The 541,195-nt window shown below is 42.0% G+C and overlaps 6 protein-coding genes across 18 annotated transcripts; 3 read left to right on the forward strand and 3 right to left on the reverse strand.

Moving 5' to 3' along the window:
• Positions 1-1,152: 1,152 nt before the first annotated feature.
• ANKRD6 (ankyrin repeat domain 6) lies at positions 1,153-115,412 on the forward strand. 10 transcript variants are annotated; one of them, XM_074896029.1, is made up of 18 exons: positions 1,153-1,215; positions 1,628-1,760; positions 58,610-58,765; positions 77,989-78,245; positions 88,643-88,741; positions 96,925-97,023; positions 97,583-97,681; positions 101,221-101,319; positions 102,369-102,467; positions 104,121-104,219; positions 104,449-104,526; positions 104,895-104,999; positions 105,246-105,383; positions 105,739-105,915; positions 107,925-108,077; positions 108,643-108,756; positions 110,504-110,846; positions 112,097-115,412. In XM_074896029.1, exons 4-18 carry the CDS (start codon positions 78,126-78,128, stop codon positions 112,669-112,671), a joined length of 2,397 nt encoding a protein of 798 aa, XP_074752130.1. In that variant the 5' UTR covers positions 1,153-1,215; positions 1,628-1,760; positions 58,610-58,765; positions 77,989-78,125; the 3' UTR covers positions 112,672-115,412. The 10 variants fall into 10 exon arrangements, with proteins under 10 accessions (XP_074752130.1, XP_074752134.1, XP_074752138.1 ...); XM_074896033.1 differs by having other exon boundaries at positions 110,504-110,822; XM_074896037.1 differs by lacking the exon at positions 107,925-108,077.
• A 1,099-nt stretch (positions 115,413-116,511) lies between these two features.
• Positions 116,512-118,631, reverse strand: LYRM2 (LYR motif containing 2). Its single transcript, XM_074922933.1, has 3 exons — positions 118,503-118,631; positions 117,855-117,995; positions 116,512-116,919 (listed from the first exon to the last, which is right to left on the reverse strand). Exons 1-3 carry the CDS (start codon positions 118,545-118,547, stop codon positions 116,839-116,841), a joined length of 267 nt encoding a protein of 88 aa, XP_074779034.1. The 5' UTR covers positions 118,548-118,631; the 3' UTR covers positions 116,512-116,838.
• Positions 118,632-120,141: 1,510 nt separating this feature from the next.
• On the reverse strand, positions 120,142-222,617 carry MDN1 (midasin AAA ATPase 1). 2 transcript variants are annotated; one of them, XM_074896040.1, is made up of 102 exons: positions 222,462-222,617; positions 215,172-215,398; positions 214,329-214,553; positions 212,682-212,789; positions 212,416-212,608; positions 210,216-210,428; positions 208,852-208,983; positions 207,252-207,355; positions 205,395-205,509; positions 203,438-203,631; positions 202,261-202,342; positions 201,483-201,578; positions 200,322-200,434; positions 199,672-199,820; positions 199,508-199,568; positions 198,754-198,965; positions 197,187-197,290; positions 196,090-196,234; positions 194,606-194,702; positions 192,926-193,039; positions 192,160-192,307; positions 191,880-191,990; positions 190,888-191,039; positions 190,219-190,397; positions 189,648-189,856; positions 188,400-188,546; positions 187,509-187,650; positions 187,258-187,392; positions 187,043-187,181; positions 185,945-186,083; positions 185,722-185,852; positions 184,085-184,229; positions 182,850-182,979; positions 181,582-181,815; positions 180,623-180,820; positions 179,002-179,210; positions 178,365-178,487; positions 177,146-177,343; positions 176,947-177,054; positions 175,649-175,837; positions 174,473-174,562; positions 174,100-174,360; positions 173,687-173,957; positions 172,819-172,978; positions 172,394-172,510; positions 171,054-171,262; positions 170,338-170,483; positions 169,245-169,447; positions 167,913-168,133; positions 166,556-166,669; positions 165,626-165,758; positions 164,855-164,964; positions 164,027-164,160; positions 163,172-163,332; positions 162,704-162,824; positions 161,384-161,594; positions 161,024-161,255; positions 159,776-159,902; positions 158,757-158,927; positions 158,396-158,610; positions 157,916-158,297; positions 157,601-157,710; positions 155,850-156,546; positions 154,680-154,841; positions 153,566-153,839; positions 152,369-152,604; positions 151,627-151,722; positions 151,296-151,390; positions 150,448-150,572; positions 149,196-149,342; positions 148,789-148,898; positions 148,268-148,341; positions 147,884-148,079; positions 146,631-146,790; positions 146,317-146,463; positions 144,288-144,414; positions 143,320-143,425; positions 142,108-142,223; positions 140,427-140,906; positions 139,654-139,880; positions 139,155-139,301; positions 138,752-138,924; positions 138,217-138,378; positions 137,946-138,083; positions 137,556-137,697; positions 136,439-136,611; positions 136,060-136,203; positions 135,202-135,337; positions 134,281-134,600; positions 133,828-133,989; positions 133,341-133,442; positions 132,974-133,175; positions 132,220-132,390; positions 130,100-130,257; positions 128,188-128,277; positions 127,157-127,272; positions 126,329-126,503; positions 125,628-125,701; positions 125,420-125,534; positions 124,383-124,446; positions 122,536-122,678; positions 120,142-121,157 (listed from the first exon to the last, which is right to left on the reverse strand). In XM_074896040.1, the coding sequence occupies exons 1-102, from the start codon at positions 222,564-222,566 to the stop codon at positions 120,969-120,971; spliced, it is 16,725 nt and encodes a 5,574-aa protein (XP_074752141.1). In that variant the 5' UTR covers positions 222,567-222,617; the 3' UTR covers positions 120,142-120,968. The 2 variants fall into 2 exon arrangements, with proteins under 2 accessions (XP_074752141.1, XP_074752140.1); XM_074896039.1 differs by having other exon boundaries at positions 133,828-133,985; positions 134,274-134,600.
• A 475-nt stretch (positions 222,618-223,092) lies between these two features.
• Positions 223,093-246,098, forward strand: CASP8AP2 (caspase 8 associated protein 2). Of its 2 annotated transcripts, none has more exons than XM_074896042.1 (10): positions 223,093-223,408; positions 225,075-225,150; positions 226,257-226,337; positions 228,193-228,293; positions 230,012-230,086; positions 231,284-231,399; positions 233,916-236,419; positions 238,960-241,915; positions 243,589-243,688; positions 244,959-246,098. In XM_074896042.1, the coding sequence occupies exons 2-10, from the start codon at positions 225,102-225,104 to the stop codon at positions 245,013-245,015; spliced, it is 6,039 nt and encodes a 2,012-aa protein (XP_074752143.1). In that variant the 5' UTR covers positions 223,093-223,408; positions 225,075-225,101; the 3' UTR covers positions 245,016-246,098. The 2 variants fall into 2 exon arrangements, with proteins under 2 accessions (XP_074752143.1, XP_074752142.1); XM_074896041.1 differs by lacking the exon at positions 223,093-223,408 and adding an exon at positions 223,872-223,966.
• Positions 246,099-251,788: 5,690 nt separating this feature from the next.
• GJA10 (gap junction protein alpha 10) lies at positions 251,789-261,438 on the forward strand. The gene is made up of 4 exons (XM_074922945.1): positions 251,789-251,942; positions 255,061-256,334; positions 256,413-256,516; positions 260,508-261,438. The coding sequence occupies exons 2-4, from the start codon at positions 255,077-255,079 to the stop codon at positions 260,544-260,546; spliced, it is 1,401 nt and encodes a 466-aa protein (XP_074779046.1). The 5' UTR covers positions 251,789-251,942; positions 255,061-255,076; the 3' UTR covers positions 260,547-261,438.
• Positions 261,439-266,898: 5,460 nt separating this feature from the next.
• BACH2 (BTB domain and CNC homolog 2) lies at positions 266,899-461,514 on the reverse strand. Of its 2 annotated transcripts, XM_074896044.1 has the most exons (9): positions 461,373-461,514; positions 417,997-418,082; positions 374,932-375,040; positions 372,030-372,117; positions 354,121-354,272; positions 317,177-317,431; positions 286,924-288,468; positions 277,305-277,511; positions 266,899-269,907 (listed from the first exon to the last, which is right to left on the reverse strand). In XM_074896044.1, exons 6-9 carry the CDS (start codon positions 317,417-317,419, stop codon positions 269,428-269,430), a joined length of 2,475 nt encoding a protein of 824 aa, XP_074752145.1. In that variant the 5' UTR covers positions 317,420-317,431; positions 354,121-354,272; positions 372,030-372,117; positions 374,932-375,040; positions 417,997-418,082; positions 461,373-461,514; the 3' UTR covers positions 266,899-269,427. The 2 variants fall into 2 exon arrangements, with proteins under 2 accessions (XP_074752145.1, XP_074752144.1); XM_074896043.1 differs by lacking the exon at positions 372,030-372,117.
• Between the last annotated feature and the right edge of the window lie 79,681 nt (positions 461,515-541,195).

Below are 541,195 nucleotides of genomic sequence, written 5' to 3' on the forward strand. Positions count from 1 at the left end.
GGCGTCAGAACACAAAATTCAGCCAGTAAGTCTTTCCTATGGAGCACCAAGGGTTTTGATCTGAACCTATGGTGTGACTGTTGCCACAGAGTGATGAATACCATAGTAATTGGTTAGTGAAAAATGTGTAAGTAGAATCATCTGCAAAAACACTCAAGAGAATATATTCACCACATAATTAGGTAGTGCCTGTGATGCTTCAACGTTCAGTTCATTTAGGGCATCATCCTGAGAATGCCTTCGAGCTGGAGGAATGGCCTTTGAAAGCGACGTGCCTGTGGGATCAGGCATTGTATGGGGAACAGCTGCTTGTTTTCTGTTTTCTCCTTCTTCTTCAGATCCCACTTTCATCATTTCACTCAGCCTACTCACACAACCTCCTTTCTCCTGTACTGGTGTCTACAGATGGTCCCGTCTAACTCGCCTCCCTACCAGTTTGTGAATTACCAACTCACACACGTAATTGCCCACGCACCCACATGCCTTGGGTGAACTGGAGGTCCCTGGGACGTTGTCATAGCTAGAGGGGCGGGTGAGGCGGTGAGCAGGCACAGCGAGCTCTCAAGTCGGCCCTCTCTGACCTTCAGCCCAGACTTCCAAGCCCGCTGGGTGCCTCCCGCTGGAAGGGCGGGCATCTGGCCTCCGAAATTGGGTTTGTAGCACTTCTGCTCCTACGCAAATTATTAAGAGCTTCCACAATTAAGCTGCAAAAGCGCTTCGGTTCAGGAGAGCATCCAGCCCTCCAGGAGCCTCGCTGCGGCCGGAGCCCGGCGTTCCTGGCCAGCGGCCGGTAAGTCGCCCCACTCGAGGCCAGGCTGGCCACCAAGACCTGGCTCCGCGCTCACATCTGCCCACTCCTGCCCGCCGCTGGCTTCACCGCCCGCGCCGGGGCCAGGTAGCGAGGCCGTGGCCCCACGCCTCCGGGCGCGACCTTCCCCGTCCCCTCACCGGGGAACGGCTGCGCGGGGCCGGGAGGCCTCTGCGGTCACGGCCCCTCGCCGGGGAGGCGGCGGCGGCCCGGGCCGGCGGGGCGGGGCGGTGGGGCGCCGCCCGCCGCGGCCGCTGGGTGTCGCCCTCGCAGCGGGCACGGCGGCGGCGGCGCCACCTCCGGGGCTGCCCGGCCCGGCCCGGCCCGGCGGAGGCGCCGTGGGAGACGGTGGAGCTTGCGCCCGGCCCCGCGCCCGACGGGCAGCCTGTGCCGCGGGGGGAGCGCAGGTGAGTGGGGCGCTGCTGGCACGCGTGGGACCCCGGAGCAGCCCCGCGCCCACCCGCCGGGGTTGCGTGTGGCCGTGGGGAAGGCGGGGGAGCGCGTCGTGGCGGGCGGCGCCGGGGGACGGGGCGGGGGGTGCGGGCGGGGCGGGCGGCGGGCAGGTGGTCGCGGAGGTGTCGGGGCTGAAGCTGGGTGCGACGGACCCCGCGAAATCAGTGCTCGGTGCCCGGAGTAATTAAAGTGTTTCCTTATTACGGCCCCGGAGGAGGGTCCGGGAAGGGAACCCTCCTTTCGTGTACACACGAACTCTCCGGGCTGCCGCATAGGTACAGGAGCCTCTGTCTACTACGCAGGGCTTTAACTGCAGGTTTGGGGGTATAAACAAGGAGCCTTAGCGCTCTTGTTCCAACTTTTAAGGCCGCGTCTGATGAGAAATGGAAATCTGGCTCAAAGTCATCCTTCCTGTTGTTGACATCACCTGAAAACTCTACTGAAAATATTTCCGTTAGTTTACTGCAAACATCAGCTTCCCCTGTGGTCTCAACACCTTGTGAGTATACACTGGCTGCTGGTAGAGCTCTCGGATTTTAGAAAGCCACGGCTACGGTGTGTAATTCTTCTGCAGTGTTCATTTTATTGCAAGCATTAATAAAGGGCTTATCATGCCCTGGGGTGTTGTGTTCATTACAGCACAGGCTGTAGACAGTGCTCTGTTTTTAAAAGGCATAACCACTGTCTTCATATTTTTATAATTATGTGCGAAATGACTCTTTAGGTTTCTGTTTGGTATTTCTGTGATACGCGTGACCAAATGGATATGTTGTTTGTTACTGAATACCTTTCATTCACAGGGGAAACACTGAAAGTGTCTTACTGGCAGGTAGATTAGTCAATCTTCCCCCCACGAGCTGTTTAAATGAACTTTGAATGTCTTACCAGTCTTAAAGGAGCAATCTGTTGGAAAGACCAGTAAATCTGTGTCTGTTCAAAGATGGAAGAACGTAACAAAGACTAAATTCTTATGCATTATTAGTTAGGCATGGTCCAGATCCTCTAGTAGAACTGTTTGAGTGCATGGCTTTTTCAGAGGAGAATGTTATTTATTTAACTCGCTTGCTTTCAGTGTGATATGTCCAGGTGTGCAGCTAGTTTTATAACAACTTATTTTGGCAGGCTCAAGTTCCAAGTATTGTGTAATCTTCATTCTCTAGATACTTGGAAAACCAAGTGTTTCTGGAGATGTATGATTACGAGTGAGATCTGCAGTTGCGTTGCAGACAAGACATGCCGTAATGACACTAGTGCAGAACTTCATAATGATTTCTGAGCAGAAAATGTTAGTTACACCCACTTCATCTACCAAAATTACAGTTGGCTGGCTGCATAAACTATTAGGCACCTGCCTTTAGATTTCAGTGAGAAGTTAAGGTCTATACAAATCCTTATTTAGATGCCTGGTACATAGATGATTATGCCTCTGTGTCAGTGAGGACCTATTAGACTGTGAGAGTGGATGGGAATTCTGTAACAGTCGCAGTCTCATTGCTTCTCTCCCTGTTCTTTGTTTGAAAAGAAACTGTAATAAAATTCAAAAGTGACTTTGTGAGGACTCAGTTGGGAAAGTTTTCACTTTTCCCTCCTTCTTGATATTTATCCAGACAGTGCTATCAACATAATTTAGGAGACTGGTTTTGAACACTAGACATGAAATATCCGTTAATGATAGGTAAAATTAAAATAATCAACATCCTGATCATCCAGGTGCTTTTCTTCAAGCTTTTTGCAGAGCTCTTTTCTTCTTTGGGGAATAGAAACTGTGGGAATCTGGCTCCACAAACGGGGGACTCCAGTGTTTGCTGGTATACTCTGGTTGCAGCACTGGGCTTAGCATCCTGCCCTGTCACGGTTAACATGTTCTAGAGTTTGGATTGTCGAACTTAGGGTGCTCTTGGACTTGGTGAGATGAATGATATCTTAATAAATCCGGTGCTTGTAGGGTTTGGTAATGAGTGATTGAGCCTCGAGCTGCATTGCTCCATCTATCTTCAGCTTCACCTCTGCTTGACTTTGCCAGTGAATCATCTAGTGATGTAAGAAAAAAAAATCTTGCTGCTCCTTACTCTCCAAATCTATATAATAGGACTAACAATATTTATCTGTTTGGATGGCTGGCATAACGATGGATGTTTGTAAAGCACTTTTAGCTTCTTAAATTAATTATACCATCTGACAACTATGTTTTATTTATTTATTCTCATTAGTCTCAGATTTGCAATTCCTCTTTTTCCCTCAACAGTTAGGACTTTGGATGAACTTCCAGAGAACTCATAATCGTATCTTTTCTTAGAGATATGGCAGTGCAACATGTCACTCGTGGAAGTATTTTATTTAAAACCACAAATGAGGTACCGTATTTCACTGTCAAGATTGGCCTAGGGAGATGTCAAAGGCATAAATGAATTGTAATTGTTTTGGGCAAATAAAAAATAGAAATAAGTCATTTTAGCTCCTTTTGTTTATTAAGGAGTGTAATATGTGACTTCTTAAAAAATGATCCAACCAAAACCAGAAGGTGTAAAGCTGCACTTTAGAAAGACCTCAGCCTGTAACAGTATAGCTAATTTTCTTTCTTGCCTCCTGTCCAGCTATTTTGAACCCAAAAATCAGCAGAATAATTTCTGAGTACAGTAATAGCAAATATTCTTGCATACCATCACTAGCTTGTGGACTGTTTAGGAAGAGCTTAGTTACTTCACTGACTACTCCACTCCCTGTTAGCAGGTGCTGCTGAAGGATAGTTTGTTACAGTATATTGATAGGAGTTGTGAGAGACATAAGGAAAATCCCCTTTGTCTTGCTGTGACCTTTCACTGAATTACGTGTAATGGCTTCTTGCTAAACTTTTTCTTCTCTTGTCTGTATGTGGTTTATCTCATGCTGCCATTCAAAAGACCATTGGGCTTGTGAAGGCAGGTGTTCAAAAGTTAGGAAGAGCCAGAACAAACATGTGTGAATTCCTGGCTTATTTGTTGCATAGCTTTCAAATGCATGCATGTTGGGATGTTCTCCCTGTATTGTTTCCTTGAAGGATGTGGTTGTACATGACACAGTGATGCTCCATATTTGCATTTTTCTTGTTTTCTGGAAAAACCTTGAAGTCTGACTGCAGATGTGCAGGTCTTGATAATGAAGCAGGGAAGGATACTGTTGGCATGCAGTACTTTGGTATCAGGGTGAGGAGTGCTGTCCAAAACCAGCGATGAAATGACTGAGTGTCAATTTAGAACACGTCTTTGAGAAGTGTGTGATAAATGAAGCATTAAGGCTGCACAGGACTTTAAGGTTAAAAGAAATCCAGCACATTACTTCTATTAGTGAATCTGGTGTATTGAAAGAGGAAGATGTCCCGTGAAAACAGCCCTGTTGTGATAACCAGTACTTGAATTCTTGAGTTATCCAGTTGTGGAGAGATTGTCTTGGTAGCCTCAGTGATGTATTTCTGATACAATATTGAGTGCTTAGCTAGCTCACGATATGGTGCAGAACTGCAGAATGCTGTCTTGTTCTTACTCCATTTTACTTTTGATCCTTTGTCAGTGATCCTGCTGTGTGTGGCATGAAATTCAAGGTTCTTGAAATCAATGGGAAGATCCTGTCTTACTGCCAGCACTCATATCTTCCTGCCTGCTCCTCTGTGGCGCTCTTCTCCCCACTCCCCAGACCCTTTCCAGGTCCTTCAAACCCTGGGTGCATCTCAGCCAAGCCATGGCCATGGGGGAAGCTGGCTGTGATTGGGGATGGGATTTGGGGATGTCTGTGGAAAGTGGTGGATGGAAGTATCTTGTGTGAATGCCAGGCGAGTGTACTGGGACTGTGGGGTAGCTGGGGTGTGATGTTCAGAGCATGGACACCCTAATCCTGAAGAAAAACTTTTTTAGCCCAGTGCCAAAGAAGCCTAAGGTTTTTAATCTTATGTTGTGATCAAAAGCATATTTGGAGTACTCTCCAAATTATGAAATCTTAGCTCCTTCAAATCCTGGTGTAAAACAAGCTGCTTCTAATGGCCCGTCCCTTACTTTTCCTTTCTATGTCATGACTTGCCTTCTTCCCCACCTAAATACCATCCGTTTTTGCAAAGCAAGCCACTGAAGGTGAAGTTTTGGGGTGCATGACCTGTCATGGTGTTGGATGAAAGCATTTTCATTTGCATTATGGAAAATGCATTTGGATTTAGTGGAAATTAATTCCATAAGGGTGTGCATCTTCATCGTATCCATACTGTAGTGGGGTCATTTTCTTTTCCAGTTTGAGATGCTGATTGCTTTAAGCCAGTCAAGAATATTTTCTGTTGGCTTTAAAAGCATCTGCAATGTGACACCTTAGCAAGACCTGTTGCTAGTCTATTTATATTGTGTTGATATACTTCTGAGTCAAAATTCCCTAAATTGTCTCAGATGGATCAGTCACTGAGTAAAGTGCCAGCTTTATAAAATAAAAAAGCACCATGATTGTATGGTAATCATATATCAGCTCAATATTTGAGTAACTTTTTAATAGTGATTACAATGAATCATTTTAGGGTGTTTTATTTGAGTTTGATATCGATACATGCACCACAGTTGCAGAAATTGCAGCTTGTTCAGAGTCATGGGCAGGATGTGATCTTTTCACCATATCACTATTGTCTTGAATAATTGCACTAATGTCTGCAAGGCATACCCATTGCTTAAGTCAGTTAATTAGTATATTGTAAAGCTTACATATGAGTTTCTGGACTTGTCAGGGTTGTCAGATGCCCCCCCAGAAAAGAGATTGTGGAGGATTAAATATTCCAGCCCTTGAACGGATATAAATTTGCTTCGGCACAGGCCATGGTACCACAATTTTAATGTGATGATTTCTTCCAGAGATGTGGTACTTTTCTCCAGGAACAGCTGTTCAGTATGGTTGAATGCCCCTCATTAGTGCAGCTATAGTTTAAGTCTGTTGATATGAATGGGTGACTGTAGCGTGAAGTAAGCAGAAGCATGAATTTTAAGTACGATATTTTATTAATGAACAATCAGCTACCAAGTTGGATTCTTTTGTTCCACTGTAAGATTACACTTAATCGGTTTGGAAAAGCCCAGGTTTAAGAAATCCTGACTTGGCATGCACCGGGTGAGGCTGTCATTCATTTCACTTTCTCTGATGTCTTGATGGGCAAGTGGAGATGAGATGCCTCTGCAGATGGATAGCTTAGTTACCAGTATGCCTGATAAAACAGGACTGAATTTGAGGTGAATGAGGGTGTTGATCTTAGCTGTCTTAGTTGCTACTAGTCTCAAAATAAGCAAAAGCAAGTCCAATTTATTTAGATTCTAGTAAGATGAAAAATTTTCAAAAACTTACCAAGTGATATAGATGCTTTTGACGTAGCTTTTGACAGTACCTAACATTAGCTACTTCTCTGTGTGGCCTTCTTCATAAATCACATTGTTTCAGTCAACTTGAAGTCAGGGAGAGGTGGACATCTCTTGCTGACTAGGACAGGACTGTCCATTTGGAGATTTCTTTTAGTTCTTCCCGCATGGTGGCCAGCAGCTGAGAAAGACACCTGTCTGCAGGTACAATGAGCCTGGTTTGAAGGTGTAGGTGGTTTCATGGTCAGTCTGGCTAATGCGCACCTTTGTTATGTTGGCTGCATTTCATTTGCAGGGAAAGAGGGCATATATTCTCCTTAATGCTTTTCGCTCTTTTAGGGCATCCATGTCAGTGACTCTCTCAAGTTGAGGAGGGAACATGAGTGAATGGGAAACAGGCTGAGAAAACCAGAGGAGAAAGGCTAGGAAAACCACAGCTGGAAAATTGATTTATGAGAAAAAGAGCCATTTCTTTTCACTTGTTTTGAGCCTGAGATCTGCTCGTTTAATCTGATGCCTTCTAGTATTCCTCCAACCTTATTTTCCTCTACTTAATTATGTCCTGCCTTTGATTGACTTACTCCTTCCTTGAAACTCTTCTGGTTTTTCTAAACCTTTTCCAAGAAGAGAGGGACAAAGTTACAACTTTCAGGATGCAGTTGAATTTTTTAGACAGCTGAATAGAGGTGCTTTTGTTTGTATTCTCTGCACTAATCATTTTTAGCACTCTCCATCTCCATACTTTTTAACTGTGCTGATGCTTTCATAAGGACAATTCACTGTAAAACCAAGATCTCATTCCTGAATCATCTAGAGCCCATCATTATGAAGTTGAGGTTGTTTTTCCCACCATGAATACCAGTCTGTGTTTAAATGGTGTTGAATTCTGCCAGCCATTTTACTGGCTGGTTATTTGGTGTCATTGAATTCTTCCGTATCTCTTTGCAGTCAGTGCTTGCATTTATCCTGCAGAATGTCCAAAGAAGGGCAGTGAAGCTGGTGCAGGGTCTGGAGCACAGGTCGTACGAGGAGCGGCTGAGGGAACTGGGGCTGTTTAGTCTGGAGAAGAGGAGGCTGAGGGGAGACCTCATCGCCCTCTACAGCTCCCTGAAAGGAGGTTGCAGAGAGCTGGGGATGAGTCTCTTCAACCAAGTAACAAGTGATAGGACAAGAGGGAATGGCCTCAAGTTGCGCCAGGGAAGGTTTAGACTAGATATTGGGAAGTATTTCTTTACAGAACAGGTTGTTAGGTGTTGGAATGGGCTGCCCAGGGGGGTGGTGGAGTCCCCATCCCTGGAGGTGTTTAAGAGTAGGGTTGACATAGTGCTGAGGGATATGGTGTAGTTGGGAAATGTCAGTGTTAGGTTAATGGTTGGAGTGGATGATCTTCAAGGTCTTTTCCAACCTAGACGATTCTGTGATTTTGTATTATCAGTGACTTCTGTCATTTAACTGTTGTAATATTTCCCTGTCCCCCTGTGATTCATCAGTGAGTATATTGAACACAATCTATTCATAATGCAGATGGCTGTGGAGCTGCAGGATTAGTGTCCCTCCACTATGAAGATCGAATGCTTCTTGCTTGTACCATTTATTTGCTGTCTATCTGGTTCTCTATACAGATGAGGACATTTCCTGTTATTCCATGACTGCCTGGGTTTTATAATACTGATTTTTAAAATTTCTTTTTTTTAAGCAACCTGCCTTCCTTTGAGGGGAATCTTTGAGGATTGGACATAAGTTACTGTGGCTTGGGGAATAACTTTATATCAGCGAAGCTGTGGTAACAGACTACGTGCAAACTCACCATAGATGTGAAGTAGCTTAATTTAAACATCTTTCTTGTGACCAAACAATCAGCATAAAGCTTTAACTGGTCTACATTACAATCACATCCAGCTGGCTTCATAAAATTTTCAGTTTCGGTAGTCTGTCTGGGATTTAGTTTTAGTCAGAGTGCCCTGGGTGAATTTGTTTGACAGGTCTCAAATAAAAACTTGTTTAGAGTAACTCACTTCTGCTTCTCCTTTTTCCTACTTGTCAGACCAGGTTGACTATTTTTGTGTTTAGGCCTCCCTTGCTTCTTCAGAAAGTATCCAGTCCTTTCTCAATGCTTTGTTTATCATCTGGAAGCAAGATGGGACCCAATGTGAAAAGTGAATGGCAAGATTAAAAGAGTGCTTGAATACTTGCACCAAGTAGCAAGCCACACCAGTAAGTTGTAGCAGAATCTGGAGGTATAAGCTCTGGTTCTTGTCAGAGTTTCTTAACTGAAAAAACCCTGGTTTTAAAAACAATTTCCAGATTCATTGTGTGCCTGAAGGGGTAACTTAAGTTGAAAAAACCAAACCCCAACTTTTTTCTGCCTCCTCTCAGTTCTCTTTTATTCCTGCTCACTAACACATGTGCTCGAGAAGTTTAAAATCAAACTTCTGGCTTCCACATACTTCATCATCTTTCAGAGAATTTAGTCTTTCATGTCTATAACTGTGCAGACATACAAATGAGGATGTTGCTGCTTCAGTTACTTGAATTGTGTTGGGTTTTTCTTCTTCTTTTTGTGTTTAATCCTCAAAGTGAAATACTTGGCATGGAAGCTAGGAGCGTATTTTATTCAAAATCTAGCATCCAGAATTTGGATGCACATATTTCCAGCTTCTAAGAGTAATTATTTTTGAAATATTGTATTAATATGAATTTGCTTATGTATTGTATGTGGTTTTGTACATCCAGCAAGTGTCTGAATATAATTACATGGGATGAGCTGGTTTTGGTAACACACAGGCCAACCAAGAAAACAGGTCGCTGTGCATTCAGTAGAACTGAACACAGAACTTTAAAAAAAACATTTTAAAGTTTTATATAGCTTTATATAAAGCTTTGCATAATTTGAAATTAAGAATCTCTCTTTGACTAAGGTGAAGCAAGTGTTGAGCGACTGACTCATTAGGCTGCGGTGTAAAGCCAGTTTTACCTGGGACCTGGTCTCAGCATTTCCCAGAGATGGAACAAAGACTGTCAGTGAAATGGTGATCTTGCTCTGTCTTTCATTCCTCTGTAGCTCTCATGAAACACACAGTTACTCTGCCTTGGTGGAAAAAACGCTAAATGCACTTTTCAAGTAAACTAACCCAGGGAGGGTTAGCAAAGTACAGTGATACTATGATGACATTTTTTAGCATGCTATTAAATGTGTGCTTACAGTGTTTCACATTAAGATGATGGATTTTCCTATCATGCTAGGGAGCTATATACTGTCATCCTTCCAAAAATACTAATACTTTGAAATGCGTTAACCATACAGGCAGTGTCTCCGTCTGATTGTTATTAATAAATTCACATTTTAAATGTTAATATAGCAGGCAAGCATCTGTTGCATGTCTGTGCTTTTTACTTGTTATAAACAAACAAACCCTCACTTGATTAGTTCTCATGGTTCAGATTTTGAGTATGAATATTTACTCTTCTGCTAACAGCAAAGTTTCTTGTGGTTTGTGTGCCTTAAACTTACTAGTTCTCCAAATATACATGGTATTTCAAAAAAAAACCCAGGAGAGGGCAAAAGTGTCTGGAATGCGTTAGCAGATCTTACCAAGTACCATTAAAAAATCACTTCTCTTATGCTCTGTAAGTGGGATTTTCAGGCCTTGCTTAATTAAATATCAAGAATAAAATTATACCAAAATAACTACTCTTAACAAAATTCTCTTGGTTTATACTTGAATAACAGGATTGCCCATAGACAGGTAATTATCAACAACTTGTGTGCAGTAAAATTATAATTAGTTTACTGTATTAAATCTCAGAAGAGTAGACCTGAAAAACAAAAGCTTCAACTAGTCTTTGCATGATTAGTTTAAAGATGAATGCCTATTATCCTGGACTTTTTAAAATTCATTTTTATGCTGTATTCCTGATTTCCCTGCTTGTGTGACTGATCTAATTTAATTCAATGACCGTTGATGTGAATAAGACTGAAAGAATGTGTCTTTGTATGTAAAACACCCTCCCAGAGGGAGCTGTAGTAGGCTTACACTTAATATAAAAAAAACAAAAAAAAAGGAAACGAATGTTTGTTTTTCCTTGTCTCATTGTATAATGATTTTCAGTGAAGTTTCATATTCTGTGAAATTAGATCTGTAGCCAAGATGATACGATATTGGAGAGTTTTTATAATTCAGCATGCTGTTTAAACAATAGGCTGAGTGTTTTAAGGTGCAGATAGCCTGACTAAAATAACGTGTGTTGCAAAAGAAGTTGCCGTGCATTTTCAATAGAGAATGTTCAGCAGAGAAATACTTGCCAACTCTGCATGCTGTGTTACAATCATGGGAGTAGTTAACAAGATAAAGAAAATCTCAGCTTTCTTTCTGTTTACAAAACTGACCTTTCTGGAAGGACTGGGAAACAGGAATATAAATATATAATATGCTTGTCTTTTTCTTCCCCTCCTTTCTGCCTCCCTGTATGAAGCCAAAAATAAATGGGAAGACTAACTGTAAGAAAATGGCACTAGAGTAAATCCTTCTCTTCCTTAGTTTCCTCTCTGTCTTACACACTATTGAGAGCTGATGGTTGTGTGGCAACACAGCTCTTGTGATAAGGTATGATTCAGTCCTGTAGTGCCGACTGAGCAAAACTATGCTGTAACTCTTCCTTAATCCAAGGATGGATTGACATAGTTCAGGAGCGAAGCTTGATCCTGTCTGCACTGAAATGCCAACATGTGTTTTAGCCATATTAGGCCACTCTTCTGGTTTTACAGTAATTAAGATGTCCTTAATCTTTTCTCCATTTCATTTTCCCATGCAAAATTCCCTTTCATCTTGTGTCACTTCCAAAAGCTTTTCTGTATTGTTCCTTGTCTTTGTCTTCTCCCCTCTTTTGTTCTAGATGTATTCTTGTATCTTTGATCTGGGAATCATCTGGTTTTCTTTGATCTGTTCCTCATCCCTTATAAATCTTCTGTTGTTTTGCTAGTTGTGCCTCCTGACAGTGGTTAATGAGTGCTGGGTCACTACTTTGAACCCAGACTAGCTATGAATAGAGCAAAAGGTAGTTTAACAAACCTTATGAAAAAGGATTTCTGTTCCTCTCCCAGGCTCTTCCAGGTGCTTTTTACCAGATCGGTTGTTATGACGTTTTCTGAGGCTTTTCTGTGTTGGGGATTTTCTTCCTCATCTTCTCTTTTAGGCTTTATCTGTCTCAGTTTGCAATCTCATGTTTTTCTGCTTTAACTTTAGTAATGTTTGGTCTTGGGGCATATTTTTTCCACCTGTGATTTCTTTCAACTCTGTCTACTCCAACATCAGCAGCTCATGGGCTTTTCTGGTTGCTCTTCCAGCTTTGCTAGGCTTCCAGTCTTTAAAAGCACAGTGTTTTTTTGATAACGCTGTGTTCCTTGGTAGGAGTGATGGTGAAGGAATATCTATTTCTATCTTATCAGACAGGAACTGCTGCCTTCTTGAGATTTTTATTGGGGGTTTTTTTTTGGTATGTTGTAAAATTGAAAATGGGATCTCTCTGGAAAGAGTGTCCTAGAATATAAGAAGCACAGGGATGCTGAGATTCATGAGAGTAAGGAAGCAGGAGGCCAGGAGGAAAATCCTGCCTGGTTCTGGGAACACAGTCCAGGAACATGACATCTCTGTAGCATGATCCTGCCCTTCTCTATTATTTCATCATCAGTTTGGGTTTTTTTTTTTGCTTCATATTTCCATTCAGGACCTGGGCAGCCTTTATGAACAGATAATGTGAATATTCTCCATGTGTTAACACTATCTTGCACAAGCTGGCCTCTTGTAAAGTACGAAGGAGACTCGGATATGCTGAAAATTCAAAATATTTATTAACGGTAAAGCAGGTACACTGAACTGCATGATCCTTTTTAATACTTAAGGTAAGGCCAAAGCATCTATTTTTGGCAATAGACAGAAACATAAGTAGACTGAAATAGGCGCAACAAATAGCATCATCTTCCATGGTTGCTACCAGTGGCTGTCCAAGGAGGTGCTTGCACTAAGGGATCCTGACTTTACCAAGGTGCTGTAGCCTGGCCTGTGTAGTAAGACTTTTCCAGATTTTCCCTTCTTACAAACTGTGGGAAACCTCAAGCATTAAGATGCTGAGTCTCTTTAAACCCAGCTTCTGTTCCCAGAGAGATGGCTTCCAGCGCAGGGATGCTCCTTTGGGTTCCTGCAGAGCCCATCAGCGTGCAGGAAAAGGTGGGGGAACAGGGAGCAGTGAGGGGGAGTGAGACATTTGTGTTCCCTTTGCGCTCTCAGCTCCCTGTACTTGACACAAGTATTTCTGGATGATGAACCTGTGATTTCTTGTGCGTAGCCCTTAGGAATCTCTCAACACAAGGAGCTGAGATTCTGTCCTGCAAGAGGAACAGCTTTCAAGAGATGCAGTCTCTGTAGCGTAGACTCTTTAATCTCCTAAAAATTATATTAGTGGTGTTCCTTTTTATCTGTGTGAAGATCCAGCTGGCATGAGAAATTTTTATTTTACCTAGCTGGGTATCACATTTCAATGCAGCAGATGGCATGTGTCTGGCAAGTAAGTGCCCCTTGGTAAGAGAGTAAACATAGCGAGAATATACTCTAACCTATTGGTATTTTTTGAGGTCTTTTGTAACAACAAAGCACCCTTGTGCAATGCTCATTATGGTTTCCTGATGCAAGATCCAAGGTTTTGTGATACCTACTTTCTTCTGTTGTTCCTATGCTTGTACAGCTGGCAAGATTCTCAAGAGATGTATGGAAGAGTGATGTGATACTCAAGGTTGAGTTGTGTTAATGGAGCTGTAGCCTGCCCTGAGAGAGGTTACATGATTATCTTCAGTTACTTGGCCTGAAAGTACTTTGTGTTGATGCATAGCTTTTTAAAATTAATTAACTAAGATCCTAGTTTGCAGTATATGTAGAATAGGACAGGAACATATAATTTTGTTTATTTTGAGCTTGGTGTGAAGGCATTCCTCATGAGTCAGATGCTGAGCTGAAGGTAGCAGACTGTTGTTCTGCATGGCCTTACCCTGCCAGAACGAATGAGGAAGGCCATTTTGGGAACTGGGCTGTTTGGTGGGTTGGAACAAAGGAGCCCTGGGGTAGGGAACCAAAGGTCGGACTTCTGTTACCTGACTGAGATTCCCACCACTGGACTCCTGCATGGTGTGGGGAAAAGTATTCTGCAGAATTTCCAGAGAAATTATCAAGTATTAAAGAAAGCATAGAGGGTGCCCACGACCCACCAAGAGCTCCTTCAGCTCTGTGTCTGCCATGGGAGCAGGATTTCCAAAGTATTGTCTGTCATGACCTGTTTGGAGATTACTCACAAACATCACCTATACAGATACTGCTGTGAAGGGCAGCTTGACCATCCATCAGAAGAAGATCAGAAAAAAAGAGCTCTACTGCTAAGCATCAGCTGTTGTATAGTATTACAGCTTCACAGGGGAATTAAGACTACTTTTAACAGATACTGTTTCTTATGATAGTCTTCCTTCTGGAAGAACTTGGAGCATTTCTGTCTCTGTGTGACATCTCGCTTTTCCTGTCAGAGACCATTTTGTAGATAACAGTGAGTGCATTAAGCACCAAAGTCTTGTTTCTTCTGGGGAATCAAGTCCCCAGTCCGGTCCCCTAAGTCAACAAGCTAACTTGTCAACCTTGTTGACCTTTTCCCATGTTTTAATTACTTCAGACACCTGCTTTCCACCGATGCTCTGTAATTACCTAGGGGTAAAGTTAAGCTGTTCCTTTCTGTTGTTTGAAGCATCCAGTGGGAAAGGCTTCAGAAAACTTTCAGGCTGATAGAGGACATAAAGCACACATATGTTCCCTCTGTATAATTTGCAAATCTCATCTATGTGCTTTGTCAGATTTTTTGAAAGATATGTTTCTCCTGGTTCATGACAATTACACTGATGGGTGCTTTGCTACACCAAAGCAGGTTCTTCACTGACTTAAAAAAGAGTGAACTGATTTTTCAGATAGTATTTGCCAGGTTTCTCTCTCTGTATAGGGTAATTCCCATGGCAGTATTCTGTCTTTGCAGCTTTAGTGCTAAACTCTGTTTCAGTTTTAATTCTTCTTCTTCATTGCATTCACTGTATTATCTTTTTGTTTCAGTAACAAAACCTTTAGGAATTACAAATCCAAATGTAACCCTATTTTACTTGTCACGGTCATGACACTTACTGTTAGGTCCTTTAGGCTGATGCATTAAAAACCTTACTGACAAAATGAATGTGCAAGAGGAGCAGAGTCACGGAGTTTTAGACTAGTGCCCCTGTTCTTGTCTACCTGTGTTTATTTTACATCTTGTAAAGTAGCAACATGAACATTGTGCAGGATGGATCAGAGCATCACCCCACTGCATCCCTGGGTATGATGAGGAAAATGAACTTTGCTATGCCTACTAGAATTATTGATTTAGTTGCATTTGCTGCAGAGAAATTGCTTTACTTTGGGCTGGGTCAGACACCCTCAGATGTGCATGGAGGAGAAAACAGTTGCTATACCATTTCTCTTTCAACAGTTAAACAGCTTAGGACAAATTGAGGGACTGGAGTGGTTCAGGCTGTGTGTGTGTAACACTGGTCTGGTCCTTGTTTTGTCTGGTGGTTGTGTCTTTATTTTGTCATGAGAATAAATGCTTGGATACATCTTTACAAATTTCTGATTTCTAACATAGCTACCCAGTTTATTCATCTTGATATACTTAGCATAGATTTATGATCTTGTTATGTAAGTCACTGAATAAATTTTAGATGGATCACAGAGCGGTTGGGGTTAGATGACCTCCAGAGGTCCCTTCCGGTCCAACCTCCTGCTCAGACAGGGCCACACAGAGCCAGTTGCCTGAGTTATTTAGTTTCTTTACAGTGTTTTGTGTCGGTGTTAGACATCTAAACGTTTGCATGTTCTGTATCTTAAAAGGAATTCAAGCAGCTGTATCTTAAGGCTCTGTAGTGCTTAAGAAGGATATTTTAACCTCTTTTTGGTTGAAAAATCATTGAAAATTCTGCAATCAACAGTGCTTCATTAGGCAAGATCATATGCCAGTTTTGTTACTGTACAGTTCATAAAAACTGCAGATAATGGGTACACAGATGGCTGATTTAAAACAGACTGGTTCATAAGCATGACTGAAAAGGATAGAGCTGGAGGGGGTGGGGGAGAGAGTTTTCTCAAGAAGTAATGCTACAGGCAGGGTATGGTTTTTGTGGTTTAGGATGTTACTTAATGTTTGGCATCTGAAGTATTTGAATGTGAAGGAGTTGGAAAGGACTGAGACCTTGGTGAACAATTTCGGCTTTGCTGATCCCATGTAGAAAGTGTAACAAGAGCAGGCATGGTGTGAGATGGGTCAGTGCAGCGGAAGGCCTTTTGCAGATAATTCTTCAAACCTCTGTCATCAAGGTTATTCACCCAATGCTGGGATTGTCTTCAGAAATAACTGTATATTGCATAAACTGAACTTATTCCTGGACTCTCAGGTTGTAACATCTGAGTCTGCAAACGTGTTCTACTAATATATTCATCTCAGTACATTTTGATGAAGCAAAGTTCTTGTACCAAAACCCTTCTGCTGTCGTTGTTGTGCAGTCTGTCCCAGCACAAGTCTTTTTTCAAGTGTAACCCTCCCTTCTTCCCTCCAAATCTGCAATTGTAAAGATCTGACTGGCATGTCAGCACACGTTTTCAGAGAACCCGAGGGGCATTTTTTAATGAGAATAGCTTTAGGATTCCTGGCTTGATTTATGAAGAAAAGGAAAAAAGAAACCAAAACCAACACAGAAACAGTATCCTCTTACCTATTAAAATGTTTGCCTTCTGGTTAGTGGTGATACCAGCTTAACTTTTGCAGATGCAAATTGAATAACAAAGTGTTTACCTGTTTTCCACTTAGAAGTATAGAATCTTTCTCTGCTTGAATGCAATATAATTCCAGAGAGAGGGAAGTGAAAAGGTGAAGGACTAGAAGTTTTTGCTCTAAATTATGTAAGAAATAAACATTCAGGACTTCAGCATTAGATGATTCCTGCAAAATTTTCCTGTAACTTGCCTGTGAGAAATAAAATTGAAAATATTTTTAACAATTTTCTGTACTATTCTAAGGGAGTTTTTGTAATTTGTACAAAGTGAGACGAACAAGGCAACAGGCCTTTGCTTTTAGTTCCCATTCATCAACCCAGCTGTGTTAATGTATGCATTTAATTTGTTTGTTTTTGAGCAAGGCTCTATGTTACAGCCACTGAAATAAGGCAAGTACAATCATTCTGCATTATTTATCTTAATACATTCATAATTCATATTCATAATCAAGTTTATGGGTATAGAAAACCACTCCAGCCCATGCTGAGGATAGCAATTATCTACAACAGATACCTTAAGTCTTATCTGCATCTACATTGCCTTTCAGAAAGTGCCAAACCTGTTCTCTTTTATGCTGCATCCAGCCAGTAGACATAATTTCTCACTGTTCAGTAACACCTCCCTCTCCTTCCCCTGCTACAAAAAAAATAAAAGCTTGATTCCCAACATTCCTCTCATGTCTTACAAATATTTGTCTAAGTCCTTGGCAAGAAGCTGACTCAGTTCCTCACGACTAACCAGTACGCTTCTGCTGCCTTGGATGCCTGTTTCTTCCAGCACTTATTCCTGTAGTCCAAGTAGTGGAAGTGTGTACCATGACTTTAAACACCCCGAATACAAGTCCTGTGGATCATTAGCATATGCAAGTAGTCTGAGAGAATGCAGAGGCATGGAGTGCTGCTGGATATTTGGTTTTCCATGGCTCTTATTTAAAAAGGAAATTGAACATGAAAAACCATAAGAAAATAATGCTGCGGTGTAAACCTGAAAGGCATCATCGTGTATATGTTACTGTGTGGGAGACCTGCCTTGTGTGGTGCACAAGACAAGCAGTGACTGGGCAGGGCTTGGAAGAGGTAAAAGAGAGCTTTTGTGTGGAAGCCGTGACCTGGAACCCAAGAGTAGGCTCACACCATCGGGAACAACGGTTGACTAATTCTGGCAGTTCCTGCCCTCTCTATGATTTGCTCTTCAGCTTTAGTGTTACATTAACTTCTTCGTGGCAAATCTGTTCCTTAGGTTTCTTGTTGCACTCCCAAACTGACACATTTATAAAAACCAGGACAATTTTCTGTATGCCCATTTCTTTTACTGTATTCTATTGCATGAATTTACACTGCACATAAATCTGAAAAAAATGTGTTTCAGGATTTTTGTTTCCTCATTTTAATACCTGTAACTGTAGTACTATACTGAGGGGTTAGATCTCTGAGGAAATTTCTTTGCACTATACTAATCAATTCACATCAATTTAAATCTAGGAGATGGAGTAATAATGAGGTTTCATCCCATGTCTGATCCTGAGCAGAACTGCAGGGAAGCAGAAGTGCAGAGAAGGTATTGTTTGAGAGAAGACTGGCACTCTGTTGGAAAGGTTGCCCAGATGCCAGGTCCAATACTTGATTAAGACATTTCTTGTTCCTATTGGTTATGCAGACCTTGTTTGAATCTCTTCATTGGTTTTTGTAAGCTTTGAATGAGAGCAAGCAAGAGCAATATTCTTCTCGTAATAATGATTATAAAACCTCCTAAAACTTCTGAAGCGAATTCCTGGGTATCTTCATCCTATCATTTCTGTTAGTAAATCAACATGCAGTCTTAACAGGAGGAAACTTTTCAAGTAGAACTTTTCCTAAGCAGATGAAAATACCGTAGGTCTCAGTCTTCAAGTCTGGTTAATATAAAATCTCAAAAGCCTTGTAAGAGAAGAGCTACAAGTCCGTTGTTGATGTGAAGTTGCAAGTAGTGTTCTTGTGCGGAAATGGTTTGTCAATATTACTGGAGGTACCACAGTAGAAAGAAAACTGTGTGCTTGCCAGGGGGACAGTCCTGCTCTGCTTGATGGTTCTGGCAGAAATTGTATTTCCTAGGACAGGAGCAGGATTGATTTCAGATTCTTCATTTCTCTAGCCTTTGCTGCTTTCTACTGAACTACCTTTTTTTTTTTTTTTCCTCTTCAGTAGCCTGAAACACATTCCAGAAATGTCTCTGAGGGAGAAGAGTAAAAGTGCCAAGGCTGCTGATGAATAAGAGACTTTGTGATGAATCTTGTAAAATTGGACCTTTTCAGTCAGAGAATGGTTCTCCATTACTGAGTCTTTTGTTGCTTTCTTTTGAATTGGAGGAGAGAGGAGGAGATGTTAAGTGTTGTCCTGGGACACTACCCTCTAGCCTACCTGAATTACCAGAGGGATGAATTGCTTTGTCTGGGAGGGATGGGGGGAAAAGGTAGAGGAAATTGATTCAGTCTTAAATCTGAAGATGCAGCAATGGTATTACTTCTCATCTGAAACTACCCAGTTATGGGAAATTTAAATGTACATTGAAAGTTTGATGCAGGCTGAGAGATTAAAATGGAAACTTTAAGTTTTAAAGTCACTATTTTTTAAATAGACATGCAGGTCTTGTTGACTCCCAGTCCCTTGGAATAAATCTCTCTTGAAATGAGTGATTTTTTCAGTTTTAAACTATTTCACAACAGTGGTGTTATTCTAAGATTTGTTTTGTTAATACATCATCTTGGAGCTTCCTACATGGTGAATCTGGATTGCATGTGTATTTGATGCAGGCTGTGTCAGAATCCCAAACATACTATTTTTCCCTGCTGAACATACCATATTTCTTACAGTTTTCCTGGTAATAACAGCTGGAGTACAACTGTGGCAGTTTCTAACTTAACTAGGTGACATGCGGTGTGTGGTCAGGGCTGCAGCAGCTGTGTCCCAGGAGTAAAATTATCCATTGCACCTCAGATGATAGTATCTGATTACTAATAGGTAATAATATGTAAACATAGATGTGTGAGCTGTCACTTCAAGAAGGGCCACTTGATGCAGTGGAGGAACTGTATGAAGGAGCTGCCTGTAGTTTGCTTGCTTATGAAAGCTTGCAGTTAGCAGAATTGAGTCTCATAAACTTGTCTTTAAACGTTAGTTCATTAAGGTGTCGTGCAAATGTCTTCGGAATGAATTCATTATTTGAAACTCCTGTGGTGTTTGTTAAACACCTTGAAAGAGAAGTGCCTTTTGATAGTTTAGCACTTTTGCCCCTTCAGTTATTGCAGGAGCTTCTATTGTGTCCACTTGCGATGTTGCCTTCTCTCCAAGTTGAAGCGTGCAGCTCTGTTGCAGCAAACACTGCAGCATCCTTTCAACATTGCAGCCAGAGCCGTCAGTCTCTAGCTTCAAGGGAGTTGCCCTGTCTCCACAGATAGCTTCCAGCTGTTTGTGTTGGCTGCTGGCACATTGCCTTGGTGGTCACTCTCATCTGGGAGAGCTTTTTAGGAGACTCTAATCCTTATTTCATATAAAAATCTTCTGGATAAAGACTCTAACTCTGGATTTAGGCTACTGCTTTCCATGCTGCATCCAAGATTTTTGTTTGACTTCTTTATAACATACGAGGGGTTTGGCTGTGAAGGCTGTGCTGCTTCTTCTTGCTGCTTGGCCTTCTGAACAGTTGCAGTAGCTGGCATCCCTTCAGATCTCAGGGGAAGACCTTGAAACGCAGTAGCAAACATGTCAACCTTTTCAGTGCTGGGGGAACCTGCCCTGGCAGGGCGCTTGTTGGGGAGTGTAGCAAGATAATGTGGGTAGATGGGACTTAATTCCCCGCTTTTCCCTCCCTCCTCATGCAAGAAAGGAGAGAAGCCAAAAAGAGGTGCAAAAGGACTCAAAGGCAAGGCAGCCTCCTCTCCCCACACCTCGGGGGTAGCACCCTGATAGGCCATGCCAGCAGCTACACCTGATGTCGAGGTGCACTGACACTTCTTCCTTTTTACCTGCAGACCGAAGATGTCAGATGCACTCTCTGCCCTCCCTGATGGTTTTGTGGTGGCAGGGCATTCCAGGGACATAGTTTACGGGAATATAGTGCGGGTCTGCCAGGCTCATGCATCACAGCTGAGTAAGTAGTATGTGGTGAACCTGCTCCTGAATTCTAGCCTGATGTGATAGTTTTCTATGTGAAACCTTGCAGATTTATGTTGGGGAAGACAAGCATGTTCCTCTTTTCAGAACACTTTCTGTGACTAGTTGTGTCTTCCACCCTGAAAAAGCTGACATTACAGGCATAAATGATTTTTAAGGGAATGAATAATCTGTCATAAGCCATCATTGCTTCTTTTGTTCATTTGAGAGAATTCCTCACGAAGTCTATTCTAGCTGGGGAGCACCGCACTGACTTTTTGGGTGGCAGACAGCAGATCACTGTAGAAAACGGCTTGTAGACACATGGTTCCCTACAAGTGTGCTGAGATACCTTCTGGCACAAGAGAAGAGGGTGACAATCTCCCCTTCCAGCGAAAGGACTCCTTCTGTCTTAGTCAAATCTTTAATGACTGTAAAAGTGAATCTCTGTTCTTAAGGCAAGATGGAGGAGCTGGTATCCTCAGTCTTCTTCAGATTTTTCCCTGTTTTGTTGTTATGGGATCATAGAAATTGTTGCTTCAAGTCAGAAAATACTCCATATTGTGAAAATTGCAGTGTGCATCCACCCAAGAAAAGTTAGAGCTGTATCTTGCACTTACTTCAGAGTGGCGTGGAAGGGAGGAATTTTCTGCCTGATCTAAAGGTTTGGGGATTTTTCTTAAGGATTGGGCTGTTGCCTGGTGTTACTGCTACAGATTTCCAAGACCTAGCATCCGGGACTGAACATGTTTTGCTAACTTCTCTGCTCGCTCATCACTGCCCTCCTCTCCCTAACCCCTGCTTGCTACTTCCTCATCCATTTAATGAAGACGGAGGGCTCTTTACTGTATGAAATTCAAAATGTAATATGATAGTGTTACAGGAAACCTAGCAGAGTGGTCATTACCACGTGTTTGGCATTTTCTATTTCAGGGAGATCTGTAGCTTTAAGAACGTCCTCAGTCTTATTCAGTTGCTAATAGAGGAAGGGAAGGCAGGTTGGGGGTGCTTTGTTGTCTGGCACTGTCTATGCAGCTACTGGCCTTCCCAGGGGCTGCAAGTGGATGTGGGTGGTGGTGTGAGTTAGGGCCCTCTTAACTCCCTGAGGAGAAACAATGCCTACTGCTTGAACAGAGGCAAATGTAGAGCTGGGTCTCCAACACATCTGACTTGAACCAAACAGATGTGAAATCCCATACAGAATCTCAAAAAGATAATTCTACTTTATACCATGTCTTTTCATGAGGGAAGTATGGGCAGATCTGTTGTCATATAAAGGCATCAGGATTGTTTTGACTCTGGCCCTTCAGGAAGGAAGAAGCTAAGATACTGCTGTAGGGTGTGCTTTCGGTTTGATGGTCAGATCATCTGATGCAGATATTCCTGCTGTTTCTGTTTCTGTTTTACTTCAAGTGAGCCTGCACTGACTGCAGCGTTGTCTTTTCTGGCAGTCACACAAATAAAGCAGGACTGATCCGACTGTTGTTTCATAACTGCTTCTTGAAAGACACATCTATCATTTTGTGGACAAGCTCAATAACCAGAACATGTTTTCTTCATTATTGAAAATGTGGCTTATGAAACACATGTTGTTCTTTGGAAGTAAAGTGCATTTTAATGCACAGTAAGTCTCTGACAAAGAGAACATGCATAGCCTACAGGGAAAAGTAGCTTGATTCTCTTGTCTTCAAAGATTAGTTTCATTTTAGAGTTTCTCTCCCAACAATATGATTAAAATAAGAACCGACAGTGGTTGTCTTGGTCAGCTGAGCCATTAAGGCAGTCAGGATTTTGAAGGCTTTCTCAAATGGCCATTAAGGCAGTCAGGATTTTGAAGGCTTTCTCAAAATGAGTTAATAGCAGTAGCAGTGTACTGTTCTCTCAGAGAAAGACATCTGTGGGTTCTTCTATCAAATTGTATATAGGTATTTAAAAAAGGCTTATTGCAAGTATTCCCTTGCTGAAGAAGAATTCAACCATCATTGGATGTAATATTCCATATGAAGCCATCCTTTGGCCCATTAGTATCTTGTATTTCTTCTGGCAAGTAGAATCCATGCAACATAAGCCTTGGAACTGAATTCTTACTACAGTCATTGTACAAATAATTTTAAAAGTGACAATGTCTTTTCATATTCTACCAGTATATTGCTTATTAATATTCTCTAACCTCATTCATATCTCATAATAGTTGAGTTTGGAAGGGACCTCTGGAGTTCTGTGGAAGCTGCACACTTTGGATATTAGAATAGTGCTTTAAATACCTGAAGGGAACTAAATCTTCATATACTGTGCTGTTCTGCTTGAAGATGAAACCATTTTTGGCTCAGAAACTTTCAAATGTATTGCTGATCTCCCAACAGTAGCACACCACTATTGATTTAATTTCTAGTAATAATTTCAGAGTTGCCCTTACATCGTTGCCATGAAGTTGTCCTTCACCCTTAACTGAGCTTTTGAGCAGTGAGCATCTGGTGAAGGTGATGACAGTGATGAAAATGTAGCCATGCAGAAAAAGGCAGCAAGGATGTTTGCACCAAAAGATTTACGTTGGGCATTCAGCTTTGTAGGTGAAGCAGTGAGATCTTGTCAGAAGTCAGTTGTTCCAGGAGTGACTGGACACCAGGGCATTGCAGGATTTGGTCTTATGTTATGAAGAGAGGTCATGATGGTCAAAATTTCAAGGTAGGAAGTAGTCACTTGATTTTTGTTTTAAAAAGGGGTCAGCATCTCCTGCTGCCACAAAGCCTTCAAAAAGTGAGCCTCTCTTCCACCTTTTCTCTTGTTACTAGATGATGAGTTGGTGGTTGACTACCCTGGTGATCCTGCTCTTGCCTCTCTTTTCTCCATGGCAAACCTGCAGCCTGTGTGTACTTGAAATTGCATGTAGGTCTTGGATGTCTGCAGGTGTTCCCTCCTCTCTTGCTTTAGTTGCTTTGATATCTATCAGATCACTAATGGTCAGACATTTAAGTCCTTGATAGATTTTAAGGGCTTAAGATGGCCCCACCAAGGTACAGTTCAGGGTACAGTGTCAGACACCAGACCAATAGCTTATTTCCAAGTAATGACAGTAAGAAATACAGATCAGTAGTACAATTATCCAGGTTGAAATGACAGCAAATCCAGTAATTCACTAATTCTGGGTAAGGTTAAGCTTAATATTCAGGTACACAAAGACTTACATGACCATGGTGACCAGGCAGGCCAGCAGGAAGCCCAGCATGGCTCTGCTCCAGGTGAGGAGCAACTTGGACCAGCCAAGGGACTCAGGGAATGGTGAATTCTCTGGTCAGATGGTGGCTCTTTACTCCTGAGCTGCAGAAGCAGTGCCTGGACTTGTTAACTAGTGACCATGTCCCACTTCCACTTCCTCTGTGCGAGTTCTGTCTTTGGGACACACAGGCATGGAAATACCACGTAAGGCGATACTAGCTCCATGCTAATGCCTCTGCCGACGTGGCTTGTCAGTTGGGAACTGATTATTCTGATGTTGGAAGGCATGGGTGGTGGTGTTGGAGGCAGGTGCTTTCAGGCACTTGGCAGTTGTAATGGATGACCTTTGTCTTTACTGTTTATGGAGATTTATTTTAGGTAAGTGTATTTGGTTTTCTCAGTTTCCATTCTTGTATTGAAAGAAGGCAAGATTTAATTTCCTAATATTTTTAAGGAAAAAGCAAGTGGGATAGTGAATGGGCCATTTAGTCAGTCATGGAAGTTTGGGGACAGGAATAGGGTGGCCAAGGAGTGCCAGCCACCTCTGCACACCCAGACTTTTCACACCAGTGCTATTTGACTGTGGTCATATTTTTTATTTCATGAGTTTTTAATGTTAGCATCCTGCAGGCTAAGTATAAAACACGTGTTTCAACCCCCTCAAGCTGGAACGGGGTCAGATTTAGGATTTCTGTTCTCCTTACTTGCCCCTTACGGGAAATAGTTGATGTATTTGTGGCTTTACAGAATGGACAAGGAGGGGGTGGTACCTACTCATGAGGGTGGTTGTTACTTCATTACTGATTTTACAGTCTGTCCTGTGTATCTTTTTCCCTACTCTGTGATGAGTTAATTTGGATGCTGAAATAAAGGGCTATTTTCCTGTCTGTGTTCACCTGCCTAAAAAGCTACTGCGAGCAGAGGGGAAATAGAGAAATACACTGAATCTGTCAGACAAGTTAGGAGGGCTGTTCAGTCCCATGGTGATCATCACTGTGGGCATGTGAGAACTGAAATAAAAACTGTAGTAGTCTGGTTTCTTTTACAGTCCCTTAAGGCAAGTGCTTGTGATTATTTGCTGTTAGATACAAATCAGAAGCAATAGGTGCATTAGGGTTTGGGAACTATTGTGTTAGCCTTGTGTAAGAGAGAAAAAAAGAGCCCTGGTAAATTCCCTTGTGCTAAGGGAATTTCTTGAAATACTCCTTATCTGCAGCATAAATGACAAATTGATGAATATCTGTATTTAGTTGGTGAATCAGAAAGGCATTAGTCTCTTCTACAGCTTTTGCTCTATCCGGTACCCTGCATGGCGCTTTATCCTGCGTAGTCATTATGCTGGGCAGCGGAAGGAAGGAGGGTCGGGCAGCGGAAGGAAGGAGGGTCACTGCATGCTAGGAGACCTCTCCCCCAGCCCCACATTAACAGGCTCCTTTTTACTGGCCCGTGTAATATCTGCTAGCTGCCCTTCATGGCATGTTTGCACAATGATCAGCCATGTAGTGCATTTGGCCCCAGTTTGTGCTGCAACTGAATTAGATCAACCCAAACCCGTATGTAAGATTTTTCCCTGGTTAGACTGACCTTGGGAGTAAACCTGTTCCCTGGGGCTCTATCTGGTTTTATTTATGTGCTTTGTCAAGGTATTAACTGTTAGTCAAAGTTGCTAGCTATTTCACAGTTTAATAAAAATAAAGCAGACAAGCTGAATGGACTGTCTAAAGCTGTGCTAATGTTCTGCTTCCCACCACAGAAGGGACCTGACCTTTTTTCCCTCTAACCAGTGGTTTTGTATACAAGAACCTTGTCTTTATAATCTCACTTGTCATTAAAAACAGCTGTGATATGAAATATGAAAGCCCATCTTACCTAGTAAAGAAAAATACTCTTTTACCCTATTACACAGATCATAACAGGACAATACAGAAGTGCAACCCATCTGCCTAACAAATGAGTAGGTCAACTCTGAAACTGTAATAGGTGTTGTTTACTGACCCTTAATGGCTTTTCTCATTTGCTGAGCATGTCCCCTAGACAGTTTGGGAACTGCCCAGTAACAGCATCAGATCTGAAATGCTGTGTGGTCCCAGTCAGTGCTGTTTTTGTGGGTGTGGTGGGAGCTGTGTTCCAGTTTTAGGACTCCTTTTGTCCACACCACGGGGGTAACAGCAGCCTCTGGCACTGGATCCTGATCATTTGTAGCCATGAGATACTTTCAGCCTTGCTTCTTCCCTCCTGGTTGGAAGTGGTAGTACCGCCTTCTCTGAGAGAGATGATGGGTTGGGAGGATTCTTTATGGAGGTTGCATCTGCTCTGTAACTCCTCCTCTACCCAGAGTGGCACAGCTCTTTGGGACCACTTGCTCCGCTTTTATCACAGTGGTCCTTGCTGTGCCAGAAAACATCCAAATGAGACCTTCCACCCTTTCCTGGCTTCCTCAAGGTAGATAAATTGCACCCTTGAGAGCAGTAATAAATATAAGTTTGAAATGCTGGCTTTATATTGCTTTTTAACTTTTATATTCCTTCCTCAGAGTTTCAATTAAAGCGAATTAAAAATTAATCACATAACAGGGTATATAAGGTCATGAAAATTAGCAATATAAATTCATTGTGTATGATGGGAGCATAGAAACAGAATGAGAGGTTTCAGGGTGTCTTACGATACTAATTCATTAGCATTGAGCAAAACAACAGACTGCGGTTTGCTAGACACAGTGGGATCCCAGGATGATCTGGATGTTTATCTGGGATCCCAGTGTACACACACCTGTGGACAGTTAGATCATCCATATTATATCACCATTTCTTTGCCAGTACAAAAAACCCCACCACCCAAACAGAAACAAAATGTCACGTATGCTTCCATGTGTATGACCACATCTGCATAGTATCACAAGTATCCTGTGCTTGTTTTAATTCACATGCTAGGTTTTGCTAGCTGGAGATTTGTAGCAGGTTTCAGCCTCCGGAGTCTGGAATATTGGCACCACTGAATATCTCTTTGAACAGATAAACTAAATGTTATGGGTTTTTTTTTTTTTTAATTTGAGGCAGTCACTCATCTTCTTAATAATAATGATAATGTATTTTTGTAAAGTATCTTATGTCATTTTCTAAAATCAAAGCACTCGGGCTTAAATAGCTGAGCTTCATTAAGGAGATGAAGTGAACGAGGAGAGGCATCTGGCAGAAGAATGGAGGACAGTGTAAAAATAGAGGCGTGTGTTAGTTTGAGTAGTGTTAGTCATTTCTGATATTACGTTGCATATGAACCTCTGCTCCATTCAGAGCAGAAGTCTGAGCCAACAAAACCAATTTTCAGGACATTCACACAGTGTTCCTTTCTTCCTGAAAATAAGTGGCTGAAGCTAGGGGAAACTGGAGGTGCCTTTTGGCCAGCAAAGCCTTTGCCACAAGGACAATTTGATAATATATCCTAAATAAATCTTCAAAAAGCAAATCAGCAATTTTTGTACTGCCCTTAATTTATTTAATTATTCTTTTAATATGCTGTTTTCCTAGAATGTGTGTCCTGATTCATTGTGATTGATCAATACAAGGATCCTGGAGAATAAAACTTCAATAAACACACTCCTTATTTTTACTTATTTATATAACCTGTATGAAGAAGGTAGCTTACTCTGTGCTGGGTTTCAGGGTTTTTGACTTAGGCTGTAACAGGGCTAAATAGAAACCTGTATTTCAGAAACATTAATGATTTTTCACACTTTTAATCTTGAGTTAAAGAGACAGTTTCAAACTTCTGCCCTCAATTCCCTATTTCAATTATTTTGTTGTGTTCCACTTTGGTTTATCCTTTTCCTTCCTTGCACTTACTTTTTCCTACTTGCTATTTTCATCTTTTACATTCCCTCTAAGAACCATAGCTCAAACAGTAGTGCATTACTTCTTGCAGTACCACTGTATGTCACAGTAAATCTGGAATCAGCATCTCTATAGCTTGTAAACCAAAGCGTAGAGAAATTAAATGACTCTCCCAACAGCACAAAGAAAGCTGCTGTTGAACCCGGGACTGGAATAGAGGTTTCCTGGTCACATCACTGGGCCCAGCTAACTGCTGGTCTAATTGCTGCTTTATTTGTCTGTCTGACCTTTTCAGCTTTTTGTTCTCGTTGTTTTTCTAATTTGAGCTCTTCTGGTCTAGGTTGCTTCAGGCCTGGCAGTTCTGGAACTGGTTTTGGTATACATGTTCACCTGCTCTCCATAATGCTTGCCATCATGGTAGTAGCATAGGCAGGAAACTGTTTCTTCTGATAGTGTAAATATGCTCAGTAATAATATGGCGGGATATGGATATAATACTTGCTAAGAAAAACTACAGAACATCTATCTGTTTTTATCTATGGAGAATAGGGACTTCAGGATTATTTCTGATTTATATAATTGTGTGCACTGTTATATTTAGAGAATGAATGTGTCCTGAATTAGATAAAGTGGTTTTGGCAGTTTGTTGAAAATTCCCTCATGTCACTGACTGTACTGCAGAAATAACATGGTGTAGTGACCAGGGGGATTACATGAAATGGGAAAGACACATTTTGCTGTAATGGCCAAAGTGCAAGTGCACTGTAACACGGGATGGCAGTTGACAGTTTGCTAAAGGGAGTTTTTCATATTTTAAGATTTTAATAATAATAAATGCAATAATCCTATCTGTTGAATGTTTCATTATGAAATAAAAGGTGCAACAAAATCAGTTTTTTCATTTAAAGATGGTCAAAATTTCTTCCTGAAATGAAGAAGCATTTTTGCTCTGTAGAAAGTGGTGAGACATGTGCCAGTTTCGAGTAGACACAGAAGAGGTTTAGCACCTAAGACTGTTTTTCTTCATTTCTAATGAGCAGCTGCAAATGCTCAGCTTTTCATGCACATTTTTTAAAGTAATTTGTTTAGCAAAAATGGGATGACGTAGAAGTTACTTCTCACAGAGAAGAAATTAACTGGTGAGGTTTACTGTGATTTAATACTGTCTGGTGGTCACATGCAAAATGTGAAAAATACACATACAAGTGTTCATACTTCGCTCTATCCCTTGTTGAGGTGGAAAGATCTGGAGGAGCATGAGTAACTTGGATAAGCAGCTTAAGATTTCTTTATCAAACTATGCTAAATGAATTAAACATGGGTTACTTTACAATAGCATCACTTTATTTTTGCATCAGTTTAATTAAGTTAATTTTAAATGACAGTCTAAGTCACACTGGCATACCTTATTCACACAAATGAGCCTCTGCATTTTTCTTTCTTTGCCTACTAAAATCCAGAGTTCTCTAGCCACTACTGTGTCCCAGCCTGAGAAGTATCTTTTATTATTCAGCACGATATCCTTTATTTACATTTAGGTTTTGATTCACTGTGTCTTAACAGGTGGTTTCCTCCAGTACTGCTGCTTAGTCAGTTCGTTCCTATTTTTGCATTTGTAGAGTTGATTATTCCTATCTAAATGTGGGACTTTGCACTTTATTGATTGCATTCTCTTTATTCCAGACCATTTCTGCAATTTGGAATGACTTTGAAGTGTCGATCCTGTTTCTCTCTAAAGGACTTGAAACCTCAAACCCATTCCAAAGTCAGGCACAGATTTCACAAGTGTCATCTCTGTTCCCTTGGTCACACATGGGACTACTGAACAAAACTGGGCCCAGAATAGACACATATGGAATTCTGTTAGAAATTCCTCCACAGTTTGATAAGGAAACATTGATAACTACCGAGTTACAGGTTTTGTAAACCACTTGTGCACCTAGCTTCGTCCATATGCTGTATTTCCTCAGTTTGTGTTGGTGTCAAAAGCTTTACTGAAGTCAAGATATGTACACTGCTTTTCTTTTTGCCTACTGGCAGTTACCCTGGGAAGGTGGAACATTAGATCAGACATAGTTTTTTATTACTTTTGTGCTGTTTGTTTTTTGTTAGCTCACTGCCATTCCCGTATTCCCATTGTGGCCATTTAGTGATTTGTTTCTGGGTGGTAAAGTCAGGATGACAGTTTCTAATTATTCAAGTTTTTCTTTCCTCACTTTTTCAGTGACAGTCTTAACCTTTCTTTGTAGATGTTTTTATCTTCCCTCTTCTCAGCAAGTTCCTAAATATGAGCCTAAACAGGTTTAGGGCCATTGGTTGAGTGTTTTAATTGAGATTCTTTCCCAAAATGTCCTGACCGCCCTCAGATTTTCTTATATGTTCGTTTTTTGGTACAACAAGACAAGTCAGTTAGGGAGTGACTCTACTGGCTCAGCTGGACCAAAAGCTTCACTTCCAGCTTGCCTCAGACAGTGGCCAGAAGTGGATAGCTAAGGAAGAGAAAGGGAAAGAAGAAAACCCAACCTAAGTCTCCAGGATACTATCAGCTGTAGGACTTTGAGCCAAGTGTGGTTTTGTGTATTTGTTGTCTCTCAGTAGATTTCTTTTTCATGTGCTTGTCTGCTCTCCCTTGACCGATTATGATCCTTCAGCATCTACAGCATCCTTTGACAGGGAGTTGCAGAGATGTCGCTCTCCTCTTGCATGTCTTAAACTGGCTCTTCCCAGCTTCCTCTGATGTTTTTGTTTTGTTTTTTCTTTTTTCTTTTTTTTTTTTTTTGTTAGAAAGGGAATGAACAGTTAATCCGTGTGCCACCTGTGTTGCGCTGCCCCATGTCACCTCCCTGCAAAGTGTCCTCTGTTCTTTTCTGAGGAGTTCTGGCTCGTCTCGACAGTCCTTATATGTGAGCTGATGTCTTCTTCTTGGGTGGGGAGGCCAGAACCTCATGTGAGATTTGAGATACGGACTTTGGCTGATGGATCATGTGCTTATTCAGTGGCATTTTGAGGATCTCTTGTATTTTTTTCCCTAGCATTTTCTAATGCTTGGCCCAGTTAATTCCCAAGGCTTTGACCACAACTGGTTATTGAGCCAATACTTCACTAACCTTATTGGCATAATCCCAAGATCCCTAAATGTCAGTGAGCAACTCACCATCGTTTCATGTGTGATACCCAGCTCACCAGCCCTGTAAGAGACACATCCCTCTGTCACTCCAGCGGAAGAGTGTTTGCATCCCACCTTGGCTTCGTGCCTGCTCAGTGAGTTGAGGCAGCTCACCTGGGGAGATCCAACAAGAGGGGCAAGAGGAGTAGGTGGCCAAGTACATGGGCAAAGAGTGTAAGTTCTCCCATTTCAGCAGGAGTGTGCTGTTGAGTCATCTTAGCCGTGTCAGTCACTTGCATGCTTGGGATCTGCTTGCTGAGTTTGGCTTTAACTCTACTTAAGATTTCCTGAAAGCCTCATGCCCTGCTCACTAGCAAAAATTCTGAAACAGTGACTTTAACCCACCCTGAGCGGGGAGGGCTATTCCCAGCACACTGCCTCAGTAGTCTGCCTGCAGCCTGCCATTGGTGTCTTTTGCACAGTTTTCGGGAGCAATCTGGGGCCTGGAGACTGAGAAAGCACATTTGGCAATTGAAATGGATGGCTGTCTAGCTGAACACATTTGCACCTCAGGGACCATGGCTGGCCAATGAGGCATTTCATTATTAGGCATAACTCTTCTGTCCTCCAAACAAAGCCGGGAGGAGATCCTCCCGCCCTCTCCGCGCCCTCCTCCCTCCCCATCCACAGCCTTGCATCACACCAGTCCTCCCGGGACACAGGACCTTCATAGCCCGCTGTTGCTTCTCCAAATTTATGCCTAAGACGGTACTGAAGAAGAAAATACCACTCTTCAATTTCTAAATCTCTCTCTGTTTATTGACATATCAATGTATTTAGGTTTAAGCAGGTAATGTAGAGACAAGCCACCCTTGAAAGAGGGAACAAGGAAAGAGGATCTCCAGCAGCAGATGCCTCACAAACGCATCTTGTCGTGAGGGCTTCAGTGCGTGTCTGCGAGTAGTGTTGGCAATCCTGCATCTTGCCTGTGCAAGGTAACATATACTGCTGTTTTTCCTCTATCCAGCAGCTGTGGCTGCAGCACATATATTCAGGGGAAGTGAAATCATCTTTTTTTTGCTTTGGGAAGAACCACTGAAAAATTTGGAACTGAAGTTTTTTTACTCTTCAAATTGTCATCAGTAATATGTTAGTTACAGACTTTCTCTAAATAAACATAGGATTGGATAACAATGACCTAAGCTTGATTTCCTAAATTTCATAAAGGAATGTTTCTGTTAATTTCTGAAGGTGCAACAGATCTTTTGCTGCAGTGTAGTTGTTGCTGAATATTTAATCAGACTATATTCACATAATAATTGTTTATGTGTTCAGTAGAACTTTTCTGTAATTTTTTCTTGATATTACCGTACCACTGCTGTAGCTGCAGATAGTGTCTTTTTATCATAAACTGTGGCATGACTTTGGAAGGGTATGTGGCCTAGAGTGTTCAGGCAGATAATTATAATGTATGAGAATTGAATGACTGCAAAAATATTTTGGGGATATGAACAGCACTGATAAAAGTTTTATCTAAAATGGTTAAGAAGCATTGTTAATGTTTTAAGTGAAAACAATAGGCTGCTTTTAGGGAAGCATGATGAAAGGATGATAGATTCAGGTGGAAGAGTGGAAAGAAAGAAATGCAAGGTGCAGGATATACATTCAATACAGCTGGGTGAACATCCTGAAGTCACGGTGCTTTGAGCTGATGAGCTGTAAATGCATATAGGTCTTGGATATTAGCCTGTGAGATGTAAATGTCAGTCTTGCTTTTGTGATGTTATGAAGCTGATGATTGGGAAGGTTAGGCTTTGGGAAGTGCTCACCAGGACTAGGAATCACGCCACTTTATTTCCCTCATCTGTGAGGGAAGGAAGAAAACTTTTTTTTAAAAAATTATTTTAATAATGCATGCAGCAAACCTGAAAGGGCCTGCTGTTTCTCCTGACTATTTTGCTTTTCACTGTAGCAGTGTTTCAAACACCGGAGTCTTCTCTGACTGTGTTGGAAGTCTCCATGGAGGACCAGCGTGGTTAGGACGGGAGTTTGCTCAGCTCTAGGCTACAAACTGGGGTGATGCAGAAAGTACTTTGGCAGTTGTACCCAAGTGATGCATCTTCCTGAACGTAATCCAAACCCAAACAAAGTAACAAGATGGATTTTTCCTTTCCTTTGGCACTTTTGCAGTGATGCTTGCTACTCTGACATGGCCTTTCTAGTCATTCATGAAGCATTCTGGGAGAGACAAGACCCAAATTTCTAATGTAAGTAACTAACAGAAGCTTTCCCTGTCCTCACCTAAATATGTATTTTAATATTATGGAGGCAGAGTGTAGGTTTTCTGTAGCAGGTCATTTTTAAGAGTCTTCCACGTAATTTTTGTGCCAGAGAATTTAACTGACTTACATAATTTCATTACAGAGATAATTAATAACGCAGAGAGAAATTAAGAAGCTCAGGCAAGAAAGGAAAGACATATTTTCTCCTGGGGTTGGAAACAAGTTGGAAAGTAGCTGAGGCAGGGAGGTGCACAAAGGCTCTTCCAGATGACATGGGCAGCACAGAGAAGAGTTTTGCACCAGTGGTGCCAATGTGATTTTGGATGGGCAAAGAAGAGGCCTGTGGCACTTGAGCCAAGAGGCAGGAACATCCCCTAGGGAAGAGAGGGAAGCAGGATTCCAGCACAAGGGATGTGAAGCTGAGCTGTGCCATGGAGCCAGGCAGGCTTGTGTTTTACATGCCCTGTCTCTCTCCTGTGTAGGTATCATCGGTCGTGCAGAGAGCAGTGCTGGAACAACACATGGTCTCATCCAAGTTGCTTACAGATGAGGAACAAGTGTGTTGGCCTGTCATGTAGTTTAGTCTGTTTAAATTTGTTAAGGCATAATAATGTGAGAATTTAGCGAGCAATCCCATTCCTTCCCATTTCCCTCTGTGTTGAGGCTGCTGCCTGTATTGTTTCCTTTCTTCTTTTTCCTTTCTCTTCTAATACACACCAGACATCTGGGATAATGGAGTTTTTCACTTCTACAGCAAGTGCAGCACCTGCCATGTGAAATCTTTTTCTCTTTGAGTGAAAGCTTTAACCAATGCTTCTCCCAGACGGAGATTAAGGCCTCGGTACTGCTGTCTGGGCTGGACATTTGATTAATACAGGGTCTTTTATTATCACCCTGCCTTTCTGCTCTTCCTCATTAAAAATCAGTGACTCTTCCCCAATTTATTCATGACTTGGAGAAAAGAATGCCTAATGATACACGTAGATAAAGAAAATACATAGCATTCATTCAGCTAGTAAAATGAGTTATTTTCCCACATGGAGAAGGGATTAAGCAGGGGGTGCATTTTTCCTCCTGCAGCTGTTAGTGAAGCAGCTAACAGACGGCAGCACAATATATATGCACGTGTGCATGTATGTACACACACACATAGAAGAACTGAGCACAGTTGCTGTTCGTATATAATTTTGGTTTATGTTTACTTTTCAGTGAAGTAACTTGGTGGCCTGGACTTGTTTTTTTTCCCCTCTGAAGGTTGGAAATGGTTTTGCTCCTGCAAGTTACTGTTTCTGTTAGCACTTGACAACACCGCGTCAGCAGGCAGAATATTTATTTGCCAGGGTTTGTCCAGGGAAGAACTGCAAGGAGGGGTGTGTGGGTGTGTTTTGGCCAGAGCACAGTGTGCAGGAGACATAATCCTTCCTGTAATGAATTGCACAATTTATTGTGTTAAGAATGTGTACCTTGATAGTTTGCTGTAACCCTTTTAGCACTTACACCCGGGGTTTTCTTCCCTTTTTAGTGATGCAGTCCTTCCAGACACAGATGGGTGAATATGTGCAGCAGTTCACCTGGGTTTAGGGTTCAACAACTGCAGTTTTATTGTCTTTTCCCTGCTGCTTCCCGGCTGAGCTGCTGGTGGCCATGCCAGGGCTGGCATTTGGGGTTTGCTGCAGTTCTCTTCAGCCTGGCTGGGAGCTCAAGCCCAAGAGGTGCCGTGCAAAGCCAAGCCAAAAAGCTCTCTTGGACATGTGCTAATCCAGTGCAGGGGCAGTGTGAATGGACTGCTGATGCAAAGAGAGGTGGGAGTATCTAAGAGGAGACACATCTTGGGTTCGGCTGTTAGAGAAGAGGATTTGATGGGGAGCAGCTTTCTTCTGCAATGGTGAGATGGTTATGTGTTGTATTGGTGGTGAGACCAGTGTGGCTAGGGCTTGCTTTACCCAGGGCAGAGGGGGCAGAGCTGCTAAAGCTTGGGGCTGCAGGGTTTGGAGCTGGCTAGAACCTGGCTATAGCAGTATGTGCTAAAGGTGCTGGGAGCACGGTTAGCAGGTCCAGTGTGGTAGGTGATATTACAGAACAGAAGAAGGGAAAGCTCACCTTAGATGTTTGTAAACCATAATATAGAGTATAAAAAGGAATGTGAATAAAACCAAATATATGAAAATACAAATATGCTTCTTTCTGAGTAAATTTAACTTTAGGGAAGATTCAAATGTTACACTGAGGTGGCAGTGAACTGCGAAAAACTTCCTAGCTCTAGGCAGCACAGGAGGCATCAGGAAGTAGGCATCTGTTAGCAAAGGAGTAAGGCTGGTAGGAAAGGGAAGAGTTTTCCTTCCACAAGTACTGAATAATCTCCAGTGTCCATGGGTCAGAAGACAAACTATTTGAGAGGAGGCGTGTTAGGGCTAGTACTTTAATGCATTTGAAATAAAGTAGCTGAAGTCTGAGACTTAGTAGTCTTGTGTCAGTTGGGGGAAGCTGTCTTGATATTCTATGGGGAAAATAAACCCTGGCTTTATGTAGTTCCAGGTGATGATATCAAGGGACTTTGTGATCATGTAGGTGCACTGTGGAAATAAAGTTTTTCTTCTTTGGGTTCATTCCTGTGAAATGTAAACAAAAGTATTGCTAAGAAACACATAGAAATCTTTCAGGCTTACATGTATCTCATGCATCTGTCTAGATGTCAGTGACTTAACTGTTTAGAGTCCCGTGTAATGTGGCTGGGAGATGACTGCTATTTAATGTCTGCTCTGAGTGTGAGCAAAGCACTCCGCTCGCTGCTGTTCTGCATCTCCCTTGTGCTCAGCCTTGATGGTCTTGCACTTTTGTGAATTAAGTATCTGGCAGAAGTAAGGATTAAAGAAAATGCAACTCGGGTTCAAGATCAGTTCAGGTGAAATGAAGAACATGAATGGGAGCAAATGTACTTGAAGAACAGGTGCTATGTGAGCACTTTCTCAATGAAAGATGCTCGTCTGTCCACTACTACCTTCAAAATGTACTGGATGCACCACAAATCATAAGGTGGCAGTGGCCATAACTGCCTTTATCTTTCAGTTGGTTTTACTTCTGTTTGTAATGTTTTAGCATAATAAAGCTTTTATCATCCCAACCCCTCCCTGAGAAACTTATTCTACTGCTCTATCAACTGACCTGATTAATAAGTCAATTTCAATATTAATTTTTTTTAATGCATTAAGTTCTGTGGGTACCTGAAACTGGCAGCTTTCTTTGGCAGTGGTGCTGTGGATCGAGAAATCAAAAGTCAGATGTCATAAAGAGGATATTTCCACAAGCACCTGTTCACTTTGTTTATGGAGGTACATCTCCAGCAGAGGATGAGCTTCATTTTGCAGCTCTGGCAAATGAGCTGTGACACGCTCTTGCTGCTGCTGCTGCTGCAAGTAATCAGCTAGAGGTTACTTTTGTGGATGAAATACAATTAAATGGCAGTGAAGGAGAGGTCTGTGGTTTATTTTGATTGTTTTTCCCCATGATATTTGCATACTGCAGTATGTAGTATGAGCAGCTATATATTATGATTTTTTTTTTTCCCCCATAAATCAAGAGAGAGGTTAAAAAAATAAATTACTTCTAGTGACATTGCCTTTTCCTTTGAAGAACCCAAGAGGAACTTAGATCTGGATTCTTCAAATGAACATATTGTTCTATTTCTGTTGAATATAACATTTTTGTGTTGGATAATATATCTGTGAGGCAAATATCATCACCTGAACATTTAGAATCAGCCTTCTTTGTTTTCATTCATATTCCCAGCTCAGTGTTAAATAGTTATCAAACTGTTCATCAGAGGGTTTGATAAACATTTTTCTATAGTTGTCAGAGTGATTAAGATGTAATAACTTGTTAGAGATAGGCTTGAGAAAAAAGCTCTTAATACCATAGATCTATACTAGCTATTACAGAACATCAGTATTTTTTTTTCTTCTTAGCAAAGAGGTTATAATTAGGTTGTTTTACTGTGCAAGCTCAGTCCTTACCATTCAGCTTCATTTAAATTGACAAGGACATGAAAATAAATTCTGCATTAAGAGTGCATGAGTGTGAACTGGGGGCACAGAGCTCTGTTTGGAGAAACAAAACATAAACTTAGTCTGTGTGTAACAGGCCCAAATAATACCAGTTTAAAAAGTATGAGAGTCTTGGAAGGAACTTAGGCAGGCGGCAGTTGAAGAACTTGTTTGCTTTCTAGCTTGTGCATGCATGCATACACATCTGCTTGTTTTTCAGACAATTGTGCCAGTCTGATAACAGTTCTTGTTTGGCACACCAACACTCAGTCAGTGCGCTGAGACTGTGATGCTTGTTTCATCCCAGCATCTGGTGAGATTAAGTATTAGTGCTGCTGTTTAAATTAACAGTTTGTGGATGTGAATGAATATTTGGGGTTGTTTTTGTTTGCTCTGGTTTGCAGTCAACAAAGCCGTTGAGATGAACAAAGCCTTCCAGACTGCCTACTATATAGATTAATTTACAGCTGCCAGTTTATATTAGTTCTATTTATTCTGCTTGGGTGCTTTTTTGAGGAAAGGAGTATTTCTTAGTCAATTGTCTGGCAAAGAGAAAGGAATTCAAGAAATGTGAAACAAATTCCTGCTAATTAGGCAAGCTTTTGGCAGCTGAGTTGTTTGATCCCTTTTCTTATGATTTTATGTTACACGGAAGGAATGAAGTTTGAAAACAGAATTTAAGTTGGCATCTGTCTTTACCCTCCTGCACTCTGTGTTGGTGATGCCGGCACTCAGTGAATAGCAGCTATAACCAAATTTCTTGTCTGCCTTCTTAAAAGCCTGGCCCTACTGAAGGTTTTGACAAGCGGAGCGGTCTACATCTCTTGCCTCTGCAGCTTCTGAGATGCCATAGGTTTATCAGAAACCTCTAATGCTCCTTATTTTTGTGATGTTTCTTTGTAATTCTCCGTCTCGCTGTTGCTGTTTGTGCCCAGTCTGGGTTATATGTGCCAACTGCCTGGTGTAAGCAGTGACTGCTGGCTATTGCCCCTGGGGATGTCCAAACCTTCACGCACCCCCACACCCCCTGAGAGGAGACTCTGTGCATCAGGTCATGATCAGTGAGGGCATGGAAGAAATATCTGTAAGTTTATCCAAGAGCCTTATGGATATGTCTGGATATGGCTAATGCAGACTGGCTGATGTCTGTGTCTGTCTTCTAAAATGATTGCTTTGGAGGACTCAAGTAGTTCAGAAGGGGATTAGTTGGTTTACTTATGGCAGAATCAGACATACTGGGACATGCACCCTTCTTCCCCAACCCCAGCACAGCTGGAGCTCTTTGTTGCCCAAATTACTGAAAACAGGAACAAACTGGGCTAAATATAATCTTCCTCCACCCTGCACAGAGGGTTCCTTCTGCCCCTCCCCTCTCTTGGGTTGCAGCGTGGGGAAGAATGCATTGTGGGCCTGTTTGAAAACGAAGTGGAAGGTGGTAAGACATGAAACATCCCAGATGTTAAGGAGAAACCTTGCAGGCACACGAGCAACTGCCCTCAGGACCCCACAGGATCAGGGGAACCCGCACTCCGCCGAGATGTCCCCAGTGAACTGTCAGCTCTGAGGCAATGTAAGGCAGCGAGGTCTCTGGCTTTTGGAAATAATTTTCCTCCTGCTCATTGTAACGAATGGTCCCTTCTGTAATTCACTTGTAAACCTTGGCAAGTAGCAATTACAGTATCTTGTGTGTTTTGATGCAGGTGTCTAATGAGAGATATATCATGCATGAATACATACAAAGCCATATATATACACATCTTTTGTCTTTTGTTTTTTCTTTTTTTTTCTTTTTTTTTTTTTTTTTCTGCTGAGAAGATTGTTTTGCTCCGTAGTAAGTGATTAGTAGAGCATGATACCTGCACTGTGATCTCTACCTTCTCCTGTCTTGGTTGGTCTTTTGGCTTTAAAGCTTGCAGGTGTCTGAAAACCCACTGTTTTTCATCATTGCAATTGAAGTGTCATTTCCCTCTAAAAACAGCTCTGCACAATACTGAGAAGTAGTAATTGTGTTGTATCAGAAATATACCCAGCATTTCACTTTTTTCTAATACTTTTCTTTGTTTGTGAAAATATAGTATCTTGGCTAAAAAATAGAATTGTCACATTTTAAAGTTTATATTTCATAGCAAATTGTTGTGCCTTTATCATCACCAGAGATGCTGAGCTTTCACATTTCTTAAGTCACATGTAAAATTTCTTTAAATTAAACCATTTCCTCTCAATGCCTCACTTCTATGACAGTTGAGTTTACTGCTCAAAAAACTCTAAGGAATCCTCTTTTTGGACGTAAAAGCCCAAGGTGTGTTGGGTTGTCTTCAGAAGGTGTAAAGCTGAGAGAAATGTAGTTTTTTCTGTTGCAGTTATGAGAAGCTTTATTCCTGAGGCTAACTGCCAAAACTCCAATTGAGCCATGTGGCCAGTTAGCTGGCTGATAGAGATTAGATGTGAAGAATGATCTGCTCTGTGGTTGGGGTGGGTTGGTCACGTCCAGGTCCTCTGCCATGGGCTAGAGCTGTAGACAGTTTGGGTACCCGAGGGCCTGTTCGCTGCTGCACCTTTGTCCTCTTATTGAGATGGTAGGGCAAATATAGGATAATCTTGTATAATACTTCAAGTCAATATTTACCTTCTTGTTTTTAGTACAATCAGTCAAATTATTTTTGCTTTAATTTGTGAAAAATATATGAACATTTAAGTCCTCTTAGTGCCCTTTTTGCTTGTTGTTAGATCACTGGTTTTGGTTTATGAAGTCACTTCCAGAAATTCCCTTTAATAACCTTTTTAATAAAAAGTTATCTTTTGTCAAGGAACTTTTAGTTATTATTTGATATCTTATGTATTGTTTTATGTTACAGCTGAATAAAGAATCAAATTTCTTCATTAACTACTACATGCCCATGCAGCAACAGAAAACCTTAGGACCTGGGAGAGAACTAGAGTACCTCTCAGTACCTCGCTTCTTTATTCCATGTAGTTTTTTTCTGTCCTCTATTTTTGTATGCATCTAAAATCAGTGTGCTTATTTTGATTGTTATCAATAAATTGAAAAGTCTTACAAAGAACTGCAGAGCTGCTTAATTTCCTTCTTTCTCTTTCATTCTGAAAAAACATATATCTATCCCTATCTATTATACCATCTAATTCAATAGAGGTTTGATCCTTGTCTGCATGCAAAAGTGAAATTGCTCTGCCATGCACATGAACAGAGTAGAGGAATCAGTATCTCCATTAAGCTTCCATAAACATTTCTAAGAGTAAAACCTTTGACAGATTTTGTGGCTGAAGAAGTTAATGTCAAATGGTGATATGGGTTTCCTGACTTTCTTTCAAGTGCACAAATGATTTAAAAATAATGACTGTTGACTGTATTATAGAAATATATGTTCAGAGTATGCATAATTAATAAGGCCTTCTAAAGTTATCAGTGTGTATAAAAACCCACAAAAAGACTCAAAATTAAATAAATTTTTTTTCTTTTGAATGTTTTCAACACCTGTCCTTTTTTTTTTAAAAAAAAATTTCCTTCTTCTGGTGTTTTTACTGGAGCTGGTGAGAATATTTTTTTAAAAAGCAAACCTTTTTACTCACTATTTTCATCATATGTATTCTTTTTAGCAAGATCTGATGAACTAACCTCAAAATAGTGTGCTTATTGGTTACTCTCAGGAGAACAAATAGTAGCAAATCTTTGGGATATTTTTGGTTTTGTTTTGCATATATCCCAGTTGTGGCTGTCCAGTTGCATTACCTGATTTTGAACCTTTTCCCCTTTTTATTCCTGCCACGGAGGGAAGCAGGCAGTGCAGTGAGTAGGTATGCATTCAAAAACAGTGAGGGTACTTTTCAGACAGACCTGCCTGCCTGTCCAGACATACCTGTGCTCTGAGCTGCATCTCTTACAGGAAGACTGGAAATGAGTCAGGAGTGGCAGTACAGTGAGAACCACCACCCAGGCTGAATCCTGTATTTGTGTCTCAATATCCAAAACAGAAATGGGACTAATCTACTGCCCTCACATACATATATGAAAAGTACATATTTTAGTTTGTATTAAGTGAGGAAAAATAGTTCCTGTATTTGCTAATACATTTTAAACATCATGATATAGAATGAATGTGAGGAAGATAAGCAGGTCATTTTGTGAAGTATTTTGGGTGTTACTGAAACATCAGACTATTCAAATTTGAGCACTTGACTCTTAAGCCAACCTGTCTACCTTGGACTCTCTTCTAGTGAATGAAAAGAGAGGTTTTTCCTCCAGAGGAACACATTCAAAATCTCCAAATTAAGTGCCTAGTCTGGATTCTCTTCTGTCTCTGTCTCCATAAACATGCTCTGCAGTCAGCAAAGAGAAGGGACTGGGATACCTGTGAATATGCTTCCCCTGTCCCTCATCTGTCCTGTGGGTTGGTGGTTTGGGTTCCAGTATGGTGGTGAGGGAGAGAGGTGGTGTAGCGTGGACATCAGATTCTTCAGTTGCGGGATATAGTTTAGGAGGGAAATTTGACAACTTGTTCATTTGTTTGAATTAATATACATGGTGATCCTAAAACTCCCTGTATTTTAGAGAGAGCTGAATAAGTGACATTTTGTAGGCTAGACATATTTAAAGAGCTTTTCTGTTTTGATGTGGAGGGTGCCTCATTCCCACGGTCATACTGCTCCACAGCCCTTTGTTCATCTTTGCCTCTCTTCTTGCCCCTTTTGGATGGAGGGGCATAAATCTCTTTGAAATATCTAGCTAAAATGGGAGGGTACTTAATGAAACAGTGACAAAGCTAGCTAGTTAAGTTCATCATGAAGGATTTAAACAAAGAAGAAACTAAGCCAGCAAGTTCATAAATACAAAGGTATGTTTTTTCTGCAAGAACCGTAACAGTTCTCTGGTATCTGTGCATCATAGACCGTAACATATCTGTTTTTAATGTGTGTGCCTTACAGTGACCGTGCAGTTGGCTGAATTAACGTTCCTCTGGCAGGCATAACTTTGAATTGACTAACTTTTATGTGCTTAAACTTCCCCTCTAGTATTTATCCCTTTTCTCATTTGATTCCCTTTTGAAAAACAGTAAAGAAACTAGCAAAAGAGAGGGAAGGAAGACACGATGGAGAAATTACATAATTCAGTTGCATGCATATTTGAATTGAGAACTGTTCTTTTTAAAATTCATGTTTTAGAGTTGTATCGCAGGCTGGCAATCCTGTTCACTTCAAAGAATGTGTGTGGATTTTAAACAGCAGGCATTATACCCAGCAGAAAGAATTCTTCAGTGTGCCTGGTTATAGATGGAGAAGATCCACCGATTAAATGTTCTGAGATCCAAAAAAGATCCTATATTCAGAGATCAAAAAAAAATATAATAAAGATTTAAATCCATTTGCAAATATGAACAATAACAAGCCTTGCAGCTCTCTGGGTGTCAGGAGCTGGAGTGAAATTCAAACCCCATCAAAGTTAACAGCAAATTCCCTGTGACTTAATAGGGTCAAGAATCACTTACTTTCTACTTAAGGTTTTGCATGTATAAGATTAGATATACTCAATAAGATTAGATATACTCAAAGTGGCACAAGGAATGCCTTTGCTGCTTGAAGATGCTAAATGACAGATAAATGAACAGTGGTTAAAAGGTGCTGGGAATCCCGTAGGCTGCAGATGGGAGCTCAAAGCTATAATTATCAGAACAGTCTACAGACAATTTCTAGCTCTTTCTTTAAGAAGATGGAAGCCTTGACATAGCAAAGTACTTTCTTTAATGGATGGCTGGTTCATTGTAATGTATGGGGTTCGCACCATCTAAGTAGAGGTATGTGAAAATTACGGGTGAGTTTCCTTCATGGTCAGAGGAATGGGCCACAAAGAACCTGGGATGTTCATCCTGTGACTGTTTTACAGCCGTTTCTCTTTCTCCATTGACTGTAGAAGGAAATTAAACTAGTATAAAACAAATCTTTTATAAGGTTTAAATTAGGTGAGGTGTATTCAGCATGGTGACTATTGCAAGGCTTTGAGAGGGACATGTATGCCCAGTCATTAACCTCCAGTTAAGTGAAATAATTTGAGGGAATGACTAATGTATTGTCTGTAAATAGTGTAAAATAGGAATATAATGAGTGAGAGGAAGAGGGAAGTGCAGAGAATTGGCCGAAGTCTCCAGGGTTGTGTCTCTTCCCTTCCCCCTTGCTTCTGGGTGGATCAATAGAAAGGGAGAGCAGTTGTGTAATGGCTTTTTTGCCCATCACTGTGTGATGTTACTTTGACACATGCAATTTACTTGGAAAAGCTTAAGTAGCCTTAATAACAGAAAGTCCCAGCAGAGCTGACACTAATGGTCTCCCCTGTTGTGAGTTTCAGCAGAGAGATTAAGAACTGAATGAACAAAGGGACCAAATTACCATCTCCCCCCTTTGGGTGTTGCTGCATGAAAAGAGGTATGAGCCCCAGGTCTTTGAGCAGACTGGCTCTCCGCCGTTCCCTGGCTTGAAAGGGGATTTTGCATGTGCTCTCAGTTTAGCGCCATTACTGAGGGCTGCTCCAACATCGCTCAGCTGAGCTTTTTTACAAAAATAGTCAAGGCCAGTCATCTTGAAAGAAATTTAGCATGTCATGCTCTGATAATGCATGTTACTGAATACTCTTTAGCCACTAACCATCCAATACACTGTGTTAAACGTAGCCCACCTAGGTCTACCATTGCTTCTATCTGGTTTTGCACAGGCAAATAATCTTTTCTTGTCCAAAACTCTCAGTGAAGTGTAACAGTGCAGCTCTGCGGGGTGTGCACTCAGAGATGGAGTGCGTTGGGTTGAACTTGCAAAAATGTCTCAAAGAAAGTAAGAGCATCTGTTTCTGCTTTCATTTGGAGCTTGGAGAGACATAGTTAATAATATCAGCACTGTCCACGAATTGCTAAGCACTTCCCTTTTTGAGTGCTATTCCTTCAATATATTACAAAGTACAGTGCCAGCTCTCTCTTGCCTCCCTTTATAGGACAGGTTTGTACAATCAATCCAACGTCCAGCTAAAAAAAACTTGCTGCTATGTGTGCTAAATATTTTCTGTGTGTGGCCACTGTATGGCAGGCTTTAATTGCAGCTCACTTCTCAGTAAGATTGTTTGGCCTTTTTTTCAGGAGCATTGCTCCTTTTTCTGTTTCTGTTAGCATGGCAGACCAAAAATTTCTGACCCTTGTCAAGTGAAACAAATGTGTTTCAAGAGGGGTTTAGGTGAGCTTTACCAATGCAGGATTTGATCTGTGACGATGATTGTGAAAAGTGGACCCTCCACCTTATTCAGTGTCAGTACTGAGGAAAAGCAGATCACTGTTCTGTGAATGGCTTTTTCTAAGATAGTGTTGTGTTGACAAATCAGTTGTTAACCATAAACCAAACGTGTGTCCCCTGGATTTAGAAGAGTAAAAACTAAATAAGGGTTACAGCATCAATATTAACATTGTCTAGCCTTAGCAGTCTTTGCTTTATAACTCATTGTATTTTCCAACATCACTTAAAATACTTTGCAAAGTATACCAGGTGAATGGTGGAGCTCAACATATTTGTATTTTAAAAGTAGTGAAATAGATGCTCTGCACTTTATTAACTGAATGTAAGTATATTAATGTATTTAATTGATGGTTCTATAGAGGAAAAATCTTGCTCTTATACAATATAATAACTAATAGTTACGCTGCCAAAATACATTTAAGATACATAACAAGTAGTGGTTTTGGCTAAAAATAGATTTGTATAACTTAGTTTCTATGTTTTTCTATGTGCATACAGTGTACAAATGAACTCTGTACATCAGATGCATGCGATATTTAATCTCAAGTGAAATGTTTGACACTGGTGGCAGCAGTTTGAAGATAAGGATGGATTTCTTAGTGTTTTAGCGTCATGCTTTCTTAAATTCAAATTCTTGTCTTACTGTGGTAAATTAAAGCTTATTAGATTTTGATCCCTATCTATCACAGTTACAGTGGGGTTTTTTTAATTGGTTAGTGCATGCATCAAAAATGTGGGGGGGAAAAAGAAGAAAAAAGTGTTATTAAACTTCTTTAACAAAGACTTGCATGACTGATACAAAAAACAGAATGATATAAATCATCATTTCCCTGCTAAAGAAAATTAGAAGTACCTCCTCCTGAATGGATTGCCATGATTTTGGGAAATACCTATGTGGTTTTTAAATCTTGTGCACTATGCAAATCTGACAGTTTATGAGCATGTAGTAATTTATTATAAATATTTACTTAAGTATGGATTGTATTGTTTTCAGAAGGCAAATACAATGATCATGAGACTGTAACAATTTTATGTTATGCTTCCAGGAAACATGTCACTGTATCTTTTGTCTTGTCTGGCTGACTATTGCCATGTCTAACAATCCAAGGAAGAAGAACCAATGTAAATATAAACAAAACTTTGTTGAAGCAGAAAAGCAATTTGGTCACTCTGTGAAGGAGGATTTTTTTCTTTCTTTCCAAGGAAAGAACTTGGTAGGCTTGCTAGATATTTTTCTCTGAACTAAACTTATTCTATTCAATTTTAGTATCTGGAAATTTCTCAATAATCACTGATGTAAAAACTTTTCTGGTGTATCTCTTACTAATTCTTAGAGATGCTCTTGTCTTTAAAGCAGTGAACATGGGAAAAATGGGAAGCATCTGAATAGGGCAGTCTGCCAAATGTTTCCTGAATTTTTTAGCTCTCATTATGTTGGATAAATCTTTGTCGAGTAAAATGTTCAGGTTTCCCAGAAGCCTTAACAGGGTAGGAACTTAAAAACTGAGATTTCTTAACAACTTGTGAGCAAGGCCGTGCACATATCAAAATAACTTAATTATACAATTGATGCTTTGGGGGTATGTTTGCTTCTTTATTGCATACCAAGTGTCATTCCAGCATTCATTTAAGGATACTTAAGGGTATGTATTTTCTTCCAGTGTGTCTTCTATCTTGTTGTTGAAATAATACAAGAATCTGCTCCTGGGCTGGCTTTGTGCTGATACAGAGCTCATCACCAGGTGGGTTTCCCATGGTTCTGGTAGGCTGGTAGTCATGAGGTCCGGGCAGCTTAACAGCAGCCCCTCTCCACAGCCCCAGTGAGGTATTTGCCAGCTTGGGCTTGTCCCTGGGGGAAATCTCTCCCAGTTGTCTCTCTCTGTAGGAACTCGGCAATTGCTTTGAAGAGAAGAATGGCAACAGAAGTTTTTTCATTGCTTGTGCTCTCTTCCCTTCTTACAAGCCTTCCTTCTCCAACAAAGGCAGAAGTTCTTTGCCTGCCCTCTTTTGCTAAGCCCTCCACTCTCCCTGCTGATCATGTACCATCTCCATCATTTCACGGCTTTTTCATGTCTTCTCTTAGTATCCACCCTCACCTCTTGTTCCTCTGGTTTTGCATAAGCTCATTTGAATCTCTTCCAGCTTGAAAAAAATGCCAGGCCAACACCAGGTACATTCACACTTCTAGGCACCCTCTGCAACTCTTTCTTCTCTCGTTGCTGCACCTGCTGTCAGTAGCTGTTGGTGAAGGGTCTCTCTCTAATGTGCCCGTGCCTTTTCCAGTCCAGCTTTGCACATTTCATTCAGGACGGCATCTTTACTGACCTCTTCCTCATCAAAGTTTACAGCCTCATTTGAGCTGTCAGCTATCTGCAGTCCCCAATGGTGTTCTTGAAATCCTGCCCATGCTTTTGTTCTCTGATCTGTCCTCTTCAGGTTCTTCTGCCACCTCAGCGATTAGCTTGGAGGATCCTCCCCTGTCCAGCTCTTTGGTAACTGTTGTCTGTGGTTGTGCCCTTGGTCATTTGTCTTTGTTTTCTGCTCCTTGTGGATGAGACTACAGTGAGATAAACATCAGCTCAACTTCTGCCTCTGTGCTGAAGACTTGTCTTTGTTACTGTGCAGCCAGCTTTTATTCTGTATGGGCCAGAAATACCAGTCTCTCTTTCCAGCGTAGTCTTGTGGAAATGGAGATATCAGCTGACATTTTTCTGTCCCATAACCTCTGATTTTTTTCCCCCCTTTTTCAAACTGTCACCAGCAATTCTGTATTTTTGATCTTTAGACAACATTGTCATCCTTCTTGCCACCCAGATTCCTAATAAGAAAATCTTCAATTCAAGGTTCTTCTAGGTAATTGTGACCACACCATACCTAAAACTTGCCAAATTCTTCTGCATCCATCTCCTTTGTATATTTGCTTACTGCTAAAACTGTGTCTAGAATTTATGTCTCGTAATTTGTACATCTGTTACTATTAATACTTCAGCAGTGTTGGTAATGTGAGGGTTTTACCCTGCTGCTGTTGCTCTGGCATACCCCTGGAGATTGCTTCCTTAATCTTAGGGGTTTGACCAAAGCACCTTCCTCCCCACAACCATCCCCTTTTTCTCTACCATGATGAACTTAAGGTGGTTGCCATTTTGTGGCAGGGGGGAGCTTATGGTGACCTTTCATCTTTTATTTGGTATTAAGAGCTTGACTGCATTCTTGGTTGATTCAGGATGTCGCCTCCTGTTCCCTCCTTGGCCCATTTTGGCACAAACACTCATGCCCAGCGAGAACTACATGAAAACATCCATGGTGCTGCCTGGGAAGCCTCACTGAGCACCTCCCCCTTACTTTACTGTGATGCTTGCAAAAAAAAAATTGTTACCAAGATGCTACTAGTGTGCCTGGGCTCTTAAACTGTTCACAGTGTTGTTGCTTAAACCCTCCTACACTGTGTGCCTGTCTGTCCAGTTGCTGCCTCTTGGCTTTTCTCTCAAATTTAGGGCAGGGATCATCTTCTCTTCTGTGTCTGTGTAGCTGTTTCTTGGCAGTGGTGTAATGCTGTGCAACTGTGGCTCAGTGGTGGTTGTAGGTAAAAGTTGAGCTGTCATGGTAATAACATCAACCTCAGTGGCTGTGTGATGGGGTGGGGGAGTAGGGATAAATAAACCTTGATTTTTTTAATTTTTTTTTTTTCCCCCCAATTTTTATTTGCCTTCCAGATGCTCTCCTTGCAGTTTTCTGTTGATGATTTTAGAGATTTTTGCATAAAATCTGAGGATCTGAGTTTGGTAGTAGGTAGAGAATTGGTGTTTTGACCTCTGGCAGCACAGTTTTCAACCATGCTTCCACTAATGCATCCGAAGTCAAAGCATTTATATCAGCAACCACTTGTAGGTGCATTGTAAACTAGTTGTACATTTCAATATTTTGTAATGTGTAAATGAAGTGATAAGAGAGGAGAACATCTCGTTTGATTCCCTAAATTGAACTGAGGCTCCATAAGAAGTGCTGATCTGAATCTCTGCAATGGAGGGGGAGACTCTGAGGAGCTCAGGGGCTCTGACACAAAGGAAGGAAGAGAAAGTATTGTATTAGCAAGCAGATTGAGTGCAGATGACTGACAGGAGACTGGCTTTGAGATGGAGGCATGAAAAGATGGAAGCAGAACAGCAGGACAAAGAGTGTCCCAGAGAGACACAAAAACAGTGAGTGAGATCCTGTCCTATTAAGGATCTTTTAAAGATCTATTTTAAGGATCCTATTAAGGTGGTTTTTTTTTTTCATGTTTTTAAATATATTTTAAATATTTGCCTTTATTCTTAAACTTCAGTTTGTAATCTGGGAGAAAACCAGGGTATACTATTTCTGCCTCTTCAGATGTTTTATAAAATTCATGCTGAAAACTGCTTCATGTATAAAGATCAAACTGTTATTCAAATGTAAAGGAAATACCTTACAGGAGGAAAATTAGTCTTACTGTAATTGTCCAAAACTCTGCCACAGTGGAAGATGAGATAGGAATAAAAAGCAATTCAACTCATGAGCTCCCAATTGAAATTCATAAGCGTGGAAGAGAGAGGCTGAATCTGATTTCTTCTCTGGGGAATTCTGTTTTCTGGCAGCCTGCAAGGATGGAAGCCAGGAGGCAGTTATAAAATAAATTTCTGAAGATAAATAGTTCAAATAAGTGGATTTTGAAAGGAAAAGTCTGTTAAAGAAAAACAAGTTTTCTCACAGTGCCATTATCTTTTTGCAGTGTGAAGTACCACAGTATTCTACTGTCCTTCAGCCATCTCATTTATGCTAATAAACATAGCAAGGCTGGGTTGCTCAGACTTCCAGTTTTGGATTCTTAACAGTGGGTCAGGTAAGGATTAGAGTTTTGCTAGACATTGAGGAATCTTGAAAACATTGGCCAAATGGAAGGTAGCCTGAATTTTGAAGTCCTCACTTTTCCTGTGATGACTGGTGTGGAAAGCAATGGTGCTGGAACTCCACCACATGAATAGTCTGTCCTTCAGCCATCTCCTCTGTGCACAACCGTCTGGAAGGTGGAAGATTACTTATGTTGCCACTCATTTCAAATGTTAAGCAACAAGTGCAGTATAGCAGCTTTTTGCTTTTTCAATTAGGAAAATTTAAAAAAGACACAGCAAGCAAAGCTAACTGGCCACTTGTGCCTTTTCAGTCCCACTGTGGTGTTTCAAAATCATGTAGGTATTGAAGCAAACCTGATGCTGCCAGGTGACGCTCAGCTGCTCCAGCTTAATCTCCAAAATAACTTTCCTCCAGCTGGAGGTCAGTGGCAGAGAGGGAGTTGCCAAGACTATCAACATGAAGAAATGGTTTACTGAGCAAGGGTCCCACCCATCATTTCTGAGTTGCTGATACTTTGCTCATCCTTGGGAAAGGTGCTAACAGTCCCTACCAATACTATTTCTGCTATTTCTCTGGTAGATTTATCTAATTAAAAAGGTCATATATCCAAGTTATTGACAGTACCTTTAGGTTCAGAACTTTTCTGATCAAACTACAGGAACAAAATAGATAGCTGTCCATGTAGGAATCAGGCTCAAAGGTGATCTGCAAAAGATAATTTTTAAACTGTCCATAGAAGGCATTAAAATATGAATTTCCAACTACATGTTTTATTTTTCTGTGTACCAGTGTAAGCACCCAGTATGGATTTAATATAAGTTGGAAAGTTTCTGTAGCCACTTTGCTTGGACTTCAGAGGAGGAACTCATTTATGAGTTTACAGTAAACTGCTTTTTTGTACCTGGGAAAAACAACGGTATTAGACCTGCTCTTGATAGCAAGGTTCTACCTGGTACTGGGGGGGACTGAGCAGGTGGATTTGTTCAGCATTTTCGCTTTGTTTACTGTGCTCAGAAAATACATATTTTTTCAGTTGCTGGTGGTCATTGGTAAATGCTGCGATAGAAATACAGATTTATTTTAAGACTACCTTGAGAGCTGATAAGGCTGAGGGACTGTTATCCATAGTTAAGAGTTCACATTTTATTAATATCACAGATTATTCACTTTTAATCCTTGTGTCTGTTTCCAACACTTTGTTCAGTAGTTAGCACTGAATAACTGAAAAGAGGTGTTTTCTTCTAAGAACAGGGTTGAGCTTAACATGCAGCTATGCTCTGCAAACAGTGCAAAAGTACCATCCTTTTCATCCTGCAGAGCTGATTCTGGCGCAAGAGTCATACTTTACTGACAGAAATCATTTAACTCCCAATTCTTTCTAACTGTGGCAAAATACTGTAGAAACTGTGCCGTTGTATGCATCTGTAGCTCATTTGTTAGTGAAGCTGCAGTTGGGAGGAAAAGCTTTGTTCTCAGTAAAGGCACTGAAAAAACAGAGACTGTACTGGTAGAATAGAGGGGGGAAATTTGACCTTTGCATTGCAGGTGTATTTGCTGTTCAAAAAACTATTAGAAAAATTGTTATTTTATTTTTAAATTGAGCAGATTTAAAATATTTTCATTGAGACCTATTTCACTTCCTGGACCCTTTTCTTAAAACTAAGTTTCAGGTTGTAAGTAGTCTTTAACAAATAATGTGTAAATTAGCAGCATGTTGTGGTAATTTCATAAATTACAGTCTGCATTCTAGATATTAATTGCCAGATAAACTATTTGTGTAGATGTAAAGTTGCTTCTGTTAGTTTTCAAATAGTAAGGTAAGAGATAAGATACTCAAGGGAAATCACACTGTGTTCCTGCTGAACCTGGTGAGGTAAACAGAATGGTATAGCTAATCAAAATTAAATTGAATTAGGCTTAATCAGGTTTACAGCACTAATATTTCTGGATAGTTTGTGTTGTGGTTTTTTTTTTTTTTTTTTTAAAAAAAAGAATGTGCTGTCTTTCTAGTTCCCAAATGCAATTGTAATAGCACATAACCTTGTACACCCTCTGAACCTTGGGAATGTGGTTTCAGGATACATTGTTTGTTCCTAAGTAGAAGTAGTGTATAAATTCATCCAAGAAGTAGCCACAAAAAATGGAAATTAATGAACAGTAGTTGCTTCTGATCGCTTTAAAAATTGAGGGTTACCAAATGGAGAAATCGACCCCATTTGAAATATCTGGGTGGTGGTGAAGGGAGCGATAATATAAATGTATTCTGACCACTTTTACAAAAACAGTTGTTCTCAGCATACCTTTATACTTGGAAAAAGCAGGGTGAAGAGGAGTGATTACATGAATTCAGTAATAACATGAGCCTATGTGATCATGGTTACATTCTCTGTGGTATGACATTTCTTAATACATGCGCACTGACCTTGCAAAATACCAAGTCTTAGCAGAATAGTCAAAAATTGTAGGAAATAAAAGTAAAAACAAATACTGCACATAGATATGGGATCTTGATTATATTTGGTACCTTTTAAAAAATGGAAGTGTAATTGCATTTAAGAGGCAGAGTACTTGTATTTTGCAATAATGTTTCTTTCTCCATGCATAAGTAAGTCATCATTAGGTCAAGGTGGCTTAATCTACAGTAGATTCATAGGATGTTGTTTGGAAGGGACCTTCTGAGGTCATCTAATCCAGTCACTTGCTTGAAGCAGACCTGTCACTGCACCAGATCAAGGCTGCCCTGGCATTGTCTAACCTGGACTTGAATATTTCCAAGGCTGGAGATTCCACCATGTCTCCGTCACCTGTTCCAGCACTGCACTACCTTCCTAGTAAGGAATTTCTTCCTAATTTCCACTGTGAATCTCCCAAACGTCAACTTGTGCCTGTTTTTCTTTGTTACATCGTTTTCTGCTACTGCAAAAAACATTTGGCTCTGTTACCTTCTCGGTCATCCAAGTTACTGCTCAGGCTGTTATAAGCTGCTGTTAGATCAACCATAGCCAGACTAATTGTGCTGTGCTCTCTCAGCCTCTCCTTGCAGTTCATACTTGAGGTTTGTGACCGTGTTGGTAGCCCTTTCCGGGAGCCCTTCCAGTTTCAACCGCCTTCTTGAGCTCAGGGGGTGCAAAATGGGGCACAGTGTCCCAGGTGTGGCATCAGAAGTGATGATAAATAACTTCCCTTGATCTGCTGGTCATGTTCCCTATTAATGTCGTGCAGTATGGAGTTTGCCTTATTCACATTGGAAGTAGGCTGTTGGTTTACATTAAGCGCAAGGGACCATTGTAACACCTATGTTCATTAGCAGGGCTATTGCTCGTCTGGTCAGTTGCCAGCCTGTACACATCCATGGGCTATTCTGCCCTGGTGCAGAACTTCATGCTTCTCCTTGGAGATATCAGTCGGCTCAATCTTGAAGTTTGTCAGACTTGATGGATCAATAGTACTTTCTAGCATGTCAACCATTCCCCCAGTTTAGTGTCATTCGCAGATATGCCAAAGGTACATTCAGTGTCATCATTGGGGTCACTGGTATTAAACAATAGCTCACTGATTAGTCGAGTGTGGATGGGTTCGCTGTTCATGCTTTACCTTCTCATCATGCATATGCTGGGACGTGCATCCCACGAGGATGTGCTCATGATTTTTCCAGGGACTGAGGTAACCTAATTAGCCTGTATTTCCCTGGGTCCTCTTTCCCATCTATCCCATCTGAAGATAAATGTAATTTTAGCCTTTTCCAGTTATAAGGGACTTCTTCACCATGATTTTCTGTGACAGAGAAATGATGAACCAGCTCTTTCAGTGTGGGTGATTCCCATCCTACCCCATGGATTTGAATAATTCAGCTTCTGTAAGTAGTCCTTGCCCTGTTGCTCCCCTACTGTTGGTTGCTACTGTCCTTCCCAAACTGCACTGGTAGGCACAAGGGTCTGGTAACAGGCTTTGCCTATGAAGACCAAAGGGAAAATGGGGTTGAGTACCTCAGGCTGTCAGTATATGGCCATAGGCTGAATTACCTGTCAGTAAATTGCCTTCTCTGTTCATTAATGAACTGTAGTTTTAAGAGGAGCAGCAGTTCAGCAAGGTGTATAAGCAGGATCTCATGGAGTAGAAATCACAGTTTTCTGAGCTGGTTACCAAAGCTCAGATACCTGAGTTTGTAATTAACTTGAGAGGTTAGACTTACATTACCAACTTGCTAAGTACCAGTATTAGCTCTTGTTACACTAAAATATGGAGCCCTAGAGACATGTGCTGTACTATAAAGCAGATGGAATAAATGAATAACAAGAAATAATTCTTTTTACATGATTTGTGAAAATGGCCTATATTTTGCTTAGTCCAATGACAGTTAATCCACAGATAATTTCAGTGTCGTAAGGGAACTGAAACATGATTTAAATCTTGAAGCATCGTATAAGCAGGAACTTAACAACTAACATTCCTGTTAGTTGCAAGAACTTATTAAAAGCATGGCTAATTAGTAATGACTTAAGTTATGCAGGAAAGGATAAAAGGAGTTGAATTTAGGCCTTGTTAAGTTAATCTTCTTTTGCAGTCTGTGAGTTGAGTTACAGCTTAGGTTTGGTGTTACTGCATTTTGTATTGTCAACAGCTCGTGTTTCAGTGGACTACATTGTAAAAGAAAAGAGAAGAAAGCCAGCTTGGACTATTTTTGTTAAATTTTAGTCTGGATGGGATCAGTGCGGTGGTTGGGGTGAAAGACAAAAGCAAACTCCCCCATTTTGTTTTGTTCAGCTGAACTTGTTTGTCCTCTGGCATGCCGCCCATCTGCCCAGAGCCCTCAGGCAGCACAGCTCCGCACACCCAGCAGCCTGTCTGGGGTAATGGAAGGCTGTGCAAGAACAAATGTTTGCATTTTGCCCTATCAAGCCTTGTACACTGGCCATGAAGCTCACAGCTCTTGGTTTCCTTCCTTGTCTCCTTCCCAGAGGAGTCATGGTGTTGTCCTGTCTATGGGTAGAAATGCCACCGAGCAGGGTCCTGCTTGGCAGCCTTACTGCCCAGGTGCAGACCAGGACTTGGGTCCCACTTAAGATGCAGAGATGTTGGGGTGTCCCCGCCACACAGCCTCTCATACAGAGTGCTTTCTGGTGTCAAGACTTGATGCATAGAAGTCGGAGAGGTTGGGGGTTTGCTTGCAGCACACATTTGGGCCCAGTAAATGCATCTATGGCTGCTTTACTTAGGTTAGGACTGTCCTCTGCATCGATACAACCACCCTTCATGTTTGCATTAGGCCTTTAGGACATGAAGATGATTTCTGTCTAATTCTTTTCCTGTTGTCTGACTTATACTCACTGTCAGTAGCTGGTATTTTTTGTACTTATTTATGTGATTGCTAGTGGGTCAGATTCCACATTCTGACTTGCCTGCAGAAATAAAAGTTGAAGAACCTTGAACAAGGAGTTGGAAGCATAGCATCTAAACTACCTATTGATATTTTAAAGAGCTACTGGGTCTTCACCTAAAAAAAAAAAAAAAAAAATCAAGCTTACACCTGAGTTTGTTAATGGTAGTAAAGGTTCTTGATAATCAGAGAGGACTATCTCATTTCCTTATAAAAAAGTAAATGCCCAGTGTGCATCTTGAAGTGTACTGGGAAAAAATTTTCATCCAAGAGAGGGATGAGAGGAAGGGAAAGAGAGATGTATAACTGTTTTATTCTACTTTAAAAGGGTTGTTTTCCTAATTTTTCCTTTTAAAAAAAAAAGGCCATTTGTGATTTTCAGAGAAGGAAGAGGTGGGAGCAGTGGAATAAAGACAAGGGGCTTAATTTCAACAAACTTAAGGGAAGTGGTGTTAATATCATTGAATCATGGAGTACCAGGTTGGAAGGGACCTCAGGGATCATCTGGTCCAACCTTTCTGGCAAAAACCCGATATAGACAAGATGGTCCAGCACCCTGTCCAGCTGAATCTTAAAAATGTCCAATATTGGGGAATCTACCTTTTCCCTGGTGAGATTACTCTAGTGTGAAAAATTTACTTCTTGTGTCCAGTCGGAATCTTCCCAGGAGTAACTTGTACCCATGATACCTTGTCTTTTCCATGTGACTCCTTGTAAAAAGGGAGTCTCCATCTTCTTTGTAGATACCCTTTAAATACCAGAACATGGTGATAAGGTGTCCCTCAAGCCTTCTCTTCTCAAGGCTGAACAAACCCAGTTCTCTCAGCCTTTCCTCATCTGGCAGGCTGCCCAGCCCTTTGATCATCTTTGTGGCCCTTCTCTGAATCCTCTCCAGCCTGTCCACATCTTTTTTGTATAGCAGGGACCAAAACTGAACACAGTACTCCAGGTCTGTCCTGACAAGCACTGAGTAGAGTGGGATAATGACTTCTATATCTCTGCTATTGATGGCTTTGTTGACACAGCCCAGCATCCTGTTGGCTTGCTTTGCCACTGCAGCACACTTTTCACTCATATTGAGCTGGTTGTCCATCAGGACCCCCAGGTCCCTTTCCTCAGAGCTGCTCCCCAGCCAGGTAGATCCCAGTCTGTGATGCACTCCTGGATTATGTGTTTCCAGGTGCAAGACCTTACACTTGTCCTGTTGAACTTTATAAGGTTCTTGTTAGCCCACTCTTCCAGCCTATCCAGATCTTCCTGCAGCATGGCTCTCCTTTCCAAAGTGTCCACTTCCCCACTCAGTTTGATACCATCAGCAAACTTCATCAGGGTACACTTGTTCTTATCATCCAGTTCACTTATGAAGATATTAAACAGCATTGGACACAATATCGATCCTTGGGGGACTCCCAATTGTGACAGGCTGCCAGTTTTGAAAAGAGCTATTTACCACCACTCTCTGGATGTGGCCTGTCAGCCAGTTCCCCACCCACCACACGGACCACTTGTCTAGACCATAATGTATCAGTTTCTCTAGGAGGAGGCTGTGGGGAACTGTATGAAAAGCCTTGGAGAAATCCAGGTAGACAATGTCCACCACCCATCCCACATCAACCAAGCAAGTTAGTCATAGAAGACGATCAGGTTTGTCAAGCACCATTTGCCCTTGGTGATCCCTGCTGGCTTTTCCCAATCACATGCTTTGTTTGACTTGTGATAGCCCCCAGGAGGATTTGTTCCATAACTTTCCCAGGGATTGAAGATATCCTCTGGGAATGATAAGGATTTTGAGAAAGGAAGAATGGTTTCCAAACAAGGCAGTTTAAATTTTTGCCTTTGATACTGTGAGACTGGAAAAAGAATCCCAGAAAAATTGTGGTAACCATAGCTATGGTAAAAGCTGTAAGAAGGGATTAGATGAGCTTTGGAGATCTCTCTCCATTTCTGTTATTCGAACGTCAGGATACATCTTTTTCACATCATCTTGACAATGGCTATTAATAGTCTACCTGTAGTTTAGATACGGATTATTTATTTGTTTCTTTACATTTCAATTATTATTTGTAACTAAAACAAAACAGGTGTATTTGCAAGATAATGACATTGTCATTGACAACATAGCAAAAAAGTACCAAAGCGTTGTCACAGACGTAACTGGTGGTTCGTTTTCCAGTGCCTTTTGTCTATTATCAGGTTTTTGTGTATATAAACATATCTGCTGATCTGAATGCATTAGGAAGAAGGATAGGAAAAGAAGCTGAATTATGCAGACTTGTTAAGAACGAAAGAGGGACGATGAGGTCTTCCAGCAGCATTTTCTAATTGAAGTCACCGGACTGACATTTTGGCAATGATTTCTGCTTCAGAGATCAAGAGGGATTATTTATTCTTAGCAGTTTTCTGTCTGCAGCTCTCAAAAGTTCAAGCAGACCAGGTGACTTCCATCATTTGTGAACATCTTTGAACAAGCAGTGACATTGCACTGAGACCAGAGGGTTTATTTCTAGCCCATGGAGCCAGGCACTTCCAGGCAGACTATCTGGTCTCCTCCCTAACTGTAAGGGGAGATGACCGCTTCTCCAGTTTTGTTTAACAAAACGGTTCATTTGAAAAGACACCAGTCTTTCCAAAAAAACCCAACCCAAACCCCAAAAACCAAACACACCCGACTCCCACCCCCCATTATAAGATGTGTGTGAGTTTACTGCACTGGGCTCATACGCTCTTTGGCAACCTTTCACCTGTTTGTGAGAATGGTGGAACACAGCTAGTCCACAAGTCTTTCTCCCAGTGCTGGCCTCAAGGAGATACCTAGGGAAGCATGCAAAAAGCAGGCAAGCATGGAGTAATGCTTTGCTAGAATACCCACCCCTGCCACTTGCTATCAGTTTTCATGTGAAATACGTATCTTTGCTGGGTGTAAGAAGTGAGTCAGGGAAGCTTCTCGTCGTTTTAAACTGTGTTTCTGTGGGCTTTAGAAATCGAACTCTCCTTTCTCCCCCAGTGTGGTTGTTGCCATTTAGAGGCGATAACTGAGCACATCATTTACTTTTACGGCTTGCTCTGTTTTACCAGCAGATCCTTTGCATCTACCACGGGGATTTTAGGGGGAGAGTAAAAGTCCATTTCCTCCTTGTTAAAGTGGCAGCTGCTCACTCTGCCTGTGTGCCCAGGGGAAGCTTCTGCAACTTGCTTTTCTACAGATGTACAGAGCTGCTGTTTTGCCTTTGGAAAGGAAACCATCATGAGCCCCAGACCCCTCCACCCATGCATGCCTCAAGGGTTGAATTTATGACCCAGGAATAGTGGAGATCTGATTGTTTTGTCAGTGCAGGCCTGTAAGTCTTTTCATCTACTCATGAGTACTACTAACATTGTAGTGTGTCTGGAGTTTGGAGGGGATACGCAGACTTCAGAAAGGATGTAATGACGGTTATGGCAACAAATAAACCTTGAAAAGCATCAAGAAATGGGAGCTAGTAGGAGTGTTGGTGGAAAGAGAACAAGAGAAGGATCACAGGCTGAGAATGGAAACCTAGGTGAATATGCCTACTAAGTTCCCAGAGCCAGAGGAAAATCAACTTGCTCATGTCCGCCTAGGTGCTGTGACTGAAATGGGATACCTGAGCTGTGGGGAAGGTACTAGTGACAGAGAAGCAGAGCAGGTCCTTTTCCCAATTTTATTGATTTGTTGTATGGTTTCCGGGAAGATATGAAGGTCTCTGTCCCATTTTCCTTTGTTTAATTGTGCATCTCTCACTGCTTTGCATTTTCAGAGATCAGTTAGTGGCAACCAAACTGGAAAGACATGGTTTGAACTTGGTTTATAGCAGGAAGTGAGTGTGAAAACCTCAGAATGAAATGGCTGGGTTTGCCCAGGTGTATTCAGGCAGCCGAATGCTGCAGAGAACAGTGCTATTACATTTCTGTATTCCTCGGTCCGCTTTGACGCTCCATTTATGATGTGTTTCTGCTCATACAGGAGTAGTCTACTGTACTGTGGTACAGAGACTCGCTGTTGCTGTCAGCACTAGAAAAGACTGAAGCTGGCATCCCCATTGTCCTCAGCTAGAGGTTGCCCTGCAAGACACAGCTGTAAAATGTTCATCAGAAAAAACTGAACGGCGAATCCTTAAGAGTGAGTAAAAAGCAAATCTGATTTTTAAAAATTTGTTGTCTAAAATGTATAAAAATAACACCATGCAGGAATGCATTAAAGTTCCAGGGTAAATAGGGATTGAGAAAAGCTCAGAGGTTTACCTGTGGTGCTGGGTTATGGTATTTATGTCTCCTGCTGCGTGCTTTGGAGTATGTAGTTCCTTGTCTCCTTTGCTGCCATGTACACCCCTGTTGAACTGCATTTCTAAGGACCGGTGGGTCGAGACTAGTGGAGAAAAGTGTGAAGCGACCTATTGAAATGGGATTTCCCTAAGCAAGACACCGGTTCCTAAGAAGGAGAACTGCTTTGTCAGGGAAAAAGATCACCTGGGAGGGATCAGGTCCTGGGGCTGATAGGAAGTTTGCATGGGAAAATGCAGGCACAGGTGTATCAGGAGAGGAGATATCCTGTTTTGTGGGCTGTGTTCACCCACAAGCAGGGGAACTGAACAGAAATCAAGAGGACAGCATCCTGGTCTCCCATCTCCAGGACACAGTTGGACAACAAGAGTTTCAAATAGCAGAGACAGAGAACATCTTCAGGATGCTTGCTGTTTTCTCTGTGATTTTTAATTCCCTTTTACTTTTGAATAGTGAATGACACTGTTCAGAAACCCACTGCAAAGTGCATTCTTATGTGTTTTGTAAGTTGCAGCTCTAGACTTTAAGAGATGAACTTATAGACCCAAAGGTTCGCATACTCTGAGGGATGCCACAGAATATGAGGCATAAGCTGGGGAGGTTGGAGGAATGTGACTCCAGTGTCCAGGCCTTGCCTGGGCACTTGAACCCAGGTACCACTCCTGCCTTTCCACAGCTGAAAGAGGTCTGCCTGTGGAGCCCATCCCTTGAGACACATCACCTGTGCTCTGCTGAGACCCAGCTGGGAGAACATGGTTAAGATTCAGTGACTGGTTTCCCTCAAAGCAGTCTGGGGAATTTCCTTTTGTGGAGTGCTTGACCAGCTGAGATATTTGTCTGAGGTATATACATTATCGATTATTAACTTTTTAAGCATGGTACAGCAATGCTGTTTCCTGAACCTTGAATGAAATCAAGATGAGTGTCTTCTGAGGCTACCATAACAGCAAATATGTTAAAATGAAATAGTCCTGCTTGACATATCAAGGCACCTACAATTCTGATATATATGAAGGAAAAAAAACCCCAAGCCAATCTTTGCTAAAAGTCCCATAATTAAAGCAATGGCAGACTGAGAAATATGTTGTTAGAAACAGATTGCAGTTACTTGTTTTATTTATTCCATTTTCTACTTAAAATAGAATCATAGCTATATGAATGCTCAGGTACAGGAAAGCATTGTGAGATACTAGCTTTTCAGATAGGTGGAGCCTGTAATGCTTTTTGTGGAAGACTGTGTTTTTGTCAACTTACATGGATGTGTGTACAGTGCCTACTATTACCCTGGTATGCAATCCAGGACTGTAGTGCTGGATGGAGAGGAAGATGAAAGACCAGAGTCCTGGAGACATAGTTCCTTAAAATCTTCAGCTTCTGGGGTTTTCAGTGTTAAGAGCCCAAACACTTTGTATGAATGCCCATAGTTCCTTAGAAATGAGATCTGTGTTTTTATATGCTTGTACGTATGTGCATCCATATGTAGGTATGTTTGTGTAAAATGTGTTTTCATCCTCTCAGCTACATGCAGAAAGTGTATTTGAGTGTATAGGGAAGTGAAGTGTTTTATTGGAGTCACAATGACTGAATGATGTAGTTCTGTAATATTATTTAACTGTTAAATTGCTGATGGATATAGAAATGAGTTGCATGTGTCACACATACACATGTTTGTGCATATATGTAAATGTGATACAGTCAGAGAGAAAAAATAATTTAGCTTTCTTGAGTTAACCTACTTCACATGAGGGGGAGTTGTAGCTAGGGGATTCTGACGATTCTGAATAAGGTACATATTTGATGTCATATAATGTGTTTGTTCCTGACCTGGTTGTGTACAGCATGTTGCAGTAGTAGCCTGTACACCTGCTGGTATAAGGTTTGTGATGATGATTGGGTTTCTCAAGAGAAAGTCAGAAACTGTCCCCCTAGAAAGCCCCATCCTATGCACAAGGAGGGGCTTTCCATGCGCTAAGCTGTTTTATTGTTTCTGGGAAATAAGGCAGTCTCAATGCTGGAGGATGAGCCGGGTTTGTAGGATCATTGCCAGAAGCAGCTTAAGGCTTGGAAATAAAATCTGAGAGTGTGGCATGATTTCTAAAGTCCATGCAGAAGACAAGTCATTACTGAGATTTGCTGATACTTTCTGCACCACTTGTTTTTGCATTTCTTTTCCGGTGTGAGTGTTTTAATTCTAAATAAATCACAGTGATTTACCGTTGACAGGAGATGTCATGATGAAGTCAGGCAGATAAAAGTCCTCTGGCAAATTGCAGAAAGCTGCATGTTTCTCACAGATACTGTGGATAGGATTAATTTAATCTAACTTTGGATGTTTATAGCGCAGAATCCGAGATGATGCTTAATAAGGTAAGTAATTTTAGACTGTGATTCATCTGACAGTTAAAATGTACTTTAGGATGACATGGATCATGTCCTTTGTTGACCATAAAGGAAGCCTAGCTGAGTAAGTCAGTGGCAGATAATCTGCACTGCTCAGTGAACCTTTTTCTTTACATCTGGTGTCGCAGTGCTTTTCAGAGAACCCCTGAGTTTTGGAGAGTCCTGAAAATTTGCATTCAGTCATCCATGATCAGAGCAGAGGTGGTGCCAGCATTTCCTTGCAATCAGTTTGGTTTTCCTTTTGCTCTCATGAAGCTGAGATTTGGCTTCAGTCATCAATGACTGTCTTGGGAGGAACATAATGTAATATAATGGAAGTTATATTTTTTGAAGTGTTACTGTGAATCATATATCTATGGTAAAACCTGCATGTGTACTCTTGTCTGAAAAGTGTAGTCTGTGCCATACAAGCTCTAACATAAGAATTCATGAAAATATAGTTCTGTTTTTTGGGTGGATGACAGAGGATCCTGATGTTTCTGATTTTTAATCCTTTTGTGAAGATGTTTCAAATTTCACTGAAGCTCAAGTGAACCTGATTACTTCTTACCTTTATTTGGAAAAACCTTCCTATATAGAAGAGGTGGGGAAAGGAATGTATGAGTCTGATCCAAATGTGCAGCATACAGGGCTGAGCATAGCCTGGCCATGTGTGTAGTGGGCATGGTCTGGATATTGGGTTTGGAGCTCTGTACACGTGAGGAGAAGCAGAAGACAACAAAGAAGCTATCAAGGAGACAGTAGACAAGAATGCCAGTGGTGCTGCAGGAGCATGCTTGCACTAGGGATGCTGTCCTGCTGTTTGAGTCTCACTGGTGAAAATCTCTAGGTTTCCTAATCTCATTCCAAGAGAAACCATTTAGATTGCAAGTGTAATGTGCAAACTATTCTGTGAGTAGTGCATATCCTGCTGTTTTATAGACTTTCCTGTTCTCTGGATGAAGAAGTAATTTCTTTTTCGTGTGATGTAAACCTTCACCCGATGAACATGTGTGCAGTTTTAAGCATGTGGTTCATTTCAATGGCTTCAGGTAACTATAGCTTAATAAATTTTCCAGTGAAGGTCCATGAAGGGACTGGAGCATCTCTCTAATGAGCAAAGTCTGAGAAAGCTGTTCAGCCAAGATGACAAAAGCGCAGGGGGATCTCATTAATGTACAGAAATACCTCAAGGGAGGGTGCAAAGAGGACAGAGCCAGGCTCTTTTCAGTGGTGCCCAGTGACAGGACCAGAAGCAGCGGGCACAAACTGAAACACAGGAGGTTCCCTCTTAATCATCTTTTCTCTATGAGGGTGAGCAAGCACTGGCACAGGTTGCCCAGGGAGGCTGTGAAATGTCCATCCTTGGAGATATTCAAAAGCCATCTGGGCATGTTCTGGGCAGCCATCTCGAGGTGGCTCTGCCCGAGCAATGGGGTTGGACCAGATGACCTCCAGAGATCCCTGCCAACCTCAGCCACTCTGTGATTCTATGAGTTCAGTAGAACTGGCTGGTTGCCCCACCCAAACTGTTGCCAGCCTTCTCGGGAATTCTCACAAGGTTGTATGGAGCTCCTGTCAAGGGTACTAAATGCCTGCTCAATAGCAGGCCCCCAGAAAACACTGAAAATGTGGCTGGATGCTTAGGAAATATTACCCCAGTGACACTTTTGTGTTACAGTGTTGGGTCAGATGGTGAAGTCAGTTAAAACTGCCTTTGATATACACAGTCAGGGCACCTGATTTGTAAATTTGTAATGGCCCTACTTACACTAATTATCAGTGAACCAGAGCAGATATGTTAGATCTATTACACTTACTGCAACAGGAATAGCCTAGTACCCACTGACATCAGTGTTTTACATGAAGAATTAATTGTGCAGTTAAGCTGTTGTTTTAAAATGTGTTTCCTCTTGCTGGTGGAAGTCTTCATCTGTGTAATACGGAAATTCTGCTACTAGACAGACCTACAGGTTCAGAAGGTGGTTTGTAGTGTGGTAGTTGTGGTGTTTTCAGATGATACTGATAATTATGCAGTTTTCTGGACCCATTCAACAGAGTGCCCAACACTGAAGCAGTAACGTCAACTTTCTCCAGCGCAGCTCCTTCAAGTATAGCAACTGGATGAGAAATTAAGACATCTGCAGAAAGCTTCTGAACTGATTTATGATCCTCTTTGAGGAAAATATATTTAGCCCACAGAGACTGATTTTTTCACAACTCACAAATAGATTTATGAAGCAAGTAGTACTCGCATTTCCTTTGCCATTTGTTCTGTATATACTGTCCTTCATGGGTGTTGTACATGAAGGGGCCAAACCCTGAAGATATTCAGTATTCATTTTACTGCCTGATAACACAGACATTAAAGTCAGGGGCACTGTATATGGTGATAGTCAGGATGACATCTACATGAAGAGAAAATTCTCTATTCTCCCGCAACACAAATACATTTATTGGTGTCTGAAAATACGCAAAGTAGCTCAGTCTCCTTCCCCATCACATAATCATCTAGGTTGGAAAAGAAATTGAGGATCCCCCTAGTCACCATGGGGACTCCACCACCTCCCTGGGCAGCCCATCCCAACGCCTAACAACCCCTTCTGTAAAGAAATGCTTCATAATATCCAGTCTAAACCTTCCCTGGTGCAACTTGAGGCCATTCCCTCTTGTCCTGTCACTTATTACTTGGTTAAAGAGACTCATCCCCAGCTCTCTGCAACCTCCTTTCAGGGAGCTGTAGAGGGCGATGAGGTCTCCCCTCAGCCTCCTCTTCTCCAGACTAAACAGCCCCAGTTCCCTCAGCCGCTCCTCGTACGACCTGTGCTCCAGACCCTGCACCAGCTTCGTTGCCCTTCTCTGGACACGCTCGAGTCATTCAATGTCCTTTTTGTAGTGAGGGGCCCAAAACTGAACACAGGAATCGAGGGGCGGCCTCACCAGTGCCGAGGACAGGGGTAAGATCCCTTCCCTGTCCCTGCTGGCCACGCTATTGCTGACACAAGCCAGGATGCCATTGGCCTTCTTGGCCCCCTGGGCACACTGCTGGCTCCTGTTCAGCCGGCTGTCAGTCAACCCCCCAGGTCCCTCTCTGACTGGCAGCTCTCCAGCCACTCCTCCCCCAGCCTGTAGCGCTGCTGGGGGTTGTTGTGGCCCAAGGGCAGCCCCCGGCATTTGGCCTTATTGAAACTCCTCCAGTTGGCCTCAGCCCATGGCTCCAGCCTGTCCAGGTCTCTCTGCAGAGCATCTTAAGATTTTCCCATGGTAAGTTAGAGAGCATGCTTCGGATGGTAACTTGGGAGAGGGTGGTACCTGACACTGAGCGGTACCTGCCCAGGGACCCAGGCTGGAAGCCTTGAATCTCAGGGTCACTGCACTAGGGGGGGCAGACCTCCTAGTTACTCTGGTGCCTTGTGGGCTACAGAGGTGTGTGGGAAACTGTGATTCGGGAAGGTGCAGATTAAAAGGAGTTGTGGAAGCCAGTCAATACATGTTTTACCTATGGAAGATACACCTTCGTAACTCATAAGAAAGCATGACTTGAGGTTGTTCTAACAGGGAAAAAACCCTAAAAACTATTTGTACTACAATTTTATTTTGGGAGGGGGAGGAGGAGGGAGTAGTGTGAAAGCTCAGTAGGCATTGTTGCTTTCCAGCACTTCAGTCTCACTATCCTCAGCTTCCATCATGGACACCCCTGATCCAAGGCCTGTGCATGAGTTATTGCTGAAGAAATATTAACTGTCAGTGTCTAAGGAGGGTCTTTTTCCTCATAAAGTCTCCGTCATTAATATGCTCCCAGCAGTGCAACTTCTGGTTTTGCCAGAGATTTTCCATTGAGATAATCCCTGCACAGCTGTCTCCTGATGTCCTCGCAAGCTGACATGGTCACAAGATCAGCTGTACCGTCACCATTAAAAGATCTTAGGGTTAACAGCATCATACAGTAAAGGAGAAAAAACCCACACTTGTTGTGATGCATTTAACCCTTTCTAAAATGCATTATTTAATTATTCTTTTAAAAAGTTATTTTAATCATCTGGACTTGTTTTTTTGCAAGGATTTGACTTAAGTTGTCTAGGTATTTTGGACTGATTAAGCAGTTGTGGAGTGCTACTAATGAAAGTAATTACATTAGTCCTGAGAGGAATGCAACATGTTGTAAAATAGGCCATAACACTTTTAACAGAGGAAAAAGGAGTTTTCAAGTAGATGCTCTCTCTGTTGCTGCTTGAAATGTTTGTGGCTTTGGCTTTGCAAGTTATGACTGCTTCTGTCCCTCCTGCTTGTGTAACTGCACAGAAATGGGTGTTAAAATAGGCCTACAGGACTCCTCACACTCACTTATATGTGTTTTTCTTGGTGCTCCCTGTTTCTGAAAAATAGTATTTAACCCTTAGATCACAAATCGAGTGGTGGAACAGAAAGGACCTGCATGCTCCATGGGAGGGTGGAGTGGGGAGGAGATGCAGGAACTTCAGAAGGAGAGGAAATGCATGGGGATTTGGCTCCACTGGGTCCAAAATCAAGAGGATTAAACTCAGCAGAGGTGAGTGCCAAGCACTACACTTGCTTGGCTGTGAGAATGGATCTCTGCTTCCTGCAAGGCAGGAAATGACTGATTAGGCTGCAGAAACAGGTCTGAGAGTTTGGAGTGGGCTGGGAAGTGAATTTGATCTGTCTGATGCAGCTGCAAGGAAAGGCAAGCCTGGCTCCAGGGTTTTGGGATGCAGAAATGGAGCTGTGGAGACCAGTGGGAATTATTAACTGGAGAGTTGTCACAATCTGAAGGGTTACTTGCCCTGTGGGAGTAAGGAAATTGCAATTGAAGGTTTGCAAGATTCCATTGTTACCATAAAAGCTTACATTGTAATACACAAGGATACAGCGGCTTCATCATCTAAACTTCGCTTTATTAAGCAGTTACCAAAAATAACACAAAATGCACCACTAGCAAGTATACCTGTGATAAATACAGCAAGTACATATATCTCAAGCTATTACAAATTATTAGCAGCAATCAATAATAGCAGAAACAAGTATGTGTGTGTATGTATATATATATATATATATAAAATATTACAGATTACTACAAAGTTATCCCTGGTAAACTTACTGATAGTATAACAGCAGATGTACTTAGATTACTTATATGTGCATATATATATGTGTATGTTCATCATATTGCCAATACCAACTGCATCAAACCAGTCCCAGAAGGGGGAGGACAAACTGAACAGACCCAGAAGCGAGCAATAAAGTAAAAAGCAGAGTCTCACTTCAGAGATGATCCTTGTCATGGAGTTGGGAGTCAGACAGACATCACTGGTGAGGGTTCAAGAACATGCCTAGGAGATCCTGTAAAAGGCTCATGCAGAGAGCTCAACCTGTTTAGGAAAAGGAACCATCTAAGAAACCTGAAGGTGCACAAGTCTATGGGACCTGATGAGATGCATCCGCGGGTCCCGAGGGCAGTGACAGATGAAGTCGCTGAGCCACTGTCCGTCATATTTAAGAAGTTGTGGCAGTCCAGTGAAGTTCTTGCTGACTGGAAAAGGGGAAACACAACCCCCATTTTAAAAAAGAGAAAACAAGAAGAGCTGGTGAACTACAGGCCAGGCAGCCTCGCCTCTATGCCCAGAAAGATCATGGAGCAGATCCTCCTGAAAACTATGCTAAGGCACATGGAAGGTGAGGAGGTGATTGGTGACAGCCAACATGGCTTCACTAAGGGCAAATTGTGCCTGACAGATTTGGTGGCCTTCTACAGTGGGGTTACAGCATTGGTGGATGAGGGAAGAGCAACTGATGTCATCTACCTGGAATTTTGCAAAGCATTTGACACTGTCCCGCATGACATCCTTGTCTCTAAATTAGAGAGACATGGATCTGATGGATGGACCACTCAATGGATAAGGAATTGGCTGGATGGTCACAGTCAAAGAGTTGTGGTCAATGGCTTGATGTCCAAGTGGAGAGCAGTGACAAGTGTTGTTCCTCAGGGGTCAGCACTGGGACTGGTGCTGTTTAACATCTTTGTCGGCAACATGGACAGTGGGATTGAGTGCACCCTCAGCAAGTTTGCTGACAACACCAATCTGTGTCGTGCAGTCAACACGCTGGAGTCAGGGATGTCATCCAGAGGGACCTGGACAGGCTGGAGAGGTGGGCCTGTGCAAACCTCATGAAGTTCAACAAGGCCAAGTGCAAGGTCCGGCACATGGTCAGGGCAATCCCAAGCACAGATTCAGGCTGGGCAATGAGTGGATTGAGAGCAGCCCTGAGGAGAAGGACTTTGGGGTATTATTAGTGGATGGAAAACTGACTGTGAGCCAGCAATGTGTGCTGACAGCCCCAAAAGCCAACCATATCCTGGGCTGCATCAAGAGAAGTGTGGCCAGAAGGTCAAGGGAGGTGTTTCTCCCCCTCTACTCTACTCTCGTGAGACCCCACCTGCAGTACTGTGTCCAGCTCTGGGGGTCCCAACATAAGAAGGACATGGACCTGTTCAAGTGTGTCCAGATGAGGCCACGAAGATGATCAGGGGGCTGGAGCACCTCCCCTATGAGGACAGGCTGAGAGAGTTGGGGTTGTTCAGCCTGGAGAAGGATCCAGGGAGACCTTATAGGGGCCTTCCAGTACTTAAAGGGGGCTACAGGAAAGGTGGGGAGGGACTTGTTATCAGGGAGTGTAGTGATAGGACGAGGGGTAACAGTTTTGAACTGAAAGAGGGTATATTTAGATTAGCCATAAGAAAGAAATTCTTCACTGTGAGGGTGGTGAGACACTGGCACAGGTTGCCCAGAGAAGCTGTGGCTGCCCCCTCCCTGGAAGCGTTCAAGGCTGGGTGGGACGGGGCTTTGAGCAACCTGGTCTAGTGGAAGGTGTCCCTGCCCATGGCAGGGAGTTGGAACTAGATGAACTTTAAGGTTTCTTCCAAACCATTCTGATTCTATGAAGGAAAATTACATGCAGCACAGGAAGTTCTCAGAGGGAAAAGCTCCATTTTGGCTAAAAAAAAAAAAAGTCCTTTTTTGTAGCAGAGACATAAGAGGGTGTAGGATGCCAGCCCTTCAAGAAGCCAGTAGTGCTGTTAATTTTTATTTTCTCCTGGGAGAGCCAATAGATGATGATAATTTCTGTTCTCTCAGACCATTTTTTATTTTCCAGACTGTTTTCCTGTTCTTGCAGTTAGAACAGCCAATGACCTTTACTGATTTTTACCTTCTCAGGATGTTTTCCTCCTTTTCCAGACTATTTTTTCCCTTTTCAGACAAGAAGTTGCTCTTACAGTCACTTGTTTTTGTGCTTGTCAACGGTATCTCAGGATGCCTCCCGTTTCTAGGTACCTAGCTGCACTTCGAAGATGCCGGCTGCGCTTCTCAAGGATGCTGCTGGTTCCCAGGCTGGCAGTGCCCAGGCTTACATGCCAGCAGGCATTTTCTCTGTTGGTATTTCAGCAGACATCTTCTGCTCAGTATTTCTCCCCTTGCAAGCAGGTTGCCTTTAGGGCTGCTTCACGTCAAGAGTCCTCTGCAAATACTCTGTGTGATTTTGAGTACCAAGCCTCAAAAGAAATACAGCAGAGAATGAACAAGCAGAGACCCAGAAAAAAATGATCTAGAGGGAAGAGGCAAAAAATTGCAGTGTGTTTTATCAAGAATAGAAAGCAATGAAGGAAATGAAAGAAGGTAGGGGGACAGGGATCCCCATCCATGGGCAATGATATTTCATGCTTCATTATATTTGTTAATAAATTAGAAAAAGGTTACGGATTATTTTTATAACATTGCTTATTTTGTGGGGAAAAGAAACAAGTGTAGTAATTGTCTGGGATACAACAATGACAGTATTGAAATCTCAGTTTATTGCCCTTGTTTCTGTACCATTAAATGCATCAACCTGTAAGAAATGATGTGGAAGTCCAGTCTTTTTGCTGAGACTGCTGACAAATGTATCCTTTAATATGTGCTGCAATTTTTTTGTCATTTATGAACATCTTTGCACTAGAATTGGAGTTGAGACCTTTTGTAAGGGTCACATAGGATCCTGCACAGGCATGAAGCAGCAGCTTTGGTACCTAACCTAACCTGGTGGAGAACTGAGCCTGTGTTCCAAAGAGAAAAGCTTCAACCCCTTCAGCTGCTGCTGTGTCACCTGAAACACTGAGCACCATCAGAAGTGTGCAGCGTGAAGGTTTCATGCACAACATTGGAGAGTCTTTTCTATGTTTGACCCAAACTCATGGATAGGATAAAGTCCCTAAACCTACACTTTTCCAGCAGTCTTTTTAGTCACTAAAGGCTGGGCTCTCTCCTTACTAAGATCTCCTCAGACATGCTTTAAACTTGTTTCCCAATATTTGAGACCATTTTCAGGGTTCTTCTGAAGTCTGCTGAGGCCAGAGGGAGCCCTCTGGTAGGCTCAGCAGGTTTGGGACCTACCCTAAAGTGGTTCCCTGTGTGAATCAGGTGCAGCTAGTTTTAGCCCACTGATAATGGTTTTTCTCAGGTGTTACAGCCAGCTTCTCTACAGTGACACTGGGGCATCAGCACCTGGGTTTAGGAAGTAGGAATGACTGTCCCAGCTATGCTGACTGGGAGGGTGATACCATGTCCAGTGGAGTGGAATATGACCTCTATGTTTGCTTCCCTGCTGTGGTCAGTTTCTCTCACTTGCCCTTTTTCCAGGGTGTGCCAAGTCCCTGGATATTTGTGCTTCCTCTTGTTGTTGCAGTGCCCGGTGATGGGATGCAACTGGAAAAATAACCTTCTCTCGACAGTAACAGTGGGCACCGTAACTGGGGCACACACTGCTCCATGGGTTACGGTGGACATACATTTCCACCCATGCTTGTCTGAATATGTTCCTCTCCCACCCTGGCCACTCCATCCCCAGGATTTCATCCACTGACTTTCAGCTTGAGCCTTGTTAAGCTTTTAATTGACACACTGCCTGTCAGACTCTTGCACTTATGCCAGATGCTTAGCAATATTGAGGAATATTGTGCTAATACCATAATATCTTGGGTACTCACAGTGTCTCTGGGATTCAGGGCTGAACTGGGGGTCAGCAGTCCAACTCCATCACCATATTTCCCAAGAAATCAGCAGTGATAGTACAGGAGGGACTGTGTCATTGCTGCTGGCAGCTCCTAAGTTGTGTTATTCTTGAAGAGGAAGAACATCTCTAGTGCTCTTTTGTCAGCTGGAAAATATTTTGAAGCTGGTAAGTGTATTTTCTTTTTCCCTGCTCTGTCAGAGCATTTTCTGATTGCTGCCTGGTTGCATGTCTTTACTCATGTTTATAAAACATAGGATTAGCTCAAATAGAAGTTTGTGTCTTGGTGCTGGCTGGCATTAGATTATTGTAATGGTGTTTTCTGGGCATGAAAAAAAAATCTATAAATGCAGGAATTAAATTTTTCTTAAAATTTTCCAGCTTGTCTTTTGCAATACCTGAGTTGCCATTACGTGCTCACTGGGAGAGTGTGGGGTTGCTTGTGCTGGCCTGGAGGAGAGTTCAGAGGAAACCCAAGGAGGAGCAGCCCATTACACCAACACGGGAGCAGCGGGGTCCTCAAACTGAAAGGCAGATACTGCCCATGTTATAGGTAATTTGAAAAGTGGTGTCTCTCTGGTGTGGAGGTGGAGCAGGGAGGTCAGCAGGCCTTTTCTGGTAGTGGAGGATGGTACCCTTGGGTAAGAAAGTAGGGAAGAGCCACTGAAGAGGAAAGGGAATTTGTTATGGAAAGGAGTTTGGCTCCCAGTGAGGTTCTGCAGTCAGCTTGGGTGGGATCTGTGTGGTCTTTTAATTGATTGGCAGGTGGCTCCTGCACAGAAGATGATGATGAAGGACAGTTCTCCTATCCAGAAGCACCCCACTGTGCATAAGCGTCACATAAAGCCCCACTCTCCCACGAGCACAGCCGCGTCCCTGCTTCATTCCCAAGGTTGGGCTCCGGCACTTCTGTTAAACAGCAGTGAGCTGGAAAGACCTCCTAACTGGTTTATGCAAATGGGAGCGAGACATCTCATGCCTGTGTGTTTGCACACGGGCACTGTCCCCTATCAAACAATAGATATTGTTGTGTTATGTAAATAGTGCTTGACTGATGAGGGCTTGCCGAGAGTTGAGCTCACTTGTACTGAATTGTTTTGACATGTGTGTGCATGCAGGTGTTGAAAGAGAGGATGGGGAGGGTGATGGAGTTGTGAAATTTCAGTGAGATAAGCAAAAGAAAAAAACCAAATCATATTATATGAAAAGTGGTACGTATATAACCTGCATAATGAATAAGAGGAATTAGGGCTACGTGGCAAAGAGGTATGTAGGAGGGGAAGAAAAACAGCTGTATTTGTATTGAGGAGATAAGTGATGTCTAACCAATGACTTGAAACTGCCTCTCATCTTCATCGTTGGTCTCTGTGTGTCCATGCCTCTCTCCAAAAGCGCGCTGCTTGGCAGGTGCAACTTTGGAGGTTGGTTTTGGTGGTAACAAGGCATTGCCTGAGAGCAGCCAGGCAGCTGAGGAATTACATCCAGTGAAGCTGATGGTGGAGGTTAGGCCACAGAGCCGCGCTCGCCGAAGCAGCTGAGGAGGCTGCGGCTGCTGCTTTCCCGTGTTCGCTGCCTGTGGGGTGGCTGTTGGGCTGGCTGCAGGTGGCCACCAGCTGCGGTGGAGCAGTGACATCAATCAGTCCAATCTGGTTGTGGTGGGAAGCATGATGAGCAGCTGTCATGCAGATGCTCCCTGGGAGGCTGCTAAATAGTCATTGTTGAAGTAATTAATAACAACAAGTGGAAAAAAAAAAAAAAGCCCGGAAAACATTTTCAGATGTCCCAGCCCATGCTGATACTTAGGGTGATGAATCACACAACTGTCCATAATAAAATAGAATTATTTTAATTGGTACATTAAAATATGCAATGAAAACAATAGGAAAAAAAGCACAGACCAGCATAAAAGCTATCAGGCTTCAGGTAAGCGTCCAGTTCATAATGTTGATTGGTATAAAATCTAACTCCAAAAATAGTATTGATGTTGTAAAGAAAAGTATGAATCAGAAGCATATTGTTCTTGACTTGTGTGGCTTTCCTGCTCTCCAGATATAGCTGCTGCTGGTGTGGTCTTCATAATGACACCTTTGGTTTTTAACTCTTCTGGGGCAGGAAGGGCTGAGAGGCAGAGTTCTCCCTTTAGCAAAATGCATATTTTTCCTGAGTAGTTTACACTGGTTCCATGGTGGAACTGGAGAAAAATCGCTTAAAGCAAAGTAGTGCCACAGGCCTTGGAAAAAGTCTCTTAAAGTCAGTTGAGAGAAATGGCAGATATATCTGCATCGTGCAGTAAATGATAAAATGAGTTCCAGGAAACTCACTCTTTCTAATGCAGTAATCTGGTCTGCTGAGAAATGCTGTTATTCTAAAGTGAGTACAATCTTTGTGTTTATGTCATATTTTAAATATGGCAAACTGCTTCACAAAGATGCTGGACAAGAAAAAGAGCATTTTCTAAATTTAATATACTGTTACACACTAATAAGAAAAGAAACCTATTTTACTCAGAGCTGGGTAAAGAGCTAGACAGTGTTTAGATAGAGGAAGTTTTCTTCTAAATACTTTTTTATTATTATAAAATAGTAGCTGTTATGTACCCTCCCATAAGAAAATGGTCCAACTCCATATCTTAACACTGGGCTATTCTAAAATAATTTAGAATAATTATTCCATTATTTATGTCGTGTAAAATGAAGCTACCAGGTACTGAGAGTTTATCTTGGACGGTTTAGCATCATTTCTGGTGATAAACTAGAAAAGAGAATTTGAGCTCCCTTGCAGATAAATGGGGCCCCTTTTTATTTTATTTCTTTTTTTTTCTTTCATCTTGTACCTTGGTACACATGGAAACTCTTTGTCAGCTATGTAAGCATTCTTTTATTCATATACTACTTTAACTTGGTGATTGTACTGAGAGTGACCTGTCCTCTGGCATTGCATCTTTTCGATTTAGTGCGGGAGACTTGATAAAGTTGATTATCTCATAGCTCTTAAATCTTCTACAGTTTTCAGGTTTTTTTTCTCTTCACTCAGAGAGCAAGCTGAGTTTTTTAATCCTTTCTGTGAATTTAGGAGAGGCTATCGCTTAGCCTTACAATATCTGTGATGTTTGATGTGTCCCGGACTTCCCTTTGTGTTTCAAAAATCATCGTTCCTGTACTGTTTTGTTACTGACTTGTAGGTGATACAGCCACTGAAGCAGCCTGGCAGCAGTTTGGAGGGGAGGGAGCTGGGGGGGAGAAGGTGTGTAGAATGTTTTTCACCCACTCTGCCAGTTGCATGGAAGAGAGGCCAGAGCTGTGAGCTTTATGACCCTGCCACCGAGAAGCCAGCTGCCCACCTGCGCCGTGGCTGTGCCATCCCGGCCAAACATCTCCTAGAGCCTCTGCAGAGCATCGTGAGTCTCTGAGCCACGGGTATCGTCCGTGGGGATGCAGCTGGACCTCAGTGCCTGGGGACGGTGCCTCACTGCTGCTGGTCAGGAATACTAATCCACAGTCAACCTGTCCTTTTCCACGCTCTGCCGATGGGGTGAGTGGGTTATCCTCGGGGTTGACGTGGGGGTGGAGGGCAGAACAGGTTATCCTTGGGGGGGAGCAGGTTATCCTTGGAAGGGATTGCCCCATGGTGGAGCAACTGAACCTGTGGGCATCACACCTGACCAGTTTCCCTGGAGAGGCTTGGGAAGTAGGTGTTGCCTTCCCAGCCTGCCCCAGGTAAGTAATCTGATCTTTAACAAAGAAACACAGAGGTGGCTGGTTTTGATTTAAAAAGACGTTAAAGCAAAATAATTTTTTTGTTATTCTGGAGGCAGAAGGTTTGAATATGCCCATGCTCTGTGCTTCGCCCATGCTCTGTGCTTCCCCCGAGCTCCTGGATTTGGGGGGTGATAATGAGTGATTTAATTCTGAGCAGCAGGTGCTGGCAGCAGGGATGTGATTCAGTGCCTTTAATTGTTTTGTCGGGTTCATTTTGCACCATCTGGGTGTGAAAGGGGCGGTCGAGCTTTAATTGTAGTCCTTGGGCATCTGATACCTTCCTCTTCCTGCTGCTGGTGCAGGAGTGTTCAAGGAGAGATGCTCTGTGTGTCTGAGGCATGTGGAGAGCTAAAGCTGGCAGGGAGCAGTGCCACTGCCTGTTGAGCTGCTGCGCTGGGAAAGGGCCGTTGTGTGGGGAATAAGAAGATTGTACCCACTCCCACTGGTCACCCATTGCCTTTTCCTACTGGTTCAGGAGAAAAGGAAAGTTGGTCTTTCAGCTGTCTGGGCTTCCTATGCTAATTGGACATGCTTCTCTGAGTTGCAAATAATCCCAGTTGAGATGTAAAGCAGGCAGAATGGGGAATGTGACCTGTTGTGCAAGCACCCATCTGCAGAGCAGTCTGGAGCAGGAGCCAGCCTTGTGAGGTGACTGCCCTCGGGGAAGGGGGACCAACGACTGCTGGTGTCTTGGACAACGTGGGAGACAAACATAACAGACCAATAGCTGAATCAATTCCTTGCTATGCTTTTATATGTGATCCAAGCATTGGAAGAGGCAAGAAGGCAAACGAGGTAACAGTGGTGCCATCTCAGTCTGTCCCTCTAGCGTGGCAGGGCATGGCAGGCTGAGGAGGCTCGTGATCTCCAGGGGGAATGTTCTGCAGTAATGGGAAGGCTGTGAGAAAGAGGGAGAAAAACTGAATGTGGGAATACGATTTCCAGCATTTACCTTGCATAGGTACGTACCTGTTAACCACACTTCCCTGGCAGCGCTAAACTTTGCACTTTATGAGTCAGTTGAGGTATTAGTGTGTGTTTCTAGTGGTGGCTAAGATGTAATGAACATCTACAGTTTCTGCAAACTTGCTAAGAAATGTCAGCGTGTCAGGAAGATGTTTCCATTCAGATTTTTGCAGTGAATATGGAAATCTCTCAGTGACAATGACGTTACTGCTTTTTTTTTTAATTTAAGAGGTAAGAAAACCAAGCAGGGTCTGACCACAGATGTTTTAAGATGCACATAGTTGTCAGGGTATTGTTCATGACTCCATCCAAAGTACAGGCAGCCAGGTTAGGTGTAAGGTTGGGGACAAGCAAGTGATGGTGCGGTTCATCTGGAAGCCATCGCTGCACAGGCTGGCACAGAAGCAAAGCATCCCACTGCCTGAAAGGCTCATGGAGAAAGATCCCTGTTGTAAGGCTTGCCCTGCACTGTGTGCTGGTCATGGAGGGAAGGAGTGGGAAGCGCTGCTGGGTTATGGAGGTGCTGCTTTGGGATGTTATGGGAGGGTCAGGGAGGCATTGGGAGCAGGGCGGCTGGGCTCAGGGGGTTCAGCTTGCTTCAGTAACATGTCACTGGAAAGCAAATAGGGAGGTGAGATCGAAACTTGGGTGGCTTTTTGCAGATCAAATTAAGTGTAGGCCATCTGTAGTTCTTGGCTTTTTAGTGTGTCTTGTACTATACTGGCCACATCACTGTGCTGGAGGGACAGGGTATGGTGTGTACAATGCTGGTGAAGGAAACATGTTTTTTATTCTTGCTTCCATCTTTTCTGTGGTGCTGTCACGTCCAAACTGTGTCTGTCACATTGAGGGTGTGGGTGAGACCGGTCCAACAGCACAGGGTACAGCACCACTTCTCTGATGTCCGTTCTTGTGCTGCTCTTTAGACCCAGAAAGTTTTTGTCTTGTTTCTCTGAATAAATGTGCAGCTATTTCCATGTTGCTCCAAACATGTTCACACCTAGAAAGCAAGAAGATGGTAAAGAAAGGCTAACCTGAATCTTTTACCCAGCAATAGTATTGCTTAGGTTATACTTAGAAATGAAAAGTCATTTATCTGGAGTTATTTCCTGGCTTTGACATAACTTTTCTATTAACCTTGGAGAACCCAGGAACTTTTCTGTGCTTTAAATAGTCCTTTTCTAAAACGCGTGTAATATTCTAGAGTATAATACTCACCTCAAAGAGTGTTACAAGAATTACTGCTCATAAAGTGTTTTAAGATTCATTAATACAAATTACCATAGGAATGCAAATTAAATTCTGCAAGTATCTTCTACTACTACAAGTTAACCAACATGGTTTTAATATACCTGAGCTTGTGGTCAAAAAAGTTTAGTGTAGATCAATGATCCTGTGGGGTCCAAGAGCTTTGGATACTAGTTTGGTGACACAGAGGATCAAATACCATATAAACCATTCAGTTAGACAATGCTACAGCATCTTTTTGTTGCAGAGGTGTGCTGGTGGATATGATCTTACAACATTGGAGTGATGTTCACTAAAAGGTCTTGCCCCCAGTATTAAAAAGATGGGGAGTTCATGTGCTGCAACTGCATTTTCTCCTTGTTGCTGGGAGAGTCTTACTGGTATGAGGATGGAAATTAAATCTTTCAGCTGTTCTGGCGATGGTCTCCCTGCTGAAGCTGTTGGCAAAAATGTCAGTACTCTGAGTGGTGGGATTATGATGGGGAGGGTTCTGTACTATCAGCTAAACTGAGAAAAACAAATAAATTTAGGGAGGCAGCAAAGCCATTAAGCAGTAATAGCTTTTAGTTATTGCTGTTTTGAGATGGATTCAAATGGATAACATAAGGGTGAAAGACATTGTATTCCGCTATCAATCTCTGACATCATCTAGTTCCTGTACCAATTATACTTGGACTATGCAAAGCCTATAATACCGACAGCTGATAAGGAGCAGTGTAGTGATATTTCAAGAGAAAGAGAAATCTTCTGTATACACACTGACTGTCTTGAAGGTGCATTTCCTGTACTGAAACAATTAAATACCAAAGTGTGAAAAGCACAGATAAAGGTGAAATCCTACCAAATTTGGCAGGTTCTGGATCCTACAGCTCAAAGTGATTTGTAGATACATTTTCTGGAATTATGTCAGAAATCTCTTTTGAGCTCCAATGGCTCATTGGAAGGGTCAGTGAAACCTGGGAAGAACAACATGCTCACAAGTTTGCATGATGAGTGCTAAATCTGAATTGTTTCTGGGGTCAGTGGGGTGTGATGTCACACAGCATAGCAGGAGGAACATAATTTCTCGCTGACAGCAAAGATGAGTGTTTCCCAGTTGCAGGTTGTGATCCCTCCCAAAGATGTCCTTGGGATCATTTGGGGAGGCTGTGAAGCATTTTATACTTGTGAGGGAACAGTCAGCTGCCTTTAATTGCTGTCTGCACTCAGTCCTTCCAGGGCAGAGGTTTGTATATTTATATCAGCAGCCAGTAACTATAACCTATTCTTGTTCCCTTGGCCAACACAAGCTGAGCTACTATTAGCAGTGGAGGTAGTTAACCCATCCTTGACTAATTAAAGTCTGGGAAACCTGAGGGGTAGGAGAGAATGAAAGGGAGCCACGCAAATACAGGTTAGGCCAAAAGAGAGTTAAGCTCTCAGAAAGTTTATGGATTTTTGTCCCAAACTAGGGGAATGAGGGCACACTGAAAGTAAGCTCCTGTCTACATCCCTCTGCATTGCAACAGAAATGCAATGTCTTCAGGAGGCTCCGAGGGTTTTTTGTGACCCCCTCCCAAAGCGATGAGAAGACGAACACTCGGGGAGGAGCTGCTGCAGTGCTTCCGCCTCTGAAACCTTGCTGACGGCAGTGTTGTTTTCCGATCCACAGGTCCAGAGGATGGCATAGCAATAACGTCACCGTCCAGGGAGCTGGGGTCCTTCCTCGCCTGCCTGCATGCTGCTTGAGCCGACCTCAAGCCTTTGTTTTTGGACTGAAGAAACCTGAAAACCTTTCTCTCCTAATTCATGAGCCAGCAGGATGTGGTCGCCGTGCTTTCAGAACGCCTGCTCGTAGCTGCCTACAAAGGCCAAGTGGAGAATGTGGTGCAGCTTATCAACAAGGGTGCCAAGGTAGCGGTTACCAAGGTAACAAGAGAAAAACGCTTTTCGAAATCCCTGGGAACTAACATAACTCCTAGACCATTGTCTGTGAAAATGCCCTCATAGCTTTGCCATTCTGAATGTGCCTGAGATTAGTGTTTAGATTTCCTTAAAGTTTGTATTTAATAGCTCATGTGAATTTACAGTATAGTGCATGCCTTGTGTTTCTACGCTTCCCAGTGGCCGCAGCTGTAGTGAACACCAAGTCCTTAGAAATGTAGTGTGTCAGTGGAGGGGCAGTGACATTTTTCAAAGTGTGCGTTGACTTTTGAACACTGTGTGGAGTGATGAATGGAGTGATTCATCCCTGTCCAGGGAAGACAGTTCAGAGTGCCCATCTTTCTGGGTGAGGGGATGGGGGAAAGCCACCTGTTGTGGTAGGGTAAAGGTATGCAGAAAGCATTTCTTGCCACTGAAGTCTCTTGGTACAGCAGCCTCACTTATACCCAGTATCTTCATTGATTCATGCTGTGTAGTCCCCAGTCAGTTCCAAACTTGGGGGTTGCAAACTGTGTTCCCTGTACCTTCGAGATAAGGTCAGCTTCAAAAGATTTCAGAGTTCAAACTGATATTCACCTATTCCTAGCTCTAAACATGTTATAAAAGATACTAGCATATAAAAGATGATACAGAATTGGCTGTTGCAGAAAACGTTTGACCAGCAAAATCCCTTAAAAAGAATTAGGTAAATCGGATCTTTAGAGCTGTAACATAAAATTTGGGATGTCCTGTTTTGATTAACTATTATTCTCCATTGGATCTATTTTCTTTGTATTCCTGTATTGGTTTTGAACATTATATATGTATGGGAGCTAATGTTTACAGATAGAAAGCAAATGTGAGTACCTTTGATAAGTAATCTGTCCTTTCCTCTTTTTATCTGTCAGTGTCAGGTGTTTTCAATCCCTTTGCACTGTTTGAGTTGTAGATAGTATTTATTTTGAAAGCTGGAGTGATCCAAGGACAACCGGTGTTTTTAAGTTTTGTTTGCCAAAATTGAGTGGCCTCTTGTTGGTAGATAGAAAGCACAGATGTAATAAACATGCATGGTCCCATAAAGATGCCTGTTTGGCTCTATTGTCCAAGCAGCTCTGTAGCAGAAGAACAGCTATTAAAGGTAGTCAGTAGTAGATCCGGAAATACTGACTTACAGATATCTGAATGGTAGCTTGGGTTTTTTGTGGTTGTTTTTTTAAGATCATGACCTTCGAGACTGCTGAGAGACCTACCTGAAGATACACAAACAATTGAAAGGATTCCATGCTTTGTATAAATATGTGCATTAATGTAATTTCAAATTCATCTTCCACAATATTTGAACATAAAATGCAGTGTCCTTTGTAATGGTTGCCAGAATAATCATGCCACTGATTTAACTCTTTCATGGAATTAGTTGCCATAATCCACAATTCCAATACAAAATTGACACTTTCTTATTGTTAAGATTGTTTATAGCGCAATTATCAATTATTTCTATTAATTACAAGAGGAAGCAAATTGTGTAGATCTGACTTTCAAACACAAAATCATGTTAATTTGATAAAATGCAGATTTGCTAGAGTTGACACGTTTTTCTTTCCTATATGATACATAAGTGGCTTCCTGTTCCTTGCTTTGTTGTTCAACCCTTCCGTGGAAAAGCAAAGCAAAGCTCATTTGGTGGCAAAACTACACCCAGGTGCAGAGTGGTGGTGTTTCTTTTGGAAAGCTGTGCTCACAGGTGAGCTCTGAGGCCATCCCTGTAGCTGACCTGCTACTGCAGGATTGTAGCTATTCTTTCCTAGAGGTTGTGGGTCGGTCACCCCCATGGAGCCCAGGGTGGTGGTGAGTGGTGACAAAAGCTGCCCCTTTAGTCATTCTGGATGCATCCTGGCATGTCCGCAGACAGTGCAGATGGGGTACTTGGGTAGTCCAGTGACAAGCCCAGCTCAGAAGTGTTGAAGTCAGATCAGCAAGACTGTAGAGGGATGCACAGAGGAGTGGAGAGGCTCTCAGCTGAGCAACAGAGGCTACGTGTGTGGGGTATTTTGGAGGCTCACCGGCACTTACTCCTGTGCTGTGAGCCAGATAGAGGTGAGCTTAATGTGAACAAGAGGCGTGAGACCAAGCTGCTGCCCTCATCAAAGCCCATCAGTTCAGGCTCAATAATATCCTATCCAGGTCTATACAGCATCCAGTTTGCATCTGGCTCTCACCCAGCCAGCTAGCTGCATAGGGAGAGCATGTGCGTATTTGCCTGTGAAAGGCTGTATAAACATACCCTGGAAGATCTTGGCTTGCTAATCTGGTGACACACAAAGGCTGGAAGGAGAAAGAGCCGTTTAAAGTCAAGGACAAGGTTGTCACAGGAGCAAGCATGTATAAATTAGCCTCAAGTGTATTTAAACTGGAAATTTGAAGCTGTTTTTTAGCCATCAGAGAGCCAGGTTCTTGTGCAGTCTTCCAGTAAACAGAACAGGCACAAAATAAGAACTACTTTCAGGGTAGGGGTTGTTAATTTTAGGACAGAAATTAGATGGCATGCTTATTGTAGTGGAGAACTATTGATCAAGCTTTCAGATAAATTGAAACCCTGAGCCCTCTCCCCTCCCCATGATAAAAATTGTTGCAAAATGAAGCATAAAAATAAATTTATTCGCCCACATGCCTTAGTTCTCTTTTACCTGTATGTCTTCTGCTTTTATTAATAGTTTTCAGTTTGTTCTGTCAAATTATTTTTAAATTCTAGGGATTTGCTTCAAAATTAAAAAAAAAGGGGAGGGTGTTTACGCTTGTCAGCCAAAATTCCTGATGAATTCTATCAGAATTTTATTGGAAGAAGACATGCAGAGACAAAGCTCTTCGGAGGGAGAGAAAAAGTTCCCACATCACTTTAGGCTTTAAATGTATTTCTGATACGCATCTGTAAGCGCAGACCAATTCTTGTGGAAAACACCATGCAGAGCCACAGCTTGAAGTGACCAGGATCTAGAGCTAAATGCTAGAGAGTTTATTCAAACAGGAGTAATTGAGCATAGCTTAAGAAAAATGAAGGATATTTTCTGTAACAAACCAAGTATGATTAAATGCTGGATAGCTGGCAAGCTCATCCATTTCTATTTTTATCGTTTATATGGAAGGTCATATGATGTGGTCAGTTGCTGCTTCAGTAAACAATAATTCAGCTGCAAAATAGCGTTTTAATTTCTGTCACCTCTGATAGATGATTTCAGAAGAAGTAGTATATGAGAGAAACAAAATTCGATGGAGAATCTGTGTGTCAAGGTGCTCACTTCAGTGCTTCCTTGGGGAGGCACTTGTTTCATTTTGATCAGTGTTAACTAGCAAGGCATCTGTGGGGGTGAAGTCAATATGGAAGTATGCACCTCTCCTGACTCCAGTGGGGGATGCTGGGGCTCATTCCAGATTTGGGGCCTTTTAAAATATGTAAAGAAGAACTGATGGCCACTAGGTCATTCTGCTGTTGTCATTCTGACATAAGGGATCCCGGGGTGGGAGAGGGCTGGTGACACTGTGTTGCCCATGCATCGAGCACTCATCCTGGTGCTGGCATCTCTGCCACCAACCATGCTGGGGCCTGGCCCAGACATGGGCTGGTGCTCAGCAGAGGCTTCATGGCTCTGCTCTTCTCAAATGCCACTTTCTTGACCAGAGTGCTCTGTTTCTGCTCTGCCTAGTAGGACAAAGAGATGATTTCCATCTTTATGCCTTTTCATCTGACATTTTTCACGGGCATGAAATTTATAGCTGTTTTCTTTATGAAAATGGCAAAAAATACCCTGAGCAACTAATTGTACAAATTGGCTGATCCAACAAGCAGGTGCCTTTATAAAGTATTTTGGTGAATAGGCTGCAAAAGCTGGAAAATTAAGAACTGAGCCTAATATAATTAAGTCTTTTCTTCCAATCAAGAAAGCTGGTCCCTTCTCTCAGTCCTTTTGTAGTAGAGTTTTCTTCTAGTAAAGTTACTGAGAGCTGCATCTTCGACATGAAAGCTCTGGGACTTCTGCTGAGCTGCTCTGCTTTGCTGTCCTCCCAGGATGTTGTTTTCCTTTTCCTGGGATATTTTTATTTTGATTTCGTGAGTTGAGATAGGTTAGGGAGAGGTCTGTGGACCACTAGGAGTGGCACAGCGGAGTGGTGATAGTGACATCTCAGATCAGGTCAGCTGTTCTATCAATAATGTCCCCAGAATGGTGCCTGGCTGTGGTGGTTTGACCTTGGTTAAATGCCAGGTACCCATCAAGTCGCTCTATCGCTTTCGCCCCTCTCCCTTTTTTCTCAACAGAGCAAAAAGGGGAAATAAGATAGGGAAAAACAACCGTTGTGGTAGGGAAAAACAACCCTTACAAGAGTAGTTTTAATATAAGCAAAGCGAAGCAAAGGTGCACACGCGGAAGCAAAAAGCAAACAGATTTATTCTCTCCTTCCCATGAAGAGGCGCTGTCGGGCCTTCTCAGGAGCAGGGCTCCCGTACGTGTAGTGGTTCCTCGGAGGACCAAGGGTGACCCCATCCCCTTCCTCCTTTCTCCCAGCTTTATACTGAGCAGACGTCACATGGTCTGGAATATCCCTTTGGTCAGCTGGGGTCAGCTGTCCTGGCTCTGTCCCCTCCCGAGATCTTGCCCACCCCGTCCCACTGGGGGGAAATGTCGGAAAGAGCCTCGGTGCTGTGTGAGCACTGCACAGCAGTAGCCACAACACCAGGGTGCCATCAACACCCTGCCAGCTCCCAGCATAAAACACAGCTCCATGAGGGCTGCTAGAGAAAACCAATTCCAGCTCAGCCAGACCCAGTACACTGGAGGACGGAGAGAAATGGGATTTCACCTCCCAGGCATCAACTTCAGCAGTATCCCAAGGATGCCTGGCTGAAACAAGGCACTTCTGGGGCAACGGCAGCCCTTAACGTGGGCTTGCTCTGTGCCTGGAGATGAAATTTCCAGGTCTGAACCTCTGCACTACAGCTCACCAAAACAAAGTGTTGGGTTTCATGGGGGTGTTGCAGCACAGGATGCAGTATTCAATAGCTAGAATTAATTGGGCTAGGAAAAGCAAGCATGCACACAGGAGTGTGCTGCTGCTCTGTTAAACAGGCAGTTTTAACGTAATTTGTATAGCATCATGGGTTTTATGAATATTTTTTCAAAGGGAAGCAGAATATAGATTTTCTGCAGAGTGTAGCATTAAGATCATAGTTATAAAATTGAATTCTGCAGAGAAGGGATGATCATTTGGAAAAAAACCATAGTAATGCAAAAGAGAGTGCTTCTGTTTTGATTCCGTAAGTGTGTGTGTGTGTTTGATTTAATTTTTGAACTAATTGTGTTTTGAGTATGCCATATGGCAGAACTTTTGTAATGCTGGGGTACTTGCAGTCTTGTCATCAGGATTTCAACTTTAGAGCAGGTTGAGTTCTTTGAAACAGTATCTTCTTTTTTTCCTTTTTAAGTTAAATGAAAAATATATTTTGGTGTTTTCACATTTTTGTGCTTCTTCAGTTTGAAAAACGACTGGTATCTGCTTTAAATAATAAAAATAAATGAGACTAGCAAACATTTAGGGTCTTGCTGAATGCCTATTGAGGTCAATGAGAATCTGCTGTTGAGCAAGCAGGTTATTCAGGGAGAACAGTCTTAACAAATCATCAGTGTGAACAATGTGACAAGGCTTGGTTTTTGTTTTCAAGCTTTCTAATAAAATGTGGATAGGCATGGTTTTGTGTAAGTGCAGAATGGATGAATAAATAACAGTCCTTGTGCAGCACAAGAGCAGGGTGAGATGGATAACTGAATGTACTTGCATAAATAAATGCTGGTGCTGAGGCCCCCCTGTATGGATTTGGTTGCGGAGTGCATACGTTGGCAGCCGCTCTAAGAAAATTTTGCTTCTAAACGGTATGTATCGACTGCTGCCTGTCTGGAAGTTTGAATACGGATTAAATACAAACAAAACCGCTACCCTTGCATTTTACTGCTGAAATTCATGTGGCTGTTTACTGTGCTTGGCTGCAACCTGATATGCCCCATAGCTATAGCAGCATGTCACGGTTGTTGGAAGTTGCAGCCTTAGTGCAGTAGGTTCCATTTATTTTGTCAATAAGCCCATGACATGGGAGGATTTGTATGATTTGTTGCCTGCTGAAGCAATTATTTACATTTGAATAGAAGTCCAAATTGCATATTTTTTTTATATGAATGACTGCTTTATCGGTTCATTAATCCCAAATTGTAGCAGTCTCACATTTGTATTTCTGTAATAAACCCCAAACCATTACAGTTCATATTTGGAAATGTTCACAAGCTTTTAAATCAGTAATCTGTATGTTAAGCAGTCCCTGGGTCTAGTGCTGTCTCCTTGCAGTGAGCATCTGGGAGACACTCTTGTTTGTGTATGTTTCCCTTCCCACAAGGACCCGTGTGTGTATTCAGATAAGTCCTCTTTTTGGTGCTGCAGTGGTGAGTGCGAAATGTCTTTATGGACAAGACACGCAGAGGGAAATTTGTATGTCTGCATTCATCTCTTTTCCCTCTAGATATTTTGGGTAGGATGCATTGCCGTGAGAGAAAAACTTTGTGGGCTGTTGATTTGACTTACAGAAGTGAAGGCAAGAGCAGCCCAGACTGTTGCTGGTGGGGCTTCCTGCTGTGGGATGGAACCACTGAGCCTTTCTCCCCAAAGCTTGCTGTGCTCCAAATTTGTCATCACAGCATCAGAGGGGCACCCAAATCACTCTGTCTTTCCCTCACAGTTTGTTCTGGATTGGTGTGTGCACGCATATGTACATAAGTACCTGTGCGTATATGTATATGTTTGTGTTGGGAAGGTGGGTGGAAGTGTTTTTCTAGTGTGTGTGTTGCCCACAGTGGAACGGTGTTCAGCTGTATCTCCTGTCTCTGCTCTCATTTTGATGTTACTGGGAAGAAAAAGAAAATCTGGCATTGCCAGTTCTTTCAGGGATACAATTAATCTTGAGATGATCAGTGCATTTCCAAAAGCCTCAGCCTCTTAATCAGTTTAATGTGCTGGAATTGATCCTCCTTCCCACTCTCCCATCCTAGGTAGGGTCATAGTTTTCATTTATAGTGTTCCTTTATAGTGGGAATAGCTCAAGGACTGCACGTATGCAGCAGCTCTGGTCTCTGTAGATCTTTCTCTAAGGGTCCCCAGTAGGTGGGATGCCTCTGAACCTATTTTTTTGGATAGAAAATCTCGAAACACACAAAACCTCTGGAATAAAAACCATCTTCTAGTCTTCCATTTCAGTAACACTTTTTTTTTTTTTTTTTTTTTTTAAACAAATATCTGAGTGTTGGGGACCTGCCTGAAGTTTTTGAACGCTTGGGGATCATAGTAGGAGAAATGCATGGTTAATGTGAATCTCTGTTCACTGAGTGACGGGATCAGCCAGGCAACCCTTGCTTGCAGCTCTCCCTGGCCCTGTGGGGGCCTCTTCCAGTGAGTGCCCTTCCTCCTCCAGTACCCTTCTCCTGTGTTTGGCCATGAGCACAGGGAGGCTGCCCAGCTGTGGAGAACAGGTAACAGGTTGATCTTAGTGACAGAAGAATTTGGTACTCCCTGGGATGAGGGCAGCTTCCTCCAGATAAGCCTGTTCCCTGGGGCAGCTTTATTTTAATGTGCCTTAAGGCATTGAATGGTCAGGTGGAAGTCCTGTGATCTCTATCTTCTGTGGTTTTGAAACCTTTTCTTGTGCTTGTGCCCTGTCACCAGGCACTCTCTGTGTGACAGTTGCCTAGGAAGGTGTGTTGGGTGAGGAAAACATGTCCCTTGTATTGAAATAAACTCATATTCTGCTTTCATGGTTTACTTTTAACATAGTACCTTTGGTTGCACCTCAGCCTTTTTTCAATGGTTAGAGATGGTTATCTTATCAGAAAGTTTCCCTGCTGGAATATAGTCATGTAGTTGATGGTGTTTTCCTTTTAAAGTACATGACCTGGCCTCAAGTTGAGTTTGTTTGGGACTTTTTCTGCTCCATGCACAGATTGCAATAAATTGTTTTCATGACATATTAGTAACCTGCTGGGAAATGAGATGCCTGGATTAGGTGATGTATTTATTGCCATTAAGTAACGTAGAAATTCAGAACCCATAAACCTGAACGTGCTGCAGCACATACTCGTAATCCAAACATATTGTTCATAGCTGGGAATGATTTGTCAATCTGACTTCTTTTTATTTTTTTTATTATTTTTTTTTTTCCCCTCGTGTTGCCTGGAGACTTTTATGCCTCCTGCTATTGAGTTACCTGGAACAGCAGCATAGCCCTGGCTCTTCTCCAGGCTGCTGGAGAAGGAAGCATGCTCAGTGCAGCTCGGTGCCCTTCGCTGTAGGGGCAGGCATTTAGGGACCTGCGGCCAGGTCGAGCAAGAAGCACCCAGGCAGCAGACTGGATAGCCCCCAGGGGCAGTGGTGACAGCCTTAAAAGAGAGCCCTTCCCACCCCTTCCCACGGCAAGAGCGGGAGGTTTCCCAAGCGGGAATGAGCTGCTGCCACTAATGGGAGGCAACATCTGGGTTTTGAGAGACCCACATGGCAGAGCACATAAGGACTTTCCCCTTAGGTCTAGCCCTTCAAGTAGATAACGTAGGGCAATTAATCAGCGTTTAATGTTTTTGAAGCACTGCACGACTGGTCAGTAATGACATAGACATTTTGTCCCCAGCTGTTCCATGTATTTCAACACTTGTTTTCCTTTTTGCTCTGAAGAGGCTGAATTCCCAAGGCTCTACTAGTTGTGTGGCTATGGGGTTTGCTGTGTGAAAGCAATCCTGTCTTGAACTTGGTTTATTATTTACTTAAGTAGCTTTCCTGCTAGAGAAGTTGCTTAAAACCTCAGAGAGCTCATGGTTGCCTTCTGCTTACTTCAGGCCACTAGTAGTCAGCTCTTGAGGTGTTTGCTCCTTCTGTAGGGCCATTTATCTTCCTTTGCAGGGTAAATAATTGGGTGGAAAAATAGACAATAGCAGTGGTAATGAAGAAATAGATATTTAATTAGGTGAAGAATAATGTAACTTATTTATCCCATAAAATGCCTAGTGGAGAAAATGGTCTTCTTTGTGAAGATACTCTGTGATTTTAGCAATGGTTGGAATCCTGTTTTGTTAACTGTGGTTAAATATTATCTACAATTAACAATTTTAGAGTGTTGATGCTTGGTGGTTCCTAAGGTGTTTCACTCACTTTTCATGTTGATGCTTTCAGATTTTAAGTATCTGTAAAAATATATGTATATAGATGTATATATATACACAAATGCATACACAAACACACACACTTCCTAGAGCAAGAGTTAATTCTTGATTCTCCCCTATGAGTTTTCTTTTTCAGGTTGTATGGGTTAAATGTTTAGGTAATTGCTTGTTGTAGCTCTCCTCTGTTGTCCAGACAATCTCTTCCCTCTGAGTCTCTTTTCACAATTGATTCTCATGCCTCTTTTAGAAGAAGCAGTCTATTCCCCTTTTTCTGAAATGTTTAATTCTAAATTCTTTCAAAGGATGATAAAGTGGAGCTCAGTTACAAGTAACTATTGTTTTCCTCTTGTCATTTCATGTAGATTTTTGGAACCAATTTGTTGGGACAATGCTTTTTTTTAAAAAACATTGATTTTATTGTCAAATTTCAGTCTTTGTTCTTTTTTCTCCTAAAACCACACATCATGTATCCATCTCATTAATTAAAGCTTTTCTATCCTTCTGTTTATTAGAGAACCATCCTTGATTACACTATAGATTGAATTTCTCATGACTATTTTATATTCTTACTTTCATGTGGGTTATAGCTTGGTAATGTTTAGAAATAAGTATTGTCTAAAAAAACCTGACAGATCTTTGGCAAAATGCAGTTGGTTGTCACTTGAAGTGACTACAAGCCTTCTTTTTAAGAGGATCGTCCGTCATACAGAACAGTCCAGTAATTCTTATTTCTATTGCAAAGGTAGTACCTATTACAATATATGATTTAGCCTGCTATTGCAACTTTGTTGTGTAGAGTGAAGTTGAAAGGGGGTGACAATTCTGCACTCCAGAGGGACAGAAACCCGAGGGTCATGAATTCTCTTCTGGCATGGACACAAAGCTGGATCCAGATTTGTAAGGAAGTATCCTTATGTAGATGTAATATTTCTTTTCTAGAGTATCATCAGGATAAACTGAAATGTTGCAGAAGGGGGAGGAGGAGTTTTCAGCATACATAAAACTAAGGTAGAACCTTTGCTACACTAATATATGTCACTTGCTGCTATTGCAGGTTTCAAAGAGCGAGGTAGAAACAGAAGAATGAGGAAAATTAGATAAAATTCTGATCAACTAGTATGCGTAAAGATTAATCTTAAAATATTATTATTTTATTCTCATTCATAGCATGGCCGGACCCCCCTACATCTTGCTGCCCACAAGGGTCATCTCCACGTTGTCCAGGTTTTGTTGAAGGCAGGTTGTGACCTGGATATTCAGGATGATGTAAGTAGATACAACCATCTTGCTGGGGTGGAGGGGAAAAGGTAATTTGCGAGTAACAGTAGACCTTTGCTTCTTTGAAGTAGCATTAAATGAAAGCAAAATCTGTCTCTTTTCTAATTTGGATAGGTAACCTCTAATTGGAGGTTACAAAACTGCATGGGAGACAATGTAAAATGTGGTGCTTTTCAACAAATAGCTTGCTCAAGCTGCAGAGCTCTGGTTGTGCCAGGCAGGTGTAAGTAGCAGTGAAGAGTTCTTGTCTGCTGCTTGGTGTAGAAATGAAATAAGAGTTCGTTGTACCCTGTGGAAACCCCCTGAAGGATGTCAGGTAGGGGACACAATTTGATGTGATTTTTTTCCTGAAATGGGAGATTCTTTTTGTGTGGACACATGTTGCAGAGTATCAGGTATTGAGCAGCTGCCCGGAGCACCATGCGGCCTCGCAGGGAAATTGTCCTGCTGGCAGCTGCGCTTGGAGCGGGGGTGGTCGCATCTGCGAGGCTGCTGTGTGCTGAAGCATCAGCACAACGAAACCAGCTTTGAATTTAGCAAAAGGTAGTTTGTTTTCATTCAGTAAAATATGTAAGTTATTGGAATTTCTCAGTTTTCCATAAGAATAGTTCTAATCTTGACCAGACTTCAAGGCACACTGGAGTGACTGGTAACATGGTTTTAGTTACCTCACTCTGATGAACGAAGGTGTAGGCTGAAATGTGCAACAGCAGTTGAATAACCATGACTTCTTCAGATGCGTTGCTAACCTCGGATAGCACACTGGAACAAGTTTGAGGAAGCGTTGCTTTTATTCCCCCTGTAATAAAGAAGGTGAAGATTGTTCAAATGACATAGAGGTCCAAAGGGGGTTAGTAGAGGCACCTGTATGAGTATTAAAAGGACACTGGAAATGTCTGGGTGCCTTTTCAAATGCCCTTAGGCATTTGTTTGCAACTAGAGAGTCTTAAATATCTATAGAAATTGGAAAACTGGTTTCCTTCCCTGCATGAGTAGCTGCTTTCCTGTGAGATGTGAGCAGTCTGTCTGACAGGCTTAGGACAGGGGTACTGGTGCAACCAGCTTTCTACTGGGAAACTTGTTTTTCCAGGAAGAAACTGTGCTTCCTGCACTCTATTCTTTCCCTATGCCCAATTTTGAAATGGAGCAGATTTGCAAGTGTAATGAGAGTATCAGTTTATTCAGATGTATCCTGAGTATGTTTTTCGACTTCTCCCAGCAGAAATGATTCATCAGGTATTTTAAAGCAAAATTGCAGGTACTTTACAAGTACAATCAGTTTTCCTGAGAAAAGCAAGTTGATGCTCTAAGAATGCAGGAGCTTCCACTGATTTGATCAAATTGAGTTTTTGTGAAAACTGTTTTTTGAGTAAGTATGGGTTTTTTTAATCCTTTAGGAATAAAATCTAGACTGTTTATATGTAAACATGATAGGCATAATGGAAAAACAGTAGATCAGTGTTTAGCATCATTTCAGTTCAGTGAAGAGCCTTGCACTGTAGAAATATTCAGCTCGTAGAAGACCTAGTCTTCTTGCCTTGCAAGCTTCCCAGCCTTTGTTCATAACAACTGGATACTGCTTCTAATGTGGTGACTAATGTGAACGGAACAGATGCATGCTTGATTCACAGATAATGTTTCTTTAAAATTTATTTTGATTTTAGATCTGTATTTAGTACTAGTAATTTGGTTGGGGTTGAGGAGAGCCTCAGGAGATGCTTGAGTCTCAGAGGGTGTGTCTCAGAGGAGGAGGAAGGCTAAAGCTCCAAGTGAAGGTTTTTGTTTGTGAAAGGTATTAACTAAAATATTTCTGCTTTCCTTTTACATAGGTCTTCAAAGAAGGTTTGCTACTTATGCTTTCTCCTTGTTTAATTCAGTTTTACACTTTATTTATGCACTACAGAATATGTTAATATTCTCTTTTAGTTGCAATCTATTGATTATGCCTTTGGTCAATTTTACTGTGTGCTTATTTGGCACTGAAGGCATCTTAGTTTCCTTTGTTGATTAACATCTGTACGTTTCATTTCTGTTTTTCAGGAATACAGATTTAGGTTCAGCAATTAAATCGCTCATGAGAGTGGGGAGTATCATATAGTTGATTTTTTTTTTGTGGCATTGTTGTGATAACACAAAAAAAATCTTTGGATTCTAAAAAGACCACCTATATTTTATTTTTCTAAGTAACAAGAGAAACCTAAACACATTATATTTTGGAGTTTACTCTCTTTAGCTGATGAACAAATGCAAAACTAACTTTTCATCTGCCACATGCTGAGCAGAAACTTTAAAGTTGCTAAATGTTGTGGAGAGAATATAACAGTCACTTCATGTTCTACAGATATATTCTTTAAAACACAGTAAGAGCTGTAAGAATTAGTTGAAGAATGACCTCCAGTGGCCTGGAGTGGGATTATTATGAATTTCAACCGGTGGAGTCCAGCTCTGTAGAGTACGCCACCCCAGGAGCTAACTCTTTCCTTCTCCCTGCCAATACTGAAAACTCTTACTGGGATCCCAATGCCATCTCTGAATGGTCAATGAGTATCCATACAGCACACACCTCAGAAATAGTCAAGGAGAAAGTTGTCCCGGTGAAGGAAATCAAGGATGAAAAAGATAAGAGAAACCAGAAGAGAAAGGCTAGGAAGGAACCTAGAAGATCAGAAAGAGAGAAGGAGGTTAGAAATCTTGTGCATCAGCACTGCCTTGAGCTTGATGTCTCCCACAGCTGCATGCTGCAAAACCTTGGCCCGGCAGTCTGGCATGACCGAGCTCTTCTGCAGTGCATGACTGCATGGCAGGCTTTGCGCTGGGTGCTCTGCAACAAGTTCCCTGCCCTGTATGCGCTCTCTAAAAATCTAACTGGGAAAACGAGTTGATTTAAAACAAAGGCCTGAGGCCCTGAAGCTTCCCTTCTGGAAGCTCCAGTTTAAGAAGCAGAAAATTATTTTCAAATGGAACAATAACTCAGGGTTCGTAATCATTTCTAGCTGAATGTAAATATGCAAAGTAGCTTATTCCTGTACTGCCATTTCAGTCTCATTTAAGCTGTAATTTGTTTCGTTGATGATTATATTTTCATGCCTTGATCACTTCTGCTGGTCATGCATCATCATTTATCATTCAGAGTGAAGTTGTTCTTACTGTGTATCATGATGACTGCCTTTCTTGGCAGTGACACTGAGAAACACCGGGGCACATCAATTTGCCTGTGTGTACAGCTGCTTCAGGATATCCTTGTATGCTTGTATGCTCCTGCGAGTGTTTAACGCTATTTTAAGTTTAAAATATTTTGAACTTTCTACCCTGAACTTAGTGGTTTGATTTCATAGTATAAGACTTGCAAGTGCTTGTCCAGAACTTTGTATGAGGGATCGAAGACATGAGTTTTTGCTGGATTTTTTGGTGCAATTCTCCTGTAGCAAGACTGTTTGGTGATTTCTGCAAACATGGAAAGACAGTGAGGAGGCAAAGTGTGACACTAGAGAGGGGCTTTAAAGGAGATCGTACAACTGATGGATGCTCTGGAGAATAGGAGTGTGCAGGAAAACAAAATATGGTGATTATAGTAATTTTTTTTAATCAGAGAAAGGAAAAAGTAGTTTGTATCACAAACTAGTGTAAATCTCTTTAAATTTGGGCAGTAGTTTATAATAGAGACTCCAATAACCCAGGAGAGCTCACAGAAGTACTAATATCTACCTGAAACCCTTTTGTAAGTTGCTTGTGTTGTTTCCTTTCCCTTGGGGTGAACTTCAAATGTAAAATAGATGCCTATCCAGTTCCTAGGTGCCTGATCCCAGTGGTTTCATCCATGGCTTTAAGTTAGTCAGCAAATGAGGAAACTCAAGGAGGTATTTACATACAGTAGGACACTGAACAAGCACCACCAGCCCAGCCATCACAGAAGTGCTAAAGGAAAGGGTAATGCCAAAATCCATGGAGAAGGCCAACATTTAGGTATCTGCCTTTCTTCAGGACTCCCAGCCTCTAACCCTCTCCTAAAAGCAGGTGTTTAAGCTCTCTATAAAGAAAAATGTACCTGCTGGTGCTGGGCCTTGCTATGCAATAGCCCTGTTACAGATCGAGCTCTCAGGATGTGCAGTCCTGCATCCTCTGCACCAGGGAATGCAGACTCCTATCCCAGTCTCCCAGTGTCTCATTCTCTCTAGCCCAGTGAATTATTTTTTTTAAGATTTTTCTTAAAAGTGGAGCACTTTCAACATAGCAGTGCTCTTACGGCAAGACAAACTGGGCAAGTACCATAACCTGTGGGCTGCTGCAGAAGAGCCAACGGCCACCTCCTTCACTGGCTTCGTTTCAAAGGGCCCTGGGCATAGCTCCAACTTGCATGGAGCTTCTTCCAGCAAGCATGCAACGAGGGTGCTCACAGGGTGAAAGAGAGAAGGGGAGACGGCTGCGTTAGGGGCTGTGGCAGGGCGTGGGCTGTGCTATGGGACAACCTCCTTGGTGCCACCATGACTGCAGTGCCCTGTGGCAGCGTGCAAGCCGAGATGTCCGGGGTGTTGGAGTGGAAACGCCTGAGTTGAGTTGCTTTCAGGGCTAGGCAGCAGCTGAGGAAGAGGATTTAAGATGCACCAGTGTAGACTTAAGTGCCTTATTTCTACTGAGCCTCACTTGAGATTCTAAGTGTCTTTTTGGCTTCAGGCCCACATCTGCATTTAGGCAGACACTGTTGTTTCTATCAAGGTCACATTTGCGTGACACAGCACTGGAGTTATCTCTCTTCATTGCTACTGATCTGCAATCTGTTCCTAAAACATAAATCACTTACAAATAGGATCATAAATTGTGCCCAACATAATAGTCTGGGCAGTTAATACACATTTACCAGTGTAATTGCTCTCTGAGCCTCTGGAACAGCCCCTTGAATGCCTTGCTAAAGGCAGAACTCTGATGAGTGCCTTCAGAGACAGTTATTTTAGCAATTAATAAAAAGATACAGGAGTCAGTGATTACGGTTTCTGAAAATTCACATTGTAAAAAAATATAATAACTCATCTATTTTCTCTGACTCCACAGGAGACAGGATAGGGGTTTGCTTCTCTGCTGATGGGGAGGCAAGGCAGTTTAGAAACGCAGCGGTGCGGGCAGGGTTATTTATTTATAGGTGGGCTACGCCATCTGTGGCTGGGTCGCTCAGTGACTCACATGCAGAGGCTGTCTCAATCTGGTGTTCAGCTTCCACAGCACGTGAAGCAGTGGTGTTGAAGGTTAATGTGTGTGCTGAGGTTCGAGGGAACGGTTTACCAGGTCCTGCCCTGCTGGCTGAGGGACCTGGGGGTGGTAGGGACCTTCACCAGGACATTGATACCTGCCATCTCTTCACTGGGAGGTGCCTCAGTCCAGGTGAGGTGGGGTTTGAGATATCATTGACACTCCCTGTTACATGGATGAGGTATTTATTTACCTGGTCAGGGTGCTGGTTGGACCTTACTCAGATGCTTGGCTCTCCCCATGCTTGTGTAGGGAAGATGTCAACACCAAAGCCCACACCTTAGGCAGGAGGCACCTGAGCCTGCCATCCATGGGACTTGTGTCCCTTCACCTACCCGGGCTTCCATTTTGGGGACCAGAATATAGTATGGGACAAAGCCCAGGCATGGCTGAAGCTGTCCCAGTATCCTTCTGCAGCCCCAGTGAATGCCACGTGGGCTGGGGTCCCCAAGGGAGGCTTGCTTCTGCAGCAGTGAGGTGCGATTCCCACTTTCCAAATAAGTGTTTATTTTTAATTTAACTGAGATGCCATTAGAAGTAGCTGTCATATCAACAAACCCCCAAAAGCTGAATGGCCTTTGACCTCACTGCAATTACTGTGATGAGGTCTGCCTAACAAGGACAGCCTTGATTTAAACCGGCCCAGCGAGAAGATCCTCAGTTACAAACTAAATCCAATACAGTCTGTTCCTGCCCCCAATTTGGTTTTTTCCACGATCAGTTTTCTAGACTGTAAAGAAACAGGAACCAACCATTCATTGTTCAAGCTCCATCCATCGCAACGGCAGATGTCATCTTGTTTTAGTCTTTAATACCTTCTGTAGTTCTGCTGGTGCAGCAATACCAGTTGGCAGGGATAGGTTGACAGATTACTTTCCATTTCACGGTGGTCAGATAAAATGACCTTCACGCTGTCCACATCACCCATTGCTGCAGTAGCAGTAGCTGTGCCAGTCATCAGTACCACGTGTTATCGGAAAAGGGTGTTAAGTTCTTCCTTGGCTTGTTAGTGTGCAGATTTCTGTGTAGTAATAGTTACTGAAAACTATCTGACACTTGCACTTGTGAGATGGTATAATTTGAACATTTTCCGTAACATCTTGGTTATCTGTAAATTTGGAACAAATACATAGGTTCAGAGAACTTGCAGTGCTGTCAGTTTTCTAATATTTTGTGTTTTTATGAAAGTCCCAGTTCATGGAACCATTACTGTCTTACTTCATAATCTCTTAAAATACATACCCAGTTGTAATAGGGAAGAGAATAAAAGTAAAGAGTATGTAACCTCTAGAGACAAAACATAGATAGCAAAATTTTTAAAAAGCCTTCAACACCATTTCTAAAAATCTACTTCATAAGCAAAATCAAATTCATAAGACAATTTAATAATTTACTGGTGTGGGGGGTTGGCATTACAAGGGTTACTGAGAGGTTGTAGTTGGCAATGCTAATTTTTCCCTTATGGATTAATAATTATTTTGTTTGTCATGAGTACAAAACAACTCCACCAAGAGCAATTTTTAAGTCAGCTGCTAATTGCCTTTGTCAACAAACTATTCAAATTATCCAGTTACCTAAAGACTTGTAGACTGCACGACAGAAAATACAGAAATTCCTCTAGTTTTAGTAATTAATAGAATGTGGTATTATCTGATAAAGATTTGTAGCAGAAAAATTTTCTATCTATTTAGGACTAGCTTATTGGAAGATTTATTTTTTTCTTTTCCTCAAGCTACACTGTATATCTCTGCCTGTGTGTGTTTTTGGTGACTGTTATCTAGACAAGCAGAAATGGATTGGGTTCCCGCTCTGTATATTCATCCCCAGAAAAGGCTGTGTGCAGCTTTGAAGCTAGTCTTTGTGCCTGGTCTCAGGCTGTGCTTCAGCATTGCAGGTTCAAAACGACTTCAAAGGAAAGCCAAGACCGGTTGTTGTGGCAGCAGTGGAGCTACTGCAGCTTATTTTCCCATCAGTCAGTGTCTTACATCCCTACATGCTGCTGCATAAATTCTCCTATTCCCTGTCTTTTATCACGGTCTCACCAACATGCACATAAAAATATATAGATAACCCCCGATGGGCAGGGCTGGTAGTTTGCAACTCGCTAGTCTTCAATTTCTGTAAGGCTTGTAGAAAATTAATCTTGGGCCCTATAGCTCAGCAAATGAGTTCAACAGTTGTTAGAGGAGAGATAGATGGGCAGTCAGACAAGATGATCTCATCAGCATCATTTCTTTTGGAAACTTGGCCATAAAGGAAATGAACTGATGTAAGAAACTTGCTTCTTGCTGCTACATGGCAGGTCAATACGAAATGAAAGTCGTTTGGACCTCAGGATAGCTCAGTTGTTGCTTGAATGAAAGAAGTTGATCGTCTTGCAGTTGTTGTCCTCATCATAAAATTGCCTCCACTCTCACTAATCGGTAAATTCATCAGAGGTGCTGAAGAGACTGATCTCATCTCACGCTCCTTACCCTAAGCGGGTCCGATGGAGCAATCAGAGCCAAAACAGGAGAGCCTCATCCAGTTAGTGTAAGTACTGGAGGATCATTATGATGAATTGCACCAGCCTGTAATTCCCTTTAGTTCTCTACAGATACTGCTGATTATTAGACACATAGTGCCAAATGTGTTAGATTCACTGCCTTCTAATGCTGCCATATTTTTAGAACGCTTCAGCACTGTATATAGGATTGTGATGACTTGCAAACTTCTGTGAATACTTGGTTTGTAGCTCCCTGATACTTTCAGTAACTTCATTAATCTTGGAAACTTTAATGATAGTTGTTTACAGGGACTGTTTTCAAAGGCAGCTTGGATTTAAACAGTACATGAGTTGAAGATGCAGTGCCTGTGTGTGTTGTATGCATTTGCGTTGAGTCAAAATGAGGTGGCAATGGTACCGATTACAAATCTCCTGGTTTTTGCAGGGTGATCAGACAGCACTGCACCGGGCTGCTGTTGTAGGGAACACCGATGTTATAGCAACTCTCATTCAAGAGGGGTGTGCTTTGGACAGACAAGACAAGGTAACAGGCAAAAGTAAATCCCTGTGGGATGGCAGCCTTGCCAGCTCATAATATTAAGGTCTCAGAGAGAAAGTTATGGTTTACACTACAAAGTATCTGGTGCTTTGAAAGTAAGTGGAACAACTACACTGGAAAAAAGCTGTACCATCTCTTTAATATAAATGATTGATTTAGATATTTTTATATATCAGGCTAGTAGTTTTTGGTTTAAGAGTCTGTTCTCAGCTCATTAAGGGAGGAATTAAAGACATTTACAACCATACTATGACATGTGCAAAACACACTGCAGAGTTTCTCTTGCTTATCCCAGAAACTGAGAACCCTAGGTTGTAAATTTAGTTTGGGAGTAAATATAACTAATTCCAAGTTCCAAACAAAAGGAATAACAATATTTTTTACCCTCTTCTAAAAATAAAATAGAAATTAAGCTAGTGGGAAAGGAAAATGTTTTGTTTTTTTAAGTGAGCAGGTGGGGTGCGTGGCTGCTGCGTTCTAAATGTAATGTTACTCTGCATGTGGACACAGTGCACTAACCTTCTCTTGTGTGTGCGCTCTTCAGGATGGGAACACTGCTCTTCATGAAGCTTGTTGGCATGGGTTCAGTCAGTCTGCCAAAGTGCTCGTTAAAGCAGGAGCCAACGTTCTTGCCAAGAACAAGGTGAGACCCATGCAGCTTTCAGTTCTGGTGTAAGGTGGCTGATTCTCAGCACGGGAGATTTCTGGCCATGGCATTTCACAGTGGGTGGAGGACCAGCTCCTAGTGGGATTTTTTTTCTTCTTTTTTTGCATTTATTACGCCTGAATGGTTCCTCCACAGGCATTAGGAAATCCATATTTTGACAGCTGACGCAGGAGAAACTCAACAGCACGTTGAATGATACATTAATTACAGCTGAGGAACACTGCAATTCCTGTGGAAATCTCCATGGTGCTCTCATTTATATCAAGCAGATTCATTGTGATTGGTGTGATTTAAAATGAAAATGAATTGTATTAATAAGAAAATGTCATTCAAAATGCATATTTTTCTTTTCAGAAATTAAACAGCCAAAGGAATGTAAGAGGGAAAAAAAATATCTTTTGTTAGAGAGCCCTTCCTAATATATTAGTGTAGGCTTTTACCAAAATCTTGTAATGAACCTGGATTGCATTTCTTTTGGTATTTAAAATACCTTGAGAGCAGTTTAGAGGAAAGAATAACAAAGCGAGGGGTTTTAGTTCCACTTTAATTCTAATACCTGTGGGAGACTTCAATTCACTAATTCAGAAGTTGATGGAATAGTGTAGGAAATGGTGGTAGCAGCCTATGGTGTGAGCGGAGTCAAGGTTTGGACCACTGTGCTGATGGGCTGGTCAGGTCGTGCGGTTGGCACCATGTCCTTTATTACAGGCAAGGGGGCTTTAGGATGGCTTTATGGGATGTCTGGGCATTTTTTGGTAAAAATGTCTCTAAAATGACAACTGATATGGGCTGGAAAAGAAAGGGAAGACAGGAGACTGCTCTGGCCAAAGTCTTAAGATTTTGAGTAAAAAGGCATGTTGCCTAGGCACAGTGTTTCTAGACATGCACATGTATGTGTGTGTATATATATGCATATGTTTCTACAATCATCACTTTTTGGTCTGTAATTACATCATCTTTGATATTATTTTATGTGCATTCTTTCTTTTATATTGTTCCAACTTCCAATTTTTATTTTCTGTAATTATTTCTCCTGTAATGTTCACCTAGATTCATATCAAAGGTGCTTTAGACAACTTCCCATGCTTGACTTCATAGTCTTGTAAACTAATATACTCCTATCCCTGGATACGCTTGTCTGTGTACATACGTATACTTCTGTACAAAGATGTGGTCTCAAGATGAAGTCTGGTTATCTGGCATGCTTGGATACCTCAGGGTATTAGAAAATTTAGCATATGTCAACTGGACATAACCTCTCTTGGAAAGCGTGTGCACAGAATAGCTCAGCAGGGTTGATGTCTGAAATACAACTGGCAGACTTTAATGCTGCGTGAGCAGCTCCTGTGCTGGTCTTTGATGTCTTAACCCATGCAATCCTCTCCCTTTGCATTTCACTGTTTGGGTGTTCTTTAATGGGCAGGATCATTTCTCAGGAGCTGCTGAAAAATGCGGGAATTGTGCATGCTTGCATACATGCACGTGCTTTTACCCATTCTGATTTTAAGAAAAATGAAGACCTTAAGTCTACTTAATCCCAAAATGGTTTCTCTGGTCTCTCAACTTTTTATGTTACTGACAACAAGACATAATCTTTCTGATAGCTTTTCTGGCAGCCAGAGCTGAGTGCCATGTGCAGGAGCACCCTACAGGCTGTTGACGTACACATGGGTGTTGTGTGATTTTTGGCTGGATGGGACAGATACAGGCTGCTAGATTTGTGAAACCCTGATAAGCAGCAAAAGATGGGAGGGGTTTGACTCTATATTGTCTGTAACTCCTGGTTAATACCTCCTGGGACTGATTGGGGAGCGCTTGTATGGATGCACTTCTCCAGCACAGCACCTTGAGCACAGTATATAAAAGAGCAATGCAATGGAAGATGGCTTCTATATTAAGTGAAATGAAGAGGCCAGACAAGACACCTGTGATTTTAACAGCAAGTCAGGCAGGCATTTGAGGAGTGGGACAACACATGGGTGGGTAGACCACCTGGGTAGCCATATTTCTCCTGTGCTGCAATCACCCCGGAGGTGCAGTTTATTTTCATTCAAGTTGGCTTAATAAAAACTTTTCTGCTGTGATAGATCATCCCATGAGATCAGTTGTAGCCTTCTTTTTAGATCCTCCATCAGTCTGTACATTTCCGTGAAGATTCAGCAGACCAGTGGAGACCCTCAGATCGGTACAACTCAGACCCACCCTGCCCGTCACAGAAGCTGGTGAGAGGTTTTTCACCGTGGGGGATTGGAGCCGGATGAGCCTGCTCTGTGAGCTCTGACCCCAGGCACCAGCACCATGATGACTTCTCCCAGCATTGAGATCCTCGCCCATCACCTCCTGCACAAGACTTCCCTGCCTTCCCACCAGGGCTGACCTTCCAAACAGCAAATGATAAAGACATTGCAGAGGCTTTTCAGAGATAAACCCAGGAGGGAAAAAAATTGGCATTTAAATGCAATTTAGCTGAGAAAGAAAATGTTCATGTCTGTTACCACTTAAAGACTACATTCAAGCCTGAAATAGTCTGTAACATGGAACTGAAGACCTAAGACCACATCTAAGAGTTGGCCTTTTGTAATTCAAACCCTACAGCTTTGATCTGTTTCTGAAATCACGGGGGACAAATGAAAGGATGTAATCAAGGTGAACAGGCAGCAGAGTAAGCATGGGAAATCTTTCTACCTGAGCTGATTCAATTTGTAGCTCCCAAGAGTCAAAACTCCAAACATTTTCAGGCCAACAAAAACTTCCAGAAAAACTTGTCAGACCAATAAAATTCTTCACAGTGTTAGAAAGACAATACACAAGCAAACTCTTCTTTGATTTCTGTCCATAAAAATTGCATGTCTGCTTCTTTCAGGAACCTTAGCATGTGATTCTCTGGGGCTTGGGTGGCTTATTTTTGCCAGTCTCCAGCCAAGATGAGAAGGGTATTCTTTCTGAACATTGAAGGTTCCCGATAGCCCAAAATCTGCACCCTGCCCTGTGAGAGCACCTACAGACCCAGCCAGACTTGGAGCTGGTTTGTGAAACAATCATAAACAGAAATGGTTGTGACCCTCGTCTGCCTAACACCCTGCAGCGGTTGCGGCTGTCTTTGCTTGAGATCAGAGCGCCATGCCATGGCAGCGTGTTTCTTTATATGTACATGGGTGAAACCTGAAACACGAGAATTATATTTCTTTAAATGAAATACTTGATAGTGCTGTTTTGATGTTAATGAACCAGACAGCTTCTAGACTCTTTGCTTCCTGCAAACAGACTTGAGCAATGTAGATATCATTTAGACTGTCCAGTTTCTACCTTTACTGTATCCCAGATAAATAATTTCCAGGATGAAGAGGGTATTTCAGTTTCCAGGTTCATTCATCTTATATCTTTGGGAAAAAAACAGCAACAGTTTCCCACCTCTGGGTAGATCTTCTTTTGGGAAGACCTGTGAGGTTTTATTTTTTTAATGGTTATGTCCAATTTCTAAATACAGCTTTTATATTTTCCTGTATTTCTCTAAGGCAGGTAACACACCTCTTCACCTGGCTTGCCAGAATAGCCATTCCCAGAGTACTCGTGTTTTGTTACTTGGAGGATCTCGAGCAGACCTCAAAAATAATGTGAGTTTTGAAAAGAACATGTTCGGTTTTGTGTGTCTTTGTTTTAGCTATATTGCTTTAACTTGTAGAAATACTCAGAAAAGCTTTAAGCTGTGATTTTTATTATAAATGCTATTGGAAAAAAAACACTAACAAAGCACTGTGTACATTATCTCCAGGAATGCTTTTGATAGGACTGAGTGATGGACTACTTGTACACATCTCTTGAGCCAGGATGACAGGAGCCAAAGTGGGTTTTGCTGTTACACAGACTGAGGCAGCTGGTCCTTTGCTGCTTTTTGGGGTCCTCATGTCCTGACCCACCGTCGTACAATTCTGCAAAAGGGCTCCTCTCTCAAAAAGACAGAAATATTAAAGGGGTTTTATGCCAGAGCAGTGAAAGTCTTCAGACCTGCCCTCACTGAGACAGATAAGATATACTGTGTGTCAGTCTGTTGAATGAGGTACATTCAAGCTGACTTCAATTTCAGACAGCTTTCCTCCTATTTTATAATGATTCTGCCATGACAAAGGGAAAGAAAAAAAATCTACAAAAGGAAGCCAGATGTTTTTGACCTTGCTCAGTGACAAGGTGGGCAGAGGCATACAGAAATGGAAACTCACGGGGCTCTGCTCCCAGCTCCCAGTCCCAGCGGCGCATGTGCCACCCCTCATGGGGACGCTTCTCTGGCCTCCGCTCCTCATATTTTCTTCATTATGTGCAGTTTCCAGATGACGTTGGTTTGCAGTTCAGAAAAACAGATTTAATGTAAAAATGTAAACCTGGTTTTGTAGTGCAATAAACCAGCATTTTATAATTCCAGTATTTCCCATCAGTGGTTAAAGAATTTGTACCCCCACCTTGCCTGAGCCCAGCTCTTGCTCAACCTTCCCACCCATGATAGTAGATTTTGGGCCACAGAGAAGACAGCATTGCTGTTCAGTGGTGGTGTGTGGCATTTACTGCTTTTTTTTGTTTGTTTAATAGGATTATTTCATCCCTGAACACCATGACAAGCACAAGCTTTCTTACTGCAATTACATGCTCAGAGTTTTGTTTCTGTTTGCAGGCAGGAGATACCTGTCTGCATGTGGCTGCTCGTTATAATCACTTGCCCATCGTTAGGGTGCTGCTCAGTGCTTTCTGTTCTGTCCATGAAAAGAACCAGGTCAGTGCATGAACCTCATTGCGACTCTGTGCCCTTTGCATATGGCTAGTTGTTGGGAAGAGGGATTCCTACCCAAGCAATCCCGTTTCACTCTGTTTCACTGTACCACCAAATGCCTGAGCTTTTAAGAGTAACCTTAAAGTAATGGCATATCAGTGGTTTATTATTTTGCCATCACATTTGCATCACTTCTTTAAAGCATTGTCTATTTATGAGGTTCTGCAGTTGTATGCTGCTGTAGAAGAAGGGTTTGGGACAGGAGTAGTAACATAGGGTCATGGCCATTACAGAGATATTGCACAACTCACTAATGTTCAGATGCTACAAAAATGTGAATTCTTTTGGAAGAGTTTTCTTTCTGCATTTTGCAGCAGAGGGAATTAAAAGGACGTAGAAGTGAAGAAAAAGTATGCTTTATATTCAGAGTAATGATCAGTCTAACCTAGGATTAATCGTAGAGTAGTAACTGTAGAGAAGTAATTGATTGCTGTACTTAAACCATAATCTAATTGGGTGGTAGAAGGGAATGGATTTAGTACATTAAAATGTGTTAAATCTGCTGAATAAACAGGTGATGTGGTGCTTAACCACATCACCTCATGTTCCTGAGAAATTTTCTACGTGCAGTTGAGGATCATAAAGATATTTTGTGATCTGTTTAATCTTGTTTCTTAGATATGAAATATTACAGCAAACAAAATGGGTTTCAGCATGTTAAATTTACTATGTAATTTTATTTGGAAACGAGTTTTTTTTAACTTGCAAACTGCACTACTGAATATTAAAATTAACTGGTGTGAACCTGGCCCAGAAGACACCCCTTTCCTTCATTCCCTAGCACTACCCAAAGTTGGTCCATTATTTGCACATATAATGATTTTATTTATGAATATGTCTCACCCAAACTATCAAGAAGCAATAGATTGCCACTGGTCTCGAGGAGATCTAATTTCTGAAGGCAAAATGCAAGGCAAAGGGGACAGGAGGGCATGATATACACATGTCTGGGCTGCCTTGAACAGCTGCTCTCTCTGTTACTGGTGCCCGAATCTGATCACAGCTGTCTTCACCTCACTGCATGGGGACAAGGGCAGGGCTGTGTATTAGTGCTGGACCCGGATCGCCTCCTGGCTTTGGTCCAGGAACTCTTTTTCTTGAGGAATCTCATGAAGAGAACACCAACCATCTCGATGCTGGTACTTATCTGATTGTTCCTGAGTAATGTGATACATGACCACCTGTGCACCAAATAATCAAACGTGCAAAAAAAAAAAAAACCGAGAGAGAAGGTTGTGGTGGGAAAACCGGTTCTGCCCTCAGATGTTGTATCTGTTTGCTGGCGGTAAAGCTGGGCTGTCTCCAAGCTGTGTCATGTATCACTTGGTTTAGTTAAACCAGATCACCAGTGCCCTAGCTGCATTTCTCAAAACTAGGTTGAAGCAGGTCCTTGCTCTGAAGCAGCTCCTTGCCCTCTCCTATCCCCTTCCTACTAACTCTGCTTTTTTTATTGACCAGGCCTTATTTAAGCTTAGTTGTTGCATCAGTAAGTGTAGGTCTTTTGACCTCTGAGCATCTTTTAGGAAGGTGTGATTTCTGCAGGGTGAGACCCAAGGACTTGTGTTACACGGTTGTTTTCTGCTTTTTAACTTGCAGGCAGGGGATACTGCGCTCCATGTAGCTGCTGCTCTAAATCACAGGAAGGTGGTTAAGCTGTTGCTGGAGGCAGGGGCTGATGCATCCGTTGTCAACAACGTAAGCAGGACGTGGTTTCTTCGGTATTCTGTATTAATGCAGGCTCCCTTCAACACTCTTGTGTTGGTAGAAAATATTTGGATGTAAGAGTTCAATTAAATCTGGGTAAATGAAAGCAGTTAGTCACATTACTCTTGTGCACAGAGAATGTGCTAACCTTGGGTGGAGAAATTCGACATTTCTAGTAGCTTGTGTTTTGAAGAAAGTGCCATTGTCTTTTTCTTCTCAGGCAGGTCAGACCCCTCTAGAGGTTGCCAGACAGCACAATAACCCTGAGGTGGCACTCCTCCTCACTAAAGCATCCCAGGTACGTTACAAATCTCTCCCCCCCAGACGTATGTATTCTGGTATGAGACCAGGCGCAATACCTGCCCAGCTCCTCCCTGTCACCCCTGTGTGAGGAGGGCTGGGCTTGGCTTGGCAACCGGCCTGAGGACATAGGAGGTGGCGCTCACCCCTCCAGGGTACAGCAAAGTGCCCTGATTTTGCTCTGTGGTGGTGTGTTTTCATGGCTGTAAACACCCACATTGCTTGGCCCATCAGCGTCCATCTGGCAGTGCGCTCTCCTTTATCAACTGCCTTTTAGATAGAGGTGAAAAAGGTCTGCTCTATTACTTGGCTTCTGCGGTAGGAAAGAGCGTGACATCACTGAGTAACAGTGTGGTCTGCCTTCAGGTCTCGCGCTTTAACCGTGGAAGAAGCCTGAGGAAGAAGAGAGAGAGACTGAAGGAGGAAAGGCGAGCTCAGTCGGTACCACGGGATGAAGTGGTACAGAGCAAGGTACAGCCCAGCATTACCAGCTGCATCTCCTGCGAGGAAGGAGTGTAAATAAAACCCATCAGGACTAAATCTGTTTGGAGCCATCTGCATGACCACAGCAGCTGTCTGAGGCAGTCTGTCATGCTTTGCTGCTAAAGAGTTGCCCACTCATGTGTGCAGAGCAGCTTAAAACTGGGAAGTTTAAGAAAAGGCACCATTTCCCCATCTCTGCAACTGCTCTGAACTCCCTGTCTTTGCTTCAAGCAGGGCAGCGTCTCAGCTGCTGATGACACGCCGAGCAGTGACCAGCCACCGCAGAGGAAGAACAATCTGAAGGATGAACCCCGGTCAACCTCCCCAGATCCCAGAGGGAAGAAGAGCAAAAAGAAAAAGCCAAAGGAAAAGGTATCGGTAGACTTAAAACAGCAGAGAAGGAGTTGCTGAGCAATAGTGCGGGTACCCCTTTGGCGTGTTTGGTGTGTGAGGGCAGCAGCCCTGCTGTGCTCATGGGGCAGAGGTAGTCTTCAGACAAAAATGATTTCTGGTGGGAAAATTCTGCTGTTGAGGGTCACAGGAACCAGAATTTGTGTGCAAATCTGGTTATTGTGCTGACAGCCACTGAGGTTGTTGCCAGCCACTAGACTGGTGTTTTAATCAGGTTTTTGCTGTAATTGTCACAATGGATTTGTCTCGTTCCCACCAGGAAGAGTTTACCGGGGGGGTCATAAATAGGGAAAATGTTCCTGTGTATTTTCTGCAGGTTTCAGCACTCTCGGACCCCATCTCCCCAGCTGATCAGCAGACACTCCCTCGGCCCCAGCAAAACGTGCCTAAGCGTAGAAGTAAACATCACTGCTCCTCTCCACCCCCTCCGCACGAGGTCCGAGCCTACCAGCTCTACACGCTCTACCGAGGGAAGGATGGGAAGGTGATGCAGGTGAGCCGGCCGCTGCCCTCGCGGAGGGAGATGCAGGGAGCAGCACTTGGGGCTGGGGCACAGTTAGCTAACCGATGGAAAACACGCTCGATTAACTGCACTCTAAGGGGTATGAAATCATGGCTTGTATTTCTTTTCCTTGTTTGGGCTTCAGCTGCGTTTTGGCCTGAAGTCTGGTAAACAATAAGCTGGTTTTGTGCATGTTAAAGAAGACATACTTAACTAGTTTTGAGCTACAAAGTACTTCTTTTTTGGAGATAAGTTATGAACAGCGATTGGAAATGACACTGAAACTTTTACGATATGCTTTGAACTATTAAGATTTCAGACAGGAAATGCAAAGAGCTTTCCCAAGGAAAATAAATGAGAGCAGTGTGTGAGCACTGAAGCTTGCTACCTAAACCAAGAGCTTGAGTATGCTTGATACATTTGGTTTAAGTTTCTTCTGTTTATTGCAACATGCCTTTGGGTATTCTAGGATTACTGGAGGCAGAAGCTGTACAGAAATTGGTTCACAAATAAACCTGGAGTTACCAGCTCATGTGCATTTATTCCAGTTTAGAGAATGATATTTTAGTCATTTTACTATGCAAGTATTTACTAGTGCACATTTATAAAAAAGCGTGAAAACAGTCAGCGAATTACCCTGTAGACATTGTAAACATCTACAGTGTTGTTTTAATATTGCCCTCCTGTACCTCTGGGAGGTCAGTCCTTTCGTTTCCTTATTTGCAAATTCAGCAGATTCTGAAGATCACTCAAGTCAGACTTCAAATTTTTACTGCCCATATTTTCCAACATCTTGCTGTGTAACGCTTGGGAAATTTCCAGACAGGGGGACTATGGGATTATCCTACTAGCAGACATCTATCAGACTAGCATCCAGGAAGGATGGAGGACCTGTCATATGTTAAAAGCAGCATCTCCCTGCCCCCAGGATCTGATGGTTGGAGGATGGCCAGTAGGAAGGACTTGGGGAGCAGGAATAAAGGTGCAGAGGGTAGATAGGATTTGTACACAAATCTAATCTATTCACAAAGATTAGTTTAATAGAGCTAGACTCCCCTATGGTATTTCCTGAAATACATGACACTCCTCTCTCCCCTTTCTTTTTGCTCCTCTGCTTTCTTTAATGCCCTCAGGCCCTGAATAGCAAACAGCATTTCTTAACCACATGTATTTCTGAAGCTTTCTCTAGTGCTCTGCAAACCACCCACCTTCCCCTGCCAGGGGAATAACCCTCAAGTTGTGAAACGGTACTTCAGGGCCAAAGGAGAGAGGAGTGTCATGCTCCTCTGCAGCCAGATTCAGAGCAACTGCTTTGGGCTCCTGACTCACCCCTCTGAAGGGAGCCAGTTTCTGCCTGGGGACTGCAGAGGTGATGAGGGAGCCTTTTGGGACCATCTCCCTGAGAGATTTCAACGTGGTCAGTGCAGCTCCCCTTGCAGAGGAGCCTTGGGGCGGTGTCACACAAGCCAAAGAAAGGCAGCAGTGTGCACAGCAGCTAAGGGTCAGCTGAATGCCAGCAGGGTGAAGGCAGGAGCTGTGAGACAGTGCCATACAGTACAAAAAAACCCCACATCATTGGCATTAGGTTAAAAAACAAATGCAGCCAAAACCCCCACACATCCACAAAATCCAGTCTTTTTTGTACAGTTCAGAATTGCGGTGTTGAGACGCACGGTACAGGCCCGTAATGTGGGATCCCCTTATACGGCGCACGGTACCACGACAGATGTGATCTGAGCTCCTTGCTGCTCGTAGCCCCAGCGAAATCCAACACTGCTGAGTGTTAGCATGTGTCCATATAAATCAGATCAATCCTCTTCTAGCCTGTGCTTTTCCAACTAATAGCCTATTTGCTGAGTTACTGTAAGATGTTACCAGGAGGGTGAGATATAGTACGTGGTACAGAGGAGCCCAAGACTGACTCAAGGAGGCTGTGGTAGTGTTCCAAGTACACTAAGAAGGCAGTGCAATGCAGCAAGTAAATGTGTTATTCCTTTCAGGCACCAATAAATGGATGTCGTTGTGAGCCCCTGATAAATAAACTGGAAAATCAGCTGGAGGCAACGGTAGAAGAGATAAAAGCTGAGTTTGGGACAGTACAGGATAAGATGAATGTTAAGCTGGGCCAGATGGAAAGCAAAACTCAACATCAAGTAAGAATAGGACCCAGCGGTCTGCTTGTCCACCTGACTGTTAGAAATATATCCTAAGCTTAATAAATATTTTCATTGTCATGATTTGTTTATTGCTTCTTGTGTTCTACAAACAAACCTGAAATCTAATACTCAAGACCAGGGAACTGTGACATTCCACAGGGATCTAAAGTTGCAAACTAGGGTCTTGAGAAAAACACCTTTAATTTGATAAGTGACTTATTAGACAAAAATCTAAAGTTCTTGAGGCCCTAAGAGGAAAACTTAAAGACAGAAGGCAGTCCTACAGCTGGTCGCTTCATCGTTGTATGAATTCTTTCTGAATTCTGTTTGCACTGAGATTTAAGATACTCTGAGTTATTTTTTATTTTTAATGTAATTGTTATTCATCACCAATTTTGTGATTGAACCTTTTTGCAAGCTACATCTAATTGTAGTTGGCAGGCATCCCTAGAAAAAAAAACTGGAAGACAGACTGTACTTTGACTTATAAGGTTCACATATGGGGGTTTTGTTTGGATTTTAACATGATCATCTCAGCTAAATTGTGGGTTTTTTTCCACAGCTCCGTGTTTTAGACAAGCTTATGGCTGAGCGGCTGTCCGCAGAGAGAACAGAGTGCCTTCACCGCCTGCAGCAGCACACTGAGCTGGAAAAAAATGAGGGGGAGAAACGGCAGGTAGGGCTTGAAACAGCTACTCCCTGTTAGCTCAGATGGATCAGCTCAAGAGTTTTGTTCCAGCAGGCAGAGAGAATATTGAAGATTTATCTCATCTGTTGAAACAGGCAAAAGAGCTTCCAAGACTGAATTATTTCTATCCACCTCCTTAATCTCTAAACCAAATTTATAAAGCCTTTGCATTAGAAGTGGGGAGTGTGGCATCCAGTCCAACTGTCATAATTTAACTTGGTGGGTCTGAAGTGTGAGATCTATAACAAAATATCTTTTTTCTAACATAGTGCTTTCCAAAAATTCCTACCGCTAAATTTTTAACAGTTATGCTTTCAGCTTTTGCTTCATTAAAGGACATCTGCAGGAACATCTGCAAATAGTAACAAAGGCTAAGATTTGTGGTGTTCCTTTTACTTCTCATCCATTTGGTTCTGTGCCCTGGGAGTCTCTCCCCTTCTTCTCTGTCTGATCGTATTTTTTTTTCCCCATGTATTAAAAGGCTGCAGTTCTTCCTTCTGACTTTGGCAACAGTGCACCATCTCCAAGCTGTGTATTACTGCCAATAGGCAAGTTCTTTTTGTATGCTTGTTTAACCAGCATTACTAGAAAAACTGTTCCCATAGAGATCCAGCTCTTGCCTGTCTAGCTTCTGCAAAAACTCACCATTAAAACAGAAATTTGTGTTTCTCCACTCACATGGCTAAATTTAAAATACAGTTAATTTTCTCATTATTGGTATTCTTCTAAGAATTGAGAAATACATTCTGTGCTAGTAAAATGTCATATAAGACCATTCCAAATCCTTGTTAAAAGACTGGCAGCTGTGATAATCCTAGCATAAACTACTGATCAAGATACTTCGGTCTAAGATCTGCAAAACACTTTTCTCCAAAGAAAAGTACTTACCAAACTAAGGCCGCTTTAGTTTTTCATTTCATAGCAAGAGACATAAGTATTATATTGGCTTCTGAATGTCTCAGCTTGTACTCTATCTCCTTGTAATGTCTATTTAAGAACTGAGATACTGGAGTGATACATTAGGGGAATTGAAATTACCATTGAGTGATATCAGCTGGAAGTTCTGTTGGGTCTAATTGAAACTACTGGAAAAACTGAGTTGGGCTTTACTAAATGCAGTGGCTAAATGTTCATGTGCATAGGAGGGCCACAGGAACTAAATTCATGATGTCATATGAACAAGAGGGTAAAAGAGCTACTCACATTTTAAATGATCACTGGCAAATGCCTCTGCAGCTGACACTTATTAAGCACCTTTGTAATTCGAAAGCTGTTAGTAATTTATCGTGGGCTCATCGTTATCACCAAATGAACAGAGGAGTAGATGTTGGTAATGGTGTTAAGCTGTGACTTAGAAGTGTCTAATTTGAATTTCACTCTTAAAAACTGGCAGCTTTGACAACACGAGATGTTCCTTGCACTTAGGAAGTGCCATTGACTGTATGATTAAACAAGTCATCCCTGATCAGAGTTGCATGTGAAGTACATTCAAATCTAAGTGGTGGGAGCTTGGACTAAAGAGGGTGCCTTTCATTAGCTAATGCATAGTTATTCATCTTTTTCTGATTTGCAGTCCTTTATTTCCAGTGGCAGCATGCACATCTGTACAGGGAGTCTAAGCCTGCAGATTCAAAGAGAAGCTTGCTTCTCTTTGTCTCTGCCACACGTCCTCAGCAGCCCAGGAACCATAGGATCTAATCAGAGGATCATCTAATTTGCAGTCTCTTTCTCATAGATTTCCTTGGTTGATGAGCTAAAGACTTGGTGCCTCTTGAAGATTCAGAATCTGGAGCTCAAGCTTTCTGGTGATTCCAGGTCATCAAGACCAAAATCAACTTTGTCCACTTGTGAGTCTCTCACTGAGACCCTGGATACTGAGAACAACCCCCACAGTACCAAGGACTGTAAAGCCAACCAGCCCGTGCTGCAGTCAGAGGGCTCCCACCAGCATTCCTATATCACGCTTCCAAACAGCCTCTCAGAAGATGGGGGAAGGAGCAGAATCCAGATGCCAGAACAGAGCTTTGGGCAACATTTTTGCATTCAACAAGACGGTGCGTCGGGTACAACCTTGTCAGGTACTTAGATGTCATATTCATTCAAAAGTTAGCTCATTAACTGAGGGATACTTGTATTAATACCACAGATATTAATTATGGCTGTGTGCTTTACCCCATCCAGCTGCCTAACGTCTTGGGATTAGAATATAGTTAAAGGCAGACACTGGGAGTATTTGAAGACGTGACTGGGTGTAATTCTGCTGACTCTTTATGGTGCTTCCCTGTCACTGTGCCTTTGAAGCCAGGTCCTTTGATGCTTTGAATAACTCTATTTTCTGAAATTTCTCCGGCTTCCGAGTGAGAATTGCTCCCACCTTGTTGTCTGCCAGGAAGGTGTGCAAATGATCCAAAGTCTGCTGAAGAAAGTGTATTTAGTTCTTTCCAGATGCATGGAACCTATAATGGCAGGGTGCAGGGATGTGAACCTGAAATACTCATTTCCCTGGTTAATGTTCAGACTGCAAGGATATAGAATAAAACTCTCAGTTTTTCCTCTTTTCTTGAACCAAAGTCTGTTTAATTATTAATTCATCTGACAAGAAAAAAAAATAGCTGATAACACTGAAGCCCACTCAGGGATCAAGGCCATCTGAAGATACAGTTCAAGGCACCTCTCTGTGCTTGGCCAGCAAAGCTTTTGAGGGGGGGGGGGGGGGAAAAAAAAAAGAGATAAGCAGAATGAGCATGTCTCTACAGCCAAGGAGAATGCTGTTGAAACCCCAGACTGCTATAAAATACACTGTATATGCCCCCCGCCGCCACCACCACTATGCAAAGAACAGACATGGACATGGGTACCCTGTCAGACTAGAAAGGCAGAAGACCACACAAGAGAGCTTGTGGTAGCACGAGCATGAGCTATACTGCATTGAACAGTTCAGGAACATCAAAATGTGTGACCTTTGCAAAAATGAGTGGGGCTTCAAGTTTTGTAGAAGCAGGGGGTTCGTAAATATCAGCAGATGTAAACTACTTTGGGAATCCAGCCTGATATGTTACATGATCTTCTGATGAAGTCCTTTGTTGTCAGTCTGTAGTCCCACAGCCGCAATGCAGTGTCTCTCTGCCTCAGCCAGCTTTTCTCTTCTAATGACTCTTTATTATATCCCCTGACTGTGAAGATGCAATGAACTAGTATAATCCTCTACACTGTACACACAGCACTGTACACAGGAAACCCCACCATTCATCGAACGATGAGGATTTCTGAATGCTAAAATAAATGCCCAGAGCTTTTCTAAATACATATGTATATTTTTATTCTGTAGGTACTGAGCAACAGTTAATCGTTGGTGGACCACTTTCTTCTTCTGCCGCTGCCCAAGATGTCAGGCCAAAGGACAAAGCTGTTAGTGCCAGCACGTTCCACAGGTTCCAGCAGGACCTGCCCTCCTCTGAGCTTTTGGGCTCCAAATTAAGACACGTTAAGGTTCAAGCTGCTTTGCAGCCCTTGACTGAACCTACAAAGACTGAACCACAGAGTGGCTACTTCATCGACAAAGGAACTCAGACAAAGAAGTCCAGCAAAAGCGGGCAGTCAAGGCACAGAGCTCCGCACCACGCCGGGGCCCATCAGAGCCAGGAGCAGCAGCCCTCGGGCCTGCCTGCGGGACAGCCACCTGCCCCTCCGCTCAGAGACACCTCCCAGGCTCTGGAGATAACACAGTACTTCTTCGAGGCTGTTTCCACGCAGATGGAGAAGTGGTATGAACGGAAGATAGAAGAAGCCCGGTGCCAAGCTAATCAGAAAGCGCAGCAAGACAAAGCTGTGCTCAAGGAGCATATTAAAAGCTTAGAAGAGGAGCTCAGCAAATTAAGGACTAAGGTGCAGAAAGAGAGCTAGCATCGACCAAGCAGGTAAAGACAAGCAGCAGGACTCATTTTGGAACCTGCTGTACAGGAATCTGGAATGTTGATAGATATATTTGTAGTGCCTGTTATATAAAAAAAAAAAAAAGCTCTTTTTCCAGAGTAGGAACTCCAGAACTAAGGAGAATTCATATGCAGACTGTACTGATGACAATGAAATGCTGCAGATCAGATCCTTTCTTTGTTATTTCCAAGAGTCCGTTAAATATTGCACTCTCAATTTCCAGGTGCTGCTTGAAAACAAACTGCATTAGAAACCAAAACTGCTTTCTGAAAAGGGAATTTCCTTATTTCCACGTAGGTTGTGCGTGGCTAGAGGGTTCCACTGTATGCTACATGTAAACACATGGTGATACCAATACTGAAATAAATCCAGGATGCTTGAGAGTTTTTGAAAAATTCCTCAGTGATGAAGGGCTACTGATGCTATTTTGGATACTCCCCACGGCCTCTCTCTAGTCACTGGAGAGAAGCTACAGAACCAACTCAAATGACAAGCCCACGTAGGTGACAGGAGCAGGCTTCCAGCTGGGAGAGGTCAGGCTCCCAGGGAGTGAGATGCTAAGGTGAGTTATCCCCTTAGGTACAGAGGCTTCAGTTGCTGCTTTGCTTTTCTGTTTTACATTATTAAAACAAATGCTAAAATACATTTTTTTTTTTTTTTTTTTTTTTAATGGTGTCTTGGTTGCAAAGCTCTTGGTGGTTACAAGGCTGTTGGGGCTGTACTCCAGTAATCTGACTGAGAAGTTTTGTTTGGGACATGGATGGCTCTACTTGTTAGGTATAATTTTAATATAAAATCTTTTTCCTTCAAGCAGCAAATGGCTGAATTCTCTACTACTGAAGAAGCTTGAAAAGAATCCTTTATATAAAGAAGTGAAAGCTTGGCTCCCCATACTCAAATGTTTCTTTTTTTGCAGAGTCAGGATTTTCTCCCAGACACCTTGTCCAGACTGTGTTCCTTTGTTCCTCTGAATGATTCTTCTGGTTTTTTTTCTTGTTATCTCTTAAAAAGAGACCAGACCCTGGTGAGTCTGCAGGTCTTGGAACTGGTTTCACCAACAGTCCCATAAAACAGAGCTCAAGAACATTTTAGAGTTTTTACAGATGTGTTTTCTTATAAAATCAAAACTTACAATGGCCACTGTTGCCCAGGCTGACAGACTCCAAATCAACCAGAGACACTGTAACTTGTTGCATCTGTATCCATTTAGGGTTTCCTCCTTATACCTCTGAGAAGGTTCCACCAGATTCTGTAGAAAAGTTTACTTAACAGGTCATGACAGAACAATTGTTGAAAAACAATTCAAACACAGGATAGTACTGTTATGCCAAGGAGATTTTCTTCTGTACTGAGGAGCCCTAAAATCAATACAAAATACAGTATTGAAGACACCATTGACTAATTAGTAATTAAGCTTCTCTCTTCTTAGAAGATGTATAAAGCAAAGAAAATTGTATTATATAACAATATTTTTAAAGTTACTATTAATGCACTATCAAGACAAGTGTATCTGCTGTTATGAAAGTACTAGTTTTATTGCTCTGACTTCTGTAGTCTAATATAGACACTTTCATATGTTTACAGGTATGTTTAAGCTACTGTAGGAATGCAGAAGCATGCTATTTAAGTTTTGTATCACCTTGATAAAGTGAATGTTTTGCCATCCAATTAAAGTTAAGTGTTGCTCAGAAGTCTGTGGTGTAATGTTTTCTAGCCAGAGACAATGGACAAAATGCCCTCACTTGACTCAAAAGGGAAAGCAGAAAGTTGGACTTCAACTTCTAAGCTTTTGCGTTCGTGGCTATAAAAGATGGAAACCAGGTCTGCTGGCTGTCCCGAGGGAGGCTGCAGGGAGTGATGGCCATTCGTTAGCTGATGCACACACCCACCATTTCAGAAGTTACTGGCACAGGGCTGAGTGTGCAGCTGATCACACACACCCTCGAGCTTGCACAGGTGCAAGGGAAACTTTAGAAAGACTCTGGATTTAGCTCATCAACTTCACATACAAACTGCACTACCAAGGTAGCCATTGGAGCACTAACGTAAGACACTAACTTGGCTGCAGAGTACCATTTTCAGAAGGTTTCTGAAGCCAAGTGTACTGTAAAATAAAGGGAGGCATTTTCTGCTAATGCCTTTTTACTCCCTGCTGTTGTCCTCCCTCCTTCAAAGCTACTAGAGTTGAAGGAATTCTTTATAAAATACCTCTATTTTGGAGTACCAAACTACACTTGGATTCCTAAAAGCTTCTGGCAGGCACTTTTATCTCAACAAGCCCACAAAGCTGCAGAGATCAGAGGCAGCAGCACTCATGACGCCAGGGGCTGTCCAGGGCCTTGCCTGTGAAGATCCACTGCTGGGTTATGTGGCCACAACCTAGAAACGTACAAACTGGTGTCAGGGGAGCAATGCAGACTCAGGGCTCCGTGGGGAGAGGCTCCTAATTAAGGAGCAGAAATCAAACCACTGGCTGGAAGGAAAAGGAAGGCTACATGTGAGAACAAACCAACACTGATTATGGCTTTGTTTAGTCCAAGTTCCTTTCTAAACAGTGTTTTCTGGTAACGTGAAAAGCCAATCCCCAGCACACCAATGTTCTGTCAATGTATTCTACCAGAAAATGTTAACAAAATTTAGATTTTTAACAAAATATTTAGACATACATATTTTTTACTGACTGATCAGAAGCTCAACGGTTTCTGTCTACAAACCAGAACTCTTAACAGCCTCACTGGTTGTCTGAGCCACATCCTTTACTGCAAAGATAAATAAGCATATAGGAAAGGATCCTACAATGACTTTCAGAAAAAGAATTAGTAAGAAAAAAAGGCATTCTTTCCGATTAAGCAGCAGCTCTTTGCAAAGCAGCTTTGCTGAAGTATGTAGCTTGGAAGACTTCATTTGGCTCCAGCAAGTAGCATACCTGCTGCTCCAGAGTGGGGTCTTTCTTCCCTCCTGTAGCCTGAAAGGGGAATATGGTCCTGTCCTGTCCTTTGTGCCAGCAGTGGACATGCTGTGAGGCCGTCCAGCTTGCAGAAAGCCTCCTGGGCAAGGGGAGATGGCTCCCCCAGTGAATTCAGAGCAGAGGGGGAGAGGGAAGGGTTCCTGCATCCACTGAAACCACAACCTCAATTGCACACAGCTACTGGACAGTCAGGAATCTATCTACTGCTGTCTATTTATGCTGGGCCTTTATAAACTGTATGGGGGGGAAAATAAAAAATATACTGCAATTTACAGGAAGGTAATGGGTTCTTAGGCATTGGAATGGACTGCCCAGGGATGTGGTGGAGTCCTCATCCTTGGAGGTGTTTAACAGTAGAGTCAACATAGTGCTGAGGGATCTGGTGTATTTGGGAACTGCCAGGTTAATGGTTGGACTGGATGATCTTCAAGATCTTTTCCAACCTAGACAATTCTGTGATTCTGTGTAAGACAGCTGCAAGCTAACAAAAGTAGAGTAATACAACATTTGGAAAAAACAGACCACAATATTTGAGGTTAGTATTTTCTGTCCATAATTCTACTTTATATTGACTTTTAAACACTAACTTGAAGGTACCTCCCGTTAACTTGGTAATAACTGTTTCTGGGGCTAAAATATCTTACATATAGACCTGCCCTTTTAAGTTTTATTCAGCTATAACTGAAAATCAGTATCTACATACAGAACATTTTCCTAATGTTTTGTGTGTTTGTTTTGAGCCCCTGTTTATCTCAAATGCTTTTTTAATCCCAAATTTTGGTAAAAATCCTTAGCACAGTACAGAAAGAGCTGTTACCACTTAAGAGTTGCCACAATAGAAAACAGACAAAATAATATGGTTTATATTTATTTTCCATTTCCCTGGCATAACACTGCTGTTGTAATTTTTGGTGCTTTCTGCCTTTCCCATAGCATGTGCTACATCATCCATTCATCTCTTTACAGTCCTTCGTGTCTGAGCGATTTCCATGTGGGACGGTAATAAAACCAAGAAAAGGAAGGTGAAAAAGCAAACAAAAACCCACTGTGGTAGGTTCCACCTTCAGACATTACCAGGTTGTCAGCAAAGGCTGCTATTATAACCACATTCTGGAAAAAACCTATGTTGTTCACAGCAGATGGAAGTCCAGCTGTCAACAAACTTAAGATCAAGATTTTGCCAGTTTAATTGTTCTCTGAAGTTCCTGAAGTTGCATGTTGCCTTGAGTAATCATCATCCTGATTGCATCCTGTAGAATGAAACTGAATTTACTGAACATCTGTACACAGCACAGGTTTTACACAAGCACGCAGATTTTAACACATTAAAATACATGCAATTCTTACCAGCACTATTGTGACTTTTGTCTGACACAAAGCTGTAGTCACTGAGATGGTCAAAAAGCAGGTGAATAAATTAATTAATTTTCTCCAATTCCTTAACGATGTGTTTGGGGGCTGGTTATGGCTTTGCTTTATAACTTACTTTTGAATTGGACCCAAACTCCTATTAATGTTTTCTTCATGCCTCTGTCTGCTGCCTTTGCAAGTAAGTAGTGATAAGTTCACATGGACATTACGATGCCAGGTGTTTTATGGAGCAAGTGGATGCTTCTCTCAATGTTGTTTTTATCTAAATAAATTTTATGCTTTGTCTGCATAATGCAGCTACCAATTTCTTGAGCGCTGACTAGAAAAAGGAACAAACTATAAAGCAGAGGACAGGAGACATACAAGAAATGTAAACGTTTCTGCATTTCATACAGGCTTCATATCTACAACCATCCAATTTGACTGTGTTCAGCTTGAATATAGTTGAAATGAAAGATAAAAAAAGAAGCTGTAGAAAGCTTGACCATTAATATGTTAGTTGTCATATTATTCAATAAATTTTTTCTTATTTGTGGTTTGAGTAAGCACGATTTGCTTGGTTTTTAGCTTTTTATTTCCAGATTATTATCTGGACATCAGAGTAACATTGCTACTGCCAAGGGGAGGGGGTGGGGTGTGTGTGTGATAATATTTTGAGATGCTGAATTATTTCTTCACATAAATGCTCCTTAAGAGAAAATAACAGGGGACTCTTCACCAGCCTAGAAGGGACACCTACAGCACAAGCACACCAGGACAGTATGCTGATCATTCCCCAGGGCAGGCGCTCGGGGTTGGGAGCCCTGATCCTCACCTCTTCTGTAGCATCTTTATTTCTCCTGAATTCCTCCCTGGCCCAGTCCTTCAGATAGTGACGATCTGCTTCAGCAGGGACGTCGCGAATAGCCCGCAGGATCTTCCTATATAACTGAAGAACCTGCTGTCGCCTCAGGAACTGGGAAGGAGAGAGTCAAGTCCATCCGCTGTGCCAGGACACTCCGCCGAAAGCTGTGCCCTCGCGGCTTTGCTTTGAGGGACATTTAAACCAACCCCAGGTTCCCCCGTCGCTTTTCCTAAAAGATGCAGTATTGCCGTGGATCCCCGCCCGAGACGTTTACACTTCACACGGGGGCACACGCCGCGTGTGGGGCGCGTTCTGGTGCCCAAGGCTAGCAGTGCGCACCGAAAGCAGCGTGCCAAGGGCGGCTGCCAGCCCACCCTCAGGCCACCGCCCGCCCGCCGCGGCCCACCGCGCAGCTCCCGCCGACCGCCCGCTCCCCTCCGCCATTTGCCACCGAGGCCGGGGGGCCCTGTGGGGACGGCGGCTGCCGGGGGGCGGCGGCAGCCCGGGGGAGAGCGCGGCCCCCTCAGCCCGGCACGGCACGGCGGGGGCCCCCGCGGGGCCAGCGCCGCCACCCCCCGCGCCGGGCGGGCGAGAGGCGGCCTCAGCGCCCGCTCGTACCTGCTTCAGGGAGAGCGCGCCCGGCGGGAGGCGGCGGGCGGCCATGACGCGCAGCTCCGCCCCGCCCGCCGCCGCCGAGCCCTCCCCGGGCCGCGGGGAGGGGGTGGAGACGGGCGGCACGGGCGGCCACTTCCTCGGCCTAGGGCTGGCGAGAGCCCGCGGTGAGGGGCCCCTCATGCCGAGGGGGCAGAGCTGCGCGGGGGACAGCACCCCCAGCACACAGGGAGGCTGGTCGGCGCCGGGCTCGCTCGGCCTTTGAGGCGGCCGCCTCGCTTCTCTGCTGCCAGCAAACCCAGAAGCCGTGGGGGCCCGGCCCCCAGAGCAACCGCGGAGCCAAACCCGGAGCCAGAGCCCCGGCTCCATGCTCGCCCGCGGCGGAACCGAGCCCTCCCGTCGGGGCCTGGGGAAACCGGAGGTACTTTGGTCAAAACCACCAGAAATTTTACCACAGTAACCGGAGGCTGTGAAGAGAGACGGGGGGGGTGTGCATTCCTGTTCCTCACCCGTTTTAGTTCTTCCAAAACTGCAACCAAGCTCCAGCAACACTGCATTTCAGAGAAGCTTTGGTGCAAGGCCTGTGCTTTGAAGATTGATGTCGCTATAAAACTAAAATATTTAACTGTAGGATTAAATTAAAACAGCAGTAAGATCTAGAAGTCATTTGAACTACTTTTTGCATCGTTCAAAATGCTCACACAGTGCAAGGTCTTGGTAAGTTTCTGGCCTGCAGAGAAAAACAGTTAACTGATGCCTTTCATTTCTACGTTACTTACTCAGGGTTTCTTTGTACCAAACAGTGCAAGCCTTTTGTTAATTACAGAAAAAACCCGTGGTTTGTTTAAATGTTTCTGCAGTAAGCACTGCTGATAAAATCGGCTTGGGCTACAATGACATCCCTGCAACAAACCATAATTTATGCTGCAAGTATATCACTGCAGTTTTAAGAAAATGAAAATATTTTGTGTTTCCTTCTACAAAGACTCAGTACAAGTCTGAAATAGAAGCACATTCTGGAGAATCACCTAATAAACTAAACCCACCACCTCCGCAGTTAATTTCCCAAAGCATTTTAAGTATTTGTATATACATCTAAGAGATCTAAAGGACCTGGAAGGGTATTATATAGTACCTGACATTTAAATTCTGATGGGATAGAGTTCCTCTTAACTTTTCAGTTCTGAAATTTGCTTATCATTGATTAGCTGTAGCAAAGATACAGAAATATGAGAAGCAGCCCACTTCACACCTCTGGGTCTTGCCACTGCTGCACCTCAAAACAGCTACAGCAATACTGCAAGTAAGGTTTTTCTATCTAGAAGACAAATCTTTGGGAATACATCCACGTTTCCAGCCATTTTCTGATCAACTCCTGCACCACTCTTCAAATGAGACACCTTCAACTTCCATACACAAAGAAAATCTTCAAAGAGAGTTTAGACCAGGGGCATTTAAGCAAAGATTCCTTCAGATTTTCATTGAGAGAAGTCAAAAGACTGGACCCCTAATCAAACCTCTGTGCTGGCATCATCCTCGTAAGAGGAGGGATAGGTGTTGTAGTTACATAAACCACAATGCATTTTCAAATGAAAATTAGTATTTGTGCACTGCTAGAGAATGCACAGCATTTCCATGTGGCAAATTCGGTTAATTTATTCAAGCTTTGATCGATTGAAAGAACAAACATCATAATTATAAACAGTGGTACCTCTTTTTATTAGTACAGACAATATAAGATGCATAGCTTCTGCAATGAAAAATCATGTCCATGCTCTAAGACATCTGATTAATGAAACGTCCTCAATGTCTGCCTTGGACAGAGGGGCAAACTTCACAGTGTAAACTGATAATATAGGGATGATCGTATGGCATTATTCATAAAACTCCCCATTGATATTGTCAGACAAAAATCAGCAGTAATTAAATAGGATGTGTTAAACTGCAGAATAGTTTCAAGTATTCAAGTACTTATTTTTTTGGTTGTTTAAACCTTCTGCTTCCCCTGCTCCCCCACTCCTTCCCAGAAAGGCACCAGCCACATAGGTGAAGCGCTAAACAATGTTTTTTTGCAAAACATCTAAAGTTCTTCTAATGCACAAACGCCTTCCCAGAAGCAAGACTGATTTTTCTTATTGCAATAGACAGTGGCAGGAATAATTTTACCTCTGTGAACATTACAAATACCTTTTTTTTTTTTAAAGTAATAAGTTATTACAAGAGAAGTTGAAGGAAGTTTTACATTATTTGTGGGAATAGGCAATGAAAGAAAATGACACTCTCACCGTTGCACAATTCTCCTCTGACAAATGTGGGAGAATGCACCTCAACCATTTTGTTCTCATGCAGTCTGACTGCCAGAGGGCAGCTCCTGCACACTAATCCTAGTTAGAAAGAGGCCTTATGAACAATCCGATGAAATGCCGTTTCATGTATTTCAGCAGTTTAGCAGCAATTAGGTACTGACTTTGTCTACAAAGTGTCTGAGGCAGTCACCAGTTCAAACCACTGTCTGAGTGCATCACTGAGAGTTTCTGGAAGCGCATTCACATCTCTAAGGATCATGTAGAATGGGAATGGGAATTCTTCCATGTAAGATCTGATTTCAGGCAATTCTCCATGTCCTTTGAATATAGGTACTTTAATGTCCAAAATGGAATCCTGTAAAAAAAGAATTTCTGTTACTACTAAACAAAAAGAATTTGTTACTACAGGACTTGGATGTTATCTACCTATTTTTCAAATACTTGTAATTCCTCCCCTCTCATATTAAAAATTAATAGCTTTAAGATTAAAACCCATAAGCATTCACTGATAAATAAAAAGCTGAACACAAAGTAGTTAAATGCTTTTGTGCTTTTAGATAAAGATGATCTAATCAACATAATATAGGCTAGAGGAGACTGAGTTTAGGCTTCTGCATTACCAAGTTCTATAAATAAACCCTGTCTTTCCTTAGTATTTTATGATTTGAGTTCACTGTTATCACTTTAGTTTTATATATTTCATGCTTTCCCAACACTATCATCTGTAAGCTCTTTAGGGCTGAGTTTCACTTGCATTTGTGCAGTGACCTAAGATAACAAGATTCTTTAGCAAATTATTTTATAGTATTTTAACAAATACTACAAAGACAAAATCAGATTGAACTCCAGCTGTGCTTCTTAGTTGCTCGGTGTAGCAGCTCAGAAAAAAATTAAACTTACAAAAAATTCATTTCACTGCCCAGAATTTTCTCCTGACATTATAGCCAGGTTTCATCAGAACCTTATAGTAGTTAATCAGCAAGAGAATTGTTAATTTTTCCACAATAAATATAGCAGACAGGTTTTGTGTGGAAAACTAGAGAAAAAAGTGAACTACAGAATTAGAGTCTTCATCACATAATACGAAGTAAGGCTTAAGTTTACTCACTTACTGCACTACAATCTGCCTGAAAAGCTCCTGGATATTTCAGCTTCCCAACCAAGGAAATCTAACAGTTTCCTTTCACAGCTACCAAATACGGTACCCAGCTTTCCCAATTCAGGCACTAAATAGCTTTCATATACTCCTTTCTGTCTAATGTTTAATCTCTCATTGGTTACAGCTGCCATATCAAATGGAGGCTGCTGTCAGAAATTACCAATTTGAATCAAAATTGAGATGAACAAAGCATTTCTCAAACTTTGAATCTGTCAACCTGCCAGCTACTTCTCTAGTGGCCAAAATCTACAACCGTTATATTTGAAAACAGAAGCTCTTATTTAGATTTTCTATGGCATAGAAGCCAAAGTTTGTGTGGTTTTTTTTTTGTTTTGTTCCCCCCCCCCCCCCCCCCCCCTTTTATTTTTTTAAACATTCAAAAGAGTTTGGTAAGCATCACAGTAGGGAGAAATCATGAGATCCGACAGACATTGTGAAAAACTGAAATTGGGCTAAATATCTTTGGCCTCTGCAAAAGACAAGACAGCCTTAAAGCACTACAAAAGACAAGAAAAAGATTTTTTTGTTTCTCATTCACTGCACTTGAATATTTCTCCCTTGGTCATTTACTTACCCGGGAATTAGGATTGTCCAACACTACAAAAATAACAAAGATATTGGCATTCTGAGCTGCTTGAACTGCTGCTGTCACTCGTTCCTTGCCTTCCAAGAAAAGGCCTCTTCCATCAGATACAATCAAAAGCAGCTGCGCTGTTTCTGAGCACAAAGAACGTTTTAAATTCCAGTAAGTTAATCAATTGAAAAGGCAAACAGACTATTTTGTTGTTAGTCATCTGGTTATAATGGAAAAACCCTCAGCGTATTGCTAAGGAAATTAAGTCTTTAACAAATAGAATTCTGTGACTTAACATTAAGCTGCAGTTATGAGTGGGTCAAGAAAGAAAGTTTTCCCACTGTGTGAAACCATTGAGAATAACTGGAAGAAAAATCCTCAGTCCATCAGTACCATAATCAAGGATGAAAGGCATGGAAAATACCTAATGAACTTAGTCACGGCCTTGTCTTTCATGCCTAGTAGGTGCCCAGGAGTTAAATATTGGCTGAATTGTAAGAATGCAGCCACTAGATTACTACCTCAGTAGAGCAGCAGCTGCTGCAGTGAAAGAGAGTCGCCAAATCTGTTCCTCCAGAAGCATTAGCGTTTCACCTTGGACTAAGACTGCTTTTGAAACATGTTTCCCTGTTGTACCCACTGTAACAGGCGTGGCTTTCATCAGAGAGCAATCTTGGACTACCCAAAATGGGTTATTTTTGGAGAAAACTAAACTAGAAGATAGGTTCCAGAGGCCCAGTCCAACCACTACAGGGCATTCAGCCCTTGGGACCAGACGAGCTGAAGTAAACCTGAAACACACACAGCACAGGTACTGGGTTCCTCTATACTGACCATTTTCTGGAGACGTGTTGCTTGACCCAAGTTGCGCCCAGTCAGAGATACATCCCTCCAAAGGGACATTCCAACTAAGTTATGTATCTATCATCTTTTAATTACAAGGCAAGTAACAGTAATTACAGCCAGGAATGCAAGCCAAGCCCCTCTCTCCTGTCGTCCACCCCGCAGCACTATGGCTAGGGAAGGATTCCTCCTTGTCTGCAGACAGGTCCCAAATGCGACAGGACTTGGTCTTTTTATAAAAAAGGGTGATGTATCCTATTGCCTTTTCTCTTGCTAGCTCCCTGATTGCTGTTGCATCCTCACCTAGTTCAACAGGGCTGGATGCTGCTCCCCCTCAGAATATTCCGACAGCCTGGCCACCCTGTGGCAAAACAGCTGTGGATTATAAATCCCAGATTGCCTATTTCTTGGAGTACTTTAACAATAAGAACTTTTTAAAAGTATGGGTGCTACCACAACAAGCTTTTAACTAGCACAAAGCAGCCTTTTAGTCTAACTGTGGGTCAGCTGTTGATACAACAAGCCTTCCAGCTCCAGGACACTCAAGCAGCTCATGACCTAAATTTGCACCACACTGAAAGGCAGGTAGGAAGCAAACACCTACACTCCTCAGAACAGTGTGGTTCTAGATACCTACAGAAACCAAGCTCTCGGGCAAGAGCAGAAGTGCCTAGGGAGTCGAGGTCACTAGGAGGCTGGACGATGCTCTAAAGCAGGCAGTGTCTAGGACTTAAACACGATCTGGAAACATGATCTAGGGGAGGCAAGTAAGGTTTGCCTTTTTAAAAAGCCTTAAACAAAATTTCAGTGAATTATTGACAAACGATTGGGTCTCCTGGGTTTTGAACTAAATTTAAACCAAACATTCCTTTTGACAGAGCAAAACCCAAAGCCCTAATGCAAGTGATGTCTTTGTGCTAGGAGTTTTTCTGGCAGGATGTTTTCACGACTGTAGCGAGCATTCTGCTGCCATGGCAACAAGCACAGTAACAAAAAAAGCTCACCTGGATTAATATTTTGAGATAACTGTTGTGCTGCAGCAAACATATTTGCTGATGATTCTAGAAACTGCAGAGGAAACAAACAAGGATGTTAAGTTATCATAAAATAGTAAACTTAATAATGTAGCACTTTTAAAGAATGCATTTTTGTATTTAAATGCCAAGGAAGTTTAGTCTGACCATCTACACTGACAGTCCTTATCATTTTCCTATATTAACTCCTGCTTCAAATTTAGCAAGTATTTTTGAGCTAAAGAATCTTCAGAAAAACCTTTAATCTGGATTTAAAATTTTCCCAATGCTAACAAAGACATCAAAACCTCAGTAAATTGTTCAAGTGATTAATAGCATCATTAAAGATATTCCATCTATTTCTACGTAGAACTTCTTTGGCTTCAATTTACAACAGAATTATCTACATATTCCCTGTTAAAGACATCAACTGTCAAATCCTCCCAATTTTGGCATTTAGAAGATTACCATTGAGCTATTTGCTCCCCCCTTTCCATTTACTATTAACGAAAGTCCTTATCCAAGTCTGGAAAGGTAAGAGGTCAAAAACCTTCTTAAAAGAAAACTTTGATGCTGTCCAGGAAGTATTACGATAGAAAGTTATTTTCTTCAGGAATCAGTCAAATCTGACAAACTTACAGCCTGACAAACATACAAAGCTCTTCCTCCTACTACAACAGTGGAATCCATGGCATGAAAACCTCCTAAACTCCCACAGACTTTGATGGGATTTGGCATTGAGGTACAGACAAGAGTAGGATTGATAACTTGTACCCACAATGCTGTTTAAGACCCAATACAGAGAAAGATGAATGCTTAAAAGTGGCATACATCAGAATTAAAAGTGAGAGAACACACTCACTATTACAAAATTGGGACCATTCTGCCTCTTTATTATCTAACCAGCTATCACACTCAAATATAAACGACGAGTAAACGTTACAAAGTGGTCATGAAACCACGAAGCTGAGGATGTCTTGACTGAAAAAGATTTGCAGACTTGTTGCCCTAGAGGGATTCTTGTGTACCTGGGCTATTTTTGTTTTCTTCTGCTGAAATTTGCAAAGACGCAATATCCGTGTCCCTGACTGGTCACTGAACTGTTCATGGAATGGGTGCAGCAGCTGAACAGTCTCTCCAAAGCTTTAGAAAAAAAGGAAAAAAAAAATACAGTATGAAACCAGTCCTTATATTCTGCTCTGAAGTCTTGAAGAAAAGTCAAAATTTCAAACTCACCTACACACAGCAATTTGTCCCACTTCTAGAAGAGTCAGTGCATTTCCAATTACTGCCAGAGATTCATATGCAAGCTATTAAAGAAAAAAGTTACATCAAAAATAGAATATTCCATGGTTTACTCACAGCTTAGTATTACAGTTACTGATTTTTTTTACGTTGAGTAAAATAAATGAAGAGACTTCCTATCTTTTTTCCTGTTATGCAAGTTAGTAATTGCAATAAAGTCACACTAGTTCTACTTGAGGGCTTCAGCTGATTAACTGAGAGATATCACTTTAGGAGAGCTAATGAAACAAACACTGGAAGAACTATTTAGAAAGAAACATACATTTTCAATGAATAAAAACCCTTACAAGTGAGCTATGATGAACTAATATTTACTCTCCCAATGCACTGCATAGTTAAGCAACTTTAAGCCATTCTCAGGCTACAAAAAATACGCCAGTGGATACGTACACCTCTAACAAATTTAACATCTCCTCCTTTCAGCTAACTTTCCCTAGTCTTTTAGCAACAGATCTCTTAGGCATGACATGACAAGAGTTCAAATGCATGAACCAGAAAACCAGCTGTTCCAGAATCACCACAGTCAGGCTTTCCAACAACCACTACTTCTGTAGGAAACAAACAAATCAGCAGCTGACATACTCATCAGTGACAGGCAGTTTCTTCATACTTCTTCCAAGGTTTTATTTTACCTGTTTAGAGTGATTGTCTATCATACTAGAGGAATCATCAATAGCCAAGCAAATCTGGTACTGTCGTTTACTGGGCTTGGTCCTTCTCAACCAGATTTTATCCTTTCGGAACTGACTGGCAATATATGGAATCACTTTGCGCATGTTCAGTCTCTTCCCTGTTCTGTAGTCTCCTCTGAAAGTTAAGAAAAAAGACATGGTGACAGGGATTATCAGCAAATACCTTATTCTGGAAATCTTGGCCTATGCAGCATATGCACCAAAATAACAAAATTTTGTAAAATACAATAAAAACAAAATTAGTAGTTCTCATGTACATATTTAGGTATAGATCAAAAAATTCTCACATTTTTAATGCAAGATGGATATTCAGTGTTTTCAAAAGAAGTTATTAAATCTAGGTGCCTAAAATGGAGGCAGACTTTGAATTTAGACTGCTCCAGTTTGAAACAAGTCTAGATGGATCTTTCTCAAAAAAAAAAAAACCCAAACAAACACCAAAAAATCACTGATGTTAAAAACAATATAAAAGATTTTGATATTTAACATAATCATTGACTCAATAGCACTTCATGTGTTTAAGTTGATCACCTGTTGCACAGAAGAAAAAAAACAGGAGACAATATCCTCAGGATGGGTACCTACTCCTATATCATGTTTGCATCTTATAACCTTGTGTTCCAAATCAAAAGTAAAATTAATACATTTGCAAACAGGAATAATTGCTATAAAGCAAGAACAACATAGAACTGCAGTCATACAGAGGTTAAAGGCCCCCCCAAACCAGGAGTTTAAAGAAACTAAAAGCCTCACAAAGACCCAACTTACTTCAGCTTGGCTGCCTGAGTGGGTTCCAGTATGAGTCGCAGCTGTTCACAAAGCTGCTGTGAGAGAGGAGCTGTCAGTACTAAATACCTCTGCCACAACTGTGCTGCTTCGTTCTCCTAAAACAACATACATCACAGAAAGAAATAAAAGTGAATTATGAAAAAACAAGAAGTTGGGAAGTGCTGCCTGAAAAAAGAAAACAAACCTCAGTGTAGTAAGAGGGAGGTAGTAGGAAACTATCAGCTGAATCTGTGAGGGTGGCTTGTGAGCACTCTATAAAGATGGCAACTTGCATTCAACTTCAGATGTTCCTTGCTGCTATGAAGCTGCAATGATCATTCCTGAAGGACTACAGAAAGCAACTCTGGCATTGATGCTGACACAGGAAAATCTTGTAACAGCCACCATCTGTTGGTGTAACAGCAAGGCAAGCTGTAAGTCCTGCTAGGTTCTCTATTGGACATCAAAAATTATAATTAATTGAAAGTCAGCAAAATTGTTAAGCTTCTATACTGGCAATTTCATTCAGGAATTACTTCCAAATATGGTTTACAATTCATGACTAGGTCAGTCAGAGCCAAGTACCATATTCTGGTTCTGCTGTTGGTTAGCTCAAACTCCACCACTGCAACTGAAGGGGACAGCTTCTGTTGATCATAATCTTGTGAAAGTGGTGTCTAGCACTTAACTGCAGGTGACAACTCAAAATGGAAGGAGCTTGACAGGACTGAGAAGAATGTTTCTAACTATGCAAGTTTTAGAAGTCACTATCAACAGAGTAACTTTCTGCAAATAGTATACAGCACGTTCAAAACAAGATCAGAAACATCATCCTGCTTTAATGTAATTTTTTTCAGAGTAAGTCAAACATAACAACAAAAATATAATCTAAATCATGTGATTTTGAATAGATCTAGAATTAGATTCCAACCTGCTTGGTGCTTCAGCTCAGTGCTCCAGCAGTAAAACAAGATGAAATAATGCAATGAGGGATTCTTATGACAGTTTTATATCAAAACGAGGTCACAAACCTCATCTGGAGTTCCAGATTGCTGTGTCTGCCAAGCTTCCAATTGCCTTTCAAGTTCCTTTCTTAGCTCTTCAGGATCTCTAACGATGTGCTAGAAGTGTAGTTACAAGATTTATGAGACATGAAAAATAATTTCACACATCTGGTGATCCCCAAACTATAAAAAAAAAATGTACAAATGAATTGCTCTTATTCTTTTAGACGCAATAATACCTGGAAAAACTTAAATGAAAATTCTAAATCTCCGTTTTTTCAATAGCTTTCATGTCCAGGAAGGATAAATACCTCCCCACAAATACCTGCATCTGTGACAAAATTGGCATAGAAACAAAACTAGGAACAGACTCTGAAAATAATCAAATACAGAACTTCAAGGTAATTCATTTAAACTATCTTGACAAACATCAGATATAATGACAGTGTAACAGAGATCAAACAACTGAATACTACTGATCTAGTATCTTCCAAAATAAAATGTTGCCCTTAATTAGTTTTTTTAAAAAGCATCATTCAAACCACTTAAAAGACTTGAATGACATCTTCCTCTTTACCTGATTTACCTGACAGCAAATACTATTTCATAAGCCATTCTGTTAAAAGACACCCAAGCTTTATTACACTTCAGCTTTTACTGTGCTTTCAGTGACAACTTCTGTTCCTGACTTGTAAAACCATAATTTAGCCAATCAGTAGTATATGGTCTGCATAACCTACAGGTTTACTGAATTAAAGAAATATAAGCCTGTGAATCCAAACTCAACTACCAAAACTTTTCATTCCTCAAGCAGCAGCAGCAGTCCCTCTGTCCATCTACTGCAGGCTTAAGGGAGGAAGAATGTAGGTGGTGGAGGCTTCTTTTCTCTCCCTTTTGCTGAAAGGCAACAACTTGCACTTTCCCCCCAGCAACGTTTTCGCCCTTCCTCTTTAACTGGTGCTGCAAGAGCTCCCCCTCCTGTTTCAATTTTTGTATGTCAATTGAAAAAAACCCCAACAAACCAACCACAAAAAAGGCACCTAACTATTCTGAAAACGGGAGAATACTCTTGCATTCAACAGTCTTTTTCTAGAGAGCTGCCACATTTGGTATCAAGATGGAAATATCAGGTATACCTGGCACACAGTCCTTTCTCTGTTGTGTGTAGAAACAGTAAAATATCACTCTCCAAGTGTGTAATCAGGACACAATATTATAAGCATGAAAGGTCAGTACTTCTAAAAAATACACTGAAAATATTCTTAATCAACTGGTCAACTGCTTCTGGGCTGTAGCTCTTTGTGATAAAAATGTGCTTTTTGACAACTAACAGTTTACAGTGAGAAACTATGTGTGTTATATGAAGGTCTAGGATTTTCTAGGCTCTAACAATATTTTTTAAACTGAGACAGTCATAAAAGGCTCACAAAAGTTCTATAATATCTACAATCAGCTTTTCTGAAGTAGTAATGTATGGTGATGAATTAACTGAGGTGAATTCTTTGTCCACAATGGTGTTTTAAGGTCAACAATACCCAGCTATCTCATCACCCTGAACACTTTTTTTATCTTCAGGCCACACACTGAAGATAAACATGGCTTTCCACTCTACCCAAGCATTTGATTAGCAGATTCATCTGAGCAAAACAGTTCTTGACAGTTAGAAAAACATAAGTTTATTTTAAAAAGCGTGAGGATGAGACCTCCCCACATAAGCATTGTGAGGACTTGTCATTTTTAAGTCATCATTCAGCTGCATATACAGCTGTTGGTTGCGTGTTACTTTGCATTCTGCTATTAAAGAACAACAAACTACTGAGTTGTCTGAATGAAATTCATTCTAAACTTCTGCCTTCACAGATTTTCATTAACACTGGTCAAATACTACAGACTATTGCTACTACACTGTAGTTGTAAAAAGACAGACTGGATATCATACCTGGGGAGTGTCCATCAAAAACTGATGGGCTGTATGTATGGTTGAGTCCTTGCTTCTCTCTGGCTTCTCTTCAGGCACCTTAGGTAGCTTTTCTGTTGTAGAGTCATTGACATCCTCTGTGTCGTAAGTCTGGCTCTCTGGCTCCACTTCGCCTCGTCCTACAATCACAAAACTAATTACTAACTTTGTGGATCACACATAATACAAGAATGAATATTCTATCTTGACACTTCTACAGAGTCTCACATGCTTTATAGTGTAACCTAGACTTTTTTTGTTTTTTAAGAGAAGTGCACAGATTTTTAAGCCAATTTTAGGAATAGGATGAACACAAGACCTTGCAACTCACTGGAACAGATAAATATGCATTTCCTTATGCAAACTGTTTTTCTCTCTAATTACCTTCCTGACAAATAAACAAAACATCAGCAAACAGACCTTTAACACCTGAAAATTCCATTGGTGAAGAACATTTTTTGAGTTTCATAATCTCTCTGAGAGTGAGGAGATATAAAGCAATTTGAGAATATTCAGAAAATAATAATTTAAAAAATAATAGCAATCTTTTAATATCTTTTACTCTCTACTTTTGTAATGGAACAGTTTCATATAAATCAGAAATCAATTTACAAAGGAATGAACTGAAGATTTTTATTATTGTTTCTACTATACTATACTGTTTAACAACTATTTAAAGAATTACTCAAAAAGAAAGAAAAAAAAAGTATGATGCTGTAAGATATGTTTCAAAGATCCTAGTTTTTCAGAAAATACTGCTAGAGAATCATGTGGAAAAACAAATTGACTAATTACGTGCGTGCCTGTACCATAAAGCTAATGAGTCTAGCAAGAGATTTAAGTGAAGAGATTAAACCTGAAGGGAGTGGGAGGCAAGAAGGTGAATTCAGGCTGGTAAAATTCTTGTCCCCCCTCTCCAGCCAGCTTTTCTGTTCACAGAATCGTCTAGGTTGGAAGAGATCTTGAAGATCATCCAAGTCCAACCATTAACCTAACTATGCCTACACCATATCCCTCAGCGCTATGTCAACCCTACTCTTGAACACCTCCAGGGATGGGGACTCCACCACCTCCCTGGGCAGCCCATTCCAATGCCTAACAACCCCTTCTGGAAAGAAATGCTTCCTAATATCCAGTCTAAACCTTCCCTGGTGCAACTTGAGGCCATTCCCTCTTGTCCTATCACTTGTTACTTGGTTAAAGAGACTCATCCCCAGCTCTCTGCAACCTCCTTTCAGGGAGCTGTAGAGGGCGATGAGGTCTCCCCTCAGCCTCCTCTTCTCCAGACTAAACACCCCCAGTTCCCTCAGCCGCTCCTCGTACGACCTGTGCTCCAGACCCTGCACCAGCTTCGTTGCCCTTCTCTGGATACACTTGAGTAATTCAGTGTTCCTTTTTGTAGTGAGGTTCTTTTGTAAGAAAATAATTCAAATTTCCAAGCTACACTGTCATTTACTTAGATTCATCAAAATGAAATACTTCTGTTGCAACTGGCATGAGAGATTTCTTTTTATCTAGCTTATTTTGTTTGTGTGGGCTGTGTGGCTGACAAGTCAGATCTATCTTCTTCCCATCTACCAACCATTCACATCTACCCATTTTCTGTTAGGCAGCTCAGTTTTGTTTAATTTCATTCCCACTTAAGAAAGCAGTGAGGCAGTGACACTTCAGTGCTACCTCTCACACGTTCACATCAGCTCCTCAACTTCTTGGTGTTCTGTACAAAAAAAGTTGTAGTGCTGATGCTGGTGACACTGGTACATTGTTATATGCCAATTAATTAAATGAATTGGCACTGTGTTAGCAGGAAAAGTGTTTGCATTTTACTTCTTCAAAGAAGCGGATAAAGATTAGAGACCATTAACATTAAGGAAACAGCAAAACCCTCTGTCACTCAACCAGTTTAGCAAAGGCTAATGCTTATTACGGGGCAGGAGTAAGAATGCTGCTGCATAAAAGCCAACTAAGAGCAGATGTTTTAGTCTTATACAACGTATACACATCCATTATGTGCAAATACAAATACCTGCACATATATTAAAAGATGCACATACATTAAAAGATGCACAGCGTATGTTTAGAATGTTTTTAAGTTAGTGTACCAGGAGTTTTAGTGGCAGTAGATTTTTTTTCTGGCTTCAGCTCCTCTGTGTCTACTGCTCTGAGATCTTCATTGTTCAGCATTTCTGTTTCCATAGCTGCATCTTCAGAATCTCCCTCTTCCTTTTCTTCAAGGGGCATAATAGGTTTCTCTTGCTCCTTGCTAGCTACATCTGTATAAAGGCAACAACATTTATTAAGGGGAAAGAGGAAGGAAAAGCAGTGAAGGTGCAAAAAACTGCTGCATTCTGAGGCCACTGCATATCAATTTTAGTGAACTTCAGAAGAGATGTGAGCTATTGTCTCTAACCTCAGTTTTATTTTCAGTGTGCTACGCTGTGTTGCATCAATAAACTATTGCCCAGAAAACCTCATAAATAGAACAGGTTAGTTTAATAGAAAACAATTTCTGTGATTAAATTTAGATTAGAGGAATATTTTTAAAACATCAATTTGTTTGATACAGAATAAAGAACCTGTTGTGTTAAGTATTTTGGGCTTTAAAGTAACTGAAGCAATATTTGGAGAGAATAGATTTTAAATGTTTATTAAACTAAAATCTATTTTTATGAGTCAATTCAGTATTTTCAAGAGTGTCTCTCATTAGTTTGAACCTTCTTGTCATAGAGTAGCACTTACTGTAGCCAAAGCAAGGATAACTTTGAAAAGCATACTGCGAGGAATTACAGTAAATAGGAGCACTTCAGGATTGGATTCTACAATGCCAACTCTTTACATGAAGAAATACCAGCGTACCATATGTCTGTGCATCATAGCATTCAGAGCTTTGTTTAATATGTTCAAATGCATCAGCCTCCTCCACGTTTTGTTTAGGCTGAGTTGTATCCTGCTTTGCTTCACTGCTGGATTCTATGGTTCTCAGTCGCTTGTGGATATGTTCGTTGTGATCTCCCATTGAGCGCTCATTGTCTGCCTGACCAGGTTTCCTCTTGAAACTCTGAAAAAGAACAAACTAACAGCATGAAGTTCAAGTAAGGTTCAACCAAACCTCGACTGGACTAAGAGTTGTAACAAGGACAAACAGAGTCCTGCCTATTTCCTGGTTAATATTAAGACATTCAAATTAAAAAGAAAATAAATAAATGGAAAAGAATAGATGAACCTGGGTATTTTTTCTGCTCTGCTTCTGAGAAGCCATCCGGGCCATGCGTGTGGATTCATGGCCTTCCGACTGATTTGCGCTTGAAGCTCCACTTCCATATTCCTGAAAGACCAAAAAAATGGCAACGGTAAAACAGGAAAGGGATTTAGCAACTGTTGTAGACAAAGTTGAGAAGTTAAACTGCAATGCTGTGCTACCTTCAATTGTGAATGATGAACAGCTCACAACTTCAAGTATTATTCTGCTGGGGACCAGACAAGACAGTTCTGCTGCTCAACAATTAGCCTAAACTTACCATGCAGTTTTCACTGCTATGAAGATATCTACATGGTCTTCAATTTTTTTTTTCAATGATTTTATAACTGGTGTTCTAAAAATTGAATCTTAAACAAAATTCTTAAAAACACAGCAGTAATTCCTTGATTTTAACTTGAAAACACATTCCCAAATTCAGCATTTTCAACTAGGACACTTCCATGTAATTTACCTCTTTAGACTGGTCTCTTTCTGAAGCCTCTCCAGCCAGCTCAACAGCACTGTCACTCTGCAGGTTTTCTTGCCCAGTCTGCCCTTGTGTTTCATGTTCCATTCTTTCCTCAGGCTCAGGGATCTGTTCATCCATCTCTGAGTTATCTTTACCGTCTTCTTCCTGAAATAACATGAGTTTATTTTAAAATTCTAAAAACCATGGGGAAGCAGAAGGGCAAGGAGGTAACAGGATTATAAATGACAGAAATACACCAGTTTAATAGTAAGCAAATCTGTTATCTTGATGAAGATTCTCACAAACATTACACCTACCCAATGTCAAATCTGTTTCAGAGCATCACAGAACACATCCCTTTCTTAGGTCTTGTATCAAGTAATTAAAAAAAAAAAAAATAAAATTAATAATAATAAAAAAAAAAAATCAATCAGGCTTTTATTTATTACTTTCTACCTGAGGTTGAAGGCCTTGGTCAGCAGCAGGGATTCCCTTATCTTCAGATGCATTTTTTTCTTCATCAGGTGGTTCTGATTCTTTCTCCTCCTCCGCTTCTGCATCCTCAGTGCTCCCTGCATTTTCTTCTTGATCATCACCATCTTTGTCCCCTTCATCTTCCTTCTCCTCTTTATCTTCAGAAACGCCTTCTTCGGCTGGTTCTGTATCTTGATCATCTCCTCCTGTCTCACCAGCATCCTCTTCATTCTGTTCTTCTGTCTTCTCTGCCTCACTTAAATCAACAGGTTTCTCATCTACTTCAAAATCATTTTCTTCTTCTGGATTAAAACAATCAAAGCACAGAAAACTTTCAGTTAAGTATAGAGACAGTGAATATTACAGATATTTGGAATAAAACTGCCCAGCCTATCAAAAAAATCTTAAAATATTGAGAATTCTCTACATAGGATCTATGATTTTCTACAGCAGATAATTTCTTGTCACAACTGGTTTCTAACTAACAATACAGCATGATGAATTCCTATTAACTTCCTTTAAGCCAATATTCTTGAGGGTCAGTTGACCTGGAGCACAAATGCTTGCAAGTATCATAGAAAAAAATGAAACTAAAAAAGCAACTGGACACTGATGTGAGGAAGTTCTAACGCAGATTAGGGTGTATCACTCGGATAAATGACAAAACCTCCTCCACAGTGTGTGTGAAAGGGAGGTAAAGGAAAATGCTGTAATACTGAGTTCCTATCTGGCCTGCATTTGATATCTTGATACACTGAAGTGATTTTGCAGCTTCTTGTTATACAGAATCCTACCACCACCACTTCTCCTTTCTACAGAGAAAAATAGCTCGTTATCTGACTGTTCCTCCCTATTTCCATGTGGCTTTCATCTGGGAATCTGTGGAGAGATTTTCAGCTGTACCTTCATCCTCTTCCTCCTCATCACTCTCCTCATCATTCTCCAGGTTCAAATTATCAGGAAGGTCCAAAGGTTCAACTTCAGGCTGCTTTTCTTGCTGTCCATGATAAGGATCTACTTCGTTTTCATCATACTCACGCTGTCAGCATGAGTGTGTCATAAGTGGGAGGAAAGGCAAAGATGAGAAATAAGACACTGTTGAATTCTGCAGGACACAGAAGTACTGGATACAATATTACACTCTCATCACTTAACGAATTTCCAGTGATACACATCCTCATGTATATATACAGCAGAAAAAGATTAATTTCGCCAAACACATTTACATAAATCGTTACTTCTTCAAAACAGCATGTTTTGTGTTTGGAATCCAGTTTTCCTAACTGAAAGATTCTGAACAGAATCTGCACTCTTACAGATGGTAAATGCACTCTTGTATACTATGCAGAATCTTCATGCATACTGTACACAGATTTTTTGGGATGAGTCCCATTGACTTAAGATGTTTCTATTGCTAAACACAACAGAACAGGGACTTTTAAGCTCTGTCCATCAAAACATCAATTCAGTGTAAAGCCTGTTTTGGCAGCCAAATTCAAGTCAATGCAAACACAAATTCTTTCTGGATTATGGATTAGACAATATACATATAATGGATACAATATAGTAGCCCCGAATATAGTATATATTCTCTCTATATACACATTTCTATATACTATAATATATAATAGCTCTGAAATAAACTTTTTTCAGTGCACTTCAGTATTAAATTAAGCATTTCAAATTCTCATAAACACATGATGTGAGCAACAAAATATAGTTTAACAGCAAAATACTCCATGTAGTCCAAATAATTTTTACCTCATCGATTTGTTCATGGACTTTCTCTTTGTTTCCACTGTCATCTTCTTGTTGCTCTTCTTCCTCATCCTTGGGAGGCTGTTTTTTATTATCCTTGTTTCCTGTGCCTGAATTGTCATCTTTTGCAACAAGCTCAGAATCTTCCTGTTAACCAACAAATTCAAAAGAAACTCAATTATGCTACCTGCTTCTCAAAGTCTGAGTGACAAGACATCCTCTCCTACAGAAAAAATGACATCACTAAATTATTAGTGATATGCTCCAATTATCTCATTCCAAGACAAAGAGCTAGTATGCAAGGGAGTTCACAGTCTAGGTCACATCAAGTTAACAGAGTTTAATTTCTTTGATATTCTTCTTCCCACCCTTTTCTCTTTACCTCATCCATTCCTGGTCCAGTTTCTTCTGTTTTACTATTGGTATCTTCATCATCATCATCATCATCCTCCTCCCCCCAGAGCCTCTCATCCAGTTTATCATCAGCTTCAGCATTACCAAGATCTCCCATCTGCTTGTCCAGCTCCTCCTCTTCATCTGAATTTTCATCATTTTCTGTGGACAGTTCAGAATGTGTTTCAGTATAGAAGAGAGAAAGCTAACTTTTTTGTTAAGTTCAGAAACAAACAAGCAGTCATACTTGCACCTTAATTTCATCACCCTATGCAGTTATAATTGACAGATGTGGAAAAACACATACATGCACCAACAGCCAGAAGAGCAGGGTCCTAATTATGTGGTTCAGAGTGTTCTCTGGGACAGACACAGCATTCTCTCCCTCAGACTAACAAGTTCCAGGTGCAAAACCTGGATGATTTAAACTCTCTATTCCTTACCCTCTCCCTCCTTCATTTTCAAAATGTTTTGGTATTACTGGGAGGGGAAAGGTTGACTCTACTTTATCTGTTTATTAGATTGGGAATTTCTCTTCTTATGCAGATGAACTTGTTCCTGGCACTTGGTCAGAGATTTGAAAGTAGATTAACTTTAATTTGTAAGCCACATTAATTTCAGATGTTCAAGCTGTTATACTTTAAAGTGAAGAACTGCTACCTTCTGGGAGAGTAGCAACTTAAATGAATCTACCAAATGTTGCTATTTTTTCCATTTTGAAAAGGTAAAGTTAAATTCTTCTCATTGCTTAGAAGTTAGCAATAGTTTCATTAATCATGTTTTGACATTAACTACAGCCATATTCTCAAGTGTTCTTTTGATCTTCCAGCAGCTCCACAGAGTCAGTGACTAATTTTAAAATGCGCCTATAGGTCAGCTCACAACAGGAAGAATCAGGTCCCTTCATTCCAAAACCACTGCAGCAACAGAAGAGCCAGTATTTTCTTTGCACCATATTAATACTTCTTAGTATTCATATACAAATGGCACTACTCTACTGTTAGCACTGACTTTTCAGTATATGCTTCATTACATAAAAGTATCAACCATTATGGGACTGATCTGTAATATTTTTTTCGAAGTTTGCCATAGTGGAGCAACCAAACCTTTTTTCTCCTGCTCTGCATCATGCATTTTTCCTTCAAAGTCTTCTGACATTTCAATTGCATTGTCTTCTCCTTCAATTTCTGGTTTAGACTCTTGATCCTCCTTCTCCTTCTCTTCACCCTTTTGAAAACTGTCTTCTATCTGAATTATTGGTAAAGCCAAAAATTACAATAGATCTTGCCTCTATATTAAAGCTTACTTAAAGTACCACAACAATATTTATAAAGTTTATATGCAAAGATAAAGCCAACCTAAACAGAATGAGGGCTACTTCTGTTTGTTTGGTTTTTTTTTGTTTTTTTTTTTTTATTCAAAACATCTACAACATGGAATTCAAGGGTTCTTTTCAGTTTTCCTTGAACTAAACAAGAACAAACCCAAACACTTGCCTGATCTTCACTTTCTATTTTGTCGCTCACATCCTTCTTGCCTTCCCCATCTCCAATACCACCATCCTCGTAATCATGAAACTGTGTTGCTCCCTCTCCAGCTTCATCTTCAAGTAATTCTTTTGGCAGACAAAACCCCTAAAAGGCAAACAGAAACCCAAAACTTTCTGTAGCAGTAACTACATTTTTCATCTTAGTTTCTTACTTGAAGACTTTTGTAGACATTAAATATATGCTTACCATATAACCACTGTTACCTCTAGTAACTTACCTTTTGGGCAAGCTCTGTAAAAATGCTAGTTAGAACAGAAAGCAATTTTCCAGTACTCCTGTGAGATGCCAGTGAAGCAGTGAGGTAGAACAGGATAAGGTCTGAATACTTGCAGAGCATTGGCTTTAGACGCACCAGCAAATAGCAGGACTGGTTGAAGAACTGCAGTTAAAACCAAGGAACAGCTGTCAGACATCGTTATCTACATACTGAGATGCGCCTCAGAGAGGGTGATGATAGAGACTGAAAACAGATGCTCAAACCAGAAGTATCAGTTGGCAAGTTTAAATACAATTTCTAAAGTTTTCAGAGCTTTTTCTAGATTTTCACAGAAACTAAAACTTTTCCTTCTTACTAAAGGAACATCTGGCTTTTGCACTACAGAAGAGTACCTATATTTAACTGTAATTTCTCACATGCTTCTAGTTCTAAGGTATTGGACAATAAGAAGTAATGCACATTTAACCACCAAAGTTCACAATTCCAAATATTTTGAGACACCTAAACCAAAAATTATTGAGAAGAATAATTTTACCTTATGCTTATCTGAAGTGTAATCTTCCCTGTAAGATTTCAGGTTCTCCAGGAGTTCTGAAACGCCTAAAACTGCTTTCTGCACACGCAAAGCATCCAAATCAGCAGAGAAATCTTCATCCAAAAGCTTAGTTATATGTCCTGCTTTAATCACATCAAATGAGGCTGCATCCTCTTTGTTTGAAACACATAAAAATTTACGAAAATCAAGTCAGACATTCTAAAAATGTTAGAGCAAGCAACCTAGAAATATTCATCCTATCTGTTTTAATAGAAAGCTTCTATTAAAATGACAGTTTCCTTGTGTATTGAGGTACCTCTGCTAGATACACAGTTTAAGGAATTTTTAGGTTTGCATAGTTTAAACTCTCCTCTTCCCCCTTAAGTAAATTAACAAGACTTACCATTTTCTTCTGGACATTCTTCGTTGTCTTTTCCACCTTCCTGTTTTCTCTCCACCAAACACTGGATGGCATACAGAACAACACGGATCACAGTTTCCACTTTTGCTGAGAAGTGCTCCACAAACTCTTCATCTGACCGTTGATTTCCTTTTGAACCATAACACAAGTAGTTTTACATATAAACACATTCAATTACAGATTACTATGTTTCCCCTATGCAAGGAGCATAAGCGCCATGCAATTTATATCACACAGTTCTACTAAACTCCTTGCTAATCCTGATCTACAACTACAGTTTAAGATCTGTCATAAACAGTGACGGGGGAGGGGGGGGAATTACTGCACAACTTAAGTCTGAACTAAATTTTCCAAGTTTGAATTTCATCAAGTGTTTCTGGATATTCAAATGAACATGAAGCCATATTCTGCAATAAAGATGTAAGAATTCATTAGGTTGGTTATCTAAATTACAAGACAGGCAGAGGAGAATTGTCCTTACCACTGCAATTTGACATGGAAGCAAGAAGCTGTGTTCTCCAGGCTATGAAGTCTGCAGATGTATTATTAACTTCGTCTTGCATATACTTCAGGCTCTTGATTAGGGCTACCTGATTTGTTTCTTGTCTGCCTTCCCCATTTGGAAGAAACAGGGACTCCATGCCTTGTAACTGAGCTGAGACTTCCAGCAAACAACTCATAGCTGATATGCAAACTTCAAAATCTCTCCTGCAACAAGAAATAAGGAGAACACACACTTCAATTTAAGATTAAACCTCTTCTTGGGACAGGAATGAGGGGAAGGCAGCTGATCTCAATCTTGAACTTGTTTGACAACAAGCAGATGTGCCACACACACACACTGTCTGAAGCAGACAGAAAATGGGAGGCATATATTTTGTTGTTATTATTATTAAATAGGCTACAGAGTTCTTTTAAAAGAAAAATTTCATGATTAAATTTAGATTTGAAATTCACCTCATTAACTAAGGAGCTACATACAGGGATGAAATCCCAGGAGACCAAAGACAAACTGAGAAACTGAGATGAACCATTTCTCCCCTGACAAGTCAGAAAAAAGTGGGAGAAGACACATACATTTGTTTAAAAAGCCAGGCACTGCATTTTCAAGAAGAATGAACAGAAACAACCTTCAAGAGCACCTGAACACACTTTCCAAGACATGCATAAGCAAAAATTTTCAATATGACTACACACATCTTACATGAACATATAACATACAGAGATTCAATTTTATGCACATGTAGAACTCACCAGGAATAAAACAAAGTCTCACATGACCGTTGTCTTATTTTGTCCACTTCTGCTTTCACTGCCTTCACATTTGCCAGCATCGCAGTCAATTGTGTAGTTACCTGCAGCCATAACTGATCCTTATTTCGCATCCTGCATCCAGGAGGAAGTTGCTCAATTGTTACTGGAGTTAGGTATTTTAGCTCTGAGGGAATTAGGTCAGGTATTCCCGCAAAAACGTGTCCTATTTCAGGTCCTGAACTCTGAAAAAGGTTTGTTTTGACATCTGCTCTTTCATTGTCACTGCACTTTGTTAACTCGTCTTTTGGGCAGCATTGTATAAACCAAGACAGCTCCTCGAGAACCATCACACACTGCATAGAAAGTTGCTGCAGTTTGTCAGTCCAGTGTTGAACACTGTCTTGGGGAGGAAATGCTATGTTATATTCTCTGTCAGCAGTCAACCTAGATTCTATCTCTTGTATACAACTCAGGAGGTTCCTGGTGAAGAAGAAATAAAGAAAAGTTACAATCATCCTTTGAAAATATCAACATTTAGACTAAGTTCATAAAAGCTCTAGATAATATGATCTCAGTGGAAGTCAAACTTTTTCTGGAAAACCTAAAATGATAGTCTTATTTTAAAAAAAGTTTTGCTTAATTATTGAATTTCTCTCTCCACTGCATATGTTTGAGTTGTACTGAAACCAGGGCTTTGTAAGATTTCTCAGAATCTGCACCGTATTTTCAAACAATCCTTAAATTCATGGCCTGATGCTCAAATATTATTAATTTTCATCCATTATAAAAGCACATTAGATTCCAACATGCCTTCATTCTCTGAAGTGCTGCATAATAGTCAGTTCATAACAAATGATTACTCTGATTTACAATGAAAGTCACAGCAGTGCAGGTGAGTGTCTTAGAAGTCTTACTATTCCTGCAACTGAGGGGTTGTGGTTTGGGCTTTTATTTGTTTTGTTGGGGTTTTGTTTTTCCAAGTTTCCTAGGGTTAACAAATCTGGCAGCACTAATTTCCAGTCTGGATTTCCTTCCCTGTACAAAGGCTTCTGACCCAACTTCAAAAAGTTTTATGGATTACAATAGCGATGAGCACAAATATGCACAACAGTGGAGTCTGCAGTGAGAGCGAGTCAAGTTACAGAGTGAAAAATCACATCAAGTGAGAAAGATTTCCTATACACTTTCCTTTTTACAGTTCTGACACAAGATCTAATAACTCCCACCTTTCTTGAGTTTTAATTTGTACGCTGTTGAGTCTTCTTCATATTGGTTCAAGTGCCATCCAGATCATTTATTTGTTCCAGATCAAATCAAAAACTTGAACATAACCAATATCAACTTAGGCCAATACCAAATGACAGAGATTTAACAATCCATAGGCTTAACTTTGTAATTAACTACAGTAATTATTTTAGTCTTCATGTATACCTAACTTGTTTTTCCAAAATTATTTTGATTTCAAAATAATGGATGCAATGACAGGATAAACAATACCTAACCCCTTCCCCTCCTTTTACTTTAAAATTTTTTTATATCTAGGCTTAATTGAGGGGAAGAAAGAAATGAGGAAATATGGGGAAGAATTTTTTTCCTTCTACTTTTTTTCTATTTTTCTTGAACTGAATTGCTTACTGTCAGACTCCTTGCCAACATTTAAGTGTTGGAAAATGCAAAGTACCTCAGTAAGATCCACTGTTCTGTCAATGCCGTAAGAGACTGTCTCTGCCTAACAAGGATCTGCATGAGGTGTGCAGTGAATCCTCTGCATCGTTCAATGCTACCTAGTCCAATATCCTAAAAAAAACAAAAAAGATACAGAAAAAGTGCAGGGAACAGTTACACGAATAAGCAGATAAGAACATTCTCCGTGCCTCCATTTCATTTCACCGAGCTGGCTGAAAATTTAGGGTTTAATTGAACAAGTCTTAAAATGCAGACAAAAATTATAGTTATTACAGTTTTCCCATCTTCATTTTTTTGCATCTTCCATATATCCTGCATACAAATCTGATTTTCAAGTAACTCCTGCAACAACAGCCATATTAAATTGCACTCCACTGTAGCAATAATTATCAGCAGTTTAGTTCCAATAGTAAAGCTACCTTACATAAATGATTATTACAATCTAAAGCTATGCCAGCCTAAATTCTTACATTCATGACTATTGCTAGAACTACTTCCACAATTCATTTTACCAAATTAACTGACAATTACTTTCCCTCCTTTCGTTAGAAAGGATCCCATTTTAAAGCTGTGAATAAATGTTCACAACACAGAGCAAAACTGATCTCAGCTATGTTCAGTTATGTATGCCACTGCGAGTTGTGACATTTGACAAGATCATGTTGTAAAACAAGCGGTGAAGCACAGTGAGAAAGAGCAGCATCTGCAAGAGATCCCTTTCTCCTGAAATACTGGCAAAGTGGTACTGATTTATCAGAATTCTTTTGCTCCTTCTACTGATTTTAGACCAATTTTTAAGCAAAGAAATATACTGGCACTTTTGTATTAGACACAGGCTCCAGTTATGTCTAATTATAAACCTCAAGTGCTTTTTTTCATGTGCAACAACTAACCCTGGTTTTTCTAACAAGTTTTGATTCAGCATTAAAGGATTTTCCTTCACGCACAGAAAGTAGTAACAGGGTATCTGTTGTGAGGAAAGATACTGTATGTTTACCAGTTAACTTAGTTCACTAAACTTCAGTCATAAAACAACAGGTTTTAAAATGCTGCATTTAATGATTAGCCCCCAAATATAATATTTTGTATCATATTACAGAACACAGCATGACCTCACATCCCCTTTTTGCTGCTGGGAAATTTCAGTCCAAGCTGGTAGAATAAAGTTAACAGAAGTAGGATTTCTGTTTTTACTTTGGTGTTCTACCTTGGCAGGTGCTAATAATGCTGTCTGAAGTCTAGAGTGGCGTGCAAGTGACCGATAGAAGTACTTCTGGCATCCATCCCAGGCAGAAGTAATCTCTGTCAGCAACCTGACAGAGCAAAAAAAAGAGTCTGGTATTAGAAAGGTATATAAATATAATATCAGTACCTCAGCACAGTGGAACCACCAGGTCAGGTCTTCAACCTCAAAAATTTGCTTACAGTTTATTCTGCAAATGTATTGATCTTGTAATTCTTCATTTTCTCCAGAAGTATTCTAAAGAAAACACTTAATTTTTAAAATAAACCCTAAGGAAGCCCTAAAAAATAGCAGCAAAATATCTATCTTTGAATATAGTTTAACACTTAAATAGTGATTTTTTTTTCCCATGCAGCTAAATCCAGCTTGATAGGGAAGCCTTTATTATGGCCTTTATGAAAGGTACCATAAATTAAACCCTTACATCTGAGGAGGAAAGTAACCATCATGTCTTAATGACAACAATCACCCGGTACCAGTAAAGGAGAGAAATACCCACTTTGAAGTCTATGTATTTTCTCCTGAAATACCCCATCAGTCAATGAAAACAAAAAGATTAAGTAATCCCTGTAAATTACAACTCATCTTTAATAAAATCGTTAGCAGTCTACATTCTAATATGATGCTAGGAACACATCCCAGGCAAAGCTGGGCAGTGAAGAGTTAACTGAAATCCAATTCACAGTAGCAATGAAACTGAGGGTGAAGTTGTGAAAAGTGCAAATTAAAAAAACCCCTCTCTCGAGTGTATGTGCCAGTACAGTATGTATGGGATTTTCAAACTGAGAAGTAATGGGGGAAAGAGAAAGGAATATCTAAAATCTTAAGTGAATTATGTTCCAGAAATTCCAGTCTAAATCCACATGCAATAAATTCTATATATTATAGCTGCAATTCATAAAATCTAAGGGTTAGAAATACTGTGTACATACGTGGCATCCAGTTCATCTGTACAACTGACTACACCTAATGCACTACGCAAGTCCAGTGGACGTAGGTAGAGTATTTCATGACAGGCTTTTGACCGGGACCAAGAAAGACCTTTCCGGTATGATAAACCTGGAATGACATTTGAACACACATCCTTTATAAGCCCTCATTCCTTTATATGAAAAGTGTCACTCATACAGTTGGTATCAAGATCTAAAACCTGATGTAGGTTTTTTTCTGATGCTGCCTGATTTTGACAAGTCTTTGAACATACCACAATTTTTGTAATGTAAGAACACATCATAGCTTAGCTATCTCCAGGTGAACATAGCTGAAGAACACAGCTGAAAATAAGGCATAGACTTGCGTGTATAAAGGAGGTGGTTGGTAGTGGCCAAAAGAAAAATCAAAAAGCCTTGAACCTGTAAGGCAGGCTACAGCCAGCCTGAGAAAGTTACAGCTACGTATTTTCATTAGTCAGGCTTAAGGCTGTTCTTTTAGCTATTTTAAAAGTTGTATAAACATGCTCATTTCTCTCAAGCCAATTAAAACGCTCCTTTGAAAGTATCCTGAACATAAGCAGAACCTGTAACAAATACTCATTAGCTATCTAGGTTATGTTGGCATTTTTCCAAACTAAGTGGAGAACAATTCTTAGGAGCAACAGTTTTTGTTTCTCCTGGTCCTTTAAGAAAGCTGATTTAGGGATCCTGACCTCATTTTTAAGACATGAAAAGGCTGATGACTGAGGAAGGTAAAACTGTCATCTGAAATCAAAGACATACCCTAGTAAAGAATTCAAATTCCATGTGTTAATGAAATTATCACAGTATGCCAATTCCTCCAGTACAAACTTCACAGGGCAGAAATGCAGACATCCTTTTGACGCCACTGGGTGCAAAAAATTCCACACACAGGAAAAGTGTATGTGTTCCTCCCACTCAGATTCACCTGTGAATTCATCTAAATACAAAAGGACCTTGATCTTCTAGGATCTATTTATTCACTACACACCAATTCATTTAAGTAGCATAAACTACAAATACTCCAAGCAACAACTGAAGCCTCCTCCTGCCTCCCAGAAAGCATTTAGGATGGGTTTGCTTTCATTTATTTTCCAAGTGTTGTGACACTGAGTTAGTTTATTATCAAAATCATGCCTTCCTGAAATCCTTAACTTCATGTTTCCAAGCCTATTTCTGCAACCATGAGGAATACAATTTTTTTTTTTTTTTTTTTTTTTTTAGGGGTTTTTAGAATCACTGCAGGCCAAAATCTATGGCTTCCAAGAGAAGCACCAAAACACTAAACTCTCTTCAAGAAAAAAAAAAGTCAAAGTTACATTATTTCTACTTCTGGCTATGACTTAGTAGAATGCTGTAAGACAGCTGTTTATTTAACAACACTGCTTACTTCTGCTGGTTTCTAAACTCCTCGGTGACTAAGAACAGCTGATAAATAACATAACACCAAAGGAAAAGGCAACAAATAATACTTTGGGTAGGTCCTTCTCCTTAAGACTAGCAAGGGGAGTAATCGAGACTGGGCTGCTGAACAGGGTACCTCCAATGATTCTCATCAGCAGATCATTCAGTCTTCATGGCTCAACCACACCACTGACAATCTGATCTTTGCTAGTCTGTCAATTGAGAGACGGGCTTTCATTCAGATGAGCTAACTTAATTTCAGTTCTGGATCAGAGAATGGATACAAGATAATAAGTTTTCCTCTTGTTTATAAAAGCTGGGCAGCAACTTCTGACTGGAGATAAAGTATATTTCTGCTTCAGAAAAGCTACTGTTGTACATCTAATGGAATGTAAGAAGAACAAAAGGTATTTGAAAGGGCTAACACACCAGGACACCTAAGTCAACAGACTAAGAGAAAAAGACTTAAATGCTTCTCTGTATTAGTGGCTTATTGACTTCAAGAACATAGTATTATGGTGGGGTTTAGATATATTGGCAAAAATGGTAAAACGCTTAAGAACTCTGTGCTTTTAAACCAAGCACATTTTTACCCAAAGCTTACCTGTTTTAGCAAGGCTTTTAAAGAGATCTGACAAAGCCCGTTGCTTCTGCATCTGAATATGCTTTGCCTCTGACTTCTGCTTCTCCTTATCTGCCGTCTGATCAAATGTTAAATTTTGCAATTCAACTACAGAAACAATGATACCACCTGTACAGAAGACAGCAGGGAAAGGTAAGAGATGTGAAAATTTAACATACACAAAGCAGCCACAGAAAGGCAGTCTGGGAAGGGAACTATGTATCTATACTTTTTCCTGATTTGTTCCATTTATGTTAGAGATCAATTATGGTATGGAAATTTTAAGAACACTTAACCTGTGAACTGGTCAAGATTTTCCACCAGCCTTAAGAATGAATTACTTTCTGTAACTGTTGTACACATTTTCTTCATTTTTTTAGTAAGCTTAGGCAGACGATATTGAAGAGATTCTGTATTAAATGTAATGCCATCCTGACATTCTTCTGGGAGTGCCTTCTGAGAAAAAAATTAAAGAAACAGTCCAATTATACACACATACTAAAGATGTCTTATTTCACCGTTAAAAGTAAATCACTGCAAAGAGAAGGACTAAATTCTGGAACCCCAAAACAACCCCATGTGATCCTTGGAACAGTTCAGCACCAACACTTGAAGGCAACATGAAACTGCAACAAGTGTAAGCAACTCTGCTGGATTATCAGTAACAGACTTGCTAACAAACCAACCAACCAACCCAACAATCACAGACATTAGATTTGTATACAATTTCTGCCCCCTCACTCCACCCCTCCTGACTGTCACAGGACAATAGCAAGATGTCTGGTCTGAAGAAAAGGAACAAAAGCCTTGGAAGCTGAGAGTAACTGAGCATTTCCCACTAATCCCCAAATTCTGGTGACTTATGATTGTCTCCACGCATCTTATTAATAAGAACTAATGAATGTGAATAGAAATTTATTTCAGGAAGAAAATTAATTGACTGCTTCTCTGGGCCTGACAACTTAATTAGAGACACACTAAACTGTGGAACTCTGGAGTAGGATTTACCACTTATCAGCTAGTCCAAGCCAAATTTTCACAGTACACAAGCTGTCAGCCAACAGCAAATGGAGGACAATGTAGTGCACTTCCCTCCCATTGAGTTCAAGAGCAAAGTGATTTTATATTTAATCAGAACTTATATATGCACAAATCCTACAGCTATATCTGTTGGCGTTCTTGTTTAGAAAAAAAGGCTAATAATAATTTTAAATCCCAGCCCATATTACTGCAGTAGCAGGCAAGTAACAAACTGCTTCAGACAATATATAAGCAACTTGGAGATGAAATGTGTAACTGCTATCATCTCTACATTAGAGCACAGATATTGTGCCAAGTCAATACAGAACATGCTTGTCTTTCCATGCTGCATTCCCACCCATCTGCAGTGTTTCATAACACTGAACACAAGTAAGACCAAAACGTTGATGATATATTCAACAGATTTGACACTTACGTAAGATTTTTCTCCATAAATCAGTGAAAAGTGACATATAGATGAGAATAGAGAAAATATCCCTCCCAGACTTAGAATAAAGAATACAGTCACCTTGGCAACATCTGTTCTAGCAGACAGGATTTTTCTTAATGTGTTGTTTAGCCTTTGAACTTTGGTCTCTTTGTTCTCAGATTCTTCCTGCTTTTGCAAGCAGTCCAGCTGCTCTTCCTTACCAATTTCCACCAAGGCAGGCCGACATGGCTCATCCAGAACAACTTCAAACTTCTTCATGAATTTAAAGAGGGTCCTAATTACCAAAGGAAAGCAGAAGTGTTACCGGGTTTTATAATCCTGGAAATCTCTCAGCTGCTGGAAATAAATGTCTCCCCTGTGTTACGAGCAGAAGAAACATGCTTGCATTCAAATTTAACATCATAGAGAAATCATCTAGAAGGAAGATTCCAATATGGAGCTTAATTCCAAGCTCTGAGTTACCTGCGTATTTTTTCAACTGACTGTTTTATAGCCCAGAAGCTGACGTCATTCCACTTTGAAATTTTCACAAATTCCTATTAGGAAAATAAATAATCAATGGGATTACTTATATAAATGCAATGAACTACTTTCATATAAAAGATGATCTTTAAAGCTGATCAGCTATGATGATCTGGTGGTCTTAAAATGCAAGACATTTTAGTAAGTAAAAATATTACTGCATAGGCATCTTATTCTATTAATATAGATGTTTACGCTAAAACTGCTGCATGGCCAAATGCTGTGAAATCTGAAGGGGCTTCACTAGTGGGTAAAAGCTGCCATGGCTAAATGGGACTGACTAAACATCGAAGACCTCAACCAAACCCCCCACCTCAAAAAAAAATTCTTGCCAAAGAAAATGTGAAATATAGTAGCAATTTCAGCAGCCAACGGAGCCATTATAAACAAATTCAAGTAATATCTGCTCCACTGTTCCTTTGGTTAGATCAATATATTGTCTGAATGAAGTTTCTTTTTACCTTAAGTTCCTTTTCTATAGGTTGACGAAGTTCAGTGATTCTGCCCTCAACACTCTCTGAAAACTGCTTATAATAATTGTATAGATTCCACAGGATGCTGCACAGAATGTCTGGAAGGGAAATAAAGTAACAAGCTTCTTTTAAAACATGCTATTCTTCAGTATTAAGAGGAGAAATGCATCCAGTTGTGGTTTTTTTGTAACCATGAAGCTTAGCAACACCAAAAGATGGGGTAAACCATCAGTATTCTGATGGTAAACCAACAGTATTTTTCATGGAAAGAGGGAAAAAAAGCAGCGTAGGCTTATGTTGCATTTATGGGCTTAGTGATCTGTTTGGAAAGTCTTGAATACCTGATGGTCCGGTTGTTGTAAAGAGACTTAACATATGTAATGCTAAGAGCTTACCCTTTTCTGCTACTTGAGGCATCAGCAAGACATGGCAGTGGAAAACCAGTAGTGCTTGAAGTCGCACATGAAACTCTCCTAGCGTGGATCCTTCAATGAAAGCTTGTAGTGTGCTGACCAGAGTTTTCAGATCCATTTGCTCAGTTTCTGAACAGTGCACCAGAAATTTAGAAGGGGGAGAAAACAAAAAAACCCTCTACATGAAAATTGTTGTCACCTCTTCATAAGCTTCTAACTAAATATCAGGTTTCTATTAGGAAAGGGACAGTGGTGAGGGGAAGAATTTTAATTTAATAAGTAAAACCAACAAGCACCACACTAGAAGAATGGAGAGGGGACAAGAGGCAGCAGTAAGATAGCGACTGAGGAGGCCAATTTCAGAGTGCATCAAGTATTTAAAGAATATTTGCTATTCTCTATGAATGAATGGCTTTTTTGGTTATGATGAGCCATACTATGAATTAGTCACTGCCAGTTCCTTAACTCCTCAAAATCATCAAGACACAAATAATATTGGAAGACTCTGGTAGAGAATACAGTGTGTTTAGAGCATTACCTATAGCAGATGACATGCTGTCTGCTTGGAGATATAAAATAACCCAAGGATATGAAGTTTGTCAAGTAAGTGCATTAATTAGTAGTGAGATTTGGCAAAAGACTGCCTCATGCCAGAGTATGCTACTTTCATCCTTACAATTTAATTCAATTTTGGGGAGGCAAGGGACTGAGAGCTATATTCTTTTTCCTATTTTACATAATGTGAACACCTGCAGACAGATTTGCTAAGAACAGCATGTACAAAACATACTTACTGTAAGAATTCTTTAGGCTTTATACAGAATGTTAAAAGCAGTGTGGCTGGGACACAAGTTATGCTTTGTGTGGTTAAAAAAATGTGGTGCTTTTCTCAGCTGCAGATGGAAGCCTCTTACCCTCCAAATCTGTTTGAAACGTTTGTATGTACGTGACCTACAGTTGCCACAGTTCTAGTTTCTTTTAGATGCTCTTTTACAGACATCTTTTCTTTATATGACCTACAATGTTATCCTTATGAGGGACACAGGTGGTTCCAGAAATAAACACCAAGCAAAGTTCACTCTATATGGAAGACCTTGTACAGTCATGGAATTGTAGGGCAGAAAGTACAAGAACTACACTTGAAAGTGCACTGTCAAACTATGACATTTAGGACCTTAATTATGCATCCTTAATAATTGCTGGAACATTACATTCACAAAAGGCCAGCACTTACCTTCTCTGTTTACCTCTGTCTGTTCTTGAACATACTTCTCAATCATTTGATAGATAGAGAACCAGTGCTTTGTGGATTTCTCTACATGCTGCTTCATAATATTGTCCAAGCTTACTGACCAGCAACTGGAAACAATAAGGAAAGGGAGAGAAGAAAAAAAAAAAAATCAAAAATATTGTGGGTAGTTTGGGCTCCAAAAAACCACAAATTTTATTCTGTTTCTATTAAACTAGAGGAAAACTTTACAGGATGGAATAATCTGCACATATGCTTAATATACACAATCAAGTCTTGAGGAGCACCGTGCTTTGCCACTGTTATTATTATATATGAGAGAAGAAATGCAAGAACTAGGGACAGTAAAACAAAATCAGTGTGAGCCAGGTTCAAAAGTTTCTTTTCACAAAACTTGAGGTAGAACTGTGGAATTCCTGATCATGGCATACTGTGGATATAAAAATTTTACATGATCTTAACAGAAGACTGAACAATAGTTTTTAAGGAAAATTGAATGGAGGTTCTTAAATAGACAAAACACTGCAGGCTCAGTAAATCGTAGGATGAAAACAGGAGGACACTGGGAAAATATTAGGATGCAGTGCTGGAGTTATCTGTCCTGCTTCTACTCCTCCTGAGGCATATACACAGCGTCACCGTGGGCAGGGCATGCTCATGCTGAGCCAGGAGAGCTGCTGCTTTGGGGGGGTTCTTCCCCACATTGTTACTGGGACAGGTAGATAGACACACATGTTCTATGATTAAGTCAATTCTGCACTGGAAGGTGTCTCCATACAGAGACAGAAGCTTACAGTATCTAAGAAAAAGCAGTAGAGAAGGATGGTTCTTACTTCAACTCCAATCTACGCCACTGAATAATCAGTTGTGTGACCAAATCAAGATGTTTTCGCAAAGACAAAGCTCGACTAGCATTTTCCTCCCAGTCCTGGAAAAAAAAAAGTTCCCCTTTATACTATAAAAAGCCAGAAGTTAGTCTTTGCATGGCAAGACTCATGCACTATTCTGGAGTACATTCCTACCCCTTAAACTTAAGTCAGGGAGCAAGTTCACTTCCCCAGATCCTGGCAAGCAGATGGCTTTCAGTTGTTTTTAATCATGGTACCAATGTAAATAAGGAAGCATAAAATATAAGATAGACGTTTCCCTTGGGTCTTTTCTTACCTGTGCCTTTGCAAGAAGAATTTCCAAGCCATTCAAGAACTTTGAGAGAGGACTAGAGAGTGGAAAACTCCGGATTCTGTCCATCACAACTAACAGCTACAGAATAAAAAACAAGTGTTCAACCTATAGTAACTGATCTTCAATGGAAGCAGTTATGAAGTTAAGCTAATTTGTTTTAGCATAACCCTCCTCTGTAAGAGATAAGTTGGGTTTTTTTAAATTTAAAATGCTTCCTCATTTTAGTATAAGTTCACTAGTAGTTCAGTGAAGGCCAGTATACTTGGGGAAAGGGTCACAAATGACCTAACACAAAGAGTTCCAATAATTTCCGAGTTTCTGCATTACTGTAAGAAATGTAACCTGAAGGTCACACAGGCCCTCTAAGTGGGACCAAAGATGCCCATTTTAGAGCACTATGAAAACAAGCATTCTAGAAAAAAATCCCAGGAGTCCAAACAACAAAAGACCTCAAGAATCTCTGAGGTATGGCAGATTAAGATTGCTTAAAGCTGTAAGATCAGAGTAGGCAGTGAATACCACTTAACGTTTCATAACTGAACAGAACAGCTACCTTCTTAAAGAGACAGGTATGACTTCAAAACATCTACATAAGTAATACAGACAACACCTAGGCAAGTATATGCATACACATGTCTATGCATATCTATACATATATTTACACACAAATACAATTCTAAAATGCTCCAGTTTTCCCCAAACATTTGTTGAGGTGTTTTTTTACCTGAAGAAGTACTGGATGTTCTGGCCATTCCTGCAGCAGCCCATTCACTTCTTTAGCAAAATGATCAAGTACAGGTTGGCACTGTCGGACTTGCTGAATATTAGGATGCTGGTAGAAGTCATATGGGCCATCTTGCTGCAGCACAAGATCTGAAGTTAGTTCCTCAAAAAAGGTATTGTGAAGAAGAGTGCTAACAAGAAGCTGGCTTCCCAAAAGACTATCATTCATTTCAGCACCTAGGAAGCAAAAAAGGGAAGACATCACACATGCTATTAATTCTTTTTTCGGTTGAATGGATGAATTTTGTGGGTTTTTTCCCACATCCCAAGCCTTAGCATGTTATGCATTACAAGGATATAAGAATATGCCACATATAAGCAATGAGATGGGAGTATGGAACAGAAGAGAGATATTTAAAGTTTACATTCTCTATAAAATTTTTGTATAAAAGTAAAATCAGCATCCTGAAGATGGGCTGTGATCCTGTTTTAAGACCAGTTCTTCTGTGCATAAATTCACATCAAGGAGATATTTACTACAAAAATTAGTAGCAAGGCTCTGTGAAGAAGTAATCCAACACACACAAAAAAAAATCACACATATTACACCTCAGGTATGAACACAAAAATAAATTACTGCAGAAACAGCAGCTCTTACCTGCTGCTTCTTAACTGCACACATACATTTATTAGGTTAGAACTGAACTATAGCTTGGCTTTGGTACACGATGATCCTGAGAACTCTCACATTGTTATAATGATTTACACATGAAGTGTGCCAAATTTCAGGGTAAAAAAACAAACAATATTTAAAAAAAAATAGAATTGCTCCATTTAAACCAATTCTTTAATGAACTTAATTGCAAATTCTACTTCTGGGAAATTTCTGCAAGTGCATCATCTTCCACAGGATTATGCAGATCCAAGTGATCAAAAGTTCACTTAGTAGAGTATTCAATTTATTCTTAAACTGTGTTGGCCTTATGTATTAACAGATAGAATTTAAAAAAAAAAATCCATAAAAGAATAAAACCCAAAGCATTCTACCAAGACAACATGAGACAAGTTATTTGGAAAAAGAAAATACGGTTTTGTGCATTTTTACCATAAGTCTGTTTTGTGACCTGCATATGATTAATTTGAAACAAATTATTACAAAGCTAAAATTGCACATCTGAAATACTGCTAGCAGCCTTACCAATTAAAGGATAGAACTGTGACACCAGGCAGGCACCAGTCTGATAGCAGGAAATAAATGTACTGAAATAATGTTTGGCTTGATAAGCAGGCAGGTTCTGTTGATACCACAGGGATCGAGCAAAGTTTAAGCACAACTGTTGATGAACCATCATCACTGTTTGCATAGAGCTCTTGGACAAAAGGGCTCTATCAACTTCCACCTGGTCTTCCAATGGATCTTCGGTTTCCATTTTTTCTTCTAGGCTCGGCTGAGCTGTGATATCTTCAAAGTCCTGCAAATTACATGATAATCAAAAGGCAGCTATAATTTCTTCCTTTAATGACTCCCCTCCCCATCTCCAGTTTTGTACTTTTTGGCATTGCAACAATATGCTAGTGGTTTGGAGCTGGCACTGTATAGATACACTGCCCACCTCCCAGCTCAGACGACAGTCTGAAACAGAACATGGGTGAACAGAACAATTAAGAGCATAACCACATCAGGCAAGAGCACAGTACAGTGATCCCTGAGCTGTTGCCAACCAAACCTCTTTCAGAAAAAGCAGCAGCAGTGGTATCTGACGATAAACCACCTCAAGGCTGCTTGGTCACCTGAAGACTTGAACTATTACAACCCAACGACACAGTGACACACATAATTGTCTCATGGATTTCTGTACTGTATAACATTGCTTGAAGACACACATTCAGATTAAACTGGCCTGCGTTACCAAATTACTTCTGAAAAAATCTCACAGCTTTATTTAATCAAGGAGATTAGCCTTCTTCACAGGTACAAAACCTCTGACAACCTTACATGCTAAAAGAATAAAATCCCAGAATTTTACAACAAATAACTAATTACATTGTCATTCAGTTTCATAATTTGGGATTATTCACTGAACCACAGTCCGGTTTAAGTCTGGAAATTAATTCCAAAAACTTTCTACAACCAAAAGATAAACTCAAAGCACAGTTCTTAATACCTTTCTATCAAAATCTATCCCACGTTTTCATTTTGGCTGAAGGAAAAACCCTTTCATTCCTCTTCTCATTTTACTTATATCATGTATTTTCAGGACATAATTTTCAGACATAATTTTTGTATTTCTTTACAGAGTTACAGCTGTTACCTTTTCGTGAAAAGGAAATCTTCTTCTAAATTCTTCTTCTTCCTCCTCTTCTTCACTCCGTCCTTTCCCATGACTTTTACTTTTGTATCTGTACAGACTGCGTTCCATTGCCTCCTGCTCTTGGGCACGGCGTTCCTGTTCATCCCATTCATTTATAATTGCCTAAGAAACATAAAGCAATATGCTTTTACACAAGTTAATGTTTAAAATCACCTCACATTTCATCAAAGGGGCAGCATATATCTTGTTTGGCTCTTTCCTCCTCTACAGCCTACAACACTACAAATCAAAGCCATCTAACTTCAAGGAAGATTTGTGAATTGCCCTCTCAACAAGCCCATGAGGAAAACGCAAAGAAAACAGTATGCAGCAGAGTCCTTAGCCAAGTTCTAGGCTCCTTTCTTAAATATTTAAAAATAAACTCTTTACAAAGTTTGTTTTTGGCTTTTTCGGTGTGGTTTTGGTGTGTTTTTTGGTTTTTTTTTTTACAAATAAAATCTTTGGTAACCATTACAGGCTATGATTTTGTGCCTTAATAAATCCAAACAAGTTAATCCAGTATATTAGATTAGTTTAAAATTATCTTTTATCAATTCATTGGGGGAAAAAAGATAAATTATACTGAAAATTATCAAGGTAGAATTATAGAATGGCTTTGGTTGGAAGGGACCTCCAAAGATCATGTGGTCCAACCCCCTTTTCCATGGACAGGGACATTTTCCAGTAGATCAGGTTGCTCAAAGCCCCATCCAACCTGGCCTTGAACACTTCCAAGAACAAAGTATCCACATCTTCTCTGGGCAACCTGTTCCAGTATCTCACCATCCTCACTGTAAAAAATGTCTTCTTTATGTCCAGTCTAAATCTACCCCCTTTCAGTTTAAAACCATTGCACCTTGTCCTATCACTACAAGCCTTGGTAAAAACTGTCTTTCTGTCCTTATAAGCCCCCTTTATATGCTGAAAAGCCACAACAAGTCTCCTCAGAGCCTTCTCTTCTCCCGGCTGAACAACCCCAGCTCTGTCAGCTTTTCTTCACAGGAGATGTGTTCCAGCCCTCTGATAATTTTTGTGGCCCTCTAGACCCACTTTAACAGATCCATGTCTTTCTTGTATGGGGGACACAGTAGTTCAGTGCAAGAATCCTGGCCACTGGCATTCAGATGTTACCTGACAAAGATGTCTAAAAAGCTGAAGAGATTTCTGGTCCATTTCTCCTCTAGATAGTACATGGCATCGAAGATGCAACAAAGCGTTCACTAGGAGCTGTTCCAGAGTTGGACGGTTCTGCTCTACTCCCTCAGATTCTCCTTCAGAGTGCTTCAGAGAAAACCTTTTAAGTCCATGAACGACCTCAACTGAATTCACGGAGCACAAAATTTCTGCACGAGCAAAGTAAGTGGGGAAGGCACAACCAACAGAAGGAAATGTCAACAAAGAAGTAAGGAGGTTGGTGAGATCAGCTGGACGCACAAAACTTTTGAGCACTGCATAGACTTCAGAAGCCACTAAACGCATGCCATGTTGCAACTGTAAAATGGCAGCTTGCAGTGGAATGACGGCATCAGGGAATACAGCATAGTCCTCTGCCAGGTGTTTTCTAAACTGATGGTGTGATTGTTGCCAAGACGCTTCTTCATTTAACAGGTTTTGTATGGCCTGGAGTGATTTAGGTCTTTCCCCATGGAGGAACTGTAGAAGGCGGGCTAAAAGATCTTGGACTGAAGAAACCCGTGCTATGCTGTTGATGTACTGATAAGCCTCCTGGTATAAGCAATCATAGGGTGGAGCTGGAGGCCTGAAGGCCTTTTTTCTGGAAAGACTGCTTATTTGCTCCTTCAACCTCTGCATTCTTTCATGCAACAGTCTGTTAAGGAAAAAACATCGACTAATTTAGACATATAAACGTATTTCGTATAAACGTGTTTATATATGTATGTTAGATACATAAAGATTCATCAGAAATATTCTGCTAGTTTGTGTGAAACAACAAATAAGGAAAAAACCCAAGAAGCAACTCCTGTATAGCATGCATGTGTACTTCTCTCCCCGCCCCCCCCCCCCCCCCCCCCCAACTCCAAATACTTTTTTGCTTGCTCTTTGACAGCTCTGTGAGCGTTAAGGAAAAAGCAGTATTACTGGAAACAATTGGTAAAACTCAGCCATTCAGAACTTGCTCTTAATGACTTTAAGCAATAGAACTATCAGATCCTCAATGTGTATAAATAATGAAATCTAAAACTTCCATCAATAGTGGAAAATCATGAATAATACCCAGTTTTTATCTCCATGTACACGGAACACCTGGAAGTGTGCACAAATGAGAAATACCCATTCACTTAAAATTTCCCAAAGCCTACAAATTCTGAATGTCAACTGTGTACTCTATGTGGTAAAATATTTAATTCATCCACAGCACCACAGGCAAAGGCTGTTGCTAAAATACACTTCTGGAGACATCCACCCAGTACAATCACAGCCCGAGAACTTGGCAAAGTAGCAATGGCATATATCAAAGCCTTGAAGAGTTGCAGTGACAGATATAGGTTCGACCTCCTTTCAGTTTGTTGAAAACATTGTCACATTTTAATTAAACTACCATAATTTAGATGTATGGCTTTATTTTAGCTTCTGGACATAGCTTCAATTTTACAAGATACAAAGGTCACTACTTTAATTGTTGTACTTGCAGAAGTACAAAGTGTGCACAGACAATGCCTTGGTCACTGCAAGTAAACGCAACAGCTTCTGTATTCTTCTTTGCCACCTCAATATGCAAATTGATGCTTTAAAATCAGCAACCCTTATTTCTACAGAACAACACAAAAATTGTAAAGCTGTGGAGAAGAGTTTTGGAGCCCAAGCATCCAAACATGAAATTTCCAGTCTACAGAAGAAGAGTTAAGTGTCTGCAATGTTACCTGAGATGGGGATGAATATAGTTGCTGACTGCTTCATCTTCAATACTTTTTCCTGTATGCAGCTGGGATGAGAAATCATTTGTTTTCCATTCACACTCCAGCTGGTATAACTACAAAGGAAAGAATAAACCATTCTCTGAGGTTCTGGCTTTAGTAATCAAGTAGGTACATCATCTTCTTGGACATTAAAAGAAGTTCTAACTGAATAGTTTAAAAATCATGACCAAAGTTTTGCCCAAGAACACTCAAGCCAGAAGTCCTTTGTGTTAATGTTACACATTACAGAGGTAAAAGTCAACTCTGCTCCACACTCACCTCTTCTTTTGCATACTTGAGCTTGTATTCTCTTTTAACAGCCGGATCAAACCTGGTCTGCGGAAGCCATATCTGGATCTGTACCAAACCAATATTCACCCAGAGGGTTCCTCGCCAAGCTGTCTCTGGTAACTCCTTAAGCCCTTCCCCAAAGAACTGCTGCAAGCAAGTGAGCAGGAGAAACAGGAATTCTTTAGGAAGTAACTCCTGATCAGTAATGCTTTTAAGTATCTTGAGAAGGTACTCATATGCAACAGGATCCTTGAGGTAGAGGTTCTCACAACACTCTAAAAATTCTTCCTGAAGATCCACTGGAACCAGATCTACCAAGGCAGAGAGTTGTCTGCTTAGCATTAATCCTTGTAGTCTAGCATCTGTGTGTCTAGAGGCAAAGGAACGAGAGAAGTTTACACATGGTAAGCAAGCTTCTGCAACATGCTTGATTTAAATAACATCTATCTATAAGAGAGGTCTTAATACCTAAAATCTGCTACGGAAGAGACACCCAGGTTGGTCCACAGTGCTGTGCTGACTTCGTGAAGCTGCTGTGCCCTCTCCATCCATTCTCCTAGTGTCACATGGGATGATGACAGAACAGGAAGCCCACTCACATCCCACTGGCTTGTCTTGCTGCTGCTAGTTAGAATTTCAAAGAAGCACTTTGAGAAAACGGCTCGGGTCAAAATACCTGGGCCCTAAATTAAGAGATTAAGAGTTAGATTGTTCAGATGCAACTTGCACTGACTATGCTAGAGCTTACAGTATTTCTTTAGAAAGCTGTTGAATTATTTATTAAAAGAGTATACAACATAGTAGTTTGATTAGGTCAGAAGAGACAAACCTTCATAGAACAGTTGATATGGGATTTAGAGAAGTTCTTTTCCTCTGTTGCAGGTAGTGGCCTCCAAGTCAACCAGTAGTCTGGGTCTGTGGTGAAAGTACTGCTCCAAAAGGATGATAATGCAGCATTAACTAGTTGAGATGACAGAATAGACATCTCTTCAGGGGGTACCTAAGGAAAGAGAAGAACCTAGACCTAAGAATAATTTACAGTGAGCAAAAGAGAATCAAGCACACACATAGACACACACACAAAAAGAGTATGATAATGTTTTTCAGTAGGATAGTACAAGATATTCTCCATTCACATAGTGTTTGCTTGTCTCAACAAAAAGAGTACATTTCCTGAGGTCTGCACTGCATTCTGTTGAGTGAAATCTGCAGCATGTTTGCAGAGCAAGTTTTCAGAATACAGCCTCTAGTCTATGACTGTGCAACTTTTTGTTACAATACACAAGGTTGCATAAGCATGAAACAGATAAAGATATGCAATATCCTGCTCTGAAGCATTTAAATTGAACTTGCTGGTTTACTGAGCTTTTTGGGAACACAACCACCACAGCTAAACATTAACCAAACAGGATTTATCTGACATATTAAAGGCTCTACAGAAAATGCATCAAACAACTGTTTCAGTCTATTTGATTTGCAACACAGACCTAAAAAAAAAAAAAGCGCGATGCACAGGGACAGAAGCAAGTATTTTTTCATCGTAAAATTACTTTGAATACATAGATACAATCAGGCTGGCACCTGTCATTCAATCAATTCTCTTTTTTCCACTAGGTCACAGATGGATGAATGAAACAACAGTACCAAACTAGATCATAAACAACTATGTTATTATATACAATACTTCATTGTGCTTTATTTATGTTTTAATTACGTTTTTTGCAGGCTCAATAGATCATCAGGCACAGATGGAAAAACTGCATGTCAAAAAACTTACAGAGATACACCTATTTTGAAGAGTCTGTTGAAAACTTCTGCAAGACTAATTAAAGTAAAACTTGTCCTTACTTCATTAAGGTGTAACAAGTGCCACAGTCCAGACAGCTGGTGAGAAGCAGCTGGTGTCAATTTCAGAGAAAAAGCTATAAGCTGAACTAGATCTGAACATATGCTTAGTTCTTGACTGTAGTTCTCTCTGTAGCAGGTAAAAGAAATGCAACATAAGTAATGCTTAAGCATGGCACATGAAATAAATAATTTGGATAGTAAAACGAATTGGCAGGTGAAGTCACAATAATGAAAATTCCCTGAAAGGTTAAAATGCCACAATTTTAAACCCTGGAGAATAACAAACACTCAAATAACACTTGAAACACTTGCATCCTTCAAGTTGGCAAAAATCTAAATACTACAAAAGGGGGAAGAAGTGTCATCTTCTGCAGCTATAAGCTATGTATGTGTTCAGCAAAAAACCATACAAAACATTTGGAGACAAAATGAATATCAGAACTTTGCTGATTTCAAGAGTGAATCAGTGATTCTAGGAGTCTCACTGCACAAAAAATTACTTCCACTGAAATCCATACATGAAGAGCTGTTTTAAGGAATGGTAAAACAATCGAAAAATACACTTGGCCCCTTAAAACAACATTAACACTTCTTAAATTAATGACCTTAATTTAAACAAGTATATGTGCATACTTTACACAACAGGAAGCAAATGTGCTACTGTGCTTTGTCTGTCACCAGGTCTAACAGTCTTTCTGCAGCAGCCCCCAGCAACATGGTGATAATCATCTTCTTAATTCCTAATATGAAGGACTCTTCTATTTCATTAAAAGGCAAATACTGTGTATTTCCAAAAGGAAAATACTATGTACCATTTACTACATAAAAGGTTTTAGCACTCCACCTATAATCCATTCTACCATTAATAAGGCAATTTCTGGAGTTTAATGTGTTTAGTCCAAGGGGCTTGGGACACCAACATTCCTATATTTGCAGCAAGAAAGTAAGTTAGAAAAGAAGAAAACTATTTCCTCAATTTAATACTAAACTGCTCCCTTTGCTGATACTTTTAATAGCTGCCCAAGTGCAATCCTGCATGCAGACAAGGAATGTATATGCGCTGATATACATAAATATATATAAGCGTATATGTGAACCACCTGCATATATATGCATATACACACAGCTATATATATTAATATATATGTACACATACAGAGATTTACATACCGAAGTTACAGCTTTTAGCTAGGGATTCTGAATCTCATAAAAGGAATGTAGGATTTATTTCTCCAACCTTCTTCTTACCTTCTTGCACAAGCCTTGGCCACATAATCTGCTGTCAGTTTGTACTGCCAGAGAATGCCTATGTATTCCATCGCGGGCCACAGCTGAACCCGACTGCAGAGCTGGTTTAACAAGGCAGGGTCTAACTGGTTGAAGATGGTATCTTCAGTAAACCTTTCTTCTGAATGACTGTATATAACTCCTTCTGCTCTCAGTTGTGAATGTACAGCTTTCAAAAAAATCTTTAGTTGACCTATTTGACAGAGTGTAAGAGGCACATAAATGCATGTACTGTATTTCTTGTCAGTGAACATTTCACATCCTAAAAGGAATGGAGAGGGCAGAAATCATCCAGTTAGGCTCTTCAGAAGCATTACCTACCCAGACTAACATCGTCTAAATGATTAGCTCTGATTATCAGGCCATCAGCTTGCAGCAACGCTTTCTTCATCTTCCACCCCATGGCCGCAATTTTCAGACAGCACATCTTTTCCTGCCATCTACTTTCTCCAAAGGCCAATCTTAGCTCCAAGATGTTAAGTGGTTTGCTGAGAACTTTTAGCTGGGAAAAACATTCCATGCCCAGTTTATCCTGGAAACATGAAAAGGACATTTGAACAAGTGGCAATGTTTTGTTAGTAGCATTAACGAGACAACAAACAAGATCTGTGACTGCAGTCAGAACTAAGATTTCAAATTCACAAACATACAATTGAAGTATGAGTATATATAAACCAACCCGCACCAACAACTCAACAGCAATTCTGTTGTAGTCCTACTCAGTACAGCAGGAAGACAGACATTGACAGACAGACGGCCACAATTCCTCCTTGTCAAGTCTTTTTCTTCCTTTATGAAGAAACTACATGGAGTATTGCAGACAAACAATACCTCAACATGGAAACTTACCTAAACTAAGGGCAATAAATACACAAGTTAATAAAAAATGCCAAAAGTGACTGTCACTTAAAAGAAATTGACATTTTACACCTGTAATTTAATGGATGCCTAGAAATGCCTCCCAAAATTCTCAGTAAGCACCAAACGTTTTTTAAAGTTCCATAAAAGTAACTATGTGCATTTCTGAACAGCTGAGTATTTTTGAGCGATAAGGCCATAAAAACTTAGGTCTAACTAATCACCAGTATGAGCAAGCTACATGTCTACTTGTGCCCTGCTGTGAAAAATGGACATAATCTTTAGAAAGTTTTACTGTGAAATTTATTTATTGAATGACACCAATTGGTGAAATAACTTAAGGAAAAAAAAAATCTGTCAGAGCTAAGTGGCCTAGTCTTGGTAAGTCATAAGGCAGCCCCATCCTATGCTGTATAACAGAAAGTACACAGTCTGTTCTATATACTCATATGTTCACTAAATAAGGAAGTGGCATACTGATGTTCACAGGTCTCCGAAACAGACCAAGTAGAAATATTTTTGTGTTTGTCCATCACTCTATATTAAATAACTGCTATCTATACAAAGCATAATTAACAGTAGAAATGCTATCTGGATAACTGATATATTTCACAAAAAACGATGTACGTCAAGATATGCTGAAATTGCCTTATTAATCAATCAGGTCCAAAAGTAATGTGGTTCTGCTGGCCTGGAAAGCAAGTGCTACAAATCTTTGATTATTTTAAAGCATATTTGGACATTGCTGGAAATACACATCTTTTGCAAACAGAGTACCAATACCTTAAAAGGAAGAGGTCTTCCTAGAAACTTCTGTAATATTTTAATATTGGCAGAAATACCAGCAGGATTGGCCAAGCAGTTCTGAATCTGCTGTGAAACAGATTGAATTTCCTTGGAAACCCTTGGAGATTAAAAAGAAAAAAGCCCACACAGTTAACTCAGAATTTGAGGAAAAAAGGTTAAAGGACACAGGAGAAAGGAAAGCCCCTTCTCTTAACCTCCCATGACAGGGGCAACCTAACTTTAAAGTACAGAAAGTGGGTACAAATTCTCAGTTATCATTTGGGCAAGAAGTAGTCCAATGCTAAGAAACCTGAATTTCAGAAATGAATAGCTATGTAATACATTGCACTTGCATCTCTAATGGAACACAACCTGGACACTAACAGCTTAATTAATTAGCCATAATACTAACAAAAGGGTAATTTATACAACCATTTAACAGAAACACAAATCAAAGCCACTCACTTGTGCTGGTCTGATCCAATAAGCATCTGAGGAATTCTGTCAATTAGATGCTTCATAACCCAGTGCCAGTGCAGAGACAGAAGTGACAACCCTGATGAATCCACTGTCAGAGTGTCAGAGACTGCCCAGAATCGGTCACGCCACAGCAAGCAGTATAAAATCTAACAACAAGCCAAAAAGGTTTACAGTTTTCTCATTGCTGAGCCCTGTACATTACAGAACACTTGGTACTTCAAGCAAGAGAAAATGCAAAAACATTGTCACTTCCATTAATTCCAGAATCACATGCGCATTTAGTGGCACACAGCTAGCACTCAACTATGTGTTTTCTAAAAATACTGCAGGGCTTTGCTGGTAGGTGGAAATATACGAGTCAAAACCAAGTAAGCCCTGCACCAAGTCTACAATGTCATTGTCAGATTTCAGAAAAATGATCTTCATGGTCTGGAAAGGGAGGGAGAAGAGAACCACCCCTGTAACACGCAGGGCAGCTGTCCAGGTTGAGATATTTTTATCTGAGATGGATGCGGATACTCCCTTTATCATTAGTGGAGACAAACGGGCACTTCTGTGGCACAATGGATATCTAGGTCCCAGGTGTACGTTTAGGTAAGGTAACTCCCACCCTGAGTATCTGCTTGCTGAAAACTTACATTCCACACAGAAGAAATGAGAAGGCAGAGCACAAATACAGCCCCTGAAGCAAACATGATAATTTGCCTGGTGTCAGGCTTATTCTGAATACCAACAGAAACACTGGGGTTTATTTCATGGTCCCTGAAACTAAAAATAGTGCTCTGCACACTGTCTAATTTCATGTAACTTCCATAAACATATTACAGAAAGTCTACTCACATCATGCATGTCATCATCACTTAAAGCCACCTGAGTAGACTTCACCCAGTGAAATGCAAACGCATCCCAGAGTTCAAAGAAAGCAGCAAGGTTGACAACGATTGCATGAGGAAGACAGTTGTAACTTCCTGGATCTGAGGTTTGGGGAAGAGGGAAAGAAAGGGAGAAACTGAATATTCCTGCCACATAAGATGACAAGTAAGGGTTGATTTCTGATCACTAGATCCTCTCTGTAGTTGGAGAAAAAAAAACCCAAAAGATCTAAGTATCAAAGTAACAAAAATTATTCTTTCACCATTTGCACAAAATTGTCTATTACATCTACACATTTAATATTTTTTTTTAAAAAATCCATTAAAAAAGGGAAACATTGATCAATTGTTTCTATGCAGCACAGTAACTTCATCACTTAAATTTTTCCCCTTTGTTTTTAGGAGTAAAGATCCTAATTACATAAAACAACAGAAAGACGATTAGAACAAAAGCACAACTGAAGAACTTGGCTATTCTTACTAGCTAAAGACAAAACGCAATTCCAATTTCTCTCCACCATCTTCCTGAATGTAGATAATTAAGAGAGAAATGACCTGCACTCACTACCAAGTAAAGGTTGAACGTAAATTCTGTACATAGCATACAGGTATATCCAATTTAAGAATAATGTGTTACATACTGTATTAGTACTCACCTGACTGCTTTACATTCACACAATATTCCTTTGTACATTCAGGTCACACCATGTTTAAAGTAAACATTTCACAACAGTGCAAATTAACCATAGTTCAAATTGAACATAAAACTGAAAGAAACAAGTGAAAATCAACCCACCTTTGCGGAAATCTAGAGACATTCTTAAGACACTATTTCTTGGCTTCTTGCTGGTAATCAAATTCTTTTCAGTGTAGCTTCTTTTTTCTCGGTCAAGAAATAATACTGCCCTGAATTAAAAATAAAGTTGTTAGAAATTCAGTACCATTTTAAAGCCTCTGCTTTATGAGATAGTGAACTACAAAGTGACATTTGATATTTCACCGTATTATGAAACTAGAATCAAGTGCAGCATAACTAATTGCTTGAATATGGTTTCTGCACAAGCAAGCTTCACAAAAAGCAGATTCCTGACTTCAGCAATCACCAGGAAGTAAAAAGTAGTGAGCTACTGAGCAAATGCAACACTACCACTAGTAGGGCATGTGAGCAGCTGCTTCCTTATACTGCAACTGCAAAGTCTGTGTACTTTTTGTTCTTATTGGGGAAAGCAATCCAAATCCAAAAGCAGGGCAACTACTTTTGTTTTATGTCAGAGACTTTGCTGCTTCTGCCTCTTTTATGCTTTATCCCACAGTTCTGGTTTGTCCTTGAAGTACTGCAGGCTACATGGAATGCTGGAAGCCCTGCTCCCTACATTAAGTGATTGGTTTTAGTCTGCATCTACTGGAAACAGAAGCAAAGAATGTAAACACCTGTATGATATCTCCGCCTAGTATTTTAGATCTCATCTATCAAAACCTAAAAACATACTTGGCAGATACCACAAGTGTTTATACAGCACTGATTAGAGTCATCAGGCAATCTTCACAAGCTTTTTTTGTAACCCACCGATTTGCTACAGACTTCAAAAGAATTAGAAGCTGATCTGTATGTTCCATTTCTGTATCAAAGTTCATAGAATTTCTAATGATATCCAAAAACTGCATATTCCATCTTGGGTCCAGAGACATCACATGTTCATCTGGGAAGGCAGACAAGACAAGACAGGACAACAGAGGAAACATTATTCAGTGAAAGACTTTCCGTGATCCCCTGTCTGTGCAAGAACATTAGGGAAAGAAAGAAGGAAACCTACGAGGAAAGCAGAATCTTAAACTCCCTCACTGCAGATATCCAAACAGAAAAGCATTAAGTTGACTGCAGGTTCTGTAGAACAAAACAGTGAAAGTAAATTAACCAGTGGTCAGAGTACCCAAAAAGACAGCCTGGAAACTGAAGTCCAACTCCCTTTTCCTTAACAGCCCAGGCAAGATGCCTAGGACCATCCATAAATGGTCCAGTGTCACTGTATGTAGCTTTCATGCACCTAACAAGCTTGGAAAGGAAGCCACAGACTTGAGCTCTCTGTAAAACACAGAGAAAATCGCAGGCATCAACACAGATTTCAGATGGGTCAACACAATAAATACTGGGAAAAAGCACGATGCCTAGACCATCCAGTCAGAAAGGCTGTAGATAAACGCATCACTCTTACGAACATTGCTTAACTCTGAGCTGTAGGAATGCACCTGGGTCGCAGATACAGTCAGGATTCACAGTCACAACACTCATACTAATTTGCACAGAATGAATGCATTTAATTGCCCGTATTTGCAGTTCTAGACAGTGAGAATGTCTTCGTTGTCTTTTGCAACAAAAGTAACATATAGTTATAATTTAGCCTTTGTTTTGTTACACGTTTCTGAAGAAGGGTTGCAGCAAGTTCAGAGAACAAATAAAGGAAGCACCAACGTCTTACATCATTTTTTGCAGAAGTACCTGTCATAGTTGGCTGCAACAATTTGATCATGTTACTGACTCCAGATGAGAGGGGACTGGCATAGAAACTACCAAGGGCTACAGCACCTGCTTCCAGCTGAATCCGCACTGGATCTGTAAGTGAAAAGGAAAGAACATAAGTGTAAAAGAGCATTTAGTACAAACAAACAAAGAGAACTTCAACTAAGCCAGTACAAGCAGCCTGAATTTCATCTGGACATTTCATCTGGACATTTCATCTGGACATTTCATCTGGACATTTCATCTGGACATTTCATCTGGACATTTCATCTGGACATTTCATCTGGACATTTCATCTGGACATTTCATCTGGACATTTCATCTGGACATTTCATCTGGACATTTCATCTGGACATTTCATCTGGACATTTCATCTGGACATTTCATCTGGACATTTCATCTGGACATTTCATCTGGACATGCTGTTGCTCTTATTTTGTATTAGCTCCAAGAGATCTTAAAATCACTCAGAAGATCATGCCCAAAGAAACAAATCCAGTAAAGAGTTCTAGTTAAACTGGTGATACTTCATATATGCTCTAAAAATACAGTTTGTGAAAATCCATGAATTTATACCTTCAGAACTTCCCCTTAGTACATCTATTTTTTACCACTCCCCCCCACTTAAAAAAGAAGAAAAAAAAAACAACTTAAAAATCACATAAGAGCATACCTATCACAAGTAATTTTCTAGATATTTTCTAGTTTATAGACATACTTGCCTGGAAGACAGCAAGATCAAGGGGAAGCAATCCCATTCATATAGGGACAACACAGTCTGAGATTTCACACCATACAAGGAAGCTAAGTGTGTGAATTACTTGGACTAATGCTTGTCCAAATTCTTCACAAGTTTAATGCAATTAATGTAATTAAGCAATGAATACCTCATCTCAGCCACTATCCTAAATGTTCAGGCAACTTCAGTTCTGCAGTTTCCTGGCTATCTAACCATTTGTATTTCAACACCAAACAAACAGGGCATTTTACTGCTTTTACTATCACTATAAAAAAATAAAATGAAGAGAGGGCATATTTGCTTACATAGTTCAAGAGTCATCCAAAAATAACTGTATTTCAGAAGCAGTACAAGTTACATGCATGCTTGAATAATAAAAGGCAAAGTTTAGCCCAAAGACTCCTATTGTCCCTATATGCACCTGTTTCTATCTTTCCCTGGAGCCACAACGCCCTTGATTTAGCGTGGATAGTTTAGAACTTTCATATGAGGTAATTTGAACAGTCTGGACATTTTCACAGAAGACTTACAGTTTGTGGAAATACAATTAATCAGCCCTTAGGCAAAAGAGAAAGTTAAAGTTACACAATTACATACCAAGCACCTGTGGCAAATTTTTGGCTAAGGAATTAAGCCATTTAACTCTCAGTGTCCAATCTTGATTGGTTGCCTTTTCTATGAACAATTTCACCGAAGCCTGGAGAACTTCAATTTTATCCATCCAGTCTGCATCTATCTCAACAGCACTGAATTTGAGACTCTCAGGATTAGTGGACTGCATAATTTTTTGAAGATCTTGCAGAGTCAGTGGCAGTGTCCTGAAACAAAAGAGTGAAGTCCAGCGATCAAGGGCTTGAACTGCCAGTTCCAGGAAAGAATGTATTTTGCAAGTCAAGCTACTCAGCATGCAACCATCTTCAGGCAAGAAGGCAGCAATGCAATAATCTCTCCTCTTTTCTTTACTTAGCTTTAAAGCCAGCTTCCAACTTTAAATCAGTTGGGGGCGTCTACTATTAGGAACTCGTTATTGCCAAAAATTCATGCAGTGCCAAAAGTGAATACGCACAGCATTTCACTAAGAAATTATAACTGATTTGCTAAGAAATTATAACTGAGAATAATATATGAAATTAAGTTTAAAAAGACAAAGATACGAGTGAATTCTCACCGATTAAAAAAAAAAAATCCAGCACATTGCTAAGGTTTTAGAATTTCAACATTATATCTCAATACTAACTTCTACAGCTTGTTCTTTCACTGGAGGCAAACCACAGTACCTGTCCACAGTAGGTTACTAAGCAAAGCAGGCAGGCAGGAATATTTTGCACCAGTCTTGTGAAAAGAACAGTTATATAGCACAAAAAAATCATTAAAACAGTTTTTGCATATGTCTCCTGCACAGGATACTTCTTTCAGCCAGCTGTTTGAAAGAGGAAATTTGTTTTTTCACCTGAAGCTACTGGACACAAAATAACTGATGAATAATTGTTTACATGAAAGAAGGGAATACAGAGGATCACTAGAATATTTAAAACTAGCTAAATACTCTTTTTATTTTTTAAAGTTCAGAAGAAAACTAAAGGATGAGATTTTTGGGGCTCTTACTACCTTGTAAACCCAGTGTTTGCATTCCCATTTTCTGCTAAACACCTACTGCTAACTCAGTTCAAAACAGGTCAAATGTACTTACTGAAATTGCATGGAAACAAGTATTTTGGGCTGAAGAAAAAAACAGTAAATAACCCTGTATTTGTAGTGGTTACATGGAAAGGCAACAGGAGTCCCAGTTACAGAGTGTGACAACCATAGTCTCTACCCATGCAATTTGCTCAAGACAAAGTTTTGGAAGGAACAATGACATGCCACCAGTAGTTCACACATATCTTGTTTCTTACTCCTTTATTAGACAAAAAAATGTTTCTTGCCTACCTGCAGTTTTTAAGGTTTAGCCTATTCAGACAATACATTAGGACCTGTGCGTCACTCCAGACTGTCGAAAGCAGCGAGTCTTCAGCTGTGAACAGACCCGTGGGTAGGGAGTCTGGCCACAAACCCACTGCTAGCAAGGAGTCACCCCAAGTTTCATGGGAAGCCAGAGATGAAGCATGCTTTGTAACCAATTCTAACACAAGCTACAACAAACAACAAAAAAAACAGCTTAGAATCATATTCAAACATGTATTCAAGTACAATAGCTCAGGAACTCTTTAATCACACATGTTTATTATGAAATCATTATAAACCAAACGTTCTACGAGCACTATATAACCTACATGATAAAAGTACCAAAACATTCCAACCATAAGTGAAATAACATACTGTACAGTTTAAAATAGGAAGTGACTATCGCTATCTCCAGATGACTCTGTACACAGTGTTTCAGGCTACAGATTCATCAGTATTAATATCCCAGAGTCTCAGCTGAAGATGTTAAAAAACAAGTAAACGTCAGAGTCCAACTGTGACATTCTCTGGCTCCTTTATGCTACAAAAGAGTGAGCCACTATCTGCCAAGTATTTGACAAATCATCTTTATCCCCCAAGGAATATCTCAATAAGCACATCCCAGATTGACAGTCTTTATGTAACTCTCACTCATCTGACCTCTGTCTCTAGTAGCATGCTACCGAGCTCAGAAACTACGTCATGAAAGGACAGATGACAGCTGAAAATCACCTACTTCACAAGTCAATACCAAAAAAAACCAACTCTGGAGCTCCAACTAATCTGTTAGAGTAAGTTACACAATGAACTGTGCTACTTACACTAGAGCCAAAAAAGGCTCAGAATCTAAAAGATACAGAAAATGTCCCAACGCCATTTAACCCCTCCTCTTCATCATCTGACAGATGCCTGAGAGAATGTTTAAAATTGTTTGGTTCATCTCTCCAAGACCACCACCTTCATCAACCCCTTGTTCAGGCACTTTGGAAACAGAGGATCTCAAACACCAGCCCCATGAAATGATATTTTTCACGTATCTAGATGATGTAAGCAAAGCTTTCAAATACAGGACTTTTACCTTTTGGTTAATCTGCAGTTGTTGTGAGCAACCATAAACTTCCCAACAGGCTCTGTAAAATGACTTTGCTAATCCAAGGCCTCTTTGTATCTGCTGCACAATTAACACAGCAGCCTGCAGCAGAGGTGACAAAGATGACACAGAACCTGAAAGACACACAGCACTTAGGGTGATATGTACGTTTAGTGACTGTCAGCTCTTTAACCCTCTGAGGACAAACAATGCTTCAGACCCTGAGGAAGATCCAAACCCAATGAATGCTACTGGGTCCTATAAACCTAATGGGTTCTTCCCAAGGTTAGTAAGAAAACCTAAAAGACTGGAAATAAAAGGTGCTCAGCTCAAAATAAGACATCAAGCAGCTGAGATGAATGAAACGGAGTATCATCTTGCTGTAAAGAACAACTTGAATAGGCCTTGTGCAAACCCCCTACTTTCCCGATTTTCACTTATTGTCTTCCCTATACCAGTAGACAACTGACACTTGCCAGTGTCTGATAGTCTCCTTACAAAACACTCCAGTTGCCATCTTCTTATGATTTGGGCCTGCTTCCTGAGAACACAAAAAATAACCTGATTACTCTTTTATGCTTTTACTTATATCGGGGCATAACACAATAAGATAACCAAGTTTTAATATTAAAAGAGTTAATCCATTATATGGATATATATGTAACGACCCAAGTTGTTGATAAATACTGAACAGACTGTTTTACCTGCTATTGCTGCCTTGGTTTCTGAATGCACAGCCATAAGTGCATCACAGATGCTATCTCCCACTAAACCCAAGCCATGCAGGAGTAACTTCAAATCCAGACTGTCGAATACATTTCCATCATTCTCCCCAGGAATATAAACCTCAATCCCACGATTCCGCATCGCTCTCGAGATTTCCCCATGAACAGGATCCATGGAAAGAAAAAGCCTGTTGGATATTAGAACAGAACAGGAAATTAGACAGAACCTACAACAATCATCTAGTCCAACTGCCTTACACTCTTAACATGTAACTTAGAGCTTTAAACTATCACTCCGGAACCACCAAATCTGGTCTTCCATAAAGTAAACTCATCCTCATAAAAATGGGAACACTGGTGTCTAAGAAAGCCAGAGACATCTACTGAATTTAAATGAGAAATCTGTATGAGTAATTGTCCTGGGAAATTAGCCATAGATACATTACATGATATTATATCTAAGCTATATCTATTTTATCGTTTGCCTGCTTACAAAAAGTTAAACTACAGCTCTGAGCTATAAAGAAGACTTTTAAAAGTCTTCACAACAGCTTCAGATAAATCTGTGCTATTTAAAAAACAAAGTGTCTAACACCCAAGTAGTTAATACTATCAGTAGACATCTCTTAAAAGCAAGGAGGTAAAAAACCTTCTGAGGTACAATGAAGTGAAAACATGTTTCTGAAAAGTCAAAGATCTTATGCTCTAGTTCCTCTGAACTGGAAACATCAGTCCCACTATTCTCTTCATGAATTTATAAAAGGTAGGAATTACACAGAATACTCTATGTTCTCCTCCCATCTCCCCCAGAGACTACTTCATGTCTGAGAGAATACAGACTGTATGTTCTAGGGGGGTTTTGGTTTTTGTTTTGTAAATTCTGTCACTGCAGGAAACTCCAATTTATGAATGGGGTGGAAGAAGCTGGGAATAAAATTATGCCCACATAGCAGCTTTCATTACTAACATATCTGAATATTTCACTATCTTCCACACATGTATCCTCAACTCCATTACAGTGAGACAGGGAAGTGCAGAAATCCTAAATCAGAAATGAAGAATCAAGGCAGAGGTATACTGCTATGAATTTGCCAGTGCAATAGTCTGTGCTGTAACAGGGATATAAAGCCAAGCCTCTTAAGCGATCATATGCTCATCACATTGCAGTTTTCTTCCTTGCCAGACAGACAGTGTCACTACAGGACATGATAAACGTAACAGCATTCAAAATACCAAAAGACTGGCTCACTGATGACATTTTTTTTCTAAACCTGCTATTCAGTAGGGAAAAAAAAAAAGCAAGCAGAAATACAAAGCACCTGAAGTTTGGATGAGGAGCTACTGTAGGAATCGTGCCATCTATCACACCTCTCTCACTCATGGTAAGAACACCTCCTGGTTCAAGTAAAGCATTCAAGCGGTCCAGCACAGAAGGGCTATAATCAAAAGAAATTTATATGGTTATAAAAAAATAACAATTTGATCCCTTTCTGATCTGAAATCAAAATAGTACTAGTCTTAAGCAAAAAGCCAGACACCTAATTACATTATAAAGTAAAAAGAAAACTATCAACTGCTAAAATGTCTAAGGAGGGAGACACTCTTCTAGAAAATCCAAGTTACTGCTCCCATGTACTGTTATCAAATGTAAAACGTTTAGATGTGAACCATACAGTAAGAGAAAAAGTAAATTAGGGAGGTCAAGGGATTTACTTAGTGAAACAAGGCCACTAAAATATCTTACTTGCAGAAGTTAACATTGTCCATCAACAGCCAGTCTCCAGACTGCAGGGCCTGAACCAACATCCCATCCACCCACTCAAAAGTGCCATGGCTGTTACGGTCAGCAGCCTGGGTCTGCTGCAGCTTCAAACGCCGGAACTCTTCTACCAGGTGAGCAAACTCTGAAAGGAAGTATGTCTTGCATCAAGACTGACATTACTGAGGTAGCTTCCTGTTCCATTCAAGAAAAATAGTAGTTATTTTGTTAATAAATATATATGCTTCCTACTTTTCAGGGGAACATATCAGCAGAGGCTCCAACTCTTCAAGTAGCCTCCCATGGGCAAAATCCATGAGGAAAGAGGGGGTTTGAAAGCACAGAGCAATGTAAACTAGACTGACACTTTCCTCCCTAGCAGACACTTTTCTCCATCGCTTTCCCCATTAGATGAAGTTCAATGGATATTAGTGTCATATTTTAGAAAATTATTTTAAAAATACCAACCCACAACCCATACATTATTCTGCTGACATTTGTAAAGCCCAGCTGATCAGTGCTTCAGAGAACAAATGCAAGAATAGAATATGCAAATTCCCTTTCTTAGGATTAGAAAATAAGAGCTGTATTGCATCATATTTTGAGTAGTTCAGTAAAGGAGAATTTCTGATAGCTGCCAGGTGTAGCTATACAAAAATAAACCTGAAGAGTCACCAATGGAGCTTTTTCAGAAGCTAGGCTGTAGTATGAGTACAAAGTAGTATGAAACAAGATAAAAAACCCTACAAAACCCCCCTGAAGTTTTCTCAGGCTTTCACTGCAGATGTATTTATTTCTCTTATTTTCTTCAGAGTAACATGTAGCCTTACTTCAAATCGCCTACCATACATACCTGCCTTTGAGTAAGAATTTATTTTGTTGTTTAGTCGCTGAGTAAGTACAAGTATTCCCTCCAGTTTGCTCACTAATTCAGCTGTAACGCTTCTACCTTCTTCACCCAGAGATTTGGGTTTGTAATTCAGGATGAAATTACTCCAAGCACGCAGCACAAGTTCAGCATCATCTGCACAAATTTCTGTCAGGAGAAGACTGTCCCTTACTAGCGTGCTCACAGCATTCTCCACTTTTTCCAACAGGCGCTGCCATGGCCTATTGATATCAACCTGTGAACATGCATTACGGAGTTAGCTCATCCAGAAGACTGTGGTGCCTAAGGCTCCACTTGGTGCTTAAACATGAAGACCACAGTGGACCGACAACTTTTACGTAGGAAGGAGAAATACTGCCATATTGCCAAAACAGTACCTGTTCAAATCCACCCAAGAGTTCAGTTGTATCCATTGAACTGTTCATTGCCATAATTTTTAGTCGATGGCCTGTCAGATGGGCCAGCAGCTCAACAAGACTGGTTTTGCCGACAGCTGCCGGGCCCACCAGGATTACCATCCAGTTCATGTGTACACATTTCATTATGGACTCGAGGGACTGCAGTGAATGATGCAGAAGTGAAAGATTTCTGCCAGGACGAGGAATATAGTTGCCACGAGAAAGAACTGAATAACCGATCTGGAAGGGATGAGAGACACATGGGTGAGTACTCAAACTGGCAAATGGGAGTTCAGCTGTGCAAGTCACTTCCTTCTCTCCCCACTCACAAAACCTCTCGTCAGCAGCTTACCTGAATGTTATATGGAGTGATGTGAAACTCTCTGGTTCCTATATACACACCAGCCTCCTGGCCAAAAACGTCTCTAAATACAGATATAACCTAAAACAGTCAAAAGAGGAAAAAAGAGACTTATAAAACTTCCATTGTTCTAAAGATTACTTCTGAAGTAGCCTTCCCTCTCACTTCCACAGCTTTGTGATAGTAACTAATACAGCGTAACCACAAGCGTCACTTCATTCAAAGTGCAGCAACTAAAGTGTCAGCTGCCCACAGCAATCCCTTCATTAACCATGCTTTCCTGTGAACTGAAATAATGTAAGTAATGGTTCTCTTTACCAAAATACTGGGAAAAAGTCACTCCATAAATACACTCTGATACATACAAAAATACTACTACAGGAAGGGGAAATTAAACCCATGAGAAAAATATCCAAATCACATACAATCAGTAACTTCAGTCATACAATTTGATTGACTTTTAGTTTAATACCGTTTAAATGTTGTGAAATTAAACAAAAGCAAAGGATTTCTAAGCAAGAGAGAAATAAGTAGGTGGAAAAGGTGGCACAACAACTGCAGTGAGTGTGTTTTATCAGAGGAACCTTAAGCAGTGAGTTTAACAGAATGAGGACAGCAATTTGAAAGCAGATGAAAGAAGTGACAGATAAACAAGTCAATAAAGGAAATCCAAGCCAGAACAATTTAAAAATGCTGGCAGGGAAGGGCAAAATTACAGAACATTGTTTTTACTTACTATACTGACACAAATGCTTCCTAACCATAACTTCAAGAATCTCTCCATATCTCAGTGCTATTTCTCCTCTTGGCTCCCTAACTTTCCTCACAAATATGTACGCAACCCACGCCACTTCTGTGAGAATGTTATAGTTTAATACAGAATCACACAAGAATATGTTGTGTTTTGCTCCAAGTCCTTTGTTATTTTACTTGCCTTTACACCAGCTTTTCGCTTTTATATTAATAGGCAATTAAATTGATATTTTAATGACAAGGGGAGCAGGTACACATATTAAAACTCGAAACGTTAAACAAACTTACTTTCCTTTTGTAAGAGGTAATGTTTATGAATGAATTGTAAGGCATCTTCAAATTTACACTTGGATTTCTAGAAATACTTCTGAAGAAATACATCTGAAGAGCATGGAAGAAGAACACACAGCTCACCTTTTCTTTGTCTTCCCTGGTTCTCATTCTTTCTCCATATACCAAAAATACATGCTGGCCTGGATCATAACAGCCTGGTGACTGGTCAACAAGCATAAGCTGACACCAGCGGAAAAGATCACGTAAGTTGAACTCCCAAGGTCCTCCTTTCTGTCCCCACTTTTTTTCAGCCATTACTTCTTTGTCAATCTGGATAAAGTAGCAATTAAAGAAAACCTTTTATTCCACCCATGTGGTGATCTTCAAATTTTTTTTTTTTTTTTTTTATTTAAAATATCATCTGAGCTTCTGCCTTTGGCACAGCTTACAAGACAGAGGACAATAGAAAGAGCAAGCTGCATTCACTTTTCTGAAGATGTCAAGAACTAAATATTGATTGTTTGTCTCTCCTCTACTAATTCTCTAACACTCAACTCAATTTTCCTTTTTACTCTTGCACTCTATAAGTGAGTGTTCAGTAAGATGCTGCCACAAAAGATTTTACATGAGACCACAAATTAATACTTTCTCTTAATGTTACTACACTTTGTTTCATGACATGAAGACTAAAGGAAATTTCAGAAGCATGACCATAAATAAATTCTTACTGTGAATTTTATATCCTGCACTTTGCACAAAATGGCAGCATATGAGCCACAAAATAGCTGCAATGAACACTTGCAGAAAACCTTTTATATCAGCAAAATTGTGGATCTGAACGTATCTAAATCCTTTGCCATAGACAAATCCTATCAGGAAAGATTTTCCTTTTATTGGTCTCTCAGCATTCCAGAATGCCACATATTCTTCCCAAGCTTCTGCTTCTGTAAAGGTCAGATGCTGCTTTCAATAACAACATCTCATAACAACAGATTAAAAATTCAGACCAGAAACAGAAATACACATTTCAGTTCTTGTTAAGATAAAGCTCATTTTGCTTGTGGTTCAAGAATAATATGTGTGTGTGTGTGTGTGTGTGTGTGTGTAAAACCATTATTTTCTCAACTAGCTTCACCAAGCTACCAAACCATAATTGTTTCCACCTCTTGTAGAACAAAGCCTTTTAAAAATATAAGTATTTTGTCTTCTGTGAAAAATAACACCTCTTCAGTTATCAACCAGGTATCTGATTGCAGTGGTACAAGAATTCAGGTGGATTTTAGTGGTGTTCTTTACTTTCTTCTGCATATACTTCCATGCCTCTTTTACCCACACACTTCTCTATAAAAATGCTTGGAAATACAACATTAGACTTAATTTTTTATATCTTACTGAATTCTGTCTGCTTCTACACATGAGAAATTAAAATATATTTTTACCTTGTTATTGAAAGCAACCATTTTAGTAATAATACTTTTATCAATAGCAGGAAACAGTGTATTGCCAATAAACTCCATATCTTCTGCTGACAGTGGATCAACATACACCTGTAGAATCAAGAGCATGCCAAGTGTTGATATAGTCAGAAAACTACAAGACAGAATCATGACACAGTTAAAACCAAACAAATACGCTTGCCTGTGTAAATCTATTAAGAAAAGACTTGGGCAGACCCTTTCTTCCACCTCCTTGTCTGTATGGATTCTGGCATCCAAAAATCTTAGTCATCTTGTGCTGTACATGAAAATTCATTCCCAATTCTGGAACATAAATCTCCGCTCTGTGGTCAAAGCATGCATTTAGCCCCTCTAATACAGACTGAGAAGCCAGATTCAACTGAGAAAAAAAAAAAAAAAGAAAGATAAAATATTAATGTTCCATAAACCACTTTTGCATAATGTCTGTGTCTAGTCTGGGATACACAGAAGGTAAAATTCAATTTCTTTGTTGTTCTAGCACTGTCATGTATGTTATTACCTCCAGCTAGACTGCTATTACTCTGGAGCAACTAACGCTTTTCCTTATGTGCACTTGCTATCTGTACTGTGTTTTCACCATGATAACAAAGCAATTCTCCACTGTAAAATCTGCATGTTCAAGATGTTTCTTCTGAATTTACGATCATACATTTGTGACAATGAACGGTTTGTTTGCTTGCTTTTTTTAAATGAAGGCAGTCTGGGTTATTTAAATACAATGGTTGTTTAAAGTGGTATTCTTCCCAACACACAAAAAAAGGTATACAAACAAGTAGAGTATTTAAGATTTTGCACTCTGCAATAATTAGAACGCACATTGCAAAGAAGTGAGTTCTGTGCATGCAAATGCTTGAAAGCACTTGCTAGATGCTACGTGAACAAACCTGCAGTGGCAGGATAGCCTGCATTGGCAAAACAGAACTCTTCTTCATCTCAATTAAATCAGTACCCAAAACAATATATTAGTCTCAGCAAAACGTCTTCTATTTCAGTGAAATTATATCCATATAAGTGCACCTGTACCAGAACTTCTGTTGACACTCCTCCCCAAAACTTACAAACGTAAATCAAATCTAGCCTTGGATTTCTGCAGTATTTTAGGCTGGGATTCAATCCTTGTGCTCTCAACTAAAAGGTCTTGTTAAAGCCAGTCTTTTACACTCCCTCTACAGAGGGCCAATAGGCAGAGGGACTCAGAGGGAGATTAATTTTTTCTTAAGTGGAATGATCACTTTCAATGTGGCACTAGATGCATATAACTAAAAGTAAGCAAAATTTATTTCAGTCATCAGCCCTCAAAGATACTTATCCTATGTGTCAAATCATTCCTTTTGCTCTTCCAGAACATTCCATTTTATTTGCCCCAAACTTGAATTTACCTCATCTAATACAATCCAGTGTCCAGCCTTTAATGCTGCTAGTAGTGGTCCATCACGCCAGGCAAATTCTCCTCCCTTCCCACCTTCAACAGGCAAGTCTGTCCCAAACAAGTCTGTCACATCCTTAGGAAGCAGAGAACAAGGGCAGGGAAAAAAAAAATTACAAAACTCCACAACAGTTCATAAACAGCCTCTGTTAACTTTATTTCACATATTCTCCCTCCCTGTTTAGTACCTACACTTTAGCTCTATTTTTAAAATTTCCATAATTGCAAGATACTAAAAGCTTTTCCATGATAGGACTCCAGTGACCAGCTACTACATTTAACACACTAAATTGGAACAGAAAAGCTAAAAAGCCCTAAAGCTGTTTTCAAGTAACTTTGCAGAAGCCAAGAAAAATACAGTAGACAAAGATACATGTCTTCACTTCAAAAGAACAGAAAAATCTGGGAACTGGCATTTGCTTACAGAAGCTCATTGCTCTTTCTAGTTCACCCTTCCCATTTAGTTTTATCTTGAGACCAAAAAAGGAAAAATTGACCTTTCAGACTCAGTGACGAAGTTAAAAGCTTTTTAAGACAAACACAAGGTCCACCCTGCCATAAACAGTTACAAAAATAAAAATTTTTTCTACCGTTTGCTCAGACAGGTTGATTCGAACAAGACAGTTTCCCGAGGCTTTTGCGAGGGCAGCAACTAGACTGGTCTTGCCCACTCCTGGTGACCCCTCCAACAAAATAGGTTTGTTAAGCTGTAGTGCTCTTAACAGTCTTTGTGCATTCACTGCTGTAGTCCCAGCATTTAGAGCATAATCTGTAATGCTGTTCCTCTGGAGAACAGGGCCTAAAACAAAGGAAAGGTAAACCAGAAAATAATTAAACTGGAATGTTTAAACTGGAGCTGCTAACAGTGTGCTTCTGAACAAGATCATTCTGTCTGGTAATTGCTGATCTCATTACAGCAAGCAATGGAGATCAAGCTTGTACCTCATTCTGAGCCCATCTCTGCATATTTATCCTGAATTCTGCAAAAAGCCTATGAATATACAATGTATTTAGCCATGAAACTTTGACACTTCCTGGTTTATGACCCAAACCAGAGACTTATCACTGAAAAATCATGAATCTGTCCTGGCGCTTCAAACGTGGATCTAAAATTCAAAAGCAGCTTTTGAAAATCTGGCACCGATGGATACAATTCAGTCATGTTATAGAACAGATTAATCTGTTCCATACACTGCTGGTTCCACGAAAGGAGAGTGCTTTAACTTAAGTGCACTGTTAGGCACATCTTTTCTTTACTGTAATTATGATGTACAGCGAAGAGATAGAACAGAATTTGTCTGCCAAATTCCAGCCAGTATAGCTCACTAGAACATCAGTCCCCAAATTCCATAACACAGAATTGCTCAGGTATACAAGGTATTAATCAACAATTTATCCTACCATCTTGATACCTGTTTAATATGAAACAGATCCTTAATTTTGTGATCTAATTAGCAGAGGGAAATTAAGCAATTTACAAAAAAGCATTACCGTGTACAATTTTATGCATGACTAACAGAATCCATGAATATCAAAATGTTCAAAGATGAATGATTAATATAGCACTAAGGTTAGCACAGTTCCATGTATTAAGAACTAACCAGCTGAACTAGAAGATCATAGTCATCGCTTTTTAGTCCCATCACTGTATTTTAAGGGCAGAAAGCAGTATTTTGATAGTTTCATTTGCATTAATTTGTCACATGAGGAACTGAAATGCAGGGACTAAATAATTTTGCAAAAATTGCAGCAAATCTTTGAGAGCCTACAGCAAGGAATGGCATTAGTCTCCATTCTGTTTAGCACTGTACCCACAACTCCTGCTTCCCATGCTTTACAGAAGGGCCAGGATGAACTGTAGCTTTAGTTACTAAAAGTTAGCAGGCCTTCTAACCATGCAAAGTGACAGAAAATACAACTCAAAATTAAAGAAGCTTTGTTACACCAAAAATGTCGACTAAAATTAGGCCATTAACCATTAAGTTTAAAAAGTCATGGAAGCAAGCAATTAACAGATGTGTCTTCTTAATAAATATGATCGAGTTGCAATCAACACACTTGGAGGTGGAAAAGGCATTTTTCTAAGGCTTGAGAACAAACTAACTTTTTCTGTAATGGTTCACGTGTCCTACTGGGACTTAGTGAATATCAGAACTATTTGGAATAAAATCTATAGAATAAATGTCCACCCACTCCCACAAAGTCTCTTGCCTCTTGGAATAAAAAAGGGGTGGATTCCCATGAAGTTGTCCATCCACACAAACTCTTTCTCCTTTGTTCTATCATAAATCTTTAGTTCATTCTTCTGATCATCAGTCAGCTCGATGAACTGACTCATTTTCTCACATAAGAACATCAGGCATTTTTCACGTGCTAATAGAGCCATATCAGCTGAACAGGATGTTGTACCTGAAATTAGAAAGGTTAAGCATGCTTCACAAATAGAACTAGACGCAGTCATCTTATGACTAAGAAACTCGGTTCATTCACAGATGCCATTTTTGTGCAGTGTTCTGTTTCAGGTTTATATTTCATGTTAGTGTTTTTGCTCGCCAGTGCTTCCAGTACTATTTACCATGGACAAACTGTTCTGTGAACAACACAATAAACGACACCTTATTTCCAAAACCTTTTCTTCTACCATCACTATTATCCTGATCCCTTGCCATAGTCCCCCCAACCTCTGCTTCCCTGCATTTCTTGTGGCTTTTAACTTTTTCCCCACTCTCATATCTCCTGTTTATCAGCTGGGCCAAGGGTCAGACACGCAAAGATGCATTCTGAGATGCATGCATATCTGCATAATACAGGCTAGCATGCACAGATGCTGACATGTGGGGTGGGACAGAGAGAATAATATGTGGTCATGTAATTAAGTACCATATCAGCTCATAAGATACAATAAGCAACACAGGCTTTCTTAACTTGTCGGCTAGCCTTTGTAAAATTATTATTACTAGCTCTAGTATAGTGTTATTATTCAAACTCTTCCTACTGAAACGCAAAAAAAAAGGCATATGAAGTACAGGATATTGTTAAATAGAAGCAAAAACTTCTTCCAGAAGAGTTCCATGCTGCCCCAAAGAATTTTGTTTGCATTCTACTAAAAAACATTAACACAAATATATACCTTCATATTTTCTGCTACCAAATGAGCACTGAAGATTTACCTGATCCTATTCCATCAATGTAAACCAAACAGGCAGCATGGATAAAAGACATCATTGGAGAAATGTAAAGAAGGTTATATTCCTTGGCAGCATTCGACTCTTCATCCTCTACCATGACATTCATAAAATTAACCCATGACAAGACATCTCGCACACTGAGAATACACTGGCGACCAAACTCTTGATTAATCAGCCATTCCACAAAGTCCATCATGAGCTCTGCTATGTCTGCCCCTGAAAAGACAGTAAAAAAAAACCCCAAACAATAGAGATATCGAGTAATTTTATTGCTCATATCTACTACACTGCTGTATAAAAAGCATCACTTAAGTAAGTACAGCTGTAATGAATGAGCAACTGAGTGGATGGGTGCTCTATGTCCTAACAAGGTAACTTAAGAGTAAGTCCATGCCTATGCTGTCATTACAGATCCTTTTAAATTCAAGTAACAAGACAGAACAAAGTGATTAATACTAACAGTGAAGCTGTTGGCAGAAAATGAAAGGCCAGTTCTTTCAACACCTTACACTGAAACTAAGATTGGACACTGAAGGGCCAGGGATAATTCAACTACCCGGATGGTGAAGTAAACACAGCCTTGAACTTATTTCTGGCTAGCCATAGAACACATACAGTGAGGGAAGAACAAAGTCCAAAATATTTCATAACTGTTTTCAGAGAGAGATGTACTTCCAAGAAAAAGGGACTGTGGGAATACAACAGAAGATCAGCGAGGAGGACTGTAAATAAACACACTCAAGTGACTTGCAGCTGGGGTCTTGAAAAACCCATATATACTAATTGTTGTTTAGCTTTGTGTGCTTGACTGTGTTTAGACAACACAGGCCTGTGGTAGACTCAGAGGCACCTTATCAAACATCCTTCAGATTCCTGCCCTTATGCGGGAAAGATCAAAGCACAGTGGAAAGCTATGCCTGCAAAAATCCCTGATATACACAGACAGAAGCAGCGGGTTTGAGATATTTTCCTTCTTTGTTTCTTTCTGGCTAGCAAGGACTGAGCTCCGTGGTACTTGCATCCCTGCTTGTGTGCCTCTGCCTGGGTGCTGCTGTGGAGATCCCCCAGACCGTGAGGTAATGAGAATAAAATCACTCTTTGCATTTCAACTGCAGTTTTGTGGTTGTTCCTGCAACCAGCCTATGCTGGCTCACATAGGGACACAGTGGTATAAATTCTGAGGAAAGTTTAGCAGCCTTCAAACTCTTGTTTCTTAATGTTTGAATACCAACACACAGAGAAATACCCACCCTGATGGTTTATTCCACCCAGAGACAATCTTGGATGAAGATTGTGTTTTACTATCTGTATCAAATCGTCACGGCCATTGCTTTGTGGACACCATATTTCTGTAAATCTGTTGCGCAATGCAGGAGAAAGCTGCAAACAAGAATGACAGAGCAACACAAGTCATATTACTTAAGGTGCAGCTAACTAATAGCCTTGTAGCCACAGTACTTGCAAACAATAAAGTGATCAAGCTAGACCTTTACTTCTGATTTTGACAGGGTCACTTAGTATACAAAATCATTGGGAGAACGTGGATTTTAAGATTTCTAGTAGTGGCATCAATGCAGAAAATGGCTTATAAAGAAAGTTCAAAAGAATACAAGAAGAAACCAAGCTGGTTTGCAAGCACCAGAACTCCATTTCATTCTAGGACATCATGTATCAAACAACGGCTATTGTAATCTTCCTTTGCTTGCAGAAGCAAACCACCATGTGCAAATTTGCTTTCAATTACACTCGTTTCTGTAATTCCTCTCTTCCTCTGGCTGAATTAATAAAGCAAAAATCACTAGCACAAACACAAAGCAGAAATAAGTCCCTTGTAAACACATGGCTTTACAACGAGTTGTTCTGTACTGTAGAAACCACTTTAAATGGAGTACCTATCTTCTTTTGGGTAAAAGAGCTTATAATTCTTTTGTTTTAGTCCTAACTCCTGACACTGCTTAAAAGCTTTGGTGTTTTGTTGTTGTTTTTTTTTTTAACCTGTCTTATTTAAAGCCAAACTTCAGCAACAAGATTTTTTTCTTTAATGAGAAAGGTCTTTTGGGATGTTGTCATTCTCAGTGAATATGAACACCACAAGATGACTTCTGTCACTTTCTGAACAGCATTATGGAGAGTGAATACTCTATTATGCATCTTCATAATACTCCAGACTCATGTTAGAGCTGGATTTATGAGCCACATTTGTTGTACTTGAGGTATTATACATACCAAGCCTACCTAGAGTATTTAGAGGTCTGAAGTTTACTTTGACATTCTGCCGAGCATTGAATTATATTGTCAAAAATGACAGCACACAAAAGTGATGGAAACCATCTTAATCCTCCTTTAGAACAATGAAGCAAATGCCTACTAGGAAGCAATGGATGCCAGAATTGGCATGATGCATTTTTGCATTGCACCTCCACTCACTGAACAGTCACTACGACCAGAAGATGCAAGCTGTACTTCCAGTTGCTTTGACATTTACCTCTTTTTTCCCAAAGTCACCTCCTGGGTTCATGGTTGCAAGGATACGAAATTTCCTTCCTGCAACTAACAGTTCTACCTCATTGTCCTCATCATCTTGGCCACCTTTTTCAGCAAGTACCAACGTCTTTTCAGCTTCAAGAACACTAGAGAGAAGGGTTAAAAGAATTGGTTATTTTAAATTTCGTTTCACATTTTGAAAGGTCACTTAAAAATGAAAAATCACATGAATTGGGCTGATTAAACTTTCATTGCCCCAGAATTCGTATTAAAAATTTTAAATCTGTTTATCCTCTTCAACTGAGAGCATTTCTGGTTTTGTTTAGATGGAAACTCTACCCAACCCTGTTGATAAGGTTAAATTAAAATAATCTGTCAAAAAACTTACCTCATAAAGTATATCTCTCTCACAGCTCCCTTTACAAAAGCAATGGCAAAATCTGTATAGAAGCTAGAAAAATCTGCACAATGACCCAGTCTTCAAGCTGACAGACTATACATCTGAGAAGCATTCTACTAGGTTTTTGCAGGTTTGGGGGTTTTGACTGTTTTATTAGCTGTACTTTACTGTACACTGAAAGCATTAGAAGTCTTGAGCTGTTACCTGTTTAAAAAGACGCTGCTTACTATCACTGTCAAAACAAAGAGGTTAACTGAACGTTAAGAAAGAATGATAGCTGCAATGATACAATGAAAAAAACCCAGCTTGCAACAGAGAGGTTTTGGATATGTTAATAAAAATGCTGCTAGTCATCTCAACATAATGGGTAATGGAAAAGACTAAAGTGAGGGATACTGCTGCAAGCAGATAACGAAATGAAATTTATATTTTATTATTTTTTACACCCACACAAGAGAGAAATAACAAGATTTTGTTTCTGAGATTTGACAAAATGCATCATTTTCAAAAGCTCACTGACAGGCTGAAAATATTAACATTGTAGATAGTAAATTGGAGATTTTACTTTTAGTTTTATTTTCCAACTTGACTCATGCTGTAAACTGTCTTCAGATACTGTTTAAACTGTTTCAGCTGAGCTAGGGTTTATGTTCTTTATTTCTTTATCCAGGGACATAATCCACCGAATAAAGTGATCCTTTCATCGTCTTATTTTTGTCCATGAAACAAATATAGCAATTTGAGTGCAGATCAGTCTGCAGCAGCACTATAAAACCAAATGGAAAGTAATGGCACCAACCGAAACATTCAAAACTAATGTAATCAGTGTACCAACGTATGTCAAGCAAACATATACATATCTGCTTTTTGATTGAAGTACCTTTTTATTTTTTCAGGTAAATGAAGACATCAAAACTTAGGCAAGACAAAGCTGTTTCATCTTGTCTTACCTCACAGTTGTAATTAAAATTACAAAGAGCAACAATTGTCTAAGTATTACTGTGATTAAAACTAGCATTTCTGACAGATGGATGACAATTAGAAAAACAAAACCAACTGGCAAAGAAGTTGAAATATGAACAAGGCCAGAGCTATTTGGGTCATTCTCTCTTTCAGTAAGAACCATGTGATTAAGAGAGCAGCTCACCCAGGCCAGGAAACAAGTGTGCCTAACGTTTATGTTTGCGTAATGAATAGAGACATTGAGGATACTTAATACTAACACATTTAAGACATACCTGTTAAGTCGCTCTAGTACAGAATCATCAGCTAAAGAAATCTCATCAAGGAGAAAAAAACCCTCCTCCTTCATTGCTAAAACAAGAGGTCCATCACACCACTCAAAAAGTCTAGAACCATCAGGCTCCTCCTAAGAAACGTGAAAGGAAGAGTCAGTAATAATCACTACTTTTTGCTTCTATGGTCACACTATCCAAACTACTATTGATGTGCAAGACGAACCTGGTCTCTTGACCTCTGTCTGACTGGTCTCAGTCCTCCCAGGAAGTCTGAAGTCTCCATATGCAAGTGGCAATTCACTGAGTATAGCTTCTGGTTTGCTAATGCTGCAAAGATCTGACAAATGGTAGTTTTACCACACCTGCAACAAAGTAAATTAACTGAAAGGGAGGAATAAAAAAAAACCCAAAACAATCATCTCACTGTGGACAGGATTCATCCTTTCATTGAAGAGCTATGACGTAAAGGCCTAGTATGCAACATGCCTCCTCCTCGTTTCCTTGAAAGAAACATACGCAAAGTGAAGCCATTTTTGGCACAACTGTTGCTGACTTACACAAGATGCCTATAATTAAATTTAAATCGATATCTGCATTAATGGATTACTGCAGGTTCAAAGTAAAATTTATTTCAGCCTGCCTCTACAGGTACTCAAGTAGCTTAATATTTCACTAAACTGAAGATGCTGCATGTCTAGACCAAATCTAAGTCTGAGGGAATAAACTGCCGAGTACCTAGAGTTCTCATTTATTACACTAAATAAGTCTAGTTCTCTTTTTTCTTGCATTTTTCTTCCCTTTTCTCCTACAAAAATTTGCTCTCCAAATTTATAACCAGCACAGAAGCAGACAGTATCTACTTCCACAACCTATTTTACAGCATATAAGGAAGTGTCAGGGAGAAGAAGTAGTAGCAAGGCTATATTCAAGCTCTTAAAACACGTAAAGTGAATGTACTCTCAAACAGAAAAATCTCACAGTGACCCAAAAGAAGCCTCTCCGGTGAAGCACAATGAGATTCTACAGGGCACCTTGTGAAAGGTGGGGACAGAAGTCAGCTCATTTCAATCTTACTACTTTTTATACAATTTCTGTGTAGCTATATATAATGAAGATAATCTCATTTAAAGACGTGTGCTGAAAGAGATACAATTGCTTCCTCTCAAAAGGGAGCTGTGAAAAACAGCAGTTGCAAGTCTGCCATGACAGAGGCTTAAACGTCCCAGATCAAAGCAGTGCTGAAGCCTGCACAATTGTTTTGTGTCTGACTCAGTGGCTGGGGCAGCACTACAAAGAACTGCATCATAAAAAGCAAGGTTACCCAGTGTCTCCCACCAGCAGTACTGGTTCACCAAACTCCAGGGCTCGTCCCACCAAAATAGCAAGTCTCCTCATCCCTTGAGTCCAGACAATATGGTTAAAATCTCTGTCCATCACTGACATCTGCATGGAGGATTTAGCTGTACAACACAAAGAAATCCATCAGCCTCAGTTACATCTAGAGAACTACAAGTGTGGTCCTTCTAGGAAACTCACTCAGTAACTTTTTGACGCTTTCCCCTGAGAAGAGAGACTCTGGATGTAGTTTTTTCTTGAAGTGTTTTTCAAGGACACTCTGAATAACATCCACCTCCTCCTGTTTCCTGACTCTGCCTGCCAGAAGCATAAAACCTACAAAACAGAGGAACAGATTACCTGGTTAATCAGCCACAAAAATTTATACTTAAGAACTAGGGTTAGAACGCAATTCTACAGACACTTTAAAAACCTGAGGTAGCAGGGCTCACCATCATTTGCTAAGTGCTGAAGCCAGTCATACTCCTTCTCCAGCTGTTCTGCCAATCTGTACCTTTCAGCCCAGCGAAACAGATCCCTCATGGTAATGAACCCATGCTTCCCTGCAAACACTGTCGAACCTCTGCGGTAAGACTGTCACAAGAACAAAACATGAGCCATTTTTCATGAACCTGTCCAAATACTTAAAGCAAAGCTAATCAAAGCTGTCTTATGTAATGCTTCAAACAAACTATGAAAAAAAAAGTCTAGTACAGTCACAACTCCCAGATGCAAATTACCTTTAAGGAGGTATTTGATAAGTACCAGGAACAAAATAATATAGATAATAATAAATAAAAATACTAAGAAGAAAATAGGTATCTGGAATAAATAAAAACCCAAGCAAAAGATTAGGCTTTACACCAAAACATATGTTAGCACTTTGAAGTGTGCTCTGATTTGTGCTGCTGCAATTGCCTTTAAATACAAGACAGTCTTAGCTACATACAAAGTGTTAAATGCCTGTTTAACACAGGACTGCCAGAACACATCCAAAATTATTGCTTAAAAAAAATACTGAATTTAGCATGACCCAAAGACAGCTACAAATCCAATACTGTACTTTGGATCCAGAGCAAGGGATTATTCTATACATCAAATCCCAAGGCCTTTGGTTATTCATTTTTCTGCTGCTAGCTTTCTCTCAAGTCTGACACCACCTTCCCCATTCTCTATCCTAACCACTGAACTAAGTACTCTGGTGGGTTCTCTTCCATCAATTATAGTTTAAGTTTTCAAATATCTGTCAGTTAGCAACACCTCCCTCCAAGAAAGGAATTTCTATTACTTTGTGCTGAAGTACATTTGCATGTCTTCTACAAAGAGAAGAAAGATTCTCATACTTGCAGGTCTAACATGACTTTGACAAGCTTGCTGCAATAAGAAGGTGGCAAACTGCATCGCTTGTGAAGGATGGTTTCCAGTTCAGCACTTGGCAGTTCATCAAAATGCAGTTCCACAAAACGATTTCTGAAGGCTCTGGACAAAACCTAAAATATGAGAACATACTACTGCTTGAACTTTTTCCTTTGATATTCCTGATGTTATGTATCTTCGCCTACACATCCAAAGGTAAAAAGGGTAGTGTCATAGCATACAAATTAGCACACAGACAGAAACATTGAAAGCAAGCATAAGAGACAGTCTGTATGAGGACAAGAGCTTTAAAACCTGTTGTGTCTTAACCATGGTAGGCAGCTAAGTACTGAACAGGCACTTGCTCACTCCCTCTACAGTGGGATGCGGGAAAGAATCAGGACGGTAAGTGAGAAAACTTGTGCGTTGAGATAAAGACAGTTCATTGGTAAAACAAAAGGTGCGTGCACAAGCAAAGCAAAATTATCAATTCATTCACCACTTCCTATCAGCAGGCGGGTGTTCAGCCATTTCGAGGAAATCAAGGCTTCATTATAAGTAATAGTTATATGAGGAAACAAATACCAAACAAACTCCTCTTGCTCCTTCTCCTCACAGTTTTTATTGCTGAGCATGACATCGTATGGTCTGGGATATGCCTTGGGTCAGTTGGGGTCAGCTGTCCCAGCTGTGTCCCCTCCCAACCTCTTGTGCACCCCCAACCCACTCGCTGGTGGGGTGGGGTGAGGGGCAGAAAAGGCCTTGACTCTGTGTAAGCGCTGCTCAGCAATAAGGAAAACATCCCTGTGTTATCAACACTCTTCTGGTCCCAAATCCAAAACACAGCACCATACCAGTCACTATGAAGAAAATTAACTATTCCAGCCAAAATCAGTACAAAATGGACATCAGTAGCTTAAATCAAATCTCTGCTCCAGTGCTCTTGAACAAGATGCTGAGTCAAATATAATATACATGAACTCCAGTTCAGTAAAAGCATTTAAATCTCAACTACACAAAATGAATTAGAAATTTGGTACCTGCAAAACAAGCAACTAACCTAAACAGAACCCAGCTGTACTGAAAGTTAGTCCACAGCCACCTCAACTCTCTACCTCAAGAGTTTCATGTTAATTCTGTGCCATGCATCAGAAAGTTTTCACATCACACTTCTATGTACAAGAGAGATTCATTCCCTAGACTTGTAGCTACTCAGAGGAAGAGATCACACAAACCTTTCTGCCACCATAGAGTCCTGGGGGATTCTGTGTAGCAAACAGCATGAAGCGAGGGTGAGCTTTGACAACTTCCTGGGTCTCTGTAATGAACAGTTCTCTGTTATCATCCAGCAAACGGTTGAGAGCCTCGAGAACATCAGTGGGAGCCAAATTCAATTCATCTAGAACAATCCAGTAACCCTTTCGCATTGCATCTATGAGAATGCCTTGGAGGAAACAGAAAAACAATCATAAATATCGAACAAACTAAATCTAAAAGAAGCATCCATTCAGATACTTTTAGCAACCAGTTTTCACTCAGTATAAATGCTAATCCAGAGATGGAAGCAACAGTATTAATTTGTTTAATTATCTTCTGTACGTCCAATAGGACAAGTACAATGAGACATACATGAACGCTTAAGAATTCACTGAAATTCGCATAAGCGGTTATTGTTAATATGCAACTACTGACTTTAGGACAAGTCATCTCTACACTGTCATCAAACAGATGAGTTAAGCATAAAAGAAGAAAAAAAAGCAGTGAAGTGAGACAGGAATTTGGAGTAAACATAATATATCCACCCACCTTCCTTAAATATCAACTTCCCAGAGGTGTCCGATGTATAACAGCCAATATATTCCTGGATGTCAGTGTGCTCATGGTTGTTAATCCGTACACAATGATTCCCAGTAGCAGCAGCCAGCCAGCGAATTAAACTGGTTTTACCAACAGAGGTCTCTCCTTGAATCAGTACTGGATGAGTCCTAAAAGGGATAACCAAAATAGTGGTTTAGAAGCACACAGCGTATGTTTCTCATACACAAGATATCAAGATTATTTGAAATTTTCACAGATCTACATCACCAAACTACATTACCAAAATATCACCACTTAATTCGCTGGGAGTATCCAATATGATACACTAAGAGGGGAACATAAGTAACTGTACACCCAAGTTCTAACTGCTACCCTTGAAGCTTTACATGTCAGTGTGAAACAAGCAGGTTATTCTAACTGCAAATTTCTAGATTATCATTTAAATAAAACTAGGTATGGCAGTAAAATGGTTTAAGGAGACAAGAAACACATGTATGTATGTCAAGCCACTGTATAATGAAAAGTTAAATGTAAAGTAGAAGGAAAATAGACATTACTCATGCCAAACAATGAAGGCTAGACAGGTACCAACAGGTCAGGCCCAAATAAACAACTTTAACTTTGTTTTATTTAATGGAAAAGTTGAAAGAGACTTACCCTGCAGACACAACTCTGGCAATGTCTTTCAGATTAAGCTTAACTGAAGGGGTTAGCACATAAATCTCATCTACAGCAGGTTCTTTATCCCCAGCTGAAATCCAGTATCCTTCTATAAGTACAAATCTCCCTCCTTGGGGTTTTGGTATTTGCTAAGGAGACACGACAGAAATAACAGATTATACAAATGGGTTTCAATTTGCTAATGAAGACAACTACTGTTACACACCACTGCAATGTATTCTGTAAAAAGTCGTTTTAAATTAATCCCCGAGCACTCCTGCAGTAAACACTGTGCCCTTGTCACAGAACACAAATTACAGGAAAAGCCTGACCGGATTATTTCAAGGTCATAAAGCAAGAATCTTTGCCAGTGCCATGAAGATAAAAATGTCTCAAGACATTTTAGCACTGAATTTTGAAGTACACTTCCAAGCAGGAAACTGGCTTTTATCTCCTTATATTCATACATGTTTTCTAACATGCAGGACTTTATTCTGAAATAAATACCTATCTCTTGCAACTGGCTTCCCCAATCCACCTGCCCAGTCCCCCATGCAAACTCATGCTGGGCTCCCAGCACTAGTGAGATTCTTCTTTTCCCATTAGAGACAAAGCACAGATGTTTGCTTTGCATCTGTATGTTCTGCATTCGGAGTCTAAAAATAAAAAGCCTGTGAAAGCTCCTCTAAAAGTCCGTGAAAGCTTTACAGTTGGAATAATTGTATTAAGCTGCCCACACTCCACAGTGATGTAATTATTCAGACTTCCACATTTTTTCAAATTAACAAATAGACTAGCTAACATATGGGCATTTCAAGCAGAAGTAAAAACCTACAAAGGAGAAGTATTATTTTTTTCCTAGTTCTTATCTTTACAACATAAAAAACTGAACTGTGAGAAGGAAACGTAGAGGAAAAAGGCAGAGAAAACAACTCGGAATAAATTCTACTTCGAATACTAAACAGCTCTGTATAGGCTTTGTTACCTACCTGCTTGAGAAGGCTTTTGATGTTGCCAGAGACTATATGCTGGCAAATTAGCTTTTGAACTACTGGGTGAGAACCTCTGTCAAGCTGTGTCAGGAAACTCAAACAGAAGCCCTAAGAAGAATAATTATTTTCAGTGATAAAATGAAAAATCATTAGGAAAAAGACCATAAGAGAATAAAGAATCATTTCTGTTCAATACTACAATTAGAAGAGAGGATTGTCTTTTACCCAGTCTTTGTAGTGAATACACATTGAAACAAACCCCAACACAGGTAATCACCTCATACAGCGAACGTGGTATGCTGCTACATGGATTAGATGCTGCAAACCTCAATGCTCTGCAAAGTGTACGGAGACTATAGTGAGGTCTATGGCCAGTTCCATCCACCAGCTTTGTTTCTGCTTCCTTTCTCACAGATAAATAAAAACTGCAAAAATAAAAGAGTTACATAGAGCTATTACTGATCAGATCATTGTTCTAAGGAGTGAAACACAAAGTATGAAGACTTAAGCTTATCTCCAACTGCCACTTTTTCTAAAAGCTCCAGGTTAGGAAAACCATGCCAAACTCTGCCATCTGTACAGTCAGTGAAGCAAAGCAATAGAATATTTTAGAACCGTATTTTTTGAGAGAGCTTGATATACAGAGAATGACTATAAACTCGAAGTGTTCTAAACATGTAACTGCTCTTCAGGGTAATGCAGTGAAACAGTATGCCTTAAACTAGGAGAAAGAAAGGTAACAATAAAACACACAAGACTTGCATTGGAAGGATCTACAGAAACAAACCATTTTAGTGTCTCAAGTGGGAAAGAGGACTGCAACAATGCTTTTTAACTGGTGCCACCAAGAAAGCAATTCTGCATAAGAAAGAGTCAATCTCGTCCCCACAAGTACAGACACCTTCAGAACAAAGGGGGTGGATGCCTACCCTCTCCTTTTTCCTAAGACTATGCAAACTCTTGCAGAAGGACCATTAGTGTTTTCCAAGTTTCTTTTTGTGACTTATTCCATCAAGGATTTGAAGAGATTACAACCAACTTACTTCACAATTCCTTGTACTGTATTTTTGTTCACATTCAAGCCTCTCAGATAATCCATGATAAGAACTTGCAAGTCTCCTTCATTTTTCAATTCTTCTACATAAAGTTCAGTAAACCTGTAAGAATCAAATCAATCCATAATGCTCAGATGCTCAGACATTTGACCACATTAAAACAAGTTATATGATTCTCATAGTACCTAAAATATAGAATTTTGTAAGCAACAGAATACTGACTCGTCAAACTACCTAGACTCAAGAACCAGAGTGATAAAAAAAAGATATTACTAATATTTTCAAGTAATTTATCTGAATTATATTCACTAGAGTGAAAATGAACAATTTGCAATAGATATGATTTGCAATAGATTATGGCCTGAACTCTGAGCACAGACACAGCAGGAGCACTTTTCAAAATGGACTCTTTAATGATCTCTGTTTTAAAAAGTGGACACTTATGAGATATCTCCCATTCCAATTTTGTTATGACTAGCATGTCCAGGTTGTTTTCTACTTTTACAAATATCCAGCTCAGCAGTGATAAAATGAGAAAACTTGACTATAAGCAAAGGAAAATTAGCAGCAAAATATGTACTCGGCAAAGTTCTAAGTATCTTTAAATACGTCAGAGTGTTTCACATTTAGTACACTACACCCTGGCAGCTCTAGTTAACCCATATTTTCTAACCGTTAGTCCAGCGTATTTGCATCAGGTGTTGAATACGAGTTTGCAGCCCTTCTGTACCATGCATTACAACTGCAGACAATAGCCCAGGACACACCACAGCAAACCCAAAACAATTGAGGGGTTAACTTCAGAGGGGTGGATATTTTTGACAAATGCAAATACAGATTCATTTAAACTTAACAAGCCATGCTGAAGCTGAAGTTTCCTTTCTTCTGTATTATACTCACTCTTTCCTTTCAGTACTAAGCCAGGAGAGCTAACAGCAATAAAACCTTACTTTGCCACTGACAACTACAAACGACTAGTTACACACAGTCAGTGCATCTCGACAGTCTTGCACAGTGTTTATGAATCTGGTAAGGGACTATACACTTGCAACTTCTGTTACTCATGAGGGAAACTGCATCAAATACAAGCAGAATAACTTTGCATTGAGGAATCAGTAGTACTGAAGAATGGATTTGCCACCACTCCAATTTCCTGGCCACAGCTTCAATATTTGAAGATCACACATCAAATATTTGGAATGTCACACCATGCTCCACCATGTAAACCACCTTCCTTCTGAGTGAACAAGGCTGGATATACAGCTTTTAGCAATGATCATCAACACTTCCGAGTTATCACGAGAAAGGCTGCTGAACAGACACAAAGCACTTGTCTTTATTATCCCCATCAGAAACATAAACTGCTGCAGTAGCATTCCCAGGCACTGACAGCTTAATTGTAAAGAATGATCATCCCCCTACCCCCAGTGACAACACTCTACACTACTGCCAGACCATTTGTTCATGCTCAGCAACTTTACAGAATTATTTTCCTGATGTTATTTAATGAAAAGCCTTCACCTTGCTGTGGAAAGGACCTCTCAATCTGAGTACAGACTTATATCCTCAGGCTTCAAATAAGGCATTCTTCACTGTGTCAACTGAAGCTAGTTAAACTTGGAAATAGACAGTGATTAAGTATTTTGTCACAGAATCATTATTTTCTACCTGTTTCTTATTCCAGGAGGAAGATTTCTCTTTCCAACATCTGTAGCTGGATTCATGCATGCAAATAAGCGAAAATCAGGGTGACGGACAAGAGGCTCTAAAGGAAAACAGAAATAAAAGACATAAGGTTAATGCTAAACAAAGGATATTTATCATGTTAAATGAGGTTTATTTCATCTAAGTCAGTCTTCTACTATTGCACTACTCAATTTTCTTAAAATGCCAGGGTGAAAAGTTTTTAGGCAATAAACTCTTGCTAATTTTATCAGAAGTATCTCTGCATCTTCACAACAGCCACAGGCAAGTGAAACCCTGACTTTTATTTGCACATAGCAGGATATTTTAACAACACAAAATATTTCAAAAATTATATAAACCCTAACTTAGAACTCCTTTTGTCTCTTTCAGAACAATGGCCAGTGCTTCCTTCCGCCAGGAAGAAAACCCAGCCTAGGAAGCTCATACAACACTTGTCTATCTGTAGCTTCAGAAAACAATATTCTGCAATTGCATTTTTCACCTTTACATCTGTACTGGGTCTGGCTGGGAAGGAGTTAACTTTCTTCACAGCAGCCCTTGTGGTGCTGTGAAAACACACCAATGTCTTGGCTACTGCTGAATTGTGCTGGCACAGCATCAAGGCTTTCTCTTTTTCCCCACTCTGCCCTTCCTCCCCCAGCAACTAGGCTGGGAGTGAGCAAAAAGCTGGGAGAGAACACTGTTGGGACAGCTGACCTAAACTGGCCAAAGTGCTATTTCCTGCCATGTAACATCATGCTCAGCAATAGTAACTGGAGTAGAGGAAGAACAGGGTGGTGATTTTTGTCTTCCAAAGTGGTTGTCGCTTAAGAGACTGGCTGGACTTTAGTCTGCTTGTGGAAGCTAATTAGTGACTGGTTTGTATCATTTGTTTCACATCAGTTTTATTGGTTTTGCTCTTCCTACTTTCTCCCCTCATCCTCCTGAGGGGTGATGGGTTGGGAAGAGTGAGTGACAGCTGTATGGGTGCTTAGCCGCTGGCTGGGATCAACCCACAAGGGTTCAGAAAAAACAAAGGTATTGTACACATATTTCTAACTAGACAATATATTTACAGGATCGGTGAAAGACAGTAATTCTACAGTAGCAACCGAATCTCATGTCCCATGCTCTTATCTGTCAAGCTAACCATCTTTATTTAAAAAAAAGTTACACTCCTTCAAAAGTCTTCAGAGACAACAATGTTTACTGAGGGCACTAGAGAGATCTGCTCCTTATAAAGTCCAAAGAGGCAAAGTTTCTGCATGGTGAAATCTCCTGAGCCACAGTGAATCAAAACTCCCACTTCTTGAATAAAAGAATGAAGTCTAGAAAGAACATGTTATTCTCTTCTGCACACATTCTTTTTAATAGTAAATGTTCTCAACTTATTTTGAGCCATATAGGATAGGGAATTCAACTAACTGGTTTGCAAGGTATAGCATAAGCAAGCACAGAAATAGTACCTGTGTCTCCTCTGTCTAGTAACACCAGCGACCCAGATGATCCTTCCAATAAGCCACTCAGACACTCTAAAGTCTCTGCTGCAGCCAAGTTAATTTCATCCAATAAAATCCACTCTCCTTTTTTTACTGCTTGTGCCAGAGTACCCTAAAAATAAGATCGATTTGTTAATCACGTCACCAGCAATGATGTATCAGCTGAAGCATCTGTGTACTGGAAATACTTGTTCTGTAGTCTATGGGTTGATTAGACAAATGGCAATTCCAGACCTTTTACAGAAACAGCAGTTTTACTGCTCTCCCTCAATAGTATCAATTATTTTGCAAGTCACAGAACAGTTATCACCATTATCAGTTGCCATTTAGACTGTCTCAGAACAGAATTAAGGTCCCTTATTTGTGCAATGCTGCCTATCAGCGATAACTATCACTGTGGTGCATAAGCTTCGTTGACACCACCATGAGAATAAAGACAGTTAATCTAAAGAAATCCAAACAAAGACACAAGCAGTATTACATTCCTCAGGGAACTATATCTTATTAATTATAACTATACTTAAGTCAAAGGTTCATACAGCCATATTTTAGAAAAAGGACTGGTCAACATTTTACATATTTTACATAAAATTTGAGAGCATATATCCAGACTAACAGAGTGACAAGGAACAAACACACATAAACCATCACTGTTTCCCTAATCACACTTAATGTCATTAGAATATTATACCATGGGTTTGAAACATTTAAAAAAAAAAAAAAAAAATCACTTCTAGATATACAACACTGATTCTTAATATTAAATCCTCTCTAGGCAGATGGGTCAAGATGATATGACATACTGCTCATACTCTTTTATCATAACAGTCCTAATTCCTATTATACAGCATTGAATTAATGTGTTACCACAAAACATTCTCCCACTCCGCATCTAACCACCGCCTCCTTGAAGTAGCACACTTCATTCCTCAGAGTTAGCATGGAACAAGTTTTACTTCATAGCAGGATTCTTGCCAGGAAGTTATTTATATAATACTGATTGCAAAGTCTTTTAAATGCTTCTCCTTAATCTTTCTAGCATCAAAATGCAAATCTCTAAATACCTCAACAAATGCAAATAGCAGAGCATTTTCTGTCATTTTCATCTGTTGATGAGCATGATTCAGTTTAAGACCAAATGCCTCCCACTTTTCCTTCAGTGGTGAGCCTGTAAGAAAAAAAAAAAGCTTTTACCATCAGAACAACGGCATAAAAAATGTTTAACAGTGTTTTAATCAAGCTTTTTCAAGGAAGCGATACAAGAGTAAACTTGGCTGAGCAAAGACAACATTCAAGTTCTACAGATGACATCTCATGAATTAAAAATAAATAATTTTTGCTGTTTTGTTTTTGGTTGTTTGGTTTTTTGTTTCTTTTTTCTAAAATTTAGATGAACACTATTGACATATGGATACAGATAATTTGCTATTCACTCCAGGATGTCCTAGCTTAGGAACAAATACTTATGCTGTGCTTAGTTCCAGCATGACTGTTACCAATCTCCAACTCCCAGAGACAGAAAGAGACATCTCAGAAAAATAAATCCAAATTTACAAACCTTATGACAGAACAGATTAAGAACGAACACTTCAGCATCAGTAAAGCCACAGTTGCTTATCAGTTACGACATTGTTCACTGCACTTATTTCAGTTATTTGTTTAAAGTCACAGCCTGAGGTATATGCAGCATAATAATGACTTCAGTCACTAGCTTTACAGGTTACAGATTTTAGCTTGTCTTTATTTGAGGATTGCCAATATTTGCAACAAGGAGTCTTTAAAACCTCTTTTTTTTTTTTTTTTACATTTGTAGGCATTTATTTTAATATCTGTATATTCAGAGATACCAGTTAAAAGAATAGGGGAGCCAAAATTCATAATTAAGTTTACTTGGCCCACCCTGAATGTAAACTACAAGCTCACTTGTTCAGCTGGTCTAGAAACAGAAACCACCCTGTGCAAGGCAAAATATCAATATTGCCTCTGTCCTGAATGAGTTGTGAAGTATAAAACAAGAAAAACTGTTATTTGGAGACAAAACCACAATGAAACAAAGTAAAGCACTGGGCAAATCAGCATCACTGACAGTGAAACCAAGCATTCATCAAGCTCTTAAAAGTCATTACCACCCAAAGAAAGCTATTACTTTGGGTTTGTGCTTTTTTGGTGGTTGTTTTTTTTAAAATAGGATGTATTTGTGAGACCTAAGGAGGTTCCAGGATTCAAGAAAGTACAAAAGGATTCAAATGAAATAATGACACAAACAACCAGGACTGTTTACTAACACGGCAAGTGCTGAGTGGAGATCGGATGTCAAAGGCACCATACGTCAGACAAGCCAATCTTCACACTGTCAGACATAGCTAACAGCAGTAACGAGTTCGAAACAGGAGAAAAAATAACGAAAAACAAAACACAAAAAACTATTCTAACAGTGTTTTTAATGTCTTGTTGTAGACAGAGAATGCATTTTTCAAAACCAGAAGATGTAATAATGGGAGAATTAAAAAAAACCATAAAAATCCACCCATAAACAAACCCAAATTCAAGGAACAAAAAATTCACCACTATTTATCTACTCCGCAATGGTTCGCCACTAATGATGTGTGTTTGATCAGTCTGAGCTCTCACCAGATGCATTTTCTTTCGCTTCCTTATTAACAGCAGATTTATGAATATGCTGCATTAGTTTTAGCAGATCATGCCAGCGTTTCTGTCTGTAGCAGGTCTGAATGTGTCCCAAGAATGTTTGATTTTTCTTCCTAGAGAATGTCTGAGAAAAGAGTTCTTCAAAAGACTCTCGCAGAGGTAGCCAGATCAGCCTGTTATCCACAGGCTTGTAACTGAAGAGAAGCAAAAGAGTAATTACTTATTTGTGACACAGGAACTAGCATCTGTGAATGAAAAAAACTCCGTTACTGAAACAATATTATGCATGAAGGAATCCTGGTTTCAGAGTTGTACTCAACTAACAAAGTAAAATTGCACATATTTAAATGCACCTTATGCAGTGATTGTATAAAGACAGGACCACCCTGATAAGTAAAATATTTTTACTACTACCAACCAGTATGTCCAATGAATATATTACATCATATTTATATTGAACAGCTAATCCATTTTTAAAGAGACTTTTTACAGATTGTAAAAGGGTTCTGCTTTTAAATTACTTCATCACATACAGATATGCAGACAATTCAGTGAAACTGCCCCTGCTCTTCAGCAAGGACAAGGAGGTTTCAGCATGCAAGCACATTTCTTAAGACATTTATGCTATTACTATGATACAGATACGTGGAGACAACACAACTACTATACATGTGTTAGAAGCTTGTTCCGATACTGCCAATTTGTTATGCAGAACAAACAGTAGTCAGTGACTCACCCCCCTAAAAGATCTGCAGTGTCACTTTGTTGGTTCATGTTGACAACCCTCAAATGGTGTCCTTGAAACAGAAATAGAAAGTACCATCAACTTGTAGGGATTTTTTGTTTGTTTGCTGTTTTTTAATTCATCTTCATACAGGTTAGTCTTCAAACTTTATTTACCTGTAATATGAGCAAGATACTGAACAGCTGATGTTTTGCCAGTTCCCGTTTCACCAACCAAAAGAACAGGCTCTCCTTTGACAACACAAACTGCAAGCTGTTCAATCAATACCGCAGATGGTCGTGTGCCAGCAAAGGTTTGTCTTGCTCTGAAAAAACAAGGGAAGCAACTCAAGCCCCTGATCTATCAAGGAGGTAATTTCAATTTTACCTTTATTATTTTGGAGGAGTGGTGGAATTTAGGAATTTTTTTTAAAAAATTGAATATAGGTTTGGAAAAATTTAGTTTCAAGGTGCCCATATAAGATACTTATTTTTCTCAAGATACAACCTAGAAATTCAGGGCTTTCAAAGAATGTCTTGGCCAGTGGAGCTAAGGCCACAAAAATCTCCCTTTATAGAGATAGATTCATCAAAATCTTATAAGAGCTGTGGATTCACACCGCTTTGAAGAAATTCTAGTTTAAGAGAAGCTGAAAATACCCATGCTTTGACAGCCTTAAAGATACACAAGGTAGAACTCAGATCAATCATCATGTTTCTTTCATTAGAGACTATCCAATTTGCATTTTTTAAGACTGTGACTTCCAATCTCTTCTATTCCACCACAAAAGTATTTCGATTCACATGGAAGCTACAAGATATTCTACCTTTGCACAGTGAGAGCCTGGGTTTGTTTCTTCACGAGACGCACTCTTCCAACAGAGACATCTTGTTCCCGTATTAGAATTTCCGGTTTATAGAGTTCACAAAAGAACTCCACCTGTGAAGAAAGCATCAACATTTCCAATTCTAATCTTGCCTACAACATCCCAGTAAGAACACCCATGCCATGCTACCAGTATTGTTTTGCAGCAAGCTAATTTTTCATGGTAAGATTTCATATTTTGCAGGATTTACATACTTGTCACCTAAAATACCAAAGGACCTCAGAAATGTTCTTGTCTATGCAAACAGCATCTTATAGTTTAATAATTTGCTAATGGGTCTATGCCACTATATTTCTACTTCATGTACTTCCATTGTAGTTGAACTACATAAACTTAAACCTGGGAACAGTTATCTTAACTAATAATAAACAAACAACATCCCTCAAAAAAACCTTGGTAAATATCTGTGTAAAGAAGGATATTTCGCCATTGGCAGAGCATAATACATTCCTGTATTGAAACAATGCAAAGGAAGAACAAATAGAAAAAAACATAGAAGTTTCAGGGATCTGTCTGTCCACACAGCTGACAAGTTTTTCCATCTTGAAGTAACAAAGGAGGGAATTTTCTTCGCAAACTTTTGCAGTCAGAAGTAGCTGATAAAGTAATGACTTAGTTTAACTCTGCATAGAGATACATAGTGAGTTACTATTCTCTAAAGAGGTACTTGATTTTGGAATTAATTATTACAGAACAAGTAGTAAGGAAGTTTATGTTTCTCTCTGATCTCTTTGTTTAAGTGATTAAAGTTCTCTGTAACCACCAAATTAACAACAGTCTTTACTGCATTGTGCATCTAGCAGTATCACGTGCTTAGGCAACTGTGCTGTTCCAACTCTGATCCTTCTTTTGCATGATGAGGCCATTTGCAATCTGCTCTAAAATAGTTTCACTGGAATTTTCAGAGAAAAAAATGCAGCTGAAAATAAAACATGAGAAAAAAGTAGATCCCGGGATAGTACAGAAAGCAAAAAAAGTGTTTGGGACAGAGAGGTAGGCATAATTTTTAAGAAAAATAGCAGACATTTAAATTTATCACTAGAAAAATTGCAAGTTACAGACTATTACCAATAAACATCATGTTAATATAGCTCAACATACCTTTTTCTTGGAAATGTTTAGTTTGGTTCCAATAACTTTTGCCATTTTCTCTCTGCTCCCTTGGTTGGACAGCATAGCTGTGAAACAGTCTAATGCCTGTCAAGAGGAAAACAAACCAACTTCTTCAATATACATTTTCTATGATATAATCTGACAAGCACGATCTTAATTTACAAAAGCCTGAATGCAGTCCAGCCATGGTAAAATTATTTCACTGTCCACAGATCAAGTTAAACAATGGAGTTTAAAAAGTTGTAATAAGAACTTCTAAACGCTGTAGTGTAGTGAGTTTCTACTGAAAGTAAAAACTTTTCAATGCCCAGTCACAGAAGCTATTTTTAGATGAATGGACCAAAATGTAGAAGGAAGTAACAGTGTAAGGTGTCATGTCTTAAAACTATCAAACTGATGCACATCTGAAAAATTCCAAACCTGGAACGTAAATTGATGTATAGGAAAGTATGAAAGAAGCCTCGTATTACAAGAAAAAGATCTTAAAACCTTTACTCTTAGTCATATGCAGTCCAATCTATCAGTTAAAATTATGTTGCAGCATGTTGTTTTGTATGACATTAGTAAGTCTGGACCGGCTTTCAGCACAACTTTCCTAGTAGTAAAGAAAGCCTCCAACAGACAAGTCGCAAACATTCCAAATACAGTCCAATTGCTTCAAACTAAACGTAAATTCCCATCTCACATTCCCAAATAGAGTATTTTAAGGTTTGTGAGACAACACTAGAATGTGGTTAAGCAATTTCTGGATTAAGTCTCACCGCACCTCCTGAAAAATATTCACTGCTGTGGTTGAAGAATTGCTGTCAAAGTTGTAAGCAATCCTGCTGCACCAATTCAGTAAGTCTCTAAAAAGAAAACCAAAAAGATTCTGTATAATCAAGACAAAACACTAGCACCTTCTTAAATGTTGATCTTATGTCATTAGCTCACCTTCTGACAATTGCACGTTTAGTTGTGCAAATTGTAGATGGGAAGACACATATAAATAGGATGCTAATTCTAAAGAGTAGCTGAGCTCATAAAGCCCAAGAGTTACTTTCAGACACATTGCTTAGAAACAGATAATACGTATTCCATTAAACCATAATTAATTATGAAATTGAAAAATTGAAAAGCAGCAAGTTTTCATCCAGAAAGGTATAAAAAACTATTTTTTCAAGATACTGATTCCTTATCAACAACAAAATCTTCTGAAAGTCAAGAAAAAGAAACATCTAATTCTAGAAAAACAACTGCTGTTTTCAAAATAGTGTCATTCTGGTGATTCACAAAAATATTAGATACTACCCACACCTAGTATTTACTGACTAATTCACAAAGCACTACTGGTTACAGAAATTCCACATGAGAAGAATTGACACTTGGTATGAGAGGAAGAAATAACTGATTGTCAAGCTGCATTTCATAATAAAAATTCTAAAATTAATAGTACACACTACAGATCTGGTTATTTTCAGTCATCTGTAAGTTAGAATAGTGTGAGTGTCTAATATGAAATTATCTAAATAAGCAAATATACATCATTGCTGACAACATTGTCTACTAGTTATTGTGAGAACATTATACAGTACATTTCAGTTCTTAACTAGAACCGATATTTTGTGTCACAGTGAACTGAGTAGTAATCCATATGGCTTAATACCAGTGCAGTACCACATATGACAAAACCTATGCTTTTTCCTCAAAAAGAATGGCATAGGAAATCCTAAATAATTCAGATTGAGATTTTTTTAAAGATACATTATTATTTTAAAATGAAATAGATTTTCCCATTTTTTATGAAATTGCAGTTCAATTATTTATTACTATTTTAAGTGGTGTGATATGTAGTTATCACTATTTAAAAAAACAAAAACAAAAACAAAAACAAAGATAAACCCTTCTATCTCTGCAGCTAGTTGACTAAATTTCCTTCTCACAAACATGTAAGAAAAGACAACCTTAGAGATAGTTCTCGTCCTTCCAGATTTGGTTTCTTATTTTCTGATCTTGATTCTGATGACTCTTCTGGCATGTGTCTGGATCCAGAAGCACTGTTTTCTAATGCCTGGTACTTGTCTCCCGTAAGGTGAATATAAATGTCTAGCAAATGATCAGTTACAAGAGCAAGGTTGGGGTATCTCCTTTGAAGAACCTGAAAAAAGAAAAAAACAAAAAAAACCTCCAAAACAAAATCTTTAGCATTGGAAGAAAGCCACCAACTCCCCAAATTTTAAATAGTATACATTTCAATAGCTACTCCAGCTATCAAGCTGCATGCAACCGCTCTCTTGAAATCTCTCATTTGAAGAGAATAAAAATTATTGTGACTTGTACGATACTGATGTGGATGCTAAAAGTGGATTTTGTCAACTCAACCTCTACTCCAATTCACTTAACACATTTGCACAAACACCAACAGGAAGAACAAAAGGCACATTCACCCCAAATCACAACCAATAACAGAAGTTCTTACCTCCTGGCTTTTTATGACTGAAATCTTTTGAGCATTCAAGTTGTCTAGTCACTGCGCTGACAAAGATACATTAAGGGGCTAATTTTTCTTCTGTAATTTCCTTTCAGCTCAGTTCTCCCCACTAAAGCTTGCCAACCAAAATAAATGCTTCCGAAAAATAAGCTTTCCACAGATACAGGCCAGGAACACTGGTCCTTCCTTGCCAGACTGACTTTTAAGATTAACCAGAAGAACATGAGTCTATTTGCAAGACAAGCAAGCAGATGGTTTCTAAATACCACTGTCTCTTCTTCTACTACTACAGAATCTTACAGTGTTTGATTTATTTATTTTTGTGACTTGAGGTACAAAGTTACAAAAATTTATAATAGAAAGAACCTAGTGGTGACACATTTAGCTTCACAAAGCTTCCTTTTTAATTAACGTTTTGACAGCCAAGCTTTACTTGTATATTGGTCCTTTCTGGAGGTCATCTTCGACATCAGTTCAGACAGATAGCCTTTTTTAATACTGCAACTGTGAGCTTCCTGGAATTTCCTGCCCACATGGATCTATTCGTAGTAGAAGCAGCTACAGCACACAAGCATGCATATCTCCAGCAAACTGTCTGCAGAAGCCTCCCTGTGTATCTATTTGCTTCTCCTCCAAAAAGATCTACAAGTACGAAGTAAGAGCTGTTCTTGAACCACTCCTAACAATTAGCTGACAAATAACAAAACGGAAAAATACACAGATATTTAAGGTCACTCGTAACTGTGCTGACTGCTGAACAAGTCCCACAGAGTAAATGAATCCTATTGAAAAACTACCTTCTTTATTCTAGAAAATTCAGAACTTTCTCCTCAACTCTTCTGCTATTAGAGACTATTCACTCTCCTTTTCCCTTAGGCAAGGCTCTTTTAAAATCAGATACTATTCTGAGCTCTAGATCACAAGGAGAATACCCAGAGAATTCTATTTTCATTTAAGCCCTAGGCTCCTTTAATTTTTTGGAAGACTACACAAAACAAACATTCCCTAGAGATGCTAACAAAAGATGGTAACAGAAATAGTTATTTGTAATTGATAACTGACCAACTATTTTTCATCTCAAAGCTTAGAACTCAGGATTGAGAATAAGCTCAATTTTCTTTTTCTTCTTTTTCTCTGTTTTTAAATGTCTGTGGGCTACGAAATGGCAAAGTAATTTGATTCTTAAGACGCATTCAAAGCAGAACTGTGTTTGCCCAAGGCAAGTTCCAGGAATCTTTGTCCAATTCACTTCAAATTTTCCTGACAAACTGCCCATTTACTTCAAAATTGGCAGGATAAATCTGAAATGATACGGGTGTATTGTGGAACTTGGAGATAAAAACAAGGATCAAATTTATTACTGAAAAACATTTATAACCCTTAACTGAAACAATTATTCACATGCCACAACAGAGCAACACACACCATACCTCCTTGAGTTCTCCTTTGCTCATGTTATCCAGATGTATTTTGGTCCAATATTTGTCCAAGAGAGCAGCGTGGCTGCTTTGCTGCCTGTACCAACCTCCGCCACAACTGAATATTCTAAATCAAAACAACATGAAGAAACACAGCATATTGTGTCTCGCTGAAGAATTCAACATTTACAGTGCTTTCCTGTGCATCAAAGAACATGTTACATACTGCTTCTACAGCGTAATGCTCATGCATAGATCACCCACTGTTTGTCACTATACTGTCACTCACTCTACCTTGCCTATCTCTGCTTTTCAAATTATGTTCTTTTACCACAGTGTTTTTTCCCCCTGTAGTACAAAATCTCCTATGAGATACTTGCAAAAAGACTGACAATTAGTTAAGTCTATCAGAAGCAACATACAGAATCCTTTCTAAAGAGAGGAGTGTGACAGAAGTAGCTTAGAAAGTATCTTCCACAGATCCTAAAGGATCTGTGCTTTACTGCAAAGATGCAGGAAAAGCATCTCCAGTGCCTATTCCCTTCCACAGTCTTTCCTGTTTATTTTTCCTCATTCTTCAGTCTCACGCTCCGTTCCATCATGTATTTTGGTCTGGGGTTTTTTCGTTTGGTTTTGTTTTGGTTTTTTGGGGGGTTTTTTTACTGCACAAATAACTACGCAGCCATGTGTTATACCCACTGTGGAAGTACCCTTGCATGTGCAAAGCATTAGATAGTGGGTTTGTGGTTTGGACTCTGTTTTCTGCTGGTTTTTAGGTTGGTCTGGGTTTTGGTTGCTCTTCTGTGTCTTTTTTTAAAAAATAATATTCCACAGCTGGAAACTGCAACAGACTTACTGAATCTGTTCTACCTAGCCCAATGGAAACTATAATTTGCTGCTATACAAACTGTTGACAAAATATACAGAAGATGATCTTAGGAGACGAGTCAACCAAAAGACAGCTGAATCCAAAAGACTCAATTCCAGAAAAAAATAGATCAGATGAATCACAGAAAAAAACAAATTTATGGAAGGAAGACAAAAGCAGGAAAATTTGTTAAAGAATTTGAAGTAAACTACAAAACATTTGAAAACCATGTAACCATTCCCCTTACAGGTATCCTAACCTTTAATCTCGATATAATATTATGTCTTAATACACAAGAAGACAATTTGACATCTGATGCATGAGCCATTACTACAGTGAAGTAAACAGGAAGAGTACCTTAAATCTTTTTCTGGTTACAAAATATTACAGCCATCTGTATTGACACAAGACTTTCACAAACCAGATTTTCTTAAAAAAATTTTTCCCTCTGTTTCTTTATCTTATTATAGATGCAGGATTCAGTTACAATTATTCATGAAACTCTTTAAAAACAGTATCTTCCAGAGAACACATGTATACAACTGCTCAAGGAGGTGGAACACAAAAAACAAAGCCCAGAAAATCAATCATCCAGTAGTCTGCCAATTACCCCAAGACCAGCAAAACTAAGAAATATTTTACACAGGCACTGTTAGAACTAGCAAGTCAAGACACCTTGTGAATATCAGTCATAAACCTTCTTCACACAGTAACTCCTGAGAGTGGTATTTTGTTTTGTCAAGAAGCTGGTTTCGTATGGCTCCCCCCAGTAAGTTTCATTCCTTCAGCCTTGATGAAGTGACCTTTCTGTACAAAGACTGGATTCACCCAGTACAAGGCTGCTCTACAAAGAAAAAATTCCTTTCACAACTTCTATCACTTCTACTGTTTCTTAATTGGAAATTGCTAAAATACTCCTGCCCAAGTACCTTGTACTTCCTGTCTTTGACTTAAAAATAGGATATCCATGCTCTTAACTTCATTTAACTTTACAAGCCTACCTCCTGGTCGCAAAAAACTGGAATCCAGACGCTACTTTTAAACAGTCACCACGACCAGGGATCAGCAACTCTCTTTTTTCCAAAAGAGGAATCAGCACAGAGATCTGGGAAGAGAAGAAAATTTATAGAACTTTTTTTTGGTGAAACCGTAACACGCATCCACACTCATTTCACACTTGAGATGCTAGAGCACTTTGACTGAGCACCGCTACCTTGTCAGAAAATGCAGTTCCCATAGACTGTACTTTCAAGTGATGCTAAGAGGAACTGCAGAGTTGCCCATAATATTAATCAGCAGTGGAAGTCACAGGTGTAATGCTTACCTATCTTCTTTCTTCTATATCCAGATTTAATGATAAGACAACAGAAATAATAGTCTTTACACTGCAAGTCCAAATCAAAACTATTTATTTTGAACTGTCAAATGAATTATTAGACATTTTAACATCAGAAGCCTTATTTTCTTTATCTGTCTAAACGAAGATGACCTGCATCTTAAAAAATGTCAATTCTCAAACATCAACATTTTTCAGTGTATACCCTGCTATGCCCAGGAGAATTTGGTATCTATTTAAAGAATCTATCCTTCCATGCAGAAGGACAGTAATAATGGTGGAAAGGAAAAAGGGAGGTAGGACCACAATCATCCCCCAGCACAGAGGGAGGCAAGCATGGTGACTTTGATATGGAGAAAGAAGACAGGATGCCTGCAGGGCAGGCCTGAAGAAAAGGGAGATGAATGCAAAATACTACTCAGGGCACGCTGAGTGCAAGGAGCTGAGTCCACAGAAGCAACTAAGTGCATGACCCTCTGACAGTGAAAAAACTCTCTAGTATATACAAGCAGTATTTCTTGGCTTTCCTGTAAATTCCCTGTATTTATTTCAGAAGCCTAGAACCCAATAAACAAACTGTCAGATTATTTAGTCACACAAAAGATGCTCTACAGACAGATATGAAAGAAAACAACTATCTGCAGAATGTCCAGGAGGCCTATAGAGCAAAACACCTCTATGGTATCATTCTTGTCGAAGACGTGCTTTCAGCAGCCATCACTTCAAAAGGGAAAGATGACAGTCTGACTAGTTGTTCTGGAGCTGAAAATGGGAAATGTGTTAAAACCTACACTGCTTAATGTAACAACACATTTTTAATATCCAAGCCAGAAGTAAGAAATGTGTAAGAAAAAGAAAACAAAACCGAGCCAAAAAACCACACAACACTGAAAAAATTCTTATTAACAGCACTGCACTAATACAATGGCGCTGTATTAGAGTGGTGCTGTGGTGTTTGGGGCCACATTTGTTTTCAAACATTAAAACACGATTTAAAAGACCCATAGATCATGATCAGTGTCAATTCAAATCTTCAGAGTGAAATTTGCCATCAGAGGCAGTGCCATCACTACTCTAAAACAATGACAAAAACTAATGCAGTGTGCAGATATGTGAATGAAGACAGACAAGTTAATGCTTTCTAACCCCTTTTAAAGGGGTAGTATTTTCAACATACTGCTGCAGAACTCATGGGGATTAGACTCCAAAAACTGCTAGTATGGGCCTTAAGACCAGTACCTTACAGTGAACATGAACCTACATACCACATCCAGAGGAGCATAATCAATATCCTCCAGAAGTATCCAATGACCTTTGGTAACAGCTTGTGTCAAGGTTCCAGGCTGCCATACAAACTCCCCTGGTACATCTGTACAACGATACATACCAAGCAGCGTCTATGAAGGAAACAATCAGTGAATTAGAGACCTACTTATTACATCCCTTCAATACTCAAGAGTAAAAACTTAATACACCAACTTTGGTAGTTTTTGTAACACTTATTTAGCCTCCACATTACTAAACAATCCATCTGGGAATATCCGCCCATCAGTACACCTTTTAAAATTAAAAAAAAGTTACACCCCTCCACATGGTAACGTAACTGAAACATAGTAATTAAAATAAACAAGGTAAGTGAATTTACAGAGCTATACCACCATAATTAACAATTAACAACAATTAACAGTATAACATACAAAACTGTCTAGGGATGCACTGAACATTTTTTACATTTTTGAAGTCTGTCACTAAGCTAGGAAGAAGAATTGTAAAGCAAGTTATTCCAAGATACAAAACCAGTCAAGTGTTGCTTCTCTGCAAAATTGTAATTTCCACATTTAAGCATTCCTTAATTATTTATGTACGGTTTCACTATTACACGTTTTGTACCTTGAACTTTACCACTTCTCAATATGTCGGTCTCACTCACAGATGTGAAAAGATACTCTTGTGGAGAGCCATTGTGAGATGGTGAAATCAGCTGTTCTATGCAAGTAAAGAAGGTGCTTATGTATCCTCATAAAAACTTTAAGATAGCACTTCTGGTAGAGACTAACCAGAGCCAAGCCACATAATTCAATCTCAAAAGTTATACAAGAAAACACAGAAAAATGTGAAATTACCTTCACTTCTTGTTTTATCTTTACAGCTAAGCCTAGATCACTACTATTTAAGTTGAAGTGTCCTCAACATCCCAGGACCCTACTTCATCTCACCTTTACTACAGAAGGCTGGCATCCGATGAAACTGACATTAGACTACTTAAACTGACATATGTCCATACAGTCTTTGGCACCAGCTTGAGTCATCTTAGAATCTTTTTTTTCCCCCAATACAAATTAATTTTTTTCAATTAAAAAAAATCAGTAAGGCTCTTCCACATAGAAAAACCCTGACAAAACATTAATTGAATGAAACAGATACAGCACAATTATGCACAGAATTTAAAACCTATGGAAGCTTAACTGATTTTTCTTAATATTTATTTACTCTCATCAATAGTAAGACCAATACTATAGTGTTGGGGATTGCGGGGTCTTTGGGTAAAAAACTAAACATTATCTTAAGTTCATGCTTTAAATAAAAATTATGTCTGATCATCCAACCATAAAACAACTTCATCACTTACCTTACTATCAGTTTGATCCCCAAGCTGAACTTTCAAAATATGAGGAGGATTTGTTCTTCCTGTAACAGCTGCTAAATACTCAATTAAAGAAGTTTTGCCACATCCTATTGGTCCTTCCAATAAAACAGGACTCTGATATGCTACAGCAATAGCAAGATTTTGAAGATTTGTGAAGGCAGATTCAACCAAAACAAAACGGCTGATGTTATTTTCCTATTCAAACATAAAATTTGAGTTACTATGCTGAAATCATTACTTTTTCACAAGTTGTACAATACAGAACAATTAAGAAAGTAAGTCTAACAACTAGAAAATTTTGGCCTGCAGATCTGTCACCACATATCAAATAAAATAAAGGGTTCTAAAACTGTATTTAATGACAGATATTAAAATAGATCTTATCAAAAACCTATATAGGTGAAACACTTAATCAAGTATATGTATGATTTGCTCCCAAAGGGAGTTCACACTAAGTTGTCAGTACAGGCACAGTAACTGTTCAATGATAACACATGTCAATCAAATACTATTTGCAATGTAACTGAAACTAAGTCATCAGAATGGATCCAAATCACAGGACAAATCAACCAGCAGTTAGATTTAGATGACACAAGAATGAGTACTAACTGTTCCATTTACTTCTTCCTGCACACGTCAAAGTATAAGATCATCAATTCAGTGCATGAAAAAGAGGTAAATTCAGTAACATTTTTATTTTATTCAAAAGTGCAATGAATGTGGTTTACTGAATGGTAATTAATCAATGCTGCAGATACTCTCCAGATATTTTGACTCTGCTACAGTCACTTATATATCAGTATATGTCACAAAAATTAGTGCTTTCCTGCCAGAAGGCAGAGAGAAAAGAAACCAGAGTACATACTGCACCAAAACAAGTATATTTACATTTGTTCTTCTTTTCAGATATAGTTTCATGTACTTCTCTAGTAACACTGCTAGTTTTGTTCAAGAATACCTGTTTTCCCTCAGTTAGCTCCTACCTCTTCATCAGACCTTCTCAGCTGTAACTGGAACCTCCCCAGTATAACTGGAACTACACTGTATACCAGGTCAGTAAAATACCTGTAGCTATTAAAAAAATAAAAGCATGCCTTTTCGGGAAGTTCTCTCCTCTCTCACAGACAAAGAGTATCCCTTCAGTAATCCAGTTTATAGCACAGCTGAGCTTCTGCACAGCTGCAGCAGCTATGACACTGGCATGGGTGTAAGAATCTCCTGAAACAGCTCTACAGTTTCCCCTCCTGCAGTGAATTTCAAACCACACTTTCAACCCTATAAAAAAGCTAGAATACAGCAAACTTGACTACAGGAGTTGGGGGGCTGGGGGAAATTTGGGAAGAAATTCCTCCTTCCTTGCTTCTGCTACTCAAGAAATTCTGGACACTGGTAGTCTTCATTCATTTCTTTGTCCTTCATTTGTAGATCAGTGTCACAAAATTAAACAGAAAAACTCAGCTAAGAGTTAATCTGTAACTAAATGAGAAAAACAGTCAAAAACATCTGCTGTGGGTACAAAGAAGAACCTGAACAGTACAAGATGAAGAGCATCTCAAGAGAAAAAAAGCTAAATACCGTTTGCTCAAATTATGCCTTTGATGGACTTCCTAAAATTATAAGGCACTACATTCTGCATTACACTTCACTCAAGTGGAAAAAGTAAGTTCTTGCTCACTTCCTCTCACCTTTTTCTGCCTTCTAGAAAAGTAGCAGCTTTATTTTCCTTTTGTTTTAAGAAAAGAACTAAGAATATGTTTGAACAAAGACTGTTTGTAAGATGTTTCTATAGCACAAAAAACCCCCTACTGCATGCAAGTAAAAGCAACTGTGCCAGATCCTGGATTTACTCACATACGGAACATCAGCCTAACTTGGACTGGAGGAGAAACTATGTAATGCTGAATATTTTTTGAAGTATGTTCATAAGAAACGCTACAAGAAGATAAAATGACCAGCACTATTATGCCTTCATCACTTCATCCCACTGCAGAATTTCTTTGCAGTGTCTGTATTACACAACACTAGCTTACAACACACATCAAGAAAGCTAAAGATACACACGTTACCCATAGGATCTCAATAAGCTTCAAGCAGGAAATAAAGTCAGTTCACCACATTTAGAGATTCTTTGGAAAAAAAAAAGAAAAAACCAAAAAGGGTCAGATTTAACTCCGTTACATACCTGCTCTTCAGAAACAAGCTGTAGTCTAGGCAGCACAATACCACATACAGCTACTACATTTGCAGAGAGGTCGCCTGATACAATATATCCTTGCGTATATTGCAGTTCTTTCTCCTTTTGCCAAAATGAGGAGTCCGGATTGGCCAAAACAAGGGCTTGTTCCACATTCTGCAGCTGAGATTCTTCTAGTAGCCTGTGAAATGCATGTTTATTAACTCAACTGAAAGCCATCAACAAACAGCGTTCAAGATTTTAAAAGTTCTTACTTGAGTCTGAAATGTATCAGCTCCTCAGGATTGAATATCTTCTTCAGGAAAGATAATTTATGCTCATCATTCATGCATGTAACCAGAGCAAGACAGTTTGAAGTATACCTAAAAATTATTTTTAGAACAAAGCATATCAAAACATAAGTCTTAAGAAATAAAGTTTGACAACTGTTAATCTCAAACCAAAATAGCAAGTTTGAAAATACTTGCAGAGCACTTTCGTCATAGAAATTATTTTAGTGCTATGCTGAACATTCTTTAAGATTAGAGAAATATCTCAGACATGAGAAAAGCACTTATATCATGGCATATTTTATCATTTATATACCAACTAGCTAATCTTTCTCTGAAGGACTGAATGATCAACAGAAATACAGTAAAGAGCAGCAGTTTCCCAAATAAATGAAGGTTAACATATGAGACAATGAAAATTAGGTTTTCTTTGCCCAATTTTTTCTTCTCCTCCTCCCCTTTCCCTTTCAAAATTACCTTCTACGTTGTATTTCTAACATAACCCTAACGCAATGAACTGAAGACTCAATGTCAAAAGAAGCCAACTACTCCTAAGTCTTGACTTCATTACTACATAAAGTTGTCTCACAACAAAAGGACATTTGTACAAATTCTAGAACACTTCTTTATTACACTACTGTTGTTACCTTCCAAGAAGAAAGCTTTCAATAAGCTGGGGGGTGGGGGTTGTATGAAAAAAAAGGTTGGCAGAAGTAGTCATTCAGGACAAAATTTAAAAGTGAGCTCATCCACCTACTGAAGATTATTAGCTGAACACCAGGTAAACCAATTCCAGTCAATGAATTAGAAATTCTATTTCTTTTAATAAGACTAAGTGTATGTCATCCTGAAGAGCTTCACAACTGGCTGGTAGATAACACTGTTTTTTCCATCCTTCCAAAATTATATACATTATTTTAAAATTAGGTGTTAGTGACATAATTTTAGATTTCTGTTTAAAAAAAGACTACTAAAAACCTTTTCTTAAATAAAAGGCACCATCAGTCATGCTATTGAAATAAATGAGGTGGATCAGGTGACTAAGTTGAAGCCCTGCAGGCAGACACCTAACATAAAACGTCTGACCAAAACCACATGCAAAGTTTGGAACAAGGCCAATTAGGAAGCATAGCTTAAATAAGGTTTACAGAGACTGAGATGTCTATATACAAGTAAGAGAAAAAAACCCAACTTGTTAATAGCGTATCAATGCAGGATATTATAATATATTGTTGTAATGTAAGTTGGAGTGAGAGTAGATTCATTTCTAATTTTTTCTAGGATAACATGCCAGAATGCATGCAATATGCCAAGAGGCTTAGAGTAGAGGTGAAGTGATAAATTCAACATTTCCCATTAATCCAACTTGAGTAAATTGCAGTTATTTGAAAAAATTCTTCAGAGCATAGCTTTAAGCACAACTGAGAGCTAGCCTAAGTTTCACTTTGTGACAGATCACTACCGCTTTCAAAAGATCAGGAAGAAGCGAGAAGCACAGATACAGATAACATCAGCACAGATCTTTCTGGTATTAATTTAAATTGTTTTCTACTTGCATGTGAACATTGCTAAATACAATTCTAGATACAGATATATCTTTTCAATTGGGATGATCTGGGAGGTTTAACTTACCATCGGACTAAAGTGTCATGACTCCTTAGGAGTGGAATACACACGCTCCAGTCCCATAGTTCCCGGAAAATCGATTGCTCCTTTTGTAAAAATCTATAGGCTGCCTCCATTAGGTCCCGTAACTTCATTCGTCTGCGCCCATATCGGACTGTGTTTGCATCCGAGCTCTCCAGGAAAAGCCTCTGGAAAACTGGTGATGTATTCTTAAAGTATCTTAAAGCAAATCTGTAGAAGAAAGAGAGAGAAAGAGATGGAACACAGACATCTAAGCCAAGAAGAAAGGAAAACAGTCACTAATAAAAACATTGGGACAGAGGTCTTGAGACAGTAATTGACAGTACAGTAAGAACTAAGGCCTATATTTAACTTTGTCCACACTTGGGAAAGACAATCACTTCAGCTATCAGCTGACAACACACACTTTACCTTATTAGAAATCATTACTTAATTATCAAGGGGAAACCATACTGCCTTTGGTGAAATCTCTTTGATTGCTCTTGTTTACTGAAAAAGTAATACTGATATTCTTACTTTTGTAACTTGTATTCTACTGGCCAACAGGTCTAATCTTAAATGCAGAGATTCTGGTTGTGAGAAATATTCATGCCAGCCGTTTTGTTTTTCTTTGATCATTAAGATGAAAATCAAATTAGATTGTACAACACAATTTTAAAAAGCTGTGTTTAAGATTCATGTTTTCTAAATCATTCTTTCAATTCAAAACACATTTGTGACTCTGGGAGCCAATCTAAATTGTAACACCACCTCCCATTACCAGTGACCACTAACAAGCATATAATCCCTAAAGTCAAACACTGACCAGAGAAATATTATGTTACTCACGGCAAAACATCAGGGTGGTCAGCAACCAGCTTGCTCATTGCTACACACAGCCTTTCATGCCGATCATGGTTGATTTGGCCACCAGCTTTAATGGATTCTGCATTTCTTTCCAACAAATCCAACAAGATCGGCCGAACTTGACGGCCAATCAACAGGGTACATTCTTTATCCAGTAATAACTGTGCTAAAGTATCAAGGATGCACTGACGATCCTGCTGAGTCCAAATCTAGAGCAATGGAAAGTAAGAAGGGGTTAAATGGGAAATGATCTGGACTTCAGAACTATTCAATGCAGGATTCACAACGAGTTTTACAGGAATAAAGCTTTCAAAAAATAGAAGGGAGTTCAAAATTCCCAATGGAAGTACCTAATTGTCACAGCTCTCCATATTTTTTTTAAAAAAAAAAGGAAAACAGAATGAGTGATATGCAGAATGACACACTAAATAGAAACTATAAAAAGTCCCAAAATCCTAAATTATATTTTACACCTGAAAGATAAAAGCAAATAATTTAAAATATTTTTTAAAAGAAAAAATTGGGAGAATGTTAGAAAAACTAATACATCTTTGTTAACAGAATTCCTACTGATCAACAGCTCGGTCTCACGATAGCCACAAAACATTCAAGAATTTGAATTCTTAAAGTTTTAAGTTGCATCATGTTCACTCTTTTCAAAAAAGAAGCATTCAATCATTCATGATCACAGTCTTACTTCTATATTTCTGACAGCAATCATAGTGAGCAACGCTCTTAACAAGAAACAGTTTTGAAGTTGAGAATTTTTTTTCTTTTATATAAGAGTATGGTCCTTTAAAAATATTATAATATTTTAAAAATAATAATAAACTAAAATAAAATATTGCACTTTAGCATAGATAGAAAATATATTCATATATGGTAGGAAAAAAACAAACCAAAACAACACACCCCCACCCCCCGTACACCCCCTCTCACCCCCCCCAACCTTCTAACTTTGTTACTGAAGAACAATCATCTATTTCTTGTGTCTTATGCCTAAATTTCTCTGCTCTTTGAGCTCATGTTATTATCCAAGCATTTCTCCACTTCCATGATATTTAGCATATAATGTGGTATTAATAATTTTGATTTGCGAAAAATCAGGATTATGAATTTGCACCGTACTGGTTTTGCCTTTAACTTTGATGCTCCACTCTCCCCTTCCCTGCTGAGTGAACTCTTAGCCTATCAAGATGACTTTATCTTTCTTAGCAAACAGCTGTAAATACAGCTAGGCAAAGCAACTTTCCAAACAAAACAATTCTACAAAAATATTCTGCGATTCAGGTAGTCTTTTGTTTTAGCAACACCAGCAGCCAATTTCTGCTTCTCCTAGACTTTTGTTACTCAGCTAAAACCTGCTCCTGGGCCTGCAGACGGGATGGTTTAATTGTGTCGGGGTTTAACCCCAGCCAGCAGCTAAGCATCACAGCCACTTGCTCACTCCTCCCTGCTCCCAGTGGCATGGGGAGCAGAATCAGAAAAAAAGTAAAACTCATGGTTTGAGCTAAGAACGGTTTGATAACTAAACTGAAAGAAAATAATACCAAAACAAAATATACTAACTGTAACTAAAAGTTCTAATTTAAAAAGAGATAACTGAAAAGCAAGGCAAGAGATGCACAGTGCAAATGCTCACCACCCACTGACCAATGCCTGAGCAGTGATCAGCCCCTCCCAGGCAACTCCCCCCAGTTTATATACCGAGCCTATCCCTTTGGCTAGTTCGGGTCAGCTGCCCTGGCCGTGCTCCCTCCCAGCTTCTTGTGCAACTCCTCCCTGGCAGAGCATGGGAAACTGAAAAATCCTTGACTTAACAGAAGTGCTACTCAGTAACAACTAAAACATCAGTGTGTTACGAGCATTATTCTCACAATCCAAAACACAGCACTGTACCAGCTACTAGGAAGAAAACTATCTCAGCAGAAACCAGGACACATTGTTACGAGATAAATTGACTGCAGAGGTCCTACACCTTGATTTTGAACGGGTGACCTCCTAAGGCTACACCACGGTGGATATCCTTCTAGAATACATGCATATTCGTTCAAGCTCCTTGGGTCTCCTAAATTTGAAAAGCCATTCATTCCCTAGCAGGATGTACCAAATCCAAGAAACAGCAGTATATACACTACAAACATCAAAACCATCATGTTAATTGCAAGCAGTTTCTTACATGCTCTGAGTTCATTTTTACGAAACATGATATATGTTTATCTTTCATCTATCAGCAACATCAAAAATAATTTTTTTAATGGAGCTGAAGGTCTGCATTCATCACAGAGCAAGCAAGACACTGTCCATTACAGGGGATCGTGTTTTGAGTAGCAAAATGATTGACAAGCTGTTCCAAAGCAGCAAGTCTCAAATGAATTGGAGACAAACTCCACTGTAAAAAATAAAAAGTAACTTCAGTTTCCAAATCAATTACATCTTTGGCTACACAAACAAGGCACAACAGGGCGCTTAATTTATTAATCAGAGCTTTCAATATCAAATAGACAGTTAACGATAAAATAGTAAATAAATGACGTGACTCAGTAAAACTCTGCAGTTACACTACTACTGTAAAAGAAATCCATTCCATTAGGAATTTTGTGAGAGCAAGCAGTTTTTAAATCACCTCAGGATATACAAAACTGTTCAAAAATCATGGCAACATTCTCATTCTACAGACAGACTGTCTGATTTCAGAGCCTTTCAGAGTCTAAATTAAAAATTTTATAGAAAAGAATAATACTGTCTGAGGGGTTTTCTTTAACTAAAGGTGGCTTTGTGAAATACCCAACTTTCTGAATCAGCAGAAAAGGACAACTGATCTGAAAGTGTTTAATTCTGTGTTCAAATCTGGGATAGTAAATCTACACCTGTAGTTCTAAACACTTGCTTTAAGAAAACATCACAAAGACTGTCCCTCCAAATACAGAATATATACACGTTGTGTATTATTAATGCAAGAGAGTTTAAACAGAAGTACAGGTAGGAGTGAGACCTGTAGTCAAACACGATCCCAGTTGCTCCTTTACCAGCACGTTACACACCTCCTTCCCAATGTACACAGTACATTTACTCCGTGCTCACAAGGTACAGAAATGTTTATTAAGAACCAGCTTCCAAACCCCAAGATTACCAAGAGAAATTATTATAGCAAGGAACAATCTGGGCTCATGTGAAGGCTACATTTCTGATCACGAGTCACATGTTTCCACAGAATATTACACCACACACAAACAATGGGTTTTAGGAGTGAGAGGGCATAAGGGCCATGTGTGGAAAATCCTTTTTTCCCCTCAAACACACAATCTCAGCTCTGTTCCCTCACACAACCACTCTACCATTGTACGACTGTGCAGAAATCAATTTGGCAAGATGATCCAAATTAATCCTTCTTCCAAAGTCTTCCACTGGATGGAAAAGTTGAATGGATTTTCCATATCAACACATTCACGAGGTGCAGGATAAGAGAAGCAACAGAAAGGTGTGGCTTGGCATTGGGAACAGGCAAAAAAAAACCAGACTAGAACCCCTCTTTTGGGCAGCTGTCCAATTCAGAAAGGTAAAGCAAAACATGAGCCTGCATTCTTGTTATAAGCCACATACTTTAAAAAAAAAAAAAGTTTAAAACGGCAGGGGGATATGCAGTCTCACAGGAAAATAGTTTGAACTACCTGCAGAACAAGCTACAACTTCCTACACCTCCTCCACCACAAAGTATTTGATAAGAGTTAGAGACCACTCTTCCAAGGGTAGTGAGAACATTCTCTCTGACTTTGTCCCAGTGTATTCATTAACATTCTGTCTCCCAAAAATCATAGCTCTTCAAAAACTAGAAGCAGAATATGAGAATACACTCCAGGATGGATGCAAAACTGCAACATAACTTGACTTATTTATAATGCTACATGATGTAAAGCCTAATTAATCTTTCAAATAAAAAGCTGATGTCATAATTTAGGAAAAAAGCAGTCTGCCTTAGTTGCCAGGATGTCAGGACATTTTTCTGACAGCCATGAGTAGCTGGGTGAATTTGGGACAGCTAGGTCACTTCTTTTTTCCTACATTTATTTTTAAAAAATAAAGGAAAAAAGGAATAAAGGCACTTCTCAACATCAAATGCTAAGACCGAATGGCTATAAATAAAAGCTTGGAGTTATTATTAAAACAATTTTCCCTGCTACATAGAAAAATGAAAGATGCCAAGCTAAAACACAAACAGAATAGAACAGGAGATGCAGAATAGCATGCTCGAGATCTCCAGTTCACATAAGATGGTTCCATAGACTAAATAGAGAAAAATATCCAAAAAGGGTCAGGGCTTTTTGATTTGTATCTTTCCATACAGGCACAGTGGCAGATGCCAAGGGCAGAAACAAATAAGGAAATTTTGCACTGAAGTTCCATTCCTACCAGCATTTTAACCTTCACATTAATGAACTTCTCTACTGAAACTACATCATCCCACAGAGCCAAAACACATGCATTTACACAAAATCTGCATTTGGAATTCTACACCGGAAGATGTTCCGATTCAAGCAGACCTTTGGTAATACACATGTGCTGGGTTTGTGTGGTGGGGTTTCTCATAGCAGAGGAGGGGGCTACAAGGGTGGCTCCTCTGAGAAGCTTCTGGAAATCTCCCCCGGCTCCAAGTCAGACCCAGCACTTGGCCAAGGCCAAACCAATTAAGAGATGGTGACTGTGACTGCAATAACATATTTAAGAAGGGGCACCTGGGAGGGGATGTAGACTGTGAGGATGCGTTACAAGTAGGACACCTCTGCATACACTGAGGTCAGTGGAACCAAGGACGAGGAAGGGGGGGAGGTGCTCCAAAGCAGAGAGCCCTCCTCTATCCCATAGTGAGACGGAAGGGCCGCCCGCCCAAACACCCATGGGGCTCACTGCAGGAGCAGAGATCCACCTGCAGCCTGTGGACCCCACACCAGAGCAGGGGGCTGCACTAGGCCGGGACTCTGAGGGGAGAAGCAGCTCGCTGTTGTAGTTCAGCGCTGGAAGGACTGCAACACGTGGGGTGACCCACGCCGGAGCATCTGGAGACGAATGCATCCCGTGGGGAGGACTCAGGGCAGAGAGAGTTTGTGGAGGACAGTCGCCAGTCAGAGGGGAACACGTGGAGCAGGAGAAGAATGCAGAGGAGTGCTTCCCCCCTCCTTGGAGGAAGGTGCGGGGAACCGACTGTGCCCCCATCCCCTGCCCCTGTGCCGCTGGGGGAGGAGGTAGAAATATCGGAACAAAAGCTGGGCCCGGGAAGGGAGATGGGGGGGAGGTGTTTTAAGAGATATGGTGACACTTCTTACTGTCCTGTTCTGTCTGTTGTGTTGGTTTTGTTAGTGCTTGAATTAAAGTGATGTTCTCTTCCCCTAACGAGCCTGTCTTTTGCCTGTGACTGTTAAATGGGTGAGCTAATCCTCCCTGCCCTCATCTCAATTCCTGAGCCTTTTGTTTTATTTTCTCCTTCCCAGAGCTGGGGGGGGGGGGCGGGGGGCAAGTGGTGAGTAAGTGGCTGCCTGGTGCTCAGTTGCCCTCTGGGCTCAAACCACGACATAAAATCAAAATCACATTCCAGCAGTCTATGGAGCTCCACTGCTTATACAGTTTGCTTAAATTATCCAAAAAGTAGAAAGGCAAGAAACACTTTTAAGAGAGCTTTTCATCCCATTTTCCTCATTAAGAACACAAAAATTTGATGTACCTTTGCAGAGTTATAGTCAGCAGTAAGACCTAGTGAAGCTGTAGAGCAAAGAGCTCTCGATTTCCAGAATGCATGCTTGCTAAGTTACGTGTAAAGCAACCTGCAGGAAATCAGGTACGATGACTGGAGCTGTTTAATGGCAAGATAAGTTCAGCGTACTCCCAGATCTGTAGCTTCCAAGCTTGGAAATAGCAATTTAGTTTTCAAAAGAACGTGTCATGGTTCATTAATGTGCTGTTCCAAATCCTCTGCATATTATCACTCTAATAATTTCCACCTAGCAAGACTTTTAAACCTTAAGTATAACTCAAAACAGTCGCCAGAAGGGCACAGTCTCTTTCTCAGTCTCAGATCTCGGTGACTCACTTCTGGTTCACTGCTCCATATGCCTGCTACATCACATATCTGCATCATCCCCGTCTCGATTCTCAGCTGTTTCTTTCTTTTGAATAGCAGCTCTTCATCATTGCTTCCCACCAATTAGCATCAACTCTCCAACGCAGGAATATATATTCCTGTCAGTTTTTCTTTGATCCTATGATTTGTAGTGACAGAAGAAAAAGCCATCTGCCTACCAACACAGAACCTTGACTACCAGTATGAAAGCCTTCCGCAAACATAACTAGGATGACAGTAATTCAGACTGAAAGCCAGTATTCTGAAAAAATAAGATGATTTAGACATTTCATCCTCAAAGAACCGAGGACACTTCCTAGACACTCAAACAGAAATATAGATTTTGAGCCCCAAAGTGTTTACACAATGTAGGGACTTCAAAAGCTCTATCATGAAAAGTGTTAATAATATAACATGTGATGTGCTGATACTACATGTCTTCAAGTATTTCAGAGACAGAAATGATCTAGGCCTCAACTCTCCTAGATGGCAGGTGTGCTTTTCACAGTTTAGGCAGCCAAAGCATAAAAGCAGTGAAAACAGGAACGTGTTTCCAGCATCAATTGTGATTAAAAAAAGGAAGCAAACTCTAGATAGAAAATCAAGTCCTCTGCCTTTTTACCCTACACGCTGTTTTAAGGCAATTGAAAGAAGACATGCAAATACCACCAGGGTAAGATGCAGCAGTTAAGGGACTAGATCCTGTCTCAGTGCTAGCTCCCAGCGTGCTATCACGTTTTCAGAGTCACCCTAAGGAAGATACTGAAGATTTTAACTGCAGGGCAAAATACCTCCTTAGGAAGCGCAAGAGGAGGGGTACCAGGGGACAGGAGAGGATCTACCTCACGAGGTTCCACTCGCACAACCCTGAAAGGGTCGAGGAGGGGAAGAAACCGCACCAAGCACACACAGAGCGAGCGAGCGGAGAGCTGCCCCGCAGAGCGGCTCTGCCGACGGCCCCGGGGCGGGGGGGAGTCGCCAGGCGGCGCGGGCAGCAAACAAAGCTGTAGGAGGAGATGGCGGCGCGGGACCGGGGCGAGGGGGAAGGCAGCGCGGTACGTCCCCTTCCTCCCTTGGCGGACCCTGCGAGACCCGCCCGGAAGGAGGGCGGGCGGACGAGCGCCCAGGAGCCACCGCCGAGCCCCGGGCCGGCCGCTTACCTGCTTCGCCAGGAACCTGCTGAGCTCCGCGCTGCTCTTCTCGTTCCTGCGCGCCACCAGCTGCAGCGGCTCCGCCAGGCGGAACCGCAGATCCGCCGCCGCCATCGTCCTCCGCCGCCGGAGCGCGGGCAGCGCCTGAGGAGCGCGGCGCGAGGGAGGGCGAAGGGGCCGCGCGCGCCCCGCCGGCGGCGGCAGCAGCACGGAGCGCGCGGCACGTGGGGCGCGGGACTGACGCGCCGCTCAGCGCCGGCTTCCGCTTCGCCCGCGACGTCACCCGCCCGCGACGTCGCGAGCCGGAGGAAGCGCGGCCGCTCCCCGCCCCCCACGTGATGGCGCCCCCGCCATGCCGCAGCCCCCAGCACGCGCCGCTGCGCGCGGCCGCCGGGAGGCGTGGCCTCAGGGGAGGGCAGGGGAGCCGCCCCGCCCCCCGGCGGTCCCAGGCAGCCGCCCGGCGGCGGAGCGCGCCTCGGCTCTTGTCTCACGGCGCTCGGAGCGTGCGGGGCTCCGTCCTGCCCCGCGGAGAGTTCGCAGCCGTTGCCGCTGCAGAACTTGCTCGTAGCCGTCCTGGTCAAGGGCCACAGGCCGCGGCGCTCGCCCTCAAGCCCTTTAAATCTAGGCCATGGCACCGGAGTCCTGGGCGAGGAGGAGCGCGGGCGGTGACTAAGCCAAACAGGTGGTTCAGGCTCGGGAGGAAGGCGGCCGGCATTACGTTCCCATTCCCACGTCACCCTCCCCAGCTCCCCGCGCCGGCCGCAGCCAGCGCACGAAGCCCGAGCGCGGATCCCGGGCACTAGCGATGTTTCTGGCGGGGTGCGACAGCGGCATCCCCAAGCGCACGGGCCGGGCGTAAACCTCGGCCTTCCCGGCAGGGCCTCACGCCCGAGCTGCCTCACGGCCGCCCCACCGCAGCAGCGGGGCACGGCCCTCCGCGCCCCAACTCGCACCAGGTGAGCTAGCGCGGCGCTCCTGCGGCCGGGCCGCCCCACGCAGCCCAGGCAGCCTCCTCCGGCCGCTCCTCTCCCCTTTCCACCCATCGCAGCCTTTATCGGGAGGGCCGGGTGGCGACGGGACCGGCCTGCGGGACCAGCGCCGCCACGGCCGGGCCGCAGCCCCTCCGCCCGCGCGGCAGGCGAAGGCGGGAGGCGCCCTGCTGGTCCCGCCCGGCGCTCCGGGGGCAGCGCGGCCGCTTCCCGCGCTCGGGGCCCGGCGGCTGCGGCAGGGGCCGGGCCGGGGGCGCGCGGCCGGGCAGGGGCGGGAATAGGGGCGGGGCAATGGCGGGGGGCGGGCCGCGGCCGCCTCGCGCTCCTCGCTTTGGCGCCAACTGCTTCAGGCCGGGGGGCGGGTTCTGCTGACGTCGCGGTCGGGGACGTGCTGTGCGTCTCCGGCCATTGGCTGTCGCGGCCGGGAGCTCCGCCCCCTCGGCTCCCGGCCTGCGGGAGCAGCGGCGGCGACCTGCGGGGTGTCGCGGGCCGGGGGCGGCTGGGCCGCGGCGTGGCCGCTGACCGGTGGGTGAGGGCTGGGGGTCGCGTCGGCCTGCGGAGCGGGGCCTTCCTACTTCCTCCTTCGTCCCTTCCGCCCCTTTCTCTCCTCCGCCGGCCCGGTGCGGGGCCCGGCGTCGCCTCGCCCCGCACGGGTGCCGCTCCCCTCCCCCCCACCCGCCCTCCCGCGCGGCTCCCGCCGCCCGGTTCGGCCCGGCCCGGCCGTGCCCACCTCGGGCTCTCCCGGCGCCCTGCCGGCCCCTCCCCCGGGCGCAGCCTGCCCGCCGGTGGTTGCGGGGCGCCACCCGTGCGGCGGCAGCTGGGGTGACGCTGCCGGGCCGCGATCGGCGTCTCTCCCGCCCTGACCCCCGAGAGGTCCTGGGCGCTTCCGCCGTGACAGGAATCGGGGCTGGCGGGAGCCCCTTCCCGCCCGTGCAGGGAGGGCGAGGCCTGGGGAGTGGTGGGTAAGGGCCGCTGCCTCTGAACTGGCACTGGTCAGTGCCTCAGCTTGCCCCGACACCCGAGCCTTTTCCACGGAGCGGATGTCTTGGTGTTGCAGACTGCTGCTCTCGCTTCAGAGCCGCTCGAGTATCAGTGTGTGTGCTCGTAGTCACTCTGCAATAGCTATTGTGGCGGATACTGTACGTCCTGTGGCCGAGCCTCGCTATATGCCTTGGCAGGCAAAATGTTTCCTGCCTGCTACCACTCTTTACTGCTTTGGCTGGTGGTGTCAGTCAGGGGAAACTTGCTCTTAAATGGTCAGCAATCAAATTACCGAATCAGATTATTTTAACTGGTTAAGATACACATTCATATAACCTGTTCATAGAATGCAGTGCTTGTTTTCATACCAAAATTTCTTTATAGGATCGTTATTTGATCCATATAAATAAATGATACAGCAGAAGATCTTATTCAGAATGCTTATTTACATGACGGATAACTTCTTACTTTTCTTGATAGAGCTCTACGTATCTTCGTATCTTGATGTAAGAGTTTTCTAGTGTTGGATTTTGTTGAAGAGCAAGGGCCACATGTAGCTCATGTGTAATTAACATATTTCAAGATGCTTCTATTTTATGATGTTCTGAAATTTTTAGTTAATCTGTTGTCTTTCCTCTGATATTTTACTCAGATGGGGAAGCCATAGGGAGTTTGTATCATGGCAACAGATGAGGATGGACTGGAACTGTTTGATATCCGCTACAGTGGTAAGATGTGTTAGTTTATTTTCTGTTTTGCAGTGAAATAACACAAGCAGTCTTATGAACATAAATAGGTCCAAAAATAACAGAGAAAACAAAATGGAAACAATTTAAATTGGGGCAAATACTGATGAGCTTCAGCTGTAATTAAATGACTGTGGCACAGTATCATTGTAAGTCATATCCCATTAGTAAGTTTGGATTTTAAACCGTAGCTGTGTACTTTGGATATCTACTATATTTTGAGGAGATGCTTGGAACTGGTCTTTCCCCTGGGTTCTACAGTATGAAACCTTCTCTGTATCTTAATGAAGCTGTATTTGGATGGTTAGGAGAATTATTCCTTTGTTTGCTATTTGTAAGAGCAAATGCACTATCATCTGGTATAGTACCAGCAATCAAGATACTCTAACATAATTTCCCGCTCTGCAGTTGAATGTTCTGATGCATATTTGTGAGATTCCCAGCCTCAAAAAGACTGTAGATATTGATATTTTTCTTTATAGTAGTAATATTTGTTGCAGAACTGGAGAGATTCACAGAGGAGACAAGACTGATAAGAGGCACTGGAAAAAGTTGTGAAGAGAGACTGAGGAGATTTAGATTAAAATACTTTTACAGAACCAGTTAGCATGTGAATAGATGGCAGTACTAAAGCAAAATCTCTGAATTATGGTACAGACTGTTATTTTCTGTTTAGTGAGAAATGTTTCTTTTAAGAGTAGTGGTTTTATCATGCTAATTCTTATATTTTTGTTTCTGAGTTGTATGACTTTTGTATTCAGTGTATTCTAGAAAACAGTTTAAAAATCAGATCAAGTTGTCTTTGTTTAAAATTTTAAAATATATTTGTACTTAAAGCCATATGATTTGCTTCATGCACAGTTCCTGGAAGATCAATTCCTAAATACTACAAGACTGTCTTTGCTTCCTGATGACTAAAGATCTTTTCTCCATGGTAGCAGTAGCTTGCCTGTCTTTTACTATTCTGTGCTGCTACTTTTACTACTCTCTACTAGTCTAGGATCACAGCTGCACTTACTTTAGGAGAAAGTTAGAGGTTGGAGTTTACTAAATGTTTAATTTGGGGTTTGTTTTTTTTTTTTCTTTAGCTGAAGCTTCCCCCTTCAAGGAAGGTGATGAGAGCTCAGTGGATATTTACGATGGCTTGGACAACAGTTTGACAGTTCCTGGTAGGTTGATTGTATCTTGCTGCTTGGCTTGGAACATTACAGAATCTCTGCTTCTTAGGTGGTTCCAAGTAAAACAACAGCTTTAAATTTACACTTAGCTGGTGTAACATATGCTTCAGTGAGCTACTTGTTTAAATTCAAGACATATATGTTACACTGTACAAACACAGCAAAGGACTCTTAAATCTATTAGCTGAATGACTATAAGATAGTTTTCATGTGATACTGGCTATTTTAAGAGACCTGAGCATTTAAAGGGGTGCAGAGGAACCTTAGCTATTCTATCTGTGCCTTGATATAGGATGTTTTACCTTGGAAAAAGCACCTTTGTTTTGTGTTTTTTAAACAGCTTCAGTACCAGAACCAACAGTCACTGTTGGTTCTAAATGCCAGTCACTAAATCTATCACTAAGTGCCCAGTGAGAGCTCCAAAACATACTTTCTGTGTGATACAGTACATTCAGTAGATCCTTTTAACCTTTTGTTACTTTCTCAGTAATTTCACATGCTAATACAAATTAATTTCCTCTTTTAGCATCCTTGAAAGTAAGAAAGAAATGGACCCAACACGTTATTTTTTTAGAATTCTTAGTGTACTGTTTAATAAAATGTTGTTTCTAGTGTTTAAACAAGTGTTTCTCTACTGACCTTAGTACTGTAAGACCATTGAATTTTTATGGAAGGACTATACTGTGTCCTACAGACATAAAGCATCTATACATCTTTTTCTTTCTTTCCATTTTGTATTTGTTACAGCGTATAAGAGTATTATCTAAGTATATTTCACATACTGAGGTGCATCATTTAGTAAACAAAAGATGCAAGGAGGAATAACAATGCAATGCGAACATTTTATATGGTCTAGTTCTGAGGGATTTTTTTTTTTTTTTTTAAATTTGGAAAGAGTATTGGTGAGATTTTTGCTCTATATGGAGGAGATGATATTTGCATGTTGTATTGTGTTAATAATACTTTTTGCATTATGGTATTGTCTAAAGGATTTGAAGCACAGCTTTGATGACTAACTTCATTTATTTGTCTGCAAATAAATCTGTATTTCAGAGGTGTCATAATTCAGGTCCTGCCAGTAATGTGTATTTGGCAAACAGAGCACACGGGTTCATCTGAAGAAAAACCACTGTTACCTAAATAATTGTGGTGTTTGGGTGTTGGGTTGGGTTTTGTTCTGTTTTGGTTTCTTTCATTTCTTTGGAACTAAAGCTAGTGTTTAAGTTTATGGGGGAAGACAAAGCAGCAAAGAACATTTATTCAACTCAAGAAATGTTTCTTCAACCCCACACCAGCTCTACAGTAACTCCATTTGATTCTGATTAACGGATCCGTGTTTGTGAATGTGTAGGTCATTGGCATCTGAGTATTCTTCTCAGTAATTTTTTTTTCAACTGCAAATGTTTCCAAGTTGAAGTCTGGCCAGAAGCTGAATGAACTTTGGGTTGCACATATTCATTCTAGCTTTCTGCTATCTGCTGGGTCTGGAATTGCAGAACCTCCGATCACTGCTAAGGTGTAGCTCTTGCTTTGTAAATTAGGTAGATATACTGTGATTTAGCTCTCCTTTGACTTAAAACAACTTTAGTCATAAAATGCACCCATCTTTGTTGCTAAGTGTTCTGTATATCTCTTAATTTTTCTAGCAAATTTGTCAGTTGAACTTTCATTGTTAACTTTTATGTTGATTTAATTGGATCAAGTATTTCTAGTAAAGCTAACATAAATGGTGAAATTCAGGATAGGAATTTCTTCAAATAAGGTAATGTGCTTTCCTTAGAGAGATAGTGCAACCTGGCTTTGAAGAATACCTTTTTCTTTTATGTAATTGATTTTCTTTCTACAGACAATTCTGCTCCAAATTCTGTACCAGCTGGAAACAGCTTAAATTTATTTGATGAGATACTAATTGAAGAAGGGACTGCAAAGGAAGCATCCTACAACGAGGTGTGTATTAATATGACAAAATAATTCTGGTGTATTGAAGTTTTTTTCTTCCAAATTTTCTTATGTAAAGTGCAAAAAAATTTGTCAGTATACTCATATTATTGGAAAAATAGGTAACCTGTTTTTAAATAAGTAAAAAGAGTGTGCTAATAAAATGTTATGTCAACAAGTTTATCAGAATAAGTAAAACTCTTGCCCTGTGACATGGCCTGTCTCATTTAATGTCCTTTGCACACAGTTCATATATCAGCTATGTTATGGAAAAATGTACTGTAATTTCCTTTTAGTTAAATATCTGTTTAGACATCTGATACAAAGCTAGTCATGACATTTCTCCCAACAAATTTTACCAGACTAAAGCAAATAGGTCATGGATTAGTCTTATGTGTCATTAAATTTTGTCCTTGGAACTGAAGACAACCATGCAGAACACTTACTCATGTAGCATCACCTATCCTGGTCCATAAGACACATCTTAAATAACTTGAGCTTTGGAGTAAAAAGGACAGATATCCACAGATATGATGTGCTATAGAAGAAGCAGGAACAAAACTGCCAGGACTCTACTAAGTGACAAAAATGCCACTTTGAAAGTTTGAAGCCAGTTGACTGTTAGGTATGACAATAGGGAAGTTGTCCATTCTTTCGTGGAAGTTTTATTACTATCTACTTTTAAGGAAGGGCTCATGCCAAATGTATTTTATTTAATTTTGTCATCTCAACAGGGGCATGTCCTTTACAGTCTTTTTTTGCAGTCCAGGTTTGTTTGTAGTAACTTTTTGGTGTGTTTTTCCTTATCTGTTTTGTATTGTATAAAATCTGTAGGGCTCTGATAACTCTTGTTCTGTGATAATAATGTCTTTAATTTCACAATAATATGGCTTTCTGTTACTCTCTAGCCTGCTACTGTTGGGCAAGCACACATAGATTTCCTCTTACCTGAGTGTTTGTGATGTTTGAGACTTGTACCTGCTGGAGCATATTGAAGCTTTTTTGTTTTAATATGGCTTTAATGTGTTACTTTTGAAAAAAACAGCTTTGTAATTGTCATGGTTTAACCCCAGCCAGTAACTTAAGCACCATGCAGCCACTTGCTCACACCCCCCACCCCAGTGGGGTGGGGAGAAGGACTGAAAACAAGTAAAACTTGTGGGTTGAGGTAAGAACACTTTAATAATGGAAATAAATAATAAAAGGTAATAATAATAACTGTAATGAAAAGGAAGATAACAGAGAGTGAAATAAAACCGAAAAAAGACAAGTGGTGCACAGTACAATTGCTCATCACCCACTGACTGATTCCCAGCCAGTCCCCAAGCAGCAATCTGCCCCTCCTGGCCAAGTCCCCCCCAGTTTATGTACTGGGCATGATGTCATATGGTATGGAATATCCTTTTGGCTAGTTTGGGTCAGCTGTCCTGGCTGTGTCCCCTCCCAACTTCTTGTGCCCTTCCAGCGTGCTTGCTGGCAGGCCATGAGAAGCTGAAAAATGCTTGACTTAGTATCACCACCACTTAGCAACAACTGAAAACATCAGTGTGTTATCAACATTACTCTCATACTAAATCCCAAACACAACACTGTACCAGCTACTAGGAAGAAAATTATCTCAACCAAACCCAGGACATTAACATTAATGACTGTGTTAACTATAAATCTAGAGGAGAACTTTTCTGTGTAACTAACTTGTCTGCTGTGAATTCTTCTCTCTTTGACAGTTGCAGGCAGAATATGGAAAATGTCAGCAGCAAATTAAAGAGTTGATGAAGAAATTTAAGGAAATACAGGCACAGGTACTGTAGTTGAAAAGGCAACATTGTCAAGATTTATGTAAAGCAAATTGAATGTTGCTTTGAGAGTTAATTTCATATGCTTTCCAAAATTGATCCACTGTGCCAATGGTTTGTAAAGCACCTCTGTAGGTGCTAGGAGCTTGTTCTGCCTAGGATAGTTGCCAGGATAGCCTGCTGGCAAAATTGGTAGGTAAATTCACTTGTTTCATGATGTGTGTGGTAAGACTTCACTTGCTTAAAAGCTATCTTCTATCTATCTCCTTAATTAGAAAATAAGCATGTCAGATGAATGGTTATCAGAAAAGCATCTAGTTCTCTTGTTTTTTAAAGAATCAGGCTTTAATGCACTACAGAGAGGGTTGCAAAGGTACCTGAGCTGTCGTTGGAACTGGGAGAGGATGTCTGTGTTACTTTGGGCATACTGCCATTTTGATAAGGCTAAACTGCTCTTCAACTTGAGCTAGTATCCCCATACTGTGCCATTCTATATAGTTAGATTATCTTGGGCAATTCTGCCACATGCTCTACTGTGTATTACAGATAAGTCCCAAAGGTTTTTTGCTTTGCAATGGTAAGTAGCTTCTGCCCTGTGATGCTTCTGTATTGTTTTCTGCTGAAATTTGCCTTTCTGAGCAGCCTTTGCTGAGGACAGTTATTAAGAGAAGGGGTTATCTCTAGGATTGTAGATAGGGTTATAGAACACCATATCTAGGAATGTTAGAATGATAGAGCACCCAAAGTCGGTTTTGATACCTTGAAAGAAATACAATTACCCTCTTTCTCTGAAAGTGCTTAAAAGCTACATCTCTGATTTGACTCGGTGACTAGGAAAGAAATACATATAATTTTTTTAGCTCTATGGCTACTTGATTTATGGCATGTTTCATTTTTAATAAATTGTATGTTTAAACATCTTATATAATTACCAGGAACACAAACAGGAGCATAAGCGTTGTTTAAAGGGGGAAAAAAAAAACAACCAACTCCTTTGGATCTCAATAATTCTGACTTAATTATTCTGACTTCTCTGAAATTGTTTCTGCGTGTTCTACTGTCAGTTCGCATGTGATGGGACTTTTTCTAGTGGTCGTCTTGCACTGTTTTTCATTAAGTGTTTGGATACCCGAGCTAACTCTTTGTTTTTTCTCTCTCTCCCCCTCTCTCTATTGCTCTCTTTTTTGTATATATTTAAAATAGAATGTCAGTCTACAGAATGAAAACCAAGCTCTCAAAAAGAATATTTCAGCACTTATCAAAACAGCGAGAGTGGAAATTAACCGTAAGGATGAAGAAATCAGTAATCTCCATCAAAGGTATAACTAGACAGTGGGGCTGGAAACATGCTTTTTGTCTTATCATGTTTATATTCTTGCTAGGAACTTTTGCATGTATTGTAAGTCAAACTACTGAAGAAAATCATTAGTTAGTAAGTAGCTGTATGGTTTAGTACTGGTACAGTCAAGAAATTGGTAAGTATCTTCTTGCTTAATGAAGTCTCCAGTTTCTAATTAAGAAAACAAGGGTGACCACTTGCTTGAATTCTTTTTTTGTTTGTTTTGTTTAATCGCCCCTCCCTGGTGGGTTATCTAGCCATCTTGCATGTTTCAAAGCAGATAATATCTTACACAGTTCAGCTTCAGAACTAGTCTGTTGGACTTGAATTCAGACTTGAATTCCATGGATCTTTTCAGATAACAAATGAAGACACTATATAATGTTTTAATGGCAGGATATGAAGGCCCTGTCTCCAATGGTGGGAGATAGCGGCTAGAGAATTCTTGGTAATTTCTGTATGCTACTAATCTTGCTTCAAGGAGCTGAAAATATTGAAGTATGAATGGGAGATTAGCTGCATGTGAGGTTTCTGAACCACTTGAAACCAGAGCGGGTGCCCAAGATTCAGAACCCCTGTGTTATCACAAAATCACCTGCTTGTTGCTTGTGTGACATCAGCCACACCATTGGTTGGTTTGTGTTTCAGTTTGACCATTTGAAATTTTCTTGCACCAAAAGGTGTCATAAAGAAGGTTCATTTGATGTTGCTGAGTTAGAGGCTGTATGCATAATAACTATGTGATTTTTTTTTTTTCTAAATACAGAAATTTACTGGATATGACCTGATGGAGGTCAAGAAGTTTTTACGTGTACTTCTTTAAGTTTGTTGGCCTTGACATGATAGCTGTCATTTTTACACCTTTGAGTGTAGTATTCTGGGTTTTAAATTAAACTATTTGAAAAATATTTTCTTGTTTTGAATACTCAACCTCATTCAAGAGTTTACAAACTCCATTGCAATATGTTCTGATGGTGATGCAAATTGATGAGCAAGGCATTTTATCTAGGTATTTTGGAGGCATCTGTTGTGGAAAATTGTGGGGAAGTCTTCACTTTGAGGTCTTAGAAGCACACATTGTCTGCTATATGGTCTATCATAAATTAACATAAGCGAGCTACCTATCTGTAAAGACTACTTCAAAGATAATATCTTTGAGGGGAATTGTTATTTAAAAAAAAAATCAAACTAAAAAACACAACCCCCCCAGTTGGATACAATTACATTCATCACACATGTATGCAGATTTGATAACCATCCTAAAGCATGGCAAAAATTTGTCAGTGTAGTTAAAAATTAAACAGAAATACAGGAAGGGGTTTGGGATTACAACAGCCGCAGCATTGTTTTAGTTCAACATTCAGTTGACATCACAATGTCGTGTTTTTGGAGTAGAGACAGTTGTATAAGCTGATCATTACTTATTTTAATTTACTGTATTAGCCCATAGGAAATGTTCAGTTTTATAAAGCAAAACCAACTCCATTTTGTATTGGAGATAAATATAGAATTATTTCACACTTGAACTGATTCCTTACAACTGGATGCTGAATCAGCATAGAATTTCAGGCCAAAACCAAATGTCTGTGTGCAGCACCCATTTCATCCTTGACTATCTAAAAAGGAGCCATACATTTGGTGGTTTGCTGCTGTCATTTGTGACTTTTACTTCTGTTTCCTTCTGCATGGATTAGACACAGTGATTCTTTTTAGATAGTGGAGAGTATTTAAGAATGTTGCTGTTGTCTTTAGTCATGTCATTTTAATGAAATGTTTTGTTTAATATGGTAGAAAAGTGTTTCTTTTTTGCTTTTTGGTTTTGGATTTTTTTTTGTTATGGTGAGGTAATTTTGAGTTCTATCAGTAATGAGTAAGGGTTCAGGCCATGCAGGCTTCATGTGCCCTTTTTAATTTTTTTTTTTTTCTTTTTATTATTATGACCTTGCAGCAGTAGCATATGGCCTTGGTGGTGCTTGATTATTGTAATTAACTACTTGTTTTCTGTGACTTGCAGCAAGTTCCAAACATAGAAGCTGATTTGCTTATTGGGTAGAGTAAGCACAGTCACATTATACCTATTATTTTGACTGCCAGTTTGCCAAAGAGTAAACTATTGAATTGCTCTTTTATTATTACTTTTTAAAATCACTAATGCTGTAAAGAACTTTTTTTCCTAGGGGAAGGCTCTTTTTCTTGATGAACAATGAAATATTAATTTAAATTCCTGAAATTGTTAAGTAGACTCAAACCAGTATTTTTCCACAGATCATGCTTTTCCTTTAGATTAATTTAATTTGGAAAATACATATACAAGTTATATTCTTTTTTTTGTGTGCTAATAGAAATTAATAAACTATTTTTATCCCACATTTTGTTCAACTTGAAACTGAAAGAAAGCATGAAAAATTTTGAGATATGTGGATTCGTTGCAATTTAGCTTTAGTTATGCTTAAATAAATTTTAAAATAGTGTAACTATTTTTCTTTTTATGAACAGGCTTTCAGAATTTCCCAATCATCGAAGTAGTTTCAGCAGAACATACCCTCCAGGATCAACTAATGGAAGGTGCTCTGAGATGTGTAAAACAAAAGATTCCAAATTCAGACCTTCTGATTTAGGTGATAGTATAAAGATGGAGCATAGAATGAAAAATGACTATTCCAAAGATATGTACCACAGTTACTCATCTCATAATACGGACAATGGGAAGTCTAGCTCCGAAAAAAGAAACACTCCATATTTACCAAGATACCCTCCCGAAGAGCTCTGCAACAATACTACTCATATGTGTCTACCGCACTATGACCATAGTTCCAACAAGGATAACAGAAAAGAAAGAAAAGAAATCAAAAATAATGAACAGTACAGTAGAGGAAATGTCAACAAATACAAAAGAGAAGCACATCAGAACAGTGGTGACAGTGAAGAGGGGAATTCAGATCCTCAGCAAAAGGTGAAAACCCTTTCAGAGAAGACTGGTAAAAATGAGCTGCAACAAAAAAGTCAGAATGTAAAACTCAAATGCAGTCCAAGTGTAGAAAGAAGAGTAGAAAGGGGTGTTTCTTCCTTGGAGAAGCAAAGTACTGGTAAGGACAGATTTCAAGCAAGAGGTGAATTGTACACTGATGAGAGATCACAACATGTATTTAAAAAAGATACTAAATCACATGATAAAGATGAAAGAAATGCTGGCCAAAAAAATAAACCAAATGAAAAGCTACAAGAGCAACCAAGGAGGTCTGGTAGAGGGAGTAGTCCACACTCAAAGAACGAACATTCGAAGAGTCTTCATGAATCACGTAAGTGTCGTGTGGAAGAGTCTAGAAAAGGAAAAGACATCGACTGCAAGAGAGACAGGGGAACAAATGATCATACTTCTCGAGAAGGAAGGACTTCACCTTCTAATTCCAGCAGCAGAGAGCATAAATATGCACGCTTGAAGGAAAACAGTAGTAGATACGAATGGGAAACAGCACATTCCAAATCAGAAAGACACAGAACTGAAGAAAAAAGGAAAAAAGAAAGAGAGAATCAGGATGAAAATAGACATTTTCGAAATGAAAGAAAAGTTGCAAAAGAGATTTCTCACCAATCTGCAAAAGAATCCAAGAAGAGTACAGATGTTACAAAAAGTGAGAAAAACAAGTCCTATAAGCTAGAAGAAACATCCAGAGTAGCAGACAGCTTAAAAGACCATAAAGTTCCCAAAACTAAAGATGATCACACTGGGACAAAAAGCAAAGACTTAAAACTTAGCTTTATGGAGAAGCTAAATTTAACTCTTTCTCCTGCTAAGAAACAATGTCTCTCTCCAACAAATGGACTTAAAACACCTTCCCAAAAGGCTACTGATGAGGGAAGTACGGAGCTCACGCTGCAGGCAGAACTGTTAGATTCTGCCCACCCTGTTAACTGTGGTCCCACAGAGCAAACTAATTCAACACTACAAGTTCTGGACAGTGGAGCTCAAAGCAACATGGAACCAGCACTGCCTGTTTCTGTCAGTTCTGAAAGCGAAGCCTTGAAGGTAACAGCAGCAGATCCAGCAGAGTCTGAAGCATTGCCAGCAGTGGCAAGTGATGAACTGAGCTCAGAAACCTTACCAGAAACAGAAGTGGGTCAGGTACGGCCCCAAGCCTTGCCAGGAGCAGCAGAGGTACTGGCTCCTGATGAGATGCAGGCTGGAATGTCAGAAGCAGCAGAGGCTTGTGGTCTGGTTGAATCAGAAGCCTCAACAGCAGTGAGGGATCTGAATCACACTGAATCTTTGCCCCTGGAGGTGGCAGGGAGTGTGGCAGAGTGTGAAAACTTGCCTGTGACAGTGGCTGTGTTGCAGGATGATAATGTACTAGCAGCAGAAGTGGCACAATCTGAACCTGCCAGTGAAAGTACGGCAGCCCTTCCAGAGTCAGCAGCAGAGAAGAAGGAGGAAGATAAAATACAGCTAGCTGCTGACATAGAAAGCTCAGCAGACCAACACGGCTCTCAAAACCTTGTCTTGAGTGATTCAGAAGCCAAAAGTTCTGGTGACCTGAAGTCCTGTGATGATATCACAGATGATCCTAGTGAAACAAAAACAGACTCTTTAATGGAAGTAGTGAAGGACAGTGATCGCTTGGCTGCAGAAAATGTTGAGTGTCGTGTTGAGGAAAAGAGTATCTGTGAAATAAGTATGAGCACATCTCAGTCACTTGATGGAACTATGCTAACTGATAAGGATGAACCATTAGTTGACCAGAATGCTTGTGATCTGGAGCCAGACCTAACTGAAATCAGTACTGCAGCACCTTCTCTTAGTGGTGAGATATTTCCTAGAACTAAAGAGAGAGAAACTAACCCAGTTCCTGTTGATGATGACAGCTCAATACTGAGCATTGATCTCAATCACTTGAGGTATATTCCGAAGGCAATCAGCCCACTGAACAGTCCAATGCGCCCTTTGGCTAAAGCACTTAAGATGGAAAGTCCCTGCAAAGGTCTTGTGAAGAGTTATAACAAAGGTATTTGTATATATATATATGTTCTAATTTCTTTTCTACATAAAGGCTTAAAAGATCCATTCATGGAAAGCAGAAATCACTTTTAACTGCTTTTTACTTCTTTTAATTTAAATTGGCTTCTTAAGCTGTATAAGTCTCAGTGGACCTTTCTGTTTGTAGTGGAACCATTTAACAGTGCAGCCAAGATTGTAGCCAGTTGAACATTAGTGCTATAAAAACTGGAGTTTGTCACTAGTGACAGGTGATTGGTTGAAGTAAGAGTTATGTACTAACTCCTGAAAAAATTAGATCTAGATTTCTTAATTGCAGTTAGTTCTGAGTAATCTCACTGGATTTTTCTCTGAAATTGTAGAGGCTAAAGTTACTTAGGATCATATTCTTCCAAGTATTTATTTGTGAGAAAGCTGGAGAGAGTACCTGAGACTTTATTTCTGGGAATGTCTGCTAAGAGAAAGCTGTGCTCTCCATTTGAATTAATTTCAGTGTGAATTTTTATATATATGTTTTATAATTGTGAGTCAGTGAGTAGGAAAAAGCTAGAGTAAATAGAACACTGGGATTTATCATTAATGAAGGAAGAGCTAATTCCTGCATAAGATGTCAGGGAGATAAAATATGATGACACTCACAGGAAAAGAAAATAGGTCACCTAAAGTTTAAATCTTTTACTTGTGTGAATTTAACTCTTCCTGTAATGTCATGCTGCAACTAATAACATTTCTTGTGGAAGTTTAGATTTCCTGCTAGAAGAAGAATGGTAGAGTGGCATTTAAATACTTTTTCTTACATTTTGGAGCATATTCCTTATGTCTTTTTACCAATCTTAGTGTGGTTTACTCTGGAATTCGGTCTCTTGTGATTGAGACATCTACTCTCTTAAGTGTGAATTTCTTTAGCAGTTTATATTTCATTCCTACAGTAGTTTATATCTGAAATATCTGGGGGAGCACAAGAGCTTTGGAATCAGAGTTAGATGAACATAAAATGAGCGGTTTTCTAATTTGGTAGTGTTTCCCTGAATTACTTCAGGAATCCATCCTGTCCAGAACTTGCTACTAAATTCTAAAGCAGTGGTTTTCAGCTCCAAAGTTAGAGGCCTAGTTGTCTTTGCGATCCAACTGATGATACACGTCAAATGTTCTGCATCTGCTAAATTGACAGGAGTCTATGGTTTCTCTTGGCCTTGAAATTCAGTACTCACTTTTCTACTGTTCTGCAGGACAGGGGTACATATATTAATGCTATATTTTATTCACTTTCATTTATAGTTTGGCTTGTCAAAATATTGAAGTTATTGGTTTGAGATGGTATCAATCCTTGTAAACCAAAATGGAGGCAGTGATGGAATATGTTTTTTTTCCTGTAGATTCTGTATAAAGTAAACATTTTCAAATGTTGCTTTGAAGTGTTAATCAAGTTCATTTTCTATGGAGATCAACTTAGATATGCTCTTTTATGAGATTGAATGTTTGTTAGAGGTCATTAAGCAGTCTACTCTATGTGCGATTGAACATAAGAGTGTTTTATTAACTAGAGTGCCCAGCAAGCCTAAAATTAACTGTAAATCTCATTAAACAATATATACGCACTTCAGTGGAATTATTGTACAACGGAAATGAGCTTGACTTTTCATCTTTTGTAATATGCTGCTTTGTAGCTAACTGTAATTGCTTGTTTTTCTTAACAAAATAGCATTTGGTTTGAATTTTAAATGATGATTAAATACATATTGAATGATATCTGAAAAATATAAAACATTTAAACTTATTTGTGAGGCAGAATAAGGCATACATATATGGCAGAGCTTTAGCCTTTCTTCTCACATATCTCATTCCTCATTGTTCTCATTCAGGAATCTGAACTGGAGGTTTTCTCCAAAATTTCTAAGAAAAAAGGTTTTTATGCTGTTGTGATTAGTTACAGTGCTGGTAATCTTTAAATGCATCAAAAACAGAAATAGGAGTTTTATTACGTGTGCGCTGCCTAGTACTCTTTTTTTTGTTTAATAAGTCAGTTTACTGAAAGACTCAAACCTTTTTATCAGCTCTGGAAAAGATAGTTGAATGCAAACATGAATAGGTCATGTGTTCTTCTCAATTTGTTTTCAGTGTGAAACTGTTAAAAGAAAAGCTGCCTATTGTATGTAAATGTTAGTGCATAATGGTGTTAAAGTTAAAATTTAGCTTGTGCAGTGTTCAGAAAACTTGTTAAAGTAAATGGAAGGAAGTTCAAAACTGATGGAAACTGCTAGATTTTTCTGTATTCAGTGGGTGTATTTGTGAGATAGATCGCATGTATTTGGTGAAATGTTGAGGTCTTATTTGCCCTTTGAAGCTCTGAAAAATTTCTTAAACTAGTAGCTGCTGAAGTAAACCACCCAAACTTGTTATAGCTCAAACTTCCTGCGTTGTCATTGACAGTTTCAAACAAACAGTTTTGAGCAGTCAGTTTACAGAAGAGAATCTTCCATTTTTTTTCTGAAAATGTCTGTTTATAATTGCATTCTTTATGGTGATTAGCAAACTGTTTTCTTTTTATAGATTTAATTCCTGAAAGCACAGTTGTCTGCCCCCCAAAGAATTTGTCAAAGGAGGTAAACAAAGAAAATCAAAAGCCAGTTAGCATGTCTGATGGACACTTAGAGATGGAGTCCCAGCTGAGTATCTCTTCAGATGAAATAGAAGAAGGAGAAATCATAAGCAGCGATGAAGATGAAAAAAAATCTAACCCAGAAAGAGGCTCTGAAAATACAAAAAAGTCAAGACCAAAAGCTTCTCCTGAGACACGAAATTTGACCAGCAGTCCACAGAATCAAAAGAGCAAAACTGTGTGTTGCAATGAAGAGAATGGAAAATTTGTTTCTGTGAAAGTAAATACAAAGAAGAACAGAGAGAGGCATAAAAATCAGACTTTTAGATCTTCGAAGGATATGAAAAAAAATAAAACTGTGAGCATTGCTTGTCTTGAAAAAATAGTTCATGTTATTGTTGAACCTTCGAATGTACAAGAAATCATGCAGATGCTAAGAGCTATACGAAAACAGATGAGGAAAAATTATATGAAGTTTAAGGTACACTTCCCAGTTCAGCATTTTCACAGAATTATAGAATCTGGTATCATAAATTTTACGTCATTAATAAAATACTTGAACTTTTCCAAGATGTCTACACTAGATGAGACATTAAAATTGAATATCTGTGATGTTATAGAGTCCAAACTTAAGCAAGTTAAAAAGAATGCAATAGTGGACCGTCTTTTTGAACAACAAGTATCAGATATGAAAAAACAGTTATGGAAATTTGTAGATGAACAGCTTGATTACTTATTTGAAAAGATAAGGAGAATTATAATAAAACTATGTGATGTGGGAAATGTGGGAAATGAGAGTGAGGAAAAGAAGTTTGAAAGAGCAGGAAGGCAAAAACACAAGATGAGTCATAAAAATGATGTGCAAAGATCTAGAAAAAAGTCCCTGAAAGCCAGATCTCAAAAGCCTGAAGAATATATCCTTTCAAAGCAAATTGTGGACTATCAACGACCTAGGTGTCACCCTGAGAAAAATAAAACAGATGCTCCAAAAGCTGCCTTTACAAAATGTCTTAACTCCATTGATAACACCAGGAATTCCCAAACCAAAGTGCACCTCTCTAAAGAGAATAATTTGCAAGGCACTCTCACTCCGTTGAAGGGTGTAAAATACGAAAAGGAAGGACTCCAGCTGTCCAGAGATGCTAGCAAGTCTGATCTTAGTTACGAGCTTCTCACAGAGCAACAAGCTTCCAGTCTTACGTTTAATCTTGTAAGTGATGCTCAAATGGGTGAAATTTTCAAAAGCCTATTGCAAGGTTCTGACCTCTTGGAAAAAAATGGTGGCAATATCGACAGAAATGAGTGGGAATTCAGGACTCCAGAAAAACAGTTTTTAGACAGTCATAAGTGCAGAGGTAATGCTGCTGGGCTGGTGCAAGAGATTGCTGCAAAGGAGGCTTGTGTGGAATCTCGACCAGTAGAGGATATTAACTGGCCTATTGTTTCACCTGTAAGAGCTCCCTCTTTAGCATCTAGGCTACAGATGTCTGTTGATCCTGATGTACTAGATGAAAGCTGTATGTTTGAGGTTCCTACAAATGCGACTTCATGCAAAGAAGATGAATGCAATTTACAAAAAAATAAATCATTTGTTTCTTCTATACTCCTTGAAGATTTGGCTGTTTCCTTAACTATTCCATCACCTTTGAAATCAGATGCTCACCTCAGCTTCCTAAAACCTGAGAATAATTCTAGCTCCACTCCTGAGGGTGTTCTCAGCGCACATTACAGTGAGGATGCACTTCTTGAAGAGGAGGATGCCACTGAACAAGACATTCATTTGGCTTTAGAGTCTGACAACTCAAGCAGTAAATCAAGTTGTTCTTCATCATGGACAAGTCGGCCTGTTGCTCCCGGTTTTCAGTGTCGCCCCAGCCTACCAATGCAGGCAGTAATCATGGAGAAGTCCAATGATCATTTTATTGTAAAGATTAGGCGTGCAGTGCCATCTGCCTCACCAGCATCTGATCAGATGGCTTTAGTGAAGGAGATGCGGGCACCCTCAGCCAAGATTGAAAAAGAAGAAATGAGAAGTGGGGAGAAAGAAAGGGACAGTCAGAGTGCCACAGCAGCCAGTGTGCAAGAAACTGTCAAACCAGATCTGGTTAAGTCACATCAGTTGCCTCATGTCAGGACTGGACAAAACCAAAATCCTGCCTTCACTCAGCCACCAAAGGAGTCACATAATAGTATTGGAAACGAAGAAACTACTGGGTTGCTTGGACCCTGTAGAAAATCTTCAAACACAGAGAGCTGTGACACCAAAAGCCCCCATGAAGGCTCTGAGCAATCTCAGGCACGCACATTGAAAGTATCTGAAGACGTAAATGAAACGGGCGTTAGATCTCAAGCTGCTTTTCCTGCTGGGTGCAGTATAGAGTCATACATAGACTTAACAGATGATATTGTTTGCGAAACTTCATGTCGTGCAGTGGAATCCACTGCAGATAATAGGACTCGGGAAGCTTCTACAGGAAGCTCAGAAGTCAGTAATAAAAAGGAAGAACTGGAAGAGTGCTCCGACGTATTTATTGACTTAACAGAAGAGCTTTCCAATGAGACACTAGCAGGTGAATGTGATCTTGAAACAAAATCCACTCCAAATACTGATGTAGGATGCCAGATAAGTATAGATGATAAAACTAGTAGAAAAAGGAAAAGGGAGACTGTCGGAGAGAATACCAACTCAAAAAGGCAACGAAAAGAAACTGAATCAGCAGGTGAAGGGAGTGATGCAAGTGATGTGAAGTCTGAAGAGATAAATTCAGCGTCCAAACGATGTTACAATAAGAATGAATTGCAGCAGAACAAAGACTCTTCTCCTTTGGCTTCATCTGCATCATCACCTAGTCTGTATGCCAAAAACATCATTAAAAAGAAGGGAGAAGTAGTAGTTTCCTGGACGAGGTAATTTCTGATTTGATCTGTTTGATTGTTTTGGGGTTTTTTTAAACTACATGATATACTGAAAAGTAGAAAGAAAAAGGTATTTAGCCTATGGCTGAAGTTACTTGGTAGCTTTACATCCTTCTAAAAATAGTAATAATATTTTATCAAATAAAAGCTTTATGAGATAGATGTTTTCTCGTAGAGTACCACTGAAAGATGCCTAAGTCTATTTTGTCCTTTTTCTGGAACAATTGTCCAGGGGAAAACAAATTTAAGAGACAAACTGGTTTCATGTAATCCTCTTAGCAGCCTTTGGAAGTGAAAAATTTTTAGTCATTTCTTACGTAAGTTAAATCAGATTCGCCTTAAGGAAGGTGGCTGCCATATGTCATAACAAATTCTACCACATATCCAGATCTCCCAGAGCGAGTTCTTTCTGCTTTTGTTTTTAAAGTTTATATGCTAATGTAACAAAACTTACTGTATTGCATTGTCTGTAATTTTTGTTTCCTTTGCCTATTTCCTTTCCTTTCCAAAAATTCCAGCCAGGCTTGGTAGGGAATGGAGATATTTGATGTTCCTACAAGGCCTGGAAGCATCAGTGAGATGGAGAGCAGCTAAATATTTCCCCCACTGAAAGAAGGCATCAGAGTGAGCAGTTTTCTGGTTTGGGGTCTACACTGCTCAGTCTGCAGAAATGTACTAGTCAGCCATTAAGCCCATATATTGCAGTTAGTAGGATGTGGGTGACAAATGAGGTGACTGTGTGTGTCGAAGAAATGTGCAAAGTTATTGTGGTGGATTCTTATCCTTAAGAAGCTATAGTTAGCAGGTTTTACTGTTCTTGCTACAACTTGATACAATCAATACACTATAAAGGGGCTTCTAAAATTTTCAGGACAGACTCTCTGAGCTATAGTCCAGATATAAAGTAAGTTTCTAGGTAGCATTTTAAAAGGAAAACTCTTTCATGGAAAAAAGACTGCAAAAGCTAATATGATTTTTAGCGTGCAAACTGGTGAGATAGGAAGTTACAGTTTACAGATATGTACTGGAATATGGCAGGGTTCAACCAAAGATACATAGTAGCCACTTTATAATGACTGTATATAATCTACATATATTCTACATATATCTAAATTCATTAATGAGACAAACAACAAATAGACTAAGAATAGACTTTTGGTCTTTTATTGTCATGTGAACAGTAGTTGTGCTCTGAGTATGTTTGTTATATTAAGCCACTTACAGAAGTCGAGTACCTCTCTGTTTAGTCTTTGGACATCAGTGGGCCTCAGGTGAAAGCTGCTGCCTAGCCATTGAAACTGAGACAAGTCTACCTAGAACTACTGGCCCCTGTTGAATTTATGAGTTCTTTTCAACTCAAGTTTCAGTATCTGCTTTAGAAGTTTAAAATTCTTTTTGATGACTTTGGGTTAGGACTAACTCTATGCTAGTAATCCTGCCCTTACTAATAGGGTAGTGTAATCTCCATTTCCACTGGTTTGTACTGACTCTGTTACTCTGTGTTGGTAGAGGGGAGGATCCTTCATGAGTTCATTGCTGCTGTTTGAACTCATGTCCCATAGTTTGGAAATACTCAGAATTTTATATATGCCTGTATGTATTTTTTTTGTTTGCACATACACACATATATGTATTAATATTTTTTAAATGCATTTTTACTATAGAAATGATGACCGAGAAATTTTACTAGAATGTCAGAGAAAAGGACCATCAAGCAAAACCTTTGTTTCCTTAGCCACTAGGCTGAACAAAAGCCCAAATCAGGTAGGTGATATCATTCTTATATTTGATAACAACTATGTTGCTACATTTATGATTGCAGTTGAACAAAAGCCTTTGGAGATCTGCTAATTTGGAGTTGTTGAAGGAATTCTTCAGTACTTGTTTTCTTGTTACCTTGAAACTGCTGTGTCCAATCATAAGCCAGGGACAACAGGATTGTTTCTCTTGTTGAATCAGCACATAGATAAAGAAAAGCAAAGCAATTTGGAGAGGTGCAAAGCCTTTTCTCACATTTAATAAGTTAGAAAAGGATTAAAATTAGAGCTGCAAAAAAAACCCCAGGATTTTGCAGAAAGGACATTTTTCATGAAAATGTTTACTTTTTTCTTTCACTTTTTAATTAAGAAACTTCAAAAGACACAGGTGTCAAATTGATGTAGAATATTTTCAGAGGCTTGCATGTAACTTTGTACTTGTCTTGAATTGCTATCTTAATCTCTATCCTGAAAATCTAAAAAGGGAAAAACACCCGTTTGACTAAGCTAGGAAATCCTGCATGCTTGGGATTTGGCTTTCAGGGCGTTGTGTTATATGGTTACAGAGTCTTTGCGGGGTTTAGAAGCTGTTGGGGTGGATTGTGGATAAAACAATGTTATCTGTATGTTTATGCCACTCCTCCGAGGTAGCTACTCGGTGGATGGGAGATGTGCTATAGCAATACGCGTATGGCAATAAATACTTACAATTGAATGAGGTCGCTATACAAGCTGTAGCTATGCTCAGCAAGATGTTTGACTCCTCTACAGACCAGTTTTGTAAAATCCCTAGTAGGTAGATTACTCCATGATGAGTCATAAATAAATACCTGAAGCAAAAGTTGTACAAGAGGGTTGAAAATAACTGATAAACTGGGCTTTTTGTGGGGTACAAAATAAGCTTTTGTCCTTATGTTTGAATCTTGCTCACAGTTATACTTGGCAAAATTCAAGTCTAATTGCCTTGGAAGCCTTCATTTTTTTTTTTACTCCTTGTTGTAAGAAACCTTTGTTAAACCAGTAGTTGGCTCTAGCTCTTGTGATTAACCTGGTGGCTGTTTGACATGTCAAAAGTATAGGAAGACTTCCTACATCCAATTAACTCGTTAATGGTGCTCCTAAAATTCTTCTGCTAAAATAACTTGGAAGCAAATAAAAACCCAAAATAACGGTCCTTTTAAAAAAACTGTGCTGTCAGATCAGTCTGTCTTGGTTGGTATGGAAATCTGGGGCGTTAATGATACGTCTTGTTTTGTGTTTTATTTGTCCTCCATTAGGTTTCAGAAAGATTCAAGCAGTTAATGAAGCTGTTCAAGAAATCCAGGTTCAAGTAAATTTACCACCAAGTTGCTTCATGGTTACAGGATTTAGCTGTTACCAGCAACGATGGACTACAACTACTGTATTCATATGATGGGATTAGTGAGAGGTATCCAAGTCAAAATACTAAGTTTGATGCACTGTGAATTATTTACTTCCCTGTCCCTTTTTTCCCTGAAGTGCTTTATAACACAGAGGGAACTTTACAAACAAACTGTCTAGGGAAGACTGGGCATGTACAAATGGAACAGTATCATTTCAAGGGGGTGACATCTCCTGTTGGTTCGATGTGTTTTGTAAGCAAAGACACGGGTGTGCAGTCAAGTGGAAATGGTGGCTCTCGCTTAACTTGTTGGAAGTACTGCATATGATGATGTCAAACTATGATTTTAAAAAGTAAGAGTGCTTTGAAATCTGGTTGGTGGATAATGCTGGAAAATGACTGAGGCGTCGTCTTGGTTACCTTGAAACATATTTTAAGAAGTTAGGCCTTTTTCTTTTAAAATAAGGCAGGGCAATGATATGAATGATTCCAAAAGCTGCTTATCTAGTAATGGAATTTTGATGGTAAGGAATAGGTGGTTCTTGCTGCTTTGTCAGTTGCTCATAGTGGGTTTCAAGGAGAGAATCTGTCACTGAGTGAGGGTTTGTCTTCAACTTTAAGCACGTTATCTAAACCATTTCTTAACTGACGCCAGTGCTCAACAGAGATGGATGAATTTCTCTTTGAGGGTGCCCATCTGTCGTCACTGACAATGGAGAAAATCTAAGCCAATTGTCTAGTTTAGCATTCCAGTTTTCAAAGTCAAATAAAATGAGTCCCAACCTCTGAGAGTTAAGCCAGTCATTAAATCATTGACCAGTTTTCCAGTTTCTTTTAATTTGTGAAATGCCATAATGAGTATTCATTATGAAGAACTGTCTTGTAGTTGAAAACATTTTGCAGTTCTGATGATATTTTAAAAGACTTGGTATTGACTTTTGAATAGTTGGGGTTCTTTTTTTCTATTAAAAATGTATTGATTTTTTTTTTTTTTTTTTTTTGAAAAGGCTAATATTTTTTTCTTCTCCAGATTACATCTGGGAAAGGCACTTAATTTAGATCTTCAATATAATGAACATTCTGTTTTGCTAAAAAAAAAAAAAAAAAAAGGACAAGTGATTTTATTTTTAAAATTAATCTAGAAACAGACCTTTACAGTTTTATAAAATGTGAATTTATACTTACTAACCAGGAGAAAAACTTTTCTGTAAAAACAAGCAGTTTCAAAAGCTTGTCAACTTGACATGTTTTGACAGCAACTGTATCTATCTTTACAAATTGTTTAGTACATTAGAAATTCATTATGTTCTATTTTAAAGAACTCTTATAATTGCTTCCAGTTTTACTAGTACATACTAAAAGTGTGTATGTGTGTATATATGTATGCACACACATCTCATATATATTGCTGCTTTATCCCAAATTTGTAAAAAGCTTTTTTTCTCCCACCGAAGAAACATTCCTAGAAGTTGCACATGTTTTTCTATTACAGATTCATTGAAGTTTGAAGTGTTATTCTTTATTATCAGAATTGCTGTAGTCTTTATTCAAACAGAACATCTGCTGAGTTTAGACCCACCTAAATGCATTCCCTTTCAACTTCAATTAAATTGGCTTTTTTTCAGAATCCAGTGACTGCTTCTTCAGTTTCAGCATAATGGTTTTTTGCTCCCTCTCCAACTAATGGGACAGACTTCTCATTCTAATAAACCATCAAATTATTTGTCAGCAATGTTGCCACTGACACCTTTGGAGTACTGTAAACATGACCTATGGAATGGATTGTCATGCTGCCAGACAGTGAGTGCATCATCCTTGTTTTAGGCAGTGCTCTGGAAACTGTTACGAGGAATGACCTCAGTAGGTGATGATGTCAGTTCTGGCAGTCTGCCATCTTAACGTGCTTGCTTCTAAAACATTTGTTTGATGATCAGGTGTCACCTTCCATGCTACGCTGGCAGCGCCTGGTGATTTCAGTGGGGGATTGCTGTACCTACCCATACTTGTTCTTAACAAACGTTTGTGACAGTTGTTTACTTATTGGAGATTTAAATCTAGCTGAGTCTGTTCTCAGAATAGTCAGTTTGCAGAGTAGTGTTCTTGCCTGTGGAAAAATCAGGCTCTCCTAAGAGTATTCTTTTAACCATATCCTTAGAGATCAAAATGTGCACAGTACTGAAGGCACTGAGGGAAGTAGCTTCTCTCCACTTAAGTGCTTCCTCTCTGTCTCAGAAAAGGAGGCGGTATTTTATTACAAAGTTGTTTATTCCTTGTCTGTGTGTGTTTACTTTCTATCTGTACAGGTGATGGGGGGGGTGGGTTTGGCTGTTTCAGTTCTAACTTGGGATTCCTTTTTGTAAATTATGAAACTTTTTTTAACGTTCTGTCTATTGTAAGTAAGTGTACAGGTTCCTACATGGTCATGTAAAATATCTGATGTGTGTATATATATAAATATATGTATAAAAATAGAGAGCTTTGTTTAGCCAAAGATGATTTTTTTAACTATATAAAACTCCAGGTTTATTTTGTATAAACTAAATAGTTTGCTTACTGTAAGAGTAATGCAAAAAATAAAACTGTAAAATTCACACACATGTTCTTGTTGAACAGAGGTTGGCTTGGAATGGTTTTGTACCATTGTTTGTAATTTATTTCTCCAACAAGAATTTTGATACATATATGCAAAATGTACTGTATGTAAATCTACAGTCCTATTTGTGAAACCTCAGGTAAATGAAAGCATTTTCTAGAACTAATGGCTTGACAAATGCTGTGAAGCAGCATTAAAACTCACTTCTCTTAGTCTGTATAAATGAGTAGCTATGTTGATGTTCTGGCCAATAAACATGGAAGTAATTAGCTGCTGCTCTGATGCAATTACTGCTCCTAATATGTACTGCTTATTTCTTAGTGGACGTGACTGGATCAGAAATACCTACAACTTTCCTCTTTTTTCTAGAAACACTGGGTTAGTGTTGAGTGGAACATTGCAAAGGAGAAGGACCTTCTTCTGTCCAAGGCTTTTCAGTGGGAGAGCAGGCAGCCCTTTGAGAGACTTACTCCAATTTGCCATTGAGGAATAGGTCTGCTTCTCTCCAACATGCATATTTGTCCAGGTTTCGGTTTAACACCTCTTAACGGATATGAGTATTGGAAAATTTTCCAAAGTGGGAACTCAGAGAGCAGGGTTTATGGAGATGTACATAATGGTGAAATCATAGAGCATTAGGTACTGAATTTTGAGGGCTTTTCTCTAAGGTATAGTCTGTTGCCAGCTAACTGCGTGCATAAAATAGTTGACTGGACTAAATGCACTTCTCTTAGGTGTCAACCCAGCAACCCATAGCTATTTCCTTTAAGTCTTTCCTCTATTTGTCTTCACTCTAAAACCAGCTGCAGAATAACCTTTAGCCATTTGTCTTCATGAAGGGAGGCAGCAGTAATGAAGCATGCCAAGAAACAGGTTTAAGAATTTCTTAGAAGAATCTATGAAATCAATCAAGAGACGTTTCAGGAGCAAAATTGGCTTTGATAGGAAAGATGGATAAAGTTTCCGTGGTGGCTGGCAGATCCTCTCCCATCAGCTTGAAAGTGCTGTGCTGTGCCACCAAAAGCAAACCCATCTGAGTCACAAGAGATAATATGGGGAATAAAATAAATAAATAACTTTAACAAAAAATAAGTTGCACACCTGTTCTTAAACTAAAGAGGCCCATGCTTTGAATCTGCAAGCTGGAACATACAGTTGTACATATTATTAAACTAATTAGTGTGGTCTTTGATAATTAGCCCAGTCCAAAACTGTGCAGCTATCCTTAACACAGTTTAGACTGCAGCGTGGGGCAGGGGCAGGTCTCAGTAGGTGGTTCGGATGGGGGCATCCAAGGGTACTGCTGAGCCAGTGCTGAGGGCTGCAAAGATGTCCCTGGCCTGTTTTATTTCATACTGTGAAGGTAAAGTAGCCTTCATCTTCCTGTGAAAGGCAACTTGCCCCAGAAGGAGAAAGTCTAGTGCCACTAAAGTTTGTGTAGTAAACTGGAAAAATCTACAAGTTCAAGTATGAGGTGACTTTTTTTAATAGACCAAAGGGTTTCTAGTCAGTCAGGTTATACCGTACATGGAGTGATTTTGGCTAAAGGCAGTAAAATTCTGCAGTCTCATCCTGGCATTTCAGTATGCCTGTGCTTGAATTGCTTCAGCTGCAGCCTGTTGTCCAGCTCACTGTTCCATGTGCATTGCCTTCAGAGGTTCAGTGAGATGGCAAAAAGCATGTGCTCTTTGATTTAGTTTTGACCCTGTAATGTTAGCTGTTCTGAATGTCAGAATAGTGATATATTAGTACAAGGAAATCATAGAATCATAGAGTGGTTTGGGTTGGAAGCAACCTTAAAGATCATCTAATTCCAACCTCCCTGGATCAGAAATGTTACTCTCTGTGTTAAAAGAAGATTACAATTAGTTCCCACATAGATCCTTTTCTGATTTTTAAACATGTAAATCCCTGACAAGAATATCAAAAGATGCAGTGCTATAAAGAGTATATTTGGACCTGATATTCTGTGATAGCTGCCACTTACAATTTAGGTGCTCTCACAGGCAAGACAGAGTAAACGCCCCATACTGGATTTGGCTACTGGGGTTTATTGAAGAACCAGCAAGGTTTGTACTTCTACCCTACGTCGTTGTCTCCAACTCCTGCCCCAGTACTCTGTTCCCTGAGTCTCTGCTTCCCAGCATGGATGTTGCTTCTGGTCCAGGAAGGTCAGCCATGCAGTTGTGCTGGTTCCAGCTGTGCTGCTGCTCACAGTTCCCCATCTCAGCTGTCACTGGCTAAGGTCCCATCTCTCTGATGTCCAGGATATTCCCTGCTCCCCTCAACACACCCCCACCCTCCTGCTACCTGTTAGTATTCACGCTGTAAGATGATTTAACCTATGGCAGATGCTTATAGCAAGGGAGTGGCCTCAGCCACCACAGATTCTTGCTCATCTCCAAATGCAAAGGACTACACCACACTCATTCTTTCCGATTCCTCCCACCACCTCCTTGACCTGACCCTGCTTCCCTTTCACATACAGTTTGTTTGCTTGCTTACATGAGCACTCTAACACCAATTATTCTGCTGCTGAAGCAGAAACATGGCAAATTGTCCCTGAGCTGCCTACTATCACCTCTCCTGTCCCCTGAGAAAACCAGAACCTTAAACCAGGTTACTCTGAGGCCAGAGTGAGGTAGGCAGCCTGTGGTTCTGCTGCTGTGACCTGCTGAGGGGGAGAAGGGGTGAAACAGAAATGTGCTGGGCCAAGAGCAAGTTCTGCAGTGAGTGACAAAAGTACATTTTCCAACAGGATAAATAAATCGTAGGTGCTGCAGCTCTTGCCCAGTTCTCAAGTTTCCACACTGAGCAGAGCTGAAGAGGGTGCTCCTGAAAAACACCCAGGAGCTGTGGAAGCCCCTGGAGATGTCAGGTCAACAACACCTTCTGGTGAGGGCAGCACAGGGAACCCAGGCCTGAGTTGAAGCTCCGAGACAACTGAAGCAGCAAGGTAAAGCCTTAGGGACTTTGTGAGTGAATTTGGAAAGAAGAGGCATGAAAATAAAATGCCAGTGTCAGGTACATGACTGTACATGGGCTTGAGAGAGAGCATGAGAGCATATGGATGAGAAAGGCCTGGGGAGATCTGGATGGTTTGGATGAATATTAACATATCTCTCATCTGTAGAAAGGGTAGTACTACTGCCCCCAAAATAATTTGTAACATATGCATAAACTATACAGCTGCTGTATTAGACTGAGGCTAGAGGAAAATGCTGTAACCCCCTCACCTGCTGCAGGGCAAGGTTCTGAGGCATATTTTCAGGGAGAGGAGTACATCTTGTACAAAAGAGGATACACTGTAACATGAATCTGAGATAATCCCAAAGAAGAGGTGTGGCTAGCATCTTCTGAGAACTGACCACTTGTTAGTGGGAATAGCTTTAGGGACAAGAGGCTGAAGTCTAAATCAGTCATGGACCTTGTAGGATGGAAGAAAAGGGCCAGAAGTTCAGGAGCAGGAGAGAAAAAAAAAAAAAGTGGATATTTGGGATTTCAACAACAACATGCCTGGGCAGTAGTAGACAACAGAAGCTCTTAGTGTCAGAACCTCAGCTCTGGTGGCTGTGATTTCTCTCAAAATTCTATTTTGGCAAATCATCTTCCTTTTTTAGATCTTGTGTCTTACAGATATAAATTCTGAATGGGCTTAGGGGTGGCTTTTTAACCTGGCTGAAGAACTGAAGACTTGAGTCCTGGGTTCCTGTGGCCTCCATTTCAAAGACTTGGTCTAACGCATCCTAAATTAACTCACCAGGCAACAGAGTATGAAATCGGACATGACCGATCGATCCTTGGGCATTGATTCAAAGCGAAACTAATGGAATGTAAAGAAAATGTAAGAATCTATCATACTGTAAAGGATGTCTATTTAGCCATTTAGCAAAATAAAATTTCATCTGGGAGCTGGGTGGAAGCATAATGTTTGAAGAACCGACTAAAACAAGGCCTAGGGTACATTGCAAACTATTGCCGTACAGATTGAGCCTTGAGGGAATGGCACTGTTAGATGCCACTGACTAAAATAATTGCATGATAATTTTGGCTAGAGGCACCATCCTATCATCTGATGATTTTTAAACCGTGCATGTATAGTTTAGACCGAGTGATCTTGGCATCCAGCTACAAAGAACCGAGAAGTCTGCTCAGTGTACCACGTCTGTGGTTTGGTTCTTGGGAAAAAGAAAAAAAGATGTCCTAGCACCGTCGAAGGAAGGTCTCTGAGCTATATCAATCCGCAGCGCTTCGTGCTCCTTCTGCAGTGCTCTAAGATAGACTAACCAAAGGCTTTCTTCTAAGGTAAGCAGCAGAAAAATAACTCTTCTTAGGGCAGCATGGAGCTGGCAGGTCCCTGCCAGACTCAAAGCAATACAAATTAAACCCAGGAGTATCTGCATCCTAGCATTTAACTTTTTCTGATGAGAAATTTAAGATTTAACTGCTTTTTCAAATCACAGCTGATGAAATCCTGGCATATATTTAATATAGAACTGATTTGAAAAGTGGCGAATGATCAAATGAACTTTAAAATAAAAGAGTAACAAAAACGATAAATAAAGAAACTTCTTCCAAGAGAAATAGTGGGTTTCCATCTGGTTCTAACTGATTGCATGCATGAATTTTTATTGTTTGAAATAACCATATAAAAATATTTGGACGGACACAAAGGTAGTCGGATGGTATAATGAGAAATGTCTCAGGTATGTACTATCTATACTAAAACTGGTATACTTCTAGTATAGTACACTAACGTACTAGAATACTAGAATTTCTAGACCACTAGTAGACTGGAAATAATGATAACTTTGATATTTGAAATTACTCTCTTACAGTAAACTGAAATTACTCTGTAACACAGAACTCAAATAAGACCAAGAAAGGGAAAGATGGAAAAATTGGAAGCACATTGTTATAACAAGGTTGTAAAGTAGTTTTGTCTGATTTCTTATAAACCCTGACTTTTGTGACTCTAGACTAACCTCTTTATACACAACATTATACACAACTTTATACACAACTTTCATCATATCAGTATTTATACTGTTGCTCTACCAGTGCAGAGGGAAAGTGTTTTGGCATAATAAGCTCATTTAGTGAATTAGACCACTCCTACAATTACTCTCCTGTTGGCTCTTATAAGGGAAAGGTGAGGACAGAGTTGTTTAAATATTGGTAGAAACAAGAAACAAACACACCTGTAGAGCCAGAGAGATATGTTTGTACTCCTCTTCTTGTCCTCTCTTACCCAAATGGTTAAGTTTACTTTCTATTCCAAAATGGGCAGTAATAATTCCTACTGCTAGAGGGATGCTAGCATTTAATCTTTGGGATTAAAACATGTCTCTTTTCCCTTTTATTCCTGCATTTACATTTTAGTGTCTCACTTGTTGTTTTGGCTGGTTTTTTGTCTATCAATTTCAGTGAGGGATAAGCCATTTGCAAAGGCAGCAAATATACTCAATGTTCCTTTGCTTAACTGTTGCGTTGCCATCATTCAGTTACCTTTCAGGGAAAGTGGCACAGAGCAATCAGCAAGTGTCACCCACTTGTACTTGGCCTCCTGACTACTCTGGGTTTGAGAGCTTGCTCTATGTAAATCTCTACTTGCTTTACTGAAGGTGAACTATTCTGTATCAGCACTCCCAAGCTTGAAAAAACAGGTCTGACATTGTTAGCTTGAGATGTAACATTTTCCAGTCAACATTTCAACATATGAACATCTTTACAACCACCTGACCTATGACATAGCAACAATTTGATATCTGCTCTGAATAAAATCCATATGAAGTCAGAAGAAAGATCTGACATGGTTCTTTAAAAGGTGAGGAAAAAGGGCTACAATAATTCTTGCTGACTTTTTTTCACATGTCTTATTTCAATGGTATACATGGGAGGGAAGGAGATATTTCAAGTACATCTCAGCACCTCAGAAATTTCTTGACTGGAAAGGTTTCCTCAACCAGTTCCCTGTGCCAGAAGGGAAGTTCATTGTGTAGATTCAAATTTGCAGAAATAATAAAGTCTGTAAGATGCCTGTGCAGAGGATGACTGCACTGTTGGTTACAGTTGAAAATCTTTAATTGCAGTGTGGATAAATACAGCCTCCAGGCAGAATCATGCTATGGGGGATCACATCATAAACAATAACCGAGCTATATTGGTAATGGTGATATCACCCAACTGTGCTATCGGTTAAAACTGTGTAAGATTCTGGGTACTGCAACCAACCACTCTTAAAACTCTTAGAAATTACACTTTACTAAAGGTTGTGGTTTAGTGGAATTTTGGAAGTTTTGAAAACACAGCCGCATAAAATATTTAAGTGCAAAGCCTAAGGTAGATATGTTGCTTTCAATATTTTATTACCACGTTAGCAGAAAGAATTCCAGGGACACGACACCGAATGTGCAGTGCATTCACAAATAAACAAATACTTTATGTTTCAATTCCCCACATTACCTGAAGCTCCTGAACAGTTTCCAGAGAAGCGACTTGGAAATCATGCATCTGACAGCAGAATGTAGATCAATTTGCTGGTGAATCAAAGAGCTTCTGGGAAAGAGGTAGTTAAAAAGATCATCTCACACTCACAGCTAAAAACCTCCACATGACTCCATTATGTAATCCCTGTTTTATTTATCTCGTATGTTGAAATTTATAATTAAGACAAAGTCTTGGTGATTCAGTAAGACTTTAAATGCATAAAATTGAAGATATTAATCCTAGAAGCACTCTTAATTTATTAATATTTTCCTAGAACTGAGATTATTTATGCATGTACAGCTCTGTGTAAATTAGCTGTGTATTTGTAGTTTTAGGAATCCAAGGGAGAAACTTGTGGATTGTTACTCTGGTAGATGGCGAAATACTGGATGGATGGCACTAATAATGTTGCTACCTTGAGGTACAAAATAAAATATTTTTCTATCGCAGTTCTAGGATACTTCTCAAAATTTCATCGAGCAAATGAAAGCCATGAGCGTTATGTATTATTCTAGTTGGTTTTCACCCAAAACTACAGCAAAGCCACAGACAGTGGAACGGAGTGGGTGTAGAATTCAACTACAAATTGGCAAAGGATATTCAAAGTGAAAAAAATTATCTTTCCTAGTGGGAAGAAAATAGTGTAAAACTGTAGGCAGCTAAGAAGTACTGTGGCTTGCAGCTGAAATCAATCTCTCTTAAGCTTAAAATAATCTCACATTTGCATCTTTCACCTGTAATCATAAAGTCTGCCTTCATTTAAAGACCCATTAAGTAGAAAATAATGATGAACTTCTAAGAAGAGCTCTCTTGTCATCAGAAGAATGTATATGAATGATCATTATTTTTTAAAAAATGCTTAAAAAGGCCATTTCCAAAAGAAATCCAGTATGGTATTAAAATAACTTTTTTTTTTTTTTTTTTCATATTTCAGATAGGAACTTCTGACCATGGGGGACTGGAACCTGTTGGGCAGCATCCTTGAAGAAGTGCACATCCACTCCACCATAGTTGGCAAAATCTGGCTCACAATCCTGTTCATATTCCGAATGCTGGTGCTGGGAGTGGCTGCTGAAGATGTCTGGGACGATGAGCAGTCTGAGTTCATCTGCAACACGGAGCAACCTGGCTGCAGCAATATCTGTTATGACAAAGCCTTCCCCATCTCTTTGATCAGATACTGGGTACTGCAGATCGTATTTGTCTCTTCTCCGTCTCTAGTTTACATGGGCCATGCGCTCTACAGACTAAGAGCTCTCGAGAAAGAGCGACAGAAGAAGAAAGCCCACCTGCGGGCTCAGATAGAAGATCTGGAGCCCATGCCTGAGGAGCAGAGGAGATTGGAGAGGGAACTGCGTAAGCTGGAGGAACAGAAGAAAGTGAATAAGGCACCCCTGAGAGGGTCCCTGCTGCGCACTTATGTCCTACATATCCTGACCCGTTCGGTGGTCGAAGTGGGCTTTATGATAGGTCAGTATCTTTTATATGGGTTTCACATGTCCCCCCTTTACAAATGCACTCGGCCCCCTTGCCCTAACACGGTGGATTGTTTTGTGTCCCGACCCACAGAGAAGACCATCTTTATGGTTTTCATGAACAGCATCGCCGCGGTCTCCCTGTTCCTCAACATCCTAGAGATCGCCCACCTGGGCCTCAAGAAGATCCACAAGAGCCTCTACGGGCGGCCGCGGCGGCCGGCGGGCCCCGCCGAGGAGGACACCAGCCTCTACAACTCCAAGAAGAGCTCCGTGATGCTGCCGGCCTGCCCGGCCGGCGACGCCTCTCCGCCGCGCTCCGCCGCGGGCCCGCCGCCGCCGCCCCACGCTCCCGCTCCCGCTCCCGCTCCAGCGGCGGCGGGGCCGCCGGGCCGCCAGGACCGCGGAGAGCTCCGCGGGGCGCCCCCGCCCCGGCGGCGGCACGGCACGGTGCAGCACCACGGACAGCGGCCGCCGCCCTCCTCCAGCAGCGAGGAGGCGCCGCGGGCGGCGGCGGGGGGCGGGGCCGGGGGCGCGGCGGGCGCCCCGCGCAGGGTGCCCCGCCCCCACAGCCGCGTCAGCATCTGCCGCGACCTGGACGAGGGCCGCGGCGACTCCCCGGACAGCGGGCACTGCCCGGGCACCCGCAAGTCCAGCGTCCTCTCCCGCGTCCTCACCGGCAGCCGGGCGGGCAGCGGCAGCGAGAGCGCCTCCTCCCGCGGCGGCTCCGGGCCCGGACCCCGCTCCGGACCCGGCTCGGGCTCCGGCTCGGGCTCCGGCTCCGGCTCCGGCTCCGGCTCCGGCTCGGGCTCCGGCTCGGGCTCGGGGTCCGGCTCGGCGGGGAAGCACCGCCACGAGGGCAGCTCGCCCAGCAGGCCGCCGCCGGCCGCCGCCATGCCACGCCGCATGTCGATGGCAAGTAGCGCCCCGGGGCGGCCCGCGGGAGGGGGGCGGCGAGGGCTCCCGGGCGGGGCGGGGGCTCCCAGCTGCCTGTCCCGGCCCCGAAGAGGAGGGGGCGAGCCAGGGGGCAGGGAGGCTTGGGCAGGACTTCCGACGCCGCCCTAACTCCTCGCACCCTGCCGGATCAAGCCGAGCTCCCGCGCACTTGGTCCCCTTCTACAGTGAAAGCAAAAACATCACTAGGAAATCGCCGAGCCCTGAGGATCTCTGTCACCGAATCTCAGCGCCTTTATACTCGTTCCATCATCCCAGTAGGCTCGATGAGGACCGTCCCAGGGGAAACTTGTTCAGTTCCAGCCTGCCCGAGGCTGTAAGAAAGAGAAGTCTTGAGTGCGTTTAGTTCCATTGCTCAGCTTCTCTCAGCTCCAGGGGTTTTCTCCCAGAGGTGACCACCTAGCTGAATAATTACTCAGTGAATAAATAAAAAGATCTGCACATAAGCACCAAATAACTACAATCCCAGAGCAGACGATTGCAGAATTGCATTTTCGGCAGCTGTTCTTATTCTTTGGCCACACACTCTAAGCTGATAAGATACAGTCCTTGCATTCAAGAACCAGGAAGAGGATTTTTTTAAAGTAATTTAAATTCCAATTGCCTCAGGTCACATGATTTGTCCTCTGAGAGCTAAAAAGCTCCTTTACAAATGCTTGCAGGAGCAAGCCCTTAAATCCTTTTTATAGGGCGTGTAGTAAATAGGAGATTACTTCACACAATACTCAGAATTATAGCTTCTGTTGAATTTTTTCTCACTCTTCCTAAAACTAAATACTTTTCCTAAACACAAAGCAAACAAAACCAAAGAAACAACTTCAACTCTTCTGTGGTAAGAAGTAGAATCACTCTTACACGTTGCTCAACAAAAAACTGTTTGTGGGTTCCAGTTTTCATGGAGTTACAGTTTCTACAATATATAGTCAGCATAAGCCATGTTAAATTGTCACTTAGATGCAATTTAACTACTTTCCACTTTGATGTTTCTAATACAGTGAGAGAGCCTAGATTCCAATCTGTCAATCTGCCGGTTTTCGATACGCAGGCGAGAAGGCTCTTTAAAAAGGTGAAGTGCAAAATGTTATTCAAGCAAGACAGAATTTCAGTAGCACCCTGTTGAGAACTCACAGAAGTTGCCTGGCAGCTTTTACTGTTTAATGACAACGATGCTGTCTTCCAGGGGAGATCTTGCAGAGGAACGTAGTCACTTTGCAAAGCAATGTCATTACTCTTGAATGTAACACTCTCCTGGCATGCTGCCTTTGGGGATCATTATGTATGGGGCTGCTACTAGCATTTTAAAATGTGACTCATGTAGGTATGCTACCAGTTGCTTCTGTTTACAGCACATGATATTTTAAAGTAAAGGTGCTTCTATAGACAACTGAGTCAAGATTTTGGCAAACGCACTTTAATGCTAGCATTGCTACGGCATTTTATGAATACTGATTTCAATACATATATATGCTGATGCATCATACAAATGTTGAATCTGGGCATTAAAGCTTGTATATCCTTCTGATCTGTATTTCCCCATTCCTATATTTGAAATTTAATTCTGATTGTCAAAGGCCCTCAGCATTGGTTTGATTTGTTTTAATTTGACTTCCAGGAGACAATCATCATGTATTAGTATTTAGATAAAAGAAAAATGTGTATGATTAGGTCTATCTGTGTGACAGGAGCATTCAAAAGTTAGTGATCCTATAAAAAAAAAAAAAAAAAAAGTACTTGAAAGGAATTGTATTTAAAAAATTCTGATGCACACACACAAAAAAATTATCTACTGCCATGACTGATCAATAGTGACTTGCAACAGTAATGCAGAGAAAGGACAGACACTTTTTAACATAACAATGAATCTACATGCACAAACATTTTGTAAACAGCCAAAATACAGTCTATTCTAACCTGGATTTTACTAATCTAAGCTGGAGAGCCAAATAGAGCAAAACTGTAGTGGAACTGACACTGTTCTTCAATTTTTCTCTCATAACTTTCCCAAACTATCATCTTTAGTTCCACACTGGTTCAAATGTTCTCTTTCTCCCTTCACCTGTACCATTCTGCCAGAATTTGTCTGCAGCATTATTTGCATTAGCTCAATGAAAGAGGAGTATCAACTCAATGTGGAAAATATCAGTTTCACCTCAACAACCATTCTGGCAACCTCCAATCAAATACATACCCACGCTCTGTGCTAAGACAGCAGGACAACTGCAGCTGCCCACAGCCACAGTAGGTTTCTTAGCTAAAAGGAAAATCTCAAAACTACACAAAATCAGTTCATCCGATACTGCAAGGGTCTGCATACAAGTCAGCCGCATCCTGTGAGTCATGGCCTTGAAAACACTGAACAAATCTAATAGTATAGTTATGGATGCCTGACTTTAAGCCAGCGATGACATTTTTTTTTTTTTTAATGAATATTATCAATGCCATTTCCACACCAAACTTGAGTTTCTAACAGATAAATAATTATTGTTAGGGATGACTAAATGTTGTAGAAGTTACCTCTCTGTCTATTTCAGATTTTTGTTTTTGAGGAAGTGCTAAGTTTTCCTTAACCCCACGGCCATTCCTTATTCTTTAGACCACCCTCTCCTCCAAAAAGCCCTGTGTTTTTAGAGTGTAATTTCTTTAAGCCTATTATTATGGTTAAAAAATAATCAATGTATCTCTAAAAGCAAGGCCCCCTCCTCATGGTGAATGAGGGGGATAAAGCTGATAATGAAGCCACTGGTAACGCTGATATTCTCAGCTCACCGAATGGAACTGAGATAGGGCTTCTGATTTTATTCATTTGCAGAAAAGAAAAGTCTCTGGGGCTGAAATCCTGGCTCTGCCAAAGCTGGGGAAATGGGTCTGGTTTCCCTCACTGCATTGCTTTTTCAGTCCTCTGTGCCGTTCAATTTCTCTTCTACATCTCGATTCTCCATTCAGCTTTCAGCCTTTTACCCACTGGGAAAATACTCCATAGTGAGCAGGATATGAAAGAGAGAGCTGCTGCTATTCAGCCTGAATGCTTGCAGTCTTCTCCAGAACAAGGCATGTTTACTTACCCTTTCAACAACACTTGAGGAATAAATATGCACTCATTTAACTAGCTGCTCACCCGCTCTTGCTCCTGGGGCTGGGAACAGTTTGATAGGAGTGCATGTACATTGAAATAACAAACCTGATAACTGCGGAGGAGTATTTAGACAGCTGAGCTCCGTCAGGAAAACTGACAGGTCACGTAAGGGACTGGTGAAACCCTGTGTTCCTCTAGGATGTTTGAGAAACATGAAAGGTATTCACATTTACACCTTCTGGTAACTACTGCTGGTTTTGTACAGTTTTTATATGCACCTGTCTTTTTTTTTTCTCTCCTTTTTTTTTTAAAGAAATAAATTCCATAGTAGTTTTATTCTGCCCTGGAGCACTCAGGAGAAGCTTGTGGTGATGACAGCCAGTGTACCAATTATCCTGCAAAAGCTACATGGTCACCCAAAGGTAACCATTCACCAGTTGCACAAACACAGATGAACTTCGGGGGTCAGCAGCAGTTGACAACTAATGAACCCCTCTGAGGCTTTGTGCAGCAACGAACTGATAAGATGGATTTTAGAAAGTGGAACTCGCTTAATTGAGTCCATCTTTGTAAGGTTTTAAAGCAAAAATGCACAAAACACTTTAACATGCAAAGTAAAGGCTCTAGGATGGGTCCACTGATTTCCAGCAAGTTACTTCAGGGATTAATGTGTTTATTTTGGTTTAAAAGCAAGGTGTTCCCCCTCTCCCCACCCTCCCCTTAGCATCGAACAAAGCCCTGCAAGGTGTGTTGTCGGCTGAGCACCAGATTCCCATCTTCCCAACTATGTATATGTTGGCGTTAATTACTATGATAACATTTCTTTTTCTTCTTTAAGCCAATTCAACTTCATGCTTTCTTTCTCTTGTTATCTTTCAGAGCATGCTCCTAGAACTATCATCTATCATGAAAAAGTAACGACATTCTGAGAAGAAATAAATTAATGGACAAACTGCTTTTAGCAGACTATCTGTTGCTGTTTCCCTCTCCTGTGGCTATAATGCTAAATTCATAATATAGTTAAAGAAAGCAAAAACTTTGTTCCTCCTTTTTACACCAGTCCAAACCGTACCGCACTCTGATTGCTGCTGTTAATGGGTAGCTCGCTCCACCACTCAAGAGTTTTCTCACGTAGACTGAGCCAGATCTGGTCAGTGTGTGCTGCCACTGCAGAAATAGCTTTGTGTCTTTGGGAGAACATTTTGGGATGTACAACTTGTTGTGCATGCTACTAGTGTTCATATCGGAAACCAGCCTGAACCATAGACCTTCAAGGTAGTGGAAAACTCAAGGCACCTACAAGAAAGGGTTAGTTTTATTTGAACGTAACTTGGAAGGCTATGTGGCCTCTATCTCCCAAGGCTTCAGAAGATAATGAACAAAAGATAGAAGAAACACTTCAGGAATCCGAAGGCACAGAGAATTTGAGAGAGATTAAAAGCTGGCTGAAGAATATGCTGCTGCCCATCTGCCTGAGCTAATGCAGTCCTCAAGCTCTGATAGACTTTTCATGCTAATGTAGCCTCTCCGTAGCTGACACTTCCAGCTTCCAAATTGAAATGAAGTAAAATCAAGCGATTTATTTAAGTGCCAAATATCAGTGCTTTTCTTCAGTTTGCTGTTCAAGAAGATCTGCAAGGTATCTGTCACCTCAGGGTCATGAAAATCTTATACCCTTCACTGTCTAACTGGTTCATATATAGAAGCTGAAAGCCAAGAAGAGCTCATTTTCAGTTTCCCAGGACAGTCTAGCTCTGGAGGGTTGGATTTCTGGGTTGTATGCGGTCCGAGAAAGCAGACCTTCCACTTGTGTATTTGGAAAATAAAGCACCTTTCTCTGACTCTCCCTGACCCTGTTTCTGGCTACATGCTTTTGGCTGCTTTTATTTGTCAGTCAAGCTTATCATAGCTTGCATTTGGTATCACCTCGATGTCAAGCGATACTTGGTAGTTTCCCTAAGCATAAAAATCCTCCGTGACTCTAAGGCAAGGCTAGCAGAAAGCTGGACAGCATGAAAAAAGGAGTCAAGCATAAAGATTGCTTGAGATTACAGTGGTTTTGTTCTAGTGCACGATTTACATCCGTATTCTGCCTCACTACAAACTCACTGACAGTTTGCCTGTGCATTTGTTTAATATTTTAAGGTAAAAAAGGGAAATACTTAAGATGGTGGCCATTAAGTGCCAGCAACAACAGCTCAGAGATGGAGAAACAGCTTTGCTAAAGTACATTCTCTAGTGCCAGCCAGGCTATGTGTAGATGTGGTGGATGCTACATCTTCTGACAGATTTGAGGGGGTGGGAAACTTTCTTCATATATGCTCAACAGGAGGGTTCAGAAAACTGGGGAACTCTGGAAAGTAACATGTTTGATTTGCTTCCATGAGAATTCTAAGGCTGAAAAATCACAGGCAACTTTCACTGCTGCAGATGGAGGAGGACGCAGTTTGTATCCCTAAGGATGGTGGCCCAAGGCACACAATCTAGGGTTTCCTGTCTGGTGATAAATGAGTCTGGGGACCTCCCTCCAGCACCTTGTCTGCCTCCACACAGCAGCATCTCAGCCAAGTGTGTGGATTGGTGCAGGACAACTGGTCATACCACTCCCCCCTCCCCAGGTCTCCTCCTTCCAAGCTGTTGAGCAGGTTCTCAGGTTGCATCCAACCCAAGGAGCGAGGTGGCTGTCATCCACTTGGAAGTCCCAGAGAGCAAACGCACCCCGCTAGACCCCCGCGCCCTGCTTGCGTTAACGGCACCTAAGGCTGTTCTAACTTGTTTCCTTTCTGGATCTTCTGCAGTGTTAAGTGATGCTAACGATCCATGGCACAAGTTCCTCCTTCAGAGAAGAACACTACCATATTTGGGCTACACAGAGAGATTTTCAGCTCTGTTTCTACAGAAACCTCTCTCAATTTCTGTTTTTCTGTAAAGGGGAAACAAACTCCAACCTCTCCTCTGGCCTCCCAACACATACACTGCCCCCTGAGAAGACCAAAACAAAGACTTAGCAGAATTGCCTTAAGTGAAGCACTAGGGGAACGGGTATAAATAGAACTTATTTGATCTTCCAAAACAACTTATTTCATCTTTGCAATTAAATAATCTCAGTTGTTCCTGCAGCAGATCAAAGGTAACTGGATCCGTGGATCAAAGATGACTAGTGAATTAGCAATGGGACCATGTGAGTGGAGATCTCTTCGTCAGTCCAGAGATTTACCGGGCAGGATCAACCACAACCAGCCTACCTTCCTGAATCTCACCTACAACCCACACATTAACTGAGCACTGCAACATCAATTTCAGAGTCAAGATGAGTCGATTTACAATACATAATGATATGTCTTTATTTCATCAACAGAAATGGTGTCTAGACAAAATTCAGTTAACACTAGCAATTCAAATGAATGAAAAGGGTCGGGTGTTTTTTTTTTTTCATTTTTGTTTTTTGCACAATACTGTATTTACAATGAGTAAATGACGTTTTAAATTCATTAGTTCATAGCAATGCTTTCTTCCAAAAAGGTAAAAATTCTTAGTAACAGAGAGTAAGCATCAACAGCCACCTCATTTATTTATACAATAAAAATCACAAGAAACCACAGTCACCTAGAAAAAAAATAAAGACAAGCTTAAGGACTAGTACAATAAAATGATGCATTGAATTAAGTTACATTAATCGCATAGAATTTGTGTAAAAAGTATGTAGAAAAAACACCTGATGTAACCTGTTACAGTCATTGACCAGTTATGAGAGGTACAGAGGGTTATACAGGTAGATATGTGTGAAAACTGTCCATACTGTTTGACCTGGGGAGGAAGAGAAGAGGGGTTGCACCCCCTTGCATACACTGATAAAACCCTGTTTTGAATATGGCCTCTGAAGTTTGTAAGGCATATATAAGAGGTGCACTTGTAACCAACTGGTTCTGGAACAAACTTAGGGCATCCCCACCCTTGAAATCAAAGGTGATTCTTGGAACTATGAGTAAACAGCCACGCATCGAATATCACCAAAGTGTTTAGTATCGTTCCTGCTGGTCTGAGGGATCCAGATAGCTTCAGGCAGAGCAAACGTAGTAGTGAGAACAGGACTGAAACCATGCACGTTTCTCTTGGGTACATCACAATTGAGGCGTAACGTCAGCCTGGGCAGGGGATCCCTGTCACAACCCCCAGCGTGGGGTAGCTGCTCCTTCTGCCCACATTCCTCAGGGTGGGCTCCTCTGCTCGCAGGGACGAGCCCAGCCAGTGTCTGCAGCCCCTGCTCAGCTCCCTCCAAAACGGAGGGGTCATTTGGGTTCGAAGCCTGGGAGCGTCGCTGCTTCTAAGCAATCAATGAAATCAAACACTGCCAGTTGCCATTTCTATTTTAGGATGCTAGTTTCTTTCTGCATGCCCTTAATTAGCCAAAAGGGACAACAGTGGCACTGCATGAACCACGCAGTGACTTTCACCTACAGAAAGGGCTCTACCCACAGTCACAAAAATTCATACAAGAACAGGAGTCATCTAACTGGCTTTTTAGCAGTCGTTCGGTTGGGGTAATGACCTTGTAAGAAGGTATTTCGAGCATTCCTTCCTGCCAAAAAGCGGTTTTATTTGCAAAAATGGCAACGTTATCTGTGTAATACCTTAAAATGCATATCAATATTTGACTTCGATATAAATAATACCTATCTTGGTGGAGTGTAGGAAAATACTGTACACTTAGTCTTTGCAAGTAATGCCATTAAAATTTTGAGAGTAAAAGGAATAATTATTCTACAGACCACCAACAATAGTTCTTTTAAATATACACACAGTATTTGAACATATGCATATACACATATATTGTATTCTACAGCATCAGATCTGATGCCTGAGTCATTAAATACTCCAGGGAGTATTATAAATATACATATATGTATTATAAACAGGAAAATACACAAACACACACTCTGACTAGAATTATAGATGTATGTATACATACATACATACACACACATATTATATATATGGATGTAAAATTAACTTGGACTGTGTTGGCAGCGACAAAACTGAAACGAAGTCAAAATCTGTTGAGAAAATTTCTAGCAGGAAAGAGAGCATAAGTTCTTTATGTTAATAGTTTTAGTTTCACCTCACTTCCGATAAAAATAAACCGCTCCATACTTAGCAGATCCCCTCCTTATGCAAGGCCATCAGCTCTGCTGCTCATACTGAGCTAAACCTTCTCTAGGCAGCCCTAAAATAGAGACTTTTAAAATGCTGCAGCCATGGGCTACAACATTCACCCGGAGGCACCTCCAAACGCACCTCAGATCAGAAAAAAAAAGGTGAAAGCAGCGCTCCCTGTTGCAATGATAGAAGACATGAAGCGGAGCAAAATGTGAGCTTGTGGAAACCTGGAAAACGTTCACCTCACTGCAAAATTCACTACAGGTCTTCTGTTCTGCAAACCCACCCTCTCTCTCTCTCTTCACCACCACAGCAGTGGATTACCAGACACAAGTGAGGATGTGGTGTTAATTCTGGAATTGCAACACTTCACCGTGCTTCTCCTAGTGGATCACATTTAATTTTATTATAAGATTATAGTGATTCCAGCATGCAGATTTGTTTTATTTATTAGGCAATCATATAGTTACATACTAAAAACCCTAACTATATATCTAGGCATTTTAACTTCTATTTAAGCACTCTTTAGAATACAGACTTGACGAAGTTGGACTCCAGATTAACGACCACACTATCAGCATTAATCATTTCTCTGGCAGCAGTTAATCCATTTAGCAAAGTTACATATCTAGTTCCCACTCTCCTTTTTAAAGAGAAGTAGCAGTTAGCATACTAATCACTGTGGCTTGCCTTTGCAGCACATTTTACTTCCTTGGGAAAAAAAAATAATATAAGGATTAGATCCAAAAATATAGTGCATCTTAAAAGCAGCATATACCCTTAGAAAGACATTTAATAAATTACTTGTACAATATATAAAATAATAGTTTTATACTGCAGCATCAAACTCTGACGCCTGAGTCATCACGTTAGGAAGTCTGTGATATAAATACTGGGATCTCCTGATAACACAGCCAACATTTTTGCTTTTGTTTTGCTTGTTTTATGTTTTTTCTCTCATTTTTTTTCCTTTTTTTTTTTTTCCACTACCTTTTTGTTCCAGAATCAGCTTGCAATGAGCTTTAATTGTGTTCAAGGCACCCCCAGAGAACGCAGAGAAACAAACACATTATATAGCGTAGTACTCACCTGACAAAGCATAAACAAGCCTAAATGAAATGAGGTTTCCTGGCAATACAAGTATAGCAATGGCAAAGGAAAAGGAGGACTAGATACAGACTGGACAAAGCTTCAAGGACTCGCACGCCCATGAGAGTGGTGCAGTGCCCAGTGGGTAGTTGGGCTCTCACCACGCCACTCCCACGCGATGCCCGACAGGACCAACGCTGCATGTACCCTCTTTGGCAAAAGCAAAGAGATTCTTGCTTAAGATCATGGTGACCACTGGCCAAACTCTTAAAATTCATAAATACTGCAGTCAGTTGGTTTTGTTTTTTTTTTTTATTTCCTTTTCAACGGTGTTCTTGTGGTCAGTTGTTCTGACCTCATGAGACAAGAACAGTTGGGTATGTCAACTGGCGTCCAGGTCTGAAACTAATTCTCCCAATGTCTTCCTTTTACGTTAGCCCAGTAATCGCTTTGAGAGCAGCGTGGTTCGGAATAGCAAAAAAACCTCAAAACAAAATAGAAACAAAAAACAACCACCACCATCACCACCAAAAAAAACCCCACTGAAAAACCATGATACATGTAAATATAGGAAGCAATGACACAAAATCAGCCACTTCTAATGGGAAAGAATGAAATCAAACATCCAGAAAAGCTCGCGGGGGAGGGAAAGAGAGAGACAAGAGAAAGGTTGAGGAAGAGACACTTATTTGAGCAGTGGTTTTAAACACCAGTTCCCAAGGTAGAGGAAATCAAGAGACCCAGCACCAGTATGAAGCCAGGTCAAACCTAAGAGCTGCAGCGCAATGGGTTGTGTGGGTGGGTTTTTTAAACCGTTGGAATGAGGTCAAGAGTACCAGTTGCACATGAGTTGTTAGTAAATCTTCATGTCAGGAAGCAAGTTAAAACTTGGTTTTATACTCATAAAACATTCTATCTATTCATATATATAGGAGGTCACTTAAAAATAAAAAAGGCAACAGAAAAACATCTTTAAAATACTGTGTCAGTTGACCCTTCCCACCCGCCCGCCCCCAGACCCCCAAGTAGCTATGACTCTATAATGTGATTCACATTTAGTTTTAAATTCTAGCTTTCACCATGGTCTCATAGAAACAAAACTTCTCTGCGAAGCACAGAACTGCTTTGCAACGTCAACAAATTCAAAGGAAAATCAAATCCCGCCTTCCCTGCCAAAGAGCTTCTCAGTCAGTTACCTGCAAAAGATGGCTGGGAGGGGGTTCAGATATTTTTAGGTTAAGCTCTTTTAAAAAGAAAGGACAACTCCTCCCCCTTTTTCAACTGTGTGAATTAGGAGTTTATGGCATTTGTATATTTTTTGAACATTTAAAAGTAAGGATTTTGTACAGTAATGATTAATACTTAAACATAAATATTCTCCTACATTATATACTAGTTTTTCTTTGTACATGCGGGGAAAAAAACGTATTTTCAACAAACATGGCACATGCTATATGCATTTCCTCCTCGGTAGCTTGGCTACAAGAGTTTGGGTGAAGAGGATAAAAGCAAGACTTTGTGGCGAGTGGGCAACGGTCCATAAGCACAGTCTGAAGATGGAAGAAGTGGAGAGAGGGAGCTGATTCCTCCTCCAGGGTCAAGATGCTGATCTACTGAGTGCCTCAAAAAACCACCAGCGTACACCTCTAGTGTAAACGTTAGCGCAGAAGACCACATTATCACTTAGTGCTTCTGAGAAGCTGCTTCCCCACACTTTTTTTTTTTTAAATAGGTGTGACCAGCTGGTCATTTTTTTTCAGCGAGAACAAACAATATCAGCCAGTAAAGCACATGACAGTTGTCATCAATAAAGCCACGCAACCTGGCACACGTAGGGCAAAGAACCACAAAATAAAAACTCAGTACACTTAGAATAATAATAATAATTATTAAAAAAGCATTAGGAGGATGTTTTTCTGTCTACACTGTACATACAGATGTTATGCTTGGAAAGCTGCTGTCTCACACAGTCATAACATGAGTCAACATTGCTTAAGATACAAATCCAATACAGTTACAACTAAGCCAATTCACTGAGTAGTCTCCTTTGAGACAGCACTCTTTTAGCTGCGGTTTGTGCTGAGAGGATCCTGGAACACAAGAATTTGATGGGTAAGCAACCGAATCAGGTGTTGGCAGATGTATGTTTTGCTCTTAGAGGATACACTGCTAACTTGACTTCTGTGAGGAAACCAAAGTCAACAACTAGGGGTCTGATCCTGCAATTCTGCCTACCCAGGCAGGATCACTGATTTCACCAGACCCACCTCTGCAACTCAGGTCTGGTGAGGAAAACAGGTAACGTCTGAGGACAGCTGAGGTGAGGCTCTGGAGACTAGCCGGAGCAGCAGTTGCTTCCATGAGTATAGGATGCAGAGCAGGGCTGGAGAAAAAGCCCCCCCCCAAGTGTATTGATGTGATCTCCGTTTGCTTTACTTCGTGGAACGTATGATGAACTGATCCAGTTGTCAAATACTTTTTTCTCTAAAGAGTGAACTATACTTTCCCCTATAAGAATCCAAAAGCATCATTAACAGCACTTAAACTTGGTTTGTGAAACAGAAAGAAGTCTGAATATAAAAATAATTCAAGCAGATTCTCTTTACAAATTGTATAGTGAATTCAGTATTTGGCAAGACCGTTTTTACTACATAATGAGCTCCTGAGTGTTTGTCTATTAGCTAAAACTTTTCTATTTTCTTTAAGCCATAAAGCAAAGAAAACCATATACTCAAGTTATACTGAAGTCATGACTTCATTTATGAAAAGAGGTTTGACCAGAAACTCAGTGCAAGTGGCAAAGTTGACCATTACTGTACAGTATCTGCAAGAAAATAAAATAACTCCACATTGCTCAAGTGGCACAAAATGGCTGTGCCAAAAAAATTGTCTATAATAAAATCTCAAATAAGTTTCCAACATTAAAATTTTATAAATAAGTACAAATCGAATGATATTGCTGAACTGCGAACCAAGAAAAAAAAATATTGTGTAACAAGTTACCAAACTAGTTCTAGCATCGAAGACAAAAAGGAATGTTGGAACTTGTTTATACAATAGAAATGAAAGCTTCCAGTTTGTAGGATGAGAAAAATTGAGGCATGCAGGGACTTTTGCATATGGATATATATATTTTATATATATTATATATAATATGTACAGTTTAGCTATAAAACTTTGATGTGTAAAGAAGCTGTCTTCAATGAAAAATTGAACATTCAGAGGAAATTCCTGAGTTAGGGTTTTGTGACATGGGCCACTGAGAAAAAAGCTGCGGTTGGGTCCTCAGAGGTGTTATGTCCATCCCTGTTAAGATTGAAATCAACATACAAAAACAGACAGTGTTGCCACTGCTTCGTTCCCTGCCTGAGCAAGGGATAGCACCATTGTGAAGAGAACTCCTGCTTGTAGAGAGGAGGGAATACTTAAAAACAGTATTGCTGCTAAGACCACTGTAGTGTGCACCAAATACGTTCTTCTAGACAACAAATGAACACTGCCACTGGCTGACTGAAGAACACCTGACCAGGTGTAACGTTAAGGTTACAAGTCACTAGGTGTAATCTTTCCTAGGTTGTTCATCTGTTGTACATTTATCAGTCATTTCCTGACAGAAGTCTACTGTGACCGTTTGACTGCTCTGCTCTGGTGGAAGCTCTCTCTCGGGGTAAGTACCTGTGTCGGCTCCATCCAACCCCCCACCTGCTGAACAATTTTCTGAGATGTTGTTGGGCAGCCAGGGTGCTCCCAGTTGCACCGAGCCTTGCTCTGAGCAGCACTGCATGCTTTCCCCGACACACTGGGAGGTCACCAGGCTCTGCTCCACGCCAGCTGGGGAGGGGCTGATGGTGGTGGCTGGCTGTAGATCCATGGGTCTGAGAACGGGGCAGTATCGGTGGAGAGCTTGGATCTGTTCCGGGCTCTGCATGTCTCTACACACTTCTTGGGAAAGACACGAGAAGTTGTCTAACAATTCTCCCATGCTTGCTTTCAGCTGGTTCCTTTCTGAGAGCAATTTCTCTTTCTCACATACCTGAAACAGAAAGAAGGCATCTTAGATTGAGGAAGGGCCATCCGCTGGCTGCACACTCCAGGCACATATGCAGCCGTACCCAAGAACACCAACACGTTCACAGCTGGTTTTATATGGGCACAGGAAAAGTCACAATACATCAGGTACATTACCACCATGAGGTCTGTGTGAGCTGCATTTTAGGCAACATCTGGAGAAAAACATTTGCGTTGGGAGAGGATAGAGTCAAAAGTTATTCCTAAGAGACTGTTAGTTCTCTTTATTGACTAAGGCTGCTTGATGAATGATATAAAAAAAACTCAGAAAGAAACATTTTGATGGGAGAAAAGCCATTATCTATCTAAACAGTGAGAACCCGGGGTTTAGTTCCTGAAGTAAAGATATGCTGCAGAAGTTCAGTTCATCCTCTAACTGCCATGTTGGTTGGTCAAGGCTGGGTGCACGCGCTTCGGCCTGTGTGCCAGCTGAACCCGCCTTACCACTGAGAGGTGTGTTATTCAGAGGAGAGGATTGGAGTGTGTGCTCTGTGGCCTGCACCATGGCTCATTTTCTTATGTCCTGGTGCTTAATGGCTTGGGTTTGACCTAATCAAGATATTTTCACAAAGAGGTATGTGAAAACCCTGAAGGTTGCTGGGCTTCTTAACAGTACAACAAGCTCAATGTCATTTCCCCTTTGCTTTGCTCAGGCTCTGCTTCCATGTTCCCAAATGTCCTCCCCTACCAACACCTATCTTGAGCACTTTCAGAGTTTCACTGTGTCAGTGGGCTGCTCTAGGAGGGAGCCAGGTGAAAAGCAGACAGTACCGGTGAGGAAGAAGAGCGAGAGAGTCTGGTGGGACTCATTTTTTCATGCAGGATTCAAAAACTGGGAAAAGGAGTTCAGGCTGTTCTGTATCCAACAAAACACTGGTAAGGCCCCCAGCTCTAGCTAGTGCAGGGTGGTGTGCGTTGTGCTGTGGTGGGAGTTGTCTCCAGGTTAGACCTCACCTTGGTCAGCAAGCCCCACCCTGGGGTGAGTGCCGGCCCCCTCTGTGCTCAGGAGTCAGATTGCGGGGGGACTAGGCACAGTGCCAGACCCAGCCTGGGGTTAAACCTCTGGAAATGAGTGTTGACTCAATGCAGACTGACTGGGATGGTCCTCCTGTATCACTTTCTGTCCCAGGAGGGTGGGCATACAGCTTGAGGGATTCTGTAGAGTACCAGGGCTATTTCCAGAGCCCAGCTGGCCCCAAAAGCAATGCACCTAGTAACACTGATAAACCCAAGCTGCCATGCATCTGATGTGTGAAAACTCCACAACTCAGATAATCCAACTATGGGTGGTTGTTAACAGTGGATAGTATTGCCCTGGGTCCAAAGCCCAGTCTGGAAGCATACAGCTGTGTGAATGAGAAAGAGAGCAGTGCACATGAAAAGAACCAACTGCTAAAATATTGACAAATCTATCAAGAAAGCATAAAAATAATAAAAAAATAAACAGATGCTCAAGTACATCTTGAGATAATGAATTATGGAAGAGAATATGTTGCAAGTTTGCAAGGAGAAAAGGGAAAGTGAGTGGGTAGATAGATCAGTGAGGGAAAGCAGACCAAAAAAAATTACCTATCAAACTTGGAGGATACAACCATTTCACTCACTTGTCTGCTGTGAAACTATCTGTGTCAAGATGGGTGACTTAGTGCAGGAGGGGGAAAGGGGTCTTTAATAAAAAAACCCCATCCAAGTGAAAAACCCTTAAACTCTAGTACCATTACATAATTCAGGAGACTGGAAATGACTGGTTGCAAAGTGGACAGAAGATGACAAAGGCATTTCCAGTGATCATGTATTGTGTGAAGTCAACTGGAGTTTCAGGGCTGGTTTTCATAAAAGTAAGATCTTGAAGCGGACTACCTGCTTGGACAGCATGGGTATGGGTGAAGGGCAGGAGTGCTTGAGAGGCAAAGTGAAAGCTGCATGAATTTAATTTTGTAGCTTTATACTCTTGCACACCTTGTGACTGTCTTTTTTACAAATGTCCTTTTTTCAGAATGATACACCAGATCCCACAGAATCATAGAATCATTTAGGTTGGAAAAGAACTTAAAGATCTTTGAGGCCAACCATTAACCTAACACTGCCAAGTCCATCACCAAACCATGTCCTTAAGCACCAGATCTACATGTCTTTTAAATACCTTCAGGGATGGTGACTCCACCACTTTCCTGAGCAGCCTGTTCCCTTTCAGTGTAGAAATTCTTTCTAACATTCCATCTGGGAAAACAGACCAACACCCACCTTGCTGCAACCTCCTTTCAGGTAGTTGTAGAGAGTGATAGGGTCTCCCCTGACCCTTCTTCACTCCAGGCTAAACAACCCCAGTTCCCTCAGCCGCTCCTCGTACGACCTGTGCTCCAGACCCTGCACCAGCTTCGTTGCCCTTCTTTGGACACTCTCCAGCACCTCCGTGTCTTTCTTGTAGTGAGGGGCCCCAAACTGAACACAGGAATCGAGGGGCGGCCTCACCAGTGCCGAGGACAGCGGTAAGATCCCTGCCCTGTCCCTGCTGGCCACACTACTTCTGATACAAGCCAGGATGCCATTGGCCTCTTGGCCACCTGGGCACACTGCTGGCTCATATTCAGGCGCCTGTCAACCAACACCACCAGGTCCTTTTCTGCTGCGCTGCTTTCCAGCCACTGTTCCCCAAGTCTGTAGAACTGCTGGGGGTTGTTGTGACCCAAGTTGAGGACCCAGCACTGAGCCTTCACAGAATCATGGAATGGTTTGGGTTGGAAGGGACCTGAAAGATCAACTAGTTCCAACCCCACTGTCGACACCTTCCACTACACCAGGTTGCTCAAAGCCCCGTCCAACCTGGCCTTGAACACTTCCAGGGAGGGGGCAGCCACCACCTCACTGGGCAACCTGTTCCAGTGTCTCACCACCCATGAAGTAAAAACTTTCTTCCTTATATCCCTCTTTCACTTTAAAGCCACTATCCCTTGTCCTGTTATTAAAGCCATTACTTATCTTGTCCTAGTCTTGTTGAACCCCATATAATTGGCCTTGGCCCATTGATCCAGTCTGTCCAGATCCCTCTGTAGAGCCTTCTTTCCCTCAGGCAGATCAACACTCCTGTCCACTTCGTGTCATCTGCAAACTTACTGAGAGTGCACTCGATCCCCTTGTCCAGATCACTGAAAAAGATGTTAAACAGTAGTGGCCCCAACACTGAGCCCTTGGGAACACCACTTGTGACCTGCCACCAACTGGATTTAACTCCATTCACCACCACTCTTTGGGCTCAACTATCCAGCCAGCTTTTTACCCAGCAAAGATTACACCCGTTCAAGCTAGTTTCTCCAGGAGAATGCTGTGGGAAACCATGTCAAATGCTTTACTAACATCTAGGTAGACAGCATTCACAGCCTTTCCCTCATCCACTAAGCAGGTGACCTTCTCATAGAAGGAGAACAGGTTTGTCAGCAGGATCTGCCTTTCATAAACCCATGCTGACTGGGCCTGAGCATCTGGTTGTCCTGTACGTGCTCTGTGATGGCACTCAAGATGATCTGCTCCATAACCTTCCCAGCACTGAGGACAAACTGACAGTTCCCAGGATCCTCGTTCTGGCCCTCCTTGTAGGTGGGCATCACATTTGCTAACCTCAAGTCAACTGGGACCTCCCCAGTTAGCCAGGACTGCTGATAAATGATGGGAAGTGGCTTGGTGAGCACTTCCACCACCTCCCTCAGTACCCTGGGGTGGATCCTATCCAGCCCCATAGACTTGTGTGTGTCTAAGTGGTATAGCAGGCTGCCAATCATTTCCCCTTGGATTATGGAGACTTCATTCTGCTCCCCATCCCTGTTTTCCAGCTCAGGGGGGTGGGTACCCTGAGAACAACTGGTCTTACTATTAAGGACTGAGTCAAAGAAGGCATTGAGTACCTCAGCCTTTTCCTCATTCTTTGTCACTGTGTTTCCCCCCGCATCCAATAAAGGATGGAGATTCCCCTTAGCCCTCCTTTTGTTGCTAATGTATTTATAGAAACATCTGTTATTGTCTTTTATGGCAGTAGCCAGATTAAGTTCTAGCTGGGCTCTGGCCCTTCTAATTTTCTCCCTGCATAACCTCACGACATGCTTGCAGTCCTCCTGAGTTGCCTGCCCCTTCTTCCAAAGGTCATAAACTCTCCTTTTTTTTCTGAGTTCCAGCCAAAGCTCTCTGTTCAGCCAGGCCAGTCTTCTTCCCTGCTGGCTTGTCTTTTGGCTCATGGTGACAGCCTGCTCCTTTCCTTGTTGAAGAACATCCAGCCTTCCTGGATGCCTCTGCCCGTTAGGACTGCCTCCCAAGGGACTCTGGCAACAAGGCTCCTAAATAGGCCAGTCTGCCCTTCAGAAGTCCAAGGTAGCAGTTCTGCTGACACCCCTGCTTACTTCTCTAAGAACTGAAAACCATCATCTTGTGATTGCTATGCCCAAGATGGCCTCCAGCCTTCACATCACCCACAAGTCCTTCTCTGTTTGCAAACAACAGGTCCAGCAGGGAGCTCTCCCTAGTCAGCTCACTCACTACATATCGCTACTTACTGAAGTACAGCTTGCTAATTAGAAACCTCAACATTTCATTTGAAGAATCCTGCACCTCAAAGGGGTTTTGATTCCTGAAATTCAGCACAAATCAGGCCCACGAGGTCACTCATATGCCTTTCATTCATTTCCTGAGATGCGTATGTGTGCTGGGGAGAGAAGGGGGCTTAAAAATTAATTTTACTTATACACAGTTGATTATATTAGACAATAATAGTAATGTCACAGGATTGTGTAAAGCTGATGAACCCAAATTAACTTTCAAGTGAAGGCTACAGGTATGAAGCTAAGACCCTCCTTACAGCTAGTCCAGCCCTAAAGAGTGCTGCCTCTGTGCTCTGCTCTGGATGACACAGACGTACTCCTCCCCATCATCAGCTCAGTGCAGAGAGACTGGGCACGTGGAGCCAAGTGTGGACCTGCTTCTCCTGACAACCTGGATGAGGAGCTGCTCTTTCACCCCGCAGGATCTCTGACACCCCTCATCTCTGACACCCCGCATGCACTGTGGATTACTCTTGGTGCAGGAAGTAGTTGCTCACTATTTTGTTTATCTTTGATGTTTTGTTTGTTTTGCATCAGTGGAACACTACTCTGAACAGTGTTTTGATTTTCATTTCTTTTTTTTCCCCCAGGGCTTCAACAGCATGGCATCTGAAGGCTTTGCAAGCCTTGATGATTTAAGCCTCCCAACCAGCTTGTGGGGTCAGTGTCACCTCCCTGTTACAGATGGGAAGCAGACAGGCACAGGCAGTAAGTGAGTAACCCAAAGTCATGTGGCTTTCTGCCATTTGTGAGGTGATGGTAACTCAGCTTCTTCCAACAGATCCCTGCCTCTTTCACACTACGTTTGCTACAGCTTGCACAGAGAATGAAGCACAACGAAGCCTACACTAAAGGCCACTTTCAACACTCAACCTGTTATGACAAGAACAAGAAGTACCCCACTGCCCAGACCCACCAAGTTCAACAGCATGTTTTAAATGTGCACACAGACATTTAAATCAAAGACTCCAAATAACCTTTAATTTTAATGGAAGCTAGGTACACAGACGTCTCAGTAAGGAAATCAACTTCAGCTTCTTTTGTTTTATCTGTGTGAATGAATTAATTTATCACTCAAACCCTTGGATATTTAAAGACTGGGTTTAATGCTGGACTCCTAAATCTATGCTGTGTAATGCAATTAAACTGTCCAGTCCTGCATGCTGCACACCCACACTTCTCATAACAGCTGAACTGGGATTATTACTTATTTTTGACATTTCAGAAAGCTTTTAGGACTTCTGAACAGATGAGGGGCTGCTAACCCATTTTGAAGTTCCAGTGTTGCATTTCTCACTCTAAGTGACGCCCTGTAGACACATTTTCCTCCCTGACCCTTTTCTCAAGCCCTTTTATCGTTGTCTACCAGCTTGCTTTCTCAATGGGCAAGGGATGGCAGAAGAGGAGCAGGGCCCTCAGACCACCAGGGGCCACTGTCACAGAGGAGAGTTTTTTCAGATAAGATGCCTTTAGCTAAGATATCTACATCTGACATGGCTCTCCAGGTGATCTTGTTTAGTGATGGAGAGAAACAGGCACTTCTAGGCTGTATGTCACCTCTTCTGCTGTAGAATGAGACAAATAAGACTTGACAGGTATCTACTTCTCTTAACTGTCTATAAAGGAAACCAGGACAACTAGCTTCAGTTCAGGTAGACAACTGTGTTTAGCGACCCAAACCACAAATGAGGTGTCCATACTGTGACTGAAAGAGAGAGGAATTTTCTGAGCAGCCATTTAGCCTTGCTCCAGTCACTTCACTCCCTTAGATTAAAATGTGGTAGCACTGTCCACTGACACCTTGGTACACAGGAGACCCATCCCCAGATGTGCTCTGGCCAGTGAGTGCGGTGTGTTTTGCTCTCCTCTCCACAGCAGACTACTGCCAGAGACACACATCAAGGAGGGCTAGGGCAAACCAACAGTTGCCACTTGAACCTGGTGCATGTGACATAAAGGCCAGTGCATTGTGGAGTGGGAACAGGTCTCTTGTGTTAGATGGTCATTGAATCATGGGGGTGTTTCAGTCCATGTCAGACCAGGAGCGTTAGAGGGAAGAAGACAGAAGGAGCAAGGTGGAACACACCCTTGCCTACACCCTTGCCTCACTGACCTACACCAAGGAATATCCACTTGTCTAGATATTCACATTTCTGGCTTTTCACTTCCCTTGCCATTTCTGACATTTGCTCAGTGAATGAAAAAGCTGAAGAAAAGGCATAGCAAGCTGAAACATCCTGAAAACGTTTCGCTGCCTTCTAGCACACCAAAGAAAGAAAATCTCTGTGTAGAGATGAAGCTGGCACTGCCACAACATTGTCTGGACCAGACAGCCTCTGAAGGTCTCTTCATACCTATGTTTCGAGCACTCCACAAATCCCTGACCAACAGACTGTTACGATAGTAAGGCATGGAAATGAGGCTTGGATGAGGAAGAGCCTTTGATACACTGTAAGTGCTGTTGTAAGTTAAGCTGCAAGAAGGGAGCTGTGATACAGGCTTCCCTCCTCTTCCAATTCACTCAACAATCTGCTCTTGAGATATCAAAATAAAGAGATATCTAGGTCTCATTCCACCGGAATCTTGTGTTTTCCATATATATTATATACACACACACACTAATATCTTTTTGTATATTACATTTTCATACTAGTGGCTCTGCTTACTTATGTACAAACTGACTGAACCCACTAAACTCTGCACAGAAATTGCTGTAGGTGCCCTGCAAATTGTGGCATGAGGGTAAGTGGGGCCACAGCAAGAGCACACAACTCACCAACTTGCGGATTTCACATTCTAGGTTCTGAATACAGTCCAGTTTCCTCTTACGGCAGCGCTGAGCCGCAATTCGGTTCTTGCTACGCCGGCGGACGTCGTGGATGAACTCGAGCTGCTCTGAGGTTAGCTTGTGCATCTTTATCATCATCTGGAAATCATTCCGTGGAAGATCTGTGATTTGATCAACAGGAAAAGGAAGTTTCACCTAAAACAAACAAATAGAAGACAAGAACAAAGAGTCATATTTTGCTTGCTGAATGCAAACTGAGTAACAGTGAGAGGAAGGACGATTACTGGTGCTGCTGCCCTCTAAATAAGCAACAGACCAAGTTTTACATTGAGCAAGTTTTTAACACTCCCTTGTGCCACACTGTGGAGGTCCAGCTGGTAAGAATCAGATCAAATCAGCAATATATAGGAATCTCAGCTAAAAATTTAATCTTTCTAACAAGCTCTAATAATAGATCTCCTTGCATTAAAAGAAGGTTCCATCCACTAAGAGACACAGCCTTTTGGAAACAGTGAAGTATCTCGCTGCTATTAATTTCAAACTAGTTTCAAGGAACAGACTATTAGCGCAGCAGGAAACCTGTCTCTGCACGGCCCGCAGGACCGAAAGTTTGATTAGGTGTGAGGTTAAAAATGCAACCTGACACCTCACGTGGATTAAAACCACCATATTGCAATTAGGAAGGGTTGCCTAATCAGCATTTCAACTGAGCAGTACACCATATAAGAACAAAGGATAGGAGGAGCATGACACATATCCTACCCTGCTAAAACGTAATTATTTTTAAATAAAAGAATATTTGCTGACATTCTATTACTTTTGTAGATTGAAGAGCATCCAAGTTGCATTTCTTGAAGAAAACACCCTCAGTTACTTGCAGTAAAACCTTTTTCCTTCAGGCTACGAACTGCCATCCCGTTTTGACCGTAGACCATCTGACAGTAGCTCCAGGTTCTGCCTTCAGGAATTCTAACCAACTCCTACCGATTATGCATTAAAGCAAAGCAAAACACAAAGCTCCTGACAGCCTGGAGCGATGAACACACACTTTCTCAAAAACTGGAGAATGGTGGATAACTTCTGTTAGCTTTTTTTCCCCAAACCTATCGGCTTGCTCAAATCAAAATATCTTGTAGCTTGGGACCGTTAACATGACTATCAAAAAAATAATGTTCCACGGTGGACTGCTGTGTTTGGTGGCCAAATAAGAATCAGTTGACAAATCTGAATGAAGGAGATGACAACTAACTCGGCTGACCCCCTTTTTTTGGGTCATACCCACACTGCCCAAAAGATGGCAGTAAATATTTACATTTCTGTCCTCATCTGGTACAATCCGGCTTCTTGAACAAGGAGACTATTCTGCATGCAGGCTACCAAAGAAGATACAACTTAAGTTGCTCAAGCCAAGCAAAAGATATGGGTTGAAAAGGTTCCTTTGATATTTAAAACATGATTACTGTCTACAAATGGTGCACTTTTAATTATTCAGAGATAAATAAAATAACAGCAAGATTAGAAATCAGTCATTTTCATTGGAGAGCTAAGTTTCTTTATGCAGAACAATCTGCTGAGGATGCATGTACACAAATGCACAGCAGTGGCCTCTGGCATTGAGAGTCACAGACCCTCACTGGACACCTGGACCTGCTGATAGCCAGCTCCTTGCCTTGTTTATGAGCTTGTTTTTTCTTGTGCTCTTCTATCATTGCTCTGCGCATCTCCAAGCCTGGGCCATGTGAAATTCAGTGCAAACATCCACTGCATCCTTTCAGACAGTTTCATGCCCTGAACATTGCCTCTCTGCCCCATGTGTCTGGGGGGCACCACTTCGTAACACACTACTTGACAGGTCAATTTAAACCAGCAAGAAACACCAAAGACTGCCTTAATATCCCCCAAATTCCTGCTTGTACACACAAAGGCTGACCTTAGGCACAGTGATGTGGACTACAGTGTTTACCGTCTGCTAACTAATGACATGAAACCTGTTTGATTTCCCCTCCCTAGCCTTTGGACGGTCAACATAAACTTGATGTCACCTGCTTTTCTCTCAAGCTTCAACCAGGGTCTGAAAACAAACAGCCTGTGCTTTCCTCTGAAAGACACCACAGTTTCACTGCAAAAACAGTCCTTTCACATTCCCAGTTTTGCCTTATTTTCTTAAGTCCAAAGCGGAAAGCAATGTTAACTTTATTTCTCCCTCCCTCTCCCTTTCAAAACATATTTACTTGCAAGGAGGAGATGTGCTTGCAGCTGGAATGGGAATGAAAGGGAAGCAACTTAAATCTGTCAGGTAGAAATTGCTGAAGGGAAATGGGAAAATAATAGAAACAGATTCATAAAAAAACCGATTGAAAATAAAACCATCTACACAGCAGGCCAGAGACTGCTATCAGTAAACCCAGCATAATCCCACTCCTGTCATAGGCAGCACTGCACAGGATTAAAAACGTGAAAGGGAGAGTGGAAGTGAGTCAGACTCATTTCCTTCACCATTCACAGCATTTTTATTGCCTGTCTCCCTCTCCGCAATTAGCTGTCAACTGAAAAAAAAACCACCAAGCCTTTGGCACGGACACAGTGAATAACTGCGCTGGGGTATTGCTGCAGTGAGAGGCCAATGGTGTTTTACATCGGCACAGGGCAAGGCTCTCAGCTGGTATTTATCACAACAGAGTGGTAACTCAATTTGCAAGAGCTGACGACTGTCATTGGTGGGATTCATCTGACACATTTAGCACTGTCTGAAATGATGGGACTAGCTAGTGTTCAGGTCCCTGCTGTTGGCATCGAGGACAGAGAGGTCTTTGGATGACACTGCAACCTTGCATGGCTTCTCCCTCCTCCTGGATGCAGAAGGAGCAGGGATAAGACTTAAAAAAGGTGCTGCATCTCACAGTATCTAAGGTAGGTGAGAGAAACCTTACCTGAGGAGTCTGAAGAAGCACAGTCAGTATTTTCTAAGATGTGTAAGAAAAACCCAGCAAGTATGTTTTCTCATAAACTTTACTTTTTAATAACTATGAATTTTATACAGGAAATTGTACTTTTTGGTTAGGACTATTTCAAATTAGAAATGTAAGTGGGACCCGTACTCCTTCCAGGAGTTGCTCCAGCCAGAGCTTGCCTCTCAGAGTTCTAAAATCTTCCCTATCAGTATGGCTACTCTTTCCCTGCATTTTTACACCAACATCAGAAGCTCTGTTTCCACCACACAACAAATAAACTGGCACTTTCTGCAACCACTGCAGCCTCTATTGCCCCAGACTCTGGCTGATGCACCTCTGAGAGGATAGCCAACCCACCCTGGTGAAAAAAAAACCCTGTTGATGATTTTGTGGCATTTCCCCCCCTGTATTATTAGCATTAGGATGCTAGTATAAATATCATTGCTTTGAGTGGCTAAGTAACAGCAGCAGGGATGGCCACTGACTCAGCACATGAAAGGCCCATACATAACCAATTAACTCCTTCAAGCTTCACTGGTTAGTGCCAGCTTGGGTCACAATGCTGCTCACATACTGTACTAGCTACTGCTGCTGCTGCTGCTCTTCTCCTTCTCTTTTTCTTTGGAATAAAGGAGAGGACCAAGGCCCTGTATTCACTCACATTAAAAGATAAATGCCAAGTGTTGGAAATTTATGTCATGAGTAATATTAGCTTTTTCGCTCTTCCTTATATCTGAATTTCAACATCACCTTCCTTGAGCTGTCAAGTGCTAGTGAAAACAACAGATTTCCCAAGCCTGGCTTAACATCACAGTAACTAAAAGGATTCATGTATTACCCATAAGAAAAAGTAATTATTATGTAATGGGCACAGGAGGGCAGAACTCAAGGTACCACCTTGACATTTATAAATGGTTCAAAATATTGGTCAGTTGCTCCACAGTTGTAAGAAATAAACCTGTTGCCTTAACGCTCTTAAATTGAAAGCCAGAGTTATTGAAGGTCTCTGACACTGCACAGCCCTTGGAAAGCTCTCGGGACGCACCCAAGCAATCTAGCACAGGGCCTGAATAGCAGCAATGCTTTCTTGATATAGAAAGGGGTAATCTTCACAGAGAAGAGCCCAACACATTAATCCCGCTTTTCCTTGTATCTTCCTTATCATGCAAATCAGTCTTCCACAAATGCTCAGGAAGAAATTCATCTGAGGACAGGAATTCAGGTGTGCCCACCTGTGTTAGGGGCTTGACTGCCTACACATTATTTCAGGCATCACCTGTGGTCCCACAGAATAGGTCCCCACCTGACTTCAGTTGGAAAACTTAGCCTAAGAAGCACAAAGCCAATATGCAACACTTTGTGTAAGAGAGAGTACAGGCAGGATGCACTCTCACTGGTTTCCTCACCTCGCTGTCTACCGGTAAAGCCTTCAAAGCACCTCTTCAGGTGTCAACCACACCAAGATGGCAGAGAACTCTAAAAGGCAAGCCCAGGCAGCGAAGATCTACCACCGTGTCAACAAACCAGGTCTGAAATGGCCTTGATCAGCAGGTCCCACTGCACACAGCCTGTCCTACCTGCAACAACACAACTGATGGCCATGTAGTTGCTCAAGGTCAACTCCAACCTCACCTCCTGAGGGCCACGAGAGGTGTTTGGGTCAGCAAATGCTGCCTGAGAGGGCACTGCTATGCACTTAGTGGAGGCAGCTTTTTGATTTGCCACCTATCTCAGAGAACTGGGGAAAGCCTCATGGCTGAAGGCTTTAACCCAACAATCAGGAGAGGTGGATGGAGTTCTCATCCTTTAGCCTATGACTTGGATCTGTATTTAGATCACACACTGCTGGTACTTAAAACGCTGGGCTGACCTCTTCCCACTCACTGCTTACAGTGCCTTCAGTTTCCAGCCCTCCAAAGGGCACAACAGTTCAATACTCCTGCCCATTAATGGGCTTTTGTGAGACCAGGGATAGCACAAAAACCCTGACAGATGCCACAGGTGCATTTGACAAGGGTGGATCAGGCAGCGAAATGAGGGGGGGATAAAGTGCAGTATCTCTCTGAAAAATCTGCTTTTGCAGAAAAAAATCAAGAACTGTAGAGTCCTTCAAGAGCTCCAGCAAGGTCTTCAGCTCAGGGCATACATAACAGAATTGACCGCAGGCTGTGATGAAATAATACAGTGTTTGAAAGGACCTTCCTCAAATTTCAAACTTGTAATGGAAAACTGTCACTGTTGTTGTAATCCAGCAATTCTCTGCTACCAGCATGGATACCACTCCTACCGAAGAGAGGAAAGAAAATAAAACTGGCATGAAGTTTATCTTGCAAGACTGATGTTTGACAAGACTCCATTTAATCAGATGTTGCTAAACACAATTCCCAGTGCTCTGCTGGTGCTGCTGAGGATCCTGGTCAGCAGAACATCCACCAGAAAGGAATGTGAAGAGTAACTTCCTCATTGTCAAATTTGCAAACATTGTAAGATCAGGAAATCTGGGGTGACCAATCTCCAAATTCTGGGTAGGAGCTACATACAAAAGCAAGTTAACACCTTAACGTGTATTTGTTGTCTTTCTTTCTATGTAATACTCTTCAACAAGTAGAAATATTAAGCAGCAAAGAAGACTCTGCTTAGGTAACTCGGCACAGCTCCAGTAGATTTCTGGTAGAGCAGCTTTGGTTCACCCTCTTTTAGTGGGGCTCTGATTTCTAGTACTTTGCTAAGCATCAGCAGATGAACAGAGAAGGGGTGGCTGCCTGTTGCTTAACGTGGAGGGGTTTGGACTCTCACTGAATGTTATTTGCCTAGAATATCCTCAATTGTCCAACTGCATTAGCTTTGCCTTTATGAAAATTTCCTTTGAAAAGTGAGTCACTAACCTAGGCGGGAAATTATTTTGAAATATAAATGAAAGACACATTGAATGCAATTCTCTAGATAGTAATAGTTCTTGGAAAACTCCACCTCTTACCTCCTCCTACCCTTGTTTATTCTTTTCCTAAGAAAACTCACTTATCAAATTAGACTGAGCTGAGATTTCTTAACTGGTTTAGTAGTACAATATTTTTTACAAGTTTTCTAGCAGAAAAAAATAGACACTTGCTGAAGAAAAGGAATATCAAGAAAAGTAGGCAGTGCTGAAGTTTCTGTTCCTAAGTAGGTTAACAGACTGACAGACTACTTCCTTCTCAACAATTCATTATTTCAGAGCTTATTGTTTTGTTGTTGCTATTTTAAGCAGGATTGTCAGAACCTGCCTGCAAGCACCGAGTGTAAGTCTCTTCTCTAGTATTATATCCCAATAATTGATTTTTAACAACCTGTGGAGGCCTGAGGGACCTGGGTGAAAAGAGCAACACAAACTGTGAAATGTTTCTGTAAAGTCCCAGCAGCTCATGTAACAGCATCATTCCTGCAACTCTGTAACACAGGGACACCCCACATTGCACTTGCTGCTTCTATCACAAAGCCTTAAGAAAAGGAAATCTCAGAAGATTCTGGGTGGCTCCCTTAACAGGAAGGAAAACAAAAGTCAAGATATCCCGGAGAGAATTTACCAGCAGTGTTATGGGGATTGCTACCTCCTCTGACACTCATGACTGCAGTCTGCACCCACTATGGGACAGGGAGGCTGGCCACAGAGTGGGGTCACCTTCACCCACATGGCACTCATGTAAAATCCTAGCACCCCAATTTTGGCATCAATCTTCGGCATCCTGAACGGCATCAAGTCTACGGGAAAGCAAGAGTGCCTGAAAAAAGCAGAAGGAACCTTTCACCTACTTCTCACACAATCAATACACCAGCAAATGATGTTTTCTGACATTAATTCTGGCACCAACAGCACTCTGGAACCCAAATCAAGACCAACAAGGTCCAAATTCCAGGGGAACTGAGCAGCCCCATGAGATAACCGAGGGTCAGAGTTCAAAAGGCTTATTCCCATCAGGCCATCCCACCCAAATAAAAGCCCACCCATAGCAGAAGAGCCTGCACAGTGACTCTCTGGAGGGGTGAGCACCTGTGTATAACCCCCAGATATCTTATCAGGTGCTTTTTGAAGAGAAGCCCAGCAAACACTGTGTGATCTGATATGGCAGGTGGCAAGGGACCTGTCTGGGAAGTCGTCAGGACAGCAAGGGCAAACTGACAATTTCGGGAATGGAGAGATTCCCATGCAGCTTGAAGGGAGGCAAAGGACAGAAAGCAGTCCATTTCAGACTGTTTTAATGGCCAAACTGCTAAAAGTAGGTAGAACGACTTACATGAGAACTTCCTGCTGCTATATTTTCTACTGACTAGTTTAAAATATCCTTCACTGAGGTTTCCACAGCAGCGGATCTTGCAGGATACACACCCCAAGTTGCTATATAAATACGGCATTGTTTAATGAGGCTGCAATGTCCTTTCTTGTACTGGTAACAACCTTTACAAATCCATTTTTCAGACAAAATCTGCGCCGAAGCACCAGTGTGATCTGTTTACCCTTGGCTTGTTCAGGATAGTGCAGTGCAACCTCATGGAGCATTAATTCCCTCACCACATTTTTAATGCCTAGCAGTCCTAATCAAAATGCCCTAAAAAAAATAAGAAAAAAAAAAAAAAGAGAGAAAAAGAGAGAAAGAAAAAGCCTTATCAGCACTCCCAGGGAGAAAACTTGCTCAGCATGGTGCAGAAAATCTTCCCAGGAGGAAAACTGCAGCAAAACCAGGAGTGGAGCAAGCCCTCCTTCCCAGCTCTGCCCCAGAGCCAGACATGCCAATTGCAGACCAAGATGGCCTCCCCCAGCCCACCTCGTGATAAACGTCCCTCCTCTCATCCATGGACTTCTGCACCACATTCACATAGGATTTTTTGGAAAACCACCACCAATTCCCCATAACCTTCTCATTTGACTCTTCCAGGCTTATTTCTGCTGCAGCATCTCCACACAATTAGCTGATTATGAAAGCTAATTAATCATCAAACCCCAAAAGGCTAACCTCTCGCCCTCTTTGCTGCCTCACTCTGTGCATTAGCCCTTGCTGAGCAAGCAGCGTACGTAGGTGGAGATCCGATGTTCCCCGCAGTCCCACTCTCAGCTCCGTTCTGCCCCTAAAGGCAGGACTTCACCAAGTATGGCCAAGCAGAGCGGTTCTGCTGTAGGGCTTCCTGTATGAGGTCCTACACACAGTATTCCATCCAGGCAGCCTCCCAAGGAGACTCCTCTGCCTTCTGCATTGTCCCCAGCTCAGAACATGGGAACAAACAAGAACTGTTCTCTCAAAAACACTGGTATAGCATGACAGGGATTAGGAGACCAGAGGCTCCCTGGGCTCTTCAGCCCTTCCTTAGAGCTAAGCAACCAACTAAAGGAACCACCCACATCTGCCTGAAAGGTATCTTTCAGAGCCTGGGATGTAGCTAGTATAAGGATCGAGGCATAAAACAAGTTCACTCTCTTCACCCCTAGACCGCAACTAAGCCTGGTTCTGAACTGGGCATGCACAGCATGTGACCTCTTCAAACTTGCACTTGCTGCTCCCCGTGCTGAGGCACAAGCTCCCAGTGGAGCCCTTCAGTATTACTAGAGGAGCCAGATATGCGGTTTCACCCAGATGCTCTCCAGGTCATGCAGTTTCCTAATGAAACTCTATGAAATAAACATTCAGTCTTTTTTCATTTTCTGGGTTCCACAACACATATCCATGATTGTAGTCTTCCCTCAAACTAGTGACTTTATATAGGCAGTTTATTCAATCACAGCTAGCCAGTTATCACCGCAGCATCTCCAGCTGACCCATCTCTAGTTTTAGAGAGGGCCCTCTTTCTCCTCCCTCTCACGGGAGAGCTGCATGGAAATTCACAGCTTGCTCTCCAGACCCAGACCTGTGCCCCTGCCGTTCTCCTAACAGTCCTGGAAATTAAAAGATAACTTCTCTTTGAAACCATTCACGCAACAGCAGCTAGAGCTCACCACCAAAGCATGGTCACGGGCAGGAAACATCATCTCAGCTGTCACTTAACAGAGGCAAAACCCATTACCTGCACCTGCGATTCACACACACACATGCACAGAGTGAGGGGAGATGACTTGAATACCATTCCCACAGCCAAGGGTGGCCAGCTATACAACTGTTAAAGTAATTTCACACTCCTTTCTCTTCCCACTCTGTCTGCCTCCTCTACTTGGGCTGTTGGCAATATGCAGCAGGGGCTCTCTGAGCAGGCTGCCGGACCCTCGGTGTCAGCAAAAGCAAGGTTTGAGGTTGTTCAAACACACCAGCAGCAATAACGAGTGGAGCTGGAACCACCCTTGCAAATTAAGAATGAGGAATGGTGCTTTGTGCTGCACAAGTGGGTGAAGGGAGGGAGGATGACAGGACACTGCCATCAGACTCCTAAGCACACCAATGCGCTCTCAACGTTCAACAGTTTGCTACTGTCCCATACCCAAATTCCAGAAAGTGCCAAACACCTCAGAGGTCAAGCAGACCTATTTACATGAAATCAACCATGCACACTCAACTGACAAGGGAATAAACAGAAGTTACTCTTTGCCTCTACAAACAAAGAAAGTGTAGGGGAAATGCCAAGTCATTCGAGAGAATCAAGGAGCGATTAATTGGGTCACAGCGACTGTGATATATGAACTTATCTTAAATCCCTACCTCATGCCCTCTGTCTTGCACAGGACATGATTCACTGTCTGCTTCTGAGAATGACCCAGACTCATCGCTGGAGTTTGTTCCATAGGATGGCTCACATTTAATCTGGGCTCGGACCGGGTTGTACAATCCATCCCCCACCACGCCGGGCTCCTGGTGCTCGGGCGCCAGGAATCGGGGGCCTTGGGAGCAAGGGGAAGAGGAGAGCTCGCAAAGTCGCAGACTGCAGGGAGAGCCGCCGCTGCCATCCTCTGCATACGAGTAGGAAGAGCACGAGCTGGAGGTCCTGGTTCTAGTTTCCAAAGGAGGAGAGCGAGGGCAAACTTTAATTGGCACCGGACAGCTGGTGTTCGGCCGCATCCTTCCCGGCAAGTGATCAGCTGTCAGTCCGCTGTGCGAATAGGTCTGAGAGCTGGGGAGAGACTGGCTACTGCCAGCCCACAGACCCTTTGGCACAGTCTCAGTGAGGTCTTTGTCCAAGCTGCTCACACCAGAATATGAATGCACCGAAGTGTTTACTTGGTCACAAGCGTTTGAAGAGAATATAACACTCCTCCTGTCCAGTTCTCCTTCTTGCTTACAGAGAGTTTCAAAGCCGGGCCCCCTGAGTGGCGATCCCACTGTGAAGTTGGAAGCATCCTTCTGCATGGCATGGGACTGTCCGTAGTTCCCTGTGAAAGGGACGTAATCAGTTTTGTGGTCACCCTGAGTTGTCCCTTTTTCAAAAGGGCATGCTGGACTCCTGCCAAAGTGCTGTTGGGAAGTGCTGGGGAAGCCAACCAAATCTATGCTTTTTGTTCTGTTGAAGAAAGACCGCAAACAAGAAGGAGAGGACCCACTTTTTGGCCTGTCGACACAAGTGGGGCTTGGCTGTTTCCTGTCCATTTCAACATCCCCTTCTTTATCCCTGATGTCAGGTTCATCTCCAGACAGGCAAAGTGTGATGCTTTCTTCATCGTTCTCTTCATTCTGAGGCTCACTTTTTATCTGCCCCATAGCAAGTCCTGATTTGAGGCCATTTCCAGAGCTCTCTTCACTGAATGTGCTTGCAAAACCTGAGGTACTGATGTGTGATGTGTTGTAGACATTCTTGGTACAAGCAAGCTGGTATTTCTTGTATCTGGGGTACCGTGTTACTGCATCTTTGTCCAAATTGTCCTTGCTATCTCTCAGGATGTCAGAGTCAGGCAGCATCCCTTCACCTTTCTCTGCTCCAGCAACAGTGGTTTCAAAATTGAAGGGCTCTTGGTGCATCCTCTCTCTTGGGCAAGATATTTTTGACGTCTCCGATTCCATCGTCTCCTCCTCATCTCCATCTGAGTTCTCCTCATCGTGCATGCGCTGGCAGGTGGTATCTTTTTTGCACAGGAACAGGCCATCTTCATTGTTCAGCAGTTGCGTCTGAAGGAAGCTGAAGCAGGAGTCCTCCAGGTTGTGCATGCGCAGGAATTCAGCGCAGTGGATGACCTCCTGGATGTTTTCTCTGCTAAGTAACAGCTTAGCAGTGTAGGCAAACTGTAACAATGGACCAAATCCCCTGACAGTGACCTGCAAAAAAAGAGAGGGAAATTGCCAGCATTACCATCAGTTCTTGCTATCATCCCAAGTCCTTCATCGTGTAGTTAGACAACCTAACAGATCTAGCATCCAGAAGTAAATACTTCTCAGTAACAGTCTTCTGTCATGCCAGCAATGATGCTGTATGTAGTAATTAGCATCGCTCCCTTTATGTTGCTCCTGTACGTCATTGTGCAGGTTGAGCTGCACACTATTTTTCCCAGATATCTTACAGATCTATGAACTAAGCCTCTGCTCTAATAAAAGACTGAAAAAAACCAGACTGGTGTGGACACTGCTAATTTTTGGATGGATCTTATTTTAACTGTGATGCAGCACACTAACATGAAAGTACCAGTTTAATTTTGATTCTTCTGCTCTGATGGAAGCTCTGGTGAACAGTAGTTTCAAGTACAAGATACCACTTAAATCCCATAAGTGTTTTGTGAAGGAAACATTTAATAGCATAGCAAAATTCAACAGAAACTATCTTTCAAGAGCAAACCAGATTCTTTCTTTCTTTCTTCTCAAATTTTTGAAAGCCATTGCTGAAGAAATAATAGGTTAGTACTGACTGCACAGCTCTTTTCTTCAGCCCATGGAGATTATTCTCCTCATACTGTTCCTGATTTTAGTGAGTCTAAGGTACAGCTAACAGGAAAGAAACCCGTATTCATAGTTCAAGCAATTCAGTGATACAAGTCAGAGTCCCACCCCAGTACTTAATTTTTTCTGTAGAAAGAGTAACAACTGTTTCCAGTAAAGTGATCTCCAACCAACTGTTCCAGGTCTGAGTTATGCACCACTACTCATCCTTTTTTCTCATCATACCATTTTTATTTTACATTCACGTATCATATATTAAAAAATACACATTTTCTCCACCCCGGATTTTTCACAGGGCTATCTTCACACATAACTAACAAAAAACTTGCTAAGCTGCATGGTAGATATTGTCTATTTTTTGACCAAAAATGCACTGGCACTAACTTCTGTTGCATTTTTTCCCCCAATAGTCAGGAAACAAAGATACTAGAAAAACTCTATTCTTCATGAAGCAGTGAGAGGCTGCTTCAAAACCAGGGCTCACCATCAAAGGTTGAAGGTTTCTCTGCAAGAAGGGCATTCAGTGGCTTGACCACTAAACTGAGATTTGGAGACCACAACTTAATTTCTTGTTGCACCAACCACATTCTACACGACCCTGGCAAGTCACTTCAGTCTCGATTCACCAAGACACCTTGTCCTTCTTGCAAGTGGTATTCATAAATCTGAGTTCCCTGTGCTTTGCATACTAAGGAAAGGCATCTAGATGGGATTTGTATTCAGAGCAGCCAAACACATGCATGCCTATGTCAGGCTGGGATGCACAGCCTGCAACCTCCTTCTTGCTGTCGGTGTCTCTGGTAGGTGTTCCCAGCTCAGTTTCTTCTTTTAAAACAAACAAAAAAAAGGAAGCACTGCTGTCCCCTTTTCATACAATGGCCTAAAGGTCAGAAGAGGGATTAGGAAGTAGGAAGACACGTCCCTTTCCCAGGCTGTGGGGATTCAAACTCAAAATTCCAAGCTCCTCAGAAGGATATCCTATCCAGTAGGTATGAGATACCCTGAAGGTGAGCTGCTTTTCCCTGTCCTTTCAATTGAATTAACGCCACTGTGCAAGAAGCTGCTCAAGAGGTCAGTGAGACATCAGGCCATGAATTCGTGATGGTCTTATTTGTGATTATCATAAATCTGAATTAGTAATTTGGTTCATCCCAATGAAAAGCCTCTAAATCCCCTATACTGCCTCAGGACGAGTGGTAGAGTTTACAGATTTTTATAGAAAATCCTGAGTTCCAGAAACAAGCCTTTGTTATTCATAGATCTGCACCTGTGATGCTGGATTATGAAGATACCACAAGTGGTGCAGACTTTGATGGAGAGAAAAATATTTTAAAACACCTCTAAAATTGCTCCCAATAGCTCTCCATACATAATATTACTGCCGTATCTGCTATTTTAAGAAACAGTACATTTTCATGCACATACTTATGCACTTGCACATTCCTGTTTTACAATATGCCTCTGGTACAGAATTGCCTAGATTTACAGCTGGCTATTAAACCAATCTCTGCTTTATCAGTGTTACACTTTCTGCCTATTTGTTAGATTATCAGCTCACTAAAGGCCTATCTGCATTTTATCTATGCAGCATGATTAACAAAATTGCTTGGAAACTTAATGAGCTACTTGCAGGCTGATGTTTCTCTTTGATAAGATCTTCAGTGTTGGGGCTTACATATTCCTACACAACTTGTAAGCTCCGCAGCAGCGTAGGTCCGTAAGAGCAGCCACAAATACCGTCTGGGGTTTTTGGGTCTCTTTTGATGAGGATGGACTATGGAACACAAACCCAGCTCTCCTGGTAGTTGTGTCACTTGGCCACTAGGTGGAATGACTGGAAAGCAAATTAAAATAATTTTCTGTGCTGGGCCAGGGTTTCACCTGCCTGCCTGCAGCCCCAGCGCAGGCACTCTGCAGAGCCTCGGGCTGACTCATACCACCACACAGCAAGGCTGTCTCCCATGCTGACTCAGGTTTTCGCTCCCAATAAACCACCATGATAACAAACAGCAGCAAGACAGTTGTTACAGCTGTTCTGCACTGGATGTATTGGAAGCAGAGCCTGAGACTGCGCCATGGGCTCCTCACGATGCCTGGCAGATGCCTCAAATGAAGGATGATGAAAACACTGGTCAAACGTGTGCCTTGACTTCCTACTAAGTCAAGGCACGAGATCTTACCCGGTGACACAACTTTCCTCACTCTCACAGTCTTCAGATCCAGAGGGGGAAAGTTTATTTTCAGGCACCCAGAGCTTGTCATTGCCCTCAGGGAGGAATCTCTCAAGTGCCAATGCTTGAAACTGCACAAACAATAACTTTGGTAACAAATGGATGCAAAGCTTGCTGCCAAGTGTGAAAGCCAGCACAATCTCTGTCGCCTGAAGCTGTCTAAATATTGATTTGGCTCCCGTGGTGGGTCCCTGCCTCAGCCCCACCAGCTTTGGGACCGCCTGCATCTGATGCATTCTGGCAAGAAGGCTGGAACTGAGGCACTGGAGCGTGCCTATGAGCACTGCGCATTGGGAAAGAAAAGGCTTCGAAGCTGTGTGTATTACCTCATGACATCACACACGGATTTCTGTAGGAAGAGGTAAGAAGTCTTTTAAAATGATTTGACCTGACTGATGCATCCTAGCGAAAACAGTCAGTGAAACCAAGTTGATCTGTGTTTGCAGAAGGAAACAGATCATTTCTCCATCTACACCAGATATGTCTTCATTTACACGTGAGATGGGTAAAACACATGCCAGCAACAATCTCAGTTTATTTTTTTCCCCTACTGTAAATAAGATGCCATATGTCCAAGATTTGTCTGCTTTTAAACCTTATTTTCCATGTAAATTCATGTTTAAGTAGGCTGGTCAATTTGCAGGAACCTCCACCGGGCACCTTGTCCAAGCTCATATGCCAAGCCCCTGATTCCCTGCCCTCCAATCATTTGCTTTATTCCAAATTCTACCCATTTCTATTGTTTAAATGGAATTGACTGGCTACAAGGAAACCAGGCAGAGAAAAGGTAAAAAGTACATACAAAACAATGCCCACACAGACAAGAAAAGCAAAAGATCTGAGCCTCTTGGAGACTTGCTTTCCTTATCTTTCACAGCAGGCCAGGAGAAGACTTCTGTGTACTTGAAACATGCCAAATGCCCCACCAAGTCTAGGGATTAATCTTTAATTTGTCTTGCTCCTGTCCCCAGCTGGTCTTGTATGCACTGAAACCCATCTGCACACCTAGTGCATAGTGGACACAGGTACTGCAGCCCTACCTAAGCCATCGGGAACATCTTCTCGCTCTATAGCAGTCCAAGAGATCAAGCATTGGGGGTCCACATGCAGCTCCTACCTGTGCCGTGCTGCCCCAGGTACACCATGCTCAGCATGTGGTATGGAGGTCTACATCAATTCAGTGTTGTGGCAATAACAAGCCTGACCACTGCTAAGGTGAAAGAATGAAAGTTCTTCAGCCCTTTATCTGCTACTTGTCTTTCAGACTGAGCTAGCCAAGCCAGGGGATGTGTTTTGTATGTCCATACCTTTATGAGTTTATGATACTGAGGAATGGGCTGGAAATAATGCAATGATATAATCACCACCAAGAGAGTTGTTAATCAGCATTAGCCATATTGAATTTACCGGCAAAATACAGACAGCAGTCCTGCAGAAAATAAGCATGCAAAATCTATTTTACTTCAGTCCAACACTGCTTTTCTCCTCACAGAGTCCTGTGGAGTGTGATGCTCTGGTTAGTTTTAATTGATTTAAGTGACCAGGCTTCCACTACTTCCTTTGGGAGACGATTGCCAGACTCTACTTAAAACCTCCCTGTGAGGAAATCTTCCTTCCCTTATTTTCCTCCATCACTTCTCATTGTATTTTCTCGATGAATTCCGGGCAATGTTTCTTCCTTCTAGAGAAAAAATTGTATTGTTGTTATACCCTCTGCCTTCCCTTCTTCTTTGGTTGGTACAGACTATTAATGAAAAACTGGCTAATTCAAGGAAAGTAATATTGATCACTGTCAGATGGCAAAGTAAGAAGCTGAGATGAGAGTCAGCAATGAGAAATGCTAGTAAAGAAGGCATTACAGATGCAAATATAGAGTGTTTTTAGTGCAGCACTTTTCTAGTACTGGGCATGCACCATTCTAAAATTAGGAGTAGTATTAGCTTACTTCCACGCTAGGAACATTGTACTTTCATAAGGGACTTCTAGGGCAGAAATTCTATTTTAACTGTAGTTGTACACACACCCACAGGTGCCACGGGAGACACAGCACCGTGGGTGAACTCTCTCTGGCTCCCTGTTGTATGGGGTCTCCTCCACGACAGCCGATCAAGCATGCTGGGGAGGCCTCTGCATTGTTTTGAACACATGGGACGTGGCCTCAGAGCACATGCAGAGGTCTGGCATTTCTGTGGAAGGGCTGGACTCGCTGTGTGCTGCAGAGTTCATCAGTGCATGCTCATTAGCTGGCTGCCCAGACTTCCAGATGTCTCAAAATCCCAGACAAACAGACAAAATCCTCCAATTCTGCACAGACAGTATTTCTTATGGGGGAAAAAAGGGTTATTTCCAAAGGAAAGATGGATGTCTGGTAACCCTGCTCTGAATGGCATCTGTATGAAAAGCTGCATCTGGAGTGGGGAAGGCCAACTCCTGCAAAATGCCAGCAAATATGAGTTCAATTTAAAGAGAAGAAAAGTGATTAAGGGCAAGGAAAGATCACTGTAAACATGTAGGAATGTAAAACTTGGCAAGACAGTATTTAAAATGGAGCAAGAGAATGTTTACAGTAATCTAGTGCATACTAACATCAAGAACAGAGAAGAATTGTCTAGTTTGCTATGTGGTGCTATTGCTGATTGCAGTGAGAAGAAACTGAAGAAATGAAAATTACTTTTTCCTGACTCGTAACCTAACAGCAAATTCAGTGAGATCCTGGAAGGCGTTCCAGGGGAGATGATGGATACTTTATGTCTGAGTACTGCAAAGCAGAACTAACAAAGCACAACCTTGTTTCTGCGAGGTGGGCTTAAATTTGATAGGCTTTTCCAGGCCTAATTTCTGTGTTAATGAGAGCACAGAGCCAATGATCCTCTAGAAAACAGCATCAAAGTTCAACAGCCAATGTACATGCAGTTGTTCCTTTTTAAATAAAGCATACCCAGGGCATATACAAAGACCAAGCTCATTGGTGGTGGCGTGGGAGAGCAGAGCCCCCCCCTCCTCCCCTCTGTGGATACAATGAGATCTGCAGAGCATTAGTTGCTAAATTCCACTGAACTGGGGGGTAAATTAGACGGTCAGACCTTCAGACCCACTGAGAACACAGAAGTCCTGACAGCGCAGCACAGGCGCAGATTATTATCTTTATGCATTTGAGTAGTCTTATTGAAATCAATAGGAGTACTGATGGGTTTTCTGTGAAGCATGCAAGCTGCTTGTAGGATTATGGATTATATTTTTAGTATTTTGATTTTCAGGTTAAATTCATCACCAGGCACCTAAAAACAGTTAGAAACCCCTCATCTCTAATCTCCAAACATCGATTTAATTATTAAGCCATTTTGTGGGGAAGGAAGAAAGGAAAATTGAATCAAACCTCACATGCTGAATATCAAATCCCAAACTAAATATTAATTTAAAACAACTGGATACAAACATAGGAGAAATGAGACTTGTTTCTTGCAGAACTCAAAAATCCATTATTCGCATACTGTTTTGTAGCGGGCCTACTGTGGTACCCATTTTGTTAACATTTCAGTGTTGCTATTGCGGTCTAAAGGCACGTGTGGAGACCTTGTAAATCCATCTCAGCCCTCAAGTTTGTCTAATAAGCCCAAGGATGTAGCAAACAAACTACTATCTTCTCACTTGGCCAGCATGTTCCTAACACTACAACTTATATAATCAAACACAAGCTAGAAATAGGATGGAAGATTAGTGACAGTTAACGGCTGCTATTTTTTTCCATAGCCTGAAGAAGGTCTCTGGGATTAAATATTAACTCTAATCTTATTTGCTAAAATTAGCGCACACTGTATTCTTTCTCTTTTACAGCCAACTGCAAGTTTAGCACAGAAGTTATTTTCAGAACGTAATCTGATAACCAGAGTCACCAAAGCTGTTATTCCATTAAGAGTTAAGAGACTTCCCAGTTATTTACTTAGTTATTTTTACTTGGGATCATGGAGCCTGGCAGATCCTGGTTTTCCTAGTGTGAGCTTATCTGGTTTAGGAAAACTCTCTGAAAGATTTAAATATATTACTAGGCTCAAACAGGTCAGTTGCATGTCCAAAATCAATGGTGCTCGACATCATGGTTTGTTCCTACACATGCACAAAGTAAGCCTGCACACAGTCGGGAATTGTTTTGAAACAACTCCCTTTTACATAGGGTGGGAACATGCAGAAGGCAGGAAAAAATCAGAAGAAGAGATGATAAACATCAGAGTACTTCTGTAAACCAATGCCACGCCAGTATTTTACTGCATTTTCCTCTCTTTAATAGCATTTAAATGTTCTCTCCTCAGCATCTTACAAACACATTTCCCCTATCTGCTCATAAAGCCATAGAGCTCCTAAATTGAGTAATCACTCTTTAAAATCCAACTCAGGCCAGAAGCATCAGAGGCAGGTATTTGTATTATCTGGGCTTTTAAATGGGAGATGAATATACAACTTGCTGATGGAGAAAACTGACAAAGAGACCTTTGTTTTCACTCTAAACTTGCTTTAATTAAGCAGGTACCCTGTGAGCCCCAGTTTAACATTCTGCCACTTCGGGTAGCACCTACAGATTTGGGTTTAAGAGTGACCAGAAGTCCAAGTGGCAGTCTGGCATATCCTACATGACATGACAAGACATCACATCACAGGGGTGGAAGGCCACCACACTGTCACCATGACAGACACCTCTGGGCACAAATGCACACCAGGGGAAAGGAGAACCTGGACACACAGCTTCTTTCTTTGAGAGGGTTAATTTACCTGATTTTTTTTTTTTTTTTTTTTTGTTAGTAAAAAGTCCCACTGAAAAAGCTGCCACCTGCAAAGTCACACTGAGGCCAGGTTAAGGGGTATCACGATATATTTCTAGTGCGTCTCCACAACAGCCTCTTGAGGCATCATGCTGAGAGCTTCAAGGAGATGCTTAACTCACTTTAGCGGTAGTTCTACGAAATATGCCACATTGAAAGTTCTTGTCCAACTTCCAATTTTGTGCTTTTGAAAAACAAAAAAGCCCAGGGGCCTCCCTAAGCCCTCTTCCTTGAAGTTCCAGCTTTTGGCCAGACAACAGATTTACACTAGAAGCCCTGACTGACTATGTGAGAGCATTTACAAATCGAAGGAGAAAATCAAATGACTTCTCATTTTCATCTCTTCGGCATAATGAACACATCCAGGGGCAACACTTCAAAGGCTTCCTCCCTCCTCACTTCAAAGGGAGGGAGAGACTGATATCCCTCCATGTCCACAGAGCACTATGATGCTGCTGGGTGGCAGGTGTGACTGCAGGAGGTGAGATGGGGAGGAAGGAGAGGTCATTCATGCGAGACTCGCCTCGAGGATGGGGAGCAATAATTGCAAACTGCATCCCTTGCCCCGTGAGAAGTGCGTCAGCGCTGACGGCGAGGCAAGTAGCTCAGAATTGATTGCCAAGCATAAAGATGGCGTAAACAGCCAGTGGATCGATGCTCATGTTATTGGTTATGTCAGCATTTGACTGCATGTGACTTACGGGTGGAGCGCAACAGTTAAGGCACCCGGATACTCGGGTTTTTCCAAATCAAATTCACTGAGGTAATGGCCTAAACTTCAAAGTATTCTCAAAAATCCTAGCCCCCAAGCCTGGGGCCAATAATGTCAGATGAACCAAAGGAGGAAACAGAACCAGAAGATGTCTAAGGAATAAAAAAATTAAAACTCACAGTAATAAAAGTAAAAATAAAGTAATTCTGATCCAACTACAATGCTTATTTTAACCCACAACTTCAAGTTTTATTTAATCTCAGAGTTACTGAAGCCCAACTGAAACTCTTTTGACCTTTCATAAGTAAGATTGGTTTCAAGTCAAAACAAAGAATTTACTCTTGGAAATCCTGACAGTATCCCTGGGAATTTTCAGCATCCTTCCCATCTCCCAAAATTTAACGGGGAAATTAGTGTGTTGAATTTGCCACACCCTTCAGAAAATACACTGTTTATTGAGAAGGAAGGCATAAGGCTCAACACTTTGCTGCTGAAACACTTCAATGCAGAAAACAACAGGTATCTTTACCAAACACAGATGAATATGCTTGCTAAATCAGAAGGCTATAGAGCTGGAAGACCCAGTACTTTTCCTTAGCAAGGATAGACCACCTGGATCACACCCACTCCAACCATCGGTCTCTGGCAGACGTCCCCTGGCACACGCTGTTGGGCAGCTCTGGGTTTTACCGTCCACAGCAGTTTGCTGAGCGTAAGGGAATGTTTGCCTGCATGGCTGCTCCTCCAGGCCGCAGCCCAGCGCGAGAAGCACGGCAGCCAGGCGAGGCAGGTCTGTGCAGAGGCGGCCGGTGGGGCAGCTGTGGGGCACCGGGGCACTCCCCCCTCTGCCACGCCACCAAAGCGAAACACCTTCAGCAAAACAGCTCCTGGACTGCAGGGGGAAACTTCTTACACCCCTGCAAGCAAACCTGCCCCATGGTAACTGTCAGAGGCCTTGTTTTAAAACCTCACTCTGTAACTTGTACTGAAGTCAAACACTAGTTAATTGAACCATGAAGGGAATACTGCCTGTAATATTCTGCATCAAACTGGAGTAATGACAGCTGAAGTGCTGCTGTTTGGAGAAAACACCGTAATGAACTTCAGCATCAGAAGACAAATTTTTCCTAACTAATTACGTGGTTTGGGGTATGCTGTTGATATTAGAGGCTGCTCAGGGTGTAACTGGAGAACACAGAAAAATCATAATTACAGCCAAGAGAGTACCTGCAGGCAAGCATAGGTGAAAAAGCTTGGAGGAGAACTTTCAGGCTGCTGAGGTCAGACTCCGGGTGGAGGTGTTAGAAAAAAAATTAGAGACAAGGAGGTTTCAAATAACCTTTTCTCAGAAGGACCAACTTGGCTATGACATGACTGAATCAACAAAGAACACATAAAAACCAGTGGCACTAATTAGCAGTTTAAGCACTCAGGCGTGAACTGGAAGATAAAGCAAAGGGAAATACGGCTGTGATCTGGCAGTCTGCAATACATTCGTTTTTTCAATGCAAGTTGCACCTTAAAAAACCTGAAACGCAGGAATGACACAGGAGGGTGGCTCAGCAGAAATGCTACCTTCTCTCCTTGTGTGCCCATGCAAGCCATGATGAAACCAGCAGGGAAGAAATGGGCAGAAATTAACAGATTTTAACCCAAGAACATCATCAAAATTAAAGTGCAACTGCAATTTAAAATTAAAATCAGTTCTGTATTTTTGCAAAAGGAAAACTAAACTGACCCCCAGATTAAAAGAGAAAAAAAAAAAAAAGAGAGAAAGTGTTGAGTAGTGAGGAGAGGGGAGGAAGGAGTGGGAAAGCTTTCACGGAATATAAATTGTGAGAGAAAAGTCTGTGAAAGATCTGTTTAGGTGCTTATCATAAGCCAAAGTTGGGAGAAAAAGTGAAAACAAAAAGCAGTTTAAGAACTTCTAGAATGAAGAAAGAAACTCTAGAAGCCTCCAAGTTACATTAGGAAATATCAAATAGGCAGAAAATTAAGACAGATGTAGAAATTTGCTAATTCAGAAGGTGCTTAGAGAAGTGGTTCAGAGTTTCTGAAGCTGCAATTAATACACAAGCAAACACAACAATACAGGAAAAGTACAGAGACGTGTAAATTACACCAATACTCCTCTTTCCCAAGCACGTCAGAATTTATTTATGCAAATAAACTATATAATACAGTGTATTAAATACACAGTGCATTAAATACACTGTAATTACTTTATAAAAACAAGGAATACTTCACAGCAAGGCATCTCGCTACAAGCCCTACTATTATACTTTGCGTAGCGTAGGAGAGGAAGAAATAGGCTCTGTCAGATATGATTTAGGAAAACACAAGGCTGCACTCTGAGGAAGAGAACTAAATCAGAAGACAAAGGAGCTGGAGAAGCAGGCTCAGGAGATGGGGCTGGATAACATCGGATGATGCTCACGGATGCTCTGCCATGGTTTCCACGGGGCTGACGATGCCAGCGCTTCCAGCACTGCCCGTGACTGCGTGCTGGCATGGCATAGCACGTAAAATCACTGGCATTCTTACACCAGTGTAGCAGAGAGCGCAGCCCAGCAAATACTGTAACATTTCAAATCCAAATATGCTTTTGCTGGGCTGTAGAAGGAACTGAATGTCAAGGGCTTTACTATTGTGCTTCATGAGGTAACCAGGCAATTACAGTTATTAACTGGTAGGCTGAAACCCTGTATAAATAATCCAGCTTCCTGCAGGCATCGTATTTTTAAAACAAAACCTGCCAAAAGCTGCATTTGTTCCAGTTTTCCTTCCCCTCCTCCCCCACCTTCCCTTTTAATTTCCGGTATTTGGACACAATTTTTCTGTGTTCACCTCGTTTTTGTTCTTGCATGGCTACTAACAGATCTGAGGATTATGGTGGCTTTTGTTCCACTGCTTGACGTTCACATTTCATCAATGATGTCTGCTCAGCTCAGCAAAGCAGGTTTGCAAGGAGAACCAGCTGCTGCTGAGCTGACAAATTTGGTCCACTCCTGCCCTCCACGAGGAGCAGTTAACTCCTCCTGTGGTGGTCCAAAAGGTTAGCTAGGCTCTACAAATCCCACTAGAAAAAACTGGAGGCATTTGCCTTCTTGCTGAGATTTCATGTCTGTTTTGAGTAAAGGTAAATGGTTCTTTTAGTACCTAAAGGAGTGCAGGCTCAGCAGGAGTGCCCCACAGCAAAGTGTTCGAAGGCAGGGAAGGACAGGAAGGATGGGCAATGACATCTTAGCACAGCCACAACCCTGTGCCCAGCTCTGGGCTGTCCCCAAGGAATTGACTTCCCCCTTTCCACTTCATATGCAAGATTTTTAAGATCTACCCAGAAAGTGAGGGGTAGAAAACATCACCTACCCTAGGAGTCCTAGAAATACTCTCCATGTAGAAAAATGATGGCATTTCCAGATTGACATGTGACTTCCCGGGAGGGTGGAAGTTGGGACTTTACAGCTATTTGTGTGTGTGTGTGTCTACATATGCTCACGTGCACCCACGCATGCTAGTGTGAGAAAGAGACTAGAGAACGTGAACGTGTGTGAAAGGGACTGAATTAGCCCCATCTGCTCCAAAAAGATCATTTTCTCCTTGGATTTCTATTACCGTTGTTTCACTGCCACACGAGTGCTTCTAAAACGCTACAGCTCTGGCAGCCAGCATCATTACAGCTGCTCAGATTATTAACAGTATAAATAAACTCTCAGAGACACTACTAAGAAAATATTAACTACAATTATCACTGTCTGATAAAATAATGAACAGTGAAGTGTTATTCTGCTGCCTCAGTCACCAGTGCGCATTTATGTGTGCTGTGAGTAATGAAAAACAGTTTATTTGTCTACTGAATCATCCTGGAATTGGTTCTTGCTATTTTATTTTATTTATTTTTCTAAAGATCAAGCAGCACAGGCTGAAGCTCTGTGTTTGCAGAATTCAGTGTACCCCGCCTCTTTTCCCACCGTATATAATCCCATTAATTCCAAGTGAACGGAAAGCCATGCCCATAGCCATGCACATGTCTGTTGGGGGAGGGAGATGGGGCAGTGTGCAAGCTACCAGCAGCAACTCTAAAACCTTCTGATGGACTTTCATTCTTGGGACTTGTTGCTTTTTCTCCCTAGATGAGGATCAAGGGCACGCACGACGTCCATGCCGTGCTTGCTTGTGGAACCTCCTCGCCTTCGCCCCCCCTGATGACCTGCACTGCTTTGGCCTTGTGAGCTTGTTTCTTCTCACATTTCCCAGTGATACTCCCCAGTCCTGCCCTTTCTTGACAGCAGTGGGGGACTTTGGCTTCTAATTAACAGCAGTTACTACTTCCTTGAAAGCACTTGGGAAAAAAAGTTCTTAAATCTCTTGGAGAGCAGGAGATGGGAGCAAGAGCCTCTCATCCCATGTCCCCAGGCTGGGCTCCAGCCCCCTGCCTGAGCAACACCTGCCTTGGCAATCATCTTGTCTTCTTCACCATCAGTTCATTAGTGGAGCTCATTAAAATGAGGCGAAATAAGCTACTTTGGCCTGAAAACACTGGCTGCAGGGCAGACATGACACTGAAGATCCAGTCCAGGCAGCTCATTCTCAAGGTCCCGATGTGTGAGAGGCTGCCCACTTCTGAGCTGGGCCCTGTGGATCAGTAACCACCCATCCCCAGCACATCTTTAATGTCTTCCCAGGAAAGCGCTAAGTGAAGCCCCCACTTTGTTCAGCTCTTCCCTACCAGGCCACTGCAACGGACCTGACCACTGGTGGGGCAGGACAAAAGTAAAGGCCTGGGCAGGCTGCTGGCAGGGAAGCGGTGTGGACTGTGCCCAGGGTTTGCAGGGCCAAGCCCCCAGCATGGGGGCAGCTGATGCTGCCCGAACTCAACGGGTGCGACAGCGACACTTTCTCCACCAGGGCTTGAGGGGAAGGTGATGACTTGGGGTGAGAGGAGGGTGACACGGCTAGCATGAGGCATGTTATCAAGGTGAATGCGCGAGCTGGGCTGTTTCTGCCCGAGCGTTCAAGGCTGGCCCAGGGTGAGAGCATCTGTCAGGCTCCTGGGAAAAGGGCTGCATCCCAGTGAGGTATGAAGGAAAATTAGAAAGATGACAGACAAGGGCAGCAGCAACTAAATGAAGCCAGAAAGGAAGACAGAAATGCGATGCTGAGTGAAAGAAAAAGGAAGGGGGCGTTTTCTAAAACAGCTTCCCTCAATCTACACCAGAAAGATCCTGCACCATACCTTTAGTGTTTTTATCCCACCACCCTTTTTCTGTGCCCTTTTCCATCATTTCTCCAGCAACTCATGATCCCTGCCTGGTCTCTTCTCCTCATCTACAAGCCTTTTGTTCCACCAAACCCCACTTCTGTGCTTACTGCCAGCTCCAAGCAGCCAGCCAAGGCAGGACCACCTTTCAACAGAAGCCGCTCTCATTGTCCTCATTGGTACGATGGCGGCAGAGGAAGAAAAGCTGCGTGCAGGGGCTGGAGGAAACACCATCTCCGAGCGTCGCCCTCTGCCAGCTGTGAGGGAAGGACAGCTCCGAGGAGGCAATCTTCTCCCTCCACACAAATCACTTCTAGAATGAACCTCCACTCCTGGGTGGGGAAGAGTCGAGCTGTAGCCTTCCTTACTATTTTCCCTCCAGCATCCTCCCCCTTGTCATTCTCAGCAGTTGGCCTCTTCTGGCCACAGAAGCACATTAGACATCGCTTGCCCTGAATAAGTGACCTACATTAATTTTTCCTCTTGAATTAAAGAGTTCTTCCGCAAAACAATTTATGAGAACTTCTTTGCTAAGTTAAAGAAAACAATGTATTGTTCCACACATGTTTGCAAAGACTAACATGCTCCCTCAAAATGAATTTTGTTCCTCAGAAAGCCTCTGTGGAAGGCAAAACACAGAGAATGGTAAAGGATTTGCTGAAGAAGAACTGAAGTTCATTTTAAATCAGTGTACCATGTACAAATGCTGCCTTACAAATAGGATTATTTAATTTAAACCTTAGATCTGTCAAGTTCCATTACTTCAAATGGAGCCTGTCATTTCTTGACTTCATTATAAATCAGGATTATATTACAATTTACGTTAGGTAAAGTCACTGCTTCGATAGGAGGCAGTGAAAAAAAATTACACAGCAGTCAGTAAATTGAGCAAAGTCATTGCACTGTTCTTGAAAGGCAAAAAGTCATCTTGCTAAATGAGGGTCCGAGCTGTCCTGAACCAAGACTGTTCCTAATAAATAAAAGACCTGTGGGAAAAGTGCTGAGCATACGCTGGATCTATTTTCAGCTTGCATCAGCAGCTGCTGCCCCTGGGATCGCATCTTTGCTCATACCCTGTACCATATGTAATCACTCCAGTGCTGCAACCAGTAAGATAATGAAAGAGCATGGCATAAATCTATACTTGAGTGGAATGCTAAATGAGAAAAATAATACAAAAAAGGGGGAAATAAACCACATTTTCAAGTCATTAGGAAGAAAGACTTTGACATATGAAGTGTTGCAACCATTAATAGCACTTATCATATAGAGTGGAGACAAAGAGACAAATTAATCAAACTGACAGAACTGGGACATTTTATGCTAATGCAGGCTCCTGGGTTTTCGTTTGTATTCCTCTGTGTCTGGAAAACTGATACCATTACAGGGCAGGAAATTGCATGAATAACATGCAACAGATCATAAAAATTCACACACCAAGTGCAGAAACACTGCCAAAAGCACTGTAAAAACAAGGCTAGAGACCTCAACAGAGGAACTACCAACAGCTAATGAATGCAAATAAGTACAGGAATATTTCCCATCCATGCATAACAATGAGACACAGGCTGTGACTCCGCAGTCTCCAATAGAGTAGGTAAAATAAAGCCTGGAGAGCGAACACGCAGATAGCTGGAAGAACTGCTGGCCAAGCCAGGGTCTGAATTTGTTTGCAGTATTGCAGCCAGCAGTTTAAGGCCACTGGGGAACTGGCAGAGCCAAGCGTCGCCTCTGTCTAAATGTATTGCTATGTTAGATTTAATTTAACATTTCAGGTGTAAGAGAGAGGGGGAGGAGGATGAAAGAGGAAATAAAACAGAGCCACAAACCGGCACATAATCACACAAAACAAAAATCCCCTCGCCCCTGTGCAAATCCACAGCACGCAGTAAAAACCCTCGCAGATAAAGACATTTAAAACATCATTCGTTTGGGAAATAAAAAACGCGTTTGCTGTCCAAAGCCACAGACGTGTTGTAAGGGGCAGGAAATGGCAAGAACTACAGGAATGCTGGGCAGGGCACGGTGTAAAACAGGATCTTGCCACGGTTACTTCATTTGCTGTAAAGGCTTCTCAAGGACCTTTAAAAAACCCTGGCAAAACAGAACACTGCTGAAGTGCAGAGAGCTCATCAGCCATATAAACACCAAATGACGAATATGCTCACTTGATGGGCAGCCAAGGCATTTCTCACTGCTCTGTTTTTTTTAAAAAAAATTATGCTTCCCCCTTTACATACAAACCTAAGGTGAGGGCTAACTCTGGGGGGTAAAGCTGATACCTTTTGGAGCTGCGTCATTTCCAGCACTGCTCTCACCTTCCCCAGAATAGAATGATATGCAGCTGATGGCATTGAGCAAGAGCAATTACGTGCCAGGACTACATGCATAAAGAGGGTGAGGAAATGCCAGCCTGCCCAGGGGAGGTTGCTCTCCTGAAGAGCAAGCAGAGTTCAAGTCCTTCCCACATTTGGTGCTGGAGGACCCCATGTTCAGAGGCAGCAGAGCAGAAGGTGTTTTACCCCAGCAGAGATAGGCACGGAGGGCATGCAACAGAGCCCAGCTCCCCATTTGCTCTCCAGCAGACCGCTGTGGAGGTTTTACAGAGTTTTAGCCATGTGAACAGGGTTTATCTCCAAACCTCAAAATCTCCTTCTGTTCCTTCCATCACTACTAGAGTCTCAACAGGGTGCATGGCATGGTACCAAAAAATGGCATGCACAACAAAAGCAAGCTGGTCCAATAGCCTTCCAAAGATAACGATGGTGTAACCTTTGTTCTACGGGGAGAAATCAGAAACAGGCATTCATTAATTCCTGTAAATATACATCCCTCTGACAGATGGACAAGGGTTGCAAACTGCTAACAGGACTTTCTCCCTTCCTTTGAATAAAAACCCCCAAAGTTAGCACAGACAATTAGTTATAAAAAGGCCTCAAGAAAACCTCAGCTTTAAGAAATTTTAGTATCAAGAGAGAAAAATTTGGTCAAATAGTTAAATGATGTTGATTTCCTCTGCTCTTTACAATAACAAAGACACCTTTGATGTCTTCAAGAACACATATGACACCTGACCCTTTCTTTCCCTCTACCTGCAATCAGAGCAGTTTGGAAAAGAAGAGCCTAGTTAGAGTAAAACATCCATTCTGGAAAGACAATATTTAGATGTCTTTACCATTCAACCTTACCATTCAACCAAGAGGTAGAAAGCACAGTGAGAAGAAATGACCATGAATTCTCACACCCTCTTAGCTATGCAATTCCTCTTTAGGAAACCACTTTCAGAACTGGACTGTAATCTCACCAAATAATTCAGATTAAAACTGTATACGAGAACTAAGATGAGAGTGCAAGAGCAGATGATGCAAACAGTCTGGGACCCCAAGGCTAGGATTGACTTGAAACATCTGAGCTTGCTGTGAAGAGCAGCTTATGGTGTGCAGCACTGGTCTGCTCTACGTTGCTGCTTGGAGGAGGTCCAGCACAGCAGTCCTGACAGTGGCTCCTGCTGGAGTCACCCCAGCTGTGCACCAGAGGCTAAAGACAGAGGCCAGAACATGATCAGACGCTTGTTTTAACAATTACCTGCCTATGCCCTCTCAACTGAGGTTTCCAATTGGAAATTTCATGCATAATAGTGAAATAAATCCCGTAAGAGAATTATTAGGCTCATTTTTGAAAAGGAAGCAAAACCAAACCAAGCCCGAGGTAGCTCTTAATGGGTGTTCTTGCCAGTCCTCCCACTGCAAGATACATTGAACACGGGGAAAGAAGGAGTTATTGATTTAAAGGCTTCTGCCACTACTGAAAGCAACTCTTTCGGCTTTCTGAATGCTATGACAACTTTGTAAATGTGAACAAGTTTCTTTGTAGAATGCCTCAATGTCTGTATATGTCATGGACAGCTTTTCATTCTTCACTTCCTTGGACAATGGTATAGATACTATTTGTCCTCAATGGCTACTGCTTATATAAACTAGGCAAAAATGACAAGGATAGATGGCTCTTACAAAAGACAGGCAAATCTCTTATTTTTCTGCCTTGCATTTGTCAAATTAATTCAGACATTCAAAACATAGCCTTGGTTTGATATGCCCAGTCTCCTGAAAGCTAACAAGTTCAAGCAATAGACAGAAACCGCTTGATTTGGCTTTATGTCCAGACAAAAACACCATATGCAGAAAGCCATCCATGGGGGAACATGGAATTTTTGCAGTCAGATAAAAATAAGGTTAAAAAAGAGTTCAATTCAACAGGCAGATGGAATGGCTACAGACCCATCCACCTCAAGTCTGGCTTCCCTTTCCGGAAGCAGAAATGAGCACTAGTCCTCTGTGCAGAGCAGAAGGGAAGTTGTCAGGATTTGTCTTTCCCCAGCTTCTTCCTGTCTCAAAAGGTTACTGGGTCCAATCCTGTCCTTTGAAAGAAACAGGAAATAACTTGATCTTATTCTGGTTTTGCTTGAACAAGAATCCCCTGACAGGGAAATTTTCTCTGCCTGTGTATCAGGGGAGAGAGGTGGCTAGGCATGTTGTACTACTGCTCTGTGGTCAGAGATGGAAAGATATTTTGCCTTCAGAGTTCTGTAAGACTTGTTTCTTACTAGCTGCAGGCTCTCGAAACAGAGGACCACAGGTCTGAATTTCAAAGGTAAGCAAAAACCCAACACATTTCCCACAAGTAAAAGCTTTACACAGTCAAAAATGTAGACTCTGTCTCCTAGTTGACAGTTTGATGAAAATCCTGGACCACTTCATCAAAAGCATTTTTTTTCCTGAAACTGGGAACTGTACCGGTAAAGTTTGCATGGACACGTTTTTTTCTTTAAATCTGTTCTTTTTACCTTGAAACACTACCACAGACTGCATCCCCACCCATTCTGGGAACATAAAGTAAGAGCTGTATGTACAGACTAGGGAATTTGGTCCTATCACAATTCAAAGCAAGCAAATTTCAAGTAGAGTACTATCTATTGTTTGATGCACAATCCAATGGATGTCCACACCTCTGTTCAGTTTCCTTTCTGGGTCAATTAATTCATTTGGATGGTGTCCTTTCCATTTTATTGCTTGCATAAACCCACCTCAGCCCTGGCTTTGGGAAGTGCATCTGACACCGTGGGAGCAGAAGGAACCACTGAGAATACAATGCTGCTACTGAATCTATCCTGGGTCACACCTGCCAGATTTTTCTCTAGTCCTTACAGTAAGTCTGTACACTTCCATTTCTCTAAAGTGTTGTTCTGAAATGATGAGCAGCTGCTGTAGGGAATGATGTGGACCAGCTGCAATATATAACTCAACTAAATATGGCAGCTTCAACACCAAAACAAAGATGCCCATTTTCTGAGGTTCTGAAAACCTACAGCTCCCATCTACCAAGAGTGATTAGCTCTCTGTGGAAGAGATCACATCTTGATAGGTACCTACCTGCCTATTGTTTGAGATAAAGGGAATGCCCAAGACCTACAATAATACAGGAAAAAAGGTTCTTCCATCTTGCTCTAAGTATAATGATATATTTTTTTAATTAATATTTTTTATTTAATTAATATTTTTTTAATTAAGAACTTCTTTTTTTTAATTAAGAACTTCTTTTTGAACCTGTGTCTGCAACAGCAAAATTTTAAGCAAATTTTTCTAATTTCTAATTAAGCATCCTCAAAGTGCCCCAGTTTCTTGGTGAGGGACTGAAAGTCTGTAGCAATTCACAGGCTCTTTCTGATCTGCTCCATGCCTCCAAGTCTACTTCCCTCTTGGATCTGGTAGTCTCTGCAGTTATCAATGGCAGTGCACAGGACCGCAGAGGTGATGCAGGAAGAACAGGTAGAGGACACAGAGTGGAGCCCATCAGTCACAGGACCAATTGGCCAAATAAGGCAGCAATTGGCTCCATCCTACCCCAAGCATCTGGAGAAATGCTGCAACTAGTCTGAAAATCCCCTCACTGCCTCCTGGATGCTTAAAAGATACAGAGGGAAGAAAATGAGACTGAAACTCTGTCTGAGGAGTGATAAGCTGGGAGCTCTGAGTTCAGATACATGGGCTGCTCTGGGACCAGCAGCTGTGCCAGCTGTGAGTCAGTCTGTTCACCTCCGTGTGAGGTAAAGTGAACCAGACCATTTAGAGAGGTAAACACAGCTGAGTGGTTCACACAAGGCAGTTTAATCTTCACTGGCCTGATGTGCAGACCTGCGCTGTAATGCCCATCTGGTGCATCATATTCCACCCCAGCATTCATGAAGAGGTGATGACAGCGTTTTATTTGTTCACAAGAGACCTCAAAAAACTACTACTGAAGGTTTTGTTACCATTATTTAAGTTCAGAGCTGATACCTCTCAATTCCAGCTGTTTGGTGACACCTTGTTTATATATTGGTTTTACTAAAAGTGCTCGCACCACAAATTCTCTCCCATTCTCACACCAGTTATGGCTATTTTAACCTCCAGCTAGCAGCAGTCCTTGGGTCATGGCAAGAGATTCCCAGTGCTGCTTCAATTACCAATTAACCTTCTCTTCTAGACAAAGTCTTCTAAAGCCTCCACTGCTGACTCTTAAGTGACACAAAAGATACATTGTGAAAACTTGATGCCAAAAAAAAAAAAATCCCATAATATAAAACAAAAAATAAAATAAAGATTTCAACTACTGTGTGCAGGAAAAAGTTACGCTTAACTGCAAACTTTGATGCCATCTGCTCTTATAAGGTCAGGTTAAGCAAAGTGAAGGACAGAAAGATTTATTAGCAAATCTGATCTATGTTATCTTAGGATCTTAAATTCCACTCAACTACATTTGCACTGAGCATGAAACTTCTTCAAGGAGTGTCTAAAGCTTGTCCCTCTCCTTACAGTGATGAAACAATGTACAGTCAGACACATCACTGAGCAGTTTGCTGCTAAAATCACATGCCACATTTTTCAGTTGATTTTAATCTGGCTTCAAAACAACTGCCAGTGGCTCTCATGTATCTTTCCCCAGTAAATTAAAATGCGCTTCCTATAGATATGCCCGATACTTTTTTTTATTTAAGTCTTTAAACAACCACACAAGCCTTCTCTCAAGCTCTTTCAGAGAAATTAAATCCCATTTTTAAAACAAACCAGGCCTGGGCTAGATAGATCTGTAGTTTGACAGCTGCTCCCATTTATTTATTTTATTAAAGTAAATGAAGCACCCAGTGACACAGCTTTTAGTAGTGCTAGACTGCGCTGGGACTTGAAGGTGTTCACTAGCGGTACCCCATCAAAGTGGGACAGATGAAAATACAGCACTTCACAGAAGTCCTGGAATAAACCAGCCATTTCTCTCTTCAGAGTTTGCATGGAACATGTAACAGAGTGTGACTATTTGTTCCTCCAAAAAAAACCCAACAGCCTGCCCGTAAATTTCACAAAGAGCATCTCATTCCCAAATCCTAATAATACTCAATTGCCTTCTGCTCACCTAAACCCCATATTTCACTTCCAAATTGAACCATACTTCCTAGCCTTAATGTTTGTTGACTGCTGCAATGCATCATTTGAATACATGCCATATTCCACCTCATAACATTCTCAATTTCACTGGTAGCTGAGAAAAACACTCAGTCTGACATTATTCACTGGGGAATCCTTGTCAGAAAGTGCTGTATGGAGATAAAACCTTATATTCTTTGGGTCCTGGGAACAGCAATGAAACAAAGCTTGGTACTGGGATCAAAAAGTACTTTACAGATTGTGGTCTCGGATGCGGTGAAGCTGAGGGGTGTCTTATCAGAACCTTATCTGTCTGTTTATTCAAACGGCAAATGCTCAGCCTGTATTTCGGGACTCTTAAAAGAGCACATAGTTTGCTGGCATTAAAGAAATTCAAAGCTTTTTTAGAGGGAGAACAAGCAAAAGAAAGAGAATCAAAGGTGGAGGAGGAGGAGAGGAGGAGATCTTTCAGTCTGCAGGGCCAGAGTACTCACAGTGTTGAGGCACAGTCATGGCTCAGCCACCTTATTTTCATTCATGACCACATATATATTTCAATACAGAAAGAAAGAATAATTTTTTAAAAATCCCAAACTCCTGTTACACATCCTTATTGCTTCTGCTCATGCCCTTAGCATAGCTCACCTCTAGAACTTACTCTTTGGGATACCTTTTACATTTTAGACTGTTTGTCATGTTTAAGTGAAAAAGTTTCCACAATGAACTGCCTTTTCAGTAGAGAGTGCAATCACAGTCAATCAGCCCAATTTAGCCCCAGTGGCAGGCAGGAGTCTAACAAAGGCAATGAAATTGAGTCCACTTATCACAGTGGTGAATTTCATTCTGTGCATTCATCTCCATATCCCCTTCGACAGTACATTTTTATATAATTACTCAAATAAATAAATAGTGCAGCTACCTCCAAAAGGAGGGAAAGGAGTTATTGCAAGATTTTTTCTCCTTAACATGCATGTATGCATGGCTTTTGTTTTGCTTTCTTTAAGCCTAGCTCTCCCCACAACACAACAAAGATGTATTTTGCTTTTCTCCACTGGAAGAGATCAGAGAAGCATTATCAATCGCAAGACAGCCCTCATCAGAAAATAATGGACGTTACAGTGCATGGAATAAAAAGCATGTGGCTAGTTTCTTCATCATATGTAAGGAATGAAAAATCAGGCAGTGCTGGAAGCCTTTGCAGTGAGACATTGATGGAATTTCATAGCACATCTTGATGATCTCATTTCTGTTTTATCACTCACCTGCTAGAAACAAAAAACATTGTTTGTACCTTGTACTGTGCTACATAAGCAACAGACATAAAACAACTTCCATTTCTGTCTCATGGTTTCTCCTGTCTCCATGTAAAGGCTTCAGAAAGTACCTGAATGCTCAGTTTTACTCTCACTACAGATCTGCAGCCTCTAGTCATCCTGTGTGGTCAGCATGAAAAATAACACATTCCCTAGGAAGAATTTAGGAAACCAAATACCCAACTTCCATCCATATGGACTCACTGAAGTGGCATTGCTGAGGCAAGGTTGAAGCGTAAGTAAGTTTGAAGGCTGACTTTATTAGAAGCCTGATGGATACAACCTCTTGTGACTACAAAAAGCTCCACGGATGAACAGGGTGGTGGCTTTCAGGAAAGTTTTCAGGTCACTGCTGCCTCCTGAGCCAAAGCAGAAACAATTCTGGTCAGTGCTGCAATCTGTGAGGAACATCAATGGCCGATACAGTTGTGTAAAGAGAAAATCACATTAATGCTTCCCATACTCTAAGAACTAAGCTTAGCCACTTCTAATACATCTCTGGGGTGCCACAGAAAAAGGGTCTTTTGTTGCTCCCTACTGCGTAATAACAACCGTCCAGCTGGGAAAGAAACTTCCAAGCAGACATTTTCTTCTTGCTTTCTTGCTCCTCTTTCCCACATTTATCACCTCTTCCACTCCACACTCCTGTGCAGACCACTCCCCATTCGGTCCCTGCATTCCTTAAAGATATTATATTCATACATATACACAATACACAGAAAGGAGAGAGACAAAGTAAGAGAATATAGTTTATTTCTAGAGAGATAAAAAGGAATAGTAATCGCCTTTAGCCAGCAGGGTATGTAATAGTTGACCTCCTGCATCCTGCCTTTGATTTTCTCCTCATCGTAATCATCTTTTGTTGGCTAATTCCCAGAATTTTTCCCTCAGGCTGGTGGGTTGGCATGGATGGTTAGCAGCTGCCAGTATTTCTCCTCCCTGTCAGCTACGAGACATACTAATGTTAGATGCCTGGCTCAGTCCCACCCAGGGTGCTGCATGCCTTCGCTTTCCAACATACTCAGCTTATGCCAGCTTTGAATCCGAATCGAGGCCCTGTCCTGCCTTTCTGCTTGCAAAGATTAACCGGGTGAGGGACTTAACCCATGACAACCGAAGAAGCAGATGACAGATGTCACAGGGCCAGACCTCATGGGGAAATGGCAGGTTTCGCAGCAGCCATCAGGGAGCAGTAAAGAAGTAAGAACACAGAGAAATTTAGCCTGTGGTGTGTGCTAGCATCTACTTTGAACACCATTCTCTTAATAGCAAAGCAAAGAGCTGTGCAGATAAACAAACAAAAAAAAAACCTCCCCAAGTACATCCCACCTACTCTTTCTAAAAGAGATGCTTCTTCCCTTTGCCCCTTGGAAGACTTGTAAGCCACAGACAACTCGGTTTAATCCCTTTGGAAGGCAACATTTCAAGCAGATAGTTCACTGCACCAAAAAAAAAGGTCACCAGTGACCACTCTCTGAAACAGATTCAAGAAATTCGAGGGTTACAGGTAAAAAACTAAGCAACCTACTTGAGAAGCAGGTTGGTTTTATAACAGAAACAATACTATCAGACCAGTGCTAGAGAAAGCTTGTTCTACTACCTTCAGAACACCTGTGTTTTACTTCACCAGAGAGAAAGGCATTTGGTGCTCTCATGGCTGGGATGACCAGGCAAAGGTTTTTTTCAAATGTGCACCCCAAAGTCAAAAAAAATGCAAGCACGGTCAGGAATCTCATTTCTAAGCTGCTGGAAGCTAATGCAACCGAGAGGTTTTGTTGTTGCTGTTTCTGACTTTTCACCATTTCACTGCAACCTCAGCTTTGAGAAAGCCAAGTGAATAAGGTGTTTGCACAGATGCTGCTGCTCTGTCCAGTGCCCAGTTTTCAGCTTGCCCATGCAGACACACTGTGCACTTCTACTAGCAAAGCCAGGCAGGTAATAATAGTGAATAAAAAGCCTATTTGACGAAGCACTGGCTCCTTCTCAAGTAAAGTAGAGTACCACTACAGCATGAATGACTCAATCATCTACTCGAGAGCTATTACTTGCAGCGATGAAGCAATGTTAATTGGATAATGGCCTGCTGCCAGCTAATATTGGCATGACCTACAATACCCCTGGCTGACAGCCGTATCTCTCTCTCTATCACACCTTTTTTTGTAATCTGGATGGGAAGTGGAAACCATTAAAAAAGCCTCCTAAGTGCCATTTAACTTCTTATCATGAATTAAAAGCTTAATTAAGTGCCTTGTTAAAAGAAGGAAGACCAGTTTTCATGATTAAATAAAACAAAACAACAGTTAGGGGTATGGAGTGAATGACTAACTTTACAGCTTTAAACTCAGTTCTTGGAAAATATTAATTCTGGGTTGCATTTAACAGCAGCTGCTAGAGGAAAATTGCACAATTACTGAAAAATACCCTGGGTGAAAAGCAGGCAAGGTTCTAGTTGTTTATAAAAAACTGCAAATGAAGAGAAAAACGCAGAAGTTAAGAGCTAACGGGGTCCTATTTTATTAGCTGTAGGCAGCTGACATACTTCATTCCTCTAACTCTGCTCTGAGGGCTGATAGTTCACACACCATGGCCACATCTGAGCCCTTGTTATTACATGGCTGTTTTTCCAAGCGCTTATCTACACACTAAAATATGTTGCTTTAACAAAAGGTGTAGTACAAAATCAAATTACCAAGGCGAGCACAAAAGGGTTTACGGAAACTCTTCAATCAGTGCAGAATTAGCTCCATACTGTCTTAGTGAGTTGATCAGGGAAATGTTTGAACTGAGGCACATTTAAGTCATGCTTGAACTGACCTGAAATGTTTAACACAAAGTTTTGCAGTGGTTTATAAAACCCTGTAAGTTCAACTAGTCCCAATTCTGTGTGTGCACAATGTCTTTCTACCGAAATGACTGGCGTATCATAAAGACCGCTCTCACTTGTAATTGGATATAAACAAAGAAATCATGTAAAAAACATCTGTTCACTGTTCAGCTAGACAACAGTTAACAATGTCTGGATGCCAGATTAGCAAAAAGACCCCAACATGCTATGAAGCAAAAAAAAAAAAAAAAAAAAGGGCTGCAATTTAGGCTTCAGAGGCAGATTTGCTGCTTTGAATAATCAAAAATAAGTTCTTTTGTTTTGATGTTAAGCTCCCTCACACCAACATTACATGAGTGCAAAAGCTTTATATATACAGCTTTATCCAGCTCCAACATCAAACCTTTGAGAAATAATAACAACAATGCCCTTTCTCCACAACTGCATACTTTAGCAGTTTTCGAACCATGCCAGAATTTAAAATCAACGCTTGTATGGTTGGCTTAAAAATAGCTTTGTCAATTTACGAGTCATCGTCACCTTCGGAAAAGTTTTGAACTGTGAAGACTACATTTAAAATTTATTTTCAACCTCTGTTTTTCTGTAACAACTATATGCCAACGTAAATTGTCTCTAAGCCTGAAAAAAATATCAGCTCAGGACATTAACATTCAACTGTTGTTTGAAACTTTTCCACTGGAGGAATAACTCCCTACATGACAGATTTTGCAGATATCTTTAGAAATAACTCATGGGCTGCCAGAGATCTGCAGACCACAGACTAAAATAATAAGCTTGGAAAGAGCCATTAGCTTGTGAACTGAAAAAGACCCTGCTAACTTCTTTTAATGTAATATAACTAAGACGGTGTTTCCCCTGCTCTATCAGTTCTTAAAAACCAGGAGTGTTTCAGTTCCTTTCGTGGGGAGCTCTGCCACTGTTCTTTGTTGGAGGCACTTCCCATATCTACGTACAGGCACCTACCAAAGCACCCAGCACTGTGAAGCAGAGCAACACCAGAAGCAGAGGTATGCACCTTAACCAAGGAGCAACTGAGAAATAACAAAGTGCATCAGACAGCTCTCTTTATCCCAAGTGACTGGCATTTGTGAGGAAATTATTTAACTGACCACCTCGCACACAGCTATTCAAACAGAGGAGCCACCGAGCAGATTAGATTCAATGCAGTTAACAGCAATTAATTTGCATGTGAAAAATATTTGTACAAGTAAGCATTGGTAACTGTATGTATCTTTTTTAATAAACTATTAATAATAGAGTTTTTTTCCAGGATGAGAAAGTTAAAGTCCTGGCGCTCTGCAACTAATAGAAGCACATGGTGAAATCACAGTGGGGGTCTTAGGTGAAGCATGACAATTTCAGAGTACTGGGAAGAACCTTAAGAACTAGATTCACTGCTTCTGCAAAGCCATGGAGCTGTAACAGCAGCCAGTGTAACCCTAAGTCACTAAAACTTTTTGATCTTTCATTGTAATGACACACTCTAAAATGTAAAACTCCAATACTTCATTTATCCAAACAGGATTCACTTAAATAGAAATCATTTAAGGTTGGACTGGAGGATTTTTTTTACACAATATCTCATAAAAAACACACAGAAATATAAACCTTTGTGTTTTAAATGTTTAGTGGCATATGAACATAGAACTGGGTCACCAAGTGCAGACACATCATGATCCCTCCACCACCCTGCTCCACCCACTGGACTGCGGCTCAGCACCTCATTGCTGCTGTGACCAGAAATCTGTTAATTTCCAATCTACTTTTACTAAAAGCCAGCTGAAACCAATCAATGCTTGTGTCAACACTGTCTTTTAGTATTAAAGAGAAACTCCTCCTCTCAGCCGTCTCATCTCCTCTGCCTACGCAGACCTATAGCATGTTGCAGTTGTCACGCCAGCAGTATGGACCTGTCATGGTCTTGTCTTCTCCTCCTTCAGGCCAGGCTCCTTCTTCTGAACATCTTGGTCACTCTTGTATAAGTTTATTTGAATTTCAATTCTCTGTCTTTATCTGACAGGACCTGAATCAAGCATGGAGGTCTCACCAAGGCTTTGCAGAAGAGTGCTGATACTCTCCTGCCTCTTCATAACTGTGTAGCCCTGGGCATGTTTTGTCACCTCTCTGTTCCTGCCCTTGCTTTGCAGTGTGAAAGCTATGTGACACTAACTGAGACCCAATTCTTCCACTGGAAATTATTAGTGGACACTGCAGAATCATAGTGTGCATCCTAGTGCATCCTCTGCAATATCTCTAAACTCCTATGCAAAATGTCTGGGTTGAAATTTCTTCATGAGTAATACTCAGTGTCAAGACTCATGAAATCACACCCGGTGACCTACTTCTTGTAATGCTCTCTGACTTGTGTCGTGACAACATTGCAACGCCACTGAAGTCTCTGGAGACCTAAACCCGAGGGGAAAAATGGTGTGTGACACTTTGGGATGTGTCATAGTTTAAAAACATACCATGCTTCTTCATGGGTGTTAAGCAAATGATGGTGAAAAACCAGAGTACCTTCCCACTGAGTGACTGCTGTCCTGTGACCTGGGTACATCACCACCCTTCTTGTGCTGCTCATCCCAGCCAGAGACATCGGGCAGGCAGTGCCAAGGAGGGGGGTGATGGCAGCCCCGGCCGGCAGGCACAAGTCTCCCCTCTGTGGGCCGCAAAGCCACCGGCGTGCCCCAAGTAGCTGTGCTGTCACGGCTGTATGGCTGTGAGGAAATTACAGTGGGGGTGGAAGCCAGCCAGTGAGATTTTGTGGTAAAATAAAGTAAACTTTCCAGTGAGGTATGTATTTTCTACATCCCTTGGCTTCCTGCTGTGGGAGCCATGCCACATGAGAAAAACCCTGCTTTTTGACAGACCATGTTCACAGTTTCTTGGTGGAAAATACACGGCCTGAAGCAGTTAAATCCCAAACTCGCTGTGAGGAGAGGCAAGAGGAAGAAAGGCTGAATGAGGTACATGAGCAAGGAAAGAGGAGGACGAGGATATGAACTGCCAGAGAGGGGTGTATAGCAATGAGACTCCCAACAACATGACAGCTCAAATGATTTTTCAGCAATAACTTGTCACCTAGAAGCCACATCACCCCTTTCAAATTTCCTGTCTGGAAGAGCAGAATAATATCAGGGTCCTGATAATGCCCTGAATGAAGCTATGGTAATTAAGTGTTTGGGTACGACTCCCTCAGCAGCAGCGACAAAAGTGAGCTGAAGCATCTTGAAGCTTTGCCACCCTAACTGTTAGGAGCTACCCTTCGTGAGGAAGACTGGCATGAACATGTCCATCCTCTAGCGATTTGCAACCCACCCAAACACAAAAACCACATCCAGAGCCGTGCCACCTGCACCACGCTCCCCTTGGCCACTTTAGCAGACCATGGAGGTCTTCCTCACCACACACAGGATGGATGGGGCTCGTGTTTACGTCAGCGGCACGGTGACATACTGTACCTCTTCCGGCAGGCTGACCACCAGGTCATTTTCCGTCTGCCCTACCAAGGCCTGCAAGAAGTACTCGCTGCAGGCAGCCAGCACAGCCCGGTGGGCGCGGAACTCCTTCCCCTCCACGATCAATGTCACGTCACAGAGAATGTCCTGCTTCCGCTGGTCATTTAAGCAGAGGAGAATATTGGTACAGTGCACCGTTGACTCATACACATACATGGGGGAGTCAGTCTTCTCATCCACAGACATGCCGTTCACACCCTGCAGAGGAGAAGGGAGGAGGAAAAAACAAACAAAGTGGTCAGGAGCAACACAGTCACTGGGTGAACGTGGTGTGGCGGGATGCTGCCCAGTTTCTGGATACCACAGGACCATGGCCAAGCAGCCCATTAATTCTTAAAACCAAGCAAGATGCTTGGGAAAGATACTGGGAAGAGTGTTCATTGCCACCAGCTTTCACTCCACTGTGCTTCGATTACCTACTCCCCCACAACTTCCCCTCTCAAAACCAAAATGGGGTTCAGAAGGACTGCAAAGTGCTTTCCGTCAACCACCGACTATGCATCTATGATTTTCAATTTAGTAGAGGCAATAACATGGGGACATGGGAAATTTTAGAAGATTTTAGCAAAAAATGCAAGAGTGACTGTTGGGTCTTCTAATGATGAAAAAAAGTGCTTGTTTCTGTTATTTTCAGATTAAAGGAAAAAACCCTCAAAACCCCAGCCTGTTCTCCAGCAGACAGGCAGTACTGCATGTTTACACTGAAGACCTTGGCTGAAGTGTACCCAACAAAGACAAGCCACTAACTACAGCAACTTCGTTTCTCAATCAGAATTAGAGAGATTTTAGGCATTAAGGGGGTGAGAAAGATGTTTAGCGGCTTCAGAAGAAATCTGTTTCCAGGTATGGCTAAAGCAACATGCCTTCACCAGTGGCTTAATGACATTTACAGAAAAGATCAGCTTCTGAATTCCAGATCCACAGACCCAAGAAAATCCCTTGACCCATGTGGAAGTCCAGCTGTGGGTGGCAGGGCAGCACGTGGGTGCTGGGGCTGCTCCTCCTGCCTGCAGGTAAGTCTCCCACTCCTGACAGCAGGGCAGAGGTTGGAAGGATGTAAGATACCTGTTACAACTGTCTGAGCTTGGAATTTCTCTGCCTGATATTCTGCAATTTCTGACACATGCAGAACTGGCAATGCCTCTGAACACAGGGATCGGACTTGCAGTGGTCATGGTGGTGGTAATCAGCTTCACCCAACACCCAACACCACATGAACTTTGCACTTGAACATGCTGAACTAATTCTTTTACCCTAAACTTTTTGCTCAGCACCAAACTGAATCCTCTGCATTATTTTCCCATTTCAATTTCTCAGAGTAGAGAAGTGTAAAAGCCTGTGCTGTGTCTGAAAACACTATACACCCCAAACCAAAAATGACTGGTTTAGGGCTTACACAGGAAAAAGGATTATTTGTATGTATTATTCTATCTGCTGCTGAAAGTCACGCAAATGCACAGACTTCAAGTATTTTAAGGAATTCTTTTTCCTTATTGTGAACAACCGCCTTCTGAGAGGTACGATTCACAGACATACAGGGCTAAGGGCAACAGACAGCAGTATTTTGGTATAATACTGCTACACTGTAAAGATCTGACCACTTTAGTGCATAGAAGCAAAATTCCTCCTCTGTCAGTTTTTAACGTGGATCTTTGCAGCATTTTCCTTTGCCAATACAATATACAGGTACACAAGTAGATACAGAATCACAGAATCATCTAGGTTGGAAAGGACCTTGAAGATCACCTAGTCCAACCGTTCACCTAACACTGACAGTTCCCAACTACACCAGATCCCTCAGTGCTATGTCGACCCGACTCTTAAGCACCTCCAGGGATGGGGACTCCACCACCTCTCTGGGCAGCCCATTCCAATGCCTAACAACTCGTTCTGTAAAGAAATGCTTCCTGACATCTAGTCTAAACTTTCCCTGGTGCAACTTGAGGCCATTCCCTCTTGTCCTGTCACTTGTTACTTGGTTAAAGAGACTCATCCCCAGCTCTCTGCAACCTCCTTTCAGGGAGCTGTAGAGGGCGATGAGGTCTCCCCTCAGCCTCCTCTTCTCCAGACTAAACACTCCCAGTTCCCTCAGCCGCTCCTCCTACGACCTGTGCTCCAGACCCTGCACCAGCTTCGCTGCCCTTCTCTGGACACGCTCGAGTCATTCAATGTCCTTTTTGGAGTGAGGGGCCCAAAACTGAACACAGGAATCGAGGGGCGGCCTCACCAGTGCCGAGGACAGGGGTAAGATCCCTTCCCTGTCCCTGCTGGCCACGCTATTGCTGACACAAGCCAGGATGCCATTGGCCTTCTTGGCCCCCTGGGCCAATTCAAACCATTTCTCTTGACATGAGTTCAGATCAGGGTATCATTTTCCTACAGTGTCATTTAAAAGATACTAGTAATCTAGACAAGTATGAATTTACAAGGACTTGCTTCTTACTTCTAAGTATTTACTAGATTTCTCAATGATAACTCCATCTTCCCACCTTTATGGTAGTGTTTTTAAGCCAGTGGCTATGATGACTCTTTCTATGAAACAGGTATTTTTGCTAACGTTACAAAACTATAATATTACTGGAAGTCTTACTGGGATGCTTACAGCTTCTCTTTTACTGGTATTTTCAGCGTTTACTGCTGACTCATGCCACATTTCTAAGTACCCAGCTGAAATACCTACAAGAACAGAAAAAATCCAACCAATCAACCAACCCAGATTAGCCCTCCACTGACCTCATATCTAGAGAGAAGAAACATTGCTACTTATTTATCTGAATAAATATGGATGTATGGGAGGGAGACACTTTGGGGATTTTTATGCTATCGGTTGGATTTCTTAACCAGACGAAAATGAAATTTCTTTTTTTTCTCCTCATAAATTGAGACTAACGAGAAGAATTGACAGCAATCATTTTATTAGCACTCCAGTAAGGTAAAAGAGAAAATGATACTTAGCTCATCCCACTCATAGCTTTCTGTGTAACTGAACTCTGATGCTAACGATAGCGTTATAATGATGTTCTAAGTGGTCACTCTTGCATGATATGAAATGCAAGAGTTTACAAGAACAATCTAGTGGGAAAATCTGAGAGTTGCAAATGACAATGCAAAGGGGAAAGTGTTAATTTTTTTTTCTTTTTTTTCCAGGCATATCTTATGCCTGTAATGTCTCAGATGATGAAAAAATGTACAAGAAACCTGAAACCTGGCAGGTAATGAACAGAACATCAATTATATTTTCAGTACCTTTTTAAAAACCAAAAAACACTGTTTGTCTGAAATTGCAATTCTTTTTTACAGTAATAGTGCAATTTGTGTGAATCAAACCCTGAATTGCTTAAGTTACTAATTAGTAATTTCCCACTTTTTAACTACAGCTCTCATCAAGTGTATTTTTAAAAACAATTCATTGCATGCCCTGTGAAGTGATGAAAATACCACGGTGTATTTCCCCACTGGTGAGCGAGCCTGCCTTCTGTGCTAGGAAGCCTGGCCGATGTGGTACTGAGATGCTGGTGCTGTGAGCTGCACCATCCGTTCCAGCAGCTCCCTAGCTATGCTCCTGGGAAGGACCTCCACCCAGCTGCTTATATCGCCATGCTTTCCTGAGGCTACTGTTGTGACTCTAGGGGCTTCCTGAGAGTTGGATCCACGCCGTGCCCCTTTCCGAGCTGAATGTAGATGCCCTGGCTGGCGGCTGCAACCTCAGCTGGAGACAGACTTCCCCTGGCCATGCCCCTGCCTGCTCCAGGAAGCACCCTGAGCCCTGCATTGCGCACAGGGAAGCTGGGGCTGGGCTACAGCTCAGGACCACCTATTTAACAGCTTTTAATGTTTCAACACAAGTGATTTACAGTCTTCCCTTTTCCACGATCTGCCATCGACTGAATGACCTCCAGGCATGAGGTGTTTCCTCTCCAAGAGGACTTTATCCTGCAGGACAGGAGCAAGATGGTGAAAGTGGGAAGTATATTGTTCATTGTCATGGGGAATGGGTTTAGAGTGCAAAGAGAAAAGGTCACTGTAGGGCTTTGGTGTGTAGTAGCAAGAAAATTAGCAGAATTCAGCTTTTTTTTTCCCCTCTCCTCGGAAGAGAAAAGCAGGGATCGGGTATTAACTCTGAACTCTGAGGCAAGCCGGGCTGGAAGGCTTTTATACAATGTTAATTCAAACCACATATTTTTATGCTGAACTCAGTATTATGCCGAGTTTGCAGAACCTTCTTCATGGAAATCATTGCTACACACTTGGTATTTCTTCAAACTGAAGAGAGAATGTCTTAGCAAGCCTCTCTTTGGCTCAAAAGAACATGCTGTGCATTTGTTTGCATATAGGTCACCATACTGCCAGAAAAAGCCTCTTTGAAACAAAAGTTTCCAGAAACTGGCATGAACTATTGTGGGCAAGGAAAGCACCACTGAAACCTTGCCAAAATGTTGCTGGTAAAGGCCAGCAACTGCAAGTGAAGCAAATTGGAACGTTGCTTACACAGTCCTTCCACAGCAATGGGTGGGAGATCCCACCGAGACCTTCTGCATGGGCAGCATAGAGGAGGCACACAAAACCTCAGGAGACCAAAGAAGTTGCTCATGGAACATCCGAATCACTTCAGTTTGTAGTGTGTCGTCTCTACTGCCTGGCACTCACTCAAAACTCTCCAGGAGGCATAAACACACTGCTTGAGCTGCTAACAAAAATACATTACCTATTACGAAAAAAACAGCTCCTGCCTCACAAGACTAGAAGGCAGGCAATGTGGTGTCCGTTTTTAAAGGGAAACATTAGGGGAGAGAAAATCTTATCAATACAGACCAGAAAGTCCTGCATCAGAGCGGGGTTAACTACGTGAAAATGTCAATTTTGATCGTGGCAGAGCTAGAGAGTGCTTAACCAGGCAAATTATCATTGTGACAAAGCAGCATGGCTTCTGCAAGGGGAAGTCATGTCTCTGATGGGCTCTATTAAAATTCCTGAAGTGTGTCATATTAGCAGTGAGGAACACTGGTACGTGTAATTAGTGTTGACTTTCAGAAATCCTTTGACAAAACCTTTACAAAAGGCTGCTAGTTGTCATAAGGTGAGAAGTTGCATCAGACTGGAAATCACTTAGGCTAAACTGTATTCAACAGAGAAGAGATGCAGAGCCAATTTTTGGCAGGTTAACAGTGAAACTCCCCCAGAAACAAACCAGCAGCAGTACTGGCTCACATCTGCCTATGGTCACATCATGCAACATGCCTGAACTCCTCTGATCTCTGAAGCTGAACCAGGGTTGGGTACCCATAGTACTCGGATGGGAGGCTGCCCAGGTGTACCAGGGTCCTAACAGCAGCATGTTTCTCCTACAGTGAGGTCATCGAGAAGACGGAGCTAGACACTGGGAGCAATTTGAAACAACAAAGGTTTAGACTGGACATAAGGGAAAACTTAGGAGCAGGTTGCCTGGACAGGTTGTGTCATCTCCATCCTTGGAGGTTTTCAAGACCAGACTGGATACAGTGCTGAGCAACCTGTTCTGATCTTAGAGCTCACCTGCTTTGAGCAGGAGGTTGTGCTAGGAACCTCCTCAGGTCCTTGCCAACATGAATTATCTGACAATCCTACATTGATTAGTGATTAAGAAGTCCACAGACCACCACAGTGAGACTGAAATTCATAAAATTAGTTCAAAAGTCAAAGGTAATAAGGATTGTTGGGAATTTAAAAAAGACAATATAAAAAAGAATTAGACACTAACAAGGTGACACTAAATCCAGAGCACTCTGTTATACTCAAGTGGCAATTAGAGGAAAAAAAATATAGAATGGTTAAGGTTGGGAGGAATTTTAGATATTTTCTAGTCCAGCATCTCTGTTCAAAGCAGGGTGACGTAGAGAAGTCTGCTAAGGACTCTTCCAAGGTGGAGACCCCACACCATCTCTGAACAACCTGTTGCAGTGTTTGACCACCATCACACTAAAGAAGGAACTCACTGACTTGGAATCTCAATTCCAATTTGAAGTCTCATGAAAAAGACAAACTGGAAACAGACAGGCTGTCATCACCTAGAGAGAGATTTTAGAGAGAGAGAAATATTTTAATAAGGAGATATATTTTCTAGTTACTTCTGGAACAGTACACTGTTGTGTAGTCTCTGCATCTGATTATTGATGTTGAAACAGGGAAACAAGAAATCCTCAGGAGAACAATGAAGAAGATTATTGGCAAGGAAAGAGAAAAAGCCCTCCTCGACATGTATGATCAATTCAATAAACACTATACAAAAAATACAAAATAAAAAGGTCAAAGCTGATATTTATTGTTTCTGGTGTTGCAAATAGAGAGGACACTCAAGTAAAAGAAGCGAGACAAATGTAGAATTTGTAAAAAGAAGAGCTGTGATTCCTGACCATAGAAATGAACTGAAATAGTATCCTGTACTCATAAAAAGACGCTTGTTCTGTTTTTCCTGAGAGATTTCACAGACACTGCAATAAACCACATGCATCACTGCTGCATGTTAACGGGAAAAGAACTCACCAGATTTGTAAAAGTATTAGTCACTCCTAATAAAAATATCCAGGGCCACTTTACTCAGGGTACAAGTTTACATAGGTTGAATATTCAAATGCTTCAGCACGCTGGCCAACAACAAACTGCCTGGGCAGAGCAATGTGCCTGCATTATGTGTCTTTCCTAACCTACTAACCATTGTCTCAGAAATAAATTATCTGATGGACATCAACACAGATGAAACACCTTCACACGTGCCCCTCCTAGACTCCCTGCCTGCTCCCACCTGCAGGAGACAATGATGGGCATGCTGCTCTGCATGGCCCTGTCCTGAATGAGCACTGAAGTTGCATGTTGAGGGCAAGCAGTAGAAAACATTTGTTGAAAGACTACATGTGGTGAGTGTCACTGACACCCGGAGCTCCTGCTCCCACTGGCTCTAGCAGACGGGGGGTGTTTAGGACACGAGAAACCGGCAGATATTAAGCTCAATTCATAAAAGGTGCACAGACTGCAGTGGAAGCATCTTTGTAGCCTCTCCACGGCAAAGCACCAGTGAGGAAGCGGATGAGGGAAAAGGGAATCTAAAGGCATCATCTCATCCCATGAGACAAAAGCTCACTTGTATCCCAGGAGGTGGAAGCAGGACATCAGATCTACACAGCGCAGAGGACTCCCAACAGCTTCACAGTAAAGGTCTGAAAAGGTTTATCGGTATTTCTGCGTTATACCTGTAAAGCTACATTTTAGTATGGAAGCCAACAGGTAACTCTGTGTGATTTCTCATTTAGGAACTGCAGTACCTGACCTGGTGTAAAATGAACTGCAGGTTTTGCCTGGAAGCGTTAGCTGGAGCTCACATCCTGCTATACAAGGTGACTCCTAGCTTTCTCCTGATCGTGCTAAGAGAGGATCAATATTGAATCGGGTTATTTTTAGTTCCAGTTCACATTCTTCCAATGAGCTCCACTAACAGTAAAAAAAAGACAGAAATAACTTGAAGTGGTTAGCTTGAATGCATCTGAGGGTCCTTGGTCAGAGGTAGCTGGAGAGTCTGCACAGCAGATTTGCATGTAAACGTCTGACAGTATTTCTGTTCAATAGGATGCAGAGAGTGTGAAAAAATGCTCTTTTGTTCTGAGGTTTTCTATGATTTTTTTTCCCTTAACAATTTAGCAAAAGGTACTAGGAAAAAAATGGGGAGAATGATGATAAAATAATGAAAAAGTTGAGAGCAACTTGTACTTCTGACAAATGGCAGCAAAAGCACATCAGACTTGACAGTTTTTAGGGATAAACATTCACTGTTTTTAAGTGGCAAGTGGGAGGAAAATAATTTTCCAGGCTTCCTTCCCCATCTCCTAATATTTTTTCTATGAAAAGACTCGTTCTGTGTAATCAACACTTTGGTTTTAAAGAAATTTATCAATAACTGGCATTTCAGAGCTCCTAAAATGACCATCCTTATAATTGGTTATTACGATCTCTCAATTATAGCTATAACAACAAAGGATATGATTATATTGTCACTGCTTTCCTTTAAAAAGAAACTATTGAAAGGCCTAATGATTAATTCACCATTTTTGAGAGCTCACTGTAATGACAGAAGACTATATACAAAGGTCTCTTCAGTGAGCCCATTATTCAATTAATAAATGCTGAATACTGAGCAGTCATAGTCATATGAAACTCCCAAGAATTGTATGAATTTTTAACCAATTAATTATCAATTACAACATCATAAAACACCAGCACAAAAATAGAAATAACTAAATTTAATTATACATTATTCTTCTTAGTTGCTGCAAATACTATACAAGACTGATTTTGATTAATAATTCATACAGCAATAAAGTATCAGGAAAGATAATTATACTGTGCCACAATTCTCACACTGATTTCTGTAATTACAGATTACAACAGTGTTAGCAATTTAAAAAGGTTAGGGAGCAGTAGTAATTTGCTATGTCATCCTCAGCAATATTAATGTCTTCTTCTCTGAGCACCCCAGATAATTGAAAATAGACTAGCAGGCTGCCAGGCTACATGGGCTTGTCTCCTGCCAAATGTACTGTGGGTGCCAGGGCCATTAGCAAGAACGTCTTCAGAAATGAGCTTTTCACATTGTTCAAGTAACATCTTCTGTAAAGCAGAAGATACATGGGCAAGTGGAAAAGACACTGTAGAGCATTCTTGGCTGGCCGCTATAGACATGTTGCTGCTGACAGTGATGGCTGGTGCTTCTGACCCTACTGCCTCAAAGCAAGACCTTCATTTGACCATGAGTGGGAAGGGGGATAGCTGAGAGAATCCCAAGAGAGGATTTAACAACGGGCCCCCTAGACAGGCAGGTATGGTTGGCATGCAGCAGGGCCTTGCAGACATCTGGTAACATCTCCTAAAGGCAAGAATTCACATTGCTGAGGAGGCCACATGGCTCCAACATATGAAACGTTCACAGCCCAGGGAGCACCCTCTGAATTGCTAAACAGCTGCACGTGGTTCAAGGGCCACAAACTGGTCCCTGATGACCTACACCGCAGGCAGTGAGCAAAAGCATCAGTGCCTGGGCTGGCTGCAGAGCTGGGCTATGAGCCCTGTTTCTGTATGGCAATCTTCACATGCTTTCAAAGTAGAGACAAGAAGACTGGAAATTCATTCCTTAGGTTAAGCCAACAGGAATGGGGATGCATCCTCTAGATAGTGGAATGGCTGCGTTTGCACAGCCCACATGTCATCACAGCAAAAAGGCTTTGATGTAGGAACTAAGTCTCACTGGAAAAGTCACTTACTGGCTTTGTTATACTGGACAGAGACTAGCAAAAAAAAAAAAAAAGGGACTCTGATCTTGCAGACCTTTAAACAGAACTGCTGAATGTAGCTTTTGTCTGCCCCATTTTGGTTACTTACAGTGATTTGCAGATTGCACACACAAACAGAAATGTACCACGGGTTCCTTTCTGCAATGGATCTTGTGTTTTTGCTCAGTTTTGTTGTTTGTTTGTTGTTTTTTTTTTCTCTTTTAAATTAGTGTCAGGATGCCCAGGTCTCCATGATGAATGTTTATTTAAACCCCAGGTGTCTACTTTAAAGAAACTGTGCTTCAGGTTGTTCAGAGATTGGTACCATAAGGAGGCAGGGATTCCCAGTGGAGGTTGCTTTGAAGAGTCCAAATAGATTTATGTTCCACATACAGATAAGATCTATTTCTTGACTTCAGAGGGTTGTGTTATAACTGTTTTTTGAGAGAGTAAACCAGGTGAACAAGGCAATGATAGCTCACAGTCTTTAGTTAACATGCAAATAAAAGTTTACACATGGTACATGCATTGATATATACATTATATACAGGCCTATTAGGCAAAGTATACATGGGCATCTTTTTATGACTCAGGAAAAACTATATAATTATACTACTAATTGTAAATCAGGCTTACACTCAGTAAGTCAGGCTTAGTTTAACATGCATTTTCAATGTCCTTTAAATAGAAATGATGATGTCTTCAGGAGAGAGGCATAGTAGATTGGGTAGGGGAAGACACAGCCCAGGTAGGAAAATAGAAGGAACAACAGAAGAACTGTCTTCTATCTTTATTTCTCGGAAGCCACTCAGCTGACATATATGTAGGTGGAAACTGAGAAACTCTTCCCTGATAAAAGTCTCTTCTCATGGCTTTCACACTGCACTGTACAGTAGCTGGCTATGGTGAAGGAGACCGGAACCAAGTCTGCTACTCAAAATAGCTTATTCAAAGCTGAATGGGGAATGCCCAGCACTGAAACAGTGCCAAAAAACCACCAAGCAAAACAAACAACACAGTATGTTTTTCTGAAGTGGTCAATGGATTCAGGACCTTGGGGAAAAAACACAACCTTTTGGGTTATTCTTAGGTAAAGCAGATTGCCAGATAAAAGAATCAGACAGGGAAAAATGAACTAGTGATTTGTTTTTAACTTGCCCTCCAGGTTGGTGAGCTCTCTGAAAACATTTAAGGTCTCCACACAAATGGAGGCTGAAAATTCTGGCAAGGACCCACCAGATTTAGGTGCTGCCTTCCTTGCTTTAAATGAGCATTTTGCAGTTTTGGTTGAGGAGTGGTACAGTGATATAGCTTTCTTCCTTCTCCTAAACCTTTAAATAATTTACATGTACCTCTATGAGCGTATGTGCACATGTATGTACATGTAATTTGCACTATGATGCTGTCCGAAATGATGAAATTGCTGAAGCATAAATAGCTGGTCAAATATCCAGGCCACTTGCCAGTGTGACAGTACTTCGGGATAGTAAAGAATGTGCCTCTCTATTTTGCTAATATGACCATGAGAACAAAGGCCAGGCTGATACTGACCCAACACTACCAATGTTTGGAAACTACAAATGCACAATGGCACTGTTCTGCTCCTCTTAGCAACCTTTTAATGTGAAAGATTATGCCAACAAATTATCTGAGTAAAAGTTGGTAATTCCCTTTATGTTTTATTCTCAAGGAAGCCCAGCCTTTAAAAACTCTAGAAGAGTTCAGTGCTGAAGTTCTGTGCTTGAAATTTTTGGGGGTTATCAAATAAGCATTGCTTTTGATTTTTTTTTCCAGAGGAAAACAGAAAACTTCTCTCTCAAAATTACGTCTTCTGGTTAATTTTTTTTGCTTCTCAAGCTATACTAATTACTGCTTTTCCAGCCTATCTGCAGAACTGATAGAAGTTCTGTCTGCATGGGAAGGTATGGCCAAAAGCACTGCTAACACCTTCAACTACTCAAAAATGACAAAAGCCCATTTTCTCCTGTCATACTACATAGTTGTTATGGGAAAAATCTGGTCCCTTTTTTTTATTTTCCAAAATGCAAGCTCTTCATCTTTGCTGCAAGTTAGCAGGTGTTCAGAAAATCCTTCATGTTTCCTTGGGACACAAACTGTCATGTCCTTTGGAACATGTCTGTTGTGATTAATGTGTGAAGAGCAGGAATGCATGCAGTAGGTCACTGGGTTAAATTTGGGACAGAATTTTGTAGGGTATAACTTCGCACCTTCTGCTCTTGGGAAAGAATACAGGTGTTGCATTCTCCTTGGAGACTGGGCCGCTATCTGCTTGTGCAGCATTTTCCACAACCTGATACCAACAATAATGTTCTCCTTTGATGATATATGTACTTAAGGAAAAATGTTTCCTTATGGTTAAATCATAGATTTTTACTACTCTAAAAATAAATAAATTCTAGTGACTATTGCATTAGGATCCACAGATTTACAGGTCTGAACATTGGAACGCCTATCAACACATGCAAAAAAAAATTTTCACATTTTACTAACCATCAAATGATCAGAAGGTCACTAAAATGACTATTTAAAAACTCTCAAAGCAAGTGCCAAGGGGACACCTGGATTATGTCAAGGGATTCTCACAGTGGTTTTGATCCTGTGAGAATCTGAGAATTGCCATTTTGTTATCGGAAGGTTTAAGCCAGAGTTGCAAGCCCTCCCACCATCCTCAGAGTTTGGCACATACCTTGATTCCTATTTAAAGTCCCTTTATCTGTGGACAGGCCCTTATTCTGGAATTAAACTGCCTTCCTGTTGCAGACAATAAATCACCTCATGGAGAAAGGTGCATAGAAAGCAATCACTTCCGCTGCCAACACCTACTAAGACCAGGCTACAGCTGAGGTAAGGAGAGGTTGTGAGACAGAAATGGGCATTCTGACTAAGTGCAACTGCAGCCTGAAGGAGCCCAGGAGAGAAAGAAAAGATGTGATGCATTTGGGTCCTGGTTCTGAGGGTAAGTGCAGTCAACGTAGCATCTGCACCTACAGGTTCTTACAGGACTGCAAAGACAGCAGAAGGCAATGACAAGCTTTTCTTTTCCTGTAAATTCCAGAGGAGCTTATGAAAGCTTCTTTGCCATGGTAAAGAATGAGGGATTAAAGCTGCAAAGGCTGCTATAAGAAGAATTTGGATTTTATCTTTGTTTGAGGATACTCATATTATTTGTTGAACTTCATGCAGCTTTTTGAAGTTTGTTTGGTTTCTTTGCCCCCCACAGAACTACACTGTACTCAACACTCTTAAAGCTGCAAAAAACATCAAATCAAATCAAATAGAAGATTAACATGCAAAACAAAGAACTAAGACACACTTTATCTCAGGAAACAAGAGTGGCTGGATTATTTCTGTTTGAATTAGCACACTCTGGCACTGGAGTTTTAATCTCAGGGCATTCCTTATACGGTTCACAAACCCAAAAGGCAGGAAGGTACACCTAATCTGGACTCCTAAAGGGAATCTCAACAGTTGCCTTTATCACGCAGACTTGCAGTCCTGACAGAGCAAAGAAAACCAGTGGTTTGTTTAACAAGTTCTCTCTTCAACTGTTACTGGAATTATCTATACCTTTAGTCTCCAAGTCCTCTCTTGACAGATCCTGAAATAGCTCTTCCGCTATTTTACCCTGGACTGACGTCAAGCTAAACAAGCCTTCAGTTCCCCGGGACATCCCTTTTATCTTTTTGAAATATCGGAAATACAGTTGGCAGCCCTCCAATCTTCTGGAATTTCCCCTGTTTCCCAAGATTTATTATAAATTAACAGCTACTTAACAGAGCTTTTCAGCTACCTCCTTTAAGATTCCTAGATGTAAAAGTTACTAGGATGTGAAAATGTTTAATTTCAACCACTCCTGCCTGTCTCAGATCCTCCTATGCTATAAGCAGCAAACTTTATCTTCTTTCTACATACCACACAGGATGGACACATCCTCTTCCACTGTTTCAAATACAAAAAATGTCTAGGGAACATTTCTGCCTTTTTTGTTTTCCCTTTTTTTATATTTAATTGATTAATGTTTTATCACTACTTCTATTTCTTCATTTAACCAGAATAGTTTCTCATTAGAGTAACGTTTTTTGTTATTGATGACAGTGTAAAATCATAATTTTGAGCAGCTGGCAGAATATTCTTCAACAATTCCCAGTGCGTTCAACGCTTTTTACTTTAAATGTAATGTTATGCCAACACAACAGGTTCTAACTTTGGAAAACATCTTTTTCAGTTCTGAGTACAGTGCATGCATAAATTTATAATCTCCTGGTAGGTGGTGTACTCTGCTTGCACAAGGTCACCGTATGGGATTTGAGGCCCCGTGATTTACATTATTTAAGACTGTCCACAAATAATAGCGTTTGACAAACTGCTTCCCTTCTTGTTTCAATTTCTCATGCAACAAGTTGTAAACCTGTATTTTCCAGTCTATTCTTAAGAGAAGCATTCCCGCTGAAACTCTTCTGGATTCCTGTTCATGTGTCATTCTCTCCAATGCCTCTCCCAGAATGCTAAAAGCCTGGCTAACAAAAACAATGTGGTTCTTGTACAACCCTAATGGTTTAGACTTACATTATACTGAAAGCACCATAAGGCTGGTTTATGCAATTGGGTATTCACTGATGTCACTTTCTCTCTCTATGGTTAGTTTACAGCCCTCATTTGCTCATTTGTCTTCAAGGGGAATGTACTGTTGGTAGAGAAAGAGGCCACCAAAACCAGACATTCCCCTTAGTCTCTGCAGACCATAGCTTGGAGATCCACAAAATCCCAAGCTGTTCTCCACTGTCAGCAGCGTGGTGAGTGCAACCTGCTGCTATCTTCTGCCTTCTCTCTCCTTTCAGAAGGGGATGGACACTCAGGACACCTGACCATACCATATCTGAGGGCAACAAAACAAATCAGCGAGGACCTCGTCCCCGAGGTGGCAATCACCACTGCCACACTACTTTCAGGACCATAGTAGGTTTGCTCAGGACTGTGTTTTAGGAAGCTGTGACCTATGGAAGCTTTGCCTGGCTGATGGAACATACCCCATACCTACAGTTTGAACAGTCTTTAAGAGATAAAGATATTTGATGTATGAACAAATGCTTTTTTACTGAGAAGAAAAAAGTCTGTGTGCTTTTTCTGATGTGAATTGAGAAGCTATATTCTCCATAGATCTTGGAGACATGCAATTAAAGACTGTCAAATTTGCATGCACACAGGATCCAATTGAAGGCTGAGCAGGCGATGTTATAACATTTCTCGCTTGACTTGACAACCTTATATTCTTTTAACAGCTTCTGTGCATAATTTCCTTACCTTAAACAAACTAAAGGTGCCATTGTGTAACCTGACCCTCGAGCCCACGTGGGTCAGGAGGAGCACGTGGGAGTCACAAGATCTCTGCTTCCCAAGCAGCCTAGCTGACCATCACTGGTCTGCAAAATCACAACCGAGCAGCCTACAATGCTGCACCAAATATGGATAGTGTGAGCAGAGCGCAGGTCTGCAGGTCCCCCTGATTTGTCACAAACCAGATTCCAAGGCAGCATTAAGCAGAAGCCATCAGCTGCCCTGGGCTTTCTTTTCGGAAGTTTCTGGCTGGTCAGATGCGTTTCCATGGGAATAGCAAGAGCTGCACCTGTGGCCCCAAAACCACTCTCCAGTTGAGATCTCATGTCTTTGCTCCACAGCATGGGGGCACCAGAGCTTCAGAAGAGCTCAAAAAAATGTTGAACATCGGAAAATTACACATAATCTCAAGCTTTATTTTCCTTTTTACTTCCCCCTCAGCTGAGACACTTTGGTGGTGGTTTTCCAGCTACAGGCTGAAAGAACATCACAGCAAGAAAACAGTGACCCTATGCACCTCAAGTCTGGCAAACCTACTGTGGCTCAAAATAAGGCTTTGTAGGGGGAAATGACAAGATTCAAGGCAAGCAGTCCTATTTCTGGTGCACATGTAGAGAAGCACTGGGAGGTCTACATGCAACAGGACTTAGCTGGCACATTCCAGCACTTATTTGGCAAGGTGTTGAGTGCCTTTAATGAGATTTGAGGTCCCCTGCAACAAGTGGGATCAAGCCATAAAAGCATGAAGACAAGGAGATTAAACTACAGATTAATATAAATTATAAACAATCTGGGATAACTCTCTTGCTCCACTGGAGACTGACATATTTATGTATAAAGTGGGGAATATATAAAGCTCATTGATTTGTATTTCAAATGAAACTAATCTAAAAGCATTACTAATTATTAACTAAAATATGTAATACAAATAAGTGTGCTAGGAAACAATCAATACTTCCCAGCACTTGTAACCCCCTACAGCAATTTTCATGCTAAAAAGGGGACCAGCCTAGATGGCAAACTCTAGTGCTTGCCAGGGAATTTGTCTCTCCGTACACATGTAAAAGAGAACAGTCCGCAATGGAAAAGCAAGCTTACTTTTTTTCTTACTTTTTCCCCCTCAACGTCTGCCTACCCTAACTGTACCTAACCTACATTGCAGGCTGCAATAAAAAAAAAAAAAAAAAAAAAAGATTAAAAAAACTCACACTACGAATCTTCTAACTAAACCAATGCACTGTGTTTTCTGGACTGTCAGAAGAATGCAAATATTGTTATGCAGGACCAGATCTTTTTAGACAAACTTGACCAGGCCAACTGTAGGAGTTTCAATAAAGCCAAATGCCGGGGGCTGCCCTTGGGCCACAACAACCCCCAGCAGCGCTACAGGCTGGGGGAGGAGTGGCTGGAGAGCTGCCAGTCAGAGAGGGACCTGGGGGAGTTGATTGACAGCTGGCTAAACACGAGCCAGCAGTGTGCCCAGGGGGCCAAGAAGGCCAATGGCATCCTGGCTTGTGTCAGCAATAGCGTGGCCAGCAGGGACAGGGAAGGGATCTTACCCCTGTCCTCGGCACTGGTGAGGCCGCCCCTCGATTCCTGTGTTCAGTTTTGGGCCCCTCACTCCAAAAAGGACATTGAATGACTCGAGCGTGTCCAGAGAAGGGCAACGAAGCTGGTGCAGGGTCTGGAGCACAGGTCGTACGAGGAGTGGCTGAGGGAACTGGGGGTGTTTAGTCTGGAGAAGAGGAGGCTGAGGGGAGACCTCATCGCCCTCTACAGCTCCCTGAAAGGAGGTTGCAGAGAGCTGGGGATGAGTCTCTTTAACCAAGTAACAAGTGACAGGACAAGAGGGAATGGCCTCAAGTTGCACCAGGGAAGGTTTAGACTAAGATATTAGGAAGCATTTCTTTACAGAACGACTTGTTAGGCGTTGGAATGGGCTGCCCAGGGAGGTGGTGGAGTCCCCATCCCTGGAGGTGCTTAAGAGTCGGGTCGACATAGCACTGAGGGATCTGGTGTAGTTGGGAACTGTCAGTGTGAGGTTAATGGTTGGACTGGATGATCTTCAAGGTCTTTTCCAACCTAGACGATTCTGTGATTCCGTGACAGTGACATAGCTTCCTGGAAGGAAGAGATAATTTACCACTATCAAACTAAATGAATATTTTGCCATTAGCACAATTCAAGTGTTGTAGAAAGAGGCTCAGATAGTTTATTTTTATTAGAAGTCAAGATCAGATAAGTATATCTAAAGATTCATGCCATTACTTCAAGAATTTAAGTCCTAGTAAGACATAGTCTGTTTATATGCCCAAAGGAATGTTAAAATTCTTTTGAAAATACTTGTTGCTTGATGAAACACAGGACAGTCACATTTGTTATGAATGACATGATGCTTTTCCATCACAGCATACTGTGCTCCAATATAGTGTCTTATAAACAGACATGTATGTGCATATGTATATAGTTACATATGTGTACACATGTACGTGTGGATATATATATGCACACACATGCACAATGTTTAATCAATATATTTTAGAAAATATGTATTATTGTCATTGTGTGTTTCTGGAATAGCCCATGTTACATGGCATGAGCCTTCCAAACATTAAAAAATGACACGATGTCTATTAAGAGGGTCCTGGGGCCAGTCCTATCAATAGAGCTGCCCAGATATATGTCAGGAAGAAAATCCTCCTTTAACTCTGTACAAATTACATGGCTCAGTATTATTTGTAGCCATTATTCCATGCATTTCTCACCTGAACTACAGATGCACACATGCATTCTTGTGCTGCATGTGGCAAGAATTTTTTCCAAATGGAGCATAAGCGAGAGGAGAAATCATAATCCTGAAAAGGATGTTTGTGCGAATGTTTTTAGTAATAATAAGGGAGGAAAGAGATGTACGAAAAAGGCTCTGAAATGGGACTCATCCAGAGGCAATGGTGAAAAGTTGAAGGGATGGGGAAGAGTCAAGAGCAACATCCGCAAGGATGCTAAAAACTGCCTTATTATGGATGAGCGGAAAGGTTTAAGATAAAAGAAGGGAAAGGATCAGGCTTACCTCAGAAAGAGAGGAGGCTGAAGAGGCTGGGGGCTTATGGATCAAGAGTTAAAAGGAAAGGGGGAGGAGGGATGGCTGGAGAAGTTTCAAGGGAAAAGGGCCTGTAGTAAGGGGGCAGGAGCCCAGTCCTGGCCTCTCTGCCTCCAGGGGTGCAGAGGGGCAGGGGTGAGAACAGGGGAACAAATCATGGGAAAGAGTGGCTACTTTCCAGTGTTTTCAGTGAGCAAAAAGAATCTGACGAAGCTGTAGATAAAGCCACTGCATACTACAGCAAGTATGTAAGGATGCTAGGAGGTCTCGAGAAGAAAAGAGTGGGCAGGCAGCAGAGAGAGGTTGCACTGCCCAGAACAGAGAGGGGAACGACTGCCAAGGAGCTTGAAAGAGCAGTGGGAATGGAGGCGACACTGAGAAAAAAGTTCCTGGAAATTGTCTGTTCCCCCACTTGGAGGTGGGATGGTGCTTCTTCAGCGGAAGGCAAGGGTAGGGAAAGTCGCAGGCACTCAGAGAAGCTAACAGGGAGAAGTGTCAGAACGGTGAAGAGATGAGAGAGGAGAGGTAATCACTGGTGAGAGGCTGGAGAGTGGGTGAGGACACAGTGCCAAGAGACGATAATCCAGCTGATTAGAGAATTAGGCACAAGAGATGTCAAGCTAAAGGCAGAGAGCAGAAGAGGCTACGGAGGTGGCACGAAGAGCCTGAGCTTAAAATAAAACTGTCAAGCAGTCCAAATGCACCAGTCGTACGCTTCCCCTCTGCCTGCCCCCTCTCTCCATCGCACCGTCAGAGACCCACTACCTTACAGCAGGGAGCAAACAAAAATCCAGCCACCCTCAGGCTGATCCTGGAGGAGCAACAGAATAGGAAAGAGGAGAAATAAAAGCTGGCTGACAATAGCCGCCGGTGGATAAAAAAGGAGGCTTTTAGCACAGCTGTGCAGCTATATTTGATTTACGTGGGCTTCTTCATGCAAAACAGAGGCACAGCAGTGCAAATGGCTTTCTAAAGAAAGCATCGTGGACAGAAACTCCCGCACATTAGAAAGAGAGAAAGGAAATGCAGATGTCCTGGGCTACACCAGGATGCATATGGAGCTGGGGATCCTGGCTCAGGCAGCCAGCACAAAGGCGCTTGCATCGCGCCATCCCCATGCAAGGCAGTGCTACGCCCAGCGGCGTGAGGGCTGATGTACACAAAGCCCTAAGTGCTTTCTTAGGCAGCTTACTATTTTGAGTTTGAGCTTGACGTCCCCTTGTAATGAAAAGGCTCATCTCCACAGGAAAATGACTACCAAATACCGTAAAAATCCTGTTCTTTGTGACAAAGAAGTCCACTTCCAAATTAAGAAACAAAACACAATAGCCCTGATTAAACGCTACACATTTTTGTAAATTTTATTTTCTAGTAGCAAGTAATTAATCTTGTGTTAGAGGCTGAAAAGTCCCTACTAGTTTTTGAACTTGCAGACAGCTGGAAAATGCCTACTTAGGCTAGTGTGCACATCTTTGAGTAATTCCTACTTGCTAATTACTCTTCCAGAAGCTGCCAACAGCTATTCTTAACATTTTGCTAACTAGGGAGGGATATCACATCACATTATCATATATCATGCAAATTAAGAACAGAATAATGTTGAAGCATTGGGACAAAAATCAGATAGTTGAGAAATAAATTAAAGCTAATCGATTTGCACCAAAAAAATCTGCAGTACGTAAACAGCATTTCAGAAACAAAGGACATGGCTGGGGAACAAAAAACAAAAGTGAAACCAGCATTTGCAGAAATTGTCAGAGTAGATTCCTTCTCTTGGTGACAGATGAGATGAGACTGAAGCCTGGGACCCCTTGCAAATGAGACTTGCTAGTACTCCACTAAGCCACTGCAACCAGAGCAATATTCTCCTCCGCAACACAACAGACGTGATTCAAACTGGCAAGCCCTTGCACGTAAAAGCACAATGTGTTCCCCTGCTCGGCAAGATTTCTGCAATATTCACTGCAGCAGCCCAGAGGGAATTCCAGCTTGCGGTGTGCGGAAAGCTTGTTGGTGCTCTTGCACAGCAGAGCAGAATCACCCATGGCTCAAGGGGCACCAAAGGGCACCAAGTGGGTGCTGTTAGAGGAATCCCCTCGAGATGGAGCTGCTGGCAGAATGGGCATCCTGTGCAAGCCCTTGGGCCTGTGTGGGAGGTGGGGGGAGGCAGCCTGGAGGGAAATCAAAGTACTTTCATATATGTGTGCGCACATGAATTGCCGCGAGCTAACACAGGATTTGCAATGGGAACGTCTGCTCTGAAAATGGCAAAGGCAAACTATTATCAGGACGAATGTACTTATGCAGCATCTCAGGGGAGGCTCTGGTCACCTTCGATCAAATGTCTTTTTCCTGGAATGCTGTTAAGCTGTTGTCACCAATGCTATGTAAGGAAGGGAAAGGAGGCTTCGTATCACCGCTTTCCATCCTCACTTGATACGACGCAGAATACTGGCACATTAGCACAGGCAAAAGAAACAGAGCCTGGCTGATAATGGCCATGTTCACGTATTTATTAAGCAGCCCAGGGAAGGAGGCACCAGGCACATAAGACTGACTATGCAGCTCGTTCACTGAATATCTGCAGCAGCAGTTTCCTGCTACCAAGAGGTTTCCTTGGAATCTCCAGAAATACTCTGCAACCACTTGCCTTGCTCGGATTGCCCACTTGAACTTTTTGAGAAGGTTTCATGTATTTACCATCGATCTACAGGACTGTGTTGCCAACTGATTTGCCGTGGAAAGACTGCAAAATCTGACTGTGGCACTTACAGGATCCACAAACTGCTTTGCCTCTACGTCTCCAAAGGGCATGTAGGGAGATACCGCATTATCCCCATTTACCGGCAGGCTGTGGGGGTATAGGCAAACCTCCTGATTTAGGAGCTTGTACTACCACGGCTGTATGTACAGGAGAAATTATTGCCTTTGCTTCTTGGCTACTTGTCCAGACTGGTAAAATCAGTTAAATGACGAGGCTATTTTCCTGATTGTTACGACCTAGCCAGGAGCTGGAATTCGGCCCATGTTGGTTGTTCAGATGCTTCACTACTGGGCACTGCTATAGGGTCTAGCACTGCTGCCTTCTTATCTCTCCATGGCTTCGTCTTGTCTGTGCTGTGTATACATAAGCACACACAGACCATGAGACTCATAATGAACTCTTGTAATACCAGTTGTCAGCAGCCGACTCAGTCAGGAAAAACATGCTTCAGCAAGAGGTCATGTCTATAAATAAGGCAAAACTAATTATCCCAAGAGGGGTTCCCCTTCCTCTTAAAATTAGCAGTGTATACAGTTGGATATCTCAATGTAAACACATCACTCTGAATTTCATCAGCTTCACTATCAAGCACTGTTGCACTGCTATGGAAAGAAAAGCATGAATCCTGTATGAAGTCTCTACTATAACAGATACTAAATTTGACATGTGAAAAGTTTTATTGTAGTGTTTTTAAAAGAGCGAAATGAGAGAGACAAAGTGTGAAACCTACAATCATCGACACAGCAAAGGTTACAAGAGAAATGCTAAACAAGTGTCCCTATGAGAAATGGAGAAGACAGCTAAAGCCCCTTCCATGACCAAGGCAGTGGGCAAGCTCAATGAAGAGTCCAGAAGAGAAAAGGAACAGGTAGTCACAGGAGAGGACAAGGGAGCCAATGCCATCCTGAGTTCGAGAACAGGAAGGCTTTCCAGACAAACTGCTCCGCATAGTTTAAGTAATCATCTGTAAAATACACAGCAAGAAAGGTTCCCCCGGACCAGCCATACCTGGGGACTATGTAAGTCACATCTCACAAGCCAGAAGAGCTCAGAAAAATTTCAGAAAATTTTTCAGAAAACTTTCTAGGGCATGCTGTTATTTTATTGGTTTTGTTTGTCTGTTTTTGGCAATTTTGCTTCATTATTTCAAGTCAGGTTCTAACTATTTCTTTAATCCTTAAAGGTATCCTTAAATCTCATCTAGTTGTCTCGTTTTTCAGAGACAAAAGCAGAGTACTGCATTCTCTCAAGTATGGTTGTCCCTGAAACTGGTGAATGGGACTTCTCCTGCAGCGCCCAGTGGTGCTGCACAACCCAGCAGTGGCACAAGGATAATGAGATGCATACTCCCCCATATTTAACAAAGAAGCCTGTATGAAAGAGGTGTTTTCCGGTGACCACTGCTAGTCTGGAGAGCCCTTTAGCATGCAATAGGAAGATGTAAAGAAAGGCTGAATTAATCATGAGCGAGCATAAAAGTTTGTGGCACATCCCCACAATTTTTAATTTCATCTCTTTAAAGTTCAGCTATGTCCAGGTGATGTTACTGGAACCACTATCCAGAGAGAGAAAAGTGAATAAATCTGAATCAATCAGATTCTGTCTAAAAACTGAGCAAAATCCTGCAACGCAACAGAAGACGGAGAAGTTGTCATCATTTAAATGAGAGTTACAAAGAAAGGTGAGTCCAGCAACTTTATCCTGAGGAAAGGAATAATCAGGCCAGCTTCATCCAAGTGCAGTCATTGGCATAAAAGGTCAGGAAAAACACAGCCAGATTTCCAAGCAGAAAATTCACTCATCTCCCAAACTCTTTCCATGTCCTTGGATGCAAACACACTGACAGCTTCTTCAGAGGGAGTCTGCCCTGGCACCCCCTGGGAGCAGAGGGGAGGACATGACAAGTGCCATAGACCAATCTTTGCAGCAAAGGAGCAACTACCACTTAACCAATGCAAAACGACAGCCTCAAATGCTCGCGCAATGACGAAGCATCAGCAAAAGCCAAATGGGCGATGAACAGAAACATGCTCTCGCATCCAGAGCCATCTGTCCCTCTTCGCTCGTTCTTGTTGTTTTACAAATTGACCTACTGTTCCAAATCCCAGATTTTCAGAAATAGCACTGGCTGAAGGTATTACCAGAAAAAACAATCAGTGCCAGATAACCAGTGTAACTGAGGAATTCTCTCCAGGAGGCAGAGGCAGTGATGACAGAAGCTGGAAAAACAAAATCCCAGAGAGGGGAAAGCGTGGGCCACTCAGATACATAGACAAGAAGCAGCAGGACCCACATTTGACAGTGCAAGTGATGTTAACTTCTGCAGAAAGCAGGTAGGAAGTTAGGCAGAGACCATTCCTGTTTTCTGATACAAACAATGCATTTCAGAGGACAACTAACCATCCTTTCCTTGCCCTCCAAACTAGCCTCAGAGTAAAGGAGACCAGAAAACTCAGGAGATTCTTAAAATCTATTACTGTACCAAATAAGCAGCTATTATTCTCCCATGAACTGAAAATCCCTTCAACTATTCCCAAACAATTATTGCCTCCCCACCCTGTACAAAGATAAATTTTCTCTCCAAGGTAATTTTTAATATCGTAAGTAGGACTGGTAATGGCAACCCTGTTAATTTAATATCCTCAGAGACTTTCTCTCTGTTGACGTTTTCCACAAAGCACCCATCCTCATCATTTTTCAGTCTTTTGAGCCCTTAATTTCCTATTAGATTGTCACGTCTTCATCAGCCTGACTAGTTTTATTGTGTGGTTTAATCGGTGGCAAGTGAATAACCCCCTTGCAATGCTTTCGGGGGGGGGGGGGGGGGGGATTTCCTCCCAGCGCTGCCAAAGGAGCCACGACTTGTCGTGTCCTCCCCCACCTCAGCACTCCCTCTCCCTTCGAAATGGGCAAAAAGGAAAACTAGGAAACGCAACAGATGGTCTGAAATCCTCTTCCTGTGAAAACCATCACTACAGCAGCTAGCTTAGGCAATATTTCAAGTATTTCCGCATGTGCCAACAGCGGTATCCATGACTAGGGAAGATGAGGAGACTGCTTGTGAAACTCCCCCATAGGCACACTGTTGCAACAGCCTGGTTCTCTTGTTGAAGGCTCTCTTCTTTTCCCTACTCTAAATCCAATGAGAAAACTAATCTTCTCCAGATTTAAGCTGACAGGTGGTACATGCATAATTAAAGATGACCTAACAGAGAATGCTCTCATTTCTGGCATATTATCAGACACTTAAGCAAAGCAATTATCAGTAGGCAATCTTTTCTGTCAACAGAGATTGGATGAAACATTTTACCAGTCAGGAAGATATTGTAATGATGATACATATGTATTTGCAAATACTCCCAGCAATATAACATAGACTTAAATCTCTCTTATCTCAGATAAATGTCTTCATCACCTATGGAGGACTACAGTAACTTCCCACATTTCCATGTTCCCCTGTGCTATTTACACAGACTTGCAGTACATACTACATAGACTCCACTTTGCTCCTATTCATGTCAACCCTTTCCTTCAACCCATGTGCACTCCCTATAAGTCCTGTTATTCCTCCCCACAAAGTCTTACTGTCCTCTCTAGCTCCTGCACTCCTTAAACCTGCACAAGTTGGTAGATGGGTTGATCTGTGCTCCAGGGAACCTTGTCCTACTGCTTTTCTTTTTCCTCAAAAGCAAGCAAAACCCCCAAAACTTGTCCTTCTCTCTCACTCAAGTGAGAAAACCCCAAGTCCTCCAACAAAACTCAGCTGAGCCTCTCCCAGACATCCTCACCTTCACCTGCAGGTAGCAGTCACCTGTGGCATGTCAGGTGTTGGGTGTTACATTACTTTCTTTTTCTCCTCATTATATTTCTTATGACATGAACACCCACAGAGAGGAATGATGGACATCATATGTCACAATGGAATGTGCCTGTTGTGAACAACTGCATCTCACTCACTCATCATGGACGACTAGCTGAACACCTTTCCCCTGCGAGCTATGAAGCTGAAAGAGGTGAGTGGCCTTGCACTCCCCAGTCTATAGAGGGGGCAAGCGCATGCGAAGATCGGTCGGAAATTTTATGTGGAATCAACCCAAAAGTCTATGCTAGAACTAGGAACATCTTCCCCGCTTTTTGGTTGAACAAGCAGATGGCACTGCCTCCCAAAATAGCAATGTCACCCATGCAGTTTGAAAGAGGCAGAAACTTTTTAACCTAAACTCTTAAAATGCTTCCTTCAAGCAGTGTTTTGCAATGAAACCAGAAAGCGTTTCTGTGCCTTCTTTTTTTTTTTCTCCTAAGAAGGGATTTTTAAAAAAGGATCTTTCAGGGAAGAAAAACAGGAGAAGAAAAAATAATTAAGAAAAGGAAAGCCTAAAAAAGGTGAGTGGTTTTCTTAATTTTGGGGAAATTAGGATTGTGAGAGGTATTATAAACCGCAATTACATACACACACGGGACTGCACTTTACCTTATGAAAGAGCTGCTCTTAGGGTATAAAATTGCTTTAATATTGCACTAAGACAAGTGTTTTTTTTAAAAAAAGGCTTATGATAATGGATTTTCAAAGCAAAAGCAAATCTGCTTTTCCCTGAGAATAGGGCTTTAGAGAAGGCAAACTTCACAATGCCAGTGGTGTGCGTTTTGCTGCATTTCACAAGATCTCTCATTATTTAAATTCCAATGTATTTATGTCATACATGGATAAACGATCTTATTGTTCAGAACATGTCTTTATATGAACATCTCTGCTGTTAGAACCAGTGTTATTTTGCGCTTTTTTTTCCCCTCTCTCCTTACCAAGTCAGAACAAAAGTCTCTTTTACTGCAGTTTTGGGAACTTCATGCAAATGGCAGTTTTTACACATCAATCGTCAGTTTAATAACACTAATGATAAGAGGGGAATTAACGGTAATGTGCTGCCTTTCTGGCAAGCAAATCAGAGTTTATAGAGAAGTTTCTGCTATGTCAAACTTTATAGCCCTGTGTTATCAAAAACACTAGCAGTGAGAATTAAGATTAAACCATTGACTCGTTAGCAAGCTGGGCTCACTGAACCACAACTTTCCTGCACAAGGATTGATTATTTAGAAATCCATTGTACAAGATAGGAAGAGATAGTGATAGTCTTCTGGGACAGCAGGGAGCCATTTACAAAACAAAATACATTTGCCAGGGGATATAGATCTGATTGAGCAGGCTCAATACCTCTCTCAGTTAAAGCAATACTGGTTAGTCTCTCAGTCTTCCCTAAGGCGTTGAGTTTGGTCATTCCTTCTCCTGCTCTACTCCACTCTTGCAGTCATGGTACTCTGCAGCATTTAAAGACTAGTCTTTTATCCATCACTCCCATGAGTGACCCTGGTGACTTCACAGGTGCTGGTTATAGGCACTCATACCACAGGACCAGCGTGGGAAGAGGAAAACAGCATCATATGGATAGCTAGGGCAGCAAGAACAAATGGGTCTTCTGTGGATTGATGGGTGACTACAGAGAGCCACATTTTGAAAACGTGGTTTAATCATGACCGCAGGAATGACACAACCCATGTGTCAAAATGCCAGCTTTTGACACAAAATACAAGAGAAGTGAGCGATGACAGATTTTTAATAATACTACAAACGAGTGCTTAAGCAGGCATAGTAGTTTCCTATGACAATGATAGTCTAAAGGAGAAACTTTACATCTCTAACATCTTAACTCCGCTTTTTATCCAGACAGACAGACATAGCCCTATGCCCTGGGCCACTCCAGTCCAGTTCTAATGTGGAAAGTATAGGTACAAAGTACACTTTGCTTCCTCCCACTCACCCTTGGCTATGATCAGGACCTGTTAATAAATTGCTCTACCACTGAATCCCATCCCATGTAGGGCATCTTCTCTTCCACAGGTGCCTCACTGCTTTTTAACACTGCCTGTAGGTTTGATGCTATGGTTTCCAGCTACGGGCTGTAAGGACTGAATCCTTCATCCTGAGAAGGACGGGCCATTTCCACGGAAGCATTTGAACTGCAACCTTCTCAGAGTCAGTACCCTTCAGTTTGTCTGTATTTCCTGGTTATTGCTCCCACAACTTGAAATGGTATTTCCAGGTAAAGAAGCCAACGCTAAGGACTGCCGATTTAACTGTGCTGCATGTCCATCCTCCTGCCATGTGTGGGCTTTGTTGAAAAGCAAGTTTTGCAGAGGAGAAACGAAGCCTGCTCCCTTATCATTATTTACAGCATGCACTTTCAGTGATGCTTTTCATGAGTAGGCAAGTGGAAAAATATGTTTTTAAGCAGCACAATGTCTGCTGAAGTTTTACAAGAAGCCCTAAGGCAGGCAGGGCTTATTATGTGCCACAGGAATGAAACGTAGCATCTTTGGGGAGAAGCTGTTTTATCATCAAGTGGCAGTTTGGGGAAACTGTGGAAGCTGGGCTGTCTCACCCACGAGCAAACTAGGAAATGACAGGAGCTTGTAGGTGTTGTCTGCGTGTAAGGTCAGAGACAGAGAAGCAGCTAAACCCTGTCTCTGAGGTACCGCCCATGTGAGGGTGGATGTAATAGGTCATTACAGAGAAAAACAAAGATGAGAAATAACTATTCCACTCAACATTATCACTATGGCTGGGGGAAGCAAGGCAGCATTAGCAGTGGGTTTGGGTGGGTAACGAGCAAAACAGTGTGAGCAAAACATATGATGCAGCAGTGCATGCTTGCTGAAAGGGATGAATTCTCTGGATTTTTGCCGCACTGTCCCCGTGACATCATGCTCCCAGCTGCCTGCATCACAGACCTCACCATGCTGTCTGTGTTCTTCTAAATGAGACCATACAGTCTGTGTCCCATGAATTGCGCTACTTACCATAATCTAGCCCCAGACACTGCTAGCGAGAAATGTAACAACCTTCCTCTCCCCACAAACCTATGCTAGAATTACCCCATAAGCAAAATCCAGTCCAAAAAGCAAGTCCTCAGCCAAATGAAGCAATCCATAAAGATCACTGCTTCAGCTGGGAACACATGACCAGATTTTTCCTAAGTCTGAAGGAGTCCCAATTCCTACTGAAAAAGTGGGAGTTGTGCATGCTTAACTTTTAGCTGCAGGCTGGTATCCACTCCAAACACCATCTCAAAAAATACTACTGCTTCATCAATACATTTGCAATTCAACCTAAAAAAATTTAAAAAGCATCTGAAGAGCTTTGCATGGTAAACATCAGAAAAACACTGCTTTCCAACCCTGCAGCCAGTTGTTCTATAATATCTTCTGCTTTGTGCTGACAACCTTTTTTTCCTCCGATCATTCAGACACAATGCCTTCAGGTCTGTCTAAGTAATGTAATTTACTGGAGTGGAATTCCCTTGATACCTTCTGCAGCACTCAGTGACAGTATCATTTATACCCTACACTGTCATGCCATGACACTGATACATTGGCTTTCATTCCTCATTCAGCACAGAGGGTGCAATTTCACCTTCCATTGTGCCCTTTTGCGGACTGCGCGTACAAATTCCCTCCATTCATTCCTAATTACAAACCTCTGCTGAAATACTCTCATTAGATTTATATTTCTCACTCCGAAGTGTCAATCTTATTTGAAAATTCCAATTTTCCGGGAGATTCATCCATTAGCAGCAACCTCCAAAACATTCCTTAACGGAGAGCATTAAAAGTGAAGCTGGCAGAGCAGAGATGCACTTAAAATACATCATTACAGCAAATCTCCATTGCTAATGTTTTTGCATTATTAGAGCAATGCAGTAAGAAACCTGTGACCATCCAGCTCTGTTCCTCCAGCAAGCAACAGGCGTAAGCCACAACTCAACTGCTATGTCCAGCTCTGCTCCTATGGGGAGGCTGCACCGCATCCCTAAGCATCTGCTGTTCCCCTGGGGTGCGCGGGAGGGGATCATCGGCTGACCAGGATCTGCCACCGCTGTCTCACAGGACCTCCTGTACATCACAGGGAGAAAGGACAGCCGAGGTGGATTTTAAAGGATTCCAGAAACTGAGACCCATGGAAGGAGTTTATGACAACTGTAAAAATGTCTGAGTGCAGCTTGCTTGCTGTGGGAAAGTTAAAAAAAAAAAACAACAACCACCTGGGGGTTTCCTGAAGTAACAGATCTTCTGCTATGCAACCCAACAAGTTGTTACAGCTCTTCAGCTGAAAATCTCAATCACATTGCTTCGGTCACTTATATTAATCCTAATTTATCAGCCACGTGAAGGACTGTTCCCATCAGATTGTGTAAAGAAAACACAACTCCACAGACAGAGCAGCACTGCAAGTGGTTAAAAGAATCAAAAAGAGATCCATCTACCTCTTCAAGAGAAAGGTAAACACCTTAAAAACCTCATCACCATACAAGGGAAAAAATGAAGAGCCCAGCAGTGGGTACTGATAGTTGCACAACGCGTCCTATGTGCCATCTCTAAAAATAGCCTGTGCGGCGATACCCCTGGAAAAGACCAGGGTGCCTCATCCAGCTGGAAAGCACGGCAGCAGTGAGCGGCGTGTGAGTGCCATCGTTGCATGACGCACTCTCTCCTGCCGTTATCTTCAAAGCCATCAGGTTTGAACTCATCTGCATCAGGCGAAGCAGTAGAAAGAAGTGGGGGGGGAAGGAGGGGGGAGAAGAAAAAACCCACCGCTACATCTGTACCAAAAAGAAAAAATTCCAGCCAAAAAATGACAAATGTTTACCCCGCTCGTCAGCATCTGGTCGCCTAACAGGACTGAGACATGCAGGCAATCAGAACAGATGTAATGCAATTCCCTGCAGCAACCACCACCACAGAAACTAATTATTGGTGAAGTTTTGCCCATTCCCGCCTGAGGTATTTAAAACCTTGACTACTGCATTAGCTCTCTCGCCTTTTGTACTTTGTATCAAGGCAGGAGCCAGTCCAAACCACGCGCACAGATGTAAATGCAGAAACGCGTGTTTTAGCAAAAACGCAAAAGTAAGGCAGCATCAACAGGCACTGAGCTCTCCTAAGAAGAGGGGGAGGGTTACACCAAGCTAATTTAAAGGTATTTCATACTGCATAATAAGAGACTCACCACCGACAGCATGGCTATTCCTTGGAACAAGCACGTGTGCCTCTAAGTGCCCCCAGCACCCCACATCCTCCGTGCCACGCAGCATTACTCAGAGTGAAAACCTATTGTCTTACACAGCCCGATTCTCAAGACCCAACACCTCTGCTACCCTGCCAAGCCTGGAAAACCTGGAAAGGTCACAAAGCAACAAGAAAGCAGTGAAGTTCAAGCTGACATGCAGTAGAAAGCAAGTTTTCAGCCTCTACCTTTGGTTCTGCAGCTCTTGGGTAGATGTTCTCTCTACTCATCCATCGCAAGAATGACATCAAACAGAGAAGCTTGACATGCACAGACACTCATTCTCTGGAAATGCCACGGCTACTTAATGAGTGAAGCTGGGACAGCACCAAACCTGACACCATGAAGTTACGAATTTCCCTGCATACGCTGACAACATCTCTCTTTAGTGTTTCTCTTGGCCACAAGCTGACATATCAATTAATGTGGTCAGAACAGATTTAGTAGCTCAAGATATTACAACTAATTTAGCGGATTCCTAACCAGTGCAACTACCTGGAAAAGCTACTGAGACAGCATATTTCAATACTGTCACCCTAAAAACCAAACCAAAAGGATTTTACATGCTAGAAGTTAACCCTGAGAATTTGTTTCTTGATGCTCAGCAGATTTGTATAGATTTCCTTTTTTTTTTGTTTTCTTTTTCTTTGCCAGAAGATGAAGTTCTGGATCAACAGTTCAAGTTACACCAGTGAAGTTTTGGAGGGCTGATTTTAAAAATCTTTCAGTTCTCTCCAAAGCTGCTTTTTCCAGAGAGCAGAACAATTCTGCTTCCAAAATTCTTTCATCACCACCTCTTTCTTATGTACTAAGCCTAACTCCTTTTTTTTTTTTTTCTTAAATAAGAAGTTGATGAATTAACATAGCTAGACCACACCGCAAGTAAACTGCCTCTCCTTCCAACACAGACCCATTTACAATCATTTAAGCCTAGGACTCACCAGACAGAGCCAAAGCTGCAGGCGAGCCAGTCATCAGAACTAAGAGAAGGATTATGCTTGCTCTACAGATGCTGAAGCATTTGAATCTTATTTTTAGTTGTACACAAAGGGCAATAAATGGAAAATCTTATTGTAACCACCGCTTTTTCATGGCCACCCACACTTCCAACACCTACAGCAAAAGTATATAAATGCAAAAACCCCAGCTCATCTGAACAGGGGATGCAAACTAGCTAATTGCTGTTACTTTTTTTCCAGTTTGTATTTAGAGTGCCATTACATTCTTTTAAACATCAAGGACAGATATTTGCATGCAGTGTGTATCTACTGTCCAGGTTCCTGCTGGATTTTCATACATTTGATTAATTGTTTTCTCCCAGTTTTCTGGTAGAGTCCTTCTCTAAGTTTGCTGACCACTGACCGATTTTAAAATGATGAAATGGAGGAGGCGTCTCTCCCTAACTCTGTTTCTCCCCCCACTGCCCAAACTACTGAGGCACAAGGAGTTAATGCTTCACGTACCTGTGAGAAATTATGCTGAATACTCTACCCAGACACCAGCAATTTAAAAAAAATCCCTTTACACTCATAATAGTACAAGAACTTCAAACAAATTGCTGTCAAGGATGATTTCATTGTGTTTAAATCCACTTCAAGTCGTTTTGCAAATTACTCTTTAATATTATACCTAAAACTCCCAAGTTGTCCGCGATGCTGTTTACTCTCCTGCCTGTCCTATGCCTGATTCTTTCCATCTACCAAAAGCAACACAAGCATGAACCTAATTATCATCTGAAAAACGCAGAAAGCTAACTCAATTAGCTGAGTAAAAAAGAAAGAAAAAAGGTCTGTCTTAAGACCAGACTCAACAACAGTATAGCTAATGCCACGTCTGCGGATGGGGAGAAGAGTGAAAAATCTCATGTCATTAATTACCTTGCCATCTCTAAAACTGCAAGTGATTATAGCCAGGAAAGCATCTACTACAACACTTTTACTTCTCAACTCTTTGCAAATCATAACAGGAAACACGTCCCTTAAGCTAGCAATTGATACTAAACAAAATAATCTAAGATGAAGTGCCAGCTCCAGAAAAATGTAGCTTTACCTGTACTCACTCATTAACTGTCAGCTAGACCCAACAGCCCATCGCCTTCCCACAGTCCCTGGCAAGCTGAGCGCAGAGTCAGCTGCTCTCTGCGCAGACTGCTGAAATCAGGTGTGTGCTTTTCTGGCATGGATTTAGGTTGTAGGACCCGTGTGCTGAACACAGCAGAAGAGTGGGTATCTAAGTATTATGAAAATAAATGGGTCATACACCACTGAGCTAACAACCACACCACCCCCAAGCCGGGCGCTGAATGACTGTGCAGGGCTCTGCCAGAGGGAGAGGATAGGTTGAACCAGCAGTGAAAACAAAACTGATGTGGTGAGATGGATTTTACTTTTCACTGGTTTGGGTTACAGAGAAAGTTGGTCTTGCCGTCACCATCTCTCAGTCTTTTCTGTAAAAAAAAAAATAAAAAATAAAGCAACATGCGGGCAGGTAAGCTGTCCTGTGGAGATGGGCTGGCATCTCGCCTGACCCCTCGGGTAAGGGGAAGTGCACTGTCCCTGGGCAGAGGGAGAGCTGTGACTCAGTCCCTAGGGTTGACACACGCATGCACACGGGCTGTCACCTGCTACAGCGAAAAATAAAAGTCCTCTCCACAACACGGCAGCCACGTGGGAAACACCGAGTAAACAGATGAATGACACCATGCGCCCACGCAGCCTGTCGCACCGCTGGGGTGATGAACAAACCAACCAGTGGTCAATGGCAGCAAAGGGGAGAGGTGCCAGAATAATTTAGTTTCATACGGTGTGCCACACTGCAACAAACACCATCGTCCTCCTCCGCTGTACCAGCTAAACACAAGCAGAATGCTCGTCATGGCCATATGGCCCGCAGTCGCCGTGGGTACTCAGCTGGGGACGCCTCTGGCACAGGGCGTTTGGTCAGAAACACCCAGAGAGGGATGTCACCTCACTGCCCACACACGGGTGCACGTACAGCCGCTGTGTGTGAAGCTACGCCAGGGCTTTTCAGACCATACTGAATAAAATTGTCCACATACACATTTTAATTTTTTTTTTAAAACTATATACTTACAGAGAGAGAGTTATTATATATAAATACATATACCTTATTTTTATATATATTCACATACGTATATATAAATTTAAAAATCTATTTAATCAACAGTTACATTTGCAGCAAACACATCAAAAGCTGTCCCCACACACCCAGTCTGGGGGTGCAGCCTGCCTTGGGTACAGAGGCACTGATGGTGCTGAGGAGCACCTGATCATGCTGAGGGACCGAGGCAGTGTCGGCAGTGGTCAGTGGCTTTATGCATTCTCAACAGGGGGGCAGCAGGATTAACCAGATTAATTAGTGGCAAAGAAGATTTCTCCTACATCACAGGAAAATAATTTTTGGCAGTTGTGAACACGATGCCCACGACAGGATGCCACAGGAGGTCATGAAGCTCCCTGGGGCAGGAGATGTCCCATGTGATGGTGCACAAGGTATGCCAGTACCATAAAATGGGTAAGAAAATGCCTTCTCCACTATAAAACCAGCACTCCAACAAGAAAACACACCAGAAAAATCATAAAATCCAGACACAGCCACATCTCACATCAAAATCCAGTAGGACAAAACCACCCATGTCCTCAGGTACAGCCACGGCGCTTGGAAAGTGGGTTTGGTAGCAAGAGTTACGAGTGTTTGGTAAGTCAGTGTTCAAAAGGATGCAACTTTGTCTTCAGAACTTGATTTCCTTCTTAATTCAGTCAAGTTACCTGACCTTTCAGTGAAGATTTTAAAAAAGATACATTTTTCCCAAGCTGTGATGGTAGGCGGGTGACAGACATTTAATCACCAAAATCTGCATCTTAAAATTTTACATTATTTACATCTGCCTACAGATGGTCGTAGGACAGATTTCAAGAAATCTTTTTTAAAAAATGTTGAAATATTCTGAATAACTCTTACCTAGAAAATACAAAATCTGTGTGCAGAGGTTTTTGAGTTTTGGGTTGCTTTTTTTATTTTCCTGAACAAAGCACTTAAAGGTCCTTGCTGAATTCTCAACACTGCATAAGCAGTACATATTAGGACAATTTATCAGGCACAGAATGCCATTGATTGGGATGTTATTTTTGCTCCTTTAAAAGGAAAACACGCAGGTGTAAACAAAGCGAGAAACATGAACAGAGTGTGGAAATTGCTAGGAATTGCCACTCGTCTCTGCTGGGATGCCAGCAGCCCAGCCCTAGCATCTGCTCCAGGGCATGGCCACGTCCCCAGCGCCCAAGCCCAGCCCCATATGTACTCTGCCATTACCAACCGTTTGGGATAATGAACTGTGAGTCGCTCAGTGAACAGCACAGCTTCTCCCTAATTCCTGTACTCCCTCATTAGAATACATGTGGTCTAACCTGCTCAGGATTAATTCCCAAGGGGATCTGGAGAAATGTGTTGGTTTTTTTTAATCTCAGCACATGCACCATAACAGGGTTTTGCAATCTGCTCCGTCAGAACAAGGAAGATACCTTCTGCTTTGAATTCAAACATGAATACGTACTATTTTGAAGGCGATCACATCAGCAGCATTCTAGTAGTATTATAAATACTAAATAATAAATGGAAAGGGGGGAAGGTATACTTGTTTACAAAATTCACTGCACCCTGGGAAAAGCAAGAAGAATACAGTTGTTACAGCTGGGTCAACCTTGTAGAACTGTTCTTTTCAGCAGGGCTAATTAACAAAGGGAAGTTTGTTTCTTTCTATGGGAATTGCTGTAACAAGGTAATTGTTACAAGCAGAGTTTGTTATCAAAAAAAGCCAAACAGTGGAAAACACTGAGAAATTAAGTAAGCAGCCTGCAGCTTGCCCTCGCATCTACCTCTGCCGGCACAGACCTGCATGCACAACGGGCACAACACTGGCCAACAACCTCCTGTTTTCTAGGAGTTAGAGCACATACCGTGTTTTAAAAGGCTGGCATATCTCGAGTACACGGCCACAGAAGAAAAAGAAAAACAGGGAAGGGAAAAGAAAAAAAAAAGGAAAAAAGTAAGGAAACTACGTATATGACAATGGCTCCTATACGCTTTCACTCGTTTTCAAGTTTATTTGGCCCTCAGACCTCATTTAACTGCTGGAAATGAAGACTTCTGATTATTTGCAGCACAAGAAGCATCAAGACAAAACTTGCTATGCAATTTTTGGAATGAGAGAGGTTTTTTCCATTTATGTCCATTCAGTTTTTGGCTGCTTTTTCAAGTCCCCTAAGAAGGATGCCATTTTTAAAGCTGGTTCCTCTGAAAGGGTTTTTAAGAGTGAATTTGCAAGATGCCTAATGATAAGCTTTTCGAACATCATGAGAAAAGCCTGCAAAAAATTGTGAATAAGGTTTCCAAACCTCATAGGAATGGTGCTGAGTAGGACTAATGAACGAGTTCCTTCTGCCTGCCTTGCTGTTACAACTCATATTTTCAAGTTTTCTTCCCTTAAGACAAGCACTAGAAACAAGTTTCAAGCCAGATTCAAAATTCTCCTGTAGTCAGATGATTCTATCGGGGGTTTGATTAATAACTGCACCATATATTGCCAAGCCCAGATGAAATGGCAACCCTCTCTCCCTTTTTCGGAAAACAAATCAAACCAACACCTTGTAAGGCCTCTTTGACAGTGAATTCTGTTACTACACAGCCTTTACGCATTGCCTACTACTTCACTATTATTTTTGCTGACATTCATCACACCAGAAGAAAACTTCTCCTCTCTTTAAAAACTTAATTTCCATATGGATTAAAAACTTCTGCCATCCTTTTCCAATAGACTTCTCTTGTTTTAAATAATACTTTTAGTGTCACATAAGCAAGTAGTGAACCTCAAATGAAGGTGTATTTCTAATATAAACTCTTCAGTTGCAAAATACAATGTTTTCTTAAAAGCAGTATTACAAATCTGTTCCTAAGAATAAAAATGGTGTTAGTAAGCATTCAAGAAAACCTGACCAGCAATGAGTGCTGTGGTCAGCTTCACTGTCCTGTCCTGACTGATCGTTAAACTGCGTTGTATGAATTTGTTACTGCAGTGAATGAACAAGGGCAGGAACATGCACAGTGCCACACTGTGAACCACAATTTTGTATTATCTCTGCCTCAGGTGGCCTTTTGCCAAGCTGCTCTGTACCACCATCTGAAAGATAAAAACCTTCTAACCACAAGATTGTATTGATTTTATTTTAAAAAAATTAATGCAATAAAGTGTGCTCAAGCCTTTTTCCAAACTTGGCAGCTTTGGGGTGTCCCACCCTCTGGATGGCACAGACCACCCCATCCATGACATCATTAAAACTGTCCAGAGGCTGCTTCTACCTGCAGATCCATCCCAGAATTGGGGTTAGAACCACTGATAAGTTAAAAAGCATCAAACCAATCTCTCCCCTCTAGAATGGCCCACCGATTCCACGCCAGGCCGATGCTATGAGAGGTTTCAGAGGAGGATTTAGTCACAGTGGGGGATGAAATGTCTTTTCCTCCCTGTCTTGGGAGGAAAAATCAAAGCACACAACACTCACCAGGAGCTACTACCCAGACTGAGGAGGTAGGAAAGGGTCTGCAGCCCCCCTGATCCCCTCTGTCCCTAGCAGATCTGTGCATGGCTGTCCCCACCCTCCTACGCCCAAGTGGAGCAGCTAATTCCACCTGGAAGGAGCTGGAGGTGGCAACGAAGATACTACTGATGCTTGAAGAGCCTTTCGGGGTAGCACACTGGAAGGAGAAGAAGCGTCAGGGCTCCTCCAAGGGAAGTATTCTGGAAACCCCAAAGGAGGAGGATATGGGTTTTATGATGGGAAAAATACAGGGATGCCTGCAGTCCTGCTTTGCAATGGATGGCCTCCAAACTCACGTGGAGCACGTGCGGCTTCGGCACAGCACAGTGAGGTAAGTGTACACATACTTACCTGGTTGTGAAGAAAAACAAAGTGGAGTTAGGGGGATGGGGTGAAGAGAGCTATTTTAAGTACTTCTTGCTAGGGTTCACTATAGTAGCAGAACACTTAGAAAAGCCTTCAAAATGACAATCACCATTTAGGTTAAAAAAGCAAGTAACTACTTCAATAACAATTTATTCACCACCTAATGTTTGCTGTTGAATTACAGCTTTTACAGTATTTTTCTGAAGTAGTATGTTTACTGCCTCCACAAGACCTTTTTTTTTTTTTCTTTAAATAGAAAGGAACTTGAATCATGACTTACATGTAACTTTTCTAGTTTCTGTGCTGGCTAAAATGTTCTCACGATGCAGGGAACAGGATCAATGGAGAAATTAAGAGGCTGCAGCAATCCATTAAGAAGTGGCCCTCCAAAGCTTTGTAGGGCAATGTTCTGGCAACTCAGTCAATAGCAACCTAAAAGAAAATAAAATAAGGGCATTAAAATATTCAAGCACCAAATCTTCACAAAACCCCTCCTTTCTTCAACACCCCCCCCCCCCCCCATTCTAAAAACAGTTTGAGGGCCCTTTTTTATAAACACAGAAGTTCTTTATGTGAAACATGACAATTACATTATTCCTACTACATACCTCCTCATACCTTTAAGTTGTAGACATCTTAGAACAAAGACTATGTTTTTCTTGCATATGTATGGCACTCAGACATTATGAGGCCCCTGAGAAGAATTACAGAACAGATAAACTAATGCTTCTGTGATTGTTCTATCAGATCATACCACATGTATGTGCATACTTATGCATACATACTAAGAAATTCTTTACTGTGAGGGTGGTGAGACACTGGCACAGGTTGCCCAGAGAAGCTGTGGCTGCCCCCTCCCTGGCAGTGTTCAAGGCCAGGTTGGACGGGGCTCTGAGCAGCCTGGTCTAGTGGAAGGTGTCCCTGCCCATGGCAAGGTGTTTGGACTAGATGAGCTTTAAAGCTCGATGGTTTCTGTCATTCTATGAAACTGCACATCACACCAGAAAGGTGTCCCAACAAAACCAGCAGAATGATTTAACGGACTTTAAATAACAATACTGGCTTTTGTCAAAGCTTTTCTTTGATTTTATCAACAAATTTAAGTTAGGAACGTCAAGTTTGTCCCTTTGTTTCCAATTTGTTCTGGGAGCTTCAGAGAACAAATACCATCGGAGTGGTTCAATATCCACAGTTAAGACAGCGTATGTCATACTCCTCCATCCACCCTAAAGCAAAGCTACCTGCCATGCTAGACTGCGTCAAAAGAAAACTGAAGAGGGTATAAAACGTTTGTGCGCCCACAGCAAACTCATTGTGCTGCCACTGTCGTGCAAGAGGCTTGGGGCTCAGTCCCTGGGGAGAGGCACTCTGGGATGGGGACGGCTGCTGAAAGCAGAGCTGGGGCTGGGGGGCTGGAAGAAGGGCTGAACCCCCCAGCAGCCGAGCTCTGGCTTCCCCCCACAGCCCAGATCTCACCCAACGCCCAGTCTCCACTGACTCCAAAAGGGCTTCCCCCATCTATCAAGGAAGCAGTCCCACGTGGTTGGGAGGACGGTGGGAAGGAAATACTTGTGGAAGGAGAAGTAATCAGTTTTAAGTTACAAGGATTTTCAAGTTGAAGTTTTCAAGTTGTCAGTGTCCAACACTTTTCCTGGAAAAAATATTTGAATGCCTAACTACTATTTACTTGAATAAAACTGGCAGTTGGGAATGGAAAGGAAGACGATTTTCTTTTGAACAGAAGGGGACAGCAGTAGTACAAGCAGTGGCATGTATCTATCTTCCCAGTATCACTGCAAGGGCTGTGTCTGCAGAATTACCACAAACTAAAGTTAGAAAAAGGGAAAGGTGAGGGAAAGGAAAGTAAAAACCAGAAGTTTAGGGTTTTCTTAAAAACTACTCTTATTTTTCTGAAATTTGCAAAATTAACTCTTCTGTAAAAACTTCTGGTTTCTCAATAAATGTCTATTGACACCATAAAAAAGTCAAAAAACAACAAAAAGCAGTGCAAATGAAATCAGTTTAGCTGGTTTTTATAAATATGCAGTTCCTGGTAAAAAAATTTCAATACTTTCTGAGCACTGATGCTAAAGCATTTTACTCCAAGCCTTTTAGAGAACTGGATCACTTATAAAAAGTAGGTTATTTCTTCTGGATGGCATCCCCCTAGATGATTTACCAAAAGATGCTCAAAATACTGCTACCTTTAAGGATTATCTATATGGGTGTTTGAAAAGAATCATGAGGCTACGCTAATAACACAATGCTTGTGTCTCTTCAGTTTATATAATTTTCTCCAACTGAGCACAACATTCATTGGCAGACTGTTAAGAGGACCAAATATTTATGATCACAAATATACATTATCTAGATTGCCTATAAAACTAAAAATATAAACTCCAAATCTGTTCAGTCGTAAATCACTGGTAGAACAAAAATAACTGTTGCTTACTCAATGGCCAAAGGAATAAAACCAGGGAAGGCTCTGTGTTTTCAAGGACAGGTTAGTTTTCTGAGCTAAAATTGCACTTGCCACAGCAAATCAGAAGGAAAGGGGAATAAACAGAAGTGGGGAACAGGGAAACAAGAAAAAAAAAAAGGGGGGGGGGAAGAGACTTTCAGTGCCACGCTTTTCTGAGGTGTGATTGATGGTCACTGCTGTAGAAAGCATGAGGGTGCATCCCAAACATTTCATACCCTTCTGCAAATGTCTCACTGTATCGCGCCCCATGTTCCCTAGATATTCTTGCCCTACGTGAGATGATCCAGCCAGCATCAGGTTTTACACATGATCTAAAACATGAAAGCAGGAATCTCTCTGCTCAGGGGTCAGCTTAGGGTAGAATGAAACCTAACCCCCCGCCTACGCTCAACACAAGGGTTTCTTCATGCTTTCCATTCAATAAAAGAATTTTCTTTCTGAAACAGGTGAATTATTAAAAGCAAAACTGTCACTACAGCTGTAATCTTACAAGGACTGGAGGAAAACTGAACTTATATAAAATGAAGAGCCAACAGTGCATCTACTTGAAGAGGAGTTTCATCATTTTAACATGGTGACCGGCCAGGTTTACAGCATGGGAAGAGCTGGATCTTAGGCAGGGGAAGATGTACTCTCCACTCCAAAGCTTGGTCACATCGAGGCCTCAGCTCTCAGCACAGACCTGCATACCTGGGCAATCAGTTACAGGATCATGAGAGGCCACCAAATCATTGTTCCATGTCAACTTGAAGATCCAGCTCCTGGAGTCATGGCAGGTGCAAGGAAACCTTATCTTTATTTTAAAAAGAAGCATCTGCCTTTGCAGCTGCAGAGAAAGCTAGAAAAATAACAATACTTCAAACCGAACATTGTTTGCTTTTTTTTAATTTACACTGTTTAACAACCTGTTGTACATTTTTAAACCAGGTTACCATTTTTTCCCCTTTCTGAGGACTTCCAGTACTGCTTGGTGGCTCAAGTTAGCACTGAAGAATGCAAATGTAAAGGAAGATGCATCAGACACCACAACTGCCAGAAGAAGCATGAAGCTAAAGAAGTATTTACTTCAAGAAAATACTTTCTAGCTTGGACTTCTGTTATATGGAGAGTGCATTTCAAAGAGCTTTGATGTTTAAGAGAAAGAAAACTGTTAAGTTCTTCAGTTTGCAATGAACAAACCAAGAAACACAATTTGAGAACATGATGAATGTACCTGGGTATTACTCCAGTTAGCATGAAAGATGTTTCAGACACAGAAAATCATGTAATCATGCTCAAGACAACCAGAGAAGCTGGGTGGGCAATGAGGGAGGTGAGCAACAGATACATCGTGGGTTTAGGAAACACAGCAATGTTAACAATGGGTGCGTAAAATTAGGAGTAAGTAAAACGAACACACATGACAAGATGAGTTGGTGAACTCACAGACACGGACAGGAGAAAAAAAATACTTAAGGAAGGCTGTGCACCAGCGAGCAGGGAGAAGTGAGCATAGATGTGCTAACAGAGCTGGTGTTTTCTGAAGTGATGCCTCACTTGGTGGAGTGCAATGCTTCTTACACAAATGTGTGCAGAAATTAGTCCCAATGAAGTCAAGGATCCCAGTCTGTTACGTGCAATATCATCACAGATTAGCAAATGTGTTTTCTTTACAATGTGTGTGTTTCTGAGTGAAGCTGAAGAATATTTCTTTCTGGTTGAAACAGCTTCATTGGAACATTTGTAGCTTGCAACTGCTTGAAGGATTGCCTGAGGCTGAGAAGGCATTTGCAGTGCTCCTGACATCTAGCGCAGGATCTCTCCCTGAAATCTGTAAATTAAACCCAAGATGATATCGATACCTATGTCAGAAAAAATGCATGGCCTGCTTCACTACCAGTGCATTTCATTTTCTCCTTATAACCTGCCCAGTTCTTCCAAAGAGAAAGAACATGCTCATCCATCACTTCTGCTTGTGCTCACATGCACTGTTTTGGCCAGGGGCAGCCAAAACCAGGACTTCAAAGGCAGAGCAGCTTCTTCCCCGGTGCCCAGAGGTGGGATGCAGAAGACCACCACAACCGGGGAGGTGTGGACCAGAAGCAGGGGGGTACCCACCCAGGACCGCAAGGACTGGCTCTGCAGTGTGTCCCTATCTGGGTGAGCTGTGTCAACCGTCAGCGGAGATGAGATTGAGCTGTTCGTTCAGATAGTGGCAAAACCACGTGAGGAATCAGTCTGGCTAGAAACCACGACTGAAGTCATCGGGAGAAGCAGCAAGGTAACTGCCGGTGACTAACTGAAGGGGAAGGCAGTTGCTGCTGCCCTGTGCTGGCCAGGGGAGTGCTCCAGGGTCTGCAAACTGGATTTTCCCCAGCTACACTTAACACCACCAACTGGTCTTACACGGAAAACCCTCAGAGGAGCTGGGGGATGTGCGTGGGGGGAACTTTCCACTCCCTTTTGTCCTCTGATTGCAGTTAACTGTGACACATCAAGCAGGCTGGGTTAGGAAAGGCGGGAGACAGTTCAAGAGCATCATCACAGGAACTTGTAAATCTTTTTATGTAAAATCTGAATGACTTTATCATTGTAATATACTTAAAATAAAGCCACCATCGAAAATATTTTATCTTGGTGGTATGACTCATGAAAGAATGGCTAAGTGTAAAAGGAAAGTTAATATATGCTGTGAGAAAGACCCCCGCACAACAACATTATCAAATGACACACGAGATATTTATGCCCCATGCAGTAAAGCCAATACACAGCAGAAGTCACAGCCTAATACTTTGTGTCAGATCTTATGAAAATTCAGGTATCTGGCTTATTTCTCCTTAAGGATAGGAGATTTTGGTTAACACACATGCAAACAGGAGAAAATAAGATGGTTCTCTGATGAGGACGAAATTGTTGTCCCTGAGCCTGGCATATCGGAAGACAATACCAGACTAGCCAGTGCTGGGTCTCTTGGGTAAGGACGCTTCCCAGGGCGGCACAAAGTGATGCAGCTCACTGGGTTTGTGCTCTGGGACTCCTGCCCCAAGGCACATGCACCACAAGAACATATGCCTGTCCTGCCGAAAGGATGTTCCTACGTTGAACAATTATCAGTCAGACTTTTCCTGCCAGTTTCTTTTAAAAAATGCAAATCAAGACAACAGTTAACATACAGAATGAAAGAATGGGCCACAGTCAACTACAAAAACTCCCCATAAGGTTCAGCATGTGGGAAACAGATAAGTAAATGCTGTGAAAGATGAACAATATTTAAGTATTAACACAAATGTTTTTTTTGGGAAGGTTTATCTGGCATCTCCACCGGTTTTCCTCCAAGCTCTAATACAAAAATAACTATGTCTAACTGCGACTGGGAGAGATGGCAGCAGCTCAACATTGCTCCCTTTTTTTCCCTGTACTCAGAAAAAAAACCCTACCCTCTTACAACATCAGACAAACTAATTTTCAGGTGATTTCAGATCAGGGTGAAGTCAGTGATGAATTTGTCAGTTCAGAAAGTTCAGTCAGAGGTCTCATTTTCATCAGCTTGTGAAATGAGGACATACATGAGCAACATGAGGGCAGGAGAAATACAGCCTGCTCTAGCAGGAAGTGAAGGAATTATCCTTTAGCTCATACAAATGCTGAATACAACAGTTGTGCATCAAACTATGAAGAGAGAGTCCATGCCAATGGATGTATGGGTCTAACATGAGCCTGCTCAAACTGTGGTGGGGCTGAGAGTGGGCCAACACTGCATCTCATGTGAAAGAGCTGCCTCTTAACTTCTCTGTCTTCACCCTCACACCAAGCAGGGGATGGTCAAAAGACCTGAAAACGTTTTGTGGGTTGTATTCACAGGTCATAACAAACAGAAAAAGAGAAAGGCAGAATCGTGATGGGAAAGAGCTTCAAAAATACATTCTCTGTTGGGTGAATTCAACTGTGTTTAACAAGAAAAGCCCGAGAGGCCACGCACAGTAATGCTGAGAAAAAGGAAATGGTACTTCATTTTAGCCAGAGTCATAAATCTTACCAGTGAGCTTCTAACGGCAAAACGGCGAGCAGGGGAATTTTTATACACAGATAATTAGTTGTGAGCTGATATTGGGTTTACTGTGCTGTGCACTCCGCATGTGCAGTGCCTTCTCAACCTGCAAAACACTGCGTGAGGCTCTGGCTGCTTTGCTGCTGCTGGCTTGGCCAGGAGATGTGTGGCTGAGAGTCCCAGCAACCCTTATTAATAAAAGGTGGAGATGGATACTTCTGCTCCACAGAAATACTTCTGAAGCTAAGCCAGAAAGAATTTTTCAAGGGGGAAAATGTACCATGATTATAAAACCCTCTGCTACAGGGGAGATGGACCAACAGGACACCTGGTCCCACCATTAGCACCCTCATCTTCCGGGGTACAGACACCACTCACAGACCCTGCAGAGCAGGCAGTTCGGTCAGGGAAAAGGTTGACCCACTGAAGCAGAGAAAGAAAATTTGGCCAAGGAAATTCATCAGCCAGAAGCTGCCTCGCAAGCACTCAAGTCAACCAGGCATTCCTATAACCTTGTGCTGGGAACAAGGCAGCCCATCTGCCAGCGCTCATTCCTTGACATCTTGCTCTGTTTCAGAGCACAGTCAGGGACTTCCACTAGTGACAGATGTGAGCAAAGACTCCACAGCATCTCATAGTCAAACCACACTTCCAGTCAAAGATAAGCCGCTTTTCAGTTTCTAGATGAGAGGGTATCCAGGGGACATGTGCCAGCAGCACACCAGGTGTGCTAGGTGCCGACGAGTGCCCCCAGCACTTCTGATGCTACCTTAGAAGGGACAATTTGGTCTACAGAAGGAGAATTGGAAGACTTCAGCCCCAAAAGATGCCTGAATTAGAGAAGGGCCAGCAGGACAGTCTGGAGAGGACAGCAGCCTGCTGCTCCAAGACTGCCTGGGAGACACTTTGGTGAGCAAGAAGAGCTGTTTGCACTAGGAGCTCCGAGGCTACAGCTCCTGCAGGCTGCCTTGGTGCTCCTAACTACTTTCTGCCCATCTTTTTCATCCCCAACCCAGTACACAAGGGCAGATACGGTACACTGCTTGACTGCGCTTCTCTGCTGGTCCTAAAGAACTAGAGGCAGGTTAAGGCTACAAGGCAGACCAGCTCTACCATCCCTGCAAGCTTTGCCTGCATGGGGTTAAGCAGCAGTTCTCTTGTCCAAGGCTCAGTTCTCTTGCTACCGTATGTTAAACAGAAAGACCAATCTGTATTTACTGCGCTAAACTACAATTACGGGTTTTTTTTTAATTGTTCAGCCTAATGGTATACAGCTGTCACAGAAATCTTTGCACACATCACTGGCTCTCTTTTAGCTGATTAACCAGATAAGGAACCATAGCCAAAAGACATGAAAGGATGGGTCCAAATTTCAAATTCTCAGCTGAGCAAAGAATTTCATTCAAAAGATTGTATGAAATGGATGGAGTGGAGAAGGGAGTCAAGAAGGTTCCCAACACAAAGGTTTTGTTTATCACTGATATAAACAGGTGAAACACCCTCTGTAGCTCTGTTTAAGAATCAATGCTCACCCACCTCAAAGCAGTGCTGATGGGTATTGTTGCTGCCACACTGATCTGTGTGGATGCCAGTATTTGTGTCTTTTTTTCTGGACTGGAATTGAGGCAGCACCTACTAACAAATCTAATGCTACACTGAAGAAACAGAGGTCCAGGACCACAGACCCTTCACCCAAACTTCTTCCGTTAAGCACATTTCTTAGGAGAGCACAGCTGTTTGTTTTTTTTAAAAAATTCAAGACAGCTCCATGTATTTGCTTTTATTTGTAGCATAATGTTTACTATTCCAATCAGAATGTTCTGTAATCTCATCTAAATGTTTTATTATTAATTGCTGCACTCCGCACCCCACCCTTAATAATTATCCTTCGGTGAGGTAAACATTTCAACATGAGTTCCTTTAGTTAAAGCCATGAATATGCATTATTTATTTATTTAGGCAAACAGTAATTAAGAAAAATCACCCAGACCATCTTCTCTTTGAAATGAGCACTACTTCACCAACCTTGCCATGGGAATTGCAAGTCCCTTAAACATATATATTACTCTGTCCTCCTCATGATTTACATTTCTGGGCCTCATACCACACAACAGCTGCCAGGAAAGCAGTCCTTATGTTGTCCAAGGCCATGCAATAAGTCCAAAGCATCCAGACTCACTCTCAAGGATGAGCAGCAGGTGCCCAGACGGCAGTAGAGAAGCAAGTAGCAACATCTTGCATGCAGGATGAGGACCAGAACACTGCTATCTATCACCCAATATGACGATTTTTACTTTTTTTTGCACCAAGACCATGTCTACTAACATCAAAACGCTCATGACCCCCCTCTGCTCTCTGTCCATGTCATTGCAAGTCAACGGGCTGTCACCACCGCAGCCTCTCCATGCTAAGCTGGGGAACAGCCAGCCCCAAACCAATAAGTGTTTGCTGCTGGAGCAGTCAGATAGCCCTGTGTGCCATTGTTGCATTTAAGGTGATGAATTAATTTGGTAAGAGATGAATTCCCTTGCATTCTAGCCAGTCCTCAGAGATTAGAGGGGCTAGAGGCAGCTGGACTTATCTCTTAATAAGTATGCCAATTATTGCCGTGACTATAGGCCTGACACCAGATGCATGAACAGCCCATGTGCTGTAGGTCTGATGGCATTCAAGAGAACCAGTCAGGTTTACAAACAGTATGGTTTATTCTTATGCAACATCTACAGATTCTTTAAGATTGCCTACGATAAATGCACAAACTGCAGGTTGACTATATAGCACTAGAGACAAAACCAATTGCAATCACACACTTAATTCCTGGGTAATCACCTGGTGTAGCTGAGGGCACAAATCTTACCAAAAGGCATCCCTTCTGGGGGGGCTGAGAAGCACAAACCCATCAATCTGTCCCTCCAATTTGGTACTGGATTCTCATCCCTCCAAGTTAGATACAAGCTCAGGGTAGTATTTATCTAAGCATGTATGTGTGAGTGGGTGGGACCGTGGTCAAGCCATTGTTTCTTGAGTAATGACACAGCACATTCCTTGGTGCAATGTGCGCGCAATGTTGTGGGAAAAGAGGAAGAATGGGAGATAATGTCTGCAGAGTTGTACAAAACATTCCTTGAGAAAAGCGGAAAAGCAGGAGATAAGTCTGTATAGTTGTGTCAAATATTCCTTGAGAAAAGTGGAAGAATGGGACCGTGCAGCCTCCACCTTGCTTCGCATTCCTCCTCGGTGCCATGGCAACACAAATCACCGGATCTTCACTTCGTCCTGTGTTTGTTCTGGGCAACACGTGTTAAGGAAATGTGTGTTTTAGAGTTTTTTCGCTGTTTTGCGTTTCCCACACTTCTAACACCCCTATATACGTACATATATAACCTGTGCATTGGGTAATAAGCAGCTGAGTGACTCCACTCAATTACCTTGGATTTCTTCCTCAGTATTACATGACCTCAAATATTGCAACATCCCATCCTGCCTAATACTTCTACCAACTTCTACCACACACGGTGACAGAATCAGGCAGCACCACAGGCAATGAAGCCACTTATAGGGAACTGATTTTTTGAAACCAAAACATTAAGACACGTCAGACAGTCCTGACATGGTTAATCATCCACCCTAAGGATCGTACCAGCGCTACAAGAGAGGAATCAAAATGTCTCCCAAAGACAAAAGGGATTTTCGCAGATCTAAAATTGTTAAGTGAATAGATAAAACTGCGGTCTGGGCTTTGTTTCAGTTTTCAGTGCTAATTTCCGGCCACCGTTGAGAGAAATGCTTTGCATTTCCATTTCTGACTCACTCGTTTTAACAAGTGCGCTTGCTGGAATTACTAAGCATGGGATCTGATCAAAACATTTCACTTTCTGAATCAAAGTGCTTCTCAATTTTATTGATGCGAACTTATCTATAAATTTAACATAGTGACTGACAACACTGGTGGTGTGCGGGTATGGTCCGGGCGTGCGACGTGATGGGTCAGAGGATTCCTATACCACTGGGCATCCCACCAAGGAACAGGGATGCCTCTCAAATTCTACACAGCCGCTCAGAGGATGCTGACATCGGTCTCTTGCATCCTGATCACAAAATGATGCACGCTCCCAGAGACCTGTTTAAACTTCAGGTATGAATGAAAAGCATTCCTGAAAAGAACCTGTTATGAAACCGAAAATCGGAGACCGCCGCAGCGCTGTGCCTAAGTTGAGTCATCAGTTCCCTTTACAGCCTAATAATTGACACTGCCTTGATCAGAATGACTGATCCGAATGTTGCTTTGTGTTTGTATGCTTTTTGTTGGTTCTTTCTTTCTTTCTTTATTTTTTAAAAATATATTTCATATGTAAACAAGCTGCCTGTTATCTCGCAGGAGTGTTTGTGTTCGCCAGATCACGGGAAACATCTGTCAAAACCAGATTTTGCTCTCCTTAGTCAACTCAGTACAGTCTGAATCAGACTATACTACAAAGAAACCAAAACCAGGTCTTGTTACGGAAAAAATACTCTGCCAACTCTCAGCGAAAGCACTGATTTTATTGCATTTTCTTGGGATTAAATGCTGCAAAGATTATTAGAAGAGTTCCCTCCTTCCCCTGTGGGATCTCTCCCCAGAGGAAATCCTGGGAATTTAAGAGCTGCTTTTCTCACCTCTTCCTGGGCTTTTCCAAAATGAAGTATCTTCTATCAAGAGAGAGATAGGAGAAGAAACAAGTTTGAGTGAAACTTCAGAGCACGCTCATTTCCCACCTTTCGACACTGGCACGGATAACAAGAGTGATTTCCCCTCCTGACGCTTTCAACAAACAAACACTCCCACACATCTGTGTCCCTCAGGTCATACCTCCCCAAAACGATTCATTAATTATTTTCACATCTTCTAAACAGAAATACCAAGTGAGGCTGCAACTGCCTCTAGTGGTGTTTTCTGAAGAAAAGGTGATGCAAAACAGGGTGGTTGCCACTACCAGGATAAGGGTGATGCTAGAGAACTGCACTGTTTCTGCCAGGGAATCTGCCCTGAAAAATCAAAATCATTAGGGAAAAAAAAAAAAACCTAACAAAACCAAAAAAACCCAACCCAGAAACCAAAGGGAGAAACAGGTGTGAGACTTTAACAGAAAGAGGATTACACTACTACATTCGCATGAAAATAGAGAGGAGGCAACTGGGACCAGAACACCAGGCTCAGTGTGGGTACCACCCTGGTATCAGGGATGGGACTGAACAGAGAGCCCTGCTAAACGGACCAGTAATTTATAGATTCAGGGGACAGTATCTGAAACATTTAATGGTGGGTATATGGTCTTATTAGAATTATGTCCCTGAACGGGTGAGAAATTAAGAGCCATGTCTATATCAGTCTTTGTTTGTAGACTGAAACCACCAGTACTGTGGAGCTGATATGGCCTCCGATTTTTGTGTTTTGCCTGGCAGTAAATCCAGCCTGGTGCTGCAGACTGAGCAACCACAAGCAGTTGGGAGTACATCAGCAGTGCTGCCGGAGGCACAACTCTCAGCTTATATCAGTAACCCATGGATCACACAGCATACTATTATTTCTTAAAAACAAGGCATGGAGATAGGAGGAGAACCTCGATACACTTTGGAGAAGGAGGAAGACCCCTCTGAACAATGAGTACTGAAAGTAATAAAGACAGTGGTAGATTTTAAAACAAGAAGACAGACAAAATACAAAGTTGTGGAGAAGAAATGATGAAACAAATGGCATAAAAAGGGATAAGAAAATTATTTACTGGCTAAAGATGACATTAGATTTTATCTCCCTAACTATGGTAGATAGTTGGACATGAAACTAATAATTAGAAGCATTTGCAAAATACTGTATTCTGTCTCCTCTGAATGGGGCAGAAGTGGATTTAAATGGAAGTCTTGCTTTTCAATGACAAAAAAGTCTTCACGCAAACAATTTACACAGCTCTTTTGAAATAAGAAATGACTACAGAGCTACACTTAGGAAATGAACCTTTAACAATGCTAAACAAGATGTAATCTCAACTGTGATTCAGAAATAATGTCCAGAAGCATATAGCTTTAGCTCTGTTCAGCACACAATCCAATGAGTATCATCAACCTTGCAACTTTTTTTGGGAAGCTCATATTTTTATGAACACCACTTTTAGCTGCTTCAGCTATTTTAGAGAGAAATGGACAGCCACAGTCCCAAAATATGAGGAGACACACTATTTTGGCCAGGTTTAAGAAGAGACTGCACTTAGGTAGCACTGGTTTTATCTGCCTGATCTAGGATAACACATGCTTTCAACCGCGACTTTTAGAAAGTCTTTGAAGTTTTATTACAAGGGTGGCAATATGAAGACAGAGGAAGCAGAGAAAAATTGAATGGGAATTAAAAGCACTTTGCATTCTCAAGCCAGCAAGTGAAAGAATCGTATTGGGCTTCATGAGAGCATTGCCAATACCAATAAATCATTTGCTATCTGGTGCTGCCTACCACCAGGTCACGTACAAACATACATTAGTGTTTTGATGCAAGCTAATGGGCAAAATTTGAAGTGCCGCTTGTATTTTCTTTTTAGTTAATTTTGCACCAACTCTTGAATGTCACAGTGAAACAAATAAAGGCATGGGAAACAAAAGTAAAACAGGGTTCATCACCTCATAATGAAAGTTAACTAAACCCGCAAAGACTGTATTTTAATTGTCTATCTAGCTCTCCCTAACAGGTCAACTCAAACAGAAAACTTAGGCACTACACAAATTTCTTCTTCAGTTTCATGCCACCTGAAAACAGCTGTTTAATATCAGTATTGTCACCATCCCAGTTAACTATTACCCAAACTGGTAGTATGAACCAGCACACATGAGGCCAGAATCAAAGCCAACTCCATAACCAGAAAAAAGAATTATTTTCTTAGCAAGCTCCCTTCTCTGCTCTTAAAACTGTGGCTATGCCAGCTTCAGGGATGTCTGGCATGATCCACAGTCACCACTCGTTCCTGTAAGAAAAATGTTCTCTGCACCCAGTAATTACAGTTTAACTTTGCCATGTGAAAGAGCCTCTCTTTCCAATGCTCACAGCTTTTGGAGGGGTTTTTTGTTTTAAAGTTTAAACAAAAACATAAGTATACCACAAAACATGCCTGTTCTGCCTTGATTATCTTGTTTTATTATTCTCTGTAGTCGTGACATTTGTAGAAAATTATGTGAAAAATAGGCAGTTCATAGAGAATGATTAGTACAGCACGTGCCATACCAAGCAATGTTACGTATTTTATTGCTTATGAAGTCAGTGTACCAGAACCAGCCAAATCTGTTAGTTCAGTATGAAAGTGTTATTTTTCCTTTCCTGCTTGCAACAGCATAATTAATACCCAGAAGAAGTAATGCAGAAAATAAGCATGGTGGTAGGTAAGTACTCCTAATGACATAAGCTCATGTTTGGATCAAGGGCTGTGGTTTGGGACGGACACATCTCCACAAAGAAAGAATAACAAAGTTGGTGCCTATGCGTGCAACAAGGGCACTTGCCACACACTCTGTTCAGCCATCATCCCAAATGACTCATTACCTCTGCCAGCATCCTTGTCCTATTGAAAAAGGCTGTACTTTTCTCTGGAGCTCTGCAAGTGAAAAATTAAATCTAATGCTTTCCCATTTGTTCAGAGTGGCTGATGAAAAGCTCATTAATGAATAATTGAGCAAAAAGGCTCTCCACAGTTATAGCACAGAGTTACAAAAGCCAATGCATGATGGCCAGTGAATGTCTCTATGTAGAAACTGGCTTAATACAGCTTCCTACTCGGTAAATAGTGAGAGGAAATTCTGAATAAATATTTGTTTTCCCGTACTTATTTCTGCACTGGGTGAGGCAAGACAAAGGGATGTTTAAGCACCGAACTAATTTCAGGTTTTGTTCTCTGCGCACGATTTGGCCTGCAATGTTATTGGGCTTTTAATCTCATATACCTTGTGGATTCCATTATCATCACCATCATAATGAAACCAGACACAGCTTACTTCCCGTTCCTCAGCCCAACACCGGCAGGGCATGCCGAAATGAGAGTCACTCACGTAAAACTGACTGAAGAAGGCTACCCATCATTTCAGCTGCTTGGCTTCACCTCCCCATGCCAAATGGCGAAACCTCAAGCTGCTCCTGCCAAGGCACAGGTCAAGCAGTAGCGTAACCCAAACTGTAAGGATCAGAGGACATTCAACTCAGTTTGTCCATAGGGAAGGCAGAAAACAGTCCTTGGGTGTTTCTACAATTCCAGTTGCTCTGGGTGCAATTAGATTTTATTGCACTGTAGTCCTAGATAAGTATACTGAATCATACAGCTGAAGTCAATTACGCTGCGTTATATAGCCTTCCTGATTTGCAGGAGGAAAATCACTTCTTGGTATAAAACTAAATTACCTCAATAACTCGTTACTTGTAGCTTGGGCATGGTGTTGAAACAGCAGTGGACAACAATGGTTGCCATGTTTTCAGGCACCAGTCCTTTAGAACTGTAAGCAAACTGAATTCCCAGTTTTACCAGTTAGGAAAAGGGATAAGCACTGCAGGCACAGAGGGGACATCCAGTGTCAGCAGGACTGTGTCTCCAACCACCCGTGTTTTCTCATGGCAGGGGACTCTGAGCTAACCAGTCTTGGAAGAGATGAAACATCACTTTTCCTGTAATTAGAAGTCCTCGTACCTAGAGGTTTGGATAAAACACAGCAGTCAACTTGGAGATGCATTCTCTCCAAGTCAGAAGTGGGCTCTTTGTTCATATAAAATGGCAGTACCTCAACCAAAATCAATGGGGCTGTGCCCAGGTCCACCAAGGCTTATGGAGGGCTCTAAATCCCAGCTCTTCCAGCACAACCCCTCAGTGCCTGGCACTACCCACACTTGCCTTCTGCTTTCTTATGCGGTCTCCACAGATGTTGACTTCTGACCACAGGCAGAGACAGGACTTGTGGACCTCTGTTCTATCCCTTATTCAGCACGTGGGCTCAGAATTTAGGCTGCTGTGTGCTGCTGTCAACCAGGGTCCGAATGAAAAACCAGACCCAGACCAAACCAAACTGTTTCATTAATGAGGAGAGAGGGAAATCTGGGTGCAGTGAAATGGTGGGGAAAAATAAACAGGAAAGTAACTTCCTGAGAGAGTTACTCAAGAAAAGACAACCTGCCCAAGACAAAAGCTGGCTGTCATTGGAGAGTAAGGAACAAGTAGAAGAGAGAGGAGCTGGGAGGGAAAAGCACACCTTGTGTCACTTCTGAATCCCACCTGACATGAGTCATGATGGCAAAGAAAATACTCACGGAAGGGCCAGGAAAAAGAGTGGCAGAAAGAGGTGAGTATGGGTCTCAAGGCTGGGGAAGTGTTTCTGTGGCCACAGGAGGAGGAGGACTGAAATACATCAGGGATGGGAGGACTACACAGGCCCCAAAGAGGAGAATCTCTAATTAACTCTGGCAGCTCGGAGAAAGTTGAGGGTAAGGTCAAAGGAAGGTTTGTGAAAGCAAGACAAAAAAAAAAGGGAAGGCAGTAAGAAGGTGGGAGGACAGGAAACAGCAAGAACTGTCGTAGCAGAATCAAACAGAAAACAAAATGTGACTCTGGTCTGAATATGAACCTGTCTGTACTTTCAAGGTCTCATCAGTGGCTGGAGAAGAGCATTACTAATGTTTGGAGAAGAAAAAGAGTGTAAGGGGCTCCACACACTCTTCCCAGAGAAAAAGAGTTGCTGTAAGGGGTGAGAAAAATTTAACTACCAATCCACAGGAGATAAAAGGACACATTAAAATGCATGCGACTTGTCATTTCCGATTCCTTACTCAGAAGTAGCATCGGCACTGGGTGAGATTCATATAAAAACCTCTTAATTGAATATTTGTCTATGAGGGTCTGAGTGGAGGAGCAGAGTGGCTGAAGGCTAACAGTGGTGATGGGCTATCTGGACACTCTTGGCAGATGCCGCAATGCTGTGCCAGCACACCCCTTACCAGGAGGTTGTGAAGGTGACAGCTTGCTCCCTCATACCACTTTCCTCAACTGCTAGGGTCATCTTTAGTAACTCTTTGACCAGGCTCAAGCATTTTTTGGTCTCTTTTCTTACACACAACTGTATTTAAATGTCAAGAGATCTCCAGATAACTTGGGAGATGACAGAAGCTGCATTTCTGATCCCGTTGGGTTTGCGTGGGTCGCGTGTGTCAAGCAGACAGGAATGACTCAAAGACATAAGTAGACAGACTGAGTGGAGAAAGGTGAGAGACAGGGAATACTCCAAATGCCTGCTGCTGCACCGGGGCAGCCAAATTCCACAAGAAACAGGCCTGAAAGACTCGGAAAGAAAAAAACCAACCCTTTCTGGATCTGGAAATAATTTCCTCTACTCTTTAACACTGAAATGCAAGCAGCCTGAGTGATTATCCCCTGCAAGGAAGGGCATCCCTCTTGCTCCAGTCCCCGGGGTGGCTCTCCCCATTCCAACATTCACATCTTTTGGCAGCATCAGTACGCTTCACCCTCACAATGGATAGGAGGAGTATGATCTTTGCTGCACAAATGAGGAAGTCAGTCACGGGTCAGATGAAGGAGGTTGCCTGAGAACGCACAGGAAACCTGTGACTGAGGCAGGGAACTGAACCCAGACCGTGAGTTCCAGTTGGGTGCCCGGTCCAGGCTGGGTGGCTGACAGATCATCTCTTCTACCAGGGCTTTGAAATTTAAGGTTGAACTTTTTTTTAATGAATGTGGGTTTTTTTTCATTTGTCTAGCCATTATGTTTCATTTCACTCACACTTCTGCTTTGTGAAAGCTTTTTATTCTGCTTCTTTTTTGTTTTGGCTTAAAAAACCAACACAACTGAATATTAAATAGAATTTAACCTTCACTATTTGGTCTTCTCCCCTACCAACATCAGCCTCTCTCCAGCTTTCAGTCTTAAGTGTCTTTTGTTTGTGTAACCTACGCTCACAACTATGTCTTCATCATAACACATCAGTGGTATTTAGAAGGAGATGTCTTATTCACAGCTTCAAAGAATTACAGCAATTGCTTATGCAAACAGCAGTGTTGTGAGGCAGCAGAGCAGATCTGGTGGGAAAACCAGAGAAAGAAGATGCACGAAAAAGGTAAGTTCCAAAGTAAATGTTCTGACACTGCTATGCATCACATCAAAATGAGCAATCAGCTGAAGAACAGCTACCAGTAAGCCACCACATCAGACTGCCTAGAATGCTTTACTGGCTTGGCAAATGAATCACTGGGCAAATGTGAGCAATGTGTTCACAGCCAAGGTACTTCATGGTGGGTGAGAACAGTGTCTCTTCCATTATCATCATGATCTGTGGTTTGATATTTGAAAACATCCTAAGATCTTCCAGTGAAAAGCACATAATATGTATTTCTAATACAAAGTTCTGTGGTATTATACTATTTGCAAGGAGATGCAACAAGTCAAACTGCTATTTCATTAAATAATTCACACTGGCTGAATCCCTTACAGAAAGTCTCAAGACCTTGAGAGGGGAAAATATAGCTAATTTCCACCTGTGTAATAACTAACACAGTGAGAAAGAAAAAGACTTCAGACTCCTGTGAGAAAATGCTGCAAAACCACAAACTTTCAAAAGTGCCCAATATGCTATTTTCCACTTATCTGGATGCAGCCCAAATTATCCACAGCTAACCAAGGTGCACCAGAAGATTGTCATCATTCCACTTCCACCACAGGCCTTCAGTAACTTGTGCCCACTGTGCATCCAAGGTTGTCAAGCCCTACAAAATAAAAAGACTTCTACACTTAAAGCAGTCAAGCAGCTGCGAAAATAGCCCTCTAAAAGTACTGAATACCTGGGCCCGCTTGGCAGCTGGAAAAACAATTACTGACTGAAAAATTTAGTTTGATATTAATTAATAGTTGGAGAAAAACTATTTGTGAATCATAACTAACATTTATTTAACTATTTAAAAGCATGCATCTACTGTTTGAGGCTTCACAGAGAGCCAAAATGTGGCCTTCTGGCACCATTAAACAGACTAATACAGTTAAATTGGAAGGATATGAGGCAGAAAGCCACGATGGAATAGTGAATCCTTCAAGAAACTAATGTAACTGAGACTGTCTCAGTAGTGTGCACCCCACGACACCAGGTCCGAAAACACTTTAACAAATGAATAGCAACTACCTCAGGGTAAATTAAACAAACACACAGCTCCAGCTCCTGGTGCCACAGTGATTCAAACACCATGACATAAACTGGATGAAAACCCAGCACTAACCAGCAATAGTTCCCCTTGAAACAGCTGCAAGGCTTATGGGCAACCCTATGGCGGTTCCAGCCGGGGGTCGGGTGGCAGCAGGGCTTCCTGCTGGCAAGTGCTGCAGAAGCCTATGGGAAAGGACCAGAAGCGCTTGTCAGCCCTGGATGAACCAGGTTCCTGCCTCTCGTGCTCAAAGTGTGGTCAGTGGTCAGTGGGACTAGGGATGAGATTGTCCCCCTGTACTCAGCACTGGTGAGGCTGCACCTTGAATACTGTGTTCAGTTTTGGGCCCCTCGCTACAAGAAAGACATTGAGGTTCTGGAGCGTGTCCAGAGAAAACAATGAAGCTGGTGCAGGGTATAGAGCACAAGTCTTATGAGGAGCGGCTGAGGGAACTGGGGTTGTTTAGCCTGAAGAAAAGGAAGCTGAGGGGAGACCTTATCACTCTACAACTACCTGAAAGGAGGTTGCAGCAAGGTGGGCATCAGTCTCTTCTCCCACGTAACAAGCAATAGAAGAGGAAATGACCTCAAGTTGGGTCAGGGCAAGTTTAGATTGGCTATGTCAGCAAAAATTTCTTCATTGAAAGGGTTGTCAAGCACTGCAACAGGCTGCCCAAGGAAGTGGTTGAGTCACCATTCCTGGAGGTATTTAAAAGATGTGTAGATGTGGCACTTAGGGACACGGTTTAGTGGTGGACTTGGCAGTGCTAGGTTAACGGTTGGACTCAGTGGTTTGAAAGGTCTTTGCCAACCTAAATTACTCTATGACTCTATGAAAGTAATGGTGGCTTGGGTCAGGACGTAAGTTCCAGAAGCAGACAGATCATTTACAAGCAGGATGTTGAAAACAAATGTTTTGTCTTGTTCTAAATTTCTAATTAGAAAACTTTTTTAGAACTTAAGAGTCTTCTAAAGTCCTAATTTCTGCCAAGCAATTCCCTTACTTGTTCTCTGCCCATGTGCCATAGCTGACGTGTCCCGCTACTGACAACAACCGGGCCCCTTTTTCATGTAATTCAGATGCACCCATGCAGAATTCGGCTGAGCACCCCATGAGTCTGGTAGACACAGAGCAAGGATGAAATGTCAGTCAGGGCATGTGGCAGGTAACTGTTGGCACTGCTGAGCTAAGGATTTTTGTCCAGCACAACCTCACCTGGAGAGTGACCCAGAGGTGTCACTGCAGAGAACAAAGATCCACAAATGAGAAATCTATTTCGAAAGATTGACTCAATTGCTTTACCATTGGGTTTGAAGGACTCAGTGATGGGATTGACATATAGCTATCTTTTAAATCTAGTTTTTGTACAGCAAATGTAACTTGTAGGGAGTGCAAGGTGCTGAGGACTGTGAACAGCCTGTATAATATGCTTAACTAAGTGATTTGAGCCCTAAGTTACTAACTCTCCCACTCTTGCTCTCCGAATAGACCATAATATCAGAGACCATTTCAAGGGAAATGCACTTAAGTCATAAATACTTCTCATATCATACTTCTCATAACCTGCAGCAGCAGCAGCAGAAAAATGAAGGCAATATAAAAAGAAATAAAAGTTATAAAATTTCAGGTCACAAACATCCCCAAATGGATTATGTTTTCAAAAAGGGACTGTATAAATGGAATTATAAGGTTTTCTTGGTGTACATCTTGAAGTTTTCTAGGATGATGTTGTTCATTTCAAGCACAAACACGTTCTCAATGCCATACTCAATGCAATTAGCTTGTAACCTGAAATGGGGTCTTTTTCATCAACACACTCATCATAGAGACAGAGGCAGCTGACCAAATTCACTGCTGCTCGTGGCCTACTGAGGTTCCCTAGCCACACCCACAGCATGTTGGAAGAGACAAACCAGTGCTCTTTTTGTCAGTCAGGGCAGCTATTCATGGGCTGTTTCAAATTGAGTTAGACAGATCACAGTTTATGAAAATCTCCACAAAGCCCTAGCAGGGCTATACCAATATAGCTAAAATGCTGAAGTGCAAAAATGCAGGCAGGGATGAACACTCAAAAACCATGCATGCCAGAGTGAATGACAAAACAGATAAATATATATTTTGCCAAATCTCCTCCTAGGCTCATATGTAGCTGTCTGTTCTCTGAAGTGTTCAGGTACTGTGCTGGGGAGCTTTAGAGCAAGTCAGCAAAAAGCCTTTAAAAGGCTTTAGCTCTATGCTTCAGATATGGGAGTGTTCGTGTTTCCACATGCATTGTTAATGTCTACTAGAAGTTAAACCATGAAATTATAAGGAACAATCAAAATATCTAAAAAATGCTCCAAAACTGAAGAAACCATCTGATGCTGCTTTTGCAAAAACACTTACGTATAACACAGTCCTGGAAGCGATTTCCAAGCAAGCCGACTGCTGCTCTAGACTGTTTACTGGATGGTGTGGCTCAGCTCTTTCATACAAGCAGCACCTACAGTTATATCTAGGAAAGGAAATAAAACCAGTAATTCTTTTTGAGCAAATACGCAAATAAAGTCATCTTTCTTTTTAAAACCATAACCAGGTTAAACCTAGTTTTAGTAGGACTCAATGAAGTTCTCACGCCAAGCTTCATGTGTGCTGCCCGCTTACAGGAACAAGCTCCAAGGTGCAGATAAATCCTACCTAGGGTGCTGAAGCTGAGAGTGACTGTGCTTGAGAAAAAAAGCCCCATGCTGAGCATATCAAAGCAGCGAACAAACGTGCACAGCTGTTTTTCTCATCTAGTTATACTTAAAACATTTGCAGGAAACGCAAGATGAAATACTGGTGCTAGCGCCAAAAAATGTAGGTGATTTTCAGCAAGGCCAGGAATTCCAGGCACCAACTTCTTTTTTTCTCTCTTGAGTGGGTGTTCACTTGTAAGTTGTAGACATGTTAGCAATTCAACGACTGAGCGAATTAATGTTCAACTTAACAGTCATTGTTAGGTTGGGAGGTTATTACTGCCTGTTCTGCTGAAGTGACAGGTTAAAATAGGCTTGTATCTGAAAAGTTGTTTTCTACAATACATATTCCCTGGCTTTTCGTACCAAATAATTTTCTTCCATCATGTCATCTCCTATTATATGAACCATCACTGACAGTTTCACTGCAGCAGCTGGGACAGGCAAGGAGAAACAGCAAGGGGACAAGCAAGGAAGAGAGTGCACTCAGTCCCCATCATTTCTCTTCAGCTGCCATCTTTTTATTTTCTAGGCATTTTATGTCACTTATGCAAGACTTCTCAACAAATGAGTATGGTCGCATTTGCAGGACACATTCTGCTTATAAAGCAGGCAAGCAAGGCAAAACCCAAGAGTAAAGAGGGCTCTACTTCATCTAGCCATGAACCTGACAAACCTGTTTGCCATCAGGCACTACTTGGTGCACGGGATGGAGAATTGTGATTTCCCAACTGTGCAGGTGATTATCATTAATGGAAGAAACAAATTCTCAAGGTTGAGCTGACTGGTAGGAAGGAGAAAAAAAATACCACCACCACATGTCAAATTTTTGCAGACTCAGATCCATTTTGTACTAGTATATGAGCTTTTATCCTTCCCTCCTTTGCTTTTTTTTTTTTTTTTTTCTTTTAGGGTAGCTCACAAGCTGCTGACAACTCACACTGTACTAAGAGCTGTTCACACCGCACAAAGTGTTTACCACTCACAACTGATGCTAAAAATTAATTTACAGCACCGCTACAGCAAGCTTTGACAAATTGTCATGTGTTGACACAGTCATAAGTTGTTGGTTAAAAAAAGTAACACTTCCCTCTTCTGCCACCTCATGTTTGAGACCAGGGATGGGCACATTATGCAAAGTTTGAGGGTATGTAAGCTTCACAAATGTTTGGGCTTCACAAAACAAGCTCGGTTGTGAAAGTTTTTTCTCTTACAGTTAGGCATGTGTTTATTGCCAAAAAGACTCTAGTAAGAAAAAAAAAAAAATCCTTTCCCATCTACCAAGATCTGTGTGTTGTGCAAAACTAGGAGAAAAGGCTGTAAAATAAATAACCTTGCATGATACTTGTTCTAGATAAGATCAGACCAGTGACAAATACCCTGTATCAACCACTCAGAGCTGCAGACATCACCCTCCTACTGTAGAAAGGAAGGAAAAAAAAATATAGCTGCAAGTAAGAGTTTTAATTGTTCTCAGCTGTCACACAATGTTATCTTAAGCAAACGCATTTATTTCTCAATTCTTCTGTATAGCTCTATATGGGGAAAAAAAAGCGATGGCATTCATAAGACAAGGTCCAAATTGATTTCTGTGTACTCAAGATAGTAAGCATTAGTCAGCACTCGTGCCCATGAGTGGCAGCTCTTAATTTTGATTACTCCTCTTCTTCCTCAGGGTAGGATAAATAATCTCTTTAGTTTACACCCTGGAATGAGTAATGGACATAAAGGTGGTCTCAGCCAAAATGAGCAGTGTTTTGGTGACAATGCCAACTTAAAACGTTAGCCCCACACTAGCCTAAACCAAGGTAAAGAAATAAGGCCAAGGATGGAGAGAACTAAACCAGCAGGAGAAAACTAAAGCATCTATTTGGTCAAGGTGTCAACAACTTCAAGTTATCTTTGCTTTTCTTGTCTTCTGAGGTTTAAGTTCCTCTGCACTTCTGCAGAGACACCTATGTAAGCTAGGGACTGTCATCCAGCAACCAAACCAAGTGGTCGGTTGGTATTACCTCCAGCGTTGTTGATGGTCAGGATGGTCAGGATGACTGCCAGTGCAGGAGAGAAAGGTCAGGCTGGGCCCAACCCCAGGCAGAAATGGAAACGCTAACAATAGTTCAGGGTAGCAAAGCACAGTACTGCAAAATAAGCACTCTCAGTGTCTGCCAAATGGGCTTCATGAGGAACGCTTAAAAGCCAACGCATTATGTTGTGTACCAGTGACCTCAGTGCCTCAATACCTCTCCCTAAGCTCCATCACCTCTCAGAACACACACCACGCAAGAATGCAGAGGAAATTAATTCAGGAATTAACTTGGCAATACAAGGAATTAATGTTCTTTTTTTTCCCCTTAACATTTGTACAGCAACGCCTAGAGTGGTTCCTAGGTACCAAAGGTTCGTTGTACCATTGCGGAACCAATCCACTTGCCCCATGCCTGCATTGGTACAAGAATCATCCACGTAATTTCTCTACAAAACTCAAAGCACGTAACATCAAACAAAAAGAGCTCTTGCAAAACATGAAGGGGGGATGAAATTTCATACAGACTCTTCACTTGCTCACACCTCACACACCCTGTACAAAATTTCTTCATCATCTGAGATGTTACTCTGACAAATGACACATACTACCCTCTGACAGATCTAATGAAAGCAAAGGACGTTTATGTCATTACAGTCAGGATGGACATTATCTTGTGCTGCTGACTGGAATGATATCATCCATGCTTAATTAGCTCAGACTGCTGTACATTTAGAAAAGCATTCAAGTGGCAACTCCTACCTCCCTCCCCCAAAGTAACAAAAATGTATAAATATTTTCAGTGCGTCACATGAAATGCACTATTTCACTGGATTCAGTCCAAGAGTCAATAAGATTGAAATAAAGATGATTCAACTATTAAGTCAAAAATTTCAGCTGTCTAACTATCCAAAAGGTAACACTAATTTTCCTCCACCTTGGAGGAAAACTAATAAAAACTTGAGTTTTACTGTAAGTCATCTCAATTACCCAAATATAATCTTTCCTGTGCATTTTTACTTCTTTACTGTCTAGAAGTAAAGACAAGGAACTTAAACTCCCCAAGTTCTTACTTCGGGATAGGAAAAGCCCAAGACATCCCCACTAACCCAGCTAAGAATACTATTAGGAAAAAAGTGGAACTTGGTGTTTTCTATTGGTTTTGGTTTTTTTTGAGAAAAAGTATCTATTTGCTTATGACAAGTTTTTTCCTGATGGATCCAACTTGTTAGTGTGAAGAAACCACCCACAAGCAGAAGGGCCTTTCTTGCCAAGTGCCTTGTGTGAGCTTGTTTGTGCCTGCTCTAACCAATGCAGGGACAGTGCAGGAAGGTTCAGCATTGGGGAAATGCAGACCAAGCATCTCCTGTGGCCTCCCTGCACCACACTCTCTGTTCTGCCCTTCAGGTTTCGTCATGGGAGGATGGCAGAGTCCTGGCTGATCGCGCAGCTGTTCTCCTTCTCACTGCTATTTGCAGGGCATTAGAAGAAAGCCATAAAGACACTGGCCCCAGCAAGCCCTCACCAAGACGTCAAAAGCAAAAGGGAATATATGAAGCTGTTCTGCTCTCTTGACAATGCACACATGCAACCAAGGGGTTAAACATAGATATTGAATATATATACCAAATATGCACTGGGTAGTCACTGCCTGCATGGGATGCAGACTATGTGAAGCAAACTCCCCTGGCTAGAAATTTTAAAAAAAGGAAGGTTGCAGCTTTCTTATTTCTTGGGTACCACTCTTCCAACCAGCGGGGACAGGATGCTAACCCAGACACTTTAGAGCTGCTGGATGGTGTTTAAGAGGGCCTCTCCTCTCCTCTACCAAGGCAAGTGGCACCAGTGACTAACTACACTGTGGGCAATTTTCCTGTCTCTGCTCTACACCCATCTTCACGTCACTGCAAAGGTCACCACATCTTATCTATTCACTGAGGTCTGCCACCCACCAGCAAAGAGGGAAGCAGCTTATCTGGACAGTCTGGCAGGACCTCCTGTGAGTATTTGGGGGTGGGGAGAAACCTTGCAGTGTTCCACTTGGAGGGGGAGTGAGGGTGCTTCAAAAATGGTTCCAGTTCTTAAACCTTAAGAAGGGACTGAGATGCTTAAATTGCCTCGAATTGAAAGGATCTCAACCTGCACCAGCTTTACACAGCAAAGCTCAGCAAAGCCCTGGCCCTAAAAAAGTCACTCCCATCCTGACTTTCCCTCCCCAGTGCAGGAGAGGGAGCAACGGGAAGCAATAACTCTGTAAGCATGAAATGGTGGGAGAAAGCATCAGATCGTTGTCTGTGCCTCTCCGGAGTACACCCTGTGCTTCCAGCCCTTTCAAGGAGAAGAAACTTGGTGGCCCTATGAGAGGTTCAATCACTTTAAAGCCAGCATCCATATGCCCCCTTTGCCGCTCCATCTAAAAGGAAGTGCAAGGACCCCTCAGAAGGAGTAAGGCTGGGAACTGCCTGCCCCCCTGCACATGAGCAGACACACACATGCACGTGGGCATCCCTCTCCTTTGCTTTACCATTTTTTCTAACTGTATACACTAATGTATTTTTCATTACTTTCTTAGCATTACATCTATTCTATGGTGCACAACGATCAATGTCAGCGTTACCAATAGCATTAGCACAGAAGCATGTAATTCACTGAAGTAAGACTTTCTTCTTCCCCAACTTCTCATAGCCAGTTTTGTTAAATAAACCCATCTCATTTCTTGCTTGACTTGTGTCTACTCGGATCAAACCTTTACCAAAGCTAGAAGCATTTTGTTTCGAATAAATATCTTTCCATCCTTCCAAAACATACCTATACTTCTGGCTGGGGCAATGTCATCCAACTTTAACTTTTATTGTAGTGCAATGCTTCTAAACAAATGAACTTAAAAATTCAGTTAAATGGCAACATGCAGCTGAAGGGTTCTAGAAGTTTATCTATCACATGGCAAAAATCAGTCTTTGTACAGCATTTGTATAAGTGACCATAGGATTGTCTGGATTAAAATCATGTCAAGTTTTATGAGATCTTTAGCAAAAATGTTTAAATTGGACCATGCTGGCTAGTACTTTCTGAAGTACTTTCTGAGTACTTTCTCCTATCTACTCCACGTGGCATTACCTTGTGTGTGCAACCTGGTTACAAGTCAGGAAAAAGAACCAGCTTGAGCATTTTTCCAAGATTGGTTTCACCTACAGCACTGGTACTGGAAACTTTCCTTGACCTCTTGATCCACAGTGATTTCCACAGCAGAAATCACTGAGGAAAGGCACCAGTCAAAGTAGTTCACTAGTACGGTATGATCCATCTTTTACACCTACTGATAAAGACAACTCAATGAAAAGATGAACATATTCCCCATGTCCTGTGAGGCAGTATTTCTTTATGGGGTGTTCAAGGAGCCACCACCCCCTTTATCAACTCTTTGGTACTTCCCCTGAAATGACAAAAGCATCCCAAGTTTCAGGAGTTGCTGGGCCGCAGTGAGGATGAGTTCAAAGTGCTGTCCATTCAGCAACGTGGATGTCAATGTTGGCAATATAAATGTTGAAGAAGCACACAGGTATGCAAAAATTTCATTCAATACAAAGCAAAGCAAGACCAGGACACAAGAATCCTGAATTAATTCAGTTCCTGTCTTCCCAAAGACTTCCCTCACCATTGGAAGGACTTTGGTTTGGATTTTAGTCAAGTCTGGTTTACAGCGCTCAACTTCGGCTGTCAAAAAAACCCCCAATCCTGCTGGAATGCCTTACTCACTATGCAGCCTCGCAAAAATTATTAGCTACGTTACAAGGCATTTCCCTTTGGGGACCAGAAAGGGTGAAGAAAGGGGATGGAGAGTGACACTTTGTGGTTTCTAATGCAGCAGCAAAAAAATAAATAAGTAAGAGGAATACAGGATATAATGTGTTTACATTTGTCAAAACAAGTTTCCTGGAGACACACAGGGTTCATGCTGCTGAGCTGTCACTTCTGCTAGAAACTGCTGCCTCATGCTATTGAGAGGTCAGTCACTGACCTACTTTCTGATAGAACTGAATTAATTTGCTACTTTTGTACACAAACCTTTTTTTTTTTTTTTTTTTTTTTAAAGGAATACTCAACAAACCCATGAAAAGCTGCCTTTTATTCAACTTGGAGCTTCAGCTGATGCTGTGCAAGGCTATTACATACCCTGGCACGGGGCCCACTGTGCTTGGTCTGCTTATTCTTTTGGAAAAATGTGTACAGAATGTTTTTAATGAGTTGATGCTGCAAATAACATCTTTCCTTTTTGAACTCCTACATTACACTAATACCAGCAACATAACCCACTACGGACAATAACGGAGGCTAGCACTTGAGTATGCTGTGCTTTGTCTAGGCTGCTCCTGAAATAGATGCCTACCACAACAGGATTAGCTCCCCAAATAGACAGATGCACAGCACAATATATTTATAGGATTAAAACACAAAGTTATTAATAGAAAACAAGATGAGTAGGTGAAAATTATAAACTAAACACCTACAGATCCAATCATCCCCTGCACAGAGCCAGTTAACAAACATCTGTGCTCACCAGGAGAGGTGGTGGTACGGTAGGAGCACTAAACTAAAGCATTATACATAGAAAGGGAAGTGGCAAAAGTAGTAGCAAAAGAGGTGCCACCTACTTGCTCTCCTTGCTTAATGGCTACATGCACATAGCTCTAATGTCACTACACAAATCCTTTCATTAAAATAAAAACATGGTTGAGGGTTTCACAGATCTTCCAAAACGTTGGACCATCAAAATATCAGAAATCAGCTCTTGAAATCATCCTTAGCACTGCCATAATTGAAAGCTTCACTGCTTAGTTGGAGTCATCTTTCCAGGTCTCCCACGGGTAGCAGCACTGCTGTTCAGAAAGAGAAAAGCTGTGTACTGATCTGTGAAAGCAGGGCCATTCTGCATTAAGGCTCTGGACTAACATTTGCAAGATGAGACCCCACCAATTAACACTTGCATCAGACCTCTTCAGCAACTTGGTCTCATACATTCACCTCACCTTCCATCTGCAAAGTAAAGATAAGGATCTTCTCCAAGTTTGTGGCTTGCTTAGTACCAAAACACTTGCACTTTCCTTTGCATTTCCCCAGGGTCCAATCTAAACAATACTGGAGGTAGTACTAACTGTCATAATACAAGACAACTATTGGTATCACAACAGATTTATGATCACTCAAGTTCCTGGACTTGATGAGGCTCATGTTGCCAAAGATAACTATGCCAAACCTAGCACTTGCAACTGCAAGTGCGTTTTTGTCAACCTTTTTAGCTTTCATCTGTGCATATTTACAAGCCCTGAATCTGAAGTTCAAATAAATCCAATAATTCACTCAAACCCACCAGGATTTGAAAACATTAGGGAAGTGTCAAGATGTCATCGAGCTTGTTCTGCAGAAAAGAGTGCTTTATAGTTTCAGAAAGAAATAGACAAGGGAGCTATTTAACGAGATGGTGGCATATTGAAACATGGATAGATAAGTAATTAATAGCTACCTTCTCTAAGTGAAAACTTTTCTGAGTGAAAAATCAGTTTATATGAAAAACTACAAGTCAATTGCTGCCATTTTTGGGTGGATAAGAACTGTCATGCACATTAGCATCTCCACTGCCATGAAAGATTTTACTCCTTTAAACAACTCACAAAGACCTTCACATAAAACAGCATGTGGGAAGCAAGGAACTAACAGAAGGAGACACCAAAGAAATGTTGACATTCGTAACTAGAATTCTAATGAAAAATGTTATCAGGAATCCATGAAAACAGGAGAGGACTTCTGCCATGAGAAGTTGATGCTAAGGCAACAGGTTCATTTTAGTCCCTTAGGAGCAAGAGTAATTGCACTGTTCATAGGTGCTGTCATTAGGATACAGAATATTGGCCAAATAACCTCTTTATGTTAGTAGCCCAAAACATTCTCCCATTAAAAAGGTCCAATATTCAACTAGTAGATCACCTGATTCAGAACCCTCTTAAACCCTGATGTGCAGATTTCTTTACCAAATTTCTATACAGCTTCAAGTGGAACATATGGCACCTTAAAGAAACCAAAACAGAAGAGTGGAAAAATAGTCATGCTCCAAGAAATAGGAAGCATAAACCCATTAATTAAGCATTTAATTCTTTTTATCCCTCATGGCTGTCTTCACAGATTAAAGTCTCTCTCGGCAATCAACCAATTTTGGGATTCACTGCTGTCACGCCAATCGTGGCAGTACTTCAGCTAAAAAGGCACTGTCAAATATAATGAAATTTCCCTTCAGCTTGTACCCACACTGGTGCTGCGAACAGCACACATGCTGTCTGGTGATGGAAGGTAGGGGATAGGGTTTTACCAGCCCTAGTTCCCAAGGACTGCACACCAGTCCTAAGTGGCAAAGGCACAACTGAATCACAGTGATGGCTGAGACTACAAGCCATAGAAACCATCTCGCACCCTCCCATACAATGTACAAATAGCAGCATCCAATGGGTTTTGAAACATATTTAGAATTTTCAATTCTTTTCTTGTATTTTCTTCCCAACTTTCCTGTTTTCTTTTCCAACCTGTACATGCCTCAGACTGAGGCATGCTATAAACATGGAAAAATTTCCCAGCACTTCACTGTTAGAGTTCAACCTCTCCCTTGAATCCATGGATATCATTCCCTGTCCTTCACCCTGGGATGCTATGCACAGAGCATGGGGAAGGACAGAGCAGAGGGATTCCCCTTTGGGAAGAAGAAAACATGTTTCTTTAACTGGCATTTCTGTTTCTAACACTTTGTTCTCACACTGGTCCTACTGGAACTGGTGTTGGCAGAGTCCGAATAGTAGGCCGGGGTTTATAAGGCTTTGCAATACATAATAATAGTCACCGACATAATGAGCTGTACATTTGTACCTGCTAACTCAGGCAAAGAAGCCAGGACTGATGTCCTGACTGTAAACTGCATTTAAAATGTACATTTGACTGCCTCACCTGAATTATCCCTGCCTTCTCCACCCCTGGTAAGCTCTGGCCCAGCAGGCGACGCTCCTGAGCTGAAACGGGTCAATCAGGCTGTCACCACGCATTCACCCAAGCACGTAGTGCAATGGGACCCCGACCTACTTGGCCTCTGGGCATCACTGCAACATAAATCATGGTAAGCCAAAGACGGGCAAATATTAAATCCTGGAACAATGGCATGCTTTACCACAAACACCATGCAGCCCAGAGCATGAAATAGAGATTTATATGACAAAAACTTCACAATGTGAAAGTGCGCATCAAAAACCCAGCAAGCTGCACTGTTTGGCATCTCAGTTTTCAACCTTTGTCAAGTCCAAATAGCTCAAATACAAATCTGTAATATCGCTCTCTGAATAACAGCTATTTTAAACCAATTTTGGCAGCCACTAAGAGTAGTAACCAGAATGCCAGCTGTACAGTTTCTTGCCTCCTTCTCCTGTCTCCAACTGGCCAGCTGCGGCGAGAGAACACCCGCCTTGTTCTGCTTGGGAAGCTCTGATGCCTTCACCTTCTTCCTTGAGACCAAGTGTGCTGGGTTTCTGCAATGAGGAGAGCCTGCCTTTGCCACTCCAAGGACAGATGAAGAATATTACTAATAAAAATCAGAATCTTCAAAGTTAAAAAAGTTCCTTTTCCATAAAAAAAAAAGCCCTAGACAGAGAATATCTGATAATGAGCTGCAAAGTCCTTTTTTACAGGCACTCACTTGAGATGACCCACATAACTCATCCACTTTGTCACTTAACATTTCTAAACTTATGGCAGCATAAAAGCTTTTACAACCACGCATGATCATGTCACATTTTTTGCTTTATATATAAAAGCTCCTAGTGTATTTTTCATTTTTCAGCACAAATTAACATCTCCACACAAATACGTGGATATGTGTAATATCCATTTACGAATGTCTGAACCTCTAACATTTGCTGATCCTGGTCACTTCTGTGCTCCTCTTCACCTTTGCCATCAGCCTCCCCTGAAATATCTGAGCATGTTTCAGCTTTCCAAATACCAGCCAACTCAGAACTTTAGCTGGAGCACAACCTGCCATTTAGCAGAGCTTCCTTTCACTGGGTCTCCAGGCTGCACAAAGCTGCCATCCCAGCTTCCTACCTGGGAGTGCACAACAGGAGGGCAAGGTTAAGACCACACAGCACAGGCTACAATGCATTAAACTAAATACAATAAAATAGAAATAAAAATAAGGAAAGATCCGCAGTAAGTAAATTCCATTCTTCCAATGCACACTGCAGGAACGTATGTATCTGCAGAAGTGATTAGTGTACTGCCTCTGTGTTAGATGGAGGGAGGGAGAGGTCAAGTCAAGAAATCTGGGAATCAAAAGCAGGAATATCTGACATGGAGATGGCACTGCAGAAAGAGGGAGGTAATGTTTTTGCACAACCATGGCAAAGCCTGCAGGGACAGGAACATGCAGGGGAAGCGGTGGGGGTGGGTAGGGATGCTGTTCAGATGGCATTGCTGTCAGACCGTGAGGTCAGTCAAAGGAGGTCATGTCATTCCTGCAGAAAACCCTGCCGGAATTATCCTACTGGGCAAGAGCCATCAACCTCAAAGGAAGAGTGCAGTGCACAGGCTCAGTCAACCTAAGCGACCCAGGACTCAGGCTATGGAAAAACAAATCCCAGGAAGCAAGGCCATTCCTGACAAACTGGACACAGATAGACTGCAGCTGCTGAAACACATAACTGGAGTGACATAATATTAGAACATATTTTTATGCTTACTAAGACAACAACAAACCAAAGCCTGAAGCTGTATTTTGGGCATGCTAGCTCAAACTATCTTTAGACTGGAAAAGTGTGTGCGTACAGATGTTCCAGCAGGCATGGAGAGCAGAAAGCTGGAAAAGTGCTCGCTCACTTCCGAGCCTTATAAAAAACGCCTGTTGTAAATAAGGGTGGGAATAAATACACCAGGCAATGCCAAAACAAAATTTAAAAGATTTTTTTAAAAAAACAGGCAAGAAGCCAGTAGTTGGTCTGCATACCCCATACCCCTCCCCACTTCACTCTCCCAATGGATGTTTTCAGGTGTTACCCACCCCTGTGGTCCCCCCCTATGTTTTACTTCTCCTGCCAGCTCTTTCATCCAGCTTTCTATCTCACTTTCACAGATGCTCTCTTGGAAGCATGATTGAAGCTATAAATTCATGTCTACACATCTGTAACAAAAATAGTTTTTCTAAAAGCTATTCTTCTTCCCTATCGATGGTGACACAAATGATATAGTCACTGGCAAATCAGGGGTCTCGCTGTAGCTTTAAACACTGACCAAGACAGAGAGCAATGCTCTGTCTCACAAGGAAAACAGCAATAATGGAACTTTTTTTTAAAAAAACCCAAAACATATATATATATATCTATATATATATATCTATATCTATGAAGCTGTTATTCTTGGAATCATTTCTATTTGTGAAGAACTGAGAAATACAAGAAATGGCCTCAAAGCTCTTGTTCCAAGTAACAACTATTATTTTTTAAAGTAAAACATAATTATCACCTCGTTTCAGAAAAAACCTTGGAGTCCATCAGTGAGAGGACAGATCTAATTTACCACGATCACTAGTCAGCTTGTAGTAGTACAAAGATGAGGGCAAGTACCACATGAAGTATGATTTAAACCTCCCTCGGAAAAAAACCTATATAAATAGGGCATAGAAGATTGGGATGCTCCCATGTTAGGTTATGACTGAATCCTGTTAGCCAAAAAATCCTAACAGGGTGTGGTAAGGAGCTGAGTTAAACCTCAGGCACAAAAGGCCCTGCACCTGCGGGGCTTTCTGCCACAGAGAGGACACCTCTGCTGCAGCGCACGGACCTGAGACCCAGGCACAGCAAGGACGGGGTCCCCACACGTCATGCACACGTTTACATGCATTTTTCCTTGTGCCCCCCAGATGTAAGGAAATCCCTGGTGCCATGACCAAAGCAAGCAATACTTGCAAGGTCTCTATAGGTGACCCAAGCATACTAACGGTACAAAAAACCCTGCTCATCTTGCAACCTCCAAATCTTTCTTAATCCCAATCTTGAGGCAAAGCAGAAATCCCAAATCTTGTGCTTTGGGCATGATGTAGAAGCGACTGTTCCTTCAAGCAGTGCTTGTACAAGACAACTGTGATTTGCATGGAGGTGCATCTCCTTTGGGCTCAACTTGATTTGCCTTTATGGGAAATAAATTAGCCACTGGCAATTATTGGGTTAATATTGGCACAGCAAATTCCAGGCATGAAGACATGGGAGAAAGAGCACAGCTCTGGGTGATGGAGACAGGCCACTAGCCTGCTGGCGGCAGGGTGACGGGGGAACCAGATAAAGGAAAACAAAAATGTGTCAACAGGAGCAAAGAGAGATAGCAAAGAACCTAGCATTTTAAAAAAGAGCCAAAGGAGGGAAACTTAGCAGACAGGGACAGGGCTCGCAGAGGAAGCTCTATATGGTATTTTTAAAACAAGGGCAGGGAAGCAGAGGCAGAATTTAGTGACGGACCTGGAAGGGACTGGTCCACCCTGGCAAGTGCCTCTGCCTCCAGGACTGGGAGCTTTCCTAAGCTCCTCTTCTCTATGTGCACCCACCACAATAAAGCTCTGCTTGCAATGAGTGCATGGTGCCACTGCTACTACAGTGTGACAGCAGATTTTCAATCCCATGTAAGAGGATGTCTGTAATTCCAGTGCTGCAATGGTACTTACCATGATTTTTGTTACGGTTTTCATATTTAGCAAAGTCACTACTGGTTTTTGATATTCACACACACACATGGTGCTTAGAGAGAGAGAGGAGAAAATAGATGCTGAATTGAAAGTTCAGCTTCTTTCAACTGTATTTGTTAGTAGGTTCATCATCATTTTTTGACAGAATAATCTTTCCACAGTGAATTATTTCCACCAGAAAAAAACAGCAGACCAACAAATTGCTGGATATAATTTGTGCCTTAAATAATAAAGTAATTAATGGCATTTTAGCAGGAACGCATTCTTCTCTCCAGAAGTAAAATCCCTATTTCATCTCATCTAAATTGCTTGGTCAGCTTCAAATGAGTGCACTATAAATCTCCTTCCCATACTGCTACTGTTATCTATGATAAAGGGAAGAGACAGAAGGTAATCCTGTGTTCTGTATTCACTGACACATCATTTTCATGCTACACTACACTGTAATTTATTTCTAATGGGATAAACCTCTTGTAGTCTTCCCGCACTGTTCAGCCACACACACATCCCCAGCCAGTACCAAGATTGCAGGACTGGCAGGTGCAACGTCCAGGGACCACGCTCGGTGGAATTAGGATGTCTGCTGCACACTTAAGCAGTGCTACAGCTGTGAAAATAAACAGCTACACTGTATAATTAAGGTATGCTTTTATTCCTTCCCACCCACTGCCTCCTGGAAGCAAGTCAGTCAAAGAGTATGACACACTTTTCAGTACTTCTAATTGCCAACTAAACTTTTAATTTTGCATCTAATCCATTTGAGACAATCCAAAAAGACAGGTGGAGCCGGGAGAGATTAAAGGATGTGGAAGCCAACTGAACTGAGAAGTCCTCAGAGTCTTAGCCATAACAGAGATATTGCTTCATACAAAGGAAAATATCTTTAAAGCTCTTTCTGCTGTCCTGATCAAGAATACAAGCCAACCTATGAAAATCAAGCTGGGCTCTAAAGCACTACATGTATTATTTTTGTTTACAAACAACATTTTCATAGCATTTAAGAGAATGAGAAGAAGATGATAAAACCTATGGCTTTAGGTTTATAAAAGCTTTCTTCAAACTAAAGAAGTCTGGACTTCGGGCCAAATTGAGGATCCAGTCATTCTTGATGCAATCCTGAAATGGCTAGGTGCAAACAGAAAGCTACCTATAATGTTCCTGCAGAAATGAGTATATTTTTAGAAAACATACATGTTTATTTGTAAAACACTTTGCTCTGTTAAAATGTGCAAGACTACCACAGAATGCTATCTGCTGCCAGTTAATAAACAACATTACCAAGCACCACACTTAAAGAGACAAGAATCTCAGTACTACTATGCCTTTTACATCCATCTCTCAAATTCAGCTGATTGCTATACTCACATAGAGAGTGCACCTTACAAAGTAAAGTACTATCTAATTAGCTGTCTACTACTTATCTAACTACTTTTACGGACCCATCACTCCAGCAGTTTACAACAGGCTTAATCTCATCTGATTCAGACGCAAGGTAGAATTTCTCTGAGATTTACGCTACCATTGATGCAAAGTGGCAGTACCTTCCAGGGCACATGTCGCGCCATTTCAGGGATCCATCTTTGAGAAGGTGAACAAACCCCTTCCCTGACTACAGAAGGGACTGAGAGCTCCGCTGCGGCCACCTGCACCTGGAACCCTTGCTCTACGGGGACTGGCAGCACGAGAGCTGGGTCTGGTCTCCTGGGCCAAAGTGGCTTGCAGCAGCATTTCAGCAGCTTTGCAATCCCCAGCTGGACTGGGGTGCTCAGTGCACCCCAAGCCCCTGGGTAGGATAGCGACAGCAACAGCAAGTCTGCAGAGAAAAAGCAGAAGAAATCTAACACTGGGCACTGGCAGCAGGGTTGCAGCTGCTTTACACTGCTTCTCGGTGCAGGTTATGAATCTGCCCCATTAGCTGTGGTTTACCAACAGTTCATGCTTCAAAAATTTCATAAAATACCCCAAAGACTAAGTCCTGCTGAACTCCATCCCCGCTGCCACGACCAATTTGTACTACAGCTTTGTTCTAAGGACATATCTGCAACCATTTATGGGAAGGGCTCAAATAACTTGATTCAGCCTAGCTAGGCAGGCAGTGCTGCTCATGTCCACATTGGGTCATGAGGGAAGAGAAGCAGTCTCAGGAGTGTGGCTATCAGTTTAACAGGGTTTCCAGCTGAGAACCTCCCTGCAGAAACCACCAAGCAGCCTTGCCAGATGCTCCTGTGGCTCCATGGAGCACTGGCTGGGGAAGCCCTCAGGCATCTGCAGCTGCCCTCCAGCAAGCCCCCAGGCATCTGCAGCTGCCCTCCAGCAAGCCCCCAGATCTCATTACTGGCCTCTGCTGCATCTCAACCAACCTATGGGGTTCAGCACCAACCCATATTCTCATGTCTGCTGATGTCAAAATTTCAAATACAACAGGTCCAAATACTGTGCTCCATTTAGGCTCTTCTTGTCCAAAACTCCCTCTTAAATGCAATCCAGATGAGCTCCTTGGCATGGATAGCACACGCAGTGACTGCCCCTGCTGTTTGCAGCCCCATTTAGCAGACTGTTTTCAAAATGGAGCAGAATCATTTTAGATAGACTGCCTTTCACTGTGGTTGGAAAGTGGCTCCTTGAGCACGCTCCCAAGCTCAGACCCTGGTTTCTGAGCATCTCTGGAGAGGTAGGGCAGCATAACCCACACCACCAACAACCCAGGAAAATGCTGTGTCTTTACACAGCTGCTTGTGACACCAGTTTTTGCAAGGAAAACGCATGACGGCTCTCAGATGACAAAAAGATGACTGTACTTTGTCATCCAGTGGCTCTAGACACTAAAGGTGGTGTCATGTAAAGTGGGTGGGTCTGTCCGCACCTACTGCCACAGCTCACCCTGCAGCAGGGGGGCTCCACTGCAGGGAAAAGATCTGGCAGAAAGCAAACCCTTGACAGCAATGCTCAACCACAGGCTTCTCGTTGCCAGGAGCCTCAGTTATTCTACATGGCTACTGATAGAGACGGCTGGAGGAAGAACTGGAAGGGCTAAACCTGGCTAGCTGGGAAGACTGTGGTAAATGATAATAAATGCCATTGAGACATGTGAAAGTAAAACGACAAGATTAAATTCGTGAGAAAGACATTGGGATTCTCAATGGGAACAACTCCATGGCAAAAAGCTTGGGTTTGGGTGCTGGAACCGCCTCCCCAGGCACAGGGCTGGGATCTTCCCACCTCAGCCTTTTAAAGCTAGGCTGGATGAGAAAGAATAGGAGGTTGGCAGGGAGAGTGTGAGCAGATGATCAAAATAAGTCTTTTCTGCCTTATATTTCTAACTCTCTGAAAAATCAGCTTCTCGTCCAACAGGCTGTGGACACTGCCACTAGGAATAAAAATGATGGCTATTTACCCAAGTGTAGATGTCAAAAGAGGAGAAGCAGAGGTGAGGCAGCACAACTGGCCTAACAAGAGAGGTGCAAACTGCTCCAACCCTGATGCACAAGAAGGTGCTAAACTGCAGTGATAAAAGCAGGGAGAATGAATATGGTCTGATAATTTTTCTATGAAAGCAGAGTTTGCATAAAGGAACCAGTTATAAAGAACAAACAACTGAAGTGCTATTTGTACACATGAAGAAAGGATGAAAAAAGTGTGTGGGATGTTACTTTTGTCCCCATGTTCTACAAATTGGTCTAAAACTCAGTAACCTGAATTTTTTTTACTGTAGTAACTGCCATAATCTAAAACACCAGATGAAGAAAAAACGCAAAACTGTATTAAGTCAAACATGCAAGCACCCATAAATGAGGAAGGTAAGGGGTAGCATTCACTTCTGAAGATGATCTGTAGCTACAGCTACATCATTTTAGGTCACTTTTAAAGAAAGCTACAAGCAACATCTTCACTCCCAGTGCAGTGTGCGAAACACGTGCTTTTTTCCTATTTCCACAACAACATGCTTCACCCTACTAGCCCCTGCGGGCAGCTGTGAAACCAGAAAAAGTAGTGTACTGTCCACTGTTCCTAATTAAAATCCCATAGTCTTGTGGTCAGAGAGCTATGAAGAACTGGCAGGGTCACGTGACTTGCTTGAGGTCAGACAGAAAAAGCACGCTAGTCCAGAGATGACAGATCTCTTGGCTCATATGTGCAATGCAACACTTCGCAGCCGGGGACAGAAAAGCAGTCACTGGGAAGCTCTGGTTCCTCTCAGTAACCTAACCCTAAATAGTCTAAGTTTTCGAAGAAGAAAACACCACATATGCCCCACTTCGAGTGAACCAAGAGTAACTTTTACCCCCAAAGCCTTCTTGCACCTGCAGATGTTGCTCTAGAAGCCAATGCGTCTCCACCGTCGACACCAATCTTTAGCTGCTCTCGGCAATTTTCTGTATCATTGAGTGCCAGTAAGCATTCACACTCCAAGCAGTATCTGGTCTGACCATGTGCGTGTTCCTCCAGCTGCTCATGAGCCCATCTGCTCGGACAGGCTTGCTGGCTTCACTCTCAGCACACGACCCAAGTGTTTCTATCACTTACCCCAGAGAACCTGGGGGACACACTGGTGACAAAGTGACAGATCTTTGCATTTGTGACAAATTCACTCCGTCTGTTACCTAGTATTTTCCCCAGGTATTTACTTCTGGAGGCATGAGGCGTCTGTGCCTTTGGTGAGTTTCCAACACTCACATCCACATGTTAAAATGGAAATAACATCTGAGTGGAAGACTCCGAGTTTGGTCTTTACATTTGTATTTTCAATGACTAATTTTGTTTAAGTTGGTAAACGCAGCTGTTGCCTTGCCAGTTGGTGACATTTCCTTTTGGACTTCCCCACTGGTTGGTGTGTTTCTGCCAAGACATGTAAATTGACTCATTCCTTGTATTCCTTTGCCTTTTTATATAACGCTTCAGTTGGGATTTACTCAAGGTCTCCTGAGATTTGTTTTCTTAAGTAATTATTGGCCCTGCAACACCAGACAGTCTTTACTTACATGTTTTCTGAATTGTCACTTAAGCATCCCATGCTCAAGATGCCAGATCTAACTGATACTGTACTTTTTCTTACGGTGACTTGGTCATGTCAACATCAAGTCAACAGCAACTGTGAAGAGGTGACAGAATCCACGTTTGTTTTACACCAGCATTATCCATGATGAACCATTCACACAGCTCTCCACTGTGGTGGTTCAAGCCTGTCAAGAGTTTGGAAATATTATAAATATATACCTGAAAAGAGTAGATGAATTTCCTGAAAAAAAATAATAAAAATACACTCCCCAAGAACCCCAAACAAACAACTGCATTAGACTGGCCGGTAATCCGGCTCGTCAGGGAGCAGAAGCTATCCAGAAGTCTGGCCATTCCTTTATCTCCTGAATTGAAAGGGCTGAAGCTGTAAGAGAAAAAATTAGAATCCCTGTTTTGTTCTGGTTTTTTTTCATGACTGTATCACTGAAAAGAACAGAACTTCTCTTCAGCTGTTGCAATTGCTTATATCGCCTTTCTAGAATACTTTAACTGGAATGCAATTTCTCTATCAGTCAGATTATTACTTTTTTCATATTCCCATATTTCTTGAAGAACTCAGCAACTATTCATTCAATCATTTTTTAGCAACAGTCTCTACCTGCAGCTTCTCCAAATTTTTGTTGCGAGACAGCATGTCTAAGTTGGCATTTTCAGTTCCTTTGGAAAAGTCATAGTGCTCCTCCCATCATCGTCCTTCTTTTCCTGTCACTAAACAGTTTCCACTTGTTAACTTCTGACAGACCCACTGGGCGGTGGCACTTTACCTGTTGAACTGATACAGACAATAGCAAAGGGGATAGCTTTTTCAGGAACATCAGCTTCCTGGGCAAGGTTTATCCTTCGTGTCTTGGGGCCCTCTACTCTTGTTCTGAAAGCCACTTTCCTGCTGCTTTTGCTGGATGAGTTCAAATGTCTGGTGTTGACTTTGGTATTTCCATCCTTGGAAAGCCCACTATTTGGACTTGCTTAGCTGAAAACCAGTAACATTTTTGCAACTTATGCCTTGTTCATTTGGTAGTAAAAACAAAGGAAACACCTCTGTTACTAATTCTCCTATGGACTTTTTTCTTTATTTCTTTCTGGTCCTGTCACAGAAATTAAGAATCACTTCTACTGCACGTGGAGATCTGCTGAAGATACACATTGTGTTTGCCTCCAATACACTCAGACCACAACAATTCCACCAGCTGCTCTGGGGACAGATTTACACCATGCCCACACATCACCAAGAGCCTTGAGAGCAGGCAGAGCTCTGCCAGGCTCCATGTTACTGCTTTGGAGACAGAAGATGATGCTTGGCCACTGATTCCTCCATTCTGTTACCATCCCTAACCCTGAGAAAGAAGTCTCCCCGTTCGTAAGCAGATGTCAGGCTGAGGAATTTGGTCTAAATCTCCTGATAGCTCTTATCTCATCATAGTAGTTGTCTGTTGGTAACACTGTGTAATTCTCATTTCATGTACTGTGTTTCAAATCTAGTTCAGAGCAATTGACCGCTAATTGGTTTCCAGTCTATAAGCTATTTTTCTGCCTTGGAAGTCATCATTAATGCTACTCCCTCTGAGTTATAATCACCTTGCTTCATGAATATATTATGGCTTTGTTTTCATTCTTAGATTGCTCTTCATCAATTCCTGGTCACAGACATTTTGCTTACTCAAAGGATTTTACTTAACGTATTCATCCATCTCTTTCACCTGCACCTCTCTGGTTGTTGCAGCCTTTCTTCCAGTGTTCCAGAAACCTAGTTTCAGCGGCTGCTTTTCTTCCCAAAACTTCCCCTGAAGAACTTCTCAGAGGCTTGCCTGGCTCATGTTTTTCACCAAAGGAGGTTGTATTGCTTCATCCAAGACAGAATCTGTTACTTACCTGGCACACACTTTGTGGGAACAGCTACCTCACCATCTTCCTCTAATTTCCCTCTTTTCCAAGGACAGATTTTTTTTGCATGCAGCTGAACCCCAAACACAGCTTTTCAGCTCAACGGTGTTGTTTGGCCACTTTGGTTTGGGTCATGAGACTCTACAACCTCGCCCTCAGTGAGTTCAGTTGCACCCTTGTTTTGGTTGTTGGGTTAGGTGGTACCCAATGCACCGTCAACCGCTAAGGGAACACAGCAGTTTTCCTGTCACCTACGTTCTACTTGATAAGGATGATGCAAGATGAAGAGATTGCAGAGTAGTCACATTTTACAGTAACAGCAGCCATTTCAATACCTGGCTTAAAAAAGAAACCACATCTTATATCTCAGAAGCAGCTGCGTTCGGTCTCCAGAGCTGCTGTGAATTGTTCATACCTTCTTCAGCACGACATTTTGCATTGCCTCCCTCCCTCATCCCCAACACACTAATATGTTAGCAGTTATCACCACCTGAATCTTATGCAGGTTCACATTAGGACTCCCTAAATACAGTGAAACACAGAAACTTAACACCTACCAGAGCTGGGAGAAAAAAAATTCAGAAAATTTTTTTTTGGCTCCAGAACTAGCTCATATTCTTCTATACTTATGGTGCTATTTGGTTCAGCAGATGGAGAATGAAAAGGAAGGTCCTTTTTGCCAAAAATTTATACTACCTCACGTGAGAGATGTTATCTACACTTGGGCTCCATGTGACGAAGTCATTCTAGACCTGACAGTGGATAAACTGTAAGGGAAGAGCAGATTTTGCAGTTGGATGGCCAAGCCACAGACCTGACATACTAACATTCAAAAGTCAGGATTCAAGAGAGAGACAAAATGGGCCAGCAGTACTGAAAAGAACAGTAATATGTCATTGCAAAAAGCCCAGTCCTTCAGGGAGACAGCTCCACAGAGGGGAGAAATTTAATCCAGAGCACCAGTACCTAGAACTTGCTAACACTTTTTCAGAGTAAAACTGGGAGGGGTACCTATCAACCAAACAAGAGACGCAGAAGCTAGATGAAATCAGGATTTTATAAGCTGCTCTGTAAATCTGCAGGATGGTCAATGGATTAGGTCAGTGCACTCTCTCACTGGTGGTGCATCCTTGGCAGCAGCCAGGTTAGGAATGGGACAGGAGACAGGGTGGGGAAGGTGGAGAAGGGAAAAACAGTTCAGGTATAAAAAAAGTCTTCTGATTAAAAAATGAGACAAAAAAATGCTATTATCTGAAATATTCAGAAACCAGTGTCAACCTTTTAATCTTGCCAAATCAAGACAGAAGATACAAACATGGAAGACAAAGAAGAGATGTCTCCAGAAGAACATAAAAAACAGACGACAATGATATTTGCTGATAACCAGCTCTCAAGCAGTATAAATACAGACTGAGCAAGTGCAAACAATGTATAGCTTGCCTTAAAAAAGACAAACCTTTCGCATTTCACCTCTTCTTGTAAGCACATTGTAACAAACAGCCATGTAAAGGCTAAAGGGACCCAGGTTGTGGCAAATACAACCCTGAGCAACTTCTTTGTGCCTCAGCTTACACACACAAAAGCTGTGTATACTTCAACAGGTGCCTGTAAGATGGGTTTAATTAAAATTTGGTGGTTAAACTACTGTCCAGTGTAAAACTCTGAGAAAAGTTAAGTCATTTTGCCATTTGCAGTTATTTGATACATCATTTCTCCCTAGAAAACATAGCTTTTTTCCGAAGTGCAAAGAGCATTAAAAGTGCCTTGTGTTTCTGAAAGAGACTCTTGAATCCACTTGTTCAAACTCAGACTTTAAAATGCCATAAGCAATGTCTTAGACTTTCTGAAATGTGAACCATCACGCTGTGGAGTTCCACTCCAAGCGGATATTCTCCAAGCAAACGGATACATGACATGGCCAGTACCTGTCTGTGCTAACTCCTCACCAAGTCTCCAGGAGAGAACTTCCAATGTACTTTCCTTCTAGAGAAGATCAGGTGTCAGAGTAAACACAGGTGTCACAAAGTCTGTAGCTATTAGGTCTCAGATGAAGAAAAGAGGAAGTTGAAGGAAGTCCGAAATAACTATTTCGATTTGCAAGAGAACAGCTATCTCCTGTTGCCCCAAGTAATTACAATACTGCTTCGTTTGCTTTGATTAAGAATACTTTGTGATACCTAACTTTCTTTGCTTGGCCTCAAAATGACAAATCTGTGCATGACTGTCCTGCAGTTTCGTTTCTACCTCCTGACAATTAGCCCTCTTTGACAGAGCATGTTTTAATATTATCTGCACTTCCAGATAAGTCAGGCTGCCACCACAGTGCTCCATCAACACTGGGTTTGTTGTCAGCTTTTGATTTTATTGCTTGTGAAAAAGCAGTAAATGCACACGGAGAGGCAAGGACTGAAGCATCAGCCCAAACAGCAACGGGACCCAATCCCTCTTCCCAAAAGCAAGCACTTGAGATACTTGGGAAGCCTGGAGAGCACACGGGGTCACCTCCTCCTCAGTTTAACTCCTCCACTTCTGCAACACTCTTGCCTTCCATTTTAGCGCCTGCTGAGCAGACAGAAGTAGAAATACTTGGGGGATGAACGCCAAGGGAAGACTTCCTTGCAGAACATTTTTGTTTCGCTCTTCATTAGCGGGTGGGCGACAGCCGTACATACCGACGTGGGTGAGCACATGGGGGTTTCATGGAAGACAGAGCGCCAACGTTCATTCCCAGGAGGCTCAGTCTCACTTACGTGACGCCCACATTCACACTGCAATCAAAACAGCACCAGCTACAGTCTTGTTGGAGCTTCTGCTTGTGGGATGCTGGTTAAAGATATCCTAATTCCCAACCCCATCTCCCATTATCCCAAGTCACAGAACCACAGAATCATCTAGGTTGGAAAAGGCTTTGAAGATCATCTAGTCCAACCATGTCCTCCGACAGTAGACTCAAACTCAGGATCTTTAATAACAGTGTAGAGCTTTACCAATAGCTTTACCACTAATATCATGTGACAAGGAAGTACTTTATGTTACGTGTTCTAAAATATATATTAGTCTGATATATTAGCCTGATTGCTTATTCCTTACCAACTTCGTAAAACAGTAGCTCTAAAGAAGACCAGCAATACAGGAGCTTTTGACATTTGCAACTTGCTTACAGGACCCAAATCTAAGAGACAGCATCATTGCATTGAGAAATGACACATCAAGGTTTCCAGTAGTTTCAACATTTCCCATTTCATTAAATAAAAAAGGGGGTGAAGAAAGGAGGAAACGGTATTTCTGCTCCACTTACTTGACAAATGCAAGAAACTGTACAGAAGAGATCATCTGACACAACCTCTCTGAATCTCGCTGAAACACACAAAGTGACATCAACCCAGGTAACTAGAATTTGCTTCCACGGTTTAGGCAAATGGTTTAAAAAACAAAAGTTTCTGGATACCTTGGCTGAATACTTCCAAATAATGAGTACCTGCATGCAAGTATACTTGCCAGTAAATAACAGGTTTCAGAATTCAGTGCCTATGCATCTACCCCACTTCAGTGTTTCGACAGATTAACTCCGTATGACAACGTAGCTACAAGCCTCTGCCTCGAAGCACTTCCCTCCCCCCTCCACCTAAATCATAGTCAGAAATGCTCAGAAGGAGATTAGGGAGACAATTTTGCAAAGCACAAAGCACTGACCTAAATGTGTTCCTGTTTAAGGTGGAGGTTCTAAATTTGACTGAAATGGCAACGTTCGGTCCAGCCATTTGTGTTTTTCAAGATCTGCGTAAGCTTTTAAAGCCTCTCATTTCATTTAAAGCAGGCTTCACCATCTCTATAAATGTTTTCTGCTCTTAGCCTATTTTGCTATAAACATACTGACAAATTGCACATACACATATTCTGCTGAATCTAGAGAAATGAAAGGTTTTGTGCTTCACCTGCTAGCTCTGAAACAGCAACAGCTGCACGCGATGCTCTGGCTTGTGCCAGCATTTGGTAGCGGTGCTCCAGCATACAAGAGGGATGGCTGTTTCATTGAACAACATGCTCTGTAAGCTTTCACACTAGGCAAGGAGATTCCAAAATACAGGCCAGACGCATTTTTTATCTTCATCCATACAACACTTAAATCAATGGGATTTTCATGGATTGTCAAAGGACAAAATTAGCCATTTTAGTAATGGTAAAATGACATTAAGATTATAACCCATCTCACACTCCCAAAATGAATTACTTTCCAACTGAATGTACTGGAAGGCTCTTTCTGCCTAACAGTCATGTCAAATGAAAATAAAACAGTTCCTTTCTTTTATTTTTTTTCTCTCTTTTAGACGTGATATATTTTAAAATTGAAAGAACGAATCACTTCATTTTCTTTAAAGAGTGAGAAAGAAGCACAGGCTGCTATGCTGTTCAGTTAGAAACACCAGACTGGGGAGGCTGCTGCCAGCTCACTGAACCCTGAGCTATGACATCACAGCTGGCCATGATGCAATTCCTCTCAGAAGACAGATCTCTTATACACCAGTGAGGTTGCTGTTCTTCTCAAATGCTCCTGAGATTCTCACACATGAATGACAGTGCCTGTATGGGAACGTTCAGATAAAATGTCACCGAGGTTTTGAAATGATAACCAGAAAACACGCTGTGGTATTAGTTCTGATAACATAAAAGCTTGAATTTTAGTTTTTGCTAGCCTCTACCAGGCTGAATTTCCCAGAATGAAGTGGTGTCTCAAAATCATCTGAAAACAGTTTTGTTGTTCTCACACTAAAGCTCTATATCCCTCCCCCCCGCTGAGATGTGTATAAAATAGCTATCTTAGAGCAACTCACACATTTGTTTTAAAGGCATCCAAATATAAAATGGGCTGAAAGATACCAAGGAGAATGCAGAGAAACACATTCACACACGCCAGGGACACAGCTGCTTAGGTATCACACAAGAAATCACCAGCCACCAAAGGACCCATGGCAGGTGCCCATCTGTACACTGCTTCTGGTGCGTGGCCACCGCAAGTCAACGCAGCTCAGCTTAGCCTACAGCTAAAGCAGGTTACTCCATTTTTAGCTGCTGACAAATGAAGGAGTCATTTGCTTTTAATGTAGTGAAGATTACTAAGGGCAACAAGTTATTAAGACAGAGTCCACGTGGATACTTGCTCAACAGTTGCCCCTCCAAATATTTGGCCTTTAACACTGGTCCAAGGCCATACCTGCAGCTGCAGCAAAGCCTGGGGCAGCTTAGGCTGGGGGGAGTCTCAGTGTGGGTCCGCACATAGCTTAGTGATCCAAGGGTGGGCAACTCTGACAGCTCCCAAGCTGAACCCCTGGCTGTCATGCATCAAGACTGATGATTTTCACAGCATCTTCCTCCAGAAGGTAGTTTATTCTGGCTGCTTTGTTGCAAGCTGTTTGCATCCATCACTCCCTGCACCCTCAGCACTGCAGGGCTGGTTTACAGTCTCTGTCCTAGGGACTGCACCTCAGCAGGGCTGCATGCGTGCACTACAGTTTAAGTACTCTGGGACTGCTAAGAGCGAAATGTATAAAGTGCTAATGTATTACTAGACTCCTACAATATTTTTAAATAGCATCTCCGGTATATGGAACTATTTTACAAGCAAGTCAGTGTTCTATGACACCAAAGATTTTTATTTTATCTTTTGAAGTTTAAGTATCACAGAAAAGTGGGTGTTGATAGGATCTGCCAGCAGCACAAACAAAATGTAGGAATCCAGACTAGTAATGAAACAATCTCTCCACAACAGGGAAATTAAGGCAAAACAATGGAAAAAAAATCCAGAATATACAGCAGCTTGAAAGTATTGAACAAGCAAGTAGAACAAAGATTTTGAAGCACATTTGGACATGCCCTTCTTCAAGCAACATGTCAAAACCACCACTTCTCCTCCTCTTCTCCTTGACAGACGGTCTGACTGGGCCTGAAGCCACACCACCAAGCTGTGATCCTGGCAAAACCCACAAGGTAAATAAAGTTGGGCACAAAGTGCAACTGGATAGGAGGCATGTGAGTACTGAAGGATGAGATGATGGCGATTTAGCAAGCAGCACAAACTGCTCTCAAACAATGCTTCGGTGCAATGCCGGGAGTGCTCTGGAGGTATATGCTACATAGCTATATATTTTTTTCTTCTGTGCTGTTAGTGTGGCATCAAGATCCAAGAAAGTGCTACCATGCTCTTTTGCAAGACAGGATATATTTCAGGAGTACCAAACCACCTATGTATGTGCTTTGTAAGAGCAGCTGATTCGCTCAGAGCTAAGAAACACCAAAGAGATGCCAAGTTGCATTATTTGGGCATTTTCTTTTGTTTTAGCTTGTGTAACAGAACCATCTGCATGAGACCCAATCAATAATCAAAGCCGGCCCCAGCCAGATGACAAACCTCTCTGCTTCTGCAGGTTTAAATGTCAATTACTGATGCCATTTGAATTCTGGTTTGCTTTTAACTTCAGATCAAAGCTAACATAGCTGGGAAGACAATGCTTTCCATCCTCTGCCTCCCCCCCTCCGCGCTGCTCTGAAATCATCTGTCTCCAAGCCAGAAGTCTAAATGGGAGTGTAGGGTGAGTTCAAAACAGAGAAGGCTGATGGGAGTCTACTGCCAATTCCGCTCTGCAGTCACAGCTTGCTCCCACAGCTCCATTAGCTGCCTGCAATCAAGGGTGGCCGACTCAGTCCTGCTTGCTGTCCAGGTTTAATAGGTTCAGCTAGTTAATGAGCAATGGCTAGATTGCATTCCAAGACTTCACATCATTCACAAAGCAATTAAGTGTACACTTCTTGGTCTCCTCCAGGAGCTGAAGAGGAGTGCCTCATTCTCACTGCAAGCCGCAATTTTCAAAACCGAATAGCACGACACAGTGGGAAACCATCAAAACATTCACCTTCTTTAAGTATTAAGCCAACTGCCTTGCTCCTTTTCCACAAGCCTCTGAAGGGCTCCCTTACCTGTACACCCCTGGATTACAGATCACTCTTGCCAGATGAAACTAAGAGCTGTAAACCACTGGGAAGTGTCTCAGTGAGCTGCTGACAAAGCAGGCTAGGGAGCCATTGTGTTAACGAAACAAAAGATATTTAATTTGAAAGCCACTACAAAGGCACCGGTACTTTTTACACTTACACTTTTTACACATTCCAAGCAGGACAGAAAAGCACCTTGCAAGCAACAAAACACCTATCCCCAGATTTACAAAGCTCAGAAGCCAAGTGACTTGAGCCCTCTGGCATCCTTCACAAAATGGGCCAGGCCCCCAGAGGATGAGGCTAGCTCCAAGGGCAGAGCTGGGGGAAAAGCAAGCATTTTCTTTTTCACTCATACATGCCCATTCACACCCCGTGCTCTTGCACGACTTTACTGTTGTTAATGTATGTACTGTTACTGTTCCAATGCCCCTTCCAAATGTTTGTGTCAAGCTCTTGCTGCCCAGGCAAAGACTCTAGTGTTATCAGGTGGTGACTTCTCCAGCAGTGCAAAGGATCCTCAGCCTCAAGTGGCTGATTTGCAGTTGAACCAAAGCTGGATCCTCAACATACTCTGAAAGGACAAGTCCTTATGTGTGTGGGCTGTCTTTTCCAGGCTGTGCAGCTGAACCCCAGGGAGAAGGGAGTTCTGCTGGCAAAAACCTGTTTATTTCTCTCCGTGAAAGGACTGAAAAAACATGCTGTTTCTATCTCACACCAAACATTAAGAGACATGATCACAGAAGCAGTGAGTAGATGGCAGACACATCTAGAGAACAAGGAAAGAGAGATGCTTGGCACACGTTCTCTCCTCATCCCATGTACAGCACTCACATGAGACTCACAAAAGCCTGGATACTTACTGGTTTATAGTATCACTACTAAAAAGAAAAATAAAATCCCCAAACACTCACGATCCTTTCACAACCTGCTTCTGTAAAACCAGAAATCAAATAAATCTGTCGGACAAAGGGGTCTTATGAATTTTTAAGAATCAGATTACCCAATCTCTAAACCCACATCAATCCAGTACCTCTGAGTGAAGACACAAAGAAGTATCCACTATCTAAACTGGAGATGAGTTTAAGGAAAAAAAAAACAAACCACCTTTCATTTACCAAAATCCTCATCACTAAACTTTAAAAAACAGACTTACACAGTAACACAGACTGGTTGCTTTACTTTAAATGCAAAACCTTGGTATGGAAAGGAAGCACAGCTGAAGGGTTATATAAGTTTTTTCTTCTATTATTCTCCGTTTCCTTCGTGCATGCCAGTCAAAACTGTAAAATACTTGTGGGAGAAATGCAGAAGGCACAGTTTCACATTCCAGAAGATCTACTTCCATGTGCTGTGTACAAGCCAGGCGACCACCCAGGAAAGTCGGGCAAGCACAGTTTGGCCCACCAGTGCTGCAGGCACGCACTAGCAGCCCTTCTCCACCAATGCTTTACCCTGTATTTTCTAAGAGAGGTAACCACCAAGCCTTAAGAGCAGCCAAGCCTGCAGCAGGATCACCTCTACGCCTGCTCTGAAACAATCCTAACGAGCAGCCCTGCATTTTCTCCTCTTGAGCAGCTGTACCAAGCTCAGAGGCAGTGCTAAAACAGTTTGAATACACCATTCACAAGAGAAAAAGGGAGAGAAGTAGATAATCTTAATACAGAAGCCTGTAATATTAACAGCTCCTCTCAAATCCTTCCATCCCCTGTCCCTTTTCCATCCAATTGCAATACTTTCGCCCTAATTTTACTGAGGAAAGAAGAGCAAAGGTGGGTCATCTGTAGTCTTGGGAAAGGGTATGACCAGCTATTTCCTCTCCTTAGAGCCCATGACTATGTTATTTTCTTTTCATATGTTTATCACAGAAAGATTTGGTAACTGTTTCAGAGTCACTAAAGAGGAATCAGTCCCTCAGAGGCCAAGCTGGTTGAGAAACTTTGCTGGCTGGAGCAACAGAAGCAGGCATGACTTGCCTTTAACAAAGCAGAAGGCATTTGTTTTGAGTTAACTGGGTAAAGGGCAGTAAAACTCAGCCAAGTATTTATTCATTGGACTGGAGTGCCTGCAGCAAAGAGGAGGGCGAGATGTGTGTAAGGTTTCTGTAATCGTAACCTTGGAAGGGAGGTAAGTGAACTTTGGTTTCACAGTTGGAATAAGATAGCGCAGAAAGCCTGTGGTATGTGACGTAGAAATGTTGATTTATAACAGGGATGTCGGGGGGGGGGGGGGGGGGGGGGGGTTGGGGGAAACCAAAAAAAGGTCTTTAGAGCTTTCTCAAGATGATACCTTTTCTACATGTTGGTCATTACTTTCTGCCAGTTCAAGTCAGTTGAGAACGTAAGGAGGTAACAAACTGCTAGTGAGATTTTTGCGTTGCTAGAACGATGCTTTCATTTCAGCAGTGAGAAATGCTGACTTACCCTGGGTGTCACTGAAGCATACCCCTCTGATCACTCCAGCAGGAACGCCAACTAAATTTAACAAAAGTAGCAAGTACTAATGGAGCCTCTCCTAGTCTTGACCCAAACCTACACCCAGTGGGTGTTACTACTAGACTGTTACTACTTCAGTACATGATAATATGTGGCCCTACCAGCTGTGACTTTATTTGGCTCTCAGTCATGTCCCCCCACTCGGTCCAAGGGTAACATGCGATGCGTGGGCAATGAAAGACCCCAACTATGGATCTGTATCAACTCTGGCAAACATGAGTGACTGTACCACCTGGGGATGCTGCAGAGCCTCACTGGATGTGTAGCAGAGAACAAGAAACTAAAATAAAGAGGAAAAACCGGATGACCTTGCAGTGCTTAGCTGGAGCTGTCAGGCAACAGTTAATGCTGAGGAATCTTGCAATGCTGTTTATATTCTTTCACCACAAGCAGGTGTTGGGAAGCCCAGGATGGGAGGGGCATGCAGATAAAAAAAGAAAGAGGAACCACTTTTTTTCTGACGTGTGTCGTCTATTCAGATGAAGCTTTTTTTACCGACACACTCTTTTCCTGGAATCAGCACAGACATACAAATGTCACTCTCAGGCCCTCTGATAAACAGGCAGCATTACCTCAAACGTTTAGGTTATGTTACCTGTTTGTGGTGGAGGATGACATGGTTTTGATGCGAGTTCTGGAGGAATTAAGTAATTTTTAACAGAGACATTATTAAAACCTCCAGGCTTTTTCAAATTTAGATTAGTTTTGCTGGGGTTTTTTGTTATTTTCATACTGTGATAGTTATGTGTTGTCATGTTTACCATTGGAAAAGTGAGGAATAAGGGATGGATCGCTATTGATATTCATCTTGTTTCTTCCCTTGGTCACCTTGCACACAATTGCACATACAAATTTTACACCATTGGATTTTGTACACTGAAGTTCTTTGACCCGCAGATTTCTACCCGCCCGCTGCTGCTCCTTGTCCAGCGCCGCAGCCACCTCACTCTCTCCTTTCTTCTGCAGCCCTTTGTTGCTGAATGTCAGGGTCATCAGTGCCATCGGCTGACATGATTAGTGTGGCTGACATTACACCACTGCTCTAAAGGAAGCAGTCAGAGGGCAAGGAGAAAAAAACCACAACAAAACACCCAAAACAAAACCTGCAGCCATTTTAGGCAGAAGGAATCAGGCTCAAATAGACATTAGTAACCTCACTCTTTCCAATTAAAGAGAAGGTCCTTGCACTGCAATAGACATGTGGCATTTCAATGCACTCCCATGCTTGTAAAATCAGTACACTTCTGCCTGTCCCAACACATATCCTGGTGGTGTGCTCCAGTTCTTGGAGATCAAAGGCAAAGATTAGGGAAGGAGAAAAACAAAATGGTTAACACCCCACCCCCCCCACCCCCAAAGCAGCATCAGACAGGAGATAAAGCCTGACCTGTGATTCAGCAGATTCAAAACGCTCAGTACAACAGCCTGTGCACTACTGAAAGACAGCAGCAGTCCATTACACGTATTGATTTGCGGCACTTTGTCAGCACTAATGATGTTACCTCATTAAAAGAGATAAATGCCCTACTGTTCTACCAAAAGCATCTGCTCCTTCCTCCTTCTCGCCTGTTCTCCAGCAGGGCCCTCAGCAGCAGCACAGCGAAATCAAATCAAAACCCAACACTAAACTTGCTTAGAGCCACTTGCTAAGGTTGCATTTTCGTTATTCTTTTATTTTGTTTTGTTTTTTTTTTTTTTTTTATATGGGGTTATTCTGTGTTTCCTACCAGGTATCTCTTTTCTTAACACCAAACATGCATATCAAAGGAGAACAAAGCCCTGTGAACCACCTCTGCCCTCCTGCCAGCAAAGGACTTGCCAGAAAATAAACTAATGTCTATCTCGGATAATTCGTTCACTGTTGGATAAAATGATATGGGCTGCAACCTTGGTAGCAACAGGTGAAGTGATAGGTAATGTGGCGATAATGACTTCTGCCTGTTCACAGTCAATGATGTGTTGCCACACACAAGGCACCAGTTTTGTTTCAAGAGATTCCTTGTTACATGCAAAGGTAGCAGTTTACCATAATGAATGTTTTATGCATTATTCCTTTGTGTATAGGGTCTCCAAAGCACACACTATTAAAGTCTATTAAACTCTCTATTTAGCAGAATTACCAATGTGTCTTTGGGGAAATTATTACAATGAAGCCATACAGTATTTAAATTCCAGTTGTTTAACAATCTTTTGCTAATCACCAATCCAGGTATCTACATTAAAGTGCAGTCAGAGTTCTTCCAGCACATCTTAAACCCGTCTATGACCTGCTTATGGAAATTCAGTTAAAAAATGAGTATTTCAACTTTGCATGTTTTTCATAACTAGCCTCAGACAGCTACTGCTTTAAAATAATAGGAACTCCTTCCTGATCCTCTTCATCAAGCAGAGCACTCCAGTTAAACCTGGTTACTGAAACAATTAACTATTTGCAGCCATGCAATCTGTATCAACATCTCAGTATGTGCAAGATACCAGCATTTTTAAGGAAAATTTGGTCAACAAGGTCCCATTCTTTACAAATGGCTTTTCTGCGAGAAAGGAGCTGTCCTTGCAGTCCATGGATGCAAGGATGAAGTAAGTCAAAAGCTGCTGAAACTTGGTATGTGCCAGGTCCCCGCTCCCCCCCCCCGTCCAGCTACTAAACTCTGAGTTGTATGCAAAATAACAGAGCAGCTACTAACTGTTGTTTGTGTCCCTCAGACCCTTTCCAGTTTTAAAACTACACACTACAACTATAGCTAGCTACTCACTAAATGTGCTGGTTTTCATGGCAATGAGTCTTAAACTTGGTTCCAAATTTGTAAATGTGTGCCTGTGCCTTCTGTGATAAGAACAGATATTTTTCCAGTGGGAAGAGGCTCATGTTTCTCAGAGGAGAGGAAGTAAACTTCAACATACTAGAAATCACAGGATTCAGTTTCCTGGGGTGGGATAGAAGAGACCTAGATCCCATCCTTTCAGATTTCCTCCATGACATTCAATAAATCACAGTGTTCCTGCCTCCATTTCTCATCAGTACAAAAGTGGTATTTCATCCCCTTTGAGATACACAGAGGCATTCAGGTTCTATCTATGGGGCAATCAAGCTCTTCAGCAAAGACAACCAAGCAAGTACCTAGACAGATGTCTTGTCCTTGACACTACATCACACCAACAGTTTTACAACTTCAACACCAGTTCAATTCTCAGTCACCTTCAATGATAAAAACAACATCAATGTATTGAAAAAATGCTGACAAAAATCTTGTAAAACCAGTGGGTACAGGAACAGAATACAAGTAATGAAGAGCAGTTGCTCAACACGACTTCACATCAAATAAATATGCAGAATTTAGGCCATCATACAACTGCATGTTTTGATATGCCAGAATTCAAAATTTATGTCCAAGTACAGTTAAAAGAAAGACTAAATTAATCACTGGAAAATAGTATGTATAGTAAAGGTTCCTCGGAAAAGTATGCATCAAATATTGTCTGTTTTTTTGGCTCTAAGGCAAATTCAATGCCCTTTGGCAGGCCTACACAATGAAGCTGCTTCCATCATGACCAAAAGTCCTACAGAGAACAATCCTTGGAAAAACAAGCACAGCAAATGGGTGGGCCTATTTTAGCCATATAGTAATTCCCTATAAATCAATGGACAAAATTGCTTCCATTCTCCAGTTACAAACCCTGTGCCAAATCACCTTCTCTGTTCCACAAATGCAACCTCACTGACTTTGCTCAAGCTACACATGCACCAGAGCAGATTTTGTCTTTGCATGCAATGGGAGGCCAAATCTCTCATAAATAAGAAAGGAAACAATCTGTTCATCTTAACTGAAGTGGGATGAGGAACATCCCTTTCACCTTTAAAAAGGAGACATATGTCTAACAGACAGAAGGGAAAACACCACTACTTTCACTTCTTCAGTTTGTCTCCATTAGGAAAGACTCTTGTATGCTTAGAAAGGACAGGTTTTTCAGGTTTTCATTTTAAGGTTACTTCATCCAGTTGTGGATTGAAAGTCCAAGAATATCAGATATTGGCTTAGAAAAGTCTCCAGCATCTACTTCACTATCAATTGAAGAAGTACCTCTTCCATCCTGATTGACAGGGGTGGTAAATCAAGGGTACAGCTCTACTGCAGCCTGAAGCCATCAGTCCCTTTTTCCTACCACTTGCTGCTTTGTCTCAACCCTAGTTTCACAAGCATGAGATGAGATGGTTCTGCTGAGTTGCACAAAATCCAACCATATCTTTAGTTTAGCTAGTTGTTGGCTGGATCCGCTCCATCAAGCAGCTCATTGTACGGTTTCATAAGCACCAACATTGGCACAAGAGGGAATGGGGTCCTGGCCAAGGACGCTGTGGGGAGAGAAAGAGGATGAACAGCCAAAACGGACTGGCTTAGGTTGCCATGAAACCTTTAGTCCCTGATGCTACCAAAAAACATTGCATAAACACAAGACACAGTGTACAGTGTGGCATTTAACATGGGCATTGCAATCCATGTGTCTAATGTTCCCACCTTCTTATGTCCTTGTGTTTTATCACACTAGATGACAGACCTCACAAAAACACCTGGCAATACGACGTCACTTTTTTTCCAAGGTACTGGGTGTAGACGTGGTGCGACCTTCATTTGTTATGCGGCACGTGGACAAGCAGCTACCTCAGTCAAGTTGTCGCTTTGTCTCTCCTGCCACCTACTGTACTGAAAATCAAAGTATATGTCACCAACTCGTGTGCATATTCAATTCTATTTGGAAATACTAACCTTTAGTTCTTCTAGAAGTACCACTGCGTGCATGTGGGAACTCCCTGCTGTCACAACTCCTCCAGCGATGCTACTCAGCAGTTCCTGATGAAGGCTAAATGCACCACTTTGAGCTCTGTTTCACTCACTGATTCATCAGGGTTATAATTAGCATTAAATACTTAAAAGTTCTTCAGAGTTTAGGGCATGAACTCCTCTCCCTTTGCCCCATGGAGAATTAATCACAGCAGATTTATTTTAAATGGTGAACAGGCCATGATGTCCCATAAACCTCCATTGCTTTATTTGCTGTTATTTCCAATGACAACACTCAGAAAGGGCAAAACCCAACAGAAAAGTAACTTCCCATTGGGTGTGTGACTGTCAGCCCGTGGGCAGGGGTGAAACTCTTGCTGTACTTGAGCTACGTAACCAAATGAGCGTCACCCAAGAACAGACCCGCCAGATGCAAGAATCTTCTTCAGACCGTGGTTTACCCTTGTCCTTTTAACCTCTCGCTCTCAAAAAGCACAGCTGAGAGAGTCTGGCTGTGCCACGCATACCCTCAGCAGTGCAGTGCTACCCATGTGAGATGTCCTCCCCACAAGCAGCGTGCGGTCCTGCTGCCTACAATGTCACCAGCTATAGAAGGGGCTTCACTGACGCTTGTGCCCAAGTGGCACATCCAAGGAAAAGACAATTATTCTGTCATAACCATCTGGGTTCTGTCATCCATCTCGACACTGTTAATCACAGTGAATGGCATCAAGAAGTGCAGCAACAAGTCCGAGCCAGTTCAGCACAGTCCAAGTTCACTGCAGGGCCTATTCATGGTACTACATGGAAGCCAGTAAGCAATCAACCCAAAAACGAGTAGACAGATATCCCATGTTAATTACTTATGCCATCCTCCCAGAAGGCATGACAACTTTGGTTTTTTAGTATTTTATTAGTAATTTTAAGAAGGTATTCAAATAGAAAACAAGAAGCTGAAGTTGCTAAAAAGAAATCTCATTATTTTCTAGTAAGAAGCTACCTCACGGGTGCTGGTTTATCTTCCCATATATGGCATTCCCTTTTACCTAATCAACAGCTTGGGGCTCTATGACAGCAGATATCTTTGATAAAAGGAGTATTCTGAGGAAGGAGAAAGACGTTCAACATTTGCATGATCAAGTAAGATATCAAAAGCATTTATTTATGCTGTGACCATAGTTATCAAGAGGTATTAAACATGGAACTGAGCATCAGTTAAATGTATTTTAAATCTGATTTTTCACTAGTTTCAGTAAGGAAATTGTTGACTAGCAGGGCTCTTTATGGTCTTTACAGGCTGCAATTAGAGAAGAGGATAGAGAAGATAAATTGCCCTACTCCTGCAAAAGCAAGTCTTACTTTTTTTAAGTAATAGTGGACCTTTCATTTTACCACTTAGAATTTGATCAACTGCAAAAAAACCCATTAATATAATTCCACTCACTCACAGATAAACATCTCTGAAAAATGAGAACACCTCTTTTCCTTAAACAAACTGGAAGGCTATAACTAAAAATATTTGTATAGTGCACACAGTTTGGTATGGACACAGGAAAACAGCCGGCATGAGTAACCAGAGTGTCTAATCCCAGCTATTTAGCCACCAAAATGCCTCAAGAGCTGTGATACATCGACTTAAAGCCAAATACAACCCGCTAATATCTAACAAACATTAATGAATTTATCAAGGAACAACAGTATGTTCCAATTCATTCAACAAAAGCTCCAAAGAGGTAAAAAAAGTTCATTTTACAGCATGTCATCAGAGGTGGCTTTTACTAACACCAATTTAATTTATAACAAAACCAAGGCAAAAAACTAAAGGATCATGTTAGCAGTTAGTAATGCTACAGAAACTATCAGTGGAAAGCTAATGGAGTGAACAGCGCCTTAAAACAACTTGATGTTTTTTAACACAAAATTGAAAAACCTGCTCCTGCAAGGGCAGTGCCAGAGGGTGCTTGCACATTCTTGCTAGAAACTCTCAGACAACTCTCAAGGATCCCTAAGGATGCTCCAAGGGAAATAAAGAAGCCAATTTTATACATGCTGTGCTGTCTGGATTGATGTCTCACTAAACCAACAGGCAAAGTTTAATTTCCAAAAGGACTTCTACCTCTGCTGCGCTCGACCAAATGAAAGGGAAAGAAATTTAAGCTTGTTTGGTCAACGGCTGACGGAGACTTTCTAGCAGAAATGGAAGTCAGCCGATGAGCAGGTGATAAGCTGCTCTCAGAGTTTCGCTTGCTTTGAGAGGAGCGGAGCGGCTGGGAGATTTTCAGAGCAGATTCTCCAAACAAGCTGTTAAGAGAAGCCACTATCCAGAAGGCTCGACAGGAGGAAAAAGGAAGCAGGGAAATCACAGTTAATGGGATTTGGCCACAACCAGAAAACGGCTAGGTTTCCGAATACGTTGCAAACAGCTCTGTGCTTCACTGCTGCACCAGTTCATTGCTGGATGAGAAAAATTTCCATAGATTTAATGCCTTAAAAAGCTCTATGGATATTTAGATTAATCTGTTTAGAACAAATCTTGCCTCTCCCCTGAGATGCCCTGCAGACACATACATGAAGAAGAGGAAATTGCCACCACTACAGCGTAACTTCTGTGATTTTCTATAAGAGGGAAGCTGTCAGGCTAGTAATGTATTTATTTTGAAGTTATTTCATAAGTCCTATAAACAAACATTTACAATACAGGGAGGTCACCACCCCGCTCATCTTAGGTATCACTGCAGAGAATTATAAAGTTTGCCCAAGTTTTCTGTGGGAAGGAATTGCTATCTGATCCTGTCAAGCAGGGTAATTTGAGTTCAGAAGTAGAGGGTTATCTTGCTCCCAGAAAGTATCTCCTTGGCACAACTTCAGATCTAGGAAGTTTATACAACTAGGGCACAGAATAAGGTCTTTGGAAGAAAACTTGTTGCTCCCAAGCCTGGAGGAAAGCAAGCAAACCCCTCGCTATGAGTCGGATCGCTTTGGAAAGAGTAACTTCAGCAGGAGGCTGAGCAACCTCAGCAGAAGGTCCTCAGGAGGGAGGCACTAAGGACCTCCTGCTCACCCTCCAACCTAGGTGGAGAGAGAGTTGGTTGCTTAAGGTGACAATGAAAGAAAAATTACCATAGACGATGCCCTCTACCTGTGCAAACTGAAGCCAAGCATGAGACGTGACACAACATGTACAAACTCCAAGCTTATCCTTCCCCAGATCCCAAAGGAGGCAGCGCCACAGTATGTCCAAGGAGGGAAGATGCCAGCAGCAGAGAAATAGCTGGTCTAATTGTGAGATAGAGGAAGAGGCAGAAGAATGGAAAAGATAGGAGAAGTGAGATAAAGGAATTATGGGGCTGATAGCATCTTACAGACAACTCACTTTTAGAAGAAGGGGAGGAAGTTGAGTGGCCATGAAAGAGGGGGAAGGAAGAGTAAGGCTGATTTTCCTGATAGTCAGGTCATGAACAGTTCCCAAAACCTGTCTATAGTTGGGCTAGTTGTCCGACATAAAGATGCAAAAAGCAACGTAAGTGGCATCTTTGGAGATGAAAAAGGAGATATTGGGGAGTGGGGCACTCTGCAGGGGAATTAAAAAAACTACAAGTCTTCTAAGTGTTATAGACACAGATTAAGCTATTGAGCTCTCAACTGATAGCGAACATGAATAGTTAACAGAGGAGTTATGCAGCATTGTCCACTAAGACAAAAATCTTAAAAACTTTGGCTCCTCACAAACATCTTTTCTTTTGGAAATCCCACAGTCACTGCTGGGAGATTAGCTTTATAAAGTGAGAATTTAACTGGAATTGCAGCTCTGGGTAACTACGGGAAATGTTGCTCACAGCAACAGAAAATGTAGGATAATTAGGTATTTTGGGGAAGAGGGGAAATAAAGTTACAGTAACTATGCAAACAGAATAAATAACAACCCTGTTCTTCTCTGGGACCTTTCCGAGGATCTCAGAGCAATCTACAGTCATTCCTCATTAAAAGCTGCCATGCTACAGCCGCAGCTTATTGCATGGTCTAGGTCCCAAGCCTGGCCATACTTCTCATCCTTATACTCATCCCCCTGACGATCCTCACCCTGGACATTAGCTGTAAGATGAGGGGCAGAGACTTCGTTGTGGGTCTGTGCAGTGCAGGACCCCAGACGGGACTCAGGGTGCTGCCAAGTACTCCTTCAACATAATTAACGAGGCGGCCCGATCAAGGGACACAGAAGACAAAGGTTTCCACCAAGTGGGAAAACTCTTATGCGTGAGAAGTGAAGGCTCTCCCCATGCCGAATGTGCTCAGAGGCACAGCCCGGCAAGGCAGGCAGGCTGGGAAAGCCAGCCGTCTTTCAGACAAAAGTGTTAAAAAAGAAGCGGGAGGAGAAAAAAGGGAAGACAAGGTCAAGCAGAGGGAGGCAGGCTCTAGACAAACCCTCCCCTCCCCAGAGGAAAGCACCTCAGCAGACACCGCTATGGAGTCTGCAGAAGATGCTGCTCAGTGGGTGAAAGGGTCAAATTAAAATACAAAGCCACGTTTACACGCTCCCACGAGTTCCTTAACTGCAGCTGAGAATTTAATGATGTGCTTTGCATTGGACTTGTTTGATTGCACATGTTTTCCACCAATTTCCAGTTGCAGTTTCTGCTCCTACTCTGATTTTTAATCCTCATCAGGACAAAACACTAACATTCAGATATTGCCTTGCTAAAAGATCTGGAGTAACTGGAAGTTATATTAACAATATTGAAATACAGTCCATGTCTATTTAAAGGTTTGAATGCATCGTGTTAGAACACTGCATAAATTAACCCAACCTAATTCTCCAGGATGCATCAAGATCTAAAAAGCCCCAAGTTTGATGTTCTCTCTTACCACCCACTTAAAAAACCCAAAACCAACATGCTGGGGTTAGCTTAGGTTCCAAATGGTAACAAAATCAACACTCAACTGAATAAATGCAATTTACTCCCTGATGTAATGAAGATCATGCCATAACCAGTTCAAAATCAAAACAAGAAGAGGCTCTCTCGCACCCCCTCCATGCACAACCCCCCACCATTTTCACTGTTAACGATGCCCCAGCGCAGCCTGCCCACTGGGATCCCATATTGCTCCCTCCATCCCTCCCCACCGCCTGAAACCATCCCCGGACGGAGCGAAGCGCGCGCGCTGCTGCCGCCGGGCTCCCCATCCCCAACGCCTCACTCACACTGGCGGCTAGACAAAGCAAACTCCGGTTGCATCACGGAGCAAACTCATTTTCCAGCAACCTCCCAGCCCAGAGTTTACCGCTACTGTAATCCGGTGCTGTCAACAACGCCGCCTTTGTTGCGCGCCTGTGCGCACGCCTTGCTTGTTGGTTGGTTTGCTGGGTTTTATTATTAGTATTATTATTTATTTTATGGAGAATTTTTGTTTTAAACTAGTAATCTGGTTTTGAGGGATTTCTCCTCCGTGCTGGCTCCACCCTGTACTGTAAACGAGACATTACCTTATACAAGAATGAATCTGCTGCATTCCTCTGTCTAGCTGCCTCGCAGCACATTTCCTACGCTCGCAGCAGCCCCGGCAGCGCACGCTCTCCCACCCCTTCCCCCCCACCTTTTTTCTTTTTTCTTTCCTCTTTTTTTTTTTTTTTTTTTTTTTTTCCTTTTCACTGCCTCGCTGTGTTTTTGTGTAAATGATCTCACATGACTCAACAAATCCATCTGCCTGGAGCAGGCCAAGTTTGGAGCCTTCCCAGGAGGGAGGAGAAGAATTGCTTTGTGGAAAGGACCTGGAGCTTTGCCCTTTCTCTGGCTCAAATTACCCGCCTGTCAGGCCTGACGGATTTGGCTAAAAATAAAAGGAAGCGGGCCGTGAAAAGGAGATGAATGAGCTCAGCAGTTCCTTAGATAACATGGACCTGGTGTCGCCCAAAGATCCCAGAGCAGGAACTTCAGATGCCGGGCATGTAAGTGCAGTGCTGCAGCATTGGTGAACTTGGCTGCTCAGGGACCAAAAAAATAAGGCACAAAAAAGGGCAAAACCAAGCATATGCTGTTGGAAATAAATGGATTAAAGACATGCAGAAGTGGAAAACTGCCTGCTGTAGGTTTTGAGCTTGTAAAAGGGAAGATTTACAGTGCTTCCAGTAGGGAAAGGGGGCGTGGGGGGGTGTGGTGGGGGGACACACGTGATGTCAGCCTCCTGCCCTGCCCAGGGAGCCTCAGCATTCTCCCTGCAAATGCTTGCCCAGCGCCCGCAGCGGGTATTAAGCACTTAGTTTGGCAATGTAATGACACACTGCAACAATCTGTAATGCGAGGCAGTCAGCAAAGCCCTGGCTCGCAAAGCTCTTTCTCCTAACCATTAACCATATGTTTGGCTCCGCCGCCGCCCGAGTGAGCGGGTGTTCCAGCGCACCATCTGGTTTCTATCCACACAAGCAACTGCAAAGCACAGAGTATTTCCCTCTGGAGCTGTGTCTTCCTCCCCGGCTCCCCCTCCCTGCCCGGCCCCCCACTCCTCCACTCCCCATCTTCCTCCTTCACCCCCTTTCAGCGGCAGCCTCGCCTCTACGCTGTGATGCTTGACACATTGGGGACCGCAGCCACCCCACCAAGGGTGTGGCAGAAGAGTGGGGATGCTGTGTTGTGCCACCCCCCATGAGCTCGCACCCCTGCGCGCACGCCCCGCCCCAACACACAGAGGGGTCGCATCCCTCATCACTGATGCTTGGGGTACCATGTCAAAAACTAAGCCTGTTCTTGACTGGTCCAGGAGCCGCCGCAGTGCCCATCACATCTTGCTCACACACACGCACGCACAGAGAGCGTTCAATTGGGATTACATCAACTCCATGACGATACTGCAGAAGGACTTTGAGAACGAGCCTAACAACAGGAGGACAATTAGCAGTGTTATCTCCTGCCCCCAAACTGGGCTTTCTAGGCACATGGGGTGTCAGTCTCACCTCCCATCAAATTAAGAAGATTCTGGAGGGAAAAAAGGAAAATAAGCAGAAAAGGAGAAAAAGAAAGAGGAATGGAATGAAAGTGAGCTGAAGAAAAAGGAATGAAAATATTTACTTTTCCTGCGATAACTAAACAAGCTCTTTCTGAAACTATAAAAAATGCTTTCAAGTGTTATATTTTAGAAGACCTTGTACCATATGTTTGCTTTATGATTTTATGAATTCTAACTACTATTTATGTTTTTAAAGCACTTCCATCCTTCTGTTTATTTCTGAAGTCACCTGTGAGAGATCAGCAATAATTTTCCTCTCAGGTTGGCCAATTTAAGATTAATCATGACCTAATGTAAGTATTCAGGGATGCAAGCAACAGGATATTCCGCAAATCCCTCACTTGCCCCTTTAAAATAAGTTTATACTCTGCAATGAGTCACACATACAGTGTTTATCCAAGTTACCAGTGCTACAAGAAAAAAAAGCCCATTACATTTGCAAATACATACAAATCGCAGCTGTAAGCACCCAACTGCTTACACCAGGACTCGTTTCTATGACTGGATATTGATTTTTTAATAATGTGTCATTATACCAATGTTGATACAGCAACTATCTTCCCAAAGTATGCAATTTAATACTAAAAAGAAGCTGGCTCTAGGAAATATCAAATCCACACCCATTCATATGCTATTTAAACATCCTTCTTGGTCATGACTATAGCAATGCAAAGCCACAACTGCGTTTTTCCCACCTAGCACCTAACAAAGAAAATGCAAAGGACTCGCCAGCTCAGTCTAAGGCAACTAGCTCTGCTGATCTGCTTCTCAATGAAATACTGCGAAACCTCTCCAATCGGCACTGGAAACCAAGACGCTACGTTGAAAAAAATGCATGCTTTTCGAATCTCCTCATACATGTGAGAAATCAGTGCATGAAAAAGCACGGTGTAGGCCCTTATCCTGGAATCAAATACATGTGGGGAAAGCCCATATGCTTGTGAAAAGCCCGATGACTTCACTGGGATTGCTTAAGAAGTCTGAGGGTAGGATCTGGCCCTAATTACAAACGTGGAGTGCAATTAGCACTGTAAACCCCCTCCCTTCATCTCCCACTCACCCTCAGTGAGGGAAATACTTAAAATTATTAAAAAAATAAGAGATGCATTTTAACTATCAACTTAGATTTGCTACAAAATAGGATCTAAATATGTTAAAGTCCATTATTTCAAGATAAGATTGTTGCAAACATATCAGTAGTACGCTTAAATATCACACGTTAGGTTTCCTACAACCATGCAACCAGAAATTGTCTTCATTCACACACAGAAAACAACTGGCAGTAGTCCTCTAAAACAGTAAAGGTCTAGGTCTGGGTCTTTCAGCAGATAATGATCTGCTCTGATCCAGAAATCTTTTAAAAGCGGTAATTCAAGGGAAATATTCATAGATTCAGAGTTGTGCAGTCTGAAGGGACAGCTAATCATTTGACCTTCTTCCACAGAACAGGCATGGAGCTTCCCCGCCTACATCGACGCAGATGTAAGAGGCTGAATAAAAAAAAACATTTTAAAAAAAAAACCCAACAAAAAAAAAGAACAGCCTCAGATTCAAGAGCCTGACATAAGGAAAAAAGCTATTGCAGCCCCAGCAACACTGTCCTACTCAGCAATCACCCGTGCTGCGGGAACACTCATACCCTCTTGCCTGGTCTGAATTAATTTAACAGCCAGTCACTGGGTCTTGTTATACCTTGTCACCTTCTGCTACTCCTCAATCCCTGACAAAGGGCCACTGTCAGTCTGAAACCTAGACAGTTTTTAATGCATAGTAACAAGCAGTGTCACATTATTACCTGAATCCACCGAGTCCTCTGCCAACAGTGATGTTTACGCAATCACATTTTTCTGTTTTTAAAAACTTCTCTCTTGCCTCATTGCTCTGTGTGAAAAACAATACAAAAGACAAAATTTATTAACTGCACACAATTACCTATTATTTGCATTACAGCAGTCTGTTTTCCCAGCAGTTTTTTAGGTCTTTTGTTTTCTGCCATGTGTCACAAAGATATATTAAGCAATAAAAAGTCTTTTCCCCAAAATTGCTCATTGACTAAATAGAAGCAACAGAGAACAATATGGAGGGGTGGCCGAGGTACCACAGCCCATCTCTTGTAGAGCTGCGCAGGAGAATGCAGCTCTCCTGCACCCAAATCCTCTGCCCTCTCCCTGGGGCATCCTGCCCGGCAGCACCAGGACCAACGCCAAGCAGACACTCAGTTTCATCAAAAGCAGAAATACGGGGGAAGAGAGAGTTGCTCAAGTTTCTTTCAGTTTCAACAGTAAATATACACCATTAATAACTGCAGCAGCAATGCAAAAATAATACTTGCAAAATTACATTGACAGTAAACTACTTAATTGCACAGCTTCCCTGAACTTGGCACCTACAATATTATTTAAGTAGTGACTCCACTCAAAATTCTCAAAAGTGTCTTTTAGTGTCTCTGTTTACTCCTCACTTCACATATTAGTAGCTTTAAGCTTCAGTGTCAAATTGTCCTGCCAATACACCAGTGAATCAAAATGTACACTTCATATAAGAAATTTCCATACTTAAATAAGGAAAAAAAAAAGCCCGTATGGTAGAAACCCAACTGAAGATACAATCTTCAAAAAGCCCACCAGCCTCTCTGAATGGCCAGAAGACACATCATGAGTAAAGAAAAAATGCAACTGGATTTTCAGTACTGGAAATGCCATTAATGCCAGTATTTCATTGTTTTCTCTGAAAGCAAACAAAACAAAACAACCCCCTTCACTTAAGGAGATGCAACTCAACCATCTGGACGTCATCCCTTGCCTACCTCCACAAGGGCATACAAATTTATCACAGCCACACAGCACAGAGAAGGGGATATAGCTGCAATACCCCTCCTGTGATTTCAAGCTCAGGCATTGGGCATACTCTGTCCATCACTGACATGGATGTCTGCCAGAAAGTTTTGTTGCAAGGTTTCAGTCGCAGTGGTCTGATTGAGCCATTCCTGAAAAAGTAGCTGGAAAGACTCAACAAATTCTGGCAACCTTTGGAATAGAGATTTTAAACCTGGGACTAGCCAGGTGCCACACAAAGCAAAGAGTACAGTCTAGTCCAGGGCTGAGGAGAAAGGTGGCCTTTGCCTCTGGTATCTGCTCTCAGCCAGGCAGGGCCACCTCTCAAGCAACGACAAGGATCAAACCTCTGCCCTGCCACAGCCCCAGCACCCTAGAGACATCTACGCTCAACACAAAGCAGCCAAGAGCTGGGCCAGGGGACAGAGGGGAAAAATACATTAAATAAAGAAATTTCACTTAATGGGGATGGAGAATTGGAGGTAGGATGGGGAGAGAGCAACAACCCAGTTAGGCACAGAGGGCTGCCAGCAGCTGTGCAGCTTGCAGCAGTGCCAGTGAATGGTGTTCAAGCCTCTCCGACACCAGTGGACACTGTTTGCCATTTGTTTGCTTCCTGCCTTTTTTCTCTGTCGTACCAAAGCTATGTTGCAAGAGAACACTGATGAGTCAAAGCACTGAAACCAGGGAGATGTGGTGGGTGAGTGCTGCCTGCAGTGTCTCCCTTTGTCCTCTCCTGCCGCGTTCAGCACATGCACCGTACCCAAGCCGTGCATCGGGGCTATGGGATAAGAGTGCAGGACAACTCTGACAGTTGTTGGCAGAGAAGACGGCAGTCAGCCCGCCGCTCCCTGCCACCCCTCTCAGCACTCGGGCAGATGAGCCATGCCTTGGAGAGCTGCCATGCAGCTCTGATGCAGCACTGCTCCAGTCATTTAAACCCAGCATTTCCCAAGTGGCCATTAATGGTAAGTTCCTAACCAACCTGAAACCCTGTCTTCTCTCAAGCAAAACTAATGAACACTCGCAGCAAAAGGGAACCATATTTCCAGCACATGAAATACTATGTAGTACAGAGACATCTCAGCAGCAAGGCTGTAAGATCCTTTGTGCTCTTTTTTTAACTCTCTTCCTGTAAAGAAGTAGCAAGGCTTCCCAAATCATTTGTCAAATCCTCAAGTCTGACACTGATAAACAGAGTAAGTTCATGAGGAAATGATAAACTTCTTCAGTAGGATTTGAGTAGTGTGCCATAAAAAAAAGCCAAGGGCCAAACATGGAACAGCAGGGAAAAACCAAGATGCTGAACAGGGTGTTTGCCCAGGGCTTGTAGCTACAGCTGTATGCTTGGCACTAGGAAGGGGACTTGCAGAAAGACATGAGTGCAATCACATAATCGAAAACTGTCCATGCATTCACAAGATTTAAAATTAGGTCTGCACAAATCCTTTTTATATCTCACTGAGTTGCACTCTGACCTTAGTTATAATATTGTAATGTATTTGTGTTTGAAAATAAAATTAACAGCAAATAGCTGAAACCACCCTAGATATTACGTTGCCTTAGACATTCATAGTATATAACAGAGCACAGGTCTACAGTCAACCAAATGCACAACGCAGGAAGACAGACCTTAAAGGTAAATAATTCAGGGATTGAATTCTTTAAGGTAAATAATTTAGGGCTCTAATGAACTCGCTGACTGTAAATAGGGAGTTCCACTGCTAGGAACCCTCCCAACTGCCCTACATCCTATCCTCGGGAGTGCAGAGCAGAAAACTGTCAGCAAAAAGATGTCTCAAATATTCCTGGTTATAGCAGCAAGGACTCTGTCTAACACAAAGGGAGTCTCGGATAGGAAAGGGCAACTTCAGAGACTGGTTCCAGTGCTCTGTACTGTGCCTGTGAACTCCTGAAAAGGAAGTGCAATTTCAGAAACATCACTTGGGCAAGCAGTGAGGTGGTCTGTGAAGCAAGGCAGTTGACCCATGCTGTGGCCAATGGAAGCATCAGAAAAACCCTTCAAGGATAGCCAACACCGCAGTTTTGTCCAGAGGTGCTAAAAACACATACGACTATGGGTGAGAGTGAGGCTGCAAGCTCTTTGTTAAATAAGACAGCTCATAGATTAAAAGAAACCAGACAAACCCCTGACTCCTCACTTCACAAATCTCTCTTCCCTATCCTCTTACAAAAGTGGCTATGGTCAAGTGCTTTTATTAACACCTGTAGATTCCTGTGCATCCATTAAAAAGCATCTCAGTCAGACAAATTCCATCAACAAACCACAGTATCAATCCTCATCAATTCTTAAATTACCAGCAAGTCTCAGCCTTCCCAGCCTGCAACCTCTAGTTCCAAGGAGTTATTCACAAGCAGCAACTATTCCTGACCAAGCAAGGAAACCGTTTTAAAATAGAGATACAATGAATTGTCAGTTACACAATGTTGTTCCTGCTAAAAAAACTCAGGATTTTTACACTGTCTCACACTTACATAAAGCAGTAAAAACACCCTGGATTTGCCTCACACCCTCTTACAAGACCTACATGAAACCAGACCGAGGAAGAAAACCCCGCCTTTCGCCACCAGACACAGGCAAGTCAGCAGCAATAGCCAAGGTGCTGCAAGGCTGCTGACAAGCCTGGAAACACCGTATGGGAACACGCCCGCGGATCAGCAGTTGAAAACACAACCACTGTTCTCTCTGTGTGCCCAGCGGAGATGAGATCTCATCGCCAACAGAGATGTGGGTCACCACCAGGAAGCCGGAGTTATCCCAGCACCATCTTCTAGGTAATGCTCCCGAAAGGAGAAACAAATCTGTGACAAGGCTGCATCCGACAGGATCTTGGGTGTAAAACGAAAACCACCAGTGGTGGCTTCTTTGCGCCCTGGTGATAACATTTGACTGGAAAAAAAAAAAAATCTGCATCACATGATGTCTTGTATGCAAACTGCTTTGCAGACAGTTGTAAATGCAAGATTCAGATTGCAGTGTCAAGAGCTGGCAAACACATCTCGATTGCTGAAGTCTGCCTCCTAAACGCCAGGCTAAAAAGTACTTGTTTGCCTATCCTGTACTTCAGAAATGAAAACCCAAACGTGGGGAAGGAGAAAGCAAGACAGACAATGAAGTATCTGTTTTAAACCTACAATGTTTGTGAAAAATAAATGCGCTGAGTGTCCAGGCAATCAAGTGGCTGATACCTATCCAGGCACAGGACTGAAAATCAAACCAGCTTTCCAATCTCTGCTACAAAGCTTTTGCAATCTTCCTGTATGCCATTTCCTTGTTTATGTCTTATGGTACTGGAGTTCAACCTAAAAAGTGAAATGTGGTATTATTTACAGAACAAGAGAGCATGTCGTTTGGAAGAATTCGTAGCTGCACACATCCCAATCTTGTTCCTCAGTCCAACACCCACTCCTGAAATCCTGTACCAACCAGATTAGCCGATGTGCACATGCTTGAGCTCTTGCGGAAACAATAGTCTCTTTCAGTCCATACAATCTTCTGAAGAACCAGGCGAAAACGTCATGGGAAAAGTTAGGAAATATCTGCAGAAAACAGTCCTCAAGATGAAAGGCAGAATGAGCCTTTTAACTTGTACAAAGTACATAACATGGAAGAGAAATGCATAGCTTTGTTACCTAGCCCCTCTTCCAAAGGGTGGGTTTTTTTGTGTTTTTTTTTTTTTTTTCCCCAGGATGGAAAAGGGCGTTGAAACAACTTTAGAAAATAAAACACTCGGGTGGTGGAACAGCTCCCTTACAAACAGAGTGCTGCAGGCGAAACCCAGCTCGGGGAGCTGTGCAGCAGATCTGGGAGCCGATACCTGCTCCCTCTACAAGCAGGGATCTCCCACTGATGGCAGGGATCTTGGCAGGCAGGATGGATCCTCTTGCCCCCAGAGCACAGCGCTCCTCCCTTCGCTCCCCTCCCAAACAACGGCTCTGCTGCCGTGGAGGGCACAGCACTATTTTTTAATTAATCCAGCACAAGGCTGGAGCTGCCTCAGGGTCGAGCTGAACATTTTCTGTCTTTAACCACTATGGCAGAAATAACTGTAGAGAAAAACACTGCCATAACACTAGGGAATTGAGGACAGAAAAGAAGCTGCAACAGAGCCACCCCTGACCTCTTGAAAGTTTGCCTCCAGAGGACTCAAGAATAAGAAATTGAATTTTTAATTAGTAGGGAAATAGGGCTGGGAGACTTGTTCTTGGTAGCATTATGGTCAGGAATACCACATAAAAGGCATTATGGGGTCGTACCATCTACCTTCTGTTCCAAACTATAGGTCTCAAAAAAATCTATCAGAAAATAACTCCCCACCACTATCAGGACAGCACTAAGCACTCAGAGACATTTAAAACTAACACAGTTCTACAACTCCTTTTTTCTCCTCTTGCAAGGGGGGCTATGTAACTCCTGCAGGAAACAATCCTGTATCAAAGCAGATTTTCACTGCATGAACTCATGCTGCCTATTATTTTTTAATTGTCTGGTATTGCATCTTTCTACAGGATTGCTTATGTTAAGGGAAATACTGACATTAGCTCTGCAAAAAACACTGACTCCTGTTCTGCGCAAACGCCATGAAGGTTAATAGCAGCAATAGTGGCTTGAACTCTGCCTTTGCCTTGAGCTGAGCACACCATTAACTGCTGGCATCTTACCTCTCAGGCGCTCTTCCCCTCAACTCACGCTCACTCTCTGCAGGATTTTCCTAAGCAGTTCATCTAAACCCGATGGTAAGTATTTTTCAAACTGCAGGAGCGAGTCAAAGTATAATTTGATGTGTCTGGCTGCACAGACACCATATGAGAATGTGAGAGCTGATCACAGAAGAATACAAGTTGCTTTTTCATTTCACAGCTCCAAGAGTCAAAAGGGGTGTGTAGGACCCTGATATATACCAGATGTTTTAAAGTAAGGTGGAAAAAATGGTGTGGACATATTTGTCCATCGTGAAAGCTTCCCAACAGCTACCAACTGGCTGTTCTGTAGCGAGCGGGCTTGCTTTGCCTGTGGAAGATTACAAGCCTAATGGAACAAGAGTATTCACAGCTTTCATGCACATGTATAATCCTGCTCTCAATCCTGCTCACTTTTCCTGAAAATAAATTTGACAAGTCCATCAGCATGATGTGAAAAAGTCTCAAAACAGAACTCATTTTGTTACATATATCCTTGTACCTTTTTAAGAAAGATGGTCTATTTTAAAGAAAAAAGTTTCGACTGGAGCACATTTGTAGTTTCACTAAACTCCACATTCAACACCAGAAATGAAAAGAGCAAAATTTTTTCACTTGTTTGTAGCAAGTCTTGAGTAAATTTCCTTCAGAAAGTTTTGTTTAGAATTTGTGTTTGGATTTAAAAAATAAATACGTCTTTCACCTCAGATCCAAGAGGCCTCAGCCACTACCCTTCCCGCACTAGGTACTCTACAAAAACATACAGAGACTTCACATCTCTGTCCTGAAAAGCCAAATTTCATCCTGTAGTTACAAGACTGGAGGTTGTTTGCTACTCCTTTTCAAAAAAAGGGAGACTTCATCATGAAAACAATAAAAGAAGAAAAAAAAAAAAAAAGCAGCCCTGCAGAAAAGCACTATTTCTGAGGAACTGGAATAATAGGCATCTATCATTTACACTGACCCCTTGGGTGAAGCTCATTGCAGAGGTCAAAAGTATTTCCATGGATTTGGGATGAAGTCTAGAGAGTTCAAAATACTGCTGAGAGCGGACACTGCTGTCCTTGACTGCGTGGTGTGGGGGTCCGTGAAGGCAAGGCTCCTCCATCACAGAATCACAGAACTGTCTAGGTTGGAAAAGACCCTGAAGATCATCTTGCCCAATCATTAACCACTGACAGTTCCCAACTACACCATAACCCTCAGCACTATGTCAACTCTACTCTTGAACACCTCCAGGGATGGGGACTCCACCACCTCCCTGGGCAGCCCATTCCAACGCCTAACAACCCATTCTGCAAAGAATTAAGTCCTAATATCCAGTCTAAACCTTCCCTGGTACAATTTGAGGTCATTCCCTCTTGTCCTGTCACTTATTACTTGGTTAAAGAGACTCATCCCCAGCTCTCTGCAACCTCCTTTCAGGGAGCTGTAGAGGGCGATGAGGTCTCCCCTCAGCCTCCTCTTCTCCAGACTAAACACCCCCAGTTCCCTCAGTCGCTCCCCATACGACCTGTGCTCCAGACCCTGCACCAGCTTCGTTGCCCTTCTCTGGACACGCTCGAGTCATTCAATGTCCTTTTTGGAGTGAGGGGCCCAAAACTGAACACAGGAATCGAGGGGCGGCCTCACCAGTGCCGAGGACAGGGGTCAGATCCCTTCCTTGTCCCTGCTGGCCACGCTATTGCTGACACAAGCCAGGATGCCATTGGCCTTCTTGGCCACCTGGGCACACTGCTGGTTCCTGTTCATCGGGCTGTCAATCAACACCCCCAGGTCCCTCTCTGATTGGCATCAGCCCTAACGCTTCCCAGCACGAGAAGCCTGGGTGCTGCTGGAGGCACACAGGTACAATGAGAATGCATGCTCACAAGAGCTTTCAGACAGTACGGTGAAACGACTCACGGAGGGAGGATTTGATAACTTTCCTGTTGGTGACTCTGCAGCTCCTATTTCCATAGCCCATGGTGGTTCAAAGAACACCATAGGATGTGCAGGAAAGAAAAAGAAGCCTCTCAGGCCAGGGGCAGGTAAATATATACACAGGTGAAGTAAGCTGAGGGCTAGGATCTCACAAGCTTCCCATATCCAACCCAAAGCAACCTCTTCACTGAACACAGCCTCAATTCTTTTTCTACATCATGTTTGCAATCATAAAAGGAGGTTTTGGAGATTTACCTAAGGCTTATGAGATGACAGGATATTTTGCTCACAATCCATTTGAATATTATTTACGTCTGTTGCTTTGTTTTTACATTTCCTTGTGCACATATACTGCCTGCTTCTTTCAGCCTGGCTCTGCCTGAGGAGCAGAACTGTCAACCCTTCTGGCTCTCGGAGCAAAGCGCTGCCTACGCCAGCCTCGAGCTCAGCACTGAAATCACTCATTCCCACACGGGACCATGGAGATAATCCTTTGCCCATTAAATATCCCACTTTCTTCATTATTGCTCCAGAAGGATACAAATGAATGAACTGCACTTTTTCTGAACACCACCTTCTGCTTTTATTGAGTACTTCAGTTACTGGTTCCAGCTGCACCTCCTTGCCCTCCAAGGCACCAGTTAAGGTTGCTGTGTCTGATTTTCAAGCCCCCAGCTGTACATCCCTTTGGGGGAAAAAAGGTTGGATTCTATTAGTCCAATGAGAAAATATGCATTTAGTCCATAACCATGGGCTCCTGAAACACAGCTGTTAAGCACAAATCTCAGTTTCTGAAATTTTCTTTCTGTTGCTTCATTATCTTTACTACATCCCTGCAGAAACCAAAGTCCCTGCAGGCGGAGGGAGGATGTCTTTATGCTTACAGCTGTATCTAATATTGGCTAGTCAAGCAGATGCAAAATGTTGCATCAATCTGATATTTCACTTCAAAATCTCAAAATTTTTCTCCTGCTGCTGGGACTAGGTGCCTGTGGTTTGAGCTACCACTGGGGAAATGGAAACTCATAGCCAACATTTCAGATTACTTCACAACACTGCTGTGCTGCCCTCAAAAGAAAAACAACCAGAAGTTGTCAGGCATAAAATGGCTTAAATCAGATACCTCGAAAATACTCTGTAATAAATAAAAAGTTAAGTGCAATTAATTGAAATAAGGCTGAAGCTCCCAGTAAGTCATCATTTTAATCTTAAGAGTAGGACAAGATCCCTACATAGCAGCTCTGGCCAAGAGATCCTGACCACTAATTTAATCCTGCAGGTGCTGACTTCATGCCATTGTTGTCTTCCAGCCAGATCATTCCAGTTAAGCAGCCTTTAATATTTTCAGTAGAATCCATAGACTGAAACTCCATTTTTTAAGTATCATCATGCACAGGAAAAAATATAATTCAACTTGCCAATGAAGAATAAAAATCCCAGATCAATGGGCATACAGTCTTAGAAATATAACTCTAATCCCTCACTTACTAAGAAATCTCTTTCAAAGAAATGTTTATGTTAAAATTTAAAGTTATGTTCAACATTAATCTTAGGGAATTTTACAACAGAATGTACCAATTTTAAAAGGATTCTACAGTTTTAATGAATTCCTAGAAACCACAGACAGAAATTTAATGGGGGGGGGGGGACCTACAGTGCTGGCTAGACATATTTCAATATTTGTTACCATAGAAACAAGCCAGCAGATTTAGGTTTTGGAGTTATCCTTGCTATAAAATATTAAACTTCTTACAGTTTTTGCATATGTATATTATGGCAAGAACACTGACAATCCTGATAAAGCCCAAAGCATCTTAATTATTTAACAGTATTTTAGCTTTTTTTTTTTTTCCTTTTTTTTAACAGAGTATCTTTTAATTATTTTTTTTTTCCATAACAGACTGTATTTTAAAATCTTCCAATACTTCCATAATACCAAGGAGACACTTCTGGCTGACAGAATAATATACAGGAGATGCATAGGAGATACTTATTTTTTGACGATGCTGTGGAGAAGTGGTAGATAAAAGGAACACAAACACATTCTGATAGAGAAGATTCGACAGTAACAATAAAAATTACACCAATTAGCAGCTGTGATTATTTTACCAGCTAAAAGTACATTAAATGAAATATAACATTTGAAAGGAGTTTGTACTTCAAATTTGGTGTTTTTGTTTTCAACCCTAGCAATGGAGAAATGCTGAAGTACAGAATTTCAGTGATTAAGATAACATCTCGACACTTCAGTGCTATCAAAAACTTCTGGCAGATGCCTAAGAAATGAAACAAACGCACTGTCCTTTCATGCTTCAGAAGAGCATCGACAGTTGTGTTCAATCCACATCACAACCAGCATGCAAAAGGATCAGCAATTCAAATGAAGAGGAAGGACCAATATTTACTGCAGCAATGCTCCTTCAAAAAGGAAGCAGAAAATGCTTGTTTGGACAACTTGAATGGTGGAGGGGACTGACAGTTCAGCTTGCCATTCAGAGGACTCCTGAACATCATTTGCTGTTGGGACATGAGCTCAGCCAGAAGCAGTGGGAAGATCAACACTTGGGCAGGCCCAGGCTCATGGCCACCAGGACTGGATGTGTACAAGAGACTTTGACCCTGATTTCACAGCCAAAACTGGTTGCAATGTTGTAGACCTCGCTTTTTGTTTGTATTCAAGAAAATCTGTTTACTGGAGGCTGAACATGAGGCTTCCACATGATGAAAAAATGAAAAATTGGGAGTAAAAGCTATAAACCACACAGTTATTTCAATATATTCCAGCAATGGGGGGACCAGGAAAAACACCAACAAAAGCAAACCAGAACAAAGAAAAAAATGAGCAAGACTCAAACACCCTCTTCTTCCAAGAATTAAATAATGCTTTTTATGAAGTGTAAAGATAAGCAGTGGGACTACCATTTCCTAATGCTTCTGAAGTCAGTCCTCTAACACAGGTTCTCAAATAGCCAATTAAATGTATGCAGTCCTCACTCTCACATGTATACCATCATCTTAAGAAAGCCCAACCGCTCAAGCCTCTTAAAAAAAAAAATGGAAAAACTTATTCTTGAAGGCTTGCAAGACAACCCTTTAACGAATGGAAAATCTTCAACACTTCAGAAGAGGAAAATGTAAGATGGCTTAATTTTAAATGAGTAAGAATTTAAATGTCACTTCCTGCATGTGACATCGATTTGAAGAACCTTGCATTTTTGTTTTCTTTGGTGTGGTTAATGGTGGAATCTTTGTAGAGTATATTTCTATGGCATTTACTGTTGCGTGTTTATGTTCGGTAACTACTTTGCATAATTCTAAACACAAGAAAAGCAGAAAGTGATTTTTCCTCCATAAAGAAAGAAAAAGATCTAAAAAGTAGCATGTTACTAGGGCTTTCAAAGAAAGAAAGACTGGAGAAAAACTATCCCAACACTCAAGGGAAAAATGCACAATTTCCTTTCACTGACAGCTGCAGCAATGTACAATTAATTTATTTTATCTGAACAGTTATGCATACACATTAAAGTCTGAGCAACACTACTGTAGTATAGAGAATTTACCCACAGGTCCACAAAGGGCACCACTATCAACCTGCAGTCTTGAGGCGGGAAGTTATTCAGACGTCTGAGTAAGTCCTGGAATGACAGGAAATGCAGGCAACACATGTTGTCAAAGACACAGCATTGCATACATGCATTCAGATGCAGAGCTATAAACCCCCTTGACACACCTTCTCATAGGTTCTCTGGGCCAGTTTCCCCCTTAGGGAGCTGTACACCACTGGATATGGGGCTCCAGATCTTTCATCTCCAACTGCTGCTGCAGGTGTCAACACCTCAGCATGTCCCTTCACCCTTCTTGCCAAGCATTTGTGAGTCTGGTTCAAAGAATCACTTAAACTCAATGTGGCTTTTATGAAGTTTTCTGTAGAATTCTTATATACAAGTAAAATAAAGGAGACAGGAGTCTACGTATGTGCTGCAGGTATAGCTTGGAACAAAAGAGTTATCATTCAATCAGACTGTTCAGCTGATAGACATCTCTCCCGTGCTTTGTCAACCCCCCCACCCTCCCAAGAAACGCATGCACACTGTGATGTCTTTTAAATCATTTGAAAAACACCTCTCCAATTTAAGTGACAGTCTGTGGCACCACTTCGGATGGCCTGGATTGCCCTCCTGGGGTGGCAGGACAGCACATGACCAGTGCCTGGCCACCCCATGTCTGCTCTGAACAGGGGAACCCCAGCACTGGGTGGCAAAAAAGAAAGGGGAGACAGCAAAACCCTTGCAGCAGTGCTGCTGAGCAAGAGGAAGATGCACTCCGGTTCTGGATAACATGCCCCATTTGGTCTGCTTAAAATGTTTTAGAAAATAAACTGGGAAGACAAAACAGGAGATTGTGCTTCTCTGTCTTGTAACACAAGAAGAAAATAAATTTCAACCAAATAAACACTCCACACATGTAAAAGAAAATACTCTCCGTACAACATGCAGTTTACCTAATAGTATTTCATTCCCCTTTACACCACTGAGGCCAAGAGTTCAGCTGGATTCAAAAAGGGACTGGGCAAGAGTTTCCCATCTCACCAGACTTTGGAAAATAACACAAACATCTCATGCTCCAGTCTTGACCTAATAATTAAAGGGTAAAGCCACCACAGGCTATCAGGATGTTGAACTTGCCATTTGAGGTGGGGCAGGAGTACTGCCCCTTCCTCCAAAGCATCTTGCTGCTGGTCACCAAAATAGAGGAAATTGAGGTACATGGACAGGGATCTGAACTGGCACAGAAACGCATACAACTCTTCTAATATTGGAAGATTAACACGCGAGAGAGTTGATGAATAGGAAGGATTAAATATAGAACGAAAAAATAAGCGAAATGATTAATTGCTAGGAAAGGGAACTGATGATTTATGGAAGAGAAAATTAGTAAGATTTAGGAAACTGAAGAGAATAAGCAGCGAATGAGCTGTGGGGTGGGACCATCTGGCACATACAAGCCCTGGCAGTACAGGGCACATACCCCCAGCTTTGGCTGCCCCTCTGTCCTTCTCCCAGCCTGGGTGGGTGCAGAGCAGACACAGCTGAAATAGGCGGCATTTCGAGGTTACCAGCTGAAAAAAAAACTACTTTAAAAACAACAAGCTGCAATCAGTTTTAAATAATATCCTATAATCTGAAACAAAAGAAACTGGTCTCTTCACTCAATTAAATGCTTCGATGTGGTCTCACAGCAGGCTGGTAGCACTGTCATACTCATGTCCTCGTATTCCAGCGCTTTCTAGAAATGTCTAAAAATAAATGGATCCTCGTTTAATGCTGTTTTCATTTATTTTAAGAACGGCTAAGTAGGAATGGAAATGGAAGGCGTCTTTTGTGTATTTGTTTTTAATTTTGGGGTTATATCAACAGTAACCCATGCTTTAGGTCCTACAGTTCTTTGCAACTATTAAGATAATCGAACTCTTTTGCAGTTGGCATGCAACCAACAGGCACCTCAAAGCAACATAAACTTGAAAAATAATCCAGCACCTTAAAGTCTATTATGATCAGCTGTTTGCTTGGTGTCTTCAACCCATTTGCTTTTGTAGGGAATGATAATACAGAGGAAAAAACCCAGATATGCTGTGAAACCGTAAAAGCGCTTCACATTTTAACATAACACCTGCTTGATTTATTTTTTAACTTAATGCCATTTTTAAATCACTTACAAAAATACTTTTTCAGTTAAAAAAAAAAAAGATACAAAAAGATACAACCGACTACATCCTCTTTGGGTTACACTCATGAATGAGATACTGTCTGCATTAGAAACAAGCACCTGGATCAATTCATGGGCATCCAGTGAAGCCCGTTGGTTTCCTTTCCAAATACTAATTTACAAAAGACACTGCCAAATCCCAGCCTGTGAGCGGCCTCACTATTAAATACAACATCTCAGGGGTGGAAGCGATGATGTGCAGGAGGCAGAGGGGCTGCTCACCATCTTAGAGCCCAAGGCTCTGGCTCGTAGGAGCCCTGCATGGGAAGGAGACCGCTCCCTCCCCCGGAGAGGTTATTAAGACACCAAAGCAAATACTTTTCATACTTTTCTGAAGGTCCATTATGAAATACCGAACCGAAGAATCATTAAGAAACAATTCTGTGCTATCTTTGGAGATCTTGCATTTCCTCACACAAGTCTTCACGTGGGCTCATCGCCTTTACTGCCAAATACTTTCTGCACAGGATAAACAGAAGGACCTGGCTTTGCAGAGTCAGCCAGCCAGGAAAGAACTGGTCTGAGATTGCGGGGAAACATCAGCATATTTCGGTTCAAACACAGTCATCTTATTAAACAAAATATCCAACATTTCAATGGGGACCCTTCACATCACCCTTTGTTTCACCCGGCCTGGCTCCCGCATGTCCTAAGCAGAAGTTTCCCATCCTTTGCTACCAGAAGGAAAGGACAAGCTCAGAAGAGCTGTCACTGTGTCACCAACACACCCTGGAGGGCTTCAAGCTCTGTAAGAGGCTGGAGATAAAACTCACCACCATTTACGCAGCTTTCTGTGCCTGTCACTCCCATCTCACAGTGCCTTGCAACTTGTAAATTTGGCACCATCCTCTCTCCACATCTGTCCTCCAGAAAGAGTTTTCTTTTGGACATGAGGACACTTGGTATTGTTTCAGAAGGACTCCAGCAGCTCCTCCTGCTCCACTGAAGGAAGATCTGCACAAACTTCAGAGTCAGGGTTTAAAGAACACATTACCTTGATGCATTTTTCTTGATGAAAAAAGAAAAAACTTGTCCAGTTGTACTCAGCAGCCTTCTGAAGAAGCACCCTTTCATTCAACATGAGCATGGAGAATTCTATACTCCTTCCTCTATACAAAGGCTAAGATCTAGGTGAATAGCACACATCAGCTGCCATGAAAAGGGGTAATAAAATTTTTTTAGAACCTGATATATATATAACAATTAACACACAAACCTCAAGTTTCAAGAAATGCACCATTCTCAGTTTAGTGCTGAAGGCTACAACAGTGTATTTTCCACTCAGTAGTGCTATACAGTCTCCCTATTAACTAAACTCCCATACTTGATTTAATGGGAATCTGTTGTTCTAAACAAAATATATGTAAGGCAAAAAAGGTTTACTTAACCTGCCAAATATTTAAATGAAACTGAAAAGAAAAATCAGAACAGGCATAACACATTTCATAAAAGGGCAACTATAACAATAACACAGTTGAAGTGGCCAAGAGATGAAGCAACAGAAAATTGGAAGCAATTAACATAATATTCAAGAAATATTAAATCCAGACTGAAGACTCAACACAGCATTCACAGAAAAAGACGTGGTGATGAAAAGCAGAAACTTCACATAATCAGCAACAAGGTATTTCAAATGCAGCCATCAAAACAGAGGAGACCAGCAATGCCACACTGAGGAGAGCTGCTTGCAGACAGCAACGCTGGTAGCATAAACAGGGAAGGACAGGGCACAAGTGAGGTGCATCCCCTGCACCCCAGCTGTTACCGCTGAGGAGGTAACAGCTATACACAGCCCTTCGTCTCTGCCCAGGTGGCAATAGCATCTGCTTGCTGTCAGTCCAAAGGGTACTTACAGCTTTAGTAACTACCTTCCCCCTAAAGGAATGCACCTCAGTAAAACCAGGAGAACCACAACGTGTGCAAACAACAGAATCACAGCACCTGATCAGTGACCACTCTACCGCACTAGGGAGGTTATCAACACTGGCCTCTTCTGGCACCTCCTGAGTCACCCTCCCCACTGACTTCCTTCAAAATGGGACATCATGGTCCACCTCCCCTCTGTCCCCAAACCAGCACTGTCCTCTGAGGCTCCCAGCAGGCTTAAGCACATGCTTAGCCAGAATTCAAACCTAACTTCACGTCCGCAAGTTTACTACTTCTAAGGCAGAGAGGAGTAACTCAGACATACTGAGACTGAGAGCAGCCCTGCAGCACAGGACTCGCAGCTCAGCATGACCCAGCAAAGTACACTCGCAGCCCAGAAAGCCACCCATATCCTGGGCTGCATCAGGAGAAGTGTGGCCAGCAGGTGCGGGAGGTGATTCTCCCCCTCTGCTCTGCTCTCGTGAGACCCCACCTGGAGTCCTGCATCCAGCTCTGGGGCCCCCAACACAAGAAGGACATGGACCTGTTAGAACACATTCAGAGGAGGCCATGAAGATGATCAGAGGGCTGGAGCACCTCCCCTATGAGGACAGGCTGAGAGAGTTGGGGTTGTTCAGCCTGGAGAAGAGAAGGCTCTGGGGAGACCATACAGCAACCTTCCAGGACCTAAAGGGGGCTACAGAAGAGATGGGGAGGGACTTTTTACAAGGGCATGTAGAGACAGGACAGGGGTAATGGCTTTAAAGTGAAAGAGGTTAGATACAGATTGGATATAAGGAAGTTGTTCACTGTGAGGGTGGTGAGACACTGGCACAGGTTGCCAGAGCAGCTGTGGCTGCCCCCTCCCTGGCAGTGTTCAAGGCCAGGTTGGACGGGGCTTTGAGCAACCTGGTCTAGAGGAAGGTGTCCCTGCCCATGGCAGGGGGTTGGAACTAGATGATGTTTAAGGTCCCTTTTAACCCAAACCATTCTGTGGTTCTACAATCTGTATGGATTTTATGTGGGTTCCAGAAACCTACTTTTATTTCAAAAAGTACCAGATGTGTGTGTAGTCTGACAAAAGAGCAGTTTCCTACATGCTCTGCCTTTTCTTTCAGCTGATGCAGAGGGGGATACAGTAAGTGCTCTTTAGACATCACTTGCTAGTCCAGAAGCCCAGGGCTTATTCTTTATGTCAGGGACCAACACTGTCTGCCCTTCATGCCCTGCCTCTTGCTGCAACAAGCCCCTGGACTCAAGCAAGCCTGTTTACTACAGACCCACATCTCACAGCTCCTCTCTGGACTTAGCAATTGCTTATACGTTCTCCCAGAGTCTCTGCAAGCTGGAGCCTCCCTGTTCATGCTACAAGGGAACAGTAAGGAGCTTGCCAACTACATTTGAAAGAGACAGCAAGAAGTCTGATGATAATGAAGTGCCAGAGTTTTCTGTTTCAACTTTAGGTAGAACTTCAAGATGACAAAGAAATAATCCACCCCAATTGCAGATGCCAAGAGAGCCTTTTCCTCTGTTTTTCTCCTATGTTAATATTTCAAGAGGTTGACATATTTTTTTTTTTCCCAAACTGAATTGTCATGGGCTTTGAAGTACCACTGCATTTACAGTGTGGGGCCTGGCACAGTCACATGAAAATGGTGGATAAATTTAAGATTTTTTTGTTTTGTTGTTCTTACGTTTGATGTTCACACTTTGGAACCTGACAATGTTGGAATGTGATTGATGTTCTTACATGATAAAGGCTGGTTCTTTCTCAGCCCTGAAATACTGCAAGGGTTACATACAACATACATAGCTCTACTACTTTATAGTATCAAGCCCACAAAGCTGTTACCCGCAGAAAAATAAATTCCTATACAGTAGTTATTACTGAACATTAATTTGCACAAGGAAAAAATGTGTTCTCCCTGGACTCATGAAGTTGTATGTTAATATTACAGCCTTCTGTCTTCTTTAGAGGGATGAGGAACTTCAAAAAAAGAAAAAGACAAACAGAAATCTGAGGCAATGCTACAACCAGTTGATTTTTAACCAATGGTTGCAGGGTCCTCTGGAAGGCAGGGATGAGCTTGGGCATCCCCTTGATCTGCACAGTGCAGGAGTTCTCTGTACCCCAATTTCAGACCCTGCTTTATCTGTTGAGCATTATGCAGCCCAACTATGTGGGGTTAAACCCCAGAGGCTGCAGAGAGGAAAGGGCAGGAAGAAGAAGGGGGAATGGGTCAGGGGATAAGCCCCTGCCAGAGACATTGCCAGGACGCTTAAGCAGAGGATAGGGAAGCTAATAATCAGGAGGGTGGTGTGGGGCTGCATCAGTGGGGAGTAATGGGAACAACACAGAGCTCACGAGGAAAGAAACGCGCTCAGCTAAGTGGGAAGAAGCAGGCAGACATTTGTGTCACTGATTCTGCTATGTGAGGGTAATTTGTCCTGAACCAGATTTTGAATTTGTCTGGAAGCAGGCACTGAGCACAGTTTTCCAAGTGAACGCCAAATTTGTGCTGGATGATGCTAAGTGGCGAGACTTTCTTTTCCTGACAGGTTTTTTGAGAGAAGCACAGGCCAGGTAGGCACAAGGCTGTGTGACGGAGCCTGAAGGCAGCATCCCCCACACCAGGGAGGACGCAGGGACATGCGCACACCCAAACTAGAGCTCACCCCGCAAGCCCAGCATGTGCAGGTCCCAGGTGCAGTTTGTTCTCATAAGCTGATTAAAGCCAACAGGTTTGCGCTCGTATTTACTGAAATGCTCTGGGTATTTTGCCTCTGCCTGTCTCACTCTGCTTGCTTTAACGAGCAGGCTTCAGGCATCCCAGAAGAGCCAGCCAGCCCCACACCACTCTGGTCTCCCTGTGGCCACTGGGGGCCTTCCCTCCACCCCAACTCATGGGGCTCTCCTGACCCCATCCTCACTGGCTAATGCTCCCTCTCCAGGAGCACCCCAGTGCCTCCTCCCTTCCCATCTCCATCAGAGCAGACATATGTCACGTCACCCTGCTTAGTGCTTCTCCCTGTAAGGAGTAACTAATCCTCTAAGACCTGGGAGGGCGGGTAGCCTCCATTTTATATGTACAGAAATGGAAGAAGGTGTGAAGAAGTTCAGCCTGTTTCTTTCAGTAGATCCCCAAAGATAAAAGGACAGCATTGGTAAGCATTTTAACTTAAGCTCTTAGGCCATACAGGGTAACCTTCCAAATAAACCTAACAAGCAAGTACTGAATGTTTATGATATATTTGTTTACGTGACACACAAAAATTTACTCTGGGCAGATTCTCCTGGTATGTTCATTGCTCTGTAAACTTGTGCGTGCGTGCTTGTGGCTGTATCCTCTCCTCTAATATTCAAGCTAATTTCAGACCAAGAATTGACTGGAGGCAACAGGAGCAATCCATGCAGCCTTGTGAGCTTCCTTTAGAAAACTTTTCATGGACTACACAAGCCGCACTTCCCATTCTCCCAGCCTAACTGCTAAACAAGAAAGTCAAGAGGACAAACAAAAACTGGAGAATGCCACTTGCAGAAACCACAAGGTAGCCAGCTGCAAGCCTCTCTGGCAAAGGAACTCACCAGCCTGCTGCCAGCATCATCACTGGACATCCCACGGATTACCTGCCCTCTGGGCTTCTCACACGCGTGGTTGTCATACAGCCTGACACATGTACTCCTCACAGTGATGGGCTCCCTGGACTCCATCCAGAGGGTCAAGAAAAGCTTTGATAGAACCCTGCTGTTTGGTTGGTTGTATCTGTTTATACACTCAACGGAGATGACCCTACTCTTCTAGGAGGTCCAAAACCTCAGTGGAATTAATTAATTAATGCAGTGGAACTCCATACCCTCATTACATGTTACAGAAGAATGACCTCCCGTACCAAAGCTGGTAGATATACAATCACAGAATCACATTTTCCAGATGGAATATAAGAGATGCTTTAAAAAGACATAAACCTTTTAAAACCTCTTCATAATGTTAAGATTTTAAAGTGACTGAAATAAATGCTATCTGCTAACAACAACATTTAAAGTGGGTGGCAATCCTGGTTCTAGCATACTTAAGCTTTGCATCAGAACAAAACTATCATAAATTGGTTAAAAACCACAGCAATATGCAGTTGACACCCACGTATGTTATACTGATGCCCAAGAACAAATGATATGTATATATCTCAGTATGCTCCATGTATTATCGCTGTAAAGAACAATGCAAAGTACTTAAAATCTAAAAAAAAAGTCTAACTCAGTTGAAAAGAAAAAAGGTAAGCCTCTCGCACACATATTCCTCTTCATTCTCTATAAAATTGGTATTGTTTACTAAAACATTCTTTTATAGATAGCAACAGATCAAAAAGAGATCATCAAATAAGAGATTATAAATGAAAGCATATCTGTAACTATCATGTCCTCTGGTCCTTTTCCCTTATGTACTTATTACAACACGGTACACTGAAAAAGGAAAATAAATGTTATTTATAAATATGATACACAGACACGCAAATACCACACTTGAAACACAAAATACTAAATTACCAGAAATGGTCTCTGAATAACAGTGATTCCTTTGGATATTGCAAGTAACTGTAGTAACAGGAAAGCAATTAACAAAATCACCTTGGTCAGAAGCAACTGTCCTCAATGGCAATAATACTATTGACGTGAAAGAGTGGTGAATAATAATAAAAATAAAATACTTCTGTTTTTGCAAGGAAAGAAGTGCCATCTGACTCCTCACCTGTGGCTCCACAATACAGTCATTCTGACTGACAAACTCATCTGATTTCCAATCTCAAGTTTGGTTTATGTCAGTCTGCAGAACTGCAGAGATGCTTCTCCCATGAAAAATGAAATCCTGCTTGCTGCCGACACTTCACTAGTAATCCCGAAAGCAAGAAATGCAGATCCTTTGCAGTTTAAGAAATTCTGCTTTCCTGCTAAACCCAGGTATCAGTTCTGACAAAGTCCTACATGAAAAACACCCACCTTGCTTGAGGAAAAAAAGTTCTGCAGGCTTTACCCAGCACACGCCCTGCAGAACAGCAGAGCAGCCCCTCGGCTGCTGGTGCAGTTATCTGCTACAGGGGGAAGGTTTTCTGCTCTCACCTGCCTGCCAAAGTTTTGCAGAGCATCGGTTGCTTCCTTCAGGACCAGTGAACGGCCTCTCAGCAGAAGGCACAAGGAAATTAACAGCCATTACCCCCCTTCGTTATTTGTTTTTCTTCTGTAAAACACACTCCAGCAGGTGATGCTGCCATTAAATTTCTCAGCATTTTAACTACCTGCAAACACATTAGCAAAATAAACGAAGGTGAAATGGCATTTCAAATGTTGGTTTCCCTGGGGTTCTTTCTGCCACAGAGGAAAATTTCCCTATGAAAAAAACACTTTACATCAGTGTTTGGAACTAAACACTTGGACTAAACCTTGGAAATAAACTTGGACAGGAAGAAACAGATTTTTCAGTTTATGAAGGGAATTGATTATTAGCTTGCATAATCCTAAATTCTCCTCTAGTTAAACAACACATTCAAGACAAAACATAAACAAAACACAGATACCTACTGGGATAAAAGCAAAGGCAAGAAAAAGAATGTATTAAGAACACTGTATTAAATGCACACAAAACCCCTTCTTTCAAAGCCTAACACTTATTTTCCCTGCCTTTATTTTCCCACATTTAGCAGATCATTTCCCTAACACCCTTGAAAGGAGAACACTAATTCTAAGCATTATTAATGATCACAGACTGCATCTCCTAAGTGAAATCATTCTAGGCTGAACTTCATGTAGTAAACATTGCATTCCACAGACTGACAAGCCAGCTTTCAGATAAACATGCTTGCTTAAATATCAAGTATTAACACCCTATGGCAATCCAAGTCCATGCACAGTGACTCAGTGCAATTATTCTGTGTGTAACAATAAGTGGGCAGTCATGCGGATTTGTAACTTATTGGTTTAAGCATTAAATTAAGCAAGCAAGAAAAATTAATGAAAACTATTCCATTTTAGACCAGACTGGGTACAAAATATGAGGAAGTATTATAAACATGACATAATCTCATTTAAAGAGACTATAACACATAGGTCTTACAAATATTTACAGACATTAATCTTGTTAAGTTGATTTCCAGAGTTTTTATTCAGTAACAGGATTGATTGGCTGGAGAAACACAGGCTCAGACAAAAAAAAAAAAAAAACACCAAAAAAAACCAAAAACAGCTGAAAGCTCTATTTTTGTCAGAATGATGGATTCTTTTCTTAAGTTACTTGTTTTGTTGTCTTTTGTTTCAAGACTATAAACATTATTAGCAGTTCTCCAACTGGCAAGAGAGGCTGAGATGTTTTGTCTTCACCATTCTGGATTGCTTTCTGTTTTATTATACAGTCCAAGAAAGAGTCATTGCAGATGTAACAACTCTGATATTCCTTCCCTGTAAGATCACCTTTCTTTTGCCCACAACTGGATCCTGCCGCTGAAGCAGTGAGTATACATCTGCTCCATGGGCTCACACTTACTCTGATAAGAGATGGGTTCTGGATGCTGATAAGGAGAAATATTGCAAGCTACACAAGTTTACGTATCTGAGACAACCAACATTAAAATCCAGTTCCCAGTTGTTTATTTGCTTCCCATCATCACCGATTTCCCACAGCCAAGCCTCCATACAGCTTTCATGCGGCCACAGTTATTTCTGTCTGCACCGAGAGGTCATTTCGTATACTGCTAGAAGAAGGGATACTGCTTTCTTCTGTGACTTCAGGCAGCTTTTAGGAAACACAGATTTCCTGCCCCCTTTCCAACTAAAGGCAAAGGTCAGTGAGTCTAACAATGAAGCACAGTGTTGGAGCTCACTATTTTAGTGCTAAAAAATTTACCCACAAACGCAAAGAGAACAATTGCTATATAAAACTCCACATACAGTGCCTAAACCATGTCCTGTCAAAAACATGTGCTTGTAGCCCAAGAAAGGATTTGTGCTCACTAAAAATGCTATTATGTATAGATTTTCCCAGAAAAATGGTATGTTACTAAGCAAAGGTCCGGTACATTAAAATAAGTACATCTGGTTTTATTAAGTAATGAAAATCACAATATATGCAATATGAACAAACAGGGTACCTTCCTTGCCGGACTCAACAGCTAATGGTCACGTTCATGATCTACTTCCACGTTATGACCTTCCCCAACCTCTCTGCCACCCCCTTGGCCTATCAAAAGTATTTCACCGAAGGGGTGAGTTCTTTACATCAACATTGCTAGGCCAATTATCCTCCTCTTTTCACTAATAGGACTACGTCTGATGTACCATCCTACCCCTATGGTATTCCCCATATTCAGGATCCAAGAGTAAAACAGTTCTGCCATAAGATTTTCAGAGCAGTACTATACTGCCCAGAGTACCAAGACCTCACTACATATTTATGAGCAGCTGATTTTCAAATAACGCCCTTCCCAGGCAAAGAAAATAATCACCAAAAAGTACATTGAAAATTGTTTCATTGTTTGGGTCAGAGCTTGAAGGCATGGTCTTAGCTGTCCCATACAAAGAATGGCAGCTTTTGTGCTAACGTTCACTGTAGCTCTTCTACTCCATCTGGAGAAGATGGGGCCCTAAATCTGCATAGGTCAAAACAGCGTATCGATGACCCTGCCGATCAATGGCAAGCCCCTTACCTATTTCACTGAATACAGCCTAGTGGTCTGCCAGATGTAAAACACTGCACTTAGTTTTGCTAATTTTAATTTCTGTGGAAGCTGTGTTCTCCACACAGTGGTACTTCTTGTTTACACACTTTTTTAGAAGACTTCCAAATGGATCATTCAGAGGAAATACTGGCAATGTTTAATAGTAACTGTATGATATACTGTACACAAGAAAATGCTTTTTCAAATCCTACTCACGGCCCACCTCACCACCAGGTCCAGGCAGCATTGCTGCAGAAGCTTCAGGGCAAGGCACAAGAAAACTAACGCTGGTCACTCACAGGAAAACCTTTCTCATACAGTCTCTTCTGTTCTGCTCACCCTGCTAGAAACCAAGCTCTCGGGAGGATACTTATGACCCAGAGCTCCAGGACTGCCAGCTAGTGACTCTCTCCAACAGCTTCTATCCTGGAAGGCCTTGTCTCTATAGGTTACTCACCAGGATGCAGAAAAGGCTCATGCAAACGTCTAAAGCTTCTTCCATAAAAATGAAACTGAGCCACTTTCTCTGCCCTAGACGTTTAGGCACACTTCATTTCACAGCCTCCACGATAAGCATCCAGCCACTCACACAGGTGACAAAACTCACCGTGCTGGGTACTCACCACAGCACTTCCCAAACAAGTCAAGCGTGGGGTGGAATAAGGACATATGCAGAATAGAAATCCAGCTGCTTTTCCTGAATGGCTTCAGTGAAATTAAAACCCTCCATCTACTCGCTGACTTCCTCCATTTAAGCACAATTAGTTAAAACGACACGCATCACTGTAAAAAACAGGTGCGTTGTACCCTGGGCTTAGAGAAAGACAAAAAATATTTACTATATATAAGATACTGCCTGTATATGAGGAAAACAGACTGGTATAGACCGAACTTGCTCATGCATCAACAGCCAAGAAAGAAGAATTAGGAATGAATGGGGAAACTTTTACAATTGCCTCTTTAGCCAGGCAGGAGCAAGAAGGGCCTCTGGCAGGTTGATCAGATGACTTCTCTTCTGACTACTCTCCAAGTAAGGAGGCAAGAAAGGAAGCATAAACCCTGCCACCAGAAGAGCAAAAGTGTGCTCTTCTTATGCTCCAGTCCCCTAAGAGCTGCCACCTGACCTGCAGCACACCATTATTTTTCAGTAGTCTTCCATCGTCCTACTCTTGCTCTACAGAGACATCAGTTCATACTCCAGTCCTCTGTCCCCATGTTTCTTGTCCAGCCGTTCCACACCCTGGTCAAAGCAGCAGAGGAAACAACACAAAAGGTTGTGTACTGGTTGTACAGCACCTAGGACTCATTCAGTGGGACCTGACAACTGGGAGTCCCTTCTCCAGCACAGGTGAGCCATAGCAGAGTGGTGGCACGGGTTCCCTGAATTGCTGGAGGGCCTGCCAAACTCAGCCTCTGCTCAGGCATTGCGTTCCTCTGCCCAAGGGAAATCATTTCCCCTACAATGATTCACTGATTTGCAGCTGGTTAAATACTCCCCGCCCCCCCGCCTCACATACACAAGCACATGGTCTGCAGCTGCAGGGAGAAACCCCAGGGGAGGCAGTGCTATTGATGTGCCATATATGGCCTGCCACCAGTTGAGAAAGCTCCCATCTGAGAGGATAAATTGCTTATCTTCAGTGTCAGATGTTCTTTGCACTGTTTTAGATGAAGGATCAGTCCCACATCTATGCCAAACCCCTCCCTATCCATAAAAATCACACAGATCCATAAAGGAAAAAACCTCTGATTGCAACAGACTGTGCTGCTTGGTCTATAACAGCACTTTGTCCCCCTTGCTGCCTCTCTCACGTAAGTGCCAGGAACCATGTGTTATCTTGTGTTTCTCCTCTTTTGAGAGTGGAGAAAGGCAGCTGAAGAGTGCTTCTTATGACCTTTGCTTGGCTAGACTCATACGGTACCCAAATGAACGTGCTCTTGGTTAGGCTGGCAATTTCAGTGTAACACTGCTCCCCATCTTAACTGGATCCTGTTTTCAAGGTAAGGGTGATAGCTTTATGAATTGTAGGAACTGTTTTGTGCCAAAGCAGAGAACAAAAGAAGTGATAGTAGGAACGGGACAGAAACACTAACCTACTCGACTGGTGGAGTCTAAGGATAGTACACTGGCCCACATCCTCACAGCCAACAGAAAACCCACTGGTTGAGGGTAGATTCTTGCATCTCAGAAGACTACTGATGAGAATGCCAACCAGAGAAAACTGAAATAAAAAGCTAGGTCACCAAGACTACTAAATGCCAAGAGGCAGGAGAAGCATATCCAGACAGGCTCATTAATCATAAAATACCCTCACTGCTCTCTCCTGCGCCTTGCACTGGGGATCCAAGATAAACACTGGAGTTTTAATGTCTTTTCAAGAAATTACACCAGATGACATGAATTCTCAGCTTCTCCATGTTTGGGTTTCTAGGCAATAAGATTTTAGTATAATGCTATCCACACCAGGTGCTAGTTTTAAAATGGCAGTCAGACCTCCTTGACATCTGATGGTGGGGGGTCTGAGATACTGCACATGACCAAATCAGTCTACTTCTCTGAAGACAGTGGGATTCCCCCCCACTTATATGAGAAGCAGCTGCTTTTCTTCTGTTGTTGCTGGTTGTGTGTTTTTAATGTAAATGGATTTCCCCTTCTCCAGAACATATTCCCAGGGTATCATGGCACCCTGAGAGTAAGCCTTGCATGGCATCTTGCTTGAAGGGAAAACCAAAGTTTTTTCCTACACAGAACTGAGGAGACGCCACAGCCAGGGTCTTCCCAGAAGAGACCAGTAACACATTCCCAGGGAAAAGCAGAGGCCAGGAACTCAGGGCTGACATCAGGATTTTCAGTCTTCCTATGTAGTAACTGTTATGCTACCACAATACATGTTTGCAAGTCTGAGATGCAAAAATAAGATCCCTACAATTAAATGGTAAAGTAAGCTGTGGTGAACAATCTAAAAAGGAGGACCCAACTACATCAGACTTTTGGACAACTGCTCAAAGTGGGCAGTTCCTTACATAAGGCCTATTTTTAAGGTACGACTGTCATACAAGGACGTAAGAACAGTTTTCTCTTTCCCCTTTGCCCTTAATGGAGATTCTACATAAAAGACCATTTTTCCTGGGCAGCAAACAGCATTGCTGCAGACTGAGAAGCAACACTGAAGGGTGCAGACCCCACTATGTGTATCTGCAGCACTGCCAGCTCAACATGTTTCCATCTTCCCCTGTATCCTTTATTCCCATTTTTTCCTCTACCACAATTCACTGGCCCCTTTTTCCACTTTGAATTCCTGTACCCTTGCTTATGAACACCACAGTGAAATAGTAGAGTTTAAAAAAATCTTTTTAAAAAGTTGTCCTTTCTCCCTCAACCTGAATGTTTCATTGATAAGGGTTTTATTAAAATCACAGAATCATTTAGGTTGGAAAAGACCTTTAAGATCGAGTCCAACTATTAACCTAACACTGCCAAGTCCACCACTAAACCATGTCCCTAAGTGCTACATCTACATGTCTTCTAAATACCTCCAGGAATGGTGACTCAACCACTTCCCTGAGCAGCCTGCTGAAGTGCTTGACAACCCTTTCAGGGAAGAAATTTTTCCTAATATCCCATCCAAACCTCCCCTGACACAACTTGAGGCCATTTCCTCTTGTCCTATTGCTTGTTACTTGGGAGAAGAGACCAACACCCACCTTGTTACAACCTCCTTTCAAGTAGTTGTAGACAGTGATAACATCTCCCCTCAGCCTCCTTTTCTGCAGGCTGAACAACCCCAGTTCCCTCAGCTGCTCCTTGTAAGACTTGTGCTCTAGACCCTTCACCAGCTTTGTTGTTCTTTGGACACGCTCCAGCACCTAATGTCCGTCTTGTAGCGAGGCCCAAAACGAAACACATTATTCAAGGTGCAGCCTCACCAGTGCAGAGTACAGGAGGACTTCCTTAGTCCTGCTATTAATAGCTATTCTGGTGCAAGTGGAGTAAATGGTTGCAGAGGAAAGAATGAAACGGGAACCTTGAGATGGAAAACTCTGTGATCCTCTGGAGAAGCCCCATGTGAATCCACACTTTCAACTTAAGTTACCAGCTATAGATGACTGCAGAGCCATTGAGATCTTGGCTTAGCCTAGCACAAATATGGCTGCCCTACCTAAGGCTTTACAGCAGCAGCAGGTACTATGGTGACACACTCTAACACAAGGCATGTTAAGGTGCCACCAGAAGAGCAAAGTGTGTGATGCACTTATCTCTGGCTGCTGCCTGTAGTAAGGCACAGACCAGCATCATCAGACCAAAGACACAAGGAATAAAGAGGTGGAAGGGCCTTTCTATCCCTGCAGGAAACCTACTGGAACAATAACCACCTCACAAAGGGTACCACAGAAACTTTGCATGCTCAGTGATGATGTCTGCATTGTCATGCTGCTGGGTCCTGGTGCCCTTGTCCATGCATCCATGCATATTTCGGACAAGGCCAAGGGGATACCCTTATTTTAGTGACTAGTTCAGTTATTAATACAGGCACATTCTCTGCTCATCATAAGCCTCTCCTTTGTATCTGCCGAGTACAACTGGGAGGAGAGGTAGTAAAGTGAGGAAGATATTCTGCATTTATGTTTCCATTAATTCAGCAAGTAGATCAAACGTTCATTTATTGTGTGTTCCAGGACACTTCTAGACACTATATATAGTTTCTCAGATACCAGCGTCTCCCTCACCTACATATTCACACAAATCCATATAAAACTATGAGTCATTACACAAAGTTCCATCCAGAAGACTAAGCCATTCATCCTTTGGGGGAGGAGGAGGAGAGGGGAAATTAAGAGCTGTTTCCAATTTAATTGGCAGACTTTACATTTTTGTTCTGCTTCCACTGGAAAGTGTGGTGCTAATTTTTCTGCCACAGCTTGCAGCCACGGTGAGATCTTGATCTGCTTCATTTATGTCTACCAGCAAGACATCTAAAAAAAATAAAATAAATTAGAATTGTATTTGCCATGTGCCTCTGGTCAGCACGCAAGTTCTGTGTGCTGAACTAAATACTTGTGTTGTTTTGGGCACTCAAGTGTTTTAAAACTCCCTGTAACTGTTAAGTCCCTTTTACACCAAACGCGTGGTAAAATAGCAGAGTTTAAATGGCACACTGTAACTCTCACAACTGTTCAACAGTGCTGTATCTTAAGAGCAAAATACCTTCTCAATTCATTTTGAAAAAGGGAGACAAGTTAACATGGATTCACTCATGATGCTCTGCATAACCTCTCCTTTTGCTTTCATAGAATAAAGCACACGTATGCCCCACCCTGCCTTTTACTGTATCTTCCAGTCAAAAACATGGTTTCCTGTATGCAAGCAGCTCTTTTTTGGGTAGAATTAATTCTGAAGTGAGGTTGCATAGAAAGCAGCAACTTGTAACAGGTATGCATTTTAATTCCTACATCACCTACTCTGACACAGGAGTTTTAATTATATGTTCCCCTTTCCAACGTGACAGAGAACAGGTCTTTGACTATCTTCTCATATTTTACTCTTTATTTCTGATTTTTTTCCCCCTCAGCTGCTTTTTGGCTTTGCACCACCTTCTCTCTCATTTTCTAATCCAATAGTTCCAACCTGGCAGCTGCAAACAACATTTACAGCTATTTCAGCTCAACCGTCCTCATTTTGTTCCTTTTGCAAACAGCCCCTAAAACAGGGTGTCCAGTCTTTGCCTCCTGAGCAATTCAGGGACCATTCCCATGGTCTGCATCACCCAAGAGGTGCAAGGGCTCTGCTGGTGCTGGGACTGTCCATAACCTCGCCGGCGATGAGATGGGTGAAGTCCACAGGAGCTAGAGCACCCAGAACCACCAGCAAGGCAGCTACAAGGCAGCACTGAGCAGCAAATCGTCCAGAGGAGGACTGACACCTTTCTACTTGAGCTGTTCCCAGAGGTCCTGCAGCACTCGAGGAGGGATGCCCGAGAGACCTGATCTATACAAGGACTTTGGCAAGTGGACTGTAACGTTACGAAGACTAGCCACCTCAAGTCCAAAGCAAGTAATACACAAGAAACAACAGCTAGGCAGTCCTTCTGCAGAAGATGAACTTGAGCCAAAGTGCTATGAGACTTCCAGCACCTTTTCCCAAACTAAATCAATTTCATTCTATATGACTTTGCTAATCATTCACCTATCTTGCTACCTATTTGTGGGGCATTAGATTTCCCTGCAGTTCCTCCTTTTCAAAATATGTATCAAGCCTTAACACTTCCACACTGGTTGTATATCAACGTTTTCAAAAGTGTCAAACACACAGTCTAGTACTGTTAGGTTCCTTAGTTGCAGTCTCAATTAGCAACGAGATACTAGGTGGCACTAACATCAGAAAGATTGCTCTACACCTCTGCTTGATACCTAATAGCTACATTTGACAACTCGATCAAGCTCCTCTGAGCATTGGAGCTCCTGTCAACCACAAGCTGATGCCAGATATTCCAGGTACCTCCATGGGGAAAACACCCTTTTCTTCAGTAAGAAAAGGAGTAAGTAGGTAAACTCTATCTCACTTCATGGCAGAACAGGACATTAACTGAAAAAAAAAAGGTAATAAGTAGGTACTAATCTACTAAGAAAGATGAGTGTTACATCAATGAGATGTACGTATAAGTATAGGTCCACTCCCTTCCATTCCCACCTCCTCCCCAAAACAGCACGTGCAATTTTATCTTCACCATTAGTATGGTGGCAGTGTAGCTTGCTAGGCTACAGCATTTCATTTGAAACTTAAGGGAATATGAACATGTATGCAATACACTCAACAAATATCTAAGGCATTAAGCAGTACCTGAATAGTTAAGGAAAAATCACAGGACCTCAAGTAAAAATTTCAAAATTACAAGGAAATGAATCTCTACTTGCAAATGTTAACACCAAGCTTCTTGGGGTATGGCTGCAGAAGAAAGGCATCCTGTCTAAAGAGAGAGTCTCCTCACAAATTCCAGGTATTTAAGCTTTCTTTTTATTTAGTTTTAAGGCTCACCAACAGTTTTTATCAGAAATTTAAACCTTAAAGGCTATGAAATTATTTAATCTCAAAAAGTGACCTTTGAAAGGCAAAAAATGCCTACTCGTAGCTGACAAGTAATTATCAGGAAAAACCTTTTCTTTCAAAATAACGTTATGCTTCTTGCCTTCTAAAAGTTGTGGAAACTTTTAAAGGTAGAAAAGGCCATGGCAAAACAGAAAAAAAAAAAAAAGAAAAAAGAAGAAATGCAACACTAGATAATTTTAAACACTTCGCATACCTAAAAAGGGCATATTCAACCACAGCCTTAGTCATAAACCTACAACAGCAAATCAGTAAGAGCAAAGACGAAGTACCGCAGGCGCGACCTAGCAGCCGCCTGGCTGTCGGCGAGGCAGCGGGTGTGAGCACACGACAACACATGCCAGAGGAAGTGGGTGTCGTACCTCAACCCGAGCATCTCCTCCTCCGCCCCCCACCCTCCCCTGACCACCTGTAGCAGCCTCGGAGGAAGCAGACATGCTCCCACATACTTTCCAGCTACGCTGCCCCAGCCGCAAAGTACGCACGCAGCCATCGACACACGTGTGAAAATACATACATGAAGTACCAGCGTCGAGTCTTTCTGCAATGATAAACCTACTTTGCAGGCAGCCAGGCTTTCTTTTTTTTCTCTTTAATTTAAAAAAAACAAACCAGAAAACAGCCCAAGGGGCAAGACAGACCCCTCCATCCCATTTGTGCCCTTTCCCTTTCTCCCCACCACGCACTTATCCACACCTACGCAGTGCTGGAAAAAGGCTGTAAGCACGGCATTAACACTAGTGCGTCCTGGGTACTGGGACCTGTGGTTTTGAGATTAAAAACTCAGCAAAGAAATTTCACCCTTTTGATCAGAATTTTCCATAAGCAATTGAACACGGGTTAGGAAAATAAATTAAAAAAAAGCCAAGAAATATCTAAATTTCCTATTGTGCTTAGATGCGGCAATATGGTTGAAATTACTTCTGCACGATAAGCTAAAATTAGGGCAAAAAGGACACATGCCTGAGAGAAGATGCCCAGCCATGGGGACAACGCTGCTGGGGACACCAGGAGCTGGCAACCAGGCAGCAGGACCTGGCTTAGGGTTTCTCCTCGCAGGTGCTACAAGGGCACCCTGCCTCCACCAGCTTCAAATACGTTGTGATCTGTATCTTCATCAGTTGTCAGCCCTTTAAGAAAAGCCAACACTCACCCCAAAAACCCCAGCAACCACAGAAAAAGAAGTTTTACCCCCATAAACCCAAAATAAGAAAAGAACAGAAGGGAACAAGTGGGGCTCAGGGAAGGAAGAGATGCAGGATCTCTGCCGTTAGGAAAGCTCACTTTCTGCGGGTCCTCTGGAAACTCCTGGGGTGCTATGCATATTCTGCAACAATGACTTCCCCTCCTTGAGCCGTTTCAGCCTCACCAATACGCATGGGGAGGGGCCCACGGGTGGGGAAGGAGTTAAAAATAAAAACAAACACTGAAAAGCTATTTGTAAACTGTTTCACCCTGGCAATCATTTCAACTTGCGGTTTCTTTAACTGACTGAGCAGTGCACCTGCAGAGTGAGTCGAGGCAGGAGACACCCCATATAAATACCTGGGAGAACCCTCACCCAGCTGCGCCTCCCCAGGTGCCTCTCTGCACAGTGTGCCTGTCTTCATGGGAATGTCCTAAACTTTACAGTCAGGAAACAAATTGAAGGTAGGCAAGGACACAAAAAAAATAAAAGGAGGGGAAAAAAATAATTTTCTTCAGATAAAAATGGTCTGAATACAATTTCAGCTTTGCAACAGTCAACACTGACCTTATCTGGGTTTCAACATCTAAAAGGCCTCGAGTGTGTGGTCATCTCTTCTTCACCCCACAGTGTCTTAACCAGCTAAAGCACCAACTGTGCCAGGTGTTAGACCAAGTACGGACATAAATCCTGCAGCCTCCTCTGCCCTAGCCAGGTGACCTGAAACACGAAGTCCCAAACCCGGCAATTAAGCAATCCCTCAAACGCTGCACAGCCCTGTGAAAGGCAGGTGCCAGTCTCCTCCAGTCTCAGTTCAACACTCAAGGTCTGGTACCCGGCACTGTCAGAGGTCAGGAACAACAGGCTGGAAGCAAAGCCATTCCTCACAATCCAACAAAACAGCAGCAATTCTCACTTCTGGGTAGATTACTTCCTTAACAAGAAAATCAAAACCCAAACCAGCTTCAGGCAGTGATAAGTCTCACACACACAGAGAGTGCACCAAACCCAACTGATAGCTGCACTACCAAAATCAGCCCTAGCTCTTCTCTCCCCTCAGCAAAACTAGCAAGGAGGCAAGCTTCTTCATAATGCTCTGACAGTTTAAATCTAAAAGCAACGCTGGTGTGGGCACAAACATCCTGTGTGGAGTGGGGGAGAGCAGAGGGGGTTTGGCAGCTGATGGCTCTGCTGACCGGTCGCACATCAGCAGCTCCCTCTCCGCTGAGCGCAGGAGAGGTGCGGGCACAACTACCTGCACCACCAACTGCATGGGGCTGCAGCAGGCAGCAGAGCCGCCTCTGTTGGTTCAATGCCTCCTAGAAATGTGGAAATTTTTATTTTGGAAAACAAGAGAACAATTTCATAATATGCTAATGTTACAGACAGAGTTTCTCGGGCTATTCTGGTACAGCTTTTGGGTCCCTGCATATGTAATCCCACGTGGTTCCATTTTTTTCTTTGACATCATGCAGGGGAGCAGCACCCATACAGGTTGGCTCCTGGATGCCTTTCAACCAAAAGCAGGTGAAAGCTCCGCTCACACTTGAGCCAACTGAGAAGAAGATATATCCAAGAAATTTTCAAATTCTGATCCAGCATCGCTCCTGAAAAGTAAAGCTCAACAGCTGAACCTAAGACTGAGCCAGAAACAAGTAATTTTTGAAGTAGTTGCAATAGTTGCAATCAGTCTGAAGAGGCAAGTGCATTAACTAACACTGCTGATGGAAAATCTGCATGTAATCAGGATGGGCAAATCTCAAAGGCTGGTGTTCAAATTATCATGCCCAGTACGCTGTTTGACCAAAGCTTAACCAAACTATTCAAGCTCGCTGGTGTGCAAAGTCAGTCTGCAAGGAAAAAAACTTTCAGAAGCCATATTCTTCACACTGAAACATGGACACCAGGAAATTTTGGGTATTTACACATTCTAGAACCAGAGTCTAGGAATGTAGGGGAAGATCCATTTCCCCATTTTCCTGAAGACCAAATCATTTTCCTTCTTACTCTGACAACAGCAGAGCAAGAGAGACTTCTGCTTTGACCCCGTTATGCTGCAGCAGGAGGCAGCTACAGGCTGCCCGGAGACCCTACAACCAAAGGCTGGCTTTTGCACTCCCCGTTTACGGAACTGTGGCACCAGAGACACCCTAAAGCCACCTGCACCACAGGATAATCGCACACAGAGATGACGACTTTGCTGCAAGAAATGGACTGAAGTTGCAGAGGAAGGGGGGGAGGATGACAAGCACCTGCGGAAGGAACAAGTGAAGTGTGGGGCCAAGCAAACCACTTTTGGTACCCATGTTTATCACCCCCACCTCACCCTACCTGCTGTGCACACACACCCTCTCCATAGCACTCAAGTCTCTCCTGTACTTTGAATTCCTTTGCTGCTGAGCACAGTAGTCGGCCCTTTCATGTTATTTTAGAGCAGACTGTAAAGACTTTGGTCCTATAAAGTTCTCCTGTGACATTACTGACCTTGTAACTCTATGCTACTCCAGTTTCCATAAGAAAGAAAAACTAGTTAAAAAATTCTCAAGTGATTCAAACAAGTACTATGTTCATCTTCAGAAATGACTGGCATCACCTTGAGATCAAAATATCTGCCTGATCGCTATAGGAAGGCTTTATAGCTTCAAATTCTATATAGATAACTCTTCAACAGCAAAATATTTTTTTTTTTTTCCACCAAAAAGAATCATGGAAAGCACCAGAAATATTTGCAGCAGGCAGCTAATATCAATTCCAGCCTTCCTTGCAAGCTATTTCCACTAAATTAGTCTTGATAGCATCACAAATTATTGAGGTAGGTAACAACATAAATTAAAAAAAGTCATGGCAGTCTGGGCAGGGAGGGAGAGAGGGAAATAAGGAGGCAATATTTATCCCTTGAAAGTAGGAGCTGCAAAGAAAAACAAAAAGCATTACACTGATTAAGCAATACACGGGTTAGTGAACAACAGAACTTGTGGATTACATTTGCAACCTTGTGTTTTGCTTTAATAACTGGGACTAGACAAAACAATTGGACTGTAGCTGTACCACACCGCATGCCAGACCTCACTTACTTTGATCTTAAGGAATGGTAAAAATTTTGAAGAGAAAGTTTGGAGACTATTCGAATGATGCTCACAGCTTTTTAAGCTTGGAATTTGGTGGTTAGTGGATTAAGCATTACTCACTTTCTGAACAAAGTGGAAAGTTAACACAAATTGGCAGATGACTAACTGTCCAAGAAACAGATTACTGAATGAATCACTGACTCTACTTTTAGTCTAATAATACGACAAAATGAAGAGGAACAAGAAGGGAAAAAAGACAAACAAAAAAAATTTCCTTGCAGAGTGCTTGTATTTGCACTGAACTTCCAACTATGACAAATGATGCAACAATTTTATAATTTACCATGAGTTTTACATTCAGGTTAGCTCACTGACATACCTCAGCAAAGTCCAACAAGCCAAGGAGAACCTCCAGTGCTGCACCCAGCAGAATGACAGGTTACCAACTCCCAACTTCACCCTCTCATTACAAAGGAAGAGATTTGACTCTGTCCTTCACCCGACTGAATTCAAGTTGATCAGTGCTGTTCTGATCATCTACTAAACCCGTTACTCAACATCTCTAAGTGCACATGCTCGCCATCATCCCCAGAGTGATAAAAGGTTGCAAGGAAGACCTGAGGGTCTAGGATTGCAGAATGACCTGGATCAAAGAACTCTCCAGAGTCACCTGGTCTGTTCATCTCCTCAGCTGTAACTTAGGTTTAAAATCTAAATTCACAAGAGCTTATCACAGCTGGGAGATAGGTGATGCAACCAGGTCACATCAGACCAGGAGCGACCGGAATCAGGCGTAAATAACAACAATTATTCGAATATTTGCAAAAGACAGTACTTTTGCATTTTGTTAACATAGAAGACTTCCTTTACTGAGTTCTGTTTTCCTCTAACGGTTCTCTCAATTGTCTGTTGCAAACTCAAGCCAGAATCAAATGGCCCAAACCTCTCATGCTCTGGCGGCATGCTCTTACTGCCAAGCTACAGGTTAGGCTGGGCACTGGCTCCTAATGGTTTTCTGCAGTAGCACCACATTGAAAAAGCAAGGCAACAGTGACCTTCAGAAGATGGGGCATGGTGCTATGATAGTGTGATGGTCATCGTGCTTTGGTGGCCAGGCATCCCATGGTCAGCTCTAGGTCTTTTATCAAATTTTGGTATCATTTCATCCCTTACCCGGGTCCTTGACAGACGCTGCAATAAACTCAACCAGCAGAAAATTAACCCTACACACACAGTGAATAATCTTCTGCCAATTTAGCAATCAGGGCTGGCCCACTGTGGGATGAGACAGGTGCCAGGATAAGCACAAGGAAAGAGGAGGAGATGATGCAGACCAGAATCAGTGTCTCAAAATTCAGTAGCAATAGTGTCTGTTGCCCTTGAAAGGTCAGCCCTCAATTTTGGACAAAAGTCCTGTTTCCGAGTCAGCAGAGCTCAGAACATGGATGAGATTTAGATGCGTTATTCATTTGTCATGATCCAACCCTCACGACACTTCTGATGGCAAGATTTTCTAAAGACAAGCTGAAATCAGAGCTCTGAATCGATGTCCTCTTGAACTCTGAATAACCACTGACACAGTATATTGCAGTATTTCACTGATTATCCTTCTGTGTACTTCAGTAAGAACCGTCCATAAATAAATCCCTGAAGTTGGCCTTTTCTGCTATACCAATCTGAAAATAGTAAAATCTCTCTTATTGTTGCCATGTAACAAACAACTGGATTTTCACGTTTCAAAGTTATATATCCACAGGCTTCTGCGCCTCTATTTTTAGTGCGCCTCTCCCAGTAAGAACCTACAAGACAAAGATTCTCCATCACAGTCTGGTTATACATGAAACTAGAAAATACATCCGAGGCATTTCAGCACAATCCAAATTAACTACATAAATATATTTAAATATTTAGTGGTAAAATATGCTCACTGACACCAAGGGAGCTGGGATAGGTTTAGATTTACTGAGGATCTGCCACAGAACGGATTTTGTGAAAAGCGCACTCTGCTTTTAAAATAGAATAATAAGAAACAAAGAACCATCACATCCTTATAAGGAATAACGTACTTGTATAAATATTGCAGTAACAGAGAAAGTAAACACAGAGGTTTCATAAATGTTGGAATTTTCACTCTAACAGGGAAGAGAAGACTAGCTCTGCCTCATTTATACTCTTTAAATCTTACAAAACCAGGAAACTTGAAAGCAAGCAGCAACACTATACATTAATGCAGCAGATCAGGCAACACTGATTGGACATCATCAAAAGTAGAATACCTTGCACAGAAGAATTAAAATTTTATATACTCTAACATCATGCTTCTGTGAAAACAAAATAACTTTGCATTCTACAAGGTATGGTTTCAAACAAAACGCAGTATGTGTTAGGGGTTGCTTCATTGCACTGAACACGGGGCAGCCTTTACAAAAAGATTTCAGCCTCAAAGGTAAAAGGATGCCAGCACATTTGAAAACTATTACTTAAAAAAAAAAAAAAGAGAAAGAGAAGAATTTAATAGATCACTTTCTGATTTGCCCTTTTTTCAGTATCACTTTCAGTACTGGAAGATGTGCATTTCCTCCTAGATAATGACAGACACATCCTGCAGTTGTAGTTTATTCTTCAACTCCTATTTTATGTTTACTTCCCTCTCCAGGTCCTCTGACCCCAGCTCAAACAGCAACACAGGTCACTCAGCAATCAGTCCTCTCTTTACTGGAGTGGAAGAGAGGTGGATAACAGCAGCTCAGCAAGACAAAGTAGTGTGCCAAGTCTTCCCCCACTCGACATAAATAGATTATATTTTCCAGATGTGCATCTCTGACATCGAGGCTAAGCGTCGGCAATACTCACTGCGGTGAAACGTGAAACACTGAGGAGACAGGAGAGGGGAAGATTTTAGCACCACAAGCAGGCGTACAATTACATTTTTTTTGAGGGTATGAGATCTTTCACTGTTGCACACCAAATCACTAAAGCTTCCATAAGTTAAAATATTAAAAAAAGCTCAAAGTAATATTTTCCAACCTTTCACTAAGCCTAGGGGCCAAAACCACACGTTTTAAAGGTCTTCCACAGTTTTATTATTAGAAGTAGAAACCCTACTGATATGATGAGTCATTTGTATTGGCGGAAACCAAGAACACCCATTTTCTTCATGTGTTACAAAGCTCTCAATGTGGTTTTCTATTCATTATTGGTCGAAGTAGTTGACTAAAACCAAAACAAGTGACAAGAACTCACCTTATTGTTATTAAAACCTATTTTATACCAGCTGATTTTTTTTCACACATTTAGAGATTGCTTATTTTTCATTCCATTCCACAAAAAGAAGAAAAATACACAAAAGACAACTATGAATCTCAACGCTGTGACAGAAAATCCACAACTGCAGATGGATAATTCACTCTGCTTCTGCAAAGGCTTTTGTGATGGACTAAGAAGGGAAGAAGAAAGGAGAGAAGATAAAAACCACAACAAGAAGATCAGTTAAAAAATCATCAGTCAGCAGAAGCTATCATTTTAGGATCCTTATGAGTAATCAGAATAGAGTCTGTAAATAAAGCAGCAGTTGTAGAAGAGTGTAAGTTTTTATCTTGATGCAAATGAAGGAATCCTTTCATGCTAACAGCCAGTGATATTGCCACACAGGAGATAAAAAAGATATTAAGAAATAGCAAAATTCTGAAAATTAAAGATCGCTAAACCCAGATTTTTAAAGTTTAATCAGAATTCCTTGCTGGCTTTAAAGATTTCTCTCATAAAAAGGGGTGGAGGGTAGGAGACTGTACAGTTTGCAATTGGCAAGGGAAAATACAATTAATACGCTGGACTTGCCACATCCAAATTGGGAACAATGCTTGAGGGGATTTTTTTTTTTTTTTTCAATGTCCCATTCACAAAAAAGAAACAAAATAAGCCCCAGAGGTTTAGTCCTGCTGAACATCCATAACATCTAGATGCACCTCGAGCACAACTTCCACAGGGGTGTAACGAATTTCTGCTTTATGCTGTGCACCCAGCAGAACAGCAGCCTGACAAAATGACATAGTGGATTTTGATATTACTGGGGAAGAAAACCACAGCAAAGCAGTGACCAGAGAACTGAAAATAACCTTTGAACAACGGCTCAGCACTGACGGCCTCTCTGCCTGCGCCTCCTATTGTGGATAGTTTATAGCGAGGGTAGCTCCAAGCTGCACCAGACACGTGAGTCAGCAAGAGCAGCTTGTAGGAAACTGCTGACATGTTCAATTGCTCTCACATACGCTGAACACACCTACCCGCTAAATAAAAAACAGGCTGCATGCAAATCGTGGTAAAGGAAAACCTCCACACCTACAGTTCCTGTTTTCCTAGTTCAGGTTTAAATTTTAAAGCGATCACTAATAAAGAAAAGAAGAAACCCTCAGTGGATGTCAGCTATAATAAGTAGCTATAATTAAGTCTCAAGGGTCATTTTGTTTATTTAAACAGACGTAACTGCTTCTCCTCTTTTCAAAAAACAAAATTGCTGCTCCACAGCCCAGAAGCCCTGCACGGTGACAAGCAGTAAACAGTTCCTGTTTTTCTTAGCGAGAAGACTCCTTTTGAACCTATGCACCAAAACCCACCTACCCATCACAGCCCGGTTAAGTGTTTTCAAAGCTCGGCAGCTAAAACATAAGCTTCCAGCTTCCATTTCTACTACTAGGGATAAATTGGAAATTCCCAGGTTTTTCGTTCCTAAGAGCTTTTCAAACACCTTGTTCAGTTGATATAAAAGCAGAAAAAGTTGTATGCAAATTGTAGGTCTTGGGAATAAATCCGGGAGGATCTGACCCTTTTAGGTCACCTTTCACACTAAAAAGAAAAGAGTGTACCTGAGGTGCCGGTGCCTCTTGTCCCCGCAGCCACCACCACCTCCTTCTCTTCTTCCTCTGAAGCACTGAATCTAAAGTGTCCCCACTTGCTCTGAGGGGAGGCTTGCACCAAGCAGGTGTAAACAGCAAAGAGAAAGCAGAGGCTGAGGAGATCTGGGAGGGATGAGGGGTTATGAGTGGAGAGGCTGCATGCAGCAGGAGCTGCAGTTCAGCCCCCACCACACTGGGAGCTCTTTGCAGGCAACCTGTTTCAAGCCGAACAGGGACACATCTATCGATCTGCTGAGATGCCAGTGCAGTGCAGCTGGTGTTCTTCAGGTTGTTGCTGTGGCTCTTTCTGCATAAAGATCAATACAATCAAGCAGAGGAGTCTTCCCAGCCTGATTTTTGATGGATTAAAGTTCTGTCGTACATGTAAACTTTTAGCATAAAGGTTTTCCTGAACTTATTCCCTCATTTCTTTTTATTTACTTGCTCTGAACACGTGGTTGCTCTTTGATCAATACTATTAGTTCTAGTAACTCGGGAGCTTTGAGTCCATCGCTGGCCACAAAGGCATTTGTATGCATCCCACTACTTGCCTGCTTTAAAATTATAATTCATAGTCCAAGAGTGGCACAGTAAGTACTGCTCTTTTCAATCCACTACAAAGATGTTTCTGCCTAACTAAAAAGCAAAATGAACACATTGCAACTCAGCTGGCTATATTCATACATTTTACATCTTCTTGAAGCAAGCTTCAAATGAATGCGTAATATTCAGGCAGCTGCCAAGGTTAATGTCTTTTGGCTGAATGTAAAGGAATGATGACCATTTTTTGTAAAAAGCTGAATAAGTAGTTTGAGCACTATTCTGGAAAACCTTAGGGAGTTACTGGGGTTAGAAATCTACTGTCCATTCAGCTACTACAACAAGATCATTTAGGCACCTGCTCAAGTATCAGTAAAGAACAGCAGTGTCAGAAAGACTCTTCTACATTCTCTTAAAGCATCTATAGCAGGAGGAACTCTGAAAACAGCAGGACTAACTCGGACTTAGAGAAAGCTTTAAGTTCAAATTTTTTTCAACACATTAATGAAATGACTGGTGTATTTCCCCAGCACAGTTCAACCCAGAAACCACTAATATACAACCATCGCACCCAAAATGAAACGGGATGGAAATTCAGACCCAGAGGTAAAAGAAGGAAGCATGCATGCCTTCAAATGTAAGTCAGATGTGCTAAACACGGGTATGTTCATGCAACTTGTAAACTGAGAAGCCATTCAAAGAGCATTCTTTTGAGTAAAACAGCAGTACATTTTGATTTGAATATATAAAGGATGTTCATACTAACTAAATTAAAATCACAAGAGACTGTTCACGTCACACAAGAAACACTATTCAATTTACACCACCAGTTTATTACATAAAAATGTCATTACTACCGAAATGATTACTTGGCATATATTAATGTTACACATCTCATTTTTCAGCTTAGTGCCATAAATGTCTCTTAGCTACGCTTTCAGAGGACTCCTCTTTATCTCTGCGTATGTGAAGTTCTCACCAAAAAGAGTATCACAGGCACACAATAAGAAAGCATCTCTTTTTATTCTTCTTGGATTTTTAAAACAAACAAAAAAAAGTGATCGTTGATTTCTTTTTTCATGGATGGTGATATTTGAGAGAAAACCTTAAGGAAAATAATTAACTGGCAATCACACTGCAGCCTCGTTAAGAAAGATAGCTACTGCACTTCAGACCGAAAATCAAGCAATGAAAGTTTTAAAATAAGCAAAGGCAAGCAACTTCTGTCACATATTCCACACTACAGATTATCCATACAGGGTTTTATTTTCAGCTCTCTTTGTCATTAATTACGCGCACACAGAAAGAGATATGCAAGTCTGGTATACAGTACGGGGATTTTATTAAACTCATTAATTTCAATGAGTCTCTGAGGCTTTCTACAATGTTGAAGATTTACCAGAACCTCCTTGTATTAGAAGCACCGTCAGTGCCTGTTTATTAGGATTTGGACCATCACTCTCAGCTAGCAACTCAGGTGCTAACTCTAACTTTCCTTCATGCCCAGCACAGAAGAGCAAACAGACAATGTTTCCTTGCTGCAAAATGAAGGACAGTAAGCTAAGAGGAAAGGAGTGCTTCCCACCTACATCACCAACGCACCCTGACACCGTGCACGACATTAATACCAACACATGTTCAAGATATGCCTCCGGGTCAGAAAAGGACTAGGAATACCTGTCCTCGCACTGCTCGCCAGTGTGAGAGATCTGGGCATAAACAATTGCTGATGATTAACCAGTCGGAATCTGTCAGCACGTGCATCAGCCGTGCACCTTCTATGTGCTCCTTTCCCATCCAATCCTCACAACTGCAGAAGTTTTCAAAAAATTTAGTTGTTCAAGCACAGATTACACAGCCGAGTTGCCCAGCATTACCCAGAAATGCACACTCTGCTTCTGTGGAGCATTTCTGCAAAACGCCTCTAAATATCCTGACAATCACCCTATCTCCAAAATCACTAGGGACCTTTCTTGCCCACTTGACAGCTCAGTGTACTGGCGTACATTTGTTTGAACGGCTCGTTCAGTATTACAGAGCAAACTAACAGGAAAACTAGACCCATGATCCTCGTTTTTGAATCCTCTACTTTTCCAATTACTCACGGCTTCCTTCCATTTCTTGCAAAGCACCTTCAGAACAGCCTTTGAAGCTGGAGGGTCAAATGTGAAAAACGATGCTGAAAGCACAGGTTCAATACACCGCAGGGAAGTACAAGACCGATCCATTTCGCTGCACAAATGCCCAGATCCCAGTGACCGGGGGCAGGCGGGTGGATACAAAAGGCAACAACAGGCTTTTGAAAGAACAAGCCCACATCTGAAGTGGAATTTTATTTCTATCCGTCAGATGTAAAGAGTCCAAAAACACCGGTCTCGGGCCATTGCTACAACAGCCCCGTAGACAACAGCTTAACAGGCAAGCTTATCATTTTATTCTATCCTTCTCATCAAACGCAACTACCTTAAATTTTGGTATTTACATACCTGAAGAAGTCCATTTACCCAAGCACCACCACCCTCTTCAAACTGCAGAGCATTCCACCACCTACAGCAGAATCTCGGACAATTCCCAGCCTGAAAAAAACGACTTGTTTCTAGCTCGAGCCCCAGAATACCGAATTAAAATATGCACAAGTTTAGCGACAGTTCCAAAGTCTCTGAAAATGAGTTTTCATCACGAAAACACTGACATGGCTTCAACTAGAGCAAACAGCAACACCGCAATTTCCCAATCTTGCAAACATCCTGCAGACTATTTCTAGGAAGATGTCATCCCTTGCCTCACGTTTATTACTGGAGAATGAAAAACGGGGTTTACTCCGGAGCTGCCGGGCTTCAGCAGCAAGGGCACAATGATCTCACGATAACTGAAGCGTTTTAAGCAAGACACCCGCTGCATTACAAAAATAGCCTGCTCCACAAAAGGAGAGGCATGATTTCACACTTAGCGTCTTTCATGACAGCCAGCGTCTTCGCGGCGCGCTGCCTTGCCTACACGCTACGTTTTAATGATCCAAGAAACTGTTATCGGAGTTCACATCTCTCTCCAAACCTATAAAAACGGGGGGCGGGGGGGGGAAGGGGGGACGGACGGACACATACACACACCCCCGGGGGGGACGGCGGGCGCCCGGGGGTGCGGCGCGGTGCCCGCTTGCCCCGAGCGGCTGCAGGTGGCGGCGGCGGGGCCGGGAGAAGGCGGGCGGCGGCGGCGGGACGGCCCTTGGCGGAGGGGCTGCCCCGGGGCTCCCGGCCCGCCGGCGGCGCGGAGCGGGGAGCGCGCACAGGGGCACCCGCACACTTCGGCGCCCGCCGCGCACTCCCCGTTACGCAACGCGCGTGTTCCCCACTTTAAGGGATAAGCGATAAGCGCTCCCGCAAAGCCCGCGGCCGCTCCGGGGGCGGGGGTGCAGCCCCCCGCCTAACCCCGCGCAACAGCTGCTCGGGGAGGAGGAGGAGGAGAAGGAAGAGAAAAAACACGCTGCTCCCCCCCCGGCCCCCCGCCAGCCTTCCCCCCTTCCCCCCAAACTTCGCCCCCCTCCCCCGTCCCCAGCGGGGCTGCCGAGCCGCGGAACTGGCGCACTCACCTCGCCTCCGCGCAACTTTCGGGGGTCGCCCCTCTCACTGCAGCCTCGGGGGGGGGGGGGGGGGAAGGGGAGGGGGGGGAAGGGGGAAAGGGGAAGGGGGGGGAAGCTGTGGGGCGGGGTGGAGTGGGCCCGGGGTGGGTGGGGGGGGTGAGGGAGCTGTTACGGCTGAGGAGGTTTGGGGAGGGGGGGGGTTGCTCTTGTTGCTGCTGCTGTTGTTTCGGAAATTCTTATTAATATTTCCCTGCGGTCAGAAACCTGCACCCTCCCCCCCCAAATGAAAAAAAAAAACCCGACCCAGACGCTCATCACATGGCGATTGCTTTGAACCAGCTGCTTCCAGAGCCAAAGTCTTGCGGAGAAAAATAAAGGGGGAAGGGAGGAGGGAGGGAGGGGGCTGGCAGGCAGGGGGGCCGGAGGAGGAGAGAAAGCCGCAGCGGAGGGAGGGTGGGTGGGAGGGAGGGAGGGAAGGAGGGAGGCGGGGGGGGGGGGGGGAGCGGCACCGCGGCGGCTGTGTGGCTGCCGGAGCGGTACCCGGGGCCGGCGGCGGAGGCAGCCCGGCGGAGGAGGAAGGCGGCGCTGCGCTGCTGCCGCGGCCGCTGCTGCCCGGCTCTGCCGCCCGCCCGCGCCCGCCGCCGCCTCGCGCGCCCCGGCCCAGCGCCGCCCCCGCCCCTCAATCGCTACATTGTTGACATTCGCAGGCTGACATCATCCTCCCCGCCCCGCCGCCCGCTCCATTCACAACAACGCTACGCCAACGGCGCAGCGCCCGCGCCCGCCCCGGCCCCTACGCACGGAAAGCGGCGTACGGCCGCTCCGCGAATAGCGGCGCCGCTGGCATCCCGCCCCGCCCCGCCCCTCCGGCCGGGATCGGGCGGCGCATGCGCGGGGCGGCCCCCACTCCCTCTCTCCCTCCCGCTCTCCCCGCGGGGGTGTGCGCGTGTGTCTGCGCGCGCGGCCGCCGCCGCCGCCGGACCCCGTGCTGGGGCTCGCGCCGCGGGCCGCAGGGGGCTCTGGGAGCCGTAGTCCGCCGCGAGCGGGCGCGGGGCCGGCGCGCGGGCCGCCATGGCGGCGTCCCGAGGAGGTCCGGTCACCCCCGTCCCGTCCCGTCCCGCCCCGTCCCCGCCGCACTGGCCACGGCCAGGTGTGGTATGCGCCTCCCCGGGGCGGCGCGCCTGGGGGAGACCGGGGCCCGCCGCCACCGCCAGGCCTGGCTGTCTCCCAGGGGCGGCTGTGTGCACAGTGCGATGGGCAGGGCGAAAAATACCCACCCGGTCACCCCTCGCTGCCGGCGGAGCCTCGGTGTTGATCCCGGTGATATTTACTGCGCTCCGCCCCCGGAGAAACCTCATCCTACTTATATTGCCGACCGCAAGCGTCCAACAGTCATGAGTCAGCCCTGCCAAACATTACAAGAATAGATAAGTGCTCCCCAGACTAAAAACAAAAACAAAACCCCATCAAGTGTTCCCAAAGCATGAGGATTGCTTGTTCTTCGCCTCGCCTCGCCTCAGCGGATGTAAGGTGCCCATTTCCCAGCCCTTTCCCACCCTGAGGCTTGGCACCGTGGTCCCTCTCACCGAGTGGAAAGCTTTGATTCCTGCAAATTATCTTGGGGCCAGCAGCCAGCAGCGCTTCTGAGCGAAGACCCCAAATGTCATGAGCCATGAAATATAATTGGGAGAACTGGTAAATGAATAAACTGCGTTCCACAAGCCCGCGTTGTTTCAGCTGGGCTAGGACAGAAAAACATGAAGATGAAAGACGGCTGATAAAAAGGAAAGTTAGAAAATAAATGATTCACAATAGGGGCCGTGAGTGAGATTATCTCTGGAGACATCTCTAATTAAAGGGCGTTGGATAACTAGAGGGTTACATTTTCCTGGGTCAGTGGTCTTGAAAAAGAAATTGCAGTTGCAGTAAGTGTCAATAAAGAATGATGCTGACCTACTAACAAAAGCACGTTCAGTAATTAACGTATTCATGTTTGTTATTTTTTCTGTGTTTATGACAGTTTTTACTGTACTTATCCTCCATTCCCCTCTTTCACTACAGACAGGTGATATATAGTGCTTTCTGTATCTTTTGGAGAGGAGCAATTTCTGTGAAGTTATTTCACTGATGTCTTCTCCTGAAATTGCAGCTGCTCCATCAGGCTACCTGTGTTTTCAAAGTCTACTAAACTACAGAAAAACCTGCAAATACTGTTTGCCAACACAAAACCGACACTTTGTATGTAATGACAAATATACTTTTCAAAAGTTCTCCCCTGGCTTGCATTTTGCACGGTTGTCCCCTTGTGTAAAGTGAAAAGCATTTTAGTTCAGTAGCATTTCCCCCCTACTTTTCCTGGCTACATGCGGCTGCAGAATAGCACCCCACTGGAGAATTTGACTCATAAACTTCACTTTCCCTTTCCAAGTAATGTTCATATAAAGCCTTGCTCACAAGTGCCATTTAGGTTCTGGTTCTGCAGACATATATGGTGTTAAGCACGTGTAAAGTCCCACAGTGTGTAAGGGGACTTGTCATGTGTTTAAACGCTAGCAGGACTGAGCCTCCTTGTTGCCTTGTTTTTCCTAGAGATACAAAAATAATTTTGTATTGGCGTGAGAGATAAAAATACTGTATTGAGAAGGACAGAGAGATAAAAATAAGCCATGCAGCATTTGTAATGCTTTAGCTAGCACGCTACGTGCACATTATGCCACTGCATTCAGAGTGCACATATTCTGTTATTTACAACACACTACAGGAGATACAGCTCCAGGTAGTCAAAGCCAGCCAAATAGAAAACTTAACAAAGCACTCTGAACACACCTCTGCCCACAGCACACATTTCTGAAAGGCACAATAATTGCCATTTATCTTACTGGCTGACGTTTTAAAATGAATGTTACTATTTGGCTTAAAGGAAGCGTAAAGTGAAAACGTCCATTTTAGATTTTATTATTCTGTTTACCCTGTGATAAAATTTACAGTGACGTTAGTGTGAACCAGGTCACGGCTGTGCAGGACAGAGATCACCACAGAGTGAAAGAAACTAGAGCCAAGCAGGGATTGAGCACGTAGGCTTTTTGAAAACTCACCAAGCACATCTATGCAGCTTTTGGTACCCACATACTATTAATAATTTTGTATCCAACTCATAATGGAAGACAGAGTTCAGATTCCTGTGCATCATTTAGATCTGATTTTATTGTGGTCATTATATCTCTATACAACACTAGAACACTGGGGAAAAACTGACAGAGTTGATTTTCAAAGACAGAAGGAATATTACACTCACCAAATGAAACGTACTGTTTAAAAATGCTATTTTTACATCATGTGTTTTACATCTTAGTGCATTGGCTTCACAGTTCATTCCCAAACTGCTTATATTCCAGCAACAAATCCAGTCTGATCCTGTTTCCATTACAATCAACTATCTCCATGCCTCAATTTTTGTATATGTAACTATTTCTGGACCATTTTTCTTGAAGTACCGCCAAACATAGATTCCAGACAAATATGAATTATTTGAAAAGATGTCACGTATGGTCTCTCAAAATTATCCACAATTTGTCAAGCAACAACAACAAAATAAGAATAAATGTGAAGAGGTATGAATACTTGAGGGATAACTTGCCGTGAATGCTGCAACGCTATCCTTGAGAAAAGGCTACATCCACACATTCAAACTGGTTTTAGCTCAACTCTGTGGACAGATTTCCTGGTTACAGATTACCTTTACTAATGTCTTAATTAGGTGGTTTCTCCACACTGCCATGACTTCATCCCTTTAGAGAGGACTGCCTGGTTGAGCTTATAGCACTTGACCCACTTTTCAATCTTTTCTTTATGGATAACACAAAACTTTCCAGAATATCTGAATTATGAATATCTATTTCAATCATATTTCATATGTAAATTTAAAAGATTTTAAATAGAATCCAATATTGTAATACATGTCCCAACATCCCTTTCTGAGATCTCATTTGCATATCAATCTCGTAACTTGAATAGTCTTAATAGTGCCACTTGTTGGAGAGCTCTGTGTATTGCAAGGTATTTCAATCATGTATTTATAAAAAGAAATTGCTTTTTCCCGGTGATAGGTAATTCCTAATTTAAAGTGCTACGGCAAGAGATGAAAGTACTGCGCAGAACAACATCTGTTTCAGCCTCAGCTTCAACCACGCTGACTCAAAATCTCTATGAATGAGCAACATAGTGGATCTTAGGCAACTTGATCTTTAGAGTGGTAATGAAGGAGTGAAAAAGGAAAAATAAGGACAAATCTTACGGGTTTTAATTGAGGAAATTGTCATTTCCTTCTGAAGTACATTTTACCCTGCAGTGTTTGGGTGAAAAAGATCAGCTTTCCTGCATAAGCCCTGGTCCTGCACATAGATCTAAATCATTATTGATAATTATCCACATATTCTCCTGGGTTGTGCAGATAGAATTCATGAAATTGCATCATTTTCTTTGCAGTGATTAAGAAACTCACAGTTGATTAATGATTATACTACAAGCACCATATGTCTTTTCGCAACTAGATTCTAACACACCCCAGGTACATTGCGTTTCCAGGAGCACTGACAGAACGAACAGCACGCCCTGAGTCAGTGGCTGTGACGGCTATGAAGGAGACATTGTCATGGTGCGTGGTATCAAAGATCCACAATGTAATGTCTCCGCAGCATGGCTTGACATCACATCAAAAGCTCCACAAAGGAACATTTGCCATGCACAGAGCATCAGATCTCCAACATGATATTTTGAGGAGCTGGTGAGATATAATATTTGAAATATATTGAAGAATTAACAAAGCGTTGTTGCTGGGACTAAAATTACAGTGTCAGGAAGCAAGGCAGGAAAAAATGTGAGGCACCGACCTTTAAAAAAATAGATGCAGACAACATAACAGAAAGGTAATTTAAGGAGCTGTTGACTTAGTATGTCAAGAAATTGAGCGTCAGGAATCATTTTTATGCACTATGTCCAAAACAAGTTCTGTGGTCACTAAGTCAAAAGGTAGCGTCTTTTCTGGTGTTTGTCTTCTTCAAAAAAAGAGAAGTAAACTGTTAGTATCGCCTGTGTGCTGGGGTTGCCGGACTTTTGTTTGACGTATAGTAATTTGGGAAAAGTAATCGCAACACCTACGCTAGACAGATGGGATGAATGGCCTAAAGATAATTCTTTCCATTGGTTCTACAGAAGGTCAGAATTTGTAAGTCCCAGAGCAAACAAAACCCTAACAGCTTTCTGGTGTCTTAAAGCTCAGTGCCGTGAGAGGCAGTCTGGATACAGCCCACAGCAAGTCCTGCAGATAGCCAGTGAGGTCAAAGCTTTGTCACTGCCCATTTTGTCTTTAAATCAGTGCTGCCTTCTGAGATCTTCATCAGCTCTATTACTGCTTTCTTTTTTTTCCTTAGTATGTTTACTATTATTTACAGTTTGTAGCATTTTAGAATTTGCATTTAGAATTGTATTTTACAACATAATGTAAATTTAGTGTTCTAAAGGTCGTATCTGGCAATTTCCCCAATTCTGCAGGTCAGGATGATCCCAGAGTCTGCTTCCAAAAGCAAGAACATCCATAATGACATATTTAAACCTCGGTTCATATTCCCCTATCACTGAGAATCAGTGCAGGCAAATCAACTCCAAAAGTTGTCTGAGGGCAATTGTGGACAAAGCTCAATGTTATTTTAGCTCAGCTTGCTCAAAAGGTTTGTAATGCATTTTTTCAACAACGCTCTGTCTTCACAGTTATCTAGAAAAGTGAAAATATCTGCAGCAAACCGTGAGAGTGTGGACAAAGTGTCTGCCTTGGCAAGGCTGTCCTTGTGCAAATCAAGCGATGTACCAGAGGGTTAGAAAAAAGTTCCTTGAGCACTGGCTGAGGGTGGGAAAACATCTGGGACTGTAGAGCAAGGAGGGCACGCGGAGGTTAATCTGGATGTGATGGAGCGGTGTTTGTGCTCTAGACAGTAAATATCAGGTAGGAGACTTTTTCCATTCAAGAGCGCAGAGATATTTCTGAGCAGTCTAGGTCCCCCAGTTCTGACATGTTGCAGGACACCAGTAATCATGCAAGATTTAATTCAAAGTCATGATTTTGAGAAGAAGAAGGCGGGTAAGAAAAAAACCTACTATTCCCTGGGGAGAAATTACTATTTCTAAGGAGTGTTCTACTCCACATAGTCTTTAACATCAATGAGAGTTTATGCACACACACCAGTGGCTGACTAGACCCAAATCCACTAATTAAGAGTAAAAGCCTTGAGGTAATTATTACTCACAGAGATACTGAGTTTGTAACAAGTCTTGACTTTCTAGCGTCTGTGATTCTGCTTTCAGTGGATAACTGTAACAGGGGTTTCATGCAAATAAATTTCTTTCCTTTCAGGCTGGACTGTGCAGCCACAGCAGAGGACATCTTGCTGTTGTCGCAAGGAAGTTGCAAGGAGTTTCTTCAGAACTGGAGGTGGCGGTGGGACGTCTGACTGGCTGCCTGGCTGCCTCTTGTGCCTCTGGCGACCTCGACCTCTCTCTCGGTCTCAGCACTGGGCTATCGTCCTGGCACTCCCTTTGCCTCTGCAGGAGGAGGCATACTTTGCCAAGCTCATTGCTGCTTCACCTGAGGAGGTATTTCTGGTGATGAGTCATGCAGGATGTAGAAGGTGGTAGGATACGCAAAGCCATGAAGACCATGCAGCGCTGGTGGGGCTGGGAGAGGACACCGGGGCACTGGGGGTGGGCAGTGGAGATGGAGGGGAGGAGGAAGCAGAGTGCAAAGCCACCAGCTTTGGCAGAACCTGGCAGTGGTAGACGCTGCTGTGTTACAGGGCATGGCCAAGGTGCCCATCAGCGTGCCTTCAGTCGGAGGGGTGACAAGTTGACATGCAACAATGTGGGGGAATGAAAAATTTAATAGTCAAGTCTGATTGTTATGTAGTTTAATAATAACATGTGCTTCATGTAGCTGAAACATGACTGGAGCCTAAGAAGGCTTGTGGAGGTTTAGGATGGCTCCTGGCTGAACAGAAGCTGGAGAAAGACCGGTGGGAGGGCAGGTGAGGAACACGGAAGATGCAGATGTACTGGCACACAGTGGCTGTACTGGCAATGTGGTTCTCACTGCTTCTGATGGCCTTGGAGTAGATGTTGGAGTATTTTTGGCTTGTTATTCCGGACTAAATCCATAACACTGTGCAGTTCTGAGGGGAGTTTGGGGTGCTTCAGTATTATACTGAAAGCTTTGGCTTTTGCAAGAACAACTTATTTTGCTTTTAGCTCCAATACTAACCAAAGAACTTGAGACCCCCCAAAGTGTCTGTGGGTTTCTACTCACATAAATAGCAACTATTTGATTCATTTACTTCTCATATCCACGGCTTTTGCTTTTTTCAAAAAGGCTGCAGGATGTTTTTGCGCTTTAAGCAAGGACCGGGACAGAAAATATATTTCTGTAAGGGTGAAGATGGCTCTTTCCATGCGGAGGGACTTATAAGCTGCATTCATATATTTTTTGATTAATAGATAGTGTTGCTGAAGTGTTAGCACTTAAGGCAGAGGTCAAGTCTCTGTTATTTTTCTGTCTTAGAGGTGAAAGCAGAGTGCATTGGCTTGCAGCATGTGTGATTTTTATTTTTTTTTTGTAGCTGCGGCAAATAATTGTGACCCCTGATTACTGGAGTGATTTAAAACTGCTCTTTGCTATGTTAACTTGAAGTTGTGAACTACAAAGGTCTGCTGTGAATAGCATATGAATAGAAAGGAACTCTGTTGGAACTCGCTATTATGTTTGAAGTTGGTAGAAACTAGAGATTGAAAAGACCCACTAGTTCACTGAATGAATTCATTGCACATGCAAGACAGAAACTCCTTGCACAGTGATATCCTTCCTACATTTCTCAGGAAAAAGATAACATGTTGAGATGTTTCTGGAGAAAATGATTTGACACAATGCAACCCATTAGGATGTCTACATTTTGACCTGGTCTGCCATCTAGGTAATTTTTGCATCAAATTTGCTGCAGCGTCAGTTGCAGAAGGACTAAAGAATTAAAGCTTCATGTTGAACAAAGATGATTTGTTGTATATTTCTCTTTCTTACACTGAAAAATGCTATTCCATAGCTGTTGCAGTTCTGTCAGTTTAGTCTAAATGTAAATGTTGTGAAAACACAGGTGAAACACAACGTTGATAATATTTTTTTAATTTTAAAATTTAAGTCCAACAAAACGTGTTTAAACAACTGGCAAGGGCGTGATGTCTGAAATTCAGTAATGATGTGAATAAAAGCTTGAAATTGGCCAGTAAGGAAACAAAAAATTGGTGATATTTGGTGATTATCCCAAGCAAAAAGGAAAAAATAAGCAAAGGCTGTAAAGAGTGACAAGCAAATTACACAAGACGAAATTTCAGTTGTCTAATAATTGAACTTAATTTAATTTAACTAGATGCATAGGCCAGGAAACCTTTTTTTTTTTTTTTTTTTTTTTTTTTTTTAATGGACTTTCATGGGAAGTTGATAGAGTTCCTCAAAGGAATAGAGTTGCTAGCTGCAATTTATGTATGGTACAGCCTACTTTTGTCTTTAGCTTATGAAATTTGGTCTAGTTTGTCATGACTACTTTCTTTGTTAAAAGGTAAAATGCACATTGGGCAAATGTTCTATGGCAATTTGCATAAAAAGTGATGACAAAGAGCAATTAATTCCTCATTATTATGCAGTGAAATGCTACTTTGCTCCTAAGTGACTGTAGAGGAGGGTTTTTTCTCTGTGTGTAAATCTGTTGCGGCATTGTTCTAAAAATAGTACTTAAGAGCCCTCTGCACTCTTTATAAATCAGGGTCTTTGACACTCAATTCGATTCTCCACAGAGAGATTTTTCTCACTCATGCTGAACACTACAAGCATCGCCCCAAATGTTCATCACAATAATAAGCATCAGAATTTTGTTAGATAAAGCAAGATAGAGGAATTTAATATTTTGTCAAATTAGATCTCTATCTTTTTTATCTGGAGATCAGTATTCAAAGTATACTCAGATCACACACAAATAGAAACATATTCCTACCACACACGGCTAGTCTGTACAGAACAAAGAATCAAGATACCGTTTCCTATGAAGGCTTGATTCCGAGTACAGATTTCATTACCGGCTCACCATAGGATAATGAAATTCCTTCAGGGCAAAGATGAGGTACATCAAAGAGGCAGCATGGAGAGGCAGACTTTGTTAGTGCATGCTCTGTCACCTGCATTACTGGTCCTTGCCTGCCTTTAATTTGTAAGGAAATGCTAGTAATTCGAACCCTTTTATTGGACCAACTTATATTTATATATATACATGCATACATGTATGTGTATATGCACACACACACAGAAGTGTGTATTTTTCAAAATACAAAACCTTCTGGAAGTTATGTGACTTCTTTGCAGCTGAAATAGAATACAGAAAATAATCAATTTCTTGCTAGCAAAAATGACCCATGCAGGTCCTAAAAGCATTTTTGCATTTAGTAAATAAATGCTGTCTGCAGTGTGTAGATAAATAACCCTTCATGCAACTTTGACTTTTTATTTCTGTAGCAATTCAGAGTGACTTTAGTGCTTATGGAAATGAGAGGCCAGTGTTCGGTAAGACCAGGAGCTGCTGAAGACATGAATCACTAAAGCTTTCCCACAAAGCTTTGCCAATACAGGAACAAAAGGGTTGCCCTACAGAAACACATCACGGGTCTATCTAGTCCAGCATCCCGCCTTTGGCAGCGGCCAGTAACTGATGCTTCAGAGCAAATCAAAACCACAGCAAGCACCTAGCTAATTATGAGATGCTATGCGTAGAGGAAAAAAAGGTTGATCCTGACTCACAAGAGAGCAGTTTATGCCCTGAAGCGTGAGGTTTGATTTCCCTTGTATCCGTTTGCTTAACTCACACAGTTGCAAATACTATTTATGCTTAAAAGAGTTTCTAATCCTCTCTTGGATCCTAATCAACAATCTGCCTCAATAACCTGAGTTACCAGGAAGTTCTTGGGGCTGAGCACACACTATGGAAGCTTTGTGCTTTGCTAGTTTAGGGAAAGTTTTCCAGCTTTGGCCTAACACCCACTGCCCTGAGGATCAGACCTAATCGTCTAGATGAAAAATACCCAAGCTACCACTCCCTTCCCCTTGAGTCCTCCCTAACTGAAGCAGTTAATTCTTTCCCACCCCCAACTTGCAAAACTATTGCTTTGGGTAGATTTCTTTTGCTGGCACAGGGCAGTGGCTCCTGCTTTCTATCCTTCTGGGAGGTTTGTTCAGGTTCCCTTGTGCATCTCACCTCAATACGAGAGGTCTGCCTGCAGGCAGGGGATGCTGCCCGGCCATGCTGCCTCACACTGTTGCGAAGGAAAAGGGCAGTGGCAAGCAGAGTGACAAGGCAGAGGAGAGGCTCACAGGACGCAGCAGTGTTGCCAGCTTCTTTCTGCAATTTCAGCATTTCCTCATGAAGTACCAGGAGCTCCGCTTGGCTACTCTGACATGCAAAGCCTGTGAGACTCCTTCTCTCTCCCAGCTTACTCCAGATTTTCTGCTCTCTGGGCAAGAATGCAAGCAACATTTTCAAGTCATCCTTTGATGACCTTGAATGACCTGAAGCATCACTGCAGAGTGATCCTGGTTCCATTACAGCAGAGCAATAATCCTCTCTGTGCTTTCCCCATTGAGTGTGGGTTTCTTCTATGTACATCACAAAACAGTTATTTAAATCTAGCACATGGACCTTAACAGCAATACCAGGAGGTAAAGAGATTCCAAAAAACCTTAACTACTCCCCATGGGGCCTAAGCGCTTAAGCCTAAAGGTGTGACCTGGAGCTCTGAAACAGAAAGGTACCTCCTAAACAAAGAGGTGCCCAAACTCTGTAGGTTTTCTTCTCAAAGCTTCACCTTCGCCACCTGAGGCTGTCATTGCTGCACAGGCACAGACAAGCCTTGGTTTTGATGGTGGCAAGTAGACTGGTGCCTAAGGGTGTGCTTCTGAGACAGCGCCAAACAGCCCTCACGGGCACTGCTGCCATCCCATCCTCACCTCTGGCTGTGTTTTCCCATCTCTCCTCCGCCACTTGCCCCTCAGGCAGGCACTGATGTTTGTTCCACCTCGGAGTAAAAGTTGTTAGGGAGCTAAAGTGGCTGCGCATTTATTTGCAGGATTATTCTTCTGCCAGTTTAATTTCCTGAACCAGCTGACCAGAAGATCAGATGAGACCAGGACTGGCACAAAGAGAGGAGCGGGAATGGGAGACTGGGGACAGGGCAGAGCACCCCAGGCTTGCGTGGACCCACAGCCTCCAGAGTCTGGCAGTGAAGGACCTCTGCCTCTGCCTGGCACCTCACAAGAAGTTGCTCTGCCTGCTCAATGCTCCCCAGTGTGGAGACTCACCAGCATCTGCTGTGGGGCAGAGCTGGCAGCACCTCTGCGCTTTAGCGAGGGGCAGTGCTGTAAGTTCGGGGAAGAGCAGCGGGTCGGTGGGGTGGGGAAGGGAGGAAGAGGAGGACAAGAGGGTCAGGCAGCTGACTCAGACTGAGAAGAAAAAGTGATGAGTCCGGTGGCTCATTGCAGGCTGCGAGCCAGGAAACTCTCAGGCCCTGTGAGCCCCTTTTGTGCGAGAAAGAGGCACCAAGCGAGTTTGGAGCACAGCAAGGGGCTGGGAGCAAGCAGCCTGCATGAGCAGTGAAGATGGGCATATGGGTGTTTTGCTGGGTAAGGCCCATTTCCCTTCATGTTTTCACCATACCTAATGTCACCCATGCCTCCGTTTCCATTAGGTTTCCCAGAATCTCTTCAGCTGTTGTTCCAGCTGTAGCAAACAACAGAACAAAACCCAAATCACAGCTCTTGTTAGCAATGATCTCCGCACAGGGGTTACAGCCTGCCAAATACAGAGGTCTGAAACTGCCTGCGGTGTGTCAGTCTGTTTATCTAGCATGGCTCATGCTATTTTATTTGCTTAAGTGTCACTACCTGTGTGCTGGGAGAAGTGGGAGGCATGCCTTCTGTGAGCTATACTGAATTTCCCTGAAACCACCAAGTGAAAAGAATGCCATTTCATGTCAAGAAACTGTTATTTCACCTACACGTGTGTTATGTTGTATTCTTCAGACTACATTTTACATGCCTGGGGTGTATATGTGTGATCTACTGAAACTGCTCGCCATCTTCCATAATTTATGCTGCCCTTCAGTCTTAGCAGCATGCACAAACTTCAACGACATGTTGTCACTCCTCTCTAAATCATTCTGAAAAATCATCCAAGGAACAGCACTGGACCCAGGGCATTCTGCGTTTTGCATGCTCCACTTTCTGGACCAGTCTGCGAGGTGGCAGGATGACACAGCAGAAGAAAAATCATAGCCAGCAAGGTGTGAAATAATGTCCCCAATAGTGAGAAATTATAATAGAATGGATAATGTTTCAGCCCAAACCTCGACATGGCTGTTCAGCCTAGCAGTGTTACCCTGCGGGTGGCAAAGTCAAGGAGAACCCAGCTTTCTTGAAGGCAAATGTTCCCCCTCTTCTTCAGAAAGCTTCTTCATAAAACCTCATGATGAGCGAATAGATGTGATGGAAATGGGAAGACGTGAGGGTTAACCTTTAAGTCACCAGGGGACTAGCATTTACCATTGTCACACAGGATTGTATCGAGATTATTTGTTTCCTATCACTTAATCCATTTATAACACAGAGTACTAATCCACAATTTGTCACTTGACCCATCGCTCTGCTGTGAGGAGCTTTGTCAAAAGCATTTTGAAAACCCACTGACATTTCCTGCTTCCTTAATTCACTGGGACTCTTTTGCAGCTTTGAGGGGAGAGAGCTGCAGCCCAGCTGACCTGATCCTGCATGCCCAAATTAACCTCATCCGTGGTTGCACACAGTGGGCATCCTTGGCCCTGGGATCAGCATTACCTATGTTAATTTCTGATGCATATTTTGAAACAGGGAAATTCTTGTCTTTCGAGACACTTAAGTTCTTTAAACACTCTTGTCTTTCAAAGTCTCATTGCAGGCTCTTGTCAGTCACTCAGTTCTGAAGTTCAGCTTCTGAACACTCCTGGATTCTTTTAACTTCATCAACTCAGGTTTTCTCAACTTGCTGCAGTACATCTTCAGAAATGTTTATCTTTATAATATCATGCTCATCATTTTCATAAATTTCCAAATTCCCCACTACAGTGAAGACAAATGTAAATATTAAATTCAGCTTCTTGAAAATGTCTTAATCCGTGTTAATTGCGTCCTTAATTCCTTAATGACCCGGAGGGCCTACAGAGACACACATGCAGCTTTATTTATATTTAGGCTATTTGAATAATTATGTATTGTTTATCTTAATATCTTTGGCTATTTGCTCCCTCTCCTCCCTCCGATTTACTATCTATTTACAGTTTACTTGTGACTTGTCCTGAGCTGGTTTGGGCAGAATTTCTAACACGTCTGTGTGAAAGCTCCCCTGGTGTTGTCCTGGAGGCAACGTCTCTGAAGTTCACAGCACCACACTCTTCTTCCACTACAGAAACTCCTGCCTCAAAAGAGCCTTTAAGGCTCTGGAATTTCTTATAAAGGTTTTGCTTGCATTGGTTCAGTGTGGTCATGCAGTATGATGTGATAATTCAGTGAGGCATTTGATTTTCTAACTATTATTATCATTAACAACAATATTAGCCAGGAGAACAACTTTAACTTAAGGTTGTCAGATACTTTGCTCCTGTCAGCTGCTCATAAACTGCCCTATTTTAACCATTCCAGATGGTTTCTTCTGCGCTCTGTGTCAAGCTCATTTATTAAAAATGTGGTTTTTTAAGAAGACAAGTGGGGATTTTTGTGAGGAAGACAGACTGAGAGGTGAGGGAGGAGGTGGAGTGGGGCTGAATGAGAAGCTGGTGGGAAATACTGAGACTGCCTGACCGAGCTGAAATAAAGCACTGGCACCTACTAAGGCTCTCTTGGCTGCCCACATGGGTGGCTTACAGCGTGCCCTCTTGGAGCTTGTGATTTGTACAAATGAGGCTCAGAATGAGACCGCAAACTTAATTTATATGTCTGATGTGAACTAGCAATGAGCCAAACCCGTAAAGATGCACGGCTAGTTCACTACCTTACCCAGCCTCTGATTCCAAGCAATTTTCATTTTAACTTGTCACTGAGAAGGTCACGAAAGAAAAAAACTTTTGACTAAGTTATCTTTGCCTGCTTTTTATGGCTTTGGTACAAAATGGATTAGTTAAAAAGGAGATAAAAATAATCTCTTCTTTTCTCTTGTTGTGAGAACCACATGTGCTGTGTAGAGAGAGAAAAGAAGTGAGTGCTGTAAGGAGTGGATTATTTTATGTACTTCATGGGAAAAAAACAGCCAGCTCATTTCAAAGTAAACTATGCCTATAGTACTTTAAAGGGAAGTAGGAGGAAATAATAATAATAATTTCTGAATTGGCTTAGGGCTAAATTCTGTAGATGAATATGGGTGTGACTGGGCAAAATGTTGTCTTGAAGTTAACCTGAAAGAGAAATGAACCTATCAAACCCAGATTCCGTTGCAAAAAATGTGATGTGTGTTATTGTACATCCATGCAAGGATATTTTATTTTTTAAATTTTCTTAGCTGAGTATGCAAATTAGCCTACTCCTAATTAGCCTTTTCTAGGAGCATATTCATATGAAAAAAGTATGACAATTTAATTTCACTATTTCAGTCTTAAAGATACAAAATGGCCAACGTAAATGTTAGCAGCGAAAAGAAAAAAAGTAAATTAATGACTTGGGCATTTGTGAATTTTGGTCTTAAGCAGATGGGAAAATGTGTAAGGAACAAGGAAGGGAAAGACCAGTAAGCTTATCTTTATCTATGGAGTTGTTAGTGATATCTTTAGGGGAGATGGTATTATGTTATTGATCAAGGCCAATAGCCACAGTAATAAAGAGTAATAATTAAGAAAGTTATTAAAGGGAGCTTATCATAGGAAAACTTTGATAATTGGGGCATTATAGACAAATTGAGGAAGGGCGAAAGGATAAACAGAGTCCAGTCCTGTGTGGTGGAAAAGAGAGCTCTGCTGTAGTGCTTAACTGCAGCAGTCCTGGTGTTACTGAGAAGAATTATTTTCAGCATCCAGAAATGTACGAGTTAAAAATTCTTTCTCAACTGACAAGGGCTCAGCTAAACAGATCAAAAAGAGAAGGAAAACCAAAACACGAGCTCAGAAGTTGCCTTTGCCTTGTACCGGGAGTCAGAAAGTGTCAAAAGATGTGTCATATCTTAAAAGGCTAAATGAAAAGTTATAGTTCCTCAGTACATGAAGAAAGAAAAGCTTTATTGAAATAGTTTCTTTGTCGCATCCTATAAAAATATTATGAGGACAGCATGTATAAAAGAGTAAGAAAAACAGAGGTTACTGGAAATTCATGTAAAGGCGAGTTTCTCTGTTTTACAGCGTAACAAGAGAAAGCCATCACTCCCAATACTAGTGTTTCTAATTATCTGGGATTTTTTTTTTTGTTATAGTTTCTAGACTTTTCTGCTAAAAACCTATGCAGTTCCTGAAAACAGGCTGTTATGGAGGTTACCAGAGCAGTTGGATAACCCGTCCATCTTTCCTATCTCCAATTAACAAAGCAGAATATTCATATTCTCCAGAAATGTAGATTTTGAAGCCAAGAGCCGAGATTTTCTCTGATGGATTTTGACATAGCATCCACAAGTGGTGATATACCAGTAGTCACTCCTTCAGCGGGACAATGCAAAGTGCCCTCCCCTGCCATGGGGTGCAGTTGTGGCTGCAGAGCTGCATGGATATTCATCCACACTGGAGCTAACACTGCTGATTCTGGACTGGTTTTCTGTCAAGCCATACCTTCAAAAATGCTGCAGAAAACGCATTGGCTCTGACCTGTGATGGTCCCTGAGAATCCTCCTGCCAGCAGCTAAAACCTGACATTTCAGCAGATCATCTTTCTGTCCCACAGACTCCCAAGTCTGGATCAAAGTGGTTGACAGAGTTGGCCTGTACATGACTTTTGTAAATCCTGGAGATTTTTACTCCACTCCTTGCCCTGCTGGAAGTACATGAGTAGGACTGAGGGAGCTGAATGAAACTACCTACAGTGTTTTTTCGGGCACAAGCACTGAAATATTTTCCACTGAAGCACAAGTTACAGGTTTGGACTGGAACATCAAGACACAAAGTTAACATAAGTTGATTTGAAACTTAGTGAAACTGAATGTGTGATAAACAAGGTAAGTGGGAACTATTTAATCCTAAATATCTCAGATGACTGTAAAGAAGGTTTTGGATGCTACTGTTGAGGCCAGATTTGCTGAAGAACTATGGTTTTCACCTGGAAAATCAAGGTGAGATTAAAACTGTCCAAAGCAAAGAGGTACTTGGGTATGTTTCTGAACATGTTCAGGGCTGCATTAATGCTGGTGAGGAGAATGGCCTTCATTTTTGTGCCTTGTGTGGCAGCCTCTCCCCTGCCAGTAGCCTCTGCAACCATATTGCATGATCAGAGGCTGGGTGGATGAGCAGAATTACGGTGTTTCTTAGAAAGAGCCCAAGATTGCTACTAGAAGGACATGCAGAATTTGTAAGCTTCAGCAGCCTAAATTCAGATTGAATGCAAGCACAGTAAGGATTTTGGGAGTTAGGACACGGGAATCGTCAAGAATCCTGACTCAGATACGGAATAGACCCTTTTCCTGACCTATGATCGGGTTGAAAATATATCAGTTAATTTAAACAAGGAGAAATTCTGCCTTCAGTTAGGTAAATTCTGCCTTCAAATTCTTCATGTTTTTTTGCATTCCTTACTGATACCAGTGCAAATTGGTCATAAGTCATTTCTGAAATGGGAATCGTACCAGCCATGCACCAGAGAAATGACCTTGCAGCCCACTGGAAACCCTCTCTCATCGACTTTACTAGGAGTTACATGACTGTAACTGAGACTGTTGCTGACCCCGGATACCCTGATGGACACTGTTCATTTACTCCATTGGCTGCTACGCTTTATTAGTTTTTGCAGTGAGACTAGAAAATGAGATAGATGTCTATAAAACTGTATCCAGAATATTGTGTTTCTCCTCTTTGTCTAAGTGCTGCAAGCTCTCCTTTTCTTCTTCCCAGCCAAGGAGATACTGCTAGTGCATAACTGAAACCAGGTATTTATGCTGGTTTTTTTGCTACAGATATGTACTCTGGGAATAATTGCTACGTGTCCTTCTCCCAGCTGAAAACCAAGTAAAAGCAGACCTTAATCATAATACTGGTAAATAACTAGCTATGATTTCTGTTAACAAAGCTTTTTTTCACTGTGGAGGAGCAGCAGACTGGGAGTATTGTTAGCAATATATTGTCTTCTCACTATTGTTAGAGTAGCATATCATCACCTCGTTTTATTTCTTCCATCTGTTTCATGCCGGGTTTGCTATAGTGTTACTTTGAGTATACTGTGATCGTTTGTTTGTATTGATATCAAAAATAAATATAAAATGTTTTTGAAGGCACCATAAGGATGGAGAATTTGATGGGATTACGGTAAAAAGCGAGCAAGCTGTGAACAGACACAGACTGCTGCAAAATACAGAATCCGTGGAAGAAATGTGTTAGAGGTTATTAAGGGAGGAGAAGAAAGACGTTCTTGTGACTAAGACACTGGACAGATACTAAAGAGGTCTGGTATTTGTTCCTAGATGTGCTATTGGATTCCTTTGCGACCTGCGACAAGTCACTTTCTCATTGCCTCAGTTCTTCGCCAGTAAAATGGAAGTAAATAAAATTTCTTTACCTCGCTGATCTACTTCAGAGATAAACCCATTCAAAAGTTATGAAATGCTCAGCTGTTAAAGTGATGAGCACAGGGGAAAATGAGTAAATGCATGAATTCTAATTTTCTGCTTGTGATGAGTTTAGTGAGTGATTTCTCTGGTCAGTGAACCTGGTATGAAGACAAACACTGGCTTTCTCCTAGTCAGAGAAACATCTATGACCAGTGTTTTGTGTGAAGTCATAACAACATCTGAGATACTTCTAATTATAATATGTCAGTAAAGAAAAAAAAAAAAGAAAGAAGATGAAAACCCTTTTTTTCTTATTACATCAAGGAAGAAAAGACCCAAGAGAGGCAATGATAGATGTCCTAACAGCATAAAATGAAAGCTTCAGTAGAGGAAATGTACAACTTTTCTATCACTGGGAAACTTTTGAAGATTAAAACATACATGAGCTTGACTTTTCACTGCTGTGTACTTTGCACAGTCAGTTACATCCACTAATAAACAGTGAGAATAAAATGTTTCACATATACCTGGTTGCATTTTATATTCCCCTTGCACCTGTATAAATGACCACACATGGCTCTAGGCATGGAGAATCCATTTCCCATAGATTTCCAGCATATCACAACCTGAGGATGTTGCTTTATTCTTCAGTACCATATTTGTCACCAAAGCTACGGAGATAAGATGTAAATGCTATCAGTGAATCACACCCAGAAAGCTACCTAATCCTAGATTACTACTACGTGTTGATGCTGTATGTGTTTGGAACCGATAAGGAAATCTTTTACATTTCCTATTATCTTTGATTAGATATGGGTTTTGGTTTTGATTTAGTGTTAGGCACCTACTGTGAGGAACAAAGGAGGTGTCACAGATAACAGAGAGGTAATTGTTTTAAAAAGTGAGATCCCTAAGAGAATAAAAGAAGGGTTTTGAATTTCTTCTCATTTTATTGATTATCCTTTCACTATGATTATCCATCTGCAGAAACATATGCTTTCAAAGGAGATGATAGTCTTATCTGTGAGATGACTAACATGCATCTACATTTTCCATTGTTACATACCAGTGACACGTCTATAAACCAGACCCTTCTCTTGAATGTGTCAAACACCAATGATACTGACTGGTTTTCCTTTAGGATGAGAACAAGCAGTTTTCTTTGAATCACTGTGTTCTTCCTTCATGGCTCACATGTGTTTGAAAATTATTTGCAGGCAGATGCTGACAATTTCCTGAAGAAACTTCATGGTTCATTACCTCCCTTTATGATAGCAGCAAAATAAATTGCTGTAAAGTCAGTTGATGTGATAGAAAATGTTCAAATTCCCAATAATAATAATAATAAAATCTCAATCCAGCTCTCTAAACTCTTCCAAAATACTTTCCAAATCACTTCCCCTTCTGCATTTGCATGCAGATGCTGAGTATTACTTTGTGCTAAGTAGAACAAAGGTTGCCTCTGCGATGCAAACACTGCTGGTTTATGATGCTGCTTAAAGAGATTCTTCAGGAAAAACAACGTGCATAATTTAGTGCGACTGCTGGATAAGTAGAGGAGAAACAAGGAACGGGGCTTGTTGCTTCTGCTGTGTGTTGCTTGCTCGGTCCCTACCATGAGTTGGAATTACAGCATACAAAAGAATATTGGTTAAATACATGCTTACAATTTCCCTAGAGAGGGATGGATATATATAATACAGTAAGCGTATAGCTACTGTGTATATTCTGGAGATCATAAAATGAGTACAGGTGGTACAGTAAGCAAGAAAGCACAGACAATCAGGCTTTTCCAAATTCCGGTATCTTTGCCCTAGCTGATATTAGCAGTATTTGGAAGTAGCTGTGCTGGCTCACGTTTTGCTGAATGGCCTGGTGGCCAGGATTCCAAAGAGGCTTTAACTGAGCTGACTCTCATGTTCAGACGGAAATAATAACAGGGGTGCTTTGGGGCTAGGTCCTGCCAGTCAGGAGGGGGATTTTCTCCAAGGCTAAGCTTGGATTCTGGATCATGTTGGCACAGCCCTTGTGTGTATTAGCATGGCTCATGGCTCTCAAAAGGGCAAAATGCAAGAAGATGAAAAAATAGGAAGCTGCGAATGGAGGGGGGTGTGGTGCATTAACCTGGTGATTCTCTTGGTCAGCATGGAAGATGCTGCACCAACTAAAGTGTGAAAGCAGTATAGCCAAATGTGACCTGACCCAAGACAGGAAAATGCTTTTGAAAAATCAGTGCTAAAGAGCTTGCATGGGAGTCAATCAGATGACATCCCTTTGTTTTGAATGGAAAAGTGACAGATTCTGCAAGTAACTGTGTTTGCACTCAGGGTGGGTGGGTGGCTGTGACCCCCATAATGTATGTTTGTGTCAATAAAGCACGGAGGTAACAAATCATAATCTCTTAGCAAGCAAATAATTCTAAAGAAGAGATTTACATCCTAAAAGCATGCCCTAAGCCCGAAGATAAGTCTTCCAAAGCCTGTATTTACCACATATAGCACATGTTTAACTCTGGGTGATGTGATTTCGCTTACAGTTGAAGCTAATACCACAGCTCAAATTCCAGGGGTATGCAGAGATGAGCAGTGTTTCAAAGTGTGTACCACTGGCCAGACTAACCATTTCAGATGGAAGAAAGAAATAGGGTTTCTGGGGACTGGATGAAACCACGGCTTGTATCCTGTTTCTTATTTTTCCATTAAGCCTGATCAGTAAGTAAAGGAATAGAATCTAAATGCAGACCTGTAAGTTCATCTCTGAGATGAAAGAAGACGCTCAGCATGAATGCACAAAGGCACAAGAAAGAAAGACAGGGAAGTAAAAGAGGAAGCAAAAGGCAAAACTTCAGTAGAAAAATCCAGAGCATCAGAATGGCTGATTTCAGCTTCAGAGAGTCGCCCTGAGCATACATTAAACTGGGTTCAGCTGCTCTATGTACCATCAAATATTTCATATTAATAATTAACAAGTCACTGGCTGTCAGAGCAAGATTCAAATGGATGGAAGGGGAGTTTGGGTCACCTTCCCTAGGACTGAGAGTCTTAATGAAGGGATAGCTTTACTGCACTGTTGAGGAATGATGATATACTAGGCATGAGGATTAAGGGATATACATCTTGAAGGCTCCCTCCATGCTCACTCCCCCATAGGAGAGTATTTCATTTCCTCTTTTTTTTCTTCATGATACACTGCCAGTGTATCCACATAAAGGGCTTGATCTTGCCTGCCAATGTGTGATGTACCCCAATGTACATCTCTGGAAAATAAGCTTGCATATATGCAAACTCAACAGCAAAGGCGCTGTGTATCAGGGACATGACTACATTCAATGACTGCTATAAATCAGAGTGCTTGGTGTGTCTTTGCTTGACACATTCTCATTTATCAAGGTGATTTTAAACCTGTGCCTAATTCCCATCTGTGAGAAATAGGAATTCACTGAAATCTCTTGCAATGCCTTGCTCTGGCTTTAGCTTTTCTCCCCAACACTCCTGTTCACCTTCAAACCTGCTTGCACATGAACATAAATGATAGACTACAGGGCACTGGGTTTATTGCCTTCCCATCGATCACTGATGGGCTGTTACAACTCATGCCATCACACGAACAGCTCCAAATGGCACAGTCAAACCCCAAGTTTTCCTTGTTACTCTCATGAAGTGGAGAATGAGTTCAAAGAGACACCAGAAAGCCTTTGCAGCCTTGGCTGCAGGACCACTAGTGACCACAGCTAAAGAGAATAGCCCCACAGGAAGCAGCAAGCAGGATTTAAGAGAGAACCTGAGGAAACAACAGTGTCTTCAAGACCAACTGAAAATGTTTATGAAGTCAGGCTGCCATTTGCAGCTCTGGCTTGGGTTAAAAAGAGCATAAAAGCTGTGCAGAATTACTTTTTTTCTAGTCCTACAGAAGGACAGACAGACACACTGACAAACTCTGAAAGCCCAGAAGAAAAAGTGGCACATTTCAAAGAGCTAATTACAATTTCTTTCCCTTGGAGATTAATCCACTGACTGTAATTAAGCTCCCTCTATTTTTGAGATCTTGGCAAGATCTAAGAAAAGCACGAGCGAGCGAGAGAGTGCCCTTGCTAGCCAAGCAGATTTTTTACTAAGCTCTATCAGCCCTAATTAATAGACCTTTGTGTAAGACCAACGAGAAATCAGATTTCCAATAGAGCTGAATCAAATGGCCTTGGCTACCTCTGCACACACATTTTTCAGGAGCCAGGCCACAGCCAGGATTTACACATTCAGAGGATGAAAAGGAGGCGTAGAGGGGAGGCAGGATGAACAAGCTCCCCCCGCCCCAACTCCTTCTTCTCCTTTGCTGCTGCTTTGTTCTGTTTGTAATCTTACCAGATGGCTAAGGCAGCCTAGAGAAGAGATTGCCTGAAATAGGCAGGTGATGAGGCCAGCAGCAGGGACTCCGGCAGTGATTGAAGAAACCGATACAGCTCTCTAACCCGTGCTGCTAACAAAGTGCTTTGTTATTCTTCTTTTGCTCATGGCTGCATTCCATTTTGTGCCTTCCTGATGGCCAAGAAGGATGCTATAAGCCAGATCCTCAGCTGGCACAAGTGGGGATAGCATCACTAACATCCCTAGATGTTATCGCTGATCTGTGCTAGCTGCAGCTTTAACTCTTAATTTCTGCACAACCCAGCCCTGTTCTTCTTCTTATGGCTTCTCCTATGAGTATGTGGGCATGCTACTGTCAGAGCAGGAAGGACCTAGCCCTTTCCCACAGCTGTACCTGACAGACAACATGTTTTTCTTTGCACCCATGCCAGGGTAATGCTATGGGCAAACAGTGGTGCAACAGAGACTGCACTGCGTCATGGAGAGCACTCAGGGATTCCCAGAAATCTCTAGGGACAATATTGACTATGCCAACACCACCTTCAAGAGTAGAATTGACTGTTTTCCATACTGCAAGTCCATAAGCACAGCCCCTGCCTGGGTTCAAGGTGCTCTCTCTGCAGCAGCTGCAGGGACCTCACTTGCCTGAGCTTGCTCTGTGGGCTAGGATGCTCCCAGGTGCATTCAAACAGGCCATGGGCAAGCTATTTGCGAGGCAGCTGTATGGACTGAAAGTGGGTGGGATGTGGGGCAAAATATGCTTACAGCCACTCTGGGGCTGGTTTTCAAAGCCACCGGGTCTGTTCATGTTCAGTGATCCTTTGTAATACAGATCAAAAAAGGGAAGGTTGAAGCAGCTCCCAGCAATTCGGTGTGAAGAATTAGCCCTTTGAGAAAAAAACCCTGTCAGGTATTTAATTCCACGCAGTATATATTCTGACCCTACTCTTATAAAAGTTAATAGTGAAAATCCAGTTGACTTGAATGGGAGCAGAACCAGGTCCTATTACCGCACTGATTAAGCTGTAAGAGCAGAACAAGGCTCACAACGGTTTCCAGTTATTGTACAAAGATCCAACTTTGTCAGTTCTTTGTTTGTGAATCATAACAACATAAATTAAAGTACATTTAAAGTTCTAATGTTCACCCCCAATGAAATAAACAACAATAGAAAGCTTGTCTTTATAGTTAAAAAAATAAACTGAAAACCACAGAACAAAAGCTAAAATACCATAAAAATAAGGTAGGCATATTTTTCATAGCTAAGCTTATATGCAGTATAAATATCTTTTGTCTGTTTTTTTCTTTCTGCAGAATTAAGCATGGAATAAAAAAAAATGAAAGAAAAAATATTGTACTTTTTCTTAATCCTTATTATAGTTATCTTTTAATCCATTTAAAAACTTCTTTTTTGGAATAAGACCTTAATAGTATCAATTTCTCTATATCATCATCAAAGACTGCTAAGACATTTTGTATATCTTTTAAAAGTGGAAACACTTGAAAAAAGATTAAGTTTGAACACAGACATCTCATACAGGTTTTTCTCTGGGAGTTTGAGAGCTTTCTTCTACAAATGCAGTGACCAGGAGGGGAAGAGCATTACCATTTCTTTTGACCTCTACCAAATATCGTATTTGCTTCTTACCTATGGTCTCCTTGAAGTGGGAGCTACCAGACCTTCTACACAGGAAAGTTAAAGGTCTTAAGAAGAACCTGATCATCTTCCAAAAGGCCAGATATAAGAGAGCTTCTCTGAAAAGTTTCCTCGATCTGGCCAGTATTATCGTAAATCTTTCAAGCTTTGTCAGTGGAGTCAAGTTGCCCAGGGAACATGAGAAACAAAGGAGTCTGGCAATTTGTCATGACCAGAAGCAGAAGAATCAGAGCCTTATCGTCACATCTAGAGGTATCGAATCACCACCAGGTGCTGAATCACACATCTGAATGAAGAACCTGCAAGAATCAACTGGAAGAGAGGACACACAGGTGGTGAAGTAGGAAACTGAGAAATGCTTCTTGTCTCTTGCTGGGCAAACCTTGGAAAAGCCCACAAGGGCCTCCCAGCTGGTACCAGTCAGGACAGATGATTCAGACAGTTGTCTATGCAATGCCAAACTGGAGGGGCTGGCAGTTCATATGGATCTTGGAGGCACAGGTGGATCTCACAGCAGTTTTCTGCTTTCCAGAATTGAAGGGTATCGTCACAGTAATAAAGGACATTCATGTGGGGCATCCCAGACTGGTATATTTGGTGGAGATCTACACTGCTGACATTAGTTTCACCTAAGGTATTGTCCATTAAGGACATTGCTACTTTTTAGACCATTACAGATCATGACCAGGCTTTCTAAAACGTTATAACCTACACTTTCAAGTGGTGAATTAAAGAGATGTTTGTGAATATTTATTAAAGTGCATCTAATCTTACATGCTCTTAATATTTCTATATATTATGCAGTGAAACTACATTATCATGTGCACCTTTCTCTCAGGATGCACTGACTAGACTCCTCTGGCCAGTAACAACATTTCCTGAGTTTCCAGAAATGACGAATAGTTTGTTAATGCAGAAGTGCTGTGGCTTCACTGCAGTCACAAAAGCAGATTAAATTAGTATTGACCCCTGTACTGCAGTAGCCGCGTGGGTATCAGTAGAACGTATGACAAGTCTGCATACCAGTTCTCATTCTGCTTGAAGAAGATGAGATCATCACTGACCTAAAAATTGGCAGCTGCCCCTGCACCAGTGAAAACAACTTGGTTTCATTGACCTTGTAAAGAAAGTACCAACATTTATCACATGTATTTGGAACTTCAAAAGGGACAGTTTTCCAAAAACTCAAACCTTTTGCTGACATAACTGATTTGTAATGTGGGAGCATTACCTCAAACTGAGAATTGTTTTGTGCTATCCTACTGGCGTCCCTCAGCCTTGGTTCTGCAGTCACACAGGGGAGTTGTGCTGCTGGAAAGATTTCCAGGCTCAAAGAATGGATGGACAGCGAAGCTAACAACTGTAAATAATGCACAGTGATGTGGGGAGCTAAAGGAATCACTCACATAGCTTGAGATTAAATGGCTAAAGGCAATAAGAAGGTATTTCTGTCATATTAGAAATAAAAAATTTGTAGGTCAGGTAAAGGTCCACTGCTGCTTGCAAGTGGTGGATGTATAAATTTGATCTTGAAAAGGCAGATGTTTTCAAAGACATTTTTGTGCTGTAGGTGGGGTGGAGCAGGAGGATATGCCCGGCTCAGATGAAGTTATAGCCAGAAGTGGAAACCTCTGATGTACAGAAAAAATTGCATGAAGCAGCATCTGCTAAAGATCAAAATTTTCACATTAGCCTGTTCAGATTACGCATAGCCAAGAGGCTGAAAGGAGTGAGTGAGGGTGTTGAGAGCTTGAAAAAGCTTGGATCCTTAGGCAAGGAGCGAGCAGTGTGATTCAGGAATGTATAAGACCTTGATGAAGATCTTGGTCAAAATAATAGACGAGTGAATTCAGGACTCTAAACAATAAACTAAGCTCTAGTTAAATCTAAAATTATAGCAAATGTCAGTCAGTATGGTTTCAGGGTATGTCTCATCACACAAACCTGTTGCCCTTTTTTGAGAGAATTACTGGACCACAGATTTGCAGTGATATATATGCTTATACTTCTCAAAGCCATTTGACTTAATACCGCATTATCTTTTGATTGAAAAACTTGCACAGAATGAGGAGCACTTTCTTGGAAAGTGGTACTGAACAGAAGGACACAGGGGTCATTGCAAATAATTACCCAGCTACAAGCACTTAACGCAATGCCATGGGAAAAATTGGCCAGTGCAACCTATAGATGTATAATAAGGGAATATGAAGTAAAAGAAGGAAAGTGATTTTGAATTAATGACTGCTATTACAATACTTTGTCCACTTCTCATTTTCATGCTTCAAGAAAGATGTGAAATACTGCAGAGAATTCAAAGGACAGCTACAAAAATGACCCAAGGGCTGGAAGGCAAGCCCCAAAGATAAGACTTATGCAGGCTGAGAGGTGACTCGATCTGTGCTTGTTTATAGATATTTACACAGAGAAATGAGATTCAAGGAAATGTTGTAACGTCATATATAAAAATGTAGCAAGATCCAATACCTGTAAACTGAAGTTAAATGAATTTGACCTTGAAATGCAACTAGCTTCCTCGCAGTGGTGGTACATTAATATTGAAATAGCTTACCACAATGGTGGTGGGCTTGACATTGCTTCATGTCTTTAGGATGAGATCAGTTGCATATATGAATGATGTGTCTTTATCCCACTACTGTCACAAAGTCTAGAGTGATACAACCAATTCTGGCTTTGGGAAGGAGGAGGCTGAGCCCCACATCTGACATTGACCGGAGCTGTGATGGAGGCAGGGAGTGGATGGATGTGGGTCTTGGGTGGCATGAAGGGTTGAGAGCAAGGTCGGTAACTTGGAGATGTGCAGCAGAGGCAGAAGTTTGCTGCTGGACACATCTGGGCATTACCCCCTGATTACTTCCTTTCCACAGGCATTGGGGGGAAATTGGCATTTTTCCTGCATTGAGCCTGTGCCTGAGAGTCCCAAGGCTTAATTTAAGTTTTTAGGCCTTATCTTGCTCACATTATTTAGGCTACTTAAAGTTCACATACAAGACAAAAATAGTATTATTATATGGAGTCTTAAGGAGCTAAACCAAGATGACTTCTAAGTGATGATAAACTTCCTGGGTGGAAGTTTTTTAAAAAAAAAAAAAGTTTTGAAAATCATCTGTAAAGCATTGTGGACATGACTGATTCAGACCAGGGAGCACAGTGCTTTACAGCACAGTTTTCACAAGCTGGCCTGAGGACCATCCATGCAAGCAAGCTAAGGCTCAGTTTTATGCTACAACTAAGCTGATGCAGCCAATGTCTTGAAAATGCCCTGCTACCTCTGGCCCTTTGTGGTCCCATAGCTCCCTGCACTGCTACCAACTGGAGTTTGCTGACCTGGCCCTGCAGTGACCTGGCTGGGGCAGAAAGTCAGCAGAAAACTAACCCCAGAAGACAAGGTGAGTTGCTGCCTGTGGGTTCAGCTCTTGCACAGGAGGACCCTGGCCTCATATGAAAGCCAGTGCCCTGGAGGAAAGAGAACACAAGTAACTCATGGGGATGATGATGAGGTGGAGGACCTCTCATTTTGGCCGTGGTTTGCCTTAGGTGTGATGTCAGGTTATGCTTAAAAGCCACCTGAGTTCACTCATGCCACCTATTAACCTCAAAAGAAGACCTTGCCATCATGGGGAGGATTTTCAAGGCTCACGTTTCAAGGAAGGTTGAGAACAACTGGAGTAGGTGATATCATCTTGTCCTTTTCAGTCTGACTTTGTGTGCTTCTGTGGTAATGACAGAACATCAGCCAGCAGAAGAGCAGAGGCAACAATACATTATGTCAGTGTCACATCAAATATAGAAAGGTTTAGCCCCAGCTGTTGGAAACAGTACCAAATAGGATTTGTCCCAGTCTTCACTGACTGGCGTGTTGTAGACGGTGCTGGCTCAGCTAACTGGGGTCCTCAGGGTTGTGTCTGAATAGCTCTGCTTTTTTGTATTATTTCTGTGTTTTGCTGGTGTTTGTCTTCCATATGTAATGAGAAAATGTCCTTTCTCAGTTAAGATAACCGTTAAGCAGTTTAATATACAAATGATCTGTGTTTTTACAGGCATCATTCTCTAGTCCCAAAATGGCCAGATTATTGATATCAAGTTTTAAAAAAGAAAAGAGGAACATTAAAAACTCTTATTAATACATACAATCGACGTGATATAATTATTTAAAAGCACTGAGACAGGTGTTAAAATTGAGAATAACAGTATTTTTGCTCACTCACCAAGTTCGGGATCAATCATGTTTTTGCATAATTCATGTAAAACACTTTTTCTTCCCTTTTTCAGGAAGTGTGTGTTGAATGTAGGTGTGCATATAGATTAGGTCAGGAGAGGACCTAATGGTCCTAGCAGTCATATAGGCTATCAGACATAGCCACAGTTGGATCTGCTCTGTTTATCAGCAGTACTTATATATACATAAACGCACAAAGACACCTTACTCTGAGACACTTTTCTACTGGGATCATAAATTTATATTAGAGTACTTTTATTATAGTCTGCTTTTCTTGGTTTGAAAATATCAGTGTATAATCTAATCCTCCCCTCTTGCTGCCTCTCTTTTCTGTTCCTCCTATGAAGAGGCGTAAGTAGTGGCCAGAAGATGCCCCGAGGAAGCATCGTTCCCCATAAATAGGAAATGAAACAGAAACCTTCAATCATGAAAGAAGGGGCTAGGAAAGATTTTAATAACATTCTTCAAAAGATGTCTTGTGAACACTCACCACAATTTAATCCTGGAGCATTTAAGTGCTCCTGAACCATTATGTCTTCTAAAGGGGAAAAAAAATTACCTTTCTTCTCTGGTGTTTCTAAACCCCATGATTTTTTAGCAGTACATTTTTTTTGTAAAGCTAGTACATGAGAAAGGTAGAACAGTCCACAGCCCTTGCAAAAGGTCTGCACCAACACCATCCCATGTGGTTTGCACCAACACCATCCCATGCTGGCTGCAGTTTAGTGTTCCCTTCCTAAAGTCAGTCAGAGCAGCTCTCGGGCACTGACTGCTCCTGTCCAGAGGGCTGACTGGGAGACTGCTACAAGGCAAATGTTGCAGGTTTGGTAGTTCTACAGTTTGCTGGTAAAGCTGCAGAGCTCCGTTATGCCTCCAGATATGACCAGACCAGAGCTGAGTAAAGGCTCACTGTCTGAAAAATTATCTTCCAACCCTGAGCTTGCCGCTCTCCCAAAGACAGGACATGCTGGATTTGAAGTGAGGGAGGCCAGTGGGCTACGGTCCCTTTCCTGAGGCAGCCAGGGATCTGCAGCCAGAATTGCCCTGGGAACTGGACTCTCGACTCTTCTGGACTCCTCTGGACTCCCAGCCCTGCAATGCTGGACACTGAAGGAAAGAAAAAGCCTGCAGGAAAGGTATACGTTATAATAGCTGAGTGAAGAAAGACACTCCGCAGTGCAGGAAGCAAGCATGTACTGGTCAAGGAATTAGATTACTCAAGGTGGTGACTCACCCAGCAACTATTCAGTGTTTGCGGTTATAAGAGAAATCTTTGCCAGAGAATGACTAAAATCCATTGGCACAGGCTCTAAAGGAATCATGACTGGGCCTAAATGACTGTGTACGCAAGTAAGTTATTTTTCCGCCCCTTTCCACTGAAGCAAGGCTGAGGATAAAAAAAATACACCATCCCTGTTTACGTAGGTTATTACAGCGCTGGAGTCGCCTCAGGGGGCCTTTCCAGCAGCCGCTGTCGCTGGGGCCAGGTTCAGGCTTACATTTCCCTGTTCAGGCTGGGCTGTGATTTTTGTGTTCATTTTAAAGGCTTGAGCTGGCAGCGTACAGCTAGCTCCGGGGCATTCATTCTTGCTTTGTTGAATGGTATATAGGAGGAGAAAGAACAAATTCCAGGATCTTGCAGTTTTGCCACAGAAATGAAAAACAGAATGACTGGCTTTCGTAGGCTGCACTGGGGTAATCTGGGACTAATCTCAGCTCGATCGCTGCAAGCTGCTAAACCTGGCAGTGGCATGTTGCGCTCAGCATCTGTCAGGATCAAACCAAAGCCATCTCAAGTAACTCAAAAAGTACCACTAATGTATGCAAAAAGCAAGAAGGGCATGGCGTGATTGAGAGATAGATGAGATGCCTATTTTTCTTCCCACTGATCTCCAAAGTCGTTTTCATGTTACCCTTTGTTTAATTCTGAGATCTCCAATGCCCTGATTTTTTTCCTCACTAAAGCCTAGCAGACTGTATTTGCTGCCTTTGTCAAAGGTCAGTGAAATATTTCAGTGGCATGGGCTGTCAGTAAACATGCTTAGAAGAACCTGAGAGTATTTGGTTGCTTTTGTCAGGTTTTTTGCGGCTGTAAGGGAACTATGCAATAAGGCAATAGCCCGGTATGCACAGATGTATATTTCCCTCCAGTAAAGGTTAAAGCACAGCCCTGGCATCATTCAGAAAAGCCTTCACACACCTGCTTTTAATTTCCTTTTGCTATTTCTGGTAATGAAAATTGGAAGTGTTGCTATAGATTTGGGGTGTAGAAGGCCTTCTACACATTTTCTTTTTTCTTAAAGTCAAGCCTGGGATTGAGACTAAAAAAGATGAAACCAGAGAATTTCTGGAAGGAGGAGAAGAAAGGTAAAAACCCCTTGCTCTCGGTTATTATTTTTTACTACTGATCCAGCTGGGAAGCTCAAGTTGCCTTTTATCCTTTTCAAACCTCCACTGTTTTTGCACCAGAAAATCTGCTGCTTGCTGGAGCTACTCTTTTCTAGGGTTTAACATGGAAACAACAGAACTGCAGTCTGTTTTACAACAAGCCATTGAGCTTCCTGTAGAAACAAATTCCTTTCCAGCACTTTCTTCCCCTGCTCACCAGTCAGCCTTTTGTTTTCTCTCTTTTCAAAGCTTGGCTGTGCTGTCTGAAGGAAAGGGGCTAGCCTAGCCAAATGCACTTTTTTGTTGCTTCCCCCCCCCCCCCCCGCCTGCTACCACTAGTTGATGCTGGCAGTAATTAGGGTTCTCTAAGACCCCAGGAAGATCCTTGTTCATGTCTCCCCCTCCACTGTCATCGCCTTCAGCAGGACCTTTAGGTGTCTTCTGTTTTTCTGGGTGGGATTTCTCAACTCCTCTGAGGGAGAGTAGTACCAATTTCCCACTGGCCCTGGCGAAAAAACCTGCTGCTTTAATGGCTTGGCAAACGGTGCAAATGAAACCCTCAGAGCAGCACTGCTTGTAAGTTTACATCTCATCCGAATGTTTGGAGCATTTCCTCAGAACATGCAAAGCCCAGGCTTCTCTCCTGTGCTGCCTCATTTGGAGAAACCACTTTGAATGCTCGTATTCCTGTGGGATATCCCACCTCCCACAACAGGGTATGGGCCATAACAACTGGAATGTCCTTTATCAAGGAGGTTAAGACTCATCCAAAGGGGTCATAGTTTGGCGGCGAGGGCAGCCTGTGTACATGGTGGGTGTCCTGGGCTCATAACCTGCTTCCATCAGATGCGTGGGGCTGCGAGCACAGCTACTCTCCCCAGTCAGTGCTCTGTTTGTGGGCTAATGTGCGTACAAAGATGGGAGAGAGCAGGAAAGCCCTTTGCCTCCTGTAAGCAATGCCTGGGCAGGTTTTGGCAGCCAGCTCCAGGTGAGTATCCTAAGCATAGCTGTCTTTGAGGGGCTTTGCCTAGTCCACTCTTGGTGCTAATGGCCACTCTCTTTCACAGGGCTGGTTGCTCACTCCCCACTTACCTTGCCAGCTTTTCAAGAGTCCACTGTTAGGCTTTTCATCCTCTGCACGCAGCCTGTGGGGAATGCGGGTTTCTGCCCTGGGGCTACATTTCCTACTGATCTGAAACGCTAAGTCATGCAGCAGCACTGAGTCATGAGGAGATTTAGCCTCGGGTGCGCCAACGCCCTCAGGCATGTTTGCGGATCTCATCCTGTGATTCCAACCTCCTCTTTTCCTGACAATGCTTTTGCTCCTCCAGGGTTTTGGTCAAATGATAATTTTATGGTATCTGTGCCCATAAGTGCCATTTTGAATACATGTGAATGTGCAGATTTTAGTGTTTCATTTTGAGATATGGATGAGACGATCTTGATCTCCAGAGGTCCCTGCCTACCTCAGCATCTCTGTGCGATTTGGGGTGTGGGATTGTATATATGGAGCAACATTCCTGCCCATCCCGCTCTGTCCACATTTAAATCCCTTTTGGTGCCTCTCCATGGTTTTGCACTCCATTAAGGTTATTAGCAGACACTTAGGAAGAGCGTAATTTTGCCCACCCACTCTGAAAACATCTCATCTAAATGGGAACTTTATAGGCAGGTCTCAAACGCCGCAGGTCAGTTTAGTGTTTTCCAGACACTGTATGTTCTCTTTTAGCATTCATAAAGCAGACTGACTCCATCACGTTATCTCACAGCTCGGGAAGGGAATCTTTCTGCTTTCTAAATACTTATTTTAACATGTAGGACAGAATCCCAATTGCTGTATACAAAGAGTGAAACTGAAGATGACAGGCCTTGAAAAAATGAGCAGGATCTGGTCCTGAGTTAAGTGCAGCACCACTCTTAGCTCCAGGGAAAGCAGGAAGGATGCAGAAAAGCAATCTCTGCTGAGGCATTCCTTTACTACAGGTTTTGTATCTCATCTTTATTCTTTGCCAGGGTTTCCTCCACCTTCTTTAAACCACAGTGGATCATGTGTGCTCCTCTGAAAGAAACATACAATTGTTAATCAGTGTATGTGATGCATAAAGAAATGTAATAGCTGAGGCTTTTGACTGTGGCAGTATCAAATTGTCCTGATTCACCCGTGGTCTCATTTTTTTTTTTGGTAATATATGCTGAAAGTGCTCTAACATCCCCCATCACCATAAGGATTCAGACTTAAAACAACAACCCCATCCTTTCTGCCTTTGGCACTATTTGCTGATTAACCATCTGCTGTCATCAAAGTCCTGGTGAAGAAATGTGTGCTCCGCAGTGCTGACTGAGCGGGCGGTGTTTGGCAATACCAAAACGCAGAAATACCCAAAGCAGCATCTGTGCAAAGACCGGAGCCCCAGGCAGTGTATCTATCGTAGGCTGGGCAGAAAGCCGAGGAAAGTGCCAGAAACCCCAGGTGCTGTGAAGGGCTCTGGTGATGGGCATTGCCACTGTCCGCCTTGGCTGTGCTTCCTAGATGAAACGTTTTCCTCATGTGGTGCCCCATGCAATTAGTCTTGCTTTGGTTCAAACCTCCTCGAGTGTTACTGGGATATGACCTCAGCTTCTGTGTTCGGCCTTTCAATGAATTAAGATTTACAGGAAATAATTACTGTGAATATAATTGACGTGCTTGCTATCTGCCCTAACTTTTTAGGAGGAAAGATTATTGAACAATCGGGAAAGGCACTTGGTGAAGAGCACTCATTTGTGCCAATGAAGAAGCAAAAGTGCGGTGTTTGAAAGAGAGCTGACCTCCTGCAGCAGAGTGTTGCTGCTTCTTTGCTTCATGTGCTTGTTGGATTCATTTGCTGTGGCACTCTTACGTCATTCTTTTCTACAAGAAAATAACTTTCATTTGACCTAGTGATGCTAGTCTAGGCATAATAATAATAACATCACATACAGTGCACTATAATAGTAAATTGCATAAAACCCCTCTATCAAGAGACCCTAAAAAAGAAGTTTTACTTGCTCATCTTTCCGATTATGTACCACACATTCAACTTTGAAGGGTGTTGGCCTTCAAAGGGCGACATATGGATATTTCACTTGGGCACCTGTGTTGGCCCATAGATGGGGGGAATGCTGGTGTGTGCCCCATTGGCAGGGTGCAGAGGACACCAATGCCTCTGGACTCTGGGTAGGCAGTGACTGTTTCTGGTCCCAAATGCGCAGCAAGAACATGGTCCACATTTAGGTAGGGCTCTGTTTCATAGATCCCCTTTGATGCCAGTGGTCTCTCCTGCTGAGGATTAAGTAGGGTTCAGGACAGCGTGTTTAAACACCCACATTTCAAGACCAAAGGTCCTCAGCCACTTTCTGCATGAGGCTGACTCAGGATACAACTTGGTTTTGGATTGAACCATGGCAGCAATGTAATGAAGGGCAGAAAAAAAATGTAACAAATAGGGACGCGTAGGGGACACTTTCCCCACACCCAAAATTACTGGGAGAGCTCGAGGAAAAAGTGTATCACACTGTCCCTGGAAATCTGGCTCAGGCACAACATTCAACCCCATTACTGAAAGTGTATCTGATGTCTCTTTTTCTGTTTCTTGTTAGCTCTTAACAAAATGTTTGTTGCACTTGGATCTCTACATAATTGATAGAGATGTTCTCCCCAAACCAAGAAAACAGAAAGCAAAAGAAACCAACAGTGCACCCCTATAGGTGAATAATGGCAAAAAATCTCCACGAAGCTGTTATCTAGAGGCAGAGCCCCAGAACACACCATGGGATGAACAAATGCATGTTGAAAACTTAACACATTCCCCAAAGCTATAGAAACAGGCTCACAAATTTTAAACAATTCTCCAGTGTCCCCAGTGCTTCTATTTGAGACCAGTGTTTTATTTTGCAATCTGGTTAAAAAAACATGTTTTGAGGCATGGCTGGTGACTGCAGGGAAGCCAAGCAGCAAAGACAGCTCCTACATTACTATACACAATAGTTATTGCCATTAGGGGATAAAGGGACACAGCTATTGCCCTTAATTTAGAAACAAATAGCAGAGGAACGACTAGCAGCTGGGGAAGTCTGCATGCCTGTGCACTAACAGAGAATCTATAGCATGGGAGCAAGAGGATGCGTTTTCAAGATGACATGGAAAGAACCCACTTTGAAGTTCCCAGGCTGAGTAAAATCAATATCTAAATGCTTCAGTGAAACGTGTTTGATGTTGTCCACATGTAGAAACCCAATAGAGGCCACTTATTATTGAATAGTACTAGACTGAGCAAAGTAGGTCATATTACAGCTTTGTTTGGGAAGCAGCATTGTACCTGCCAGAACAGCATCCTTAATGTATCGTGTCTGGCACTGGATAATATGTAGGATACGCACCCAAACCACCTGCAAGAATGAGTAAGCAGACAAACAGATCTCATCTGTGATTGTTTTCCGAAATAATAATTGGTCAAATTGCCAGATTCTGTCAAGTGGCTACTTGAACCCATCTCACATGCCAGGCATTTGCAAAGTCTATTTATAGAGTGACTGTGACTGTGGTGGTGCTGAAGGTCTGTCAGCATTTCCATTACAGGCTCCTATAACTTGGCAGTACGATACCCACTCCAGGCTACAGCCTGACGTGAAGGGTCGGGTCTTGTTTTAAAACAATACTTCTTACCTTTGGGTTCCTTTCCCTAAATGCATTAAAAATTGTGGTATCTATTAGACTTTTGCATTCCTGTTGCTTTAAGAAAAAGAGTATAAATCTTGATTTTTTAAAAAGGTTTTTTTCATGGACAAAGATCAAGCTGTATTTTCCTGTAGGGAAAAGAGAGATGTCTAGAGAATTGGAAATGGCAAGTGGCTGCCCCTGTGCATTATTAACACTGTTGCTGGCTGATGGCTGTATGTGACATGGGGATGTTGTGTTCCTGGGGGATGTGTGTGACACTCCCCTCGAGCCACGAGGAGGACTGTCAGGTGTTCCTTACAAGGCATTGAGAGCTTCTCTGCTGTTATGCTGGACACCCTCTGACACCATCACATGTTTTGGGGCACAGGCACAGTTGTTCAAGCACATGTGGGTCTGCCCAGACCCACATCTGGGCACAGATCCTGCCTGTGTAAACACCTCTTTTTCAGGGGTCAAGGAAAAGGCTTGCCATTGCTTCTCTTGTTGCTCAAGATCCCTTGGATCACATGTCATGGAGAGCCCAGGAAGAGGATAACCCAGCTCACCTGGTGCTGGGGTAACTCCACCCACATGCTGCCTGAATTGTGGGTGACCCCAGCTGTGGCACGAGCACTGTGCTCACAGCCAGATGGAAGCATTCTATGTGTTCGGCAGCTTCCCTGTGTGTGCATCTATACATCACAGACATATCACAGGACCCACCTTCTTTACAAATGGGAGGTGGGCTGACGGGGCAGAGAGTTCAAGATGCCCGGGGCACCGCCTCTCTCTGATGATTCCCCCTGTCTGCGGGCACTGCAGGAGATGTTTTGTTGATGTGCCCTTTCTTGCTCACCAACTCGCTCTCATCGTCTGGCCTGAGAAGTATTGCAGTGCCTGGCAGACCTAGCTCCTCGCCTGCTCTCCTATGGAGTCTGGATGTGCATTGATTTTTCCACTTTTCTCAGACTGCACTCATCCGTCATTTTATATTACTGGAGATACCATTAGCAATAAAATAAAAGATGAAAGGTACAGAACCCATTAGAGTGCTTACTTCATGTGTATGAGAGAGTGAGTGAAACAATTAAAAGCACATCATCTTATAAACATGCTGATACAGTTATTAGCACAGTGAATAATATTCGGAGCATGATACCAGGGGATAGAGATGAAATCTCCCCTTTCCTTTCTCCTTCCCTTCCAGGAAGCAGAGGGCGGGATCTGATATTTCATAACTGTGCTGAATGTATGTAGCCATAGATATTGTACATGAGCAAGATGAAAAGGAGATTAAATAATAAAATCAAGGGACATTACACAACAACCAGTCCACAGTTGGCTTCTACGTGAATGAATTTCAGATCCACAATGGTAAAACTAGAGTGACAGGAAGGTTAAATGTAAAAGGAAGAGCTAGCAATACTGGCTTGGAACTAGTTTATAGTAAACTGGGAAAAGCTTCATCAAAGAAAAGAACAATTTTTATTATTCCCATTCATGGAATGATTTAACCAAAATCCTTCTGAGAGCTTGATACCCTGCAAGGATGATATGAATAAGAATAAAGTGTGTATAAATATTAGATGATAAGCAGGCGCTCATCAACCTTTCTGAATGCTCCAGTGTCATTTGCAAGGAAAAACATCTGCTCTCTGTGTTTTGCAGCTTTTGTTTTTATTATCTGCCTTTTTCTCTCAGTAACCTTGGGTGACATGCCTGGTATCTGGAGTCCCAGGTAACTTCACTTTCATCAGCAGGAGTGAGCACACCTTGTTGGTGGCGTCAGGTCTTTCCCTCCAGGTTTTAGACCCACTTACTCCAGAGGGTTGTGTGTTTGGTGCTTCTGTGGGTTAGTGGTCCCCATTGCCTTCTGGCACTTCCAGATAGTGTCCCAGAGGTCAGACCAAGTCAGGACCGAGCCATTTTGGAGGCTGATGATGCTTGAGAACTTGCACAGAACAGAAAGTTAACGAAGAGTTGCACTGCTACTTGGGACGGGAGTTTTTATGAGTGGTCTTTTTGATGAGGTCAGTGTTGAAAAAACATGAACTTTCTGTATTTTTATGTTTCTCTTCCTTTTTTACTCTGTGACACTGTACAAAAGAGCTCCTACTGTGATAATATACTGCATGGTAATGTACGGAAGTGGGGTAGGTGAGTCAAGAGCGACAGGAGTGCGGAGGTGGCACAGTTAGCCCAGCTGCCAGCACCACATGGTGGGCACATGGAGTCTGCAGCTGCTGATGCACCCTTGCCTTTGCACACTTTCCCTGCCCTGGGGCTTGCCCTCCTTGGTCAGAGTCTCCGTGGTCTTGTTGGGTGCTGTTGCTACATGCTTGTGGCTAAGAGCTCAAAAGAACAGGTGAGCCTGCCAAACTCAGTAAGGCATAACCCAATGGTGTCCAGAAAGTACTCTCTGGGGCAACCACTCTTCTTCTTTGTGGAAAATGGTACATATGAATACTCTGTAGAAAGATGGTTGCCAGAAGTTAGGGAGTTTGTCCACACCCACAGCTCCATGATTTTAATTGTATCAGTACAAATCCCTCTGGACTGATTTAGGAGGTGTTTATACTCATTTACCTTGCTATATAGGTAGAAGCTTGAGTTAAGTCCCATAAAGGATACCTTCGTACAAAAATCTACCCCAGGTTCAGTGAGCAGATGTATTCTCAGTGATCAAAAACTGCTTAATATCTCACCTATGAGCTAAATGAAAACAACAGTGTTTACATCAGGCTTAATAACTCCCTGTGGAGTAAAACCATGGTGCCCCAACGCATGAGTTCAGTCATGTTTGTACTTGACAAGGATACAGACGGCAGAAGTTGAAGGTGAAATAGAAAAGAACAAAAAATGCCCTCAAAGTTATTAGCTTAGTAAAAGGGGATCACTGTGGAAAAGAAGAAAAAAAGTGGAAAGGGAAATGATCTTCTCATTTTGACCTGTGTAGTGTTTTAATCCTGCTTTGAACAACAAGCACTGCAATCCTTCAGCATCTGATTCAACACAAAGTTTAGAGCAGAGATAGAAAAGACAAGATGGATCCTGCAAGCCTGAGCTTGTTTTGAGAAGACTGGTGGTGTCAGGACATTTCCATGGCCCCGGGGCAGACGGCAGGGTTGCAGCACAGCCAGAGCGGCATAAAGACTCTCCTCACCTCTGGTGAGCAGGAGGCAAGTGTGCACGGTGAGGGCGAAGCACAACTCTGGTACAAACATACCTCGGTTCCTGTCGTGGGATCAGGAAGGAAACGCTGACTAACATAAGAGCTCGCAACTGGTGTGGGTTTTTTTTGACACCAATCCCCTATCATTAAGCAATAGTGACTTTGCATGGACTGACTCATTTCAGGTATCCCAAGTACGGAAAAATAACTGAAAGGTCCCAAATCTGTCCCATAGCTCGTTGTGATTCAGGTATTTGCCTACCGAAACATTTAACTAGATCACATCAGAACAGCTGTGTACCCCTTCTGCATGCCTCGGTTTGTGTTCTCAGGGAAACTGCCAAACGTGATTATAATTTCCCTTTCTTGTGTGAAGCAGCAGTGCCCAAACTTCTTAGGTCGCTAGGCCATGTGGTTTATGATAGTGGCAGGCAAAGCTGTGCCATGCGATGCAAGTACAGCCCCGTTGAGCTCCTGGACGTGCTGAGCATGCTCTGCACATTCCACACAGACTGTGTGTCCCAGGGGAAGGGGCTTCAGGAGCCAGCAGCGCTAGCTCAGAGCAGCTCATACAGCTAGACCTGAACCAGCTGCTCCCACAAGCGAGCATTCGGGCAATTGTGTGAGTCAGATAATCTGGGGTGGCAAGAACCTTCCTTGTCTCCTTGGGACCCCTCTCTGCTCCCCTGCTGTGCAGTGATACCACGTGGCTGTGCCAGGGCTGTGCACCCATGGGAAGGGGGGAGGTCAGCAGCTGGCTGCTGTTGGTGCCACCGAATTTGGCCTGGTCCTCTGGATTTCTGGGTGACTGGACCATGGGGCTGTGGCCAGTCATCTGGGCACTGCTGATAAATGGGTTGTACAAGCGAGCAACACACAGGTCCTGTTAAAATGGTCAGGCACAGATTCTCAGAGGGGATTTCTGTGGTGCCTACCTCCCAAGGGATAAAAGACCTTGTTTAACTGAAAAGTTCCTTTATTTACATGATTTTATTCTTATTCAGAACAAATAAGGTCGTTGGAAATAGAAAACTTCCAAAGAGAAAACCTTGTGAGTGGGAAAAGACAGAATAAGAAACAATGAGAAGTATGAGAATGAGCCAAAGCCACTCAGCTCTTTGCTTTGCCACAACTATTTCCTGACCTGTTTATTGCAGTAAGTATCTATTAATGGGCTGACTTGAGCTCTCAGATGTGTGAGCTCCTACCCCAGTAGTTATGTTGTGGTAAAAACAAAGCGCGAACAACAACAACCCCAAACCCTCTAGAACCAGTTCTTGGCATTGAAAGTGTTAGCAAGCACTAACGTAGTAATTAAATGTACCCAATGCTTTCTGACTTCACAGATGACAGTCTGTGGTTTGCCTGCCCACCCAAAATGCGTAGGAGGGCAAACCCAAGTTTTAGAGCTCTAGCTGTGCCGAGTGCCTCATCACTTTCCTTATCAAGATTTTCACAGTCACTGGGAAAGGGTTGCACCCATCAGCAGGAGACATTCCAGAGCAGGAGATGAGATGACTTTCCTACAATTCAAGTTGCACAGGATTCCTGCATAATCATACTCTGTATCTCATCTCTTTTTGCTGTGCACCTTTTCCCTCCTGTGAAATTTTGCATTGCTTCTTCATCTGAATATAAAGGAAACCCCCAGGAGAAAGCAGGAGTTTAAAACAAAAAAGAAACCACTACAACTCCACAAAGATCTTAGAGGCATGTCCAAGGTTGTTCTATGGTGACCCTGAGTACTGACATTTTCAGGAAGCCTTTGACAAAGTCCCCGAAAAAAAGTTAATAGAGCAAATAGTCACAGGAAGAGGGAAATTTTATTTGATGGCTGAGAAGTGCAGGGCAGAAGCAGGTTGGCAGTTCTCAGTGTGGCTAAGTGCTTAGAAGGAGAAGCTCCAAACACAAGTGTTTGCAATATGTCAGTCTGGAAAGGAGGGGAAACCACTGCAGCCACAAGATGTACACAACCCATCATTGGTTCATGACTCAAGAGAGGGCTGTGAAGAGCAACAAAGAAACCTGAGAAGATGGAGCAAGATGGCAGGAGGGAAACCTTGCTGTTGACAACAGTGGTGTAAGCCTTTTGGATGCTTGGGCCTGCTGGGGTGCTTGCTTGGCAGCCGTATGGAGAGGTGAGCTTTCTGTCTCCACACTCTTAGTTTCAGGGGTCAGGTAATTTAAATGGTATTTCTGGCTTGCAGACATGCACTTTTGCCAATGTCCAGATACCTGTATTTTGAAACAGATGCATCACTAACAGTTTCCTGTCTTCTCCCTGGAGGTCCTCTATCAGCCTGGTGCTGCTGACAGATACCGTCTCATTCCTCTTCTCCCCTCTCTTTTCTTCTCCTCTTGCTGCTGCTGCTGACCAGAACTCACTCTCTTTCTGACACACACTGCATTTCTTGTCAGGCCAACTGGGGAGCTGATCCAGCTACCTGATCCATCAGAAAATGTCCTTTGCTTCTGACATCCATTTTCCTCTTGTTTTTTGAGCTGCTTGAGCTCAGTGAGAGATCCAAGAAACACTGGTGCTGCAGGATGGGAATCAGTGCAACAGCACGACCAGGATATAGAGGTGTTAGGAGAACAGAGTGGGGCATCACCTACCTCCTGGCAGCAGTGACCCTGTCTGACTGCAGCTTGGTCACAGTGCCACACCAGAACTCAACCATGTCTGTGGCCCATCATTGGGAGAGGGCTGGGCTGGGTCTTCAGGTCGCCGAGCGCTGTACAGCTCTAGCCCAAACTGGGATTTTCCAAAAGACCCAGGAGGATTTGTGGGCATCTTCGTAAACAGCAACATCAAGATGCCATACAATATACCATAGCTATTAGAAAACAAGCAAGATGATTTGGACAATTTAAAAATGAGTGAGAGGATACCGTTTACATCTGCAAAGATATTATAAGGTAATCTGTCATGCAAGGTGTACTCACTTTAGTGGTAGGCCAGTCTTTCTAGAGAGGATACAGAAACCTGGTGATAAAACAACTAAAGTGATGGGAGACTTCCCATCCAAAGATGGAAAGTTGACAACAAGGCTGGGCTTGCTCAGTTAGACAAGAGGTGAATAAAAGGGGACAGTGAGGAGCATCCTATGGCACACAAACAATGCATATAGCACTGCCTGAGTTAAAAATGAAGTGAAACTGAAAGGTAACCATTTCCAGTAAGTGGTAAATACTTTTTCAACAGTCTGTCAAGCTAATTGCAGCAAGATATGAAGAAAGTAAAGGCACTATTAGGCATTTAGACATTTACATCAATAAAAGAATATGTATTGTTATTCTGTGTAGGATAACTGGAAAATCTAAGGAGGCAAATACATCACAGAAGAAAAAACACTTTCCTTTCCTGGTGCGGGTAAACTGGAAACTGTTTTGGAGATTACACTGCTCCACAACTACTTAATAAGGTCCTGGCACCTTTCTCAGAAACATCTAGAATTGGCCAGTCTCAGGCAGGACATGAAATGCTTTAACCTTCTATGGAAATCCTCCTATTCCTAGCACAATAAAGAAATCCCATGTGCAGTGGATGTCAGGAGCTCATTTTTCTGACACTAAGAACCAGGAATGTTTGAAGGAATGGGTAATGGTGTGACCCCATATGCCCATCTCTGTCTCCAAAAACAGTGATTACTTGTTGAAGTGACAGCTTCTGAACAGCCATATAAAGGCATTCAGGGCAGAGTGCAATATCCATCCCCTCTTCTTCTCAGCTTTCACCCAAAAACTATTCAGTAAATTGTGTAACACAGAATTCTAACAGATTCTCTCAACAAATGGCACTGCAGGCCTGTGTGATGTGAGGGTCTTCTGGCATGTATTGCCATAGAGGCTAAGAGAAGAACAGCACCCACCCATGAACAGTGTGAGCCAGGAAACTGAAATTAGGAAGCCTGTTTCATGTTAGATTAACAGTTCTTAATGGCTTTTTGATCTGCCATTCTGTATGAATTTATAGTAAAGAACTGACTTGTTTTGGATCCATAAATAATCATAAACAAATGTTGGACCAGATAATCTTGCTCCTCCACACAGAGGAGGATTTTGCAAACCTTTCAGAAACATCATGTCTTGTTGCATTTGGGTACAGAAATTAAAGTTGCCTTGAGGCAGCTTTAACTTGTGTGACCGACACTTACAAAGTGAATCACAGTAGGTTTTATTGACCTTGGCAAAATCAGAGGTCATATTTCCACAGATATAAGCCCTTTTAGACATATTCCCCTGACGTATTCACTGCGAAAAGGTTTCTTTCTGTACCTCTACAGAATGTAATGCATGTCCTCACCTTCATTCTTCTCTCTTTAAAGTATTACTGAGGCTATCGAGAAGGAAATGAAGTTCCTTTTAGAACATTTCAGTACAATTATTCAGGGCAGGATTCTCTGCCACGTTCGTGGGTATTTTTATATTTATGAGTTCTCTTTAAGGCTTTAATGGGGCAGCAGCCACAGTAAGATGAACCAAATAGGACTCTTAAAGAGAGACTTGGTACATTAGAGGCAGATTCTCATTCTCATTAGCCTTATAACTTTTAATCCTCTAAGCGGTGGCAGTAATTGCAATGTGACTTGTATTTGAGTGAGGTACAACATAGGGTGAATCCAGTTTTCAGTCTCTGACCTTTTCTTATTCTACTATAAAAGCTCAGACCAAATGGCAGTCATTTCCAGCTGAAGAACAGCTGATGGACAAGGGATGTTAATCAGATCAGCAGATCTTCATTTTCTCTATAAAGGAAGCATCACTAGTAAATAAGGAAGAAGACAGAACATGGAAAAAGAGTAAGGACCAAAGGGTTTTCAAAAACCTAATAAGAAGTCTTCTTCTTCCCTTCATGCGCCCTGTGAATTGCCCCTTTTAGTTCAAAGTAAAAGAGCACACAATGCCAAGCCGGGATGGAGTAGCACCATAATTGTGTGTGGGCTCTTATAAATTTATGGTAAATCTGAAGCAGCTGATAGAGATTAGTTTTCAGTGAAAAACATTGAGTTACCTCACATTAGCCAGAGATCAGTTTCTATGGCTCAAACGATGTGGTACGAGAGGACTTTGACCGCCCAGACCAAAGCCCCAGCTAGCTCAGTACCCTGTCTCTAACAGCGACTGACACTGGATAGGGAAATGGCTTTGGGGTGACAGTGATACAGGTATGTTCCCAGATTCTGACAATCTCTAACCTAGAAACTTCCTGAGCCAGAGGTGGCATTTTTTTGCGTAATAGCTCAGTATGGTGTTTTCCCGTGACTTTGTCCAATTGCTTTCTTGAAGCCATGCAGACTTTTAGGATTTACATCATCCTGTGGCAATTAATTCCTCAGTATAACCTTTGTGTTGTGAAAAGGTGTCACCTTTGTTTTGAAACTACCACCTAGTAGGTTCACAATTTGATGCTGTGTACTTCCCGTTGTATAGGAAGAGTGAATAATCATTCCCTATCGAACTCCTCCATGCCATTCAAGTTTTCCTAGATGCCTGTCATCTTCCTGCTTAGCTCTCTCTAGGTGAAAGACTCCTAGGTGGCTTACTTGCTTCTTGAAACTTTTTTTCCATACCTTTAATCCCTTGTATTGCATATCTTTTGTCCTTTTGGTAACTTTATTGTATTTTTTTTAAGATGGATGGAAGGACTGAAACTCCACAGAGGGTTCAAGACATGGGAATAATGAGGACTTTTGGCCTTTGTACCTTTCCTAATCGTTTCTGAGATGCCATTTGCTCTTTCAGTGCTGTTAAACCCTGAGCTATCATGTTTGTAGAAAAAGCTGTTGTAATGCCAAAATTACTTTTCTGAGGGGTTACAGGTAGCTCAAAACCTACCACTGTATCTCTGAAATTAGATTTGCTTTTACCTTATGCATAGATGTTGTGTTCATTGACACCAAAATTTTGTCTGATGTCTTATTGCCTTGTTGCTTTGTATCATAGCACTGAATTGTGATTCTGCACAGTCATCACTCATTTTTACAGCTTCAGTGGCTTAGTAGCATCGATAAACCTCACCAGCTTACTCTCCATTGCCTTTTCTAGGTGGTTAGTGAGTATGTGTAATGACACAGAAGCAGAACAGAACTCCACAGGACCTTAAGGTTTATTCTCCCTCTTTGTTTCCTTTAACTTTAATCCATGAGAGAACTTTCCCCTTAGTTTAGAGTCTTTAAGAGCCCTTGGTAAGGGATATTGTGAAACCTTGTTGAAAATCCACTCCTACTTTATCAACCCAATGGGCTGTGTCTACATGCATATTACCTCCTTTAGAAAACTTGTGAGGAAATTTGTGAGATATGGCTTCCCAGCACAACAGCCATTATAACTCTTCTCTGTTATATTTTTCCATGTATCTACATATTCTATGCTTTTAAAAAAGTTTCTATTGATTTGTCCAGTACAGCTGGTGGTGTTACTGGAAGGGCAGCTCCCTGTTTGCCCTGTTTTTTCTTCATGAAGCCATATGCCCATCAGAGATGTCAGAAACATCAGGAAGAGAAGCCTGGAAGATAAGAGTCTTTCTGAAATGTCCAAGGGATGCAAACATTGCTACACAGACATTTTCAGGCCTCCTTCCTGGAACTGCCATCTGCTAGCAGATATGTGAGCATCAGTTGCTATGGTAGCACACAAAGTACTATGTCCAAACCCTGGAAACACAGAGTATAGGTCTAGAGCTGGGCTGTGGACCAAGAATCTCTGTAAGGTCTGGAGAATGAGAGTTTTATCCCCTTCCTGGCCTGTGCAAAGAAATCTTTTTACTGTTGAATAGACTCATGGCTGATGTGGCTTCAGTGGCAGATATTGTCATCCTGGTTGGGGATGACAATATGTAGAGCTTCTTGTAAAACAAGCCTTACTTTTGTTTTGAAAATCTCCCAGTGGAGAGGCCTATACACAGCAGCAATGGGCTGTAGTGAGACATTTCGGTGACTGTTTCCCAGTAAACTTATGCAACATCCATTGTGCTTGTGCAGCCTGTTGCAAAAAATGGATGCCATCCCCAGAATGTCAGCTGAATATTGATTTAGCAAATGGGAAGAAAAAAGGAATGAAATAAAAGGCCATTGTAACTGGTACTGCATATAAATAGCTGGGAGGTTAATTTATGTTATTTATGGAAATCTGGAATACTGGGAATGCTCTAATGCTTATCCCAGCTAGACTATTAGTGCTGCCCAAGTTCTTATATGCATACATCACCATATTATCTAAATGTTGCTAAGTCCTCTTTAAAAGCAGTCAGGCAAGGCTTTAAACCGACTAGAAAGGGGTCTGTGAAAAAAAGTATTGTTTTCTGTAACTATTATAAATCTAAAAGGATGCATGTAATACAAGTACAAGTAAGAAACTCTTTATCAAATAGTAGAGAAAAACTGCAGTAAAAGAAGAGAAAAGAATCTCCCTCCCCCAAAAGAATAACGGTTCAGGGTAATTTTTTAAAAAACCCATATATATAGTTCTTTTTTTGTTTGTTTGTTTGTTTTTTGTTTGTTTGTTTTTTTTTTTTTTTTTTTTTTTCTGCTGGGAGCACATATGACTAACGGAATCTCTCTGAACCAAAGAAAACACTTCAGACCAATTTATGTTCAACATGAATTTACCTTGTACAAAACACACACTCCTCACTCATTTGACTATGCAAATAACATACATCAAGAAAAGAAAACAAGCAAATGGAATGTGTATCTCATCTCTTACAGGGATGATAACCACAGCACTTCTACGAGGGGCACAGTGATTTGCTCTCAAGCCTTCTTTTTTAACAGCTTGTGGGAAAGGTGTGACATGGAGATCCAATGGTGAAATGAGTGTTCTGCATCAGCCAAAAATACTCCCTGGTCAAAGCAAAGGGTGTATGAGAATGTACCAGAGGTGGGGAGAGAGGTGAGCCTGCAACATGTATAAACAAATGCTCCATCAGCAACTGGAATGTATACAAAGCCATTGCTGGAGTTTTCCTACACCTTCAGGGGCTCAGTCTTCTGCTGAGATGCACAAACATAGATGCTTTTCTGACAGGGTATCTCAAAGAGTGTAAAGCAAAAGCCACTGCTAAATATAGATGGCTGTCACATGCTGCCTTTAGTCACATTTCAATTCATTGTAAACTGCAGCATGCCTTGCACCACGGTTCTTTTAACCTTGGGGATGTGTTTGAGGCATTTTTTATTTGTGCACATCCTTTCCCCCCCCTCTAATTTGGAAGTGCAAATGTAGATGCACAGTCAATAAACAGGCAGTTTTGATGGCCCTGATGGAGATTTAAAATGTACAGGCATGTCTGAAACAACATGGAAAGTGCTGGTGAAAGGGGGAGTGTGTGGATGAGTCACTTTTAAAGCAAGGCAGGCAAACTGGGGGAAAAAAAAAAGATCTGTGTCTTGACTCAGTGCCCAAACTCTTAAGCTGATGCTTCACTGCAGACTCTGAAGTTCAGCTTATTTTTCCTCTCATTTGTTCTCTTATTTTTATGTCTTACATAATGGAGCTTTGATTCATAGAAATCTATTTATATAGTCTAGGATTTGTGCCAAACACTGAAGTCCTAACTCTGTCTTTCCTCAGGCAAAATGGCCATTGTGGTTAATGATATGAATGAGGTTTGCTAAGACTGTGTGTTCAGGGCTGGATTTCTGGGGGGGTACGCTTGATCACCCTACAATTTCTTACATTCTTGCTAGAGTTGTGATTTAATGTAAGGAACTCCAGGCTGTATTGCAGCTGGAGGACAAAGTGTCCAAGACTGACAAAATATCCTGGCTTCTACTGGTGAGGCCAATATGAGCCTGTGCTCCCTCCACATGCCCAGAGGCCACCAGTCAGCACTTTGGGTCCTGGCTTTTTGCCTTATTCCCCTCCCTCCACATCAGTCCTGTGGCAGACGAGGAAGCCACCCACAAACTGCTTGCTGGGAAAGCCCTGACACGAGGATGGGGATGTACTCCCCCTCCCTGTGTCTCTGGCATGGGACGTTTTCTGTGGAGGAGGAACGGCTGGACCGTGAGGCACCGGCACCACCCCAGCTGCAATATGTCTTCTTGAGGGCTGCAGCTGGCTGGTATGATTGAGGGCAGGTTCTCAACTGGATGGGATCTTGGAAGCGGGAAGCGAGAGTTAGCTTCTCCCGAGGCTGCTTTGCTTGGCGGCGGTTGGGTGTGAGCAGAGGACCAGATAGGCTAGGTCTGTCTGAGGAGCTGGCAGAGCCAGCTGACCTTTTATCTGACAAGCTGGCAGTGAGGAGATGGCTGCCAGAGAGAGAGTTCCCTGATGACTTCAGAGTTATTCTTGGGGCTAGATGGAAAACAGAGAGAGATAATGCTCTTTGCTGTAATGATGAGGCTGATTTCAAATACTTCGCATGAAAACAGCAACCCAAACCCAACTAAGTAGGTCAGAGGAGCAGAACTCAGGGAGGTTGCTTCTCTGTGACAATGTCACCAGGGGCTGGAGTTAAAATGTGAACGCCAGAAGAAGCTCCTCAGGGGGCCAGACATGCCCAGGAATATTCTTAGCGGTCTGCTAATACCTTAACTCCCTGTCCAGCATTTCTTCCAGTGCAAATGTTCTTATAATCCTGTTTTTTTTGTTTTGTTTTTTTTTTGTTTCTTCATGTCTGCTTCTGAGAATGCAGCATCTTTGATACTGCTACCTCTTGGTCATATTTGATGACACCATGTTCATATTTTTATCCAGACTAAGAGATCACAGTAATGATTCATGGGGAATCAGGGAAAATGCTTTCAGTTTATGCTAGAATACATACACACACATTTTTATATAGCTCTCCCTCTCTTTATATATATAAATTTTTGTCTTTTCACTAATTTGTCACAGTTCAGAATGCAAAAAACATAAAGTACTCCAGTTTTTGGCAATACCAAGGTAGTGAAAAAGCCAAACAAGCACTCCTTAGCCCTTTACTCCTTCAGCTATTATTCTCTGAATGTTGGAGATAAATGTCATTTGTAAATCCCACTCATTGCTAACATTAGTACTATGCATATGTACTTCCTTTGACAAGTAACCCTACCAGTGAAATCTGTAAGGCAGCAAACTAAACAGTTTTCTTTTAAGCATGGATAATTAGTAATTGGGGGCATCTGTCTCTGCTGAACACCCACACTCACTCTTCTTTAAGGTGTTCCAGGTTGGTGACTTAGTGTCAAAGAGCCTTGAAACGTTTGACATTCTTTCTCCTAATTATGAACTCCATTACCAACTTTTTCTCTACTGAGTGGCTTAACCTTTCTCTCCCTTTATCTTTCATTCTACAGTGCAAACTGCCTATGGGGCTTGGGCTATGCTTCTTTCATTGGCAGACCAGCAAACTGAGCTGACCCACAGGGCCCAGGACAACCCTGAAAGATTCGAGCCCATTCCATTGGCTCAGTTGCTGCCTGGCCTCCCACCAGCTCTCCGGTAGCATCACACAGCAGAGAGCAGAGCCACTCTTGTATGATGCTGTCCCACGCTAGGAAATCTGAGGACCTCACATGTGTGGGGGATATCATCCCTTTTTCTCAAGAAATATGCTGTTCCTCAGGAGCCAGTTTCTTCTGGGTTGAAGTTTGTGTCTGATTATATGGCCATAGGAGGCACCCTGCGGAGAACAGCCCACAGAAATAAATAATCTGGTCCAGCAGGCAGAGCTATGCTTTCCCTCAGCCCAGGGAGAAAAGTACATTTTCTGTCCCTGATTCTCAGGCTTTACCATAACAAAAGGGGGATGATAATATCAAAGGTATGTCAAGCCAGTGTCACTTGACTCCTGCTGTGCTGGAATAGCAGGGCTCCAGAAGACACTCCAGATCTGAAGTCTGTTAAGGTCCCCCAAATTGCCTTCTAGAATTGCTTTTCTGTGCTGTCTCCAGAGAGTCCATTGGGAAACTGGCCTCTGAATTCTGCCTAGAGAGGAGGCAAAAACTGGCATTTGTGAATACCTGTCTCTTGTCCTTCCCTTCCCATCTCATCCACGTATCTTGAAGCCCTGAAGCCATCAATGGTGATGAAAGCATGGAACAGAAATCCTAAAAGGTAAAAATCCAACTTTGCTTAAATTAAGCCACTTTGTGAAATTATTTTTCAAAGTACAATTATGGCAATGCTAAAACACATAATTCAGGAAATGAATATGTTTCCAGGCTGAGATTTTTTAAAGTCAACCTTAACACCCTTGCAAATAGTACCACAGTTGCCAAACTATAAACATCTAAACCCAGAAGTTAATAACAGACATTGTCACTAATAGACATTTAACGGTAATAACACTAGCAGGTGATACAGCAATAATGAAAATAATGGCCCCTTTCAAATAAATGATGTGCAATGTCTTTCCATGATAGCTGCACACCACGCTGAGCACACAGCACAATCACGGCATCTGCACCTTCCAGTGGTTTTATGAAGAGCAGATTGCAATTCACTGACTACATTACGTTTTGATATCTGTATGGATGTTGCAAGGGATTCAGGTACATCTAAACTGAGATAACCCATGAGAAAATTAGGTTTCCTTAAGCTTACTTGACTCCCTCTCACTGTAATAATTTTTCTTCTTAATAAGCATCAACCTATGTGAGAAATGAGCTCAGCATCATGGACTGTTTCATCAGCCAGGCAGTTCTTCTGCCCTGCCCTAGCCAACAAGCTCCCTGCAGCCCTGACAGCCCTGACAGCCCCTGCCACGGGCCATATGGAGGTACCATGGTGGCCTGAAGGGGACCCTCAAGCCACAGGACCTGCATGCCCTGAGTTGGCCCTTTCCCGGCTCTTTCTAAAACTCCTATTGCAAGTGACGTACCACTGGAACAACCCAAAATTACTTCATCAGATTCTGGAGATAGATGGAAAAAGTCTCCAGAAACATGAATTTTTCAGAGTTAAGTCAGGGGCAGAAAGCAAGTAACCTGCAATGGGCTCACCCATGCTGCCATGTCCTGTGAGAGCACGTCTGACAGGATACCCACAGAATATGTCCACCTGCCCCAAATGGTGACCCAAATGCATTTTCAACACATATTCACAAGATGTATATAATTTCTATTAAAAAAAAAAAAGGGAAAATTTTTTTTCTTTCTTTCCGCCCTGGCAGTTCAGTGCTTGAGTAAAATTGCTTTCTGACCTCCGATTTGCCAGTCTTTTAAACACAAAACATGCTCTTCAGATGGGGAAAGCAATGCGTGCAAAACAGTTGCGCTGCGCAAAGGAGGTGGTGGTTTTTAGTAGCGATGGAGGGCTGCAGAAAGCCCTGCTTCCCTCAGTCTCGGCAGTACCTGAGAGCAACACCAAACATCTGCAGTGGCTGCCTCCTTCACCCAAAAGCATGACAGAAGTTCCAGGCAATTTTACTTTTGCTATTAGCAGATCTGACTGGTCCTGTGGGTTGCTGCAACTGGATGCTTATGTGAGAGCTCTTAGTGTGAGCACAGGCTCATGCAAAAAATAGCATGCCTGAACCGGGGATAATTTTTTGAAGCTCTGACTTAAGTTTTCTTTCTTTATATGCCTTCCTCTTTATCCTCCGCTGCCACTGCATTTTTGTATCACCTCGTAATAATCGCTGCAAGCTCATCTGTGATCCTACTAGATTTTTTTCCTAACAAGGAGGAGTCTGTTGGTGCTTCTAGGAGGAGAGAAAGTGTTAAGTAGCTTTTGGGGTAGGTAGAGAAATCCCTGCTGAGTATTTAACCTACATTTGTTTTCAATTTACAGGAGCGTTCAGGTCTAAGTCTGCTGTTAGAGATGAAAATGGAGTAACTCAAGTAATTCAATAGGATTTAGCTGAACTACTAAAAGGGCTCTAGTAAAAAAAAATTGTAGCGTCTATCCAGGGAGGTCAGAAAGTCTTGAAACAGGGAGGAGATTACCGAACAAGTTAAATACCCTTGGAGCTGACAGCCTTACCTTCCCCCAGTTAGTAGCTCATTTTAATTGTAAAGGAAGATGTTCACTGTCCTAAGCTCAGCATTTGACTGACAAATTCAACCCCATGCGGGCAATATTAGTCCCTGGCAGCCCTAGGCAGGTTGATGAGAGAAGCAAATTCTGCAAAACAGGGAAACAAAGGCAAGTGGCAAGCTACACAATGCATTTTTTGTCTGCACGTATGTGAAGTTCATTGTCAAAAGCCACCCTTTCCTCCAACTGCAGGAGAAAGCTGCGATTGTGGAAATTCCCAACAATGGTTTTGAAGTAGCGGGGGCTCTAGCGCATCTAGGCAGAAGTACTGGATGTTCAAAGGGACAAAAAAGGAAGGACCACTAAAGCCCAAGAAACTGGAACGAGGAAGAATAAACACATGGTTTCTCTTTATGAAGTCGGCTACTTAGCAGCTATGCTTCCCTTGTAACTCCCAGCACTTTAAACTCTGCTGCCAGATCTGTTGTATCTTAAATTCAGTATTTGGTGCTGCATCTCATAATAAGGAACTGGTTAAAAGCAGGGCAATCCTTTAAAATTCTGCTAAATGATTTTGCCTAGAAATTGACTGCTTAGGAACATTTTTGCATGCTACCATCCTGTCTGTGCTTTCGATGTGAATCTGTAGTTTCATATCTAGACTGTAAGTACAGAACATCTGTAGGGCTATGTATAAATAGTTACATAAAGAGCTGACAGTGGACAAAGCAATTGCTTTGGTGAATCAGGTAATTGCTGGGCACGTTACCCAAAAGAAAAGCTGACTCTTCCTTCCTGAGAAAGGCATAACAGTCCTTCTGGCATAAGGATTTTCAGGTATTAGTGGAATCATATTTTTTTTCCTGATGACCTAAGTAATTAGTATTTTCTCTTTAAATAAACATACCAAGTGTATGCCTTGCAGATTTCTTGTTCATACTATAACTTTCCTGGCTGTCTGCATAGCTTCTTAGTATCCAGAATCTTAACGTTTTTATTGCAGCAGGAGCTTTGCTGCAATGGTCATTTCCTTAGCCTATCACTTGGACTACTCCATCATCACTTTTTCTTTGCTGGCTCCTTTCTCTCTGTGGTGATCACATCCCTGTGCTGGCTCTCATCTCTTTGTGATATCAGGCAGAAATAATTTCTCTTCACTCGCAAGTTCTATTAGAGCCTATCCCCACCCTGCCCATAAACCCTTATTCGGTGTCAGGAGGCTGACTTCCACATTCATCAACCGCAAGCAAGCACCTCTGCTATTTTCTCCTCAGGCTTGGGAGGAACTTCTCATTAAAAAAGTGCAATGCTCTCTCCATTTCTTCCAGCTCCTGTTTTCAGGAAGACTCCTTTGAACACTGCAGACCAAAATCTTGTCAGTAGTTTGTTGGACCCACAGGATGGCTGAAATTGTCCTGTGCTCTCTTGTGTCTCTGCCTCTAGTTTTTCATGTTTGTGTTGTAGGCAAGGACTGTGTTCTTGTGCACTGAATAGTGCAGTAGGGATCCCAAGACTGTGACAACCACCAGTGATTCATTGTATGGAAGCGTGCTTGGGCAGAAGGAGAGGAAGGGAGGGGAAGGTACACAGAGATTTTAAGAAGCTCCTTTCCCTCCCTTTAAACACTCTCTTTGATACACCTCAGCACCGTCCCTCCCCGGGAGTGCTGTGTAAACCTTGCAGACCTTTACTTCAGCCTCCAGCTCCGGCCTGGCTTTCTTCAGGAATGCAGGGAACTACACAGGATGCTTTCAGGTATTGCATTACAGTCTGAAACCTAGGCAGTGCTTTCTAGTGGAAAACCCAAGTCAGCCTCAAAGAACTGGGAATTTGGTTGGTAGCCAACTCCTGTGTAGCTCTGCTTTTCACATCGCCCTGCTCTCCTTTTTCCTCTAGGTTTAGTCCTGAGGAGGGTTAGGTTCTTGCTTTCTCCAGGAGTTTTACTATTACGAAGAGTGCAGCATTTCACTGTCAGGTGCATCCTCCCTCTGCCACCATCCCTAGGAGGAGAAGCAGTACACACAGGAGAGAAAAGAGTGTTGTGAAGGACAGTTTATAAATGACTTCAGTGAGGCAGAGTGATGTGTCATTCTGGCAGAGAGCCCATTAAAGAGGAAGCGCTGCTCTTGAAAGCGTTCAGCTGGGGTTTCTGAGAACTCCTTTATACCCACTCATTATCCATTTCACATTCTGGAAGTGGATGGTTATGTTTGCCTATGTGACGCAGATCTTAATAGTTTTCTGCAGTACTACATCATTTAGCTCTCAGCTAATACAAAACCAAGCTAGTAATTAACATTAAATGCTGAGAAATGGATCTGATGTGATGAACACTCAGCACATAATGAGAACACTGTGATTTCTTACTTGGAAGCCATCATGGTCTTACAACATAACCAGTTGTTACAGATGCCCAAACAGAGCTGGGATTAACAATAGGATCTGGTTACACTTGCAAACCTAATTGTTGCTAGTCTGGTAGAAGTTGCACTCTCGGGCTCCACTCCGACGGATAACAGCTCTGGCATCTATTGTCATTTTATAATGGTGTAATGCTATTTATGCCACAGAAATCCCAGCTGAGCCATGAATTACACGCAGATCAGGCACACCATGGAAAATGCAGCTGTGTCGGGGGACGAGACTTGCAAGCGACTGCTCTGCAAGGCTAACTCGTACACTGCGGAGTGGGACAATGTAAGCCAATGATAATAATTATTAATAAAATGATTTGTTAGAACAGCCATTAAAGGGCCAGCAGAACCGAAACCTGAGTGTGCCAGACACTGCAAAACCAGCAGCTGGTTCCTGCTGGACAGACAGATAGACAGACAATGCTAGGCCTTAAGGAGGGGTATGCTGGAGACCTTGCCCTTAATGCCACGAAGAAGAGGGATGGCAGAAGGAGGTGAATACACTGCAGCCCTTCTGACTCCTGATGCTGCTGGGGAACTGGGGGTGGTAGTGACTGTGAAGACTGCTGCAGGAGACCATAGCCTCCTGGGGTCAAGGATGAAGGGACCAAATGTCCTGGGATGAGCCCTGAGTATGACTGTGTTCCCAGAATCCCATTTTTTTCAGAATACGCTGACCAGGGGAAAAGCCCTAGTTTCTTGCCCCATGCAACACTGCTTCAGACCCCCAGCCTCTCCACACTGGGGTGTTCAGGCCCCTTAAAAGCCACCCAGGGAAGACTTGTGATAGAGAAATGCAGGGAGAGGCTATCCTCCACTGTGAGACAGTGACCTTCCCCTTGCTACAGAGACTTTGCCTTCCCAAATTTAGCTGCTGCTGCTGCACTTCTCTGTCAGGGGGGAGAAACTCACTGTGGCAGTGGCAATGCCTGAGAGCCACGGGGAGGAGAAGACCTGCCCTCAGCCCACACAGGGTGCCTCATTGCCCCATGTCTCTCCTGGATGCTTGATGCTTGTGGCAGGGGAAGAGAGAGGACACAAAGAAATGTTTAAAAAAAAGGGAAAGTAGGGTGGCCGCAAAATATCTTCATCTAGCTCTGGACACAGACAGAAGTAGGATGTAATGTTCAAGCATAACAAATAATGTGATGGCAGCAAATATGAGACTAATTGCATGCTTCTGGTGTGATTTGTGTTTTGGTGTTGGGTTTTGGGGGGGTTCTTTTATAAGGTTGTATCTCCAGTTGGGAAGGCACAATCCAAGTGGAAATACCAGATGAATGGGAGGAGAGGGTAGCGAATGAGAATAGGGGAGAAATGGGTGAGGACAAAAGCAGAGAGAGTGAACCCAAGGTGAAGAGATCACAAGCGATTTACATAGATTTGAAACAAAGAGCTGAGCAACCCAGGCCAGAGAAAAGCCAGCATGTACCATGGAACATTTTGAGTGCACTGTACAAGAGTTTAGCCTCACCATGACCAAAATGTTCCACATCCATATCAGACAGATAAAAACAAAGGTTTCTATAGAAGTTCATACACAGTAGCAGCTTGGAAAATACAGTGATGTGAATCCTAAGAGTGTAAAAATACATAGAGAACTGCCAGGTATTCGGTCAGTTTACCTTGGAAAAATTAAGCGTTGCATTGATTCTACTAAAATTGGAACTTGTCTCAAACCCAAAGGCTGGACCACAAAGCTTGCCTCCCTCCTGAGTGTGCAGCAATTCCTTTCAAATGGTCATTAACTTGTGGCTTACCATAAAATACCTTATTTCCCTTTTTCTGATAAAAGTACCTTTTTTAAACTGCCATAAACAGAGTTGAATAGAAACTTTAGTACCAGATACAGGATGCTGAACATCAGACATACTACTTCATGGCCTTCTCTCTTGGGCTTATGCCTTTGTTTTGTGTATTTTTAAGATTTTGTGTTGCTTAGAGTAGCCTGCAGTTGAAACAGCAGGCGTTTATAGTATATCCACAGTCCCCTCCTTGACTAAATTAATCCCACAAGACACAGAAACAGTTTCTCAAGGGAGAATTCTTCATGTACCTTTTCAGTCAGTCCTCCTTTTCTTTGTGCTTTTATTTTTCAGTTTTTAGGGTAAAAATGTCACATTCATGATCTGTCATGTTTGTATGCTGGTAATTTCATTTCCCAGCTTTGTTTGGTTCCAAAATGTACAAAGGAAAAGTAAAAATATTTGAGTCTAATGGGGTAGGGTCAGCTTTAGGTCTGTAGTATGAATGGGGAAAGGGTAATCTCTGGCAACGTGACTTTATGCACATTTTACAATGGAATGTATTAATTTTTAATCTATTAATTTTCTAAATTATTCATATCAGAGAAATAGAATAAAGAGAGGAAAAGCAGTGACAGTCAGTAACTAAAACCAGCATTCCGGTGCTGTTAATGGTCTCTTTCCTCTCTTGGTGTGCTCTAATTCTCCTTCTCCCCACCCTGGTACACCTGCGGGCACAGCTGTGAATGGGCATACTTTTACCTGGCAGCGGCAGAGGTGCCCATACCTAATGCTCTTGAGGTTGAGCTTTGCAGACGTCCCAGCGCTGGTGTCAATGCCAGCTTCAGGATCCTCCACCCCAGCTTCAGACACTCTTCTTCCCCCTGCAGGGCTCCTTCCCCTCAGCTATGCTGACATAGCTGCCTGTGGGTCCATGCTGTAAATTAGATCAGGCATCTCTTTTGTTTGAAAGAAAGGAACAAATGTATATTTTTTGGGGTTCCTAGGTCTAGAAACAGACACAGTCCACAGAAAGTTGTGTTGATACAGATGGGGTGAGGGTTTGCTGTGGTGTGAGGGTGGGTGAAGGGGTAGGGTTGCTACTGAAGCCTCTGCATTGCTACACCACAGCCCAAGTCCACGCCTGCATGAGAAGTGTAAAGCACCGAGACTCAGGGGGGGAAACAGGCTTCAAGATGTGCAGCTTTCCTGAGTATTTCTCAGTAGCTGACTCATGGCTCAGATGCCTCCACAGAACAATTGGTTGTGGTGACCATGTGCTGACTTGTTACATGTACACGTCTGCAGAGTGGACTGAGGATTTTGAGAATTAGCTCGGGAAAACAGCCAAAATGAGCTAAAAGTACTCCCAGAATGGATGCAAGACATGGACAGAGCTATAATTTGGTGAATCAGATCAAGATTTTCTTTGACAACACCTTGTTTTAATAGTGTCAGTAGTGCATGTGCATGCAGATAACACTGTGCAGACCTGGCCCCTGGCTTTTTCTGCCTCTGCTCTATCTGTCAAGTGAGAGCTGCTGTTACCTCAAGATGCTGTACAGATCAAAAGCATCTAGTTAAATATGCCTGCAGATTTGTAGACCTGCAACTGTATCTCTGTGTTTGGGTGACACACAGCACAACTGATGCTGATCGTGGTTGTGCCTTTTTTGCATTACTGTCAAACAAACAATGAAAGAGCAGTGAGCGGCATCCTCTAAGGTATTGCTGTCTGCATGCCGTCTCCCCGTTTGATTTCTTCAGGTCGGTAAGACTGTAAGAGCAATCCTCTGCAGGAGCTTTTGTTTTAAATTAAAGATGCTACAAGACTATTATGTCATGAGGCATCATGAAAAATACCCTTTCAGGAGATCAGATTGACACTTCCACTCTGTAAGTGCACAGTGCAACAGCTACACATATTGCTAATGCTTGTGTAGGCACTGCGTAAGGTCCTCGAGGGCAGGCAGGGAGGCACTGCTTTGTTCTCCCACCTGTGCTGAATAAAGAGTGTTATCGCTGTGCCAATAAATCCTGCCACAGAGTTTTGTTGCGCTTGGAAGGAAAATAATACGATGTGTTACAAAGCCCGGTAGGTGATAAGAAAATAAAAAGGTTGCTTTGCTTTGTTTTAAATAGGGGTTGTTTTGTGTGTAGGCATCTGCATAAGTGGATACAGCAGTGGTGAAGATGGCCAGATGAGGAGGTTGGTAGCTGCGTTTAGAGACCTGAATTCCAACACCCTGCTCTGTGCTTGTTTCCTGAGCCATTGTCAGCATGGTCTTCAGTTAAAACACTATCTAACAAGCAGTTCCCCTCCTGAAAAATTCAAAGCCATTTCCTTCATTGCCCAGGTGCCCAGCTGTCAAAGGAGTGTGCACTTCAGCTAGCATCTTTAGGGGTGAAACCTATAAGACACCCGGCCTTATGTGCCCTACACAGCATCCACTTTTGGAAAGATGGGTAGTGCTCTGCAATACCCTCTCTGGAATTTGCTCTGAGTCCTCCTGCGTGCAGCCATGAAGCTGTGAGAAAACTGTGTGACAAGATCAATCATATCCTCATGCACCTTCTTGCAGTTTTCCTCCACAGAACCACTGAGGCATGGACAGAAGATGTATCCTGGTGTATGGCCTGGCTGGAGTCCCGTGTCCTCCTTTCCATAGAGAAAGAGTAAGTATCAGATTGCTGCTTTGGAAAAGCCCCTTGCAACAGCCACCACTGCACAGAGATTGCTGCTGATGGCAACATGGGTTATGGGTAAATTCATGCCACAGCCAATGTCACAGAAAAACAGAAGAACTGAGGAAAGCTTACTACCAGGCTAGGGATGGGGGGAGCCCCAGGAATGAAGGGTGTGGGGAAGCAATTCTGCCACAGATGTGAGGTGCTCCACACAGCACCTAAGCCTGACTCTGCGGATAGCCCTGGGAGGGGTGAGTGACCAAGCTGGCACACCTGCAGGGCTGTAGCCCTTCTTCTGACACAGCTGCAACCCAGAAGAGACCTCCAGCACCTGGACTCAAGCCTCTGCTTTGTCTTGGTGGCCTACTAGCAAGGATTAAGATGGCTTCTGTCTGTCTTGCAAATCAGGTAGACTGGACAGAGTAAATGACATCCTGGTTGTTGCTGAGAAGGTCCAGAAGGAGTTTCATTTGGAGGAGATCTCCTAAAAGTCAGATACTTAAGCAGTGGGCTGCGTCTGGACTGTTAATGCACTCAGAAAGACCCTGAGGAGTAGCAATCCAGGCAATCCTGAGGATGCTTGGAAGCAAGAAACTGAGTGCCGCATCTTAGCTCTGCACCACCTTGTGCAAGACCATGAATGCATAACCACAGTTGCCCCCCAAACCTTCTTAGAGCATCAGAGGGGGGTCATACAGTCTGGTCTCACCACTGGGAGCCTGAGGGCTCTGTCTAGATAGCCCTGTCTGTGGGACATTGGCCTCAGAGCCAGGCAAATGAGCTGGCAGTGGTTCACCGGGTTGATAAAGGACAGATGAAAAATAAGAACAGGACCCAAGGGAAGACCATCAGGATACTTTCTGGATTTTATACCCCTTTGATTTTCTTTTGGTAGGGTAAACTGTCCTGTCTCTGTTCTTTTATAGATGATGGTAACAGATCCACTTTACCAAGAAGACAGATGGATAGCTCATAATCAGGATTTGAGACCTGACACGGTAAGTCAGAAAGGGCTAGCGGCTCTAATTTTTTATTTATTGCACTTCTGCAGACCCCAAGTAAGTGCTAAAAGGGCAGACTATATTTCTTACCTGTTTTTAAGGTTTTGGCCACATTACAATTTTATACTACCTGTTTTTCTGCAGCAACCTATTCCAGCCATAAACCAGCAATGGTCTGGGCACATTTAATCTGAAGGGATTCCAGATGGCTGTTGTAATAGAGAGTGACCAGTCTTTCAGTGTGTGGTCTGTGCTTAATCTGAGCTGGCCCAAATAAAACATATGAAAATACCTTTATATCTGCAGATTCCCCAGCAAGGAAGTCTGGAAAACTTTTGTAAAAGTTTTATTTTATTTTTAGTCACTAATGGCACAAAGCTATTAAACGTGAACTGTTTTTCAGGTTTACCCCTTGCCTGTAGTCTCTCTGCAGGAAACTATTAAAATTTTCTTGCATTTGAGAAGGTTTTGCATTTGACAATTGCAAAACAGCTTTTCACTCTACATCTGCTTGTTATTTTGATTTATGGCCTTGGGCAAACTCTTAGTTCACGTACTGTCTTCCATTTCAGTTGTGCAAAAAGCAAGTGAGGTTCATCATAGGTGCCCTGAACTTTACAGGTCTGAGCTTGGTGGAAGAGCCTCCAGGAATTTTCAGAGCTCCTGGTACGGGGGAGAGCAGTCTGCCTGTGACCCTCTATGTTGTTAGATCACAACATGTGTGGTGTTATCACCCCCTTTTCTAAAATGTCCCTTTCTGCTCACCCATATCAGTCTGCCGTAGCACCATGATCAGTGGGAAGCTGAGGGCTGCATGGGTTTGGACATCTGACTTGTCTACACTTCCAGGGGTTGGCATCAGAGTGTGTAAGAAGTGCAGGCATGTTAGGTGTGGGGCAAATGTGAGAATGACTCTTCGAGGAGGGTTGTTTGATCAACCATAGCCCTGGTCTGATGGCAGCTGGGGTGCCCTGAGGGCTTGCACTGTGTTGGTGGACTTCAGGAGGGACCTCGCCAAACCATGTGGGCACTGCCTCAACCTCTTCGGGCCTCTGCTGTGAACATAATGAAAGATAGCAACACTTCCCTACGTTACAGAGACATTACATTTATGTTTGTAAGGTTTCCTACAATGGCAGGTAAAAAATTATCTAAATAATGGAAACGAAGTACCTAACATAAGTAGATGAATTTTCTAATTTTCTTTGCCTCATCTCTAGCTGGACTAACTCCAATCACCAACTGTAAATCCCCCTCTCTTTAAAAAATCAATACTCCACTAAATCATTGTCTTTTTCAACTCCAAACTTGAACATTTTATTGCACAATGACATCTACCTCAAATCCAGGCAATCTTTCACCCTGAATGCCCATGAATTTTAAGGGCCAATATTTGATGATGTTGAGAATAGCGTAAATGAGTTATGTTAGGTGTTTTGGTCTACAGGTTCTGAAAAACACTGATAAACTTGAAAGAAATATTCTGTCAAATGCAGCACAGAGCGTATACTGATATGGCATAAACTCACCATCTACTCTCCCTGGAAATATGACGTGACAATTTACTAGTCTAGCATAAGGTCTCCTCACATAACCGGTCAGCCCGCACCATATGGGAGTCACCTGCCCGTATCTTAATTACATCTTATAGTCTGGCACCGGAGCCACCCTCACTATGCGTCAGTAAGCAGCCCATTTTCTAGCGCTGTCAGACCTTATCTATAGAAAGGAGAGGAAGCTGTGGAAAGTAATTGTTATGTTCTGGCAGAAAGTCCAGAAAACAGTGATGGGGACTTGCGGGATTATTGCTGGCAGGTTTCCAGTGCTCGGGGTGGATGTGCCTAGGTACACTCCTGTGCCATGAAATGGGAGGGTGGGAGACCAGGGCATTGGTGTGAGTACCAGGAATGCAGGACTTACAAGCTCGAGCTGGGTTGTCACCTGCCCCTGAGAATCACTGCAGGACTGTCACGACTAAAGGTTTAAACTTAGCAGCACTGATTGCTGCCAATGTCGGTCCAGCAGCCCACTTACAGGCTGAAGGAAGGGTCTTTCCTATAAGCTATGTGACACATCAGGACAATGGCTTGTTTGCATTTTTATCCATTTCTTCATGTAAAGATGACAAGTTCATTGGCTCAAACTGAGAAGCTTTTGTTCAGAGTGGTGGTGTCTCTACTTAACTTGAGGGGAGCTTTGCCAGAATAAATCCTGAAGGAAAAAGGAGGCAGGGCTACAGGTTTTGATGGAGTGCTTTAACTGACATTTTAAATTGAAGCACATTTGCAAGGGGACTCTGACTGAAATAAAGTTTTTGTGGTAAAAATAGCAATTTGGGAATCAAAAGTAGTTGCAGAATTGTTGCCATGTGTGCTGAATCTTATCCCATGCAGGAATCCTTCAGATAGACTAGAAGAGTGGGTGAGATTAATAATGATTTGAATAATATATATCACTGAAATATTTTCCTGGGGGTTTTGCACTTCCTACAGATGTCTCAGCTGGACTTTTAGACACGATGTCTAACAATTTTGAATACATGATTACGAATGTTTAAACTTATAACAAGTATGTAATGCTTTTTCATGCTATTCACCCATTACTAGACATCCAGAATAATAAAAGCTGATCAGAGCATAAGGCCTCCTTTCATAAGATCTCCTGCGCAAATATCTTATGAAAACAAAGTCATAATGAAGGTACTATTATTTTCTCTTCACATCTCTTGTACATGCCACAGAGATGGAAGGAGGAAGATTTTACAAATAAGGAGAAAAGGAAAGCTTTTAAGTGGGTCCCGAGTGGGTTTCTTTTCCAAATGGAGCTTATTTGTCACTGCATTAACACAGAAAAAGAGAGCAAAGGTGGGATCTTGGGGCAGCCCTGCCTCTAGGCACATCTCAAATTAGAACTGCCACATTACAGCTTTGTGGCTACATGTACAGCAGCAGGAGTGGAAGACATGGCACCTGCAAAGATTTGGTCTGGAGAGGTGAGGAGAGAGCCCGAGCCAACTGCTGATGCTGTGCAATACCCACCGATAACCCACTTGGTAGCATCACTTCAGTGCTCCAGGTCCTGCACTCTTGCTTGGGGTCTCCCGCTCATAGAGGCTGCCACTGCCCGTGTCCTCACATGCTTGTTGTATTTACATCTTACTGCCTATTAGATCTTTGAAAGAGGCAGGGTTTTTTCTGTTACAGGGCTGTACTGTCTCATCGTGTTATGCCATGGTTCTCATTAGTACTTATAAAACCAGCTGCAGTATGAGTAAATCTTCCTGCTGCTGTCGATGAGAGCATTAGCACTGAATCTGGGGTCGAGAAGGTAAAGGTGAGATGTGGGTTGCGTAAATGATGGTTCAGATATCATAAAAGACCTAGATGTATAAAGCCTCCTGCATCTCTGTGAGAGAGCCCTTGTCCCTTGCCGTCCTCCCCATGTCTTGGAGGGGGATGGGACCTGGTAAGACCACATGAAAGAGCTGACTGAAAATGAGCAAACGTCATTAAAATTATCCAATGGACCTCAGTAAAAATGTACTGAGCAGTCCTGGCTGAGAGAGACATTTTTCACGCTGTAATGGCCACACGGCTCCCTAAGTGGAAGAAGGAAGGTCATTTACTCCACAGAAGAAAAAAAAGTCTATGAGATCATTTATAACATTACTCACAACCATTATCTATCCCAAATCATTCTTATGCCTTGTCTGTGATATTGGCTGCCTTGCAGTGCTCTGAGTCTCTCTTAACATAAAACCCTTATTCCTTAATGGCATACCAGCTGAAATATTTAAAGCATTTGCAGACAAATGTATCTAATTGTATCCTAGATGCAGGAAGGCCCCCCGGGAACGCTAACTGCTGCCACAGTCACATTTACCTGCCCTGGAGGAGGCTGTTGTTTCAGGAAAAACCCTGTCGAATACAGGTTGGTTAATATGAAAATGCTTTTCTACAAATAGAGCATATTTATGCTCACATCCTGCACTGACGCACTCCTCTGAATGACAAAACTTCCTGACCTCTGCCACAGCCTGCCGGCACCCTGGTGAAAGGTTTTCACTGGCTGAAGGGCTGGCAGTGCTCAACTCACCTCTGACTAGCCACTGAGATCCCCCTTTGCCTGAAGAAAGGTGGGGGGTCATGGACTGGGTTGTCCTCCAAGAGGCTTCCACTTTCAAAACTGGCCCTGAGTGCGGGATTAAATACAGGTGCAGAAAGAAAGACTTAAAAACTCGCTCAGGAAGGTCAGGCAGTGAAAGAAGACTAGATCCTCGTTGCCCCTCAGCCGGGCAGTTTCTTGCTTGATTTGTTCATGAGTCCCATTTCGTATGCCCACATGAGACCAGCTTCAACCCTGATGTGCGTGGCAATGGCTGTCGTGTGTGACCCTAGCAGATACCTCTGGGCTCTATCCCACTGTGATGGATGATCTAGTGAACGCCTTCAGCAGTTTCTTGTCTGTGCATGGTTTTTAGTCATTGGACTAGCAATTATAGAATGATGCCTGGACCACTATGTGAGGGGCTGGTAAGGATCGTTCACTATCTCCTGAATTTTTTTCTCACTCACTGCCTTTATTTGTCTGTGAGTCCTACCCTGCACTTTCCAAAAACATTTGTTTTGACCCTGAGTCCATGCTGCAGAGCAGGATGGATGCATTGCAGGGCCCTGGGGGGAGTATCTGGAGCCTCCCACCAAATCATCATCATCAAGTTTTCTTCAAGGATCTGGTGCAGCTGCTTCCTCTGACTGGGGTTAGTGAGTCAGATTTCTCATGTCCCTATTTACCATTGGCAGGAACATGAGAAATGGTGATGTGCCCGTGTGAGGTAGGGCATCCAAAAAAGAAAAATGCTCTTTGATGTGTTCCAATGATGAAGAAATTACAGATATTGCTGAAGATCTCTGCAAACAGCCTGTGAACCCTGCTTGTTCCTTAGCATAGACAAAATGACCACTGCACTAGTAACACATTGTTTGAATAGCAGACAACTGTGGAAACATTTGGCAAGAAAACATGTGGGAGATAACAAAGCATTGCAAACTTTGGCTGCCACAATTGTTTGAAAATCCTGCCCAGAAAGTACTGAAGGGAAAATGTTACGTGTGGTGCTCCAGATTATTTCATATGAGACGTTAACAGCTTTGATGGTAATGACTATTACTTTTCCCATGCTACTGGCAGTGCCATAAACTGATACAAGGGCAAAAATAAATTGTCTTGCCCAGCTCTTGTAAGTGTGAAAAATCACGCCCTATTCCCCAGAGTAAAAGTGGTTGAATGATCTACTCTAAGAAACATGACTCCAACTATTTAGTGGCAGCCATCTCAGATCACAGCGGTGTAGCCTCAGTAAAAAAAATATGTAAATTGAGAGGTGGATAGAGAGCAGCTGAGAACTCCGTGAATGAGCATGGGTTAGTCCTAAACCTGGGATAAGACTCACAGCCAAAGACTAGAGGAGCTGGTGAGGAGGGGAACACGTTGTTCCCATTATCTGCCAGTAGCTGCACGTCTGCACTAAAAGTCAACAAAAGGGCATTTTTTTTGTACAATTGTACATTATGTAATAAGATAAGAATAAAACTAATTCACATTTATCTAGAATTTCTCAGAATGGTGGTAGTCCCTGTAGACATAGCTGACTTTATAAAATGTGAAAGTCTGAGTCACACCAGCAGATTGTACATGGCAGTGAAACTAATCTGATGTAATAGAAATGTTTACAAGCCCAGTAACCCTTCTCCCTCCACCCTCCTCCGCTTTAAAAAGCCACGTAAGGCCATGGATGAAAGCGATGCAGTGGCAGCATGCTGAACACTGAAACAATAACAGCCCTGACTTCCTCAGACGTCAATAGTACAAGTTACCAGAGAATTTTTGCATTCACTGAAGAAGGAGGTAATATAATCATATGCATCAAAGACTGGAAGTGGAGCTATAATACCATCAACTCTTATCACTAAAACATTGCTAAACATGATTAAACACGGTTCAGTGGAAATAGCAGAAGCTGACTACCCAGTGGGATCAAAAAAGCAGCAAACAGTTCAGAAATGTGTACACAGTTAATGCTTACCAGATGCAATCAATTTAGAGTAATAGTCAGTTCCAGTCCTTAATTCATATCTTTATGAAACGAGTACAGATACACTCCTCTGATGTCTAACAGATTTCCTGCCTCTGTTTTTCCCTTTCTTTTCCAAGCAACACACCACCTTTGGTTTCTTGAACTCTTCATCACTCCCTAAGAAAGCTGGAGGTTCCTTTCAAATAGTAAATTTGCTATAGCTTCCTGAGCAGCTCTCAGGTTTGGTAAGGGTAAATTGATGACACAACACGTTTAGCGTTTTGTAAGACACGTGACTTCACTGCGCATGACACTGTGAAAATAAATGAGAAGTGCAAATTCAGAAGAGCCCATACTGAACAGATTAAATGTTGCCTGTAAATGAGGATTTTTCACCCTGGGGGATGTTCCTCATAGGGTCCTACAGGTTTCCTTTCTGGTCCTGGTGGAAGATCTAGAGGTAACAAAAAACCGGTGAAGAAGCATTGGGGATAGATTAGCTAGAAAAATTGATCTGAATTACTTGTTAAAGGAAGGTCAGTTAAACAGTATATATTCTGACAGCCAAATGAAAGGCCATGAAGCTAGGCATAAATAAAGGCAGCTTACCTACAGGAATGGGGGCTTTATTCTAGAAAGTGGTGGTTTATCAAAGGATTTAGGTGAATAGGTTGGTAACCGAGCCTATGGGAGCTCTCAGGATAATTCATAGCATAAAGGCCAATTTGAATCTCAAAGAAGAGCAGCGATATATTTAGCTGCCCTACTAACATGCTGGAGAAAGCTCAGACAAAAGCAACAAAAGTGATCAGAGGTCTAGTAAATGTGAACTCCGGGAAAAAATTGAAAGATGAGACTGTGCCTAGTCTGGAAGAGAGAAGACAAGACAATAGCCTTCAAATACATAAAAGGTAGCTGCAATGGAGACTGTAATAAAATGTTGTCCATATCTGCTGGTAGTAGACAACAAATAATAAGTTTAACAGGCAGCAAGGAAGATTTATATTAGCCATCAGAAACATTTTCTAATGATAAGGATCACTGAACACTGGAACATGTTGCAGATTACCATAGGGTTAAGAACTGGTTAGGCCAGTGGTTTCCAATCTTTATTTTGCACCAAACCTGAACTGAGAAAACTGGCAGGGTTCTGCCTCCCATTGTTAAATAGCAAAATTGTTTTGTCTTAAAACAAGGACCCTTAAAGGCTTTTGAATACTGGAAATAATGATGATGATAATGATGATGATGATGGTGACACAGACAAAAGACATCGCACAGGGAAGGCACCAGCTCTATTCAAACCAAATGAAAAGTCAGTCTGGGAGTTAGCCACCTTTCATAACGATCTTATAGAGTGGGAGACTGCTGGAAAACTGGCTAGGATGCACTGGGGTGTGCAGGAGCTGACACGGTGGTAGAGGCTGGGAGGCTGTGCAAGAGGAGTCATTGCAGACAGCTGTGATGAATCAGTCTTAAAGCAAGCAAGAAATAACTAGGTTTTGGGATGAGGGGAACTAAAGGACTCCTGTGGATGGTCAAGAGCTTCCTGGTATGACACAAAGCTAGGAGCAGAGAGGATTGATGTGAGCGACATGAGATGATAGTAAGGCAGAGGGCACAGCTGGGCCGTTTGCTGCTGGGTTGCAGCAGCTTTCCTTTCTCCCTTCCTCCACAGCTGCAGTGACACCACGGTGCACATCTCACTGGGGAACTCCCAACAGAAGTGGCCACGCACCTCTGAGGGAGGCTCAGACCCAGTCTTGAGGTGACAGTACTCAAGCAGACCTTTTTTATGATTGCAGATACTGAGCAGCCTTCGTCAGATATATTGCCCTTGACGAGCAAAAAGCGATGCAGAGCTGCTGACAAAGAAAAGGGGGGCATCTTTCTGTTTTCTGTGCTTCTTGTGCTTCTTAAACTGTACCTGTCTGAAGCTTAAGGAAGGGTGCACTGATGTGAATATGCGTGTAAAAACGGGGAGGTCCTGCTCTGCCCGACATTGAGGGGCTGTGCAGATGGTGCCCTCAGTTATCCCTTTCCTGAGAGCTTGAGGACATGTCCTCACATTGTGTCACTCCTACCACGACCAAAATCCCTTATTGCTCATGTTTGGGAACTAGAGTCACGATCTCAAATGTTGTCACATTAACTGAGTAGTGAAATGCCAGGCCTCCCACTATGTACGTGTGGGTAGCACCTTGTCTTTGATTAGCTCAGAACACTTTCTAATAGGAGTTAACCTTTGTGACATCCTTGAGGGACTGGCCCACTGTGATTAATCTTAATATCTCTGTCTTACAAATAGGAAAATCAGTACCAAAAGTGATCATCCTCAACATCATCCTCTAAATCATTGTTTGAGCCTGGAAAAGAGCATGCTATTTCTCTTTTTTTTTTTTTTTTTTTTATTTCCCCAGTGAGTTACTCTAGCCATTAAAATGCACTACTAGATGTAGGGAAGAAGCCGATCTGGAAATGCAACTCTTTGACAGTTACCTGTACATTAAGGAAGGCCTTACTGCTGTTGTAAGCCCTGCCTTGACAGCTCTGTACATCCTCTCAGTTACTGGTCCAACAAGGACTTGAAATGTGTCAGGCTGAAGTTACAAGGCTCCAGCACTGTCCCAGCTCTGTATATGCTGTAATTCCTCTTGAAGAGAGTCCCAGCCCATGCACCACCCAGCCCAGCACCCTGAGATTGAGAAAAGCTCAGAACTGTAAAAAAGCAAATCACAAAACAAGCTCGGTGAATTTTGAAGAGTTTTTGAACACCCTAATGTGGACGGTAAACCACAACAACAGTAACAGGAAAAATAGCACCACAAACGAAAACCCAGTACTCCATTTGAAACTAAATTCATTTAATAAACTAGAAGAAATTGCTCAGCAGTGAAAAACTCCAGCACCACCACCCTGACCACATAAGATACATGAGAATAAACAGACTTGTGGGCACACCTCAAGGAAGATTAAAACAGCAGCCTCCTCCAAAACAGTCTCCACACCGGCAAGGTGATCTCACTGTCTGGTAGAAATAACGCTCATCAGCCAACTGTAATCAATCAATTTTACAGGAGTGCTTGCTATATATATATAAATTGAGGTTGGTATAATGTACAGGACGTTTGTGTCAGACTACTATCTTCTGACCTCAATGAACAAACTGAAAGTATTTCTTACAGAAACCAGTTTTAGGTTACAGATCAGGCAATAACTTGGGAACTTCAGCAAAGGGCAAATCCTACCGCGGCAAAGCCTCCAGAAATCATTTGCAGTGATGCTTTAGATGTGGCAGTGAAACCCCACTTGGGGTCTGCATTTGCAGAGGCGTCCATGAAATGAGGTTTTTTTCTTTGATGGTGCCCTGGCAAAACAACTTTGGAAGGTGGGCAATCTGTGTTGGAGAGGCAGGTGATAAAGGGGAAGAAGGTCTACTTGCTGCAGCAGGTGGCAGGTAACCAGGAGCCCCTTTCTGAGACTTGGGCACAGCACTTGATTGAGCATGGGAAAAATCTAACTTCTCTGATTGGGAGCAAGACTGTGCATATATAGACACACAAATGTCATATCAGTAAATGGTAAATTACAACATTTACTCACTGTGTGAGAACTAATTTTTCCGTGATTTGTGTCAAGCAGTTGATGCGTGGAAGTGAAAAGTCATTTAAAAGTACACAAATCAGATCTTTTACCATCATTTGCTATTAATAAAAAAACCCCCAACTACTTCAAATGTGCTTGGTGTTTTGTGGGGAAGGTCGAATAGATGAGGCTTCAAAACAAGTTTTGTACTTACAACTAACGGCTGCATTGAATAAGGGAAGTAGTAACTGTAGTTAATGAACGGACAGACTGTTTCTGGTCACTTGTGAAGTAGATATTTAAAGACATATACATTCTTAAAAATACGGATGAGTGCTCTGTGGCATTTTCCAAAGCACCTCACTGGAAATCAGTGACAGTTGTGTGAAGTGGGAACGCTACCTGCTTGAGTTGCAGTTTGGAAAACCTCACCCACATCCTTCATGTTTCTAAAATGAATGTGTCTTGACCTTGCCCACCTGTTTGTAGTCACAGGCTAGAAGAGGAAATGAGCCTTGCTGCTTCTTCCACTCCTGACTGATTTCTTAACTGTGAATGAACAAGTCAAGAAAGTGATCTTTTTATACCCATTAGCTAAACTGAAACCAAAAGTCACTACACGAAAAACTTTTCTGCATAACAGAAACCAAAAGTCTTTGCATTTAAAAAGAGTAAATACTGAACAGAAAAAATACTGATAATGTGATATGTGATGTTTCAAACCAATCTTAAGAGTTAAGATGGTTTCCTCTTTTTTCCTGTGACTTTGCAGCTTGACTTGAAAGTCACTGTTATCAAACTGACAAATCAAGGGCAGCAATTGCTGGACCTGAAGACAAAAGTTTGTCTGAATTCTCTTACTTCTCTGCGTGACCTCTTCTGCTGGGTAGCATGGACAATCTCCACCCAAGAGCAGGGCTTGATGGCAGTAGGCCTTGTCCCAGTGTACAAGATGAAAAGGATAAAAAGGACCAGGAATGGAGAAAAGGAAGGGATCACGAGGTGCTGGGAGGCTGAGTGCATTGTCCAAGGCCACACAAGAAATTTGTAGTGAGCAGGTGAACCAGCCACTGGCACCTTTGGAGGTTGTGTGCTGATTTCAGTGCCTCTTCGCCTAGAAGCTGCCAAGGCAATGATATGTGGATTATCCATTGTCACTCAAGTGTCCCTTCACAGTGACATTATCATTCCACTACTGGTAGAGTGTGGCCACAGGTGACTTGGCAGGAAAAAAAATCTTTTGTGCTAGATGACATTCAGCTGTATATTGGACAAAGCAGGATGTATCAGAACATCTAGCAAAAAGCCAAGCAACTGGAAGTCACCTGGTAATACCATCAAGATACATCTGATACCTAGCCAAACCCATTCCTCTCAGATCATTGACTAATTCAGCCCAACCCAGGCACACACAAACTGCCAGACTGCATTGTCACGTGTAAGATTGGTGCTTAACATAGTGGATAACGTAGTCTTCATGATGGAGGTCATTTGGCAGAAGATACTGTAAATTATTGTATCTTGTGGTAGCCAGTTAGGAAGAAGTCTCTATTTTGACAGCAGCTTGGCTATGAAGAAGGGACACTATGAATCTCAATGCAAGCATGGACTACAACAGGTAAAGAGCCCTAAAGGCATTTAACTATGTTCAGAATGCTTGTTAGCATAACTACTCCTGGGCAGTCATCTTCATTAAGTGGAGAAAATGAAGTGGAGAGTTACCTGCCTTTGCTAAAGCCATGGTGGTGGGGAGCACTCCAACCAAATGCCTGCGCCTTGTTTGCAGAGATGCCCCAGGTCTCTTTGTATCGTCCTCATGCCTACTTCACAGCATCAAGGCTGAGGACTGGATGGATCCTATACGTGAACTTTGCAAAACAGTGAGCATCAGGGATTATTTAAAATCTACCAGGTTTGGGAAGAGGAAACAGGGAACAGAAGAAACACACTATATACTTTTCCCAGGGGGTTAGGACAGTGCCTACAAATGGAAAATGGTGGGTTCTCTTTTGCAACATGCATAAATTGGGACTCCCTTCTCTTACTCCCCATATGCTCCTGGGAGCTTCTTCTGAATTGTATCTCCCTTGACACGGCCTTCGGAGCAGTGTGTGGCTTTCAGCCACAGTATTTCTAGCTCTCTTTAGGATACAAACTTTGGGCTTCATTCAAGAAAGCACTTAGGCATGTGTAATTCCTTAAATTTCAATGTGACTATTCATGAGCATAGAGTTAGCACATATTTAATTGCCTTCCTGAATATGGGCCAAAATAGAGAGTATCCCAGGAGTGCATGGGAAAGAAACTAAGTTTTCATTGCTTTGATAGAGATAGCTGCTCCACTTAGAAGCATTTGTAAATGGTTTGGGAAGGTTTGGGACTTCTTGCTAGCACATCTCTAGAGGGTAAAGCAGGCAACCAACCCTACTGCAAATGAGATGAGGATCGCTTGTGTCTGCATCACCCCAAGGAGAAGGACTCACGGGAGTATTGATACTTTTTCTCATTTTTTTGTATGTCTGCCCAACAAGTGCTCAGCTCCAATGTTCTCCCCATCCATCTGTGAATTTATCATTTTTTATTAATGTCCTCTGGGAAAGAGCTCTGGATTTAGAGTATTCAATTGTGCAGATAAAAATAGAAGAGAAAACTTTTAAAGTGTCTCATTTTTAAGACTCTGCTTTCCATTTTAAAAATAACTGGAAGGTGGTGAGGAGAAAAACATGCTTTTGTGTTAACTGATGTGGTAACAAACTGGAGGTACAACACCAGTAATGATGGTACATTTCCTTAGTGCTCAAATTGCCACCTAGATCCTACAGACCTCCACTGGGTTCAGCTGAGATTGCTATTGAGTGTGAAAACCCACCAGAATCTTTAGTATTTATGACCAGTTTTTGACCAAATAGTGCAGATGATACACTCTTCAATTTTCAAAACCAGCTCTAAAACATGACGTGGGTTGTCAGTGAGTAGCAGCAGTTTCCATTTGGCTTTTCAGTTGTAAATAGTGAACATCTGAAACTGTGCTGCAATTTTAAAAAATGAAGCATTTTGCCCAAGATCTACATTCATTTATCCACGTGTGGGTGATTATCGTGGAGACTTCCACATATGTGATGAGATTCACCGCGTCTTAAAATAAGTATCTCTTAGAGACCTATCAGATGGCTAATTGAGGCTGAGAAATCATTGTTTAATATTCAGCCTCCAGTTTGCAACACTGGCAGCTAGCAAGAAGAAAAACCTTTCCTCACGGTCACTTTTAGTGGTAGCTTGGCCTTTGAGAGCCATGACCCATATACGCACCCAGCTGGCTGAGCCATGCTGAAGATTAGCACAATGACCGCTGCTGCAGGCTTTCGGTTGAGTCACGTGCGGGTGGGGGTATGGCTTTCTCCCTCACAACCAGTGTTATTTTTCACTGACTGCCTGGGCGAGATGAGGGAGGAAGGAGGTTAATTTGAACAGCGCGTGTGTGTCCTGCTTGTGGCAACATCAGATGTGACTGCTCAGCACGGCAGAGCTGAGGGCGGGCGTCCGGTCCCTGTGGTGGGCAAGAGGTTGCTCTGGAGAGGACATGTGGATGGTGCCTTGGTAGGTCCTGAGGCCCCTGGGGTGCAGAATAGTCCTCTTTCTGTGGAGTGTGCACAGCTGAGCCCTGGGATGGGGCTGCTCCTCTCCTACAGCACTGCAGAGTGATGGGGGCCCTGGGGAACGGCTGGGACATGATGGGGGCTTGGCGCAGTGCCTATGTGCTGCCCCCTCCCACCTCTCCTACTGCCTTCTCTGCAGCTGAGCTGCTCTTCATTGGCATAAAGGCTCCTTCACCTAAAGGATCCTGGGCCATTCCCAACTTTGCAATGGGCAGAGCTGCTTTGGGCCGTAGGGTGAAAGCAGATTAAGACATGGTTTTTACCTGCTGCGTAGGAAATGGGGTCAGTGTGCACAGGAGCGTGTGGCTGACGATGCTACGCAACAAAGTACATTGCTGATATCGCAATACACTTCTCTGCCCGAGGTGACACGCGAATGTCTCCCTGATGGAGGTGAAAGAAGTGCTTTTGAAAGATGTATGAGAGAACTCTGGAGATAATTTCTACTTTAGATGTTCCTGAGCAGGATAGCCCAGGAAAGGCACAGCACAAAGGGATACTCACGTTTACACACAAGTACATTGTCATATGTAAGGGTAGTAATCATGCATGGAGACAGGCAACAGAAAGTATGCCCAGGAAAAATGCAATTCTAAAGCAAGGCTGGCTTGTGCAAAGAAAACACACTATAACTGAAAGGACTATTTTCAAATTAGCAAACCTTGACGGTTCACTTTTTTTTTTTTTTTTTTTAAATCTTATTTCTAAATATAAAGCCATGCTTATAGTGGCATCTAGTGGCTATTGTCTTTATGGAGCTCTCCTTCCCAACGCGGTGTGAGCACAGGATAGGAGAGATTTGCAACACCGGTTGTTCACCTGTTTGTCCAAGATTGACTTTCCAGTAGCATTTCTCTTGTGCATACTTTTTTTTCTTAGCCTAGTGGATCAATGCAAAGAAGTCGGGGGAGACCCAGACTTTAGAGTTAATGTTGGATTAGAGCACCTTAAAAAAAAAGGTGAATTTCTGGACTCAGATCTCCATTTTGTTTCAGAATTATAGAAAACAAATTTGAAAAGGCAAACATTTAGGGTGGTTCAGATTGACTAAAGCTGGAGGCAGCTCAGACCCGAGTTCTCATTTCATGTGAGCTTTTAATGTTTCAGCTAGTGGGAAATGCACACATACAGATTTACCAAAAGGCAAGCGAGCTGGAGTCTGGCTGTGCCTCCCTTCATGCTGGCTGGTGTCCAGCTGGTGGGACAGTCAGGGCATCTGCTGAGGGGTGGTCCATGCCTTCTCCTGCTAGCGAGTACCCTAATGGGGGACGCTGACAGAAGGTTGCTGATGAAATGACCCTGTAAGCACTATTCCTCTCAAGAGACTGAAGAGTGCCTTCTCACAAGACAGCAAGAAAAAAGAGGGATGTGAGTGCTGATGGCTGAGAGGCCATGCCAGAGAAAGCGGCCCCACTGCCTGCCTCCTACTCCTTTTCTTCACCTGCAGCAACCTGACATGGAGAAGAAACACTCCTGGCACTCGTCCTAGCTATCCTTTGGCCTTGCCTCCAGGGCAGGCTTCCCCTTTCTCTTCTCAGGGCTTCTCCAGCGACCACAGCTCACCCTGCTCCCAACACCCCAGCTCTCCTCAGGCCTCCAGCCTGTCAATGCCAACACACTGACGTCTCCCTGTGATATGCTCCAGCCCAGTTCCTCACTGCTCACAGCCTCTAGCATCTCTTTTCTCACTTCTTGACCTGCTCCCCAGTCATGTCTCTCTCTTTCCCATGCTGTGGACATCACTGATAGAAATATTAGCGTTATGCTGAGTTTTTCTAGTGTAGACTCCTCTTCTGTTTCATCTGCCACTGTGCTACCTCGTGTCTGTGCCTTTGTTGAGTCCTACAACAGGAATTTCAGCTCCTTTTCACCTGCTTTGGCCCATGTCTATCTCTTCCTCCACCGCATTCCCTGTTGCCCATTTCTGCAGAGTCAAGCAAGTTTTGTCATGAAAAACAGTGATCTCTGCTGTGACCTATCTCTTCCGTTTGACCCACTCTTTCCTTTAGTCACAAGAACAGCTTTGACTAACAGCGTTATTCTGGGGACTGTGGCCTCTCCTTCTGTGAAGTTCAGACACAACAGCCATGCTCTGCTACAAAACTCGACAGGCCAAGGGAAAGGGCCTGAGCAGTGGCATGCCATTGTCTATAGAGTTAATTAGCAAGGTCTTGGCACAGTCGTACTCTCTTGTCAGTGAGGAAACATAGTCCAGGACTGCTCCTAACAGGCTGCTGCAGCTGGACCTGTGTGGTGTGAGCGGGCCAATGTCAGACCTAAAAAGCAATCTCAGGCCCATGTGTTTACTAAGGTAGCTGTAATCAGCATGATCAAAACTATGACAAATGACTCATGGGCCAGAAGACCACACCAGTCCTCACTGAATAGCACTCTGGTCCTTCCCTCTCAGCAAACAAGGGCTGTACACCTCCCATGAGACCTGCCCTTCCTTGCCGTGCCTATCAGAAATGTGTAACAGATTTGGGGAAGCACTGAGATAAACTCACGGCAGAAAGACCCACCAAGGAGCTTCATGTTTTCTTCAGAGATCCCCAAGCCCAGATAACTGTGAGGTGAGAAGAGCAACTGGGAGAGGATCACCTCATGCCTACTCTGCTTCTGACATGGTTCCCTGAGCATCCCCCACCCGCTGCTCTCAGGAACAAGCTGGTTGTTCCCTCAGTGGCTGTTCCTCATTGCTTGCCCTGCAAGCATAACAAAAGCAAGCTCAAGGGCCAGAGCTCTAAGGGTGGTGTTTTCTTCAGTGTGAGGACAGCCAGATTTAAGTACTGAATTGCTGTGTTAAAACAATTCAGGCAACAACATGGGGGAAGACCTAGAGAGCTCATGCTCTATAAAAAAACCCAAGGGAGTTTTTTCTTATGTGCATACCTTGTATTGTAATGTATGAAATATTGTAGCTAATGAGCCCCATTTACCTGAGCTGTTAACACATCCACATCTTGTACCACCATATCTTTTGACACTTTAGAGCTTTTTTTTTTATAGAAGTGATAATTTTCTTGAGTATAATATCATGAATTCCTTTAAACACATAAAAGCTCAGCTATAGTCTAATTGTGACACAGATATTGGTAATATGAAATCTGCTTTTGCAATGCAAATGTCTGTCTATTAGCAGAATCTTGTAAATTTGGTTTTTGAGTTTGGAGCAGCAGCTGTTTATTCAGTTCGCAGGTTTCTTGCGGTTTGTGGTTTCTTGTGGTTTAAACATTTGCAGGGTGTAGACACTAACGAGAGCACTGAATTGTTTATGGTGATCTTTGAAGCAGCATTACAGATTTGTTATGAATTTTTGCCAGGCCAGCAGAAACATATTAGCCTCTCCTTATGCAAAGTCCCATGTGCAGAGTAAACTCACTAATCCAGTGCTTTGGGACCACGCCACCGTGCAGGTCAGTGAGAGTTTATACTGCTACTGTATGGCAGTTGATCACGTCCTTTCTGCAAATCTATTATTTGGAGGATTGTCTTTTTCCCAAAATAGGCCATTCAGGCATAAAGCAAAACAAAAAAAACCCAAAAAAAGACAAAACTATTTTTAAAGTGCTCGCGGCAAAAGCCCATATAAGAGCACTGGAGAAGGCAGCAGGTTAGCGGTCATCTCAGCGAGTCATGAACTAGTTCTGTAAAGCTGGCTCTACACCAGGAGTGCATGAAACAGCCATCCTAGTTGGAAACCCATCTCTTACACCAACAATCTCCTACCAGAACCTGTGAGGCAGAGCTCCTCTCACCTGTTTCTGCTGGTAATTCCATGCCAATTCCACCACTGCTTGTTTTCCACTTCAGTAGTTAGCAAAATAACTTTCCAGGAGCCTGGTCAGTTCATGCCAAGCTCCCTTGCTAGAGCTATGGGGACAATAGGCTGCTTGTCCTAGACTCAGAGACCAAGTGACCAGACTGGTCCTAACGGCTCCTAACTTGATACTTAGTGATTGCAGAGTAGCCCACTAGATCATTGTCACCTCTCATAGGGAAGGAGAGGAAGGGTAGTTGAAATTGGTTAGGCAAACCTCAGAAGAGATATAAATGTTGAAACAATATTGTACTTTGGAAGAATAGGAAAATTAATCTCACAGTCCTTTCAACCTAATTCTTGATGACATGCTGTCTTCCTTAAGTACATGGCAAAAGGGGGCCCTCTAGGGTAAGTGTTTTATAGGAAGATCTGTTTTCAAGATGCTTCACAGTTGGTTTCGTTTTGTACTTCAGCAGCGCTGAAGGTTCTGAAACGCGATGATTTATGGTGCAACCTCCAGCTCAAGAGAAACCCAAGTTGCTCACCCAATCCCAGGACACTTTGCCAGCAGAAAGATCTCAGCATCTATGCACTGTTTCTCTAAGTATCTATCAAAGACAGGTTGGAAGGGGGGAGAGATCTTTGCAACGGCTCAGACTGGCCACTCTCATGCTCCCTAAAGTGGGCTATGAATGGGTAAATGAATATGGGGGAGTGGACACCCCTCTTACCAAAGTCCCATGCTGGCCTTCACTTTTTGCACTTCTGTGAATGTTTCACAGTTGTCAAAAGCCCATGTAAACTTGTTACTTTTCCTTTTCCCATCATTATCCATCATCACACACTTCTCCCATTCCCAGTTACCTACATGCTGCCAGTACTGCCAGTCACTGTGTCCTATTTGTCTACTTCTGTAATTATCGTGTCTGTTTCTCCACCTGCTCTCAGACTACTTCGGTAAACAAACCCATGCTACTTGGCTTGTGTATGCTTCAGTGGGAGTGAGGAGCACAGAGGGCAGGAAGAGAGCATCATGGTGTCATTGCTGTGCCAAGGAGAGAGATTAGGGAGGAAAAGGGACAGCTGGAAGGAGTTAAATTGACCGTGATATTGAAAAACACAAGGAGACCTTTGTACCTAGCAAGTTAAGTGGCTTCTGGTTTATGTAGGGTCTCTTCTTTGCTGTTGACTGAATGCAAGGCAGACCTGTTCTGGTCCTGTGTTGGCAGCCTCAAGGACAGAAGGGTGCAGCAAGACCCTTGACGCTCAGTGGGATGGGTATCCTTCAAAGTGGGCCTGACAGACCCTGGCCAGCTGCAGCCCTTCTGCTGCTGCCTCTCCATCCCTCCCATTGCACCCTGTTCAGAGGCACCACGTCTGCTGGGGTCCAAGGCCTTATGTCATTTTCTCAGTAAGGATTTGCTGTCATGTCAAGTCTAACAATACTCCCTCCATTCTCCCTGCCATTTTGCTAAAGCACACAGCCATAGCTCAGGTAAATTACAGGCCTGCAGCAGAAATTACTGGGTGTAACTCCCTGGCCTGAGTTAAAAGGATAATAGACTCAGGGATTGCTAAGATTCCTCCTGAGTCTGAGAAACTATGAATCACCTTGTGAAGCCTGCAGCTTTGTACAGTACTGCAAAGTCTTTTTTTCCTGTCCCTTTTGTTGACCACCCAATGGCAGTGCTTTTACTGGCTTGGGCAACTGCATAGCCAAAGGATCATATGACTGTATCTTCTCATGTCTTTCCTTCTAATCAAAAAATATCATAGACAGTAAGAAATCCTTGTTCAGAAATTACTGTCAGGGAGGCAGTGTAAAGCATTTTCATTTTAATGAGATTTCCCATGTCTTTTTTTTTTCAACTCTGATGCCAAAGAAATAGAAACAAGCAGTTTTGCCTTAGGTGCCAGCCTGTGGTTGTTCCTCTGCCACGTGTGGCAGCTTGGCCTTTTGCTTTCACCAAGATTGAGTTTTCTGTGCAGCAGGCAATGAAATATGAGGTGAAAGAGTAGAGCTGTTTGGGTGAGATAGGCGCTACAACTCATGTATTGCTATGCTTATTAATATTGGACTAGAGCAAAGGTAACAACAGCAAAATTCATTTCTGTTTCTTCCTAATCAGATACCATGGCAGTGTCAGAGTCTTACGTGAAAATTTCCTCTCAGATTCCACTGCTGACCTGGAATGTGCTTTAGATTTCAAATTTTTAATTCTTCTAAAAGTTTCATTCAATTTTGAACTGGCATAACTTGGGGGCCATCCCTATGTCAATGTGCCCTCCCTGCTATCTGGTGGGGTGTTTGGTGAGTGCATGAGCTAAGCCCATTGTGCTACACTCTCTGCAAGGATGCTTCATTCTCCCTGACTGTACTACATCTCGTATCATTCTTCACTCTCCCATCTAACTGAATTTCTGAGGTGCATCCTGGCAACCACACAAGCACAGAGGGGTTTCAGGCATGGGAGCATGGCTCATGGGAGTAGGGAGGGCTCTGCTGGGTGCAGCTCATGGTGGGATCTGTCTGGAAGAGAAGGTAAAGGGACCGCTTACCAGCAGGGCAAAACGTGTGCAAGAGCTATCATCTGGCACAGTGCCCTTACCTTCTCCTGATGGGAAAAGACTGTCTTCATCGGAGAGGCATGAGGTTTTGTCCTGGGTCACCAACAGACATCAGTTTCCAAAAATACCTTCCTGCTTCTAGCACAAACCTGGTTATTGGGTCAAGCATATTCAATACTCAGTAACTAACACAAGAGTTTGGCTGTGACAGATACTGATTGCAAAAGGCTTCACTTGACAAACAATTGCTCAATTTGTCAATTAGTTGCTCTGAAGAAACAGAGAATGTCAGAAGACCAGATTTTGGGGTATTGGTTGCCACCCTGGAGTGACAGAAATCAGAGAGTGTAAAACACAGCACACAGGTTAGTTACTCAGTGTTTCCAGCCAGTGTCTCAGTCACTGGACCAGGGAGGGGAGGTTAGAGTGTGACTGCCTTTTCTTTCAAAAGAGCCTTTCCATCCCAGCAAGCTCAATATTCCCAACCCCAATATTATGCTCCTTTTTATCCAAATACTCCCTTTTTGGAAAAAAAACCCTTTAAAAAGGATTTGTCCAAACCCCAACCAACAACAACAAAATAAACGAGCAAGCAAAAACTCCAGGAGCTCCCTCAGGACATTTCTGTAGGCTCTTGAGCTTGAGAGAGTCGTTTCCCATGGTGGTGGGGCAGCTCTCTAATGCCTAGCTAGGTAGCCATGATGCCACTTGCAAGTTAGTGTCATCCACTGTACTACAAAGATGAGTTCCTCAGATGCTCATACAGAAGTTGTAGCTCCAGAGCATTCACAAGAGACAAAGAGTAACTTAACAGCTCCCAATTAGCTTGTAGAAAAGAATACATGGTACTTAAGATATGCCAAAAAACCAGCATGCAACTCTTCTGAAAAAGCAATGCTGCTGCTCCTTGTGATGCTTTAGCCTCCTGCAGTGCCAGATGTAGCTAGTGTTTTACTATTTCTTTCTTCAAATAGCAGTGCTCAGGGGGGATAAACTTTACTTAACCTAATTAATTTTAATCACAGCTTTCAAATCTCATACTGTGCAAAGAATTACAAATTGGAATACATTAATAGAAGCCATGGTTTATGCTGCAAGCTAATCGG

Source organism: Athene noctua, chromosome 1 (assembly GCF_965140245.1).
Source record: "Athene noctua chromosome 1, bAthNoc1.hap1.1, whole genome shotgun sequence".
Lineage (NCBI taxonomy): Eukaryota > Metazoa > Chordata > Aves > Strigiformes > Strigidae > Athene > Athene noctua.

Excerpts from the sequence above, each read along its gene's own strand:
- BACH2 (XM_074896043.1), bottom strand. The coding sequence starts at position 317,419 with ATGTCTGTGGATGAGAAGACTGACTCCCCCATGTATGTGTATGAGTCA. Across the intron at positions 288,469-317,176 it reads TGGTCAGCCTGCCGGAAGAG|GTCACTGTCAGGGGATTTGG; the intron begins GTACAGTATGTC and ends CTTTTTTTGCAG. Across the intron at positions 277,512-286,923 it reads TGCAAGACAGAGGGCATGAG|GTGAAACTTCCTTTTCCTGT; the intron begins GTAGGGATTTAA and ends TGTTTGTTTTAG.
- LYRM2 (XM_074922933.1), bottom strand. The coding sequence starts at position 118,547 with ATGGCCGCCCGCCGCCTCCCGCCGGGCGCGCTCTCCCTGAAGCAG. Across the intron at positions 117,996-118,502 it reads GCGCGCTCTCCCTGAAGCAG|TTCCTGAGGCGACAGCAGGT; the intron begins GTACGAGCGGGC and ends TCTCCTTCCCAG. Across the intron at positions 116,920-117,854 it reads ATAAAGATGCTACAGAAGAG|GATGCAATCAGGATGATGAT; the intron begins GTGAGGATCAGG and ends TTCATTCTACAG.
- ANKRD6 (XM_074896028.1), top strand. The coding sequence starts at position 91,141 with ATGACCTCCAGTGGCCTGGAGTGGGATTATTATGAATTTCAACCGGTG. Across the intron at positions 97,024-97,582 it reads CTTTGGACAGACAAGACAAG|GATGGGAACACTGCTCTTCA; the intron begins GTAACAGGCAAA and ends TGCGCTCTTCAG. Across the intron at positions 101,320-102,368 it reads GAGCAGACCTCAAAAATAAT|GCAGGAGATACCTGTCTGCA; the intron begins GTGAGTTTTGAA and ends TTCTGTTTGCAG.
- MDN1 (XM_074896039.1), bottom strand. The coding sequence starts at position 222,566 with ATGGCGGCGGCGGATCTGCGGTTCCGCCTGGCGGAGCCGCTGCAGCTG. Across the intron at positions 169,448-170,337 it reads AACTGCAGATTAACCAAAAG|CTTGTGTTAGAATTGGTTAC; the intron begins GTAAAAGTCCTG and ends TGTTTGTTGTAG. Across the intron at positions 151,391-151,626 it reads TTCTTCTTGCAAAGGCACAG|GACTGGGAGGAAAATGCTAG; the intron begins GTAAGAAAAGAC and ends TTTTTTTTCCAG.
- GJA10 (XM_074922945.1), top strand. The coding sequence starts at position 255,077 with ATGGGGGACTGGAACCTGTTGGGCAGCATCCTTGAAGAAGTGCACATC. Across the intron at positions 256,335-256,412 it reads CTCCCGCGGCGGCTCCGGGC|CCGGCTCGGGCTCGGGGTCC; the intron begins CCGGACCCCGCT and ends CCGGCTCGGGCT. Across the intron at positions 256,517-260,507 it reads TGCCACGCCGCATGTCGATG|AGCATGCTCCTAGAACTATC; the intron begins GCAAGTAGCGCC and ends GTTATCTTTCAG.
- CASP8AP2 (XM_074896042.1), top strand. The coding sequence starts at position 225,102 with ATGGCAACAGATGAGGATGGACTGGAACTGTTTGATATCCGCTACAGT. Across the intron at positions 228,294-230,011 it reads AGGAAGCATCCTACAACGAG|TTGCAGGCAGAATATGGAAA; the intron begins GTGTGTATTAAT and ends TCTCTTTGACAG. Across the intron at positions 230,087-231,283 it reads TTAAGGAAATACAGGCACAG|AATGTCAGTCTACAGAATGA; the intron begins GTACTGTAGTTG and ends TATTTAAAATAG.